This window comes from Ranitomeya variabilis, chromosome 4 (genome assembly GCF_051348905.1).
Source record: "Ranitomeya variabilis isolate aRanVar5 chromosome 4, aRanVar5.hap1, whole genome shotgun sequence".
Taxonomy (NCBI): domain Eukaryota; kingdom Metazoa; phylum Chordata; class Amphibia; order Anura; family Dendrobatidae; genus Ranitomeya; species Ranitomeya variabilis.
In genome coordinates, this window is record NC_135235.1 from 637,246,516 (window position 1) to 637,750,553 (window position 504,038).

The following is a 504,038-nucleotide window of genomic DNA, read 5'->3' on the forward strand; positions in this document are numbered from 1 at the left end:
GTCCGTGTAAAACACGTACTGCACATGGATGCTGTCCGTGTGCCGTGCAGGAGACAGCGTTACAGTAAGCGCTGTCCCCCCAGCTTGTGGTGCTGAAGCCGCCATTCATTTCCTCTCTCCAGCAGCGTTCGCTGGAGAGAAGGAATGAAAAATCATTGTTGTTTATTTTTTTGCGGTTGAAATAAAGTTCCCGGTAACCAACCCCCTCCCACCCCCTGTGCGTCCGCCTGCTGGAGATAAAATACTTATCCAGCTCCCTCGATGCTTCCTCTCAGCGCCGCAGCTTGTCCTGTATGAGCGGTCACATGGTGCCGCTCATTACAGTGACGAATATGCGGCTCCACCTCCCATAGGGGTGGAGACGCATATTCATCACTGTAATGAGCAGCACCACGTGACCGCTCATACAGGACAAGCTGCTGCGCTAAGAGGAAGCATCGAGGGAGCTGGGTGAGTATTTTATCTCCAGCGGGCGGGCGCACAGGGGGTGGGAGGGGGTTGGTTACCGGGAACTTTATTTCAACCGCAAAAAAATAAAAAAACAATGATTTTTCATTCCTTTTCTCCAGCGAACGCTGCTGGGAAGAAGGAATGAATTCCGGCTTCAGCACCCAAAGCAGAGGACAGCGCTTACAGTAGCGCTGTCTCCTGCATGGTCCGTGTGGTACCCAGTCGGCACACGGCTGCCGCACGTGTGCCACACTCATGTGCCACGTGAGCTCACGGACACGGATAACTCCGGTACCGGAATTATCTGGACGTGTGAGACTGGCCTCATTCACACACTGATACACACACAGTCTTAGGGCTCATACTCGCATGCGAGAAACTCGGACGTGTCTCACACGTCAATACCCGGCACTGCCGCCGGCACTCTGATCAGAGCGTTCTGCTGCATGTATTTCTTTTTTTTTTTTTTTTCCAGTTTAATATTTATTTTATTTTCAAAAAGTGACATAACAACAAAAACATAAATTATTTCCATTACAAATTATAATTACATAAAAAAAAAAAAAAAAAAAATTAACAGCTATGTTAAGACAAATAATATTTACTCATAGTCCAGGTTTGCCAAATCTTTGCTACCTTTTTTCTCCTAGTGCGAGACTGAGACAACATTAATTCATATTTACAGTTCACATTCAGCTTTTCGGTCAGCTCTTTTAGGGTTGGAGGAAAGGTCTCCTTCCATTTTCTAGCCAACAGTATCCGAGCCGCTATCAATATATGTGATATCAACCCTCTAATTTGTTTAGGAAATATTTCCAAACCGATGTGTAAAATCGCCATTGAGGGAGTAATTTGTGCCATTACCCCCGTAATCTCCATAATCAGCTTCAACACACCGCCCCAGAAGCATAAAAGCTTCGGGCACAAGTACCAGATATGTCTCTGGTTGCCTACTAATCCACATCCTCGCCAACACAAATGGGAGGATTGCGGATTAAATTTTGCAATTCTCTCTGGGCATAGATACCATCTCATTTGAGTTTTCTTTAATTGTTCCACGTGATTTATACACGATGACACTCTCTTAACCTCCTTTATGCTATTTCCCCATAGTTTTAATTCTAATACCTCCCCTAACTCTAGTTCCCATTTTTTCATATAGGGCAGTTTAATCTCTTCCACTGGATTAATTAAAGCTCTATAAAACACTGATATTCCTTTTATAATTGGACCGGATGTTACTATAAGTTTTCCCATCTTTCCCTCTCCCGTAGTACCAGAGTGTCTCGCTATTACAATTTTATTTAGAAAATTCCTAATTTGTAAATACTGATAAAAATATTTTCGTATTCCAATATATTTATTAGCCAATTGATCAAATGGGATAACTCCAGTGATTTCCATTATGTCTGCTAAAGTTTGTATACCTGCCCCTCGCCATTGTTGGAGGTTTAAATAAGGAATATGGGGCTCAATGGCATATATTGATAATGTTTCACATGGTATCCCTAGCAGCGAGGGCAATAACAGTCTCCATAACCGGATTGCCGCCTGCATTGTTGGCAATAAGGGGGAGGTGGGTCCGGTTTGAATTAACTCTGTCTCTAGCGCCAGACGCGTGGAACCCCGTCTAGAATAAAATTTTTCTATCTGCATCCATCTGTGGTTTCCAGTCATCTGCCACCATTCTTTTAAACCCACTAATATTGAGGCTCTATGATATGCCATTAGATCCGGAACTCCCATCCCCCCTGCTTCCATAGGTAGATATAGTGACGCCCTTGCTACGCGTGGTTTCTTATATGCCCATATGTATTTACTAACTAATAGTTATAAATCATGAATATATTTTTTTGGTATATTTAGGGGGAGGGTCCTAAAATAATACAAAATCTTTGGTAAGGCTATCATTTTGAAAGCATTAATACGGGCTATCCAAGAAGTGGTGATTTTATGCATATCTTCTAGTAAAATTTTAATTTGTGTATGTAGATTTGTAAAATTTACTTTTATTATCTGATCTGTAGTTGTCAACATTATCCCTAAGTACGGAATTCCTTCTTTTAACCACTGAAATGAAAATAATTTCTTCATATCTTGTATGGACTCTATTGATATTGCCACCGGAAGAATTGATGATTTATTCAGGTTTAATTTATAGAACGATATCTCACTGAATTCCTTCAGCTCCTCTAAGACTGTCGATAAGGACTGTTTGATGTTCACACAAATAATATCATCCGCATAAAGACTTATGTTATGAGCTTCCTTTCCTACCATTACCCCTGAAATTAAAGGCGAAATCCTAATCCTTTCCGCCAGTGGTTCCATACATAGGACAAAAATTATTGGGGACAGGGGGCAGCCCTGTCGCGTCCCGTTTGTTATGTAAAAAGGTTCCGACAGAGCGCCCGCCGTCCACACTCTCGCCCAGGGGCTGGCTGGCAAATTTTAGCCTGGGGGGCAACCACACAGCAGTGGCCCATGAGTCGCGGCCCATCCTTAAAGGGGTTGTCGGATCTTAAGCTACATGTCTAAAGTCACTGTGTGTGAATTCCCATATCGTGCACACTGTGAGGATTCTCTGGTGCCGGCGCCGGGAACAGGTGGTCTTGTGACTACAAGCATGCGAATGAATATATATTATATATATATATATATATATATATATATATATATAACACACAGTCCTACTGTATACAGTGACAGTCACACACACAACCCCACTGTATAATGACAGGCACAGCCCCACTGTATAATGACAAGCACAGCCTCACTGTATAATGACACACACACGCACAACCCTACTGTATAATTAATGACACACACACAGCCCCACTGTATAGTGACACACACGCAGGCACAGCCCCACTGTATAATGACAGGCACAGCCCCACTGTATAATGACAGGCACAGCCCCACTGTATAATGACACACACGCACGCACAGCCCCACTGTATAATGACAGGCACAGCCCCACTGTATAATGACACGCACAGCCCCACTGTATAATGACACACACGCACGCACAGCCCCACTGTATAATGACAGGCACAGCCCCACTGTATAATGACAGGCACAGCCCCACTGTATAATGACAGGCACAGCCCCACTGTATAATGACACGCACAGCCCCACTGTATAATCTCACACACAGCCTCACTGTATAATCTCACGCACACACTGTATAATCACACACACAGGGCCGGACTGGGACAAAAAAAAACAGCCCTGCCACACAAACCCCACCAGCCCACATACTATAACACTTCCCATCCCGATCAGTGAATTTTGCTATACTTTGTCCTGCCCTTCAACACTTCTCTTAAAGGCGTTATTTGAAGAGCCACATGTGAATGGCGCCGCAGTGCGCATGATTGAACACAGGTCCATTTACATGGTGCTCTTTACACCGCAGGCAGGCATCAGGGACACCCTGGGGATGAGGAGAGCCCAGAGGATGGCAGAGGACTGAGGAGCACAGCGCCCAGTGACCGCTCTGCAGAGGACTCACAGCAGAGGTGCCATCTCCCTCACAGGGGACCAGCGCTCCTCCTGTCGCCCAGCAGTATCTGCTCCGGAGCCAGGCGCCTCCTCCTCTCCTTCATTAGTGCCCCCGGTGCCTGCATTGTAAGTTGGAAGGGCAGCGCAAGCTGCGCATGCCCGAAAAAAAACTTACAGCGCAGGCGCTGGAGACGCTAATGAAGGAAGAGGAGGTGGCGCCTGGCACACAGAGTACTGAGGGAGGCGTTTGTGTCAGGGGGGAAAAGGCATGCCCCCCTGACAAACTACAGGTATGACAGGCAAATTCTAAAAATGATTACTTCAGCGTTGGTAGGGACCAGAACTAAAAGAGCCACCTTCACAGAATGCAGCATTAGAGCTGCACAAGGTGGCTTTTTTAGTTAAAAACGCCGGGGGGGGGGGGGGGGGTGACAGGTTCCCTTTAACCCTGCTGTTCTGTTTAGATTTCACATACACTTGTACTGTTCCCGGTCATTTTTGACCGTCCTTATAAAATAATCATTTTTAGCTAATCTAAGTGGTTTTTTTAAACAGTTTTTGCACTATTATATTGCTTGTGAAGATGGTTGTTCAAATACCAGAAAAAAAAATAAATACAAAGCTTGTTTTATATTTTTTTTATATCCAAAAGGGAACATGGTATTTTTTCGATTTTTGTAAAAATTGATTATTTTTGCAGATAAAAAAAAAATCTTGATCTAAATGTTAACTATAAGTAATAATAATATCAAACATTATGTAGATATACTTTTTTCAAAGGCAAAGGCTTTTTTCTCTATAAAATGGCAAAAAACGTTGTTTTTTATACACTTATACTGTTCCCGGTCATTTTTGACCGGACTTAACAAAGTTGTGATTTGTACCTAATTCAAGTGTAATTTGATTACCTGCTGCATTGTTTTACTGTATGTGAACATGGTTTTCAATAATCAGATGAAAAATTAAATCAAAAACTTTTATTTTTTGAATCAAATAAATTAACATTTTTTGCAATATTTGCTTCATATTGCACATAAAAACTTTTCTTTATTCTAAACTATATACAAACTTTAAAAAAAAAAAAAAGTTTTTTTGTCAAAAACAAATGATAAATGCGATCAATGTATTACTTGCATTGATCACATGTATAATTTACATGACGCTTGCACAAGTATTTTGCACATTTGCAACACATAATATTAGATTTATAATACTGTATAACTGTGTAATACTGTACAACCAGCAAACACATGGAAAATCAGAAAATCATGATTTACAATATGAAATGTTGACAACTGAATGGAACTTGATCTATATGAACAGCAGGGTAAATAAAAACCAGTGAAATAAATTGCGCATAGCTATACTGGAAGCGAATCCGTCAGCTGTATCGCAACTTGAAAATGTTGGTATGTGTAAATCTGTTCTGACCAAAAGTAGTCAGATACATTGATAAATAGTAGTAGATGCAATATATAGTTCAAAATGAGGTGATAGCACCTTTATTTTTGTCAAAAATTGTCTGGAGAGCTGAATAAAGGCCTATCGGTCATTTTTGACCGAACAGTACAAGTGTAAAAAAAATTGTACCAAATAAAGTAAACAAAAATTAAAAAAAAAAAAAATTCCCACAGAGTACCCCCCTAATGACGAAAAGTCAGGGAGCCTCAAGTCTCAGAATCACACGCTGAATTTTTATAACATTATAGAATTTCAAAAACGGTCATTTTTGACCTAACAGAACAGCAGGGTTAATACAGGTGCTCATTAGGGTGGAATAACACTTGCATATGGCATTGGATGTGATCTGCCAATGATACTTGGCTCTTGCTCTGCTGTGAGCATGATCCGAGTGTCCGTGCTCCAATGCTCTCGCAGCACAAGTGTGGAGGAGACGGAGAAATTAATTTCTCCATCTTCTCAATGGTCTGACTCGCCGTGTATCAGACTGCAACATCTGCTGAGAAAAAAAAAACGACTGCACACGGACAGCAAGTGAGAAGAGAATCGACCACTTTTGTGGAAGAAAATGGAACCGATTTTTTTTTTATACACTATATTAGTCCATGTGGCAACATTTCACTTCCATATCAGAGAAATGTGCAGTTATGGATCCGAAACGTTGCCACATGGGCCAATAAGGAGTACGCTACTTTTCTCACAATTAATCAGAGTGATAGATAGACAGATACACACACATACATAATAAGAATAGATACTGAGAATTACACCATTTATGCAGGACAGTAGAAGTATACACAGCTCCACAATATACCGTATATACTTGAGTATATGTCTACCCAAGTATATGCCGAGGCACCTAATTTTGCCAGAAAAAAACTGGGAGAGCTTATTGAGTCGAGTATAAGCCAGGTATGCATTGTCCCCACATCCCCGTCCTTGTATGCATGGCTCCCCTGTCCCTGTATGCATGGCTCCTTATCCCCGTCCTTGTATGCATAGCTCCTCATCCCTGTCCTTGTATGCATGGTCCCCCCATCCCTGTCCTTGTATGCATTGCTCCTTATCCCAGTCCTTGTATGCATGGCTCCTCATCCCCATCCTTGTCTGCATGGCTCCCCATCCCCATCCTTGTCTGCATGGCTCCCCCATCCCCGTCTGCATGGCTCCTCATCCCCGTCTTTGTATGCATGGCTCCTTATCCCCATCCTTGTCTGCATGAGCTCCTTATCCCAGTCCTTGTATGCATGGCTCCTTATCCCTGTCCTTGTATGCATGGCTCCTCATCCCCGTCTTTGTATGCATGGCTCCTTATCCCCATCCTTGTCTGCATGGGATTCTTAGCTCCTTATCCCCATCCTTGTATGCATGACTCCTTATCCCCGTCCTTGTATGCATGGGCCTCTTATTCCCATTTTTGTATGCATGGATGCATCGCTCCTTATCCTCGTCCTTGTATGCATGGCTCCTTATCCCCGTCCTTTTATGCATGGCTCCTTCCTTGTTCATGTATGCATGGTTCCGATAAAAAAAAAAAAAAAACATCCTACTTACCTTCCCTGCATGCCCTCGCAGCATCTCGTTTTGGTGCCAGCAGCTCCTGTGGCTGGGTGATCACGTGTCCCCCACTCATTAAGATAATGAATATTTACCCACGCCTATGGGAGTGGAGAGGGGTGAATACTCATTACCTTAATGAGAGGCAGACACATGATCGCTCGGCCTGAAGAGCTGCTGGCGCCAGAACAAGATGCAGCGAGGGAGCGCAGGGAAGGTAAGTAGGATGTGTGCTGGAAGCCGGCGGCTGTGGCTGTGAACCCTATAAGAGAAATGAATATTCACGGCACTGGAATATTCTGTGACTCGCTGCTCCCCCTCCGTTTTTCTGGGACAATGACTCGTGTAGCAGAGGGGGGTGTTTTCAGGACAAAAAAAATATGCTGAAAAACTCGGCTTATACATGAGTTTATACGGTATACTACAATCTATTATATACACAGAGGCATATTATATACCGTGTTAAGGAATATAGAGCGGTGTATATATTATATTAGATGGTGGCCCGATTCTAACGCATCGGGTATTCTAGAATATGCATGTCCACGTAGTATATTGCCCAGCCACGTAGTATATTGCCCAGTGACGTAGTATATTGCCCAGCCACGTAGTATATTGCCCAGCCACGTAGTATATTGCCCAGTTATGTAGTATACAGCACAGAGCCACGTAGTATATTGCACAGCGATGTAGTATACAGCACAGAGCCATGTAGTATATTGCACAGCGATGTAGTATACAGCACAGAGCCACGCAGTATATTGCCCAGCCATGTAGTATATTGGCCAGTCACGTAGTATATTGCCCAGCTACGTAGTATATTGCCCAGCCACGTAGTATATTGCCCAGCCACGTAGTATATTGCCCAGCCACGTAGTATATTGCCCAGCCACGTAGTATATTGCCCAGCCACGTAGTATATTGCCCAGCCACGTAGTATATTGCCCAGCCACGTAGTATACAGCACAGAGCCACGTAGTATATTGCACAGCGATGTAGTATACAGCACAGAGCCACGTAGTATATTGCACAGCGATGTAGTATACAGCACAGAGCCACATAGTATATTGCACAGCGATGTAGTATACAGCACAGAGCCACGTAGTATATTGCCCAGTTACGTAGTATACAGCACAGAGCCACGTAGTATATTGCCCAGCCACGTGGCATATTGCCCAGCCGCGTAGCATATTGCCCAGCCACGTAGCATATTGCCCAGCCACGTAGCATATTGCCCAGTGACGCAGTATATTGCCCAGTGACGTAGTATTCAGCACAGAGCCACGTAGTATATTGCACAGCGACGTAGTATACACCACAGAGCCATGTAGTATATTGCCCAGCTACGTAGTATATTGCCCAGCCATGTATGTCACAGGTTAAAAAATAAAAAATAAACATATACTCCCCTTCCGAGGGGTCCCTTGTAGTTCTGTCGCCTGTGTGCCGTGCAGGCGGCAGCTTCCGGTCCCAGGGTGTGATGACGTCACAGTCACTTGACCGTGACATCATCACAGGTCCTTCTCGCGCAGGCGCTCAGGACCCGTGATGACGTCGTGGTCACATGACCGTGACATCACGGCAGGTCCTTCTCGCAGACCATCCTTGCCAACGGAACCTGCCGCTTGCATGGACCGGTCACCGGAGCGTCGCGAGGAGTGGGAAAGGCGGCGGAAGGTGAGTGTATAACGATTTTTTATTTTTTTTTTATTATTTTTAACATTAGATCTTTCTACTATTGACGCTGCATAGGCAGCATCAATAGTAAAAACTTGGTCACACAGGGTTAATAGCGGCGGTATCGGAGTGAGTTACCCGCGGCATAACACGGTCCGTTACCGCTGGCATTAACCCTGTGTGCGGTGACTGCGGGGAATATGGAGCGGGTGCCGGGCATTGACTGCAGGGGAGTAGGGAGGGACTAATCGGACTGTGCCCGTCGCTGATTGGACGCGGCAGCCAGCTGGCGAGACTAATCAGCGACTTGGATTCCATGACAGACAGAGGCCGCAACCAATGAATATCCGTGACAGACGGAAGTGACCCTTAGACAATTATATAGTAGATAGTGTAGAGATGTGGCAGCAGTGTATATATAGTGTGTGTACACCAGTCACAGTATCACATACAATATATAGGTGATACTACAACTATACACATCAGTCGCAGTGTCAACTATATATTGTATATATATATATATACATAGCGCCATACTATACAAACATCTCTACACTCTCTCTCTATGTAATATATATATATATATATATATATATATATATATATATACACTCACCGGCCACTTTATTAGGTACACCATGCTAGTAACGGGTTGGACCCCTTTTGCCTTCAGAACTGCCTCAATTCTTCGTGGCATAGATTCAACAAGGTGCTGGAAGCATTCCTCAGAGATTTTGGTCTATATTGACATGATGGCATCACACAGTTGCCGCAGATTTGTTGGCTGCACATCCCAAAGATGCTCCATACAAGGCAGGATGGATCCATGCTTTCATGTTGTTTACGCCAAATTCTGACCCTACCATCCGAATGTCGCAGCAGAAATCGAGACTCATCAGACCAAGCAACGTTTTTCCAATCTTCTACTGTCCTATTTCGATGAGCTTGTACAAATTGTAGCCTCAGTTTCCTGTTCTTAGCTGAAAGGAGTGGTACCCGATGTGGTCTTCTGCTGCTGTAGCCCATCTGCCTCAAAGTTCGACGCACTGTGCGTTCAGAGATGCTCTTAGGCCTACCTTGGTTGTAACGGGTGGCGATTTGAGTCACTGTTGCCTTTCTATCAGCTCGAACCAGTCTGCCCATTCTCCTCTGACCTCTGGCATCAACAAGGCATTTCCGCCCACAGAACTGCCGCTCACTGGATTTTTTTTCTTTTTCGGACCATTCTCTGTAAACCCTAGAGATGGTTGTGCGTGAAAATCCCAGTAGATCAGCAGTTTCTGAAATACTCAGACCAGCCCTTCTGGCACCAACAACCATGCCACGTTCAAAGGCACTCAAATCACCTTTCTTCCCCATACTGATGCTCGGTTTGAACTGCAGGAGATTGTCTTGACCATGTCTACATGCCTAAATGCACTGAGTTGCCGCCATGTGATTGGCTGATTAGAAATTAAGTGTTAACAAGAAGTTGGACAGGTGTACCTAATAAAGTGGCCAGTGAGTGTGTATATATATATATATATATATATATATATATATTCAAAAAATATATACACACACACATCTCTACAATATACGGTAATTAGGACAGAATTATACTATGTTATGATGCATACATCACGTAGGAGACACAGAGGCTGATGTACATAGGAGACACCGCAACTGCTGAATATATATCACATTGAAGCTACTGTATATACAATATATAGTTGACACTGCGACTGATGTGTATAGTTGTAGTATCACCTATATATTGTATGTGATACTGTGACTGGCGTACACACATTATATAGATGAAACTTATATATATATATATATAATTTTATTTTAAGACACAGATAGATAGTGCTGCTATACACAGCAGTATCACCTATACACCGTATATGCAGTAGTCTATACATTATACAGGTGATACTGCAAATGTTGGATACACGATATATAGGCGATACTGCTACTGCTGTATATAATGATAGTATCACCTATATATCATGTATACAGCAGTCTATATACATTATATAGGCAATACTGCTACTGATGTGTATATGTTATATATAGGTGATACTGTTGTGTATATATGTACGTGTGTGTGTGTGTATATACACACACACACAACCAGTATCGCCTATATAACGACATATATACACAGCAGTATCACCTATATACACATCAGTAGCGGTATTGCCTATATAATGTGTATAGACTACTAAATATACATTATATAGGTGATACTGATGTATATAATCACTATACTACCTATATAATGTATGTATAGCAGTCTACATCTTATATAGGTAACACTGCTACTTATGTGTATATACGTTATATAGGTGGTACTGCTGTGTATACATGTACATATATGTGTATACATACATGTGTGTACAGTATACTGTATATACAGTATGTATACACACACACACACTGCAGTGTCACCTATATAAGGTATATACGCATCAGTAGCAGTGTCACCTATATAAGATATAGGCTGCTATACATACATTTTAGTGGTATAGTGATTATATACAGCAGTATCACCTATATAACGTGTATATATAGCAGTCTATACACATTATATAGGTGCAACTGCTGTATATACATTAAAAAATCATCTTGGGACTCACCCAGGTCCCTGAGATTGGGGGGGGAGGTCGGGAGGATGAAGGGCTGAGGTGTGTCGGGTCCTGTCCAGCGTCGGCAGTGAAGAGGATCCCAGGCATTGGTGAGCAGTCTTCTCTGACGCTGGTACAGGCCGGCCAGCGTCAGACACAGTCAGGTGGAGGCGTCCTATGCGCGCCGGCCTTTTCAAATGTGCGCGCGTGGTCTCCTGCTTGCCCGCGCTGACACGGGCAGAAGACGAGCACGCGCAGGAACTAGGACCGCGGCCGTGCTCGCGCACTAGCGTGGGCCGCCGCGGCACTTATCAGCGTGGGCAACGCGCGCACACAGGACCTGGCTTAGTTTTAAAGGGCCGGCTGAAGGGATGCGGCGCGCTATGTATTAAAATCGCTGCCGGTCCTCCAGCGGCCCTGTGCAGCTGCTCAGGCACCGGCCCGGGGGGCATATGCACTCCTGCCACCTGGCCCAGTCCGCCCCTGCTCTCGCCGAAGGGGCCGCATATATAGCTAAAACAGCTGCGAGAATTGATCCTCCCAACCCAAATTTTTCCAGAACTGCCTGGACATAACCCCAGTGCACCCTGTCAAAGGCCTTCTCTGCGTCCAATGACAGGAATGCACTGGGGAGGCCAGACAGCTCCGCAATCCGAACTAGATCTATCATTCGGCGTATTCCATCTTTCGCCTCTCTACCCCTCACAAACCCTACCTGGTCTGATGAGACCAGATCTGGAATGATCTGATTTAAACGTGAGGCTAACATTTTAGTAAAAAATTTTATATAGTTATTCAAGAGAGCTATAGGTCTAAAATTTTCTGGGGTTGTGGGTGTTTTGCTGGGTTTCGGTAAAGTAATAATGGTAGCCTCCAAATTAACTTTCTCGATTGACCCCTCATCCCTCCACCTCGAAAATATTCTCAACATAAAAGGAACCAACTCCTCCTGAAAAATTTGGTAATAATAGTTAAGAAATCCATCCGGCCCAGGAGCGCTAGCCCTTTTAGATTGTTTTATAATCGAAATAATTTCTTCTTTTGTGAAGGGGGCATTCAGATAGCTCAATTGCTCATCTGAAATCTTAGGGAGATTCACGGATCCGAGAATTTTTTATTCCCTTCATCGAGGGTTGTGGGATCCCCGGGTCACTCCCCAGATTATACAGCTCTTTATAATATTTAACAAATTCTTCAGCTATTCCCATAGGATTTCTCACATAAGACCCATCTGACTTCAAAATATATTCAGTCCTATTTTTTTCTCTCTTTTTTTTATTCTTCGAGCAAGGAGGACCCCCCCCTTTATCCCCATCAGAGTACCACTTCATTTTTAATTTACGCATGTTATGTGCATACGCAGACAGCATTGAATCTCGTAATTTAAATCTGATTGAAAATATTTCAGCAGTGATTGAAGGAGTGACCGCCTTCTTATTAATAGATTCTAAGGTTTGCAATCTGCCCAGAAGTTCTCTTTTCTCCTTCTCCTTTCCTTGTTTCAGAATAGAAGCTTGTTGTAATAACACCCCCCTTATAACCGCTTTATGTGCCATCCACAATGTTTCATCATTGATCTCCCCATTGTCATTTTGGTCAAAATATTCCCTTACTGCAGAACCTACTATTGAAGATACCCTTTCATTCAGGAGCATTTCCTCATTCATGCGCCACCTAAATATGGGCGCTTGTTGGTGAGACAATGAGAACTTCAAATATATAGGAGCATGATCCGACAATGTTATCAGACCAATCCTTGCTTCCATACTCCTTAATAAAATGTTATCATCCACCAGGAAATAATCTATTCTGCTGTATGTGTGGTGTCGATGGGAGAAAAAAGTATAATCTCTTTCTGATGCTTGGACATATCTCCAATAATCATGATAGTGAAATTTGAGTGCTAATGATCTCAACTCCCCTCGACTCCGCTCACCCCCTCGAGAACTGTCCATCTCTCTACTAATAGGAAGATTAAAATCCCCACAAACTATTTTACCTCCTTTTCCAACTGCCTGTATTTTTTTAAATACCTTTCTAATAAATTTTCCTTGGCCCCTATTCGGAGCATATATTGTCGCTAATGTATGAATTATCCCCTTTAAAGTACAGGACAAAATCAAAAATCTCCCTTCTGAGTCTACATATGTCTGTAACACTTCACATGCCACTGTATGTTTAATTATAATACAGACCCCACATTTTTTGGTCGTATTATTAGAAAAAAAAATATGTGGAAACTGATCATGGTGAAATCTCCTATTATCTATTTCAAGCAGATGTGTCTCCTGTAAACAAATTATTTCTGCTTGTGATTTTAACACCTCTGACCAAACCATGCTCCTTTTACTAGGGGAATTCATGCCTTTAACATTTAATGACATTATTTCTATACTCATTACAACATATATATCTCTTCTGCTATAAAGTCCTCCTCCTTACCCTTTGAAATAATCCTATTAAATACACTAATATCTGTAATATCCAACGCTATAAAACAAGCAGATATCTCTGTCTCTTACAGACCCAAACTGCAAAAAAAAAAAAAAAAAAAACTGAAAAAAAAAATTAAACAAAAAAAAGAACCGACATACAATCAGTGCCCTATGGTTGATCACAAGTACCATAGGGGAGGCCCTGTACCTCGGGCAGCGGGCAGAGAAAAAAAAAATCTGCCTTGTTGGGGTCTGGAAAACAAAATTTGTCTCCAGTTAATGTCTCGAGGACCGGCCACGAGGCCTACATTCTCGCCACTTTAGACTTTAAACTTTATTCCAGTCATTTACTACTTTCTTCCCTTTTTCCACTCTAGCAGGGGCACATGCAATTTTCCACACCGCTAGTTTCTCCTCAGCTGATTTAGGTGAGACGCAGGCCACTATATTACCTTCATATATTATATGGAGTTTCACAGGATTAAACCCCCATTTATATCTAATGTTAGCGTCTCTCAAGGCTGCGCATACATGTGCATACCCTCTGCGCTTTGCCAATGTTGCTGCAGATAAGTCTAAATACACCTGTAACCCTTGAAATTCCGTAGGAAGTGTAAGGGGCTTTCTTGTTTGTTGTATGAATGCTTCCTTGGTGGGAAAACGCAACAATCTGACCAAAGTGTCTCTAGGATATGAAGAATCCAGGTGTCTTGGTCTTGGAATCCTGTGAACCCTTTCAATAACCAGTTCTGTAGGTGAAAAGTCAGGTAATACCACAGCCAAAAATCTTAACATAAAAGGGGCCAGCTGTTTATCTATTATGTCCTCCGGGATACCTCAAACTCTGATGTTCTTCCTTCTGGACCTGTCTTCTAAATCATTTAATTTGTCATGCACCTTAGACAACTCACTTTTCTCTAGTAACCCCCCACGACAGCACACCTGGAGGATGTTACCCCTTTCCTAATAGGGACAGGAAATGACAAGAGGTTAAATAACCCCTCCCTCATCCTCCCCTCAGTGTTCTTTCCTGTCCCTACTAGGGATGAAGAGGTCATCCCAGGTGCACTGTGCCGGCAGCGGTCACCGGGGGGTATACAGATAATCTGGCCGGGCAGCTGGGATCAGACTTGCGTCCATTCCCTGTCGCTGCTCCCGTCTCCTCTGACTCGGGACTCTTCACCGCCGCCATTCCGCACCTGCGGGTAAGGTCTGGGGCGTTCTTCGGCTGGAGGCCTCTCGGAGCTCTCCAGCTCTTCTCCTCCTCCGTACCACGCGCGCGTGTAGGTACTTCCGGTCTGCGGCCGGATATGACGTCAGACGCCGGCCGGCTTCTTTGAATCAGGAAGTTCCTCGTGCGTTCCAGCCAGGAACGCTAGGCAGATAGCAGGGAAGACGTCGGCGTCCTCCCCCCACGTACTTCCGGACACCGGAGGAGGAGGTCCTCATGCAGGAGGACAGGTGCTATGTCCGGTCGCCTATATATTCAGGCCCTGGACAGGAAGACATCGCAGGTAGGACCACTGTGTGGTGAAGACTATGGAGATGTCTGCTTCCTCGCGCTCTGCACCTGCAGAACACAGCACCATCCCGGCCCCAGTGAGTAATCTGGCCCCGGGTGTCCATTCCCTGATGTGGGTTGTAGTCTTATGATTCCTTCTCCCCTTCCTTTTTAGGGGGACAAGGAACCCACATCAGGAAGCAAAACAAAAATGACCCGCAAATGCGCAGTCTGTATGAAGAAGCTGTCCTCTTCATATAAAAAATCATTGTGCAAAGAATGCACAGACAAAATTGTCAGCGAGGAACGGCCATCCCTGATAGAAGAGATTAAAACCTTAATCCAGCAGGAGATTAAAACATCTCTAGCCACTCTTTCCCAACCTACACCATCTCCTAGTGCCCCTCCTGAGGCTAAGAAAAGAAAACTTAATCCACAGGAGGAAGAGCAGGAGGACTCTCAGGGAGAGACATCGGACGAACCCCCAGAGGAGGGTGAATTATCCCTGGACTCTGAAACTGTCCAGCAAGAAAGATACTACTTCTCTTCATCTGATATGGAAGAACTCCTTACGGCTGTAAGGAAAACTATGGAGGTTGAGGAAGAAAAGACGGCCCACTCGGTGCAAGAAGAGATGTTTGGAGGACTTCGTTCTAGGAAGCGTCAGGTGTTTCCTATTCACCAAAACATCCGAGATTTAGTTCTGGACGAGTGGGAATCCCCAGAAAAGAAGCTGACTACTCCAGCAGAAATTAAAGACAGATTTCCTGTAGATGCCGAAACAGCGTCATGCTGGTCAGAAGTCCCAAAAGTGGACGTCCAGATTGCCAGAGTAGCCAAAAAGACCACGCTACCATTCGAGGATGCCTCCCAACTGAGAGACCCTCTGGAACGCAAGATGGACGGACTACTAAGGAAGTCGTGGGAGACGTCAGCATCTTTACTGAGCATCAATTCAGTATCCACTTGCGTTGCTAGATCGATGCATCGCTGGCTGGGACAGCTAGAGGAGCACTTGTCCTCAGGTACTCCGAGAGAAGATATTCTGGCCTCCTTGCCTATCTTCCAGAAAGCAACAGGCTTTTTAGCAGATGCTTCTGCAGAATCCGTGAGAGTGACGGCGAGATCATCCGCACTGTCAAACTCAGTAAGGCGTGCACTCTGGCTAAGATCCTGGTCTGGGGATATGACTTCCAAGATGAGGCTGTGTTCCATTCCTTTTAAAGGAAAGTATATGTTTGGACCAGCCTTGGATGATCTTTTGGAAAAGGCTTCAGACAAGAAAAAGACCTTACCAGAACCTAGAAACCCTAGGAAAAAACCCTTCCGCGCTCAGCAGGAGCATACCCCTCAATACAGAGGAAAGGGTAAAACAGGTCGCTGGAGCTATCCGAAAGGAGGGAAAGACAGGAATCTTTTTCTTTCACAACCCCAAAACCAGAGAAAGCAATGACGCCGTCATAGTGGGGGGTCGGATTTCGAACTTCCTCCCAGTCTGGCAAAAGATCGGGGTGGATCAGTGGACCTTAAAATTGGTCAAAGAGGGGATGAAAATAGAGTTTACATCATACCCCCAAAAAAGAATGAAAACTACAACGTTATCAACACCAAAGCTACAGTCCACCCTGATAACTGGGATAGAAGATCTCTTAATCAACAATGTGATCTCCCCAGTCCCAAAAGACGAAAGAAACAAGGGCCATTATTCCAGCCTATTTCTGATAAGGAAACCAAACGGAACCCATCGGATGATAATCAATCTGAAACCGCTGAATCAATACGTAACCTACAGAAGATTCAGAATGGAGTCCATCAGATCAACAGTACCCTTAATAGGGCAAGACTTCGTCATGGCAACCATCGATTTACAGGACGCATATTACCACGTCCCAGTCCATCCAACCTATCGGAAATTCCTAAGGTTTGCAGTCACCAGGGGAGAAGTTATAGACCACTTCCAGTTCAATGTCCTCCCATTCGGACTATCAGCAGCTCCAAGGATCTTTACAAAGGTCATGTCCGAGGTGATGGCGTACATCAGAAGTCGGCAGATATGCATAATCCCATACCTCGACGACCTCTTGGTAGTGGGCCCCACGGTTCCAATTCTACAGGAACACCTTCAGACAACAGTCCAGATCCTGTCATCCCTGGGTTGGGTGATAAACCCCAAAAAATCGGATATGGTTCCGTCCACAACAAAGATCTTTTTAGGGGTCTTATTAGACTCCCACAGACAAACCTCTTTATTTCTTACCCGAACAAAAACGGTCCCTGCTTACATCAAAGATAAGAACATTACGGGACAAGAAGTGTGTATCTCTAAGATGGGCCATGTCGGTTCTAGGTACCATGACATCTTGCATCCAGATGGTGGCATGGGCTCAAGCCCACACCAGGATACTTCAGACATTTATTCTGTCAAGCTGGGACGGATCCCCAGGTTCTCTAGACAAAAAGATCCGGATACCACCGCATGTAAAGTCCTCATTAACATGGTGGCTACAAAAAGAGAACCTAATAAGAGGAGTTCCCTGGTTGCAGGTCCCAGCAGTGACCATAACAGTAGATGCCAGTGGAAAAGGTTGGGGAGCCACGGTAGACCAGCACATATTCCAGGGATCCTGGTCAGCCGAAATAGCACAAAAATCCTCAAATTTCAAAGAGCTAAAGGCAGTGGAAGAAGTCCTCAAAACAGCGGTAATTCTTGTACAAAATTCCCACATAAAAATATACTCAGACAACATGACAACAGTTGCCCACCTTCGCCACCAGGGAAGTACAAGACACGAAGATCTAAAGACAATATCAGCAAGAATATTTTCGTGGGCCGAAGAACATGTTCTCTCCATATCCGCCCTACATATAAAAGGGGAGATAAACGTACAAGCCGACTTCTTGAGCAGAACAGAGGTCCATCCAGGAGAATGGAGCCTAAACCCAGAAGTCTTTCAGATACTAGTCAAAAGATGGGGTCAGCCAGAAGTGGACTTGTTCGCAAACAGCCAGAACACAAAGGTAGACCAGTTCTTCTCGCTAGATCCGATGAATCCGGGGTTAGCTGTGGACGCATTGGTCCAGCCATGGACATTCACGCTAGCATACGCTTTCCCGCCATTGCCAGTCCTACCAAAAGTCCTGCAGAAAATAAGGGCAGAAAAACTCAAGGTGATCCTAGTGGCTCCACTTTGGCCCAAAAGAGGTTGGTTCGGGGCCCTCATCAGTCTAAAGATAGATGGGCCAATAGCACTTCCACCGGTCAAAGACCTTCTCTACCAGGGGCCAATACTGCATCCAGATCCCGAGAGGCTACACCTAAATGCCTGGCTTCTGAATTCTCAATTTTGAGAACTAGAGGACTATCAAAGAGGGTAATTAAAACATTACAAAAAAGCCGCAAAACAGTTACTAATTCTATTTACCATAAGATCTGGAAGACGTTCATCACATGGTGTGCTCCTGAACAACCTAACCCAGATAAGCCAAACCTAGCCAAGATCCTGGATTTTCTACAAGATGGGCTAGAGAAGGGTCTCAGACCCAGCACCCTCAAGGTACAAGTAGCAGCCTTGAGCTCTTATTTTGACCAGTCTTTGGCTGAACATAGATGGGTAAGAAGATTCATGACGGCGGCATCCCGCATATCTCCAAGACCCATAAATATAGTTCCATCCTGGGACCTGAATATAGTCCTGAAAGGACTTACACTGCCACCGTTTGAACCCTTATCTTCCATAACCATGGATAAACTCGCTTGGAAGACCACCTTCCTAGTAGCCATAACAACAGCCAGAAGAGTGGGTGAACTACAAGCCCTATCAATCAATGAGCCCTACATGAAGATTCTTCAGGACAGGCTTATCCTGCGATTAGACCCATCCTTTCTCCCAAAGGTAGTCTCCGATTTCCACAAATCGCAGGAGATAATTCTTCCATCTTTCTATCAAGAACCAAAGAATGAGGAAGAGGAACATTTCCATACCTTGGATGTTCGAAGAATGGTACTCTATTATCTTCATGCATCAGAGAAGTTTAGGAAAGATCAAAATCTGTTTATTCATCTTCTCGGCCAGAATAAAGGGAAGAAGACTTCCAGATCCACAATTGCAAATTGGATCAAACGAGCAATCCTGGAGGCTTATCAAATTCAAGGCCTTCCACCACCAGGAAAGCTCACAGCCCATTCTACTAGAGCAACAGCTGTCTCCTGGGCCGAGAAAGCCAGTGCTTCCATCGAGCAAATTTGCAGAGCGGCTACGTGGTCCTCGGTCCATACGTTCTCCAAACATTACAGGCTTGACCTGATGTCAAAAGAAGACTTAGCCTTCGGAGAAAAAGTCCTTAGTGCTGTAGTCCCTCCCTAATAATTACTCTTGGGTACTGCTCCAGGTGTGCTGTCGTGGGGGGTTACTAGAGAAAATAGAATTATTCTTACCGTTAATTCGGTTTCTAGTAACCCACCACGACAGCAGGAGTAATCCCTCCCTTTGCTTAATATACGTTCTGAAAAGAATAAATATAATTTGAAGCATTCATTCTCCTGTGGTCCTTTATAATAACACTGAGGGGAGGATGAGGGAGGGGTTATTTAACCTCTTGTCATTTCCTGTCCCTATTAGGAAAGGGGTAACATCCTCCAGGTGTGCTGTCGTGGTGGGTTACTAGAAACCGAATTAACGGTAAGAATAATTCTATTTTTAGAGTCTCATTTTCGTCCACAAGGGCATTAATAGTTGTCGTATATTCCCCCATTTTAGTCTCTATATGAGCTGTTCTGTCTTCCAGAGAATCCACATCTTTCCTCATTTCATTTAGCATTTCATACAGATCTTCTTTTAGTGATGCCCGCACTGTGGCTATAAACTCATTCATATCCCCTTTTGTAAATGGGGCTGAGCTGCTGCTGCTGCAACTACTACTCTCATTGTGCTGGGATGGTGCAATGCTTCTCCCATTTCTCCCCTGCGGGGAGTGTGGTTCTCTAGGTGGAGTAGCTGAGATTACCTTTCCCCTCGCATGCACCGTCTGGCCTCCTGGATAGAAGTCCGGCAGTCTAGGAGGTGATGTTTGTTTACTCTTCCCTCGGGTCATCATGTAATTGTAGATGATAAGCAGTAATCAGATTCCTCTGACAGGATCAACTAGCGTTCAGTACAGCTCAGTACAGCTCCGTGAAAGGAGTAGCAGCTTATACAGGTCCTTCTCAAAAAATTAGCATATAGTGTTAAATTTCATTATTTACCATAATGTAATGATTATAATTAAACTTTCATATATTATAGATTCATTATCCACCAACTGAAATTTGTCAGGTCTTTTATTGTTTTAATACTGATGATTTTGGCATACAACTCCTGATAACCCAAAAAACCTGTCTCAATAAATTAGCATATTTCACCCGTCCAATCAAATAAAAGTGTTTTTTAATACCAAACAAAAAAACCATCAAATAATAATGTTCAGTTATGCACTCAATACTTGGTCGGGAATCCTTTGGCAGAAATGACTGCTTCAATGCGGCGTGGCATGGAGGCAATCAGCCTGTGACACTGCTGAGATGTTATGGAGGCCCAGGATGCTTCAATAGCGGCCTTAAGCTCATCCAGAGTGTTGGGTCTTGCGTCTCTCAACTTTCTCTTCACAATATCCCACAGATTCTCTATGGGGTTCAGGTCAGGAGAGTTGGCAGGCCAATTGAGCACAGTAATACCATGGTCAGTAAACCATTTACCAGTGGTTTTGGCACTGTGAGCAGGTGCCAGGTCGTGCTGAAAAATGAAATCTTCATCTCCATAAAGCATTTCAGCCGATGGAAGCATGAAGTGCTCCAAAATCTCCTGATAGCTAGCTGCATTGACCCTGCCCTTGATGAAACACAGTGGACCAACACCAGCAGCTGACATGGCACCCCACACCATCACTGACTGTGGGTACTTGACACTGGACTTCAGGCATTTTGGCATTTCCTTCTCCCCAGTCTTCCTCCAGACTCTGGCACCTTGATTTCCGAATGACATGCAAAATTTGCTTTCATCAGAAAAAAGTACTTGGGACCACTTAGCAACAGTCCAGTGCTGCTTCTCTGTAGCCCAGGTCAGGCGCTTCTGCCGCTGTTTATGGTTCAAAAGTGGCTTTACCTGGGGAATGCGGCACCTGTAGCCCATTTCCTGCACACGCCTGTGCACGGTGGCTCTGGATGTTTCCACACCAGACTCAGTCCACTGCTTCCTCAGGTTCCCCAAGGTCTGGAATCGGTCCTTCTCCACAATCTTCCTCAGGGTCCGGTCACCTCTTCTCGTTGTACAGCGTTTTCTGCCACATTTTTGCCTTCCAACAGACTTACCATTGAGGTGCCTTGATACAGCACTCTGGGAACAGCCTATTTGTTGAGAAATTTCTTTTTGGGTCTTACCCTCTTGCTTGAGGGTGTCAATGATGGCCTTCTTGACATCTGTCAGGTCGCTAGTCTTACCCATGATGGGGGTTTTGAGTAATGAACCAGGCAGGGAGTTTTTAAAAGCCTCAGGTATCTTTTGCATGTGTTTAGAGTTAATTAGTTGATTCAGAAGATTAGGGTAATAGGTCGTTTAGAGAACCTTTTCTTGATATGCTAATTTATTGAGACAGGTTTTTTGGGTTATCAGGAGTTGTATGCCAAAATCATCAGTATTAAAACAATAAAAGACCTGACAAATTTCAGTTGGTGGATAATGAATCTATAATATATGAAAGTTTAATTGTAATCATTACATTATGGTAAATAATGAAATTTAACACTATATGCTAATTTTTTGAGAAGGACCTGTAGTACCTCTCAAAGCAGCTTCAGAAACGGGAAGCAGCTGTAATAAAAAGTCCTCACAGACTAGGCGTCGGTCACATTCAGCATCCGGTCACACCCCCCTAACTTGCTGCATGTATTTCTATGCACTTGAACGCTCCGATTTGAGTTCCGGCGGCAGTGTCGGGTATTGACATGCGAGACACGTCCGAGTTTCTCGCATGCGAGTATGAGCCCTTACACACTCATACGTACACACACACACTCATACGTACACACACACTCATACGTACACACACACACTCATACGTACACACACACTCATACGTACACACACACTCATACGTACACACACACTCATACGTACACACACACACACATACACACAATGCTGTGCCCAGTGGACTAACACCATGGCCCATTCCCTATACACAGCAAAAGTCAGATCATTAATCTTCAGCAACTCCGCTCCTGCTCTGAGCGGAGCCCTGCTCACCATTCTTCACGCCGGCCACCGCGTCCCCGCCTCTTCAGCCCCGCTCTGCGTTGCCAGCAGCAGCAGTGTGACGAGGTCGCAGCAAGATGACCTCATCACTCTGCTGCAAGCTAGGCTGTGGCGCGATGCTCTCCTCTCTGCTCTGTGCCGGATTATGAAAGTACCGGATCGCGGCTCTGAATCTCCCAGGTTCGGGGAACCGGCTGCTTTTTTAACAAGCGGTTCCATCAAACCGGGGAGAACCAGCCGAATCCCACCCCTGGCCTAGCCGACCACTGCGCTCTGCAAAGGACTTCCGACTAACCTCTGCTCTAATCCGTACCTCCCACTCCTGTCTCCAAGACTTCTCCCGCGCTGCACCAATCCTCTGGAATGTTCTACCCCAAGAAATTAGGACCATTCACAATTTGCATAGTTTTAAGCGCTCCCTCAAAACATATTTCTTCAGAGCGGCCTATCACATTCCCTAATAAAAATCATTCTATGTGTAAGGGCGCATGTGTAGCCCAATTCACTATTTCCATCTATTCCTCACCCCCTGACGATGGCTGGACCATCATTGTAAATACATCATTGTAAATAAGCTCCGGTACTTTGTATCTCCCCCACCTCATTGTAGATTGTAAGCTCTCACGAGCAGGGTCGTCTTATTGTGCTTTAATTATTGTATTGTTATCATTGTTACTTATGACTTGTGTTTGAAACTGTTAAACTGTAAAGCGCTGCGGAATATGTTGGCGCTATATAAATAAAGATTATTATCATTTATTATCTGTCGTCCTCCTGCACTGTGGAGTTAGACGGGTATATTCCTCTATAGTATATAATTTATGTGGGCAACATATCTCAACACACACGGCTCCATACACACACGGCTCCGCTCCATACACCTCATACACCGGCAACTCTGCTCCGTACGCCTCGTTCACAGGCGGCTACACTCCATACACCGGCGACTCCGCTCCGTACGCCTCGTTCACAGGCGGCTACGCTCAGTGCACCTCATACACACACGGCTCTGCTCCGCACACCTCGTACACATGTGGCTTTGCTCCATACACACGCGGCTCCGCTCCGTGCACCCCGTACACACGGCTCCACCACGTACACCTCGTACACACACGGCTCAACCATGTACACCTCGTACACACACGGCTCCACTCCGTACACCCCGTACACAGGTGGCTTTGCTCGGTACACCCTGTACACACGGCTCCGCTACGTACACCTCGTACACACACGGCTCTGCTACATCCACACTGTAAACCCCTCCTGACCCCACACAGAAACTTCCCCTCATCCAGCACCATGACAACCAGCACAGCATAGTCCTGCAGACACTGAGGCCCCTGATCATGTGACCCCTGACTCCTCCCCTCCTGTGACCTCATCCCAGGTCCTGTGCGCACAGAGCAGCCATATATGTGGAGTGCGGCTCTGCAGGAGGAGGTAGGTGCTGGAGATTCCCCATTATTCATTGCTTCCAACCGTCTAGCAGGACAGTCCCAATTTGGGGGAGCAGTCCATGGCGTTCAGGGCAATGTCCCGACTTTCACTCTGTGCCTGTAAGTCGCCTCCTCTCCTACCAGCTCACTGTGTTTAGTGCTCACTAGTTCCTTCTCTGACTCTGGGGAAGGCCGACATCTCTGTGCTCTAATTATTATTATTATACATTTTTATAGCGCCATTTATTCCATGGCACTTAACATGACACGTGAACGGAGCAAATATAGACAAGTACAATAAACAAGGCACACACAAGTACTCGTTCTTCACTTTTCTTCAAGTCTGGGCCCTGGCGATTCAAACACACTTCTTGTACTGGTACATGGAGATACATTTCTATATACCAGTGTATTCCTATGTACCTGCATTCTAGAGCTGAAATAAAAGTCAGAGATTTTTGTTCTTCCTATAAAATAACAAAGAACAATTAGAATAATGATTTATTGCAGTTTTTTTTCCACTTTGTGACCAAGCAAAAATTTTCAAATCTAACATGTAAATTTACAGTCTGTGGTAAAAACACTGAAATGTTTCCACATATTTCAGTGATTTTAAGATTGTTTGTATCATGAAACATTGTATTTTGTTAGTGGTAAATTTAGGTTTATATGTTTTGCTTTTATTTATAAGTTGTTGTTTTTTGTTTTTTTTGTTTTTTTTACAATTTTCAATCTTTGAATATTTATACCTTTAATTGAGGTAGTCATACAACACAAAATAGTAAAAAAAAAAATATATATATATATAATTACCTTGGGTATTCTTCCCACGTCCATATAAAAGAAGTGCGTACAATAACAAATTGTATTGTGGTACCATGTTAGCCAGAATAATCGATCTGAATATTTTTCTGCCCAGTGATGACAGAAGTATTCTAGGAGTGATACCTTTATTGGCTAACCAGAAAATAAAGAAGTGCGTGATAGCCTAAACGAAGCAGGTTATGTGTGAACACAGCCAAACAGACGTGTTTTGCATAATGGCCTTAAAAAAAAAAAAAAAACACAGCTCGTCTCACTCAAAAATCAAGACCTCATATAGTGAACCTTATGTAAAAATGAAAAAGTTCTGACTTCTACAACTATGAAGGAATGAACAAACAATAAATCCATAGGTCCCAACCATCCCGAATACAGCAGAAGGCTACAGTCACACTCTCAGTATTTGGTCAGTATTTTACATCAGTATTTGTAAGCTAAAACCAGGAGTAGAACCATCAGAGGAAAAATATAATAGAAACATATGCACCACTTCTGCATTTATCACCCACTCCTGATTTTGGCTTACAAATACTGATGTAAAATACTGACCAAATACTGATGTGTGACCGCAGCCGAACAGTCTCAGATTTGGGTCTATGTCCTGTCATACCAGGCAGTCTGCTGAATGTCCCTGACTGCGATCATGCCCCCTTCTGACATCCCCTCTAGTGAGGGTAGGAAAAATGGTAAATGGGTCTGGCTATGGGTGCAGTTAAAGGCATGTGAAGAATTTTGCCGTGGCAGCTATACATAGTTTGTCCCTCTTTCTTTATTGGATTTCCATTGGAAACCAATAGGCAGTGTATTGAATTGTACTATTCCATAATCCCTTAATCTATATTCATTTTTAACTTTTTTTTGTGATTCCAACTGAAACTTGAAAGATACTTGGAATCTGTGTTACGCACGAAGGTGGTACACGAGATTTGTGAGCCCACTGTGCCAGGCTTACATAGGAGGGGCGTAGCGGGCTTCCAGGTGTTCACTGGAGCTCCAGATGGTGGAGTCAGGCTTGGCTGCAGTTCGTCGCCAGGTACCACTTCTAGGCAGTCCACGGTACTGCAGCTGCTGACCCCAGAGGTCAGGTACGCACACACAGATAGGTCTAGGGCTCCATTCAGACTACTAAGTTATGGATCCTCTTTAGAACGGTTCCAGTGCGGATACACAGGGGCCTCAGATATCACACATTCAGACACACAGGTCTCGGGTACTAATCCAGGCACTGGGCGCACTAGGACCAAAGACAAGGTTCAGGAATTTTGGATTCAGGTCTGTCCGCACAATGACCAGGGACTACGGGTTTAGGGCACTGGCCACATCAGTACCAGGGGACCTCACAATTTCACTAAGAGACCACCTCACTCACTAATGATTCATTGCAGTGCTTAACATCACCCTATTGGGGAGGGTGCCTTTTCAACAAGATGCCTCCCAGCTATTGGCTGGGAGCCATCTTGCAGGTGTACTCTTAAACTAAATGCTTCCCAGCTATTGGCTGGAGGCATTTTACTATGAGCGAAACCTGCCCCCTTAAAAACACATGAGTGAGTACTGTGAGGTGCGGTACGCACATGCGGCGCCCCAGGGTCCTGGTCGTCGCAGTGGTATTGCTTTCCTCTCGGGGAGAGTGATGCTATGTTTGGAGACAAAGAAGGATAACTGCATCCAGGTATCACAAACATGCAACACATTTCACACTCTAGGCCACCAGGGGGAGCTCCTGACCCTATTTATTAGGTCACTCCCCACATATATAGATAACTGGTAGTCTGTAGGGAAAGTTAGAACGTTCCAGACGGTAGTCTGAGGCGAACAGAGGGTTGTGCATACCCTCAGTGCTGCAGCTCCCAGAAAGATACATTCAGAAGGCAGAATTGTATTGCAGCGAGCGTGAAGTAAGTCGTAGCAAAAGAGGATACCAGAAGGGGACCGGCCCCGCTCAGGCTGTCTCCTTCTGAGGCGCAACATCCCGGTAGCCAGAACACCGAGGGAGTAAGGACTTCTACACCTTATTTCAGAGACCTGCAGGACAGCTAGTTGCAGCTTACCTGTCCGCACCTACACCCAGGAAGCACGGTGACACCTACGGAGCCGCCGGGTTATCTAAGAGACCCTATAAACAGGCTCAAGTCACCAGTCATACGGGTATTGTCCTATCCTATATGGGGGACTAAGAGAGCGAAACATCTCTTCTGTGAGACCCTTATGTGAAGCCATAAGCAGTAAGGAACTACACCACCACAGCGCAAAGGAAGGCCACTGATTTCCACCTGGATAAGGGAACTCTGGACTTGTTTCCAAACCGGCCGGACTCTGCCTGCCCTGTGATCTGATGCCCTGGACTGTGGATGCTGAAGTCTTCAGTAAAGGTAAAGAGACTGCAACCCTGTGTCCTCGTTCTTCACCATTCATCATGCGCCATTCATCATTCACCATCTACACACCGGGAATACACTTCACCTGTGGGAAGGTATATCATCTAGCTGTCCTAACATCACCCCAGCGGACCCCTTAAAGCAGCGTCGGTCACCCTGACCGAATACCACAGGAGGCGTCACAAACATTCCCCTTAAAGACCTTTCCCTTTTACACGGACGTCCCACAGACCGGGTCAGCCACCGTGACATCCCCCTGTGAACCAAAGGACCCGGTACCGAGTAACGCACGGCCCCGTGGGGGCGCTCCACACACAAGCCAGGAAGAAGGGGACATGCTGGGGACCACGCTGCTTGGCTGGGGCAGTCAATATGCCAGTGTACCTGCATGGAGGGAGAGGAAACCGGTGTCCCTGCATAGAGGGAAGACCATGAAGAGGCACCTGTAATGGTGTTAGTCTGAATTCTACATTTTAGGTTATTGCTCTCAACTAGCAGCACCAATCCAGTAATTTGTTCTTTTTTTTTCCATAGTATTTTGTATAATTGTACATAATCTCACCTTCTTTCCATTCAGGTTCCTGATAAATGTTATCTTTTACATTGACATCTACTACAAAATCTGCCTTGACCCTTCAAGGATGGATATGGACAGAGACAAGATGGCAGAGAGGATATTACACCTCACCCTGGAGATCCTCTTCTGGCTTACTGGAGAGGTGAGAGATTCTGATTACATCAAATTACATTGTAATGCAGTAACTTTTAAACAATTAGTGTTTGTAGCTATGCAATTTTTACAGAAGAGGGAATATAAAACTTGTAGAATAAACAAGCAAGTCTTTCGCTAGTTAACGTTAGTGTCCTTTTCACAAAGGTGGTGCGCCCAGTCTTGGGAGTCACCACGTGATTAGTGATGAGCGAATGTACTAGCTGTAAATCATTCAGCTGCCGTGATGAAAACTAAATCTCCGAGCATTCATAAATACTCGGAGGTCAACCGAGCAACGAGTACACTCGCTCATCACTACACGTGAGTTCTCACTCAAAGCTCTGGCCCTAGCAGGGGTTACCAGGTGTTCCTGCTAGGCCTCAAGTCTCTTCCTTATGTAGTCTATTAAAGCCCATTGAGCCTCCAATGTACCAACCGGCCCAGCCCCAACCTGTACTCCTAGTCTCAGCTGACCCCGGTACCGTTGATGATAGCTGGAAGTGATGGTCTTGCTCTCTTGCACGTTTCCTTCGCGATTGCAGGCGTGCCTCTCCTGTTGCAGTCTCCATACGGGTCTTTTCGGCTTTACCATTGGCAGACGTCTCTCAGGCTCAAGGCGGAGAGGGCTGGGCATCAGCTCTTGACAGGCGTAGTTGGGCCTTGGAGACTTAACCAGCGCAGGACACAGCTTCTGGCTCTGACCAGTGTACGCTGTTTTTGGGGATATCTTCTGGGGAATCCGGACCTTGCCAGACGGTGAACAACACCTGGATGTCGTAGACTCCCCGCTGAGTCCTGCAACTCTGGTCTTAGCGATTGTCTCTGGAGCATGTCTGCCCCGCTCCCTTCTCTGTCACCAAATCTCCTCATGGATGGGTGCACAGAGCTTTTATAGCAGGGAAGTCTTTCCTGTGGGTCACCTGATTCAGTCCAGCACATGAGGTCATTCCCCTTGCAAACCTCCAAGCTTACTTTGTTTCCACTTGTTTTCAGCTGGCCAGCAGATGGCAACATCTCCTCATCAATGGCACCTCCTGCAAAAATCCTCCAGATATATCATGGCTTCTTGTTATATTCCTGCCCCCTTTTTGCTCACTAGTCCTCAGGCGAGTGGAATTCTTTTGAAGTTCAAATTTCCCCACAGGTATGCCGAGTTCGGCCAAAAACTGAACGCATTCCTTGGTCTTCTGCTGTATGTGGGACCAGACAATTAGGGGGAACTCCAGCGTTGACCAGCTCAGTCCAGCTGAGCTCTTCCTATAGAGGCGCATCTGGAATACTTGGAGACTCAGCCACTGGAGCTGGCAAATTGGCTCCAAGTTAGCTTTCTCTAAGGCTAGGTTCACATTGCGTTAATGGGTGTCCGCTAGAGGACTCCGTTACATGGCGAAATTGTCGCAATTAGCGCCATGTAACGGGTCCGTTAGCGCACCCATTGACAGCAATGTGCTAACGGGTCGCCAGCGCATTGCTAGCGCGTGCCATTTTCGGCACGCGCTAGCGATGTCCCGTTATTTTCGGACGGACCTCGGACGCTGCTTGCAGCATTCGAGGTCCGTTCTTCGCTAGCGCAGATCGGACATCTGAGCTAGCGGGATCGGCAAACGCGATCCCTAAAGTGACATTGCGTTAGCGCAATCCGCTAGCGCTATGCGCTAAACGGATTGCCCTAACGCAACGTGAACCTAGCCTAACACTTGAGAGCGGCAACGGCATCTCCGGAGTACTCATTGGCCCTGCAAGCCTTTCTCCCTCTTCCTCTAAGACTCCGCTTAGCATGACATCAGCTAATTCTGTTGGGGGCCCTGCCTCATTATGGCCTTCTGCTGCAGAAGAGCAGGGTCACAGCATATTTTTGTGCAACACCCCAGGTGCCACAGCATCATCTCCCTCATGAAAAACCTTGTAGACTGAGTTATTCGAGAGAATTTTCCTCACTACCACTCAGTAGGGTACCGCCTCCCAGTGATGATCCAGCTTGTTCCCGGGTTGTTTGGGCTGCACCAATACACAGTCCCCTGGCTGAAGTTGTCCTCCTGACACTGGAGATTGACTTGAATGTTCCACTTCCCGAAACTTCTGCTCAACCAGGTTCTCAATTTGTCAATTCCTTAGATACAATACAGTTCATCCATCACTTGCCCCTGGAAGCAGGCCCCTTGGTCGGAGGGAATTCGCTTCGGGCATCCATGTATGCAAATTAAGCCCTGACAGATGGCTCTGGCTGCAGCTTCGGCTGTCTGATCCAGGGTCGTAGTCACCACTGTAAACTTGGTGAAGTGATCAGTCATCACTAGTGTTGAGCATTCCGATACCGCAAGTATCGGGTATCGGCCGATACTTGCGGTATCGGAATTCCGATACCGGGATTCCGATACTTGCCGCGTATAGGATACCGGAATTGGAAGTTCCCAGATTCAAACTGCACGAATTCAGCCAATGAGAATGATTCCAAGTGTGGGCACATCCTGTTCAGCATGGAGGGCATGAAACTACTGGCAAGGCTGTGATTGGCTGCTGAAATGATGTCATGCTGCAGTTTAAAAGTCGCTGGCGCCATTTTGCGCTCACTCTGCTGTGAATTCAGTTAGTGACAGGACGCTCTTTGCTGACTGAGGGCCAGTTTAGAGATAGCGATTTGCTTCATTGTTCTTTTCCAAGGCTAATTTAGCAACCGCTGTGTTCACCTACTAATCACCTTGCTTTTGCCTTGCAGCGCTGTTTTCACAGCGATCTGCAAGGTCTGTGTGTGTGTGTGTGTGTGTGTGTGTGTGTGTGAGTGCAGCTCACTCTCTAGTCTGTGTGCAGCCATAGGCCATAGCTGGTTGTATTCAGTTCAGGGAGAGTGGTTCATTGCCTCATACTGTTCTATATATTTTTTTTTTTTCAAGTAGTGCAGGCTGCTGCACATTTTTTCTAATAATTCCTATTAGTGACTTTCCACCCGTATCCAGCTAACTTGTGGAAAAACACTACATAGGATAACGTAGAGGAGTGTTTTTGGGCCTTGCAGCGCCGTTTACGGCTGTCTGCACGGTCTCCGTGTGACTGCAGCTCGCCCTGTAGTCTGTGAGCAGCCATAGCCTGGTTGTATCCAGCTCAGGGTTCTTCACTGCGTCATACCGTAAAATCAATTTTCCTTTTGTTTTAAGTAGTGCAGGCTGCTGCACATTTTTTCAAAAAATTCCTATTCGTGTCTTTCCACCCGTATCCAGCTAACTTGTGGAAAAACACTACATAGGATAAAGTAGAGGAGGTTTTTTGGGCCTTGCAGCGCCGTTTACGGCTGTCTGCACGGTCTCCGTGTGACTGCAGCTCTCTCTGTTGTCAGTTCAGCCCCCAAAAAATAAATACATAATAAAGTTCACCAAACACACCAGTGACACCACTTTACATTTGTGTAGGCCACATTAGCTCATATTAAAGTCTAGTCCACACTTTAGAAAATTAGTGTTTCTTATACCTGTTAGGACTCGGAGCTGATCAGGAATAAGCACACAAAGCCGTTAGTACTTTTCTGCTTATCTTTATCAGTCAACCAAGATGAAGAAGGCAGGGAGTAAGGCACGTGGGCGCGGAGCAGGGAGAGGACGTGGGGATTCTGTGCCTGCTGTGGGCACCGGTGACTCCTCAGCACCCAGTTTCACCAGGGAACAGTCCTTCATGCGCAGCTTTGTCGCAGAGCACCGTACACCGCTGCTGCGTGAAGAACAAATTGAAGCCGTTGTCGGATGGATGGCAGCTAACGCATCGACTTCAATTAGTGCCACATCCTCTCAGACACAGAGCACTGGAGAGCAGCCATCTGTCTCTTCACCACCTCCCAAATTGGCCAGGCAGACAGAGAGCCCAGGACAGGAGCCGTCTCTACTTCTGTTCTCTGAATCTCTTGGCTTGAAAACAGGGGGCCAGCCAAGCAGCATTGGAGAAATGGAAGAAGAGGCAGGGTGCAGTGATGCCCAACCGCTTTTTCTCTCTTCCTCTGAAGAGGCGGGTGGGCCAGTGCCTCCGGTCACCACATCGCAGGACGCATCCGCTGATGACACTCAGGTGCCACTTTCTGGTGCGTGCTCTGCTGCTGAGACTACCCAGGAGGAGCAGTTGTTGGCAGAGGGTAGTGTAGATGATGAGGTCCTTGACCCATCTTGGCGTGAGGGACAGGAAGGTGGTGGGAGCAGCTCTGAGGAAGAGATTCCCCGAACGGGCCAAAGAGGCAGAGGGAGGGGGAAGACTGCGGATCCTGCAGCCTCCGCTTTGGCACCCGTTCGGAGCATGTCTCTTCCAAAAGCCAAAAAGGGAGCTCCCAAGACTTGCAGTGCCTGGTCCTTTTTTGACACAGTTGCAGATGACATTTGCTATGTCAAATGCAAGGTGTGTCATCACAAAGTCAAAAGAGGTCGAAATGTCAGCAACCTCAATACCTCCAACATGTGGAAACATGTGCGCACCAGGCACGCGGCGGAGTTAGAAAAACACACTGAAGAGCTAGGCCAACCAACAGCGGCAGCTTCCACCTCTTCAGCTCGTGTTGCCTCTTCCTCCAGCTCACACGCAGCTGGTTCGGCTTCCTCCCAGGATCGCCGTGGAAGAACCTCTGGCCCTGTTGTCCAGAGACCCACTGTAATTCCACCCGCAGCACCACGTTCCCAGTCATCCACACACTCCCGGCCCAGTCTACAGCCATCGGTAGTACAGGCATGGGAGAAAAGGCGGCCTTTCTCGTCAAACCACCCACGAGCACAGGCTCTGACTGCAGGCATTGCCAAACTTCTGTCACTGGAAATGCTGTCATTCAGGCTGGTGGAGACTGACAGCTTCCGTGACTTGATGTCATTGGCAGTCCCACAGTACAATGTGCCCAGCCGCTTTTACTTCAGCAGGCAAGCTGTCCCTGCCCTGCACAAGCATGTGGAGGGACGCATAAAACACGCGCTACTGAACGCCGTCAGTAGCAAGGTCCACCTCACCACCGATGCGTGGACCAGTCAACATGGACAGGGGCGATACCTTTCCCTCACTGCCCATTGGGTTAATGTTGTTGAGCCGGGTACAGATCGTGCGAGTGGCGCAGGACGTGTCCTGCCCACTCCAAGGATTGCAGGAATCCATTCTGTACGCATTGACTCCTCCTCTTACACCAGTTGCTCAGAATCATCGCTGCAGGAGCCGTCACAGTCCACCTCCACATGGACCCGTGATGAACGTTTACCTGTTACGACCGACATGAGCACAGCCGTGGCCAAACGTCAACAGGCCGTCTTGAAATTAATTTCTTTGGGGAATCGAAGCCACACAGCGCAGGAGCTCTGGAATGCCATCAAGCAGGAGAGCGATGTGTGGTTTGTGCCAGCGAATCTTCAGCCAGGCATGGTAGTGTGTGATAATGGCCGAAATCTGGTGGCAGCTCTGGGCCTCGGCAACCTCACTCACATCCCATGTCTGGCACATGTGCTCAATTTGGTTGTGCAGAGTTTTTTGAGGGACTATCCGGATCTTGATGCACTGCTGCACAAGGTCCGCCTAGAGTGTGCTCACTTGCGGCGTTCCAGCACGGCAAAATTGCGCATTGCGGCTCTGCAGCGCCGACACCGCCTGCCGGAACATCGCATCATATGTGACCTACCTACCAGGTGGAATTCCACGTTACATATGTTGGAGCGGTTGTGTGAGCAGCAGCAAGCTGTAATGGAGTACCAGCTGCATCAGGCACAATGAAGTCGCACTCCGCGCCGTTCAGACTTCACAACCACAGAGTGGGCCACTATGAAGGACGTCTGCCAGGTTTTGCGTCCCTTCGATTATTCCACGCGGATGGCGAGTGCAGATGATGCACTAGTCAGTATGACTGTCCCCCTTATCTGCCTGCTTGAAAAATCACTGCAAGCGCTAAGGGATGATGTTGTGGAAGAGGTGGAGGATAAGGATTCACCATTTCCATCATCTTCTGGACAGTCAGCGCCACGTGGTTCCTCACAAACGCGTAGGCAGGGGCACTTTGTGAGGAGGAGTCAATGGAGGAGGAAGACATCCGTCCAGAGGAGGGAGTTACACAATTGTCCAGTTCTCAGTGTTTACAGCAAGGGTGGGGTGATGACGAGCGGGCAGAGATCACGCCTCAAGCAGGGGACAGCGTTTCTTGGCCAGTTGGCAGTCTGCAGCACATGGTGGATTACATGCTGCAGTGCCTGAGAAACGACCGCCGCATCGCCCACATTCTCAACATGTCTGATTATTGGGTGTTCACCCTCCTCGATCCTCGCTACTGGGACAATGTAGAAAGCCTCATCACACCGTTGAACCGGGAGCGAAAAATGCGGGAGTACCAAGACACACTGGTGAATTCCATCATCTTCTCCATTCCAACTGAGAGAAGTGCTGCTAGTGCATTACAAAGCAGCTCAGTGCGTCCAGGCAGTGGAGGAGGCTCTGCACAAAGAGGGAGCAGAAGCAGTGCCTCTGCCCAAGGCAAGACCAGTATGGCCCAACTGTGGCACAGTTTTGTGTGCCCGCCACAAAAGTCTACACCATCACAGACGGCTCCAGTCAGCAGGAGGCAACGGTTCCGTCAGATGGTGACAGACTACATGTCTTGCCCTCTTGCTGTACTCCGACGGCTCTTCCCCTTTCAAGTTTTGGGTCTCAAAGCTGGATACATGGCCAGAGCTAAGCCAGTATGCATTGGAGGTGCTGGCTTGCCCTGCTGCTAGTGTATTATCGGAACGCGTCTTTAGTGCTGCAGGTGGTGTACTAACTGACCGTCGCATGCGACTATCCTCCGATAACGTTGACCGGCTTACTTTCCTGAAAATGAACAAGGCCTGGATCTTGCAGGAATTTGCCACTCCTCTTCCTGATTAAATAATTAGGTGACTGTCTACAGTATCCAGGTCTCCTGTTGTGTTCATCTTTCTACCACCTGAACTTAAATTCCTGGGCTCCAACACCGCCAGTTGAGGCTCAGAAGTGCCGTCTGCACAGTCAAAACATACGACCCAGTGTTATTGGGTTTCAGTAACGTCAGCTGATCCCCAGCTGTGTAGCCGGCAATGTGTCCTGCGACCGCCACGCTGACACAACAACTGAAATGTAAGGGAACCTGTGTCCCCCCCCCCTCAAGGCGTTTGTTACTGAAAGAGCCACCTTGTGCAGCAGTAATGCTGCACAAGGAAAAGGTAGCTATTTTTGTTTAGCTCCTTGCACACGCAGAACTTAACACTTATAAAATGTGTCCACTGATACCGTAAAACCATCCCGGAGGTGGGACTTTCCTTTGTAATGTGACGCAGCACAGCCGTCATTCTTACCCCCCGGCGCGGTGCACCGGCTCCTCAGCGTTGTTTGATTCTGTCTTGAAGCCTGCGCTGTTATGTTATCCCTTGGCCAGGCACACTTAGCGCTGCCCCTCTTCTGATATCATTTGGTGTCAGGCTGACTGCGCCTGTGCGGCCGCGCTGGCCGGGATCCCGCCTCGCAGTGTCTTCTGATTTAATCCCACTGGGGGCCTGAGATCCATGGACATGCGCAGTGCATATCTGAACCTCTGCCTCTTACTCATCTCCCTACGCCTTCTTCAGACTGTGCGCCGTCAGCTGATCCCTAATAGCATGCCACGGCCGTGACGCCGCACAGTCTGAAGAAGCTGTAGGGTGGGGAGTGAGAGGCGAGGATATGCACTGCGCATGGCCACGGATCCCAGGCCCGCAGTGGGATTACATTAGACGACACTGCGAGGCGGGCTCTCGGCCAGCGCGGCCGCACAGGCGCAGCCAGCCTGACACCAAATGATGTCAGAAGAGGGGCAGCGCTAAGTGTGCCTGGCCAAGGGATAACATAACAGCGCAGGCTCCGGGACGGAATCAAACAACGCTGAGGAGCCGGGGCACGGCGCCAAGGGGGTAGCAATGACAGCTGTGCTGCGTCATATTGCGAAGGAAAGTCCCACCTCCGGGACGGTCTCACGGTATCAGCGGACACATTTTATAAGTGTTTAGTTCTGTGTTTGCAAGGAGCATAATGAAAAGAGCCACCTTTTCCTTTTGCATCCTTTGTGCTGCACAAGCTGGCTCTTTCAGCTACAAACGCCTTGGGGGGGTTAAAGGTTCCCTTTCGACTTTCTCCAATCAGGCTTCGGCCTATACTGTGTTCCTCTGCTCCTCCTGCTGTCCCTGGGCTCCAACACCGCTAGTTGCTGTCCAGAAGTGCTGTCCGCACAGTCCCACCAGTCGCTCCTCTGTTATTGGGGTTCAGTAACGTCAGCTGTTCCCCAGCTGTGTGTGTGGCAATCCCTCCTATCTCTTCCACCTCCTCCTCCTGCTGTCCCTGGGCTCCAACACCGCTAGTTGCTGTCTGGAAGTGCTGTCCGCACAGAGCCAAACACCTCGCCAATGTGTTAGTGGGGTTCAGTAATGCCTGCTGCTCCCCTGCTGTGTATACGGCAACGTGTCATGCGACCGCCACGCAGGCACAACAACTTAAATTGAAGGGAACCTGCTACCCCCCCCCCCAGGCGTTTGTTACTGAAAGAGCCACCTTGTGCAGCAGTAATGATGCAAAAGGAAAAAGTGCCTCTTTTCGTGGTGCTCCTTGCACATGCTGAACCTAACACTTTTGAAATTTGCCCCTCACACCGTTAAACCGTCCGGTCGGTGGAACTTTCCTTTGTCATGTGACGCAGCACAGCCGTCGTTCTTACCCCCTTGGCGCCGTGTGCCGCCTCCTGAGCGTTATTTGAATCTGTCCCGGATCCTGCGCTGTTATGTTAGAGAAAACAAAATCCAGCTCACCATATCGACATTCCCAAAGGCTCGGAGCACGGAACCGCTGTGTCAAGGCGTAGACAAACAGGAAAAAAAAAGGAGGAAGATCCAGCTCAACGATGCAGTGAAAAATCCATAACTTTATTCCACTACCAAAATCAATCAATTTTGAATGAATTGATCATGATTAAGGGTGCTTAGCCACCAGAAACGCGTTGATCTTGGTTTTTATATGTGCTGATGTTTTATCCTTACACGCTATTTTGGTAGTGGAATAAAGTTATGGATTTTTCACTGCATCGTTGAGCTGGATCTTCCTCCTTTTTTTTTGCTGTTATGTTAGCCCTTGGCCATGCACACATTTTGCGCTGCCCGTCTTCTGACATCATTTGGTGTTAGGCTGGCTGCGCCTGTGCGGCCGCGCTGGACGAGATCCCGCCTCGCAGTGTCTTCTGATTTAATCCCACTGCGGGCCTGTGATCCATGGACATGCGCAGTGCATATCTGAACCTCCGCCTCTCACTCATCTCCCTACGCCTTCTTCAGACTGTGCAACGTCAGCTGATCCATAATAGCATGCCACGGCCGTGACGCCGCACAGTCTGAAGAAGCCGTAGGGAGGGGAGTGAGAGGCGAGGATATGCACTGCTCATGCCCATGGATCACAGGTCCGCAGAGTGATTACATTAGATGACACAGCGAGGCGGGATCTTGGCCAGCGCGGCCGCACAGGCGCAGCCAGCCCGACACCAAATGATGTCAGAAGATGGGCAGCGCAAAATGTGTGCATGGCCAAAAGCTAACATAACAGCGCAGGATCCGGGACAGATTCAAACAACGCTCAGGAGGCGGCGCACGGCGCCAAGGGGGTAAGAATGACGGCTGTGCTGCGTCACATGACAAAGGAAAGTTCCACCGACCGGACGGTTTAACGGTGTGAGGGGACACATTTCAAAAGTGTCAAGTTCAGCGTTTGCAAGGACCATAATTAAAGAGCTACGTTTACCTTTTCCAGCATTAGTGCTGTACAAGATGGCTATTTCAGCTACAAACACCTGGGGGGGGGTTAAAGGTTCCCTTTCAACTTGCTCCAGTGCAGGCTTCGGCCTACACTCTGCTCCACCTGCAGAGCCCGGGCTCCAACACCACTAGTTGCTGTCCGGAAGTGCTGGCTGCACAGAGCCAAACACCTCGCCAATGTGTCAGTGGGGTTCAGCACCGCCAGCTGTTCCCCTGCTGTGTAGCCGGCAACGTGTCCTGCAAACGCCACGCAGACACAAAGCTGCCGCCAGTGCAGGCTTCGGCCTACACCCTGCTCCCTCTCCTCCTCCTGCTGACCCTGGGCTCTAACAACGCCAGTTGGGGCCCGGAAGTGCTGGCTGCACAGAGCCAAACACCTCGCCAATGTGTCAGTGGGGTTCAGCACCGCCAGCTGTTCCCCTGCTGTGTAGCCGGCATCGTGTCCTGCAAACGCCACGCAGACACAAAGCTGCCGCCAGTGCAGGCTTCGGCCTACACCCTGCTCCCTCTCCTCCTCCTGCTGACCCTGGGCTCTAACAACGCCAGTTGGGGCCCGGAAGTGCTGGCTGCACAGAGCCAAACACCTCGCCAATGTGTCAGTGGGGTTCAGCACCGCCAGCTGTTCCCCTGCTGTGTAGCCGGCAACGTGTCCTGCAACAGCCACGCAGACACAAAGCTGCCGCCAGTGCAGGCTTCGGCCTACACTCTGCTCCCTCTCCTCCTCCTCCTGCTGACCCTGGGCTCTAACAACGCCAGTTGGGGCCCGGAAGTGCTGGCTGCACAGAGCCAAACACCCGCCAATGTGTCAGTGGGGTTCAGCACCGCCAGCTGTTCCCCTGCTGTGTAGCCGGCAACGTGTCCTGCAACAGCCACGCAGACACAAAGCTGCCGCCAGTGCAGGCTTCGGCCTACACTCTGCTCCCTCTCCTCTTGCTGACCCCGGGCTCTAACACCGCCAGTTGGGGCCCGGAAGTGCTGGCTGCACAGAGCCAAACACCTCGCCAATGTGTCAGTGGGGTTCAGCACCACCAGCTGTTCCCCTGCTGTGTAGCCGGCATTGTGTCCTGCAACAGCCACGCAGACACAAGAACTGAAATTGAAGGGAACCTGTCCCCTTCTCCCCCAGGCGTTTGTATGTTTTACAGCCACCTTGTACAGCAGTAATGATGCATGTGTGCAAGGTGGCTCATAAACTTATTCTCCTTGCACATGTGGAACTGAACACGTCTAAAATGTGTCCTCTGAGACCTTTAAAACGTCCCTGAGGTCTGACTTTCCTTTGTAATGACACGCATCAACCCCCTTGGTAGCGCTGCCCGTCTTCTGGCATCATTGTTTGGCTGGCTGCGCCTCTGCGGCCGCTCTGCCCCACACAACGCCCCTCGGTGTCTTATTCATTTTGACTGCGAAGGTGTGATTGATGGGCATGAGCAGTGCATATGTTCGCCTGTCCCTCATCTCCTTCCGCCTTCTTCAGACTGTGCGGCTTCATGGCCGTGGCATGCGATAAGGGATCAGCTGACGCCGCACAGTCTGAAGCAGGTGTAAGGACCCGAGTGTGAGAGGCGAACATATGTACTGCGCCAGGCCATGAATCCCAGCCCCGCAGTGTTTTAACAATGTAAAGACACTGCGGGGCTGGGATTCATGGTCATCGCGAACCGCAACGGCCGACATTGAATGATGTCAGAAGATGGGCAGCGCTAACAGCGCAAGGCCAAGGGATAACACGACAGCGCAGACTCCTGTACAGCAAATAACAACGCTCAGGAGGCTGCGCCCAGCACCAAGGTGGGATTCTTGACATCTGTGCTGCGTCTCATTAAGAAGGAAACTCCCGCCTCCAAGACAGTTTGACTGTATAAGGGGCTAAATGTCATACGTGTTTCATTCAGCGTGTGCAAGGAACAAAATTTAAAAGAGCAACCTTTGACTTGTGCAGCATTACTGCTGGCAAAGGTGTGTCTCTTCTAGTTTGTAACCCCTGAGGGGGGTTAAAGGTTACTTTTAAAATTGGTTCAATTAGGCTTCGGCCTACACTCTGCTCCCTCTCCTCCTCCTGCTGACCCTGGGCTCTAACAACGCCAGTCGGGGCCCGGAAGTGCTGGCTGCACAGAGCCAAACACCTCGCCAATGTGTCAGTGGGGTTCAGCACCGCCAGCTGTTCCCCTGCTGTGTAGCCGGCAACGTGTCCTGCAAAAGCCACGCAGACACAAAGCTGCCGCCAGTGCAGGCTTCGGCCTACACTCTGCTCCCTCTACTCCTCCTGCTGACCCTGGGCTCTAACAACGCCAGTTGGGGCCCGGAAGTGCTGGCTGCACAGAGCCAAACACCCGCCAATGTGTCAGTGGGGTTCAGCACCGCCAGCTGTTCCCCTGCTGTGTAGCCGGCATCGTGTCCTGCAAATGCCACGCAGACACAACAGACCTCCAAATGCCTCCAGTGCAGGCTTCGGCCTACACTCTGCTCCCCCTGCTGACCCTTTGCTCCAACACCACTAGTTGGGGCTCTAAGAAGACAAGCTTGAATAGGTCCCCATCCTGGTTCCAGTACCGTCAACTGGTTCCGGGTAGAGCCTTTGGCTTAGGTGCCTCCTTCTGGGTATCCGAGTTCCACCAACGTCAGGTGGTCCTTGGTAGTGCTTTCAGGCACGGGTACCTCCTGCTTAGTAACCGGGTTCCAGTAACGTCAGCTAGTCCTCGGTAGTTCCATTGGCTCTTGGACCTTCGGCTACCCATCCGGGTTCCAGTACCGTCAGCTGGTTCTCGGCAGTGTCTTTTGCTCTTGTACCTTCTGCTCCCCATCCTGGTTCCAGTACCGTCAGCTGGTTCTGGGCAGAGCCTTTGGCTTAGTTGCTTCCCTCTGGGTATCCGAGTTCCACCAATGTCAGGTGGTCCTTGGTAGTGCTTTCAGGCACGGGTACCTCCTGCTTAGTAACCGGGTTCCAGTAACGTCAGCTGGTCCTCGGTAGTTCCATTTGCTCTTGGACCTTCGGGTAGCCATCCGAGTTCCAGTTCCATCAGCTGTTTCTCGGCATTTTCTCAGCCTTCTTGTACCTTCCGCTACATTTCCAAGTACAAGACCCTAAAGACGATGACCCGGAAGACCACCCCTAAGATGACGACGACACCAGAGACGACAACCACTGAGATGACGATGACCCTGGAGATGACGACGACGACGACATGGGAGACCGAGAAGCAGAAGAACAAGAGGCTGCAGAACAAAGAGCAGAAGAACATTAAGCATAACACTAAATATCAGAGCAAAAGATATTATCTAAATTATAAGCGGAAGAAGACTAAGCAGTGTATGGGGGTGAGTCCGTTCCTCCTCGTGGTGCCCCTGGATAAAGCCTGATGCTGCAGGCCAAACTGAACGCGGACAAATGTAACTCTTTTGTGACAGGCAGAACGGAAGGTGTAATCTTCAAACTTTTATAGATAACAACTACGGGAATGCCTGTCACAAATAAGAATTTGATGAAGAACTTGAATATGAAGAAGAATAATAGTTAAATAAAAAGAATATGAAGAATGTAACAAAAAAAATAATAGGTAGAAGATGAAGAAGAAGATGAATAAGGTGAAGAAGAAGTTGATGTCAAAGATGCTGCTGAGGATGATGAAGAAGAAAGTGTCGGAGAAGTAAAAAAGAAGGTGAAGGGCATGGAAGTAGTGAAACATCAATATCTGACAAAATAAAAAAAATCTTAACATAGTCAATATCTTTGTAACTCCGAACGTCTTAAAATTTTTTTTTAATTCCTGCTATTCTATTTGATTGGGCTAAACCTCTATGCCTTTAATGTCTCCGCCACCTCCCCCAATACATCCTTCATTATTCTTAGTTGTTTTCCTTCATGTAGAATGAACCTACAAGGAAAGAAAGGGTTTATTTTAATTCCGATATTTTCGTCCCATTGACTTGCATTGGGATCGGGTATCGGTATCGGATTAGATCCGATACTTTGACGGTATCGACCGATACTTTCCGATACCGATACTTTCCGATATCGGAAGGTATCGCTCAACACTAGTAATCACCAAGCAATATCCGTAGCCATTGTATGATGTTCCGATCATCAGGACTTCCAAAGGCGCATAGGTTTGGATATCTTAAATAGGAGCCCCCTGTTCCGAGGTTCGTTCAGCTCACACCGATTACATATTTGGGAAACTCCTTTGACCTTCTGCCACAATTAAGGCCAGTACACCAGTCGTTGCAACCACCGAATGGTCTTCTCTACACCAAGTGGGCACCCCTCTCATGAGCTTCTTTAGCCAGCTGCATTATCAGCGCTTCTGGAGCCACTACTTTCCAGGTAACATCGAATTCTCAAGGGAGTTGAATCTTTCGGCACAGCAGGCTATCTTTCAGGAAGAGCCTTTCCTACTGGTCGAAGATCTGCAGGATACTTGGGGTCAAAGCAGCCCTAGCTTCCTGATCAGGCCTTTGCACCAGGGCAACCCACTTCCTCAGCCTTGCCAGCTCCAAATCGGACTATTGCAGGTGTATCCACTCGTCCCTTGAGCGGCAAAGAATTTGGGTGAGTCTGGGCTCTTCTCTAGACTCCTGAGTGGTTACTACAGCCGCAGCGAACTGCTTAAAATCTGGGATCTCTTCACTCTCAAGTTCTTCACCTAAGTCTGTCTTTGGTTCGGCTTGGGTGATTCGGGACAAGGCATCTGCATGCGTATTCTGGGACCGATAGGAGATCTTGTACTGATATTTAGACGTCCTTGAGAGCGACCACTGTTCTAGAGCTCCCAGCTTTGTATTTTCTAGATGGGCCGGGGGGTTCTTGTCCATCCACATGTGTATTTCTGACCCCGACAAATACTCAGCAAACTTCTCAGTCATGGCCCATATTAGCACCAGAAACTTCAGTTTGAGCGTACTGTAATTGTCTGGATCCATTGTGTCTCTGTGACCTACTAGCATACGTGATCACCCACTCTCTTCCTTATTGTACCTGAGCCAATAGTGCCCCTAGTCCTTAAACGCTTCAATTGGTGTACATCGCGAAGGGCTGCAAGAAGTCAGGGTAGGCCAAGATTGGGGCATCTGTCAATGTCCTCTTCAATGCCTGAAATGCTAACTTGTCATAGGCCCCATTGAATGGGTTGACGTTTGACTCCCCCAGCTGTGCCCGCAACAACTCATTGAGTGGTACCGCAATCTTTTTGAAGTCCCTTAACAAACTGCGGTAGTATCCAGCCAAGCACTAGGAACGCTCAGAGTTTTCTAAGGTGGGTAGGCGTGGGCTCCTTCAGTACTGCAGCATACCTTCTTTGTGGTAGGGTAAACTTCCTCACTAGGCACGATGTGTCTCAGGTGTTCAATTTTTCACTTGAATAGGTGACACTTCTGGGGCTTTATTTTTAATCCTTGTCTTTGAAGCCGCTCCAGCACTTGCTCCAGCTGGTGAAGATATTCTTCAAACGTGGCGGAGTAGATGATTATGTCATCCAGATAGATCTAAGTGGCTTCAAAGTTCAGGTCTGCCAAGCATCTTTCCATCAAATGCTGAAAGGTTCCTGGTGCATTCGTCAGTCTGAAAGGCATCCGGTTGAACTCGAACACGCCCGTAGGGAGGACAAAGGCTGTTTTCTGGCAGTCCTTCTCAGCCATTGGGACTTGCCAGTAGCCGCTCGCTAATTCAAGTGAGGAAAAATATTTGGCTTTTCCTAACGCAGATAGGGACTCCTAAGTTCTGGACAAGGGATAGGAGTCCCGTACAGTACACGCGTTCAGCCTCCTGTAGTCCACGGAGAAACTCACGCAGGATACTAACTTTTTTCCGAACATGATGGAGGGCCGCCCAGGGACTCTGGTTCTTGCAGATCACGCCATTGCGTAGTATGTGGGCCAACAGTTCTTTCACCTCCTGGTACATCTGAGGTTGGACCTGCTGATACCTCTCTCGAATGGGAGCAGTTGTTCCTGTAAGGATCTCATGAGAAAAGCATGGGTGCACCCAAAGTCCTCTTCATGCTGTACGAACACCTCTCGATATTGCTATAACTGTTCAACCTGCCAAACTTACCTCGAGGAAAACTCAGTGAAGTTGTCCTCCATCTGTTCCATGAGGTGAAGTCCAGCCAGTGGTTTGCTTTGGCTTTCCTGACTATCAAGCGACACCGCTCTGGTCCATGGGTCTCTTCCCATTGGTGTCAGTCCTATAGCATCAGGTCTGGGGAGATCTTCCGCCATTATATAAACTCGAGCCACTTCTTGTTGGGGCATCAACTGTAGAATTGCTCCACTTACGTTTTTACAGCGCACAAGTATTTGTCCCTGTCGCACGGTGGCCAGGGTGCGGGCAACCAATAATCCGGAGATCGCTTCTTCTCTATCAATAGGCTCAATATGGATGTCCACACTCTAACGATACATGGGCCAGTACTGGCATATTGAGTACAGTCTGTCCCACTGGCAGGGTCACTGTGTGGCTTCGGACGATATCAATACTTTGCCAAGATACTGGGAGGCAGTGGGTAACTCTTGAATTTCGCTGACTCACACTAGTTGCTAGAACACCTTTTTTACTTGCCGGGTCATGGGTGGAACAGGTCCATCTGTTGTTATCAGGGCCCTCAGCTAAGAATTCTCCCACCACTTTTTGCACATTCATGCCCAGGGTTAAAATGGGTCCTCTGCTTCTTGACCCCTTTGTCAACACTATAACTTTTCAGCCCAGATCCTTCCCGCATATCCGAACAAACACCCACACTACTCCTGCTACCGGGATAGGCATTTGATTAGCCGCCACCAGTCGGATGGTGTGTTCTCTTCTGGAGCAAGCAACTTTGCGAAAATGACTCTGGAAATATGGCTCAGGCATTCTGGTCACCTGAGACCCCGTGTCAATCAAGCAGTGAATGCTTTGCCCATTGAATTCAGTCCAGGTAATTTGCCTCTCGGAGACAATATCCTCAGAATTCTCTCTTCAACCCTCTGAGGCTCGAAACCCCATGGTATGCTCCACGACCGTGGGGCGCATTAGTTAGCTGGCACCCCCGTCTCCACCTTTCTCAATTTGGACAGTCTTTTGAAATGTTCCCCCTTCCACCTCAGGTCCAACACTCTCACTCGCGTTCCGCTGATGGGCTACGTACGTGACATGTTGTGATCCATAAGGAGCAACTTTCCCGCTCTGACCTTCTCTCACGTGAGTTTGGTTGATCAGCTGGAGGATTGGCAGCAAGGGTCCCCTTGATGCTGCAGAGCTCACATCGAATGTCACACATCTCTTGATGTATCTCCTGCACCCAGTCGGGATAAGTACGTGTTGACTCAGGGGTGACCACTTCTTCATGACTCTGGATAGCGGCGATGAGAACAGGGGTCTCTCTCTCTCAGAGACTGTAACTTTGACCCCTACCTCAAGGAAACCCAGATCGGGATTCAGACATGGGCTCTCCTTTAATATCTGCTTCAGAGAGGAGTCCTTTGGTCCAGCAATGAGTTGGTCCCGCATCACTTCGTCCAAGAGACCCAGTACTAGGTGCCTGTCTTGTGTCTTCTTAGTGATATGAGTCGTCAGTTCCTGCAATGCATTAAGACACTGAGCTATGGTCTCACTTTCCCCTTGGACCCGCTGGAACAACCGCATGCGAAGGTGCCTTAAGTCCGTGGTGTCACCATGCATATCCTCCAAGATTTTTATCTTTTCCACAGTGTCCCTAGGTGGGCGGTACATAACCGTCTGCCAGGCCTCCCCATCAAGGGTCAGGAGGGTTAACTCGGCCTGAATGGAAGAGGTCAGGGAATCCATACGTAGCATACTTTTCAGCATCTCTGCCCAGTCCCACAGCAACACGCTGCTCCCTGTGAACTTCGGAAGGTTGCTGACCATAGCCCCCAAGGTTACATTTCCCTTGCCGGGCTTGGTCACAGAGTGGTCCGCCATCTCTGTATCTGAATGTTGCATCCTGCCAAATGCGCTAAAACTAATACGGGTGTCTGGATGCAACGAGCAGAGATCACGAAGTGGAAACAGCCAAGGGTTGATATAATGCTATCTATATACAACAGTAACTTTTAAACAATTAGTGTTAGTAGCTATTCAATTTAACAGTAGAGGGAATAACAACAGGTTTAGAATAAACAAGAAAGTCTTTCAATAGTTAACGTTAGTGTCCTTTTTACAAAGGTGGTGCGCCCAGTCTTGGGAGTCACCACGTGAGTTCTCACTCAAAGCTCTGGTTTTAGCAGGGGTCACCAGGTTTTCCCGCTAGGCTGCAAGACTCTTCCTAAAATAGTATATTAAACCCCATTGAGCCTCTAACGCACCAACCGGTCCCCTTCCAACCTGTACTCCTAGTCCCAGCTGACCCCGTTACTGTTTGATAGCTGGAAGTGACGGCCCTGCTCACTTGCGCCGTTCCTCCTCAATCGCATGCGTGCCTCTCCTGTTGCAGTCTCTACATGGGTCTTCTCGGCTTGACCATCAACAGAAGTCTCTCAGGCTCAAGGCGAAGAGGACTGGGCATCAGCTCTTGATGGACATAGTTGGGCCTCGGAGACTTGACCAGCGCAGGGAGCAGCTTCTGGCTCTGACCAGTGTAAGCCGTTCTTGGTGATATCTTCTGGGAAATGCAGACCTTGCCAGACAGTTACCGACATCTGGGTGGCATATACTCCCCCCGAGGCCTGACACGCTGGTCTCAATGGTGTCTCTGGAGCACATCTGCCCAGATCCCTTCCCTGGTGCCAAATATTATTATTATTATTATACATTTTTATAGCACCATTTATTCCATGGCGTTTTACATGTGAACGGGGCAAATATAGACAAGTACAATAAACATGAGTAAAACAAGGCACACACAACTACAGGAGGAGAGAGGACCCTGCCCACGAGGGCTCAGTCTATAGGGGATGGGCGAGGAGAGGGTAGAGCTGGTCATGTGGCAGTTCAGTAGAGTGGGGATGACTGCAGGTTGTAGGCTTGTCGGAAGAGGTGGGTCCTCAGGTTCCTTTTGAAGGTTTCCGTGGTAGGTGAGAGCCTGATGTATTAGGGTAGAGAGTTCCAGAGTATAGGGGAAACACGGAAGAAGTCTTGGATGCGGTTGTGGGAGGAAGAGATGAGAGAGGAGTAGAGAAGGAGATCGTGAGACGATCGAAGGTTGCGTGTAGGTAGGTACCGGGAGACCATGTCACAAATGTATGGAGGAGTCAGGTTGTGAATTGCTTTGTATGTCATTGTTAGTGTTTTGAACTGTAGCCTCTGGGCAATAGGAAGCCAGTGAAGGGCCTGGCAGAGAGGAGAGGCAAGTGAGTAACTGTGAGACAGGTGGAATAGTCGGGCATCAGAGATTAGGATGGATTGGAGTGGTGCCAGAGTGCTAGAAGGGAGGTCAGAGTAGGAGGTGGCAGTAGTCGATGCGGGAGATGATACGGGCATCTACTAGTGTTTTGTGGTTTCATGGTCAAGGAATGCACGGATCCGGGAAATGTTTTTGAGTTGGAATCGGCAAGAGGAGGCAAGTTGGAATCGGCAAAAGGAGGCAAGGGCTTGAATATGTGGTTTGAAAGGGAGGGTAGAGTCAAGGATCACTGTTATGATCCTAGTGGGAGAGGATCTCTGGTATTCCGGCTAAGTCTGCAAAAACATAGAACCAGCTCTAGGGAGGTGGAAACTGGGCTGACCGCATACCTGATCCTAACACACAACTAGCAGTAGCCGGTGAACGTGCCTACGTTGTTCCTAGACGTCTCGAGCCAGCCGGAGAACTGACTACCCCTAAAGAGAAAATAAGACCTCACTTGCCTCTAGGGAAATTAACCCCAAAGATATAGAAAGCCCCCAACAAATAATAACGGTGAGGTAAGAGGAAAACACAAACGTAGAGATGAACTAGATTCAGCAAAGTGAGGCCCACTAATATAGATAGGCAGAAAATAGAAAGTGAACTATGCGGTCAGCAGAAAACCCTGCAAAAACATCCACGCTGAATATTCAAGAACCCCCGCACCGACTAACGGTGTGAGGGGAGAATATCAGCCCCCTCGAGCTTCCAGCAAGCTAGAAAATCACATTTTGGGCAAGCTCGACAAAAAACACTGATAATGCAAATGATCCAAAGTATGCAAACAGAACTTAGCTTTTCTTGCTTGAGACAGATGGCAAGGAATCAGGAGGAGACCAATTTGGACTGAATACATCGATACCAGGCACAAGACTGAGTTTCCAGGAAGGCTAAATAGGAAAACACCCACAGCTTAACGAAACAGCTGAGTCCAAGCCTGAGGAAAGACAAGACTCATACCGTACCGCTTGTGACCACTAGAGGGAGCCCAGAAACATAGTTCACAACAGTACCCCCCCTTCAGGAGGGGTCACCGAACCCTCACCAAGACGCCCAGGGCGATCAGGATGAGCAGCGTGAAAGGCACGAACCAAATCGGCCGCATGAATATCAGAGGCGACAACCCAGGAATTATCCTCCTGACCATAGCCATTCCACTTAACCAGATACTGAAGCCTCCGTCTAGAGATACGAGAATCCAAGATCTTCTCCACCACGTACTCCAACTCGCCCTCAACTAACACCGGAGCAGGAGGCTCAACAGCAGGAACCACAGGCACCACGTACCGCCGTAACAAAGACCTATGGAACACATTATGAATGGCAAACAACACCGGAAGGTCCAAACGAAAAGACACCGGGTTAAGGACTTCCAAAATCTTATAAGGACCGATAAAGCGAGGCTTGAACTTAGGAGAGGAGACCTTCAGAGGAACATACCGAGAAGACAACCAAACCAAATCCCCAACACGAAGTCAGTGACACACACCGCGGCGGCGGTTGGCAAAACGCTGAGCCTTCTCCTGTGACAATTTCAAATTGTCCACCACATGGTTCCAAATCCGCTGCAACCTATCCACCACGGAATCCACCCCAGGACAGTCAGAAGGCTCAACCTGACCCGAGGAAAAACGAGGATGAAAACCAGAATTGCAGAAAAAGGGCGAAACCAAAGTAGTAGAACTAGCCCGATTATTAAGGGCAAACTCGGCCAGTGGCAAAAAGGTCACCCAATCATCCTGATCAGCAGAAACAAAACATCTTAAATACGTTTCCAATGTCTGATTAGCTCGCTCGGTTTGGCCATTAGTCTGAGGATGAAAGGCCGACGAAAAAGACAAATCAATGCCCATCTTAGCACAAAAGGATCGCCAGAATCTGGACACAAACTGGGATCCTCTGTCAGACACGATATTCTCAGGAATGCCATGCAAACGAACCACATTCTGAAAGAACAAAGGAACCAAATCGGAGGAGGAAGGCAACTTAGGCAAGGGCACCAAATGGACCATCTTGGAAAAACGATCACACACCACCCAGACGACAGACATTTCCTGAGATACTGGAAGATCTGAAATGAAATTGATGGAAATGTGCGTCCAAGGCCTCTTCGGGATAGGCAAGGGCAAAAGCAACCCGCTGGCACGAGAACAGCAAGGCTTAGCCCGAGCACAAATCCCACAGGACTGCACAAAGGAACGCACATCCCGTGACAAGGAAGGCCACCAAAAGGACCTAGCCACCAAATCTCTGGTACCAAAAATCCCAGGATGCCCCGCCAACACCGAAGAATGAACCTCGAAAATAACTCTGCTGGTCCATCTATCAGGGACAAACAGTCTCTCTGGTGGGCAATGATCAGGTCTATCAGCCTGAAATTTCTGCAGCACTCGTTGCAAATCTGGGGAAATGGCAGACAAAATAACTCCCTCTCTGAGAATACCAGCCGGTTCTGAGACTCCCGGAGAGTCAGGCACAAAACTCCTAGAAAGGGCATCAGCCTTCACGTTCTTCGAACCAGGCAGGTATGAAACCACAAAGTCAAAACGGGAGAAAAACAACGACCAACGAGCCTGTCTAGGATTCAGGCGCTTGGCAGACTCGAGATACATCAGATTTTTGTGATCAGTCAAGACCACCACACGATGCTTAGCTCCCTCGAGCCAATGTCGCCACTCCTCAAATGCCCACTTCATAGCCAACAACTCCCGATTACCGACATCATAGTTCCGCTCAGCAGGCGAAAATTTCCTTGAAAAAAAAGCACATGGCTTCATCACAGAGCCATCAGAGCTTCTCTGCGACAAAACAGCCCCTGCACCAATCTCAGAAGCATCAACTTCAACCTGAAAGGGAAGTGAGACATCTGGCTGGCACAGGACTGGCGCTGAAGTAAACCGGCGCTTCAGCTCCCGAAAGGCCTCCACGGCCGCAGGAGACCAATTAGTAACATCAGAACCTTTCTTGGTCATATCCGTCAAAGGTTTAACTACGCTAGAAAAATTAGCGATAAAACGACGGTAAAAATTAGCAAAGCCCAAGAATTTCTGAAGACTCTTAACAGACGTGGGCTGAGTCCAGTCATGAATGGCTCGGACCTTGACTGGGTCCATCTCCACCGTAGAAGGGGAAAAAATAAAACCCAAAAAGGAAACCTTCTGTACTCCAAAGAGACATTTTGAGCCCTTCACAAATAAAGCATTATCACGCAGAACCTGAAACACCATCCTGACCTGCTTCACATGGGAATCCCAATCATCAGAAAAAAACAGAATATCATCCAGATAAACAATCATAAATTTATCCAGATACTTCCGGAAGATGTCATGCATGAAGGACTGAAACACAGAAGGAGCATTAGAAAGTCCAAAAGGCATCACCAAGTACTCAAAATGGCCTTCGGGCGTATTAAATGCTGTTTTCCATTCATCTCCCTGCTTAATACGCACAAGGTTATACGCACCACGAAGATCTATCTTGGTGAACCAACTGGCACCCTTAATCCGAGCAAACAAATCGGACAATAATGGCAAAGGATACTGAAATTTGACCGTGATTTTATTTAGAAGACGATAATCTATACAAGGTCTCAAAGACCCGTCTTTCTTGGCCACAAAAAAAAAACCTGCACCAAGAGGGGAAGAGGATGGGCGAATATGTCCCTTCTCCAAAGACTCCTTTATATAATTCCGCATCGCGGCATGCTCTGGCACAGATAAATTAAAGAGTCGTCCCTTAGGAAATTTACTACCAGGAATCAAATCTATAGCACAATCACAGTCCCTATGAGGAGGAAGGGCACTGGACCTGGGCTCATTAAATACATCCTGATAGTCTGACAAAAACTCAGGGATCTCAGAAGGAGTAGAAGAAGCAATAGACACCAACGGAGAATCGCCATGAATCCCCCTGACAACCCCAACTTGACACAGTCATAGCTTTCCAATCTAAAACTGGATTATGGGCCTGTAACCATGGCAGACCCAAAATGACAACATCATGCATTTTATGCAGTACAAGAAAACGAATCACCTCCTGATGTACAGGAGTCATGCACATGGTCACTTGCGTCCAATACTGAGGTTTATTCTCTGCCAATGGCGTAGCATCAATTCCTCTAAGAGGAATAGGAATTTCCAAAGGCTCCAGGACAAAACCACAGCGCCTTGCAAACGACAAGTCCATCAGACTCAGGGCAGCACCAGAGTCCACAAAAGCCATAGCTGAGTAAGAAGATAATGAACAAATTAAAGTCACAGACAAAATAAATTTAGGCTGCAAAGTACCAATGGCGACAGGATTAACGACTTTTTTTAAGCGTTTAGAGCATGCTGAGATAACATGTGTAGAATCACCACAGTAAAAACACAACCCATTTTGACGTCTATGATTTTGCCGTTCGGCTCTGGTCTGAATTCTGTCACATTGCATAGAGTCAGGTGTCTGTTCAGACAGCACCGCCAGAGGATTAGCAGATTTGCGCTCCCGCAAACGCCGATCAATCTGAATGGCCAGAGCCATAGAATCACTCAGACTTGTAGGGATGGGAAAACCCACCATCACATTCTTAATGGCTTCAGAAAGACCATCTCTGAAATTTGCGGCCAGGGCACACTCATTCCATTGAGTAAGCACAGACCATTTCCGAAATTTTTGACAATACACCTCAGCTTCATCCTGACCCTGAGAGATAGCCAGCAACGCCTTTTCTGCCTGATTTTCAAGATTAGGCTCCTCATAAAGCAATCCAAGCGCCAGAAAAAATGCATCTACATTCACCAATACAGGATCTCCTGGCGCCAGTGAGAAGGCCCAATCTTGAGGGTCGCCACGCAAGAAGGAGATAACAATTTTAACTTGCTGAGTAGAATCACCAGAGTAACGAGGTCTCAAAGACAGAAACAATTTACAATTATTCCTAAAATTCGAAAACTTAGATCTATCTCCAAAGAATAGCTCAGGAATAGGTATCTTTGGCTCAGACATAGGACTACGAATAACAAAATCCTGAATGCCTTGCACCCTTGCAGCAAGCTGATCCACACTAGTAATCAGAGTCTGAACATCCATGTCTGCAGCAGAGCTCCAAGCCACTCAGAGAATAAGGGGAAAAAAAAAAAGTACTCAGAACTTCTTTTTAATCCCGCTTCTGCATTGCATGAAATATTTCCTTTAGGCCTGGTATACTGTTATGATCCTAGTGGGAGAGGATCTCTGGTATTCCGGCTAAGTCTGCAAAAACAGAACCAGCTCTAGGGAGGTGGAAACTGGGCTGACCGCATACCTGATCCTAACACACAACTAGCAGTAGCCGGTGAACGTGCCTACGTTGTTCCTAGACGTCTCGAGCCAGCCGGAGAACTGACTACCCCTAAAGAGAAAATAAGACCTCACTTGCCTCTAGGGAAATTAACCCCAAAGATATAGAAAGCCCCCAACAAATAATAACGGTGAGGTAAGAGGAAAACACAAACGTAGAGATGAACTAGATTCAGCAAAGTGAGGCCCACTAATATAGATAGGCAGAAAATAGAAAGTGAACTATGCGGTCAGCAGAAAACCCTGCAAAAACATCCACGCTGAATATTCAAGAACCCCCGCACCGACTAACGGTGTGAGGGGAGAATATAAGCCCCCTCGAGCTTCCAGCAAGCTAGAAAATCACATTTTGGGCAAGCTGGACAAAAAACACTGATAATGCAAATGATCCAAAGTATGCAAACAGAACTTAGCTTTTCTTGCTTGAGACAGATGGCAAGGAATCAGGAGGAGACCAATTTGGACTGAATACATCGATACCAGGCACAAGACTGAGTTTCCAGGAAGGCTAAATAGGAAAACACCCACAGCTTAACGAAACAGCTGAGTCCAAGCCTGAGGAAAGACAAGACTCATACCATACCGCTTGTGACCACTAGAGGGAGCCCAGAAACCTAGTTCACAAAAGATCACCCCGAGGCACCGAGCGTGTGGGACTGGGGAAAGTGAGCAGCCATTGACATTGATGGATAGGTCGGGTGGAGGAGTAGAGTGAGGTGGGGGAAAGATGATGATTTCTGTTTTTGTCCATGTTCAGTTTTAGAAAACGAGCAGAAAAGAAGGATGAAATGGCAGACAGACATTGTGGGATTTTGGTCAGTAAGGAAGTGAAGTTGAGTCCAGATAGGTAGATCTGCGTGTCATCAGCGAAGAGATGGTATTGTAAACCGTGGGATTCTATGGGCTGTCCCAGGCCGAAGGTGTAGATGGAGAAGAGTAAGGGTCCTAGAACTGAGCCTTGGGGAACACTGACAGACAGGGAGCGAGATGAGGAGGTGGTGTGGGAGAGGGAGACACTGAATGTCCGGTCTGTTAGATATGATGAGATCCAGGATAGGGCCAAGTCTGTGATGCCAAGAGATGAGAGAATCTGTAACAGGAGGGAGTGGTCCACAGTGTCGAAGGCAGAAGACTGGTCCAGGAGGAGGAGGACAGAGTAGTGACGCTTGCTCTTGGAGGTTAGTAGGTCATTGGTCACTTTATCCTCGTGGAGGGGCGCGCAGGGCTTTTATATATTTGGGAAGTCTTTCCTGTAGGTCACCTGATCCAGTCAAGGTCTCTCCCCCTGCAAACTTTCCAGCATACTTTGGTACCACTTGATTTTGGCTAGCCAGCAGATGGCAGCCTCTCCTCATCAGTGGCACCTCCTGCAAGAGTTCTCCACATAAGCCATGGCTTCCTTTCACAACATCATTATTATCTATGGGAATAACAGATGGACAGAACTAGAGAGGTGAGGACCCTGGAAATGTCTGTAGTGTGATTTATTAATATGTCTCTCCATAACCAGGATTACACAATAGTGAAGAAGACCTCTAGTGAGCGTTGTCAGGACCCTGTGTCTGAGGGATGGGAAAGACCCCTGAGCCCAATCACGGGGCCTCCACCTCACCCCCTGAAACATGAGGACATCAATGACCAGAAGATCCTAGAACTTCTCTACAAGATGATTGAGCTTCTGACTGGAGAGGTGACACTGCTGGGAATGCTGGGACATTATACAGTAATGCTATGAAGGGATTGGGTGGATGACGATATCATTGTATTTGTCAGATTCCTATAAGATTTCAGGATGTCTCCATCTATTTCTCCATGGAGGAGTGGGAGTATTTAGAAGGACACAAAGATCTGTACAAGGACTTCATGATGGAGGTTCCCTGGCCCCTCACATCACCAGGTAATAGACAGGACTAAATAATATATAAAAATAAAGATTATTATTATTAGCACCAACATATTCCGCACCGCTTAACAGTTTAAGGCTGTGTGCCTACGTTCAGGATTTTTAGCGTTTTTACGTCTGTTTTCCGCTTCGAAAACGCTAAAAAAAAGCTTACATTAACCCCTTGGGATTTTTCGTTTTCCGTGTTCGTTTTTCACTCCCCTCCTTCCCAGAGCCATAACTTTTTTATTTTTCCATGAATTTGGCCATGTGAGGGCTTATTTTTTGCGGGACGAGTTGTACTTTTGAACGACATCATTGGTTTTACCATGTCGTGTACTAGAAAACGGGAAAAAAATTCCAAGTGCGTTGAAATTGCAAAAAAAGTGCAATCCCACACTTGTTTTTTGCTTGGCTTTTTTGCTAGGTTCACTAAATGCTAAAACTGACCTGCTATTATGATTCTCCAGGTCATTACGAGTTCATAGACACCTAACATGACTAGGTTATGTTTTACCTAAGTGGTGAAAAAAAATTCCAAAGTTTGCTTAAAAAAAAAAAAATTGCGCCATTTTCCGATACTCGTAGCGTCTCCATTTTTCATGATCTGGGGTCGGATGAGGGCTTATTTTTTGCGTGCCGAGCTGGCGTTTTTAATGATTCCAATTGGGGGCAGACACGTTCTTTTGATCGCCCGCTATTGCATTTTAATGCAATGTCGCGGCGACCAAAAAAACTTAATTCTGGTGTTTCGATTTTTTTTCTCTTTACGCCGTTTAGCGATCAGGTTAATGCTTTTTTTTTTTATTGATAGATCGGGCGATCTATCCATATTCCAAATATGTGTAGGTTTGATTTTTTTTTTATTGATTTATTTTGAATGGGGCGAAAGGGGGTGATTTAAACTTTTATATTTATTTTATTTTTTCCACATTTTTTTTTACTTTTTTTTTTTTACTTTTTTTTTTTTACTTTTGCCATGCTTCTATAGCCTCCATAGGAGGCTAGAAGCAGGCACAACCCGATCGCCTCTGCTACATAGCAGCGATCTCATGTTCGCTGCTATGCAGCAGAATTGCAGGTGTGCTGTGAGCGCCGACCACAGGGTGGCGCTCACAGCTACCGGCGATCAGTAACCATAGAGGTCTCAAGGACCTCTATGTTTACCATTCTGAAGCATCGCCGACCTCCGATCATGTGACGGGGGTCGGCGATGACGTCATTTCCGGCCGCCCGGCCGGATGCAGTAGTTGAATGCCGCTGTCTGCGTTTGACAGCGGCATTTAACTAGTTAATAGCGGCGGGTGAATTGCGATTTCACCCGCCGCTATTGCGGGCACATGTCAGCTGTTCAAAACAGCTGACATGTCCCGGCTTTGATGCGGGCTCAACGTGGAGCCCTGCATCAAAGCAGGGGAGCTGACCTCGGACGTACTATCCCGTCGGAGGTCAGTAAGGGGTTAAGCATCCCATTATTAGAATGCAATCTGCAATTTTTATGTCCATGCTGCATTTTTATCCGCAAACAAAAAAAAAATTACGGAAAAAAAAACGCAGCATGTTCATCGATTTTGCGGAAAATCTCCGGATTTGCCACTATATAATATAGTAGTGGGAAGCTGCGGAAAAATATGCAAAAAAACCCGCGAAAAAACAACGCGAGCGGATTTCCTGTGAAAGTAGTCCGGTTTTGTTCAGGAAAATTCTGCAATGTGGGCATATAGCCTAACAGTTTCAAAACACAACTCATAAGTAACAACGTTAACAATACAATCATTAATGCAAAATAAGACAACCCTGCTTGTGAGAGCTTACAATCTACAATGAGGTGGGGGAGATACAAAGTACAGGTGTGTATTTACAATGATATATATACAAATATGGTCCAGCCATCTTGAGGGATAGATGGAGCTGGTGAATGGGCTACACATGCACACTTACACATAAATTGACTTAGATTAGTGAATGATACGCTGCTCTGAACAAAAGCGTTTTGAGGGAGTGCCTAAAACTATGCAAATTTTGGATAGTCCTAATTTCTTGGAGTAGAGCATTTCAGAGGATTGGCGCAGCGCCGGAGAAGTCTTGGAGTTGGGAGTGGGAGGTGTGGATTAGTGCCGAGGTTAGTCGAAAGTCATTTGTAAAGAGCAGCAATCAGTTAGGCTGATAGACAGAAATGAGGGAGGAGATGTAGGGGGGGTGCTGCACTGTGGAGAGCTTTGTGGGTGAGAACAAGTACTTTGAATTGGATCCTATAATTAATGGGCAGCCAATGTAAGGACTGGCGAAGAGCGAACGCATCCGAGTACCAATTAGCCAGATGGATGACCCTGGCTGCTGCATTAAGTATGGACTGTAGAGGGGAAAGTCGAGTAACAGGGAGGCCAATTAATAGAGCATTGCAGTTTCCAGGCGGGAGTGGATCAGAGCGACAGTGAGGGTTTTTGTTGTTTCCCTGGTGAGAAGAGGGCGGTTTCTAGAGATGTTCTTTAGGTGTAAGTGGCAAGAGCAGGCAAGAGATTGTGTATGGGAGGTGAAGGAGAGATTTGTGTCAAACATAACACCCAGGCAGCGCACCTGCTGCCGGGGTGTTAATATGGTGCCACCCATGGAGAGGGAAATGTCAGATTTATGGAGGATAGTAGACGGTGGGAGCAGAAGTTCAGTTTTGGAGAGGTTGAGTTTCAGAAAGAGGGCCAACATGACGTTGGAGACTGTGGACAGACAGTCACCTGTGTTCTGTAGAACAGCTGTGGTAATGTCAGGGGATGACGTGTATAGTTATCTGTCATCGGCATAAAGATGGTACTGAAAGCCAAATCTGCTGATGGTCTGTCCAATTGGGGCCGTGTAGAGAGAGAAGGGGGGCAAGGAACTGGGGCCTGAGGTACTCCCAACAGCGAGAGGAAGAGGGGATGAAGTGGAGCCAGCGAAAAAAACACCGAAGGAGCAGTCAGAGAGATAGGAAGTAGTGATGAGCGAATATACTCGTTAGGGTACCGTCACACAGTGCCATTTTCATCGCTACGACGGCACGATTCGTGACGTTGCAGCATCGTATAAGTATCGCTCCAGCGTCGTATACTGCGGTCACACGTTGCAATACACGGCGCTGGAGCGATAATTTCATGACGTATTTGCGATGTAGAAGCCATTGTTTACTGTGCGCACATCGTATACAACCTGTGTCACACAATGCAATCATGCCGCCACAGCGGGACACTAGACGACGAAAGAAAGTTTAAAACGATCTGCTACGACGTACGATTCTCAGCGGGGATCCGGATCGCAGTAGCGTGTCAGACACAACGGTATCGTAAATGCATCGCTGGAACGTCACGAATCGTGCCGTTGTAGCGATCAAAATTGCACTGTGTGACGGTACCCTTACTCGAGATTTCTCGAGCACGCTGGGGTGTCCTCCGAGTATTTTTTAGTGCTTGGAGATTTAGTTTTCATCACCGCAGCTGAATGATTTACATCTGCTAGCCAGCATAAGTACATGTGGAGGTTGCCTGGTGGCTAGGGAATCCCCACATGTAATAAAGCAGGCTAAGAGATGTAAATCATTCAGCTGAGGTGAGGAAAACTAAATCTCCAAGCACTAAAAAATACTCGGAGGTCACCCGAGCGTGCTCGAGAAATCTCGAGTAACGAGTATATTCGCTCATCACTAATAGGAAGAGAACCAGGAGAGAGCAGTGTCCTTAATGCCAAGTGACTGGAGCCTAGAGAGTAGGAGACGATGGTCTACAGTGTCGAAAGCTGCAGAAAGGTCGAGAAGAATGAGCAGAGAGTGGTCACCATTACATTTTGCTGTCAGAAGGTAATTGGTAACTTTGATGAGTGCAGTTTCTGTCGAATGTAGGGGGCGGAAGCTGGACTGTGAAGTGTCTAGGAGGGAGTGAGTGGAGAGGTAACAGGTAAGGCGGGAGTAGACTCGGCGCTCCAAGAGTTTAGAGATGAAAGGGAGATTGGAGACTGGTCTGTAGTTATTTGTGCAGGATGAGTCGAGAGCGGGTTTCTTTAGTAATGGAGTAACGATAGAGTGTTTGAAGGAGGATGGGAAATGGGAAAATGCCTGAGGAGAGGGAGAGGATAAAGATTGTAGTTAGGTGAGTTGTGACAACAGGAGAGAGAGACTTGAGTATATGTGAGTGAATGGGATCGGTAGTGCATGTAGTTGGACGAGAAGAAGAGAGGAGTCTGGAGACTTCTTATTCTGTGATGGGATCAAATGTGGAAAGTGAGCCAGGGGAAATGCAGGGAGGGATGGAAGTCACAGCACATGGTAGTTGGGATCAGATTTCTTGACTGACATAATCTATTTTCTCTATAAAGTGGGAGGTCGGGTCATCAGCACAAATGTCTGTGATAGGGGCTTGTGCTTTTGGACTGATAAGTGAGTGAAAGGTGTCAAAAAGTTTCTTGGGGTTGTTGGCTAGTGAGGAGATCAGGGTGGTGAAGTAGGTCTGTTTGGCTAGTTGGCTAGGTGAAAGGCAGAGTTATAGGTTCTTAACATAAATTTGAAGTGGATGAAATCTTCTGGTGTGCGAGTTTTCCTCCATAAGCGTTCAGCACTCCTAGAGTATCGCTGGAGAAGTTGACTTTGCGATGTGAGCCAAGGCAGTTTTACTTGGTGTTTGGAGGTTCTGAGGGTGATTGACGGTACTTGGTCAATGGTGCTTCTAAGAGTGTCATTGTAGTGGTGTACAGCCAGATCAGGACAGGAAAAAGAGGAGATTGGGGACAGTGATGAGTGTAGGGAGTCTGAACGTATCTGAGGGTTAATGGCTTGTAGATTTCTGAATGTGTGGTAGGTAGGAGTGTGCTGGGGTGGGCAAGGATTTGTGAGCGTGAAGGAGAGAATGTTGTGGTCAGAGAGGGGGAAGCGGTGAGTTATCTAGGTAGGAGATTGAACAGAGCTGGACAAAGACCAGGTCAAGGGTGTTGCCGTCTTTATGTGTTTCAGAGGTTGAAATCTGTGAATACACAAGGCCTATAATTATCTGTATGTAAAGAATGAATTCAGTCTCTTTATGTGTTTCCTTCAGATCTATCCAGTAAGAGGACAAAACCAGAGAGATGTCACCGTCCTCCTCTTCCACAGGACTGTAAACCAGAAGATCCCAATGTTCCTCAGGATCATCAGGTAGATGGAGAGAAGGTGTCATGAGATCTCCCCTATGTGAAGGACTCGTGCTTAGTCTTGTTTTATCCTCCAGTATTATATGTTTTATACTTGTGTAATGAGAAAGGTGGAGATGGCAAGATTAGAGCTGATCATAGATGTGACTTCTCCTTCTGTCTGTGACTATTACAATATTTATTTCAGGGTGAAGATCTGACCCATATTAATACTACAGAGACATATGTGAGGGGTGATGAGCGGTGTAAAGAGGAGATTCCTACATATGGCTACCCAGGTGAGTAGTAACCACTAAATGCAGAGAAGTCACAGATTCTACTGTAATTATACGTTGAATTTCTAGTGGCCTTTACCGGTCCTGGAAGGACAGTCAAGTGAGAAGCCAAACTGTTTTGAAGTCACCAAGAAATATGTAGGCAGATCAGGAAAGGATTTAGAAGTAGGGTCCGGTAATAATCTGCTCAAAACCAGGTAACAACTTAGCTCTGGTAATAACAGATTTTGACTCTTAAACAATGAACTAAGTGACCCGATGAATTTAGTGCAGCATCTCCACCAGCGCAACCATGGACTATATTGCAAAGGCTGCTTAGAAAAGTGACATTACAGAGTAGTCATGGTTAGATGTGGCATGACAGCATATGAAATTCTTCTATGTACAAAGGTGTTTATACCTGTACACAATTTATTATTGATACCCTGCTTTACGTGATGTGTTGTATGAGCTCACTTGGGAAGAATAAACATCTTGATGCAGAAGTGAGCAAACTTTTTTGAAATTACCATACTGCTAAAAATAAAGATAATTTTATCCCCACCTGCGTGCGGGCACCAGGCAGCATAATAGCACAGTTAACCTGCATATTGACTGCATATTTCCAGGTTAACAACATTATTTCTAGTGATGGGTTCCCTTTAACATGGCACAAAAATGTACCAATAAGAATGCTCACAACCCGGGCGTAGAACGGGTTCAATAGCTAGTCCTGATATATGGTCCACCATCCTTGTATATGCTCCTCCAGCTTGGTATGTGCTCCCCCATCCTGGTATATGCTCCCCCATCCTGGTGTATGCTCCCCATCCTGGTATATGCTCCCCTAGCCTAGTATATTCTCCCCCATCCAAGTATATGCTCCCCCATCCTGGTACATGCTCCCCATCCTGATATATGCTCGCCCATCCTGGCATAAGCTCCCCTAGCCTGGTATATGTTCCTCCATCCTGGTATATGTTCCTCCATCCTGGTATATGCTCCCCCATCCTGGCATAAGCTCCCCTATCCTGGTATATGTTCCTCCATCCTGGTATATGCCCCCCATCCTGGTATATGATCCCCCATCCTGGCATAAGCTCCCCTAGCCTGGTATATGTTCCTCCATCCTGGTATATGCCCCCCATCCTGGTATATGATCCCCCATCCTGGTATATGCTCCCCCATCCTTGTATATGTCCCTCCAGCCTGGTATATGCTCCCCCATCTTTGTATATGTCCCTATAGCCTGGTATATGCTCCCCCAGCCTTGTATATTCTCTCCCAGCTTGGTATTTGTCTCCCATCCTATTATATGCTCCCCTATCCTGCATGCGCTGCTGTTTTTCTATACATCCATACATACAAACAAAAAAACAATAAACCTTTCCCCCGCTCCGTGTCCATGTGTTTCATGCGTGTGGCAACCATGTGCCGCATCAGTATCACATGTACCTGCCCCTGTGAATCAGCGGTACTGTTTGCGCTAATCCCTGGCGCCGAGTGTTGCAGACAGCTCACATCATTGTCCTCTGCTATGCCTGCGATCAGTTGAAGCAGAGAACAATATTGAGAGTTGTGTTCAGCCCCCGCTGTCTAAATAGAGTGCAAAATTTAGAATAAAATAAAAAATCACATTATAGTCACATTAAGGGCTTATATTCATCTGCGAGGAAAACGGACAAGTGTAATCTGATAAAAAATCAGACCTGCACTCTGATCAGTGTTATTTCATGAACATGCTGCGACTGTCCTTGTATCTTGGATGACACTCGTCAGTGCAAGTCAATGGGTGCGAGAAAAAAAATCATACGTCACTTGGACCATGCAAATGCCGTCTGATTTTTACACACCCATGTCCTTTGAAAAGCCGGCCATTCATCTGCCGCATGCAGTAAAATCACAGCGTGACCCAACAAAATAGGATAGATATAAAGATGTCAGTCACATATAGAGTACAGTGTGTGCAGCTTTCTCTACATGTATTTTACTACTTACTAAATTATGTTCTGGAAAAAAAAACTGGTGTGTGGTCCCCCGACAATTTATTAACCAGCAGAGGGAAAGCGGACAGCTGGGGGCAGATGTTTATAGCCTGGGAAGAGGTAATACCTGTGGAGCTTCCCATGATATTAATATCAACTCACAGCTGTATACTTAGGCTTCTTCCCTGGCGCTCGTCACGCATGCCACACTTATGCTGCAAGTAGTACACACATGGACACTGACATCTCCGGTACCGGAAATATCAGGATGTGTGAAAGAGGCTTTATAGCGGGTTTTTATTTTTGACTGCTGTCACACACTAAAAGACGCGTTTTATTGCAAAAAAATAGTTTTTGCATCACCACATTTTGGGAGCTATAATTTTTCCATACTTTGGTCCACAGAATCATGTGAGGTCTTGATGTTTGCGGGACGAGCTGACGTTTTTATTGGTACTATTTTCGGGCACATGACATTTTTTGATCGCTTTCTATTCCGATTTTTGGGAGGCAGAATGAACAAAACCAGCAATTCATGAATTTCTTTTGGGTGGGGCGTTTATACCGTTCCACGTGTGGTAAAATTGATAAAGAAGTTTTATTCTTCGAGTCAGTACGATTACAGTGATACCTCATTTATATCTTTTTTTATGTTTTGGCGCTTTTATACAGTAAAAACTATTTTATTGAAAAACTAATTATTTTTGCATCGCTTTATTCTGAGAGCTATAACTTTTTTATTTTTCTGCTGATGGAGCTGTATTGCAGCTTGTTTTTTGCAGCGTAAGATGAGTTTTTTAGCGGTACCATGTTTATTTATATCCATCTTTTTGATGCGTTCCACTTTAAGTTTGGCGGTATGATGATAAAGCATTGTTTTTGCCTCATTTTTTATTTATTTTTTCTATGGTGTTCACTAAAGGGGTTAACTAGTGGGACAGTTTTATAGATCAGGTTGTGGCGGATGCGACGATACCAAATATGTGTACTTTTATTGTTTAGATTTTTCTTTCATTAAAATATTTATTAAGTGATAGAATATATATAGATTGTTTTTATAATTATTCTTTAAAAAAATATTTTTACAATTATTTTAAACATTTTTTTTTTTTTTTTTTACTTTTTTCTAACATTTTTACTTAGTCCCACTATGGGACAATCATTTTTAGCAGCATCTGCAAGCCATAGAAGGTGTTAGCGCTGCCCTGACAGGGAGACTTGATGATCATGCACTGCACATGATCAACAAGTTTGCTAGGTTGTCGTCATGACGACGTTGGGTCACCATGGCAGCGATCGGAATCCCATATCACACCGCGGGGTCTCCGATCCAAAGGCAGAGGTGCTGTCAGCCCTTTTGCTGGCTTCTGGAATGCTGTGATCATGTTCAATCACATCATTTTGGGGTTTAAAGTGCCAGGAGCGGTCTGTTACAACTCCTGCCATCTAGTGCCGGGTGTCAGCTGTGAGAATCAGCTGACACTCGGCCACGATCGCCCGCGCACCCCCCGTGTGCGTGGCCGATTGCTCAGACGTAAAATACTATCCGTGGTCAAATAGGCTCAGGTCACATGGACAGAATATTATATCTGATGCCAGAAAGGGGTTAATAAATCTAAAACCATAAGTCAGATATGCCAGATCTCCAGTGAAGCCAAATTAAGAGGTTACGCCCTCAAATTCACAAGCGTTGGAGAAAGGAATACACACAGGTTGTGAGCAAATCACTTTTCTGACTTATTGAAACAGGAGGCAGTATTTTATACCATTTACAGCAATGTAACTCAATGTAACTCATGTAGCCCCCCTGTTACCCAGGGTCATGCTTTATTTACCATGTACCCAGATCATGTTCTTGCTGACTATTGAAAACATTTCAAATATGATAAGAAGTATAAAATCCTTGAATCGGAGACTATAAGGCTACTACATTATAAGAATAAATTCTAGCAATTAAAGGAAAAACATTAACCCTTCTATATTACTCACTTCATCTCCCAGTCCACTGAAACCAATGTCCACTGTAACAGAATTAAAAGAATAAACAATAATATTCCTCACCTGTCTGCCGAGATGATACTAATCCATTTGTCACATGACGGGCCTAGCTCTGCTACATCTAGATGGCAGGCTGCATTGTTGCATGATGAGACTATGCAGCCTGCCATCCAGCAGAAACAATGAGCTGTGCATGCTTGCTCAGCTCAGTGCCTCGCGGTGAACTCTCTTCACCTCACTGACTTCACCACGAGCGTGAGAAAGTTCTCATGCTTACAATGCCGTCAGAAAGGTCCTGCGAGTTCACTACCAATGAACTCAGTTCAACTTAATAACGTCAGCGCTATCGCCTTGGGAAGAGTTCTAACGGCACTCACACTGACGTTAGTGAGTTGAACTGAGTTCATTGGCTCTGAATTCCCATGACCTTTCTGGCGGCACCGTGAGGGTGAGAGCTTTTTCACACTGGTCTGATGTCAGTGAGATGAAAGGAGTTCACTGTGAGACACTGAGCTGAGCAAGCATGCACAGCTCAGTGTCTCTGCTGGATAGCATGCTGTACAGTCGCATCATGCAACAATGCAGTCTGGATGTAGCAAAGCTAGACACTTCACAGGACAAATGGATTATTATCTTCAGGGCAGACAGGTGAAGAATATGGTTGTTCATTATTTTAATTCTGTTACAGGGGACATTGGCTTCAGTGGACTGGGTGATGACGTGAGTATGGTTTAATTTAGGTTTGTTGAAGGAGTTTGTGTCATTCTTTCATTTCAATTAAAGGACTTTATTCTGGGTGTATGTTTTTTTTATGCAATTTGACTATGGGGTTGGTAATGGGGATGTCTTATAGACGCCTCTTCATTAATAACCTCTGGGCTTGATGTCACCTGACAATACAAAGGTGCCATCAACCCCTCCAACCATCAACCCACTTGCCACCGCAGCAGGGCAAGTGAGAAGAGCGAGGTTAAGTGTCAGATTTGGTGCATCCTGTTGATGAGCCTTTTCTTGGGTGGCTGAGTGCTGATGGTTTTTAGTCTAGGATGGGGCCAATATACATGTCCCCTTCCCAGGCTATTAATATCAGCCCACAGCTGTCTGCCTAGCCTTTGCTGGTTATTAACCCCTGTCAGGAAAATGACTCATTTTCCATCGTTTCGATTGCACATACAGAGCTATAGGCTGCAGCTCCTTGGTTTTTGAATGACATGCTGCCCCTCTGCCATTAGGCTTGTGCAGTTAACACTGAACTCCTCATGCTGCATTCCCCCCTCACAGCTGCACTCTTTCCCCTCCCTTTTTCTTCCTGTGGGGATGTCCACTTGCCCCTCCCTCCTGCTTCTCAAGCTGGTGTAATGTGAGACCATGGTATGTCTAGCAACACAGGATCTGTTTATGACCCTAACTGGTTAAGGGCAGTTCTTCTAGCACATGAATTTAAACTTTCCTTTGTTCATTCAAACTCAAATGTAATAACACAGAATATTCATAGAGGAAGGAAACATATTTTTGGAAACTGCATTGTTAGAGCTATCTACAGGTGGGTTTTGCGACTTCTGCACCTATCAGAAATCAAATAAAGTGGATTAAAATAAGAACTTATACTTATCATTCCATGGCATGCCATGTGGAGAAGGGGGGGGGGGGTACCTTCCCCAAGAGAAAATGGTCTATCAGCACAGCTCCTAGCTGGCACCCCAGTCAAATGACACGCCACTGAGTCAGCATCTGAATCTGAGCTTTATAGCTTTCCTTCCGCTGACCTCACTGGGGGAGGCTGAGCTCTAGGATATACGCCCCCTTTTGTACAGTTATCATCAAAACTTCTGTTTGCTATAACTCTGGGTGGAAACCTCGCAACGAGACGACAGGGGTATCATTCTTCTTATTAAGAAATTACCTTTCTTTTGAACAATGTATATCTAGGTGTTACCTTGAAGCATATACCCTTTATTTTGTAATTGTCTGTATGTACTGTATTTTGTCTATTTTGTAAAATTTTTTGTAAACACTGCCTCTTTTCTGGAGTAAATCTATAAATTTCCTAGTTTCATGTCTCCTTGCACTATAACGTACCGCCACGACCTCCACACTAATTACACTACCGTGTGAGCTGCCTCCTGGCCCGATATTGATATTAATGTAGAACAAGGAGCTCGTGGAAGCACAGTGTTCTGGGGATTTTGGAGACTGACTGACCTGAGGATTAGGGGGGCGCCAGAGAGCTGCAAGTTCCAAAATGGAACTGAAGGGGTAAACAAAAGTTGTGGGTGGTTATAGGGCTCTTGACCACTAATAAATAGCAAATTTGTGACAATTGGTGGGATATAATAAATCCCTGACAACTGGGGGGGCAACCTCACAACCCCAGTTCATGACAACCCCTTTCCGACATCGGGCATACATTTACGCTGATGTCGGACTCTCTCCCTTTGATGTGGGCTCCGGTGGTGAGCCGACATCTTTCCCTGGACTTGTCAGCTGTTTTAAACAGCAGACATGTGCCCCGAATGGCCACTGGTGAAATCGCGATCAACCCACGGCTATTAACCCGGTAAATGCTGCTGACAGCGGCATTTAACAAGTGGTTCTGGCAATTGTGCTGGAAATCCACCCACTGGTGACCCACGTGACATGATCACGAGTCACCGATGGGTTGGCATGACAACTGGAGGTGTCCTGGAGACCTCTATGGTTGTCACTGCTGGCTTGCTGTGAGTGCCATCCAGTGGTCGGCACTCATAGCAAGTGAGTAATTCTACTACATAGAGGCAAACTGATCATCGCCTCTATGTAGCAGAGCCAATCGGGTTTTGGCAGCTTCTATTCTCCAATGGAGACTATTGAAGCTTGCCAAAAGTAAAACAAAATTTAAAAGAAAAAATAATAAAAAAAATTTGAAGTTCAAATTATCCACCCTTTGCCCCATTCAAAATAAAACAATGAAAAAAAAATATACACACGTGGTTTTGCCGTGTTCAGAATCTCCCGATCTATAAAAAATAAATGGATTGACCTGATCGCTAAACGACGTAGCCAAAATGCCAGAATTTCTTTTTTTCGGTCGCCGCAACATTGCATTCAAATGCAATAACGGTTGATCAAAAGATCGTAGCTGCACCAAAATTGTATAATTAAAAATGTCAGCTCGGCACGCAAAAAATAAGCCCTCACTAATGATGAGCGAATATACTCGTTGCTCGGGTGGTTTTCGAGTATTTGTGACTGCGCAGAGATTTCGTTTTGTTGAGGCAGCTGCATGATTTACGGCTGCTAGCCAGCCTGAGTACATGTGGAGTTGCCTGGTTGCTAGGGAATCCCCACATGTAATCAAGCTGGCTAGCAGCTGTAAATCATCCAGCTGCGGCAAGGAAAACTAAGGGCCCCTTTCCACTTGCGAGAAACTCGTCCGTGTCTCGCATGTGGAAACCAAGCTGTGGAGCCGGAACTTTGGAGCGGAGCTGTGCAGCCGCATAGGAACACATGGAGCTGCACGCTCTGCTCCAAAGTGTCGGCGCCACAGCTTGGTTTCCACATGCGAGATACGGACGAGTTTCTCACAAGTGGAAAGGTGCCCTAAATCTCCGAGCAGTCACAAATACTCGGAGACCACCCGAGCGTGCTCAGGAAAACCCGAGCAACGAGTATATTCGCTCTTCACTAGTTCTCACCCAATCTGAGATCACAAAAAATGAAGATGCTACGGGTATTGGAAAATGGCGCAGTTTGGAATTTTTTTTTTACCACTTAGATAAAAAAAGAACCTAGACATCTTTGGTGTCTATGAACATGTAATGACTTGGAGAATCATAATGGCAGGTCATTTTTAGTGATTAGTCATTTTTTGGAGGGGTCTCCCATTATAATAACCAGTAAAGGCTAAGTATACAACTGAGAGCTGATATTAATAGCCTGGGAAGCTCTATTGGTATTACCCCCTTCCCAGGCAATAAACATCAGCCCAAAGCGGTCAGCTTTCCCTCTTCTGGTTATAAAAATGATGTCCATGCAATTTTTTCAGAAAAATAATCATTTAATTAAATACATGTACAGTAAACTGCACATGCATTTACTAATTATACAGCTGGCAAAAATTGAGACCACTGCAAAATGTTCAGTTTATCTGATTTTTCTCTTTATAGGTTTATTTTTGAGTAAATTGTAAATTGTTATTTTATTCTATAAACTACTGACAACATGTCTCCGAAGTTCCAAGCAATAAATTTTGCATTTATTTTCTGAAAATGAGAAATGTTCAAAATAACAAAAAACATGCATTGCTTGCATACCTCAAATAATGCAAAAAAAAAACAACAAAAAACGATCATAATCATTTAGAGACAACAATACTAATGCTTTAACTTAGGAAGAGTTCAGAAATCAATATTTTGCGGAATAACCATGATTTTTAATCACAGCTTTCTTGCGTCTTGGCATGCTTTCCACCAGTCTTTCACACTGCTTTTGGGTGACCTTATGCCACTCCTGGTACAAAAACTTAAGCAGTTCCTTGTTTGTTTGTTTTTTTTAAACCAAATATTTTTTATTGTGCAAAAGAAATACAATAAAATCCATTTAAATAACAAAGTGCATCAGTGTTTTTGATTTTAAAGAAACAGACCCACCCACCCCCCTCCCCCTTTAAAGACCAACTCCAACCATACAATACTCTTGGAAAGAAGAGATTAAACATTACATACATATTTACTATTAGCATCATTTTACCACCGCCCCTCAGTTATTCCATCCAGCCATGGCTGCCACAGCTTTTGAAAAAACCCCATTCTATTCCTCTTATTATATATGCTTTTTTCGAGCTGGACAATATGATTCGCTTGTGCAATAAACTCTCGTCTAGTAGGAGGTTCCTCCCTGATCCAATACCTTGCAATCACCTTTCTCGCAATGAACAATAATCTAGCAATTGCCATTTTGGCAGTTTCGTCGGTCAGGATTTCCTCCACGTACCCAAGTACACACACCACCGGATCCCTAGGAATCGAACACCCATAAATCACCCCTATCTGGTTCAGCATGACAACCCAGTATGCAAACAATCTGGGACACAGCCACAACATGTGCAGTATACCCGCCTGAGACTGGGAGCACCTAGGGCACCCAGAGTCGTCTCTGAGCCCAGCTTTAAACAACATGTCAGGTGTCCTGTAGGCCCTATTTATCACATATAGTTGCGACAGTCTCCCAGGTTCACTCATTGACAGCCTGGGTATGTATTCCAATATAGACTCCCACCTATCATCGTCTATTTGCCCCAGTTCATCCTCAAATTTCCCTCTGGCCTTAATAGGGTAATCCATTAGAAAGGTATGTAGTAAATCGCCATATACTTCGGATATTGCCCCTTTTGTTCCGTTGTTATTTAGTATAAAGTCCAACATTAGATCCTTCTGAATCACTATAGGCTCTCTTTTTTTGTGCCTGAAATGCGTGCTGAACCCGTCTATATTGATACAACTTTAACCCTGGGAACTGAAATTCCTGCTGCAGCATATCAAAAGATTTAAGATTCCCGTTATGAATCAACTGACCTATCAACCCAATGCCTTTTTCCCTCCATTCTCCCATTCCTTCCATATGATTAAATTCTTGAAAAGAGAGGTTATCCCAGATAGGCGAAAACTCAGTGAATTTTACAACCCCCTTATACGTTTAATCGTCTGCCATACCTTATGAATTAAATTTATGGTGTGAAAACAAGTTCCCAACTTCTTAAATATTCCTGCTTCTAGACCCTGACCCAAGGGCCACCTGCCAATATGTACCAGGCTATTATGCCCCTGACCTTTCTCAAGTCCTCCCCCCCCCCCCCCAATCCCCTAAGATGCTGGCTTTGCGCAGATAAAAAGTATAACCAGGGATTAGGCAGGGCAAGTCCCCCTTCGTCTTTAGGTCTCTGCAGTATCTCCTGCCTAATTCTAGGGTTCTTCCCACCCCACACCAATTCCCCAAATAATGATCTTAGTTTACGAAATCTGGTCAGGGGGATCCATACCGGAGAGTTATGCAAAATATACAAAACCTGTGGCATCACCACCATCTTAAGGAGATTTACTCTACCCACCACCGACAAATGTAGCCTATTCCAAGCTGAGATTTTGGCGCGTAGTTTGTTTATTAATGGCTCAAGATTAAGCTCCTCAAATCTAGTTAAGGGAAGAGAAACCTGAATCCCCAGATATTTAAAATGCTACACCACCCTTAATTTCGTATTCTGCTCCACCTCCCCCGTACAATCCACTTCCCTATCCACCTGCATAACACTTGATTTATCCCAGTTGATAATCAATCCAGAAATTTGCCCAAATCCTTCAATTAATGAAATCACATTTCTTAAAGGCTCCCCAGGATCCTCAAGAAAAAGCAAAATATCATCGGCATACAGAGCAATTTTCTCCTCCATTTTCCCATACACAAACCCCTTTATTAACTGAGACCTTCTGATAGCCGCTGCCAGTGGTTCCACCGCCAGAGCAAACAGCACCGGGGGCACCCCTGCCGCGTACCTCGAAACAGTTGAAAGCCTTCCGATAGCGCGTTGTTCACCCTAAGTTTAGCCACTGGAGAGGAGTATAGGAGTCTCACCCATGACACAAAAACTGGCCCAAACCCAAAGCGACCCAGAACCGACCACAGGTATTGCCATTCTATACTATCGAAGGCTTAATGTGCATCGAGGGAAACTACCACCCTCCTACCAGCATTCTCCGCCGGTATCTGCATATTGAGGAATAGCCTTCTCAAGTTGATGGCAGTGGATTTATTAGGCATAAAGCCTGATTGGTCCGAATGGACCACCTTTTCTATCACCCGAGTCAGTCTGTTCACCAAGGCCTTAGCCAAATTTTTAACATCTGTTGTCAGGAGTGATATCGGTCTGTATGACTCCGGCAACCGTGGGTTTTTATCGGGTTTAGGAATGACCACAATAGTGGCCTCCCTCATAGAAGCAGGCAATATTCCCCTCTCCAGTGACTCCTCAAACACCCCCAACAATCTGGTCAACAACTCTTCAGAAAGGACATCATAGATCTCAACAGGGACGCCGTCAGCCCCCGGAGCCTTCCCCCCCGCCATTGACCTCAAGGCACCCTCCAACTCTTCCACCGTAAGCGGCCTATCTAACGAATCTCTATCCTCAGCTTCCAGCCTAGGTAAGTTTGCCTCCTCTAGAAATCTATCAATTTCAACTTCCCTCTGCCCCGTGTGTGATGCATATAATTTACTATAAAATCCCTTAAACCCTTCCAAGGTTTGGGCCCCCCTGTGTTACAATATTACCATTTTCTAATTCCAGAGCATGTACATGTGTCGAGTCCCTCTGAGCAGACGTCACCACTGATAGCAGGTGACGCACCTTCTCCCCTTCCGCATAAAAGGCCTCTCTTTGGAAAGCTCTCGCCCTCTCTGCTTTGCGTAAGTGTAATTTGTTAATCTCCTCCTGAGCCATCTTCATACGGTTCATGGTGTCCTGAGAACGTAAATTGCTCAATGCAGCCTCCGCTGCCTTCAATTCCTCCAATATGATTTTGTCAGACTTCCTTGTTTTTGTTTTATGCCTAGAAATCTCTTTAGATAATATTCCCCTCAAATAAGCTTTCATGGTATCCCATACCACATGCTTCGCTGCGCTACCATCATAAAATTTAAAAAATTCCTCTATCTCTTCCCCGATCTTTCCCATGTCAAGAATTTGTAACCAGAAGGGGTTAATTTTCCAACCCAATTTAGCCACCTCCCCAGGGCCTTCAATTTGCAGTGTTACTACCAATGGACTATGATCCGACAGTACTCTATAATCAAAAAGAACCTAGCACTCAACTTGATGCCTTTAGAGTGAGTTTTATTGTAGTGGTACACAATAAACGTTTCGGTCCTACACCTGGACCTTCGTCAGTAACGTACTGCAGAGTAGAAGGGGACAAAAAGGGTCAAACGACACAAAGAAGCGGCGTCTTATAGCTGAACCACACAGAAGCGGTGCTGTGGAGACTGTGGCTGGTTGTGGCGGGAGCAGACGCGGATTCCAGACCAGCGGTGGAATCCACGTCTGCTCTCGCCACAACCAGCCACAGTCTCCACAGCACCGCTTCTGTGTGGTTCAGCTATAAGACGCCGCTTCTGTGTGTCGTTTGACCCTTTTTGTCCCCTTCTACTCTGCAGTACGTTACTGACGAAGGTCCAGGTGTAGGACCGAAACGTTTATTGTGTACCACTACAATAAAACTCACTCTAAAGGCATCAAGTTGAGTGCTAGGTTCTTTTTGATTATGGTTTAAGAAGGTGTGGGAACCTAACCTTAGCACCACTCCTTCCAGTAGTGCACACGGCAATTTTGTCCGACAGTACTCTAGGCATATAGTCTATCTCCTGTACCATCCTATCCATTCCTTCATTACCCAGAGCCATATCAATACGGGATAGAGAGCCATATGTCGCCAAATAACAGGAGAAACAGTATGTACCGTTATTACGAACTCTCCACAAGTCCCTCCATGCCACTTCTTTCAAATAGCTACCAAATGCTGTTAAATTCCCCTCCTTCCTCAACATAGCATGCTGCCCCCTATCCCAGTGGTCATCATTAATATTGTTCATATCCCCAATTATGAGCAATGGAACTCCTCCCCACCTGCCAGATATATTTAGGATTTCCTGTAGTTTTTTCCCTGAGTACGGTGGAGGAATATACACTGACACGACACATAACAGCTTAGCATATATCTTACACACAAGTAATACATACAGTGCCTACAAGTAGTATTCAACCCCCTGCAGATTTAGCAGATTTACACATTTGGAATTAACTTGGCATTGTGACATTTGGACTGTAGATCAGCCTGGAAGTGTGAAATGCACTGCAGCAAAAAAGAATGTTATTTCTTTGTTTATTTTTTTTTTAAATTGTGAAAAGTTTTTTCAGAGGGTCATTTATTATTCAACCCCTCAACCCACCAGAATTCTGTTTGGTTCCCCTAAAGTATTAAGAAGTAGTTCAGGCACAAAGAACAATGAGCTTCACATGTTTGGATTAATTATCTCTTTTTCCAGCCTTTTCTGACTATTTAAGACCCTCCCCAAACTTGTGAACAGCACTCATACATGGTCAACATGGGAAAGACCAAGGAGCATTCCAAGGCCATCAGAGACTAGATCGTGGAGGGTCACAAGGCTGGCAAGGAGTACAAAACCCTTTCCAAGGAGTTGGGCCTACCTGTCTCCACTGTTGGGAGCATCATCCGGAAGTGGAAGGCTTATGGAACTACTGTTAGCCTTCCACGGCCTGGACAGCCTTTGAAAGTTTCCTCCCGTGCCGAGGCCAGGCTTGTCCGAAGAGTCAAGGCTAACCCAAGGACAACAAGGAAGGAGCTCCGGGAAGATCTCATGGCAGTGGGGACATTGGTTTCAGTCAATACCATAAGTAACGTACTCCACCGCAATGGTCTCCGTTCCAGACGAGCCCGTAAGGTACCTTTACTTTCAAAGCGTCATGTCTACAGTTTGCTCATGATCACTTGGAGGACTCTGAGACTGACTAGTTCAAGGTTCTCTGGTCTGATGAGACCAAGATCGAGATCTTTGGTGCCAACCACACACGTGACGTTTGGAGACTGGATGGCACTGCATACGACCCCAAGAGTACCATCCCTACAATCAAGCATGGTGGTGGCAGCATCATGCTGTGGGGCTGTTTCTCAGCCAAGGGGCCTGGCCATCTGGTCCGCATCCATGGGAAGATGGATAGCACGGCCTACCTGGAGATTTTGGCCAAGAACCTCCGCTCCTCCATCAAGGATCCTAAGATGGGTCGTCATTTCATCTTCCAACAAGACAACGACCCTAAGCACACAGCCAAGAAAACCAAGGCCTGGTTCAAGAGGCAAAAAATCAAGGTGTTGCAGTGGCCTAGTCAGTCTCCTGACCTTAACCCAATTGAAAACTTGTGGAAGGAGCTCAAGATTAAAGTCCACATGAGACACCCAAAGAACCTAGATAACTTGGAGAAGATCTGCATGGAGGAGTGGGCCAAGATAACTCCAGAGACCTGTGCCGGCCTGATCAGGTCTTATAAAAGACGATTATTAGCTGTAATTGCAAACAGAGGTTATTCCACAAAATATTAAACCTAGGTGTTGAATAATAATTGACCCACACTTTTATGTTTAAAATTTATAAAAATTTAACTGAGCAACAAAACTTTTTGGTTTGTAAGATTTATGCATCTGTTAATAAATCCTGCTCTTGTTTGAAGTTTGAAGGCTCTAACTTATTTGCATCTTATTAAACCTGCTAAATCTGCAGGGGGTTGAATACTACTTGTAGGCACTGTATTGTCCATCACTATCTATTACCACCTCTACCTCCTCGAACGGTACACTTGTATGCACAAGTATTGACACTCCTCTAGCATAGGCCGAGAATGTCGCATGATATGCCTTTCTCACCCATCTTTTCTGCAATACACCCGTCTTTTCTTTTACTAAATGAGTCTCTTGAAGGCATATCAGCGAGGGTCTCTGCTTCAAAATATATTGCAAGATAGCATTACGTTTGGTATCATTCGATAGACCCCTAATGTTCCAGCTCAAAATTTTAACTTTATCTTCCATCATTTTGCATAATGGTAAAACTGCTCAACTTCCTTCCGTTGGTCTCCCTTAACCCCCCACCCTGAGCCCACCTACCCAAAACTCCCTCCCAAGCCCTCATTATACAAAACAAAACCCTAACCTTACCCTTCCCTACCCTCAATAACTTCCTCCCCCAAAACTTTATACCAATCAAGGTAAAATTTCCTACTCCCTCTCTGTATGAGAAAGGGGAACGCGCTGTCGCAATCCCAGCAGTGGCTCAAAAGCCGACACCAACCCCCAATAGGTTAAACACTCTCCTTCGGTCACTCCTCCCTGCGCCCTTTAGAAACAGAATATAAAAACAGTTGCGCCGCCGAACACAACTTTAACACACAGGAACCACATATCAGATTCCTCTAGTAATATATCAGAATCAACCAACAACTTAGTTTTCTTCCCCTCCCACAACTATCACAATAGCTTGAAGTTCACGTCTGATCCTCCTCAGCGGGTCTTTTCTGCTCCAATACGTTTTGCATTCAAATCCAGCCAATGAGACACCTCCTCAGGGGTTTGAAAAAAGTGGACCTTTTCCATGGCCACCACTCGTAATTTAGCTGGATACAGCATAGAATAAGCCAGTCCCAGTTCACGTAGACGCCTTTTAGCCTCTCCAAACTTCATCCTGAGCTTTTGTACAATCGTAGAATAATCAGGGTATATAGATATTCTGTTGCCATCAATAGTTAATTCCTCCATATTCCTGGCCCTTCTTAGCAGAATATCCCGGTCTCTGTAATTTAGGATTTTGGCTAGAAAGGTCCGTGGGGCGGAGCCAGGAGGCAGCGGTCTGGTCGGCACTCGGTGAGCTCTTTCAACCGCAAATAATTTTGTGAGACTGTCTCCTCCAACCTTAGTTTTCAGCCATGTCTCAATAAAGTCAGTGGGGTTGTTTCCTTCCGCCTTTTCAGGCACACCAACAATTCTCAAATTGTTCCTGCGTGAACGATTCTCCAAATCATCAGTTTTGAGCTCTAACTCTGCAATGCGTTGGACATACTTTTTCTCTCTCTTTGCCAGTTCCGCAATCTGATCTTACGTACCACCCACACGTTCCTCCAGCAATTCAACTCTACCCTCCATTTTATGCATACCTGAGCGAAAAGAGGCCACCTTCCCCTTCAGATCATCCACCTGGACAGTTAGGGTTGTCAATGCAGTCTTACAGAATATTACTGCAGAAAATATATCCCTCAGGGTTGGCTCTTCACCCCCATCAGCACACACATTCCCCAATTGTACAGCATAGTCCGGGGTCAGCTCAGTTAACTCAGTCAGTGGAGCATTCCTCATAGCTGGTATTGTACTAGATGTTATGGGGGAACCACTCATCATTCTCTCTGCCTGTGCTCCAGCCTTCTCCCCCACCTGCTCCCCCAAGTCCGTCACTCCTCCTGCCAACTCTCCACCGCTTCCCTGCATTAGCCGTCCTGCATCTTCAGTTCTAGCGAATTGTTCCAGCTTAGCTATTACCTCCAGCCGCTTCTGATATGCGGCATTAGCCTTTGCCGCTTCTTCCACGGCGCTGTCGGCGCCATCTTGGGAGCGCGTGCTGCCCGCCATCCCAGGTTCTTTTTGCTTTTTCCGGGTCATCCTGCGGCTCCCACTCCTTGCGGCTGGCTCTCTCCGGTCCCCAGGTACTCAGGAACACTTTCGTCGGTGCTTGGCGTTCGGCGGCGCCACTAGAGTAAATGGATCACCGTTCGGGCAGCGGGAGAGGTCCGGCACACATCCTCTCACATCCCCTGCTAGGCCACGCCCTAAGCAGTTCCTTGTTTGATGGCTTGTGACTATCCATCTTCCTCTTGATTACATTCCAGAGGTTTTCAATGGGGTTCAGGTCTAGAGATTGGTCTGGCCATGACAGGGATTTGATGTGGTGGTCCTTCATCCACACCTTGATTGACCTAGCTGTGTGGCATGGTGCATTGTCCTGCTGGATAAAACAGTCCTCAGAGTTGGGGAACATTGCCTGATCAGAAGGAATCAACTGTTTTTTTCCAGGATAATCTTGTATACGGCTTGATTCTTACATCCTTCGCAAAGATTAACCTGCCTTGCTGAAGCATCCCCAGATCATCACCGATCCTCCACCAAATTTCACAGTGGGTACAAGACACTGTGGCTTGTATGCCTCTCCAGGTCTCCGACTAACCAGTAGACGACCAGATGTTGGGCCAAGCTAAACTTTAGACTCAGAGAAGATTACCTTACTCCAGTCCTCTATGCTCCAATCCTTATGGTCTTTGGCAAACTTCACCCTGGCACTCCTTTTACTTCTCATCAATTTTTCTAGCTTTACATGACTTGAGTCCTGCCTCTAGGAGCCTGTTACGAACTGTTCTTGCCGTGCACTTCACCCCAGCTGCCATTTTCTATTCCTTCTGTAGGTCACTTGATGTCATCCTACGGCTGCTGAGTGACATTCGAATAAGATGACTGTCATCCCGGTCAGTGGAGAGTCGTTTTCACCCTCTGTCGGTCTGTAGCTTTGTTGTCCCCAATGTCTACTGCTTGACCTTGTTGTAATGGACTGCCGTCTTAGAAATTTTAAGCATGGAAGCAACTTGACGCTCACTGTGTCCCTCTGCTAGTAAAGCCAGAATTGAGCCCTTCTTTTCTTCACTCGACTTTTCTTTTCAACTCCTTTGGCATGGTTAAAAGTTATTTTTTCATTTCTATTACTTTAGGGATATTACTAGCACTTGTTTTGCCCTCCATCTTGTCCTATTGCAAGAGGATTGTGAACACTACAGCAGTGTTTTTTTTTTATACTTTCCTTAGCTAAATATGATTTGGTTCAGGTCATCACCTAATCAGAAGCACATTAAGTAGAATGAGGTATACTCTGGTTGGAATTCAACTGACACTGGAATGGAAAGGCTGTCAGACATGTAGAGAACCTGATTTTTATAAAACTGCAGTGTGCAGTGGTCTCTTAGTTTTTGCCAGAGCTGTATATGTGATTGACATCTTTATATCAATCTATTCTATGTGTATATGCTGTATGTAGTCTATCTATTGTATCTGTTCTATTATGTCGGATCCTGCTGTGATTGTACTGTATGTGGCAGATGAATTGCCGGCTCGTTATATATAAATATATATATAAAATATATATATATATTGTAACGTAGCGCCTACTACGTGTCTTCGGGGACACTCGCTTGGCACGGGATTAAGGCACTCGGGCACGGTTTTCTTATAAAACACAGTCTCTTAGGTTTATTTCACACAACATAAACCACATCCTCAGGAACTTGGTAACAGCTTGAACACCATCTGGACATATTCAACTTCACCACAGTTCATCACTGACCCCAGTTAGCATAACACATGGACCCCTGTCCGTTACCTGTTGGCGACCTTCAAAGGTTCCTGGACACCTCTTGGCCTCAGAGGTGCCCCATACACAATGTCTCTCTCTCTTTCTCTCTGACCCCGGTCAGTATAACACACGGATCTCCATCCGTTACCTGTTGGTGCTGCACAGGTTCTCGGATACCTCTCTTCCTCAGAGGTATCCTTCAGACGTTCTCACTCTGTCTTTCCTTTTCTCTGACCCCGGTCAGTACAACACGAATCTCCATTCATTACCTGCCATTGCCGCACAGGTTCTCGGATACCTCTCTTCACCAGAGGCATCCTTCATACATTCTTTCACTCTGACCCCGGTCAGTACAACACGGATCTCCATACGTTCAACAGCCTGGTCTGTGCGAAGTCCAGAGCCCCTGCCATGTGCTCTTCAGGGAGCCGACACTCCCAACACATGGGGCTTTCAAGGACCTTCCAGCTCAGACAATTCAGGTCTGCACTCAGAGCTCATGTGACCAGACATCAGTCAGATTATATGGAACTAACCACTCCCCTAGATGGGAGTGTGTGTGTGTGTGGCTAGTTTGACCCTCCTATCTCTCATAACTAGCCCTGCCAATCTCCCTTTAGAACTACACATTTACATGTGGGACTACTGGTCCCAGAGCACAACACAACTTCAGACTGACAGTGCAGAGTATCCTCCTCTGCGACACACATACCGGCTATCTACAATTCTGCCGGACTTTGTCTCATCACAACAGCTATATCTTCCATTACCATGCATTCCTACGGCCTCCATACGCCTCCATGCGCACTCTGGGAAGCCCATACAGCGGCCCCTAACTGTAACAGGGGTCACTACACCACATATTCCCCCCTCTGTTCAAACCCATGGGGTTGAACACTTGTCACACACCCGGGATCTCGAGACCGGGTACGCAAGTCACCTTGCCCTACCAGTCGAGACGACCGTCTCAGTCAGATGTGAGCATCCTTCATCATCACACCCTTGTTAGGTTTTTCCCACCCCCAGCAGTCAACATGTAGGCTTTGAGTTTTAGCCCTCAAGTCACCATCTGGCTGTGTCAACAGATCTTTAGTCACCACATTTTTGCTACAAGGTCTTTGACCTATGTCACTCATCCCTGAGTTAACGGAGGTGACACTACTTCTTTCATTAGGCTGGGTACTTCCATCCCTTTCTTTGTTCACATTTCGGGTCATATGTGGCAGCCATCTTCCATCAATTGAACACAGCAGTCCTGTAAGGCGCCGTCCTTCAACCCTTAACTGCTCCATTTCCTTCAGATACACCATACGATATTCCAGCAGAGTCCGTATTTCACCAAGACTCTCCTCTGTTCCCACAACGAAGAAGGGAACCATACCCTTTTCCCGGGGTAATTGGTCTTCATGGACACCAGGTATTCTCAACCTTACCACTCCAGACTTATCCACCATTTCTTGCATGGCTTGACCATTCCTTCCAATGACTCTTTTTACCATAGAGACGGGTACCTGTATTACACTTTCCTGAAGACTCCGAGCTTTTCTCACATGCTCCAGTCGTCTAGCAGCGTCTTCATTCCGCAATTGGATCATCCACTTTGTGCGCACATATCTCAAGTGCATGTCACTCAGGGTAGCTACCCTCTTAGCTGTGACACCAGTTGTGGACAGTATCACTAACTGACTTGTTTCTGGGGTCCAATTCACCTTACACGCCCCCACAGCCTTCTTGAACTCTTCATGCATAGACTCCCTGGCACAGTCCTCTCTCAGGTCTCCAGGTATGTCTGTAATGCATTTGAACAAGGAACTCTCCTTCTCTTCAGCTGTCATTAGACACCCATCTTGTTCATCTTTCAGAGCCAACTTCCTCTGAATCACAGTCACCCGCATAGTCTGTGTCATACCCCACAGTATGGTGGACGCCCAAGTCACACTCTTTCCGGGTGTCTGCTCCACATGTTTTATCTACCACATCACTAACAGTCATATTGTGGCACACATCAGGTGACGTCATTTTCCTAAGTTGGGATCGTCCACCATTTTCCTTGGTCACGCCTAACTTAGGACTGTCAACTATAGGAGGTGCATTCTCTGCATTAATTTTCATACACATTAATTCCACAGACACTTTCCCTTTTATCCACCAGTCCCACTGGGTTTCCAAATCTCGCCCTATTACCATAGTGTACAGTAAGTCCGGGACTACTCTTACATCGTGATACGTAGACTCCTCTGTCATGTCAATGTATAGGCAGGCTGTCAAATGTCCTTTAACGTCCCCACCTGTGTCATTCACACTTGTCCCTAACCCAGGTGACACAGTGCATTCAGAAGGGGTTCTCAGCAAAGTTGCTTTACTCCCTGGGTCTATCAGTCCTATCTCACAATCTCCATCCATCAAAAAGGAGCACTGTTGTGATAAACCATTAGCTGAGCAACCCACAGTATAACATGGACCTGCATAGTACAATTTCCCCTGGGGCCCACCGGTCTACGCCACCCCTTTAACTTCAGGAGGCTCTGCCCTTTTTTTGGACACTGGCATTCCCCAGGTCACCGCCCCCTTTTGGGACTCCACCCCCTTTAGGGTCACCACCCCTTTTTTGGCAACCATCCCTGTTTGGGTTTTCTGTCCCATATTTTGGGGACGCTACCCTTGAGAGACACCACCCCTTCCCTGGGGTACACCCAACAGTACCAGTTTACACAGTACAGGAGAAAAAAAAACACGTCTCTTTGGGTCGCAATGGCCCTTTAAGAGTCTGCACAAAATGTTTTTTTTTTCTCTCAACACCTCACCAGCTCCTGCTGGCACTGCCACAGCTCCTGCTGTAGTCACAAACCACCGGCCAGCTGCCAATCACAAGCCACTGCTGCTGCCACTGCAGCTCCGGCTGCCTCAGAACCTCTTGCTGCAACTGCACTGCACGGCTCCACCACAGACTTCGTGGACCCGCCGATCCACAGCAAGACGCTTGTCAACTTCGTGAACCTGCCAATCCACAGCAAGACGCTTGTCACCTTCGTAACCCCGCTGAGTTACAGGCATTACAACAAAAACACTTTCTCACTGATTCTGATCAGCATATCACACGGTTGTCAGACCGTCGACTTCTCTGGCTCAGCCAGCACCGCACATTTGCTTCTTGGGGAACCGTTTGCCCGCATTCGAGCACCAATTGTAAAGTAGCGCCTACTGCGTGTCTTGGGGGACACTCGCTTGGCACGGGATTAACGCACTCGGGCACGGTTTTCTTATAAAACACAGTCTCTTAGGTTTATTTCACACAACATAAACCACATCCTCAGGAACTTGGTAACAGCTTGAACACCATCTGGACATATTCAACTTCACCACAGTTAATCACTAACCCCAGTTAGCATAACACATGGACCCCTGTCCGTTACCTTTTGGCGACCTTCACAGGTTCCTGGACACCTCTTGGCCTCAGAGGTGCCCCATACACAATGTCTCTCTCTCTTTCTCTCTGACCCCGGTCAGTATAACACACGGATCTCCATCCGTTACCTGTTGTGCCGCACAGGTTGTCGGATACCTCTCCTTACCTTAGGCATCCTTCAAACATTCTTTCACTCTGACCCTGGTCAGTACAACACGGATCTCCATCTGTTCCACAGCCTGGTCTGTGCGAGGTCCAGAGCCCCTGCCATGTGCTCTTCAGGGAGCCGACACTCCCAACACATGGGGCTCTCCAGGACCTTCCAGCACAGACCATTCAGGTCTGCACTCAGAGCTCATGTGACCGGACCTCAGTCACATTATATGGAACTAACCACTCCCCTAGATATGTGTGTGTGGCTAGTTTGACCCTCCCATCTCTCATAACTAGCCCTGCCAATCTCCCTTTAGAACTACACATTTACATGTGGGACTACTGGTCCCAGAGCACAACACAACTTCAGACTGACAGTGCAGAGCATCCTCCTCTGCGACACACATACCGGCCATCTACAATTCTGCCGGACTTTGTCTCATCACAACAGCTATATCTTTGATTACCATGCATTCCTACGGCCTCCTTACGCCTCCATGCGCACTCTGGGAAGCCCATACAGCGCCCCCTACCTGTAACAGGGGTCACTGCACCACATAAAAAAGAGAAATAAATATATATATATATATATATATATATATATATATATATATATTTTATATAAAGCTTGCTGCGTGTCTTGGGGACACTCACTTGGCTGCGATAGTCAGGCACACAGGAACGATCTTTCACTTAAAACAGTTTATGTGGTTTATTTTCTCCATAAAAACATGAACAAAAGGCAAACAGTCTTTCATCAGACAGACGAATCCTCAATGTCCATAGTAGAGCTCCGCTCTCTCCGGTGTGTGGGCACACAGGCTGTGCCATGTCCAGCACGCAGGCTCTGTAGCCTAAACACGGTCTCTCTGTGTGCTGTTCCCATTTGGAGCATCCAAAAACACTGGCCACTCTGTAGTGTCCAGCCTGTACACATGGAAATCTGTCCACACTGGCGGATTCCCAAACACTCACTATCATGTGCCAAACACACCTTCATTAGGTAGCCTATAATCACACCCACAGGTGAGGTAACATCACATGCACTGGTCACATGATCATGACATCACTGCAGGTCCTCAAACTCCTGCAGGGAAAAAGGGTACAGTGAGCACCCCCACTCAGAGGTGAGGTATATTGGTAGACAGACCCTCCCATCTCTCATAGCTACTCGCAACCCAGACCCAGGTGCAGTAAACGACATCTTCAGTGCTCATGTGCACTAAAGACAAAATACTCCGGGTTGCACCGCAGGGAGCATCCATCCCTTTGACACATACCTCCCATTAACCACGCGACCACCAGTCACGCCACAATATATAATTGTGTGTGTGTATTGCAGAATATTTCCGTGGATAATATGTGTAAATGAAGAAAATTACTCTGTGTCAATGCTCATGTTAAAATCGTATTGCAATCGGATAGCAATCACGTGGCATTCGGATGTCAGTCGGATGCTAAGTGTGAAACATCGGATTGTACTCGCATGAAAATCGCATGGCACTTTCGTGACACTAGTCCTACTTTTCTGGACTGAAATTGGAACTTTTTTTTTCACGGTAATGGGTGCAAGCCCTTAACACCTAATCCCATGAAGCGATTTTCCCCTGTAAACAAGCAAAAATAAAAGACAACAATATCTCTCACCTGTCCAAAGTTGAAAGAATCCATAGTTTCCAATGCCATAATCCATTTGTGTGACATTTGCTCATAATAATAATATAATAATCTTTATGTAGCGCCAAAATATTCTGCAGCGCTTTACAATTCAACAGTTCACATACTACAGTAATAACAAAGTAAATGATAATACAATAATTCAAAGATATTGACAACCCTGCCAGTAAGAGTTTATAATGTACCATGTGGTGGGAGTGACACAAAGTACAGGGTCTTATTTACAATGATGGCCAGCCATCTTGGGGAATTGGGGGCATATAAAGGTTGGATGAGTTAGTCACCAGCCAATATTTGTAGTGGTTTTGGGTGCGATGGAGTTTGATGGAGGGTTAGGGTATGTGCAGACGTTGCAGATTTGCTACGGATCTTCACCGTTTTTTTCCACACAGAAACGCTGCAGATCTGCAAGTGATTTACAGGATAATGGGAAAAAAATGCTGTGCTAATGGTGTGGAAAAATCCGCACGGAAAACGCAGCAGATAACAAAAAAATGGACCCTGTCAATTATTTTTGCGGATCTGCAGTGTTTCTGCATCCATTGACTTGCATTGTGTCAGGCCAATCTGCAGTAAACTCGCAGGTTAAAAAAAAATCTGCTGATTTGCTGCGGATGTGCCTGCGAGAAACGCTGCAGATCGGGAGGGGAAAGAGTGTGTAGGCGCAGACTGTGTGTGTGCAGGTGTTTGTGTGTCTGTTTGTGGGTCTGCGGGGCTGTGCCTGGCTGGGCGGGGCTGTGCCGGGGTCTGCGGGGCTGTGCCGGGGTCTGCGGGGCTGTGCGGGGGTCTGTGCCGGGCTGTGCGGGGGTCTGTGTGCAGGGGTCTGCGGGGGTCTGCGAGGCTGTGTGTGTTTGTGCGTGAGTGTGTGCGGGGCTGTGTGTGTGTGTGTGTGTGTGTGTGTGTGTGTGTGTGTGTGTCTGTATGTAGGCAGGCATCGTCCGATGGGACTTCAAGTCCCATCCGGCTATGCCTGCTACAGTGACAGCTAGCCACATGATGGGACAGTATAGTCCCATCATCCAGCTACTGTATTCAAGTGTAAAAAAAAACAAAAAAAAACACATACACACATATATAGTGCACATACAGTGCACGAAGCCATCGATCACCTGTAAGAAATATAAAAATAATAAAACAAAAATATACTCCCTGATCCGCAGTAATCCATGTAATAACGAGTATCCTACGACGATCTCCCGTGGAGAGCTGTCACATCAGCAGATCCGTCCGCTCTCCAGGGGCACTTGCGGTACAGTGACGGAAGGTATCCGTCCGCACTGTATCCCTCCGCCGCTGTGAATACAGTATAGTTCATACTGTCACTTGCTGCACAGCAGCGTGGTAAAATTCTCACACAGCACTGCCGTAAAGTGAGAGCAATGAACTCATTGAACCCTCAGTGATAACACTGCAGGAGCCATTATATCCTGTCAGTGTGTCACTGGAGGCCTATAGAGCAGTGACATCACCCGATCGTCGTGGGACACTGGTTATTAACTGGACTGTGTCAGACAGGGAGTATATGGTTGGTTTATTATTTTTTTTTTTTTGCAGGTGATCGATGGCTTTGGGTAATTAGACGTGGTTGCAAGTATGGTGAAATTAAGAATATTAAAATACTTTTTTCTGGCTGTGTCTGTGTCTGGCTTTTTTTTTTTTTTTTTTTAACTCTTTCACTACTATAGGATTAGTAATGGATAGGTGTCTTATTTACGCCTCTCCATTACGAACCGGGCTTAATATCACCTTACAATCAAAGGTGACATTAACCCCTCATTACCCCATATGTCACCGCTACAGAGCAATGGAAAGAGAGAGGCTAAGTGCCGGAATTGGCGCATCCTACAGATGCACCATTTTTGGGGCAGCTGGGAGCTGGTATTTGTAGCCAGTGGGGGGCCAATATCCATGGTCCCTCTCTAGGCTATGAATATCGGCCCGCAGCTGTCTGCATAGCCTTTCTGGCTATAAATTATAGGGGGACCCCACGTCATTTTTTTTGGCTGGGTCCTCCTATTTTAATAGCCAGTAAAGGCTAAATATACAGCTGCGGGCTGATACTCCTAGCCTGAGAAGCTCCATGGGTATTAACCCCTTTCCAGGCTATATACATCATCCCCCAGTCACTGGCTTTCCCGCTGTGGACTTGAACGGGAGTCCACGCCATTTTTTTCCCATTTTTTAAAATTAAACAGTTATTGCGTTTAAGGCCGGGGTCACACTTGCGAGAAACTCGCCTGAGTCTCGCACCTCAGTACCGAGTGTAACAGGCCAGATTAACCCCCCCACCCATAACATACCTGGGGTTAAAGTGGCCTAGGCCACATTATACCCCGGGTATATTCTGGCCTAGGCCAAACTACACCCTGGGGTATAAATTGGACAAGGCCAGTTAATACCCCTCTGGGCCAGAATATACCGCAGATGCTGTAGATCAGATTTTTCATGCTTTTGAGAACCATTGTGTGATATAATAGCATTAATAATGGGGCCCCAGTCAGAGCACAGGGGGGCAGAGACAGAGCATGGGGCCCCTTACAGCGCAAGGGGCCCCAGACATGGCACAGGGGCCCCAGACATCGCACAGAGTTAAGTGATATACTCAATAACGGGGCCCCAGGCAGCGAACGGGGTCCCAGACAACACACGGTGGGGGCAGAGATAGCGAACGGGGTCCCAGGCAGTACACCGGGGCCCAGGTAGTGCACAGGGCCCCAGGCAACACTAGGGGCCCCAGGCAGCGCACAGGGGCCCCAGGCATCACTCGGGGGGGCATAGACGGCGAACAGGGTCCCAGGCAGCGCACGGGGTCCCAGGCAGCCCACGGGGCCCTAGACAGCACAGGGCCCCAGACAGCACACAGGGGCCCTAGGAAGCACACAGAGTGCCAGGCAGTGCACAGTGTACCCGGGCAACATACAGGGGCCCCCGGGAGTACGCGGGGCCCCAGGCTTCACACGGAGGACCCAGGCAGTGCACAGGACCCCAGGTAGCACATGGGGGGCAGAGACAGCGAATGGGGTCCCAGGCAGTACACGGGGCTCCTAGCAGTGCACAGGGCCCCAGGCAGCACACAGGGGCCTCAGACAATGCACAGATCGCCAGGCAGCGCACAGTGGCCCCAGGCAGCGCACGGAGCCCCAGGGAGCACACAGAGGCCCCAGGAAGCGCACAGGGCTCCAGGCAGCATACAGGGGCCCCTGGCAGTATACAGGGCCCCACGCAGCACACGGGGGCCCCAGGCAGTACACAGTGGCCTCAGGCAGCACATGGGGGGCAGAGACAGCAAACGGGGTCCCAGGCAGCACACGGACTCCAGATATCGCACAGGATTGAGTGATATACTCAAGAACGGGGCCTCAGACAGCACACAGGGGGTCCCAGACAGCGCATGAGGCAGAGACAGCGCGCAGGGGCCCTGCGCGCTGGCTCCCCCCCTTGCGCACTGTCTCTGTCCCCTGTGTGCTGTCTGGGGTCCCATGCCCTGTCTCTGCCCCTCTGTGCACTGACTGGGGCCCCTGTGTGCTGCCTGGGGTCCCTGTGTGCTGCCTGGGGCCCTGTGCGCTGCCTGGGGCCCCTGTGTGCTTCCTGGGGCCCTGTGTGGTGCCTGGAGCCCCGGGTGCTGCCTGGGACCCCGTTTGCTGTCTCTGCCCCCCATGTGCTGCCTGGAACACTGTGTGCTGCCTGGGGTCCTGTGTGCTTCCTTGGGTCCTGTGTGCTGCCTGGGGCCCCCGTGTGCTGCCTGGGGCCCCCGTGTGCTGCCTGGGGCCCCCGTGTGCTGCCTGGGGCCCCCGTGTGCTGCCTGGGGCCCCCGTATGCTGCCTGGGGCCCTTGTATGCTGCCTGGGGCCCTGTGCGCTTCCTGGGGTCTCTGTTTGCTGCCTGGGGCTCGGTGCGCTGCCAGGGGCCCCTGTATGCTACCTGGGGCCACTGTACTCTGCCTGGCGACCTGTGCGTTGCCTGAGGCCCCTGTGTGCTGCCTGGGGCCCTGTGCACTGCTTGGAGCCCCGTGTGCTGCCTGGGGCCTCGTGTGCTGCCTGGGACCCCGTTCGCTGTCTCTGCCCTCCGTGTGCTGCCTGGGGCCCCGGGTGCTGCCTGGGATTCCGTTCGCTGTCTCTGCACCCTCATGTGCTACCTAGGGCCCTGTGTTCTGCCTGGGACCCCGTGTGCTGCCTGGGGCCTCGTGTGCTGCCTGGGACCCCGTTCGCTGTCTCTGCCCTCCGTGTGCTGCCTGGGACCCGGTGTGCTGCCTGGGGCCCTGTTATTGAGTATATCACTCAATGCTTCTCAAAAGCCTAAAAAATCTGATTTACAGCAGCTGGGGTATATTCTGACCTGGAGGGGTATAATCTGGCCTAGGCCACTTTAACCCCTGGTGTATTCTGGGTGAGGGGTTAATCTGGTGTGTTACACTTGGGACAGGAGTGTGTGGCTGCATGTATTTCTATGTAGCTGAACGCTCCGGCGGCAGTGTTGGGTATTGAGGTGCGAGACTCGTGTGAGTTTCTCGCTATTGTGACCCTGGCCAACACAGATTTTGTGTATGTGTGTGTCTTTATTTAACTCTTTATGTACCATTTTATTATGCTTATTACTAAACATCGGGGCTTGGTATCATCTATCTATCTATAGATCTATCTGTGTGTGTAAACATTATTCTTCAATGGAGTATGTAAATGAAGAGGTTGGACAAGAAATTACATCACAATTCTTTTTTTTTTTTTTTTGTTCAATAATAGATCTTTATTTGGCTTTCAAAAACGCATACAAATCCGCATGAAAAAAATCATCAAATCCGCACCTGCGTTTTTTGGCAAGAGAGGGAAGAATCTGCACAGAAAATTCTACAGGCAAATCTGCAACATGTGTTTATACCCTTATGGGGCAACCACTCCCGCTGAAGAGCTGGGAAAAATGACTCCCTGCAGCCAGAGCGGGCCCATGAACTGTGCTGAGCTCAGTGAGATCATCACAGTTCACCGTGAGAAATCTGGGTGCAACGAGTCATTCTCCCTAGTTTTTCAACGTGAGCGGTCGCCTCGGGTCACCACTCATGCTGATGAGCAAAGGTTGCACAGATGGATTATAGCGTGGGACACTTTGGATTCTTTCAGCTTTGGACAGGCGATGTGATATTGTTTTTTTTTTTTGTTTGTTTGTTTGTTTCTTTACAAGGGACAATGGCTTCACTGGATTAAGGTGAGTATAATATGATTTTTCATTTTATAGTTCATTTTACTCTATGTAGACCGCGGGGGCTGAATACAACTCTCAACATTGTCCTCTGCTCACACTGATTACAGGCAGAGCAGGGTATAATGATGTGAGCTGTCTTCAACACCCAGCGCTGGGGATCAGTGCGAACAGTACCGCTGATTCCCAGGCGCCGGTAGGTGTCACACTGATGACACACGGATGTCATCAGTGTGCACGTGTGCTAGATGTTTTGCGGCCCATGCTGCTGCTAAAATACAGTTATGTCAGCGTGCCTTTCCCACAGACACATGGTCCGTGGAAACACACTGATATGTGCAGATCCATTCACTTAAATGGGTCTACGTGTTTAAGTGTCTCCGATACGTATGAAAACTGTCACCACATACCGGAGACACTAACGTGTGAAGGAGGCTTTAAGGAGGTACTCTTATTTCCAAGTTCCTATCCCAAAATATAGTATGTGTAATAATAGCAAATACCTCCAATTAGAAATGTGGTATAGTTTTCCTGATTCTCTATGTTGCTTACCCCATGTCCAGGGAATTGCAGTAGCTTAGGTATCCATGGTTATGATGACTAGCAACTAACAGTCACCATATGAGTGGTAGTAACCATGGACACATAAGCTAATGCAATGCCCTGCACATGGGATGAGCAACATAGCGAGTAAGAAGAACTATATACTACATTTCTAATTGGACATATTTCCTATTATTATTATTACACCTACTACATATTGGGATAGATGATCAGATCTGGGAATACCGCTTTAAGAATCTTACATGTTTTTATGGTGGATATTTTTATCTGTTGCTATCGATTGTAAAGTAATAAAGCTTACTTTTAATCGTCCCTTTATTGCTTCAAAAATGTTCTACGTTTGCGTATTATGTTTGTCGATTGTACTTTAGAGGTTCATTGCAATGGGATTTGTGAACAGGTGGCTCACCACTGTCTTAGGTCATAGTTTCATTATACTTTGATTTGTATAGAACTATGTATATAGAAATTATTGGCATTGATATTGAAAAATAATAAAATCAGTTTTATTCTTGGCAGATGACTCTGGTGGCAAACCGGATATCTATGAAGAGCATGCCATTATTCCAGCTATATCTCCAGCCCTTCATAGCAAAAATGAATCATCGGAGCCTTTTGAATCAGTCACCTATTTGGATTCATCACAGACTGTTAAGCAAAATCAAAGCGGCAAAAGTAATGTTGAACATCAAATAATTCCCACAGTGAATAAACCATTTTCCTGTTCAGAATGTAGGAAATATTTTAAACATAAATCTAAGTTGCTTGCACATGAGAGAATTCACACAGGAGAAAAGCCATTTTCATGTTCAGAATGTGGGAAATGCTTCAACCAGAAATCACATTTCCTTATACATCAGCGAATTCACACAGGAGAAAAGCCATTTTCATGTTCAGAATGTGGGAAATGTTTTAACCATAAGTCAAATTTGATTACACATTACAGAAGTCACACAGGGGAGAAGCCGTACTCCTGTGCAGAATGTGGAAAAGGTTTTATCCAGAAACCAGATCTTATTAAACATCAAAGAATTCACACAGGAGAGAAGCCATATTCATGTCCTGATTGTGAAAAATGTTTCAACCAGAAATCACATTTCCTTATGCATCATCGAATTCACACAGGGGAAAAGCTATTTTCATGTTCAGAATGTGGGAAATCCTTTAACCAGAAATCACATTTCCGTATACATCAGAGAACTCACACAGGGGTGAAGCCGCATTTATGTCAAGAATGCGGGAAAAGTTTTAACTACAAATCAGATCTTCTTAAACACCAAAAAAGTCACACAGGAGAGAAGCCATATTCATGTCCAGAATGTGGGAAATGTTTTATCCAAGTACAAGATCTTATTAAACATCAAAGAATTCACACAGGAGAGAAACCATATCCATGTCCAGAATGTGGGAAATGTTTTATCCAAAGATCACATCTTCTTAAACATCAAAGAATCCACACCGGAGAGAAGCCATATTCATGTCCAGAATGTGGCAAATGGTTCAACCAGAAAGCACATTTCCTTATGCATCAGCGAACTCACACAGGAGAAAAGCTATTTTCATGTTCAGATTGTGGGAAATGTTTTAACCAAAAATCACATTTCCACGTACATCAGAGAAATCATACAGGGCTGAAGCCACATTTATGTCAAGAATGCGGAAAAAGTTTTAATTACAAATCAGATCTTCTTAAACATCAGAGAATTCACACAGGATAGAAGCCATATTCATGTCCAGAATGTGGGAAACGTTTTATCCAGAAACCAGATCTTCTTAAACATCAAAGAATTCACACAGGAGAAAAGCCATATTCATGTCCAGAATGTGGGAAATGTTATAGTTCGAGTTCAAAACTTGTTGCACATCAGAGAACTCATACAGGGTAGAAACCATTTTTAACCCCTTCACCCCCAAGGGTGGTTTGCACGTTAATGACCAGGCCAATTTTTACAATTCTGACCACTGTACCTTTATGAGGTTATAACTCTGGAACGCTTCAACGGATCCCGGTGATTCTGACACTGTTTTCTCGTGACATATTGTACTTCATGATAGTGGTAACATTTCTTTGATATTACCTGTGTTTATTTGTGAAAAAATGAAAATTTGGTGAAAATTTTGAAAATTTCGCAATTTTCCAACTTTGAAATTTTATGCAATTAAATCACAGTGATATGTCACACAAAATACTTAATAAGTAACATTTCCCACATGTCTACTTGACATCAGCACAATTTTGGAACCAAAATTTTTTTTTGTTAGGGAGTTATAAGGGTTAAAAGTTGACCAGCAATTTCTCATTTTTACAACACCATTTTTTTTTAGGGACCACATCTCATTTGAAGTCATTTTGAGGGGTCTATATGATAGAAAATACCCAAGTGTGACACCATTCTAAAAACTGCACCCCTCAAGGTGCTCAAAACCACATTCAAGAAGTTTATTAACCCTTCAGGTGTTTCACAGGAATTTTTGGAATGTTTAAATATAAATGAACATTTAACTTTTTTTCACACAAAATTTACTTCAGCTCCAATTTGTTTTATTTTACCAAGGGTAACAGGAGAAAATGGACCCCAAAAGATGTTGTACAATTTGTCCTGAGTACGCCGATACCCCATATGTGGGGGTAAACCACTGTTTGGGCGCATGGGAGAGCTCGGAAGGGAAGGAGCGCCGTTTGACTTTTCACTGCAAAATTGACAGGAATTGAGATGGGACGCCATGTTGCGTTTGGAGAGCCACTGATGTGCCTAAACATTGAAACCCCCCACAAGTGACACCATATTGGAAATTAGACCCCCTACGGAGCTTATCTAGAGGTGTGGTGAGCACGTTGACTCACCAAGTGCTTCACAGAAGTTTATAATGCAGAGCCGTAAAAATAAAACAAAAATTTTTTCCCACAAAAATTATTTTTTAGCCCCCAGGTTTGTATTTTCCCGAGGGTAACAGGAGAAATTTGACCCCAAAAGTTGTTGTCCAATTTGTCCTGAGTACGCTGATACCCCATATGTGGGGGGAACCACTGTTTGGGCGCATGGGAGGGCTCGGAAGGGATGGAGCGCAATTTGGAATGCAGACTTAGATGGAATGGTCTGCAGGCGTCACATTGCGTTTGCAGAGCCCCTAATGTACCTAAACAGTAAAAAAAACCACAAGTGACACCATTTTGGAAAGTAGACCCCCTAAGGAACTCATCTAGATGTGTTGTGAGAGTTTTGAACCCTCAGGCCATGTGCACACGTTCAGGATTTTTAGCGTTTTTTTCGCGTTTTTTCGCTATAAAAACGTGATAAAAACGCGAAAAAAACGCTAACATATGCCTCCTATTATTTACAAGGTATTCCGCATTTTTTGTGCAAATGTTGCGATTTTTTCCGCGAAAAAATCGCATAGCGGAAAAAAAAGCAACATGTTCATTAAAAATGCGGAATTGCGGGGATTCCGCACACCTAGGGGTCCATTGATCTGCTTACTTCCCGCACGGGGCTGTGCACACCATGCGGGAAGTAAGCAGATTATGTGCGGTTGGTACCCAGGGTGGAGGAGAGGAAACTCTCCTCCACGCACTGGGCACCATATAAGTGGTCAAAAAATAAGAAATAAAATAAAAAACAGTCCTATACTCACCCTCGATGTCCAGCGCAGTGTTCCCGCCTCTGTGCTGCACGCTGGCTGGTTCCTGTAGCTGGTGTGCGGAGAAGGACCTTGCCGAATGACGTCACTGTCCTGTGATTGGTCGAGACCGCTCACGTGACCGTGACGTCATGGAAGGCCCTGCGCGCACACATCAGCTATAGGAATGGACGCCGGTGAGGAGATCTGATGTCTGCGGGTGAGTATAAGCATTTTTTTTATTTTTTTTATTATTTTTAAACGTTCTATCTTTTACTATAGATGCTGCAAAAGCAGCATCTATAGTAACAAGTTGGTCACACTTGTCAAACGCTATGTTTGACAAGTGTGACCAACTTGTCAGTCAGTTTTCCAAGCGATGCTACAGATCGCTTGGAAAACTTTAGCATTCTGCAAGCTAATTACGCTTGCAGAATGTTAAAAAAAGCAAAAAAAACGGAAAAAAAACGCAAAAAAAAAAATGCGGATTTCTTGCAGAAAATTTCCGGTTTTCTTCAGGAAATTTCTGCAAGAAATCCTGAACGTGTGCACATACCCTCAAGTGTTTAACTACAGTTTATAACGCAGAGCCGTGAAAATAAAAAAATAAAAATTTCCCCCAAAAAATATTTTTTAGCCCCCAGTTTTGTATTTTCCCGAGGGTAACAGGAGAAATTGGACCCCAAAAGTTGTTGTCCAATTTGTCCTGAGTACGCTGATACCCCATATGTGGGGGGGAAACACCGTTTGGGCGCATGGGAGGGCTCAGAAGGGATGGAGCGCCATTTGGAATGCAGACTTAGATGGAATGGTATGCAGGCGTCACATTGCGTTTGCAGAGCCCCTAATGTACCTAAACAATAAAAAAAAAACCACGTGACACCATTTTGGAAAGTAGACCCCCTAAGGAACTCATCTAGAAGTGTTGTGAGAGCTTTGAACCCCCAAGTGTTTCACTACAGTTTATAACGCAGAGCCGTGCAAATAAAAAAAAAATTTTTTTTTCCACAAAAATTATTTTTAGCCCCCAGTTTTGTATTTTCCCAAGGGTAACAGGACAAATTGGACCCCAAAAGTTGTTCTCCAATGTGTTCCGAGTACGCTGATACCCCTGTTTGGGTGCACGGGAGAGCTCGGAAGGGAAGGAGCACTGTTTTACTTTTTCAACGCAGAATTGGCTGAAATTGAGATCGGACGCCATGTCGCGTTTGGAGAGCCCCTGATGTGCCTAAACAGTGAAAACCCCCCAATTATAACTGAAACCCTAATCCAAACACACCCCTAACCCTAATCCCAACGGTAACCCTAACCACACCTCTAACCCAGACACACCCCTAACCCTAATCCCAACCCTATTCCCAACCGTAAAAGTAATCCAAACCCAAACTTTAGCCCCAAACCTAACTGTAGCCTTAACCCTAGCCCCAACCCTAATCCTAACCCTAGCCCTAACCCTAATGGGAAAATGGAAATAAATAAATTTTTTACATTTTTGAATTTGTCCCTAATTAAGTGGGTGATGAAGGGGGGGTTTGATTTACTTTTATAGCGGGTTTTTTTAGCGGATTTTTATGATTGGCAGCCGTCACACACTGAAAGACGCTTTTTATTGCAAAAAAATGTTTTTTGCATTACCACATTTTGAGAGCTATAATTTTTCCATATTTAGTCCACAGAGTCATGTGAGGTCTTGTTTTTTGCGTGAGGAGTTGACGTTTTTATTGGTAACATGCTCGGGCACGGGAGATTTTTTGATCGCTTTTTATTCCGATTTTTGTGAGGCAGAATGACCAAAAACCAGCTATTCATGAATTTCTTTTGGGGGAGGCGTTTATACCGTTCCGCGTTTGGTAAAATTGATAAAGCAGTTTTATTCTTCGGGTCAGTACGATTACAGCGATACCTCATTTATATCATTTTTTTATGTCTTGGCGCTTTTATACGATAAAAACTATTTTATAGAACAAATAACACGTGGGAATTTTTTTTTTTACTTTGTCCCAGGGGGGGACATCACAGATCGATGATCTGACAGTTTGCACAGCACTCTGTCAGATCACCGATCTGACATACAGCCGTGCAGGCTTACCAGCGCCTGCACGGCACCCGGAAGTAATCCCTGCAGGACCCGGATGCAGCCCCGCGTCCATTTTGGTTCCGGGGCCTGCAGGGATAGGAGGTAAGAGACCCTCACAGCAACGTGATCACATCGCGTTTCTCCGGGGGTCTCTCCCTGCGTGATGCTTCCCTATACCGCTGGCACACTGCGATCATGTTTGATCGCGGTGTGCCAGGGGTTAATGTGCCAGGGGCGGTCTGTGACCGCTCCTGGCACATAGTGCCGGATGTCAGCTGCGATAGGCAGCTGACACCCGGCCGCGATCGGCCGCGCTCCCCCCGTGAGCACGGCCGATCGTGCTGGACGTACTATTCCGTCCTTGGGAATTAGGGCCCACCCCACATGGACGGAATAGTACGTCCAATGGCAGAAAGGGGATAATGTTAAGAATGTGGGAAATGTTATACCTGGGAATCATTTCTTCATCATCTAAAAACTCATGTAGAGTGCGAGAGAAATAAATAATCAACAAGGGAAATCAATAAGGCAGTAGAGGTACTTTTAGTTGACAAAAGGGTGGAACTGAATATACGGGTATTGTAAGCCCAAAGGGGCTTTTTCTGGAGGTAGGTGTCAATCCTGGCACCTTAGCTCCTGATTCTCAGCTTAGAGGGGGGTTAGCAAATGGTCTGTACTACAACCCCTGTCAAAAATTATGGAATCACCGCCTTGGAGGATGTTCATTCAGTTGTTTCATTTTGTAGAAAAAAAAATCACAGACTTGGCACAAAACTAAAGTAATTTCAAATGGCAACTTTCTGGCTTTAAGAAACACTAAAAGAAATCAAGAACAAAAAATGTGGTAGTTAGTAATAGTTACTTTTTTTAATCAAGCATAGGGAAAAAATTCTGGAATCACTCAATTCTGAGGAAAAAATTATGGAATCACCCTGTAAATTTTCATACCCAAAAATAACACCTGCATCAAATTAGATCTCATTAGTCTGCATCTAAAAAGGAGTGATCACACCTTAGAGAGCTGTTGCACCAAGTGGACTGACATGAATCATGGCTCCAACACGAGAGATGTCAATTGAAACAAAGGAGAGGATTATCAAACTCTTAAAAGAGGGTAAATCATCACGCAATGCTGCAAAAGATGCTGGTTGCACACAGTCAGCTGTGTCTAAAATCTGGACCAAATACAAACATGGGAAGGTTGTTAAAGACAAACATACTGGTAGTCCAAGGAAGACATCAAAGCGTCAAGACCGGAAACTTAAAGCAATATGTCTCCAAAACAGGAAATGCACAACAAAACAAATGAGGAAGGAATGGGTGGAAACTGGAGTCAACGTCTGTGACCGAACTGTGAGAAACCGCCTAAAGGAAATGGGATTTACATACAGAAAAGCTAAACGAAAGCTATCATTAACACCTAAACAGAAAAAAACAAGGTTACAATGAGCTAAGGAGAAGAAATCGTCGACTGTGGATGACTGGATGAAAGTCATATTCAGTGATGAATTGCGAATCTGCATTGGGCAAGGTGATGATGTTGGAACTTTTGTTTGGCGCTGTTCCAATGAGATTTATAAAGATGACTGCCTGAAGTGAACATGCAAATTTCCACAGTCAATGATGATATGGGTCTGCATGTCCTGTAAAGGCACTGGGGAGATGGCTGTCATTACATTTTCAATAAATGCACAAGTTTATGTTGATATTTTGGACACTTTTCTTATTCGATCAATTGAAAGGATGTTTGGAGATGATGAAATCATTTTTCAAGATGATAATGCATCCTGCCATAGAGCAAAAATTGTGTAAACATTCTTTGAAAAAAGACACATAAGGTCAATGTCACGGGGTGCAAATAGTCCGGATCTCAATCCAATTGAAAATCTTTGGTGGAAGCTGAAGAAAATGGTCCATGACAACGCTCCAACCTGCAAAGCTGATCTGGCAAAAGCAATCAGAGAAAGTTGGAGCCAGATTGATGAAGAGTAGTGTTGAGCATTCCGATACCGCAAGTATCGGGTATCGGCCGATACTTGCGGGTATCGGAATTCCGATACCGAGATCCGATACTTTTGTGGTATCGGGTATCGGTATCGAAACAACATTAATGTAAAAATGTGTAAAAGAGAGAATTAAAATAAAAAATATTGCTATACTCACCTCTCCGACGCAGCCTGCACCTTACCGAGGGAAGCGGCAGCGTTCTTTGTTTAAAATTCGCGCGTTTACTTCCTTATGTGAAGTCCCGGCTTGTGATTGGTCGCGTGCCGCCCATGTGGCGGCGACACAACCAATCACAGCAAGCCGTGACGTAATTTCAGGTCATTCAGTATTTTAAAATTACGTTCCGGCTTTGTGATTGGCTGCGTCGCGGTCACATGGGCGACGCAACCAATCACAAGCCGGGACGTCACGGGAGGCTGGACACGCGCGCATTTTAAAATGTGCGCGTGTCCAGCCTCCCGGCTTGTGATTGGTTGACCGCGAGGCAACCAATCACAAGCCGGGACGTCACGGGAGGCTGGACACGCGCGCATTTTAAAATGCGCGCGTGTCCAGCCTCCCGTGACGTCCCGGCTTGTGATTGGTTGCCTCGCGGTCAACCAATCACAAGCCGGGAGGCTGGACACGCGCGCATTTTAAAATGCGCGCGTGTCCAGCCTCCCGTGACGTCCCGGCTTGTGATTGGTTGCGTCGCCCATGTGACTGCGACGCAGCCAATCACAAAGCCGGAACGTAATTTTAAAATACTGAATGACCTGAAATTACGTCACGGCTTGCTGTGATTGGTTGCGTCGCCGCCACATGGGCGGCACGCGACCAATCACAAGCCGGGACTTCACGTAAGGAAGTAAACGCGCGAATTTTAAACAAAGAATGCTGCCGCTTCCCTCGGTAAGGTGCAGGCTGCGTCGGAGAGGTGAGTATAGCAATATTTTTTATTTTAATTCTTTCTTTTACACATTAATATGGATCCCAGGGCCTGAAGGAGAGTTTCCTCTCCTTCAGACCCTGGGAACCATCAGGAATACCGTCCGATACTTGAGTCCCATTGACTTGTATTGGTATCGGGTATCGGTATCGGATTGGATCCGATACTTTGCCGGTATCGGCCGATACTTTCCGATACCGATACTTTCAAGTATCGGACGGTATCGCTCAACACTAATGAAGAGTACTGTTTGACACTCATTAAGTCCATGCCTCAGAGACTGCAAGCTGTTATAAAAGCCAGAGGTGGTTCAACAAAATACTAGTGATGTTTTGGAGTGTTGTTTTTGTTTGTTTGTTTTTCATGATTCCATAATTTTTTCCTCATAATTGAGTGATTCCATAATTTTTTCCCTATGCTTGGTTAAAAAAGTAACCATTACTGACTACCACATTTTTTGTTCTTGATTTCTTTTAGTGTTTCTTAAAGCCAGAAATTTGCCATTTGAAATTACTTTAGTTTTGTGCTATGTCTGTGATCCGCTTTTTTTCTACAAAATTAAACAACTGAATGAACATTCTCCAAGGCCAGTGATTCCATAATTTTTGCCAAAAGATGGAAAAATATGCGATAAATAAAGCTGTTTACATAAAAATTGTACAGCTGAAAACGTCATCTTGTCTTGCAAAAAACAGGCCTCCATACGGGTCTGTCGGCAGAAAAATAAAAATAGTTTTTGTGTAAAACCATTAAAACATAAAAAAGAGGTATCGCTGTAATCGTACTGACCCGAGGAATAAAACTGCGGTAAGGCATATAAAAAATAAAATAATAATATATGATTTATTGTTGTTTGTTGATTCTGTCTCCCAAAAATCAGAATAAAAAGTGATTAAAAAAAGTCATGTGTCTGAAAATTAGACCAATAAACCTCAACTCATCCTGCAAAAAACAAGTCTTCACATGACTGTCAGCAAAATTATGGAAAAATTATAGCTCTCAAAATATGGCAATGCAGTTTTTGTAATAAAAAGTGTATGTCAGTGTGTGACAGCAGACAAACATAAAAAAAAATATAAATCTGGTGTGACAACACAGCAATTTATCTTAATTTGTCCACACGTCTGTTTTCTGTAAACCAGGAGGAATAGACTATTTATCTATATATTGAGTTTAGCATTTATGCGTTTGTTCTTGAGTTGGTCAAGAACCATACACTGTTGTCATATTAGTCTTTAAACATTGATTTTTGATCATTTTGAATAGCTAATGTTTGCCTCTTATATCAGCTCCTACAACTTATTGTCTTATCTTTAGAAGACCGTGATGTATGCGATGTATGCAAATTAACCTCATCATATCTTCCTCTTGACCTCTGGATGTTGGCTTAAAGGACAACAGTTGTGAGCTTTATAAGTGAAATATGCCTTTTAACAATATACATCCAGACAGCCAAGACAGCCAGAGAGCCAAGAGATCCAAAGAACCAGAGGCTCTTTACAAAACCACAGCCAGAAACACTCTACAGGACAGCTGCCAGATCATGGCTCCATTACAAGAGAAACAGATTTGACATTTTACAGGATGCCTGCTTAAGTGACCACTGCCCTGGCTGAAAGAATACAGATCTGCTTCAATGACCATCGCTGAACCATGGATATGTTTGGGGTAGTCAGGATTTGGACCCACCAGTCACCAGAGAACCATTGATACATTTGGGATAGCCATGATTGTCACCAGTGGCGTAACTACAAAGTTATGGGCCCCGGTGCGAACTTCCAAATGGGGCCCCCCCCCCCTACCTCCGTGACGCCCCCCCACCCCCTTCCCCTAGATACGCCTCGGACTGTTGCAGGAATCTCCTGCACTGCAACATGGTGTTGGGTGCCAGCACAGCCCGCACAGTGGTATATCCAGCACAGCCCGCACAGTGGTATATCCAGCACAGCCCGCACAGTGGTATATCCAGCACAGCCCGCACAGTGGTATATCCAGCACAGCCCGCACAGTGGTATATCCAGCACAGCCCGCACAGTGGTATGTACAGCACAGCCCGCACAGTGGTATGTACAGCACAGCCCGCACAGTGGTATGTACAGCACAGCCCGCACAGTGGTATATACAGCACAGCCCGCACAGGGGTAAATACAGCACAGCCAGCACAGGGGTATATACAGCACAGCCGGCACAGGGGTATATACAGCACAGCCGGCACAGGGGTATATACAGCACAGCCCGCACAGTGGTATATACAGCAGAGCCCGCACAGGGGTATATAGAGCACAGCCCGCACAGGGGTATATACAGCACAGCCCGCACAGGGGTATATACAGCACAGCCCGCACAGGGGTATATACAGCACAGCCAGCACAGGGGTATATAGAGCACAGCCCGCACAGGGGTATATACAGCACAGCCCGCACAGGGGTATATACAGCACAGCCCGCACAGGGGTATATACAGCAAAGCCCGCACAGGGGTATATACAGCACAGCCCGCACAGGGGTATATACAGCAAAGCCCGCACAGGGGTATATACAGCACAGCCGGCACAGGGGTATATACAGCACAGCCGGCACAGGGGTATATAGAGCACAGCCAGCACAGGGGTATATAGAGCACAGCCCGCACAGGGGTATATAGAGCACAGCCCGCACAGGGGTATATAGAGCACAGCCCGCACAGGGGTATATACAGCACAGCCCGCACAGGGATATATACAGCAGAGCCCGCACAGGGGTATATGCAGCACAGCCAGCACAGGGGTATATAGAGCACAGCCCGCACAGGGGTATATAGAGCACAGCCCGCACAGGGGTATATAGAGCACAGCCCGCACAGGGGTATATACAGCAGAGCCCACACAGGGGTATATACAGCAGAGCCCACACAGGGGTATATACAGCAGAGCCCGCACAGGGGTATATGCAGCACAGCCAGCACAGGGGTATATAGAGCACAGCCAGCACAGGGGTATATAGAGCACAGCCAGCACAGGGGTATATAGAGCACAGCCCGCACATGGGTATATAGAGCACAGCCCGCACAGGGGTATATACAGCAGAGCCCACACAGGGGTATATACAGCAGAGCCCGCACAGGGGTATATAGAGCACAGCCCGCATCTCATCTCCCCCCCCCCCCGATAATGGCCCCACAGTCCGGTGAAAAAGAAAAAAAAAAACTCTCCTCACCTTTCCTTTTGCCCGCGCTGCTCCTGGTGGCTGCAGTCTGCCCAGGACACTGCAGGTGCGCGATGATATGACATCATCGCGCACCCGCAGTGTACTGTCAGAGGCAGAGCGGGGAATGATGGGAGAGGGAGCGTCAGGTGACGCTCTCCTCCATCATTGCATTGAACTATACCGGTGTCATAGACGCCGGTATAGTTAAATGCGGCGGCGGCGGCGGGAGGAACAGTGCAGCGGCCCACTACTGGCATCGGCTCTTCTGGCATTTGCCAGAAGTGCCCGATGTCCAGCCCGGCCCTGCCCTGACCTGCCGGCCCGGGGCCCCTGACCTGCGGGGCCCGGTCGCAATGGCGACCGCTGCGACCGCGGTCGTTACGCCCCTGATTGTCACCCTCCGGTCACCTGGCTCCATGGAGATGTTCAGAGAAGCCAGGATGTGACCCTCCTGTCACCAGGCCTTGTACCTCAATGGATTATCACCTTCCTAAGTTTGTTTTTACCTCCTCATGTGCGTTCCACAGGTGGGGTAGTCGGCATCTTGGGTATTTTGCTGGGACTGTTCTATATGTTATTTTCCTGTTTTGTGGTTCAATAAAGTATTGCCACACTGTTTTACCTGTGATGTCTGAGTAGTATTATGCCCTCAGTAAAAGGTTAGCAGGTGTTCAGTGGGATGATCCCTGGTCCATGTCGTTTCTGCTAGCAGACTAGAGCACCCGCTGACCCCTGTGTCTCAACCTCTGGTATCGGTGTAATCGCACTGACCCGAAGAACAAAGTTGCCTAATCACTTATACTACATGATGAACAGCGTAAAAAATAAATAAAACCAATTCTTCGCTGTCACGAATCCCACTAATATGTCACGGTTCACGGGGTGGATACCTTTATCATCCCCACCACTCACACCAATTTGTCACAAACAGGGGTTGTTTGGTTGCCCTTGGTTCCTTCTGAAGGGGATTTATCTATATCCCACTTCCCATTTCTGGTTTGGAACTTGTAGCTCTCTGGCGCCCCCTTACCCTCAGGTCAGTCAGGGTACTGCACCTAGGGTAATTAGTCGTCGGAAAGGCTGCCTGCTACTGGCTATGGGGCAAGCTGCAGCGAGGGCAATATAACTACTCCCACACAGGCAGGAACAATAATTATCAACGCCACCAGTCGCTGCACAGATGCCCAATTGCACAGGACAAAGTTTGCTGCCACCAGCTCCGATTTTCTTAATTATTAACGGGTCCGGAGCCAACTCAAATCAGTAGCGTAATTCACCTCAGAGGACACGACAGTTCATTATAGAGCACGGAGAGACAAGCTAGTAATTTTATATTTTACTCCAAGAAAATGTAGGCAGTGTTTACAAAGTATAAAAAGATATTATAAAGAATACAAATCATGTGTACAATACAATTACAAATAAAAGAAGGATTAAAATTGAAAAGAACACTTACAGATCGTTATGTCATTGCATCATTATGGTTGGCTGTGTGCTGAGGAGGAGGCGCACATCCAGATGCATAAGCAACAAAGAAGAACAAAACAGAACGAACTCATGCCCAAATGTGTCATATTAAATAATCATATTTATTAAGAATAGGATACACCATCTAGTGGGGGGGGGGAAGGATACCAAAAAAGAAGGGCACTACACCAGGAGACGGAAACGGATTCTTACAATAAGTAAATATAGTAAACACACCGGCGCTCCAAAAGGTGTTAAGTGTGGAGATGGAGGAAGCTGCTGGTGCCTAGACAGCTACTGTACCAAGCCTGTCATGTATAGAAAGGAAAACTTTGTGTTATAGAGTTTAGGTCACCACGCTACCTTACTCCAGGATAATGGACTACGCGAATTAAAACAATGTCCAAAAAATGGTTCCATTGCGTAGTCCATTATCCTGGAGTAAGGTAGCGCGGTGACCTAAACTCTATAACACAAAGGATTCTTACAATATTTTGAGGTGACTACATGATAATAGATAGATCACAAATATAAATAAAAAAGTACACACATGGAACCAAAAAATAAATAAATTAGAGTAAATTACACAGGAATGATGTAGCAAGTATGTGTATAAGGGTATGCCTTAAAGGTAAGGTGCAAGTGTAGGTTGGGATTACATAAACCAATAAATGCTCTGAGAATAAAGTGCATATAGTGATTGCTGTTAATGAGTCATTCAGCAGGCGTGTATATAGGAGTACACCATAAAGGTAAGGTGCAAGTGCAAAGTCACTGTAAGCCAAGATGGCAAAAAACGGTGAATGCTCAAAACATCAAGTGCTGCTGATAATAAATCATAAGGTGATAATGGCCACCAACATAATTACCTGTGGATGATGTGAGGACCGTCTCCTGGAAGCGCCCGACCCCGACGTGTGTTTCGGCGTCTGCCTTCATCTGACGCCGGAGGAGGAAGAAGGGGAAAAACATTTTAGGGACAGGGCCCTTTGAAACTGCAGGAGGCAGAGGCACGCGCGGGCATGTGCACACGATCCCGACCCACCACAATAACTAGGGCCGGTGTCATCACCTTGCAAACCCAGGTAAGCGCTGGGGGCTCTGGGCGAACGGAGGGAGGTTGGACACATGCTATGCGGTCCATGAGCCTGGGAGCCTGGTGCCAGCGCTGGTATGGGCTCCCCCCTCTAATACTCACCTCTCTGCTCTCCTCGTTCCCAGCAGCAGTACTGTCTTCAGCGGCCTCTGACTCTGCGATGTCTCAGGGCAGAGGGAGATGGATATCACTGCACGCTCAGCCTCTCTGTCCTGAGCATTGCAGAGCTGGGAGAGACGCTGAGTGTACTGCACCTGTGGCGGGAACGGCTTAGGTGAGTATTTGATTTTTTTTTAATGTATGCAGCATTACATGGAGAGCATAATACTGTATGGAAGAGCATGGAGCCCAGAATACTGTATGGAGGAGCATGGGGCCCAGAATACTGTATGGAGGAGCATGGGGCCCAGAATACTGTATGGAGGAGCATGGGACCCAGAATACTTTATAGAGTAGCATTACATGGGTCCCAGAATACTGTATGGAAGAGCATGGGGCGCATAATACTGTATGGAGGAGCATGGGGCCAAGAATATTGTATGGAGGCGTAGGGGGCCAAAAATGCTGTCTGGAGGAGCATGGGACCCAGAATACTGTATGAAGGCGCAGGGGGCCAAGAATACTGTCTGGAGGAGCATGGGGCCCAGAATACTGTATGGAGGAGCATGGGGCCCATAATACTGTATGGAGGAACATTACATGGGACCCATAATGCTGTATGGAGGAGCAATACATGGGGCCTATAATACAGTATGGAGGAGCCTGGGGCCCATAATACTGTATGGAGGAGCATGGGACCCATAATACTGTATTGAGGAGCATGGGGCCCAGAATACTGTATGGAGGAGCAATAAATGGGGCCCAGAATACTGTATGGAGGAGCATGGGTGCACAATGCTGTGTGGAGGAGCATGGGCCCAGAATACTGTATGGGGCAGCATGGGGCCCAGAATACTGTATGGAGGAGCATGAGGCCCAGAATACTGTATGGAAAAGCATTACATGGGGCTATAATTCTGCATTGAGGAGCATGGGGCCCATAATCCTGTATGGAGGAGCATTACATGGGGCTCATAATGCTGTATGGAGGAGCATGGGGCCCATAATTCTATATGAAGGAGCATGGGGCCCAGTATACTGTATGGAGAAGCATTACATGGGGCTATAATTCTGCATTGAGGAGCATGGGGCCCATAATCCTGTATGGAGGAGCATTACATGGGGCCCCATAATACTGTATGGAGGAGCACGGGGCCCATAATACTGTATGAAGGAGCATGGGGCCCAGTATACTTTATGGAGAAGCATTACATGGGTCCATAATACTGTATGGAGGAGCATGGGACCCATAATATGTATGGGAAAACATAGGGCTCAGAATACTGTATGGAGGAGCATAAGGCCCAGGATTCTGTATGGAGGAGCATGGGGCCCATAATACTGTATGGCGGAGCATGGGGCCCATAATACTGTATGGAGAAGCATGGGGCCCAGAATACTGTATGGAGGAGCATTACATGGAGCACATAGTACTGTATGGAGGAGCATGGGGCTCAGAATACTGTATGGAGGAGCAGGCCCGGCTCCAGGTTTTTGAGGGCCTCGGGCGAAAGATTCTCAGTAGGCCCCCCCTTTAACACATACTACGATTCATGATCGCATAAAACGCAGCCATGTTGTATATAACACAGCCCACGTAGTATATAACACAGCCATGTAGTATATAACAGCCCACGTAGCATATAACACAGCCACATAGTATATAGCACTTCCCACGTAGCATATAACAGCCCATATAGTATATTGCACAGCCACATATTATATAACACAGCCCACGTAGTATATAGAATAGAACAGCCATGTAGCATATAACAGCCCATATAGTATATAGCACAGCCATATATTATATAACACAGCACGCGCAGTATAAAACAGCCCCCGGCCAAGCAATATATAACACAGCACAGCCCCGTGACGTAGTATATAACACCGCCCATGTAGTATATAACACAGCCAGTTATTTAGTATATACAGTAACAGTAGTCTATGACTACAAGTCCCAGCCAGCATCGCTAACATACCATATTGTAGCTGCACACAAGTCCCAGACAGTACTGTTTGTCTTGCAAGCTGCAGAGTCTGAGACCATGATACACTCCCGCCGCCTGTACAGGTCGTACTCGTACCTTGTCCTCAGGAGTCGGCTCCCAGGCTCAGCAGGCTGCATCCCCCTGCCCCCGCAATGCATTGAGACCGAACGAAGACTGTTGTGAACTATGTTTCTGGGCTCCCTCTAGTGGTCACAAGCGGTATGGTATGAGTCTTGTCTTTCCTCAGGCTTGGACTCAGCTGTTTCATTAAGCTGTGGGTGTTTTCCTATTTAGCTTTCTGGAAACTCAGTCTTGTGCCTGGTATCGATGTATTCAGTCCAAATTGGTCTCCTCCTGATTCCTTGCCATCTGTCTCAAGCAAGAAAAGCTAAGTTCTGTTTGCATACTTTGGATCATTTGCATTATCAGTGTTTTTTGTCCAGCTTGCCCAAAATGTGATTTTCTAGCTTGCTGGAAGCTCTAGGGGGCTGATATTCTCCCCTCACACCGTTAGTCGGTGCGGGGGTTCTTGAATATTCAGCGTGGATGTTTTTGCAGGGTTTTCTGCTGACCGCATAGTTCACTTTCTATTTTCTGCCTATCTATATTAGTGGGCCTCACTTTGCTGAATCTAGTTCATCTCTACGTTTGTGTTTTCCTCTTACCTCACCGTTATTATTTGTTGGGGGCTTTCTATATCTTTGGGGTTAATTTCCCTAGAGGCAAGTGAGGTCTTATTTTCTCTTTAGGGGTAGTCAGTTCTCCGGCTGGCTCGAGACGTCTAGGAACAACGTAGGCACGTTCACCGGCTACTGCTAGTTGTGTGTTAGGATCAGGTATGCGGTCAGCCCAGTTTCCACCTCCCTAGAGCTGGTTGTATGTTTTTGCAGACTTAGCCGGAATACCAGAGATCCTCTCCCACTAGGATCATAACAGAAGACTCACTCACTGAGACTCACTGCTTCACGCGGCGCCACTGCCCCCGTTGTGGACACAGGGACCGACCATGCACCTGACTGCAGCTGCTGCTCGTGTTCTGCTTGGCGCTGCAGTGCTGCTGGACCTGTCCTGGACGGTGGACGAATGGATTATCTTCTCTGAGCTCTTGCTTGCTTCTTAGGATGACGAGCTCTAGAGTAGACACTCTCACTCACCCGACCGGAAGTGACAGGGACAGATGACCGCCAGCCCAGAAGTGACTCTCTTCGTATCCATGGTGACGGGTCGGCGGAGGTGAGTATTGCAGCTGCGCAGCGCTGCTGCCAGCGAAACCCTCAGAGAGTGAATGACTGTCATCGTATAAGAGTCACACACAGCAGGGATGAAGTCCGGCTGCGGGGCCCCAGGACTCGCGCATGTGTGTGTACAGAAGTACTTGTACGTTACTACCATAAATGGGCCAGGGCCCCAGCACTTGCCCAGGTGCGCCGGGTGCTGACGCCGGCCCTGTGTACACTGACACTATATATATATAGAGCTCCTGTATTTATCACCAATGATCACTATTACCTGTATACTATAGACTATATTGTACACTATATACAGAGCTGGTGATCACTGTAATACCTGTACACTGACACTATATACAGAGCTCCTGTGTATAATGTCACTGGTGATCACTGTATTACCTGTACACTGACACTATATACAGAGCTCCTGTGTATAATGTCACCAGTGATCACTATTGCCTGTACACTGACACTGTATACAGAGCAATGTATAATGTCACTGGTGGTTATTTTAGGTTCGGACGGATTTACAGCTATTACAAAAAATATGCGCCTGTTCTAATCCCTCATCTCGTTAACTATTTTAATTACTTAAGAGAAGGCAATAAACCGGGGACTGCCGCTTTAATTGCAGCTATATCTATGATACCAAAACCAAATTTTGACCATTTACTATGGTCTAATTATAGACCAATATCCCTCATTAACATATACCTTAAGATTTTAGCAAAAATACTTTCTCAACGCCTAAACTCGGGCCTTGGATCCTTAATACACACAGATCAGGTTGGTTTTGTTCCCTGTAGACAGGCCTCAGATAATATAATAATAATAATAATAATAATAATAATTTTATTTATATAGCGCCAACATATTCCACAGTACTTTACAACTTATAGAGGGGACTTGTACAGACAATAGACATTACAGCATAACAGAAATCACAGTTCAAAACAGATACCAGTAGGAATGAGGGCCCTGCTCGCAAGCTTACAAACTGTGAGGAAAAGGGGAGACACGAGAGGTGGATGGTAACAATTGCTTTAGTTATTTGGACCAGCCATAGTGTAAGTCTCGGGTGTTCATGTAAAGCTGCATGAACCAGCTAACTGCCTAAGTATGTAGCAGTACAGACACAGAGGCTATTGACTGCATAAAGTGTATGAGAACACGATGCGAGGAACCTGATAATTTTTTTTTTATTAGGCCACACAGGGATCGTTAGGTTAATGCGTTGAGGCGGTAGGCCAATCTAAACAAATACGTTTTTAGGGCACGCTTAAAACTGTGGGGATTGGGGATTAATCGTATTAACCTAGGTAGTGCATTCCAAAGAATCGGCGCAGCACGTGTAAAGTCTTGGAGATGGGATTGGGAGGTTCTGATTATTGAGGATGCTAACCTGAGGTCATTAGCGGAGCGGAGGGCACGGGTAGGGTGGTAGACTGAGACCAATATACATAGAGTCTCCCATTTACTGCAGCTCTGCAAACAATGTGGCCTAGCGGGTTTGTTTTTATCGCTGGATATTAAAAAGGCTTTTGATTCTGTTTCTTGGCCATATCTGTTTGCAGTCTTGCAAAAATGGAAGTTCCCGAACCACTTTCTTTCATGGGTCCGAGATATCTATAGCTCCCCTTCGGCTTACGTTCGCTATAATGGCTTCTCTTCAGGGCTTTTTCCAGTCAGGAGAGGTACTCGCTTGGGTTGCCTCTTGTCACCCCTTTTATTCCTTCTCGCAGTTGAACCGTTAGCTATCCATCTCCATCACAATGCAAGTATTCAGGGCTTAGATATTGCATCACCCCCCATAAACTTTTTATGTTTGCAGACGATATACTACTTCTCCTCTCAGCCCGTCAGACATCCCTACCAGCTCTGCTTCAATCTTTAAATAACTTTGAACAAATTTCCGGCTTGCAAATAAATCATACAAAATTGTATGCCATGAATATGTCTCTCCCTCCCAACATTATCCCACAACTACAATAAAATTTCCCTTTTCAGTGGGCCACCAGCCACCTAGATTACTTAGGAGTGAAATTGACAGCTAATCTGGCCTCTCTCTTTTGAGCTAACTTCCCCCAAATGCTCCTCAATATCCGCTCCTTACTTCAGGCATGGGGAAAACTACACCTCTCCTGGCTTGGTCGAGTACGTGCACTTAAAATGACTATAATCCCTAAATTGCTCTACCTAATTTGAGTCTTGCCAATTCCTGTCCCTTCACACTACCTAAAAATGGCCCAACGACTAATTAACTTTTTTATTTGGAAAGATAGGCTCCCTAGGGTTAATAGAGCTACCCTATATCCAGAGGCGTAGCTAGGGTTTTGGTTCAGGGGGGACAAAGCTTCTGAGTGGGCCCCTAACCAGGTAACCTTGATTACAACTGGGTGACACACCTTACCCCTTTCTGACATCTGACATACTATCCCGTTGAGGTGGTCTGGGCCCCTATGACCACCGACTGGATAGTACGTCATCACCGATCAGCTGCGCTCACGGGGGAGCGCGGCCGATCGTGGCAGGGTGTCAGCCAAACATGATCGCAGCGTTCCGGCGGCATAGGCAAGCATCGCGCAGGGAGGGTTCTCCCTGTGTGCTTCCTCGAGATCCTCGGTGCTGGTGCTGGTGCTGGCAAGCCTGCAGCAATCTGACACTATACCATGATGTCCCACCCTGGGACAAAGTAAAAAAGTTTTTAAAAAAATATTTACGTATATAAAAAAAAAAAAAAATCCTAAATAAAGAAAAAAAAAATATTGTTCCAATAAATACATTTCTTTAAATAAAAAAACAATAAAAGTACACATATTTAGTATCGCCGCGTCCATAACAACACGACCTATAAAACTCCCACTAGTTAACCCCTTCAGTCAACATCGTTAAAAAAAAAAAAAAGAGGCAAAGACCAACACTTTATTGTCATACCGCCAAACAAAAAGTGGAATAACACGTGATCAAAAAGACGGATATAAAAACATGGTACCGCTGAAAACATCATCTTGTTCCACAAACAACGAGCCACCGTACAGCGTCATCACTGAAAAAATAAAAAAGTTATAGTCCTCAGAATAAAGCGATGCAAAAAATAATTATTTTTTCCATAAAATAGTTTTTACCGTATAAAAGCGCCAAAACATGAAAAAAGATATAGATTAGGTATCGCTGTAATCGTATTGAACCGAAGAATAAAACTGCTTTATCAATTTTACCAAAAGTGGAACCGTATAAACGCCCCCCCCAAAAGAAATTCATGAATAGCTGGTTTTTGGTCATTCTGCCTCACAAAAATTGGAATAAAAAGCTATCAAAATATGCCATGTGCCCGAAAATGGTACCAATAAAAACATCAATTCGTCCTGCAAAAAACAAGACCTAACATGACTCTGTGGATCAAAATATGGAAAAATTATAGCTCTCAAAATGTGGAGACGCAAAAACTATTTTTTTTTTTGCAATAAAAAGCGTCTTTTATTGTGTGACAGCTGCCAATCATAAAAATCCGCTATAAATAGTAAATCAAATGCCCCTTCATCACCACCTTAATTAGGGAAAAATAATAAAATAAAATAAATGTATTTATTTCCATTTTCCCATTAGGGTTAGGGTTAGGGTTGGGGCTAAAGTTAGTGTTGAAGCTACAGTTAGGGTTGGGGCTACAGTTAGGGTTGAGGCTAAAGTTAGGGTTAGAGTTGGGGCTAAAGTTAGGGTTGGGGCTAGTTAGGGTTGGGGCTACAGTTAGGGTTGCGGCTAAAGTTAGGGTTGGGGCTAAAGTTAGGGTTGGGGCTAAATTTAGGGTTAGGGTTTGGATTACATTTACAGTTGGGATTAGGGTTAGGGGTGTGGTTAGGGTTATGGTTGGGATTAGGGTTAGGGGTGTGTTGGAGTTAGGGGTGTGGTTAGGGTTGGGATTAGGGTTAGGGGTGTGTTGGGGTTCGCGGTGTGTTGAGGTTAGGGGTATGGTTGGGATTAGGGTTAGGGGTATGTTCGGTTTAGGGGTGTGGTTATGGTTAGGGTTGGGATTAGTGTTAGGGGTGTGTTTGGGATAGGGTTTCAGTTAGAATTGGGGGTTTCCACTGTTTAGGCACATCAGGGGCTCTCCAAGTGCGACATGGCGTCCGGTCTCAATTCCAGCCAATTCTGCGTTGAAAAAGTTGTCCTTCCCTTCCGAGCTATCCCGTGTGCCCAAACATGGATGTTCCCCAACATATGGGGTATCAGCGTATTCAGGTCAAATTGGACAACTTTTGGGGTCCAATTTCTTTTGTTACCCTTGGGAAAATAAAAATTTGGGGGCTAAAAATCATTTTAGTGGGAAAAACATGATTTTTTAATTTCACAACTGCGTTATAAACTGTAGTGAAACACTTGGGGGTTCAAAGTTCTCACAACACATCTAGATGAGTTCTTTGGGGGGTCTAGTTTCCAATATGGGGTCACTTGTGGGGGTCTCTACTGTTTAGGCACATCACGGGCTCTGCAAACGCAATGTGACACCTGCAGACCATTCCATCTAAGTCTGCATTCCAAACAGCGCTGCTTCCCTTCCGAGCTCTGCCATGCGCCCAAACAGTGGTTCCCTCCTACATATGGGGAATAAGCATACTCAGAACAAATTGGACAACAACTTTTGGAGTCCAATTTCTCCTGTTACCCTTGGGAAAATAAAAATTTTGGGGCTACAAAAATCATTTTGTGGGAAAAAAAGATCTTTTATTTTCACGGCTCTGAGTTATAAACTGTAGTCAAACACTTGGGGGCTCAAAGTTCTCACAACACATCTAGATAAGTTCCTTAGGGGGTCTACTTTCCAAAATGGTGTCAGTTGAGGGGGGTTTTAATGTTTAGGCACATCAGGGGCTCTCCAAATGCAACATGGTGTCCTATCTCAATTCCAGTAAATTTTGCATTGTAAAGTCAAACGGTGCTCCTTCCCTTCGGACCTCTGCAATGCGCCGAAACAGTGGTTTACCCCCACATATGGGGTATCAGCGCTGCTTCCCTTCCGAGCTCTGCCATGCGCCCAAACAGTGGTTCCCTCCTACATATGGGGAATAAGCATACTCAGAACAAATTGAACAACAACTTTTAAGGTCTAATTTCTTCTGTTACCATTGGGAAAATAAAAAATTTGGGGTGAAAATATCATTTTTGTGAAAAAATATGATTTTTTATTTTTACGGCTCAACAATATAAACTTCTGTGAAGCACTTGGTGAGTCAAAGTGCTCACCACACATCTAGATAAGTTCCTTAGGGTGTCTACTTTCCAAAATAGTGTCACATGAGGGGGATTTCAATGTTTAGGCACATCAGGGTCTCTCCAAACGCGACATGGTGTCCTATCTCAATTCCAGTCAATTTTGCATTGAAAAGTCAAACGGCGATCCTTCCCTTCCGAGCTTTGCCATGCGACCAAGCAGTGGTTTACCCCCACATATGGGGTATCAACGTACTCAGGACAAGTTGTACAACAACTTTTGTGGTCCAATTTCTCCTGTTATCCTTGGTAAAATAAAACAAAATTGGAGCTTAAGTAAATTTTTTGTGAAAAAAAGTTAAAGGTTCATTTTTTAAACATTCCAAAAATTCCTGTGAAACACCTGAAGGGTTTTGAGAATAAACTTCTTGAATGTGGTTTTGAGCACTTTGAGGGGTGCAGTTTTCAGAATGGTGTCACACGTGGGTATTTTCTATCATATAGACCTCTCAAAGTGACTTCAAATGTGATGTGGTCCCTAAAAAAAATTGGTGTTGTAAAAATGAGAAATTGCTGGTCAACTTGTAACTTTTGGTTCCAAAATTGGGGCTTATGTAAAGTAGACATGTGGGAAATGTTACTTATTAAGCATTTTGTGTGACACATCTCTGTGATTTAAGGGCATAAAAATTCAAAGTTGGAAAATTGCTAAATTTTCACAATTTTCGTCAAGTTTCCGTTTTTGTTTCACAAATAAACACAGATAAAATCAAAGAAATTTTGCCACTGTCATGAAGTACAATATGTCATGAGAAAACAATGTCAGAATCATCAGGATCTGTTGAAGCTTTCCAGAGTTATAACCCCATAAAGGGACAGTGGTCAGAATTGTAAAAATTGGCCCGGTCATTAACGTGCAACGGGAGTAAAGGGGTAAATAGTGGAGGAGAACCTTAGAAGATGACCGCACTATTACTGAAGATAATCTCTATATAAAGACCAACATGGATATTACCGCCATATGGTCAGTGGTAGATACCAGCCCTGCAGAACATATAAGAGATCACTGCAAGGTTACAGATTATGACTTACTGCTGATGTTCATTCTGATGGAATTGTTCATTTTTCTCATCTTTTCCATCTGGCCCAGACCGACAACTTCTGCCAGCCAAGACTCGTCTGCAGAGAATACAACAAAGACACGTTTCACTTCTCATATTCCAGCCCCATCACCATCTATTCCCAACCTGCAAAAACTCCTCATCCTGCTGATATCCCAATACTGAGCCGCTGTTGCCGAATGTGTCCCTATTACTGCACCTGCTGTGTGGTTCTCTGAGCCTTCTAAATTCTACAGCAACCCTCTATAATAAAGTAATGCAGGGTGCAAGTGCCCTAGAAAACAGTGCCCATATTTTGCACCCTAAAAAGTAATATTGCCCTGTGTGTGCCCCTTTGATAGTAACCTGAGTTCCCCTATAACAATAAGTGCCCACTTTACATTTAATAATGTCCCGAGTCTCCCCCCTGTACAGCTTCTCTATACACAGTATGATGCCTTCTTATACACAGTATAATGCCCCACTGCATAGTACCACCCACACTGTATACTGACCCCTTAGTAGCCTCCAAACTGTTTGATGGCTCCAACACAGTATGATGGACCCTTCACTGTAATCCCCACACTGTACGATGGCCCCCTCACTGTAATCTCCACACTGTATGATGCCCCCTAGATAGCCTCCATATAGTATAATGCACCAGATAGTCCTAAATGTAGTATAATGCACTCCCCATAAGCCTCCATGTAGTATTAGGCCTACTATATATTGTATAATGCACCCCCCATAGGCAGATTCTACAGCATAAGGCAGCCCCCATAGGCAAACTCTATACTGTATAATGTGGAGAGCCCCGTCAGGGCAAGGGGTACTTGGTACCGGGTCCGGTCAGCTCAAAGGGGAATGTCACGGCGGCGACCCAGTCAGTGGCCCTGGGACGTCCGTATAGAAGGGGGAAAGGTCTTTAAAGGGATAGACTTTATGTTCGTGATGTCACCTGTGGTATTCGGTCAGGGTGACCGACGCTGCTTTAAGGGGTCCGCTGGGGTGATGTTATGGCAGCTAGATGGTAACTTTCCCACAGGTGAAGTATATCCCCAGGGCTTCCCAGTGTGTAGATGGTAGAATGGTGAGAGGTGCAGTGAAGGTCGAGGACACAGGTTTGCAGTATCTTTACCTCGTTTACTGAAGTCTTCAGCAGTCACAGTCCAGGGCACCAGATCACAGGGCAGGTAGAATCCGGCCGGTTTGGAGGCAAGTTCAGAGTCCCCTTGTCCAGGTGGAAATCAATAGTCTTCCTGTGCGCTGTAGTAGTCCCTTACTCCATAAGCTTCAAATAAGGTCCTCACAGATGTTGTGTCTCTCTCTTTGTCCCCCGTAGTCGGATAGGACAAAACCTGTATGACTGGTAAGTTGAGCCTGTTAATAGGGTCTCTTAGATAACCCGGGCTCTGTGGGGTGTCACCGTGCCTCCTGGGTGTGGGTGCGGACAGGTAACGTGCAATTAGCTGTCTCTGAAGTAAGGCGTAGAGGTCCTTACTACCTCGGTGTTCCGGCTACCGGTTATCTGCACCTCAGGAGGAGGCAGCCTGCTCCGGGCTGGTCCCCTTCTGGTATCCTCTCCTGTGCTTTTGCTTTCCTTCACGCTCACTGCAATGTATTCTGCTTTCTGAAATGCCTCCTTCTGGGAGCTGCAGCTCTTAGGGCATGCACAGTTCTGAGACACTCTGTCTTCCTCAGACGGCTGTCTGGAACTGACTGTGTCACGAACTGACTGACTTTCCCTACAAACTACCAGTTATATATATATAGGGAGTCACCCTAGTAAATAGGATTAAAAGCTCCCCCTAGTTGCCTGGAGTGTGAATGTTTTGCATGTTTGTGATACCTGAATGCAGTTATCCTTCCTTGCCTCCGAATGTAGCATCACTCTCCCCAGGAGAAAAGCAATACCACTGTGACGACCAGGACCCTGGGGTGCCACAAATGCATCCCCCATAGGCAGACTCTATAGCACAAGGCAGCCCCCATAAGAAAACTTTATACTGTATAATGCATCCCCATAGGCAGACTCTATTGCACAAGGCAGCACCCATAGGCAGACTCTATAGCACAAGCCAGAACCCATAGGCAGACTCTGTAGTATAAATCAGCACCCCTATAGGCAGATCCTGTAGTATAAGGCAGCACCCCTATAGGCAGACTCTGTAGTATAAGGCAGCACCCCTATAGGCAGATCCTGTAATATAATGCAGCACCTCCATAGACAGACCCTGTAATATAAGGCAGCACCACTATAGGCAGACCCTGTAATATAAGACAGCACCCCTATAGGCAGACCCTGTGTCAGGACTCTGAACATTTTGATTACCTTTTGTGCATTACTGCCCTTTTCCAATATGGCGTCTTTGGTCTCATGTGCACTGTGTCTTCCTGCTATAAATAAAACTCCACCCCAGACTTTAGTCTGTGCTAGAGAATTCTGCCTTGCATCCAGCTCCTGACGACTCCCTGGCTTTGCACCTGCACCTGCTCCTGTGAACCTGTGTGGAGATCCTGCTACTCAGCTCTGAGTTTCTGCTGCATACATCGGTTTCCAGTAATCCTCTATCTGGCTGCTTGTGTTTGTTTCCATCTGCATTTGCTGGACATGTAAGCTGTTGCTGCTCTGCTTAAACCTGAGACTTTTACCCAGGCCTCCCTGGTTGTGCTAAGATATTATTTGAACTGCCTTATAAGCATATCTATCTGTGTTTGGACTACCAAGGACTTATTCGTGTCAAGTATCCTCAAGAATAATTGTGCTTCATAGACTTTCTGCGTGATTGCATTTTCCTCTGAAGTTTCCTATAGACTGTTAAGCTGCGTTTAATATTTACACCAAGTTTTGAGGACTTGAGTTTCTCTCTGCACATGTTTGAATCACCGTGTGATAATATAGACTTTACCACTTATAAAACTGTGTCCTGTAGTTGTCTTGTTCCATGCAAAGAGTCTCCTGAGTTATCCCTTATAATCTTTACATGATACTCTAGCCTCAAAAGAGGGGACTGTTGGAACAATGACTGCAGAAAGCAGACTAGAGCAGGTGTTCTCCATAATTAGATCACTGCAGAAAGATGTGGAAGGTCTGCAAAAGAAGTTTGGAAGCTTTGAACACAATCAACAAGTGTTTGGACAGACTTTGCAGGACTTAAGCACCCGCATGGCAGCCCAGGAAAACAAACTTGCTGGCATAGAGTCCCAGTATGGACGGGCTTTTCAGGACATAAGCACGCAAATAGCTGCACAAGCGACTTTTCCCTCTGGGCAACTGCCACCAGCTAGCCCACCTAAGTTGCCCCCATTCAGATTTAATGGTGATCGCGACAAATTTCGTGGCTTTGTGAATCAATGTATGCTATATTTTGATGTGCATGCTGACCGTTTTCCTACTGATAGATCCAAAGTATTGTGTGTAATAATGCTACTGACCTCACGAGTGCTCGCCTGGGCGAATCCGATGATTGAGTCTCATGACCCATGGTTAAATGACTTGGATGATTTCTTGGCCGCTATGGCATTAATGTTTGATGACCCTAATCGCCATGCAACCGCTGAATCTGCTTTGTTGTCTTTACGCCAGGCTAAACGTTCTGTTATTGAGTATGCCACTGAATTCAGGAGATTGGCAGAAGATACCAATTGGGACAGTTATGCACAATTGCCTATTTTTAAAAGGGGTCTGTCTATTACTATAAAAGATGAACTAGCTCGCTCGGAGTCACCACAAGAACTAGAGACATTTATACAGCATTGTGTGTGCATAGACTGCCTTACTGAACGTAGGCAGGAGAAATTTGCTGCATATAACCGTATTTCTAACTTTTCCCTTCCTTCCAAAGAGCCTGCAGGTAAAACATCTCGGGAAGCGGAGGAGGTGCCCATGCAAATTGATTCCGTTCAGAGACGCGAGATCAATGAGCGCCGGGAGCATCGCCTTCGTGAAAGTCTATGTTTCTACTGCGGCCAGTCTGACCACTTCTTGATCAATTGTCCTAAGTGTCCTAGACGGCCTAACAAGGTGCTAGCAGCAGTAGGGGAGTATGACAACTGTGATGATGAATCTGACATCTCTGAATGTAGCCTGCCTTTAAACCCTGTATTCCACTCACTTTCTATGACTTCACCCCCCAAGGAGCTGAAGGAAAAGAACTCTCACTGTTCTCTCCCTATTAAGATCCTGTGTTCAGGACAGTGGATTTCCAGTTCAGCTATGATTGACTCTGGTGCAGGTGGCAATTTCATGGATATCGCATTTGCCAAGGAACATGGTATTAAAATTCAGCAAAGAGCCTCTCCAATTACCAAGGAAACAGTGGATGGGTCACCTTTAATCTCTGGGCCTGTGGATCAGGAGACCGTACCCCTTGAAATTTTGTTGGAGCCTAATCATCAGGAGCAAATTTCTTTCTTGCTAATTTCTTCTCCTCATTTTCCTGTGATTTTAGGTATTCCTTGGTTGCGTTCTCAGAACCCAATTATCAACTGGGAGACAAAGGAGATTATCTTTCCAACAAGGAGCAACTCAGCGTTAACAGAAGATGTCCCTGAGTCCACGGCTATGGAACCACATGTACAGGTATTTTCTTTACCTCCAGCATATAAAGAGTTCTCTGACCTCTGTGACAAGAAGAATGCAGATCAGCTTCCTCCACACAGGCATTATGACTGTTCCATTGAGTTGCTTCCTGTTGTGAATTCCGCTCTTGGGCTCCTTATAAGATTTCTGAGATTATCAATCCGGTATCTTTTCGTTTGGCCCTTCCAGCCTCTTTTGCCATCCATAATGTTTTCCATAGATCTTTGTTGCGGAGATATGTGGTGCCCGTTGTTCCCTCTGTTGATCCTCCTGCCGCCCCGGTGTTGGTTGAGGGGGAGTTGGAATATGTTGTGGAGAAAATTTTGGATTCTTGTTTTTCGAGGCGGAGGCTTCAGTATCTTGTCAAGTGGAAGGGTTATGGCCAGGAGGATAATTCTTGGGTTGTTGCCTCCGATGTCCATGCCGCCGATTTGGTTCGTGCTTTTCACTTGGCTCGTCCTGATCGGCCTGGGGGCTCTGGTGAGGGTTCGGTGACCCTTCCTCAAGGGGGGGGTACTGTTGTGAATTCCGCTCTTGGGCTCCCTCCGGTGGTTGTAAATGGCACTTTTGTGAGTTCTGCTCTTGGGCTCCCTCCGGTGGTTTTAAGTGGAACGGCTGCTCCTTGGATTTAGCAGTCAGCAGCTGCTTCCACTGATTGTCTATTCTGGATCGGCTATTTAGCCTGGCTCTATCCTTCAGCCAGTGCCAGTTGTCAATGGTTCCTGGTTGGATTCACATCTCTCCTTGGATTTCCCTGATATTCTGACCAGTTCAGCAAAGATAAGTCCTTGCTTTGTTCTTTTGCAGTCCACTTGTTGTGGACTTAATCGTTCTGCTCATTCTATGTTTTTTCTAGTCCAGCTTGTCAGTATGGATTTATTCAGTTAAGCTGGAAGCTCTGGGAAGCAGATTTACCCTCCACACCTTTAGTCAGGTGTGGAGATTTTTGTAAACTCTGTGGTGGATTTTTCGAGTTTTTAATACTGACCGCACAGTATTCTGTCCTATTCTATCTATCTAGCTAGAAGTGGCCTCCTTTGCTACATCTTGGTTTCATTCTGCGTATGTCATTTCCCTCTCCACTCACAGTCAATATTTGTGGGGGGCTGTCTATCCTTTGGGGATTTTCTCTGAGGCAAGATAGCTTTCCTGTTTCCATCTTTAGGGGTTAGTTAGTCCTCCGGCTGTGACGAGGTGTCTAGGGAGTGACAGGAACATCCCACGGCTACTTCTAGTGTTGTGTTAAGCTCAGGAACTGCGGTCAGTACAGGTACCATCCCCTCCAGAGCTCGTCCCATGTTGCTCCTAAACCACCAGTTCATAACAGCTTCCTGGGGCAGATATTCCTTTTGGTCACGTATACCCTTTGGCGGCACCTGAGCTTCAAGCCTTAAAGGAGTATATTGATGAAAATCTGGCCAAAGGGTTCATACATCCTTCTTTCTCACCAGAAGGGCACCCATTTTTTTTGTAAAGAAGAAGGATGGGACCCTGAGACCCTGTGTTGACTATCGGGAACTCAATAAGGTAACCATACGAAACCGTTACCCTTTGCCTCTGATTCCCGATTTACTGGAAAGAGTCCCCCATGCTAAGGTGTTCTCTAAGCTGGATCTTCGTGGGGCTTATAATTTGGTGTGTATTCGTCCAGGGGATGAGTAGAAGACAGCATTCAGATGCCGGTATGGACACTTTGAATCTCTTGTGATGCCCTTCGGGCTTTGTAACGCCCCTGCAGCATTTCAACACCTTGTTAATGACATCTTCAGAGATTTGTTGGACCAGTTTGTGATGATCTATTTGGACGATATACTAATCTTTTCTGACTCTCTACAGGAACATGAAGAACATGTCAAAACTGTTTTAAGACGTCTGAAAGAGAACCAACTGTATATCAAGCCGGAGAAATGCGAGTTCCATCGTTCTGAGATACAGTTCTTGGGTTATATCATCTCTCCCCAGGGGCTGAACATGGAATCTGGTAAGATTCAGGCTATCCTTGACTGGCCGGCACCCAAGAACGTTAAGGAGGTCCAACGTTTTATTGGTTTTGCAAATTTCTACAGACGCTTCATTCAAAATTTTTCTGATATTGTCCATCCTATTACTTCCTTAACAAAGAAGGAAAAGCCCTTTGAGTGGTCATCACAGGCTCAAGAAGCTTTTGATCGGCTGAAGATCTGTTTCACATCAGCACTGCTGTTGATACACCCAGATCCAACACATCCTTTCATTGTGGAGGTGGACGCTTCTGATAATGCTTTGGGGCTACTCTCTCCCAAAGAACTGGAGAGAAGGGTCTGCTACATCCTTGTGCTTTCTTTTCCCATAGACTAACCTCAGCAGAGAAGAATTACGACGTGGGAGACAAGGAATTGCTGGCTATTATTGCGGCTTTCAAAGAATGGAGGCATCATCTGCAAGGAGCTGCACAACAGATCATAGTGCTAACTGACCATCGCAATCTAGAGTTCCTTAGATCCGCTAGATGTCTTTCTCCTCGTCAGGCTCGTTGGAACTTATTCTTAAATCAATTTAACTTTGTTATCTCGTACCGTCCAGGTTCTCGTAATGGGAAGGCTGATGCTTTATCCCGAATCCATGCTGCGGATTCCGTACCTGGAGCCCCGTCCAAGACCATTCTATCTGATGCCAATTTCATTGGAGTTATCCACGATCAGGACTTGTGGAAGGAGTGCAGGGAGGCCTATGAAGGTGATGTATTTCTGGCCAACCCACCTGTGGATATTAATCTTGTCTTTAAGGGTGGCATGTGGTTCAGAGATCGACGTATCTACGTCCCTGAGGTCGTCCGTCTGCAGATCCTCAAGTTGGTACATGACTCCAAGTTGGCTGGTCACAGTGGGGTACAGAAGACACAAGAGTTCCTGAGCCGATTCTTCTGGTGGCCAACTTGTATAAAGGATACCAAGGACTATGTTCTCTCTTGCGAGGTATGTGCCCGTTACAAGACTCCTCATGTGGCACCTATGGGTCTTCTACAACCATTACCTGTTCCATCCCGCCCTTGGGGGTTTATATCAATGGACTTTATTGTGGAGCTGCCTACATCGGGGGGCATGAATACAATCATGGTGGTAGTTGATCGCCTGACTAAAGCTGCTCATTTTGTTCCGTGTACCGGCCTCCCCTCAGCTAAAGATACAGTGAACTTGGTTATACAGAATGTCTTTCGGTGTTATGACCTGGTGGTTAAGGAGTAACATCGTAATGACCTGGTGGTTAAAAGGAAACACGGACAAGCTCTGAGGAGGTGGTAACTTTTCTGACCACAAACCCTACTCCTAACACCAACACTAGAAATAGCCGTGGGACGTTCCTGTCTCTCCCTAGACGCCTCGTCATGGCCTAAGAACTAACTACCCCTAAAGATGGAAATAGAAAACTATCTTGCCTCAGAGAAATTCCCAAAAGGAAAGATAGCCCCCCACATATATTGACGGTGAGTGGAGAGGGAAATGACATATACAGAGATGAAAACAGATTTTAGCAAAGGAGGCCAATTTCTAATCTAGATAGACAGAAATAGTAAAGGATACTGTGTGGTCAGAATTAAAAACTAAAACTCCACGCAGAGTTTACAAAAATGATCTCCACACCGACTCACGGTGTGGAGGGGCAAATCTGCTTCCCCAGAGCTTCAAGCTAGCCTGAATATATCATGATGACAAGCTGGACAAAAGAAACATAACATGAGCTGAGAAATAAGGTCCAAAGCAAATGGACAAACAAGAACTAGCAAGAACTTATCTTTTGCTGAAATGGACAGGCCATGAGAAATATCCAGGGAGAAAACTGAATCTGACCCTGATACATTGACAGCTGGCATGAACTGAAGGCCAGAGCCAAGTTAAATAGCAAGGCTAGGAGAAACGATAAGTAAAGCATCTGCTACAGCAAACCTCAAGGAGCAGCGATACCACTCGAAACCACCAGAGGGAGCCCAAGGGCAGAACTCACAGAAGTACCGTTCACAACCACAGGAGGGAGCCCAAAAACGGAATTCACAACAGTACCCCCCCCCCTTGAGGAGGGGTCACCGAACCCTCACCAGAGCCCCCAGGCCGATCAGGATGAGCCAAGTGAAAAGCATGAACCAAATCGGCAGCATGGACATCGGAGGCAACAACCCAAGAATTATCCTCCTGGCCATAACCCTTCCACTTGACCAGATACTGAAGCTTCCGCCTCGAAAAACGAGAATCCAAAATCTTCTCCACCACATATTCCAACTCCCCCTCAAACAACACCGGAGCAGGAGGATCAATGGAGGGAACCATGGGCGCCACATATCTCCGCAACAAAGATCTATGGAACACATTCTGAATGGAAAAGGAAGCTGGAAGGGCCAAACGAAAAGACACTGGATTGATAATTTCAGAAATCTTATAAGGACCAATAAAGCGAGGCTTGAACTTAGGGGAAGAAACCTGCATAGGAACATGACGAGAAGATAACCAAACCAAATCCCCAACACGAAGCTGGGGACCAACACACCGACGACGGTTAGCAAAACATTGAGCCTTTTCCTGAGACAATGTTAAATTGTCAACCACATGAGTCCAAATCTGCTGCAACCTGTCCACCACAGAATCCACACCAGGACAGTCAGAAGGCTCAACCTGCCCCGAAGAAAAACAAGGATGAAAACCAAAGTTACAAAAGAAAGGCGAAACCAAGGTAGCAGAACTAGCCTGATTATTAAGGGCAAACTCGGCCAACGGCAAAAAGGTCACCCAATCATCCTGATCAGCAGACACAAAGCATCTCAAATAGATTTCCAAGGTCTGATTAGTTCGCTCAGTTTGGCCATTTGTCTGAGGATGAAATGCTGAAGAAAAAGACAAATTAATGCCCATTCTAGCACAAAAGGACCGCCAAAACCTAGAAACAAACTGGGAACCTCTGTCAGACACAATATTCTCCGGAATGCCATGCAAACAAACCACATGCTGAAAAAATAATGGAACCAAATCAGAGGAGGAAGGCAACTTAGGCAAAGGTACCAAATGGACCATCTTAGAAAACCGGTCACAAACCACCCAGATGACCGACATCTTCTGAGAAACAGGAAGATCAGAAATAAAATCCATGGAAATATGCGTCCAGGGCCTCTCAGGGATAGGCAAGGGCAAAAGCAACCCACTGGCACGGGAACAGCAAGGCTTGGCCCGAGCACAAATCCCACAGGACTGCACAAAAGAACGCACATCCCGCGACAAGGAAGGCCACCAAAAGGACCTAGCCACCAGATCTCTGGTACCAAAAATCCCAGGATGACCAGCCAACACCAAGCAATGAACCTCAGAAATTACCTTGCTAGTCCATCTATCTGGAACAAACAGCTTTCCCACTGGACAGCGGTCAGGTTTATCTGCCTGAAACTCCCAAAGCACCCGCCGCAAATCAGGGGAGATAGCAGAAACAATCACCCCCTCCTTGAGAATACCAGCCGGCTCAAGGACTCCTGGAGAATTAGGCAAAAAACTCCTAGAAAGGGCATCAGCCTTCACATTCTTAGATCCCGGAAGATACGAGACCACAAAATTAAAGCGGGAGAAAAACAGAGACCATCGAGCCTGTCTAGGATTCAACCGCTTGGCAGACTCGAGGTAAATCAAATTCTTATGATCGGTCAAGACCACAACACGATGCTTGGCTCCCTCAAGCCAATGTCGCCACTCCTCAAATGCCCACTTCATAGCCAACAACTCCCAATTGCCGACATCATAATTACGCTCAGCAGGCGAAAACTTTCTAGAGAAGAAAGCACATGGTTTCATCAAAGAGCCATCAGAACTTCTCTGAGACAAAACAGCCCCTGCCCCAATCTCAGAAGCGTCAACCTCAACCTGAAAAGTAAGAGAAACATCTGGCTGACGCAACAGGGGGCAGAAGTAAAACAACGTTTAAGCTCCTGAAAGGCCTCAACAGCCGCAGAGGACCAATTCACCACATCAGCGCCTTTCTTCGTCAAATCGGTAAGGGGCTTAACCACACTGGAAAAATTAGCAATGAAGCGGCGATAAAAATTAGCAAAGCCCAAAAATTTTTGAAGACTCTTCACAGACGTGGGTTGAGTCCAATTATGAATGGCCTGGACCTTAACAGGGTCCATTTCAATAGCCGAGAAAGAAAAAATGGAACCAAAAAAGAAACCTTCTGAACTCCAAAGAGGCACTTAGACCCCTTCACAAACAACGCATTAGCACGAAGGACCTGAAAAACCATCCTGACCTGCTTCACATGGGACTCCCAGTCATCGGAAAAAAACAAAATATCATCCAAATATACAATCATGAATTTATCCAGATAATTCCGGAAGATATCATGCATAAAGGACTGAAACACAGATGGAGCATTAGAGAGCCTGAATGGCATCACAAGGTATTCAAAATGGCCTTCGGGCGTATTAAATGCTGTTTTCCATTCATCACCCTGTTTAATGCGAACAAGATTATACGCCCCTCCAAGGTCAATCTTGGTAAACCAACTAGCCCCCTTAATCCGAGCAAACAAATCAGAAAGCAAAGGTAAAGGGTATTGGAATTTGACCGTGATCTTATTGATTAGGCGATAATCTATACAGGGTCTCAGGGAGCCATCCTTCTTGGCAACAAAAAAGAACCCTGCTCCCAACGGTGACTAAGACGGGCGAATATGCCCCTTCTCCAAAGACTCCTTTACATAACTCCGCATAGCGGCATGCTCTGGCACAGACAGATTGAAAAGTCGGCCCTTAGGGAACTTACAGCCAGGAATCAAATTAATAGCACAATCACAGTCCCTATGAGGAGGCAGGGAACTGGACTTGGGCTCATCAAATATATCCTGGAAATCCGACAAAAACTCAGGAACTTCAGAAGAAGGGGGAGAGGAAATCGACATTAAAGGAACATCAATATGTATCCCTTGACAACCCCAACTAGTCACAGACATAGATTTCCAATCCAGCACTGGATTATGCACCTGTAACCATGGAAAACCCAGCACAACAACATCATGCAAATTATGCAACACCAAAAAGCGAATATTTTCCTGATGTGCTGGAGCCATGTACATGGTCAACTGTGTCCAGTACTGAGGTTTATTCCTGGCCAATGGCGTAGCATCAATCCCCCTTAAGGGAATAGGGCTCCTCAAAGGCTCCAAGGAAAAACCACAGCGTTTGGCAAATTCTAAGTCCATTAAGTTCAGGGCAGCTCCTGAATCCACAAATGCCATAACAGAAAAGGAGGACAATGAGCAAATCAGAGTAACAGACAAGAGAAATTTAGGCTGTACAGTACTAATGGTAACAGACCTAGCGACCCTCTCAGTAGGCTTCGGACAGTCAGAAATAGCATGAGTAGAGTCACCACAGTAGAAACACAGCCTATTCTGATGTCTAAATTTCTGCCGTTCTACTCTAGTCAAAATCCTATCACATTGCATAGGCTCAGGACTCTGTTCAGAGGACATTGCCATATGGTGCACCACTTGCGCTCGCGCAAGCGTCGATCAATCTGAATGGCCAAAGACATTGATTCGTTCAAACCAGCAGGCGTGGGGAACCCCACCATAACATCTTTAAGGGCTTCAGAAAGACCCTTTCTGAAAATCGCCGCCAGGGCATACTCATTCCATTTTGTGAGCACAGACCACTTTCTAAACTTCTGGCAATATACTTCTGCTGCTTCCTGACCCTGACACAGAGCCAGCAAGGTCTTTTCTGCCTGGTCCACAGAATTAGATTCGTCATACAGCAATCCGAGCGCCTGAAAAAATGCGTCCACATTGAGTAATGCAGGCTTTCCTGGCTCAAGGGAGAATGCCCAGTCCTGCGGGTCGCCACGCAGCAGAGAAATGACAATCTTCACCTTCTGAATGGGGTCACCAGAGGAACGGGGTCTCAGAGCAAAAAACAATCTGCAATTATTTTTAAAGTTCAAAAATTTAGATCTATCCCCGGCAAACAAATCAGGAATAGGAATTCTAGGCTCTAAAACCGCAGTCTGGACAACATAATCTTGGATACTCTGTATCCTTGCAGCGAGTTGATCCACCCGCAAGGACAGACCCTGCACTTCCATGTCAGCACCAGAATCCAGAACCACCCAAAGATTAAGGGGAAAAAAAGACAAAACAAACTGCAAAGGAAAAAAAAATGACTCAGAACTTTCTTTTCCCTCCTTTGAGATGCATTTAACACATTGTGGGCCAGCTGTACTGTTATGACCTGGTGGTTAAGGAGTAACACAGAAATAACCTGGTGGTTAAAAGGAAACATGGACAAGCTCTGAGGAGGTGGTAACTTTTCTGACCGCAAACCCTGCTCCTAACACCAACACTAGAAATAGCCGTGGGTTGTTCCTGTCTCTCCCTAGACGCCTCGTCACGGCCTAAGAACTAACTACCCCTAAAGATGGAAATAGAAAACTATCTTGCCTCAGAAAAATTCCCAAAAGGAAAGATAGCCCCCCACATATATTGACGGTGAGTGGAGAGGGAAATGACATATACAGAGATGAAAACAGATTTTAGCAAAGGAGGCCAATTTCTAATCTAGATAGACAGAAATAGGAAAGGATACTGTGTGGTCAGAATTAAAAACTAAAACTCCACGCAGAGTTTACAAAAATGACTCGCGGTGTGGAGGGGCAAATCTGCTTCCCCAGAGCTTCCAGCTAGCCTGAATATATCATGATGACAAGCGGGACAAAAGAAACATAACATGAGCTGAGAAATAAGGTCCAAAGCAAATGGACAAACAAGAACTAGCAAGAACTTATCTTTTGCTGAAATGGACAGGCCATGAGAAATATCCAGGGAGAAAACTGAATCCGACCCTGATACATTGACAGCTGGCATGAACTGAAGGCCAGAGCCAAGTTAAATAGCAAGGCTAGGAGAAACGATAAGTGAAGGCAGCTGCTACAGCAAACCTCAAGGAGCAGCGATACCACTCGAAACCACCAGAGGGAGCCCAAGGGCAGAACTCACAGAAGTACCGTTCACAACCACAGGAGGGAGCCCAAAAACGGAATTCACAACATTCGGTTGCATGGGGCGCCGGATGAGATCATCTCTGACCGTGGAGTACAGTTCACTTCAAGATTCTGGAAAGGGTTTTGCTCTGCACTCAATATTAATGTCTGTCTCTCTTCTGCTTACCATCCCCAGACAAATGGTCAGACTGAGCGTACCAACCAGACGCTGTTACAATATCTAAGATGCTATGTCAGCCATCTCCAGGATGATTGGTTGGAGTTGTTGCCGTTAGCCGAATTTTCATATAATAATTCTCAGAGCGCCTCCACTAAATTTACACCTTTCTTTGCCAATCTAAGTTATCATCCAAGTATTTTACCTAGGTCTCCAATTAATTCTCCGGTTCCAGCAGTGGAGGAAAGGCTGACTGTGATGAGACAAAATCTGGAGGTTCTGAAGGAATCCCTGACCACAGCTCAAGAACGTTATAAGAGATCGGCTGATAGATTCCGTAAACCTGCACCCATGTTCAAGGTAGGAGATTCCGTGTGGTTAGCAACTAAGAATCTGAAGTTAACCGTTCCTTCACAAAAACTTGGGACAGAATTTCAATTTAATTGGCCCTTTCAAGATCAACGGTATTGTGAGCTCTGTGGCCTGGCAGCTGAAGCTACCTAGGACAATGAAGATACACCCAGTTTTTCATGCATCTTTACTAAAGCCTGTATCTTCTAATACCTTCCAGGGACGTGTTGTGCCACCTCCGCAGCCTGTGGTGATTGATGGGCAAGAACAATTTGTGGTGGAGGAAATTATTGATTCCAGGATTCGCAGGAATCGGCTCCAATATCTGATAAGATGGCAGGGATATCCCCCTGAGGAAGACTCTTGGGAACCTGTGGAAAACATCAATGCCCAACAGAAGATTTCTCATTTTCATCAGAGATTCCCTGAGAAACCAGGTCCAGGATCGTCTTCAGTCTGTGCTAGATTATTCTGCCTTGCATCAAGCTCCTGACCTTTTATTACTCCCTGGCTATACACCTGCTCCTGTGAACCTGTGTGGTGATCCTGCTCTGAGTTCCTGCTGCATACACAAGTCTCCAGTAATCCTCCTTCATCTGCTGCTAGTGTTTTCTTTATCTGCATTTGCTGGACATGTAAGCTGCTGCTTCTGCTGCAATAACCTGAGACTATTATCCAGGCCTCCCTGGTTGAGCTAAGATATGATTTGAACTGCCTTATAAGCATATCTATCTGTGTCTGGACTAAGTCAAGGATTTATTCGTGTCAAGTATCCTCAAGAATAACTGTGCTTCATAGACTTTCTGCTTGTTTGCATTTTCCTCTGAAGTTTCCTATTGTCTGCTAAGCTGCGTTTAATATTTACACCAAGTGTTGTGGACTTGAGTTTCTCTCTGCACCTGTTTGAATCACCGTGTGATAATATAGACTTTACCACTTATAAAACTGTGTCCTGTTGTCTTGTTCCACGCAAACAGTCTCCTGAGTTATCCCCTATAATTATTACACCTATCCAGTAACCAACATAACTGCCAGAGTGACTGTTAAGAGACTGATGACTGAAGTAGTATGCAGATATAGGGTCCCAGAGGTAATTGAGAGTGACCAAGTACCCGCATTCATTGCAGCACTGACTAAGGATCAATGGACATTGGTGGGAGCGGATTTGGTTTTACATACTCCATATCACCCACAGAGCAGTGGGAAAGTAGAAACACTGAATGGCACCTTCAAAAATAAAATACTGAAAGCCAGTCAGGAGGTCAGACTTGGACAGACATTTTGCCCGTTGTTGTGAATTCCGTTCTTGGGCTCCATCCTGTGGTTATGAATGGTATTTTTGGGAGTTCTGCTCTTGGGCTCCCTTTGGTGGTTTCGAGTGGAACTTAGCAGCTGCTTTCACTAATCGGTTCCCTGGCCTTTCTATTTAACTTGGCTCTAGTCTGTAGTCCATGCCAGCTGTCAATGTTTTCCTGTTGGATTCAATCCTCTCCTGGAAGTTCTCTGTTGGCCAGTCCATTTCAGCTTAAGATAAGTTCTGCTAGTTCTTGGGTTGTTCCCTGTTTTTGACCCTCTGTTCAGGTTTAAGTTATGTCTCTTTTGTCCAGCTTGTCATTATGAAATATTCAGGCTAGTTGGAAGCTCTGGGGTAGCAGATTTGCTCCTCCACACCGTGAGTCGGTGTGGAGGCTATTTTTGTAAACTCTGCGTGGATATTTAGTTTTTTATACTGACCGCACAGTATCCTTTTCTATTTCTGTCTATTTAGATAGTATTGGCCTCCTTTGCTAAAATCTATTTTCATTTCTGAGTTTGTCATTTCCCTCTCCACTCACCGTCAATATTTGTGGGGGGCTATCTTTCCTTTGGGGGTTTCTCTGAGGCGAGATAGTTTTCCGTTTCCATCTTCAGGGGTAGTTAGTTCTTAGGCTGTGACGAGGCATCTAGGCAGAGATAGGAACGTCCCACGGCTATTTCTAGTGTTGGTGCTAGGAGTAGGGATTGCAGTCAGTAAAGCTACCACCTCCTCAGCGCTTGTCCATTATTTGTTTTACCCACCAGGTCATTTCAGTGCTGCTCCGTAATCACCAGATCATTACAGTGATTGCGGTCGGTGGAGCTGCCACCTCCTCAGCGCTTGTCTATGATTTGTTTTACCCACCAGGTCATCTCAGTGCTGCTCCGTAATCGCCAGGTCCTAACAGTACAGCTGGCCCACAATGTGTTAAATGCATCTTAAAAGAGGGAAAATAAAGTTCTGAGTCATTGTTTTTTTTTCTTTGTTGCTTGTTTTGTCTTTTTTTTTCCCCTTGATCTTTGGATGGTTCAGGAGTTTGGTGCTGATATGGAGGTTCAGGGTCTGTTTTCGCGTGTTGATCATCTTGCTGCAAGGGTACAGAGTATCCAAGATTATGTTATTCAAACTCCTGTTTCTGAGCCTAAAATTCCTATCCCTGAATTGTTTTCTGGGGATAGATCTAGGTTTTTGAACTTTAGAAATAATTGCAGATTGTTTTTTGCTCTGAGACCCCGTTCCTCTGGTGAACCCATTCAGCAGGTGAAGATTGTTATCTCTCTGCTGCGTGGAGACCCGCAGGACTGGGCATTCTCTCTTGAGCCAGGGAATCCTGCATTGCTCAATGTAGATGCATTTTTTCAAGCACTTGGACTGCTTTATGACGAACCTAATTCTGTAGGTCAGGCAGAAAAAATCTTGCTGGCTCTGTGTCAGGGTCAGGAAGCAGCAGAAATATATTGTCAGAAAGTTAGAAAGTGGTCTGTGCTTACAAAATGTAATGAGGATGCCCTGGCAGCTATTTTCAGAAAGGGTCTTTCTGAAGACTTTAAAGATGTTATGGTGGGGTTCCCCACGCCTGCTGGTTTGAATGAATCAATTTCTCTTGCCATTCAGATTGATCGGCGCCTGCGTGAACGTAAGGTGGTGCAACATATGGCGGTGTCCTCTGGGCAGAGTTCTGAGCCTATGCAATGTGATAGGATTTTGACGAGAGCAGAACGGCAGGAGTTCAGACGTCAGAATGGGCTGTGTTTTTACTGTGGTGACGCAACTCATGCTATCTCTGACTGCCCGAAGCGTACTAAGAGGGTTGCTAGGTCGGTTACCATCAGTACTGTACAGCCTAAATTTCTCTTGTCTATTACCCTGATTTGCTCATTGTCATCCTTTTCTGTAATGGCATTTGTGGATTCTGGCGCTGCCCTGAACTTAATGGACCTAGAATTTGCCAAGCGCTGTGGTTTTTCCTTGGAGCCTTTGCAGAGCCCTATTCCCTTGAGGGGGATTGATGCTACGCCATTGGCCAAGAATAAACCTCAGTACTGGACACAGTTAACCATGAACATGGCTCCAGCACATCAGGAAAATATTCGCTTTTTGGTGTTGCATAATTTGCATGATGTTGTTGTGCTGGGTTTTCCATGGTTACAGGTACATAATCCAGTGCTGGATTGGAAATCTATGTCTGTGACTAGTTGGGGTTGTCAGGAGATACATAGTGACATTCCTCTGATGTCAATTTCCTCGTCCCCTTCTTCTGAAGTTCCTGAGTTTTTGTCGGATTTCCAGGATATATTTGAGGAGCCCAAGTCCAGTTCCCTGCCTCCTCATAGGGACTGTGATTGTGCTATTAATTTGATTCCTGGCTGTAAGTTCCCTAAGGGCCGACTTTTTAATCTGTCTGTGCCAGAGCATGCCACTATGCGGAGTTATGTAAAGGAGTCCTTGGAGAAGGGGCATATTCGCCCGTCTTCGTCACCGTTGGGTCTAAGGAGTCCAAGTAACTTTATGCCCCCCAGATCCAATCATGCCGTGGAGACATTTGTTGACTTGGTAGATAGGGACATCAAACAAATCATTCATACCCAACGGTTGGGCTTACTTCCCATCCGCCATAACTTATCGACACTAGAGACACAAACATTGAAGTCCTTACAGGACAATACCAACATCATTATTAAGGCAGCAGACAAGGGTGGAGCTCTAGTAGTCATGAACAAAAGCCAGTACGTGGGTGAAATAAGGAGACAACTAGCTGACACCAAAACCTATAGAAAAGTGCAATCCGACCCTACATTTGCCATACGTAGGAAAATTGACAATATCCTTAACAAACATCTAGAAAACAAGACGATTGATAACAAAACTAAAACTTTTCTAATTAACCAACACCCAGTCACCCCGGTGCTGTACACCCTACCCAAGATCCACAAAGACTTACATAACCCACCTGGTCGTCCCATTGTTGCCTCAACTGATTCCATTCTGAATCCACTATCAATATTTCTCGAAAAAATATTAACACCATACACTTACAATACCAAATCCTTCATTTTGGACACAGGCGATTTTTTGAACAAAATCCGCACTCTTGACACAGTCCCATCAACCAGTATCCTCTGTACTCTCGATGTGAACAGTCTGTACACATCTATCGCTCATGAAAAGGGCATACAAGCAGTTTTACAAACTCTTGAGGAAGCAAACACTGACATAAGGTCACGAGAGTTGTGTCTCGACCTTCTCAACATAGTACTGAGAGACAATTTCTTTCGTTTTGAGGACGATTTTTTTGTCCAGACGTGCGGGACCGCCATGGGCTCAAATGTTGCGCCCGCCTACGCTAATCTATATATGGACAGATTCGAGCGTGACCACATCTACACTAATCCACTATTCCAGCAGCATGCCATCGTATGGCTCCGCTATATCGATGACATTTTTTGTATCTGGCTTGGAGACCCCAGTAGCTTATCCACCTTCTTCAACACCCTCAATAGCGTCAGGGAAGAACTCAAATTTACACTTTCTCATGATTCAGAGACGATTACCTTTTTAGACACGAGGGTACAGAAGAACCCCCAGGGCAAATTGACTACCGACATTTACACCAAGCCCACTGACTGTAATAATCTCCTTCGCTATGACAGCTGCCACCCCAAGTCCACAAGAGATAGTCTTCCACGATCACAATTTAAAAGGGTTACGAGAATTGTATCCGACAGTGCCACTAGAAAATCCAGATTACAGGAAATGTCAGACAAATTCAAATCTAGGAATTATCCATCTACACTACTAGCCACGGAAATGTCCAGGGCCCTCGATGACACGGGAATCAACTCTTCCACCACAAAACCACCTAGATTACCCTTCGTTCATGACCATCATCCATCCATGAACAAAGTCCACAATCTGATTCATAAACATTGGCCTCTCCTCACGAAATCATATCCCAATATCACCATATTCAGAAATCCACCGTTAATGTGTCTCAGAAGACCCCAAAACATTAAAGACAGAGTGGTCAGAGCTGACTTAGGACATACCAACAAAACATCCACACGTACCCTCACAGGGCTTCGCAGAACTGGCACCTTTCCGTGCCTAAGTTGTATGAGTTGTTCAAACATCATTAAGGGCAATGAAGTCATACACCCCCGAACTGGCAAATCATACCCTATTAAAGATTTTTTCACATGTGAAACAAACTTTGTGGTATACATAATAAAATGCCCATGTGGACTGCTTTACGTGGGGGAAACCACCCAGGCCATACGTGACCGTATTTCTGCACACAAGTCCACGATTCGATGTGGTAAGACATGGCTACCCCTACCAGCACATTTCAAAGAGGCAAAACACAACATATCTCAACTGAGATACCAGATCATTGAAAAAGTGCCAAGACCAAAGAGAGGTGGTAACCACATCCGCTTATTAAAACAAAGGGAGACGTACTGGATATACACCTTAGATACCCTACACCCCAGAGGGTTAAATCGAGAAATAGATTGGCTAATCTGATACTTTTCTTTCCTTAGACCCATTGAAAAAACATTTGAAAAATCGTATGTCTCAATTTCTTCATCCTTCTTCTGGGGCGGTAAGACCAACCTACATCCCTCTTTTCTTTCTCCTTCCCCCCCCTTTTTTTTCTCCTTTTTCCTATTTTTCCCATGTTCCTTTTCTCCTTGTTTCTCCTTTTTTTCTTTTTCCTTCAACCTCCCCCTTTTTGTTCATTTTCTTTTACTTCCCAATTTTCTTTTGTTTGGACTCCTACAAATGCTAATTACCATTATTTTATTTTTATTTATTTTTTTATTGACCAATTTATTTATTCATCTACTCAGTTTTTTGTTTATTGATTTCCATTGTCTATTGTCTATCGCACCATTATCATCATACGGACCGCTTATTGTACTATATATACCGTCGATTGCACTATATATTATCACCATATGTACATTACTAACATGCTCTTTAGAAGGCTATTCCACTCTTGTCTTCATCTACTAGTGCCTCCCTCCTTCTCACATATCACTATAGCAGCTCGGTCGCAGATGCAGACATTCCCTGCTGGTACAGTCCAGCGCATGCGCTATCCCCTCCGCAAACTGCCATGACATTTCACATCATGACAGAGAGCAGTGTTACACCATACACGCGGCACAGGTCTCTATAGATACCAGGCTAGGGTTCGGCGCAGGCGCAGTGACGCCGCATTCACTTCCGGTCACATGACCGGACGGCACCACATGAAAAGGATTCCCTTTCTGTTGCAGAGAACTCACACGCTGCACCAGCACGCCGTTGTGCTCACAGGACCACTGCGCCACCAATCCTAGTAAGTACGTCTTTACTACCCTCTTAAACTCTAGCGGCATTATATGCCACACTCTCACCCTTACTATTCTACTTACTACAGCCCTGTGTTCATGGTCAGGACAGCGCTCCCCTGGCTTGCTGCTCGTATTCCGCATCCAGTGCAGCACACAATTACTGCACGAGCACGTTGTTGCTCCCGCAAGACTACTACGCCTTCTATTTCTGTGAGTACTGTTGCATACATCTAGCACCCACCCGGTAAAATGACTCCAGCGCTATCATATGCCATATTCTTACCCTGACTACTTTGCCCATTGTAGCTCAATTATCAAAATCAGCACAGCACTCCTTTGGCTTGCCGCAAACCCCTCCTGGATCATCCATTAAACGGGTACATATATATATATATATATATATATAGACATAATTCTTTCCCCTCTTATTTTTTTTCTCTCCTCTTGTTCCCACCCCCGGTCACGTCACATTACATCATTCAAGAGACGCACTACTACAAACTACATCAAGGTCACTGTTCTTAATGTTACACTTTGCCAGCGATTTCTAGGCCACCTTCTTAACTATTCTTCCCCCTCTCCTTTCACCTTCAGGAAGTATATCATCAATTTGAGACATCCCAATAAACGGTGCCAATAACCTTTCGGTGACCTTAAAGGGTATGCTCCATGTCTTTTTATGTCTTTTTACTCTGTACTTAATCATGTACGTTCTATGCCAACTCCTGTACTACTGATACCCAGTGTCGTTTTTGATATTGCCAGCCTAGTTGCATCTGCATATTTGCACCCTCATCAACCTGGATAGACTAGCTCTCTTATATTTTGTAAATACCTTGTATATTTGTATATGAAGCATTCTGATTGTATATATTGTTTTATATTTTTTCCAGCGACTATGTGATAAAGGCCGGAGTTCGGCCGAAACGTCAAAAAATTGTCGCTTCATCCACCACCGTAAATAAAATTTATTCACTTGAAAGCATACCTTCTCTATTGAGTGCAGTGATTCTATAGCTATTTTTGGACTTTACGGAATCTTTGGTTCCTTTTCACTTGCACCTTTTTCTACGTGGTCGAGTGCTAACCATCTATACTAAAATTCGTCACCGTTGGGAACGGGGTTCTTTTTTGTTGCCAAGAAGGATGGCTCCTTGAGGCACTGTATAGATTATCGCCTTCTCAATAAGATCACGGTCAAATTCCAGTACCCTTTGCCTTTGCTCTCTGATTTGTTTGCTCGGATTAAAGGGGCTAGCTGGTTTACCAAGATTGACCTTCGAGGGGCGTATAATCTTGTCCGCATTAAACAGGGTGATGAATGGAAAACAGCATTTAATACGCCCGAAGGCCATTTTGAATATCTTGTGATGCCTTTCGGGCTCTCTAATGCTCCATCTGTGTTTCAGTCCTTTATGCATGATATTTTCCAGGAGTATCTGGATAAATTCATGATTGTATATTTGGGTGATATTTTGTTTTTTTCCGATGATTGGGAGTCTCATGTGAAGCAGGTCAGGATGGTATTTCAGATTCTTCGTGCTAATGCACTGTTTGTGAAGGGGTCTAAGTGCCTTTTTGGAGTTCAGAAGGATTCTTTTCTGGGTTTCATTTTTTCTCCCTCGGCTATTGAAATGGACCCTGTTAAGGTCCAGGCTATTTATGATTGGACTCAACCCACATCTGTGAAGAGCCTTCAGAAATTTTTGGGCTTTGCTAATTTTTATCGCCGCTTCATTGCTAATTTTTCTACTGTGGTTAAACCTCTGACCAATTTGACCAAGAAAGGTGCTGATGTGGTGAATTGGTCCTCTGCGGCTGTGGAGGCCTTTCAAGAGCTTAAGCGTTGTTTTACTTCTGACCCTGTGTTGCGTCAGCCAGATGTTTCTCCCCCTTTTCAGGTTGAGGTTGACGCTTCTGAGATTGGGACAGGAGCTGTTCTGTCTCAGAGAAGTTCTGATGGCTCTGTGTTGAAACCGTGTGCTTTCTTCTCCAGAAAGTTTTCGCCTGCTGAGTGTAATTATGATGTCGGCAATCGGGAGTTGTTGGCTATGAAGTGGGCATTTGAGGAGTGACGACATTGGCTTGAGGGAGCTAAGCATCGTGTTGTGGTCTTGACCGATCATAAGAATCTGATTTACCTTGAGTCTGCCAAGCGGTTGAATCCTAGACAGGCTCGGTGGTCTTTGTTTTTCTCCCGTTTTGATTTTGTGGTCTCGTATCTTCCGGGATCTAAGAATGTGAAGGCTGATGCCCTGTCTAGGAGTTTTTTGCCTGATTCTCCGGGAGTCCTTGAGCTGGCTGGTATTCTCAAAGAGGGGGTGATTCTTTCTGCTATCTCCCCTGATTTGCGGCGGGTGCTTCAGGAGTTTCAGGCTGATAGACCCGACCGCTGTCCTGTGGGGAAATTGTTTGTTCCTGATAGATGGACTAATAAGGTGATTTCTGAGATTCATTGTTCTGTATTGGCTGGTCATCCTGGGATTTTTGGTACCAGAGATTTGGTTGCCAGGTCCTTTTGGTGGCCTTCTTTGTCACGGGATGTGCGTTCCTTCGTGCAGTCCTGTGGGACCTGTGCCCGGGCTAAGCCCTGCTGTTCTCGTGCTAGTGGGTTGCTTTTGCCTTTGCCTATCCCTGAGAGGCCTTGGACGCATATTTCCATGGATTTTATTTCTGATCTTCCTGTTTCTCAGAAGATGTCTGTCATCTGGGTGGTTTGTGACCGGTTTTCTAAAATGGTCCACTTGGTACCTTTGCCTAAGTTGCCTTCCTCCTCTGATTTGGTTCCTTTATTTTTTCAGCATGTGGTTCGTTTGCATGGCATTCCGGAGAATATTGTGTCTGACAGAGGTACCCAGTTTGTTTCTAGGTTTTGGCGGTCCTTTTGTGTTAGAATGGGCATTAATTTGTCTTTTTCTTTGGCATTTCACCCTCAGACAAATGGACAGACGGAGCGAACCAATCAGACCTTGGAAACCTATTTGAGATACTTTGTGTCTGCTGATCAGGATGATTGGGTTACCTTCTTGCCGTTGGCTGAGTTTGCCCTTAATAATCGGGCTAGTTCGGCTACTTTGGTTTCGCCTTTTTTTTATAACTTCGGTTTTCATCCTCGTTTTTCTTTGGGGCAGGTTGAGCCTTCGGACTGTCCTGGGGTAGATTCTGTGGTGGACAGGTTGCAGTGGATTTGGACTCATGTGGTGGACAATTTAACGTTGTCTCAGGAAAAGGCTCAACGTTTTGCTAACCGCCGTCGGTGCGTTGGTCCCCGGCTTCGTGTTGGGGATTTGGTCTGGTTGTCTTCTCGTCATGTTCCTATGAAGGTCTCTTCCCCTAAGTTCAAGCCTCGTTTTATTGGACCTTATAGGATTTCGGAAATTATCAATCCGGTGTCTTTTCGTTTGGCCCTTCCAGCTTCTTTTTCCATTCATAATGTGTTCCATAGATCTTTGTTGCGGAGATATGTGGTGCCCATGGTCCCCTCCGTTGACCCTCCTGCTCCGGTGTTGGTTGAGGGGGAGTTGGAATATGTGGTGGAGAAGATTTTGGATTCTCGTCTTTCGAGGTGGAAACTTCAGTATCTGGTCAAGTGGAAGGGTTATGGCCAGGAGGATAATTCTTGGGTTTTTGCCTCCGATGTCCATGCTGCCGATTTGGTACGTGCTTTTCATTTGGCTCATCCCGATCGGCCTGGGGGCTCTGGTGAGGGTTCGGTGACCCCTCCTCAAGGGGGGGGTACTATTGTGAATTCCGTTCTTGGGCTCCATCCTGTGGTTATGAATGGTATTTTTGGGAGTTCTGCTCTTGGGCTCCCTCTGGTGGTTTCGAATGGAACTTAGCAGCTGCTTTCACTAATCGGTTCCCTGGCCTTGCTATTTAACTTGGCTCTAGTCTGTAGTCCATGCCAGCTGTCAATGTTTTCCTGTTGGATTCAGTCCTGTCCTGGAAGTTCTCTGTTGGCCAGTCCATTTCAGCTTAAGATAAGTTCTGCTAGTTCTTGGGTTGTTCCCTGTTTTTGACCCTCTGTTCAGGTTTAAGTTATGTCTCTTTTGTCCAGCTTGTCATTATGAAATATTCAGGCTAGTTGGAAGCTCTGGGGTAGCAGATTTGCTCCTCCACACCGTGAGTCGGTGTGGAGGCTATTTTTGTAAACTCTGCATGGATATTTAGTTTTTTATACTGACCGCACAGTATCCTTTTCTATTTCTGTCTATTTAGATAGTATTGGCCTCCTTTGCTAAAATCTATTTTAATTTCTGAGTTTGTCATTTTCCTCTCCACTCACCGTCAATATTTGTCGGGGGCTATCTTTCCTTTGGGGGTTTATCTGAGGCGAGATAGTGTTCCGTTTCCATCTTCAGGGGTAGTTAGTTCTTAGGCTGTGACGAGGCGTCTAGGCAGAGATAGGAACGTCCCACGGCTATTTCTAGTGTTGGTGCTAGGAGTAGGGATTGCGGTCAGTAAAGCTACCACCTCCTCAGAGCTTGTCCATTATTTGTTTTACCCACCAGGTAATTTCAGTGCTGCTCCGTAATCACCAGGTCATTACAGTGATTGTGGTCGGTGGAGCTGCCACCTCCTCGGAGCTTGTCTATGATTTGTTTTACCCACCAGGTCATCTCAGTGCTGCTCCGTAATCACCAGGTCATAACAGCCCGTTGTCTTATATGCAGTCAGAAACACTCCAAGGGGTCCCACTAAACTTACACCTTTCGAGATTCTTTTTGGGGGGCCTCTAAGGTTGGGTCAATATTTTCCACAACAGCTAGCCTTAGGAAGTGTTACCCTTGTAAATTATGTAATTGTCCTTACTAAAGAACTGTCAGTAACACATGTACAAGTTTTATCATCCATTCCAGGTCCAGATTCCAGTGAAGGTACCCATACTTTCCAACCTGGTGACTACATGCTGGTAAATAAGTTAATCAGAAAGACATCCCTGGAGTCGAGATTTGATGGTCCCTACCAAGTGCTCTTGACTACTACTACTTTGGTAAGGGTTGCTGAGCGCCTCCTGGATCCATCTCTCACATTGTAAACGTGTTAGACAGTTAGGGACAGATCTGACCTGCTTGTCAAAGTCCAGCTACAAAGGGAGGTTTTTCACAAGGGAAAACTTGACTCAAACTGGTGAAAACTCCAATTCCCCCCCCCACCCCCGGGCGAGACGGTCAGATCTAGGATGTGTTACATCAGGGTGAGTGACATGTGTATTTTATGAAACCATGGAGATGGGAGATTGGAGAGTAATAGATCCAGCAGGTAGGAAAGTCCCGAAGAAATGGGTAACGCGCTCCGATATACCTCCTGTTGGGTGTGATTTCCCTTCCTGTATCCTGTCCTGAATATTTCCTATACAATCAATAACTCAAGTTTGGGAAAATGACAAATATATTTAATGATAAGTAAAATAAGATAGTAGTAAGACAATTCAAATAATAAAATAACAATAAAACCTTTTCTTCAATGTCCTATAATTAGAGAAAATACCAATACAAATATCTACAAGTCTACAAGTATACTTAGCAATGATTCTTCATGGCAATAATGAGAGAGAGAGAGAGATGGCCTTGATTCTTCTTCCATTTATACCAATATTTCACATCCACACCCACATACAAGCCATGACTCCACCCTTGCTTCTGGTATCTTCTGTGGCAAATGTCCAATCATCTTCTGGCAATGTGAACACTGTCATTGGCTGCAGTAATCATCACCTTCCTGCAGATGGCATCCTTGTACTTGGGAAGAAAGTTCTTGTGTAGGACAGTTCAACCCCATTTGGGATGGCTCCAAGATGTCTATTCAAAGAACAATGGTTTGTCACCGAAACACCACAGGCCTTGTGTATCAATATACATATCCATAGGCCGAAGACAGGATGTCTATCTCAGGACCATTGGCTTATAATGGAAACCCACAGGAGTTGTGTACATATGTAGATAATGATAGGTCTCAAACAGGATAGAGGCTATTCATTCAAGATTTCCACAGTGTAAACCTGTTTCTTCTATTAGGCTTTAGGGCCAATATTCATTTCGTATGTAGATGCACCTCTGCCTTATCACTGAAACAAAGGACATCACACAAAAGAACACAAGCCTGTCCACCTAATTTGATTTGAGTCTTGTCAATAGAGTCCTGGACATATTCAGCACTCATAAATTGAATATATCTCAGTGCTTTCTATGATACGTGCATTGTCCATGTTGTCTCCAACACCTCCTGATTTACCCATAATTGGTCACACATTCTCTGGTGTCTATAGCATCTGAATTGTCATGAAGCCTCTCATGTCATTGTGACACTTAACACTGGTGGGTTAGGGAACCACGGTGGGATCAAGATTAAAAAAGGGTTAATAAAGTATTTAGGGGGGACTGTTGAGGAGAGCCATAAGATCAAATACTTAATTAACCTCAAGATGTAAGTGTCATGTCGGACGCTGTTCAGACCAGGTCGTCCGACAGACAGCGGTAATTCCGCTTTGACAGCGGTAATTCCGCTTTTGACCACTATTTGCTCATTGGCGTCGGCTAGATTTTATCTAGCTGTTCTGGGGTTAATTTACCTGATCCTCGGATTGGAAGCTGGGCCATGCCCATTGCCTTTAAATAGTTCTCCTGATCATTGGGCGTTGCCGATTATAGATTCTGTCTTGTGCGTTGTTATCTCGGTCTGGAGTGGAGAGCTGGTTGTTGGAGAATCGTTGCTGGTGGTGTATTTTCCTTTGTCTTATTTACTCCTTCCTATATTTGTATTTATTTTGCCCTGCACATTTATAGTGTATTCCTAAGTGACTGCGGCTTGGTGTATATTTTCCTTTATCCTTGTCTGTGCTAACTGTGGGTATTAGTGTATTGCATTCACTGGGTGGTGTGCGGCGGTTTTCAGCCTAGGGTTGAAACAGGAGGCAGGGTGAGGTTCGTGGCCTGGACATGCACACCATCAGTGTAAACTTCAGGTAGAGGGTCAGTCAGGATTTCCCTAGTCTGAGGGAAATTGCAGGGGCCCGGGTTATTAGCTCTCGCCCACCTAGTCTCCCCGTGACAGTAAGAGATTGAGAGAAGCAACCCATAACATGTATTGTTTAACCTTACATAAGTTTTCTCAGATCAAAGTGAGACACTAAAGATGGCTGCCATTTCCTGTATCAGCATGCCATGTGCTGGTATCCAAGATGACGCCCACGCTGATGACCTCATGGATCCACACACAGTGACGCCAACCCTGATGACCTCATGGACAAACCCACCCTGATGACCTCATGGATCCGCCCATGGACTTGCTCATTGCCCAACCCACTAACCAATGGAATACATTCGATCACTCCCATTTTAGAGCTAACCGAGCCCCCTTACAGGAAATATATAAACTTGTGTTCTGACTAATAAAGTCCCTTTGGAGCTGAGCCATAGATTGATCAAGGAGAGTTTACATCTGACTGTGTGGTGTATTTCTTTTGGTGCGCACCTGATCAATATCCATTAGGCCAGGAGTAGGCAACATAAGTGAACATTTTATGAATTGTTCAACCCAACACTGGGTCTGAGGGAAAATGTGTGTAAATGGGTAAGTAGCTATCTTAGTGATAGAAAGCAGAGGGTGGTTATAAATGGTATATTCTCTAACTGGGTCGCTGTGACCAGTGAGGTACCGCAGGGGTCAGTGTTGGGACATATTCTCTTCTACATATTTATTAACGATCTGGTAGAAAGTTTACACAGTAAAATATCGATATTTGCAGATGATATAAAACTATGTAAAGCAGTCAATACAAGAGAAGATAGTATTCTGCTACAGATGGATCTGGAAACTTGTGCCGAGAGGTGGCAGATGCGGTTTAACAATGTTAAATGTAAGGTTTATACACATGGGAAGAAGGAATCAATAGCACCATTACACACTGAATGGGAAACCACTGGGTAAATCTGACATGGAGAAGGACTTGGGGATCCTAGTTATTGATAAACTTACCTGGAGCAGCCAGTGCCAGGCAGCGGCTGCCAAGGCAAAGAGGATCATGGGGTGCATTAAAAGAGGTTTGGATACACATGATGAACTAGCAGGGACTTAGCTTCTGCTGAAGTAGACAGGTCATCAGAGAAATCCAAGAGAGATCTGAACCAGTACTGAGACATTGACAGCTGGCATGAAGTAACAATCTGAGTGGAGTTAAATAGAGAAGCCAGACGAGCAGTAAACGAGGGCAGCTGAGGAAGCCAGCCTCAAGGACCAGCAGTTCCACTCAAAGCCACCAGAGGGTGTCCAAGGACAGAACTCACCACAGTACCATTCATGACCACAGGAGGGAGCCCAAGAACGGAATTGACAACAGTACCCCCCTTGAGGAGGGGTCACCGAACAACAGTTCTCCTGATCATTGGGCATCACCGATTATAGCTTCTGTCTTGTGCGTTGTTATCTCGGTCTGGAGTGGAGAGCTGGTTGTTGGAGAATTGTTGCTGGTGGTGTATTTTCCTTTGTCTTATTTACTCCTTCCTATGTTTGTATTTATTTTGCTCTGCACATTTATAGTGTATTCCTAAGTGACTGCGGCGTGGTGTATATTTACCTTTATCCTTGTCTGTGCTAACTGTGGGTATTGGTGTATTGCATTCACTGGGTGGTGGGTGGAGGTTTTCAGCCTAGGGTTGGAACAGGAGGCAGGGTGAGGTTCGAGGCCTGGACATGCACACCATCAGTGTAAACTTCAGGTAGCGGGTCAGTCAGGATTTCCCTAGTCTGAGGGAAATTGCAGGGGCCGGGTTATTAGCTCTCGCCCACCTAGTCTCCCCGTGACATTATAATCGGCCCGTTTTGTCATGGATCCCATGACTTCCATAACCCGCCAGTTGGAGGCGCTGTCCCTACAGGTCACTGAGTTGAGGGGGGCAGTACAGCAACAGGGACTAGCAGTATCTAATGTACAAGCTGGAGCGACAGGAAGAGTTGCTGAGCCTAAATTTCCTTTGCCTGATAAATTTGCTGGGGAACGCAGTAAATTTGTTTCTTTTCGTGAAGCTTGCAAACTATATTTCCGTATGCGCCCGATCTCCTCGGGTAATGAGGCTCAGCGTGTGGGCCTGGTGCTGTCATTGTTAAGCGGGGATCCCCAAGCATGGGCGTTTTCTTTGCCATCTGATTCTGCTGCATTTGACTTTGTGGAGAGTTTTTTTTTCCTCTCTTGGGAAAATCTACGATGAACCTGACAGAATGGCTCTGGCAGAATCTAAGATATGCTCTATTCGTCAGGGGGTGCGAGTTGCAGAGGATTACTGTTCTGAATTTAGTCGCTGGGCAATCGATACACAATGGAATGATCCAGCATTGCGGAGTCAGTTTATTCATGGGGTTTCTGGAAGGGTTAAAAAAGCCCTTCTGATGTACGAGACTCCTGCTTCTCTAGATTCCGCTATGAGTCTAGTTGTCCGCATTGATCGCCGTTTGCGTCAGGGGGAGCATGAGACACCGCCTATGGGAGAAGGTTTAGGTTCACGTGAGGTTGCTGCAGGTGAGCCCACGGAGCCTATGCAAATAGCAGGGGTGTCACATGTGAAGCGTCGAGCCCCTGAGCTCAGGAAGCAGGGAGCCTGTTTTTACTGTGGTAAAACTGGTCATTTTATTAACATCTGTCCTCTGCTGACTAAGAAAAACGCAACAGCGGAAAACTTCTAAGCTCAGAGGGTGTGGAGGAGACCAATCTGAGCTTATGTATATCCTCCATGGTGGTTTCTCAATGCATGCTCCCTGCTAAGGTTTTTATCGCTGGCAGTGAGCTGCCAATTACTGTTTTTGTGGATAGTGGTTCAGCCACAAATCTCATTGATGAGGAGTTTGCGCGCACAGCAGGTTTTAGGATTGAAAAACTGTCTCATCCTATCCGCGTGGTCACCATCAATGCAGCTCCTCTCTCTCAGGGGGAGATTACTGAATTTGTGGCTGAGGTGAAACTCCACATTGGGGTTCTACATTCCGAGCGGGTTACATGTAAGGTGCTCAGGAATCTTCCTGCTCAGGTGGTTTTGGGTTTTCCTTGGTTGTCTATGCACAACCCGGTAATTGACTGGAAAACTCAGGACATAATTCAGTGGAGCGAGTTCTGCCAGGAGAATTGTCTGGCCACATGTGTGGCTGAGGTGACTTCAAGCGTTCCGGAGTCACTTCTGGATTTTGTGGATGTGTTCTCTGAGAAGGGTTGTTCAGAGTTGCCGCCACATCGTCCCTATGACTGTTCTATCAGGTTTAAACCAGGGGCCAAATTGCCTAAAGTAAGGATGTTTAACATCTCCGGTCCGGAGAGACAAGTGTTAAAAGATTATATTGCTGAAAGCTTGAGCAAAGGGCACATCAGGCCGTCATCCTCACCGGTGGCAGCAAGGTTCTTCTTCGTGAAGAAGAAAGATGGAGGATTACGCCCGTGTTTGGATTTCGGGGAGTTGGACCAGATTACGGTTCGTGATCCATACCCTATGCCACTGATACCAGATTTGTTCAACCAGGTGGCAGGTGCTAAGTGGTTTACCAAGCTTGACCTCAGGGGGGCGTACAACCTCATAAGAGTCCGTCAAGGTGATGAGTGGAAGACGGCTTTTAATACCCCTGAGGGTTATTTTGAAAATTTGGTGATGCCATTTGGGTTGACTAACACACCTGCAGTGTTCCAACATTTCATCAATGATGTGTTCTTGCATGTTTTGGGGAAATTCGTTATCGTGTACCTAGATGACATTCTCATATATTCTTGCGACCGTGATGCTCATTTAGATCATGTCAGGCAGGTGTTACAGCTTCTCAGAGAGAATAAGCTGTATGCTAAACTTGAGAAATGTGTATTTTTTGTTCAAGAGTTGCCGTTCTTGGGTTATATTGTGTCTGCTTCTGGTTTTAAAATGGACACCGCTAAGGTGCAAGCGGTGCTGCATTGGGAACGTCCTGATAACCTGAAAGCACTTCAGCGGCTCCTTGGGTTTTCTAACTACTATAGGAAATTTATCAAGGATTTTTCCATCATTGCTAAACCGCTAACTGACATGACTAAAAAGGGTACCAATTTCTCCGTTTGGCCTGAGGCTGCTGTGCACGCATTTGAATTTCTTAAGAACAGTTTTGTTTCAGCCCCCATTCTTGTGCAGCCAGACGTATCAAAACCCTTTGTTGTGGAAGTCGATGCGTCTGAGGTTGGTGTGGGGGCAGTACTATCTCAAGGCTCATCTTTGAGTGGTTTGCGTCCGTGCGCCTATTTCTCCAAGAAACTGTCGTGCGCCGAACGTAACTACGATATCGGCAACAGGGAGTTGTTGGCTATTAAGTTGGCCTTTGAGGAATGGCGACACTTGTTGGAGGGGTCGGTACATCAGGTTACTGTTATTACCGATCAAAAGAATCTGCTGTATTTGGAGTCAGCCAAGCGTCTGTCCCCCAGGCAGGCTCGCTGGGCATTGTTTTTCACGCGGTTCAATTTTGTTGTCACTTACAGACCGGGGTCTAAAAACACTAAGACGGATGCTCTGTCCAGGTGTTTTCCGGGGGGAGAACCTCAGGAGGATCCAGTACCCATCCTCCAAAAGGGTGTTGTAGTTTCAGCTCTCACTACCGAGGTTGAGGCTGAGATTGCCGAGGCTCAGGAGGAGGTACCATCTGAGCTTCCCATCAACAAATCTTTTGTACCGCTTCATCTCCCCTTAAAGGTTTTGGCGGAGCATCATGATGCTGTCCTGGCTGGCCACCCAGGGGTTAGAGGTACCTTGGAGTTGGTGTCACGTCGGTTTTGGTGGCCCAAGATCCAACAGGACGTGGTCTCATACGTGTCAGCTTGTACCACGTGCGCTAGAGCTAAGACGCCCCGCTCCCGTCCTGTTGGCACACTACTTCCTCTTGAGGTACCTAGTAAGCCATGGACAGAAATCTCCATGGATTTCATCACTGATTTGCCCTCATCAGCTGGGAACACGGTCATCTTGGTGATTGTTGATCGGTTTTCAAAAATGTCGCACTTTGTATCTTTGCCTTCGTTGCCTAACGCTAAGACTCTGGCTCAGGTATTTGTGCAGGAGGTGGTCAGACTTCATGGGATTCCGTCTGACATCGTGTCTGATAGGGGGTCTCAGTTTGTGGCAAAATTTTGGAAAGCATTTTGCTCACGGCTGGGGATCAAGTTGTCTCATTCTTCGGCGTTTCATCCTCAGTCAAATGGTCAGACTGAGAGTATGAACCAAAATTTCGAACAGTACCTACGCTGCTTTGTCTCTGATAACCAGGAGGAGAGGTCTACCTTTCTTCCTTTGGCTGAGTTTGCCATCAATAATCACCGCCAGGAGTCATCTGGGGAGTCTCCGTTTTTTTGTGTTTACGGGCTACATCCTCAATTTTGTACTTTGAGTCAGAGGGGCTCTTCCGGCGTTCTGGAGGAGGACCAGTTAGGAGCACAATTGTCATCAGTCTGGAGGAGAGTTAAACAGCGCCTGTTGAGTGTGGGTGCTAGGTACAAACGTGTGGCTGACAGTAGGCGTGTGCCAGGTCCGGACCTGAGTGTGGATGACTGGGTGTGGTTATCCACAAAAAACATAAGACTCAAAATACCGTCCCTTAAATTGGGTCCACGGTTTATTTGTCCATTTAGGGTCACCGCCGTCATTAAACCATTAGCGTACCGACTGGAGCTCCCTACGGTGTATAAGATACACAACGTGTTCCACAGGTCTCTTCTGAAGAAGGTGGTGGGTTCTGTGGATGCAGCGCCTATGCCACCTCCAGTCTTGGTGGATGGTAACCTGGAATTTGAAGTCTCCAAGTTGGTTGACTCTCGTGTAGTGCGCTGCACTTTACAGTACTTGGTACACTGGCGTGGTTATGGGCCTGAGGAGAGGTCCTGGGTACCAGCCTCGGACATTCATGCGGATCGGCTGGTCAGGTTTTTTCATCGTCGCCATCCAGACGGGTCCTATAAGCCGTGAGGGCCCTGAGGTCCCTTGTAGAAGGCGGGGTACTGTCATGTCGGACGCTGTTCAGACCAGGTCGTCCGACAGACAGCGGTAATTCCGCTTTTGACCACTATTTGCTCATTGGCATCGGCTAGGTTTTATCTAGCTGTTCCGGGGTTAATTTACCTGATCCTCGGATTGGAAGCTGGGCCATGCCCATTGCCTTTAAATAGTTCTCTGTTATGGACCTGGTGGTTAGGAGCACCCGGAATGACCTGATGGTTAAACTAGAAATCAGGGACAAGCTCTGGGGAAGTGGGAACTCTATTGACCGCAGACCCTAATCCTATCGCAAACACTAGAAATTGCCGTGGAGCGTTCCTAACTCTCCCTAGACGCCTCTTCACAGCCTAAGAGCTAACTACCCCTAAAGATAGAAATAAAAGCCTTACCTTGCCTCAGAGAAATTCCCCAAAGGAAAAGGCAGCCCCCCACATATATTGACGCTGAGTTAAGAGGAAAGTCACAAACACAGGAATGAAACAGGTTTTAGCAAAGGAGGCCCAATCTTACTAAATAGTCAGAGGATAGGAAAGGAACTATGCGGTCAATACAAAAAAACTACAAAAACCACGCAGAGTGTGCAAAAAGACCTCCACACCGACTCACGGTGTGGAGGTGCAACTCTGCACCCCCAGAGCTTCCAGCTAGCAAGGAAATATCATGATAGCAAGCTGGACTAGAACTTAGCATGTACTGAAAAATATATTCAGAAAGCAATGAACAACAAATGAACTAGCAGGGACTTAGCTTCTGCTGAAGTAGACAGGTCATCAGAGAAATCCAAGAGAGATCTGAACCAGTACTGAGACATTGACAGCTGGCATGAAGTAATGATCTGAGTGGAGTTAAATAGAGAAGCCAGCCGAGCAGTAAACGAGGGCAGCTGAGGAAGCCAGCCTCAAGGACCAGCAGTTCCACTCAAAGCCACCAGAGGGTGTCCAAGGACAGAACTCACCACAGTACCATTCATGACCACAGGAGGGAGCCCGAGAACGGAATTCACAACAGTACCCCCCCCCCCCTTGAGGAGGGGTCACCGAACCCTCACCAGAGCCCCCAGGCCGATCAGGAGGAGCCAAATGAAAGGCACGAACTAAATCGGCAGCATGGACATCGGAGGCAACAACCCAGGAATTATCCTCCTGTCCATAGCCCTTCCATTTAACCAGGTACTGAAGCTTCCGTCTCGAAATACGAGAATCCAAAATCTTCTCCACCACATACTCCAACTCCCCCTCGACCAACACCGGAGCAGGAGGATCAACGGAAGGAACCATAGGCGCCACATATCTCCGCAACAATGACCTATGGAACACATTATGGATGGCAAAAAAGCTGGAAGGACCAAACGAAATGACACAGGATTGAGAATTTCTGAAATCTTATAAGGACCAATGAAATGAGGCTTAAACTTAGGAGAAGAAACCTTCATAGGAACATAACGAGAAGACAACCAAACCAAATCCCCAACACGAAGTCGGGGACCAACACAGCGACGGCGGTTAGCGAAACGTTGAGCCTTCTCCTGGGACAACTTCAAATTGTCCACTACGTGAGTCCAAATTTGCTGCAACCTGTCCACCACAGAATCCACACCAGGACAGTCAGAAGGCTCAACCTGCCCTGAAGAAAAACGAGGATGAAAACCAGAATTACAATAAAAAGGCGAAACCAAAGTAGCCGAACTAGCCCGATTATTAAGGGCGAACTCAGCCAATGGCAAGAAGGTCACCCAATCATCCTGATCAGCAGAAACAAAGCATCTCAGAAAGGTTTCCAAGGTCTGATTGGTTCGTTCGGTTTGGCCATTTGTCTGAGGATGGAAAGCCGAAGAAAAAGACAAATCAATGCCCATCTTAGCACAAAAGGCCGCCAAAACCTAGAAACAAACTGGGAACCTCTGTCCAACACAATGTTCTCCGGAATGCCATGCAAACAAACCACATGCTGAAAAAATAATGGAACCAAATCAGAGGAGGAAGGTAATTTCAACAAGGGTACCAAATGGACCATCTTAGAAAAGCGATCACAAACCACCCAGATGACAGACATCCTTTGAGAGACAGGAAGATCAGAAATAAAATCCATGGAAATATGCGTCCAGGGCCTCTTCGGGACCGGCAAAGGCAAAAGTAACCCACTGGCACGAGAACAGCAAGGCTTGGCCCGAGCACAAGTCCCACAGGACTGCACAAAAGAATGCACATCCCGTGACAAGGAAGGCCACCAAAAGGACCTAGCCACCAAATCCCTGGTACCAAAGATCCCAGGATGACCAGCTAACACTGAACAATGAACTTCAGAAATAACTCTACTAGTCCATCTATCAGGGACAAACAGTTTCTCTGCTGGACAACGGTCAGGTCTATCAGCCTGAAACTCCTGCAGCACCCGCCGCAAATCAGGGGAGATGGCAGACAGAATCACCCCCTCTTTGAGAATACCAGCCGGCTCAGAGACTCCCGGGGAATCAGGCACAAAACTCCTAGAAAGGGCATCAGCCTTCACATTCTTAGAACCCGGAAAGTATGAGACCACAAAATCGAAACGGGAGAAAAACAGCGACCATCGAGCCTGTCTAGGATTCAACCGCTTGGCAGACTCGAGATAAGTCAGATTCTTGTGATCCATCAAGACCACCACGCGATGTTTGGCTCCCTCAAGCAAATGTCGCCACTCCTCGAAAGCCCACTTCATCGCCAACAACTCCCGATTGCCAACATCATAATTACGCTCAGCAGGCGAAAACTTTCTAGAAAAGAAAGCACATGGCTTCATCACAGAACCATCAGAACTTCTTTGAGACAAAACAGCCCCTGCTCCAATCTCAGAAGCATCAACCTCGACCTGAAAAGGGAGTGAAATATCTGGCTGACGCAACACAGGGGCCGAAGAAAAACGACGCTTCAGCTCCTGAAAAGCCTCAACGGCCGCAGAGGACCAATTCACCACATCAGCACCTTTCTTGGTCAAATCAGTCAAAGGCTTAACCACACTAGAAAAATTAGCAATGAAGCGACGGTAAAAATTAGCAAAGCCCAGGAATTTCTGAAGACTCTTCACAGATGTAGGTTGAGTCCAATCATAAATGGCCTGAACTTTAACAGGGTCCATCTCGATAGTAGAAGGGGAAAAAATGAAGCCCAAAAAGGAAACCTTCTGAACTCCAAAGAGACATTTAGATCCCTTCACAAACAAGGCATTAGCACGAAGGACCTGGAATACCATCCTGACCAGCTTCACATGAGACTCCCAATCATCCGAAAAGACTAAAATATCATCCAAATATACAATCATGAATCTATCCAGATACTTTCGGAAGATGTCGTGCATAAAGGACTGAAACATAGATGGAGCATTAGAAAGCCCGAATGGCATCACCAGGTACTCAAAATGACCCTCGGGCGTATTAAATGCTGTTTTCCATTCATCGATCTGCTTAATACGCACAAGATTATACGCCCCACGAAGGTCAATCTTGGTGAACCAACTAGCCCCCTTAATCCGGGCAAACAAATCAGACAGCAGAAGCAAAGGGTACTGAAATTTGACCGTGATTTTATTGAGAAGGCGGTAATCTATACAGGGTCTCAGAGAACCATCCATCTTGGCCACAAAAAAGAACCCTGTTCCCAACGGTGACGAAGACGGGCGAATATGCCCCTTCTCCAAGGACTCCTTTATATAACTCCGCATAGCGGCATGTTCTGGCACAGATAAATTGAAAAGTCGGCCCTTAGGGAACTTACTACCAGGAATCAAATTGATAGCACAATCACAATCCCTATGAGGAGGTAGGGCACTGGATTTGGGCTCCTCAAATACATCCCGACAAAAACTCAGGAACTTCAGAAGGAGTGGAAGAAGAAATAGACATCAAAGGAACATGACCATGTACCCCTTGACAACCCCAACTAGACACAGACATTGATTTCCAATCCAATACTGGATTATGAACCTGTAGCCATGGCAAACCCAACACGACAACATCATGCAAATTATGCAACACCAAAAAGTGAATATCTTCCTGATGTGCAGGAGCCATGCACATGGTCAACTGGGTCCAGTACTGAGGTTTATTCTTGGCCAATGGCGTAGCATCAATTCCCCTTAATGGAATAGGATACTGTAAAGGCTCCAAGGAAAAACCACAGCGCCTGGCAAACTCTAAGTCCATCAAGTTCAGGGCAGCGCCTGAATCCACAAATGCCATAAAAGAATAGGATGACAAAGAGCAAATCAGAGTAACAGACAAGAGAAATTTAGGCTGTACAGTACTAATGGTGACAGACCTAGCGAAGCGCTTAGTGCGCTTAGGACAATCAGAGATAGCATGAGTGGAGTCACCACAGTAAAAACACAGCCCATTCTGACGTCTGTGTTCTTGTCGTTCAGTTCTGGTCAAAGTCCTATCACATTGCATAAGCTCAGGCCTCTGCTCAGAGGACACCGCCAAATGGTGCACAACTTTGCGCTCGCGCAAACGCCAATCAATCTGAATGGCCAAGGACATTGATTCATTCAGACCAGCAGGCGTGGGGAATCCCACCATAACATCCTTAAGGGTTTCAGAAAGACCCTTTCTGAAAATTGCTGCCAGGGCACACTCATTCCATTGAGTAAGCACAGACCACTTTCTAAACTTCTGACAATATACCTCCGCTTCATCCTGACCCTGGCACAGAGCCAGCAGGATTCTCTCTGCCTGATCCACTGAATTCGGCTCGTCATAAAGCAATCCAAGCGCCAGAAAAAAAGCATCTACATTAAGCAATGCAGGATCTCCTGGCGCAAGGGAGAATGCCCAGTCTTGAGGGTCACCACGTAACAAAGAAATAATAATCTTTACTTGCTGAATGGGGTCACCAGAGGAGCGGGGTTTCAGAGCAAGAAACAGTCTGCATTTTTTTTTGAAATTCAGAAACTTAGATCTATCCCCAGAAAACAAATCAGGAATTGGAATTCTAGGCTCTAACATCGGATTCTGAACTACATAATCTTGAATACGTTGTACCCTTGCAGTGAGTTGATCCACACAAGAGGACAGACCTTGAATATCCATATCTACACCTGAGTCCTGAACCACCCAGAGGTTAAGGGGAAAAGAAAGACAAAACACACTGCAAAGAAAAAAAAAATTGGTTCAGAACTTCTCTTATCCCTCTATTGAGATGCATTAACACTTTGTGGGCCAGCTGTACTGTTATGGACCTGGTGGTTAGGAGCACCCGGAATGACCTGATGGTTAAACTAGAAATCAGGGACAAGCTCTGAGGAAGTGGGAACTCTATTGACCGCAGACCCTAATCCTATCGCAAACACTAGAAATAGCCGTGGAGCGTTCCTAACGCTCCCTAGACGCCTCTTCACAGCCTAAGAGCTAACTACCCCTAAAGATAGAAATAAAAGCCTTACCTTGCCTCAGAGAAATTCCCCAAAGGAAAAGGCAGCCCCCCACATATATTGACGCTGAGTTAAGAGGAAAGTCACAAACACAGGAATGAAACAGATTTTAGCAAAGGAGGCCCAATCTTACTAAATAGTCAGAGGATAGGAAAGGAACTATGCGGTCAATACAAAAAAAACTACAAAAACCACGCAGAGTGTGCAAAAAGACCTCCACACCGACTCACGGTGTGGAGGTGCAACTCTGCACCCACAGAGCTTCCAGCTAGCAAGGAAATATCATGATAGCAAGCTGGACTAGAACTTAGCATGTACTGAAAAATATATTCAGAAAGCAATGAACAACAAATGAACTAGCAGGGACTTAGCTTCTGCTGAAGTAGACAGGTCATCAGAGAAATCCAAGAGAGATCTGAACCAGTACTGAGACATTGTCAGCTGGCATGAAGTAACGATCTGAGTGGAGTTAAATAGAGAAGCCAGCCGAGCAGTAAACGAGGGCAGCTGAGGAAGCCAGCCTCAAGGACCAGCAGTTCCACTCAAAGCCACCAGAGAATGTCCAACGACAGAACTCACCACAGTACCATTCATGACCACAGGAGGGAGCCCGAGAACGGAATTCACAACAGTTCTCCTGATCATTGGGCATCACCGATTATAGCTTCTGTCTTGTGCGTTGTTATCTCGGTCTGGAGTGGAGAGCTGGTTGTTGGAGAATCGTTGCTGGTGGTGTATTTTCCTTTGTCTTATTTACTCCTTCCTATATTTGTATTTATTTTGCCCTGCACATTTATAGTGTATTCCTAAGTGACTGCGGCTTGGTGTATATTTTCCTTTATCCTTGTCTGTGCTAACTGTGGGTATTAGTGTATTGCATTCACTGGGTGGTGTGCGGCGGTTTTCAGCCTAGGGTTGAAACAGGAGGCAGGGTGAGGTTCGTGGCCTGGACATGCACACCATCAGTGTAAACTTCAGGTAGAGGGTCAGTCAGGATTTCCCTAGTCTGAGGGAAATTGCAGGGGCCCGGGTTATTAGCTCTCGCCTACCTAGTCTCCCCGTGACAGTAAGAGATTGAGAGAAGCAACCCATAACATGTATTGTTTAACCTTACATAAGTTTTCTCAGATCAAAGTGAGACACTAAAGATGGCTGCCATTTCCTGTATCAGCATGCCATGTGCTGGTATCCAAGATGACGCCCACCCTGATGACCTCATGGATCCACACACAGTGACGCCAACCCTGATGACCTCATGGACCAACCCACCCTGATGACCTCATGGATCCGCCCATGGACTTGCTCATTGCCCAACCCACTAACCAATGGAATACATTCGATCACTCCCATTTTAGAGCTAACCGAGCCCCCTTACAGGAAATATATAAACTTGTGTTCTGACTAATAAAGTCCCTTTGGAGCTGAGCCATAGATTGATCAAGGAGAGTTTACATCCGACTGTGTGGTGTATTTCTTTTGGTGCGCACCTGATCAATATCCATTAGGCCAGGAGTAGGCAACATAAGTGAACATTTTATGAATTGTTCAACCCAACACTGGGTCTGAGGGAAAATGTGTGTAAATGGGTAAGTAGCTATCTTAGTGATAGAAAGCAGAGGGTGGTTATAAATGGTATATTCTCTAACTGAGTCGCTGTGACCAGTGAGGTACCGCAGGGGTCAGTGTTGGGACATATTCTCTTCTACATATTTATTAACGATCTGGTAGAAAGTTTACACAGTAAAATATCGATATTTGCAGATGATATAAAACTATGTAAAGCAGTCAATACAAGAGAAGATAGTATTCTGCTACAGATGGATCTGGAAACTTGTGCCGAGAGGTGGCAGATGCGGTTTAACAATGTTAAATGTAAGGTTATACACATGGGAAGAAGGAATCAATAGCACCATTACACACTGAATGAGAAACCACTGGGTAAATCTGACATGGAGGACTTGGGGATCCTAGTTATTGATAAACTTACCTGGAGCAGCCAGTGCCAGGCAGCGGCTGCCAAGGCAAAGAGGATCATGGGGTGCATTAAAAGAGGTTTGGATATACATGATGAGAGCATTATACTGCCTCTGTACAAATCCCTGGTTAGACCACATATGGAATACTGAGACCACATATGGAATACTGTGTACAGCTTTGGACATCGATGCTCAGGAAGGATATAATAGAACTAGAGTGAGTACAAAGGAGAAAAACAAAATTAATAAAGGGGATGAGGGTGTAAGGAGGAGAGCCGACCCTGGTGTGCATTGTCCGGGACGAGTCTGGAACCATCGGTGCCGGGACGAGTCTGGAACCATCGGTGCTGTCACCCGAGTTACGGGGGGGTAAGCTTAGTTCTCTGGACAGACCTTTGAACTTGAGACAGGGGGCATGGAGAATATGAAGGTGGAGAGGTTGACTGTGAATCCTCCCTTGCTGTATAGTCAGGACGAAGTAGACCCAAGCCTGAGGGACCCACAGAGACTTACCGGAGATGATAGGCAGAGACGCCTCCCGGTATCCCTGACAGTTCTGACTCCCGTAAAGCCACTGGGCGTGAGTGATTCCTCTTCACTACTCGACTGCAGGGAGTGTACCTCGACAGGACAACCAGGCAGCAGACCGAATATGGCTGCCTGATATATCCGCTCCTGCATACTGCAGCGCTGTGCCGGCGCTTAAAAGAAAGGACTGTCACCTCTCCAGCGATTCTCCTCTTGGATCCAGGACCCGCGACCGGTTTTTCCCCTTATTTGATGGTTTTTAGCTACATATTTGAAGCTGTCTTTTAACTGTTTTTTTTATATTACAGAACAATGTTGATTCTGCAGGTAACCCCTTAACGACCAGGGGTATTTTTGGTTTTGCATTTTAATTTTTTGCTCCCCTTCTTCCCAGGAGCCATAACTTTTTTATTTTTCTGTCAATATGGCCATGTGAGGGCTTGTTTTTTGCAGAACGAGTTGTATGTTTTACTTTTGGTTTTACCATGTCATGTAACAAAAAACGGGAAAAAAATTCCAAGTGTGGTGAAATTGCAAAAAAAAGTGCAATCTCACACTTGTTTTTTGTTTGGCTTTTTTACTAAGTTCACTAAATGCTTGAACTGACCTGCCATTATGATTCTCCAGGTCATTACAAGTTCACAGACACCAAAGATGTCTAGGTTCTTTTTTATCTACTGTAAGTGGTGAAAACAAATTCTAAAGTTTGTAAAAAAAAAAAATAGTTGCTATTTTCCAAGATCCGTAGCGTCTCCATTTTTCAAGATCTGGGGCTGGGTGAGGGCTTATTGTTTGTGCACCGATCTGATGTTTTTATTGATACTATTTTGGTGTGTATACGATCTTTTTATCGCCTGTTATTACATTTTATTGCAATGTTGCAGCTTGTCGCTGCAACATTAAAAAGTAATTCTAGCGTTTTGATTTCTTTTCTCGCTACTTCGTTTACCAATTGGATATTTTTTTTTATATTGAGAGATCAGGCGATTCTGAATGCGGCGATACCAAATATGTGTAGGTTTGATTTTTTTTCTAATTGTTTTTATTTTGAATGGGGCGAAAGGGGGGTTTCGAACTTTTATATATTTTTTAATATTTTTAAAAACATTTTTTTTACTTGCTTCAATAGTCTCCATGGAAGACTAGAAGCTGCATTTGTCCGATCGCCTCTGCTACGTAGAGCAGGGCTGCAATCCTGCTCTATGTAGCAGATATGCTCACGTGTTATGAGCGCCGACCACCAGGCAGCGCTCATAGCACTCCAACAATGACAACCTCAGGGGTCTCCTGCTGACCCTGGGTTGTCATGCCAAATAATCAGCGACCTGCGTTCATGTGACACGGGCACCAATGGGAGGAGGTAAAAATGCGCTTCCTGCGCGTCCATGTTAAATGCGGCTGTCAGAGTTTGACAGCGGCATTTAAAATGCTAACAGCCGCGGGTGAATGGCGATTCCACCCACAGTCGTTCTAAGCACCTGTCAGCTGATCAGATCAGCTGCCGTGGCGGAAAAGGTGTGGGCTTATCGCCGGAGCCTGCACTAAACAGGGGGAGGCGTCCAATGACAGACTGTGTCCGTCTTTGGACATTAAGGGGTTAAAAAACTAATTTAAGTTTCTTATAGGCTTTATTTTTAGGCTCCAAATAGAAGTCTTGAGAGAAAAAAAAGCACCAAAATCACACAGTTCTACATCATTTTTAGACGCACAGTGTGCAGCGTTTTTATGACATTACATCCAATTTCCTCAGACAGTTAAACATGGCCCAATTTTTATGCAAAAAACTGCATTTAAGCTACATGTGAACATGGCCTAATTGTCCAATCAAAGTATGGCCGGCGTCACACTGGCGAGTTTTACGGACGTAAGAGCGCAGAAACTACGTCCGTAAAACTCGCATAACATACGGCACAATTATTCTCAATGGGGCTGCTCCTATTAGCCGTATATTACGGTTCAGTATTATACGGCTTTCTACGGCCGTACAAAATCGCAGCATGCTGCGTTTGTCAGCGTACTGCGCAAAAAAATCGCCAATGAAAGTCTATGGGGGCGAGAAAAATACGGATTCCACACAGACCAGCAGTGTGACTTGCGAGAAATACGCAGCGCTGTTAGTGAAAAGTCGGTAATTCAATTGCCAGCTTTTCATTTCTCCTGCACAAACCCGACAGGATATGAGACATGGTTTACATACAGTAAACCATCTCATATCCCCCTTTTTTTTGCATATTCCACACTACTAATGTTAGTAGTGTGTATGTGCAAAATGTCAGCGCTGTAGCTGCTAAAATAAAGGGTTAAATGGCGGAAAAAATTGGCGTGGGCTCCCGCGCAATTTTCTCCGCCAGAATGGTAAAGCCAGTGACTGAGGGCAGATATTAATAGCCAGGAGAGGGTCCATGGTTATTGGCCCCCCCGTGGCTAAAAACATCTGCCCCCAGCCACCCCAGAAAAGGCACATCTGGAAGATGCGCCTATTCTGGCACTTGGCCACTCTCTTCCCACTCCCTGTAGCGGTGGGATATGGGGTAATGAAGGGTTAATGTCACCTTGCTATTGGAAGGTGACATTAAGCCAGATTAATGATGGAGAGGCGTCAATTATGACACCTATCCATTATTAATCCAATTGTAGGAAAGGGTTAAAAAACACACACACACATGATTGAAAAGTATTTTAATGAAATAAACACAGCGGTTGTTGTAATAATTTATTGTTCTCTCAAATCCATTTGCAGTCCCTCGCTTGGCAACATAATAAACGCACAAGATACATACCTTCTGCTGTCAGATCAGGTCCCACGATGTAATCCATCTGAAGGGGTTAACTAATATTACAAGCAGGAGCCCTGCAAATGCAGCTGTGCTCCGTGCTTGTAATTCCCCTGCGAATGAATGAAATGTAGGTCATTGACCTACATTTCATTCATTCGCGGTGATGCGCCCCCTGGTGGATGTCCTCATATGACCTGGAGCGTGGGAAAAAGTTCCCAGGCTGCAGTTCATGAGAACATCCACCAGAGGGCGCATCACCGCGAATGAATGAAATGTAGGTCAATGACCTACATTTCATTCATTCGCAGGGGAATTACAAGCACGGAGCACAGCTGCATTTGCAGGGCTCCTGCTTGTAATATTAGTTAACCCCTTCAGATGGATTACATCGTGGGACCTGATCTGGCAGCAGAAGGTATGTATCTTGTGCGTTTATTATGTTGCCAAGCGAGGGACTGCAAATGGATTTGAGAGAACAATAAATTATTACAACAACCGCTGTGTTTATTTCATTAAAATACTTTTCAATCATGTGTGTGTGTGTGTTTTTTAACCCTTTCCTACAATTGGATTAATAATGGATAGGTGTCATAATTGACGCCTCTCCATCATTAATCTGGCTTAATGTCACCTTCCAATAGCAAGGTGGCATTAACCCTTCATTACCCCATATCCCACCGCTACAGGGAGTGGGAAGAGAGTGGCCAAGTGCCAGAATAGGCGCATCTTCCAGATGTGCCTTTTCTGGGGTGGCTGGGGGCAGATGTTTGTAGCCACGGGGGGGCCAATAACCATGGACCCTCTCCTGGCTATTAATATCTGCCCTCAGTCACTGGCTTTACCGCTCTGGCGGAGAAAATTGCGCGGGAGCCCACGCCAATTTTTTCCGCCATTTAACCCTTTATTTTAGCAGCTACAGCGCTGAAATTTTGCACATGCACACTACTAACATTAGTAGTGTGGAATATGCAAAAAAAAAGGGGATATGAGATGGTTTACTATATGTAAACCATGTCTCATATCATGTCGGGTTTGTGCAGGAGAAATGAGAAGCCGGCAATTGAATTACCGGCTGTTCACAGATATCGCGCTGAATGAAATCTAAATACAGAATATATATATATATGTGTCTCAATGACATATATATATATATATATATATATACTGTATATATGTTTTAATGAACATTTGAGCACATAAATCCATTAGATGTCGGTTTTGCAAGCCTGCGCAAAAATCTCGCAGTACGGATGCCATACGGATTACATACGGAGGATGCCATGCGCAAAATACGCTGACACACCCTGACTACGGATCACTATTTTGGGAACATTTCACCGTATTTCGGCCGTATTACGGCCGTAAAATACGTGGCGTATTGTCTTACGCCGAGTGTGACGCCGGCCTAACAGTGATTTCATGAAATCTCTGCCCTTGTTGCACCTAAAGACACTGCTGAATTGTGCAGTTTTGGTTGTTTTTTTTTCTTTATAGGCTTCTATGTGGAGCTTAAAAAAATGCATGTAAAAAAGAAATGGCGAGACGTGTGCAGCGCCCCAGGGTCCTGGTCGTTGCAGTAATGTCATACTTCCACCAGGGGGAGTGATGTTACGTCTGATGACAATAAAGGAGATCACCTTACCAGGTATCACAAACCACACAACACACTTCACACTCCAGGCCGCCAGGGGGAGCTATGCTTCTATCTATTAATGCACTCCTCACAATTAGGTAAAACTGGTAGTCTGGAGAGGAAGTTATAGAGGGAAGCTGGCTGGAGTGAGAGGGAGCCAAATGGAGACTGAGGTCTGCAGAGGATGAGGGTTCACGGAGCTGCGCCTGCCCCATGTGCGGCAGTATCCAAAGAAAGAGACATCAGAAGGTAATTATTTTGTAGTGAGTGAGAAACGAAGTCATAGCACAAGGAGAGGAATCCAGAAGGAGTTCTGCCCTGCAACCGGCTGCCTCCTTCTGAGGCGCAGAATCCAGTAGCCAGAATACTGAGGGAGTAAGGATCTCTATGCTTTACTTCAGAGACTGGCAGGACAGTTAATTCTACGTTGGCTGCCCGACCCTATACCCAGGAGGCACGGTGGCAACTTGTGGGGGCTGGGGCGTGATAGAGTCCCTGTAAAAAGCCTCAGGCCACCAGTCATACGGGTTTGTCCTATCCTAGCCATCAGGGGGACAGAGAGAAAGAGATAACATCCACAACAGTTGTGAGGACCTTACCGAGACACACAGCAGGGAGGGACTACAACACCCAGGCGCTAGAGGAAGGCTACTGATTTCCACCTGGATAAGGGGGACTCTGGATTTGCCTTCAGACCGGCTGGACTCTGCATACCCTGTGATCTGGTGCTCTGGACTGTGGACACTGAATCCTCCAGTAAAGATAAAGAGACTGCAACCATGTGTCCTCGTTATTCACTGCGCCTTGCACCATCCACCAATTACACCACTGGAAAGCGCTGGGGACATACTTCACCTGTGGGAAGGTATTCCATCTAGCTGCCATAACATCACCCCAGCGGACCCCGAAGCAGCGTCGGTCACCCTGACCGAATACCACAGGTGGCGTCACGAACATTATCCCTTTAAAGACCTTTCCCCCAAATTATCAACGGACGGCCCTAGGGCCACGGACCGGGTCAGCCACCGTGACATCCCCCTTGAGAACCGAAGGGCCCAGCTCCGAGTACCCCACTGCCCTACTGGGGGCGATCCACGTGCGTAGGGGCGCCTGGTCGGGATCCACTTACTAGACTACATAGTAAGTATTAGCCTATTACATGCACCTTATTATACTCTGTATTATGCACTCCATACACTTTACTTTGCTTGGCCACATGCATCTTTTCATGCTCTGTCATTCACTTCCTCACATGAGGACACCACACTGCAATATGCAATAGTAGTGATTGATCAGACCTATTCATGATTCATTTTAGGCTTAGATTTTCTCTACCTACCCTGTACATATATACTGATCAATAGGTCTGATGATAGCTCCATTCATCAGGACCAGTATTTACTAATGTACATTATACAGGGCTTTATATATTACACTGTGCCTAATTTGTTCCCCTTTTGGTTTGTAAATATGCACTACGGCTGTATATTTTATTGTAGAATCCCTAAATATTTCCTGCTAGTAGTGATACTCTGTCTGGACTTGTTTTAAGTTGTTGAATATACTCTACGATTCCCTTTATGCTTTAATTATGCTGTTGTAGCGCCCCCACTGCCGCAGGGCCGAGGGGTACCCGGTACCGGGCCTGTGAGCCTCTGCTCTGGGGTTGTCACGGTGGCTCGGCCCCGGTCCGTGACCCTGCCGAGGGGCGCACAGTAAATGATGGGACAGATATGATGGTAGTGATGCTGTAGTGGTGCGGTGCAGTAAATAACGAGGATACCAGGTTGCAGTCTCTTTACCTCTTTACTGAAGATCTCTGGGTCCTCAGTCCGGAATACGGTTCACCAGGCTGCGCAAGTCCGGCCGGCCCAATGGCACCTCCAGAGTTCTCTTCACAGGTGGAAATCTGTGCCTTCCTTCTAGCGCTAGGTGTTGTGGTCCTTCCCTGCTGTGCTTACAGAAAGTCCCCCACAACTGTTGTGTCTGTTTCTTAAGTTCCCTCACAACTCGATTAGATGATGTTCTGCTAATCCTCCGTCCCTCCCTGATGTTCTGGTTGGGACGGCACCCGTTTGACGGGTAGGCTCGGAGCTCTTCCGGGACCTTAGAGTCGCCCCTCTCCACAAGTTGCCCCCCAAGACTGCATAGGTGATTTTAGGTAGACAGCCCGCCTTAGACTGACTGCCCTGCCGCTGTTTGGAGTATTGCTTGAAGCTGAATGTTATGATACTCCCTCGGCGTTCCGGCCACCGGTAGTGCGCCTCAGTAGGATGTTGCTTCGGTCTTACAGCACGACTCCTACTGGTATTTCTCCTTTTGCGTGATCTCGTTTCTCACTCAGCACTATCTATCTCGCTTCTAATCCTTCCTTGGGCACCGCCGCTACCCGGAGCAGGCACGGTCCCGTTACGTTCGTTCAAGTTGCCAAGCCTCTGTCAGGATCCCACCCCTGACAGAGACCCTACTGTATCTTCCCCACAACACCCTCTGCCACAAGGTGTTGCCTGGTTCCAACCCAGTCAGCTTTCTGATCTAACTTCCTGCCTGACCCCCAGTTTACCCACTATGGTGGGGAGTGGCCTAGTGAATAGAACCCTTAGCTCCCCCCGGAGGCCCGACTGTGAAATGTATTGGTGTCTGTGATACCTGATCAGATGAACTCCTTCAGTGCCATCAGACGCACCATAGCTCCCCATAGTGGCGGAGCCACAGTACTGCAACGACCAGGACTCTGGGGCGCTGCACTTGCTTGGGTCTTTTGTTGCTATAATGCTTGTTGATTTCTCACCTTCTACAAATTCTTCTTATTTTGGGAAACCCTTTGTGCCTAATGGTCTGACATGAGCTGTAAGGTCTTATATAGACAGGTGTGTGCCTTTACAAATCAAGTCCTATCAGTTTAATTTAACACAGCTGGACTCCAATGAAGGAGTAGAACCATCTCAAGGAGGATCACAAGGAAATGGACAGCATGTGACTTAAATATGAGTGTCAGAGCAAAGGGTCTGAATACTTATGACTAGGGTTGAGCGAAACGGGTCGTTCATTTTCAAAAGTCGCCGACTTTTGGCAAAGTCGGGTTTCATGAAACCCGATCCGACCCCTGTGCGGGGTCGGCCATGCGGTACGCGACTTTCGCGCCAAAGTCGCGTTTCAATGACGCGAAAAGCGCCATTTCTCAGCCAATGAAGGTGAACGCAGAGTGTGGGCAGCGTGATGACATAGATCTCAGTCCCCACCATCTTAGAAAAGGGCATTGCAGTGATTGGCTTGCTTTCTGCGGCGTCACAGGGGCTATAAAGGGGCGTTCCCGCCGACCGCCATCTTACTGCTGCTGATCTGAGTGTAGGGAGAGGTTGCTGCCGCTTCTTCAGAAGCAGGGATAGTGATAGGCAGGGTACATAAAGCTGCAAACCGCTTGTGCTGTAGCGATTTCCACTGTCCAACACCACCTTTTGTTTGCAGGGACAGTGGAAGCTAAGTTTTTTTTTCCTCAGCGCTGTCGCTCATTGGGCTGCCCTAGAAGGCTCCCTGGCCCTGATAGCTGCGTTGCTGTGCCTGTGTGTGTACGACGCTGTGCAAACCAACTGCTTTTTTCAAAGCACAAATCCTCTTGTTCCTTCCTTTCTGCACAGCTATCTTTTTTGTTTGTCCACACTTTTTATTTAATTTGTGCATCAGTCCACTCCTTATTGCTGCCTGCCATACCTGGCTGAGATTACTGCAGGGAGATAGTAATTGTAGGACAGTCCCTGTTTTTTTTTTTTTTTGTGGGAGATTAAGATTGGCATTTCTGCTAGAGTGCCATCCCTGTGTGTGCCATCTCTCACTCAGTGGGCCATAGAAAGCCTATTTATTTTTTTGCTTGATTTGGGTTCTAAAATCTACCTGAAAAAAAATCACTACATCAATCAGTGGGAGAAAAATATTGGCCTCAGGGCTTGTGTGCCACTCCTGACTCCTGTGTGTGCCATCTCTCACTCAGTGGGCCATAGAAAGCCTTTTTTTATTATTATTTGGTTTCTAAAGTCTCCCTGAAAAAAAAAAAAAATTCAAACAGTGGGAGATTAATATTGCCCTTTCTGCTTGTGTGCCACTCCTGACTCCTGTGTGTGCCATCTCTCACTCAGTGGGCCATAGAAAGCCTATTTATTTTTTTCTTGATTTGGGTTCTAAAATCTACCTGAAAAAAAATCACTACATCAATCAGTGGGAGAAAAATATTGCCCTTTCTGCTTGTGTGCCACTCCTGACTCCTGTGTGTGCCATCTCTCACTCAGTGGGCCATAGAAAGCCTTTTTTTTTTTATTATTTGGTTTCTAAAGTCTCCCTGAAAAAAAACAAAAAAATTCAAACAGTGGGAGATTAATATTGCCCTTTCTGCTTGTGTGCCACTCCTGACTCCTGTGTGTGCCATCTCTCACTCAGTGGGCCATAGAAAGCCTATTTATTTTTTTGCTTGATTTGGGTTCTAAAATCTACCTGAAAAAAAATCACTACATCAATCAGTGGGAGAAAAATATTGGCCTCAGGGCTTGTGTGCCACTCCTGACTCCTGTGTGTGCCATCTCTCACTCAGTGGGCCATAGAAAGCCTATTTATTTTTTTGCTTGATTTGGGTTCTAAAATCTACCTGAAAAAAAATCACTACATCAATCAGTGGGAGAAAAATATTGCCCTTTCTGCTTGTGTGCCACTCCTGACTCCTGTGTGTGCCATCTCTCACTCAGTGGGCCATAGAAAGCCTTTTTTTTAATTATTATTACTTGGTTTCTAAAGTCTCCCTGAAAAAAAATCACTACATCAATCAGTGGGAGAAAAATATTGGCCTCAGTCAGGGCTTGTGTGCCACTCCTGACTCCTGTGTGTGCCATCTCTCACTCAGTGGGCCATAGAAAGCCTATTAATTTTTTTGCTTGATTTGGGTTCTAAAATCTACCTGAAAAAAAATCACTACATCAATCAGTGGGAGAAAAATATTGGCCTCAGTCAGGGCTTGTGTGCCACTCCTGACTCCTGTGTGTGCCATCTCTCACTCAGTGGGCCATAGAAAGCCTATTAATTTTTTTGCTTGATTTGGGTTCTAAAATCTACCTGAAAAAAAATCACTACATCAATCAGTGGGAGAAAAATATTTGCCTCAGTCAGGGCTTGTGTGCCACTCCTGACTCCTGTGTGTGCCATCTCTCACTCAGTGGGCCATAGAAAGCCTATTAATTTTTTTGCTTGATTTGGGTTCTAAAATCTACCTGAAAAAAAATCACTACATCAATCAGTGGGAGAAAAATATTGGCCTCAGGGCTTGTGTGCCACTCCTGACTCCTGTGTGTGCCATCTCTCACTCAGTGGGCCATAGAAAGCCTTTTTTTTATTATTATTTGGTTTCTAAAGTCTCCCTGAAAAAAAAAAAAAAATTCAAACAGTGGGAGATTAATATTGCCCTTTCTGCTTGTGTGCCACTCCTGACTCCTGTGTGTGCCATCTCTCACTCAGTGGGCCATAGAAAGCCTATTTATTTTTTATTATTTGGTTTCTAAAGTCTCCCTGAAAAAAAAAAAAAAAATTGGTGGGAGATTAATATTGACATTTGTGCTTGAGTGACAGTCCTGACTCCTGTGTGTGCCATCTCTCACTCAGTGGGCCATAGAAAGCCTATTTATTTTTTTGCTTGATTTGGGTTCTAAAATCTACCTGAAAAAAAATCACTACATCAATCAGTGGGAGAAAAATATTGGCCTCAGGGCTTGTGTGCCACTCCTGACTCCTGTGTGTGCCATCTCTCACTCCGTGGGCCATAGAAAGCCTATTTATTTTTTTGCTTGATTTGGGTTCTAAAATCTACCTGAAAAAAAATCACTACATCAATCAGTGGGAGAAAAATATTGCCCTTTCTGCTTGTGTGCCACTCCTGACTCCTGTGTGTGCCATCTCTCACTCAGTGGGCCATAGAAAGCCTTTTTTTTATTATTATTTGGTTTCTAAAGTCTCCCTGAAAAAAAAAAATAATTCAAACAGTGGGAGATTAACATTGCCCTTTCTGCTTGTGTGCCACTCCTGGCTCCTGTGTGTGCCATCTCTCACTCAGTGGGCCATAGAAAGCCTATTTATTTTTTTGCTTGATTTGGGTTCTAAAATCTACCTGAAAAAAAATCACTACATCAATCAGTGGGAGAAAAATATTGGCCTCAGGGCTTGTGTGCCACTCCTGATTCCTGTGTGTGCCATCTCTCACTCAGTGGGCCATAGAAAGCCTTTTTTTTTTCATTATTTGGTTTCTAAAGTCTCCCTGAAAAAAAAAGTTGGTGGGAGATTAATATTGACATTTGTGCTTGAGTGACAGTCCTGCGTGTGTGGCATCTCTGTGATTTGGTGCCACAGAAAACAGAGTGTGTAACATTGTGCCTGATTTTCCTTGTGGTCTCACCAACCTGTTAAGGGATATTGAAATCATTCTGAAGTTATAGCTCACCGTGTAAGTTGTTTGACAGCAACAAATAAAGTTACTTTGGTTAAGTTTTTAAAACAATGAGGAAGTCTGGTGCAAGAGGTCGTGGCCGTGGGCGTTCATTGTCAGCTGGTAATGATGGTAGTGGTAGTGGAGCATCAGGTGGTCGTGGGGATAAAAATATTCCACCTAAGTCTGGAGCTGTGGAGCCAGTTTTGTCGTCTGGCTACACAAGGCCTCGAACGCTCTCTTTTCTGGGAGTAGGAAAACCGCTTTTAAAGCCGGAGCAGCAACAGCAAGTTTTGGCTTACATTGCAGCCTCTAGCTCTTTTGCTTCCTCTTCTGAAACTGGTAAATGTAAAAGCAGCGCGTCGCTTGTGGATGTTCACGGTCAGGGACAAGTCGCTTCCTTGTCCTCTTCAGCAAAAACTAAAACAAGAGAGAAGGATGCAGCAGGCGACACAACGGGTTACTCCATGGAGCTCTTTACACATACCGTCCCTGGCTTAGAAAGTGAAACACTTAACAGGGCATGCCCATTACAAGTAGATTCTGACATGGAGTGCACTGATGCACAGCCACAGCCAGAGTACTATGCTGCTCCTTTGACTCAGACCACAACATTGCCCTCTCAGGGTACTGATCCACAATCAGACCCTGATGAGACTATGTTGCCCCGCCACGAACGCTATACCACCGACCGACACGGTGACACAGACGAAGTTGCACACGAGCTCAAAGAGGAGGTAATAGATGACCCAGTTGTTGACCCCGATTGGCAGCCATTGGGGGAACAGGGTGCAGGCGGCAGTAGTTCAGAAGCGGAGGTGGAGGAGGGGCCGCAGCAGGCATCAACATCGCAACAGGTTCCATCTGCCGGTCCCGTATCTGGGCCAAAACGCGTGTCAAAGCCAAAACCTGTTGGAGGACAGCGTGGCCATCCGGTTAAAGCTCAGTCTGCAATCCCTGAAAAGGGATCCGATGCTAGGAAGAGTGCAGTCTGGCATTTTTTTAAACAACATCCAATTGATCAGCGCAAAGTCATCTGTCAAAAATGTTCAACTAGCTTAAGCAGAGGTCAGAATCTGAAAAGTCTCAATACTAGTTGCATGCATAGACACTTAACCACCATGCATTTTCAAGCCTGGAGTAACTACCAAACGTCCCTTAAGGTTGTAGCACCCTCGGCCAATGAAGCTAGTCAGCAACGCAACATCCCTTCCGTCACTGTGAGGCCACCATTTTCCGCACCACCGGCAGTATCTGTGCAGGTTTCTTAGCCAGCCAAAAGCAGTCAGGGTCAGGGAATCACCAGTTTTGTAGGAGGAAATATTGCATCTAGGGCACCGGCGGAAACAATACCGTCTCCAACCGTCTCTCAGTCTGCCATGTCCACCGGCACACCCGAAAGTTCCACGATCTCCATCTCTCCAGTCCAGCTCACCCTACATGAGACTCTGGTTAGAAAAAGGAAGTACTTATCCTCGCATCCGCGTACACAGGGTTTTAACGCCCACATAGCTAGACTAATCTCGTTAGAGATGATGCCCTACCGGTTAGTTGAAAGCGAAGCTTTCAAAGCCCTGATGGAGTACGCTGAACCACGATACGAGCTACCCAGTCGACACTTTTTTTCCAGAAAAGCCATCCCAGCCCTGCACCAGCATGTTAAACAGCACATCATCCATGCACTCAGGCAATCTGTGAGTACAAAGGTGCACCTGACTACAGATGCATGGACCAGTAGGCATGGCCAGGGACGTTATGTGTCCATCACGGCACACTGGGTGAATGTGGTGGATGCAGGGTCCACAGGGGACATCAATTTCGGGACAGTTGTGCCTAGCCCACGGTCTAGGAAACAGTTGGCTGTAGGCGTTCGCACCCCCTCCTCCTCGTCCTCCTGCAGAAGCTACAGCTCTTCCACAGACCGCAGTCGGCCAACCACTCCATCAGCAGATGACACTGTTGCACACCAGTTGTCCCATTATGGGCCAGCTACTGGCAAGCGTCAGCAGGCTGTATTGGCTACGAAGTGTTTGGGCGACAACAGACACACCGCGGAAGTTCTGTCCAAGTTCTTGCAACAAGAAACACAGTCGTGGCTGGGCACAGTAGATCTTGAGGCAGGCAAGGTAGTGAGTGATAACGGAAGGAATTTCATGGCTGCCATCTCCCTTTCCCAACTGAAACACATTCCTTGCCTGGCTCACACCTTAAACCTGGTGGTGCAGTGCTTATTGAAAACTTATCCTGGGTTCTCCGACCTGCTCCTCAAAGTGCGTGGACTTTGCTCACATATCCGACGTTCGCCTGTACACTCCAGCCGTATGCAGACCTATCAGCGGTCTTTGAACCTTCCCCAGCATCGCCTAATCATAGACGTTGCAACAAGGTGGAACTCAACACTGCACATGCTTCAGAGACTGTGCCAACAGAGGCGGGCTGTTATGTTTTTGTTGGAGGATACACATACACGGGCAGGCAGTAGGATGGCAGACATGGAGTTGTCAGGTGTGCAGTGGTCGAAGATACAAGACATGTGTCAAGTCCTTCAGTGTTTTGAGGAATGCACATGGCTGGTTAGTGCAGACAACGCCATAATAAGCATGAGCATCCCCCTAATGTGTCTGCTGATGCAAAGTTTGACGCACATAAAGGATCAGGCGTCTGCACCAGAGGAAGAGGAAAGCCTTGATGACAGTCAGCCATTGTCTGGTCAGGGCAGTGTACAGGACGAGGTAGCGGGCGAAGAGGAGGTGGAGGACGAGGAGGATGATGGGGATGAGTATATTTTTAATGCGGAAGCTTTCCCGGGGGCACTGGAAATTGGTTGCGTGGCAAGGACGGGTTCTGGTTTTTTGAGGGACACAAGTGACGTAGATTTGCCTGAAACTGCCCCTCAACCAATCACAACCGTAGATTTGACAACTGGAACTTTGGCCCACATGGCGGATTATGCCTTACATATCCTAAAAAGGGACACACGCATTAGGAAAATGATGAACGATGACGATTACTGGTTGGCCTGCCTCCTTGATCCACGCTATAAAGGCAAATTGCAAAATATTATGCCACATGAGAACTTGGAACTAATATTAGCAACCAAACAATCAACTCTTGTTGACCGTTTGCTTCAGGCATTCCCAGCACACAGCGCACGTGATCGTTCTCACACGAGCTCCAGGGGGCAGCAGACTAGGAGTGTTAGGGGTGCACAGATCAGAAGTGGAGTTGGACAGAGGGGTTTTCTGACCAGGTTGTGGAGTGATTTTGCTATGACCGCAGACAGGACAGGTACTGCTGCATCAATTGAAAGTGACAGGAGACAACATTTGTCCAGTATGGTTACTAACTATTTTTCATCCCTTATCGATGTTCTCCCTCAACCGTCATTCCCATTTGATTACTGGGCATCTAAATTAGACACCTGGCCAGAATTGGCAGAATATGCATTGCAGGAGCTTGCTTGCCCGGCAGCAAGTGTCCTATCAGAAAGAGTATTCAGTGCTGCAGGTTCAATATTAACCGAAAAAAGGACTCGTCTGGCTACCCAAAATGTTGATGATCTAACATTCATTAAAATGAACCACAACTGGATTTCGAAATCTTTTGCCCCACCTTGCCCGGCCGACACCTAGCTTTCCTATGAAAAGCTCTTGCCTGTGGACTACTGTGAATTACTTTTCTAATGTCTAATTTGCTGCAGCTGATTGTCCAGCATACGACATGTTTACACCTCCCTAAATGGCCAAACTCCCCACACGGGGCCGTGGTATCGCGACTTGGCGCAAGCACCCGTGAGACTGCTGTTTGTCTGAAGAGGTGGGTGTGCTCGCTTTTGGTCGACGGCATTGCTACTGGGTCCCTCATAGTACAATAAAGTGTCTCTGGCGGTGGTGGTGCGCACCCAACGTCAGACACACTGTTGTAACATGAGGGGCCCTGGGCCTGTACCGCCGGCCACAAGAGAGTTCACCCACCCCCAGGTCAAACATTGGTCTACCACTTCCACAGTTATCTCTCACACTTCCACCAATGTTTAGTCTATGCGCTGACATCCTTCAATACCTGCCACTGACAATACCATTGTGTTGACATGTATGATGGTACTTAACATAGTCAGGGGCAGTGTCCTCTATTTACCACAGTAAATACTTTGCGCTAAATTAGGAGGTCTGAAACAACGCAGAGGATACCACCCCTGAACCTAATGATTGCACCCTTTAGTGTTTTTGTTTTGTTTTAATGCGAGACATTCACATTTATTTGTTGTTTTGGACTACTAACTGGCAGACACTCATTACAATCGGCCTCCGTTGACCAGACCACTGCTGCCCGTGTACCCCTGGAACCAATTATAAAGTGCCTACAGCCCGCCCATTTTAGTATGTTAGGCCTTGGAAGCCTGTCTGCGGTCCCTCCTTCCACTAGGCCTCCACTCACCTGAGCACTGCTGCCCGTGTACCCCTGGAACCAATTGTAAAGTGCCTACAGCCAGCCCATTTTAGTATGTTAGGCCTTGGAAGCCTGTCTGCGGTCCCTCCTTCCACTAGGCCTCCACTCACCTGACCACTGCTGCCCGTGTACCCCTGGAACCAATTGTAAAGTGCCTACAGCCAGCCCATTTTAGTATGTTAGGCCTTGGAAGCCTGTCTGCGGTCCCTCCTTCCACTAGGCCTCCACTCACCTGAGCACTGCTGCCCGTGTACCCCTGGAACCAATTGTAAAGTGCCTACAGCCAGCCCATTTTAGTATGTTAGGCCTTGGAAGCCTGTCTGCAGTCCCTCCTTCCACTAGGCCTCCACTCACCTGAGCACTGCTGCCCGTGTACCCCTGGAACTAATTGTAAAGTGCCTACAGCCAGCCCATTTTAGTATGTTAGGCCTTGGAAGCCTGTCTGCGGTCCCTCCTTCCACTAGGCCTCCACTCACCTGAGCACTGCTGCCCGTGTACCCCTGGAACCAATAGTAAAGTGCCTACAGCCAGCCCATTTTAGTATGTTAGGCCTTGGAAGCCTGTCTGCGGTCCCTCCTTCCACTAGGCCTCCACTCACCTGACCACTGCTGCCCGTGTACCCCTGGAACCAATTGTAAAGTGCCTACAGCCAGCCCATTTTAGTATGTTAGGCCTTGGAAGCCTGTCTGCGGTCCCTCCTTCCACTAGGCCTCCACTCACCTGACCACTGCTGCCCGTGTACCCCTGGAACCTATTTTACAGTGCCTACAGCCAGCCCATTTTAGTATGTTAGGCCTTGGAAGCCTGTCTGCGGTCCCTCCTTCCACTAGGCCTCCACTCACCTGACCACTGCTGCCCGTGTACCCCTGGAACCAATTGTAAAGTGCCTACAGCCAGCCCATTTTAGTATGTTAGGCCTTGGAAGCCTGTCTGCGGTCCCTCCTTCCACTAGGCCTCCACTCACCTGACCACTGCTGCCCGTGTACCCCTGGAACCTATTTTACAGTGCCTACAGCCAGCCCATTTTAGTATGTTAGGCCTTGGAAGCCTGTCTGCGGTCCCTCCTTCCACTAGGCCTCCACTCACCTGACCACTGCTGCCCGTGTACCCCTGGAACCTATTTTACAGTGCATAGAGCCTATTTTTTTATTTTATTTAATATTAATAAAGCCATGATGGACTACGCTGTACCACGCTATGAGCTACCCAGTTGACAATTCTTTTGCGAGAAAAGCCATCCCACCCCTCCACCAGCATGTTAAAGACCACATTGTCCTTTCATTCTGTCAATCTGTGAGTCCAAAGGTACACCTGACAACAGACACATGGAGCGGAAGGCATGGCCACGGAAGGTTACGTGTCCTTTGTGGCGCAATGGGTTAATGTATTGGATGCATGGTCCACACAGGGGACAGCCTGGTAAGTCTGTCTGCAGTCCCTAATTCAAGTTGTCTTCAAATGAATAAATCTGAGCTTCTACCTTCTGGCTCTGATTAACTGCTGTTTTTAAAAAAATTGTTGGTTCCGGCCTACTAACGGTGTCTGCCCCTGCCTGGTGTTGTCCTCAACTGAATAAAGCTGAGCTTCTACCTTCTGGCTCTGATTAACTGCTGTTTTTAAAAAAATTGTTGGTTCCGGCCTACTAACGGTGTCTGCCCCTGCCTGGTGTTGTCCTCAACTGAATAAAGCTGAGCTTCTACCTTCTGGCTCTGATTAAGCTTTTTTTCTTTTTTTTTTTTTTAATTGCTGGATGGGGCCTAATACCTCTGTTTGCTGCTCCCTGGTGTTTGTCCTCAACTGAATAAAGCTGAGCTTCTACCTTCTGGCTCTGATTAACTGCTGTTTTTAAAAAAAATTGGTGGTTCCGGCCTACTAACGGTGTCTGCCCCTGCCTGGTGTTGTCCTCAACTGAATAAAGCTGAGCTTCTACCTTCTGGCTCTGATTAACTGTTGTTTTTAAAAAAATTGTTGGTTCCGGCCTACTAACGGTGTCTGCCCCTGGCTGGTGTTGTCCTCAACTGAATAAAGCTGAGCTTCTACCTTCTGGCTCTGATTAACTGCTGTTTTTAAAAAAATTGGTGGTTCCGGCCTACTAACGGTGTCTGCCCCTGCCTGGTGTTGTCCTCAACTGAATAAAGCTGAGCTTCTACCTTCTGGCTCTGATTAACTGCTGTTTTTAAAAAAATTGTTGGTTCTGGCCTACTAACGGTGTCTGCCCCTGCCTGGTGTTGTCCTCAACTGAATAAAGCTGAGCTTCTACCTTCTGGCTCTGATTAACTGCTGTTTTTAAAAAAATTGGTGGTTCCGGCCTACTAACGGTGTCTGCCCCTGCCTGGTGTTGTCCTCAACTGAATAAAGCTGAGCTTCTACCTTCTGGCTCTGATTAACTGTTGTTTTTAAAAAAATTGTTGGTTCCGGCCTACTAACGGTGTCTGCCCCTGGCTGGTGTTGTCCTCAACTGAATAAAGCTGAGCTTCTACCTTCTGGCTCTGATTAACTGCTGTTTTTAAAAAAAATGGTGGTTCCGGCCTACTAACGGTGTCTGCCCCTGCCTGGTGTTGTCCTCAACTGAATAAAGCTGAGCTTCTACCTTCTGACTCTGATTAACTGCTGTTTTTAAAAAAATTGGTGGTTCCGGCCTATTAACGGTGTCTGCCCCTGCCTGGTGTTGTCCTCAACTGAATAAAGCTGAGCTTCTACCTTCTGGCTCTGATTAACTGCTGTTTTTAAAAAAATTGTTGGTTCTGGCCTACTAACGGTGTCTGCCCCTGCCTGGTGTTGTCCTCAACTGAATAAAGCTGAGCTTCTACCTTCTGGCTCTGATTAACTGCTGTTTTTAAAAAAATTGTTGGTTCTGGCCTACTAACGGTGTCTGCCCCTGCCTGGTGTTGTCCTCAACTGAATAAAGCTGAGCTTCTACCTTCTGGCTCTGATTAACTGCTGTTTTTAAAAAAAATTGGTGGTTCCGGCCTACTAACGGTGTCTGCCCCTGCCTGGTGTTGTCCTCAACTGAATAAAGCTGAGCTTCTACCTTCTGGCTCTGATTAACTGCTGTTTTTAAAAAAAATTGGTGGTTCCGGCCTACTAACGGTGTCTGCCCCTGCCTGGTGTTGTCCTCAACTGAATAAAGCTGAGCTTCTACCTTCTGGCTCTGATTAACTGCTGTTTTTAAAAAAATTGTTGGTTCCGGCCTACTAACGGTGTCTGCCCCTGCCTGGTGTTGTCCTCAACTGAATAAAGCTGAGCTTCTACCTTCTGGCTCTGATTAAGCTTTTTTTTTTTTTTTTTTAATTGCTGGATGGGGCCTAATACCTCTGTTTGCTGCTCCCTGGTGTTTGTCCTCAACTGAATAAAGCTGAGCTTCTACCTTCTGGCTCTGATTAACTGCTGTTTTTAAAAAAATTGGTGGTTCCGGCCTACTAACGGTGTCTGCCCCTGCCTGGTGTTGTCCTCAACTGAATAAAGCTGAGCTTCTACCTTCTGGCTCTGATTAACTGCTGTTTTTAAAAAAAATTGTTGGTTCCGGCCTACTAACGGTGTCTGCCCCTGGCTGGTGTTGTCCTCAACTGAATAAAGCTGAGCTTCTACCTTCTGGCTCTGATTAACTGCTGTTTTTAAAAAAATTGTTGGTTCCGGCCTACTAACGGTGTCTGCCCCTGCCTGGTGTTGTCCTCAACTGAATAAAGCTGAGCTTCTACCTTCTGGCTCTGATTAAGCTTTTTTTTTTTTTTTTTTTAATTGCTGGATGGGGCCTAATACCTCTGTTTGCTGCTCCCTGGTGTTTGTCCTCAACTGAATAAAGCTGAGCTTCTACCTTCTGGCTCTGATTAACTGCTGTTTTTAAAAAAATTGGTGGTTCCGGCCTACTAACGGTGTCTGCCCCTGCCTGGTGTTGTCCTCAACTGAATAAAGCTGAGCTTCTACCTTCTGGCTCTGATTAAGCTTTTTATTTTTATTTATTTATTTTTTTTTTAATTGCTGGATGGGGCCTAATACCTCTGTTTGCTGCTCCCTGGTGTTTGTCCTCAACTGAATAAAGCTGAGCTTCTACCTTCTGGCTCTCATTAAGTGCTGTTTTTTAAAAGATTGGTGGTTCCGGCCTACTAACGGTGTCTGCCCCTGCCTGTTGTTGTCCTCAACTGAATAAAGCTGTGCTTCAACCTTCTGGCTCTCATTAAGTGCTGTGTTTTTAAAAATTGGTGGTTAGGGCCTACTAACGGTGTCTGCCCCTCCCTGGTGTTGCCCTCAACTGAATACAGCTGAGCTTCTACCTTCTGGCTTTCGGCCTATAGTATCAGATATTAAACTGCATTTGGCCTACTAGTGTGGTTGGGCCCTTAAAACAGTGTCTGCTGCTCTTGGGTTTGCTACTCCACTGAACAAAGCAGTGCCGCCTGTTTAGTCCTGTTACCAATTTTGAACTGCATTTAGCCTACTTTATTCTTTGGCCCTATATCTGTTTCCTCCTCATCCTGCCCATTGCCCAGCCACTGCTAGATGAGTCTGCTGGTACATTGACCCAGACCACTACATTCCCCTTGCACTCTACACAGCCAGAATCTGACCCTGCTGAAAGTAAGGTTCCCCTTCCCGCATGTTATACCACCTTACACAGGGACAAAGAGGAAGGTGCAGATGAAAGTGCAGGTTCCTTCATCAGGTGGGGGGGGGGCATACTCGTTGGCGACGTCACTGGCACAGGGCCCCTCAGAGTACGCAAAAGTGTCGCTGCTGGTGGGAGGCGCCCCCGCCGTGCAAACACACCGCTGCACTTTGAGGGGCCCTGTGCCAGTGCCAATGCCAACGAGTGGGCCCCCCTGCTTGCTTAGGATCACAGCACTTGCAAACTTAACATACTTACCTCTCACTGCTCCACCGCCGTGACGTAGTCCACGTTTCCTGTGCCCACTAAAACCTTGAACCAGCCCTACCCCCCACAACTTTTGCCAAATGACCCCCAATTTCCAATGCCCAACTATTATTATAAAGTTAATTAAGATTGACAAGCTTCAGAAACAAGAATGGATGTTTTTGGCATTAAAATGGGCACTGTAGGTGTTTTCCTGGCCTCCACTCACTGCCGACTATGCTTCCCCATTGACTTGCATTGGGTTTCGTGTTTCGGTCGATCCCCGACTTTTAGCGATAATCGGCCGACTGCACTCGACTCGACTCTGGACAAAGTCGGGTTTCACAAAACCCGACTCGACCGTAAAAAAATGAAAGTCGCTCAACCCTACTTATGACCATGTGATATTTCGGTTTTTCTTTTTTTAATAAATTTGCAAAAATTTCTACATTTCTGTTTTTTTTTTCAGTCAAGATGGCGTGCAAAGTGTACATTAATGAGGAAAAAAAAAATGTTTTTTTTTTAATTTACCAAATGGCTGCAATGAAACAATGAGGGAAAAATTTAAAGAGGTCTGAATACTTTCCATACCCACTGTATACCATTGCAGCTGTTCATGGAAAGAATGCTCTGCATTAGAAAAGGTATAAAGAACAATTAAAAAAATGGAGATGTAAAATCTGGCACCCAAAGGTTGTTCAATACTTTATTGAATCTTAATAAAAAGCACACATCCAAGAGTGGTAGTTCTGATTAACATTGGCCTGTAATCAAAAAATGCAGCACATGCATTGCCTACCACAATTATGGGTATACGATATACTGGGGCGGGAGCAGGGGCAGACACTGACAGCTTGGAGTCCCTGTGCAGGAAATGTGTCTGGGCCCCCCTCCTTTTAAGTCGACAAAGCTACAAATATATATATATATATATATATATATATATATATATATATATATATATATATATATATATATATACACACACACACACAAATGCATGTGGCTGATGGAGCATGGGAAAGTTTCTTTTCTAAAGGATGAGATGATGGACTGGTAGTCTGGTCACCTGCTCCTCCATCAGTAGTCATTTTATATCTAACAAGAGAGGGGACTATGTAATATAAGAGGGCGCTGTGAGTAACAAAAATAACAAGAATACACTATGTAAGAGACAGCACTGTACATAACAGCAGAGGAATCTATATAATAAGGGACAGCACCATATACTGTATAACTAGAGAGGATGGTATGTAATAAGGGACGGTGTTATACATAACAAAAGAGGAAACTATGTACCTAAGAATGGTATTATACATAATAAGTGAGTACACTATACACTAAGGGACTATGCTATACATAAGTGAGTAAGTGAGTACACTATATACTAAGGGACTGTGCTATACATAATAAGTGAGTACACGTTATACTAAGGGACTGTGTTAGACATAATAATCGATAATAACATCTTCCTCCACTTCCCCCTGTTCCTAAATCCATTATAAATCCCCCATCCTCCCATCCCCCACACCCCTCATTGGCCTCCTCCCCCCGCATCCTATTATTGCCCTCTCCCCCAGCCCCATGATTGCCCTCTTCACCTCCTCCCTCATTGCTTTCTCCCCACCACCCCATTATTGCTCATTCCACCACCTATATCATTGCCTCCTCCCCATCATTGTCCTTTCCACTGCCACCATCATTGCCTTCTCCCCATTATTACCCATTTCACCACCTCCATCATTTCTTCCTCCCCCATCACCCCCACCATTGTCCTTTCTTACGCCATCATCAGTCTTCTCCCCACCACACACATCATTACCCATTTCACCACCTCCATCATTGCCTTCTCCCCACCACCGCATCATTGTCCTTTGCACTGCCATCATTATTGTCTTCTTCCCCATAATTACCCATTTCACGACCTCCATCATTTCCTCCTCCTCCACGACCCCATCATTGCCCATTACACCGCCCCATCATTTCCTCCTCCCCACCACGCCCATTATTGCCCATTCACCACCTCCATCATTTCCTCCTCCCCCACCACCCCTATCATTGCCTTCTGCCCCATCACCCCCATCATTGCTATCTCCTCCACCTACAGACACACACACACAGCACCATTCACCTCTCTGCATACACACACAGCACCATTCACCTCTCTGCATACACACAGTCACACACAGCACCATTCACGCTCTGCATGCACAGTCACACTCAGCACCATTCACCTCTCTGCATACACACACACACAGCACCATTCACCTCTCTGCATACACACACACACAGCACCATTCACCTCTCTGCATACACAGTCACACACAGCACCACTCCATTCACCTCTCTACATACCCACATACACAGCACCATTCACCTCTCTGCATACACAGTCACACACAGCACCACTCCATTCACCTCTCTGCATACACACACACACAGCACAATTCACCTCTCTGCATACACACACCTCACCTCTGCGCATGGTATCCTGAAGCCGCAACATCGCCGGCAGCTTTCTGCCTCGCACCGCTGCAGTGCTGAATGATGATGTTGTTCAGCCACTGCTGTGTGAGACAGGAAGCGCAGGCAAGAAGCAGGATGGATCCATTCCCTGTAGTTCCGCTCCGCTGCCATTTTCTCTTGCAGGCAGGATTGTTCCATGCCCGCGCACATGAGGGCAATCTGGCACCCGGAGCCTCGGGGCTGGATAAACTCTCCAGATTGACCTCATTATTAGCCACTCGGCATGGGAGCCTCTGGGCCCCGATGCTGCCGCAGCGGTTGAACCGGCGGTATGTTCGCCCATGGGCGGGACAAATCCTGACACAAAACTACAGCAAAGATTCAAGATTTTAAAAAAGGCTAGTTCAGAATGCACCAATGTTAATTGCAATAAACTCCTAATCACATTAGAAAAATCTGACCCCAGAGATCAACAATTATATGCAATAACAGCTTATGTTTCAGGAACAGACCCCATAGGCCACTTCTATATAGAGATAAGAGAACATGAAATCAAAATAGGATTAAACCATACAGAAGTAGAGGAACAACTGGGACCAGTAGTTCATTTTTATGACATGACGTATGAAGAAAACTGGCCCTAGAAACTGGGTACACTGAAAAGATTGAATGGTTGGAATGGATGAAATATACAGCATTAACTATGGAAAAAGCTAATTGTATTGCATGTGCAAGAGCACAACCACAGCTTGGTACTACACCTTTCGCTTACAATGACCCAGAGGCAGAGGCGTAGCTAGGGTTTTGGTTCAGGGGGGGGGGGGTGCGAAACTTCTGAGTGGGCCCCTAACCAGGTAACCTTGATTATAACTGGGTGACGCACCCTAATAGTGGAGGAGAACCTCAGCAACTACGCTGTTGCTGGAAATAATCTCTATATAAAGACCAATATTGATTATTACCACCATACGGTCAGTGGTATATACCAGTCCTACAGAACATAAAACAGATCACAGCACAGTTACAGATAATGACTCCTCATGCTGATACCCCAATACTGAGCCGCTGCTGCCATATATGTCACTATTACTGCACCTACTGTATGGTTCTCTGTGCCCTCTAAATTCTAATGCGACCCTCTATAATATAGTAATGCCGGGTGCAAGTGCCCTAGAAAACAGTGCCCACTTTTTGTCCCCTAGAAAGTAATAATGCCCTCTGTGTCCCTTTTGACAGTCACAGTAACCTGCCTTCCTCTATAATAATAAGTGTCCGCTTTATATTTACCAATATCCCGAGTCTTCCCCCTGTACAGCCCCCCTTATACACAGTATGATGCCCCGTCAATATTTATACACTGACCCCCTTAGTATCCCCCAAACTATTTAATGGCCCTAACACTGCATAATGGTTCTCACTGTAATCTACACAATGCACTCCCCATAGGTCTCCATATAGTATATTGCACTCCCCATAGGTCTACTCTATATTGTATAATGCACTCCCATAGGCAGACTATTTATAGTATAATGCACTCCCCATAGGTCTCCATATAATATACTGCACTCCCATAAGCCGCCTCTATAGTATAATGCACTTCCCATAGGTCTCCATATAGTATATTCCATTCCCCATAGGCCTACTCTATATTGTATAATGCACCCCCATATGCAGACTATTTATAGTATAATGCACTTGCAGCGCCCCAGAGTCCTGGTCGTTGCAGTACTGATGCCTCGCCACCATGGGGGGCTATGGTACGTCTGATGGCACTGAAGGAGTTCACCTAACCAGGTATCACAGACAGCAATAGACTTCACAGTCTGGCCTTCAGTGGGAGCTAAGGGCGCTATGTATTAGGCCACTCCTCACAGTCTGGTAAAACTGGGGGTTAGATAGGAAGTTAGGGAGGAGCTGACTGGGAATCGAACAGGCAACATCCTGTGGCAGAGGGTGTTGCGGGGAGAGACTCAGGGGGGTACCTGTCAGGGGTGGGATCCTGACAGGGACCTAGCGAACAAGAAGGAACGTTACGGGACCGCGCCTGCACTTCCTTGCGGCGGTACCCAAGAAAGGACAAGAAGCGAGGTGCATTGAGAAGAGTGAGAAACGAGATCAAAGCAACAAGGAGATAAGCCAGTAGGAGTAGTGCTGAAAGACCGAGCAACATCCTACTGAGGCGTGTAGCCGGTGGCCAGAACGCCGAGGAAGTAATTGACTCCAAGTATTACTTCAAACAGAGGCAGGACAGTTGATTACAGGTTGGCTGTCTCACACAAATCACCTATGAAGACATGGGGGGCAACCGTGGGAGGGGGGCGACTCTAGGGTCCCGGAAGAACTCCAGGCCTACTCGTCATACGGGTGCGTCCTAGCCAAACCATCTGGGGGACGGAGAAGAACATCAGAAACAGTTGTGAGGGAACATCAGAAACAGACACAACAGTTGTGGGGACTTTCCCGTGGTGCTAAGCAGGGAAGGACTACAACATACAGGCGCTAGAAGGTAGGCACCGATTTCCACCTGCAAAGGGAACTCTGGATGTGCCATTGGACCGGCCGGTCTCGGACAGCTCGGTTAGCAGTGCTCTGGAGTGAGGATCCTGAAGCCTTCAGTAAAGAGGTAAAGAGACTGCACCCCTGTGTCCTCGTTATTGATTGCGCCTTGCACCACACACCGAACTGTTATTTCTTTATTGGACGCCCCTGAGCAGGGTCACGGGCCGGGGTCTAGCCACCGTGACATCGACAGAGCCAGCAGAGGGAGACCCGGTGCAGGGTACGCTGTGGCCCTGCGGCAGTGGGGGCGCTCCACACTCCCCATAGGTCTCCATATAATATACTGCATTCCCATAGGCCACCTCTATAGTATAATGCACTTCCCATAGGCAGACTATATAGAACTAGATGGTGGCCCGATTCTAACACATCGGGTATTCTAGAATATGTATGCGTAGTGTATAGCGCAGCCCACGCAGTACATTGCGCAGCCCACGCAGTACATTGCGCAGCGAACGCTGTACATTGCGCAGCCCACGTAGTATATTGCCCAGCCCACGCAGTACATTGCGCAGCCCACGTAGTACATTGCGCAGCCCACGCAGTACATTGCGCAGCCCACGTAGTACATTGTGCAGCCCACGTAGTACATTGCGCAGCCCACGTAGTACATTGCGCAGCCCACGTAGTACATTGCGCAGCCCACGCAGTACATTGCGCAGCTCACGCAGTACATTGCGCAGCCCACGCAGTACATTGCGCAGCCAACGCAGTACATTGCGCAGCCCACGTAGTACATTGCGCAGCCAACGCAGTACATTGCGCAGCCAACGCAGTACATTGCGCAGCCCACGTAGTACATTGCGCAGCCCACGTAGTACATTGCGCAGCCAATGCAGTACATTGCGCAGCCCACATTGTATATTCCGCAGCCCACGTTGTATATTGCGCAGCCCACGTTGTATATTGCGCAGCCCACGTAGTACATCGCGCAGCCCACGTAGTACATTGCGCAGCCCACGCAGTACATTGCGCAGCTCACGCAGTACATTGCGCAGCTCACACAGTGCATTGCGCAGCCAACGCAGTACATTGCGCAGCCAACGCAGTACATTGCGCGGCCCACGTAGTACATTGCGCAGCCCATGTAGTACATTGCGCAGCCAATGCAGTACATTGCGCAGCCCACATTGTATATTGCGCAGCCCACGTTTTATATTGCGCAGCCCACGTAGTATATTGCACAGCCCACGTAGTATAGTCACGTAGTATTTTGCGCAGCCCACGTAGTATATTGCGCAGCCCACGTAGTATAGTCACGTAGTATATGGCGCAGCCCATGTAGTATATTGCACAGGCCACGTTGTATAGTCACGTACTATATTGCGCAGCCCACGTAGTATATTGGGCAGCCCACGTTGAATAGTCAAGTAGTATAATGCGCAGCCCACGTAGTATATTGCGCAGCCCATGTTGTATAGTCACGTAGTATATTGCACAGCCCACGTAGTATATTGCCCAGCCACGTAGTATATAGCACAGCCGACGTAGTATATTGCCCAGCCACGTAGTATATAGCACAGCCCGCGTAGTATATTGCCCAGCCACGTAGTATATTGCAGTCACGTAGTATATTGCCCAGCAACGTAGTATATTGCCCAGCCACGTAGTATACAGCACAAAGCCACGTAGTATATTGCCCAGCGACGTAGTATATTGGCCAGCCACGTAGTATATTGCAGTCACGTAGTATATTGCCCAGCGATGTAGTATATTGCACAGTCACGTAGTATATTGCCCAGCGACGTAGTATATAGCACAGCCCATGTAGTATATTGCCCAGCCACGTAGTATGCAGCACAGCCCACGTAGTATACAGCACAGCCCATGCAGTATATAGCCCAGCCCATGTAGTATATTGCCCAGCCATGTAGTATATTGCCCAGTCCATGTAGTATATTGCCCAGCCACGGAGTATATTGCACAGTCCATGTAGTATATTGCCCAGCCCACGCAGTATATAGCAATGTGGGCATCATATCCCTGCTAAAAAAAAAAATAAAATAAAAAAATAGTTATATACTCACCTTCGGGCGAAGCGGTTACCGATGCGACGCTGCTGGTACGTTCCGGTCCCAAGACCGCAACGTCATCATCTCACGAGATCGCAGCATGGAGCAGTGACCGATGCGTCGCAAGCGGGAAAGTCCGGTTGTGGATCCGAGGGGCCGACAGACGGTGAGTATATAACGATTTTTAAATTTTTTTTATTATTTTTAACATTAGATCGGTTTACTATTCATGCCGCATACGCAGCATGAAGAGTAAAAAGTTGGTCACACAGGGTTAATAGCAGCAGTAACGGAGTGCGTTACTCGCGGCATAACGCGGTCCATTACCGCCGCCATTAACCGTGTGTGAGCGGTGAGCGGAGGGGTGTATGCGGGCGCCGGGCAGTGAGTGCGGGGAGTAAGGAGCGGCCATTTTCTTCCGGACTGTGCGCGTCGCTGATTGGTTGCGGCAGCCATGACAGGCAGCTGCCGAGACCAATCAGCGAACGAATAACCGCGACAGACAGACAGAAGGACAGACAGACGGAAGTGACCCTTAGACAATTATATAGTAGATAATGCACCCCCATAGGCAGACTCAATAGTGTAATGCAGCCCCTAATATAATGAACCCCTATAGGTAGCCTCTGTAATATAATGCAGCCCTAATATAATGCACCTAACATAAGCAGGCTCAGTATATAGTATAATGCTGCGGCCAGGGGCGCCGTTATCATGAGGCAAGTTGAGCCCTTTACTTCAGGCAGCAGTCAACACTGAAAGTCAGGGGGCGGCAGAGCGGCAGTCAGAACACGTGGTGCCTACTCCATAATCCCTGACATCCCTGAGTGTCACTAGTGTGGTGCACGCGCCCCTGCTCACAACCTAGATAATGTCATCCCTGAACAGAGTTTGTCCGGACCAGAAGGTGACTGTAAGGTGCTGGCCGACACTCACAGAGCAGAAGAGTAAGTAAACATAATCTCCTGCACGCACTGCCTGCTGCACGGCTCTGTCACTCACCAGGGGTCTGCAGGGCTGTGTTGTGTGTCTGCCTTTGAAGTCCTGTTATCTGAGCACTATATGGCCACTTCCCTCCCTCCCCACCCCCACGCCACCAAACTGCCTCCCTCATGGACTCATCTTAGGTGATATTCTTCTCATTCCTCTGCAGTCCTTAGGCTACGTTTACATTTGCGCCTTTGGGCGCAGCGTCGTTGACGCATAACGACGCATGCGTCATGCGCCCCTATCTTTAACATTGTGGGCACATGGACATGCGTTGTCATGCGTTTTGTTGCGTTTCACGACGCATGCGTCCTTTGGCCGCACCTGGGGGGCGCGGCCGACGCTACATGTTGCATTTTTGTAGCGTTGAAATTTTTGGAAAAAACGCATGCGCCGCCCGTGCGTCGTAATTGCGTTGTAATTGAAACAATTGACCCAGAGTGGCCCCGCCCACCAAATAGAACCCAGAGGGGCCCCGCCCACCAAATCGGCCCCTGGAGTGCCCCGCCCACAAAATCAGACCCAGAGTGTCCCCGCCCACCAAATCGGCCCCTGAGGGGCCCCGCCCACCAAATCGGCCCCTGAGGGGCCCCGCCCACCAAATCGGCCCCTGAGGTGCCCCGCCCACCAAATCGGACCCAGAGTGGCCCCGCCCACCAAATAGGCCCCTGAGGTGCTCCGCTCACCAAATCGGACCCTGAGGGGCCCCGCCCACCAAATAGGCCCCTGAGGGGACCCACCCACCAAATTGGACCCCGAGTGTCCCCGCCCACCAAATCGGACCCAGAGGGGCCCCGCCCACCAAATCGGACCCAGGGGGGCCCCGCCCACCAAATCGGACCCAGAGGGGCCCCGCCCACCAAATCGGACCCAGAGGGGCCCCGCCCACCAAATCGGAACCAGAGGGGCCCCGCCCACCAAATCAGCCCCTGAGGGGCCCCGCCCACCGAATCGGCCCCTGAGGGGCCCCGCCCACCAAATCGGCCCTTGAGGGGCCACGCCCACCAAATCGGCCCCTGAGGTGCCCCGCCCACCAAATCGGACCCAGAGTGGCCCCGCCCACCAAATCGGCCCCTGAGGGGAGCCGCCCACCAAATCGGTACCTGAGGGGCCGCGCCCACCAAATCGGCCCCTGAGGGGCCCCGCCCACCAAATCGGCCCCTGAGGTGCCTCGTCCACCAAATCGGCCCCTGGAGTGCCCCGCCCACCAAATCAGACCCAGAGTGGCCCCGCCCACCAAATCGGCTCCTGAGGGGCCCCGCCCATCAAATCGGCCCCTGAGGGGCCCCGCCTACCAAATCGGCCCCTGAGGTGCCCCGCCCACCAAATCGGACCCTGAGGGGCCCCGCCCACCAAATCGGACCCTGAGGGGCCCCGCCCACCAAATAGGCTCCTGAGTGGCTCCGCCCACCAAATCGGACCCAGAGGGGCCCCGCCCACCAAATCGGCCCCTGAGGTGCTCCGCCCACCAAATCGGACCCAGAGTGGCCCCGCCCACCAAATCGGCCCTTGAGGGGCCCCGCCCACCAAATCGGCCCCTGAGGGGCCCCGCCCACCAAATCGGACCCAGAGGGGCCCCGCCCACCAAGTCGGACCCAGAGGGGCCCCGCCCACCAAATCGGCCCCTGAGGTGCTCCGCCCACCAAATCAGACCCAGAGTGGCCCCGCCCACCAAATCGGCCCGTGAGGGGCCCCGCCCACTAATTCGGCCCCTGAGGGGCCCCGCCCACCAAATCGGCCCCTGAGGTGCCCCGCCCACCAAATCGGACCGAGTGGCCCCGGCCACCAAATTGGACCCTGAGGGGCGCCGCCTACCAAATCGGCCCCTGAGGGGCCGCGCCCACCAAATCGGCTCCTGAGGGGCCCCGCCCACCAAACGGCCCCTGAGGGGCCCCGCCCACCAAATCGGACCCAGAGTGGCCCTGCAAACCAAATCGGACCCAGAGTGGCCCCGCCCACCAAATCGGCCCCTGAGGGGCCCCGCCCACCAAATCGGCCCCTGAGGGGCCCCGCCCACCAAATCGGACCCAGAGTGGCCCCGCACACCAAATCGGACCCAGCGTGGCCCCGCCCACCAAATCGGCCCCTGAGGGGCCCCGCCAACCAAATCGGACCCAGAGTGGCCCCGCCCACCAAATCGGCCCCTGAGGGGCCTCGCCCACCAAATCGGACCCAGAGGGGCCCCGCCCACCAAATCGGACCCAGAGGGGCCCCGCCCACCAAATCAGCCCCTGAGGGGCCCCGCCCACCGATTCGGCCCCTGAGGGGCCCCGCCCACCAAATCGGCCCTTGAGGGGCCCCGCCCACCAAATCGGCCCCTGAGGTGCCCCGCCCACCAAATCGGACCCAGAGTGGCCCCGCCCACCAAATCGGCCCCTGAGGGGAGCCGCCCACCAAATCGGTACCTGAGGGGCCGCGCCCACCAAATCGGCCACTGAGGTGCTCCGCCCACCAAATCGGACCCGGGTGGCCCCGCCCACCAAATCAGCCCCTGAGGGGCCCCGCCCACCGAATCGGCCCCTGAGGGGCCCCGCCCACCAAATCGGCCCTTGAGGGGCCCAGCCCACCAAATCGGCCCCTGAGGTGCCCCGCCCACCAAATCGGACCCAGAGTGGCCCCGCCCACCAAATCGGCCCCTGAGGGGAGCCGCCCACCAAATCAGCCCCTGAGGGGCCCCGCCCACCAAATCGGCTCCTGAGGGGCCCCGCCCACCAAACGGCCCCTGAGGTGCCCCGCCCACCAAATCGGACCCAGAGTGGCCCCGCAAACCAAATCGGACCCAGAGTGGCGCCGCCCACCAAATCGGCCCCTGAGGGGCCCCGCCCACTAAATCGGATCCAGAGTGGCCCCGCAAACCAAATCGGACCCAGAGTGGCCTCGCCCACCAAATCGGACCCAGAGGGGCCCCGCCCACCAAATCGGACCCTGAGGGACCCCGCCCACCAAATCGGACCCTGAGGGGCCCCGCCCACCAATTTGGACCCTGAGTGACCCCGCCCACCAAATCGGACCTTGAGGGGCCCCGCCCACCAAATCGGCCCCTGAGGTGCCCCGCCCACCAAATTGGTCCCAGAGTGGCCCCGCCCAACAAATAGGACCCAGAGTGGCTCCGCCCACCAAATCGGACCCTGATGGGCCCCGCCCACCAAATCAGACCCTGAGGGGCCCGGCCCACCAAATAGGACCTAGAGTGACCCGGCCCACAAAATCGGACCCTGAGTGACCCCATCCACCAAATGGGCCCTGAGGTGCCCCGCCCACCAAATAGGCCCGTGAGAGGCGCCGCCCACCAAATCGGCCCCTGAGGGGCCCCATCACCAAACGGCCCCTGTGGGGCCCCGCCCACTAAATCAGACCCAGAGTGGCCCCGCAAACCAAATCGGACCCAGAGTGGCCCCGCCCACCAAATCAGCCCCTGAGGGGCCCCGCTCACCAAATCGGCCCCTGAGGGGCCCCGCCCATGAAATCGGCCCCAGAGTGGCCCCGCCCACCAAATTGGCCCAGAGTGGCCCCGCCCATCAAATCGGACCCAGAGTGGCCCCGCCCACCAAATCAGCCCCTGAGGGGCCCCGCCCACCAAATCGGCCCCTGAGGGGCCCCGCCCACCAAATCGGACCCAGAGGGGCCCCGCCCACCAAATCGGCCCCTGAGGTGCTCCGCCCACCAAATCGGCCCCTGAGGTGCTCCGCCCACCAAATCGGACCCAGAGTGGCCCCGCCCACCAAATCGGCTCGTGAGGGGCCCCGCCCACCAAATCGGCCCTTGAGGGGCCCCTCCCACCAAATCGGACCCTGAGGGGCCCCGCCCACCAAATCGGACCCAGAGGGGCCCCGCCCACCAAATCGGACCCAGAGGGGCCTCGCCCACCAAATCGGCCCGTGAGGGACCCCGCCCACCAAATTGGCCCTTGAGGGGCCCCGCCCACCAAATCGGCCCCTGAGGTGCCCCGCCCACCAAATTGGACCCAGTGTGGCCCCAGCCACCAAATCGGACCCTGAGGGGCGTCGCCCACCAAATCGGCCCCTGAGGGGCCGCGCCCACCAAATCGGCTCCTGAGGGGCCCCGCCCACCAAACGGCCCCTGAGGGGCCCCGCCCACCAAATCGGACCCAGAGTGGCCCCGCAAACCAAATCGGACCCAGAGTGGCTCCGCCCACCAAATCGGCCCCTGAGGGGCCCCGCCCACCAAATCGGCCCCTGAGGGGCCCCGCCCATTAAATCGGCCCCAGAGTGGCCCCGCCCTCCAAATCGTCCCCAGAGTGGCCCCGCCCATCCAATCGGCCCCTGAGGGGCCCCGCCCATCAAATCGGCCCCTGAGGGGCCCCGCCCACCAAATCGGACCCAGAGTTGCCCCGCCCACCAAATCGGCCCCTGAGGTGCCCCGCCCTCCAAATCGGACCCTGAGGTGCCCCGCCCACCAAATCGGCCCCTGAGGTGCCCCGCCCACCTAATCGGACCCGGAGTGCCTCGCCCACCTAATCGGACCCAGAGTGGCCCCGCCCATCAAATCGGCCCCTGAGGGTCCCCGCCCACCAAATCGGCCCCTGAGGTGCCCCACCCACCAAATCGGCCCCTGAGGTGCCCCACCCACCAAATCGGACCCTGAGGGGCCCTGCCCACCAAATCGGCCCCTGAGGGGCCCCGCCCACCAAATCGGCCCCAGAGGGGCCCCGCCCACCAAATCGGACCCAGAGGGGCCCTGCCCACCAAATCGGCCCCTGAGGTGCTCTGCCCACCAAATCGGACCCTGAGTGGCCCCGCCCACCAAATCGGACCCAGAGTGGCCCCGCCCACCAAATCGGCCCGTGAGGGGCCCCGCCCACCAAATCGGCCCTTGAGGGGCCCCTCCCACCAAATCGGACCCAGAGGGGCCCCGCCCACCAAATCGGACCCAGAGGGGCCCCGCCCACCAAATCGGCCTGTGAGGGGCCTCGCCCACCAAATCGGCCCTTGAGGGGCCCCGCCCACCAAATCGGCCCCTGAGGTGCCCCGCCCACCAAATCGGACCCAGAGTGGCCCCGCCCACCAAATCGGCCCCTGAGGGGCGCCGCCCACCAAATCGGCCCCTGAGGGGCGCCGCCCATCAAATCGGCCCCTGAGGGGCGCCGCCCATCAAATCGGCCCCTGAGGGGCCGCGCCCACCAAATCGGCTCCTGAGGGGCCCCGCCGACCAAACGGCCCCTGAGGGGCCCCGCCCACCAAATCGGACCCAGAGTGGCCCCGCTGTCATGATTCCCCAATGGCATGGGAACATCAGAAACACAAAATAACAGACTAGCCCTCGGGTGATGGAAACTCAAGCTGACCGTGACCTAAATCTACCACACAACTAACAGTAGCCAGGAAGCATTCCTACGGCTGCCTAGATGCCATGCGCCAGCCGGAGAACTAACTACACCTGGAAGAGGAAGGAACAGACCTGGCTTACCTCTAGTGAAATTTCCCAAAGATGATAGTAGCCCCCACATATATTAACGGTGAGTTCAGAGGAAAAGACATACACAGTATGAAGGTAGATCTAGCAAAGCGAGGTCCACTTACTAGATAGAGGAAAAATACAAAAGAGGACTTCACGGTCAGCTGAAAAACCCTTTCAAAAACCCATCCTGAAATTACTTTAAGACTCATGTGTCAACTCATGACACAGGAGTGGCAATTTCAGTCCACAAGAGCTTCCAGTAACAGGAAATGACAAACTGTAAACTGGACAAAAAATACAAAACAAAAAGGACAAGAGTCCACTTAGCTGATCAGCAGACTGGTAGCAGGAACATGCAACTGAAAGACTCAGGTTACAATGATGACCGGCAAGGAAGTGACTGGAGAGCAAGGCTAAATAGGGAACTCCCAAAACTGATGGAAGCAGGTGAGCTGAGGCAGAAAAGAACACACAAGTCTCCAGTACCACCAGCCACCACTAGGGGAGCCCAAAAAGCGGATCACAACAGTACCCCCCCCTTAAGGAGGGGGCACCGAACCCTCACAAGAACCGCAAGGGCGACCTGGATGAGCCCTATGAAAGGCACGAACCAAATCCGAGGCATGAACATCAGAGGCAGTTACCCAAGAATTATCTTCCTGACCATAGCCCTTCCATTTAACCAGATACTGGAGTCTCCGCCTGGAAATACGGGAGTCCAAGATCTTCTCTATAACGTACTCCAATTCACCCTCAACCAGCACAGGAGCAGGAGGCTCAGCAGAAGGAACCACCGGCACCTCGTATCTCCGCAACAACGACCGATGGAACACATTATGGATAGCGAAAGATGCCGGGAGGTCCAAACGAAAGGAAACAGGGTTAATAATCTCCAAAATCCTATAGGGACCGATGAACCGAGGCTTAAATTTAGGAGAAGAAACCCTCATTGGGACAAAACGGGAAGACAACCACACCAAGTCCCCAACACGAAGGCGAGGACCAACCCGACGCTGGCGGTTAGCAAACCGCTGAGTCCTCTCCTGGGACAAATTCAAATTGTCCACCACTTGTTCCCAAATCCGATACAACCGATCCACCACAGCATCTACTCCAGGACAATCCGAAGACTCCGCCTGACCAGAAGAAAAACGGGGATGAAACCCCGAATTGCAAAAGAAAGGGGAAACCAAAGTGGCCGAACTAGCCCGATTATTAAGAGCAAACTCCGCCAACGGCAAAAAGGCAACCCAATCATCCTGATCCGCAGACACAAAACACCTCAAATACGTCTCCAAAGTCTGATTAGTTCGCTCCGTCTGGCCATTAGTCTGAGGATGGAAGGCAGACGAAAAAGACAAATCAATGCCCAACCTGGCACAGAATGCCCGCCAAAATCTAGAAACGAACTGGGTACCCCTATCAGAAACGATATTTTCAGGAATACCATGCAAGCGAACCACATTTTGAAAAAACAAAGGAACCAACTCAGACGAGGAAGGCAACTTCGGCAATGGCACCAAATGAACCATCTTAGAAAAACGGTCACACACCACCCAGATAACAGACATCCTCTGAGAGACAGGAAGATCAGAAATAAAGTCCATCGAGATGTGCGTCCAAGGCCTCTTCGGAATAGGCAAGGGCAACAACAACCCGCTAGCCCTAGAACAACAAGGCTTGGCCCGAGCACACACATCACAAGACTGCACAAAAACACGCACATCTCGAGACAGAGATGGCCACCAGAAGGATCTAGCCACCAAATCCCTGGTACCAAAAATTCCGGGATGACCCGCCAGCGTAGAAGAATGAACCTCCGAGATGACTCTACTGGTCCAATCATCAGGAACAAACAGTCTACCAGGTGGACAGCGATCAGGTCTATCCGCCTGAAACTCTTGCAAAGCACGTCGCAGATCTGGGGAAATAGCGGACAATATCACCCCATCCCTAAGGATACCTGTAGGTTCCGAATCACCAGGGGAATCAGGCTCAAAACTCCTAGAAAGGGCATCTGCCTTCACATTCTTAGAACCTGGTAGATATGAGACCACAAAATTAAACCGAGAGAAAAACAACGACCAGCGCGCCTGTCTAGGATTCAGGCGCCTGGCAGACTCAAGATAAATCAGATTCTTGTGATCAGTCAAAACCACCACCTGATGTCTAGCACCCTCAAGCCAATGACGCCACTCCTCAAATGCCCACTTCATGGCCAAAAGCTCCCGATTACCGACATCATAATTTCTTTCGGCGGCAGAAAATTTTCGAGAAAAGAACGCACAAGGTCTCATCACTGAGCAATCGGAACTTTTCTGCGACAAAACCGCCCCCGCTCCGATCTCGGAAGCATCGACCTCAACCTGAAAGGGGAGAGAGACATCAGGCTGGCGCAACACAGGGGCAGACGAAAAGCGGCGCTTAAGTTCCCGAAAGGCCTCCACAGCGGCAGAGGACCAATTGGCAACATCAGCACCCTTCTTAGTCAAATCCGTAAGAGGCTTAGCAACACCAGAAAAACCAGTTATAAATCGACGATAAAAATTAGCAAAGCCCAAGAACTTCTGAAGACCCTTTAGAGAAGTAGGCTGCGTCCAGTCACAAATAGCCCAAACCTTGACAGGGTCCATCTCAACAGAAGAAGGGGAAAAAATGTACCCCAAAAAGGAAATCTTTTGAACCCCAAAAACACACTTAGAACCCTTTACACACAGAGAATTCTCCCGCAAGACCTGAAAAACCCTCCTGACCTGCTGAACATGAGACTCCCAGTCCTCAGAAAAAATCAAAATATCGTCCAAATACACAATCATAAATTTATCAAGATATTCACGGAAAATATCATGCATAAAGGACTGAAAAACTGAAGGTGCATTAGAAAGGCCGAAAGGCATTACTAAATACTCAAAGTGGCCCTCAGGCGTATTAAATGCGGTTTTCCACTCATCCCCTTGCTTAATTTGCACCAAATTATACGCCCCACGGAGATCAATCTTGGAGAACCACTTAGCCCCCCTTATGCGAGCAAACAAATCAGTAAGCAGCGGCAACGGATACTGATATTTGACAGTAATTTTATTCAGGAGTCGATAATCAATACAAGGCCTCAGCGAGCCATCCTTTTTAGAGACAAAGAAAAACCCAGCTCCTAAAGGTGATGAAGAAGGACGAATATGTCCCTTTTCCAGGGACTCCTTAACATACTCTCGCATGGCAGCATGCTCAGGTACAGATAGGTTAAACAAACGACCCTTTGGAAATTTACTGCCTGGAATCAGATCTATGGCGCAATCACACTCTCTGTGGGGAGGGAGAGAACCAATTTTAGGCTCTTCAAAAATATCCCCAAAATCCGACAAAAATGCCGGAACCTCAGAGGGAATAGATGACGAGATAGAAACCAAAGGTATGTCCCCATGAGCCCCCCGACATCCCCAGCTTAACACAGACATAGTTTTCCAGTCCAGTACTGGGTTATGAGATTGCAACCATGGTAATCCAAGCACTAACACATCATGTAAATTATGCAACACAAGGAAGCGAATCATCTCCTGATGGTCTGGAGTCATACGCATAGTCACTTGCGTCCAGAACTGTGGTCTATTACAAGCCAGAGGTGTAGAATCAATACCCTTCAGAGGTATAGGAACTTCCAGAGGCTCCAAATCAAACCCACAGCGCCTGGCGAAGGACCAATCCATGAGACTCAGAGCGGCGCCAGAGTCCACATAGGCATCCACGGTAATAACTGATAATGAACAAATCAGAGTTACAGACAGAAGAAATTTAGACTGTAAAGTGCCAATAGAAACAGACTTGTCAACCTTCCTAGTACGTTTAGAGCATGCTGATATAACATGCGCGGAATCACCACAGTAGAAGCACAAGCCATTTTTGCGCCTATAATTCTGCCGCTCGCTTCTTGACAGAATTCTGTCACATTGCATTTTCTCTGGCGTCCCTTCAGAAGATACCGCCAAATGGTGCACGGGTTTGCGCTCCCGCAAACGCCGATCAATCTGAATCGCCATTGTGATGGACTCATTCAGACCTGTGGGCGTAGGAAACCCCACCATGACATCCTTAACGGTATCAGAAAGGCCTTCTCTGAAAATTGCCGCTAGGGCACACTCATTCCACTGAGTAAGCACAGACCATTTACAAAATTTTTGGCAGTATATCTCAGCTTCATCTTGCCCTTGAGACAGGGCTATTAAAGCTTTTTCAGCTTGAATCTCCAAATTAGGTTCCTCATACAGCAACCCTAAAGCCAGAAAAAACGCATCCACATTGAGCAACGCAGGATCCCCTGGTGTCAATGAAAATGCCCAATTTTGAGGGTCACCTCGCAGCAAAGAAATCACAATCTTAACCTGCTGAACAGGATCTCCAGAGGAGTGAGGTCTGAGAGAAAGGAATAATTTACAATTACATTTGAAATTCAGAAACCGAGATCTATCTCCGGAAAATACCTCTGGTGTAGGAATCTTAGGTTCAGAAATAGGAGTACGTATAACATAATCTTGTAAATTCTGAACCTTCGTAGCAAGATTATTTAAACCTGCAGCCAAACTCTGAGAGTCCATCCTTAAACCGGAGAGATCAGAGCCATTCAAGGATTAGAAGGAGAGAAAGGCAAGGCTGTAAATAGAGCAGAAATACAACTGAGCCAACTAAGTAGCAAACATGTGAGGAAAAAAAAAAAAAAAAAATCTACAGACTTCTTTTACTCTCCTTTCTTCTGCCAATTACTTTAACTGGCCGGTCATACTGTCATGATTCCCCAATGGCATGGGAACATCAGAAACACAAAATAACAGACTAGCCCTCGGGTGATGGAAACTCAAGCTGACCGTGACCTAAATCTACCACACAACTAACAGTAGCCAGGAAGCATTCCTACGGCTGCCTAGATGCCATGCGCCAGCCGGAGAACTAACTATGCCTGGAAGAGGAAGGAACAGACCTGGCTTACCTCTAGTGAAATTTCCCAAAGATGATAGTAGCCCCCACATATATTAACGGTGAGTTCAGAGGAAAAGACATACACAGTATGAAGGTAGATCTAGCAAAGCGAGGTCCACTTACTAGATAGAGGAAAGATACAAAAGAGGACTTCACGGTCAGCTGAAAAACCCTTTAAAAAACCCATCCTGAAATTACTTTAAGACTCCTGTGTCAACTCATGACACAGGAGTGGCAATTTCAGTCCACAAGAGCTTCCAGTAACAGGAAATGACAAACTGTAAACTGGACAAAAAATACAAAACAAAAAGGACAAGAGTCCACTTAGCTGATCAGCAGACTGGTAGCAGGAACATGCAACTGAAAGACTCAGGTTACAATGATGACCGGCAAGGAAGTGACTGGAGAGCAAGGCTAAATAGGGAACTCCCAAAACTGATGGAAGCAGGTGAGCTGAGGCAGAAAAGAACACACAAGTCTCCAGTACCACCAGCCACCACTAGGGGAGCCCAAAAAGCGGATCACAACACCCCGCCCACCAAATCGGCCCCTGAGGGGCCCCGCCCACCAAATCAGACCCTGAGGGGCCCCGCCCACCAAATAGGACCTAGAGTGGCCCCGCCCACAAAATCGGACCCAGAGGGGCCCTGCCCACCAAATGGGCCCCTGAGGTGCCCCGCCCACCAAATAGGCCCGTGAGAGGCGCCGCCCACCAAATCGGCTCCTGTGGGGCCCCATCACCAAACGGCCCCTGAGGGGCCCCGCCCACTAAATCAGACCCAGAGTGGCCCCGCAAACCAAATCGGACCCAGAGTGGCCCCGCCCACCAAATCAGCCCCTGAGGGGCCCCGCTCACCAAATCGGCCCCTGAGGGGCCCCGCCCATGAAATCGGCCCCAGAGTGGCCCCGCCCACCAAATTGGCCCAGAGTGGCCCCGCCCATCAAATCGGCCCCTGAGGGGCCCCGCCCATCAAATCGGCCCCTGAGGGGCCCCGCCCACCAAATCGGACCCAGAGTGGCCCCGCCCACCAAATCGGACCCAGAGTGGCCCCGCCCACCAAATCGGCCCCTGAGGAGCCCCGCACACCAAATCGGACCCTGAGGTGCCCCGCCCACCAAATCGGACCCTGAGGTGCCCCGTCCACCAAATCGGCCCCTGGAGTGCCCCGCCCACCAAATCGGACCCAGAGTGGCCCCGCCCACCAAATCGGCTCCTGAGGGGACCCGCCCATCAAATCGGCCCCTGAGGGGCCCCGCCTACCAAATCGGCCCCTGAGGTGCCCCGCCCACCAAATCGGACCCTGAGGGGCCCCGCCCACCAAATCGGACCCTGAGGGGCCCCGCCCACCAAATCGGACCCAGAGGGGCCCCGCCCACCAAATCGGACCCAGAGGGGCCCCGCCCACCAAATCGGCCCCTGAGGTGCTCCGCCCACCAAATCGGACCCAGAGTGGCCCCGCCCACCAAATCGGCCCTTGAGGGGCCCCGCCCACCAAATCGGCCCTTGAAGGTCCCCGCCCACCAAATCGGCCCCTGAGGGTCCCCGCCCACCGAATCGGACCCAGAGGGGCCTCGCCCACCAAATCGGACCCAGAGGGGCCCCACCCACCAAATCGGCCCCTGAGGTGCTCCGCCCACCAAATCGGACCCAGAGTGGCCCCGCCCACCAAATCGGCCCGTGAGGGGCCCCGCCCACCAAATCGGCCCCTGAGGTGCCCCGCCCACCAAATCGGACCCAGAGTGGCCCCGCCCACCAATTTGGACCCAGAGGGGCGCCGGCCACCAAATCGGCCCCTGAGGGGCCACGCCCACCAAATCGGCTCCTGAGGGGCCCCGCCCACCAAACGGCCCCTGAGGGGCCCCGCCCACCAAATCGGACCCAGATTGACCCCGCCCACCAAATCGGACCCAGAGTGGCTCCGCCCACCAAATTGGATCCAGAGTGACCCCGCCCACCAAATCGGTCCCAGAGTGACCCCGCCCACCAAATTGGTCCCAGAGTGACCCCGCCCACCAAATTGGTCCCAGAGTGACCCCGCCCACCAAATTGGTCCTAGAGTGACCCCGCCCACCAAATTGGTCCCAGAGTGACCCCGCCCACCAAATCAGCCCCTGAGGGGCCCGCCCACCAAATCGGACCCTGAGTGACCCCGCCCACCAAATCGGACCCAGAGTGACCCGGCCCACCAAATCGAACCCAGAGTGACCCCGCCCACCAAATCGGACCCTGAGTGACCCCATCCACCAAATTGGACCCTGAGTGACCCCGCCCACCAAATCGGTCCCTGAGGTGCCCCGCCCTCCAAATCGGACCCAGAGTGGCTCCGCCCACCAAATTGGTCCCAGAGTGACCCCGCCCACCAAATAGGACCCAGATTGACCCAACCCACCAAATCAGACCCAGAGTGACTCCGCCTACCAAATCGGACCACCTGAGGGGCACCCAAGTGTAAAAGTCTTGCAGGGGCAGCCCGGGCACCATTCCAAAGCACTATCTGTAGTTCCTTCAGGAAATACCCATCTAGTTTATCTTGTTACCATGGCAAGCGACTCAAGCCACACAACACCGCAGGGAAGTCCGGTGAGTACATGATCTACTGTTGCTTACTATTCGGTGTCATTTGTAGACATGTCACTCAATTTTTGTAAAACTATTTTCCAGGCTTCTTCAAGTGAGGAGAAAGCGAGCCAGCAGGAGCAGCAACCTCGGGGCCAAGCTGTGGTGGCAAGACGGCGAATAAATATTTTTTCCAACAACCTAGTATTTTTTTTTTAACAATTTCAATTTTTTTTATTTTTTTTGGGTGGGGGGGAGAGAGCTATTTTTATTTAGATTGCAAACATTAATGTTTTCCAATTATTCTAGGTTTCATAATGGGACCAAGATGAGGAGATAGATGTAGATATCATGGTCGCCTCTATCCAGGAGCGAGGCCCGTTGTGGGACAGCCGTGACCCCCGGCACGCGGACCAGGTCGTTTTGAGGCGTATGTGGACTGAGGTTGCCAAATCGCTGTGGGATGGCTTTGACACAGCTTCATCCGCGGACAAAGATAACTTTGGTAAGTATTGCTGAAATGCCGCTCTGACACATCAGGCCAGGATACACAACCGTGTGTGATGCGATCAACTCCTGCAAGTTTGTTGCATCGCACACAGTTGCGTTATCATATGAAAATGTTTCTCAAAAATTTTTGTTTTGTTTTGTTTTTTTCACAGTCAAAAAATTGAGGACAAGATGGCGTTCCATGAAGGACTGTTTCAATCGGGGCCTGCGGAAGGAGGAGGAACAGGCTTGTAGTGGTGCTGCTGCGGCAAGGACATCTACGTACAAGCACACCAGACTTCTCCAGTTCCTGAGATCGGTCCTTGCCCGCCGAGAGTAAGTATTTAGTACCTATTCAAACACATCGGGTATTGTACAACATGCATGTTCACGTACTATATTGTCCAGCCACGTAGTATATTTCACACCTCATATCTGCAATGTCTGACACTATTTTATCTATTTTGTTTTCTGGTTTTTTTTGGGTGTCTCTCATTGTACTATGAGGTGTTACAAACACAAAGAGGATTAAAAAATATAACAATTTTCAAACATACTGTAAGGTTATGGGTCAGGTGAGGTGGTAGCAATGGTCACGTGGCCAAGTGTCGCCACTATTTGACTCAGGACATTTTCCAGCATCCTGAGTTCAATAGTGTTAACTCACTAGAGTTGAGCGAACATGATCGGCTCCCTCCTTGGCAAGCAAAACACTTGCAGACTAGTAGCATATGGGCCCCGGCTTCATAGAGTGCGGATTATGATCTGCAGCCGCATGTTCAGAGGCTGTGTGACAGGCAGAACACACGCACAACCCAGGCCTATTTGTTGGCCTCGCCATGCATGTGTAGTGCCTGTCACACAGCCGCGGCACATGCAGCTGCAGTGGCAGAAAACCTGCTTCAGCCCGCACACTATATGAAGCCAGGTTCCATATGCAACTAGTCTGCAAGCTTCATTGCTTCACAAGGTGGGAGCCGATCATGTTCGCTTAACTATGGAACACATGGCTATGTGAACAAGTGGGGTGGTTTGGCAGAATCTATTTGGGAACTGGTGCTCACATTAGTACATTATTTGTGGTACACACATTTGGTTCTAGGACATTGCCTTTGTTTTAACATTTTTTTATTGACAACAACATTGTTAAAAACAAAGGGCAGCAGTTTTTTGTAACAGAAAGGCACACTAAAGTACGTTTATTCAAAACACAGCACAGTAGAAAATCTAGGTACATTACAATATTGAAAGAACGTTACATTAGGCTGGTAAAATTTAATGGACTCAATAGTGTTTAAATCTTTAAATGTCAGTACTTAGATTTTTATTAAGCACAATAAATTTATTTTAAGTTAAAGGCAGGATAAAGTACTGTTAAAATCGACACTACACCATTTGATCTTGCCATGACACACGGCCAACATCAGAAACAAAATAGGAAGCAAATCGATCCCTCATCTGCCCAATTTCCAAAGTTGTCCTCAGAGGATGATCTTGGTAATCGGGCAATGGGTTTGATATGGGTTCATCTAGTTCCACGTTGACTCTCTCTTTAGCAATAATATAATTGTGGAGAACCACACAAGCCTTCACCACCTCATCAACTGTCTCAATTTTCAGATTTATAGCGGATCCTAAAATCCGCCATTTGGAGACCAGGATTCCAAAGGCGCACTCCACAGTTCTTCTGGCCCTGGACAGTCTATAATTAAAAATACTTTTTGTGTGGTCCAAGCCCCGACTGGAGTAGGGTTTTAGTCTACGTTCACATTTGCGGTGTGCGCCGCAGCGTTGTCGCCGCAACGCACAACGCAAACAAAAACGCAGCAAAACGCATGCACAACGCTGCGTTTTGCGCCGCATGTGTTCAACGCATGCGGCGCAAAATGCTGCGTTTTTTGGAAACGCAGTTGCGTTTTGAACAAAAAACGCAGCGTTTTGCGCCGCATGCGTTTTTTGTGCAGTGAGTCATTCTTCATCCCCCCCCCAAAAAAAAAAATGTCTACACAATAGATAAGGACCACCAATGGCTAGAAGAGGGTTGGTGTTATGTAATTGTGTATATATACCCTGGCAGAGATGAATTCCTCCCATTTTGCTGGTATTCATGATGGAGCGTCCCATGGACAGTATCTACATGGATATGGAGATGGAATTTGCCTTGGCTCATGCCTATGCTGTCGCCTGTTTTCATCAAAGGGAAAGGGAAAAACGGAGATGGAGTCGTCGCCGCTTTTGGATACACCCTATCGTGACAACCTGGAGAAATATTTCGAATATACCAGGATGTCTCAGGACAGCTTCTGCTATCTTCTGCGTCAGGTGGAAGGATCCATTAGCAGGCAGGACACGCAGCTCCGGAGAGCTATTTCCGCAGAGGAACGGCAGTTTCCTGGCTACCGGAGAGACCTTGAGATCACTTCATTTTCAGTTCCGGATTGGAGTCTCCACTCTTTCCGGAATTATTGCTGAGACATGCCGCGCTTTGTGGGATAATCTCCGGGAGGAATTTTTACCCGTCCCTACAAGCGAAATCTGGGAGGCCAACGCACAGAAATTTGAGCAAGTGTGTTTTCCAAACTGTATTGGCGCAGTGGATGGAAAGCACATTCGGATTACCAAGCCTGCGAAAAGTGGATCTCTTTTCTACAATTATAAAAAATACTTTTCCACTGTGCTCATGGCAATTGCCGGTGCGGACTGCCGTTTTCTCGCAGTGGACATTGGTGCGTTTGGCCGTGCAAATGACTCGCGCACATTTAAAGAGTCGGATATGGGCCAAAAATTATATGGGAACAATTTTAATTTCCCACAGCCACGACCTCTTCTCCACACCGAAGGCCCTGCGATGCCATTTGTTGTGGTTGGGGATGAGGCATTCCAAATGTCTGCCAACCTATTGAAACCCTACTCCAGTCGGGGCTTGGACCATACAAAAAGGGTTTTCAATTACAGACTGTCCAGGGCCAGAAGGACTGTGGAGTACGCCTTTGGCATCCTTGTCTCCAAATGGCGGATATTAGGATCCGCCATTAATCTGAAAACTGAGACAGTGGATGAGGTGGTGAAGGCTTGTGTGGTTCTCCACAATTATATTATGGCCAAAGAGAGACTGAACGTGGAACTCGATGAACCCATAGCCAACCCATTACCCGATTACCATGATCATCCTCTGAGGACAAGTGTGGAAATTGCGCAGATGAGGGATCGTTTTGTGGCCTATTTTGTGTCAGATGTTGGCCGTGTGTCATGGCAAGATCAAATGGTGTAGTAATAATGTTACTGTTGGACTGTATTCTGGTTTTAACTACACCAATAAATACCTCTACTGTGACTGTGCTAAAAATATAATATGATAATAAACTAATTCTCCAGTAAATGTGCAATAAATGTTATCCGTTTAGGTTGGTTTGGTTATGTCAAATTTGGCATCTACCTATAGTTCACAAATGTAATGTGCCTTATATAAAAAATTGGAAACCTTTGTTTTTAAAATGTGGTTGTTTAATAAAAAAATTTCAAATTTTTCTACCCTGCTTCAAACAACATATTTATACCATACCATATAACATTTATTTGTTTGTCAGATCGCCGTGTATCGTTGTGTTTGACAGCAAAAGCAACGATACCAGCGATGTTTTACAATGGTAACCAGGGTAAATATCGGGTTACTAAGCGTAGGGCGGCGCTTAGTAACCTGATATTTACCCTGGTTACCAGTGTTAAATGTAAAAAAAAAAAACAGTACATATACTCATCTTCGCGTCCCCCGGCGTCCGCTTCCTGCACTGACTGAGCGCCGGCCGTAAAGTGAATGCACAGCACAGCGGTGATGTGACCGCTCTGCTGTTAGGGCCGTCACTAAGTCAGTGCAGGGAAGCGGACGCCGGGGGACGCAATTGTGAGTATATGTACTGTTGTTTTATTTACATTTAACAATGGTAACCAGGGTAAACATCGGAAGCGCGGCCCTGCGCTTAGCAACCTGATGTTTACCCTGGTTACCCGGGGACCTCGGCATCGTTGGTCGCTGGAGAGCTGTCACACAGACAGCTCTCCAGCGACCAAATAGCGATGCTGCAGTGATCTGCATCATTGTATGTTTCGCTGCAGCATTGTTAAGTGTGAAGGTACCTTTACGGTATGTGTCCACGTTCAGGATTGCATCAGGATTTTGTCACGATTTTTCATCAGTATTTGTAAGCCAAAACCAGGAGTGGAACAATTAGAGGAAAAGGAGAATAGAAACATATGCTCCACTTCTGTATTTATCACCCACTCCTGGTTTTGGGTTACAAATACTTATGTAAAATCCTGACCAAATCCTGATGCAATCCTGAGCGTGGACACATACCCTTAGTGTTTGAAAACACCTCATACACTTTATTGTTTGTAAACACCTCATACAGCAATGAGAGACACACAAAAAAAGGCAAAATAAAAATTGTAAAAATAGTGTCTGACATTGCATATATGAGGTGTTTGAAGCACAAAATATGTGTAGAAGGCGCACGGTGTGACTTGCCGAGAAGTATACTGGAAAATAAGAACAAATATTGTTGTTTTAAAACAAACTTTTTTTATTAGGGGGGAAACAGAAAAAAAAAAGGGGAAATAAACTTAGGGGGTATCAACCTCTGCCACCATGGGGGAATGGTATGTATCTTGTTGGGAATGGGGAGAGGAAGATGAGGATGATGACGACGAGGAGGATGATGACCTATAGTCCAGGAGGCTCGATGGCAGGTCCAAACCCTCCGCAGGGTATATTGGGGAAGAAACCGCCACCTCTGTAGGGGAGGGAGGAGGCAACACGAGCCTTTGCGAGGTTCTTGGTTGGTCCTGGCTGCTCCTGCTGTGGCTAGAGCCCCGACGCGCACTTTGTGTTTGTACTGGAGCAGCCAGAGCCTCAGCGTGGTGTGTGTCCTCTTCCTTTTCCTTTTTTTCGCTCCTGCGGCAGTTCCCCCAGAATGACGCCTACGGGAGGATGAGGGCCTGGCAGGAGCAGGAGTCGGCGGCACGATGCTATGGTGCCTGTGGTGGCGTCGCTCGGCACGTGGACCTCGGTAGGGTGGCTGGAGTGGCTCTGCAGCAGGAGTCGGAGTCATGCTAGCCAGCGACGGTACTACGAGCAGTGTCGCTGACTGCATGACCCGAGCCTGCTGCAGATCCCTCACGTAGGCATTGTTGCAGGACTGCATCACCGAAATCTGGAGTTCCGGCGTAAGGTGTTCCACCACGCCCTTAGCAATAGTACTTAAAAAATGTTTGGCCGGATTCGAGAGCTCGGCTTCCAGAGTTTCAAGGCGCCGGTCGATATTGGACAGACGAGTGTCCATTTTATGGTTGAACGCCTTGAAACAGTTCTGGAAAACCGTGCTCAAATGCAAAAATTCAGGCATGGCTGGCCTGTCTGAGGCCCGCTGGCGCTGTCGGGAATTCCCGAACGAAGGTGCGCCAGAGGCCTCGGGCAGGGGAACACCTGATGGACCGGCTGCCGGTTCTCCAGATGGTGGTGCAAGCCTGCTGTCGCTGTGGGAGGGCTGTGACGGGTCAGATGGCGATTCATGAAGGTCCGCTCCTGCGGGGCGAGCTCGCTCGAGGGTGCTGCTGTGTGTCCTGTGAAAAGATAAGGAAAAAATTAGTCTTCAATTAATAACCTATCACATACGCCAACTCCTGTAATAAAATTAACATTACATGACACATCAATACATTACAATCCCCTGTCTCTCAGTCTGTGTGGCCTATAATAAATTGCTGATTGTTATCGCCAGCTGACCATTAGGGCTGACGATAACAATCATGGACATACCTACGGCAGAAAATGACTGTTCATTCCCGCTGCCAAAGCCAATGCATACCTCTGTCATCGTTTTAAAAAATTTTTTGTCAAAAAATCTTTCTTGATGCTGCCTATGCCGCAAAAATAGTATAAAATTTAAAGTCAAGAAAAACATTTAAAAAAAACAAAAAAAAAAACACAGTGACTTTGCTGATCTGATCGCAGGAACGGCCATGACGTTAGGATCATGTGATCGAGACGTCATCATTATTCCTGCGATCAGAACTACCCTGACTCAGAACGTAACCTGTCATGGACTACAAGGACTCACGCTTAACCAAAAAAATTACTAATGGGCTATATACCATTCCACTAGGGAAAAAGGATGGCCAATATGCTACGCTGACTACATGGATGGCCAATACACTATGTTCCTGGGAAATATACTATGTGGATACGTGGCTAGAACGTGTACTATGTGGCTGCGATATAGTGGCCTGGCAATATACTATGTGGATGCACAATGTACGTGGCTGGGCAATGTACTATGTGGCTGTGCAATATGCTATGTGTCTGGGCAATGTACAATGTGGCTGTGCAATATGGTATGTGGACAAAATACTTACTGTCGGCGGCCAAGGACCGGTCTTAGGAATTGTAATGCCCTGTGGTACTTATAGGGCACCGACTTGGCCGCAGCAGCACCACTCCGCGATTGCTCCTCCTCATTCCTGAGCCCCTTATTGAAACGGTCCTTCATGGATCGCCATCTGGTCCTCAACTTTTTAACTGTGAATGTAAAGAAAAAAAAAAGGTTACATATTTAGCATTTTAAAAGGATAAAACAACCGTGTGCGATGCAAAGTTTAGGCGTTGATCGCATCACACACGGTTGTGTTTATCCTGGCAAGATGGGTCATAGCAGCGTATCAGCAATACTCACGAAAGTTGCCTTTGTCCTTTGCTGAAGCGCTGTCAAAGCCATCCCACAGCGACTTTGCCACCTCTGCCCACAAACGCCTCAACACCACCTGGTCCATGTGCCGGGGGTCACGGCTGTCCCACAACGGGCCACGCTCCTGGATGCTGGAGATCAGGAGCTCCACATCTATGGCACTGTCTCCTTGGTCCCGTTGTGAAACCTAGAAAAATTAGAAAACAAAAAGGTTACAAATATGCAAATATTAACAACCACCAGCACCTGGCATGATATGTACCTTTGCCCTATCCTTTGCCATTTGATGTATGTATATTGATGGTTTCTACACCAGTATTTTGGAATGTTTTTGTGCAGGGAGTTCAACTTTAATTTACCTTCCCCCAATACTTGCTGCCCTGAAAAGCTATAATGTAATTCAGCTTAGTAAACATCCCTAGTGAAAGCAGGATGCTACTCAAATGTAATGTTCCTCACAGCAGGATGCTACTCAAAAAAAAATAAAAAAATACTCACTCGCCGGCCTGACGCCACACCTTGGCCCCGACCTCGCTGCTCCCGCTGACTACCTTCCCCCTCACTTGAAGAAGCCTGTAAAAATTGTATACAAAAATTATTGTCAATGCTACAAATGGCAGCGAATAGTAAGCAACTGGACATAATTACTCACCGCACTCCCCCGCGCCGATTGGCTATGTTCCGAGTCATGTGAGTCACTCGCCATTCTTGCAAGTTTGCTCTGCAATGAAAAAATGAGCAAAAAATCACATCCAAAGCTAACAATGCCACATACAATAAAATAGGCCAAAAAAATTAAAACAACCACAATTGACTGTTGACTGATAGGACAATGCAAACTCAAAAAGCGACACCACAACGCCATACATTGCAAGAGAATACAATAGAAGAAACAATACAAGAATAGACCCAAACAAAATTAAGCAAAAATAGACACCTATGTCCAAATTTTTAAATATAAAAACTTACTAAAAAAAAACCTTACAGGTAAAAAAAAAGGCACAATGAAATAGCAAACTAATGCACGCCATACTTTACAATTACAACAAGACATGATCCAAAACAACACCATCTGGTGACATCTACCACAGAAATACATCAGAAAAAGGCGATAAATACCATTCTAGATAATAAGCAATAAACATTACGGGACAACCGCTGTTACAAAATACAGCAACCCAAAAGATAAACCATAAAATAGAAAAGAAAACACATGAAATTAAAAAAAAAAAAAGGGCCCCACCAAAAAAAAAAAAGAAAAACCATTATACTACACACTTGGCAATGCAAACAGTCAAGGAAGGAGATATATGCCATACGGAAAACGACGTAAAACCATCAGAGATAAAAAAAAAAAAAAAGGGAAAATACAATTGAAAGTAGAATGGCATATAGCCGCACGGAACAATACAATACAAATGAAACATCATAAATGTAGCCCCCCCACCAGCAAGAAAAGACACTCAAGGAAAGAAAAAAAAATGCCAACAGCATAATAAAACACAGCAAGACATGAGCCAAGAAAACGCCATACGGTTACCCCCAACAATAGAAACCAGAAAAAGACATGCACCATAAATTTAACAAGAAAAAATCAGCCAAAAAAAAGACATTGAACAACCGCATGACACCAGAACAACCCAAAACCAATCCAAAACCAAGCAAGGCCGAAGACAAGAAACACCAGCATATAACGCCACAAGTACATCAGAACCAGATAAAAACACAATTTTTCAATAACAACCCACAGTGCCATAACCGTACAATAGCACAGACCAAACATTGCACAAATTAATCAAAATCAAGAAATAAAACACAGAATAAAAAAAAAAGAAAGAGAAATTAATATACTTACAGTTTTTGAAAGCAGATTGATTCTCTCTCTGTCTTCTCTGATCCTCTCTCTGTCTTCTCTGATAGCCTTGTGAAAGACAATGGCAACCCCCCTTTTTTTTTATATATATATAGTGTTTTTTTTAGTGTCTAGACAAAGTCTAGACAAAGTTTTGCATTTTTTATTGGAAAACGCATGCGTCGTACAACGCACCATGACGCAAGTACTTGCGTCGTCTGCGTTGTCAATACAATTCAATGGGGAAAAAGGCGCATTGACGACGCAAACACGATGCAAACACGACGTATGCGTTTTTTAAAAGGTCGGCGCCGCCCGAAAAATGCAACATGTTGCGTTTGCCGCGCCCTGACAGGTGCGCCCTAACGCCGCATGCGGCGTACAACGCACCACAGCGCATGACAACGCATGTACATGCGGCCCCATGCGGCGCCAATGTTAAAGATAGGGCCGCACGATGCATGCGTTTTGTTGCGGCGGCGACGCTGCGGCGCACACCGCAAATGTGAACGTAGCCTTAATAAGTTGGCACACATTTGAAATGCCTCATCCCCAACCACAACAAATGGCATTGCCGGGCCTTCGGTGTTGGGAAGAGGTCGTGGCTGGGGGAAATTAAAATTGGTCTGATATAATCTTTGGCCCATATCAGACTCCTTAAATGTCTGTGAATCATTTGTACAGCCAAACGCTCCATTGTCCACGGTGACAAACCTGCAGTCCGCACCTGCAATTGCCATGAGCACGCTGGAAAAGTATTTTTTATAATTAAAAAAACAGAGATCCAGTTCTTGAAGGCTTTGTAATCCTAATGTGCTTCCCATCCACAGCTCCAATACAGTTAGGGAAAGAACACAGTTGTTCAAATTTTTTGGCGTTGGCCTCCCATAATTCAGTTGTAGGGAGGGGTAAAAATTAATCACGGAGATTATCCCACAAAGCGCAGCATGTATCGGCAATAATTCCAGAAAGTGTGGAGACTCCAATCCTGAATTGGAAATGCAGGGATCTCAAGGTCTCTCCGGTAGCCAGGAAACTGCCAAACAGATAAATTAAAAAATGTAATTAAGTACATTGAAATATAAAAATAGAATAACAAAAAAAAACAAAAAAACATTGCTGAACATATGACAGGCCTTTACATGGCAAGATAACGTACCGTAGAGTCACCAGCAGCCGTTCCTCAGCAGAAATTGATCTCCGGAGCTGTGTGTCCTGCCTGGTAATGGCTCCTTCCACAAGACGAAGCAGATATCGGAAGCTGTCTTGAGACATCCTGGTAAATTAAAAATATTTTTCCAGGTTGTCATTTAGCTTGCCAAACAAGCAATGGTAGGTTCCACGGCTCTCCCGGACTTCCACTATAGGGTGTAGCCAAAAGCGCAGATGAAGACTCCTTCTTCGTTTTTCTCTTTTCCTTTGCTGGTAACAGGCAATAGCATAAGCATTAGCCAAGGCAAACTCCAACTCTATATTTATGTAGATACTCTCCATGGAACGCTCCATCATGATGCTGTAAACACAAGCAAAATGGGAGGAATTCATCTCTGCCAGGGTATATATACACAAATTCCATTGCACCCACCCTCCTCTATCCATTGGTGGTCTTTATCTAGTGTCTAGACACTAAATTGGGGTTTTTATTCCAGCAATGACATCATTGTTTGACAACGCATGCGTCAAAAACGCAGCATTTTCGCAAAAACGCAATGAAAACGCACACAAAACGCTGCGTCTTTCGACGCATGCGTTAAACGCATGCGTAAAAAAATGTTGCATTTTGTGTGCGTTTTCATTGCGTCATGCGTTGTGTCGACGACACTGCGCCCAAAGGCACAAATGTGAACGTAGCCTTACATGGAGATACAGACACACCGCAGAGCTGAGGCAGACGACGAATACAGCGCCGAGCTGAAATACATGATGGATACAGCGCAACGCTGAGATACATGACGGATACGGTGCAGAGCTGAGATACAGGACTATAGAGGATAGAGCGGAGATACACGACGTATACACAGTACACAACACAGCGCCGAGATACACGATGTATACACTGTACACAGCGCAGCGCTGAGTTACACGATGGATACGGTGCATAGCTGAGATACACGATGTATACACTGACACAGCACAGAGCTGAGATATACGATGGATACTGCATAGATCTGAGATACACGATTTATATACTGTACACAGTGCTGTGCTGAGATACAGGATGTATACACCGTACACAATGCAGCGCTGAGTTACACAATGGATACGGTGTAGAGCTTAGATACACGATGTATATACTGTACACAAGCACTGCGCTGAGATACACGACGGATACAGCGCACAGCTGAGATACAGGACTATACAGTACAGAGCGGAGATACACGACATATACACCGTACACAAAACACAGCGCTGAGATACACGATGTATACACCGCACACATCGCAGCGCTGAGTTACACGACGGATACAGTGCAGAGCTGAGATACAGGACTATACAGTACAGCGCTGAGATACACGATGTATACACCGTACACAGCGTAGCGCTGAGTTACACGACGGATACAGTGCAGAGCTGAGATACACAATGTATACACTGAACACAGCACAGAGCTGAGATACACGATGGATACAGCACAGAGCTGAGATACACGATGTATACACTGTACACAGTGCTGTGCAGAGATACACGATGTATACACCGTACACAATGCAGAGCTGAGATACATGATGGGAACACCACCCCCTGACGAAGGAATTCAGTTCCGAAACGCGCGTCGGGTGTGTGCGTGTACTCAGGATGGCGTGGTACCCTCAGGTAATATTTATTGTTTTTATCCCTGGACTTGTTAAATTAGCACTTTGCACTTTTTTCCTGTTGGCACTGTGTAGGGGCTGTGGGGAAGAAACCCCCTTTAAAAATTGAGTTCCCTAATGTCTAATTGCACTTTAGCACTTTTTGCATATATTGCACTATATTTTGGGAACACTTATATTTTTTATATTATTTGCCACAATTTTTGCACTTTATTTCCAGGGAGATTAATATACCCCGCTGCTGGGGAATACTTACCTCGCACAGATACATAAGTAATTATTACAATTGTGCGTTTGGGTTTCCGTTTACTTTTTTTTTTATTAGTATTTTTTCTTTATACGCCGTCCTGTGCAGCACACTTTTTTTGAATAATTAATTGTATAATTTTAACAGTAATTAGTGATTTTATATATTGTATCGCTGCTGGATAATGAAATAATAAAGTTATATATATGATCCAGTCTGGTCTTCCTGGTGCATCCTATGATGTGGTGATTGTTTTTTTTCTTATGATCGATACAGCGCAGAACTTAGATACCCAATGTATACACCGTACACCAGGGGTGTCAAACTGCATTCCTCGAGGGCCTCAAACCATGCGTGTTTTCAAGATTTCCTTAGCATTGCACAAGGAGCAGGAATCCTTATCTGTGCAGGTGGTTAAATTATCACCTGTGCAATACAAGGAAATCCTGAAAACATGACCTGTTTGCGGCCCTCGAGGAATGCAGTTTGACACCCCTGCCGTACACAACGCAGCGCTGAGATACACTATGTATACATCGTACACAACGCAGCGCTGAGATACGTAATGTATATACCGAACACAGCGCAGAGCTGAGATACACGATGGATACAGCGCAGAGCTGAGATACCCAATGTATACACTGTAAACAGCGCAGAGTTGAGATACACAATGGATACAGCGCAGAGCTGAGATTCATGATGCATACAACAGAGCTGAGATTCACGATGTATATGCAGCGCCCCAGAGTCCTGGTCGTTGCAGTACTGTGGCTCCGCCACTATGGGGAGCTATGGTACGTTTGATGGCACTGAAGGAGTTCATCTGATCAGGTATCACAGACACCAATACATTTCACAGTCGGGCCTCCGGGGGGAGCTAAGGGTTCTATTCACTAGGCCACTCCCCACCATAGTGGGTAAACTGGGGGTCAGGCAGGAAGTTAGATCAGAAAGCTGACTGGGTTGGAACCAGGCAACACCTTGTGGCAGAGGGTGTTGTGGGGGAAGATACAGTAGGGTCTCTGTCAGGGGTGGGATCCTGACAGAGGCTTGGCAACTAGAGCGAACGTAACGGGACCGTGCCTGCTCAGGATAGCGGCGGTGCCCAAGGAAGGACGAGAAGCGAGATAGATTGTGCTGAGTGAGAAACGAGATCAAGCAATAAGGAGAATACCAGTAGGGGTCGTGCCGTAGGACCGAGGCAACACCCTACTGAGGCGCACAACCGGTGGCCGGAACGCCGAGGGAGTATTACAACATCCAGCTTCAAGCGATACTCTAAACAGCGGCAGGGCAGTCAGTCTAAGGCGGGCTGTCTCACTTAAATCACCTATGCAGTCTTGGGGGGCAACTTGTGGAGAGGGGCGACTCTAGGGTCCCGGAAGAGCTCCGAGCCTACCCGTCAAACGGGTGCCGTCCCAACCGTAACATCAGGGAGGGACGGAGGATTAGCAGAACATCATCTAATCGAGTTGTGAGGGAACTTAAGAAACAGACACAACAGTTGTGGGGACTTTCTGTAAGCACAGCAGGGAAGGACCGCAACACATAGCGCTAGAAGGAAGGCACAGATTTCCACCTGCTAAGAGAACTCTGGAGGTGCCATTGGACCGGCCGGACTTGCGCAGCCTGGTTATCCAGATTCTGGACTGAGGACCCAGAGATCTTCAGTAAAGAGGTAAAGAGACTGCAACCTGGTGTCCTCGTTATTTACTGCACCGCACCACTACAGCCTCCCCACAACTGCACCACCACCACCATCCGTCATATCTATAACCGTACGCCCCACGGCAGGGTCACGGACCGGGCCTAGCCACCGTGACAACCCCAGAGCAGAGACTCAGAGGCCCGGTACCGGGTACCCCTCGGCCCTGCGGCAGTGGGGGCGTTGCAAATTTTGGCATCACGAACAGGATCTACTTAAGCCTGAAGAATCAGGTCATGTGTGCCTTGAAACTGTGATTTTTGGGATTGGACTGTACTTTATTGCAAAGGCTGTGAGTTGCCATTTACCGCCAAAAGTTCCCGCCAAAAGCCGCCGCCATTGCAGCATCACAGGGAGAGCAGAGGAAGAAGAAGGGCGTGCCATGGGAGGAGACTACCAAAGCGGCGCCAGAAGTAGCGACCGCCCCCTCCAACTCCTGCTGAGAGAGGACGATCTACCCAACAGCAGAGGAGAACCGCCCCCTGACTTGCAACGGCGGAAACAAGGTGAAGGAGCAGCTCGACCTTGGAGAAATGGTGGAGCCAGGTGCATGCGTTGCCGCCGGATGCCCGACAGCGACGATGAGCAGCAAGTGCCAGAGCCACAGCGAGGTGATCCTGGCCTGCCCCTGTCCATCAGAGACGGACTTGCGTCCACCGCCGGTGAAGGACCTGAACTCCTCGGAGCCGCCGGTGGAGGAGCCGAGCTTACCTATCCCAGCCACGGAGCCATGGAGGGCGGAGCCACATCCAGAGACCACTCCGGAAGAGCCGCGGTCCAGGCTGCAGCCGATTCCAGTGTCCTTGTCAATGGATCGGAGCGACATCGGTGGAATCACATCCGGCGCAGGTATGGACTGCACCCCTACTCCCCTGGCCGATTCTGCTCTCCCGACCGATCCGGCTCCACTGACCGATCCCGTTCCTGTGACCGCTCCTCACCCCAGCAATAATCGTTCCTTCTTGGTGGAGCGGGTGATCCTCACCTCTAACGCGATGGGGAAGCTAGTGCCTCCGCTACCAACCAAGATGGGAGAACCCATAGATGTGGGCCTAGACGGGGTGATCCTCCGATGGGACACCCCCTGGACTGGGCCAGATGGAACCCGGGAGGATGGCCTCACCCTTGCCGTGCTTACTTGGGAGCAATATAAGCAGTGTCTAATCCACCACTGGAAGGATCGAGACGAGGCCGAACAACATGATACACAACGTAGAAAGTCTGCGCACGGCAGGAAAGACGTGGTAAAACGGGGAACTGTGCTAGCCTACCACCCGAAGAGGGGATGGGGCTCCATACAGGAACCAGGACTACCAACTGATGTCTTTGTTACTAGTTATAACGTGAAAACCCCCTGCTGCAGTCGAGATGGTGACCCATTACAAAGGGGGGATCAGGTGACCTACACCCGTCATCGGAATGCACAAGGATGGTGCGCCCGGAACGTTCGACGGTGTGAACCTGAGAGCGCCCCCTGTTGCCCCGATCATGACTGATCCCGATTTGCCAGACCTTGTTCCTATCACCACCGTACGCCTTGTAGCGGCTACTGAACTCGCAAGCAGGATTAGCCTTCAAATCCAGACACCGGCTGATCTGATGGCGCCTGAGAGACCAACTACCAGCATGGGTGCTGCCCCAGCCAGGGGTGGGGAACCACCTTCTCTACAAGAAGACTGAGTAAGCATAAATGCTTTATAACATGTAAATAGTTCATTTAACTGTTTGTTTTCCTGATTTCTTTTCTGCTAAACCCGTCCAGGGTTAACTCTTAAAGGGATCCCTTTGTTGACCCGGGATCCCTATTGTTTGGTTTGCTTTTTCTATTTTTCTACGTTATCAAGAACTGCCGCAATCATGAACAGTGCATGATACAAACTTTTTGTAAATAGTTTGCACCTTATTAAAGGTGCTCCCTACTGGTTTTACTTCAAAAAGAACTCTTTGTGAAGATACCACACTGGAACCTTTGATGAATACGGACTGGTGGCTTGAGAAGATATGCTACCTCATAGAGACTGGGTCCCCTCTTAAAGGGGATGTTCATTTGTTGCACTTAAATGGTAATATTGCTTTAAGACAGGTAGCAATAATGTTTTGACGAAAAGAAAGTGATGATAATGTTTGTATGAGAAAGTTATATGTATCCAACTAGTTAATTGTAAAGAAATGCTGATAATGTTCCCTGAAAGAAAGTGAAAGCTATAAGAAGGATGCAGTGGGCCCGTAGGGTAGACGTAGTGTCCTGCATACGTGTTAGTAAGAAAGTAATGAGAAGGTTTAATGTTATATAGAAAATGTTTGATAATGTTGATAGATAATGAGGACAGAAGGTAAACCCTGAGTCCTCCTAGGAGCCATATAGAGACGGCTCAGTGCTCTTAAACTGAAAGTAGTGTTATGTTCTATACTGTGTATAGTAGTTGAAAAGACAGAAGGCTCGGGCTGAAAGGAGCGGTCCTGTAAGAAAGGAGAGGCAGTAGGTCTGGTGCCGTTAAGACAGGCGGTCCTGCAGATTTCAAGAAGGAGAATGTAAAAGTTAAATTGCCTTATAATGTGATTATAAGAAGGTCTTTAGCGGATTCAGAGTGTACATCCTTAAAGGCGATGTTAAATTATTGTTCAACAATTTTGCACTTAGTAGAATACCCGGTTGGGTAAAAGAAAGTTAGTTATAGCATGTTGCTATGATATTTAACCATGTTTGTAACGTTCAAGTGTCCTCACCTCCCATAAAGGGAAGCTCTGTTTAAATATGCTTATTGTTATCACACTCAACAAAACTGTATGTCTTTTTGCTAACTTGTATTGTTGTTTTCTTCTCAGTCCCGGAGTACTGTGTTTAACCAGGGGGGAGTGCAGCGCCCCAGAGTCCTGGTCGTTGCAGTACTGTGGCTCCGCCACTATGGGGAGCTATGGTACGTTTGATGGCACTGAAGGAGTTCATCTGATCAGGTATCACAGACACCAATACATTTCACAGTCGGGCCTCCGGGGGGAGCTAAGGGTTCTATTCACTAGGCCACTCCCCACCATAGTGGGTAAACTGGGGGTCAGGCAGGAAGTTAGATCAGAAAGCTGACTGGGTTGGAACCAGGCAACACCTTGTGGCAGAGGGTGTTGTGGGGGAAGATACAGTAGGGTCTCTGTCAGGGGTGGGATCCTGACAGAGGCTTGGCAACTAGAGCGAACGTAACGGGACCGTGCCTGCTCAGGATAGTGGCGGTGCCCAAGGAAGGACGAGAAGCGAGATAGATTGTGCTGAGTGAGAAACGAGATCAAGCAATAAGGAGAATACCAGTAGGGGTCGTGCCGTAGGACCGAGGCAACACCCTACTGAGGCGCACAACCGGTGGCCGGAACGCCGAGGGAGTATTACAACATCCAGCTTCAAGCGATACTCTAAACAGCGGCAGGACAGTCAGTCTAAGGCGGGCTGTCTCACTTAAATCACCTATGCAGTCTTGGGGGGCAACTTGTGGAGAGGGGCGACTCTAGGGTCCCGGAAGAGCTCCGAGCCTACCCGTCAAACGGGTGCCGTCCCAACCGTAACATCAGGGAGGGACGGAGGATTAGCAGAACATCATCTAATCGAGTTGTGAGGGAACTTAAGAAACAGACACAACAGTTGTGGGGACTTTCTGTAAGCACAGCAGGGAAGGACCGCAACACATAGCGCTAGAAGGAAGGCACAGATTTCCACCTGCTAAGAGAACTCTGGAGGTGCCATTGGACCGGCCGGACTTGCGCAGCCTGGTTATCCAGATTCTGGACTGAGGACCCAGAGATCTTCAGTAAAGAGGTAAAGAGACTGCAACCTGGTGTCCTCGTTATTTACTGCACCGCACCACTACAGCCTCCCCACAACTGCACCACCACCACCATCCGTCATATCTATAACCGTACGCCCCACGGCAGGGTCACGGACCGGGCCTAGCCACCGTGACAACCCCAGAGCAGAAAATCAGAGGCCCGGTACCGGGTACCCCTCGGCCCTGCGGCAGTGGGGGCGTTGCATATACACCGAACACAGCGCAGAGCTGAGATACACGACAGATACAGCACAGAGCTGAGATACACGATGTATGCACCATACACAACTCAGATCTGAGATACACGATGTATACTGTACACAGCACAGTACTGAGATACATGACGTATACACTGTACACAGCGCAGAGCTGAGATACACGATGTATATACCGTAGACAGCGCAGAGCTGAGATACATGATGTATACAGAGAGCTGCAATCCAGAGCACTAACACTGCAAATTACAGCCTGTGCGCTCACATCCAGGGCCTGACTACTGTGAGGTCTGTGTGCTCTAGAAATGGGGTGACACCGTGTTAGAAATACAAGACGCTTACTGATATTCTTCACCAATCTCCACCCGGCAGCTCAACCAACGGCTTGTGCCGACACAGGAGGCACCGTCCTACCATCAGGAGACCAAAGCAATGTGGGGCTGGCTGACCGCGCATTTCAGTGCCCAAGCCAGGTCCCTTCTTTGTGCATGCACGGGTCGTGATGGTGATGGGAGACAGATCCCCAATCACTTCAGTGGCAGCCAACCCCCTTCCCTGTAATAGGCGGTGGTGGAGAAAGGGCCACTGTTCGCAGTCGGACAGCCCCTTTCACACACAGCATCTAGGTCACACCAGCAGAGAAAATGTCTTCTGTGAAGGGCACAAGGTGGGTGGCGGAGCAGCTGGGACCAGTCATCAAGAAAGAATGGTGCAGTTTGTACGTTGGTGCAACATTGCGCCATTTTGCACAGAGAGCAGCAGTCTGGGTGGAGGCAGAACTTGGGTATTTCAGGGTTTCTCTTCCATTCACATCTAAGGCCGGGATCACACATGCGACAAATACGTCTGAATCTCGCATGGTAATACCCGGCATTGCCGCCGTCTCTCTGGAGCGGAGCGTGCGGCCGCATGTATTGCCATGCAGCCGCACTCTCCGCTCCTGAGTGACGGCGGCAATGCCGGGCATTACCATGCGAGACTCGGACGTATTTCTCACATGTGTGATCCCAGCCTAAAGCTACTTGGAACATGGGCGGGGTGGGGCAAGGGGGGGGAGCTGTCCCCCCCTAGAAGTAGGGGCGCACAGCGCACCTATCATGATGAGGCCTGGCCACCTGTTTTTCCTGCTGCCGCCCCTTCAAATCTTCGGTCATGGTGGCTTTACAGGTGCGCGCATCAGTAAGTCAGTGGCCCGTGTGCCCTGCACAGAGGGGTTAAGAACACCTGATGTTGAACATCAGGATGTTCTTTATGGGCAGAGAGAGTGCTCTGCTCTCCCTGTCTCCTGCCTCTGGCTGCAGCACGCCTCTAAACATAGATCAGGATCAGGTCTCAGGCATCCGGAGGAGCTCCTAGTACCCGCGCGCTCCTGAGGCAATCGCTACAGGTGCTGAGCTGGGGCCTGGGCTGATGTATATACAGGGGCTGGGAGCTGGCTGTGGCTGATGTATATACAGGGGTTGGGGGCTGCCTTGGCTGATGTATATGCAGGTCACGTGCTGGGGGCTGGCTGGGCTGATGTATATACAGGGGCTGGCTGTGCTGATGTATATACAGGGGCTGGCTGGTCTGATGTATATACAGGTGCTGGGGGCTTGGGCTGATGTATATACAGGAGCTGGGGCTGGCTGTGGCTGGGCTGATGTATATACAGGTGGTGCTAGGCTCAGTGGGCTGGTGATGATATATACAGCTGGTGCTAGGCTCAGGGGGCTGGGGATGATATATACAGGTGGTGCTGGGTTCAGTGGGCTGGGGCTGGTGATGATGTATATAGTGTAGGGGTTGTACTCGCTCAGGTGCGACGGGTGACACTCAGGAGACACGTTTCCTTAAAAGTTCACAGGGTTTATTGCTCCATAAACCACATTGCAACAGGAACAACAGGTAAACAGTCTTACATCACACAGATGCATCCTCAAAGTCCATAGTAGAGCTCCGCTCTCTCAGGTCTGTCGGCACACAGACTGTGCTATGTCCAGCATGTAGGCTCTCCAGCCTAAAGATGGTCTCTGTGTGTTGTTCAGGATGTCTGTCCCCACGTGGAACCGTCCAACACACAGGCCACTCTGCAGTGTCCAGCCAGGACACCTGGAAGTGTGTCCACCCTGACAGACTTTCAAACACTCACACCATGTGCTACACACACCTCCTTTACATAGATGTAACCACACCCAGGTACCTGTCACATGGCCAGTCTGGTGAGCATGACATCACCACAGGTCCTTACACACAAAACCATCTTACGTGTTCAGACACGCCTCTTTGGGTGGGTTTGTAGGTGACTGAACCCACCCATCTCTCCAATCACCTGGAAGCCTTCCCAATGTAAACAAATCCCTCAGCAGTAGATCTGCTTGAGCAAAAAATACCCAGGCTTCCATCACAGGGCCACCCACCTCTGCGATACATACCGTCCATTAATCACATGACCAGTCGCTATGCCACAACAGATATAGGGCTCATTATACTGTATGGAGTATTATATGGGGCACATTATACTTCATGGAGGAATATATGGGAATCATTATTATGTATGGAGCAATATATGGGGCATGTTATTCTATCTAGAGCACGATGTGGTGCCCATAATACTGTATGGAGCAATATATGTGGCTTATTATTCTGTATGGAGCAATATATGAGGCTCATTATTCTGTATGGAGTAATATATGGGGCTCATTATACTGCGTAGAGCACTATCTGGTACCCAAAATACTGTGTGGAGCAATATATGGGGCATGTTATTCTGTATGGAGCACTGTGCGGTGCCCACAATACTGTATAGAGGACTATGTGGTGCCCATAATACTGTATGGAGCAATATATGGGGCTAATTATACTGTATGGAGCAATATATGGGGCATTTTATTCTGTATGGCAGGCTATGCGGTGCCCACAATACTGTATGGAGGACTATGTGGTGCCTATAATACTGTATGGAGCAATAAATGGGGCTCATTATACTGTATGGAGCAATATATGGGGCATGTTATTCTGTATGGAGCGCTATGCGGTGCCCACAATACAGTATGGAGGACTCATAGTTCCTCATAGTTTGCAAGTTTGCGAGCAGGGCCCTCACTCCTCTTGGTATCTATTTTGAACTGTGATTTCTGTTATGCTGTAATGTCTAATGTCTGTACAAGTCCCCTCTATAATTTGTAAAGTGCTGCGGAATATGTTGGCGCTATATAAATAAAATTATTATTATTATTATTAGGTGCCCATTATACTGTATGGAGCAATATATGGGGCTCAATATACTGTATGGAGCAATATATGGGGCATGTTATTCTGTATGGAGCACTACGTGGTGCCCATAATACTGTATGGAACAATATATGGGGCTCATTATACTGTATGGAGCAATATATGGGGCATGTTATTCTGTATGGAGTGCTGTGCGGTGCCCACAATACTGTATGGAGGACTATATGGTGCCCATAATACTGTATGGAGAAATATATGGGGCTCATTATACTGTATGGAGCAATATATGGGTCTCATTATTCTGTATGGAGCAATACATAAAGCTCATTATTCTGTATGGAGCAATATATGGGGCTTATTATTCTGTATGGATGGAGGACTATGTGGTGCCCAGAATACTGTATGGAGGACTATACTGTCTGATTTATGACCTATTCTACATTGTAGAATGTACAATAGTTATCACTCATGTAATGTATGGGAGGACTGTAAATAAGATGGGAGCCCTATAGGTGGGCTGTACTGTATATGTGTTTGGGGGGGGCGCCATTTTGAAGTTCGCCTCAGGCAGCAGTGTGGCTAGGTTCACCCCTGGTGGCCCCTCATATAATGAACCCACCATAGGTAGATTCTATAGTATAATGTACTTTCCATAGGCAGACTCTGATTATGTTATACAGGCTACCTATGGGGGTGCATTGTTATACAATCTGCCTATGGGGGTGCATTATATTATAGAGGCTGCCTAAGGGAATGCATTATATTAGGGGCTGCATTACACTATATAGTCTGCCTATGGGGGGTGCATTATTCTATATAGTCTGCCTATGGGAAGTGCATTATACTATAGAGGCGGCCTATGGGAATGCAGTATATTATATGGAGACCTATGGGGAGTGCATTATACTATAAATAGTCTGCCTATAGGGGGGGAATTATACAATATAGAGTATGCCTATGGGTAATGCAATATACTATATGGAGACCTATGGGAAGTGCATTATACTATAGAGGCGGCTTATGGGAGTGCAGTATATTATATGGAGACCTATGGGGAGTGCATTATACTATAACATAATGCACCCCCATCGGTAGACTCTACAGTATAATACACTCCCCATAGACAGCAGCCTCTGTAACATAATGCAGCCCCCCATAGGCAGCCTCTATAGCATAATGCAGCCCCCCATAGGCAACCTCTATAACATAATGCAGCCCCCCATAGACAGCTTCTATAACATAATGCAGCCCCCCATAGGCAGCCTCTAAAAAAATAAATAAATACTCACCTCTCTTCCTCCTGGTTCCTGTGCTGGTCTGAGTGCCCGCACATCTCCGGACCGCGGCTGCTGAGCAGTGACGTCATCGCTCCTGCGGTATCGGTGATGTCAGACGCTGACAAGAGGATTATGGGAGAAGGAGCGTAGCGCTCCTTCTCTCAGCAATGTGGTCAGCTGTATCGGCCGATACTGCTGACACTGCGATGACGAGCTGGGGGGCCCAGTGCTGGTACCGGGCCCCCCACCACCTCCTCAGGGGCCCCATAGTGGTCGGGCAGCAGAGCAGGGAGATCGATTCTCCCTTCTCTGCCGCAGAATCTAACTTTATTGGCACAATGTGCACGCCGATGCAGTTACAGTAGCGTAGCTCCAGGTGGGCCCGCTCAGAGCGCGGGACCTGGGGCGATGGCCCCCTGTATCCCCCACTGTAGCTACTCTACTACCCAGAGGGACTGCAGTGTATTTTATAGCTATACAACTCTACTTACAATATGACTGACAAATGTAAGACACTTTCCTTGTTGCATCCCCCCTTGTTGAGGGACATACCCCCATTGGTAACTGCCTACCCTGGGAATTACACTTGCTTCCAGAAAAAAGGCGTTGGTAAGAACTTAAAGACCTTGGGTAAAAACTACTGTGCCTAGTCCATAAATATAACTGACCCTGGGTCTAACTATCCTAAGGACTGGTTTGAGAACCAGGACACCCCGAGGGCGGCTATATGGTGGTTATGGGGGATGGGAGGTTGAGGCCAAATGGAAGGGGAGCTGTGCCTTGGTATACCTTCTAATGCCCTTCCACCTGTTCTCGGTGGGCAACCTAAAAGGGATCAGAAAAACACCATTGAGGGAGTGGCGCAGAATTAAGAGGGAGCATGTACCTGGTGGGTCCTTTGACCCACGGATATATATTGATGACATAGTTGTTCCAAGGGGGTTCCCTAGTGAATTTAAAGCAAGAAATCAAGTTGCTGCAGGGTTTGAATCCTCTCTGATATGATGGGTTACAATAAATAAAAACGTACATTGGATAACTTAAATCTATTACAATCAGCAAAGATTTGTTAATTATACTCAAGATGCGATAAAAGGCATTGCAGAACAGCTGGGTTCGACATCCCTAATGGCTTGGCAAAATAGAAAGGCAATAGATATGTTGCTGGCAGACAGAGGTTGCGTATGTAATGTAGGGATTTCACTCACTCAGGTGCGACGGCTGACACTCAGGAGGCACGTTCCTTTAAAGTTCAGAGGGTTTATTGCGTCATAAACCACATGGAAAAATAACAGCAAACAAATAGTCTTAAGTTCAGGAAAAGAAAAACAAAGTGTCCAGTCCACCAGGCTCACTCCTGTAGCCTTAACACACTCAGGAGGGTTTCACCTCCACACATATTTACATGGTTATATACAACAAAGAAATACTCCGGGCTACATTACAGCAACAAGGCACTTATGTAGCACATACCTCCCGTCGACTACACACCCTTTAGCCATGCTACATACCTCCCCCCTCTGCCTAAAGCCGTGGGGCTTGGCACTTTTCCCCACTAAACAAGGGATTCTTGATAGGGCATCCGCATTGCCGTGCAGCTTTCCGGCTCTATGTTCCACATGGAAACTGAAGTCCTGCAGGGCTAAGAACCAATGGGTGACCCTAGCATTTCTACCCTTTGTTTCCCTCATCCATCTTAGTGGGGCATGGTCAGATATCAATCTGAATTTACGACCCAGCAGATAGTACCGTAAGGTGTCCACTGCCCACTTTATGGCCAAACACTCTTTTTCCACGACTGAATAGTTCTTCTCAGATGAGGACAGCTTTCTACTCAGATAGAGGACAGGATGCTCCTCCCCATGTAGCTCTTGGGAAAGGACTGCTCCTACCCCAACATCTGAGGCATCTGTCTGAAGAATAAATTCTTTATTAAAGTCTGGGGCCATCAGAACGGGCTGCTTACATAGAGCCCCTTTCAACTCTTGGAAGGCTGACTCTGTCTCTTCGGACCATTTAACCATCACCGATTTTGTCCCCTTTAGCAGATCAGTCAGAGGCGCAGCCACTGTGGCTAAGTTCGGGATGAACCTCCTGTAATATCCCATGATTCCCAGGAAGGCTTTAACTTGCTTTTTGGAGAGTGGTTTCGGCCATATTTGGATTGCCTCCACTTTCCTGATTTGGGGCTTTATTTCTCCATGACCCACTATATAGCCTAGGTATTTAGCTTCTTCCTTACCCAAGGCACACTTCTTCGGGTTTATTGTAAACCCTGCCTTTCTTAGAGCATCAAACACCGATTGGACTTTCTCCAGATGACTCTCCCAGTCCGGGCTAAAGATGACGATATCATCTAAGTACGCAGCAGCGTAGGCCTTATGGGGTGCAAGGACTCTATCCATAGCCCTCTGGAAGGTCGTCGGAGCTCCCTGTAGGCCAAACGGCATCCAGACATACTGGAAGCATCCATCAGGTGTCGAAAAGGCCGTCTTCTCCTTGGCTTCCTGTGCCATGGGGATCTGCCAATACCCCTTTGTCAAATCCAAGGTGGATATATATCTGGCGTGCCCAAGCCTTTCGATGAGCTCATCAACGCAGGGCATTCAACTTCCGATAGTCGTTGCAAAACCTCCACTCTCCATCAGGTTTTGGGACCAGGACAATTGGGCTTGACCAACCGCTCTTGGATTCCTCAATGACTCCAAGCTTCAACATACGCTCCACTTCCTTGGAGATAACTTCTCGGCGAGCCTCAGGAATACGATAGGGCTTCACGTTCACCCGCACATGTGGCTCTGTTAGGACCTTGTGCTCTATGACCTTCGTGTGTCCTGGCAACTCTGAAAACAGGTCCCTGTTTTTCTGGAGTAACTCCCGGCACTGCTGTTTCTGGGTCTTCGATAGCGTATCCGCTATAGTAACCTCTCCAACCTCACCTTCTGGGTTGCTTAACAACGATGGAGTTACTGTCGGCTCTCTATCTTGCCAGGGCTTGATGAGGTTGACATGGTATACTTGGAATGGTTTCCGTCTTCCTGGTTGGTGAATTTTATAATTTACTTCACCAAGTTTCTCGACAACCTCATATGGCCCTTGCCATTTGGCCAAGAACTTGCTCTCCACTGTCGGAACTAACACAAGAACTCGGTCTCCCGGATTGAACTGCCTCACTCTTGCAGACCGGTTGTAGACTCTGGCCTGAGCTTCTTGTGCCTGGAGGAGGTGTTCTTTCACAATAGGCATCACCTTTGCAATCCTCTGCTGCATCAGGGCCACATGCTCAATGACGCTTCTGTGGGGCGTGACTTCGGCTTCCCAGGTTTCCTTGGCTATATCCAGGAGTCCTCGTGGATGTCGGCCATATAGAAGCTCAAACGGTGAGAATCCTGTGGAGGCCTGTGGAACTTCACAAATGGAAAACATCAGGTAGGGTAAGAGACAATCCCAGTCTCTACCATCTTTCTCTATAGCTTTTCTCAGCATGCTCTTCAGAGTCTTGTTAAATCTCTCAACAAGGCCATCTGACTGGGGATGGTACACCGAGGTCCTCAACTGGGAGATTTTTAGGGCTTTGCACAACTCCCTCATCACTTTGCTCATGAAAGGTGTCCCCTGGTCAGTCAGGATCTCCTTCGGCAGACCTGTCCGGGAAAAGACATGGACCAACTCGCGGGCTATATTTTTCGAGGAAGAATTTCTCAGAGGAATTGCCTCAGGATAGCGTGTGGCATAGTCCAGGATGACTAATATATACTGATGGCCCCGGGCTGATTTAACTAAGGGACCGACCAAATCCATGGCAATTCTCTCGAACGGTACCTCAATAATGGGCAGTGGCACAAGTGGGTTCCGGAAATGAGGAGTGGGAGCAGTTAGCTGACATGTAGGGCAGGACCTGCAATAGTTCACTATTTCCCGGTGATACCCAGGCCAATAGAACCTCTGCACAACCCGTTCCTGCATTTTTTCCACCCCTAGGTGTCCACCCAAGATGTGGGAATGGGCCATGTCCAACACCTTCCGTCTATAGCGATCTAGCAGAAAACAGGAGTGGACCCTCTGGACCGTGGGGAGCCCTACCCCTGGGCGAGCGACCTAGGAGAAAACGACCCCTATACAGGGACCGCAAGGAGCAAGCCCAGAGGTCACTTACCCACGGTGAGATACCAGCAGGGACGGCTCCAGAAAGAGAGACAAAAGAAGGCAAGGTAACGAAATGAAATCCGGGAAGCAGACGAAGATCCTAGAGGACGAGGAGACGGGAACGGAGGGAACCTGAGGAAAGGAAAACAACCAAGGATCAGAGGTATACAACAGGAGTAATAGAGCAGGACCTGAAGGGAAACTAGCCAGGGAAGGAAGGGAACCGGAGGGTAGCACGGGTTAGCACGAGGTACAAGCACAGAGTATAGAGCAATACGAAGGGCCAAACGCAATAGCAAAATGCTAAAACAATCAGGCACCAGGAAGCAGGAGGAACTAGCTTTTATAGGAGGAGCAGGAACGGAATTGGACAGAAAGGAACACATGACTTCAGGAGGAGGAGGCAGGGATGCAGAGCCTGCTTCCTATAGGAAAGCTGGAGCGCCTGCGCAGGGAAAGAACACCAGCCGAGGACCTGGCCACCGGAAGTGCCAGGGAAGCAGAGGAGCGTGCAGTACTGGACGTTGCAGCGGTAGCTTGAGAACGCAGGAGCGCAGCGCTGGAGCGGTGAGAACGGGGACGCTGGAGCGCAGCGCTGGAGCGGTGAGAACGAGGACGCTGGAGCGCAGCGGTGGAGTTCGTAACAGTACCCCCCTTCTTATGCCCCCCTTTTCGAAGAGTAGCAAAAAATTTATTTAAAATACGAGGGGCATCAATGTTCTCCAAGGGTTCCCAGGACCTCTCCTCCGGACCAAAACCCTTCCAGTCCACCAGAAAAAACTGCTTTCCCCGAATTGTTTTAACAGCCAAAATGTCCTTAACCTCAAAGACGTTATCTGTGCTGGTTAGTTGAGAAGAAGTACAAGAGGGAGAATGAAAACGGTTAAAGACGGCTGGTTTGAGAAGAGAGACATGAAACGTATTGGGTATTCGGAGCGAGGCAGGCAATTTCAGCTTGTAAGCGACTTCGTTGACTCGACGTAAAATCTCAAAAGGACCGATGAATCGTGGACCTAGCTTGTAGGAAGGAATCTTGAGTCTGATGAATCTTGAAGAAAGCCATACTTTGTCACCAGGAGAGTAAGGAGGAGAATCTAGACGTCTCTTGTCAGCTTGTCTCTTCATTCTAGAAGAAGCTAGTTTTAACGTCTCTTTGACCTCGCCCCAGATGGAGGAGAAGTCGAGAGCCATCGAATCAGCAGCTGGAACACCAGAGGCAGGAAAGACTGGTAAGGGAACACTAGGATGCCGTCCGAAAACAACAAAAAATGGAGACTTAGAAGAGGACTCGCTGGAATGGTTGTTGTAGGCAAACTCCGCCCAAGGAAGTAGTTCGACCCAGTCGTTATGGTGCGCATTAGAAAAATGTCGAAGATAAACAGCCAGAGTTTGGTTGGTACGTTCTGCTTGACCGTTGGTTTGAGGATGATAAGAGGAAGAGAAGTCCAGATTTACCTTTAAAAGCTTACACAAGGCTCTCCAAAAGCGAGAAGTGAATTGAACCCCTCTGTCTGAGACAATGTGCTGAGGGAGACCATGGAATTTGAAGATATTCAGAATAAAAATGTTAGCCAATTCAGGAGCTGAGGGTAAACCGGTTAAAGGAATGAAGTGAGCCATTTTAGAGAATCTGTCCACAACAACGAGGATGACCGTGCAGGCCGAAGAGCAAGGTAGATCGGTGACGAAATCCATTGCGATGTGTTGCCAGGGTGCGGACGGAACCGGAAGAGGAAGGAGAGCTCCATGTGGCAGTCGTCTGGGTACCTTGTTTCTGGCACAAGAAGGACAGGAGGCCACAAAGTCTTCTACGTCTTGACGTAAGGTAGGCCACCAATAATAACGTGAAATGAGAAGGATAGTCTTTCTAACACCGGCATGACCAGCCAATTTGGAAGAATGTCCCCAAGATAAGACTTTCTTAGTGTCAACATCCAAGACCAGAGTCTTACCCGGTGGAGGCTGAAGCATCTGTAAAGGAGCTACGGTGACCATTTTAGTAGGGTCGATGATGTAAGCAGGCTCCTCCAAGGCATCAGAAGATTGGAAGGACCTGGACAGAGCGTCAGCTCTTATGTTTTTGTCGCCGGGCCGAAAACGAAGCTCGAACTCAAAGCGGGCAAAGAACAAGGACCACCTCGCTTGTCGTGGATTCAATCTTTGCGCAGTCTGCAAGTAAGTAAGGTTTTTGTGATCAGAGAAGATTACAAACGGGTGCACCGAACCCTCCAGAAGGTATCTCCACTCCTCTAGAGCCAATTTGATGGCCAGCAGTTCACGATCACCAATTGTGTAATTTCGTTCAGAAGGTGAAAAGGCTTTAGAGAAGAAGCCGCAAGGAGCTGTTAGACCCTCAGGAGTCTTTTGTGAGAGCACCGCTCCAGCCCCGGTAGAAGAGGCGTCAACTTCCAATATAAAAGGCTTGTTCACCTCAGGGTGATGCAAGAGTGGAGCAGAAGAAAAAGCTTCCTTAAGTTGAAAAAAAAGACTTCTCGGCCTCAGGAGACCAGTCCTTGGAGCTGGAACTTTTGCGAGTGAGAAAAGAAAGAGGACGAATCATGGAGGAAAAATGTGGAATGAATTGCCTGTAGTAATTAGCGAATCCGATGAAGCGTTGGATGGCTTTCACACCACAGGGTCGCGGCCAGTTAATAATGGCATTAACCTTCTCAGGATCCATCTTAAGACCGGCGTCTGAGACAATGTATCCGAGGAACGGCAGTGAGGTTTGCTCAAACAAGCATTTCTCTATCTTGGCATACAGGTGGTTATCTCTTAAACGTTGCAAAACCTCGCGGACACTTCTGCGATGTGACGGAAGATCAGAAGAAAAAATAAGGATATCATCCAAATAGACCAAGACGCTCGAGTAGAGGAGGTCCCGGAACACATCGTTGACGAACTCTTGGAAAACCGCGGGAGCGTTGCAAAGACCGAAAGGCATGACTAAATACTCGTAATGGCCATCCCGGGTGTTGAAAGCAGTTTTCCATTCATCGCCAGAGCGAATCCGGACCAGATTGTAAGCGCCTCGTAAGTCCAACTTAGTGAAAACTCGAGCGCCTCGGAGGCGATCAAAGAGTTCCGGAATAAGGGGCAGAGGATACCGATTCTTGATAGTGATGTTGTTCAAACCCCGATAGTCTATACAAGGTCTTAAGGAACCGTCCTTTTTCTTCACAAAGAAGAACCCTGCACCAGCAGGAGAGGAGGACTTCCGGATGAAACCTTTGGCTAGGTTCTCTTGTATGTATTCCGACATAGATTTGGTCTCGGCAGCTGAAAGCGGATAAATCCTTCCCCTAGGTGGAGAACGACCGGGAAGGAGCTCCACAGGACAATCGTAAGGACGATGGGGAGGAAGATTCTCAGCCTCTCGTTTGTTGAAGACATCAGCGTAGGACCAGTAAGGAGAAGGTAATCCATCTGGAACCTCAGCAGGCTGGGTACGAGAGACCGGACATATAGACTGAAGACAACGAATATGGCACGAAGGGCCCCACCGAAGTACGTCTCCAGTGCGCCAATTTAGTGTAGGCTCATGTAGACGAAGCCAGGGAAGACCTAGTAGAAAGGCGTAGGAAAGGTTAGGCAGAACATAAAAAGCGATCTTCTCGCGATGAAGGGCCCCAATCTGAATCTCCACTTCTTCAGTGACGAGAGAAATCGCATCTTGTAAAGGTCTTCCGTCCACGGAGGCAAGTAGTCGAGGAGTGTCCAAAGAGATTACAGGTACGCGAAGCCTCCGAACCGCTTCAAGGCTGATAAAATTGCCTGCCGCTCCAGAATCCACATACGCTACCTCGGAAGATTGATGCTGGTTAGAGGAAAAAAGAATGGAAAGCGTCAGGGGTTGAGAGGAACCGCAGGCGCCTAGGGAGGCCTCTCCTACCTGTCCTAGGCGGAAGAGTTTTCCGGACGATCAGGACAACTGCGGAGTAAATGGGTTGCACTGCCACAATAGAAGCAGAGACCCTGGGTGCGCCTCTCCTTGCGACGTAGTTCTGCCATTTTAACTCGATCCACTTGCATGGGTTCAGAGGATGGAACCGAAGAGGAAACGGAGACGGGAGCACGAGAAGTACTAGGCTGCCGGAAGGTAGCGGAGACAGGCGGGGATCTCCTCTCTCTCGCAGTCTCCCGCGAACGCTCCTGGAAGCGGAGGTCGATCCGAGTGGCGAGAGAGACAAGGTCCTCAAGAGTAGTTGGGGTGTCACGACCGGCGAGCTCATCTTTAATACGGCTGGACAGGCCCCGCCAGAAAGCACCCACAAGAGCTTCATTGTTCCACCCTAACTCCGAGGACAAAGTACGAAAGCGGATGGCGTATTGTCCAACGGTAGAAGAACCCTGACGTAAATTGAAAAGAGACTCGGTGGTAGAGGCCAAGCGTCCGGGTTCGTCGAAAACTTTCCGAAAGGTCTCCAGAAAGTCCCCCAGGTGGCAGACAACGGGATCGTCACGTTCCCACAGGGGATTCACCCAGGCTAATGCCTCTCCCTCAAGATGGGACACAATGAACGCCACTCTCGCCCGATCAAAAGGGTACTGAAGTGGCAGAAGTTCAAAGTGAAGGCGGCATTGGTTTAAAAATCCCCTACAAAGTTTTGGATCGCCTGAGTACCTGGGAGGTTTACCCAAACGAGGGGGAGGGTGAGCGGGAGACGGAGGAGTGAGGTCAAGAGAAGAGGCTTGCGGGAGCACAGCTGGGGCTGACTGAAGACTAAACAAACGGTCGTCAATGGAGGCCATATAACTAAGCATCCGGGACTGGGTTTCGCGTTGCTGGGCAAGTTCCTGTTGGAGACTAGCCAACTGGGTGGTGTTAACTGGGTCAGAAGTCTGAATCGAGGAAAGGCGAGACTCCATAGATTTCAAAAAGGCCATTATGCGCTGTTGGTTATCACGCAAATGGGTGAGCTCTTTCTGGGCCGAGAAAGGGGTACCTGCGGGATCCATGGCCTGATTGTACTATAGCGATCTAGCGGAAAACAGGAGTGGACCCTCTGGACCGTGGGGAGCCCTACCCCTGGGCGAGCGACCTAGGAGAAAACGACCCCTATACAGGGACCGCAAGGAGCAAGCCCAGAGGTCACTTACCCACGGTGAGATACCAGCAGGGACGGCTCCAGAAAGAGAGACAAAAGAAGGCAAGGTAACGAAATGAAATCCGGGAAGCAGACGAAGATCCTAGAGGACGAGGAGACGGGAACGGAGGGAACCTGAGGAAAGGAAAACAACCAAGGATCAGAGGTATACAACAGGAGTAATAGAGCAGGACCTGAAGGGAAACTAGCCAGGGAAGGAAGGGAACCGGAGGGTAGCACGGGTTAGCACGAGGTACAAGCACAGAGTATAGAGCAATACGAAGGGCCAAACGCAATAGCAAAATGCTAAAACAATCAGGCACCAGGAAGCAGGAGGAACTAGCTTTTATAGGAGGAGCAGGAACGGAATTGGACAGAAAGGAACACATGACTTCAGGAGGAGGAGGCAGGGATGCAGAGCCTGCTTCCTATAGGAAAGCTGGAGCGCCTGCGCAGGGAAAGAACACCAGCCGAGGACCTGGCCACCGGAAGTGCCAGGGAAGCAGAGGAGCGTGCAGTACTGGACGTTGCAGCGGTAGCTTGAGAACGCAGGAGCGCAGCGCTGGAGCGGTGAGAACGGGGACGCTGGAGCGCAGCGCTGGAGCGGTGAGAACGAGGACGCTGGAGCGCAGCGGTGGAGTTCGTAACACCGTCTATATGGACCCGGCACTACCAACTGCTCTACCAACTCCTCCCTTATTTTCGTGACCCGGTACAACAACTCCCCACTCATCAGAAAATGGGGAAATCTTGTGTCTGCCCCTGGCTCCTGTACCACCCCGTCAATAACTGTGACATTATTAAAGGCTTCCCTCAGAGTGGGGTCCCTATGTTGGGCAGTCCCAAAATTTTCACCGGTTACCTCTAACTCCAGAATGTCAGATGCAGGGGACACTTCCTCCTCATCCCCAACCAGAACACAAAAAGGAAACCTGTCTGACTCCGGGTGTGGCGACACCCTTCCAGGGTTCATTGGTTCCCTACTCTTGCTAGGGAGCTCAGAACCTTTTCCCCACAAATCCCAAAACAAACAGAAATCCCGGCCAATAATTATAGGGTGCAACAAGTCCTGCACGACGCCGACTATGTGGGACTCAGTGCCACATGCCATTTCAATGTCCACCCTGGCCAAAGGGTAGTCCTTTGCATCACCATGTATGCACCGCACTCCAACCTTCTTTCCCGGGAGCAGGTGGAGAGGAAAAGTGGCCCTCACCAGGGTCACTAGGCTCCCCGAGTCTAACAGTGCCGTTATTGCTCGACCGTTCACCTTTACGGGACACGCTTGAGGTCCCTCGTCGAGCGGAGAGTTCACACTGCAGGCTGGATACGCATAGTATGAACAACGGCGTCCCATGCTGCAGTCCATCTGCTCAGTGGTCTGGGAACAACGGGCAGCTATATGTCCTGGCCGGTGGCACCTCCAACAAATAATATCACCCGTAGGGCACCTTGGGCACCACCTCCTCCGCCCTTTGTGACCTTGGACGCGCCACCCCTTTTTGGGACTCAGCTCCCTTCTGGGACCCCCAGTACGGCATGGGTTGCGTCCCGGAGGAGCCTTCCAACCCTTGGTATCTCTCAACCAGTCCGATCAGCTCGTTGGCATTCTGGGGATCACCCTGGGCAACCCAAGACTGTATGGACCTCGGGAGGGAATGCACAAACCGATCCATCATCACCCGTTCCACCATCTGTGCACTCTGGCTGCAGCCATTTCTGGACCAGGTGCAACAGATCAAACATTTGAGAGTGAGGCGGTTTGTCCCGGTGATAGGCCCAGCTGTGAACTCGCTGTGCCCTGACAGCCAGTGTCACCCCCAAACGTGCGAGAATCTCGACTTTCAATTTGTGATACTCTTTGGCATCCTGCAAGGTCAAATCATAGTACGCCTTCTGGGGTTCTCCCGTCAGGTATGGCGCCAGTACCTCTGCCCACTGCTCTGGCGTGAGTTTTTCCCTCTCAGCGACCCTCTCAAACACCGTCAGGGAGGCCTCAACATCATCCCCGGGAGTCATTTTCTGCAATGCGCGTCTTATCGTCTTCCGGACGTGGGTGTCATCAGCCAAACCTGGGGTTGGGGCACTCGTCTTGCCCTGGATGGCGGTTGCCAGAAGCTGCATCTGCTGCCGTTGCTTCTGCTGGTTCTGTTAAATCTGCTGCCGTTGCTCCTGCTGGCTCTGCCGTTGCTCCTGCTGGCTCTGTTGTATCTGCTGCTGGCTCTGTTGTATCTGCTGCATCAACAGCCTGTTGGTCTCTTGCTGCGACTGGAGCACGTGTTTCAGCAGATCCTCCATTTTCCCAGGCAATGCTTGCTGGCTTACAACAGACTTGACCCAGGACATCCAATAACAGACTCTTCATCTCCGCTGGGATCGCTGCCTGCATTCTCCACCAATTGTAGGGATTTCACTCACTCAGGTGCGACGGCTGACACTCAGGAGGCACGTTCCTTTAAAGTTCAGAGGGTTTATTGCGTCACAAACCACATGGAAAAATAACAACAAACAAATAGCCTTAAGTTCAGGAAAAGAAAAACAAAGTGTCCAGTTCACCAGGCTCACTCCTGTAGCCTTAACACAATCAGGAGGGTTTCACCTCCACACATATTTACATGGTTATATACAACAAAGAAATACTCCGGGCTACATTACAGCAACAAGGCAATTATGTGGCACATACCTCCCGTCGACTACACACCCTTTAGCCATGCTACAGTAAGTTGTTTGGAACATTTTGCTGTACTTTCATCCCTAACAACACTGCCCCTGACGGTAGCAAAACTAAAGCTCTGGAGGGTTTGACATCCTTCCCTGAAGAACTGGCAAAGAATGCGGGAATAAATGATCCTTTTTCTGATTGGTTAGAAAACTGATTTGGAAAATGGACTGGTTTAATTATCTCACTCCTTACACTGTGTTCCACATTATTATGCAAATTGGATTTAAGTGTCATAATGATGTAATTGTTTTTCAAATAAACTCATGGATGGTATTGTGTCTCAGGACTCAATGTATCACTGAAATCAATCTTAAACACAAGTGATAATTAGTTTTCCAGGTGATTCTAATTAAAGGAAAACTACTTAAAAATGATGTTCCACTTTATTAAGCAGGCCACAAGTTTCAAGCAATATGGGAAATAAAAAGGATCTCTCTCCTGCTGAAAAGCGTTAAATAGTGCAATGCCTTAGACACGGTATGAAAACATTAGATATTTCACGAAAACTTGAGTGATCATCATACTGTGAAGAGATTTGTGACTGAAACAGAGCACAGACAGAGTTCATGCTGATAAAGGCATAATGAGGAAGGTTTCTGCCAAATTCATTGGATTAAGAGAGCAGCTGCTAAAATACCATTACAAATCAGCAAACAGTTATTTGAAGCTGCTGGTGCCTCTGGAGTCCTGTTGTGATTTCTGCTTTTGGGCTCCCTCCGGTGGTTGTAGGTGGTAATGCAGTTGTCCCTGGGTTGCAGTCCTGGTCAGGTGTATCTGCTGATTCCAGTTCTGACTGGGGTATTTAGGCGTGCAGGATTCATTAGTCCTTGCCAGTTGTCCATGGTTGTTGGGAGGTTTTGGACCTTGTTTGGTTCCTTCTGCCTTACTGCCAAATCAGCAAAGATAAGTGTCTGGTTTTGTTTCTGTGGCACACATGCTGTGTGCTTAATAATTCTGTGCTATTCATTGTTTTTTTTGTCCAGCTTAGATTGTGTCAGTATTTTCACAGTCTTGTTGGATTCTCTGGAGTGGCAGATATACATTCCATGTCTTTAGTTAGATTGTGGAACTTTTTGTATTATCTGCTGTGGATATTTTTGGAAGGGTTTTAATACTGACCGCATAGTATTCTGTCCTATCTTTCCCTATTTAGCTAGAGTGGCCTCTTTTGCTGAATCCTGTTTTCTGCCTGCGTGTGTCTTTCCTCTCCTACTCACAGTCAATATTCGTGGGGGGCTGCCTATCCTTTGGGGTTCTACTCTGAGGCAAGGTAGTATTCCTATTTCCATCTATAGGGGTATTTAGTCCTCCGGCTGTGTCGAGGTGTCTAGGGTTTGTTAGGCACACCCCATGGCTACTTCTAGTTGCGGTGTTAGTTCAGGTTTTGCGGTCAGTACAGTTTTCACCTACTCCAGAGAAAGTTCATGCGGCTCCAAAGTCACCGGATCATAACAGAGTCCCTCGAACTTCAAGGTGTAGGATCCTTCAAAGGCTTGCTGTGGTGCATAAACCTACTATTCGGCCACTCCTAAACAGTGTTCACAAGCAGAAATGGTTGCAGTGGGCCCAGACATACATGAAGACTAATTTTCAAACAGTCTTGTTTACTGATGAGTGTCGAGCAACCCTGGATAGTCCAGATTGATGGAGTAGTGGATGGTTGGTGGATGGCCACCAAGTCCCAACAATGCTGCAACGTCAGCAAGGAGCTGGAGGAGTCATGTTTTGGGCCGGAATCATGGGGAAACAGCTGGTAGGGCATTTTAATGTTCCTGAAGGTGTGAAAATTACCTCTGCAAAGTATATAGAGTTTCTGAGTGACAACTTTCTTCCATGGTATAAAAAGCAGAAACGTGCCTTCAGGAGCAAAATCATCTTCATGCATGACAATGTACCATCTCATGCTGCAAAGAATACCTCTGAGTCATTGGCTGCTATGGGCTTAAAAGGAGATAAACTCATGGTGTGGCCACCATCTTCCCCTGACCTCAACCCTATAGAGAACCTTTGGAGTATCATCAAGCAAAAGATCTATGAGGGTGGGAGACAGTTCACATCAAAACAGCAGCTCTGGGAGGCTATTCTGGCTTCATGCAAAGAAATACATGCAGAAACTCTCCAAAAATCACAAGTTCAATGGATGCAAGAATTGTGAAGGTGATATCAAAGAAGGGTTCCTATGTTAACATGTAACTTGGCCTGTTAGGATGTTTTGGCGTTAAATAGCTTTTTTGTTCAGTGAATGTGACCTCCTAATGCTGTAAATTCAACAAATGAGCATTTTCAGTTCTTTAAAACATATAAAATGTTTGCAAATTCTACTGTGCCTAATAATTTGGAACAGTGCATTTTGAGTTTGTATTCATTTTGGAGATTATACTGTTATCATTGGGAGGTTTCTTCAATAAAATTCCATGTATACTCTAACGCATGATGACTTTTATTAGACTGACTGTCATTTGCACCGACCAATTAGGAAAATCCGAGAAAAATATAATTTGCAGAATAATTTGGAACATGGTGTATGTCTATAGGTGTAATCAGTGTCGGACTGGAGTGCCAAGGGCCCACCAGTAACATTGACTTTAAGGGGGGCCCACTTTTCATCTGTATACCAATAATACACTACCCCATTCACAAATGTACCTATAGCTCTATATAATAATAAACTGGGTAGTTTAGTTAATGAATGATGAGATGCTGCTTTTTTCTGTACAGAGTGAATCAAATGAATTATGCCAAGTACTGCCCATATGGAGGGATTGGAGGCTCAGATCTGCATAGGGGCCCACCGGGGATTGCCCTGTTACCCTGTGGGCCAGTCCGAGCCTGGGTGTAATGATCGATATTTTAATCACCAGTGGTTGCTGTTGTATACCTTGTATCAGAGGGTTAGCTCAAAGACTAACACAGCCATAACTAGAACAATGTATCAAGAAGTAGACCTCACCGGAGACCTTAAAGGGAATCTGTCACCTCATTTTTCGCATATAAGCTGCGGCCACCGCCATTAGGGGCTTATCTACAGCATTTTGCAATGCTGTAGATAAGCCCCCCGATGAACCTGAAAGATAAGAAAAACTAGTTAGATTATACTCACCCAGGGGTGGTCCAGTGCGGTCCGGATCCGGCGCCTCATCTTCATGTGATGAAGTCCTCTTCCTTCTGTCACAGCTCATGCGCAGGCGTAATTCTCTTCTCTGTTGAGGGCAGATCGAAGTACTGCAGTGCACAGGCGCCGGGAAAGCAGAGAGGCCTCAACAGGGCAAATCAGTACGCCTGCGCAGGAGCCGCGACACGAAGCTAGGAGGATGACGACATCATATAAAGATGGGAGGAGCCGGACCGCCCCTGGGTGAGTATAATAAAACTTGTCTTTCTTATCTTTCAGGATACGTCAGGGGCTTATCTACAACATTACAGAATGCTGTATATAAGCCATAATGGCCGTGGCTGCAGCTTATATGCAAAAAACGAGGTGACAGATTCCCTTTAATGATGACATCGACCTAAAGGACACTCACCTTGGTGTAGAAGAAGATGGGCATTCAGCCTAATGCCAAGATGTAGATGAGCTCCCTACCTTGAGCTAAGAAAAATCCACCACTCTGACAATGTCGGCGCTTGTAAAACCAAAAGGAAGAAAGATACGCAATGAAAAGAGATTGGATAATGAATAACAGGAGCGAATGTTATAGAAATCCTAATCTTATATTAATCTTTGATAGCTTAATATTATAGAATCTTCTATAAAGTCTATATTCATTATTTTGCAGACGTGAGATTTTCTTGTGCGGTGATGTATTTTTCCAGAATGTCTGTGTAGGATGTTCAAGGCTGGGAAATGTTCTTACTCCAAGATATGTGGATGGTTTATTAAAACAATGTACTCATTGAAAATCTAACTAACTTGTGAGGAAATGTTTCAAATGTATGTAACTTGTATAACAGTGTCCTTCAATGTTGATTATAAAAATAGATGTAACCCCAGATGAGGGAGACACTCTGCCTTATCCTTTCTGAGGTGATTTTTCAGCTGTCTCCTCATATATGAGAAATAAACCTGGGTGTTGATTCAACCTGTCGTCGCCGGCCATTTCATTCTATAGAAAGGAAACCTCCTCGTACACACACAACTCCGTTCCGCACACCTCATACACACGGCTCCGCTCCATACACCTCGTACACACGGCTCCGCTCCGTACACCTCGTACACACGGCTCCGCTCCATACACCACGTACACACGGCTCCGCTCCGCACACCTCGTACACACGGTTCCGCTCCGCACACCTCGTACACACACTGCGCCACTCCGTACACACACGGCTTCGCTCCATACACCTCATGTACACACGGCTCGGCTCCGTACACACGCTGCTATGCTGTGCACCATCATACACACACAACTCTGCTCCGTACACCTCGTACATACACAGCTCCACTCCATACACACATGGCTCTGCTACATCCACCCTGTAAACCCCTCCTGACCACACACAAACTTCCCCTCATCCAGCACCATGACAACCAGCACAGCAGTCCTGCATACACTGAGGCCCCTGATCATGTGACCCCTGACTCCTCCCCTACTGTGACCTCATCACAGGTCCTATGTGCACAGAGCAGCCATATATGTGGTGTGCGGCTCTGCAGGTGGAGGTAGGTGCTGGAGGCTCCATTATTCTGTATGTATAGTGCGGCTCTGCGGGTGAAGGTCGGTGCTGCAGGCTCCATTATTCTCTGTTGAGTGCTGCTCTGCAGGTGGAGGTCGATGCTGGAGGCCCCATTATTCTCTATGTGGAGTGCGGCTCTGTGGGTGGAGGCTCCACACACCAGAACTGTAGACGGTAAAGACCCCAATGGCCACAGGTGTCCCTTCTAATTAGGGGAAACTATCACCTCTAATAATCCTCGGACAGTTCTGACAAACATGGAAAAGTGCCCCTGTATGGATGTGACAGAAAGTCTGCTTAGTCACTTTAGCTTCATACTATCAGCTCTAATCCAATAGTGAGATAGCGATTTACCCACAAATTGTGGGGTGTTTATAGAAACGTTATATTTAGGGTTTTTTGTGTTCTCACCTTAAAAGAATCACAATGGTTTTATTCCTTTTCCGTTGATAGATACAAATGACCCAACTATGAAAGACGGGAACCAAAGAAACAAGTATTACGCTCATAGTACCGGGCCTCTTTCTTGGCCCCCACACACAGTATAATGTTCCCATAGTACTGTTTTGTTTTTTGGTTTTTTTTGGGTGTTTTTCATGTAATATACGGAAGCCTACAGGGAAATGCTAAAAAAACCAACCCTGTACATAGAAATTGTCACCCTCACGCCCTGACTGGTGGGCGTGAGCCAGGGGGTTTCTGAAGGGGCGTGACTAGGACAGTTGCCTTGGTTTTCTCTGGAGCCTCTGATGGTGAGGTCAGGCTTGTGCGGCAGGTAGCTGCCAGGTGCTACTCCAGGGTGGTGTCTGGCTGTGGCTGCTGATACCACTTGGGGAAACGGCACACTGGGACATGTACGAGTAGCAGAGAGGCTGTGAGCATGGCTGGTACTCTGCCAGGTGGGCACGGCTGAGACACAGGGCAGGTGGGCACGGCTGAGACACAGGGCAGGTGGGCACGGCTGAGACACAGGGCAGGTGGGCACGGCTGAGACACAGGGCAGGCGGGCACGGCTGAGATACAGGGCAGGCTGGTGTGTATGAAGGAACAGGTAGGGACCTGTTCACACAGGAGAACCGAAAGGTTGCAGATAAGAGCTGTAGAGCAGCAAGAGATTATGCGGCAGCAGAACCAGCATGAAGCAGAACCGCAGGAGTACAGAGCATAGGCAGGAAGGTAATATCCAAAACGCGCGTTGAGGAGGGCGGGAGTCGGTGCGACACACTGTGTACTTGTATCAGGTATTCTGTCCCACTTGTATAGCATGTATGTGTACCATGTTGTTTAGTGCACATTTGTGCATAGGAATTTCCCTGATTGTTGCAGTAATGCTATTTGGTACTATATGATGTTTTATGTACAACATCCTGATTGTTACAAGCATTGCGATGTGATTTAGCTTACTTGAGCAGATGTGTCGGCCTATCTCCCTTGCCATATAGTATGTTTGTGATTGCCGATTTTACCCCTTTAGCTGTTTATAGACTTTTGTATTTTTCAATAAATTTGTTACATTTGTTTGCATTATGGACTTCTGCACTGGATCTTTTTTTTTTTTTTTTCAGCATAGGCAGAGCGGAGAGCAGGGTAGAACGGAGGCGCAGAGCCGAGAGCAGGGTAGAACGGAGGCGCAGAGCCGAGAGCAGGGTAGAATGGAGGCGCAGAGTGCAGAGCAGAGATAAATCTGCAAGAGAGCGGAGCACAGACAAAGTCACAAGGGTACAGAGCAGTCAGAGCCACAAGAGTGAGGAGCATAAGCAAACAGAGAGGACACAAGGAAAGACACAGCAGGGAATGAAGCCAGAGACAAGGAGGCAGGGAGACAGAGTTCAGACAAGGAAATGGTACAAGACAAGGTACAAGAACAAAGACACAGGGATCAGGATATTCTGCCTCATGGAGGGTGAACAGACAAGAACAAGGCAAGGACAAAGACAATGAGACCAGGATATTCAGCCTCCTGAAGGGCAGACAGAGAATAGCCAAGCAAATCTAGGAGCAGAGCCTCCAGAAAAGGAGGAACACAGAGCAAGACCTGGCAGCTCATTAGCTAGACACTAACTGAGTTTAGACATTGCACAGGCAAGTTCCATAGGGTGGAGCTGCCCTAAATACTAGAGGCCTCTTGATAATTGATCAGGGACACATTAGACAGGTGCGCCCAGATTCCATAAGAATCAGAGAGATCTGGCACTGCCCCCTATGCACACAGCCATGAGGCATGCAGAGAGCAGGCAGAAAGCAAGAGACACAGAACATGGAGCCGGCAGCAGACAGAAATCACAACATGACCTGGAGCACTGGGTAAGATGGTGTGTGAGAGATGAGAGGCCGTGCCGTGATGCCAGCAGAGTTGTTACAGAAATATCATCAAATATCTGCTGTCTTGTTGTTCTTACAAACAAGATTTTCTAAAAGCCTCAAACTTCTGTGTGTGAATCAGACATGAAATCAAACATGATAGATGATTACAGTACGGGGAAACATTCATATAGACGGCCGGTGGTGATGGTGTCAGTGACAGACTGAGGCCAAATATGTTTCTAGATCCGTAGTAGAAGATGAAGATGTCGTCCTCATCATGAAGTAGTTATTTCTCATGTCAGGTGTAATGAATATCTCCTGCAGTATTGCTAATGCCGATTCCAGTGTCGGTAAATGAGACGAGAATTAGCGTTATAGAAGATGAGTCTATGAGACACGTATTCAGCTGCCGACTCCGAGGAGGAAACTGCTTGTTATCTGTAGCCTAAAATATATAGGTTTTATTAGTAGATGTAAAGAAGAAAACTAAATACTGTAAAATAATGAATCTCCTCATACACTGCTCAAGAAAATAAAGGGAACAGTAAAATCCCACATCCTAGATACACTGAATGCAATATTCCAGTTGTAAATCTTAATTCATTACATAGTGGAATGTGTTGAGAGTAATAAAACCTAAAAAAGATCAATGTAAATCACAACTAATATCCCACGGATATCTGGAGTTGGAATGATGCTCAAAATTAAAGTGGAAAATGAAGTTTCAGGCTGATCCAACTTCAATGGAAATGCCTCAAGACAAGGAAATAATGCTCAGTAGTGTGTGTGGCCTCCATGTGCCTGTATGATCTCCCTACAAAGCCTGGACATACTCCTGATGAGGCAGCAGATGGTGTCCTGAGGGATCTCCTCCCAGACCTGGACTAAAGCATCTGACAACTCCTGAACAGTCTGTGGTGCAACATGACATTGGATGGTAGGAGACATGATGTCCCAGATGTGTTCAATCGAATTCAGGTCTGGGGAACGGGCGGGCCAGTCCATAGCTTCAATGCCTTTATTTTGCAGAATGTGCTGACACACTCCAGCCTGCCACATGAGGTCTGGCATTGTCCTGCATTAGGAGGAACCCAGAGCCAACCACACCAGCATATGGTCTCACAAGGAGTCTGAGGATCTCATCTCGGTACCTAATGGCAGTCAGGCTACCTCTGGCGAGCACATGGAGGGCTGTGCGGCCCTCCAAAGAAATGCCACCCCACTGTTATGATCCTGGTGGTCAGAACACATGAACTGACCTGATAAGTAAACCCAAAAATAAGGACAAGCTCTGGGAATGTGGGAACTTTACTGACCGCAATTCTGATCCTATCAAACCACACTATAGGCAGCCGTGGAGCGTTCCTAACTCGGCCTAGACGCCTCGTTCACAGCCTGAGAAACTAGCTACCCCTAGAGAGAAACAAAGCCTCACTTGCCTCAGAGAAATTTTCCCCAAAGTGTAAGCAGCCCCCTACAAATAATAACGGTGAGTGTAAGGGGAAAACACAAACATAGAAATGAAAATAGGTTTTAGCAAATGAGGCCCGCTAATAACTAAATAGTCAGAAGATAGCAAGGAATCTGTGCGGTCAGTATAAAATACTACAAAAGTATCCATGCAGAGAATACAAAAAGACCCCCACACCGACTCACGATGTGAGGGGCGCAACTCCGCACCCCAGAGCTTCCAGCTAGCAATCAAATAGCATATAAGCAAGCTGGACTGAACTCTTAACATACTGAGAAACATTTTCAAATAGAAATGAGCAAAAATGGACTAGCATGAACTTACCTTCTCCACGAGGAGACAGGTCACAAGGGAAGTCCCAGAGAGATCTGAACCAGTACTGAATACAACGACAGCAGGCAACAAGTAAAGGTCCAGATGGAGTTAAATAGGCAGCAGGCCTAGCAGGAAACGAGGCAGCTGGAGTCCAGCTACAGACCAGCCGTAACACTAAAAGCCACCAGAGGGAGCCCATGAACAGAACTCACAAAGTACCACTCATGACCACAGGAGGGAGCCCGAGAACGGAATTTACAACACCCCACACCATTACTGACCCACTGCCAAACCAGTCATGCTGAAGGATGTTACAGGCAGCAGATTGCTCTCCACGGCGTCTCCAGACTCTGTCATGTCTGTCACATGTGCTCAGTGTGAACCTGCTTTCATCTGTGAAGAACACAGGGTGCTAGTGGCGAATTTGCCAATCCTGGTGTTCTGTGGCAAATGCCAAGCGTCCTTCACGGTGTTGGACTGTGAGCACAACCCCCATCTGTGGACTTGGTGCACTCAGACCATCCTCATGGAGTCCATTTCTAACCGTTTGTGCAGACACATGCACATTTGTAGCCTGCTGGAGGTCATTTTGCAGGGCTCTGGCAGTGCTCCTCCTGTTCCTCCTTGCACAAAGGCTGAGGTAGCGGTCCTGCTGCTGGGTTGTTGCTCTCCTACGGCCCCCTCCACGTCTCCTGGTGTACTGGTCTGTCTCCTGGTAGCACCTCCAGCCTCAACACTATGCTGAAACACAGCAAACCTTCTTGCCACAGCTCGCCTTGATGTGACATCCTGGATGAGCTGCACGGTTCCCTGATAAATGTCCACAGGAATAATTGCCCACACGGAAAATTGCCCACATGGAAAATTGCCAATTGCAGCATCACAAAGTTTCATATCTATGATATTTGAGGTGAAAGGTGAGGATGTTCACATGATGTGTGATCAACTTTAAAATTTACAGCTGACCTAGTGCAAAACTGCAAACATGCTGAAGATCTGTGGTTTGTAGCAGTCTGTCATTATCAGCAATAGATAGATCTAGTCTGCTCTCATCTCTCACTGACTCTGCCTTACTCCTCCCACCAGCCCAGAACAGCAGCACATGCAGAAACAGCAGCAGTGTGATCCAGAGGAGCCATCACTGCTATCAGCAGGGCTGCCACTAGAAATTTTGGGGCCCCATACTGCCAACATTTTCAGGGCCCCCTTAATACTCCGCCCAGGCTCCACCCCCAGCCCCACCTCCAACCCTCGAACTGTCCACAGCACCACCGCTGTCTCTTGGAAAAACTCCACTTCTCACCAATCACACATTAACAGTTCCCATCACCAGATCACACACATAGCCAGCAGATTTTGTTTTGGCCAAAAGATTTTTTTAATCTGCCACGATGACAAGGTAGACTCTTTTGGCCAGGCCCTACTTTACTCTAACTTATTAAACATTTGTTAAAATGTGCAATACAATTTAGGTATATTTTTATTTTTTTAAATTTTTCAAATAACCAATAATACCACATACAAGGGACAAATGCCACGACACCATGACCAGACACCACATTATCACCACACAGTGACCTATAATACTATCTACAAGGAATAAATACTGCCACACCATGTGCAGACCACATATTACCGCCACAGTGACCGAACCAATATCGCATACAAGGGACAAATACCACCGCAGCATGTACAGACCAAATAATACCACCACATGGTGACCAACTACATACAAGGAACAAATACCAACACAACATGACCAGACCACATATTACCACCACATGGTGACCGAATAATAGCACGTACAAGGAACAAATACCACCGCACCATGACCACTCCACATATTACCACCACATAGTGACCAAATAATAGCACATACAAGGAACAAATACCGCCACACCATGGCCGGACAACATATTACCACCACATTGTGACTGAATATTACCATACTGATCATTAATTAAAAAAAAAAATGCTATCACCATAAGTGCCATTATACATAGGAGATCTGTACTTAGTATGCAGTGTCTGTGTACAGGTAATACAGTGGTCACTAGTTACATTATACACAGGAGCTCTGTATACAGTATATAGTGTATGGTGTCAGTGTACAGGTAACATACTGACTCACCAGTGACGTCTCTAGCTGAAGTCCTTCATCTTTGCGTTTTTTTAATCCAGCACAGACCGCCATCACTTCTTTCAGCCAGGACTCATCTCTGCATAAAATAACAATTATCTAGAGCACCGCTTCCAGAGCACATTCCCCACTTTTTTCCTTTCTTCTACACTACACATCTGAATACAGACATTCACCCACCATTAATATATACTGTAATTGGTTATTATGCAACCCACCATTCCAAATATAAATTATAATACGCCACTGAGCCCCTTCTAGCTATACATAGCCACTTTCCCCATTTAATATATAAATTAATTAGCACCTGTACTCTTTCCCCCAATTTATTTCCAGTCACTTTATCCTCAATGATCCCACTATGTACCTCCTGCTCTAACCCTAACTCCGATTCATTATAGTTACATGCCCCTTCTACCTCAATTCATTGTCATGTCTTCTCTCTCTCCCACCCTCTATTCATTATTAACTGCTCTTCCCCACCCTCAAAATTCATTATTTGCTCTCCCTACCTTCAATACACCATTGGCTCTCCCCACCCCCACCTTCAATTCAATTGCTGTCCACCGTCCCTCACACTCACTTGATGTGCAGTCCCCTTCACCCCCACTTCATCATTTGCAATCCACCTTACTTCATCATTTAGTCCCCTATCCCCCTTCACTTCATCTGCAGTCCCCCTTACTTTATCATTTGCAGCACCCTATCATTTCATCATGTGCAGTACCCCCTCAAACACAATTCATCATCTGCAGTCTCCATCACTCCCACATCATCATTTGCAGTCCCCATCACTTGCAATCCCCATCACCTCATCATTTCCAGTCCCCATCACCCCTGCATCATTTTCAGTCCACATCACATCACCCCCACATCATTATTTGCAGTCCCCATCACCCCCACTTCATCATCTGCAGCCCCCTATCATTTCATCATGTGCAGTACCCCCTCAAACACACTTCATCATCTGCAGTCTCACTCTCCCCCACCTCACCCATTTAAAAAAACAAAAATAAAAATGTTTTTTATACTTACCTCAGTCGTTCCGGGGCGTCTAGTGTTTCCAGCAGTGAAGCAGCAGCTAGAATGTACGGGCTGCTGAGAGGACCTGACAGGAGCCCATCCGTGACGTTGCAGCGTCCTGGATAGCGATCTCATTGTGTTTGACATGCTGCAGCGATCTGGATCCCGCTGTGATATCGCTGGTCGGAGCTAGAAGTCCAGAACTTTATTTTGTCGCTTGATCACCCGCTGTCATCGCTGTATCGGCGTGTGTGACGCCGATACAGCGATGTGTTCACTTGTAACCAGGGTAAACATCGGGTTACTAAGTGCAGGGCCGCGCTTAGTAACCCGATATTTACCCTGGTTACCATTGTAAAAGTAAAAAAAAAAACACTACATACTCACCTTCTGATGTCTGTCACGTCCCCCGGTGTCCACAGGGTTACGCGCTGCTGCCGAGAACTTCCTGCACTGAATGTGTCAGCGCCGGCAGTAGCAGAGCACAGCGGTGACGTCACCACTGTGCTCTGCTTTACGGCCGGCACTGACACATTCAGTCAGTGCAGGAAGCTCTGAGCAGCAGCGCGTAACCCTGTGGACGCCGGGGGACGTGACAGACATCAGAAGGTGAGTATGTAGTGTTTTTTTTTACTTTTACAATGGTAACCAGGGTAAATATCGGGTTACTAAGCGCGGCCCTGCGCTTAGTAACCCAATATTTATCCTGGTTACCTGGGTGCTGCAGGGGGATTTTGGCATCGTTGAAGACAGTTTCAACGATGCCGAAGTCGTTCCCCTGATCGTTGGTCGCTGTCTGTGTGACAGCTCCGCAGCGACCTAAACAGCGACGCTGCAGCGATCGGATCGTTGTCCATATCGCTGCAGCGTCGCTGAGTGTGACGGTACCTTAAGAACAGAATCCGTACTCTGGGACTAGGGATGAGTGGACCGAACCTGGAGAAGTAAACTGGGCTCAGAGACCTTTGTTGAAATCCATTCTGCATTTTCTTTGCTGCCTGTGTTGTGCTGTATTGTATTTCTATGGAGCCCAAGGAAGTCAAGGGCAATCACCCGGCAGCTAATTATTTGCAGATGTGCAATGATTGTTTAATAAACTTAAGTTGGGCTATGTGCACACATTGCAGATTTGCCTGTATATTTTTCTGCACTAAATCCGCAGCTCTTGGCAGAAAACGCAGGTGCGGTTTTTGGTGCGTTTTTTTTATGCAGTTTTTAGTGCGGTTTTTAATGCGTTTTTCCCTGCAGATTGTCTGTGTTTTTGACACAAATAAAGCTTGAACTGCAGTGGGAAAAAAAACAAACATGTGATGTAATTTCCTTGTCCAACCCCTTCTTCTTTCATCCTCCATTTTGTGAAAACATCAAAATGAGATGCGCCAATTCCGGCACTTTACCCCTCTCTTTCCACTCCCGTGTAGCTGTGGAATATGGGGTAATGAGGGGTTAATGCCACCTTGCTATTGTAAGGTGGCATTAAGCCCGGTTAATAATGGAAAGGCGTCAATAAGACGCCTATCCATTATTAATCCTATTAAAAGGTTAAAAAAATATATAGGGGGACCCCCCAAAAAAATGACATAGGGTCCCCCTATATCTGTAGGCCAGAAAGGTTAGGCAGACAGCTGTGGGCCAATATTTGTGGCCTGGGAAGGGGTTAAAATACCCATGGATGTTCCCAGGCTAGGAATATTAGCCCACAGCTGTCTGCGTAGCCTTTCTGGCTCTCAAATATAAGGAGAGCCCCAAAAGAAAAGTGTTGGGGTCCCCCTATATTTTTAGGCCAGAAAGGCTACGCAGACAGCTGTGGACTTATATTCATAGCCTAGGGGCCATGAATATTTGCCCTCAGCTAACCCTCCCCCCCCCCCCCCCGCCGGCTACAAATGGAAGCCCGCAGCCGCCCCAGAAGAGGCGCATCTAAAAGATGCGCCAATTCCGGCACTTAGCCCCTCTCTTCCCACTCCCGTGTAGCGGTGGGATATTGGGTACTGAGGGGTTAATGCCACCTTGCTATTGTAAGGTGGCATTAAGCCCGGTTAATAATGGAGAGGCGTCAATAAGACGCTTATCCATTATTAATCCTATTAAAGGGTTAAAAAAAAAACAAAGACACTAGAAAAAAATAATTTAATGAAATAAAGGCACCCACTTTTTGACAAACCCTTTATTATACGCTCAATCCACCTGAAGACCCTCGACCTGAAAAAGAAATAAAAAAACAAACCAAATTCATACTCCCTGGCCCTGTCCGCAGAAATCCAACGAGGGTCCCACGACGATCTGCCATGGGGAACAGACACATCCGGAGATGTGTCTGCTCTCCACGGCTGCAGCAACACACTGACAGGAGCTCCGGCTCCTGTCGGTGTGTAACTGCGCATGCGCGAGGGTTTACCGGCATTCATTGACCCCGGTACTCTCGCTTTACGGCAGTGCTGCGTGGGAAAGTTCACACGCAGCTCTAATGCCGTAAATAGAGACGCCAGAGCCGCTGATCTCCGGTAAAGTACGCGATACACTGCTAGGAGCTTCGCTCCTGGTAGTGTATTGCCGGAGAGCAAGCGATCGGCGTGGGACACTCGTTATTGGATTCTGCGGACAGGGAGTATGGATTTGGTTTATTTTTTTTTTACTTTTTCCCTAGGTGACCGAGGGCTTCGCGTACCAGTGTGCTGTATGGTGAGTATATACTCTATGTTATATGGTGTATGTAATGTCTGTCATGTATGTTACGTTTATTGTATGTGTATTGTATGTGTATGTGTTTTGTGTTTTACTGACCATTGTGCTAAGTCGCCGGACACAGGGACAACTCTCCCATCCTAATATCGGATGGGAGTAGTAATCCCATACGGCGACTTAGCACAATTGGGTGGCACTATGGTCGCATGGGGACACACACACAGACAGACGCACACGCACAGACTTCACATACACACACACACACACACACACACACACACACACACACACACACACACACACACACACACACACACACACGCGCGCGCCTCCACACTGACGGTCACACTCCGCCCACGCACTTCCTCCTGCTTCCCCGCACTCCCTGCTGCAGCGGTTTCTACACCAAACCGCAGGAAACCCGCAGATATTTTTTCTTCTGCGGGTTTGACCTTCACAATGGAGGTCTATGGGTGCAGAACCGCTGCAGTTCCGCACAAAGAAGTGACGTGCTGCGGAATGTAAACCGCTGCGTTTCTGCGCGGTTTTTCCCGCAGCATGTGCACAGCGGTTTGCGGTTTCCATAGGTTTACATGTTATTGTAAACGCAATGGAAACTGCAGCGGACCCGCAGCGGCAAAATCGCTGCGGTTCCGCGGTAAAAAACCGCAACATGTGAACATGGCCTTAATAAACTGTTCTTAATAAACTTGTCGGTAGTTTTTCATGTGGGCAATTTTCGCCGACATTCTTCTGTGCTGCAGAGCATCTTACCTATGATTCTATACTATTCTCTGTTCTGCAGAGCATCTCACGTATACCTGCATACTATCCCCCTGTCCTGCAGAGCATTTAACCTATATCTCTTTACTATTCTCTGTCCTGCAGAGCATCTCGCCTATAATTCCATATTCTTCTTCTGCTTTGCAGTGCATCTCATGTATACATGCATATACTATCCCCCTGTCTTACAGTGCATTTAACCTATAATTCAGCCTGTGGGCAATTTTCTGTGGGCATTCCTCACCTTGCACCTCAAATATCATGGATCTGAAACTTTGTGATGCTGCAATTGGCAAATTTCCATGTGGGCAAATTTTCCATGTGGGCATTTTTCCTGTGGGCAATTTTTCTTTGGCCATTTTTCTGGTCACCTTGAGCAGGGTATATTTCCCTTATTATCTCCAGTAATTGTATTATTACACAGTATTTTTATGATGTTACATCGGCTCTTCTTTTTCTCATTCAGGTTTCTACAATATCGGATCCTCTCTGTGAAGATCTTCCATATAAAATAATTTTTCTGAATTACCCATCAAAGATGGATATGGATAGAGAAAAGTTGGCGGAGAGGATATTACACCTCACCCTAGAGATCCTCCTCCAGCTTACTGGAGAGGTGAGAGATTCTGATGACGTCACACTACATCAGGGGTGGACAATTAATTTTCCCAAGGTCCCTACATAGCATGATGGTCTCAACAGCCCCCAACACATTATGATGGTTTCCTCACACATTATAATGGTTATCCCACTGCCCCCACACAGTTTAATAGTCACTACACACAGTATGATGGTGATCATACACATAATAATGGTCCCATCCACAGCCTTCCATATAGTATGATGGTCCCCCCACACCAATATATAATATGATTCCCCCATAGGCCTGTATATGATATATGATAGTCCGCCCACATCCCCAATACAGCGTGATGGAACCCCCACACAGTATTATGTGCCCCCACAGCCTTCTATATGGTATGATGGTCCCTCCACAGTCCCTCATATAGTTTGATGGTCCCCCATACGGAATGATGGTGCCCCATAACTCTGAAACAATAGGATGATCACAATAGCTGCGGGTGGAATTGTTTTTCCCTTCTGTTCATATTTTTTCTAATTGAGACACTGGTTAATTTGAGAATTTTATATATACTACTAGATGGCAGCCCGATTCTAAAGAATCGGGAGTCTAGAATCCATATATACTTTATTTATTCAAATGTAAGAATAATACAATTAATAAATAATAGAAAGAACAAAAAATGGCTGCACTCACCAGCTCTTGACAATTCTTGACAGTACGGCACATTTCTGATTGGTCGCTCGCGGCAGGCGGCAACCAATCAGAAAAGTGCCGCGCACCACGAAGGCATATATCTTTGTCCACCCTGAGCGGGTGTAGGACGCTGGTGACGTCACTTATCTCCGGACATTATCTCCGGACAAAGCCACGGAAGTTGGCACAAATTGCCGGAAGTAGTATTCTAGGCAATTATATATTAGATTTTAATGTTATCAGTGTTTACCTTTGAACGTTTATATTGTATTGTCCTGTCACCAGCCATGTGTACGATTATCGGCCGAAAGCCTCTCTGGAACCAATAATCACCCCATGTAAAGGTATCTTTATAAGTTAAAGATTCAGAATACTATGACTTTTATCATATCCTGAACAGTCAAGTTTTTTATGAACCGTTAAGGTTTTCTGGTTGAAGTAAAAAAAACTCTGAGTGTTTACAGTTTGAAACCATAAAATGTTGAAAAATTATGTCATTCTTGAGTATATCACTGGTGCTCATAAACGTGTCAAATTTGATCTATAATATACTTTAATATACGTTACTTTAATCTTTAATATACTTAAGAACAGGGCCCCAGACATCACACAGGGGGTCTGAAACACCGCACAGTGGTCCAAAATATCGCTGTGCTCTGCCTGGGGCCCCATATGCTGCCTGGGGCCCCATATGCTGCCTGGGGCCCCTGTGCTCTGCCTGGGGCCCCGTGCTCTGCCTGGGGCCCCATGCTCTGCCTGGGGCCCCTGTGCTCTGCCTGGGGCCACTGTGCTCTGCCTGGGGCCCCATATGCTGCCTGGGGCCCCTGTGCTCTGCCTGGGGCCCCATATGCTGCATGGGGCCCCTGTGCTCTGCCTGGGGCCCCATAGGCTGCCTGGGGCCCCTGTGCTCTACCTGGGACCACTGTGCTCTGCCTGGGGCCCCATATGCTGCCTGGGGCCCCTGTGCTCTGCCTGGGGCCCCTGTGCTCTGCCTGGGGCCCCATGTTCTGCCTGGGGCCCCTGTGCTCTGCCTGGGGCCCCATAGGCTGCCTGGGGCCCCTGTGCTCTGCCTGGGACCACTGTGCTCTGCCTGGGGCCCCATATGCTGCCTGGGGCCCCTGTGCTCTGCCTGGGGCCACTGTGCTCTGCCTGGGGCCCCATATGCTGCCTGGGGCCCCATATGCTGCATGGGGCCCCTGTGCTCTGCCTGGGGCCCCTGTGCTCTGCCTGGGGCCCCATGTTCTGCCTGGGGCCCCTGTGCTCTGCCTGGGGCCACTGTGCTCTGCCTGGGGCCCCATGTTCTGCCTGGGGCCACTGTGCTGTGCCTGGGGCCCCATAAGCTGCCTGGGGCCCCTGTGCTCTTCCTGGGACCACTGTGCTCTGCCTGGGGCCCCATATGCTGCCTGGGGCCCCTGTGCTCTGCCTGGGGCCACTGTGCTCTGCCTGGGGCCCCATATGCTGCCTGGGGCCCCATATGCTGCCTGGGGCCCCTGTGCTCTGCCTGGGGCCCCATATGCTGCCTGGGGCCCCTGTGCTCTGCCTGGGGCCCCATGTTCTGCCTGGGGCCCCTGTGCTCTGCCTGGGGCCCCATATGCTGCCTGGGGCCCCTGTGCTCTGCCTGGGGCCCCATATGCTGCCTGGGGCCCCATATGCTGCCTGGGGCCCCTGTGTTCTGCCTGGGGCCCCATATGCTGCCTGGGGCCCCTGTGCTCTGCCTGGGGCCCCTGTGCTCTGCCTGGGGCCCCATGTTCTGCCTGGGGCCCCTGTGCTCTGCCTGGGGCCACTGTGCTCTGCCTGGGGCCCCATATGCTGCCTGGGGCCCCTGTGCTCTGCCTGGGGCCACTGTGCTCTGCCTGGGGCCCCATGTTCTGCCTGGGGCCACTGTGCTCTGCCTGGGGCCACTGTGCTCTGCCTGGGGCCCCATATGCTGCCTGGGGCCCCATATGCTGCCTGGGGCCCCTGTGCTCTGCCTGGGTGTAGGACACTGGTGACGTCACTTATCTCCGGACATTAGCTCCGGACATTATCTCCGGACATTATCTCCGGACATTAGCTCCGGACAAAGCCACGGAAGTTGGCACAAATTGCAGGAAGTAGTATTCTAGGCAATTATATATTAGATGGGCATTTCCTGAAGGAAATACATGGTGCTTGAACAGCGCTACCAGCTTTACAGCAGCACTTTTCACACACGGGAGTGGGGGGCGCTCTTACTTTTGCACCCGGGGCGCGCTTACTTTTGCACCCGGGGGCGCACTTACTTTTGCACCCGGAGGCGCACTTACTTTTGCACCCGGGGGCGCACTTACTTTTGCACCCGGGGGCGCACTTACTTTTGCACCCGGGGGCGCACTTACTTTTGCACCCGGGGGCGCACTTACTTTTGCACCCGGGGGCGCACTTACTTTTGCACCCGGGGGCGCACTTACTTTTGCACCCGGGGGCGCACTTACTTTTGCACCCGGGGGCGCACTTACTTTTGGGGCCGCACTTACTTTTGGTGGGCGGGGCTCCTCGGCCTCCGATTTGGTTGGTGGGGCCCCTCGTCCTCCGATTTGGTGGGTGGGGACCCTCGGCCTCCGATTTGGTGGGCGGGGACCCTCGGCCTCCGATTTGGTGGGCGGGGACCCTCGGCCTCCGATTTGGTGGGCGGGGACCCTCGGCCTCCGATTTGGTGGGCGGGGACCCTCGGCCTCCGATGTGGTGGGCGGGGACCCTCGGCCTCCGATGTGGTGGGCGGGGACCCTCGGCCTCCGATGTGGTGGGCGGGGACCCTCGGCCTCCGATGTGGTGGGCGGGGACCCTCGGCCTCCGCTTTGGTGGGCGGGGCCGGGCCCCTCGGCCTCCACTTTGGTGGGCGGGGCTCCTCGGCCTCCGATTTGGTTGGCGGGGCCCCTCAGCCTCCGATTTGGTGTGTGCTCTGCCTGGGGCCACTGTGCTCTGCCTGGGGCCCCATATGCTGCCTGGGGCCCCTGTGCTCTGCCTGGGGCCCCATATGCTGCCTGGGGCCCCTGTGCTCTGCCTGGGACCCCTGTGCTCTGCCTGGGGCCCCATGTTCTGCCTGGGGCCCCATGTTCTGCCTGGGGCCCCATGTTCTGCCTGGGGCCCCTGTGCTCTGCCTGGGGCCACTGTGCTCTGCCTGGGTGTAGGACACTGGTGATGTCACTTATCTCCGGACATTAGCTCCGGACATTAGCTCCGGACATTAGCTCCGGACAAAGCCACGGAAGTTGGCACAAATTGCAGGAAGTAGTATTCTAGGCAATTATATATTAGATATCCTGGCCTATCAGGTGATATTTTTAGACAACTTTCTATTAAAGGTTACATTTTAGGGGTTGGTTTTTTTTTTTTTATGCTTTTGTCTTTCTACTCGATGTAACACCTCACTTTATAATTGTTTCGTTTTTTGTCGCACCAGGACAGTTCAGCTCTGCTCCCTATGTGCTGCATGAGCCCCACAATGCCCCCCTATATAAACTGTATGAGCCCCACGCAGCCTCCATATATATACTGCATGAGCCTCACACAGCCTTCCTATATACGCCTCATGAGCCCCACAAAGCCTCCTATATATACTGTAAGCCCCACACAGCCTCCCTATATATACTGTATGAGCCCCACACGGCCTCCCTATATATATTGCATGAGCCCCACACAGCCTCCCTATATACACTGCATGAGCCCCACACAGCCTCTCCATATACTGCATGAGCCCCACACAGCCTCCCCATATACAGAATGAGCCCCACACAGCCTCCCTATATATACTGCATGAGCCCCACACAACCTCCATATATATACACTGCATGAACCCCAAAAAGCCTCGCTATATATATACTGTATGAGCCCTACACAGCCTCCCTTTATACACTGCATGATCACCACACAGCTTCCCTATATACACTGCATGAGCACCACACAGCCTCCCTATATATACTGCATGAGCCCCATACAGTCTCCCTATATACTGCATGAGTCCCACACAGCCTCCCTATACTGTATATACATGAGCCCCACACAGCCTCCCTATATATACTGCATGAGCCTCACAGCCTCCCCATATACTGCATGAGCCCCACACAGCCTCCCTATATACACTGCATGAGCCCCACACAGCCTCCCTATATACTGCATGAGCCTCACAGCCTCACTATATATACTGCATGAGCCCCACACAGCCTCCCTATATACACTGCCTGAGCCCCATACAGCCTCCCTATATACACTGCCTGAGCCCCACACAGCCTCCCTATATACTGCCTGAGCCCCACACAGCCTCCCTATATACTGCCTGAGCCCCACACAGCCTCCCTATATATACTGCATGAGCCCCACACAGCCTCCCTATATACTGCATGAGCCTCCCTATATACACTGCATGAGCCCCACACAGCCTCCCTATATACACTGCATGAGCCCCACACAGCCTCCCTATATACACTGCATGAGCCCCACACAGCCTCCCTATATACACTGCATGCGCCCCACACAGCCTCCCTATATACACTGCATGCGCCCCGCACAGCCTCCCCATATACTGCATGACCCCCGCACAGCCTCCCCATATACTGCATGCGCCCCGCACAGCCTCCCTATATACACTGCATGCGCCCCGCACAGCCTCCCCATATACTGCATGACCCCCGCACAGCCTCCCCATATACTGCATGCGCCCCGCACAGCCTCCCTATATACACTGCATGCGCCCCGCACAGCCTCCCTATATACACTGCATGCGCCCCGCACAGCCTCCCTATATACACTGCATGCGCCCCGCACAGCCTCCCTATATACACTGCATGCGCCCCGCACAGCCTCCCTATATACACTGCATGCGCCCCGCACAGCCTCCCTATATACACTGCATGCGCCCCGCACAGCCTCCCTATATACACTGCATGCGCCCCGCACAGCCTCCCTATATACACTGCATGAGCCCCACACAGCCTCCCAATATACTGCATGTGCAGCGCCCCAGGGTCCTGGTCGTTGCAGTAATATAATTCTCCTCTACGGGGGAGTGATGTTACGTTTGGAGGCAATAAAGGAGATCTCGTTACCAGGTACCACATGCATACAACACATTTCATACTCCAATCCACCAGGGGGAGCTATGCTCCTATTTATTAGGGCACTCTTCACACTTAGGTAAAACTGGTGGCCTGGAGAGGAAGTTAGGCAGTCGCTGGCTGAGCTTCGGCTCAGGTAGTTGGTCCCTGACAAGGGTGGCATCCTGTCGCAGGCCTAGACTGAAGGTCACGGAGCTGCACCTGCCCCACGTGCGGAAGTTCCTAAGAAAGGACACAAACAGAGAACTGTATTGTAGAGAGTGAGAAGGAAGTCGTAGCAAAAAGAGTGGAAACCAGGAGTTCTGCCCTGCACAGGCTGCCTCTTTCTGAGGCGCAGGATCCGGTAGCCGGAACACCGAGGGAGCAACAGTTCTTTATGCCTTGCTCCAGAGACCGGCAGGACAGCTAATTTTCATGTTACTGATCCGCCCCATACCCAGGAGGCAAGGTGGCACCTACGAGAGGCCGGGGCGTGCTAGAGTCCCTGTAAAAAGCCTCAGGCCACCGGTCATACGGGTTGTCCTATCCATCTGGGGGACAGAGAGAGAGACATAACATCTAGAACATCTTCAACAGTTGTGAGGACCTTATGAGAGGCTCAGCAATAAGGTATTACAACACCCAGGCGCTAGAGGAAGGCTACTGATTTCCACCTGGATAAGGGGACTCTGGATTTGCCTCCAAACCGTCCGGACTCTGCCTGCCCTGTGATCTGTGCTCTGGACTGTGGATGCTGAAGCCTTCAGTAAAAAGGTAAAGAGACTGCAACCTTGCGTCCTTGTTCTTCACTGCGCCTCTCACCATCCACCATCTACGCACTGGAGATACACTTCACCTGTGGGAAGGTATACCATCTAGCTGCAATAACATCACCCCAGCAGACCTCTTAACCCCTTTACCCCCAAGGGTTGTTTGCACATTAATGACCGGGCCAATTTTTTCAATTCTGACCACTGTCCCTTTATGAGGTTATAACTCTGGAACGCTTCAACGGATCCCGGTGATTCTGACATTGTTTTCTCGTGACATATTATACTTCATGATAGTGGTAAAATTTCTTTGATATTACCTGTGATTATTTGTGAAAAAAAAGGAAACTTGGCAAAACTTTTGAAAATTTTGCAATTTTCCAACTTTGAATTTTTATGCAATTAAAGCACAGAGATATGTCACACAAAATACTTAATAAGTAACATTTCCCACATGTCTACTTTACATCAGCACAATTTTGGAACCCCAATTTTTTTTTTGTTAGGGAGTTATAGGGGTTAAAAGTTGAACAGCAATTTCTCATTTCTCCTTCGCCACATTGGGGGACACAGGACCATGGGGTGTTATGCTGCTGTCACTAGGAGGCTGACACTAAGTTGAGACAAAAAGTTAGCTCCTCCCCTGCAGTATACACCCTCATGCTGGCTTCCAGAGACCCAGTTCAAGCTTAGTGTCCGTAGGAGGCACACTGGATTTAACACTTTTTTTACCGGACGAAGGGGGGACGGAACCTTTCAAGGCTTCGATCTCCAACAACAGGCGAGCACTGGAGTTTTAACTCTCCGTATCCTCTCCTGCGACATGGGATGCCACTGCCTGAGCTGATTCTTTGGGGGCGACGGGCCCCTTTCAAGGGACTGATCTCCCTACCCCCCCCTCCTTACAGACGAGCACATGGAGTGTCCTCCACGTATCCTCTTCTGCAGCCAGGCCTATTGCCGGACATTCTGCCCTGCCCACCAGGTTTTACCCTCGGCTGTTCAGAGGCTCCTTTTCATTGTGGCGTCCGTGCAGCCCCCACTGCATCACCGCTGAGTTCCGGAGGGCTCTTTTCTCAGGGTCTCCATAGGGCTTCTAGGCGCCGGGACTCCGTGGCCGCGTGCCGGGCCGAGGCCATAAATTTAGTCCCCGGCTTCGGCCTAGTGCGGGCCGGCCGCATCCCAATAGGCCCCGCCCACCGGTCGCATCATCCTGCGGCTCCGCCCCCGGTCCTAGCGCTTGTCGCTCTCTACGAGATTACCCTCCCAACCCCCGGCGGCCATCTTTTTTACACTGCACACTGCAGCTCCATCCACAAACCTGAACTTGCCAGCATTTTTCCTTTTCGGACGCCGGTCGTCTCTTCCATCAGCGCCACCTCACCTCTTTGTGGGACACAGGACCCGGGTAAGGAGACCGCATTAGGTGCTTCCCTGCAGCGTTACCCTCGCTTCCAAGTTACTTATATTGGGGTACATCATGTCGCAGTCAAGGGCCAAAAAGATCACCAAGGTGCATACTACCTTTTTCACTGCGTGTAAAACCTGCCAGGCCCCACTCCCTCGGCCTCAAAGTTCCCCTCTCTGCTCAGCCTGCGATGCCCTAGGTACCCAGGAGCCCTCCACCGCCACCGACCCCAGTGTATCTAGCCCCCCTGAGTGGGCCGCATCACTGTCACAGTCCATGGATTCTTTAGCCAAAGCGATTAAATCCCTTCATGACCCCTCTGGGGAGCGGGGCACTCTTTTTCATGGGTTAAGAGATCCCTCCATAACAGGGGAATCGTCGGCCAGCAGGGGCCGCTCTCACCGGAAGGAGGCACGGTCATCCAAAAAACGGATCCACACTACCTCTCCTGAGCATTCACCACGTCATTCAGCTTCTGGTAGCTCCACTTCTCGCTCACCCTCTCCAGGGGCTCGCAGCGATCACGACTCTGAGTATGAGTCTGATGCATCCTTAGATCCGGATGCTCCGGAGATTAGATCTACTGTTGGCTCCCTCATCGAGGCAGTCAATCATGCGCTAAAAGTGGACGATGACCCTAATTCTGCTCAGGACCATTCTGTCTCCTTTACAAGAACCAAGCGTTCCCATAAGGTGTTCGCCTCTCACCCAGATTTCCTGGATATAGTCCGGCGACACAGGGAGTGTCCGGATAAGTGTTTTTACAGGCAAAAAGGCCCTGGAATCGAAGTATCCCTTTTCCGCAGATCTTGTTAAAGATTGGACGGAACCTCCACTAGTAGATCCTCCGGTATCGCGCTTGGCTACCAAAACGCTCTTATCCGTTCCGGATAGTGCTTCAATTAAAAATCCCACAGAACGCCAGCTAGACTCCCTAGCTCGCTCAGTGTACGAAGCCTCAGGTTCCTCTCTATCTCCTTCCTTCGCTGCGGCTTGGGTTGCCAAAGCAATGGTTTTCTGGGCAGATGCTCTTGCAAAATCCATTCAGGAACAGGAACTCCCGTCGGAGACGGCAGACCTTGCCAAACAAATTGCCATGGCTGGAGATTGTGATGTACGCCTCTTTAGACGCAGCGGACTGTGCAGCAACTGCGGCTTCAAACACCATCACCATTAGGAGAGCTATTTGGCTTAGAGAGTGGCGCGCGGTTTCCTCCTCAAAAAAGTCTCTGATTTCCCTTCCTTTTCAGAGCGGATGCCTCTTTGGAGAAAAATTAGACCAGATTATTTCCGATGCTACAGGAGGGAAGAGCAAGTTCCTCCCGCAACACAGGCCTACAGCTGCCTTTCAGCACCAACAATATTTTCCTTTTCGGCCCTTTCACAGTAGCCCATTCTGGTCCAATTCCGCTGCCTCGTCCAGATCAGAACGATCCCCACGCACAGACACTCTCGACCTTCATACAGGCCGAATCAGTCCTGGCGAGGAAAGCCTAGGCAACCCAGAACCAGAGGGTCCAGGCCTGCCAGATTCCCTTCGCAATGACTCTGGGACCTTTCCAGTCGACACCTCCAAAGTAGGCAGACGTCTGCTTCTTTTTCAACAAGTCTGGCTTTCCGTCGTCCACGACGAATGGGTCAGAGATTTGGTGTCTTCTGGTTACAAAATAGAATTCTCCGCCTCCCCTCCAGCATGCTTTTTCCCCTCTCGTCTCCCAAGTTCGGGGGCCCAATCTCGTGCTCTTCACCGCGCCATCGAATCCCTCCGCAACAACGGGGTCATTGTTCCGGTCCCAGAGCACCAGAGATTAAGAGGTTTTTACTCAAACCTCTTCGTCGTTCCGAAAAAGGACAGGACGGTGCGCCCTATTTTGGACCTAAAGCTCCTAAACAAGTATGTAAAAGTTCGGCACTTCAGGATGGAGTCCCTCTGGTCAGTCATTTCCTCAATGGAGACAGGCGAGTTCCTAGCATCAATAGACATCAAAGATGCTTATCTCCATATCCCAATCTTCCCGCCACATCAAAGGTTCCTCCGTTTCGCCATCCAAGAGGACCACTTTCAATTCACGTCCTTGCCCTTCGGTCTTGCCACTGCGCCCAGGGTATTCACAAAGGTCATGGTGGCCGTCATGGCAATTCTTCACTCCTGAGGAGTGGTCATTTTGCCATACTTAGATGACCTCCTGATAAAAGGTCCATCTTATCAGGCCTGCGAAGCAAGCGTCCGCATTACCTTGGATTCTCTTTCGCGCCTGGGCTGGTTAATCAACTTGGACAAGTCCTCCCCCGTTCCTGCTCATAGGATCTCCTTCCTAGGCATGATCCTGGACACGTCAAAGGGACTGGTCTTGCTCCCTCGGTCCAAGGCCCAAGAGCTTCAGCAGGGAGCTCGGACGCTCTGTCATTCTCATCCACGGTCCATTCGGTTTGCCATGAAGATCCTGGGGAAAATGGTGGCCGCAATAGAAGCGTTTCCCTTCGCTCAACTCCATCTCCGCCCCTTACAACAGGCTCTGCTGGACAATTGGGACAGGAGTCCCTTATCCCTCGATCGGCCATATCCTCTATCCCCACGGATCAGGCAAGCCCTCACATGGTGGACTCTGGGATCATCTCTCCTCCACCGGGAGGTCTTTTCTCCCGATCCGCTGGCTGTTGGTAACTACTGACGCCAGTCTCCTCGGTTGGGGAGCGGTGTTTCGACACCACACTGCTCAGGGGCGTTGGACAATTCGGGAGTCGAGGCTCCCTATAAACATCCTGGAGATTCGAGCGATCAGACTTGCCCTGAGACGTTTTCACTTCCTGCTCGCGGGTCACCCAATTTGAGTTCAATCGGACAACGTTACAGCGGTGGCGTATATAAACCATCAGGGGGTACCCGCAGCAGGGCGGCGTTGCAGGAGGTCTTCTACATTCTCCGTTGGGCCGAGGCCAACCACTCCACCATTTCCGCGGTGCACATTCCAGGCGTTGAGAACTGGGCGGCGGACTTTCTCAGCCGTCAGGGCCTCGCCTCGGGGGAGTGGGAACTCCATCCAGAGGTTTTCCGGCAAATCTGCCTTCGCTGGGGAACTCCGGATGTGGATTTGATGGCGTCCAGACTGAACTCCAAAGTTCTTCACAGTATAAGTATGGTCAATTAGAGTCTATTATCATGTATTCACCGCTGACCTCTAATATAAATATAAAATACAACTTTTATTAAATACCTCTAAAATCATATAAACAATTGCCCAATTGTGAATAAACACCAACACCAGATTATAAAAATATAACACAGAGGCACCCAGGGGAGGTGCCTGTCCCTGTATATTGCCTATCTCACCCTGCCTGACAGCGGAGGTTGGCACCCTATGTCCTACGCTGTGGCACCCCCACTCGACGGCGGCTCTCCCTGTCTGCCCTATTATGCCCAATCGTGGCAGGGGAGTGAAAAAGGATGCCTAAAAGGGTGAGAAAGATGGTTATAGGGAAATATGCCGTATGCTTTTGGGTCCTGTGATAAAGCTAGCTAATACTGGTCTAGTAACTAGACTAGCTATACTCTGTTCTCTAGAACTCTACATATATTGGTAAGCTTCTGTATATTTGTTAATGTTGATGCTTGCCGTACTGAAGAGTCGTCTTGCATTAATCTCTAACTGCTTGGTAAACAATAAACAGAGAGGCTAAATGGGTATCATAACAAGAACCTATTGTCTATAAGTAGACGAAAAGTAGAGTAGAAAATAGTTAGAACAATATCTTGTCTTATTTTATTCTTATTATACCAGATATAAATGCCAATGTAGATACAACATACCCCAACCTAACTATCCAATGGTATAGGTTGTCAAAACACTTGACACTTGATAATATCAGCAATTACCAATATAATTATAGTGGCATATTGAATATTGCCATACAGTACACAAGCTGGAAAACCCCTAGGCATAATATACACAGAAAAACAGCATATTAACTCCTTTCCATATAGTAGTGCAATAACCTGCAAACACTGCAACCCACAGTAGTGCAACAAACCCACACTCAACGCGTTTCCCCTCTAATGAGGTTCATCAGGAGTAGATGGATAAAACATAGCCAAAAGGCTCCACTTTGTTGCAAAACATAAATGCAAAGTAACAAGCGATGCTTAGCTTAGCAGCGATATTGGTAAGGCAGGCATGATGGCCGGACTTAACGAGACAATGCTCCCCTGTTCGTGATGCTCAGCGGTGAATACATGAACTCCAACGTTCCCAACTTCATAGCACGTTTTCGGGATCCCCAGGCCATCGGAGTGGACGCACTGATATCCCTGTGGCACCGGTTCCAACTCCCGTACGTGTTTCCTCCGCTTCCCTTACAGCCAAAGGTGATCCGAAAAATCAAGACGGAGGGGGTTCCGTTGATTCTTGTCGCCCCGGATTGGCCACGTCGCGCATGGTACGTGGAGCTCGTTCAACTCGTATCCGACGTCCCCTGGCAGTTACCAGACCGTCCAGATCTGCTTCGCCAAGGGCCGATCTACCACCAGAGCTCAGGGGCCCTACGTTTAACGGCGTGGCTGTTGAAACCTGGATTCTAACTCAAGCTGGTTTCTCCCAGCAGGTCATTCCCACCATGATAAGCGCTCGCAAAGCGTCTTCTGCTTGCATCTATCACCGCACCTGGAAAACCTTCTCATGGTGCAGGCTCCAAGGTCGCCCACCGCTTGTTTTCTCAATCCCTGCCATTTTGGATTTTCTCAGTTCCCTCAAGGGTCAAATCTCAGCGTTATCTATGTTGTTCCAACGTAAGATTGCTACCAACTTGCAAGTCAGGACCTTCATTCAAGGGGTCTCCCACGTGGTACCCCCCTACAGAATGCCGTTAGAGACAAGGGATCTCAATTTGGTTCTGAGCATTCTTCAGGAACCTCAGTTTGAACCTCTGCAGGACGTCCCGCTAACTGTCCTCTCCTGGAAGGTTGCCTTCCTTGTGGCAGTAACATCTATCAGACGGGTCTCAGAGTTGGCCACTCTATCCTGCCGGGCGCCTTTCCTTGCCTTCCACCAGGACAAGGTAGTCCTACGCCCATCTCCGGCTTTTCTCCCTAAGGTGGTTTCATCTTTTCACCTTAATGAAGATATCATTCTTCCCACCTTCTGCCCACAGCCAAAACAGAGTCGAAAAGGCCCTTCACACCCTGGACGTGATACGGGCCCCTAGGAGGTACATTTCCAGAACTGCTCCTTTCCGCAAATCGGACTCCCTCTTTGTGCTCCTAGAGGGTCACAGAAAGGGTTTAGCTGCGTCTAAGGCCACGATAGCCAGATGGATCCGTTCTGCTATTCAAGAATCCTATCGGGTCAGGGGCAGTCCTATCCCGGCGGGGATTAGAGCACACTCCACTCGGTCGATGGGGAAGCAGGTTTGCAAGGCCGCAACGTAGTCTAGCCTGCATACTTTCACAAGACACTACAATGTCCACATTCAATCTCCTGCGGATGCGGCCCTTGGCAGACGTATTCTGCAAGCGGCCGTCGCGCATTTATAGTCAGATGGTACACGGAGTTAATCGGTTGTATTGTTTCCCACCCAGGGACTGCTTTGGGACGTCCCATGGTCCTGTGTCCCCCAATGTGGTGAAGGAGAAATAGGGATTTTTGTGTACTCACCGTAAAATCCTTTTCTCCGAGCCACTCATTGGGGGACACAGCACCCACCCTGTTAGCCTGTTCGGCTCGTTACCTTTTTGGTTCTTGACTTTCTCTGACATGTTATACTCTAATGTTATGTAATATATTATTATTAATCTCCTACTGCTTTTGCACTGAACTGGGTCTCTGGAAGCCAGCATGAGGGTGTATACTGCAGGGGAGGAGCTAACTTTTTGTCTCAACTTAGTGTCAGCCTCCTAGTGACAGCAGCATAACACCCCATGGTCCTGTGTCCCCCAATGAGTGGCTCGGAGAAAAGGATTTTACGGTGAGTACACAAAAATCCCTATTTTTACACCATTTTTTTTTTTTTTTTTAGGGACCACATCTCATTTGAAGTCACTTTGAGGGGTCTATATGATAGAAAATAACCAAGTGTGACACCATTCTAAAAACTGCACCCCTCAAGGTGCTCAAAACCACATTCAAGAAGTTTATTAACCCTTCAGGTGTTTCACAGGAATTTTTGGAATGTTTAAATAAAAATTAACATTTAACTTTTTTTCACAAAAAATTTACTTCAGCTCCAATTTGTTTTATTTTACCAAGGGTAACAAGGAAAAATAGACCCCAAAAGTTGCACAATTTGTCCTGAGTACGCCGATACCCCATATGTGGGGGTAAACCACTGTTTGGGCGCATGCCAGAGCTCGAAAGCGAAGGAGTGCCATTTGACTTTTCAATGCAAAATTGACTGGAATTGAGATGGGACGCCATGTTGCGTTTGGGGAGCCCCTGATGTGCCTAAACATTGAAACCCCCACAAGTGACAGCATTTTGGAAAGTAGACCCCCTAAGGAACTCATCTAGATGTGCTGTGAGAGCTTTGAACCCCCAAGTGTTTCACTACAGTTTATAACGCAGAGCCGTGAAAATAAAAATTCTTTTTTTTCCCACAAATTTTTTAGCCCCCAGTTTTGTTTTGTTGAAATTGGACCCCAAACGTTGTTGTTCAATTTGTCCTGAGTACGCTGATACCCCATATGTGGGGGGGGGGGGGAAACCACCGTTTGAGCGCATGGCAGAGCTCGGAAGGGAAGGAGCACCATTTGGAATGCAGACTTAGATGTATTGGTTTGCAGGCGTCACGTTGCATTTGCAGAGCCCCTGCTGTAACTAAACAGTAGAAACCCCCCCCACAACTGACCCCATGTTGGAAACTAGACCCCCAAGGAACTTATCTAGATGTGTTGTGAGAACTTTGAACCCCCAAGTGTTTCACTACAGTTTATAACGCAGAGCTGTGAAAATAAAATCTTTTTTTTTTCCACAAAAATTATTTTTTAGCCCCCAGTTTTGCATTTTCCCAAGGGTAACAGGAGAAATTGGACCCCAAAAGTTGTTGTCCAATGTGACCTGAGTACGCTGATACCCCATATGTTGGGGTAAACCCCTGTTTGGGCGCACGGGAGAGCTCAGAAGGAAAGGAGCACTGTTTTTTACTTTTTCAACACAGAATTGGCTGTAATTGAGATCAGATGCCATGCCGCGTTTGGAGAGGCCCTGATGTGCCTAACCAGTGGAACCCCCCAATTATAACTGAAACCCTAATCCAAACACACCCCTAATCCCAACCCTATTCACAACCGTAAATGTAATCCAAACCCTAACCCTAACTTTAGCCCCAACCCTAACTGTAGCCTTAACCCTAGCCCTAGCCCTAACCCTAACCCTAATGGGAAAATGGAAATAAATACATTTTTAAAATTTTTCCCTAACTAAGGAGGTGATGAAGGGGGGTTTGATTTTACTCTTATAGGCTACGTTCACATTTGCGTTGTGCGCCGCAGCGTCGGCGCCGCGGCGCACAACGCAAACAAAAACGCGGCAAAACGCACGCTAAAACGCTGCGTTTTGCGCCGCATGCGTCCTTTTTGGCCGAAAGTTGGACGCAAAAAAAAATGCAACTTGAAGTGTTTCTTGCGTCCAACGCTTGTGGCCATGCGGCGCAAAACGCAGCACAACGCATGTCCATGCGCCCCCATGTTAAATATAGGGGCGCATGACGCATGCGGCGCCCGACGCTGCGGCGCTGACCGCAAATGTGAACGTAGCCATAGCGGGATTTTTAGCGGATTTTTAGCGGATTTTTATGATTGGCAGCCGTCACACACTAAAAGACGCTTTTTATTGCAAAAAATATTTTTTTTGCGTTACCACATTTTGAGAGCTATAATTTTTCCATATTTTGGTCCACAGTCATGTGAGGTCTTGTTTTTTGCTGGACTTTTTTACTCAAATGTTTTTTATTAAATATTAGAGTACAATAAAACATTTCACATTAAGGTATACATTTCCATTTTTCCCACTCTTAACCCTCCCTTACCCATCCCGCCCCCCTCCTTCCCTTTTAGACAGCTCACGCTTTCCTCTTAACATATCCTGTAGTATTATATACGTTATCCATATACAATAACTTTTATTTGTACACGAGTACACCATAAATATATAGGCAAACCCTCCTCAGGCCTAACTTCTCTTAGCCTCCCCTAGCCTAGATCCAGCCAGGGCGTCCACAATTTTTCGAACAGGCCCATCTTCCCTCTTTTCTGATATACACCCTTTTCCAGGGTAATGACCTGCTTCACATATTTAAGATATTTTCCCCTCGAGGGAGGTTCCTCCTTGATCCAATTTTTGGCTTCCGAGCCATGTATAGTAGTCTAGCGATTGCTATTTTCAGCTTGTTATCCACAGTTCTCTCTTCCACATACCCCAACACGCACACCAAAGGTTCTCTTGGAATTACACATCTGTATGCCCCTTCTATCCGGCTTACAACCACCAACCAAAAAGCAGTCAATCTCGGACACGACCATAACATATGAAACATTCCAGCACTATCATTCCTACATCTAGGGCATTCCGAGTCAGATCTCAGCCCAGCTCTATACAGGACATCCGGGGATCTATACACTCTGTGTACAATATAAAGCTGGGAGAGCCTATACGGCTCATTCAGTGATAGTTTCGGTATCCATTCTAATACAGACTCCCACGTTTCCTCCTCTAAAGGACCCAGCTCTCTTTCCCATTTAGCCCTAGCACCAATCAGATATTCTAATAGGTGAGTGTGAAGCAGATCCTTATATAAAGATGAAATAGCACCCCTCGTTGTCCCCACTCCACAGACGTAGTCTAATACTAAGTCGTTTTGAATTTGGAAACAATCCCCCTCATTCTGGGCCACAAACGCATGCCGTACTTGTGCATATTGGAACCCCCCAGATGCCTTAAGACCATATTCCGACTGTAGCTGGGAAAAGGATTTCAACTCCCGTCGCTCTAAAATCTGACAGGCATACTGGATCCCCCTGGCTTGCCATTCTGGTATTTGTCCCATCACCAAAAACTCCGGTAGATTATTATTAAACCACAGCGGAGAAAACCTGGTCAGACAAGTAACCCCGCAAACTTGTTTAACACTCCCCCATACTTTATATATCAGAAATAATGTTGGGTATTTCTTCCCCAGTATCCCTAGGGATCCATCTTCCAGACACTGTACCGCCGGACTTCTCTTCACCACCCTTTCTATCAAAAGTTGTGTTACATTGGTAGACGACTCATGTTCCCAGCCCTTTAAATGCTGACATTGGGCTGCCAAGAAATATATTTCAGGGTTAGGTAAAGCCAAGCCTCCCGCGTCCTTAGGGTGTTGAAGCATCTCCAATCTAATTCGCGGGTGTTGCCTCCCCCACACCAGGCCTCTAAATAAAGAGTTAATCAATTTGAATTTTACACGTGGTATCCAGATAGGTGAGTTATGGAGAACATACAGTATCTTAGGCATGAGAATCATCTTAATGAGATTAATTCGGCCTACAACAGATAAATGCAACTTAAGGTACCTTCACACTCAGCAACTTTACAACGAGAACGACAACGATCCATGACGTTGCAGCGTCCTGGATAGCGATCTCGTTGTGTTTGACACGCAGCAGCGATCTGGATCCCGCTGTAATATCGCTGGTCGGAGCTAGAAGTCCAGAACTTTATTTGGTCGTCAGATCGGCATGTATCGTCGTGTTTGACAGCAAAAGCAACGATGCCAGCAATGTTAAACATGAAGCTAACGACGTGTGAGAACGATAAGTGCGTCACCGTTACGTCACAGGATCGCTCCTGCATCGTTCTGGAGCTGCTGTGTTTGATGTCTCTACAGCGACCTAAACAGCGACGCTGCAGCGATCGGATCGTTGTCTATATCGTTGCAGCATCGCTGAGAGTGACGGTGACATTAGACCAAGCTCCTACCTTTGCCTTAAGAGTTCCCAGCATCGGTGTAAGATTTATATGTAAGTAATTAGTGATCGGCAAAGAGATTAGTATCCCCAAATATTTGAATTGATCTGCTACTTTAAGTCTACCTCCCTCCATAGAATCTCCCAACTCACCCTCTACATCATCCACCATAAACAGAGTTGACTTATTCCAATTTATTTTAAGCCCTGACAAAGCACCAAATCCCTCAATGAGCCGAATTGCATTACTCAATGAATCCTGTGGATCACTCAAGAACAGCAGTATATCATCCGCATAAAGCGCAATGTTTTCCTCTATCAATCCATATTTAAACCCAGAGACCTCAGCGGACTGTCGGATCTTGGCGGCCAGCGGCTCCATGGCTAAAACAAACAAAAGAGGGGAGAGCGGGCACCCCTGTCTCGTCCCTCTATGTAGCCTTATCGTGTGAGAAAGCTCCCCATTCACTCTCACCCTAGCTGATGGTTGCGCGTACAATAGCTGAACCCAGGACACAAATTGTGGGCCGAAGCCAAAGAATTGCAATACCTGCCACAAGTATCCCTATTCCACACTATCAAATGCCTTATGGGCATCTAAAGAAGCAATAACTCTATGCCCACCATTATCAGCCCCCAATTGTAATTTAAAAAAAAGCCTTCTAAGATTGACTGCCGTGGACCTGCCTGGCATAAAGCCAGATTGATCTGGATGAATCAATCCAGAAATAACACCTGATAATCGGGCTGCCAACACCCCAGCCAGAAGTTTAACATCCGTTGTGAGCCAAGAAATCGGGCGATATGATTCAGGCAGTCGTAAATCTTTATCTTCCTTCGGGATTACAACTATTATGGCCTCCCTCATAGAGGCTGGGAGAATCCCCCCATTCCTAGCCTCCTCCAAAACTACTCGTAATCTGGGTAGCAACACCTCCATTTCCTTATAAATTTCAGCTGGCAATCCATCTGCTCCTGGGGCCTTACCTTTTGCCATGGCTCTTAAAGCTCGACTTAGTTCTTCATCCGTGATAGGTCCCTCCAAACTTTCCCTATCCTCCTCACTCAGTCTAGGTAGGACCATACCTTCTAGAAATGCCATTGTCAGTCCCCGATGGGTCCACACCAGAGGAGTATAGATCTGCGTAGAAGTCTGTAAAGACCCTTAAGATCTCGGAGGTCTCCGCCACTTTTATACCGTTAACAGGCTCTAGTGAATGTACGAATGGTGTACCCCTCTGGGCCGACGCCACCAGCGAGAGCATATGTCCCACTACCTCCCCTTCCTGGTAAAAGGCTAGTCGTTGGAACTCTCTTTTCCTCCCTGCCCTCTCCAGAAGAAGTTTATCCATATTATTCTGGGCTTCTCTTAACCGTTTCCCAGCAACAGGGGTACTCAGTGTGGCCATCTCATCTTCAGCAATTCTCAGCCTTTCCTTTGCGACATTTTCCGCCTGTTTTGATCGCCGCTTACATCTACTGATGTCCCTGAACAGCAAACCTCTCAAATATGCCTTCATCGTCTCCCATATAGTGGGTATGTCCGAGCTGCCCTCGTTACTCAAAAAACTCCTCCACCTCCCGCTGTATGCCCTCCAAACTCACACTATTCAGCCAGTTAGGGTGAAATTTCCACTCTCCCCTATGCCGTGCTTGTGTCCCCATTGGCCATAACTCCACCTCTATCGGATTATGATCAGAGATCACCCGTGGCAAGTATCTCACTTCTCCCACCATAGAATCAAACATATTGTTTCTGAGCGCCATATCTATTCTGGATAAAGTATCATGAGGCGGTGAATAGCAAGAGTATCCCCTCTCCCCCACGTGCCGCACGCTCCACAAATCAGTCATACCGATCTCTCGAATATATATTCCGAATGGCGTAATATGGCTTTCCGACCTGTTTTGAGTATTTTTTTTTTTATCCCAGAAATCATCACATATATTGTTGAGGTCTCCAATAATTAAAAGCGGCATCGGATCTCCCCGTCCAATCAATTCTAACACTTCTCTAAGTTTTTTACTCGAATAAGGGGGACGAATGTACATAGCCACCACACACATCAATATACCAAGCATTCTGCATTTCACTACCACATACTGTCCGTCCACGTCAGCATACACCTTCATCTCTTCATAGCGCACCCCTGTTGGGACCAACACCGACACCCCCCTCGAGTATGTAGAGAAGGTGGAGTGATACGTTTTTTGCAACCACCGCCTGCGTAAGACGTCCACCCTCTCACGAACCAAGTGTGTCTCCAGCAGACATATCAGTGAGGCCCTCTCTTATCCCAAACATCTTGGTAACCATAACGGCTCACGCCTCCGCCGAAAGTCAGAATCCCGCCGCTTGTAGTTTCTTGGCATTGATGTCGATCTATTGTGTAGCGTCCTCTGGTATCGTGAAGAAATGAGCTTTATTAAAGGCAACCACTCTCAACCTCGCAGGAAAAAACATGGAGTATTGCACCCCCAGTTCTCTCAGTCGCCTCTTGATGCCAGTAAATTGCATTCTCTGTTTCTGGACCACAGCAGAGTAATCCGGGTAGATGGCAATCCTCTGTCCGTCAACAGTGAGATCCTCCATTTCTCTGGCCTTCCTGAGAATAATATCTCTGTCTCTGTAGTTTAATATCTTAGCCAGCATGGTACGAGGGTTGGCTCCAGGGCGAGGGGGCTGCGGCGGAACTCTGTGCACTCTATCCACAGCAAAGACCCTTGTCAGAATCTTGGTTCCAACCTTCTCCTTCAACCAGTTTTCAATAAACTCAGTAGGATTTCTCCCCTCTGTTTTTTTTCTGGCAGACCCACTATCCTGATGTTATTTCTTCTGGATCTGTTTTCTATATCCTCATTTTTTGCCGCCAATTCCGATATCTGTTGGGCAAACTTTCTCTCTGCTTTTTTGTAGTTGAACCACATGATCATCCGCAGTACTCATCTTCTCCTCCACCTCCCCCATGCGTTTATCCATTTTCTGTATGGCAGCCTTTATCTGTATAATTTCCCCTTTCACCTCCTTCATCTGAAGGGTTAAATCATTCAGGGACTGGTTACAAGAGGATAAAAGGATAAAGACGTCCTTTATAGGCGGCTCCCCTCTCAATTCCACTTCCTTCTCAGCCTCTCCTGCTGCAGCCATGCTACTTTCTTCTTCCCCCTTCTGTGCCCCTGTAGCGCCCCCACTGTCGCAGGGCCAAGGGGTACCCGGTACCGGGCCTCTGAGTCTCTGTTCTGGGGTTGTCACGGTGGCTAGACCCGGTCCGTGACCCTGCTGAGGGGCGTACAATGAAGGTGGAGGGAATGGTGATGATGTTGTGGTGGTGCGGTGCAGGTCGCAGTAAATAACGAGGACACCAGGTTGCAGTCTCTTTACCTCTTTACTGAAGGTCCCAGGATCCTCAGTCCGGAATACGGTTAACCGGGCTGCGCAAGTGCGGCCGGTCCGATGGCACCTCCAGAGTTCCCTTTGCAGGTGGAAATCTGTGCCTACCTTCTAGCGCTTGTGTGTTGTGGTCCTCCCCTGCTGTGCTTACAGGATAGTCCCCACAACTGTTGTGTCTGTTTCTGAAGTTCCCTCACAACTCGATTATGATGTTCTTCTTCGTCCCCCAGATGATATGGCTAGGACGCACCCGTATGACGGGTAGGCTCGGAGCTCTTCCTGGACCCTAGTGTTGCCCTTCTCCTGTTGTTGCCCCCTGTGTCTTCGTAGGTGATTTGTGTGAGACAGCCCGCCTATAGCTGACTGTCCTGCCGTAGGTTTGAAGTATTGCTTGGAGCCTAGTACTTCCTCGGCGTTCCGGCCACCGGCTACGTGCCTCAGTAGGATGTTGCCTCGTCTTACAGCACGACTCCTACTGGTATTTCTCCTTGTTGCGTTGATCTCGTTTCTCACTCAGCACAATATACCTCGCTTCTTGTCCTTTCTTAGGGTACCGCCGCGATCAAGTGCAGGCGCGGTCCCGTAACGTTCTCTCTGTTCGCTAGGCCTCTGTCAGGATCCCACCCCTGACAGGGACCCCCCTGAGTCTCTCCCCGCAACACCCTCTGCCACAGGGTGTTGCCTGTTCGATTCCCAGTCAGCTTCTGTCTAACTTTCTGCCTAACCCCCAGTTTTACCAGATTGTGAGGAGTGGCCTAATACATAGCACCCTTAGCTCCCCCTGGAGGCCAGACTGTGAAGTGTTTTGGTGACTGTGATACCTGGTCAGAAGAACTCCTTCAGTGCCATCAGACGTACCATAGCCCCCCTTAGCGGAGGAGCATCAGTACTGCAACGACCAGAACTCTGGGGCGCTGCACCCCCCTCGCTCCATTATCAGTTTTCTCCTCCTCCTCTACTTCAGATCTCTCTTCCATGGCCTCTTGTGCCTCTTCCCCACCAACCACCCGGGCAAACCTTTGAAGTTTTGCTGCAGCTTCCATGTGCTTCTGACAGGCAGCATTCTCCTTCTCAGCTTCTGCTCTGGCGCCAGCTTGGGGCCCTCCAGCCTCTCCTGCCCCTGCATCTTTCTGCCTTCTCCGCCTCATTGCGAGCCTCTCCAGGCGTCTCCACAGCTCTCCTTCACGCTCGGGTGATTCAGCTTCCAGATAAGGCTAGATTTATGGCAGCCAGCAATGTCTGGAAAAGGATGTCCTGGAAAGGATAATTATGCTTGTGGCCGCGGGAGCTCTTTCCTCAGCGTCCGCTCACATGGCCGTCCAGGGCACGCCCCCCGGGACGACGTTTTTATTGGTAACATTTTCGGGCACGTGACATTTTTTTGATCGCTTTTTATTCCGATTTTTGTGAGGCAGAATGACCAAAATCCAGCTATTCATGAATTTCTTTTTTTTGGGGGGGGGGGGGCGTTTATACCGTTCCGCGTTTGGTAAAATGGATAAAGCGGTTTCATTCTTTGGGTCAGTACGATTACAGCGATACCTCATTTAGATCATGTTTTTATGTTTTGGCGCTTTTATACGATAATTATTTTTTCTATAAAATAGTTTTTATTTTTGCATTTCTTTATTCTGAGAACTATAACTTTTTTTATAATTTCACTGATGATGCTGTATGGCATCTCGTTTTTTGCAGGACCAGATGACGTTTTCAGCGGTACCATGGTTATTTATATCCGACTTTTTGATCGCGTGCTATTCCACTTTTTGTTCGGCGGTATGATAATAAAGCGTTGTTTTTTGCCTCGGTTTTTTTTTTATATGGTGTTCACTGAAGGGGTTAACTAGTGGGACAGTTTTATAGGTCGGGTCGTTACGGACGCAGCGAAACTAAATATGTGTACTTTTATTTATTTTATTTTTTTATTTAGATAAAGAAATATATTTATAAGAACAATATATAATTTTTTTTAGGATTTTTTTTTTTTCCTTACACTTCTGAATATTTTTTTTTTACTCCAGAACATTGCCCCGGGGGGGGCGCGGCGAGCGCGCACGCATCATGTTATAGTGTACTTTGCAGAGCACTGTGTCAGATCAGCGATCTGACTTAAAGTGCTGCAGGTTTACTAGCTCCTGCACTGAGCAGGCGCTTGGTAAGCCACCTACCTGCAGGACCCGGATGCAGCCCCACGACATTTTGGATCCGGGGCCTGCAGGGAGAGGAAGGTAGGAGACCCTCGGAGCAACGCGATCACATCCCGTTGCTCCAGGGGTCTCAGGGAAGTGCGCAGGGATGCTTCCCTATACCGCCGGAACACTGCGATCATGTTTGATTGCAGTGTGCCGGGGGTTAATGTGCCGGGGGCGGTCCGTGACCACTCCTGGCACATAGTGCCGGATGTCAGCTGCGATAGGCAGCTGACACTCGGCCACGCTCCCCCCGTGAGCGCGGCCGATCACTATGATGTACTATCCCATCGGTGGTCATACGGGCCCACCCCACCTCGACGGGATAGTACGTCTAATGTCAGAAAGGGGTTAAAGCACCCACACATCCTCCCTACATACTGCATGAGCCTCACATAGCCTCCCTGTATACAGGCATGAGGCTAGGCCACTCCTCCACCAAAGAATTCAGCGTAGGTGGAGACAGCGAGCAGGCGGGCACGGTGCGGCCCGTGGACCTCTAGTTTCCATCCCCTTGGCTGCCTTTGTTCCCGGGCCAGACTGAGACAGCCGCAAGGCTGGATGTGGCCCGCGCTCCGCACTTTGCCCAGGTCTGCATTACATCATTCTTATCTATGGGAATAACAGATGGACAGAACTGGAGAGGTGAGGACTCTGGAAATGTACGTAGTGAAATTTATCAATGTGTCTCTCCGTAACTAGCATTACACAGTATTGAAGAAGACCTCTAGTGAGCACTGTCAGGACCCTGTGTCTGATGGATGGGGAAGACCCCTGAGCCCAATCACAGGGCCTCCACCTCATCCTCTGATACATGAAGACCTCAATGACCAGAAGATCCTAGAACTCGCCTACGAGATGATGGAGCTGCTGACTGGAGAGGTGAGAGTGCTGGGAATGCTGGGACATTATACAGTAATGCTATGAAAGGATCGGAGGATGATGGTATCATTGTATGTGTCAGGTTCCTATAAGGTGTCAGGATGTCGCTGTCTATTTAAACGTGGAGGAGTGGGAGTATTTAGAAGGACACAAAGATATATACAAGGACATCATGATGGAGGTTCCCCAGCCTCTCACATTACCAGGTAATAGACAGGACTAAATACACATTGCCTATAATTATCTGTATGTAAAGAATTAATTCTGTCCCTGTATGGGTTTCCTCCAGATCCATCCAGTAGGAGGACAACACCAGAGAGATGTCCCCATCCTCTTCTTCCACAGGACTGTAATCAAGAAGATCCCAATGTTCCTCTAGATTATCAGGTAGATGGAGAGAAGGTGTCATGTGATCCACCCCCCCCCCCCCCTTGATGTGTAGAAGGCTGTGAAGGTCTTGTTTTATCCACCAGTATTATATGTTTTATACTTGTGTAATGAGAACGGTGGAGATGGCAGGATTAGAGCTGATCATAGATGTGACTTCTCCATCTGTCTGTGACTACTACGATGTTTGTTTCAGGGTGAAGATCTGACCCATATTAATACTACAGAGACATATGTGAGGGGTGATGAGTGGTGTAAAGAGGAGATTCCTACATATGGCCACCGAGGTGAGTAGTGACCGCTAAATATTGAGAAGTCACAGATTCTTCTCAGTCACCAGCTGTGGCTGCTTTATCAGTGGTGTAGTCCGGCCGTATTACAATCCTGTGATCACCATTTTGCTTTTAGGCCACTACATTCTCCTCCACACAAAACTGTTCAAATGACTTTGGGTAATGAAAGCCCTTTTCTATAGAACTTAGAACTTGGAGGATCCACCTGCACACTGGGATTAGAAGACACTGACCCTTACCTGCCCAGATCAGTAAACTACAAAGCCAAATGACAGTCTACGTAGAATGTACTGACAAGTTAGGAAATCGCTTGAAGAAAAATATTATGATGGGCCTGTAAGAGAAATCTGAGGGTAATGATGCTGTTGGCTTAGTAGATTCCTGATATCTTATTGGATGAATCTACCTTCTTTCCCTTCTGGGCTGCTGAATGTGCTCATATGGTCCCTACAAGACCAGGTTCAGTCTTTCTGGCCAAATTTCACTTTTATGATTGATAACATAAAATGTGCAGTGAAGGCCGAGTGTGAATTTCTGTACAATAACGACAGAGTTTCCCTTTATCCTGACTTTTCAATTTCTTTTAAAACTGACTAACTTCAAGAAGGATTGTGATAAACTCCATAAAACACATTACACCTATGCCATGATATATCTCTAAGCTGTGCTTGGTTCATGGCTGTATATCTATATTTATGACACCTCAGCTCTGAACTAATAGAAATAGTTCTTTAAAAGTCTAATATTTCTTCTTGAAAATCATGTGATAGAACATATTGGCCTTTACAATAGTTTTTTATTGCCAAGAGCCACAGAGCCTCATACTCTAATTACCCCAGAGATGTTTCACCATTAGTTACAAATTTTTTTTATACTTAAAAAGATTGTTCAGCTTGATAATTTCAGTAGACTTGTTACTGTGTATAGTCACAGTTTTGCCCATCACCCTTTAACCCCTCTACATCCATCTGGACTTACACACAGACCCCTAGGTTGGGCCGCGATAGCAACAACAAAAATAGTCACCTAGTCTGATCACAGCCGGGGAGGCAGAGAAAATACAAAATCAGAAGATGCAAGAGTAGTCAGTAAACAGGTCAGGGTCACAACAGGAAACAAATACATAAGCCGGGAGCTGAGCACAGAGTACAACCAGAGGAGAACAAGGTTGTATCTGGCCGCTTTCAGCAACATGCTTTCAGCTTTAGTAGGGTGTGGTGCTTTACAAATGGCTGAAGCAGGGAGCATATTCTTTCAGTTGGACAGCGCGCACACCCACCTATACTGCCAGACTGGATGGTTCTCACAGGTCGCAGGCACCTTACTCTTAGTGACTGGACAGAGTCTGCACTGCCCAGAGATTGTTTTCAATGTCTCCTCCATTTCCAGCACCTGCAGAATGAATAAGGCAGCGCCAGGTGACAGAAGCAGACATCATAGGAGCAGGTCCCAGAGGAGATGTAACCAAATCATTTGCAGATGCACTAATATGACAAAATGGCAAAACAGAGCAGTAGAAATCCCCACGTAAACCAATGTGGTTTGGGCACATTACAAGGCTCAGAAGCGAGGGGGAGATTTGACTTTGGGAGAGCAGATTTTGCTGGATTTGTTTATGGAAGCCGTGTCTCTTTTAACCCCTTCCCGACCTGTGACACAGCGTATGCGTCATGAAAGTCGGTGCCAATCCGACCTGTGACGCATATGCTGTGTCACAGAATGATCGCGTTCCTGCAGGGCGGGGGAAAGGGTTAACTCCAATTTCACCCGACCTACAGGAACAGGGGGAGTGGTACTTCAGCCCAGAGGGGTGGCTTCGCCCCCCCCGTGGCTACGATCGCTCTGATTGGCTGTTTCACTTTCAACAGCCAATCAGAGCAATCTGTAATATTTCACCTATGAAAATTGGTGAAATATTGCAATCCAGCCATGGCCGATGCTGCAATAGCATCGGCCATGGCTGGAGACCCCGATCTGGCCCCCCACGACTGACGGTGGCGATCTGCAGCCGCCGTCAGTGTTCCCTACCCCTCTGTCCTGTCCTAAGCGCCTTCCTCTCCCCTTCGACCCTCCCCCGTCCTTCCCTCTGCCCCCCCCCCCCCGCTGTCCGATCGCACCTCCCCATACTTACCTAGTCCCGGTGTCCCTCCCGGTGTCCTCTGTCTTCTCGCATGGGCGCCGCCATCTTGGAAAATGGTAGGCGCATGCGCAGTGCGCTCGCCGAATCTGCCGGCCGGCAGATTTGTTCCCTGTACATTTTGATCGCTGTGATCAAAATAAAAAAAAAATAGTAAATAAATTCCCCCCTTTATCACCCCCCATAGGTAGGAACAATAATAAAATACAGAAAATATATTTATTTTTGTTTTTCCGTTAGGATTAGGGTTAGAACTAGGTTAGGGTTGCACTTAGGGTTAGGGTTGCACTTAGGGTTAGGGTTGCACTTAGGGATAGGGTTGCACTTAGGGATAGGGTTGCACTTAGGGATAGGGTTGCACTTAGGGCTAGGGTTGCACTTAGGGCTAGGGTTGCACTTAGGGCTAGGGTTGCACTTAGGGCTAGAATTAGGCTATGTGCACACGGTGCGGATTTGGCTGCGGATCCGCAGCGGATTGGTCGTTGCGGATTCGTAGCAGTTTTCCATCACGTTTACAGTACCACGTAAACCTATGGAAAACCAAATCCGCTGTGCTCATGGTGCGGGAAATACAGCGCGGAAACGCTGTGTTGTATTTTCCGCAGCATGTCAATTCTTTGTGCGGATTCTGCAGCGTTTTACACCTGCTCCATAATAGGAATCCGCAGGTGAAATCCACACAAAAAACACTGGAAATCCGTGGTAAATCCGCAGGTAAAGCGCAGTGCGTTTTACCTGCAGATTTTTCAAAAACGGTGCGGAAAAATCCGCACACAAATCCGCAACGTGGGCACATAGCCTTAGGGTTAGGGTTGGAATTAGGGTTAAGACTAGGGTTAGGGGTGTGTTGGGGTTAGGGTTGTGGTTAGGGGTGTGTTGGGGTTAGTGTTGGAGTTAGAATTGAGGGGTTTCCACTGTTTAGGCACATCAGGGGTCTCCAAACGCGACATGGCGCCACCATTGATTCCAGCCAATCTTGCGTTGAAAAAGTCAAATGGTGCTCTCTCCCTTTCGAGCCCCAACGTATGCCCAAACAGTGGTTTACCCCCACATATGGGGTACCAGCGTACTCAGGAGAAACTGGACAACAACCTTTGGGGTCCAATTTCTCCTGTAACCTTTGGGAAAATAAAAAAATTGTGGGCTAAAAAATTATTTTTGAGGAAAGAAAAATGATTTTTTATTTTCACGGCTCTGCTTTATAAACTTCTGTGAAGCACCTGGGGGTTTAAAGTGCTCACTATGCATCTAGATAAGTTCCTTGGGGGGTCTAGATTCCAAAATAGGGTCACTTGTGGGGGGTTTCTACTGTTTAGGCACATCAGGGGCTCTGCAAACGCAACGTGATGCCCTCAGAGCATTCCATCAAAGTCTGCATTTCAAAATGTCACTACTTCCCTTCTGAACCCCGACGTGTGCCCAAACAGTGGTTTACCCCCACATATGGGGTATCAGCGTACTCAGGACCAACTGGACAACAACATTTGGGGTCAAATTTCTCCTGTTACCCTTGGGAAAATAAAAAATTCCGGGCTTAAAAAAAATCATTTTTGAGGATAGAAAAATTATTTTTTTTATTTTCACGGCTCTGCGTTATAAACTTCTGTGAAGCACCTGGGGGTTTAAAGTGCTCACTATGCATCTAGATAAGTTCCTTGGGGGGTCTAGTTTCCAAAATGGGGTCACATGTGGGGAAGCTCCAATGTTTAGGCACACAGGGGCTCTCCAAACGCGACATGGTGTCCCCTAACGATTGAAGCTATTTTTCCATTCAAAAAGTCAAATGGCGCGCCTTCCCTTCTGAGCCTTGCCGTGTGCCAAAACAGTGGTTTACCCCCACATATGAGGTATCGGCGTACTCAGGAGAAACTGCCCAACAAATTTTAGGATCCATTTTATCCTGTTGCCCATGTGAAAATGAAAAAAATTGAGGCTAAAAGAATTTTTTTGTGAAAAAAAAAAAAAAGTACTTTTCCATTTTTACGGATCAATTTGTGATGCCCCCAAACAGTGGTTCACCCCCACATATGAGGTATCAGCGTACTCCGGACAAATTGGACAACAATTTTCGTGGTCCAGTTTCTCCTTTTACCCTTGGGAAAATAAAAAAACAGTTGCTAAAAGATCATTTTTGTGACTAAAAAGTTAAATGTTCATTTTTTCCTTCCATGTTGCTGCTGCTGCTGTGAAACACCTGAAGGGTTAATAAACTTCTTTAATTTTGGTTTGAGCACCTTGAGGGGTGCAGTTTTTAGAATGGTGTCAGCCATATAGAACCCTCAAACTGACTTCAAATGTGAGGTGGTCCCTAAAAAAAATGGTTTTGTAAATTTTGTTGTAAAAATGAGAAATCACTGGTCAAATTTTAACCCTTATAACTTCCTAGCATAAAAAAAAATGTTTCCAAAATTGTGCTGATGTAAAGTAGACATGTGGGAAATGTTATTTATTAAGTATTTTGAGTTACATAACTCTCTGGTTTAACAGAATAAAAATTAAAAATGTGAAAATTGCAAAATTTTCAAAATTTTTGCCAAATTTCCGTTTTTTTCACAAATAAACGCAGAAATTATCGACCTAAATTTACCACTAACATGAAGCCCAATATGTCACGAAAAAACAGTCTCAGAACCGCTAGGATCCGTTGAAGCGTTCCTGAGTTATTACCTCATAAAGGGACACTGGTTAGAATTGCAAAAAACGGCCAGGTCATTAAGGTCAAAATAGGCTGGGTCATGAAGGGATTAAAGAGATTTTGAGCCACTAATAATGTGAAAAACTCTGTTTTTCCATTGACTGATTATGGACTTGAGTGGGGACTTGTTTTTTGTAAGATGAGTATACAGTAACTTTTTATTGGTATTATTTTCTCCTACATAACATTGGTGGCTTTTTATTCCATATGTTGGAGGCAGAATAAATAAATAGTTGGACACCACGTTCTACTGGTTCATGCTATAAAGTTTTCTATTCTACAGTGAACTGTCAGTTTCTTGGTGAATTATTCAATATTTTACATAACTTGAAATTTTCACTGACAGTTTAAGTTGAAATGTTCAGAAATATAACATTTGAGGATATTTTATTGAAAAATAAGTTTGTTTTTTCTTTCCCAGCAGATGACTGTACCAGGAGATCAGAGGGACAGCTGACATCTTCAATTTTTAAATCAGATGATCTTGAGATCCTACAGGATACAATTGAATGGAATGCCATTACTCCAGATATACCATCATCCATTCACAGCAAATATCTGTCATCTGATCCTTTCAAACAGATCCTGTCCTCTGATTCATTACCGACTACTAAGGAAAATCAATGTCACAAAATAAGCATTAAAAAACTAACTGCTCCTAAAGCAAAGAAGCCATTTTTATGTTCAGAATATGGAAATAGTTTTCCCCTTCAAAAGTCTTTTCTTAAGCATCAAAAAATTCACACAGCAGAAAATAGATTTTCTTGTTTCAAATGTGGAAAATGTTTTAACCAGAAATCAGATCTTGTTATACACCAGAGAACTCACACAGGGGAGAAGCCTTTTTCATGTTCAGAATGTGGGAAATATTTTAACCAGAAAGCGCATCTTGATCACCACCAGAGAACCCACACAGGGGAGAAGCCTTTTTCATGTTCAGAATGTGGGAAATGCTTTATCCGGAAAGTGACTCTTGATCAGCACCAGAGAACCCACACAGGGGAGAAGCCTTTTTCATGTTCAGAATGTGGGAAATATTTTAACCAGAAAGCGCATCTTGATTACCACCAGAGAAGCCACACAGGGGAGAAGCCTTTTTCATGTTCAGAATGTGGGAAATATTTTAACCAGAAAGCGCATCTTGATCACCACCAGAGAACCCACACAGGGGAGAAGCCTTTTTCATGTTCAGAATGTGGGAAATGTTTTATCCGGAAAGTGAATCTTGATCAGCACCAGAGAACCCACACAGGGGAGAAGCCTTTTTCATGTTCAGAATGTGGGAAATATTTTAACCAGAAAGCGCATCTTGATCACCACCAGAGAACCCACACAGGGGAGAAGCCTTTTTCATGTTCAGAATGTGGGAAATATTTTAACCAGAAAGCGCATCTTGATCACCACCAGAGAACCCACACAGGGGAGAAGCCTTTTTCATGTTCAGAATGTGGGAAATATTTTAAAAAGAAAGCGCATCTTGATCACCACCAGAGAACCCACACAGGGGAGAAGCCTTTTTCTTGTTCAGAATGTGGGAAATGTTTTAACCGGAAATCAGATTTGGTTAGGCACCAGAGAACCCACACAGGGGAGAAGCCTTTTTCATGTTCAGAATGTGGGAAATATTTTAACCAGAAAGCGCATCTTGATTACCACCAGAGAACCCACACAGGAGAGAAGCCTTTTTCATGTTCAGAATGTGGGAAATATTTTACCCATAAAGCGCAACTTGATTACCACCAGAGAAACCACACAGGGGAGAAGCCTTTTTCTTGTTCAGAATGTGGGAAATGTTTTAACCGGAAATCAGATTTGGTTAGGCACCAGCGAATTCACACAGGAGAGAAGCCTTTTTCATGTTCAGAATGTGGGAAATGTTTTTACCAGAAATCCGATTTGGGTTATCACCAGAGAATTCACACAGGGGAGAAGCCTTTTTCATGTTCAGAATGTGGGAAAAATTTTACCCGGAAAGCGAATCTTGATCTCCACCAGAGCACCCACATAGGGGATATCTCCACCAGAGCACCCACATAGGGGATAAGCCTTTTTCAAGTTCTTAATATGGGAAATGTTGAAAATGCAAAATTGTATTTTCTTAAAGGGGTTGTCGTCATATTAGGCCTCGTTGAAATAAAAAATCATATTCACCTTCCGTGCCTGTGCTGTTCTGGCAGTATCGGCACTTGCATTCTTGGGGCTCATATGAGGTTGTTACATTACGCAAGCCCTGTGCCCAATCAGTCCTAACTTCACTGTTCCCACCCTCAGACTAATTTAACATTAACAGGAAGCCAGGGCTGCGACTTCTCTTTGACTTCTTATTTCGATTTGTCTGAAGATATGAACAGTGAAGCCAGCGCTAAGTGGATGCAGGGCTCACATTACATAACAAGCAGAGCCCCCGAAACACAAGTGCTGACACCACTGGAACCGCGCCGGCATAGGAGGTTTATAGAAGTGTTTTTATTTTAACAGGACCAAACATGAGGAATGAGAAGTCATTATCATACCTAGAGTGAATTACTGGAAAATCATATTTTGTTGACCATCAAAAATAACTTATACGGGAAGAAATGATGCAGTGGGGAAAATAAGTATTTGACACACTGCTGATTTTGCAAGTTTTTCCACTTGCAAACAATGGAGAGGTCTGTAATTTTTATAGTAGGTATACTTCAACAGAATCTAAAAGTAAAAACCAGAAAATCACATTCTATGATTTTTAAATAACTAAAATGCATTTTGTTGCATGAAATAAGTATTTGATCACCTACCAGCCAGCAAGAATTCTAGCTCTCACAAACCTGTTAGTTTTTCTTTAAGAAGCCGCCTACTCTGCACTCATTACTTGCATTATTTGCACCTGTTTGAACTCGTTCCCTGTATAAAAGACACCGATACACACACTCCAAACTCTCCACTATGGCCAAGACCAAAGAGTTGTCTAATAACACCAAGGATTAAATTGTAGACCTGCACAAGGTTGGGATGAGCTACAGGACAATAGGCAATGAATTTGATGAGAAGGGAACAACTGGTTGCTCAATTATTAGAAAATAGAAGAAACAAGATGTCTGTAAATCTTTCTCGGTCTGGGGCTCCATGCAAGATTTCACCTTGTGGGGTAAGGATGATTCTGATAAAGGTAAGGAATCAGTCAAGATTGAGAGGACCTCGTCAATGATCTAAAGAGAGCTGGAACCACAGTCTTAAACATTACCATTAGTAACATACTACGCCGTCATGGATTAAAATCCTGCAGGGGACGCAAGGTCCCCTGCTCACGCCAGCACATGTCCAGGCCTGTTTGAAGTATGTCAGTGACCAACTGGATGATCCGTATGAGGCATGAGAGACAGTCATGTGGTCAGATGAGACCAAAATAGTACTTTTTAGTATCAATTTCTCTCACCGTGTTTGGACTAAGAGTGAATACAACCCCAAGAACACTGTCCCACCTGTGAAGCATGGTGGGGGAAACATCATACGTTAGGGTTGCTTTTCTGCAAAGGGGACAGGGAGACTGCACCATATTGAAGGGAAGTATAGATGGAGTCATATATTGTGAGATTTTAGCCAACAACCTCCTACCCTCAGTAAGAGCATTGAAGACGAATTGTCGCTGGGTCTTCCAGCATGAAAATGACCCAAAACACTCAGGGCAACTAAAGAGTGGGCTCCGTAGGGAGCATTTCAAGGTCCTGGAGTGGTCTAGCAAGTTTCCAGACCTGAACCTGATAGAAAATCTTAGGAGAGAGCTGAGCTCAGTTGCCCAGCTACAGCCCCGAAACTTGAAAGACCTGGAGAAGGTCTATATCAGTGTTTCTCAACTCCAGTCCTCATGACCCCACAACAGGTCATGTTTTCAGGATTTCCTTAGTATTGCACAGGTGATAATTTCATCACCTGCTCAAGCATTAATTCCATTGAATATGCAATACTAAGGAAATCCTGAAAACTTGACCTGTTGTGTGGTCTTGAGGACTGGAGTTGAGAAACTCTGGTCTATATGGAGGAGTAGGCCAAAATCCCTGCTGCATTGTGTTAAACTTGGTGAAGAACTATAGGAAATGTCTGACCTCTGTAATTGCAAACAAAGGTTTCTGTACCAAATTAAGTTCTGTATTTATATTGTATCAAATACTTATTTCATGTAATAAAATGCAAATTAATTATTAAAAAAAAAATCATACAATGTGATTTTCTGGATATTTTTATTATTCTGTTCCTCACAGTTGAAGTATTTCTATGATAAAAATTACTGACCTCTCCATTCTTTGTAGATGGGAAAACCTACAAAATCAACAGTGCATCGCATACTTACAGTATTTTCGCCACTGTATATGTTATTGACAAATTGTACAAAAACATAACATAATTAAATGAGAAGGGGAAATTACCTTAGAACTTACCGTATTTCTTTGACCGAGACACTTTTAATTCGATCATTTTTATTAAGAAAATTACACAGTAAAGTTTTTACAAAGATATATTCAATGTTACAGGATATCATTATGTTATTTTTATACATAAAATTCAATAAAGTTATCTGTCAAGGATTTGATTTTTTTCATTCAAACAAATACAAAAATAACACGAAATGTGCATCTCCTGTCCCACATCTTGGACAATCTGCATTTGGACGTACCCCAATTCGAAAAAGAAAGCATTGTTCTATATACTCCTATGTACAAGGTATATCTGGGAGAGCCTCTGAGATTCCCATGGGGACAGTCTAGGTGTGAACTCCAATACCTCTTTTCACTGTTCTTCCATAATCAGCCTCACATCTGCTTCCTATTTTAATGTAGCTATCAGGGGACAGGGGATGGTTTTCCATGTGAGACTGTAGGAGTTGCTGATAGATGTTTGAAATTAGTCCGGTTGTGTATTTTGCCACCGCTATTGAGATTAGTAAATAATTTTTCTGTACATCCGGTGCTGCAGCGCTAAGTTGAGTCAGATATGCATGCCTAAGTTGTAGGTATCGAAAGAAGAGGCCATGAGGCTATCCAATCTCTTGTTGTTTGTTAAAGCTTTTAAGTGTTCAATTTTCTACTAACTGATCTAAAGTCTGAATTTCCCTTGATTCCCAACCTCTGAAACCAGCCATCTTGTCAAACTCCCAACAGTCGCTGATTTTGCCATAATGGGGTAACAGAGTATTCCCTAATCCCCTACAGTCTCTTCCCCTGTCCCACACCTTGTACATCATTGCTAAGGTTGGTCTCTATCTGTACTAAGTGCCCACCTCCACCACCTATATGGGTGACACACATTTATTGTCTTGAAGGACATGACTACCATTCTTGCCCAGACTTTCTCTTACCCCATGACGGCACCACGGAGAGAGGGATCCACCCTCAGGGACAGGAAACCCAGAGGTTAAAAAGGCGGGACCTCTCTTCCACCTCAGCTCGGTTTCCTGTCCCTGACGGGGAACCTACAGGTGACATACCTTCGTCGCGGGATGCTGGGGACCATCTGGCCGATTACAAGCAGCGGGGGGCCCTGCCGCGGTCAAGGTGGAGTTTTCACCCCTGAAGGCACAAATACGGGATCGGCGGGCCCTGCGTGTGTGCAGGGAAGTGGCAGTGAAGAGGACACAGTTAAAGCAGGGGGAATGGGAATGAAATCAGGAGATATTCAAACACATTGTGGATTGTTGGGGAGTTCCGGAAATAGATTTATTCGCAAACAATCTAAACCAGAAAACACAATCATTCTGCTCAATCGACCCACGGGGGAATCCAGTGACCCTAGAAGCCTTTCTAATTCCTTGGAACTTCAAACTAGCTTATGCCTTTCCTCCGATAGTATTAATTCCGTTAGTTCTGAAGAAAATCTGGGAGGAGGGGGCGAGAGTAATTATGATAGCCCTGTTTTGGCCGAAAAGAGCGTGGTTCCCATGGCTACGCTTAATGTCCGTAACAGAACCATGGGTTCTCCCGGATATCCCAAACCTTCTACGTCGGGGGCCAATAAATCATCCGCACATAAAAAATCTGCATATGACAGCCTGGAATTTGGGAGGGAACTTTTAGCGAGAAAGGGGTTTTCTTCAAATTTAGTTTGAACCCTTTTGTCCAGTAGAAAACCAGTAACTACCAGAGCATATGGCAAGGTCTGGAAAAAGTTCCTCTCTAATTCAAATGTCAGCGTGTCGGATAAAATTCCAATTCAGGAAGTGCTAGAATTCCGTCAGAAAGGATTAGAAAAAGGGTTAGCAACAAATACCCTTAAGGTTCAAATCGCAGCATTAGGTGCTCTATACAACTATGACCTAGCAGGGAACCATTGGGTTAAAAGGTTTATTAAAGCCTCAAGTAGGTCCAAACCAGTCATACACCACACTTCGCCTCCCTGGGACCTAAACCTAGTACTGTCTGCACTAACTAAAGCGCCTTTTGAACCTTTGTCTCAAGCTTCCTTAAAGATAATCTCCCTGAAAACTTCTCTTCTGGTAGCATTAACCTCAGCCCGCAGAATTAGTGACTTGCAGGCTCTTTCAGCTTACCCGCCTCTAACTCAGATATTAGAGGATAGAGTAGTCCTTAGGACTGACCTGTCTTACCTGCCTAAGGTAGCATCACGGTTTCATGGATCTCCGCAGATATCCTTACCATCTTTTTTCCCAAATCCCAAAAATGAAAAGGAAAAATCTCTGCACACGTTAGATCTCAAGAGATGTCTGACCCAATATATATCAGCCACAAGAGAGTGTAGGAAAGGCAGGTCTCTGTTTGTTTTCAGGGTCCAAATAAAGGGCACATAGCATCAAAAGCCACGCTGACGAGATGGGTAAGGGATGCCATCACTCTAGCATAGGCCTCATCTAATGAAGCCATTCCAGACTGGATCAAAGCTCATTCAACTAGATCGGTAGCAACCTCGGGCAGAGCAAGCAGGAGCATCGATCGACCAGATATGTAGAACAACCACTTCGTCTTCTCCCTCTACATTTTTCAAACACTACCAACTGGACCTATCTTGCTCTTCAGACCTAACTTTTGGTAAAAGGGTCTTGGAGGCAGTAATCCCACCCTAAAACACATTCTATAAAAATCTCTCCGTGGTGCCATCATGGGGTAAGAGAATATCGTAGTTACTTACCGATAACGGTATTTCTCTGATCCCATGACGGTACCCGTATATTCCCTCCCTTTCACGTGTGGGTGTGCACACTAGTAAGCAACCATTGATACTTAGTCACGAGGTGTCTTTAAAAAAAAAAAAAAAAGAAGAGTTAAATTATTTTGCTGTTTAATAACCATTTAAGTTACAGCTGTAGTCCTGTTAAGGCTCTGTAAACCAAACTGAGGTGGAAGAGAGGTCCCGCCTTTTTAACCTGTGGGTTTCCTGTCCCTGAGGACAGATCCCTCTCTCCGTGGTGCCGTCATGGGATCAGAGAAATACCGTTATCGGTTAGTAATTACGATATTTTCCCCACCCATGAAAATGTTGCATCTGCGAAGCTATAAAATGGATCCATGGATCTGGAATCTCCAAACCTCCTTCAGTTTTGTCCCTTTGAAGTGGCGCCAGTTTTATCCTTGCATTTCTCTTGCACCATATCAGTTCTCTAAACAATGACTGCACCTTTTGTAATATAGAAGGAGGGATCCAATATGGGGAATTGTGAAGCAATTACAACAATTGTGGCATCAAAATCACTTTAATGAGATTCCCCCGACCTATTACAGATGGAGGAAATTACACCACACAGTTATTTTGGATGTAAATCTGTCTAGTAAGGGGTTAATGTTTAACACTATATAGTCTGTAATATTAGACCTGACCACCACACAGATATTTAATCTGTTCCACCACTTGTGTCCGAGCTGGTGCAATTGTTTGCATATGTGGGAGAGAGTCAGTGGGAATATAGATGACTTATCCCAATTGATGCTTAGGCCTGATCTCGCACCAAACTCCATTATATATCTGTCATTATTGGCCCACAGATGACTCTATATCGCCCACATACAGTAGCGTCATTGGCACACTGACTCACCTCTGTGAAGTTATTACACGCAAAACCAATGAAGTCCTTGGAATCTCTGTTTACATGTTAGTGGCTTATTGCTAATGGAACTAGGAGAGGTGAGAGCGGCGCCCCTGTCGTGTACCCCTGCCCATCTCGCATGGCCCTGACAATCGACCATTTACTCTCAATCTAGCGGATGGTGGCCCATAGAGAACATTGACCCAATTTATAAACTTATAACCAAATCCCATTTTGCCCAATACTTTCCATACATAATTGCACTGGACGCTGTCAGAAGCTTTCATAGCGTCAGGGACATTATTCCTCTATTTCCAGCCTCGTTATTACTCATTTGTACAGTAAGATATCACTGGCTTGATGTTGGTGCCATAGATATGTTCAGCATAAATCCTGTTTGTCTTCATGGATCACTTTCGCTATCATTTTATTTCCTTATTGGCGAGTACTTTGGATAATATTTCATTATCTGCAGTGAGTCGGGATATCGGACAATAAGAGTCTGGGGATTCAGGGTTTTCTAACGGACAATAATTGCTTCATCCATAGATGTGGGCAATCATCTTACTGATGCGGCTCCTCAAAAAGCCCAATAATTCTGGTAAAAAGATCCCCCCCCCATATTCTTTATAGGATTCTCCTGGGAAACCATCAGACCCCGGGGCTTCTTCATTTTGGAGTTTACTCACTGCCTCCTCCAACTCCTCTACTGTCCATGGCCCGTCCAAGAGCAAACTAAGATCTACGGACAGTTCAGGGAGTGGAGAGCAAACTAGGATTTACGGACAGTTCAGGGAGTGAAGAGCAAACTAGGATCTAGGGACAGTTCAGGGAATGAACAGCAAACTAGGATCTAAGGACAGTTCAGGGAGCGAAGAGCAAACTAGGATCTATGGACAGTTCAGGGAGCGAAGAGCAAACTAGGATCTACGGAGAGTTCAGCGAACGAAGAGCAAACTAGGATCTATGGACAGTTCAGCGAGCGAAGAGAAAACTAGGATCTATGGACAGTTCAGGGAGCTGTTATGATCCTGGTGGTTAGAACACATGAACTGACCTGATAAGTAAACCCAAAAATAAGGACAAGCTCTGGGAATGTGGGAACTTTACTGACCGCAATTCTGATCCTATCAAACCACACTATAGGCAGCCGTGGAGCATTCCTAACTCGGCCTAGACGCCTCGTTCACAGCCTGAGAAACTAGCTACCCCTAGAGAGAAACAAAGCCTCACTTGCCTCAGAGAAATTTTCCCCAAAGTGTAAGCAGCCCCCTACAAATAATAACGGTGAGTTTAAGGGGAAAACACAAACATAGAAATGAAAATAGGTTTTAGCAAATGAGGCCCGCTAATAACTTAATAGTCAGAAGATAGCAAGGAATCTGTGTGGTCAGTATAAAATACTACAAAAGTATCCACGCAGAGAATACAAAAAGACCCCCACACCGACTCACGATGTGAGGGGCGCAACTCCGCACCCCAGAGCTTCCAGCTAGCAATCAAATAGCATATAAGCAAGCTGGACTGAACTCTTAACATACTGAGAAACATTTTCAAATAGAAATGAGCAAAAATGGACTAGCATGAACTTACCTTCTCCACGAGGAGACAGGTCACAAGGGAAGTCCCAGAGAGATCTGAACCAGTACTGAATACAACGACAGCAGGCAACAAGTAAAGGTCCAGATGGAGTTAAATAGGCAGCAGGCCTAGCAGGAAACGAGGCAGCTGGAGTCCAGCTACAGACCAGCCGTAACACTAAAAGCCACCAGAGGGAGCCCATGAACAGAACTCACAAAGTACCACTCATGACCACAGGAGGGAGCCCGAGAACGGAATTCACAACAGGGAGCATTATAATGTGTAAGTACAGGGATCTATCTTGAGATTCCCAGAAACAAAGCATCCTGAAGATAAGCATCGAGATAAAGCAGTTATTCCATGGCAGTTAGTCAGGGCAGGAGTCAGGTAACCCACACTCTGCTCTACCTTTTATCCATGTGCTTTGTTCCTATCCTCTTATGTTCCCTTGCCATCCACATTCACTGCCCCCATCCCCCCTCCATCATGACTCCTAAATCAGCTCCTCTCTCCTTCACTCTCCCATGTACAGCTCCCATGCACTTCTCACCTTCCTGAAAAATCTCAGCCCATCTTGCCCAAACACAATGAACAAAAAAAACTTTGTACAATTCCAAAAACTACTTGCTCTTTATCTTCGTACTCCTTCTGATCTCGGGGGATATCTCCCCCAACCCTGGTCCACCATCCCCCAACCTCAACCCCTATCCTACCTCGTATCACAACCACACTAATCTTATTATTACTTACACTCCTTCATATCCTTCTTTTAATTGTGCCCTTTGGAATCCACAGTCTGTATGTAACAAACTTTCCTTTCTGCACAATTACTTTCTGAACAACTCTCTGAATCTGTTGGCCCTCACTGAAACCTGGATTCAGGATTCTGACACTGTCTCCCCTGCTGCCATTTCCCATGGTGGCCTACAATTCTCCCATTCCCTAAGACCCACAAACAGACATGGTGGTGGAGTCGGCATACTCCTGTCCCCACAATGCACTTTCCAGGTCATCCCCCAGTTCAATCACTCTCATTCCCTTCCTTTGAGGTCCACACAATAAGGCTCTTTTGTTCCCTCTTCCTCAGAGTAGCGGTCATATATTGGCCGCAGGCTCGCCCACCCAGTTCCTTGACCACTTCTCAGCCTGGCTGCCGCACTTCATGTCCTCAGAACTCCCAACCCTTATCTTGGGAGACTTCAACATCCCCATAAACAGCCCCACTTCCACATCTGCATCCCAGCTTCTGTCACTAACCACTTCTCTCAGCCTCTAACAGCTCTCAACCTCTGAAACACACAAAGACGGTAACACCCTTGACCTGGTCTTTGTCTGGCTCTGTTTAATCTCCTACCTACATAAATCACCACTTCCACTCTCTGACTACAACATTCTCTCCTTCACACTCACAATCCCTCACCCACCCCAGTACACTCGTACCTACCACACATTCAGAAATCTACACGCCATTAACTTTCATACACTTTGAGACTCCTTACACTCATCACTGTACCCAATCTCCTCTTTTTCCTGTCCTGATCTGGCTGTACATCACTACGATGACACTCTTAGAAGCACCCTGGACCAATTAGCTCCCCCTCACCTTCAGAACCTCCAAACACAGAGTAAAACAGCCCTGGCTCACATCGCAAACCCGATTTCTCCAGCGATGCCCTAGGTGTGCTGAACGCTTATGGAGGAAAACTCGCACACCAGAAAACTTAATCCACTTCAAATTTGTGTTATCCTATAACTCTGCCCTTCATCTCACCAAACAGACCTACTTCACCACTCTGATCTCCTCACTATCCAACAACCCCAAGAAACTTTTTGACACCTTTTACTCCCCTTCAGGCCAAAAGCACAAGCCCCTATCACAGACATTTGTGCTGATGACCTGGCCTCCCACTTTATAGAGAAAATAGATAATATCCGTCTGGAAATCTGCTCCCAGCCACTAAGTGCATCCCTCCCTGCATTTCCCCTGGCTCACTCTCCTTATTTGATCCCATCACAGAAGAAGTCTCCAGGCTCCTCTCCTCTTCCGATTACATGCACTACTGACCCCATTCCCTCACACCTCCTCCAGTCATCACATCTCGCCTAACTACAATCTTTAATCTCTCCCTCTCCTCGGGCATCTTCCCATCCTCCTTCAAAAACACCATCATTACTCCACTGCTAAATAAACCGTCACTCGTTCCATCCTGCACAAATAACTACAGACCAGTCTCCAACCTCCCCTTCATCTCTAAACTCTTGGAGCCCCTGATCTACTCCTGCCTTACCCGTTACTTCTCCACTCACTCCCTCCTAGAACCTTCAGAGTCCGGTTTCTGCCCCCTACATTCGACAAAAACTGCACTCATCAAAGTGACCAATGACCTTCTGACAGCAAAGTGTAACGGTGACCACTCTCTGCTCATTCTTCTCGACCTCTCTGCAGCTTTTGACACTGTTGACCACATCTCCTACTCTCTAGGCTCCAGTCACTAGGCATTAAGGACACTGCTCTCTCCTGGTTCCCTTCCTATCTTTCTGACCGCTCCTTCAGTGTATCGTTCATTGGCTCCACTTGGTCCACTCTTCCTCTCACTGTCGGGGTACCTCAGGGCTCAGTCCTTGGCCCACTTCTCTTGTCTCTCTACACGGCCCAATTGGACAGACTATTAGCAGATTTGGCTTTCAGTACATCTTTATGCCAATGACACACAACTATATACGTCATCCCCTGACCTTACTCCCGCTGTACTACAGAATGTCAGTGACTGTCTGCAGTCTCCAGCATCATGTCCGCCCTCTATCTGAAAGGCAACCTGTCCAAAACTGAACTTCTTCTGCTCCCACCGTCTACTAACCTCCCTAAACCTGACATTTCCCTCTCCGTGGGTGGCACCATAATAACACCCTGGCAGCAGGCGCGCTGTCTGTGTGTTACATTTGACACCAATCTCTCCTTCACTTCCCATATACAATCTCTTGCCGCTTACATCTAAGGAACATCTCTAGAATCCGCCTTATTGCCTTGTTCTGGCGTGTACTCCGGAGGACAGAGAATGAACTTCAATCCAATATTGTGGCCAGCATGCAGCCAGCGGGTAAGGAAAGGGTGAATCAAACATCCGAAAACCCCGCCCATATGACCCAAAACCGGTCCCGCCAAATTCAGGTGACAGGTTCCCTTTAATGCTGCCAGGGTCATCGACCTGGCTCAGATGCAGCCGCTCTTTGCAAGTCGTTACACGGTCTACCCATTTATTATAGGATCCAATTCAAAGTACTTGTTGTCACCCACAAAGGTCTTCACAGTGCAGCACTCCCTTACATCTCCTCCCTTATTTCTGTCTATCCGCCTAGCCCAGGGGTGGGATTTAAATTTTTCACAACAGGTTGTGTTTGTGTGTAGGAAAACCACACCCATTTTCAGAACAGAAGACAGACGGAGGCACAGGTAGATGCGGAGGCAGACGCAGATACGGAGGCACAGGCCGCAGTGGATATGGAGGCAGAGGCGGATACACATTATATAGACATACACACACATATTATATAGACATACACACATCTCTGGTGCCGTCACAAGGTCGGAGACATATCACTATACCAACACATTGCAGCCCCTGTGTCACGCACACGTCCAGCTCAGCTACATCTCGCAGCTTGCACCGCACACAGCCCACCATGGCGCCACATCCTCTCCCGGTGCAGGTCTCGGTCTCTCACCTCCCGCAGCCGCCGAACAGGTGGAGTGGTGATGTGGTCAGAGATCAGCAGGGGCTGGCTGGCAAATTTTAGCCTGGGGGGCAAGCACACAGCAGTGGCCCATGAGTAGCGGCCCATTGTTTAAAAGGTCCGATTTTAAGCTACAAGTCTAAAGTCACTATATGTGAATCCTCACATCATGTGCGCTGTGAGGATTCTCTGGTGCTGGTAGTGGGAGCAGGCAGTTATGTGATATGTATATTCCCTGTCACATTACAACTAGACTGTTTCTGGCCTTGTTAAATACAGGTGTAATAAGTGAAGCTGAGCAAGGCTAGTTGTCATGTATGCAAATCACTTACCTGCAGTCACACGCCCGCCGAATCAACACAGCACTGTGATTAATGTGAGGATTCACGAGTCTGCAGTCACAGAGTGACTTGTAACTTAAAACTGGACAACCCCTTTAACATCTTTACCTCCGGCTGCTTCAAAGCCTACACTCACCGGCCACTTTATTAGGTACACCATGCTAGTAACGGGTTGGACCCCCTTTTGCCTTCAGAACTGCCTCAATTCTTCGTGGCATAGATTCAACAAGGTGCTGGAAGCATTCCTCAGAGATTTTGGTCCATATTGACATGATGGCATCACACAGTTGTCGCAGATTTGTCGGCTGCACATCCCAAAGATGCTCCATACAAGGCAGGATGGATCCATGCTTTCATGTTGTTTACGCCAAATTCTGACCCTACCATCCGAATGTCGCAGCAGAAATCGAGACTCATCAGACCAAGCAACGTTTTTCCAATCTTCTACTGTCCAATTTCGATGAGCTTGTACAAATTGTAGCCTCAGTTTCCTGTTCTTAGCTGAAAGGAGTGGTACCCGGTGTGGTCTTCTGCTGCTGTAGCCCATCTGCCTCAAAGTTCGACGCACTGTGCATTCAGAGATGCTCTTAGGCCTACCTTGGTTGTAACGGGTGGCGATTTGAGTCACTGTTGCCTTTCTATCAGCTCGAACCAGTCTGCCCATTCTCCTCTGACCTCTGGCATCAACAAGGCATTTCCGCCCACAGAACTGCCGCTCACTGGATTTTTTTTCTTTTTCGGACCATTCTCTGTAAACCCTAGAGATGGTTGTGCGTGAAAATCCCAGTAGATCAGCAGTTTCTGAAATACTCAGACCAGCCCTTCTGGCACCAACAACCATGCCACGTTCAAAGGCACTCAAATCACCTTTCTTCCCCATACTGATGCTCGGTTTGAACTGCAGGAGATTGTCTTAACCATGTCTACATGCCTAAATGCACTGAGTTGCCGCTATGTGATTGGCTGATTAGAAATTAAGTGTTAACAAGAAGTTGGACAGGTGTACCTAATAAAGTGGCCAGTGAGTGTATATTCCTACTACTGTATTGCCTGTCTGACAGCTGCTCAGTGAAAAACCTGAAAGTTCTCGGATCAGCTCAGATGAGCGTTTCTACTGATCAGACAAATCGCATATTTTGCTCATGTATTATTTTTAAACTGGTTCCACAATTTTAGATATGTAATAAAGCAAAGTATATATTATGCTTCTCAACATTACCTAGGATTTTTTTTTACAATGCTCTATACTGGTCACACCTTGACCTGCCTACAGAGCCTTTAGATATCACATAGGGAAACCTATAATTTTCAGTTTTAATATAGCCATGAAGCACATTATGGTTTGCTACATGTGTACATGTCCAGAACCAGTAGTAGAATGAAGTGACAGAATCATCAGTACTCAGTAGATAAATGCAGCACCAGAACCACGGAACCCCCATCAGTGGATGAATTCAGCGATAGAACCACCAGCAGTAGATGAATGCAGGGACAGAACCACCATCAGTAGATGAATGCAGGGACAGAACCACCGACAAGTAGATAAATTCAGCGATAGAACCATCGTCAGTAGATGAACGCAGGGTGAGAACCACCGTCAGTAGATGAATGCAGGGTGAGAACCACCGTCAGTAGATTACTAAACCATTAGAACCACAGTCAGCTCTCCAACAAGAATGCCTACTTAGACCTTTCGATCTTTCTGAACTCCAGTCCACCCTGTCTGGAAGGGCGAAAGGGAAATCCCCAGGCCCGGACGGTCTGCCAAAAATATATTACAAATCTTTCTTTGACATTTTGGGTCCCCATCTAGTAAATATGTGTAATGCAGTTTTAGGTGGAAAACCTTTCCCCTCCCAATCACTAGAAGCCCACATTTCCCTTCTTCATAAAGAGGGTAAAGACCCAGAAAGTTGTGGAAGCTACAGACCTATTTCCTTGCTTAATGCAGACCTAAAAATGTATGCAAGCCTTATTGCAAGGAGACTAGCTGAACTACTTCCACAACTCATCTCACTGAACCAAAGAGGCTTTGTGGCAGGCCGGGAGGGGAGGGACAATACCTCCAGAATTCTACATCTGATTTAACACGCAAAAATTCACGGAACTCCTCTTGTCTTACTGGGGACGGACGCCGAAAAGGCTTTTGACAGGGTGGACTGGATATTCCTACGTGAAACCCTTCTCGCTTTTCACATTCCCCCACAGTTAGTGGACGCAATCTTCCAAATGTATACCACCCCCTCAGCCCGGCTAAAAATTAATAATCTACTATCAGACTCCTTCTATATCAAAAATGGTACGAGGCAGGGATGCCCTCTCTCTCCGATTTTATATGTGTTGGCTATGGAGCCCCTCATCCAATACATTCAACTTAATGTAGATATCAAAGGGATCCAAGTGGGTGGCCTCCATCACAAATCCGCTGCGTTTGCAGATGACCTCTTGGTGGTGTTGTTGGATCCTGGGAGGGGTATCCCTGCTCTCGTCCATACATTAGAGCTTTATGGAGAACTGTCTAATTATAAAATTAACATCACAAAGTCGGAAGCATTGAGCCTCAACGTTTCCAAGTCTGAAATTGATAGACTGAAAAAACTTTACCCTTTCAAATGGCCTCCTAAATTCATAACAAATCTGGGTATCAAAATCGGAAGATCGATGGGAGAACTCTTGGAACTCAATATTATGCCCTTATTAAAACAGGCCACCTCCACGGTCAATTCCTGGAAAGCCCCCTTCCTATCCTGGATGGGCAGAAAAAATCTGTTGAAAAGCATTATATTACCTAAATTCTTATACCTCTTCCAAATGCTCCCCATTTACATCCCAAAACATTATCTGGCCAAAATTAACTCCTTTTTTACCAATTTTATCTGGAGCAATAAATGCCCTCGAATCAATATAAACACATTAGCTTTACCAAGATCTGAGGGAGGCATGGGTGTCCCTGATATCTTCCAATATTATAAAGCCGCTATGCTCTCTAGAGTAGTTGACTGGATCAGAAGACCCACGGAAAAATTATGGATACCCATTGAGGAACACCTCGCCCCTATCTCCCTAAGAACCATGGCATTATTACATGATTACTCTAATTTAAACCAACCTCTTCTTAATGAATTGACTGTAGCTACACTCAAAATTTGGAGAACCGAATTTCTAAAACTAACTCCACCAATCTCCCCAATCCTGACAATACAGGACATCACTGGACCCATCCCCCCCAAATTACTGCATAAGGACATGCCTAGACTACCGCTACCAATCGATGCTTTCTTTATTGAAGGTTCAATGATGAGCTTTCCAGATTTCCAGACGTCTAACCCCCAACTAAACATCACCTTTCTTCACTATAAAATATTGAGGGATTATTGCTATAAAAGGAAAAATCAGCTTAATTTATTCCGCCCCATCACACACTTTGAACAACTCTGCGTCCAACATAACCCACCAAAAAAGGTCCTATCAAAACTTTATAAAGATCTGATTGCCAAAAAAGCTGTTGCCAAGAGAGCATTTATAGGACTTTGGGAACGGGATCTTAATATATCATTTACTCCAGACCAAATTACTTCCATTTATAATAAGTCACACGGCCCTTCCCAATGTGTGAAGTTACAAGAAAACTCTTATAAAGTGTTATCAGGATGGTATCGCTCCCCTTCCCAGATACACCTGTGGCACCCATCCACTCCCGAGACGTGCTGGAGTTGCTGCACCGATGTGGGTTCTTACCTGCATATCTGGTGGTCTTGTCCAAATATTATGCGCTACTGGCAACTAGTAGCAGAGATTATATTCTCAGTACTAGGCCGAGTTCCTTCCTTAGATCCCCAATCTGTGCTACTTAATTTCCCCCTTTGGCCCAAAGAACGGTCAATGTCCAAGTTAGCTGGTAATATTATAGCGGCTGGGAAATACTTAATCCCCACCCTATGGAAATCTACTCTCATCCCCACAAAAAAACAAACCCTGGACAAAATAGACCTATTATACTATACAGCGGAATTAGTAGCTAACACCCAGGAGTCTCTCGCTTCCTTCCGGAGCATCTGGGAGCCGTGGTCTGTCTACCGTTCCAGCTCTGACTTCTTATCAAATATCTCAATAACCGCAGAAAACTAACCGATTTATACCTTTTCCCAAGCAACTTCCATCTTGGGATGGCTCGTCCTGGAATTTTTCCATCTCGTCCTGGAGCTTCTCTCTGCTCTGGATTACTATCACCCCCGGATTCTCTCCCCTCTCTCCCTTATCCCCCCTCCCCTTCCTCTCACTTTCCTCATTCTCGTCTTCTCTACTCTCCTCAGTTTCTAAAGTATTGACACACACACACTTTCAAAGTTAATCTTAAATCAATATATCCTACTTTTGGACTTATCAAGTTGGCTCATTATTCTAAAGTTAAAGTTGGGCCCTCAAGCACCGTTCAATAGCTTTTATAATTTTGATGGATTAACTCTTCCTCCTACATATGTTTCCCCCTTTTTTTTCTTTTTTACAATGTATCCTGTGAAATTTGACTTTCTTTCCTGTATTTACACTGTTTACAATAAAAAGAAAGTTGAAAGAAAGAAAGAACCACAGTCAGCAAATCAATACAACATTATCTACAACAGTAGATGAATGCAGCGATAGAACCACCGACAAGTAGATAAATGCAGGGACAGAACCCCCATCAGTATATAAATTCAGCGATAGAACCACAGTCAGTAGATGAATGCAGGGTGAGCACCACCTTCAGTAGATGAATGCAGGGTGAGCACCACCTTCAGTAGATGAATGCAGCGACAGAACCACCATCAGTAGATGAATGCAGGGACAGATCCCCATCTGTAGATGAATGCAGCGATAGAACCACCGTCAGTAGATGAATGCAGCGATAGAACAACTGTCAGTAGATGAACGCAGGGTGAGAACCACCGTCAGTAGATGAACGCAGGGTGAGAACCACCGTCAGTAGATTACTAAACCATTAGAACCACAGTCAGCAAATCAGTATAACATTAGAACCACCATCAGGTGAAAGCAGTGACAGAACCACCGTCAGTAGACGAATGCAGGGACAGAACTGAGAAAACGAGTACGTGAACATGTGCGGGACATTTGTGCAGCAAGGACAGTGACTGATTTTTCTCTCCTTAAAACCATCCCGCGCCATTTTAGGCAATTCCATGGAGGGGATCCTTCATCATTTATGGTGCGGGGTATCGATATGATACATTTGGGAATTCGAGGGGGTGATTATAAAAAAATCCTCGCACAGGTGGAGGCTAAGTGGATTGTGGTCTTGGGTACCATGACCCCCAGAGGACTAAATGAGTCCCTTTCTTTTTCCTCTTTTCTCTGAATGTGCTTATTCCTTGTGGCTCCACCTCATCTCCACCTCATCTCCGTCTGTAATATATGATTCCCATTCTTGTCTCCCGGGGTCTGGGTGTGTTTTTAATGTTTTTTGGTTTTACTCATTTTATTTATATGTTTGTATTCATTCGTGTTTTTTTCATTTGTTGTTCAAAGCAGGAATTCTCAATTGACTCTCTGCCATCTTTTCTACCCGCCAATGTTGGAATCATCTGTGCCTTGCAAGTGTACAATACACACAAAGATATGGGACTGTGCTTTATACAAGACCATTTGTGGAATTGAATTGTTATATATTTATGTATTTATCGTATATTTTTTGGTCTGTATTATACATGTCCCCGCTTATATGCACTTTCTTTTTGTGCGCATGATGTTATTCACATACTGCATGTTTTCATGTTGTTCATTGGTGTCACAGTGGGGGTGCGCTTGCGCGCTGTGATCCTGGCTATGCAGCGGCGCGTCTTTTTCCTCGTCCGTACGAATGGGGATCGCTCCTCCTCCCCGCTCGTGCGTGATGACGATGACGCCCTGCTCCATCTGCTGGGAGCCTTCGGCTTGCAGTGCGCATGCGCCGCTACGCTCCCTGTGATTGGCCGGCCGGACATCACATGCCGGTTCAAAGGATCATAAAAGGTCCTGGTTGAGCAAATGCCACATCCTCTTGAAAAAGCGGGTCTTTTAACCCGCGAAACGCGCGTCGGGGCATCCACACCCGGTCCGGTATCCCTGTACTTTAGTCCCAGGTGAGCATTCCACCCCTGATATGATGTAGCTATTGGTAGCACTTCACTATGGGGTCTATGTTGATGCCATATACATATAATGCTGATATTGCACTTTGCACCTTATCTGAGAAATATATCTGTTTTCAGCAATAAGTAATCAAATACTGAGATACCGTGACGCCTCTTGGTGTTGTTTTTCCTGCAAAAATTGTTTGTGATGACTTGTTTAGTGTATTTTGGTGATTTACAATAATAAACTTTTCTATTTTTAGTATACCTGTTTGCTCATTTCCTCCTACAATTATAGCTATTTCTTGAGCGGGTCTTTTTGTATCTTGCTGTCCTCCGGACATGCATATTTTTCTATTGGGGTTTTTGTGCCTATTAACAGTAGATGAATGCAGCGATAGAACCACCGACAAGTAGATAAATGCAGGGACAGAACCCCCATCAGTATATAAATTCAGCGATAGAACCACAGTCAGTAGATGAATGCAGGGTGAGCACCACCTTCAGTAGATGAATGCAGCGACAGAACCACCATCAGTAGATGAATGCAGGGACAGATCCCCATCTGTAGATGAATGCAGCGATAGAACCACCGTCAGTAGATGAATGCAGCGATAGAACCACTGTCAGTAGATGAACGCAGGGTGAGAACCACCGTCAGTAGATGAACGCAGGGTGAGAACCACCGTCAGTAGATTACTAAACCATTAGAACCACAGTCAGCAAATCAATATAACATTAGAACCACCATCAGGTGAAAGCAGTGACAGAACCACCGTCAGTAGACGAATGCAGGGACAGAACCACTGACAAGTAGATAAATGCAGGGAAAGAACCCATATCAGTATATAAATTCAGCGATAGAACCACCATCAGTAGATGAATGCAGGGTCAGAACCACTGTCAGTAGATGAATGCAGGGTCAGAACCACAGTCAGTAGATGAACGCAGGGTCAGAACCATCATCAGTAGATTAACGCAGCACCATGCTTAATACAGCGATCAATTTCAGTGTTAGATCAGCCCCATGATACACTTGTATGACATGAACATGTACCTCCCAGTATGTCCTTAACTATGGTAAGGAGATACTGGGAGTTGTTGCTACCTTCATCATCAGACTGTGGACCAAACAGCGACCTCACTACTTATGAGATGGAGTCAGTATTACAAACATTTACATCCTGGTACCTTAGAGAAGACATCATACTTGATTTGAGTCATTCTGTCCCTTTTGTCTTCATGTAGTACAGGCGCCATGATGAGATTTCATGCCCATAGCTATTGCCTGCAAACTTCCCTCTTTTCCAACTTCAGCAGCATTTGTTCACAGGGTGCCCTTAAAAATAAAGAGTATCATTATACTGCCAAAAAAATATAAATATCTACCATTCTGTGCCCCTGACTAAATAATTGCCAGTCAATGTGCTTCCTGCACAAAAAAATCCCACCTGTCTCTCTCCACAATATCCCTCCCACACCACCCTTCTCCATAATATTCCCCATACACCACACCTCCACATAGTATACCCCATACACTGCCCCTCCCCATAATATACCTCCTACACCACACCTCCCAATAATATACCCCTACACTGCCTCTCTCCATAATATACCACCTACACCACCCCTCGCCATAATATCCTGCCTACACCGTCCCTCTCCATAATGTTCCTCTCCATAATGTTCATCTCCGTAATGTCCCCCACATACTCTCCCTAGTCGCTATAATGTCCTCCCTCCACACTGCCCGTCTGAATACATAGGGTATGTTCCCATGGTCAGTATTAGTAGAGAACCCAAGATAGGAGGGCACCATCAACAAATTAGTAAGTGGATTCAACCCGCTGCATGTCACTGAAGATCAATGAGAAAAGGAGAGAATAGACTGTCATGGATTCAGGCAGGGATCACCATAAAAAAATATATAAAATTTTATTAGACTATATGTATACCACACAAAAATATTAAAAACATTTAAAAAAAAGGCACAAAAATTTAAAAATATGCCCTGTGAGGACAGCGGCTGCGGAACACCGGCCAACACCCGAAAAGTTTAGCCTTAATGGGCTTAGTACCAAATAATGCCATTTAAATAGCAAAAACCACGATTACACAGTATTAGGCTGCCATCACACTAGCAGTATTTGGTCAGTATTTTACATCAGTATTTGTAAGCCAAAACCAGGAGTGGGTGATAAATGCAGAAGTGGTGCATATGTTTCTATTATACTTTTCCTCTTATTGTTCCACTCCTGGTTTTGGCTTATAAATACTGATGTAAAATACTGACCAAATACTGCTAGTGTGACAGCAGCCTTAGGCCGGGGTCACACTTGTGAGAAACTCGCACCTCAATATCCAGCACTGCCGCCGGCACTCGAGATCGGAGCGTTCAGCTGCATAGAAATACATGCAGCCGCACACTACAGTCCCAAGTGCCAGCGGCAGTGCCGGGTATTGAGGTGCGAGTTTCTCACAAGTGTGACCCCCGCCTTATATACATTATCTTTACATGATTTCTAAGTAGAAAAGAAAGCACCAATGAATAATGTCCGATCAATAAGAAGGTAATGATTGGTACCCAATACAAATATGTTACCCAACATTGAGAGCAAACCAAAATTATGCTATCAATAGCCTGCATAGTCAGGTGCAAAACATCCAAAACTTATTGGGTACAAGACTTCATTAGTCCACAATATTCCCAAACCTATAAGGGTATGTTCCCACGGTCAGTAAACGCTGCAGATTGGATGCTGCGTGCAGCCGCAGCATCCAATCCGCAGTGTCCAGATGTTACAGCATAGTGGATGGGATTTTATTGGTCGGACATTATTCATTGGTGCTTTCTTTTCTACTTAGAAATCATGTAAAGATAATGTATATAATACTGTATAAACATGTTTTTTGCTATTTAAATGACATTGCAATGAAGCTATACTGTTTAATTGCCACTAAACAATAACAGCCTAAATATTTGGTACTAAGCCCATTGGGGCTAAACTTTGAGTGTTGGCCGGGGTTCCGCAGCCCCTGTCCTCATAGTGCATGTTTTTGTATTTTTGTGTGTTTTTTACATATAGTCTAATAAAATGTTATATATTTTTTATGATGATCCCTGCCTGAATGCATGATGGTATATTCTCTCCTTTTCTTACGGTCAGTATTGACAGCGCTTTGACGCAGCACATGTCCGCTCCGTCCAAAGTGCTGCTGGTTTTTGAATGCAGGTGATTCCTCATGTGTTCATTGAACCGTGCAGAATCACCGCATTCAATACATTGTTCAGGTGACATTTATCTTGTGCAGATGGAGCGTCTCCACAAGATGAATAGACATGCTGTGGTCCGTAAAGACGCGGCGCATGTGTCTCTGCGGGGGAGCCGGAGGAGTCCCTGCACACATAGTGGAAATGGGATTTCATGAAATCCCATCCACTATGCTGTAACATCTGGATGCTGTGGGTATACGCAGCATTTACTAACCGTGGGAACATACCCACACACTCTCATTCTCACACTGATACACACACAGTCTTAGGGCTCATACTAACATGCGAGAAACTCGGACGTGTCTCGCACGTCAATACCTGGCACTGCCGCCGGCACTCTGATCAGAGCGTTCTGCTGCATGTATTTCTATGCAGTTGAACCCTCCGATCCGAGTGCTGGCGGCAGTGCCGGGTATTGACGTGCGAGACACGTCCAAGTTTCTCGCATGTGAGTATGAGCCCTTACCCACTCACGTACACACACACACTCATACATACACACACACTCATGCATACACACACACACAATGCTGTGCCCTCGTGGACTAACACCATGGCCCATTCCCTATACACAGCAAAAGTCAGATCATTAATCTTCAGCAACTCAGCTCCTGCTCAGAGCGGAGCCCTGCTCACCATTCTTCATGCCGGCCGCCGCGTCCCCGCTTCTTCTGCCCCGCTCTGTGTTGCCAGCAGCAGCAGTGTGACGAGGTCGCAGCCTGCTGCAAGCTAGGCTGTGGCGCGATGCTCTGCTCTCAGTGCTCTGTGCCGGATTATGAAAGTACCGGATCACGGCTCTGAATCTCCCAGGTTCGGAGTACCGGCTGCTTTTTTAACAAGCGGTTCCATCAAACCGGGGAGAACCAGCCGAATCCCACCCCTGGCCTAGCCAACCACTGCGCTCTGCAAAGGACTTCCGACTAACCTCTGCACTAATCCGTACCTTCCACTCCCGTCTCCAAGACTTCTCCCGCGCTGCACCAATCCTCTGGAATGTTCTACCCCAGGAAATTAGGACCATTCACAATTTGCATAGTTTTAGGCGCTCCCTCAAAACATATTTCCTCAGAGCGGCCTATCACATTCCCTAATAAAAATTATTCTATGTGTAAGGGCGCGTGTGTAGCCCAATTCACAATTTCCATCTATTCCTCACCCCCTGACGATGGCTGGACCCATTGTAAATACATCATTGTAAATTATCCCCCTAAAATATTATCCAGAGCGGAAAATAGGGTCAGAAAATTAGAACAGAACGACTTGCTTAAAAGCCGCAACAAATCTAAATATCCTCATACTGATAGCGCCAATAATAAGTTTGTATTTACGTTCACGCATAGCCCAATGAATAAAGTAATGTATGCGGCTATACAAAAAAATTGGCATATTTTACAATCTGACAGGGAACTATCATCTTTGACAATGAACCAGCCAACTTTCGCCTATAAACGCACAAAGAATTTGGGTGATCTTTTAGTAAAAAATCGTTTGACAGCTAACGAAAATTCTAATTGGCTAAAGAAATTACAACCTACAGGTAACCACAAATGTGGAAACTGTAGTTATTGCCAATTTAGATTACTTGATAATCCCATTCGTATCGGCCCCATTTGTCATACAGTCCGTCAATTGATAACATGTAGATCACAATATGTAGTTTATTTAATTACATGTCCATGCCATTTCTTTTATATTGGCAAGACTATTCGCCCATTGTTCCATAGATTCAGAGAACATTATAATTCGGTCTCATCTGGAAAGGGCTGTCCTCGCCTCATAAAACACATACGTGAAGCCCATTGTGCAGACCCGAATATATTGCGATTTGCGGGTCTGGAAATTGTAAAAACTCCTCAAAATGGGGGCGACCGCGGAAAAATGCTGCTGCAATGTGAAGCGAGGTGGATCATTGAAACAAACGCTCAGGGCGCTATCGGACTGAATGACAAATTGGATATGGCTATTTTCCTTTAAAAGCTATAGTTTTTGTATTCTTTATATGTATAATGTTAATGAATTTGTTCATTTTACTTATCAGCGTAATTTGGTGCATGCATCCAAATGTGTTTTTAACCATATCACCTGTTCACATTAAGATGTTTAGTCTCCTATATAGGATATGACGTTCTTAATTCACGCACCTGGACCCGTGGAAGCGCGCAGGCGCGAAACGGCCGTCGTCCTCTTGCCTCCCCTTGCACTCCTCTCCTCACCAGCCGCCTCTCCATTATATGTCTGTGAGTGTATGCTCTGAATAAAGGACATTTTTTGTACAGCATCATCGGGTGAGTGCCACTTCTCTTTCTTTACATTTTGGACATCATTGTAAATACACACCTGTACTTTGTATCTCCCCCACCTCATTGTAGATTGTAAGCTCTCACGAGCAGGGTCGTCTTATTGTGCTTTAATTATTGTATTGTTATCATTGTTACTTGACTTGTGTTTGAACCTGTTAAACTGTAAAGCACTGCGGAATATGTTGGCGCTATATAAATAAAGATTATTATTATTTATTATCTGTCGTCCTCCTGCACTGTGGAGTTAGACGGGTATATTCCTCTATAGTATATAATTTATGTGGGCAACATATCTCAACACACACGGCTCCATACACACACGGCTCCGCTCCATACACCTCATACACCGGCGAATCTGCTCCGTACGCCTCGTTCACAGGCGGCTACACTCCATACACCGGCGACTCCGCTCCGTACGCCTCGTTCACAGGCGGCTACGCTCAGTGCACCTCATACACACACGGCTCTGCTCCGCACACCTCGTACACACGGGGCTCCGCTCCATACACCTCGTACACACGCGGCTCTGCTCTGCACACCTCGTACACATGCGGCTCCGCTCCGTACACCCTGTACACAGGTGGCTTTGCTCGGTACACCCTGTACACACGGCTCCGCTCCGTACACCTCGTACACACACGGCTCCACTCCGCACACGCCGTACACAGGTGGCTTTGCTCGGTACACCCCGTACACACGGTTCCGCTCCATACACCAGCGACTCCGCTCCGTACGCCTCGTTCACAGGCGGCTACGCTCAGTGCACCTCGTACACACACGGCTCCGCTCCGTACACCTCGTACACATGCGGCTCCGCTCCGTACACCTCGTACACACACGGCTCCACTCCGTACACCCCGTACACCCCGTACACACAGGGCTCTGCTACATCCACCCTGTAAACCCCCCCTGACCCCACACAGAAACTTCCCCTCATCCAGGACCACGACAAACCAGCACAGCAGTGTCCTCAGGCCCCTGATCATGTGACCCCTGACTCCTCCCCTCCTGTGACCTCATCCCAGGTCCTGTGCGCACAGAACAGCCATATATGTGGAGTGCGGCTCTGCAGGAGGAGGTAGGTGCTGGAGATTCCCCATTATTCATTGCTTCCAACCGTCTAGCAGGACAGTCCCAATTTGGGGGAGCAGTCCATGGTGTTCAGGGCAATGTCCCGACTTTCACTCTGTGCCTGTAAGTCGCCTCCTCTCCTGCCAGCTCACTGTGCTTAGTGCTCACTAGTTCCTTCTCTGACTCTGAGGGAAGGCCGACATCTATGTGCTGTAATTATTATTATTACACATTTTTATAGCGCCATTTATTCCATGGCACTTAACATGAAACGTGAACGGAGCAAATATAGACAAGTACAATAAACAAGGCACACACAAGTACTCGTTCTTCACTTTTCTTCAAGTCTGGGCCCTGGCGATTCAAACACACTTCTTGTATTGGTACATGGAGATACATTTCTATATACCAGTGTATTCCTATGTACCTGCATTCTAGAGCTGAAATAAAAGTCAGAGATTTTTGTTCTTCCTATAAAATAACAAAGAACAGTTAGAATAATGATTTATTGCAGTTTTTTTTCCACTTTGTGACCCAGCAAAAATTTTCAAATCTAACTTGTAAATTTACAGTCTGTGGTAAAAACACTGAAATGTTTCCACATATTTCAGTGATTTTAAGATTGTTTGTCTCATGAAACATTGTATTTTGTTAGTGGTAAATTTAGGTTTATATGTTTTGCTTTTATTTATAAATTGTATATTTTTTTTTTACAATTTTCAAACTTTGAATATTTATACCTTTAATTGAGGTAGTCATACAACACAAAATAGTAAAAAAAAAAAAAAAAATTACCTTGGGTATCCTTCCCACGTCCATATAAAAGAAGTGCGTGAAAGTCTAATCGAAGCAGGTTATGTGTAAACACAGCCAAACAGACGTGTTTTGCATAATGGCCTTGAAAAAAAACCCAAAACTTACAGCTCGTCTCACTCAAAAAGCAAGACCTCATATAGTGAACCTTATGTAAAAATGAAAAAGTTCTGACGGCTACAACTATGAAGGAATGAACAAACAATAAATCCATAGGTCCCAACCATCCCGAATACAGCAGAACAGTCTCAGATTTGGGTCTATGTCCTGTCATCCCAGGCAGTCTGCTGAATGTCCCTGACTGCCATCATGCTCCCTTCTGACATCTCCTCTAGTGAGGATAGGAAAAATGGTAAATGGTTTCGGCTATGGGTGCAGTTAAGGGCATGTGAAGAATTTTGCCGTGGCAGCTATACATAGTTTGTCCCTCTTTCTTTTTGGATTTCCATTGGAAACCGATAGGCAGTGTATTGAATTGTACTATTCAATAACCCCTTAATCTACACTCACCGGCCACTTTATTAGGTACACCATGCTAGTAACGGGTTGGACCCCCTTTTGCCTTCAGAACTGCCTCAATTCTTCGTGGCATAGATTCAACAAGGTGCTGGAAGCATTCCTCAGAGATTTTGGTCCATATTGACATGATGGCATCACACAGTTGCCGCAGATTTGTCGGCTGCACATCCCAAAGATGCTCCATACAAGGCAGGATGGATCCATGCTTTCATGTTGTTTACGCCAAATTCTGACTCTACCATCCGAATGTCGCAGCAGAAATCGAGACTCATCAGACCAAGCAACGTTTTTCCAATCTTCTACTGTCCAATTTCGATGAGCTTGTACAAATTGTAGCCTCAGTTTCCTGTTCTTAGCTGAAAGGAGTGGTACCCGGTGTGGTCTTCTGCTGCTGTAGCCCATCTGCCTCAAAGTTCGACGCACTGTGCGTTCAGAGATGCTCTTAGGCCTACCTTGGTTGTAACGGGTGGCGATTTGAGTCACTGTTGCCTTTCTATCAGCTCGAACCAGTCTGCCCATTCTCCTCTGACCTCTGGCATCAACAAGGCATTTCCGCCCACAGAACTGCCGCTCACTGGATTTTTTTTCTTTTTCGGACCATTCTCTGTAAACCCTAGAGATGGTTGTGCGTGAAAATCCCAGTAGATCAGCAGTTTCTGAAATACTCAGACCAGCCCTTCTGGCACCAACAACCATGCCACGTTCAAAGGCACTCAAATCACCTTTCTTCCCCATACTGATGCTCGGTTTGAACTGCAGGAGATTGTCTTGACCATGTCTACATGCCTAAATGCACTGAGTTGCCGCCATGTGATTGGCTGATTAGAAATTAAGTGTTAACAAGAAGTTGGACAGGTGTACCTAATAATGTGGCCGGTGAGTGTATATTCATTTTTAACTTTTTTTGTGATTCCAACTGAAACTTGAAAGATACTTGGTATCTTTGTTACGCACGAAGGTGGCACACGAGATTTGTGAGCCCACTGTGCCAGGCATACATAGGAGGAGCGTAGCGGGCTTCCAGGTGTTCACTGGAGCTCCTGATGGTGGAGTCAGGCTTGGCTGCAGTTCACCACCAGGTACCACTTCTAGGCAGTCCACGGTACTGCAGCTGCTGACCCCAGAGGTCAGGTACGCAGACACGGATAGGTCTAGGGCTCCATTTAGACAACTAAGTTATGGATCCTCTATAGCACGGTTACAGTGCGGATACACAGGGGCCTCAGATATCACACATTCAGACACACACGTCTCAGATACTGATCCAGGGACTGGCCGCACTAAGACCAAAGACAAGGTTCAGGACTTTTAGATACAGGTCTGTCCGCACAATGACCAGGGACTACGGGTTTAGGGCACTGGCCACATCAGTACCAGGGGACCTCACAATTTCACTAGGAGACCACCTCACTCACTAATGATTAATTACAGTGCTTAACATCACCCTATTGGGGAGGGTGCCTTTTCAACAAGATGCCTCCCAGCTATTGGCTGGGAGCCTGTTGTGAATTCCGTTCTTGGGCTCCCTCCGGTGGTTGTAAATGGCACTTTTGTGAATTCTGCCCTTGGGCTCCCTCCGGTGGTTTTAAGTGGAACTGCTGCTCCTTGGATTTAGCATTAGCAGCTGCTTCCACTGATCGTCTCTCCTGCTCTGCTATTTAGCCTGGCTCTAATCTTCAGCCAGTGCCAGCTGTCAATGTTTCTTGGTTGGATTCAGATCTCTCCTTAGTCTGTCCAGTTCAGCAAAGATAAGTCCTTGCTTGTTCATTTGTTGTCCACTTGCTGTGGACTTAATCGTTCAGCTCATTTTATGTTTTCTCTAGTCCAGCTTGTCAGTATTGAATATCCAGTTAAGCTGGAAGCTCTGGCGAAGCAGATTTGCCCTCCACACCGTTAGTCAGGTGTGGAGATTTTTTGTAAACTCTGTGGTGGATTTTTCTAGCTTTTAATACTAACCGCACAGTATTCTTTCCTATTCTGTCTATCTAGTTAGAAGTGGCCTCCTTTGCTAAATCCTGGTTTCATTCTGTGTATGTCATTTCCCTCTCTACTCACAGTCAATATTTGTGGGGGGCTGTCTTTCCTTTGGGGATTTTCTCTGAGGCAAGATAGCTTTCCTGTTTCCATCTTTAGGGGTAGTTAGTTCTCCGGCTGTGACGAGATGTCTAGGGAGTGACAGGAACATTCCACGGCTACTTCTAGTGTTGTGTTAGGTTCAGGAACTGCGATCAGTACAGATACCACCTCCTCCAGAGCTCGTCCCATGTTGCTCCTTAACCACCAGGTCATAACAGGAGCCATCTTGCATGTGTACTCTTAAACTAAATGCTTCCCAGCTATTGGCTGAAGGCTTTTACTATGTGCGAAACCTGCCCCCTTAAGAACACGGGAGTGAGTACTGTGAGGTGCGGTACGCGCATGCGGCGCCCCAGGGTCCTGGTTGTCGCAGTGGTAATGCTTTCCCCTCAGGGAGAGTGATGCTACATTTGAAGGCAAAGAAGGATAACTGCATCCAGGTATCACAAACATGCAACACATTTCACACTCCAGGCCACCAGGGAGAGCTCCTGACCCTATTTATTAGGTCACTCCCCACATATATAGATAACTGGTAGTCTGTAGGGAAAGTTAGAACGTTCCAGACAGTAGTCTGAGGTTGACAGAGGGTCCAAAGGAGCTTTGCATGCCCTCAGAGCTGCAGGTCCCAGAAAGAGACATTCAGAAGGCAGAATTGCATTGTAGCGAGCGTGAAGGAAGTCATAGCAAAAGAGAGGATACCAGAAGGGGACCAGCCCTACTCAGGCTGTCTCCTTCTGAGGCACAACATCCCGGTAGCCAGAACACCGAGGGAGTAAGGACCTCTACGCCTTATTTCAGAGACTGGCAGGACAGCTAATTGCAGGTTACCTGTCCGCACCTACACCCAGGAGGCACGGTGACACCTACAGAGCCGGGTTATTTAAGAGACCCTATAAACAGGATCATGTCACCAGTCATAAGGGTATTGTCCTATCTTATATGGGGGACAAAGAGAGTGAAACATCGCATCCGTGAGACCCTTATGTGAAGCCGTAGGCAGTAAGGGACTACACCACCGCAGCGCAAAGGAAGGCTACTGATTTCCACCTGGATAAGGGAACTCTGGACTTGCCTCCAAACCGGCCGGACGCTGCCTGCCTTGTGATCTGGTGCCCTGGACTGTGGATTCTGAAGTCTTCAGTAAAGGTAAAGAGACTGCAACCCTGTGTCCTCGTTTTTCACTGCGCCATTCATCATTCACCATCTACACACCGGGAAGCCCTGGGGGTACACTTCACCTGTGGGAAGGTATACCATCTAGCTGCCATAACATCACCCCAGTGGACCCCTTAAAGCAGCGTCGGTCACCCTGAATGAATACCACAGGTGGCGTCACGAACATTCCCCTTAAAGACATTTCCCTTTTACACGGACGTCCCAGGGCCACGGACCGGGTCAGCCACCGTGACATTCCCCTGTGAACCGAAGGACCCGGTACTGAGTACCCCACGGCCCCATGGGGGCGCTCCACACACAAGCCAGGAAAAAGGGGACACGCTGGGGACCACGCCGTTTGGCTGGGACAGTCAATATGCCAGTGTACCTGCATGGAGGGAGAGGAAACCGGTGTCGCTGCATAGAGGGAAGACCATGAAGAGGCACCTGTAATGGTGTTAGTCTGAATTCTACATTTTAGGTTATTGCTCTCAACTAGCAGCACCAACCCAGTAATTTGTTGTTTTTTTTTCCATAGTATTTTGTATGATTGTACATAATATCACCTTCTTTCCATTCAGGTTCCTGATAAATTTTATCTTTTACGTTGACATCTACTACAAAATCTATTGCCTATTGGATCCTCTCTGTGAAGATCTTCCATATAAAATAATTTTTCTGAATTACCCATCAAAGATGGATATGGACAGAGACAAGATGGCAGAGAGGATATTACACTTCACCCTGGAGATCCTCTTCTGGCTTACTGGAGAGGTGAGAGATTCTGATGACATCAAATTACATTGTAATGCAGTAACTTTTAAACAATTAGTGTTAGTAGCTATGCAATTTTTACCGAAGAGGAAATATAAAACTTTTAGAATAAACAAGCAAGTCTTTCACTAGTTAACGTTAGTGTCCTTTTCACAAAGGTGGTGCGCCCAGTCTTGGGAGTCACCACGTGATTAGTGACGAGCGAATGTACTAGCTGTAAATCATTCAGCTGCCGTGATGAAAATGAAATCTCCGAGCAGTCATAAATACTCGGAGGTCAACCGAACGTGCTCGGGAAAACCCGAGCAACGAGTTCACTTGCTCATCACTACACGTGAGTTCTCACTCAAAGCTCTGGCAGGTATTCCTGCTAGGCCGCAAGTCTCTTCCTTATGTAGTCTATTAAAGCCCATTGAGCCTCAAATGTACCAACCGGCTCTCCCCCAACCTGTACTCCTAGTCCCAGCTGACCCCGATACCGTTGATGATAGCTGGAAGTGATGGTCTTGCTCTCTTGCACGTTTCCTTCGCAATCGCAGGCGTGCCTCTCCTGTTGCAGTCTCCTTACGGGTCTTTTCGGCTTTACCATTGGCAGATGTCTCTCAGGCTCAAGGTGGAAAGGGCTGGGCATTAGTTCTTGACAGGCGTAGTTGGGCCTTGGAGACTTAACCAGCGCAGGATGCAGCTTCTGGGTCTGACCAGTGTACGCTGTTTTTGGGGATATCTTCTGGGGAATCTGGACCTTGCCAGACGGTGAACAACACCTTGATGGCGTAGACTCCCCGCTAAGTCCTGCAACTCTGGTCTCAGCGATGTCTCTGGAGCACGTGGGGCTCTCCCTTCACTGTCACCAAATCTCATGGATGGGTGCACAAAGCTTTTATAGCAGGGAAGTCTTTCCTGTGGGTCACCTGATTCAGCCCAGCACATGAGGTCACTCCCCTTGCAAACCTTCAAGCTTACTTTGTTTCCACTTGATTTCAGCTGGCCAGCAGATGGCAACATCTCATCAATGGCACCTGCTACAAAAATCCTCCAGATACGTCATGGCTTCCTGTTACATTCCTGCCCCCTTTTTGCTCACTGGTCCTCAGGCGAGTGGAATTTTTTTGAAGTTGAAATTTCGCCACAGGTATGCCGGGTTCGGCCAACAGCTGAATGCATTTCTTGGTCTTCTGCTGTATGTGGGACCAGACAATTACGGGTAATTCCAGCATTGGCCAGCTCAGTCCAGCTGAGCTCTTCCTATAGAGGCATGTCTGGAATACTTGGATACTCAGCCACTGGAGCTGGCAAATTGACTCCAAGTTAGTTTTCCCTAACACTTGAGAGCGGCAACGGCATCTCCGGAGTACTCATTGGCCCTGCAAGCCTTTCTCCCTCTTCCTCTAAGACTCTGCTTAGCATGACCTCAGCTAATTCTGTTGTGGGCCCTGCCTCATTATGACCTTCTGCTGCAGGAGAGCAGGGTCACAGCATATTTCTGTGCAACACCCGAGGTGCCACGGCGTCATCTCCCTCAGGAAAAACCTTGTAGACTGAGTTATTCGGGTGAATTTTCCTCACAACCACTCAGCACGGTACCGCCTCCCCGTGATGATCCAGCTTGTTCACGGGTCATTTGGCCTGCACCATCGCACAGTCCCCTGGCTGAAGTTGTCTTCCTGACACTGGAGATTGACTTGAATGTTCCACTTCCCGAAACTTCTGCCCAACCAGTTTCTCGATTTGTTAATTCCTTAGATACAATACAGTTCATCCATCATTTGCCCCTGGAAGCAGGCCCCTTGGTCGGAGGGAATTTGCTTCGGGCATCCATGTATGCAAATTAAGCCCTGACAGATGGCTCTGGCTGCAGCTTCGGCTGTCTGATCCAGGGTCGGAGTCACCACTGCGAACTTGGTGAAGTGATCAGTCGTAACCAACCAATGTCCGTAGCTATTGTATGAAGTTCCGACCATCAGGACTTCCAAAGGCGCATAGGTTCGGATATCCTAAATAGGAGCCCTCTGTTCCGAGGTTTGTTCAGCTCACACCGATTACATATTTGGGAAACTTCTTTGACCTCCTGCCACAATTAAGGCCAGTATACCAGTCGTTGCAACCACCGGATGGTCTTCTCTACACCGAAGTGGGCACCCCTCTCATGAGCTTCTTTAGCCAGCTGCATTATCAGCGCTTCTGGAGCCACTACTTTCCAGGTAACATCGAATTCTCAAGGGAGTTGAATCTTTCGGCACAGCAGGCTATCTTTCAGGAAGAGCTTTTCCTACTGGCCGAAGATCTGCAGGATACTTGGAGTCAAAGGAGCCCTAGCTTCCTGATCAGGCCTTTGCACCAGGGCAACCCACTTCCTCAGCCTTGCCAGCTCCAGATCGGACTATTGCAGGTGTATCCACTCGTCCCTTGAGCGGCCAAGAATTTGGGTGAGTCTGGGCTCTTCTCTAGACTCCTGAGTGGTTACTACAGCCGCAGCGAACTGCTTAAAATCCGGGATCTCTTCACTCTCAAGCTCTTCATCTAAATCTGTCTTTGGTCCGGCTTGGGTGATTCGGGACAAGGCATCTGCATTCGTATTCTGGGACCGATAGGAGATTTTGTACTGATAATTAGACATCCTTGAGAGCCACCACTGTTCTAGAGCTCCCAGCTTTGTATTTTCTAGATGTGCCAGGGGGTTCTTGTACATCCACATGTGTATTTCTGACCCCGACAAATACTCAGCAAACTTCTCAGTCATGGCCCATACTAGCACCAGAAACTTCAGTTTGAGCGAACTGTAATTGTCCGGATCCTCTGTGTCTCTGTGACCTACTAGCATACGTGATCACCCACTCTCTTCCTTATTGTACCTGAGCCAATAGTGCCCCTAGTCCTTAAAGGCTTCAATTGGTGTACAGCGCGAAGGGCTGCAAGAAGTCAGGGTAGGCCAAGATTGGGGCACCTGTCAATGTCATCTTCAATGCCTGAAATGCTAACTCTTGTCATGAGCCCCTTTGAATGGGTTGACGTTTGGCTCCCCCAGCTGTGCCCGCAACAACTCATTGAGTGGTGCCGCAATCTTTGCGAAGTCTCTTAACAAACTGGGGTAGTATCCAGCCCAGCACTAGGAACACTCACAGTTTTCTAAGGTCGGTAGGCGTGGGCTCCTTCAGTACTGCAGCCACCTTCTTTGTGGTAGGGTAAACTTCCTCACTAGGCAGGATGTGTCTCAGGTGTTCAGTTTTTCACTTGAATAGGTGACAATTCTGGGGCTTTATTTTTAATCCTTGTCTTTGAAGCCACTCCAGCACTTGCTCCAGCTGGTGAAGATATTCTTCAAACGTGGCGGAGTAGATGATTATGTCATCCAGATAGATCAAAGTGGCTTCAAAGTTCAGGTCTGCCAAGCATCTTTCCGCTGAAAGGTTCCTGGTGCATTCGTCAGTCTGAAAGGCATCCGGTTGAACTCAAACACGCCCGTAGGGAGGACAAAGGCTGTTTTTTGGCAGTCCTTCTCAGCTACCAGGACTTGCCAGTAGCTGCTGGCTAAATCAAGTGAGGAAAAATATTTGGCTTTTCCTAACGTAGATAGGGACTCCTCAGTTCTGGAGAAGGGATAGGAGTCCCGTACAGTACACACGTTCAGCCTCCTGTAGTCCATGGAGAAACTGACGCAGGATACTAACTTTTTTCCGAACATGATGGGGGGCTGCCCAGGGACTCTGGCTCTTGCAGATCACGCCATTGCGCAGTATGTGGGCCAACAGTTCTTTCACCTCCTGGTGCATCTGAGGTGGGACCTGCTGATACCTCTCTCAAATGGGAGCAGTTGCTCCTGTAGGGATCTCATGAGAAAAAGCATGGGTGCACCCAAAGTTATCTTCATGCTGGGCAAACATCTCTCGATATCGCTGTAATAACTGTTCAACCTGCCAAACTTACCTCGAGGAAAACTCAGTGAGGTTGTCCTCCATCTGTTCCAAGAGGTGAAGTCCAGCCAATGGTTCGCTTTGGCTTTCCTGACTATCAAGCGACACCGCTCTGGTCCATGGGTCTCTTCCCACAGGTGTCAGTCCTATAGCATCAGGTCTGGGGAGATCTTCCGCCATTATATAAACTCGAGCCACTTCTTGTAGGGGCATCAACTGTAGAATTGCTCCACTTACGTTTTTACAGCGCACAGGTATTTGTCTCTGTCGCACGGTGGCCAGGGTGCGTGCAGCCAATAATCCGGAGATCGCTTCTTCTCCATCAATAGGCTCAATATGGATGTCCACACTCTCTAACGATACATGGGCCAGTACTGGCATAGTGAGTATAGTCTGTCCCACTGGCAGTGTCACTGTGGCTTCGGGCGATATCAATACTTTGCCAAGATACTGGGAGGCAGTGGGTAACTTCTGAATTGCGCTGACTCACACTAGTTGCTAGAACACCTTTTTTACTTGCCGGGTCATGGGTGGAACGGGTTCATCTGTTTTTATCAGGGCCCTCAGCTAAGAATTGTCCCACCTCTTTTTGCACATTCATGCCCAGAGTTACAATGGGTCCTCTGCCTCTTGACCCCTTTGTCAACACTATTCCTTTTCGGCCCAGATCCTTCCCGCACATCTGAACAAACACCCACACTACTCCTGCTACCGGGATAGGCAGTTGATTAGCCGCCACCAGTCGGATGGTGTGTTCTGTTCTGAAGCAAGCAACTTTGCGAAAATGACTCTGGAAATATGGCTCAGGCATTCTGGTCACCTGAGACCCCTTGTCAATCAAGCAGTGAATGCTTTGCCCATTGAATTCAGCCCAGGTAATTTGCCTCTTGGAGAAAATATCCTCAGAATTCTCTCTTCCACTCTCTGAGCTCGAAACCCCATGGTATGCTCCACGACCGTGGGGCGCATTAGTTAGCTGGCGCCCCCGTCTCCACCTTTCTCAATTCAGACAGTCTTTTGAAATGTGCCCCCTTCCACCTCAGGTCCAACACTCTCACTCGCGTTCCGCTGATGGGCTACGTACGTGACATGTTGTGATCCATAAGGAGCCACTTTCCCGCTCTGACCTCCTCTCACATGAGTTCGGGTGATCAGCTGGAGGAATGGCAGCAAGGGTCCCCTTGATGCTGCGAGCTCACATCGAATGTCACACATCTCTTGATGTATCTCCCGCACCCAGTCGGGCTTAGTACGTGTTGACTCAGGGGTGACCACTTTTTCATGACTCCGGACAGCGGCGATGAGAACAGGGGTCTCTCTCTCCGAGACTGTAACTTTGAACCCCCAAGTCAAGGAAACCCAGACCGGGATTCAGACATGGGCTCTCCTTTAATATCTGCTTCAGAGAGGAGTCCTTTGGTCCAGCAACGAGTTGGTCCCGCATCACTTCGTCCAAGAGACCCAGTCCTAGGTGCCTGTCTTGTGTCTTCTTGGTGATATGAGCCATCAGTTCCTGCAATGCATTAAGACACTGAGCTATGGTCTCACTTTCCCCTTGGACCCGCTGGAACAACCACATGCGAAGGTGCCTTAAGTCCGTGGTGTCACCATGCATATCCTCCAAGATTTTTATATTTTCCAGTGTCCCTAGGTGGGCGGTACATAACCGTCTGCCAGGCCTCCCCATCAAGGGTCAGGATGGTTAACTTGGCCTGAATGGAAGAGGTCAGGGAATCCATGCGTAGCATACTTTTCAGCATCTCTGCCCAGTCCCACAGCAACACGCTGCTCCCTGTGAACTTCGGAAGGTTACTGACCATAGCCCCCGATCGAAGGTTGCGTGTAGGTAGGTACCGGGAGACCATGTCACAGATGTATGGAGGAGTCAGTTTGTGAATGGCTTTGTATGTCATTTGTTAGTGTTTTCAACTGTAGCCTCTGGGCAATAGGAAGCCAGTGAAGGGCCTGGCAGAGAGGAGAGGCAGGGGAGTAATGGGGAGACAGGTGGATTAGTCAGGCAACAGAGTTTAGGATGGATTAGAGTAGTGCCAGAGTGCTAGAGGGGAGGTCAGAGAGTAGGAGGTGGCAGTAGTCGAGGCGGGAGATAATAAGGGCATGGACTAGTGTTTTTGTGGTTTCATGGACAAGGAATGCACGGATCCGGGAAATGTTTTTGAGTTGGAATCGGCAAGAGGAGGCAAGGGCTTGGCTGTGTGGCTTGAAAGGGAGGGTAGAGTCAAGGATCACCCTGAGGCACCGAGCTTGTGGGGCTGGGGAAAGTGAGCAGCCATTGACATTGATGGATAGGTCGGGTGGAGGAGTAGAGGTGAGGGAAAGATGATGAATTCTGTTTTGTCCATGTTCAGTTTTAGAAAACGAGCAGAAAAGAAGGATGAAATAGCAGACAGACATTGTGAAATTTTGGTCAGTAAGGAAGTGAGGTTGGGTCCAGATAGGTAGATCTGCGTGTCATCAGCGAAGAGATGATATTGTAAACCATGGGATTCTATGGGCTGTCCCAGGCCGAAGGTGTAGATGGAGAAGAGTAGGGGTCCTAGAACTGAGCCATCGGGAACACCGACAGACAGGGAGCGAGATGAGGAGGTGGTGTGGGAGAGGGAGACACTGAATGTCCAGTCTGTTAGATATGATGAGACCCACTATAGGGCCAAGTCTGTGATGCCAAGAGATGAGAAAATCTGTAACAGGAGGGAGTGGTCCACAGTGTCGAAGGCTGAAGACAGGTCCAGGAGGACGAGGACAGAGTAGTGTCGCTTGCTCTTGGCGGTTAGTAGGTCATTGGTCACTTTATCCTCCTGGATGGGCGCGCAGGGCTTTTATATATTTGGGAAGTCTTTCCTGTAGGTCACCTGATACAGTCAAGCACACAAGGTCACTTACCCTGCAAACTTTCCAGCATACTTTGGTACCACTTGATTTTGGCTAGCCAGCAGATGGCAGCCTTTCCTCATCAATGGCACCTCCTGCAAGAGTTCTCCACATAAGTCATGGCTTCCTTTCACAACATCATTATTATCTATGGGAATAACAGATGGACAGAACTGGAGAGGTGAGGACTCTGGAGATGTCTGTAGTGTGATTTATTAATATGTCTCTCCATAACCAGGATTACACAATAGTGAAGAAGACCTCTAGTGAGCGTTGTCATGACCCTGTGTCTGAGGGATGGGAAAGACCCCTGAGCTCAATCACGGGGTCTCCACCTCACCGCCTGAAACATGAGGACATCAATGACCAGAAGATCCGAGAACTTCTCTACAAGATGATTGAGCTGCTGACTGGAGAGGTGACACTGCTGGGACATTAAACAGTAATGCTATGAAGGGATTGGGTGGATGACGATATCATTGTATGTGTCAGGTTCCTATAAGGTTTCAGGATGTCTCCATCTATTTCTCCATGGAGGAGTGGGAGTATTTAGAAGGACACAAAGATCTGTACAAGGACATCATGATGGAGGTTCCCCAGCCCCTCACATCACCAGGTAATAGACAGGACTAAATAATATATAAAAATAAAGATTATTATTATTAGCACCAACATATTCCGCACCGCTTTACAGTTTAAGGCTGTGTGCCTACGTTCAGTATTTTTAGCGTTTTTACGTCGGTTTTCCACTTCGAAAACACTAAAAAAAAGCTTACATTAAGCATCCCATTATTAGAATGCAATCTGCAATTTTTATGTCCATGCTGCGTTTTTATCCGCAAAAAAAAAATTACAGAAAAAAACGCAGCATGTTCATTAATTTTGCAGAAAATCTCCGGATTTGCCACTATATAATATAGTAGTGGGAAGCTGCAGAAAAAATCTGCAAAAAAAACGTGAAAAAACAAAGCAAGCGGATTTCCTGCGAAAGTAGTCCGGTTTTGTTCAGGAAAATTCTGCTAACATTCTGCAACATGGGCACATAGCCTAACAGTTTCAAAACACAAGTCATAAGTAACAAGGTTAACAATACAATCATTAAAGCAAAATAAGACAACCCTGCTTGTGAGAGCTTACAATCTACAATGAGGTGGGGGAGATACAAAGGACAGGTCTGTATTTACAATGATATACATACAATGATGGTCCAGTCATCTTGAGAGATAGATGGAGCTGGTAAATGGGCTACACATGCACACTTACACATAAATTGACTTAGATTAGTGAACATGATAGGTCGCTCTGAACAAATGCGTTTTGAGGGAGTGCCTAAAACTATGCAAATTGTGGATAGTCCTAATTTTTGGGGGTAGAGCATTCCAGAGGATTGGCGCAGCGCCGGAGAAGTCTTGGGGTTGGGAGTGGGAGGTGTGGATTAGTGCCGAGATTAGTCGAAAGTCATTTACAGACAGCAGCAATCGGTTAGGCTGATAGACAGAAATGAGGGAGGAGATGTAGGGGGGTGGTGCACTGTGGAGAGCTTTGTGGGTGAGAACAAGTACTTTAAATTTGATCCTATAAGGAATGGGCAGCCAATGTAAGGACTGGCGAAGAGCGAACGCATCCAAGTACCAATTAGCCAGATGGATGACCCTGGCTGCTAGAGCGTTACAGTAGTCCAGGCGGGAGTGGATCAGAGCGACAGTGAGGGTTTTCATTGTTTCCCTGGTGAGAAGAGGGCGGTTTCTAGAGATGTTCTTTAGGTGTAAGCGGCAAGAGCAGGCATGAGATTGTATATATAGTTACATAGTTACATAGTTATTAAGGTTGAAGTAAGACTGTAAGTCCATCTAGTTCAACCCATAGCCTAACCTAACATGCCCTAACATGTTGATCCAGAGGAAGGCAAAAAAAACCCATGTAGCACAGAGTAACTCCACCATGGGGAAAAAAATTCCTTCCCGACTCCACATACGGCAATCAGACTAGTTCCCTGGATCAACGCCTTATCAAGGAATCTAGTGTATATACCCTGTAACATTATACTTTTCCAGAAAGGTATCCAGTCCCCTCTTAAATTTAATTAATGAATCACTCATTACAACATCATACGGCAGAGAGTTCCATAGTCTCACTGCTCTTACAGTAAAGAATCCGCGTCTGTTATTATGCTTAAACCTTCTTTCCTCCAGACGTAGAGGATGCCCCCTTGTCCCTGTCTCAGGTCTATGATTAAAAAGATCATCAGAAAGGTCTTTGTACTGTCCCCTCATATATTTATACATTAAAATAAGATCACCCCTTAGTCTTCGTTTTTCCAAACTAAATCGCCCCAAGTGTAATAACCTATCTTGGTATTGCAGACCCCCCAGTCCTCTAATAACCTTGGTCGCTCTTCTCTGCACCCGCTCCAGTTCAGCTATGTCTTTCTTATACACCGGAGACCAGAACTGTGCACAGTATTCTAAGTGTGGTCGAACTAGTGACTTGTATAGAGGTAAAATTATGTTCTCCTCATGAGCATCTATGCCTCTTTTAATACATCCCATTATTTTATTTGCCTTTGTAGCAGCTGCCTGACACTGGCCACTGAATATGAGTTTGTCATCCACCCATATACCCAGGTCTTTTTCATTGACGGTTTTGCCCAGAGTTTTAGAATTAAGCACATAGTTATACATCTTATTACTTCTACCCAAGTGCATGACCTTACATTTATCCCCATTAAAGCTCATTTGCCATTTATCAGCCCAAGCTTCTAGTTTACATAAATCATCCTGTAATATAAAATTGTCCTCCCCTGTATTGATTACCCTGCAGAGTTTAGTGTCATCTGCAAATATTGAAATTCTACTCTGAATGCCCCCTACAAGGTCATTAATAAATATGTTAAAAAGAAGAGGGCCCAATACTGACCCCTGTGGTACCCCACTGCTAACCGCAACCCAGTCCGAGTGTGTATATGGGAGGTGAAAGAGAGATTGGTGTCAAACATAACACCCAGGCAGCGTACCTGCTGCCGGGGTGTTAATATGGTGCCACCCATGGGGAGGGAAATGTCAGATTTATGGAGGATAGTAGACGGTGGGAGCAGAAGAAGTTCAGTTTTGGAGAGGTTGAGTTTCAGACAGAGGGCCGACATGATGTTGGAGACTGCAGACAGACAGTCACTGGCGTTCTGTAGTACTGCAGTGGTAATGTCAGGGGATGACGTGTATAGTTATCTATCATTAGCATAAAGATGGTACTGAAAGCCAAATCTGCTGATGGTCTGTCCAATTGGGGCCATGTAGAGAGAGAAGGGGGGCCTAGGACTGGGACCTGAGGTACTCCGACAGCGAGAGGAAGAGGGGATGAAGTGGAGCCGGCGAAAAAAACACCGAAGGAGCAGTCAGAGAGATAGGAAGTAGTGATGAGCGAATATACTCGTTACTCGAGATTTCTCAAACACGCTCGGGTGTCCTCCGAGTATTTTTTAGTGCTCGGAGATTTAGTTTTCATCACCGCAGCTGAATGATTTACATCTGTTAGCCTGCATAAGAACATGTGGGGGTTGCCTGGTGGCTAGGGAATCCCCACATGTAATCAAGTTGGCTAAGAGATGTAAATCATTCAGCTGAGGTGAGGAAAACTAAATCTCCGAGCACTAAAAAATACTCAGAGGTCACCCGAGCGTGCTTGGGAAATCTCGAGTAACGAGTATATTCGCTCATCACTAATAGGAAGAGAACCAGGAGAGAGCAGTGCTCTTAATGCAAAGTGACTGGAGCCTAGAGAGTAGGAGACAATGGTCAACAGTGTCGAAAGCTGCAGAAAGGTCGAGAAGAATGAGCATTCTTCTGACATTTTGCTGTCAGAAGGTCATTGGTAACTTTGATGAGTGCAGTTTCTGTCGAATGCAGGGGGCGGAAGCCGGACTGTGAAGGGTCTAGGAGGGAGTGAGTGGAGAGGTAATGGGTAAGGCGGGAGTAGACTGGGCGCTCCAAGAGTTTAGAGATGAAGATGAGATTGGAGACTGGTCTGTAGTTATTTGTGTAGGATGGGTTGAGAGCGGGTTTCTTTAGTAATGGAGTAACAATAGAGTGTTTGAAGGAGGATGGGAAAATGCCAGAGGAGAGGGAGAGATTGTAGTTAGGTGAGTTGTGACAACAGGAGAGAGAGAGACTTGAGTATATGTGAGGGAATGGGCTCAGTAGTGCATGTAGTTGGACGAGAAGAAGAGAGGAGTCAGGAGACTTCTTCTTCTGTGATGCGATCAAATGTGGAAAGTGAGCCAGGGGAAATGCAGGGAGGGATGGAAGTCACAGCACATGGTAGTTGGGATCAGATTTCTTGACTGACATAATCTATTTTCTCTATAAAGTGGGAGGTCAAGTCATCAGCACAAATGTCTGTGATAGGGGCTTGTGCTTTTGGGCTGAGGAGTGAGTGAAAGGTGTCAAAAAGTTTATTGGGGTTGTTAGCTATTGAGGAGATCAGGGTGGTGAAGTAGGTCTGTTTGGCTAGGTGAAGGGCAGAGTTATAGGTTCTTAACATAAATTTGAAGTGGAGGAAATCTTCTGGTGTGCGAGTTTTCCTCCATAAGCGTTGAGCACTCCTAGAGTATCACTGGAGAAGTTGAGTTTGCGATGTGAGCCAAGGCTGTTTTACGAGGATTTGTGAGCGTGAAGGAGATAATGTTGTTGTCAGAGAGGGGAAGCGGTGAGTTATCTAGGTAGGAGATTGAACAGAGCCGGACAAAGACCAGGTCAAGGGTGTTACCATCTTTATGTGTTTCAGAGGTTGAAAGCTGTGAATACACAGCGCCTATAATTATCTGTATGTAAAGAATGAATTCAGTCTCTTTATGTGTTTCCATCAGATCTATCCAGTAAGAGGACAACACCAGAGAGATGTCACTGTCCTCCTCTTCCACAGGACTGTAAACCGGAAGATCCCAATGTTCCTCAGGATCATCAGGTAGATGGAGAGAAGGTGTCATGAGATCTCCCCTATGTGAAGGTCTCGTGCTTAGTCGTGTTTTATCCTCCAGTATTATATGTTTTATACTTGTGTAACGAGAACGGTGGAGATGGCAGGATTAGAGCTGATCATAGATGTGACTTCTCCTTCTGTCTGTGACTATTACAATATTTATTGCAGGGTGAAGACCTGACCCATATTAATACTACAGAGACATATGTGAGGGGTGATGAGCGGTGTAAAGAGGAGATTCCTACATATGGCTACCCAGGTGAGTAGTAGCCACTAAATGTAGAGAAGTCACAGATTCTACTGTAATTATATGTTGAATTTCTAGTGGCCTTACCGGTCCTGGAAGGACAGTCAAGTGAGAAGCCAAACTGTTTTGAAGTCACCAAGAAATATGTAGGCAGAACCGGAAAGGATTTAGAAGTAGGGTCCGGTAATAATCTACTCAAAACCAGGTAACAACTTAGCTCTGGTAATAACAGATTTTGACTCTTAAACAATGAACTAAGTGACCCTGTGAATTTAGTGCAGCATCTCCACCAGCGCAACCATGGACTATATTTCGAAGGCTGCTTAGAAAAGTGACATTACAGAGTAGTCATGGTTAGACGTGGCATGACAGCATATGAAGCTCTTCTATGTACAAAGGTGTTTATACCTTCTGTACACAATTGATTATTGATACCCTGCTTTACGTGATGTGTTGAATGAGCTCACTTGGGAAGAATAAACATCTTGATGCAGAAGTGAGCAAACTTTTTTGAAATTACCATACTTGTAAAAATAAAGATAATTTTATCCCCACCTGCGTGCGGGCACCAGGCAGCATAATAGCACTGTTAACCTGCATATTGACTGCATATTTACAAGTTAACAACATTATTTCTAGTGACGGGATCCCTTTAACATAGCACAAAAATGTACCAATAAGAATGCTCACAACCCGGGCATAGAACGGGTTCAATAGCTAGTCCTGATATATGGTCCACCATCCTTGCATATGCACCTCCAGCCTGGTATGTGCTCCTACATCCTGGTATATGCTCCTCCAGCCTGGTATATGCTCCCCCATCCTGGTATATGCTCCCCCATCCTGGTATATGCTCCCCCATCCTGGTGTATGCTCCCCCATCCTGGTGTTTGCTCCCCCAGCCTGGTATATGCTCCCCCAGCCTGGTATATGCTCCCCCAGCCTGGTATATGCTCCTCTGGCCTAGTATATGCTCCACCATCCAGATACATGCTCCCCATCCTGATATATGCTCGCCCATCCTGGTATATGCTCCCCAATCCTGGTATATGCTCCCCCATCCTGGTATATGCTCCCCCTTTCTGGTATATGCTTTCCTAACCCGGTATATGCTCCCCTAACCCGGTATATGCTCCCCCATCCTGGTATATGCTCCTCCAGTCTGGTATATGTTCCCCCATCCTGGTATATGCTCCTCTATCTTGGTATATGCTCCCCCATCCTTGTATATGTCCCTCCAGCCTGGTATATGCTCCCCCATCTTTGTATATGTCCCTCTAGCCTAGTATATGCTCCCCCATCCTTGTATATTCTCCCCCAGCTTGGTATTTGTCCCCCATCCTATTATATGCTCCCCTATCCTGCATGCGCTGCTGTTTTTCTATACATCCATACATACAAACGAACAAACAAAAAAACAATAAACCTTTCTCCCGTTCCGTGTCTATGTGTTTCATACGTGTGGCAACCATGTGCCGCATCAGTATCACATGTACCTGCCCCTGGGAATCAGCGGTACTGTTTGTGCTAATCCTCAGCACCGGGCGTTGCAGACAGCTCACATCATTGTCCTCTGCTATGCCTGTGATCAGTTGAAGCAAGGAACAATATTGAGAGTTGTGTTCAGCCCTCGCTGTCTAAATAGAGGGTAAAATTTAGAATAAAATAAAAAATCACATTATAGTCACATTAAGGGCTCATATTCATCTGCGAGGAAAACGGACAAGTGTAATCTGATAAAAAATCAGACCTGCACTCTGATCAGTGTTATTTCATGAACATGCTGCGACTGTCCTTGTATCTCGGATGACACTCGTCAATGCAAGTCAATGGGTGCGAGAAAAAAAATCGTACGTCACTTGGACCATGCGAATGCCGTCTGATTTTTACACACCCATGTCCTTTGAAAAGCCGGCAATTCATCTGCCGCATGCAGTAAAATCAAAGCATGACCCAACAAAATAGAATAGATAGATATAAAGATGTCAGTCACATATAGAGTACAGTGTGTGCAGCTTTCTCTACATGTATTTTATTACTTACTAAATTATTTTCTGAAAAAAAAAAAAACTGGTGTGTGGTCCCCCGACAATTTATTAACCAGCAGAGGGAAAGCGAACAGCTGGGGGCAGATGTTTATAGCCTGGGAAGAGGTAATACCCGTAGAGCTTCCCATGCTATTAATATCAACTCACAGCTGTATACTTAGGCTTCTTCCCTGGCGCTCGTCACACATGCCACACTTATGCTGCAAGTAGTACACACACGGACACTGACATCTCCGGTACCGGAAATATCAGGATGTGTGAAAGAGGCTTTATAGCAGGTTTTTATTTTTGACTGCTGTCACACACTAAAAGACGCATTTTATTGCAAAAAAATAGTTTTTGCATCACCACATTTTGAGAGCTATAATTTTTCCATACTTTGGTCCACAGAATCATGTGAGGTCTTGATGTTTGCGGGACGAGCTGACGTTTTTATTGGTACCATTTTCGGGCACATGACATTTTTTGATCGCTTTCTATTCCGATTTTTGGGAGGCAGAATGAACAAAACCAGCAATTCATGAATTTCTTTTGGGTGGGGCGTTTATACCGTTCCACGTGTGGTAAAATTGATAAAGAAGTTTTATTCTTCGAGTCAGTACGATTAAAGTGATACCTCATTTATATCTTTTTTTATGTTTTAGCGCTTTTATACAGTAAAAACTATTTTATTGAAAAAATAATTATTTTTGCATCGCTTTATTCTGAGAGCTATAACTTTTTTATTTTTCTGCTGATGGAGCTGTATTACAGCTTGTTTTTTGCAGTGTAAGATGACTTTTTTAGCGGTACCATGTTTATTTATATCCATCTTTTTGATCGCGTGTTATTCCACTTTATGTTTGGCGGTATGATGATAAAGCATTGTTTTAGCCTCATTTTTTATTTATTTTTTTCTATGGTGTTCACTAAAGGGGTTAACTCGTGGGACAGTTTTATAGATCAGGTTGTTACGGATGCGACGATACCAAATATGTGTACTTTTATTGTTTAGATTTTTTTTTTTCATTCAAATATTTATTAAGTGATAGAATATATATTGATTGTTTTTATAATTATTCTTTAAAAAAATATTTTTACAATTATTTTAAACATTTTTTTACTTTTTTCTAACATTTTTACTTAGTCCCACTATGGGACAATCATTTTTTGCAGCATCTGCAAGCCATAGAAGGTGGAAAACGAAGAACAACCGAAACAAAAGTCCAAAATGAAGTGTGGGATAACAATATTTATTTATGACATAACATAGACAGTGGAACAGTGGGAAAAAATACCACAAAACAGCACATCATCAGGGACATATAAAAAATGAGAATGAATGCAAAACCGTATAATAATAAGTTAATACGTATTGCTGGGCTGCTTTAATAAACCACATAGCGGTGTAAATCAGTAACTAAAATACTATATTGTAAAGTGCATGTGCAAAAATATATGGACAATGGGCTGGAATAGACCACATAAAGGGTGTACAAACAAAAGTCTATAGAGGGGCCAAATAGATATAAGGCTCCTAGTGGCAAGTGCCAAAGCAAATTAAGGTGCAAGTATTATAGAACAAACAAACAAATAAAGGTGCAAGTATTATAAAACAATAACCAGCCATGAGTATTACCTGCTATGTGGTAAGTATGTCCCAGGGATGTGCCGTGCCCCGACGCGCGTTTCGGCGTCTGCCTTCGTCAGGGGGTGTCAGCGCTGCCCTGACAGGGAGACTTGATGATCATGCACTGCACATGATCAACAAGTTTGCTAGGATGTCGTCATGACGACGTTGGGTCACCATGGCAGCGATCGGAACCCCATATCACACCGCAGGGTCTCCGATCCAAAGGCAGAGGTGCTGTCAGCCCTGTGCTGTCTTCTGGAATGCTGTGATCATGTTCAATCACAGCATTTTGGGGTTTAAAGTGCCAGGAGCGGTCTGTGACGACTCCTGGTGCCTAGTGCCGGGTGTCAGCTGTGAGAATCAGCTGACACTCGGCCACGATAGCCCGCGCACCCCCCCGTGTGCGTGGCCGATTGCTCAGACGTAAAATACTATCCGTGGTCAAATAGGCTCAGGTCACCTGGACAGAATATTATTTCTGATGCCAGAAAGAGGTTAATGAATCTAAAACCATAAGTCAGATATGCCAGATCTCCAGTGAAGCCAAATTAAGAGGTTACGCCCTCAAATTCACAAGCGTTGGAGAAATGAATACACACAGGTTGTGAGCAAATCACTTTTCTGACTTAATGAAACAGGAGGCAGTTTTTTATACCATTTACAGCAATGTAACTCATGTAGCCCCCCTGTTACCCAGGGTCATGCTTTATTTACCCAGAACATGTTCTTGCTGACTATTGAAAACATTTCATATAAGATAAGAAGTATAAAATCCTTGAATCGGAGACTATGAGGCTATGACATTATAAGAATAAATTCTAGCAATTAAAGGAAAAACATTAACCCTTCTATATCACTCACTTCATCTCCCAGTCCACTGAAGCCAATGTCCCCTGTAACAGAATTAAAAGAATAAACAATAATATTCCTCACCTGTCTGCCGAGAAGATAATAATCCATTTGTCCCATGACGGGCCTAGCTCTGCTACATCTAGATGGCAGGCTGCATTTTTGCATGATGAGACTATGCAGCCTGCCATCCAGCAGAAACAATGAGCTGTGCATACTTGCTCAGCTCAGTGCCTCGCGGTGAACTCTCTTCACCTCACTGACTTCACCACGAGAGTGAGAAAGTTCTCATGCTTACAATGCCTGCCGTCAGAAAGGTCCTGCGAGTTCACTACCAATGAACTCAGTACAACTCAATAACGTCAGCGCTATCGCCTTGAGAAGAGTTCTAATGGCACTCACACTGATGTTAGTGAGTTGAACTGAGTTCATTGGCTCTGAATTCCGATGACCTTTCTGGCTTTTTCACGCTTGTTCTGATGTCAGTGATATGAAAGGAGTTCACTGTGAGACACTGAGCTGAATAAGCATGCACAGCTCAGTGTCTCTGCTGGATGGCATGCTGTACAGTCGCATCATGCAACAATGCAGTCTGGATGTAGCAGAGCTAGACACGTCACAGGACAAATGGATTATTATCTTCTTGGCAGACAGGTGAAGAATATGGTTCATTATTTTAATTCTGTTACAGGGGACATTGGCTTCAGTGGACTGGGTGATGACGTGAGTATGGTTTAATTTAGGTTTGTTGAAGGAGTTTGTGTCATTCTTTCATTTCAATTAAAGGACTTTATTCTGGGTGTATGTTTTTTTATGCAATTTGACTATGGGTTTGGTAATGGGGATGTCTTATAGACGCCTCTCCATTAATAACCTCTGGGCTTGATGTCACCTGACAATACAAAGGTGCCATCAACCCCTCCAACCATCAACCCACTTGCCACCGCAGCAGGGCAAGTGAGAAGAGCGAGGTTAAGTGTCAGATTTGGTGCATCCTGTGGATGAGCCTTTTCTTGGGTGGCTGAGAGCTGATGGTTTTTAGTCTAGGATGGGGCCAATATACATGGCCCCTTCCCAGGCTATTAATATCAGCCCACAGCTGTCTGCCTAGCCTTTGCTGGTTATTAACCCCTGTCAGGAAAATATGACTAATTTTCCATCGTTTCGATTGCACATACAGAGCTATAGGCTGCAGCTCCTTGGTTTTTGAATGACATGCTGCCCCTCTCCCATTAGGTTTGTGCAGTTAACACTGAACTCCTCATGCTGCATTCCCCCCCTCACAGCTGCACTCTTTCCCCTCCCTTTTTCTACCTGTGGGGATGTCCACTTGCCCCTGCCTCCTGCTATTCAAGCTGGTGTAATGTGAGACCATGGTATGTCTAGCAACACAGGATCTGTTTATGACCCTAACTGGTTAAGGGCAGTTCTTCTAGCACGTGAATTTAAACTCTCCTTTGTTCATTCAAACTCAAATGTAATAACACAGAATATTCATAGAGGCAGGAAACATATTTTTGGAAACTGCATTGTTAGAGCTATCTACAGGTGGGTTTTGCGACTTCTGCTCCTACCAGAAATCAAATAAAGGGTATATGCCTCAAAGTAACACCTAGATATACGTTGTTCAAAAGATAGGTAATTTCTTAATAAGAAGAATGATACACCTGTCGTCTCATTGCGAGGTTTCCACCCAGAGTTATAGCAAACAGAAGTTTTGATGATAACTGTACAAAAGGGGGCATATATCCTAGAGCTCAGCCTCCTCCAGTGAGGTCAGTGGAAGGAAAGCTATAAAGCTCAGATGCTGACTCAGTGGCGTTTCATTTGACTGGGGTTCCAGCTAGGAAGCTGTGCCGATAGACCATTTTCTCTTGGGGAAGGTACCCCTCCCCCCTTCTCCACATGGCGTGCCATGGAATGATAAGTATAAGTTCTTATTTTAATCCACTTTATTTTGTAATTGTCTGTATGTACTGTATTTTGTCTATTTTGTAACATTTTGTATTTTTGTAAACACTGCCTATCTTTTCTGGAGTAAATCTATAAATTTCCTAGTTTCATGTCTCCTTGCACTATAACGTACCGCCACGACCTCCACACTAATTACACTACCGTGAGGGCTGTCTCCTGGCCCGATATTGATATTAATGTAGAATGAGGAGCTCTTGGAAGCACAGTGTTCTGGGGATTTGGGAGACTGACTGACCCGAGGATTAGGGGGGCGCCAGAGAGCTGCAAGTTCCAAAACGGAACTGAAGGGGGAAACAAAAGTTGTGGGTGGTTATGTTTTTTGTCTTATAATAAAGCTGTTATTCATTTTTTGATACATAGGTGTGCACACATTTATGCAGTGTCTCTTCTCTTGTTCAGTATTTGCATTTTACATGCATTGTGTAGCACCCTAGTAGATATATTCATATATTAGTTGTGCTCCCGACATACTTCTTTATCTGGTTATAGGGCCCTTGACCACTAATAAATCGCAAATTTGTGACAATTGGTGGGATATAATAAATCCCTGACAACTGGGGGGGCAACCTCACAACCCCAGTTCATGACAACCCCTTTCCGACATTGGGCATACATTTACGCTGATGTCAGACTCTCTTCCTTTGATGTGGGCTCCGGTGGTGAGCCGACATCTTTCCCTGGACTTGTCACTGTTTTAAACAGCAGACATGTGCCCCGAATAGCCCGCGGCTATTAACCCGCTAAATGCCGCTGACAGTGGCATTTGACAAGTGGATCCGGCAATTGTGCTGGAAATCCACCCACCGGTGACCCACGTGACATGATCACGGGTCATCGATGGGTTGGCATGACAACTGGAGATGTCCTGGAGACCTCTATGGTTGTCACTGCTGGCTTGCTGTGAGTGCCATCCAGTGGTCGGCGCTCATAGCAAGTGAGTAATTCTACTACATAGAGGCAAACTGATCATCGCCTCTATGTAGCAGAGCCGATCGGGTTTTGGCAGCTTCTAGTCTCCCTTGGAGACTATTGAAGGTTGCCAAAAGTAAAACAAAATTTAAAAGAAAAAATAATAAAAAAATTTTAAGTTCAAATTACTCACCCTTTGCCCCATTCAAAATAAAACAATAAAAAATACAAATACACACATGTGGTATCGCCGCGTTCAGAATCTCCCGATCTATAAAAAAAAATGGATTGACCTTATCGCTAAACGACGTAGCAAAAATGCCAGAATTTCTTTTTTTTGGTCGCCGCAACATTGCATTCAAATGCAATAACGGTTGATCAAAAGATCGTATCTGCACCAAAATTGTATAATTAAAAATGTCAGCTCAGCACGCAAAAAATAAGCCCTCACTAATGATGAGCGAATATACTCGTTGCTCGGGTTGTTTTCGAGTATTTGTGACTGCGCAGAGATTTAGTTTTTGTTGAGGCAGCTGCATGATTTACGGCTGCTAGCCAGCCTGAGTACATGTGGAGTTGCCTGGTTGCTAGGGAATCCCCACATGTAATCAAGCTGGCTAGCAGCTGTAAATCATCCAGCTGCGGCAAGGAAAACTAAATCTCCGAGCAGTCACAATACTCGGAGACCACCCGAGCGTGCTCGGGAAAACCCGAGCAACGAGTATATTCGCTCATCACTAGTCCTCACCCAATCTGAGATCACAAAAAATGAAGATGCTACGGGTATTGGAAAATGGCGCAATTTATTTTTTCTTTTACAAAGTTTGGAATTTTTTTTTACCACTTAGATAAAAAAGAACCTAGACATCTTTGGTGTCTATGAACATGTAATGACATGGAGAATCATAATGGCGGGTCATTATTAGTGATTAGTGAACCTAGTAAAAAAGCCAAGCAAAAAAAGTGTCTGTTTGCACTTTTTTTGCAATTTCAACGCATTAGGATTTTTTTTTCCCATTTTTTAGTACATGACATGGTAAAACCAATAGTGTCGTTCAAAAGTACAAATTGCCTCCCAATAAACAAGCCCTCACACGACTATATTGACAGAAAAATAAAAAAGTTATGGCTCTGGGAAGAAGGGGAGTGAAAAACAAAAGCGAAAATACCTCTGGGGTTAAGATGTTAATTATACGGTGGCCCTACGCCATTTTTTGGAGGGGTCTCCCATTATAATAACCAGTAAAGGCTAAGTATACAACTGAGAGCTGATATTAATAGCCTGGGAAGCTCTATTGGTATTACCCCCTTCCCAGGCTATAAACATCAGCCCAAAGCTGTCAGCTTTCCCTCTTCTGGTTATAAAAATGATGTCCATGCAATTTTTTCAGAAAAATAATCATTTAATTAAATACATGTACAGTAAACTGCACATGCATTGTACTAATTATACAGCTGGCAAAAATTAAGAGACCACTGCAAAATGTTCAGTTTATCTGATTTTTCTCTTTATAGGTATATTTTTGAGTAAATTGTAAATTGTTCTTTTATTCTGTAAACTATTGACAACATGTCTCCGAAGTTCCAAGCAATAAATTTTGCATTTATTTTCTGAAAATGAGAAATGTTCAAAATAACAAAAAACATGCATTGCTTGCACACCTCAAATAATGCAAAAAAAACCCAAAAAGATCATAATCATTTAGAAACAACAATACTAATGCTTTAACTCAGGAAGAGTCCAGAAATCAATATTTTGCGGAATAACCATGTTTTTTTCAGCTTTCTTGCGTGTTGGCATGCTTTACACCAGTCTTTCACACTGCTTTTGGGTGACCTTATGTCACTCCTGGTACAAAAACTTAAGCAGTTCCTTGTTTGATGGCTTGTGACTATCCATCTTCCTCTTGATTACATTCCAGAGGTTTTCAATGGGGTTCAGGTCTAGAGATTGGTCTGGCAATGACAGGGATTTGATGTGGTGGTCCTTCATCCACACGTTGATTGACCTAGCTGTGTGGCATGGTGCATTGTCCTGCTGGATAAAACAGTCCTCAGAGTTGGGGAACATTGCCTGATCAGAAGGAATCAACTGTTTTTTTCCAGGATAATCTTGTATACGGCTTGATTCTTACATCCTTCGCAAAGATTAACCTGCCTTGCTGAAGCATCCCCAGATCATCACCGATGCTCCACCAAATTTCACAGTGGGTACAAGACACTGTGGATTGTATGCCTCTCCAGGTCTCTGACTAACCAGTAGGCGGCCAGATGTTGGGCCAAGCTAAACATTAGACTCAGAGAAGATTACCTTACTCCAGTCCTCTATGCTCCAATCCTTATGGTCTTTGGCATACTTCACCCTGGCACTCCTTTTGCTTCTCATCGATTTTTCTAGCTTTACATGACTTGAGTCCTGCCTCTAGGAGCCTGTTACGAACTGTTCTTGCCGTGCACTTCACCCCAGCTGCCATTTGCTATTCCTTTTGTAGGTCACTTGATGTCATCCTACGGCTGCTGAGTGACATTCGAATAAGATGACGGTCATCCCGGTCAGTGGAGAGTCGTTTTCACCCTCTGCCAGTCTGTAGCTTCGTTGTCCCCAATGTCTCCTGCTTGACCTTGTTGTAATGGACTGCCGTCTTAGAAATTTTAAGCATGGAAGCAACTTGACGCTCACTGTGTCCCTCTGCTAGTAAAGCCAGAATTGAGCCCTTCTTTTCTTCACTCAAGACTTTTCTTTTCAACTCCTTTGGCATGGTTAAAAGTTATTTTTTCATTTCTATTACTTTTGGGATATTAGTACCACTTGTTTTGCCCTCCACCTTGTCCTATTGCAAGAGGATTGTGAACACCACAGCAGTTTTTTTTATACTTTCCTTAGCTAAATATGATTTGGTTCAGGTCATCACCTAATCAGAAGCACATTACGGTAAGTAGAATGAGGTATACTCTGGTTGGAATTCAACTGACACTGGAATGGAAAGGCTGTCAGACATGTAGAGAACCTGATTTTTATAAAAGTGTGCAGTGGTCTCTTAGTTTTTGCCAGAGCTGTATATGTGATTGACATCTTTATATCAATCTATTCTATGTGTATATGCTGTATGTAGTCTATCTATTGTATCTGTTCTATTATGTCGGATCCTGCTGTGATTGTACTGTATGTGGCAGATGAATTGCCGGCTCGTTATATATATATATACACTCACCGGCCACTTTATTAGGTACACCATGCTAGTAACGGGTTGGACCCCCTTTTGCCTTCAGAACTGCCTCAATTCTTCGTGGCATAGATTCAACAAGGTGCTGGAAGCATTCCTCAGAGATTTTGGTCCATATTGACATGATGGCATCACACAGTTGCCGCAGATTTGTCGGCGGCACATCCCAAAGATGCTCCATACAAGGCAGGATGGATCCATGCTTTCATGTTGTTTACGCCAAATTCTGACCCTACCATCCGAATGTCGCAGCAGAAATTGAGACTCATCAGACCAAGCAACATTTTTCCAATCTTCTACTGTCCAATTTCGATGAGCTTGTACAAATTGTAGCCTCAGTTTCCTGTTCTTAGCTGAAAGGAGTGGTACCCGGTGTGGTCTTCTGCTGCTGTAGCCCATCTGCCTCAAAGTTCGACGCACTGTGCGTTCAGAGATGCTCTTAGGCCTACCTTGGTTGTAACGGGTGGCGATTTGAGTCACTGTTGCCTTTCTATCAGCTCGAACCAGTCTGCCCATTCTCCTCTGACCTCTGGCATCAACAAGGCATTTCCGCCCACAGAACTGCCGCTCACTGGATTTTTTTTCTTTTTCGGACCATTCTCTGTAAACCCTAGAGATGGTTGTGCGTGAAAATCCCAGTAGATCAGCAGTTTCTGAAATACTCAGACCAGCCCTTCTGGCACCAACAACCATGCCACGTTCAAAGGCACTCAAATCACCTTTCTTCCCCATACTGATGCTCGGTTTGAACTGCAGGAGATTGTCTTGACCATGTCTACATGCCTAAATGCACTGAGTTGCCGCCATGTGATTGGCTGATTAGAAATTAAGTGTTAACAAGAAGTTGGACAGGTGTACCTAATAAAGTGGCCAGTGAGTGTATATATATATATATATATATATATATATATATATATATATATATATATATATATTGTAACGTAGCGCCTTCTACGTGTCTTGGGGGACACTCGCTTGGCACGGGATTAACGCACTCGGGCACGGTTTTCTTATAAAACACAGTCTCTTAGGTTTATTTCACACAACATAAACCACATCCTCAGGGACTTGGTAAGAGCTTGAACACCATCTGGACATATTCAACTTCACCACAGTTCAACACTAACCCCAGTTAGTATAACACATGGACCCCTGTCCGTTACCTGTTGGCGACCTTCACAGGTTCCTGGACACCTCTTGGCCTCAGAGGTGCCCCATTACACAATGTCTCTCTTTCTCTCTGACCACGGTCAGTATAACACACGGATCTCCATCTGTTACCTGTTGGTGCTGCACAGGTTCTCGGATACCTCTCTTCCTCAGAGGTATCCTTCAGACGTTCTCATTCTGTCTTTCCTTTTCTCTGAGCCCGGTCAGTACAACACAAATCTCCATTCGTTACCTGCCATTGCCACACAGGTTCTCGGATACCTCTCTTCACCAGAGGCATCCTTCAAACATTCTTTCACTCTGACCCCGGTCAGTACAACTCGGATCTCCATCCGTTCCATGGCCTGGTTTGTGCGAGATCCAGAGACCCTGCCATGTGCTCTTCAGGGGGCCGACACTCCCAACACATGGGGCTTTCCAGGACCTTCCAGCTCAGACCATTCAGGTCTGCACTCAGAGCTCATGTGACCAGACCTCAGTCACATATGGAACTAACCACTCCCCTAGATGGGAGTGTGAGTGTGTGTGTGTGTGTGTGTGGCTAGTTTGACCCTCCCATCTCTCATAACTAGCCCTGCCAATCTCCCTTTAGAACTACACATTTACATGTGGGACTACTGGTCCCAGAGCACAACACAACTTCAGACTGACAGTGCAGAGTATCCTCCTCTGCGACACACATACCGGCCATCTACAATTCTGCCGGACTTTGTCTCATCACAACAGCTATATCTTTGAATACCATGCATTCCTACGGCCTCCATACACCTCCATGCGCACTCTGGGAAGCCCATACAGCGCCCCCTACCTGTAACAGGGGTCACTACACCACATATTCCCCCTCTTTGTTCAAACCCATGGGGTTGAACACTTGTCTCACACCCGGGATCTCGAGACCGGGTATGCAAGTCACCTTGCCCTACCAGTCGAGATGACCGTCTCAGTCGGATGTGAGCATCCTTCATCATCACACCCTTGTTGTTTTTTCCCGCCCCCAGCAGTCAACATGTAGGCTTTGAGTTTTAGCCCTCAAGTCACCATCTGTCTGTGTCAACAGATCTTTAGTCACCACATTTTTGCTACAAGGTCTTCGACCTATGTCACTCATCCCTGAGTTAACTGAGGTGACACTACTTCTTTCATTAGGCTGGGTACTTCCATCCCTTTGTTTTTCACATGTCGGGTCATATGTGGCAGCCATCTTCCATCAATTGAACGCAGCAGTACTGTAAGGTGCCGTCCTTCAACCCTTAACTGCTCCATTTCCTTCAGATATACCATACGATATTCCAGTAGAGTCAGTATTTCGCCAAGACTCTCCTCTGTTCCCACAACGAAGAAGGGAACCATACCCTTTTCCCGGGGTAATTGGTCTTCATGGACACCAGATATTCTCAACCTTACCACTCCAGACTTATCCATCATTTTTGCATGGCTTGACCATTCCTTCCAATGACTCTTTTTACCATAGAGATGGGTACCTGTATTACACTTTCCTGAAGACTCCGAGCTTTTCTCACATGCTCCAGTCGTCTAGCAGCGTCTTCATTCCGCAATTGGATCATCCACTTTGTGCGCACATATCTCAAGTGCATGTCACTCAGGGTAGCTACCCTCTTAGCTGTGACACCAGTTGTGGACAGTATCACTAACTGACTTGTTTCTGGGGTCCAATTCACCTTACACACCCGCACAGCCTTCTAAACTCTTCATGCATAGACTCCCTGGCACAGTCCTCTCTCAGGTCTCCAGGTACGTCTATCATGCATTTGAACAAGGAACTCTCCTTCTCTTCAGCTGTCATTAGACTCCCATCTTGTTCAGCTTTCAGAGCCAAATTCCTCTGAATCACAGTCACCCGCATAGTCTGTGTCATACCCCACAGTATGGTGGACGCCCAAGTCACACTCTTTCCCGGTGTCAGCTCCACACGTTTTATCTACCACATCACTAACAGTCATATTGTGGCACACATCAGGTGACGTCTTTTTCCTAAGTTGGGACCGTCCACCATTTTCCTTGGTCACGCCTAACTTAGGACTGTCAACTATAGGGGGTGCATTCTCTGCATTAATTTTCATACACATTAATTCCACAGACACTTTCCCTTTTATACACCAGTCCCACTGGGCTTCCAAATCTCGCCCTATTACCATAGTGTACAGTAAGTCCGGGACTACTCTTACATCGTGATACGTAGACTCCTCTGTCATGTCAATGTATAGGCAGGCTGTCAAATGTCCTTTAATGTCCCCACCTGTGTCATTCACACTTGTCCCTAACCCAGGTGACACAGTGCATTCAGTAGGGGTTCTCAGCAAAGTTGCTTTACTCCCTGGGTCCATCAGTCCTATCACACATTCTCCATCCAACAAAAAGGAGCACTGTCGTGATAAACCATTAGCGGAACAACCCACAGTATAACATGGACCTGCATAGTACAATTTCCCCTGGGGCCCACCGGTCTGCGCCACCCCTTTATCTTCAGGAGGCTCTACCCTTTTTTTGGACACTGGCATTCCCCGGGTTACCGCCCCCTTTTGGGACTTCACCCCCTTTAGGGTCACCACCCCTTTTTGGGCAACTACTCCCTTTTGGGATACCACCCCCTTTTGAGACTCCGCCCCTTTTTTGGCAATCATCCCTGTTTGGGTTTTCCGCCCCATTTTTTTGGGACGCTACCCTTTAGGGACACCACCCCTTCCCTGGGGTACACCCAACAGTACCAGTTTACACAGTACAGGAGAAAAAAAAACACGTCTCTTTGGGTCGCAATGGCCCTTTAAGAGTCTGCACAAAATGGTTTTTCTTTCTTTCTCTCAACACCTCACCAGCTCCTGCTGACACTGCCACAGCTCCTGCTGTAGTCACAAACCACCGGCCAGCTGCCAATCACAAGCCACTGCTGCTGCCACTGCAGCTCCGAGTGCTGCAGAACCTCTTGCTGCAACTGCACTGCACGGCTCCCCCGCAGACTTTGTGGACCCGCCGATCCACAGCAAGACGCTTGTCAACTTCGTGGACCCGCCGATCCACAGCAAGACGCTTGTCAACTTCGTGAACCCGCCGATCCACAGCAAGACGCTTGTCACCTTCGTAACCCCGCAAAGTTACAGGCATTACAACAAAAACACTTTCTCACTGATCCTGATCAGCATAACACACGGTTGTCAGACCGTTGACTCCTCTGGCTCAGCCAGCACCGCACATGTGCTTCTTGGAGAACCGTTTGCCCGCATTCGAACACCAATTGTAACGTAGCTCCTACTGCGTGTCTTGGGGGACACTCGCTTGGCACGGGATTAACGCACTCGGGCACGGTTTTCTTATAAAACACAGTCTCTTAGGTTTATTTCACACAACATAAACCACATCCTCAGGAACTTGGTAACAGCTTGAACACCATCTGGACATATTCAACTTCACCACAGTTCATCACTAACCCCAGTTAGCATAACACACGGACCCCTGTCCGTTACCTGTTAGCGACCTTCACAGGTTCCTGGACACCTCTTGGCCTCAGAGGTGCCCCATACACAATGTCTCTCTCTCTTTCTCTCTGACCCCGGTCAGTTTAACACACGGATCTCCATCCGTTACCTGTTGGTGCCGCACAGGTTCTCGGATACCTCTCTTCCTCAGAGGTATCCTTCAGACGTTCTCACTCTGTCTTTGCTTTTCTCTGACCCCGGTCAGTACAACACGAATCTCCATTCGTTACCTGCCATTGCCGCACAGGTTCTCGGATACCTCTCTTCACCAGAGGCATCCTTCAAACATTCTTTCACTCTGACCCCGGTCAGTACAACACGGATCTCCATCCGTTCCACAGCCTGGTCTGTGCGAGGTCCAGAGCCCCTGCCATGTGCTCTTCAGGGAGCCGACACTCCCAACACATGGGGCTCTCCAGGACCTTCCAGCACAGACCATTCAGGTCTGCACTCAGAGCTCATGTGACCAGACCTCAGTCACATTATATGGAACTAACCACTCCCCTAGATGGGAGTGTGTGTGTGTGTGTGTGGGGCTAGTTTGACCCTCCCATCTCTCATAACTAGCCCTGCCAATCTCCCTTTAGAACTACACATTTACGTGTGGGACTACTGGTCCCAGAGCACAACACAACTTCAGACTGACAGTGCAGAGTATCCTCCTCTGCGTCACACATACCGGCCATCTACAATTCTGCCGGACTTTGTCTCATCACAACAGCTATATCTTCGATTACCATGCATTCCTACGGCCTCCATGCGCACTCTGGGAAGCCCATACAGCACCCCCTACCTGTAACAGGGGTCATTACACCACATAAAATATATATATATATATATATATATATATATATATATATATATATATATATATAATATTAAGATAAAGCTTGCTGCGTGTCTTGGGGGACACTCACTTGGCTGCGATAGTCAGGCACACAGGAACGATCTTTCACTTAAAACAGTTTATGTGGTTTATTTTCTCCATAAAAACATGAACAAAAGGCAAACAGTCTTTCATCAGACAGACGAATCCTCAATGTCCATAGTAGAGCTCCGCTCTCTCCGGTGTGTGAGCACACAGGCTGTGCCATGTCCAGCACGCAGGCTCTGTAGCCTAAACACGGTCTCTCTATGTGCTGTTCCCATTTGGAACATCCAAAAACACTGGCCGCTCTGTAGTGTCCAGCCTGTACACATGGAAATCTGTCCACACTGGCGGATTCCCAAACACTCACTTTCATGTGCCAAACACACCTTCATTAGGTAGCCTGTAATCACACCCACAGGTGAGGTAACATCACATGCACTGGTCACATGATCATGACATCACTGCAGGTCCTCAAACTCCTGCAGGGAAAAAGGGTACAGTGAGCACTCCCACTCAGGGGTGACGTATATTGGTAGACAGACCCTCCCATCTCTCATAGCTACTCGCAACCCAGACCCAGGTGCAGTAAACAACATCTTCAGTGCTCATGTGCACTAAAGACAAAATACTCTGGGTTGCACCGCAGGGAGCATCCATCCCTTTGACACATACCTCCCATTAACCACGCGACCACCAGTCACGCCACAATATATAATGTGTGTGTGTGAACTGCAGAATATTTCCGTGGATAATATGTGTAAATGAAGAAAATTACTCTGTGTCAACGCTCATGTTAAAATCGTATTGCAATCGGATAGCAATCACGTGGCATTCGGATGTCAGTCAGATGCTAAGTGTGAAACATCGGATTGTACTCGCATGAAAATCGCATGGCACTTGCGTGACACTAGTCCTACTTTTCTGGACTGAAATTGGAACTTTTTTTTTCACGGTAATGGGTGCAAGCCCTTAACACCTAATCCCATGAAGCGATTTTCCCCTGTAAACAAGCAAAAATAAAAGACAACAATATCTCTCACCTGTCCAAAGTTGAAAGAATCCATAATTTCCAATGCCATAATCCATCTGTGTGACATTTGCTCATAATAATAATATAATAATCTTTATGTAGCGCCAAAATATTCTGCAGTGCTTTACAATTCAACAGTTCATATACTACAGTCATAACAAAGTAAATGATAATACAATAATTAATTCAAAGATATTGACAACCCTGCCAGTAAGAGTTTATAATCTACCATGTGGTGGGAGTGACACAAAGTACAGGGTCTTATTTACAATGATGGCCAGCCATCTTGAGGAATTGGGGGCATATAAAGGTTGGATGAGTTAGGCTACTTTCACACTGGCGTTAACTGCAATACGTCGCAATGCGTCGTTTTGCCGAAAAAACGCTTCCTGCAAAAGTGCTTGCAGGATGCGTTTTTTCTGCATTGACTAACATTAGCGACGCATTTGCGACGCATTGACACACGTCGCAACCGTCATGCGATGGTTGCGCCGTGCTGTGGCGGACCGTCGGGAGCAAAAAACGTTACATGTAACGTTTTTTGCTCCCGACGGTCCGCTTTTTCCGACTGCGCATGCGCGGCCGGAACTCCGCCCCCACCTCCCCGCACTTCCCCGCACCTCACAATGGGGCAGCAGATGCGCTGGAAAAATGCATCCGCTGCCCCCGTTGTGCGGCAGAGACAACGCTAGCGTCGGGAACCTCAGCCCGACGCACCGCGACGGGCCGAGCCCGACGCTAGTGTGAAAGTAGCCTTAGTCACCAGCCAATATTTGTAGTGGTTTTGGGTGTGATGGAGTTTGATGGAGGTTTAGGGTATGTGCACACGTTGCAGATTTGCTACGGATCTTCAACGTTTTTTCCGCACAGAAACGCTGCAGATCTGCAAGTGATTTACAGGACAATGTAAATCAATGGGGAAAAAATGCTGTGCTAATGGGGTGGAAAAATCTGCACGTAAAACGCAGCAGATAAAAAAAAAAATGGACCCTGTCAATTATTTTTGCAGATCTGCAGTGTTTCTACATCCATTGACTTCCATTGTGTCAGGCCAATCTGCAGTAAACTCGCAGGTTAAAAAAAATCTGCTGATTTGCTGCGGATGTGCCTGCGAGAAACGCTGCAGATCGGAAGGGGAAAGAGTGTGTAGGCGGACACTGTGTGTGTGCGGGTGTTTGTGTGTCTGTGTGTGGGTCTGCGGGGCTGTGTGGGGCTGTGCCAGGGTCTGTGGGGCTGTGCCGGGGTCTCTGGGGCTGTGCGGGGGTCTGCGCCGGGCTGTGCGGGGGTCTGTGTGCAGGGGTCTGCGGGGGTCTGCGAGGCTGTGTGTGTGTGTGTGTGTGTGTGTGTGCGGGGCTGTATGTAGGCAGGCATCGTCCGATGGGACTGCTAGTCCCATCCGGCTATGCCTGCTACAGTGACAGCTATCCACATGATGGGACAGTATAGTCCCATCATCCAGCTACTGTATTCAAGTGTAAAAAAACAAAACAAAAAAAACCACATACACACATATATTGCACATACAGTGCACGAAGCCATCGATCACCTGTAAGAAATGTAAAAATAATAAACCAACAATATACTGTCATGTCGGACGCTGTTCATATTAGGGCGTTCGACAGACAGCGGTAATTCCGCTTTTGTCCACTATGTGCTCAGTGGCGTCGGCTAGATTTTATCTAGCTGGTGCAGGGTTAATTTAGCTGGTGCTCGGATTGGAAGCTGGGTCACGCCCACTGTCTTTAAATAGTTCTTCCGAACATTGGGCGTCGCCGATTATAGCTTCTGTCTTGTGCTTGGTTACTCGGTCTGGAGTGGTGAGCTAGGAGAAGGAGTATCGTATCTGGTGGTGTATTTCCCTTTGTCTTATTTTCTCCTTCCTATATTTCTATTTGTTTTGCCCTGTGCACTTATAGTGTATTCCTGTGTGACTGCGGCGTGGTGCATATTTTTCCGTTATCCTTGTATGTGCTAACTGTGGGTATTGGTGTGTGGTCTCTTCACTGGGTGGTGGGTGGTGGTTTCAGCCTAGGGTTGAAACAGGAGACAGGGTGAGGATGGAGGCCCAGACATGCACACCATCAGTGTAAACTCTGGGAGAGGGTCAGTCAGGGTTTCCCTAGTCTGAGCGAAATCGCAGGGGCCCGGGTTATTAGCAATTGCCATCCTAGGCTTCCCGTGACAGTATAATCGGCCAACATTATTTGAATTCCATGGATCCCATGACTTCCATAACCCGCCAGTTGGAGGCGCTGTCCCTACAGGTCACTGAGTTGAGGGGGGCAGTGCAGCAACAGGGACTAGCAGTATCTAATGTGCAAGCCGGAGCGACAGGTAGAGCTGCAGAGCCTAAGTTTCCTTTGCCTGAAAAGTTTGCTGGGGAACGCAGTAAATTTGTTACTTTTCGTGAAGCTTGCAAACTATATTTTCGTATGCGCCCGATCTCCTCAGGTAATGAGGCTCAGCGTGTGGGCCTGGTGTTGTCATTATTAAACGGGGACCCCCAAGCATGGGCGTTTTCTTTGCCATCTGATTCTGCTGCATTTAACTCTGTGGAGAGTTTTTTTTCTGCTCTTGGACACATTGATCGATTGATGATCCTGACAGAATGGCTCTAGCAGAATCTAAGATACGCACTATTCGCCAGGGGGAGCGTGTTGCAGAGGATTACTGTTCTGAATTTCGCCGCTGGGCGGTCGACACACAGTGGAATGATCCCGCGCTGCGGAGTCAGTTTATTCATGGGGTTTCTGGAAGGGTTAAAAAAGCCCTCCTGATGTACGAGACGCCTGCTTCTCTAGATTCCGCTATGAGTCTTGTTGTCCGCATTGATCGCCGTTTGCGTCAGGGGGAGCATGAGACGCCGCCTATGGGAGAGGGTTTAGGTTCACGTCAGGTTGCTGCAGGTGAGCCCACGGAGCCTATGCAAATCGCAGGGGTGTCACATGTTAAGCATCGAGCCCCTGTGCTCAGGAAGCAGGGAGCCTGTTTTTACTGTGGTAAAACTGGTCATTTTGTTAACATTTGTCCTCTTTTATCTAAGAAAAACGCAACGGCGGAAAACTTCTAAGCTCAGAGGGTGTGGAGGAGGCCAATCTGAACTTATGTATATCCTCCATGGTGGTTTCTCAATGCATGCTCCCTGCCAAAGTTATTGTCGCTGGCAGAGAGCTGCCAATCACTGTTTTTGTGGATAGTGGTTCTGCCACAAATCTCATTGATGAGGAGTTTGCGCGCACTGCCGGTTTTAGGACCGAAAAACTGCCTCATCCTATCCGCGTGGTCACCATCAATGCTGCTCCTCTCCCACAGGGGGAGATTACTGAGTTTGTGGCTGAGGTGAAACTCCACATTGGGGTTCTTCATTTCGAGCAGGTTACATGTAAGGTGCTCAAGAATCTTCCTGCACAGGTGGTTTTGGGTTTTCCATGGTTGTCTATGCACAACCCGGTTTTTGACTGGAAAACTCAGGACATAATTCAGTGGAGCGAATTCTGCCAGGAGAATTGCCTGGCCACATGTGTGTCTGCTGTGACTTCAAGCGTTCCCGAGTCACTTCTGGATTTTGCGGATGTATTCTCTGAGAAGGGTTGTTCAGAGTTGCCACCACATCGCCCCTATGACTGTACTATCAGGTTTAAACCAGGGGCCAAATTGCCTAAAGCAAGGATGTTTAACATCTCCGGTCCGGAGAGACAAGCGTTAAAGGATTACATTGCTGAAAGTTTGAGCAAAGGGCACATCAGGCCTTCATCCTCGCCTGTGGCAGCGGGGTTCTTCGTAAAGAAGAAAGATGGCAGACTACGCCCGTGTCTGGATTTCAGGGAGTTAAACCAGATTACGGTTCGTGATCCATACCCTATGCCATTGATACCGGATTTGTTCAACCAGGTGGCAGGTGCTAAGTGGTTTACCAAGCTTGACCTCAGGGGGGCGTACAACCTCAGAAGAGTCCGTCATGGTGATGAGTGGAAGACGGCTTTTAATACCCCTGAGGGTCATTTTGAAAATTTGGTGATGCCATTTGGGTTGACAAACGCACCTGCAGTGTTTCAACATTTCATAAATGATGTGTTCTCGCATGTTTTGGAGAAATTAGTTATTGTGTACCTAAATGACATTCTCATATATTCTTGCGACCGTGATACTCATTCGGATCATGTCAGGCAGGTGTTACAGCTTCTCAGAGAGAATAAGCTATATGCAAAACTTGAGAAATGTGTATTTTCGGTTCAGGAGTTGCCTTTCTTGGGTTATATTGTGTCTGCTTCTGGTTTTAAAATGGACGCCGCTAAGGTGCAAGCGGTGTTGCGTTGGGAACGGCCTGATAACCTAAAAGCACTTCAGTGGTTCCTTGGGTTTTCTAACTACTATAGGAAGTTTATCAAAGATTTTTCTATCATTGCTAAACCGCTAACTGACATGACTAAAAAGAGTACCAATTTCTCTGTTTGGCCTGCGGCTGCTGTGCTCGCATTTAAATTTCTTAAGAACAGTTTTGTTTCGGCCCCCATTCTTGTGCAGCCAGACGTATCGAAACCTTTTGTTGTGGAAGTCGATGCGTCTGAGGTTGGTGTGGGGGCGGTGCTGTCACAAGGCTCATCCTTGAGTGATTTGCGTCCATGCACCTATTTCTCCAAGAAACTGTCGCCCGCCGAACGTAACTACGATATCGGCAACAGGGAGTTGTTGGCAATCAAGTTGGCCTTTGAGGAATGGCGACACTTCTTGGAGGGGTCGGTTCATCAGGTTACTGTTTTTACCGACCATAAGAATTTGCTTTATTTGGAGTCTGCCAAGCGTCTATCTCCCAGGCAGGCTCGCTGGGCATTGTTTTTCACGCGGTTCAACTTTGTTGTTATTTACAGACCTGGGTCTAAAAACACTAAGGCGGATGCTCTGTCCAGGTGTTTTCCGGGGGGAGAACCTCGGGAAGATCTGGTACCCATCCTCCAAAAGGGTGTAGTGGTTTCGTCTCTCACTACCGAGGTTGAGGCTGAGATTGCCGAGGCCCAGGAGGAGGTACCATCTGAGCTTCCCATCAACAAAACGTTTGTACCGCTTTATCTCCGCTTAAAGGTTTTGGCGGAGCATCATGATGCTGTCCTGGCTGGCCTCCCAGGGGTTAGGGGTACCTTGGAGTTGGTGTCTCGTCGGTTTTGGTGGCCCAAAATCCGACAGGACGTGGTCTCATACGTGTCAGCTTGCACCACGTGCGCTAGGGCCAAGACGCCCCGCTCCCGTCCTGTTGGCACACTACTTCCTCTCGAGGTACCTAGTAAGCCATGGACGGAAATCTCCATGGATTTTATCACTGACTTGCCCTCCTCAGCTGGGAACACGGTCATCTTGGTGATTGTTGATCGGTTCTCAAAAATGTCGCACTTTGTGTCTTTGCCTTCGTTGCCTAACGCTAAAGGTACCTTCACACTAAGCGACGCTGCAGCGATATCGACAACGATGCCGATCGCTGCAGCGTCGCTGTTTGGTCGCTGGAGAGCTGTCACACAGACAGCTCTCCAGCGACCAACGATGCCGAAGTCCCCGGGTAACCAGGGTAAACATCGCAGGGCCGCGCTTAGTAACCCGATGTTTACCCTGGTTACCAGTGTTAAATGTAAAAAAACAAACACTACATACTTACATTCGCGTCCCCCGGCGTCCGCTTCCCTGCACTGTGTGAGCGCCGGCCCTAACAGCAGAGCGGTGACGTCACTGCTGTGCTTTGCTTTCCGGCCGGCACTGACACACTCAGTGCAGGAAGCTCTGAGCAGCAGCGCAGACGCCGGGGGACGTGACAGACATCAGAGGGTGAGTATGTAGTGTTTTTTTTTACTTTTACAATGGTAACCAGGGTAAATATCGGGTTACTAAGCGCGGCCCTGCGCTTAGTAACCCGATATTTACCCTGGTTACCATTGTAAAACATCGCTGGCATCGTTGCTTTTGCTGTCAAACACGACGATACACGCCGATCTGACGACCAAATAAAGTTCTGAACTTTCAGCAACGACCAGCGATATCACAGCCGGATCCAGATCGCTGCTGCGTGTCAAACACAACGATATCGCTATCCAGGACGCTGCAACGTCACGGATCGCTATCGTTATCGTTGTAAAGTCGCTTAGTGTGAAGGTACCTTTAGACTCTGGCTCAGGTATTTGTGCAGGAGGTGGTCAGACTTCATGGGGTTCCGTCTGACATCGTTTCTGATAGGTGGTCTCAGTTTGTGGCAAAATTTTGGAAAGCATTTTGCTCACGGCTGGGGATCAAGTTGTCTCATTCTTCGGCGTTTCATCCTCAGTCAAATGGTCAGACCGAGCGTATGAACCAAAATTTGGAACAGTACTTACGCTGCTTTGTTTCTGATAACCAGGAGGAGTGGTCGACGTTCCTTTCTTTGGCTGAGTTTGCCATCAATAATCACCGCCAGGAGTCTTCTGGGGAGTCTCCGTTTTTTTGTGTTTACGGGCTACATCCTCAATTTTGTACTTTGAGTCAGGGGGGCTCTTCCGGCTTCCCGGAGGAAGACCAGTTAGGAGCACAATTGTCATCAGTCTGGAGGAGAGTTAAACAGCGCCTGTTGAGCGTGGGTGCTAGGTACAAACGTGTGGCTGACAGTAGGCGTGTGCCAGGTCCGGACCTGAGTGTGGATGACTGGGTGTGGTTATCCACAAAAAACATAAGACTCAAAATACCACCCTTTAAATTGGGTCCAAGGTTTATTGGTCCATTTAGGGTCGCCGCCGTCATTAACCCAGTAGCATACCGATTGGAGCTTCCTTCGGTGTATAAGATACACAACGTGTTCCACAGATCGTTGCTAAAAAAGATGGTGGGTCTTGTGGATGCGACACCGATGCCTTCTCCAGTCTTGGTGGATGGTAATTTGGAATTTGAAGTCTCCAAGGTGGTTGACTCTCGTGTAGTCCACCGCACTTTACAGTACTTGGTACACTGGCGTGGTTATGGGCCTGAGGAGAGGTCCTGGGTACCAGCCTTAGACATTCATTCGGATCAGCTGGTCATTATGTTTCACCGCCGCCATCCGGACTAGCCGGGTCCTATAAGTCGTGAGGGCCCTGGGGTCCCTCGTAGAAGGTGGGGTACTGTCATGTCAGACGCTGTGCATACTAGGACGTTCGACAGACAGCGGTAATTCCGCTTTTGTCCACTATGCGCTCTGTGGCGTCGGCTAGATTTTATCTAGCTGGTCCGGGGTTAATTTAGCTGGTGCTCGGATTGGAAGCTGGGTCACGCCCACTGCCTTTAAATAGTTCTTCCGAACATTGGGCGTCGCCGATTATAGCTTCTGTCTTGTGCTTGGTTATCTCGGTCTGGAGTGGTGAGCTAGGAGAAGGAGTATCGTATCTGGTGGTGTATTTCCCTTTGTCTTATTTTCTCCTTCCTATATTTCTATTTGTTTTGCCCTGTGCACTTATAGTGTATTCTTGTGAGACTGCGGCGTGGTGCATATTTTTCCGTTATCCTTGTCTGTGCTAACTGTAGGTATTGGTGTGTGGTCTCTTCACTGGGTGGTGGGTGGTGGTTTCAGCCTAGGGTTGAAACAGGAGACAGGGTGAGGATGGAGGCCCAGACATGCACACCATCAGTGTAAACTCTGGGAGAGGGTCAGTCAGGGTTTCCCTAGGCTGAGGGAAATCGCAGGGGCCCGGGTTATTAGCAATTGCCATCCTAGGCTTCCCGTGACATATACTCCCTGATCCGCAGTAATCCATGTAATAACGAGTATCCTACGACGATCTCCCGTGGAGAGCTGTCACATCAGCAGATCCGACCGCTCTCCAGGGGCATCGGCGGTACAGTGACGGAAGGTATCCGTCTGCACTGTATCCCTCTGCCGCTGTGAATACAGTATAGTTCATACTGTCACTTGCGGCACAGCAGCGTGGAAAAATTCTCACACAGCACTGCTGTAAAGTGAGAGCAATGAACTCATTGAACCCTCAGTGATAACACTGCAGGAGCCATTATCTTCTGTCAGTGTGTCACTGGAGGCCTGTAGAGCAGTGACATCACCCGATCGTCATGGGACACTGGTTATTAATTGGACTGTGTCAGACAGGGAGTATATGGTTGGTTTATTATTTTTTATTTTTTGCAGGTGATCGATGGCTTCGGGTAATTAGACGTGGTTGTAAGTATGGTGATCGATGGCTTCGGGTAATTAGACGTGGTTGTAAGTATGGTGAAATTAAGAATATTGAAATACTTTTTTCTGGCTGTGTCTTTTTTTAATTTTTTTTAACTCTTTCACTACTATAGGATTAGTAATGGATATGTGTCTTATTGACGCCTCTCCATTACGAACCGGGCTTAATATCACCTTACAATCAAAGGTGACATTAACCCCTCATTACCCCAGATGTCACCGCTACAGGGCAATGGAAAGAGAGAGGCTAAGTGCTGGAATTGGCGCATCCTACAGATGCGCCACTTCTGGGGCAGCTGGGAGCTGGTATTTGTAGTCAGTGGGGGGGCCAATATCCATGGTCCCTCTCTAGGCTATGAATATCGGCCCGCAGCTGTCTGCATAGCCTTTCTGGCTATAAATTATAGGGGGACCCCACGTCATTTTTTTTTTGGGGGGGGTCCCCCTATTTTAATAGCCAGTAAAGGCTAAATCTACAGCTGCGGGCTGATACTCCTAGCCTGAGAAGCTCCATGGGTATTAACCCCTTTCCAGGCTATATATATCGGCCCCCAGTCGCTGGCTTTCCCGCTCTGGACTTTAACGGGAGCCCACGCCATTTTTTTTCCATTTTTTAAAATTAAACAGATATTGCGTTTAAGGCGGGGTCACACTTGCGAGAAACTCGCTTGAGTCTCGCACCTCAATACCCGGTGTAACAGGCCAGATTAACCCCCCTTACCCATAACATACCTGGGGTTAAAGTGGCCTAGGCCACATTATACCCCGGGTGTATTCTGGCCTAGGCCAAACTACACCCTGGGGTATAAATTGGACAAGGCTAGTTAATACCCCTCTGGGCCAGAATATACCCCAGATGCTGTAGATCAGATTTTTCATGCTTTTGAGAACCATTGTGTGATATAATAGCATTAATAACGGGGCCCCAGTCAGAGCACAGGGGGGCAGAGACAGCGCATGGGGGCCCTGACATCGCAAGGGGCCCCAGACATGGCACAGGGGCCCCAGACATGGCACAGAATTAAGTGATATACTCAATAACGGGGCCCCAGGTAGCGCACAGGGGGGCAGAGACAGCGAACGGGGTCCCAGACAGCACACCTTTTGGGGCAGAGATAGCGAACCGGGCCCCAGGCATCACTCGGGGGGCAGAGACGGCGCACGGGGTCCCAGGCAGCCCACGGGGCCCCAGACAGCACAGGGCCCCAGACAGCACACAGGGGCCCCAGGCAGCGCACAGAGTGCCAGGCAGTGCACAGTGTACCCGGGCAGCATACAGGGGCCCCTGGCAGTACACGGGGCCCCAGGCAACACATGGAGGACCCAGGCAGTGCACAGTGGCCCCAGGCAGCACATGGGGGGCAGAGACAGCGAATGGGGTCCCAGGCAGCACATGGGGCCCCAGGCAGTAGACGGGGCTCCTAGCAGTGCACAGGGCCCCAGGCAGCACACAGGGGCCTCAGGCAATGCACAGGTCGCCAGGCAGCGCACAGTGGCCCCAGGCAGCATACAGGGATCCCTGGCAGCGCACGGAGCACCAGGAAGCACACAGAGGCCCCAGGAAGCGCACAGGGCCCCAGGCAGCATACAGGGGCTCCTGGCAGTATACAGGGCCCCACGCAGCACACGGGGGCCCCCAGGCAGCGCACAGGAACCCAGGCAGCACACAGTGGCCCCAGGCAGCACATGGGGGGCAGAGACAGCAAACATGGTCCCAGGCAGCACACGGACTCCAGACATCGCACAGGATTGAGTGATATACTCAAGAACGGGGCCTCAGACAGCACACAGGGGGTCCCAGACAGCGCATGGGGCAGAGACAGCACGCAGGGGCCCTGCGCGCTGGCCCTCCCCCCTTGCGCGCTGTCTCTGTCCCCTGTGTGCTGTCTGGGGTCCCATGCGCTGTCTCTGCCCCTCTGTGCACTGCCTGGGGGCCCCTGTGTGCTGCCTGGGGTCCCTGTGTGCTTCCTGGGGCCTTGTGTGCTGCCTGGAGCCCTGTGTGCTGCCTGGGACCCCATTTGCTGTCTCTGCCCCCCCCCATTTGCTGCCTGGGGCCCCCGTGTGCTGCCTGGGGCCCCCGTGTGCTGCCTGGGGTCCCTGTGTGCTTCCTGGGGCCTTGTGTGCTGCCTGGGACCATGTTTGCTGTCTCTGCCCCCCATGTGCTGCCTGGGGCCCCCGTGTGCTGCCTGGGGCCCTGTATGCTGCCAGGGGCTCCTGTATGCTGCCTGGGGCCCTGTGCGCTTCCTGGGGTCTCTGTTTGCTGCCTGGGGCTCCGTGCGCTGCCAGGGGCCCCTGTATGCTGCCTGGGGCCACTGTGCTCTGCCTGGCGACCTGTGCGTTGCCTGGGGCCCTGTGCACTGCTTGGAGCCCCGTGTGCTGCCTGGGGCCCCATGTGCTGCCTGGGGCCTCATGTGCTGCCTGGGACCCCGTTCGCTGTCTCTGCCCCCATTTGCTGCCTGGGGCCCCCGTGTGCTGCCTGGGGCCCTGTATGCTGCCAGGGGCTCCTGTATGCTGCCTGGGGCCCTGTGCGCTTCCTGGGGTCTCTGTTTGCTGCCTGGGGCTCCGTGCGCTGCCAGGGGCCCCTGTATGCTGCCTGGGGCCACTGCTCTGCCTGGCGACCTGTGCGTTGCCTGGGGCCCTGTGCACTGCTTGGAGCCCCGTGTGCTGCCTGGGGCCCCATGTGCTGCCTGGGGCCTCATGTGCTGCCTGGGACCCCGTTCGCTGTCTCTGCCCTCCGTGTGCTGCCTGGGGCCCTGTGTGCTGCCTAGGATTCCGTTCGCTGTCTCTGCACCCCCATGTGCTACCTAGGGCCCCGTGTTCTGCCTGGGACCCCATGTGCTGCCTGGGACCCCGTTATTGAGTATATCACTCAATGCTTCTCAAAAGCCTGAAAAATCTGATTTACAGCAGCTGGGGTATATTCTGACCTGGAGGGGTATAATCTGGCCTAGGCCACTTTAACCCCTGGTGTATTCTGGGCGAGGGGTTAATCTGGCGTGTTACACTGGCACTGCTGCCGGCACTTGGGACGGGAGTGTGTGGCTGCATGTATTTCTATGTAGCTGAACGCTCCGGCGGCAGTGCTGGGTATTGAGGTGCGAGACTCGTGTGAGTTTCTCGCTATTGTGACCCCGGCCAACACAGATTTTGTGTATGTGTGTGTCTTTATTTAACTCTTTATGTACCATTTTATTATGCTTATTACTAAACATCGGGGCTTGGTATCATCTATCCATCTATAGATCTATCTGTGTGTGTAAACATTATTCTTCAATGGAGTATATAAATGAAGAGGTTGGACAAGAAATGACATCAATTCTTTTTTTTTTTTTGTTCAATAATAGATCTTTACTTCGCTTTCAAAAACGCATACAAATCCGCATGAAAAAATGCATCAAAAACGCATCAAAAAAGGCATTAAAAACTCTTCAAATCAGCACCTGCGTTTTCTGGCAAGAGAGGTGTTATGGAAATATTAGGGTTGGATAAATATATCCCTGTGTGTGCTGTGGCCGCTCCCAATTAGACTGAGTATTTTGAGCGCTCATCAAGAATGGACTGTACACAACTGTGACAGAACAACATTCCATCAATACTGATACTTTATTGTACATACATAGTTTTATATTTTCACATAGAAAGGAGTGGTTAGGGGTTGTCAGGGGTGGTTAGTTAATTACCATATTGTCTAGCTCCTCTGTCATTGGTTATCTAAACATATATGGAATATTGTGATTAATGCTCATATGACTGCTGATCAAGCAACTAAACTCGAGTTCTCTGTCTAGGACAAAGTGGAGACACCTGACCAGCAGTCACCAAACATCTGACTCTCTTCTGCTTTTAGGGGTGGAAAACCCCATATGATCTGTCTGGCTTATATCAGTTTGTCAGCCATTTTAAACCATTGATTATAATATATATATTTGCTGTGAGCATATAAGTATATATTTGATTATAGAGGAGTATACATGCAAGTGAGATCTACATGATATATATATTTCTATCACAGAGGGAAGAATCTGCACAGAAAATTCTACAGGCAAATCTGCAACGTGTGTTTATACCCTTATGGGGCAACCACTCCCGCTGAAGAGCTGGGAAAAATGACTCTCTGCAGCCAGAGCGGGCCCATGAACTGTGCTGAGCTCAGTGAGATCATCACAGTTCACCGTGAGAAATCGGGGTGCAACGAGTCATTCTCCCTAGTTTTTCAACGTGAGCGGTCGCCTCGGGTCACCGCTCATGCTGATGAGCAAAGGTCGCACAGATGGATTATAGCTTGGGACACTTTGGATTCTTTCAACTTTGGACAGGCGATGTGATATTGTGTTTTTTTTTTCATTTTTGTTTCTTTACATGGGACAATGGCTTCACTGGATTAAGGTGAGTATAATATGATTTTTCATTTTATAGTTCATTTTACTCTATGTAGACCGCGGGGGCTGAATACAACTCTCAACATTGTCCTCTGCTCACACTGATTACAGGCAGAGCAGGGTATAATGATGTGAGCTGTCTTCAACACCCAGCGCTGGGGATCAGTGCGAACAGTACCGCTGATTCCCAGGCGCCGGTAGGTGTCACACTGATGACACACGGATGTCATCAGTGTGCACGTGTGCTAGATGTTTTGCGGCCCATGCTGCTGCTAAAATACAGTCATGTCAGCGTGCCTTTCCCACAGACACATGGTCCGTGGAAACACACTACTATGTGCAGATCCATTTACTTAAATGGGTCTACGTGTTTAAGTGTCTCCGATACGTAAGAAAACTGTCACCACATACCGGAGACACTAATGTGTGAAGGAGGCTTTAAGGAGGTACTCTCATTTCCAAGTTCCTATCCCAAAATATAGTATGTGTAATAATAATAATAATAGCAAATACCTCCAATTAGAAATGCGGTAAAGTTTTCCTGATTCTCTATGTTGCTTACCCCATGTCCAGGGAATTGCAGTAGCTTAGGTATCCATGGTTATGATGACTAGCAACTAACAGTCACCATATGAGTGGTAGTAACCATGGACACATAAGCTAATGCAATGCCCTGCACATGGGATGAGCAACATGGTCAGAAGAACTATACTACATTTCTAATTGGACATATTTCCTATTATTATTATTACACCTACTACATATTGGGATAGATGATCAGAGCTGGGAATACCCCTTTAAGAATCTTACATGTTTTTATGGTGTATATTTTTATCTGTTGCTATCGATTGTAAAGTAATAAAGCTTACTTTTAATCCTCCCTTTATTGCTTCAAAAATGTTCTACGTTTGTGTATTATGTTTGTCGATTGTACTTTAGAGGTTCAGTACAATGGGATTTGTGAACAGGTGGCTCACCACTGTCTTAGGTCATAGTTTCATTATACTTTGATTTGTATAGAACTATGTATATAGAAATTATTGGCATTGATATTGAAAAATAATAAAATCAGTTTTATTCCTGCAGATGACTCTGGCGTCAAACCGGATATCTATGAAGAGCATGCCATTATTCCAGCTATATCTCCAGCCCTTCATAGCAAAAATGAATCATCAGAGCCTTTTCAATCAGTCACCTATTTGGATTCATCACAGACTGTTAAGCAAAATGAAAGCGGCAAAAGTAATGTTGAACATCAAATAATTCCCACAGAGAAGAAACCATTTTCCTGTTCAGAATGTGGGAAATATTTTAAACATAAATCTAAGTTGCTTGCACATGAGAGAATTCACACAGGAGAAAAGCCATTTTCATGTTCAGAATGTGGGAAATGTTTCAACCATAAGTCACATTTGATTACACATTACAGAAGTCACACAGGGGAGAAGCCTTTTTCATGTTCAGAATGTGGGAAATGTTTTACCAAGAAGCCAGATCTTCTTAAACATCAAAGAATTCACACAGGTGAGAAGCCATATTCATGTCCAGAATGTGGGAAATGCTTCAACCAGAAATCACATTTCCTTATACATCAGCGAATTCACACAGGAGAAAAGCCATTTTCATGTTCAGAATGTGGGAAATGTTTTAACCATAAGTCAAATTTGATTACACATTACAGAAGTCACACAGGGGAGAAGCCGTATTCATGTGCAGAATGTGGGAAAGGTTTTATCCAGAAACCAGATCTTATTAAACATCAAAGAATTCACACAGGAGAGAAGCCATATTCATGTCCTGATTGTGAAAAATGTTTCAACCAGAAATCACATTTCCTTATGCATCATCGAATTCACACAGGGGAAAAGCTATTTTCATGTTCAGAATGTGGGAAATCCTTTAACCAGAAATCACATTTCCGTATACATCAGAGAACTCACACAGGGGTGAAGCCGCATTTATGTCAAGAATGCGGGAAAAGTTTTAACTACAAATCAGATCTTCTTAAACACCAAAAAAGTCACACAGGAGAGAAACCATATTCATGTCCAGAATGTGGGAAATGTTTTATCCAGGTACAAGATCTTATTAAACATCAAAGAATTCACACAGGAGAGAAACCATATCCATGTCCAGAATGTGGGAAATGTTTTATCCAGAGATCAGATCTTCTTAAACATCAAAGAATCCACACCGGAGAGAAGCCATATTCATGTCCAGAATGTGGCAAATGTTTCAACCAGAAAGCACATTTCCTTATGCATCAGCGAACTCACACAGGAGAAAAGCTATTTTCATGTTCAGATTGTGGGAAATGTTTTAACCAAAAATCACATTTCCACGTACATCAGAGAAATCACACAGGGCTGAAGCCACATTTATGTCAAGAATGCGGGAAAAGTTTTAATTACAAATCAGATCTTCTTAAACATCAGAGAATTCACACAGGATAGAAGCCATATTCATGTCCAGAATGTGGGAAACGTTTTATCCAGAAACCAGATCTTCTTAAACATCAAAGAATTCACACAGGAGAGAAGCCATATTCATGTCCAGAATGTGGGAAATGTTTTATCCAGGGACAAGATCTTATTAAACATCAAAGAATTCACACAGGAGAGAAGCCATATTCATGTCCAGAGTTCAAAACTTGTTGCACATCAGAGAACTCATACAGGGTAGAAACCATTTTTAATGTTAAGAATGTGGGAAATGTTATACCTGGGAATCATTTCTTCATCATCTAAAAACTCATGTAGAGTGCGATGGAAATAAATAATTAATAAGGGAAATCAATAAGGCAGTAGAGTTACATTTAGTTGACAAAAGGGTGAAACTGAATATACCAGTATTGTAAGCACAAAGGGGCTTTTTCTGGAGGTAGGTGTCAATCCTGTCACCTTAGCTCCTGGATTCTCAGCTTAGAGGGGGATTAGCAAATGGTCTGTACTAGAAGGAATATCTCCTATTGTCTGTGTATGAAGAGACAGGTATTTGAAAGGGCACAACTTGGCTCATTGTTCATTTATAGACAGCATCATTTAACCATTTCCCGACTTGCGCTGTATATACACGGCGCCGCAGGATCTGTGTTCCCACAAACCGCCATATAGAAAAAAATAAAAATATTAATCCAATAAAAAATGTATTTATGTTTAAAATAAAATAAAAAGTACACATATTTGGTATCGCCCCTTCTGGAACGACCTGACCTGTAAAACTGTCCCACTAGTCTCTATAAAACTGTCCCCTTCAGTGAACACCGTAAAAACAAAGAAAAAAAAGGCAAAAATAACCAATGTTTTATCATCATATTGCTGAACAAAAGATGGAAAAATACGCGATCAAAAAAGAAGTTTACATAAAAATTGTACAGGTCAAAACGTCATCTTGTCTTGCAAAAAACAAGCCTCCATATGGGTCTGTCAGCAGAAAAATAAAAGTAGTTTTTGTGTAAAACCATTAAAACATTAAAAAAAAATGAGGTACGCTGTAATCGTACTGACCCAAAGAATAAAATTGCCTTATCAATTTTACAACATGCGGAAAGGCATAAAAAAACAATATAATAATAATATATGAATTACTGTTTTGTTGATTCTGCCTCCCAAAATCAGAATAAAAAGTGATTAAAAAAAGTCATGTGTCTGAAATTATACCAATAAACCTCAACTCATCCTGCAAAAAACAAGTCTTCACATGACTGTCAGCAAAACTATGAAAAAATTATAGCTCTCAAAATATGGCAATGCAGTTTTTGTAATAAAAAGTGTCTGTCAGTGTGTGACAGCAGACAAACATAAAAAAAATATAAATCTGGTGTGACAACACAGCAATTTATCTTAATTTGTCCACACGTCTGTTTTCTGTAAACCAGGAGGAATAGACTATTTATCTATATATTGAGTTTAGCATTTATGCGTTTGTTCTTGAGTTGGTCAAGAACCATACACTGTTGTCATATTAGTCTTAAACATTGATTTTTGATCATTTTGAATAGCTAATGTTTGCCTCTTATATCAGCTCCTACAACTTATTGTCTTATCTTTAGAAGACCGTGATGTATGCGATGTATGCAAATTAACCTCACATATCTTCCTCTTGACCTCTGGATGTTGGCTTAAAGGACAATTGTGAGCTTTATGAGTGGAATATGCCTTTTAACAATATACATCCAGACAGCCAAGACATTCAGAGAGCCAAGAGATCCAAAGAACCAGAGGCTCTTTACAAAACCACAGCCAGGAACACTCTACAGGACAGCTGCCAGATCATGGCTCCATTACAAGAGAAACAGATTTGACATTTTACAGGATGCCTGCTTAAGTGACCACTGCCCTGGCTGAAAGAATACAGATCTGCTTCAATGACCATCGCTGAACCATGGATATGTTTGGGGTAGTCAGGATTTGGACCCACCAGTCACCAGAGAACCATTGATACGTTTGGGATAGCCATGATTGTCACCCACCGGTCACCTGGCTCCATGGCGATGTTCAGAGAAGCCAGGATGTGACCCTCCTGTCACCTAGCCTTGTACCTCAATGGATTATCACCTTCCTAAGTTTGTTTTTACCTCCTCATGTGTGTTCCACAGGTGGGGTAGTCTGCATCTTGGGTATTTTGCTGGGACTGTTCTATATGTTATTTTCCTGTTTGTGGTTCAATAAAGTATTGCCACTCTGTTTTACCTGTGATGTTTGAGTAGTATTATGCCCTCAGTAAAAGGTTAGCAGGTGTTCAGTGGGATGATTACTGGTCCATGCGGTTTCTGCTAGCAGACTAGAGCACCTGCTGACCCCTGTGTCTCAACCTCTGGTATCGGTGTAATCGCACTGACCCGAAGAACAAAGTTGCCTAATCACTTATACTACATGATGAACAGCGTAAAAAATAAATAAAACTAATTCTTCACTGTCACGAATCCCACTAATATGTCACGGTTCACGGGGAGGATACCTTTATCATCCCCACCACTCAAACCAATTTGTCACAAACCGGGGTTGTTTGGTTGCCCTTGGTTCCTTCTGAAGGGGATTTATCTATATCCCACTTCCCATTTCTGGTTTGGAACTTGTAGCTCTCTGGCGCCCCCTTACCCTCAGGTCAGTCAGGGTACTGCACCTAGGGTAATTAGTCGGAAAGGCTGCCTGCTATGTACTGGCTATTGGGCAAGCTGCAGCAAGGGCGATATAACTACTCCCACACAGGCAGGAACAATAATTATCAATGCTGCCAGTTGCTGCAAAGATGCCCAATTGCACAGGACAAAGTATGCTGCCACCAGCTCCGATTTTCTTAATTATTAACGGGTCCGGAGCCAACCCAAATCAGTAGCGTAATTCACCTCAGAGGACGCGACAGTTCATTATAGAGCACGGAGAGACAAGCTAGTAATTTTATATTTTACTCCAAAAACATGTAGGCAGTGTTTACAAAGTATAAAAAGATATTATAAAGAATACAAATCATGTGTACAATACAATAACAAATAAAAGGATTAAAATTGAAAAGAACACTTACAGATCGTTATGTCATTGCATCATCATGGTTGGACGTGTGCTGAGGAGGCGCACATCTAGATGCATAAGCAACAAAGAAGAACAAAACAGACCGAACTCATGCCCAAATGTGTCATATTAAATAATCATATCTATTAAGAATAGGATACACCATCTAGTGGGGGGGAAGGATACCAAAAAAGAAGGGCACTACACCAGGAGACGGAAACGGATTCTTACAATAAGTAAATATAGTAAACACCGGCGCTCCAAAAGGTGTTAAGCGTGGAGATGGAGGAAGCTGCTGGTGCCTAGACAGCTACTGTGCCAAGCCTGTCATGTATAGAAAGGAAAACTTTGTGTTATAGAGTTTAGGTCACCGCACTACCTTACTCCAGGATAATGGACTACGCCAATTAAAACAATGTCCTAAACTCTATAACAAAGGATTCTTACAATATTTTGAGGTGACTACATGATAATAAATAGATCACAAATATAAATAAAAAAGTACACACATGGCACCAAAAAAGAAAGAAATAAGAGTAAATTACACAGGAATGATGTAGCAAGTATGTGTATAAGGGTATGCCTTAAAGGTAAGGTGCAAGTGCAGAGATACTGTAGGTTGGGATTACATAAACCAATAAATGCTCTGAGAATAAAGTGAATATAGTGATTGCTGTTAATGAGTCATTCAGCAGGCGTGTATATAGGGGTACACCATAAAGGTAAGGTGCAAGTGCAAAGTCACTAAGCCAAGATGGCAAAAAACGGTGAATGCTCAAAACATCAAGTGCGTATAATAAGTGCTGCTGATAATAAATCATAAGGTGATAATGGCCACCAACATAATTACCTGTGGATGATGTGAGGAACCGTCTCCTGGAAGCGCCCGACCCCGATGCGTGTTTCGGCGTCTGCCTTCGTCTGACGCCGGAGGAGGAAGAAGGGGAAAAACATTTTAGGGACAGGGCCCTTTGAAACTGCAGGAGGCAGAGGCACACGCGGGCATGTGCACGCGATCCCGACCCACCACAATAACTAGGGCCGGTGTCATCACCTTGCTAATCCAGGTAAGCGCTGGGGGCCCTGGGCGAATAGGGGGAGGTTGGACACATGCTATGCGGTCCATGAGCCTGGGAGCCTGGTGCCAGCGCTGGTATGGGCTCCCCTCTAAGGCCGGCGTCACACTCGGCGTAAGACAATACAGTCCGTTTTTTACGTCCGTACTACGGCCGTAATACGGAGAAATGTTCCCAAAATAGTGATCCGTAGTCAGGGTGTGTCAGCGTATTTTGCGCATGGCATCCTCGGTATGTAATCCGTATGGCATCCGTACTGCGAGATTTTCGCGCAGGCTTGCAAAACCGACATCTAATGGATTTATGTGCTCAAATGTTCGGGAAAACATATATACAGTATATATATATATATATGTCATTGAGACACATATATATATATATTCTGTATTTAGATTTCATTCAGCGCGATATCTGTGAACAGCCGGTAATTCAATTGCCGGCTTTTCATTTCTCCTGCACAAACCCGACAGGATATGAGACATGGTTTACATGTAGTAAACCATCTCATATCCCCTTTTTTTTTGCATATTCCACACTACTAATGTTAGTAGTGTGTATGTGCAAAATTTCAGCGCTGTAGCTGCTGAAATAAAGGGTTAAATGGCGGAAAAAATTGGCGTGGGCTCCCGCGCAATTTTCTCCGCCAGAATGGTAAAGCCAGTGACTGAGGGCAGATATTAATAGCCAGGAGAGGGACCACGGTTATTGGCCCCCCCGTGGCTAAAAACATCTGCCCCCAGCCACCCCAGAAAAGGCACATCTGGAAGATGCGCCTGTTCTGGCACTTGGCCACTCTCTTCCCACTCCCTGTAGCGGTGGGATATGGGGTAATGAAGGGTTAATGCCACCTTGCTATTGGAAGGTGACATTAAGCCAGATTAATAATGGAGAGGCGTCAATTATGACACCTATCCATTATTAATCCAATTGTTGGAAAGGGTTAAAAAACACACACACACATGATTTAAAAGTATTTTAATAAAATAAACACAGCGGTTGTTGTAATAATTTATTGTTCTCTCAATCCATCAGGAACACCCTCGCTTGGAAAAATAATAAACGCACAAGATACATACCTTCTGGTGAACCGTCTCGTCCCACGAAGTAATCCATCTGAAGGGGTTAACTAATATTACAGGCAGGAGCCCTGCTAATGCAGCTGTGCTCGGTGCCTGTAATCCCCGGGTGCTGAAAGGAAAGCAGTGATCTGTACTTACATTGAGTCGCGGTGATGCGCCCCTGCTGGATGTTCTCATGAACTGCAGCCTGGGAACTTTTTCCCACGCTCCAGGTCATATGAGGACATCCACCAGGGGGCGCATCACCGCGACTGAAGGAAATGTAGGTCAATGACCTACATTTCATTTATTCGCCGGGGATTACAGGCACGGAGCACAGCTGCATTTAGCAGGGCTCCTGCCTGTAATATTAGTTAACCCCTTCAGATGGATTACATCGTGGGACGAGACGGTTCACCAGAAGGTATGTATCTTGTGCGTTTATTATTTTTCCAAGCGAGGGTGTTCCTGATGGATTGAGAGAACAATAAATTATTACAACAACCGCTGTCATGATCTCCATGGCCAGAGAACTAGCATAAGCCTCTATAGGAACAAGCTCTTGGAAGATGTAACTGTACTGACCATGAACTAAACCTACCGCATCATCTAGAAGTAGCCAGGTAGCATGTCCTACTTTTTATCCCTATATGCCCAGCGCCGGCCGGAGAACTAAATAATGCTAGCAGAGGGAAATATAAGACCTGACTCACCTCTAGAGAAATGCCCAAAAGGAGACAGAAGCCCCCCACATATATTGGCGGTGATATGAGATGAAACAACAAACGCAGCAGGAAAATAGTTTTAGCAAATTTGAGGTCCGCTTTCTAGATAGCAGAAGACAGAAAGCATACTTTCATGGTCAGTAGAAAACCCTAACAAAACACATCCAGAAATTACTTTAGGACTCTGGCATTAACTCATAATACCAGAGTGGCAATTCCTGATCAACAAGAGCTTTCCAGACACAGTAACGAAACTGCAGCTGTGAACTGGAACCAAAATACAAAAACAAAACATGGACGAATGTCCAACTTATCTAGTAGATGTCTGGGAGCAGGAACAAGCACAGAGAGGCTTCTGATAACATTGTTGACCGGCAAGCATCTAACAGAGAAGCCAGGTTATATAGCGACACCCAGATCTAATCAGAACAGGTCAACAGGGAAGATGATGTCACAAGTTCAATTCCACCAGTAGCCACCGGGGGAGCCCAGAATCCAAATTCACAACAGTACCCCCCCCTCAAGGAGGGGGCAACGAACCCTCACCAGAACCACCAGGGCGATCAGGATGGGCCCTATGAAAGGCACGAACCAGATCAGAGGCATGAACATCAGATGCAGTGACCCAAGAATTATCCTCCTGGCCGTATCCCTTCCACTTGACCAGATACTGGAGTCTCCGTCTGGAAACACGGGAGTCTAGGATTTTTTCCACAACGTACTCCAACTCACCCTCAACCAACACCGGAGCAGGAGGCTCAACGGAAGGCACAACCGGTGCCTCATACCTGCGCAATAACGACCGATGAAAAACGTTATGAATAGAAAAGGATGCAGGGAGGTCCAAACGGAAGGAAACAGGGTTAAGAATCTCCAATATTTTATACGGACCGATGAACCGAGGCTTAAACTTAGGAGATGAGACCCTCATAGGGACAAAACGAGAAGACAACCACACCAAATCTCCAACACAAAGCCGAGGACCAACACGACGGTGACGGTTGGCAAAAAGCTGAGTCTTCTCCTGGGACAACTTTAAATTGTCCATCACCTGCCCCCAGATATGATGCAATCTCTCCACCACCGCATCCACTCCAGGACAATCCGAGGATTCCATCTGACCGGAGGAAAATCGAGGATGGAACCCCGAATTACAGAAAAACGGGGAAACCAAGGTGGCAGAGCTGGCCCGATTATTGAGGGCGAACTCCGCCAATGGCAAAAAAGCAACCCAATCATCCTGGTCAGCAGACACAAAACATCTCAGATATGTCTCCAGGGTCTGATTAGTCCGCTCGGTCTGGCCATTAGTCTGAGGGTGAAAAGCAGACGAAAAAGACAAATCTATGCCCATCCTAGCACAAAATGCCCGCCAAAATCTAGACACAAATTGGGTTCCTCTGTCAGAAACGATATTCTCAGGAATACCATGCAAACGAACAACATTTTGAAAAAACAGGGGCACCAACTCGGAAGAAGAAGGCAATTTGGGCAGGGGAACCAAATGAACCATCTTAGAAAAACGGTCACACACCACCCAGATGACAGACATCTTCTGAGAAACAGGCAGATCTGAAATAAAATCCATCGAGATGTGTGTCCAAGGCCTCTTAGGAATAGGCAAGGGCAACAATAATCCACTAGCCCGAGAACAACAAGGCTTGGCCCGAGCACAAACGTCACAAGACTGCACAAAGCCTCGCACATCTCGTGACAGGGAAGGCCACCAGAAGGATCTTGCCACCAAATCCCTGGTACCAAAAATTCCAGGATGACCTGCCAACGCAGAAGAATGCACCTCAGAGATGACTTTACTGGTCCAATTAAGAGCACAGAGGAAAAAAAAAAAAAAAAAAAACTCTCAGCAGACTTCTTATTTCTCTCCTTTCTCAGCCAAGGATTTTAACCCTTTAGTTGGCCGGTCAAACTGTCATGATCTCCATGGCCAGAGAACTAGCATAAGCCTCTATAGGAACAAGCTCTTGGAAGATGTAACTGTACTGACCATGAACTAAACCTACCGCATCATCTAGAAGTAGCCAGGTAGCATGTCCTACTTTTTATCCCTATATGCCCAGCGCCGGCCGGAGAACTAAATAATGCTAGCAGAGGGAAATATAAGACCTGACTCACCTCTAGAGAAATGCCCAAAAGGAGACAGAAGCCCCCCACATATATTGGCGGTGATATGAGATGAAACAACAAACGCAGCAGGAAAATAGTTTTAGCAAATTTGAGGTCCGCTTTCTAGATAGCAGAAGACAGAAAGCATACTTTCATGGTCAGTAGAAAACCCTAACAAAACACATCCAGAAATTACTTTAGGACTCTGGCATTAACTCATAATACCAGAGTGGCAATTCCTGATCAACAAGAGCTTTCCAGACACAGTAACGAAACTGCAGCTGTGAACTGGAACCAAAATACAAAAACAAAACATGGACGAATGTCCAACTTATCTAGTAGATGTCTGGGAGCAGGAACAAGCACAGAGAGGCTTCTGATAACATTGTTGACCGGCAAGCATCTAACAGAGAAGCCAGGTTATATAGCGACACCCAGATCTAATCAGAACAGGTGAACAGGGAAGATGATGTCACAAGTTCAATTCCACAAGTAGCCACCGGGGGAGCCCAGAATCCAAATTCACAACAAACCGCTGTGTTTATTTCATTAAAATACTTTTAAATCATGTGTGTGTGTGTTTTTTAACCCTTTCCAACAATTGGATTAATAATGGATAGGTGTCATAATTGACGCCTCTCCATTATTAATCTGGCTTAATGTCACCTTCCAATAGCAAGGTGGCATTAACCCTTCATTACCCCATATCCCACCGCTACAGGGAGTGGGAAGAGAGTGGCCAAGTGCCAGAACAGGCGCATCTTCCAGATGTGCCTTTTCTGGGGTGGCTGGGGGCAGATGTTTTTAGCCACGGGGGGGCCAATAACCATGGACCCTCTCCTGGCTATTAATATCTGCCCTCAGTCACTGGCTTTACCATTCTGGCAGAGAAAATTGCGCGGGAGCCCACGCCAATTTTTTCCGCCATTTAACCCTTTATTTCAGCAGCTACAGCGCTGAAATTTTGCACATACACACTACTAACATTAGTAGTGTGGAATATGCAAAAAAAAAGGGGATATGAGATGGTTTACTGTATGTAAACCATGTCTCATATCATGTCGGGTTTGTGCAGGAGAAATGCAAAGCCGGCAATTGAATTACCGACTTTTCACTAACACCGCTGCGTATTTCTCGCAAGTCACACTGCTGGTCCGTGTGGAATCCGTATTTTTCTCGCCCCCATAGACTTTCATTAGCGATTTTTTTGCGCAATACGCTGACAAACGCAGCATGCTGCGATTTTGTACGGCCGTAGAAAGCCGTATAATACTGAACCGTAATATACGGCTAATAGGAGCAGCCCCATTGAGAATAATTGTGCCGTATGTAATGCGAGTTTTACGGACGTAGTTTCTGCGCTCTTACGTCCGTAAAACTCGCCAGTGTGACGCCGGCCTAATACCTCTCTGCTCTCGTTCCCAGCAGCAGTACTGTCTTCAGCGGCCTCTGACTCTGCGATGTCTCAGGGCAGAGGGAGATATGATATCACTGCACGCTCAGCCTCTCTGTCCTGAGCATTGCAGAGCTGGGAGAGACGCTGAGTGTACTGCACCTGTGGCGGGAACGGCTTAGGTGAGTATTTGATTTTTTTTAATGTATGCAGCATTACATGGGGAACATAATACTGTATGGAAGAGCATGGAGCCCAGAATATTGTATGGAGGAGCATTACATGGGGCTATAATACTGCATTGAGGAGCATGGGGCCCATAATCCTGTATGGAGGAGCATTACATGGGGCTATAATACTGCATTGAGGAGCATGGGGCCCATAATCCTATATCGAGGAGCATTACATGGAGCCCAGAATACTGTATGGAGGAGCATGGGACCCAGAATACTGTATGGAGGCGCAGGGAACCAGAATACTGTATGGAGGAGCATGAGGCCCAGAATATTGTATGGAGGAGCATTACATGGGGCTATAATACTGCATTGAGGAGCATGGGGCCCATAATCCTGTATGGAGAAGCATTACATGGGGCTATAATACTGCATTGAGGAGCATGGGGCCCATAATCCTGTATGGAGGAGTGTTACATGGGGCCCATAATACTGTATGGAGGAGCATGGGGCCCAGAATACTGTATTGAGGATCATGGGGTCCATAATACTGTATTGAGGAGCATGGGGCCCAGAATACTGTATGGAGGAGCAATAAATGGGGCCCAGAATACTGTATGGAGGAGCATGGGGTGCACAATACTGTATGTAGGAGCATGGGGCCCAGAATACTGTATGGAGAAGAATGGGGACCAGAATACTGTATGGAGGAGCATGGGGTCCAGAATACTGTATGGGGCAGCATGGGGCCCAGAATACTGTATGGAGAAGAATGGGGACCAGAATACTGTATGGAGGAGCATGAGGCCCAGAATATTGTATGGAGGAGCATTACATGGGGCTATAATACTGCATTGAGGAGCATGGGGCCCATAATACTATATGGAGGAGCATGGGGCCCATAATACTGTATGGAGGTGCATGGGGCCCAGTATACTGTATGGAGAAGCATTACATGGGGCTATAATACTGCATTGAGGAGCATGGGGCCCATAATCCTGTATGGAGGAGTGTTACATGGGGCCCATAATACTGTATGGAGGAGCATGGGGCCCAGAATACTGTATTGAGGATCATGGGGCTCAGAATACTGTATGGAGGAGCATGGGGCCCAGAATACTGTATGAAGGAGCATTACATGGGGTGCACAATACTGTATGGAGGAGCATGGGACCCATAATACTGTATAGAGGAACATGGGGCTCAGAATACTGTATGGAGGAGCATGGAGCCCATAATACTGTATGGAGGAGCATGGGGTCCATGATGTGCTGTATTGAGGAGCATTACATGGGACCCATGATGTACTGTATGGAGGAGCATTATATGCGGTCTGTGATGTACTGTATGGAGGAGCATTATATGCGGCCCGTAATATACTATATGGAGGAGCGGTATATGCGGCCCTTGATATACTGTATGAATGAGCATTATATGGGGCCAATAATACTGTATGTTGGACTATGTGGTTGCCCATAATACTGTATGGAGGACTATGTGGTTGCACATAATATTGTATGGCGGACAATGAGGTGGCCATAATACTGTATGTCGGACTATGTGGTTGTCCATAATATTGTATGCCTGACTATGTGGTTGCCCATAATACTGTATGGTGGACTATGAGGTGCCAATTATACTGTATGGCGGACTATGTGGTTGCCCATAATACTGTATAGAGGATTATGAGGTTCCCATAGTACTATATGGTGGACTATGTGGTTGCTCATAATATGGTATGGAGGACTATGTGGTGCTCATAATACTGTATGGAGAACTATGTGGTTGCCCATAATACTGTATGGAGGACTAAGTGGTGCTCATAAAACTGTATGAATGACTATGTGGTTGCCCATAATACTGTATGGAGCACTATGTTGTGACCATAATACTGTATGAAGCACTACGTGGTGCCCATAATACTGTATGGAGGACTATGTGGTGCCCATATATTGTACTATACCTGTATTTTTTTATCTGTGCATCAGTGGCCTGTGTTAAAGGGGCCCACTGATACGCTTTTGCACGAGGTCCACAAAAACCTAGAGCTGACCCTGGTGACGACGCACATCAAGATGAATGCCAGCTGCAGCTATGACAGAGCACTCTGCTCTGTGACAGGCCATGCGTCGACGTCACATAGCAGTTTCATTAAATGACTCCTGCAGCCTTTAATAGACTGGCGGACTTTCAATGTCACTGCTATGTGACATCAGCGTGCGGCCTGTCAAAGAGCAGATTGGGCACGGTAGTGGCCATAGGGGCAGACATATTGGTCCAGGGAGGGGACCTTATTAAAGTGGACATAAGGGCCTAGGATGGGGACATTGAATAAAGGGGTCCAGGATAGGGACCTTATTATAGGAAGGGGCCCAGGATGGGGACCTTATTAAAGTGGACATTGGGGTCCAGGATGGGGACATTAAATAAAGGGGCCCGGGATCTGGCACTTTCTTAAATTAAGGGGTGACATAATTACTGTATGGAGGTCAGGATGAGGAACATACATTATTTGTTTATGGTGACAAGTGGGAACATAAGTACTGTAGGGGCCAATCAGGGGACATTATTACTGCTGTAATTTAATTTACTTTTGAGGTTACCGACACAAAAAGGGGACTTAGAAATTCTCCAAAAAATTTTAAACACAAAAAAAAGACAGATGCTTACCTGCCCAGGCCTCCAAACAAATGTATTCACCTGTATGTTAATAACGCCACATGCAGATTAGTATCTTTTGAGCACTAATATACCAAACAACCACCCCTCCATGGATTGGTAGGCTGAGAGTGGTTGTTTTGTTGGTATTGCTGCACCTGTGTTGCTGCCATCTTTAATCGGGTCAATTGCACCCTGATAGTGAATTTGTTTGGAGGCCTGGGCAGGTAAGCATTACTTTTGAGGTTACTGTCTTCCATGAGGGAGAACAAAAAGGGGTCCTGCTACTGTGCAGGGTGGCACTGTCTTTTTTTTCTTCATCTGACATACTGTAGAAGTCTGAGAAAATAGTGGGGAATGTACTCTGGAAGCGATCATCTATAGATAACTGATATTTTCTGCAGAAACAAGTCCTGGCTGATAGAAGTGATGGCGGTCTGCACTGATTGAAGATGAAAGACTTAAACTACAGACGTCACCGTTGAGTCAGTGTGTTAATGCAGCGCCCCCACTGCCGCAGGGCCGAGGGGTACCCGGTACCGGGCCTCTGAGTCTCTGGTCTGGGGTTGTCACGGTGGCTAGGCCCGGTCCGTGACCCTGCTGAGGGGCGCCCAATAATAGGTGTGGATGGTGGTGGTAGTGCGGTGCAGTGCCGGTCACAGTAAATAACGAGGACACCAGGTTGCAGTCTCTTTACCTCTTTACTGAAGGCTTCAGGATCCTCAGTCCGGAATACGGTCAACCAGGCTACGCAAGTCCGGCCGGTCCGATGGCACCTCCAGAGTTTCCTTTGCAGGTGGAAATCTGTGCCTACCTTCTAGCGCTTGTGTGTTGTGGTCCTCCGCTGCTGTGCTTACGGGATAGTCCCCACAACTGTTGTGTCTGTTTCTCGTGTTCCCTCACAACTCGATTATGATGTTCTCTTTCGTCATCCAGATGATATGGCTAGGACGCACCCGTATGACGGGTAGGCTCGGAGCTCTTCCTGGACCCTAGTGTTGACTCAGGGGGGTCCCTGTCAGGGGTGGGATCCTGACAGAGGCCTAGCGAACAGAGAGAACGTTACGGGACCGCGCCTGCACGAGATAGCGGCGGTACCCTAAGAAAGGACAAGAAGCGAGGTATATTGTGCTGAGTGAGAAACGAGATCAACGCAACAAGGAGAAATACCAGTAGGAGTCGTGCTGTAAGACGAGGCAACATCCTACTGAGGCGCGTAGCCGGTGGCCGGAACGCCGAGGAAGTACTAGGCTCCAAGCAATACTTCAAACCTACGGCAGGACAGTCAGCTATAGGCGGGCTGTCTCACACAAATCACCTACGAAGACACAGGGGGCAACAACAGGAGAAGGGCAACACTAGGGTCCAGGAAGAGCTCCAAGCCTACCCGTCATACGGGTGCGTCCTAGCCATATCATCTGGGGGACGAAAGAGAACATCATAATCGAGTTGTGAGGGAACACGAGAAACAGACACCACAGTTGTGGGGACTGTTGTGATTTTGCTTTTTGCTCCCTCTAGTGGTCATTAGTGATTTGACTCTGGAGCGTCTGTCTTTTCCTATATCCTCACCTGGGCCGTTAGTTCAGGGGCGTTGCTATATAAGCTCCCTGGACCTTCAGTTCAATGCCTGGCATCGTTGAAATCAGAGCTAATCTGTTGTGCTCTTGTCCTCTGATCCTGGTTCCTGTTTTTCAAGCTAAGTCTGCTTCTTTGCTTTTTGCTTTTGTTTTGTTTGGTATTTTTGTCCAGCTTGTTCCTATCTGTATCCTGACCTTTGCTGGAAGCTCTAGGGGGCTGGTGTTCTCCCCCCGGACCGTTAGACGGTTCGGGGGTTCTTGAATCTCCAGCGTGGATTTTTATAGGGTTTTTGTTGACCAGATAAGTTATCTTGCTATATTCTGCTATTAGTAAGCTGGCCTCTCTTTGCTGAACCTGGTTCATTTCTGTGTTTGTCATTTCCTCTTACCTCACCGTTATTATTTGTGGGGGGCTTGTATCTTGCTTTGGGGTCCCTTTCTCTGGAGGCAAGAGAGGTCTTTGTTTTCTTCTCCTAGGGGTAGTTAGATTCTCCGGCTGGCGCGAGTCATCTAGCGATCACCGTAGGCATGATCCCCGGCTACTTCTAGTGTTGGCGTTAGGAGTAGCTATTTGGTCAACCCAGTTACCACAGCCCTATGAGCTGGATTTTTGTATCTTGCAGACTTACACGTTCCTCTGAGACCCTGTCCACTGGGGTCATAACAGTATGCCAGGCCAGTATTAAATGTTTAATGCATTGCAGAAGTGGGATTATAAGAAAGAAAATTTTGAGTTTTTTTTTTCCCTCTCTCATTTTTTTTTTTCTTTTCCCCTTTACCTCAGAGTGGCTTAAGCTTGCTGCAGACATGAATGTCCAGACCTTGATTACAAGTGTGGACCAGCTTTGCCGCTGTTGTCTGACTTGTTTGCCCGGATTAAAGGTGCCAAGTGGTTTACCAAGATAGACCTTCGTGGTGCGTACAACCTTGTGCGCATTAAGCAAGGGGATGAATGGAAAACCGCATTCAATACGCCCGAAGGTCATTTTGAGTACTTGGTGATGCCTTTTGGGCTCTCTAATGCCCCTTCAGTTTTTCAGTCCTTTATGCATGACATTTTCCGGAACTATCTGGATAAATTTCTGATCGTTTATCTGGATGATATTCTGTTTTTTTCTGATAATTGGGACTCGCATGTGGAGCAGGTCAGGATGGTCTTTAAAATTTTGCGTGAAAATTCTTTGTTTGTCAAGGGCTCAAAGTGTCTTTTTGGTGTACAGAAGGTTCCCTTTTTGGGGTTCATTTTTTCCCCTTCTGCTGTGGAGATGGACCCAGTCAAGGTCCGAGCTATTCTTGATTGGACTCAGCCCTCGTCAGTTAAGAGTCTTCAGAAGTTCTTGGGTTTCGCTAACTTCTACCGTCGTTTTATCGCTAACTTTTCTAGCATTGTGAAACCTTTGACGGATATGACCAAGAAGGGCTCCGATGTGGTTAATTGGGCTCCTGCTGCCGTGGAGGCTTTCCAGGAGTTGAAACGTCGGTTTACTTCGGCGCCTGTTTTGTGCCAGCCTGATGTCTCGCTTCCCTTTCAAGTTGAGGTGGATGCTTCAGAGATTGGAGCAGGGGCCATTTTGTCGCAGAGAGGCCCTGGTTGCTCTGTTATGAGACCTTGCGCCTTTTTCTCTAGGAAGTTTTCGCCTGCGGAGCGAAATTATGATGTGGGCAATCGGGAGTTGTTGGCCATGAAATGGGCATTTGAGGAGTGGCGTCATTGGCTCGAGGGTGCTAAGCATCGTGTGGTGGTCTTGACTGATCACAAAAATCTGATGTATCTCGAGTCTGCTAAACGCCTGAATCCTAGACAGGCCCGCTGGTCATTGTTTTTCTCCCGTTTTGACTTTGTTGTCTCGTATTTACCAGGTTCAAAGAATGTGAAGGCCGATGCTCTTTCCAGGAGCTTTGTGCCTGATGCTCCTGGAGTCGCTGAACCTGTTGGTATTCTTAAGGATGGTATTATCTTGTCAGCTATTTCTCCTGATCTGCGATGTGTGTTGCAGAGATTTCAGGCTGATAGGCCTGATTCTTGTCCACCTGACAGACTGTTTGTGCCTGATAAGTGGACCAGCAGAGTCATTTCCGAGGTTCATTCCTCGGTGTTGGCAGGTCACCCAGGAATTTTTGGCACCAGAGATCTGGTGGCCAGATCCTTTTGGTGGCCTTCCTTGTCTAGGGATGTGCGGTCATTTGTACAGTCCTGTGGGACTTGTGCTCGAGCTAAGCCTTGCTGTTCTCGTGCCAGCGGGTTGCTCTTGCCCGTCTCAGGGCATGTCTGTTATCTGGGTGATATGTGATCGCTTCTCCAAGATGGTCCATTTGGTTCCTTTGCCTAAACTGCCTTCCTCTTCCGATCTGGTTCCTGTGTTTTTTCAGAACGTGGTTCGTTTGCACGGCATCCCTGAGAATATTGTGTCAGACAGAGGATCCCAGTTCGTTTCCAGATTCTGGCGATCCTTTTGTAGTAGGATGGGCATTGACTTGTCGTTTTCGTCTGCTTTCCATCCTCAGACTAATGGACAGACGGAGCGAACTAATCAGACTTTGGAGGCTTATTTGAGGTGTTTTGTCTCTGCTGATCAGGACGATTGGGTGACCTTCTTGCCGTTAGCTGAGTTTGCCCTTAATAATCGGGCTAGTTCCGCCACCTTGGTTTCGCCGTTTTTCTGCAACTCTGGTTTCCACCCTCGTTTTTCTTCGGGTCATGTGGAACCTTCTGACTGCCCTGGGGTGGATTCTGTGGTGGATAGGTTGCAGCGGATCTGGAATCTTGTGGTGGACAACTTGAAGTTGTCACAGGAGAGGGCTCAGCGCTTTGCCAACCGCCGCCGCGGTGTGGGTCCCCGACTACGTGTTGGGGATTTGGTGTGGCTTTCTTCCCGCTTTGTTCCTATGAAGGTTTCCTCTCCCAAATTTAAACCTCGTTTTATTGGTCCTTACAAGATATTGGAAATTCTTAATCCTGTATCCTTTCGCCTGGATCTACCTGTGTCGTTTGCTATCCACAACGTGTTTCATAGGTCCTTGTTGCGGCGGTACGTTGTGCCTGTGGTTCCTTCTGCTGAGCCTCCTGCTCCGGTGTTGGTTGAGGGCGAGTTGGAGTACGTGGTGGAGAAGATCTTGGATTCTCGTCTCTCCAGGCGGAGGCTTCAGTACCTGGTCAAGTGGAAGGGCTATGGTCAGGAAGATAATTCCTGGGTGGTCGCCTCTGATGTTCATGCGGCCGATTTAGTTCGTGCCTTTCATGCCGCTCATCCTGATCGCCCTGGTGGTCGTGGTGAGGGTTCGGTGACCCCTCACTAAGGGGGGGGTACTGTTGTGATTTTGCTTTTTGCTCCCTCTAGTGGTCATTAGTGATTTGACTCTGGAGCGTCTGTCTTTTCCTATATCCTCACCTGGGCCGTTAGTTCAGGGGCGTTGCTATATAAGCTCCCTGGACCTTCAGTTCAATGCCTGGCATCGTTGAAATCAGAGCTAATCTGTTGTGCTCTTGTCCTCTGATCCTGGTTCCTGTTTTTCAAGCTAAGTCTGCTTCTTTGCTTTTTGCTTTTGTTTTGTTTGGTATTTTTGTCCAGCTTGTTCCTATCTGTATCCTGACCTTTGCTGGAAGCTCTAGGGGGCTGGTGTTCTCCCCCCGGACCGTTAGACGGTTCGGGGGTTCTTGAATCTCCAGCGTGGATTTTTATAGGGTTTTTGTTGACCAGATAAGTTATCTTGCTATATTCTGCTATTAGTAAGCTGGCCTCTCTTTGCTGAACCTGGTTCATTTCTGTGTTTGTCATTTCCTCTTACCTCACCGTTATTATTTGTGGGGGGCTTGTATCTTGCTTTGGGGTCCCTTTCTCTGGAGGCAAGAGAGGTCTTTGTTTTCTTCTCCTAGGGGTAGTTAGATTCTCCGGCTGGCGCGAGTCATCTAGCGATCACCGTAGGCATGATCCCCGGCTACTTCTAGTGTTGGCGTTAGGAGTAGCTATTTGGTCAACCCAGTTACCACAGCCCTATGAGCTGGATTTTTGTATCTTGCAGACTTACACGTTCCTCTGAGACCCTGTCCACTGGGGTCATAACAGGGGACTATCCCGTAAGCACAGCAGGGGAGGACCACAACACACAAGCGCTAGAAGGTAGGCACAGATTTCCACCTGCAAAGGAAACTCTGGAGGTGCCATCGGACCGGCCGGACTTGCGCAGCCTGGTTGACCGTATTCCGGACTGAGGATCCTGAAGCCTTCAGTAAAGAGGTAAAGAGACTGCAACCTGGTGTCCTCGTTATTTACTGTGACCGGCACTGCACCGCACTACCACCACCATCCACACCTATTATTGGGCGCCCCTCAGCAGGGTCACGGACCGGGCCTAGCCACCGTGACAACCCCAGACCAGAGACTCAGAGGCCCGGTACCGGGTACCCCTCGGCCCTGAGGCAGTGGGGGCGCTGCAAACTTGGCGTCACGAACAGGATCTACTTAAGCCTGAAGAATCAGGTCATGTGTGCCTTGGAACTGTGATTTATTGTGACTGGACTGTGACTTATTGCAAAGGCTGTGTGTTGCCACTTGCCACTAAAAGTTCCCGCCAAAAGCCGCCGCCATTGCAGCGCCACAGGGAGCGCAGAGGAAGAAGAAGGGCGTGCCATGGGAGGAGACTACCAAAGCGGCGCCAAAAGTAGCGACCGCCCCCTCCGACTTCTGCTGCGGGATGACGACCTGCCCAGCAGCAGAGGAGAACCGCCCCCTGATTTGCAACGGCGGGAACGAGGTGAAGAGGGAACTCGACCTTGGAGAAATGGCGGAGCCAGGTGCATGCGTTGCCGCCGAATGCCGGACAGCGATGACGATCAGCAAGTGCCCGAGCGACGGGAAAGAGATCCCGGCTTGCCTTCACCCACCAGAGGCTGACCCGCATCCACTGCAGCTGAAGGATCTGAACCCCCCGGAGCCACTGGCGGCGGAGCCGAGCCTACCTATCCTGACCACGGAGCCAGCAGGTGCGGAGCCATGGAGAGCGGAGCCACATCGAGAGGCCACCTTGGAGGAGCCGCGGTCCGGGCTGCAGCCGATTCCAGTGTCCTTGTCAGCGGGACGGATTGATATCGGTGGAATCACATCAGGCGCAGGTATGGAAGGCGCCCCTACTCCCCTGGCCGATTCTGCTCCCTCGACCGATCCTGCTCCCCTGACTGATCCCGCTCCCGCGACCGCTCCTCGCCCCAACAATAACTGTCTCCTCTCGGCGGGGCTGGTGGTGCTCACCCCCGACACGATGGGGAAGCTGGTACCTCCACTACCGACCACGGTGGGGGAACCCATAGATGTGAGCCCAGAAGGGGTGATCCTCCAGTGGGACACCCCCTGGACCGGGCCAGAAGGAGCTCGGGAGGAAGGCCTCACCCTTGCTGTGCTCACCTGGGAACAATATAAACAATGCCTGATCCTACATTGGAAAAACCGAAAAGACACAGAACAAACTAATGCGCCAAAAGTACAACGCCCGAAGCCTGCGTGCGGCAGGAAAGACGTGGTAAAGCGGGGAACTGTGCTGGCCTTTCACCCAAAGCGGGGTTGGGGCTCCATACAGGAACCGGGACTACCGACTGACGTCTTCGTTACCAGTTATAACGTGAAGACTCCCTGCTGCGACCAATATGGTGACCCACTATTGCAAAGGGGAGATCAGGTGACCTACACCCGCCACCGGAGTGCGCAAGGATGGTGCGCTCGGAACGTCCAGCGATGAGGGCCTGAGGGGGTGTCACCTGTTGCCCCGATCATGACCGGTCCGGGCTTGACAGATCTTGTCACTATCGCTACTGTTCGCCTTGTTGCGGCTACCGAGCTTGCAGCCAGAGTTAGCCTTCGAATCCAGACACCGGGTGACCTGACTGCACCCGAGAGACCAATCCTTGACACTGACACCACATCAGCCGCAGAGCAGAGGCCGCCTCCTGCTCAGCAAGAAACTGAGTAAGCAAGAATGCTTCATCGAATGTAAATAGTTAACTGTTTGTCTTGTTGCTGCTACAACCCGATCAGGGTAACTCTTAACCCCTTCACCCCCAAGGGTGGTTTGCACGTTAATGACCGGGCCAATTTTTACAATTCTGACCACTGTCCCTTTATGAGGCTATAACTCTGGAACGCTTTGACGGATCTTGGCGATTCTGACATTGTTTTCTCGTGACATATTGTACTTCATGTTAGTGGTAAAATTTCTTTGATATAACTTGCGTTTATTTGTGAAAAAAATGGAAATTTGGCGAACATTTTGAAAATTTTGCAATTTTCCAACTTTGAATTTTTATGCCCTTAAATCACAGACATATGTCACGCAAAATACTTAATAAGTAACATTTCCCACATGTCTACTTTACATCAGTACAATTTTGGAACCAAAATTTTTTTTTGTGACGGAGTTATAAGGGTTAAAAGTTGACCAGCAATTTCTCATTTTTACAACACCATTTTTTTTTAGGGACCACATCTCATTTGAAGTCATTTTGAGGGGTCTATATGATAGAAAATACTCAAGTGTGACACCATTCTAAAAACTGCACCCCTCAAGGTGCTCAAAACCACATTCAAGAAGTTTATTAACCCTTCAGGTGTTTCACAGGAATTTTTGGAATGTTTAAATAAAAATGAACATTTAACTTTTTTTCACACAAAATTTATTTCAGCTCCAATTTGTTTTATTTTACCAAGGGTAACAGGAGAAAATGGACCCCCAAAGTTGTTGTACAATTTGTCCTGAGTACGCTGATACCCCATATGTGGGGGTAAACCACTGTTTGGGCGTATGGCAGAGCTCGGAAGGAAAGGAGCGCCATTTGACTTTTCAATGCAAAATTGACTGGAATTGAGATGGGACGCCATGTTGCGTTTGGAGAGCCCCTGATGTGCCTAAACACTGAAACCCCCTACAAGTGACACCATTTTGGAAAGTAGACCCCCTAAGGAACTTATCTTGATGTGTGGTGAGCACTTTGACCCACCAGGTGCTTCACAGAAGTTTATAATGCAGAGCCGTAAAAATAAAAAATCATATTTTTTCACAAAAATGATCTTTTCGCCCCCAATTTTTTATTTTCCCAAGGGTAAGAGAAGAAATTGGACCCCAAAAAATGTTGTGCAATTTGTCCTGAGTACGCTGATACCCCATATGTGGGTGTAAACCATTGTTTGGGCGCATGGCAGAGCTTGGAAGTGAAGGAGCGCCATTTGACTTTTCAATGCAAAATTGACTGGAATTGAGATGGGACGCCATGTTGCGTTTGGAGAGCTCCTGATGTGCCTAAACATTGAAACTCCCTACAAGTGACACCATTTTGGAAAGTAGACCCCCTAAGGAACTTATCTAGATGTGTGGTGAGCACTTTGACCCACCAAGTGCTTCACAGAAGTTTATAATGCAGAGCCGTAAAAATAAAAAATCATATTTTTTCACAAAAATGATCTTTTCGCCCCCAATTTTTTATTTTCCCAAGGGTAAGAGAAGAAATTGGACCCCAAAAAATGTTGTGCAATTTGTCCTGAGTACGCTGATACCCAATATGTGGGTGTAAACCATTGTTTGGGCGCATGGCAGAGCTTGGAAGGGAAGGAGCGCCATTTGACTTTTCAATGCAAAATTGACTGGAATTGAGATGGGACGCCATGTTGCGTTTGGAGAGCCCCTGATGTGCCTAAACATTGAAACTCCCTACAAGTGACACCATTTTGGAAAGTAGACCCCCTAAGGAACTTATCTAGATGTGTGGTGAGCACTTTGACCCACCAAGTGCTTCACAGAAGTTTATAATGCAGAGCCGTAAAAATAAAAAATCATATTTTTTCATAAAAATGATTTTTGCCCCCAATTTTTTATTTTCCCAAGGGTAAGAGAAGAAATTGGACCCCAAAAAATGTTGTGCAATTTGTCCTGAGTACGCTGATACCCCATATGTGGGTGTAAACCATTGTTTGGGCGCATGGCAGAGCTTGGAAGTGAAGGAGCGCCATTTGACTTTTCAATGCAAAATTGACTGGAATTGAGATGGGACGCCATGTTGCGTTTGGAGAGCTCCTGATGTGCCTAAACATTGAAACTCCCTACAACTGACACCATTTTGGAAAGTAGACCCCCTAAGGAACTTATCTAGATGTGTGGTGAGCACTTTGACCCACCAAGTGCTTCACAGAAGTTTATAATGCAGAGCCGTAAAAATAAAAAATCATATTTTTTCACAAAAATGATCTTTTCGCCCCCAATTTTTTATTTTCCCAAGGGTAAGAGAAGAAATTGGACCCCAAAAAATGTTGTGCAATTTGTCCTGAGTACGCTGATACCCCATATGTGGGTGTAAACCATTGTTTGGGCGCATGGTAGAGCTTGGAAGGGAAGGAGCGCCATTTGACTTTTCAATGCAAAATTGACTGGAATTGAGATGGGACGCCATGTTGCGTTTGGAGAGCCCCTGATGTGCCTAAACATTGAAACTCCCTACAAGTGACACCATTTTGGAAAGTAGACCCCCTAAGGAACTTATCTAGATGTGTTTTGAGAGCTTTGAACCCCCAAGTGTTTCACTACAGATTATAACGCAGAGCCGTGAAAATAATTTTTTTTTTTTTCTCAAAAATGATTTTTTAGCCCCCAGCTTTGTATTTTTACAAGGGTAACAGAATAAATTGGACCCCAAAATTTGTTGTCCAATTTGTCCTGAGTACGCTAATACCCCATATGTGGGGGGGAACCACTGTTTGGGCGCATGACAGAGCTCGGAAGGGAAGGAGCGCCATTTGGAATGCAGACTTAAATGGATTGGTCAGCAGCCGTCACGTTGCATTTGCAGAGCCCCTGATGTACCCAAACAGTACAAACCCCCCACAAGTGACCCCATATTGGAAACTAGACCTCCCAAGGAACTTATCTAGATGTGTTTTGAGAACTTTGAACCCCCAAGTGTTTCACTAAAGTTTATAGCGCAAATCCGTGAAAATAAAAATTCTTTTTTTTTCTTCACAAAAATGATTTTTTAGCCCCCAGTTTTGTATTTTCACAAGGGTAACAGGATAAATTGGACCCCAAAAGTTGTTGTCCAATTTGTCCTGAGTACGCTGATACCCCATATGTGGGGGGGAACCACTGTTTGGGTGCATGACAGAGCTCGGAAGGGAAGGAGCGCCATTTGGAATGCAGCCTTAAATGGATTGGTCTGCAGGCGTCACGTTGCATTTGCAGAGCCCCTGATGTACCCAAACAGTACAAACCCCCCACAAGTGACCCCATATTGGAAACTAGACCTCCCAAGGAACTTATCTAGATGTGTTGTGAGAACTTTGAACCCCCAAGTGTTTCACTACAGTTTATAACGCAGAGCCGTGAAAATAAAACATCTTTTTTTTCCCACAAAAATGATTTTTAGCCCCCCAAATTTTTATTTTCCTAAGGATAACAAGAGAGCTTGGACCCCAGAAGTTGTTGTTCAATTTGTCCCGAGTACGCTGATAACACATATGTTGGGGTAAACCCCTTTTTGGGCGCACGGGAGAGCTCGGAAGGGAAGGAGCACTGTTTTACTTTTTCAACGCAGAATTGGCTGGAATTGAGATTGGACGCCATGTCGCGCTTGGAGAGCCCCTGATGTGCCTGGACAGTGGAAACTCCCCAATTCTACCTGAAACCCTAACCCAAACACACCCCTAACCCTAATCCCAACGGTAACCCTAACCACACCCCTAGCCCTGACACACCCATAATTCTAATCCCAACCCTAATCCAAACGTAAATGTAATCCAAACCCTAACCCTAACTTTAGCCCCAACCCTAACTTTAGCCCCAACCCTAACTTTAGCCCCAACCCTAACTTTACCTCCAACCCTAGCCCTAACCCTAACCCTACCCCTAACCCTAACCCTAAACGTGACTGAAATACGTGGCACTGAAATACGTGGCACTGAAATACGTGGCACTGAAATACGTGGCACTTAAATACGTGGCACTTAAATATGTGATACGTGGCACTTAAATACGTGGCACTGAAACACGTGGCACTGAAATACGTGATACGTGGCACTGAAATACGTGGCACTGAAATACGTGGCACTGAAATACGTGGCACTGAAATACGTGGCACTGAAATACGTGGCACTTAAATACGTGGCACTTAAATACGTGGCACTTAAATATGTGATACGTGGCACTTAAATACGTGGCACTGAAACACGTGGCACTGAAATACGTGATACGTGGCACTGAAATACGTGGCACTGAAATACGTGGCACTTAAATATGTGATACGTGGCACTTAAATACGTGGCACTGAAATACATGGCACTGAAATACGTGGCACTGAAATACGTGGCACTGAAATACGTGGCACTTAAATACGTGGCACTTAAATATGTGGCACTTAAATACGTGGCACTGAAATATGTGATACGTGGCACTTAAATACGTGGCACTGAAACACGTGGCACTGAAATACGTGATACGTGGCACTGAAATACGTGGCACTGAAATACGTGGCACTGAAATACGTGGCACTGAAACACGTGCAACTGAAATACGTGGTACTAAAATATGTGGCACTGAAATACGTGATACGTGGCACTGAAATACGTGATACGTGGCACTGAAATACGTGGCACTGAAACACGTGGCACTGAAATACGTGGCACTGAAATACGTGGCACTGAAATACGTGGCACTGAAATACGTGGCACTGAAATACGTGGCACTGAAATACGTGGCACTGAAATACGTGGCACTATGACTGTCAGAAAATGTTCATTAAACGGTTAGGGGTGAGGTTAGGGGTAGAGTTAGGGTTAGGGTTTGGATCCCTTTATCACCTTGATGGTGGTGGGTGGCTTTTCAGTGTGTTTTCTGTTTTTTTTCGATAAAAATGCATGCGTTTTTAACGCAAACGCATGTGCTTAAAAACACCAAGAAAATACTGCAGGTTGTATTTCTGAAAATTAACGCATGCAGAAAAAAACCGCATGCGTTTGAAAACGCGACCAAACGTGTACAAAAAAAACGCATGCGTTTTCAATGTTAAATATAGGGAAAAAACGCATGCGTTTTTTTGTGCAAAAAACGCTGCAGACAAAAACGCAAGTGTGAAACCAGCGACGCTTTTTATAGCAAAAAAGTTTTTGCGTCTCCACATTTTGAGAGCTATAATTTTTCCACATTTTGCTCCACAGAGTCATGTGAGGTCTTGTTTTTTGCGGGACGAGTTGACGTTTTTATTGGTAACATTTTCGGACACGTGACCGTTTTTGATCGCTTTTTATTCCGATTTTTGTGAGGCAGAATGACCAAAAACCAGCAATTCCTGAATTTCTTTTGGGAGAGGCGTTTATACCGTTCCGCGTTTGGTAAAATTGATAAAGCAGTTTTATTCTTCGGGTCAGTACGATTACAGCGATATCTCATTTATATCATTTTTTTATGTTTTGGCGCTTTTATACGATAAAAACTATTTTATAGAAAAAATAATTATTTTGGTATCGCTTTTTTCTCAGGACTATAACTTTTTTATTTTTTTGCTGATGATGCTGTATGGCGGCTTGTTTTTTGCGGGACAAGATGACGTTTTCAGCGGTACCATGGATATTTATATCAGTCTTTTTGATCGCGTGTTATTCCACTTTTTGTTCGGCGGTATGGTAATAAAGCGTTGTTTTTTGCCTCGTTTTTTTTTTTTTTTTCTTACGGTGTTTACTGAAGGGGTTAACTAGTGGGGCAGTTTTATAGGTGGGGTCGTTACGGACGCGGCGATACTAAATATGTGTACTTTTATTGTTTTTTTTTATTATTTAGATAAAGAAATGTATTTATGGGAATAATATATATATATTTTTTTTCATTATTTTGGAATATTTTTATTTTTTTTTTTTTACACATTTGGAAATTTTTTTTTTTACTTTTTTACTTTGCCCCAGGGGGGGACAATACAGATCGGTGATCTGCCAGTTTGCATAGCACTCTGACAGATCACCGATCTGCGAGAAGTACAGGCTGCTTCACAGTGCCTGCTCTGAGCAGGCTTCTGTGAAGCCACCTCCCTCCCTGCAGGACCCGGATCCGCGGCCATCTTGGATCCGGGTCTGGAGCAGGCAGGGAGGGAGGTAAGACCCTGCGGGGGGCTCAGGGAAGCCCGCAGGGAGCCCCCTCCCTGCGCGATGCTTCCCTGCACCGCCGGCACATGTTTGATCGCGGTGTGCCGGGGGTTAATGTGCCGGGAGCGGTCCGTGACCGCTCCTGGCACATAGTGCCGGATGTCAGCTGCGATATGCAGCCGACACCCGGCCGCGATCGGCCGCGCTCCCCCCGTGAGCGCGGCCGATCGGCTATGACGTACTATCCCGTCGGCGGTCATACGGGCCCACCCCACCTCGACGGGATAGTACGTCGGATGTCAGGAAGGGGTTAAAGGGATCCCTTTGTTTACCCGGGATCCCTTCTTCTGCTTTTTGTTTTTTGTTTCCGGTTTTATAATTGTTGAAAGAACTGCTGGATCATGAACACTGCATGATTACAAACTCCTTGTAAATAGTTTGCACCTTCTTAAAGGTGCCCTCTACTGGTTTTATAAAAGAAAGGACTCTTTGCGAAGAAACTGTTCCTGGAAGCAGTACCGGAGTCCTTGCTGCGTACGGACTTGCAGCTTGAGAAGTTGCACTACCTCATAGAGACTTGGTCCCCTCTTAAAGGGAACGTTGACCCATAGCACTTAAAGTATAATGATGCCTTAAGAGAAATAGTGATAATGCTTACATGTAAAGTTATATGTAGTCAGACAGTTGATAGTAAGAAATGTTTAATAATGTGTCAGAGAATGAGGACAGGAAGTAAACCCGTACGGGGTTAATCGGTGAGTCCTCCTAGGAGCCATACAGAGATGGCTCAGAGATCTTGAACTGAGAGATGGATGATAAGTTCTATACTGTGTATAGTAGTAGAAAGGCAGTAGGCCCGGGCAGAAAGGGGCGGTCCTGTAATAGAACGAGAGGCGGTAGGCCTGGGCAAGTAGACAGGCGGTCCTGCAGATGTAAAGATGGAAAATGAAGAAAAGTTGATTAGCCTTATAATGTTTTATAAGAAGGTCTTTAGTGGATTCAGCGTGTACGTCCTTAAAGGCAATGTTAAATTATTGTTCAGAAATTTGCACTTAGTAGAATACCCGGTTGGGTAAGAAAACTTATTTATAGTATGTTATTCAAAGTATTTAACCATGTTTGTAACGTTTAAGTGTCCTAACCTCCCATAAAGGGAAGCTCTGTTCAAATTTGCTTATTGTTATTGCATTTCAAAATTGTATGTCTTTTTGCTAACATGTATTGTTGTTTTCTTCCCAGTCCAGGAGTACTGGATTTAACCGGGGAGGAGTGCAGCGCCCCAGAGTCCTGGTCGTTGCAGTACTGATGCTCCGCCGCTAAGGGGGGCTATGGTACGTCTGATGGCACTGAAGGAGTTTTTCTGACCAGGTATCACAGACACCAATACACTTCACAGTCTGGCCTCCAGGGGGAGCTAAGGGTGCTATTTATTAGGCCACTCCTCACAATCTGGTAAAACTGGGGGTTGGATAGGAAGTTAGATGAGAAGCTGACTGGGAATCGAAAAGGCAACACCCTTTGGCAGAGGGTGTTGCGGGGAGAGACTCAGGGGGGTCCCTGTCAGGGGTGGGATCCTGACAGAGGCCTAGCGAGAGAACGTTACGGGACCGCGCCTGCACGAGATAGCGGCGGTACCCTAAGAAAGGACAAGAAGCGAGGTATATTGTGCTGAGTGAGAAACGAGATCAACGCAACAAGGAGAAATACCAGTAGGAGTCGTGCTGTAAGACGAGGCAACATCCTACTGAGGCGCGTAGCCGGTGGCCGGAACGCCGAGGAAGTACTAGGTTCCAAGCAATACTTCAAACCTACGGCAGGACAGTCAGCTATAGGCGGGCTGTCTCACACAAATCACCTATGAAGACACAGGGGGCAACAACAGGAGAAGGGCAACACTAGGGTCCAGGAAGAGCTCCGAGCCTACCCGTCATACGGGTGCGTCCTAGCCATATCATCTGGGGGACGAAAGAGAACATCATAATCGAGTTGTGAGGGAACACGAGAAACAGACACAACAGTTGTGGGGACTATCCCGTAAGCACAGCAGGGGAGGAGCACAACACACAAGTGCTAGAAGGTAGGCACAGATTTCCACCTGCAAAGGAAACTCTGGAGTTGCCATCGGACCTGCCGGACTTGCGCAGCCTGGTTGACCGTATTCCGGACTGAGGATCCTGAAGCCTTCAGTAAAGAGGTAAGGAGACTGCAACCTGGTGTCCTCGTTATTTACTGTGACCGGCACTGCACCGCACTACCACCACCATCCACACCTATTATTGGGCGCCCCTCAGCAGGGTCACGGACCGGGCCTAGCCACCGTGACAACCCCAGACCAGAGACTCAGAGGCCCGGTACCGGGTACCCCTCGGCCCTGCGGCAGTGGGGGAGCTGCATTAACTTGTACACTTGCATTATATACTGTATACTGTGTACAGATGTAATAATTATAGGGGATAACTCAGGAGACTTTGCGTGGAACAAGACAACTACAGGACACAGTTTTATAAGTGGTAAAGTCTATATTATCACACGGTGATTCAGGTGCAGAGAGAAACTCAAGTCCACAACACTTGGTGTAAATATTAAACGCAGCTTAGCAGTCTATAGGAAACTTCAGAGGAAAATGCAATCAAGCAGAAAGTCTATGAAGAACAGTTATTCTTGAGGATACCTGACACAAATAAATCCTTGTCTTAGTTCAGACACAGATAGATAAGATTATAAGGCTGTTCAAATCATATCTTAACTCAACCAGGGAGGCCTGGTTAATAGTCTCAGGTTTTTGCAGAGCAGCAACAGCTTACATGTCCAGCAAATGCAGATGGAAGTAAACACGAGCAACAGATGAAGGAGGATTACTGGAAACTGGTGTATGCAGCAGGAACTCAGAGCAGAGTAGCAGGATCACCACACAGGTTCACAGGAGCAGGTATATAGCCAGGGAGTAATCAGAGGTCAGGAGCTTGATGCAAGGCAGAATACTCTAGCACAGACTGAAGGCTGGGGTGGAGTTTTATAGCAAGAAGACACAGTGCACATGAGACCAAAGATGCCATCTTGGAAAAGGGCAGTAATGCACAAAAGGTAATAAAAATGTTCAGAGTCCTGACATTACTCCCTCCTTAGAAGCGGCCTCAGGACGATCCTGGACCTGGTTTCTCAGGGAATCTCTGATGAAAACGAGAAATCTTCTGTTGGGCATTGATGTTTTCCACAGGTTCCCAAGAGTCTTCCTCAGGGGGATATCCCTGCCATCTTATAAGATATTGGAGCCGATTCCTGCTAATCCTGGAATCAATAATTTCCTCCACCATAAATTGTTCTTGCCCATCAAACAAACAGGCTGCGGAGGTGGCACAACACGTCCCTGGAAGGTATTAGGAGATACAGGCTTTAGTAAAGATACATAAAAAACTGGGTGTACCTTCATAGTCCTAGGCAGCTTCAGCCGGCAGGCCACAGAGCTCACAATACCGTTGATCTTGAAAGGGCCAATGAATTTCTGTCCAAGTTTTTGTGAAGGAACGTTTAACTTCAGATTCTTAGTTGATAACCACACGGAATCTCCTACCTTGAACATGGGTGCAGGTTTACGGAATCTATCAGCCGATCTCTTATAACGTTCTTGAGCCGTGGTCAGGGATTCCTTCAGAACCTCCAGATTTTGCCTCATCTCAGTCAGCCTTTCCTCAACTGCTGGAACCGGAGAATTAATCGGAGACCTAGGTAAGATACATGGACGATAACCCAGATTGGCAAAGAAAGGAGTGAACTTAGTGGAGGCGCTCTGAGAATTATTGTATGAAAATTCGGCTAACGGCAGTAATTCCAACCAATCATCTTGAAGATGGCTAACATAGCTTCTTAGATATTGTTCCAACGTCAGGTTGGTACGCTCAGTCTGACCATTTGTCTGGGGATGGTAAGCGGAAGAGAGACAAACATTAATATTGAGTGCAGAGCAAAACCCCTTCCAGAATCTTGAAGTGAACTGTACACCACGGTCAGAGATGATCTCATCCGGGAACCCATGCAGCCAGAAGACATTCTGAATAACCAAGTTCACTGTATCCTTAGCTGAGGGGAGGCCGGTGCATGGAACAAAATGAGCAGCTTTAGTCAGGCGATCAACTATTACCATGATCGTATTCATGCACCCCGATGTAGGCAGCTCCACAGTAAAGTCCATTGATATAGACCCCCCAAGGTCGGGACGGAACAGGTAATGGTTGCAGGAGACCCGCAGGTGCCACACGAGGAGTCTTGTAACGAGCACATACCTTGCAAGAGAGTATCCTTGGTATCCTTCAGGCAAGTTGGCCACCAGAAGAATCGGCTCAGGAACTCTTGTGTCTTCTGTACCCCCCTGTGACCAGCCAACTTGGAGTCATGTACCAACTTGAGGATCTGCAGACGGACGGCCTCAGGGACGTAGATACGTCGATCTCTGAACCACATGCCACCCTTAAAGACAAGATTAATATCAACAGGTGAGTTGGCCAGAAATACATCACCGTCATAAGCCTCCCTGCACTTTTTCCACAAGTCCTGATCGTGGATAACTCCGATGAAATTGGCATCAGATAGAATGGTCTTGGACGGGGCTCCAGGTATGGAATCCGCAGCATGGATTTGGGATAAAACATCAGCCTTCCCATTACGAGAACCTGGACGGTATGAGATAACAAAATTAAATTGATTTAAAAATAAATTCCAACGAGCCTGACGAGGAGAAAGACATCTAGCGAATCTGAGGAACTCTAAATTGCGATGGTCAGTAAGCACTACGATCTGTTGTGCAGCTCCTTGCAGATGATGCCTCCATTCCTTGAAAGCCGCAATAATAACCAGCAATTCCTTGTCTCCCACATCGTAATTCTTCTCTGCTGAGGTTATATGATTAGAACACAGTTATACCATCAACCTAGGGAGTACAATATTATATCCTCCTTCATAAATAAATAAAATTCATAAAATTCACCAGGATTAGGTATACTGTGTAAGTGAGTGACCACCGCCACCTAGTGGAGACAAAAAAAACCAGACACCTTTATATGGATTACCAGAAAGCAGCAGGACAAGGGATTGGATTAAAATATACTTTATTAAATCTCCATTACAATAACTCCATAAAATATAAATATTTAATTCCATACAGGACAAAAAATAAGCATATAATATGCCGGCCAAGTTCACATAGGTACTCCCTTAATCTCGCTTTATATAAGTGAAATAAAGTGCAAAAATGTGCTGAATTTAATAAAATTATCTATAAAAAATGCTAAAATTCAAATTTTATAAAAGATAAGGGACATTTTATGGGGCACCCTTAATACATGCACAAAGTGCAAAAAAGTGCTCAAAAAATAGTGCCAGAAAAATCAGCATACAAGTGCAGAGTGCAATGGCTTTGTATTCAGCCAAACAATACCACACACATGTGCAAAAACGCAAGAAAAGCAGAAAAGTGGAGCTAATAAGATCTCAGGTTAATACCTGTATATGTGGCCGTGTCCTGATTGCACGCACCCCAACGCGCGTTTCGGTTTCCTTCCTTCGTCAGGGGGTAGTTGTGGTCAAAAAACAATCCTTTATATATGTCTCGGAAGTCTCCCATCCCTAACCCCCTGGCTACGCCGGCGCATGCGCAGTCAGGAGGACCCGGAAGTCCGAAACCCCGCCCCACGTGACCGGACGTACAGGACAGCGTCCCGACGTTGCCAAGGTCACCGGGACTCAGAGTCTCGGGCCCCAGGCCACTAACCGCGCATGCGCACCACCAGGAGGCAGTATAGGAGGCTCCATACACGCATTCCCGCAAGAACTAGCTCAACTCAGATAAGTAAATAGTGGGTAGTGATAGCGCATAAATTAGGTCGGCAGTAATTTAAATCATGCAATAGTGTAAACAGATCATAACAAATGACGGAGTTGCATGACCATCAATGGTCCACAGTGGCCCACAATAGGGGACCATATCCGCAGCCACTACACCATATACTTATATTAAATTACACATATTTTAGTCCGGCATAAATACACATCAAGGCAATTTTATAACGAATAAATACAATTTCATAAATACTAAACAGACAACTATCTCTATTTACATAATTATAACATGAATTAGTGAATACCATCACATAATGGATTACATCACGCTGTATATACATATGGATGACAAGATAGTATAGTGCTTATATTCTTCATTATTCCTTGCTATTTATCGTTTTCTTTATAGTGTCCGTATCGCCGCCAACCAAATCACTTCATCCAGGCATCACCCATCCTTCTCTAAACAGGTATGTATGGAACTAATATCTGTATAAATACAAAATTCAGATGTTTAATAGTTCAACATAAAAACAGACCACACGCATAGCTTAAAAATAATAAAATTAAAGATGAATAAAAATGAATAAAAAGTGTAAAAACAGAGTTATTAAAGAGGTTTTGACAAATTGTAAAAAGACTTATTATAAAAAAGGGGCAAAGCTTATATTTTCGTTTAGTCCCCTTGGTGAAACAGTATCTAAAGCCCATATCCATTTTGTTTCCTTTTTGGCCAATGGGATAGTAATTGGTCCACCGCGTTCACCCGTATTAACTATATCAATACCACGCACTTTAAATCCCACGGGGTCACTGTTATGGCACAGTTTAAAATGCTTGGGAATTGTTTTTAATGATGATATATCCTGCACTTCTTTAGCGGCCTCAATCCCAAGAACGTGCTCACGGACCCTGACCTTGAGTTGCCTAGTGGTCATGCCCACATACACCAGGGAGCACGGACATGTAGCATAATAAACTACTGCTTTTGTAGTACACGTTATATTATGCTTAATTTGAAAAGTTTTAGTGCCATTAGAAGTGCAAAATGTATTCTCCCTCATTATATTTGGGCATGCCACACATTTACCACACGGGCGGCAACCCAAGGTCGGTCTGCATCTATCCAGAAAAGAGGGACAAACTGAATTATGCATATAGTGACTTTCTACCAAACAATCCCTGAGGTTTCTAGACCTCTTATAGGTTATACTTGGCCTTTCTCCTATATATTTGGACAGTACAGGGTCTGCTTGTAAAATCCCCCAAAATTTGTTTAACTGGAGTCTCACCATATCACTTTGTCCATGATAACGTGTTATGTATCTAACTACTTGATTAGTCTTGTCCGGCCTATTCCCGTAAAGTGCCTGGTGCCTAGACATATTTTTAGCCCGATTATATCCTCTCTTAACCGATCTCCGGCTATACCCCCTCTCCAAGAATCTATCTTTAAGTTCAGATGCCTGCCTTACAAATTCGGTGTCCTCTGAACATATTCTCCGCAATCTCAAAAACTGACCTGTAGGGATAGAGTTGATCATAGTCGGGGGATGCGATGATGTTGCATGCAACAATGAATTGACTGCTGTGGCCTTTCTAAAAACTTTAGTATGCAGGCAATTATCCTCAGACCTCTGTATCTTAACATCCAAAAATTCCATCACATCCCGATCATATTTATAGGTTATCCTCAGATTCAGAAAATTCTGATTCAACCCTACCATAAATTCTTGGAGGGATTCAACCGAACCCTGCCAAATCAGGAATATGTCATCAATGAACCGCACCCACATTGGGATGCGGTCCATTGACGACCCGGACTCAGACATAAAGAGGTCCCTCTCCCACAGCCCCAAGAACAAATTCGCATAATTAGGCGCGAAAGCCGCGCCCATTGCTGTACCTTGGAGCTGTAGGTAGAGGGACCCCTTAAATAGAAAAAAATTTTTGGTTAGTGAGAACTCCAGTAACTGCAAAGTAAACTGTCTCATTGTTTCAGGCAAAAAAGAGGATTCCAGAAAATATTTAACTGCCCGAATGCCATCATTGTGCCGGATATTCGTATAAAGGCTTTCCACATCACATGACACCATTAAGGTGTCATCGCCAATGTACAGACCATCTACTTTTTTTAAAAACTCATTAGTATCCTTCAAGAATGAGGGCAGTTCTTCAACTAATGGTTTCAATTTGGCATCCACAAATTTACTAATTTTTTCCAAGTAATTGCCACAGCCTGATATTATTGGCCTTCCTGGTGGGTTCTTTTGATCCTTATGGACCTTTGGTAGCAGATACAGAGTTGGTATTTTGGGTTCCACAACCTGCAGTGCCACATATAGGTCCCTAGAAATCACTTCCCCTTCAAGTGCCTCCCGGAGTATACCAGCCAGTTCCCCCTGAAATTTAATCAGCGGGTTAAAGGTCATCTTTTTATAGCAGGCCTTATCTTTTAGTTGGCGGAGAGCTTCATTTACATAGAGTTCTTTAGGCCACACGACCACATTTCCACCCTTGTCAGCCGGCTTAAATACCACATCCTTCAAATTCTGTAGTGTTTTCAAGGCATTTTTTTCCCCTTTATTCAGATTATCATGCTGGGGGAATATTGGAATATCATCAAATGCTTTACTCACAGTTTTAACAAATACATCTATTATAGCACAGGCCGACAAGGGTGGAAATCTCCGTGATCTAGGGCGAATGGAATCCGGAATCTTACCTCCAATCGGCTCATCGTGCTCCTGTGCCAACTCATTCAAGGCCGCTAGTGCCTCCTGTTCCGCCTCTGTAGGGAATAATCGCATTGTATCCTCATTATGATAATGTTTCTTAAAAATTAACTTTCTAGCAAATAAATGCAAATCTTTTATGGCCTCAAATCTATCAAATTTGGCAGTAGGACAGAACATTAATCCTTTTTGGAGTATATCAATTTCATTTTTAGATAAAACATGCTTGCTAAGGTTAATCACCTTTAAATGATTTCCACTCCTCTCAGGGGATTGCCCGTAGTTCCGTTTTGCTGATGCGTAACGCGGTTCGCGTTTACGTTTCGGAGTTGAGGCCATTGCTGTCAGTCCAGAGGCGGAAGAGGAGGCACCAGATATATCCCCTGCAGCAGCACCAGAGATGGCAGAAGCGTTTCGACTTCGGGTGTCACCATTCATATTGTTCCTCCGCCATCTATATATTTTTCCACTAGCGAAGTCTTTCTGATCTCTTACCAGTTTGTTAGTTTGGTTAACTCGGATCTCTTTTATCCACTGGTCCATTTCCTTCTCAATTTGAACATTTAGAGAAGAAAATTGATCCTCAGGTAGATAGGACTTGGCTTAAACAAATATTTCATCAAGAGAGTTATCCACCTCATCAAGGTTTTTAGTGTGATATTTAATTAATAATTCCATCAATTGTTTTGATGCCAGATTACATATTCCTTCCCAGTTTTTAATCAATTCCTCATCGTTCACAGGGAATGCAGGGGTCACATGTATTCTTAGGCCCCTTGGAATTAGATGGTGCTGGACGTAATTTTCCAAGAACGCCCTATTCCACCATGCACGTGTCCTTTTGTGTGTTAGATTTTTAATTTTTTTAAAAAGCTCATCATACTGCAAACCACCCGTCATTGTGGTAGCCACATCATTATTAGAAAAAACCTCATTTATCTGTCCTTGCCAGGCAAGCTCTCTGGTCTTGAAATCCATTTTAGGAAGAAAGGGAAAGAGACCTGTGCAAAACACAGTAATTTGTATATATGATTAGAACACAGTTATACCATCAACCTAGGGAGTACAATATTATATCCTCCTTCATAAATAAATAAAATTCATAAAATTTACCAGGATTAGGTATACTGTGTAAGTGAGTGACCACCGCCACCTAGTGGAGACAAAAAAACCCAGACACCTTTATATGGATTACCAGAAAGCAGCAGGACAAGGGATTGGATTAAAATATACTTTATTAAATCTCCATTACAATAACTCCATAAAATATAAATATTTAATTCCATACAGGACAAAAAATAAGCATATAATATGCCGGCCAAGTTCACATAGGTACTCCCTTAATCTCGCTTTATATAAGTGAAATAAAGTGCAAAAATGTGCTGAATTTAACCCCTTCCCGACATGTGACGTAATAGTACGTCACATGTCGGGACCCCCGCTTTGATGTGCGCTCCGGCGGTGAGCGCACATCAAAGTCGCGACATGTCAGCTGTTTTTTACAGCTGACATGTGCGCGCAATAGCGGCGGGTGAAATCGCGATCACCCGCCGCTATTAACTAGTTAAATGCCGCTGTCAAACTCAGACAGCGGCATTTAACTACCGCATCCGGCCGTGCGGCCGGATATGAGCGCATCGCCGACCCCTGTCACATGATCGGGGGTCGGCGATGCTTGTGCATTGTAACCATAGAGGTCCTGGAGACCTCTATGGTTACTGATTGCCGGTGGCTGTGAGCGCCCCCCTGTGGTCGGCGCTCACAGCACACCTGCATTTTAGCTACATAACAGCGATCTGATGATCGCTGTTATGTAGCAGAGCCGATCGGGCTGTGCCTGCTTCTAGCCTCCCATGGAGGCTATAGAAGCATGGTAAAAGTTAAAAAAAAAAGTAAAAAAAAATGTGAAAAAAATAAAAAAAATATAAAAGTTTAAATCACCCCCCTTTCGCCCCAATCAAAATAAATCAATAAAAAAAAAGCCCAACCTACACATATTTGGTATCGCCGTGTTCAGAATCGCCCGATCTATCAATAAAAAAAAAGCATTAACCTGATCGCTAAACGGCGTAATGAAAAAAAAAATCGAAACGCCAGATTTACGTTTTTTTGGTCGCCACGACATTGCATTAAAATGCAATAACGGGCGATCAAAAGAACGTATCTGCACCGAAATGCTATCATTAAAAATGCCAGCTCGGCACGCAAAAAATAAGCCCTCACCCGACCCCAGATCACGAAAAATGGAGACGCTACGGGTATCGGAAAATGGCGCAATTTTATTTATTTATTTTTTTGCAAAGTTTGGAATTTTTTTTCACCACTTAGGTAAAAAAGAACCTAGTCATGTTTGGTGTCTATGAACTCGTACTGACCTGGAGAATCATAATGGCAGGTCAGTTTTAGCATTTAGTGAACCTAGCAAAATAGGCAAGCAAAAAACAAGTGTGGGATTGCACTTTTTTTGCAATTTCACTGCACTTGGAATTTTTTTCCCGTTTTCTAGTACACGACATGGTAAAACCAATGATGTCGTTCAAAAGTACAACTCGTCCCGCAAAAAATGAGCCCTCACATGGCCAAATTGACAGAAAAATAAAAAAGTTATGGCTCTGGGAAGGAGGGGAGCGAAAAACGAAAACGGAAAAACGGAAAAAGCTCCGGGGGTGAAGGGGTTAATAAAATTATCTATAAAAAATGCTAAAATTCAAATTTTATAAAAGATAAGGGACATTTTATGGGGCACCCTTAATACATGCACAAAGTGCAAAAAAGTGCTCAAAAAATAGTGCCAGAAAAATCAGCATACAAGTGCAGAGTGCAATGGCTTTGTATTCAGCCAAACAATACCACACACATGTGCAAAAACGCAAGAAAAGCAGAAAAGTGGAGCTAATAAGATCTCAGGTTAATACCTGTATATGTGGCCGTGTCCTGATTGCACGCACCCCAATGCGCGTTTCGGTTTCCTTCCTTCGTCAGGGGGTAGTTGTGGTCAAAAAACAATCCTTTATATATGTCTCGGAAGTCTCCCATCCCTAACCCCCTGGCTACGCCGGCGCATGCGCAGTCAGGAGGACCCGGAAGTCCGAAACCCCGCCCCACGTGACCGGACGTACAGGACAGCGTCCCGACGTTGCCAAGGTCACCGGGACTCAGAGTCTCGGGCCCCAGGCCACTAACCGCGCATGCGCACCACCAGGAGGCAGTATAGGAGGCTCCATACACGCATTCCCGCAAGAACTAGCTCAACTCAGATAAGTAAATAGTGGGTAGTGATAGCGCATAAATTAGGTCGGCAGTAATTTAAATCATGCAATAGTGTAAACAGATCATAACAAATGACGGAGTTGCATGACCATCAATGGTCCACAGTGGCCCACAATAGGGGACCATATCCGCAGCCACTACACCATATACTTATATTAAATTACACATATTTTAGTCCGGCATAAATACACATCAAGGCAATTTTATAACGAATAAATACAATTTCATAAATACTAAACAGACAACTATCTCTATTTACATAATTATAACATGAATTAGTGAATACCATCACATAATGGATTACATCACGCTGTATATACATATGGATGACAAGATAGTATAGTGCTTATATTCTTCATTATTCCTTGCTATTTATCGTTTTCTTTATAGTGTCCGTATCGCCGCCAACCAAATCACTTCATCCAGGCATCACCCATCCTTCTCTAAACAGGTATGTATGGAACTAATATCTGTATAAATACAAAATTCAGATGTTTAATAGTTCAACATAAAAACAGACCACACGCATAGCTTAAAAATAATAAAATTAAAGATGAATAAAAATGAATAAAAAGTGTAAAAACAGAGTTATTAAAGAGGTTTTGACAAATTGTAAAAAGACTTATTATAAAAAAGGGGCAAAGCTTATATTTTCGTTTAGTCCCCTTGGTGAAACAGTATCTAAAGCCCATATCCATTTTGTTTCCTTTTTGGCCAATGGGATAGTAATTGGTCCACCGCGTTCACCCGTATTAACTATATCAATACCACGCACTTTAAATCCCACGGGGTCACTGTTATGGCACAGTTTAAAATGCTTGGGAATTGTTTTTAATGATGATATATCCTGCACTTCTTTAGCGGCCTCAATCCCAATTTTGGGGGATTTTACAAGCAGACCCTGTACTGTCCAAATATATAGGAGAAAGGCCAAGTATAACCTATAAGAGGTCTAGAAACCTCAGGGATTGTTTGGTAGAAAGTCACTATATGCATAATTCAGTTTGTCCCTCTTTTCTGGATAGATGCAGACCGACCTTGGGTTGCCGCCCGTGTGGTAAATGTGTGGCATGCCCAAATATAATGAGGGAGAATACATTTTGCACTTCTAATGGCACTAAAACTTTTCAAATTAAGCATAATATAACGTGTACTACAAAAGCAGTAGTTTATTATGCTACATGTCCGTGCTCCCTGGTGTATGTGGGCATGACCACTAGGCAACTCAAGGTCAGGGTCCGTGAGCACGTTCTTGGGATTGAGGCCGCTAAAGAAGTGCAGGATATATCATCATTAAAAACAATTCCCAAGCATTTTAAACTGTGCCATAACAGTGACCCCGTGGGATTTAAAGTGCGTGGTATTGATATAGTTAATACGGGTGAACGCGGTGGACCAATTACTATCCCATTGGCCAAAAAGGAAACAAAATGGATATGGGCTTTAGATACTGTTTCACCAAGGGGACTAAACGAAAATATAAGCTTTGCCCCTTTTTTATAATAAGTCTTTTTACAATTTGTCAAAACCTCTTTAATAACTCTGTTTTTACACTTTTTATTCATTTTTATTCATCTTTAATTTTATTATTTTTAAGCTATGCGTGTGGTCTGTTTTTATGTTGAACTATTAAACATCTGAATTTTGTATTTATACAGATATTAGTTCCATACATACCTGTTTAGAGAAGGATGGGTGATGCCTGGATGAAGTGATTTGGTTGGCGGCGATACGGACACTATAAAGAAAACGATAAATAGCAAGGAATAATGAAGAATATAAGCACTATACTATCTTGTCATCCATATGTATATACAGCGTGATGTAATCCATTATGTGATGGTATTCACTAATTCATGTTATAATTATGTAAATAGAGATAGTTGTCTGTTTAGTATTTATGAAATTGTATTTATTCGTTATAAAATTGCCTTGATGTGTATTTATGCCGGACTAAAATATGTGTAATTTAATATAAGTATATGGTGTAGTGGCTGCAGATATGGTCCCCTATTGTGGGCCACTGTGGACCATTGATGGTCATGCAACTCCGTCATTTGTTATGATCTGTTTACACTATTGCATGATTTAAATTACTGCCGACCTAATTTATGCTCTATCACTACCCACTATTTACTTATCTGAGTTGAGCTAGTTCTTGCGGGAATGCGTGTATGGAGCCTCCTATACTGCCTCCTGGTGGTGCGCATGCGCGGTTAGTGGCCTGGGGCCCGAGACTCTGAGTCCCGGTGACCTTGGCAACGTCGGGACGCTGTCCTGTACGTCCGGTCACGTGGGGCGGGGTTTCGGACTTCCGGGTCCTCCTGACTGCGCATGCGCCGGCGTAGCCAGGGGGTTAGGGATGGGAGACTTCCGAGACATATATAAAGGATTGTTTTTTGACCACAACAACCCCCTGACGAAGGAAGGAAACCGAAACGCGCGTTGGGGTGCGTGCAATCAGGACACGGCCACATATACAGGTATTAACCTGAGATCTTATTAGCTCCACTTTTCTGCTTTTCTTGCGTTTTTGCACATGTGTGTGGTATTGTTTGGCTGAATACAAAGCCATTGCACTCTGCACTTGTATGCTGATTTTTCTGGCACTATTTTTTGAGCACTTTTTTGCACTTTGTGCATGTATTAAGGGTGCCCCATAAAATGTCCCTTATCTTTTATAAAATTTGAATTTTAGCATTTTTTATAGATAATTTTATTAAATTCAGCACATTTTTGCACTTTATTTCACTTATATAAAGCGAGATTAAGGGAGTACCTATGTGAACTTGGCCGGCATATTATATGCTTATTTTTTGTCCTGTATGGAATTAAATATTTATATTTTATGGAGTTATTGTAATGGAGATTTAATAAAGTATATTTTAATATAGTATATAATCCCTTGTCCTGCTGCTTTCTGGTAATCCATATAAAGGTGTCTGGGTTTTTTTGTCTGCTGAGGTTAGTCTATGGGAAAAGAAAGCACAAGGATGTAGCAGACCCTTTTCTCCAGTTCTTTGGGAGAGAATAGCCCCCAAGGCATTATCAGAAGCGTCCACCTCCACAATGAAAGAAAGTGTTGGATCTGGGTGTATCAACAGCGGTGCTGAGGTGAAACAGATCTTAAGCCGATCAAAAGCTTATTGAGCCTGTGATGACCACTTAAAGGGCTTTTCCTTCATTGTCAAGGAAGTAATGGGACGGACAATATCAGAAAAATTTAGAATAAAATGTCTGTAGAAATTTGCAAAACCAATAAAGCGTTGCACCTCCTTAACGTTCTTGGGTACCGGCCAGTCAACGATATCCTGAATCTTACCAGATTCCATGTTCAGCCCCTGGGGAGAGATGATATAACCTAAGCACTGTATCTCAGAACGATGGAACTCGCATTTCTCCGGCTTGATATACAGATGGTTCTCTTTCAGACATCTTAAAACAGCTTTGACATGTTCTTCATGTTCCTGTAGAGAGTCAGAAAAGATTAGAATATCGTCCAAATAGATCAACACAAACTGGTCCAACAAATCTCTGAAAATGTCATTAGCAAGGTGTTGAAATGTTGCAGGGGCATTACAAAGCCCGAAGGGCATCACGAGATATTCAAAGTGTCCATACCGGCATCGGAATGCTGTCTTCCACTCATCCCCTGGACGAATACGCACCAAATTATAAGCCCCACGAAGATCCAGTTTAGAGAACGCCTTAGCATGGCGGACTCTTTCCAGTAATTCGGGAATCAGAGGCAAAGGGTAACGATTCCGTACGGTTACCTTATTGAGCTCTCGATAGTCCACACAGGGTCTCAGGGACCCATCTTTCTTCCTTACAAAAAATTTAGGTGCCCCTGCTGGTGAGGAAGAAGGACGTATGAAGCCTTTGGCCAGATTTTCATTAATATACTCCCTTAAGGTTTGAAGCTCAGGTGCCGCCAAAGGATATACGTTACCAAAAGGAATAGCTGCCCCAGGAAGCAACTCAATGGGACAGTCATAATGCCTGTGTGGAGGAAGATGATCTGCATTCTTCTTGTCACAGATGTCAGAGAACTCTTTATATGCTGAAGGTAAAGTAAATACCTGTACCGGTGGTTCCGTAGCTGTGGACTCGGGGACAGCTTCAGTTAATGCTGAGTTGCTCCTTGTTGGAAAGATAATCTCCTTGGTCTCCCAGTTGATAGTTGGATTCTGAGAATGCAGCCAAGGGATGCCTAAAATCACAGGAAAATGAGAAGATATTAACAAGAAAGAGAGTTGCTCTTGATGATTAGGCTCCAACAAAATCTCAAGGGGTGCGGTCTCCTGATCCACAGGCCCGGAGATTAAAGGTGACCCATCCACTATTTCCATGGTAATTGGAGAGGCTCTTTGCTGAATTTTAATACCATGTTCCTTGGCTAATGCGATAGCCATAAAATTGCCACCTGCACCAGAGTCAATCATAGCTGCACTGGAAATCCACTGTCCTGTACACAGGATCTTAATTGGGAGAGAACAGTGAGAGTTCTTTTCATTTAGCTCCTTGGCTGGTGAACTCATAGAAAGTGAATGGAATACAGTGTTTAAAGGCAGGCTACATTCAGAGATGTCAGATTCATCATCACAGTTGTCATATTCCCCTACTGCTGCTAGCACCTTGTTAGGCCGCTTGGGACACTTGGGACAGTTGATTAGAAAGTGGTCAGACTGGCCGCAGTAGAAACATAGACTTTCACGAAGGCGATGCTCCCCGCGCTCATTGATCTCGCGCCTCTGAACAGAATCAATTTGCATGGGCACTACCTCCTCCTCCCGAGATGTTTTACCTGCAGGCTCTTTGGAAGGAAGGGAAAAGTTAGAAATACGCAGCAAACTTCTCCTGCCTACGCTCAGTAAGGCGAATGTCTATGCGCACACAATGCTGTATAAATGTCTCTAGCTCTTGTGGTGACTCAGAGCGAGCTAGTTCGTCTTTTACAATAAAAAAATTTAAAAATAGGCAATTGTGCATAACTGTCCCAATTGGTATCTACCGCTAATCTCCTGAATTCAGTAGCATACTCAATAACAGAACGTTTAGCCTGGCGTAAAGACAATAAAGCAGATTCAGTGGTTGCACGGCGATTAGGGTCATCAAACATTAATGCCATAGTGGCCAAAAAATTGTCCAAATTATTTAACCACGGGTGACGAGACTCAATCATCGGATTCGCCCAGGCAAGCGCTTGCGCGGTCAGCAGCATTATTATGCACAATACTTTGGATCTATCATCAGGAAAACGGTCAGCATGCACATCAAAATATAACATACATTGATTCACAAAGCCACGAAATTTGTCGCGTTCACCATTAAATCTGAATGGGGGCAACTTAGGTGGGCTAGCTGGTGGCGGTTGCCCAGATGGTAAAGTTGCTTGTGCAGCCATTTGTGTGCTTATGTCCTGAAAAGCCTGTCCATACTGGGACTCTATGCCAGCAAGTTTGTTTTCCTGGGTTGCCATGCGGGTGCTTAAGTCCTGCAAAGTTTGTCCAAACACTTGTTGATTGTGTTCAAAGCTTCCAAACTTCTTTTGCAGACCTTCCACATCTTTCTGCAGTGATCTAATTATGGAGAACACCTGCTCTAGTCTGCTTTCTGCAGTCATTGTTCCAGCAGTCTCCTCTTTTGAGGCTAGAGTATCCTGTAATGATTATAGGGGATAACTCAGGAGACTCTTTGCACGGAACAAGACAACTACAGGACACAGTTTTATAAGTGGTAAAGTCTATATTATCACACGGTGATTCAAACAGGTGCAGAGAGAAACTCAAGTCCACAACACTTGGTGTAAATATTAAACGCAGCTTAACAGTCTATAGGAAACTTCAGAGGAAAATGCAATCACGCAGAAAGTCTATGAAGCACAATTATTATTGAGGATACTTGACATGAATAAGTCCTTGGTAGTCCAAACACAGATAGACATGCTTATAAGGCACTTCAAATAATATCTTAGCACAACCATGGAGGCCTGGGTAAAAGTCTCAGGTTTAAGCAGAGCAGCAACAGCTTACATATCCAGCAAATACAGATGGAAACAAACACAAGCAGCCAGATGGAGGATTACTGGAAACCGATGTATGCAGCAGAAACTCAGAGCTGAGTAACAGGATCTCCACACAGGTTCAGAGGAGCAGGTGCAGGTGCAAAGCCAGGGAGTCATCAGGAGGTGGATGCAAGGCATACTCTAGCACAGACTGAAGGCTGGGGTGGAGTTTTATAACAGGAAGACACAGTGCACATGAGACCAAAGACGCCATCTTGGAAAAGGGCAGTAATGCACAAAAGGTAATCAAAATGTTCAGAGTCCTGACACACAGGTAAGTCGATCTGCAGAACAACACCACTTTACGAGCAATGAGTGGGCCTTCATGAGGGACATGTGTGCAGTGTGAATGTGCTGTTTCAAGTACACCACAAAAAATGGTCAGCATTGATGACACTATCACCTGGGTGAGAGATGTCTGACCGGCATCCAAGGGGCAACATTTCTCCTTGCAGAGACTGACATGTCAAGCTTGACATACCAAGGTGAGGAGACTTTTAAGCCTTGCAATGCTTCTCTGGGAAATATGCATATTGTCTCTTCAGAGACACCCAGCCAAACTAGATTTCACTGAAGAGGAGCAGTACCTCAATCACAGGGTCTATAAATTAAGATTTTGGTTTTGGCTTTTATCCAAAGTCATGTGGCAAGGCTCGTTACAGGATTGATATTGACTTTTAGGATTGCTACTTTCAGTGGGTGGCACCAGAGTTCAAGTCCTCTTCCTCTCTGAAAAGACACTTTGCATATTTCACAGAGGACTGAAAAGTCTCCTCCTCTTGGCATGTCACGTTAAGACATCAATTTAGATGAAACTAGCAAAACTCAGCTGTTAATTTATCTCATTAACAGGGTTCAGACAATAGATCCACTTCATCTCCTGCTGCACATTTTTTCTCTCCCAGTCTCCTCATCCCCAAAAGCAGCAACCACCTCTATCACACAAAAGGAAATAGAACTCTCTTTTCCACCTTGTTTTCCATGATCATGCCTGGAGATTAATGCGTCTCTGCAGATATCCTCAATATGTTGCCCTAAGCATATTTGCAATTGGTGTTTCGTTTTGCCAACATAGTTGAAAAGGCAACTACATGTACAGAAATACAGTGGGTACAGAAAGTATTCAGACCCCTTTAAATTTTTCACTCTTTGTTTTATTGCAGCCATTTGGTAAATTCAAAAAAGTTCTTTTTTTCTCATTAATGTACAATCTTGCCTGAAAAAAAACAGAAATGTAGAAATTTTTGCAATTTATAAAAAGAAAAACTGAAATATCACATGGTCATAAGTATTCAGACCCTTTTCTCAGTATTGAGTGGAAGCACCCTTTTGAGCTAGTACAGCCATGAGTCTTCTTGGGAATGATGCAACAAGTTTTTCACACCTGGATTTGGGGATCCTCTGCCATTCTTCCTTGCAGATCATCTCCATGAGGTTGAACGGTGAACGTTGGTGGACAGCCATTTTCAGGTCTCTCCAGAGATGTTCAATTGGGTTTAGGTCAGAGCCAGTCAAGAATGGTCACAGAGTTGTTCTGAAGCCACTCCTTTGTTATTTTAGCTGTGTGCTTAGGGTCATTGTCTTGTTGGAAGGTGAACCTTCGACCAAGTCTGAGGTCCAGAGCACTCTGGGAGAGGTTTTCATCCAGGATATCTATGTACCTAACCGCATTTATGTTTCCTACAATGGCAACCAGTCATCCTGTCCCTGCAGCTGAAAAACACCCCCATAGCATGATGCTGTCACCACCATGTTTCACTGTTGAGATTGTATTGGGCAGGTGATGAGCAGTGCCTGGTTTTCTCCACACATACTGCTTAGAATTATCACCAAAAAGTTCTATTCTATCTCAACAGACCAGAGAATCTTATTTCTCATAGTCTGGAAGTCCTTCATGCGTTTTTTTAGCAAATTCTCTGCAGGCTTTCAAATGTCTTGCACTGAGGAGAGGCTTCCTCCGAGCCACTCTGCCATAAAGGCCCGACTGGTGGAGGGCTGCAGTGATTGATGACTTTGTGGAACGTTCTCCCATCTCCCTACTGCATCTGTGGAGCTCAGCCAAAGTGATCTTGGGTGTTATGGACCTGGTGTTTAGGAGCACCCGGAATGACCTGATGAGTAAACTCAAAATCGGGACTAGCTCTGGGGAAGTGGGAACTCTGCTGACCGCAAACCCTACTCCTATCACACACACTAGAAATAGCCGTGGAGCGTACCTAACTCTCCCTAGACGCCTCTTCACAGCCTAAGAGCTAACTACCCCTAAAGATAGAAATAGAAGCCTTACCTTGCCTCAGAGAAATTCCCCAAAGGTAAAGGCAGCCCCCCACATATATTGACTGTGAGTTAAGAGGAAAGTCACAAACACAGGAATGAAACAGGTTTTAGCAAAGGAGGCCAGACTTTAACTAAATAGTCAGAGGAAAGAAAAGGGAACTATGCGGTCAGCACAAAAAACTACAAAAAAAGCCACGCAGACTAAGCAAAAAGACACCCCACACCGACTCACGGTGTGGAGGTGCCACTCTGCACCCCCAGAGCTTCCAGCTAGCAAGGGAATATCATGATAGCAAGCTGGACTAGAATTTAGCAGTACTAAGAAATATATTCAGGAAGCAGTAACAACAAATGAACTAGCAAAGACTTAGCTTCTGCTGGAGTAGACAGTTCCTCAGAGAAGTCCAAGAGAGATCTGAACCAATACTGAGACATTGACAGCTGGCATGAAGTAACGATCTGAGTGGAGTTAAATAGGGAAGCCAGCATAGCAATAACGAGGGCAGCTGATAAAGCCAACCTCAGTGACCAGCAGTTCCGCTCGAAGCCACCAGAGGGAGTCCAAGAGCAGAACTAACCAAAGTACCATTCATGACCACAGGAGGGAGTCCGAGAACGGAATTCACAACAGTACCCCCCCTTGAGGAGGGGTTACCGAACCCTCAACAGGGCCTCCAGGCCGATAAGGACGAGCCAAATGAAAGGCACGAACTAAATCGGCAGCATGGACATCAGAGGCCACAACCCAGGAATTATCCTCCTGACCATAGCCCTTCCACTTAACCAGGTACTGAAGCTTCCGTCTCGAAATACGAGAATCCAAAATTTTTTCCACCACATACTCCAACTCCCCCTCAACCAACACCGGAGCCGGAGGATCAACGGAGGGAACCATAGGCGCCACGTACCTCCGCAACAACGACCTATGGAACACATTATGGATGGCAAAAGAAGCTGGATGTTGTGGATTCTGTTTGTGGGCTCCCTCTGGTGGTTACTGCTGGTACTGGATGACTTTGGTGGGTTGCGGCCTTTGGTTTCCACCTGTCCATCAGAGGCTGGGTGTTTCCTATTTTACCTGGCCTTTCTGTCATTCCCTTGCCGGCTATCAATGTATTCAGATGTGCTCTGTTTGGTTCCTGCCTACCTGCTCCCAGATCTTTCAGGATAAGCTAAGTGCTGATTTTCAGTTGTTTGGTTTTTTGTCCAGCTTGCTTATTATGTCTCTATGCTAGCTGGTAGCTCTAGTGGACTGAGGTTCTCCCCATGTGCCATGAGTTGGCACATGGGTTCTTGTAATCTCAGGATGGTTTTTTTGATTAGGGTTTTTTGCTGACCGCTCAGACCCCTTTTGTATCGTTCTGCTTTCTAGTTTACAGCGGGCCTCAATTTGCTGAACCTATATATATCATCTCTATGTGTGTGCCTTCCTCTCATTTCACCGTCAATACATGTGGGGGGCAACTATACCTTTTGGGGTTCATTCCTCTGGAGGCAAGTGAGGTCTTATTTTCTCTGCAGTACTAGTTAGCTCTTAGGCTGGTGCGTGGCGTCTAGAACCAACGTAGGCACGCTCCCTGGCTATCTCTAGTTGCGTTTGTCAGGTGTAGGGCAGCGGTCAGCCCAGGTTCCATCACCCTAGAGCTCGTCCGATATTTTGTATTACTTTGCTTGTCCCTTGCTATCCCTAGCCATTGGGATTCATGACAGTATAGCCGGCCCACAAAGTGTTTATTGTTTGGGCTGAAGCAGGAGAAAAAGAAGTGTTTAAGGGAAATTTTTTTTTTTTTTTTTTCCTTCAGAGTTTTGCTGCCTAGCCCTTAATTGCTGTCTAGCTGCTTCTTACCTCCTCTTAACCCTTGAATGGCTCTGATATTAGCTGTTTAACATGGATGTCCAGAGTTTGGCTTCCAGCCTGAGTAATCTCGCGGCAAAAGTTCAAAACATACAGGATTTTGTTGTTCACACTCCCATGTCTGAACCTAGAATTCCTATTCCAGAGTTCTTTTCTGGAGATAGATCTACCTTCCTGAATTTCAGGAACAATTGTAAATTGTTTCTTTCTTTAAAATCTCGCTCCTCTGGAGACCCTGCTCAACAGGTCAAGATTGTAATATCTTTCCTGCGGGGCGACCCTCAGAATTGGGCATTTGCATTGGCACCAGGGGATCCTGCATTGCTCAATGTGGATGCGTTTTTTCTGGCATTGGGATTGCTCTATGAGGAACCCAACCTGGAGATTCAGGCTGAAAAGGCTTTATTAGCCCTCTCTCAGGGGCATGATGAAGCGGAAATATATTGTCAAAAATTTCGGAAATGGTCGGTGCTTACTCAGTGGAATGAGTGCGCCCTGGCTGCTAACTTCAGAAATGGTCTTTCCGAGGCCATTAAGGATATTATGGTGGGGTTCCCTACGCCTACAGGTCTGAATGAGTCGATGGCTATGGCCATTCAGATTGATCGGCGTTTACGGGAGCGCAAACCCGTGCACCAGTTGGCGGTGTCTTCTGAACAGGCACCTGAGACTATGCAATGTGATAGAATTCAGTCCAGAAGTGAACGGCAAAATTATAGGCGGAAAAATGGATTGTGTTTTTATTGTGGTGATTCAGCTCATGTTATATCAGCATGCTCTAAACGCACAAAAAGGGTTGATAAATCTTTTGCCATTGGTACTCTGCAGCCTAAGTTCATTTTGTCTGTGACTCTGATTTTTTCACTGTCTTCCATTTCCGTCGATGCCTATGTGGATTCAGGCGCTGCCCTGAGTCTTATGGATTGGTCATTTGCTAAACGCTGCGGTTTTAGTCTGGAGCCTCTGGAAGTTCCTATCCCTCTGAAGGGAATTGACTCTACACCATTGGCTATGAATAAGCCGCAGTATTGGACACAAGTGACCATGCGCATGACTCCCGTTCATCAGGAGGTGATTCGCTTCCTTGTACTGTATAATTTACATGATGTACTAGTGCTTGGTCTGCCATGGTTACAAACTCATAATCCTGTCCTGGACTGGAAAACAATGTCTGTGTTAAGCTGGGGATGTCAGGGGGTTCATGATTATGCACCTCCGATTTCAATCGCTTCATCTACTCCTTCTGAGATCCCTGTGTTTTTGTCTGACTATAGGGATGTTTTTGAGGAGCCTAAGCTCAATTCGCTCCCTCCTCATAGAGATTGTGACTGTGCTATAGAATTGATTCCTGGCAGTAAGTTCCCTAAGGGTCGTTTATTTAATCTGTCACTGCCAGAGCATACTGCTATGGGGAATTATATCAAGGAGTCCTTGGAAAAGGGACATATTCGTCCATCTTCGTCCCCTCTGGGAGCAGGTTTTTTTTTCGTGGCAAAAAAAGATGGTTCCCTGAGGCCTTGTATAGATTATCGCCTTCTGAATAAGATTACAGTCAAATATCAGTATCCACTGCCATTATTGACTGATTTGTTTGCTCGCATTAAGGGGGCTAGGTGGTTCACTAAGATAGATCTTCGCGGTGCGTATAATCTGGTGCGGATAAAACAGGGTGACGAGTGGAAAACCGCATTTAATACGCCTGAGGGCCATTTTGAGTATTTGGTAATGCCTTTTGGACTCTCCAATGCTCCGTCAGTCTTTCAGTCCTTTATGCACAATATTTTCCGTGAATATCTGGATAAGTTTATGATTGTGTATTTGGATGATATTTTGGTGTTTTCTGATGACTGGGAGTCTCATGTTTTACAGGTCAGGAAGGTGTTTCAGGTTCTGCGGGCCAATTCTCTGTTTGTGAAGGGCTCAAAGTGTCTCTTCGGAGTCCAGAAGATTTCTTTTTTGGGGTACATTTTTTCTCCTTCTACTATTGAGATGGATCCCGTCAAGGTTCAGGCGATTTGTGACTGGACACAACCTACATCTGTTAAGAGCCTTCAGAAGTTCTTGGGGTTTGCTAATTTTTATCGTCGGTTCATTGCTAATTTTTCCAGTATTGTTAAACCTTTGACTGATTTGACTAAAAAGGGTGCTGATGTTGCTGATTGGTCTCCTGCGGCCGTGGAGGCCTTTCAGGAACTTAAGCGCCGGTTTTCTTCTGCTCCTGTGTTGTGTCAACCAGAAGTTTCACTTCCTTTTCAGGTTGAGGTTGATGCTTCCGAGATTGGAGCGGGGGCGGTTTTGTCACAGAGAAGTTCTAATGGCTCGGTGATGAAGCCATGTGCATTCTTCTCTAGAAAATTCTCGCCCGCCGAGCGCAATTATGATGTGGGTAATCGGGAGCTTTTGGCCATGAAGTGGGCATTTGAGGAGTGGCGTCATTGGCTTGAGGGTGCTAGACATCGTGTGGTGGTCTTGACTGATCACAAGAATCTCATTTACCTTGAGTCTGCCAGGCGTTTGAATCCTAGACAGGCTCGTTGGTCGTTGTTTTTTTCTCGTTTTAATTTCGTGGTTTCATACCTGCCAGGTTCAAAGAATGTGAAGGCAGATGCTCTTTCCAGGAGTTTTGTGCCTGACTCTCCTGGAGACTCTGGGCCTACTGGTATCCTTAGGGATGGGGTAACATTGTCCGCCGTATCCCCAGACTTGAGACGTGCATTGCAGGAGTTTCAGGTGGATAAACCGGATCGTTGTCCACCAGAAAGACTGTTTGTTCCAGATTATTGGACCAGTAGAGTCATCTCCGAGGTCCATTCTTCTGTGTTGGCTGGTCATCCTGGAATATTTGGTACTAGAGACTTGGTGGCCAGGTCTTTTTGGTGGCCTTCCTTGTCTAGGGATGTGCGTACCTTTGTGCAGTCTTGTGAAGTGTGTGCTCGAGCTAAGCCTTGCTGTTCTCGGGCCAGTGGGTTGTTGTTATCCTTGCCCATCCCGAAGAGGCCTTGGACGCACATTTCCATGGATTTTATTTCTGATCTCCCGGTTTCACAGAAAATGTCCGTTATCTGGGTGGTGTGTGACCGCTTTTCTAAGATGGTTCATTTGGTGCCCTTGCCTAAGTTGCCTTCCTCCTCTGAGTTAGTCCCTTTGTTTTTTCAGAACGTGGTTCGTTTGCATGGGATTCCGGAGAATATCGTTTCTGACAGGGGATCCCAGTTTGTGTCTAGATTTTGGCGGACGTTTTGTGCCAAGATGGGCATTGATTTGTCTTTCTCGTCTGCATTCCATCCTCAGACGAATGGCCAGACAGAGCGAACTAATCAGACCTTGGAAACTTATTTGAGGTGTTTTGTTTCTGCTGATCAAGATGACTGGGTTGCTTTTTTGCCGCTGGCCGAATTTGCTCTTAATAATCGGGCTAGTTCTGCCACGTTGGTCTCTCCTTTTTTTTGTAATTCGGGGTTTCATCCTCGTTTTTCCTCTGGTCAGGTGGAGCCTTCGGATTGTCCTGGAGTGGACGTGGTGGTGGACAGGCTACATCAGATTTGGAATCAGGTGGTGGACAATTTGAAGTTATCTCAGGAGAAGACTCAGCAGTTTGCTAATCGCCGTCGCCGCGTGGGTCCCCGACTTCTTGTTGGGGATTTGGTGTGGTTGTCTTCTCGTTTTGTCCCTATGAAGGTCTCTTCTCCTAAGTTCAAGCCTCGGTTCATCGGTCCTTATAGGATCTCGGAGATTCTTAACCCTGTATCTTTTCGTTTGGATCTCCCAGCATCGTTTGCTATTCATAATGTGTTCCATCGGTCGTTGTTGCGGAGGTATGAGGTGCCCGTTGTTCCTTCGGTTGAGCCTCCTGCTCCGGTGCTGGTGGAGGGAGAATTGGAGTATGTTGTTGAGAAGATCTTGGATTCTCGTGTTTCCAGACGCAAACTCCAGTATTTGGTTAAGTGGAAGGGTTATGGTCAGGAGGATAATTCCTGGGTGGTCGCCTCCGATGTTCATGCGACTGATTTGGTCCGCGCCTTCCATAGAGCTCACCCTGATCGCCCTGGGGGTTCTCGTGAGGGTTCGGTAACCCCTCCTCAAGGGGGGGGTACCGTTGTGGATTCTGTTTGTGGGCTCCCTCTGGTGGTTACTGCTGGTACTGGGTGACTTTGGTGGGTTGCGGCCTTTGGTTTCCACCTGTCCATCAGAGGCTGGGTGTTTCCTATTTTACCTGGCCTTTCTGTCATTCCCTTGCCGGCTATCAATGTATTCAGATGTGCTCTGTTTGGTTCCTGCCTACCTGCTCCCAGATCTTTCAGGATAAGCTAAGTGCTGATTTTCAGTTGTTTGGTTTTTTGTCCAGCTTGCTTATTATGTCTCTATGCTAGCTGGTAGCTCTAGTGGACTGAGGTTCTCCCCATGTGCCATGAGTTGGCACATGGGTTCTTGTAATCTCAGGATGGTTTTTTTGATTAGGGTTTTTTGCTGACCGCTCAGACCCCTTTTGTATCGTTCTGCTTTCTAGTTTACATCGGGCCTCAATTTGCTGAACCTATATATATCATCTCTATGTGTGTGCCTTCCTCTCATTTCACCATCAATACATGTGGGGGGCAACTATACCTTTTGGGGTTCATTCCTCTGGAGGCAAGTGAGGTCTTATTTTCTCTGCAGTACTAGTTAGCTCTTAGGCTGGTGCGTGGCGTCTAGAACCAACGTAGGCACGCTCCCTGGCTATCTCTAGTTGCGTTTGTCAGGCGTAGGGCAGCGGTCAGCCCAGGTTCCATCACCCTAGAGCTCGTCCGATATTTTGTATTACTTTGCTTGTCCCTTGCTATCCCTAGCCATTGGGATTCATGACAGCTGGAAGGACCAAACGAAATGACACAGGGTTAAGAATTTCAGAAATCTTATAAGGACCAATGAAACGAGGCTTAAACTTAGGAGAAGAAACCTTCATAGGAACATAACGAGAAGACAACCAAACCAAATCCCCAACACGAAGTCGGGGACCAACACAACGACGGCGGTTAGCGAAACGTTGAGCCTTCTCCTGGGACAACGTCAGATTGTCCACTACGTGAATCCAAATTTGCTGCAACCTGTCCACCACAGAATCCACACCAGGACAGTCAGAAGGCTCAACCTGCCCCGAAGAAAAACGAGGATGAAAACCAGAATTGCAAAAAAAAGGCGAAACCAAAGTAGCAGAACTAGCCCGATTATTAAGGGCGAACTCAGCCAATGGCAAGAAGGTCACCCAATCATCCTGATCAGCAGAAACAAAGCATCTCAGACAGGTTTCCAAAGTCTGGTTGGTTTGTTCAGTTTGGCCGTTTGTTTGAGGATGGAAAGCCGAAGAAAAAGACAAGTCAATGCCCATCTTAGCACAAAAGGACCGCCAAAACCTAGAGACAAACTGAGAACCTCTGTCCGACACAATGTTCTCCGGAATGCCATGCAAACGAACCACATGTTGAAAAAATAATGGCACCAAATCAGAGGAGGAAGGTAATTTAGGCAAGGGTACCAAATGGACCATCTTAGAAAAGCGATCACAAACCACCCAGATGACAGACATCCTTTGAGAGACAGGAAGATCTGAAATAAAATCCATGGAAACATGCGTCCAAGGCCTTTTCGGGACTGGCAAGGGCAAAAGCAACCCACTGGCACGAGAACAGCAGGGCTTAGCCCGAGCACAAGTCCCACAGGACTGCACAAAAGAACGCACATCCTGTGACAAGGAAGGCTACCAAAAGGACCTAGCCACCAATTCTCTGGTACCAAAAATCCCAGGATGACCGGCCAACACCGAGCAATGAACCTCAGAAATAACTCTGCTAGTCCACCTATCAGGGACAAACAGTTTCTCCGCTGGACAACGGTCAGGTCTATCAGTCTGAAACTCCTGCAGCACCCACCGCAAATCAGGGGAGATGGCAGACAGAATTACCCCCTCTTTGAGAATACCAGCCGGCTCTGGGACTCCCGGAGAATCAGGCACAAAACTCCTAGAAAGGGCATCCGCCTTCACATTCTTAGAACCTGGAAGGTATGAGACCACAAAATCGAAACGGGAGAAAAACAGCGACCATCGAGCCTGTCTAGGATTCAACCGCTTGGCAGACTCGAGATAAGTCAGATTTTTGTGATCCGTCAAGACCACCACGCGGTGCTTGGCTCCCTCAAGCCAATGTCGCCACTCCTCGAATGCCCACTTCATAGCTAGCAGCTCCCGATTGCCAACATCATAATTACGCTCAGCAGGCGAAAACTTTCTAGAAAAGAAGGCACATGGCTTCATCACAGAGCCATCAGAACTTCTTTGAGACAAAACAGCCCCTGCTCCAATCTCAGAAGCATCAACCTCGACCTGAAAAGGGAGCGAAACATCTGGCTGACGCAACACAGGGGCCGAAGAAAAACGACGTTTCAGCTCCTGAAAAGCCTCAACAGCCGCAGAGGACCAATTCACCACATCAGCACCTTTCTTTGTCAAATCAGTCAAAGGTTTAACCACACTAGAAAAATTAGCGATGAAGCGACGGTAAAAATTAGCAAAGCCCAGGAATTTCTGAAGACTCTTCACAGATGTAGGTTGAGTCCAATCATAAATGGCCTGAACTTTAACAGGATCCATCTCGATAGTAGAAGGGGAAAAAATGAAGCCCAAAAAGGAAACCTTCTGAACTCCGAAAAGACATTTAGACCCCTTCACAAACAAGGAATTAGCACGAAGGACCTGGAATACCATTCTGACCTGTTTCACATGAGACTCCCAATCATCCGAAAAGACCAAAATATCATCCAAATATACAATCATGAATCTATCCAGATACTTTCGGAAGATGTCATGCATAAAGGACTGAAACACAGATGGAGCATTTGAAAGCCCGAATGGCATTACCAGGTACTCAAAATGGCCCTCGGGCGTATTAAATGCTGTTTTCCATTCATCGCCCTGTTTAATACGCACAAAGTTATACGCCCCTCGAAGATCTATCTTGGTGAACCAACTAGCCCCCTTAATCCGAGCAAACAAATCAGACAGCAGAGGCAAAGGGTACTGAAATTTGACCGTGATTTTATTGAGAAGGCGGTAATCTATACAGGGTCTCAGAGAACCAGTCTTCTTGGCCACAAAAAAGAACCCTGCTCCCAACGGTGATGAAGACGGGCGAATATGCCCTTTCTCCAAGGACTCCTTTATATAACTCCGCATAGCGGCCTGCTCTGGCACAGATAAATTGAAAAGTCGGCCCTTAGGAAACTTACTACCAGGAATCAAATTTATAGCACAATCACAATCCCTATGAGGGGGTAGGACACTGGATTTGGGCTCATCAAATACATCCTGGTAATCCGACAGAAACTCAGGGACTTCAGAAGGAGTGGAAGAAGAAATTGACACCAACGGAACATCGCCATGTACCCCTTGACAACCCCAACTAGACACAGACATTGATTTCCAATCCTGTTGTGAATTTGGTTTCTGGGCTCCCCCGGTGGTCACTGGTGGTACTGAACTTGTGTGCTTCATCGCCTCTGTTCACCTGTTTCCATCAGGATGTGGGAGTTGTCTATTTAGCCTTGCTCCTCAGTCATTTCTATGCCGGCCAACAATGTTACCAGAAGCCTTTCTGTTGCATGTTCCTGCTCCTAGACTACTATCAGCTAAGTTGGACTTGTAGTCCTAAGTTTGTTTTGCATTTTTGTTCCAGTTCTCTGTGATTGTTTATTTCTGAGGCTGGAAGCTCTTGTGAGCTGGAATTGCCACTCTGGTGTCATGAGTTGATATTAGAGTCTTAAAGTAATTCCAGGATGGTGTTTTGAAAGGGTTTTCAGCTGACTGTGAAGTTCCCTTTTCTGTCTTCCTACTATCTAGTAAGCGGACCTCAATTTGCTAAACCTATCTTCATACTTCGTATGTCAATTTCCTCTGAAATCACCGACAATATATGTGGGGGCTACTGTCTGCCTTTTGGGGAAAATTTCTCTAGAGGTAAGCCAGGTCTGTATTTTCCTCTGCTAGGGTCAGTCAGTTCTCCGGCTGGCGCTGGGCGTCTAGGGATAAAACGTAGGCACGCTACCCGGCCACTGTTATTTGTGCGGTAGGTTTAGCTCACAGTCAGCTCGAGTTCCCATCTTCCAAGAGCTAGTCCTTTTTGTATGCTTTACTACGTTCTCTTACCATTGAGAACCATGACAGTTTGGCCGGCCAAGGGTTAAAATTATTGGCAGAAGAAAGGAGAGAAAAGAAGTCTGCAGAGAATTTTTTTTTTTTTTTTTTTTTTTCTGAGTTTGCTCATTAGTTGATTTACTAGCTTCTCTGCTTACTGCAGCCTTCGTCTCTCTCTCCTTCTAATCCTTGAATGGTTCTGACTTCACCTGATGAAAATGGATCCTCAGGGTTTAGCTACAGGTCTGAACAATCTCGCTATGAAGGTTCAAAGTTTACAGGATTTTGTAATTCATGCTCCTATATCTGAACCTAGAGTACCTTTGCCTGAATTTTTCTCCGGGGATAGATCTCGCTTCCAGAATTTCAAACATAATTGTAAATTATTTTTGTCTCTGAGATCTCGCTCCGCTGGAGATCCTGCACAGCAGGTCAGGATTGTAATATCCTTGCTCCGGGGCGACCCTCAGGATTGGGCATTTGCTTTGGCACCAGGGGATCCTGCGTTGCTCAGTGTGGATGCGTTTTTCCTGGCTTTGGGGTTGCTTTATGAGGAACCTCATTTAGAGATTCAGGCTGAAAAAGCCTTGATGGCCCTGTCTCAAGGGCAAGATGAGGCTGAAATATACTGCCAAAAATTTCGTAAGTGGTCTGTGCTTACTCAGTGGAATGAGTGCGCCCTGGCGGCGAATTTCAGAGAGGGTCTCTCTGATGCCATTAAAGATGTTATGGTGGGGTTCCCTGTGCCTGCAGGTCTGAATGAGTCCATGACAATGGCTATTCAGATTGATCGGCGTTTGCGGGAGCGCAAACCTGTGCACCATTTGGCGGTGTCTACTGAGAGGGCGCCAGAGATTATGCAATGTGATAGAATTCTGTCCAGAAGCGAACGACAGAATTTTAGGCGAAAAAATGGGTTATGCTTCTATTGTGGCGATTCAACTCATGTTATATCAGCATGCTCTAAACGTACTAAGAAGGTTGATAAGTCTGTTTCAATTGGTACTTTACAGTCCAAGTTTATTCTATCTGTGACCCTGATTTGCTCTTTATCGTCTATTACCGCGGACGCCTATGTCGACTCTGGCGCCGCTTTGAGTCTTATGGATTGGTCCTTTGCCAAACGCTGTGGGTTTAATTTAGAGCCTCTGGAAGTTCCTATACCTCTGAAGGGTATTGACTCCACGCCATTGGCTAGTAATAAACCACAATACTGGACACAAGTAACTATGCGTATTAATCCGGATCACCAGGAGATTATTCGCTTCCTTGTGTTGTATAATCTACATGATGTGTTGGTGCTTGGATTGCCATGGCTGCAATCTCATAACCCAGTCCTCGACTGGAAAGCTATGTCTGTGTTAAGCTGGGGATGTCAGGGGACTCATGGGGACGTACCTTTGGTTTCCATTTCGTCATCTATTCCCTCTGAGATTCCGGAATTTTTATCTGATTATCGTGACGTTTTTGAGGAGCCTAAACTTGGTTCACTACCTCCGCACAGAGATTGCGATTGTACAATAGATCTGATTCCGGGCAGTAAGTTTCCAAAGGGTCGTTTATTTAATCTATCTGTGCCTGAACACGCTGCTATGCGGGAATATATTAAGGAGTCCTTGGAAAAGGGACATATTCGTCCTTCGTCATCTCCCTTAGGAGCCGTTTTTTTCTTTGTATCTAAAAAAGATGGCTCTTTGAGGCCGTGTATTGATTATCGGCTTTTGAATAAAATCACGGTTAAATATCAGTATCCTTTGCCACTGCTTACTGATTTGTTTGCTCGAATAAAGGGGGCCAAGTGGTTCTCTAAGATTGATCTTCGTGGGGCGTATAATTGAGTGCGAATTAAGCAGGGGGATGAGTGGAAAACCGCATTTAATACGCCTGAGGGCCATTTTGAGTATTTAGTAATGCCTTTTGGTCTTTCAAATGCCCCTTCAGTCTTTCAGTCTTTTATGCATGACATTTTCCGTGAATATTTGGATAAATTTATGATTGTGTATCTGGATGATATTTTGATTTTTTCGGACGACTGGGACTCTCATGTCCAACAGGTCAGGAGGGTTTTTCAGGTTTTGCGCTCTAATTCCTTGTGTGTAAAGGGTTCTAAGTGCGTTTTTGGGGTTCAAAAGATTTCGTTTTTGGGGTACATTTTTTCCCCCTCTTCCATTGAGATGGACCCTGTCAAGGTTCAGGCTATTTGTGATTGGACGCAGCCCTCTTCTCTTAAGAGCCTTCAGAAGTTCTTGGGCTTTGCTAATTTTTATCGTCGATTTATAACTGGTTTTTCTGATGTTGCTAAACCGTTGACTGATTTGACTAAGAAGGGTGCTGATGTTGCTGATTGGTCCCCTGCTGCTGTGGAGGCCTTTCGGGAGCTTAAGCGCCGCTTTTCTTCCGCCCCTGTATTGCGTCAGCCTGATGTTACTCTTCCTTTTCAGGTTGAGGTCGACGCTTCAGAAATCGGAGCTGGGGCGGTTTTGTCGCAGAAAAGTTCCGACTGCTCCGTGATGAGACCTTGCGCGTTCTTTTCTCGTAAATTTTCGCCCGCTGAGCGAAATTATGATATTGGTAATTGGGAGCTCTTGGCTATGAAGTGGGCTTTTGAGGAGTGGCGTCATTGGCTTGAGGGGGCTAGACATCAGGTGGTGGTATTTACTGACCACAAGAATTTGATTTATCTTGAGTCTGCCAGGCGCCTGAATCCTAGACAGGCGCGCTGGTCGTTATTTTTCTCTCGGTTTAATTTTGTGGTTTCTTACCTACCGGGTTCTAAAAATGTGAAGGCGGATGCCCTTTCTAGGAGTTTTGAGCCTGATTCCCCTGGTAATTCTGAACCTACAGGTATCCTTAAGGATGGAGTGATATTATCTGCTGTTTCCCCAGACTTGCGTCGGGTCTTGCAGGAGTTTCAGGCGGATAGACCTGATCGTTGCCCGCCTGGTAGAATGTTTGTTCCTGATGATTGGACCAGTAGAGTCATATCGGAGGTCCATTCTTCTGCGTTAGCTGGTCATCCTGGAATCTTTGGTACCAGGGATTTGGTGGCTAGGTCCTTCTGGTGGCCTTCCCTGTCGCGAGATGTGCGAGGTTTTGTGCAGTCTTGTGATGTTTGTGCTCGGGCCAAGCCTTGTTGTTCTCGGGCTAGTGGATTGTTGTTATCTTTGCCTATTCCGAAGAGGCCTTGGACTCACATCTCCATGGATTTTATTTCTGATCTCCCTGTTTCTCAGAAGATGTCTGTCATCTGGGTGGTGTGTGACCGTTTCTCTAAGATGGTCCATTTGGTTCCCTTGCCTAAATTGCCTTCCTCATCCGAGTTGGTTCCTCTGTTTTTTCAAAATGTGGTTCGCTTGCATGGTATTCCGGAGAATATCGTGTCTGACAGGGGAACCCAATTCGTGTCTAGATTTTGGCGAGCGTTCTGTGCTAGGATGGGCATTGATTTGTCTTTTTCGTCTGCTTTCCATCCTCAGACTAATGGCCAGACCGAGCGAACTAATCAGACCTTGGAGACTTATTTGAGGTGTTTTGTGTCTGCGGATCAGGATGATTGGGTTGCCTTTTTGCCCTTGGCGGAGTTTGCCCTCAATAATCGGGCTAGTTCTGCCACCTTGGTTTCTCCTTTCTTCTGTAATTCGGGGTTTCATCCTCGTTTCTCTTCCGGTCAGGTGGAGTCTTCGGATTGTCCTGGAGTGGATGCTGTGGTGGAGAGGTTGCATCAGATTTGGGGGCATGTGGTGGACAATTTGAAGTTGTCCCAGGAGAAGACTCAGCATTTTGCCAACCGCCGTCGTTGTGTTGGTCCTCGTCTTTGTGTTGGGGACTTGGTGTGGTTGTCTTCTCGTTTTGTCCCTATGAAGGTTTCTTCTCCTAAGTTTAAGCCTCGGTTCATCGGCCCGTACAAGATATTGGAGATTCTTAACCCTGTGTCCTTTCGTTTGGACCTCCCTGCATCTTTTTCTATTCATAATGTCTTCCATCGGTCATTGTTGCGCAGGTATGAGGTACCGGTTGTGCCTTCCGTTGAGCCTCCTGCTCCGGTGTTGGTTGAGGGTGAGTTGGAGTACGTTGTCGAGAAGATCTTGGACTCCCGTGTTTCCAGACGGAGACTTCAGTATCTGGTCAAGTGGAAGGGCTACGGTCAGGAGGATAATTCTTGGGTGACTGCCTCTGATGTTCATGCCTCCGATTTGGTCCGTGCCTTTCATAGGGCTCATCCTGATCGCCCTGGTGGTTCTGGTGAGGGTTCGGTGCCCCCTCCTTGAGGGGGGGGGGGTACTGTTGTGAATTTGGTTTCTGGGCTCCCCCGGTGGTCACTGGTGGTACTGAACTTGTGTGCTTCATCGCCTCTGTTCACCTGTTTCCATCAGGATGTGGGAGTTGTCTATTTAGCCTTGCTCCTCAGTCATTTCTATGCCGGCCAACAATGTTACCAGAAGCCTTTCTGTTGCATGTTCCTGCTCCTAGACTACTATCAGCTAAGTTGGACTTGTAGTCCTAAGTTTGTTTTGCATTTTTGTTCCAGTTCTCTGTGATTGTTTATTTCTGAGGCTGGAAGCTCTTGTGAGCTGGAATTGCCACTCTGGTGTCATGAGTTGATATTAGAGTCTTAAAGTAATTCCAGGATGGTGTTTTGAAAGGGTTTTCAGCTGACTGTGAAGTTCCCTTTTCTGTCTTCCTACTATCTAGTAAGCGGACCTCAATTTGCTAAACCTATCTTCATACTTCGTATGTCAATTTCCTCTGAAATCACCGACAATATATGTGGGGGCTACTGTCTGCCTTTTGGGGAAAATTTCTCTAGAGGTAAGCCAGGTCTGTATTTTCCTCTGCTAGGGTCAGTCAGTTCTCCGGCTGGCGCTTGGCGTCTAGGGATAAAACGTAGGCACGCTACCCGGCCACTGTTATTTGTGCGGTAGGTTTAGCTCACAGTCAGCTCGAGTTCCCATCTTCCAAGAGCTAGTCCTTTTTGTATGCTTTACTACGTTCTCTTACCATTGAGAACCATGACACAATCCAATACTGGATTATGAACCTGTAGCCATGGCAAACCCAACACGACCATATCATGCAAATTATGCAACACCAAAAAGCGAATATCTTCCTGATGTGCATGAGCCATGCACATGGTCAACTGAGCCCAGTACTGAGGTTTATTCTTGGCCAACGGCGTGGCATCAATTCCCCTTAATGGAATAGGATACTGCAAAGGCTCCAAGAAAAAACCACAGCGCCTGGCAAACTCCAAGTCCATCAAATTCAGGGCAGCGCCTGAATCCACAAATGCCATAACCGAGTAGGATGACAAACAGCAAATCAGAGTAACAGACAAAAGAAATTTAGGCTGTACAGTACCAATGGTGACAGACCTAGCGAACCGCTTAGTGCGCTTAGGACAATCAGAGATAGCATGAGTGGGGTAACCACAGTAAAAACACAGCCCATTCTGAGGTCTGTGTTCTTGCCGTTCAGTTCTGGTCAAAGTTCTATCACATTGCATAAGCTCAGGCCTCTGCTCAGAGGACACCGCCAAATGGTGCACAAGCTTGCGCTCACGCAAACGCCGATCAATTTGAATGGCCAAGGACATTGATTCATTCAGACCAGCAGGCGTGGGGAACCCCACCATAGCATCCTTAAGGGCTTCAGAAAGACCCTTTCTAAAAATTGCTGCCAGGGCACACTCATTCCATTGAGTAAGCACAGACCATTTTCTAAACTTCTGACAATATACCTCCGCTTCATCCTGACCCTGACACAAAGCTAGCAAGATTTTCTCTGCCTGATCCACTGAATTCGGTTCGTCATAAAGCAATCCAAGCGCCAGAAAAAACGCATCTACATTAAGCAATGCAGGATCTCCTGGCGCAAGGGAGAATGCCCAGTCTTGAGGGTCGCAACGCAACAAAGAAATAATAATTTTTACTTGCTGAATGGGGTCACCAGAGGTGCGGGGTTTCAAAGCAAGAAACAGTTTACAATTATTTTTGAAATTCAGAAACTTAGATCTATCCCCAGAAAACAAATCAGGAATTGGAATTCTTGGCTCTAACATCGGATTCTGAACTACATAATCTTGAATGCTTTGTACCCTTGCAGTGAGTTGATCCATACAAGAGGACAGACCTTGAATATCCATATCTACACCTGAGTCCTGAACCACCCAGAGGTTAAGGGGAAAAGAGAGACAAAACACACTGCAAAGAAAAAAAAATGGGTTCAGAACTTCTCTTATCCCTCTTTTGAGATGCATTAACACTTTGTGGGCCAGCTGTACTGTTATGGACCTGGTGGTTAGGAGCACACGGAATGACCTGATGAGTAAACTCAAAATCGGGACTAGCTCTGGGGAAGTGGAAACTCTGCTGACCGCAAACCCTACTCCTATCACACACACTAGAAATAGCCGTGGAGCGTACCTAACTCTCCCTAGACGCCTCTTCACAGCCTGAGAGCTAACTACCCCTAAAGATAGAAATAGAAGCCTTACCTTGCCTCAGAGAAATTCCCCAAAGGTAAAGGCAGCCCCCTACATATATTGACTGTGAGTTAAGAGGAAAGTCACAAACACAGGAATGAAACAGGTTTTAGCAAAGGAGGCCAGACTTTAACTAAATAGTCAGAGGAAAGAAAAGGGAACTATGCGGTCAGCACAAAAAACTACAAAAAAAGCCACGCAGACTAAGCACAAAGGCACCCCACACCGACTCACGGTGTGGAGGTGCCACTCTGCACCCCCAGAGCTTCCAGCTAGCAAGGGAATATCATGATAGCAAGCTGGACTAGAATTTAGCAGTACTAAGAAATATATTCAGGAAGCAGTAACAACAAATGAACTAGCAAAGACTTAGCTTCTGCTGGAGTAGACAGTTCCTCAGAGAAGTCCAAGAGAGATCTGAACCAATACTGAGACATTGACAGCTGGCATGAAGTAACGATCTGAGTGGAGTTAAATAGGGAAGCCAGCATAGCAATAACGAGGGCAGCTGATAAAGCCAACCTCAGTGACCAGCAGTTCCGCTCGAAGCCACCAGAGGGAGTCCAAGAGCAGAACTAACCAAAGTACCATTCATGACCACAGGAGGGAGTCCGAGAACGGAATTCACAACACTTGGGGTTCTTCTTTACCTCTCTCACCAAGGCTCTTCTCCTACGATTGCTTCAGTTTGGCTGGACGGCGAGGTCTAGGAAGACTTCTGGTGGTCCCAAACTTCTTTAATTTAAGGATTATGGTAGCCACTGTGCTTTTAGGAACCTTGAATACTGCAAAAATTCTGTTGTAACCTTGGCCAGATGTGTGCCTTGCCACAATTCTGTCTCTGAGCTCCTTGGCCAGTTCCTTTGACCTCATGATTCTCAGTTGGTCTGACATGCACTGAGGTCTTATATAGACAGGTGTGTGCCTTTACAAATCAAGTCCTATCAGTTTCATTTAACACAGCTGGACTCCAATGAAGTAGAACCATCTCAAGGAGGATCACAAGGAAATGGACAGCATGTGACTTAAATATGAGTGTCTGAGCAAAGGGTCTGAATACTTATGGCCATGTGATATTTCTGGTTTTTTTTTAATAAATTTGCAAAAAATTCTACATTTCTGTTATTTTTTCAGTCAAGATGGGGTGTAGAGTGTACATTAATGAGGACGAGGGCCAACAGCCCGAAACACCGTGTCTGCGAATTGAGATACTGATTTGGCTTTTATCCTAAGGCATATTGCACGACTCGTTAGAGGGTTGATTGTGACTTGTAGGATCGCTACTTCCAACAGGTGGCGCTATAGAGTTAAGTCCTCTTTTTCTCAGAAGAGGCAATTTGCATATTTAATTTCCCAGAGGAGCATTGTACGGCAAATAAGCCTCCTTACCTTGACAAGCCAGAGATGGTATGTCACTCTCCATAAGGAGAAACGATACCCCTTAGACCCCAGTCCAGAGCCTCTCACCTAGCCAAATCAGTTCTCATGCTTCGCACTGACGAGGGCCAACAGCCCGAAACACCGTGTCTGCGAATTGAGATACTGATTTGGCTTTTATCCCAAGTCATATTGCACGACTCGTTAGAGGGTTGATTGTGACTTGTAGGATCGCTACTTCCAACAGGTGGCGCTATAGAGTTAAGTCCTCTTTCTCAGAAGAGGCAATTTGCATATGAAAAAAAAAAAGAACTTTTTTGAATTTACCAAATGGCTGCAATGAAACAAAGAGGGAAAAATTTTAAGGGGTCTGAATACTTTCCATACCCACTGTATACCATTGCAGATGTTCATAGAAAGAGTGCTCTGCATTACAAAAAGTCTAAAGAACAATTCAAAAAATGGAGATGTAAAATCCGGCACCCAAAGGTTGTTCAATACTTTATTGAATCATATTAAAAAGCACACATCCCAGAGTGGTAGTTCTGATTAACATTGGCCTGTAACCAAAAAACGTAGCACATGCATTGCCTACTACAATAATTAGATGCCTGTGTTATTATTGTGATACACTAAAGGGTAGCCGTTTTAATCGGTGTTGGAATTTACACAACTATATCCTGAATTGATCTTTATTGCTCATTTTCCTTGAATTTCCTCTTATCGCCCTGGATTTCTAAGAACGAGAATTGACATAGCTGCTAGATTGATTAATTGCACCCCTTCTGAGGAAGACTTTGCCATCGAAACGCTCGTCAAGGGGTACGTTGGACAGAACTGAACTCTGGGTATTATATTTATCTGTGGTCTTTACCTTTGCTACTCTAATTCGTTCCCTTGATCTTTGATATGCATGACACTGTCCCTGATTGCCCTTAGGGGATTATGCAATTTATACTCTATTACTTGTAATGAGCGAATATACTCATTACTCAAGATTTCCCAAGCACGCTCGGGTGTCCTCCGAGTATTTTTTAGTGCTCGGAGATTTAGTTTTTATTGCCGCAGCTGAATGATTTACATCTGTTAGCCAGCATAAGTACATGTGGGGGTTGCCTGGTTGCTAGGGAATCCCCACATGTACTTATGCTGGCTAACAGATATAGACAATTACATGTTTTTTCCTGAGGCCAATCAGGGAGAGAGGAACTCCCAGATACATGTGTGTGATGTATTAAGTATTTTATATCTGTGTTGAGACTCTTTTGGCTATGAGCACTATGCACTTTATTCTCTATTTACCTATATGCAATATTGAACTGTGCCTCAAGCTGATGATATTAAATTCTTTATCTTGGATGTAATACAAGTGGTATATTTATACCCAGGATATTGTCATCATACATGTTCCGTCCAATGTATGTTTGTTTCTTTCCATCCTGTTTTTTCAGTTTGCTCTTATCTCCTTAAAACATTTTAAAATTTGTATTTTCAATAAAGACAGTATTGATTCTTTATGCTGTGTTGGGGGACTTTTGTTGCTGGTTTACAGATTTTGTAGATTGATTAATTGTAGCCACCTTACTTATCAGTCTTTGTAAAAAAAAAATAACAGAATAAGGGGCGTAAAGGATCTAAAAGCACATTTAGACGGGCTGATAATCCGCAGCCGAGAGTACATTTCAATGTTCATTCTGATTATTAGTCGGTGTAAAAATTCTGACAATCACCTGATGAATGAGCAAAATGCTCATTTGTAAGGTGATTGGATTGTTTATTACAAATAAAAAACATTGTTATCGTCAGCCCAACGCTCTGCGCAAACCTGTGCTACCAAAAAAACTATTGAAAACAGGCCAGAAAATGATCACCAATTTGTACATAGGTCATTGGTGGTCGCTTAATAGTTTGAAATCAGTCATTTTAAATGTGTCTTTCGTTAAGAGGAAAATTTTGAAGGATATAATTTATTTTGTTTTTTGAAGAGACATTAAAAGTGGGACATTATTAACATGCACTGTACAAGGATATAAATGAGCAGTGAAAAAAATTAACATAAAAAGCTGTTCTATTTTAAGTCATTTCAAAAGATAAGGGGGCTGGCTCGCTCTTCGTCTGGAGAGGAAACGGTTCAGACTTGAGAGGTAAGAGTTATGACAATGAAAATTCAATCTTTGAAATAGCTGGAGAACTGATCACAAATGGAACAATCAATGGTTTAAAAATGGCTCATATGATTACTTATTACACAAGAAAGGGAATCCTTATGTAAATGTATAAAATTCTGACTGGACTGACATTCACAAGTTTTAGAATTATTTTTTATTACGCTTACTTTCTTTTTCTGCAATGCTAACATATTCTGCAGTGGTTTACAGACATTATTGGCACTGTGCCCATAGGGGCTCACACTCTAAATACCCTATCAGTATCTCTTTGGAGTGTGCAAAGAAATCAGAGTACCAGAAGGAATCCCACACAAAAACGCTTAAAATTAAACTATTGTGATGCTAGTCACAACCCACGGACAGGCTGTGAGTCAGCTAAGTCAGACATTGCGGCGTCAATACCGAAAGAGCACATAATAATCCAAGGGAAAGGGAAAATACAAAGTCGTAAGTCAGGTCACATGACAGTTTCAGAATACCAGAGATTTTGCAGATAAGCAAATGGACAATAACAAATGGGTAGTCAGAACACGGTCCAAAGGTCAGCAGCAGAAGATCAGAACTTACAGCACAGAGATCAGGCGAGCACACAACAGAGAGCACAAGCTTAGAACATGGTTTTGACTGGCAGTGATCTTGGCCAGACAGCTTACCCAAATAGGGCAATTACAAAGAACAGGGAGCACCTGTGGAAATCTCTGCATCTACCAGTCTCAGATAGGTCAACGGAGCTGTCAATCAAAGCACTGACAGCTCAGCATGTCCCAGCACACGATAGGATGACACAGCTGTCCATCACTGAGTCCCAAACACTCTGAGCAGAGGAATCATGACAGCTATACTTTATCAATTTTAAATATTCCATATATATGAAACTACTGTTTGTTTTTTAATACAAGACTTTTATTGGTAGTTGCATACATTTACTATTGAAGAGGACTTGACAGCTGATACATGCTGCTCAATCCCCATCGGCAGAGACCTGTCAATCCAGGACAGAGGGCGCTGAGAACTGCCTGGGACCCACCTGTCTGACTAGTCTACAACGCAACTCAGTCCCCTATGGCTGTGAAAGTATGATTTTCTCGGAAAAGCCGCAGCATTTCAGAGTCAAACATACCTGGCTGAGTTCATACAGCCAGTGCCCAATACATGCTGCCCGTGAATTGGGCAGAATGTATCAGCTGTCAGGTGCAGTTTAAACAATTAGTACTGTAAATTACGCTCCCTTTCTCACCTCACATACATTGTAACTGTTGTATTTTATTCTTGTAAAATTTGACAATTAAAGGAAATCTGTCACATTTGAGCTAGGTAAAACATGCCCAAAGCCTGGAAGAGCTTATTAACATAAAGTCATAAAATATCATTTATCTGCAACAAAGCAGGAGATGTATTCAGTCTATAACCTGTATGCCGATATTAATGGTTTACCTAGCTCAAAAGTGGCGACAGATTCTCTTTAAGTTGTTTTAAAAAGAATATGGCTGCTTGCCTTTGTGAATTCTGTGATGTGCAATAAGACTTGATACATTTGCAAAACCTTTCCCACATTGTGAACATGAAAATGGTTTTTCCCCTGTGTGACGTCTCTCGTGTATAACAAGATTTGATTTGTGTGCATAGCATTTTTCACATTTTGAACATGAATATGGCTTCTTTCCTGTATGAATTATCTGATGTCCAAGAAGATTTGATTTCTCTGTAAAACATTTACCACATTCTTGACATGAAAATGGCTTTACACCTGTGTGTATTTTCCTATGTTTAACAAGATTTGATTTCTTTGTAAAATACTTTCCACATTCTAAACATGAAAATGGCTTCTCCCCTGTGTGAGATCGCTGATGTGTAACAAGACTGTCTTTTAACGTAAAACATTTCCCACATTCTGAACATGAATATGGCGTATCACCTGTGTGTCTTTTCTGATGTTGAATAAGATTTGATTTCTTTGTAAAACAATTTCCACATTGCGCACATGAAAATGGCTTCTCCCCTGTGTGAGTTCTCTGATGTGTTGCAAGAAGGTGTTTGACTGTAAAACCTTTCCCACATTCTGAACATGAATATGGCTTTTCTCCTGTATGAGTTCTCTTATGTACAACAAGAGTTGATTTCTCTGTAAAACATTTTCCACATTCGCGACATGAAAATGGCTTTTCACCTGTATGTACTCTCTGATGTTTAACAAGATTTGTTTTAGTCGTAAAACATTTCCCACATTCTTGACATGAAAATGGCTTCTCCCCTGTATGTATTCTCTGATGTTTAACAAGAAGGTCTTTCACTAAAAAATATTTCCCACATTCTGAACATGAATATGGCTTCACCCCTGTGTGAGTTCTTAGATGGGTAGCAAGAGCTGCTTTCTCTGTAAAACATTTCACACATTCTGGGCATGAAAATGGCTTCTCCCCTGTATGAATTCTCAGATGTTTAACAAGATTTGATTTGTCTATAAAACATTTTCCACATTCTGAACATGAAAATGGTTTCTCCCCTGTGTGAATTCTCTCATGTGTAACAACATGTGATTTTCGTGTAAAACATTTCCCACATTTTGAACATGCATATGGCTTGTCTCTTATGTGCACTCCTTGATGTTCACCATCCCTTCTGTTCTTTTTGTTTTGCTCAACAGTCCATGATGAATCCGAAGGTAGGAAATGTTTAGAAGGATCAGATGATAAATCCTCACTGTGAAGGGCTGAAGATGTATCTGGGATACTGTCATGCTCTTCATATGCACTCCATGAGGCACTATGATCATGTGCTATAAAAGCCGAAAACATAAAACGTTCCTCTAATTTGCTGGTGCAGTCACCTGCCAAGAATTAAAATGAATACATTGTTTTTCAATAAGACAGCTTTGAAGTTATATTATCATATTTATGCATTTTATAACATTTCTATACAAATTATCGTAAAATTCATTATCAACTGATTAATTCATTGCAAAAGTAAATCGATTATGATGTTAGGTAGCGAGGTTTGCGTTTTGCATAATGTTAAATATTTATTTATATTTAGTGAAATTTTCAGTGGAGACTAATTTTCTTAGCCTACAAAAAATCTACAACGTTGTCCACCACATTCACTTTCCATATAACACATACAGTATAGAACCAACAAACAACACTGGAAAAACTGTTTATGTAACAGCATACAACTCTTATAACAACATCAAAGTGTAAAGTAACGAAACACACAAGCAACACATGTTGAGTCCAGAGCCATATGGGGGAGCATTGATATGTTATTACACAATGAGGCTCCTATCAGAACAGTATGTTCAAAATGCAGTCCAATAAAACCTATTCAGAGATTCACTCCTTAAGGATATAGCCTATGTTTATTTTTGAGTTTTCACTTTTTTCCTGATACGTTTCCAAGGGCCATAATTGCTTGATTTTCCTATTAACATAACACTATAAGGGCTGGTTACTTTATTTAGTTTTTTTGCAGGACAAGTTATTGTCTTGAATGATACCATTCACTTTACCATATAATTTAAATAAAAATGGGAAATAAAAAAACCCAAGTGATGAAAAATGTTGGAAATTAATAGCTACACTTACTGGTAATTTTGTTTCCTCAAACTATTACCGTCCCCATACATGACTACAATTCTTTATTGTACTCTTCCATGTAGAGGATTTTTATTGTGGATTTAGCGGAAAAAAGTTATTTTATACACGCTTGTTTAAGCCTTTTGCAATAATGTTCTTTATCGCTTTTTGTTTTTTCTTATCCTTTTTTATTTCTTTTTTTAGTTTATGATATTTCTTTTTTCTTTTAACTTAATTGCTCTATGGGAGTTTAAATCTTATTTGTCTGATCACTGTTCTAATGTAATACAACACCTATGCATTGTAGGGTACTTGAGCTGTCAGATGCACACTGGCAAAATGCCTGTTAGTTGAAGCTCATTATTTGATCTTCCATTGCCATGACTATCCTCGGCACCCCACAGTAATTTCGCAGGGTTGCTAATGTCAGCAACTCACTGGAAAACAGGACAAACTCATAATGATTAAGGACCATAAATCCAGTGAGAAAGCATGGTGAAACGCACGTTGGGGCTCTGGATATCAATAGGTAGCCTTTTGTTTGCAGACATGCCGCATGGATTGTTCATTTGGTTATATATCACTATGTATTAACATCTGATGTGTATACTTCTATTGCTTTCTTCATTGCACTATGCAATTATCATCAGCGTGAGTTATTTAATTTGTTTAGTACTTTAATGACAGTACTATCTGATGCTCTAACTTTTATAACAGATAAATTTGCACTGTACATGCCTGCACAGCACTTTCAATTTGGCTGTTATACCAGTTCATGTGGGTTCTGTATTTAATATATCTACTTATATGGTTACCGCTTTTTGACCTTGACTGGTTATTAATCTTCTTTACTTTAATTTCCCACTTAATATAAATTCTTTAATATCTTGGAAGCTACAGTGCATTTTTTCTAGCTTTTATACACTGTTGGATATGGATTTGGTTACCATGATGTTAAAGGGAACCTGTCAGGTTCCCTTTACTCCCAGAAACACCAGCAGTTATGTCTGCATATGTAAATAACCTGCCTAACAATCCCTTTATTACATTACACACATAAACAGATCATTAGAAAAAGTTTTTCTAAAGTCCATTCATGATATCTAAATGCGGCATTTGACTAGTGTCCCCAGATTAGTCGGCCCACTGGGCATGTTATCATGCCACTGTGGGCGTGATAACATGACTTACAAGCACTGGCGTCGCCGCCAGCGCAATACAAACCGCGGCTTCTTTCCCTTACTGCATTGATCCTCTGTTGCCGGGTGAACGCGTCCTAGCTTCAGAGAGGCGCACTGCACATGTTTGGAAGTGAAGAAGACTTCCGATCATGCGCAGTGTGCCTCTCTGAAGTTGGCAAGCGTGCACCCGGTTTCAGAGGATCAATGCAATGAGGGAAAGAAGTTGAGGTATGTATAGCGCTGTCGATTACACTGGTGCTTGTAAGGCTAGGTTCACACTGCGTTCAGTGACTCCGTTAAACGGACTACGTTACACCGAGGCATAATGCGGTGTAACACAGTTCGTTAACGCCGCCATTGAATGCAATGTCGGACGCATCGCTAGCGTACACCCACAATGGGCGTGTGCTAGCGATGTGCCGTCATTGAGTGACAGACCCGAGACGTGGGCTGCAGCGTTTCCGGGTCCGTCACTGCTAGCGCAGATGGAGCCTCGCTAGCACGATGGAACGTCGGCACTTGCGTTAACAGCAGCCTGTTAGCATATGAGCTGGATGGGCTGCTATTAACGCAATGTGAACCTAGCCTTAGACATGTTATCACACCCACATGATAACATGCCAAGTGGGCCAACTAGTCTAGAGACACTAACGCCCCATCGACTAGTCAAAGGCCTAATTTACATGTTATAAATGGACTTTAGAAATACTAAAGATTTGTTTATGTGTGTAATGTAATAAAGGGATTATTAAGCAGAGTATTTACATATGCAGGCACAACTGCTGAAGGTTCTGGTGATCTGACAGGTTCCCTTTAATCTGATATACTTACATAGTGTATTCCTTCGGTAGGCAACCTTGCGTTTTTATTCTTTTCTCATATTTTTACATTTTCATGAATAAAACTTGTTTTTACAGTTAAGTGGATTGGTATTTGCACCATTTGCCTATCCTTATGACCTCGTGCATGGGGATATTCTGTGAATTAAGCCAGTGACTGAGTAGAATCTTCTCGGCATTTAGTGGCCACTACTCACCTGTGCGGTTATCTGTAGGAATCTCCTCTTTACACCACTCATCACCAATCACATATGTCTCTGTAGTATTAATATGGGGCAGATCTTCACCCTGAAACAAATATTTTAAAAGTCACAAAAGATGGAGAAGTTGCGTGAAATGATTTAGAAGAAAAAAAGATCATAAATTAACATAACAGCCACAAATGACAGCAGCTGTTAACACATAGCTGCAGGTCTCCTGTATAAATCCAACCTGTCGGCTCCTAATTCTAACCAGCAGTCTCCATAACCAGAAAATTGTGAGAAGATCCAGACAACAACTAATGTCTATGATCAGATTTATCCTGTCATCTCCACCAAGTATAAAATATACACTGGATTCCCCTTTTATTAGAGACACCCATCTAGTAGCACCTGAACCTCCTTTACCCTTCAGAACATTATTTATTATGTCATCAATTCCAATAAGCGTTGATCATTTTGCAGGAATATTGGCCAAAAAGCTCTGTGGGGCTTGTTTTTTTGCGAGAAAAGATGTGTTTTTCATTTATATAGATTTATTTTCATTGGCTCTTGAGGACAGGATAGATTTAAACAGTTGCCACAAATTAGGGGGAGGTAAGGACATGCTCTCAACAACCCGTTCTAACTCCTCCTGGATATGCTGTGTAGGCTTAAGAACTGTTAGCTGGAAGGCCAGGAAAGCAAAAAATGTTGCTGCGTTCCTGCAAGTAAATTACTATTTTATAATTGAGGCATAATGGACTGACCTGCTGTAAGAGAATGTGCACACACTGCAAATTTGCCTCTAGAATTTTCTGCACAGAATCTGCACCTCTTGGCAGAAAACGAAGGTAAAAATCAGTGTGCTTTTGATGCGTTTTTATGTGGATTTGTATTCCTTTTTGTAACCTAAATAAAGATTTATTATTTAAAAAAAAATAATAATTGTGATGTAATTTATTTGTCCAACCTCTTATTTTACATACTCTATGGAATAGTGTTTACACAGACAGACAGACAGAGATAGATAGATATAGATTGATAGAAAAAAATTTACATAAATAGTTAAAGACACACACACACACACACACACACACACACACACAAAACAGGCATGCAATATCTTTAATTAAAAAAAAAAAAAAAAAATGGTGTGGGCTCCCGCGCAAATTTCTTCGCCAGAGAGGGAAAGCCGACGGCTGGGGGCCAATATTTCTAGCCTGGGAAAGGTTTAAAACACATGGAGCTTCCCAGGCTATGAATATCAGCCCGCAGCTGTATATTTTGCCTTTAATGGCTATTAAAATAGGGGGACCCCCCCAAAAAAATGACGTAGGGTCTGCCTATAATTTATAGCCAGAAAGGCTATGCAGAAAGCTGCGGGCTGATATTCATAGCCTAGAAAGGCGGCTTGATTATTGGCTTCCCCTGGCTAAAAATACTAGCACCCAGCCACCGCACAATTGGCGCATCTGTAAGATGTGCCAGTTCTGGCACTTAGACTCTCTCTTCCCACTTCCCACTGCCCTGTATCAGTGGCATATGGGGTAATAAGGGGTTAGTGTCACCTTTGATTGTAAGGTGACATAAAGCCTGGTTAATAATAGAGAGGTGTCAATAAGACACCTATCTATTATTAATCCTATAGTTATTAATGGGTTAAAAAAAAAGACACAGCCAGAAAAGTATTTTAATGAAATAAAACACTACACATTTTTTCATAATTTTTATTCCACACCTAATCCTATCAAAGCCATCGATCACTTGCAAAAATTAAAAAAAACAAACAAACACAAATACCCCAGTCCCTCTTTAATAACGAGTGCCCTAGGACGATGTCCCCCTATAGAGTGGTCACATCAGCAGATGTGACCACTCTATAGGGACTCCGATGAGGATTATCGGAGGATTATCTCCATCATTGTATCACCGGAGCCCCTGGAGAGTGGTCGCATCTGGTGATGTGACAGCTCTCCACTGAAGATCATTGTGGGACAATCGTTATTAATTGGATTACGTCGGACACAGGGAGTATATTGTTTATTATTTAAATTTTATTTGCAGATGATCGATGGCAGACATCGCCGGATGGGATTAGATGTAGCAGGCATAGCCGGATGGGATTAGTAGTCCCATCGGACGATGCCTGCCTACACACAAACACATTCAAGCAAATAAGGTAGCACACTGTAGCGCTGAAACATGCAAACATGAAACAAGAAAATTTTTAACTGCATTACTGCACTAGAAATATGAAAAATGAGAGCGTTTAGCGCATAAAAAAAGGCCAATTTTTATGTGTACCTGGTAGCCACTTTACGGCATCTCTCTTATACCAGGTCCTACGATATCCTTCCTCACTGAGAACAAACATCTCCATCTGAATGGGTGCCTATGAAAACCTCTTGTGAGACTACCATTCTCTCTCTCTGTGGAGGGGCAATGGACCTGCTGTAATTAAAACACCAGTGACTAGGAGGCGGAGTGCTCGGTCAGAAAGCTAAATAATACATTTGAAAAAACTGACCATCACATCCATACATAGACTAAAGGCCCCGTCTCACATAGCGATTTACCAACGATCACGACCAGCGATACGACCTGGCCGTGATCGTTGGTAAGTCGTTGTGTGGTCGCTGGGGAGCTGTCACACAGACAGCTCTCTCCAGCGACCAACGATCAGGGGAACGACTTCGGCATCGTTGAAACTGTCTTCAACGATGCCGAAGTCCCCCTGCAGCACCCGGGTAACCAGGGTAAACATCGGGTTACTAAGTGCAGGGCCACGCTTAGTAACCCGATGTTTACCCTGGTTACCAAAAAAAACAAACAGTACATGCTCACCATCTGATGTCCGTCAGGTCCCTTGCCATCTGCTTCCTGCTCTGACAGTGCCGCCGTACAGTGAGAGCAGAGCGCAGCGGTGACGTCACTGCTGTGCTGTGCTCTCACTGTACGGCCGGATCTCAGTCAGAGCAGGAAGCAGACGGCAAGGGACCTGACGGACATCAGATGGTGAGTATGTACTGTTTTTTTTTTTTTTACATTTACGCTGGTAACCAGGGTAAACATCGGGTTACTAAGCGTGGCCCTGCGCTTAGTAACCCGATGTTTACCCTGGTTACCAGTGAAGACATCACTGGATCGGTGTCACACACACCGATTCAGCGATGTCAGCGGGACCTCAACGACCAAAAAACGGTCCAGGCCATTCCGACACGACCAGCGATCTCACAGCAGGGGCCTGATCGCTGGTACGTGTCACACATAGCGAGATCGCTACTGAGGTCGCTGTTGCGTCACAAAACTTGTGACTCAGCAGCGATCTCGCTAGCGATCTCGCTATGTGAGACAGGGCCTTTAGTGTGAACAGGTGCTAAACCTAGAGTCGCCAACTCCTATACATTCAAGCAAATAAGGTAGCACACTGTAGCGCTGAAACATGCAAGCATGAAACATGAAAATTTTAAACTGCATTACTGCACTAGAAATATGAAGAATGAGAGCGTTTAGTGCATAAAAAAGGCCAATTTTATGTGTACCTGGTAGCCACATCGCTGGATCGGTGTCACACACGCCGATCCAGCGATGACAGCGGGTGAGCAGCGACAAAATAAAGGTCTGGACTTCTAGCTCCGACCAGCGATATCACAGCAGGATCCAGATCGCTGCTGCGTGTCAAACACAACGAGATCGCTATCCAGGACGCTGCAACGTCACTGCAACGTCACGGATCGTTGTCGTTCTCGTTGAGTGTGACGGTACCTTAAGAGATAGAGACTTTTTCCAGCACGGAGCACCGGATACGCCAATATTATTGTAATTAGATATTTGCTTGCTGTGTTTTATTAGTGATTTGCTTAGGCTACTTTCACACATCAGGTTTTTTGGTTCAGGCACAATCCGGCAATTTATGAAAAAAACGGATCCGATTTTTTTTTTTACGCCGGATCCGTCTTTTTTCCCATAGAGTTGTATTAGCGCCGGATTGTGCCTGATGGCCAGACGTTTCATCCGTTTTTTTCCGGATCCGTCCAAATAGTCGTTTCCGGCGGACAAAGAAAACGTCCACTGCAACGTTTTTTTGTCCGGCGGAAAAAAACGCACATTGACGGAATCGGCCAAAAACACATGAAACAGACGTGTGAAACCATGAATACGGTGCCCGGATCCAGTTTTCAAAGCATTTTCCATACAAATCATGCAGATTTGAGGTTCGGGTTTCATCTCTCTCTCTCTCGTCAAAAAATCCATATGCATTAAAGAAGAATCCAGCTAAAAAACGGATCCGGCGCATCAGTTTTTCGCAATTTAGGTCGGATCCGTTTTTTTAAACATTAGCCGGATTTAGCTTGAAAACAAAAACCTGATGTGTGAAAGTAGCCTAACTCGTCAGTTCATCCTCAGGAATCAATGTTTACATTCAGTGACCGCAAACAGAGGAGGACGTGCAGGTTGGATCTTATGTATACCTAAAGGTACCTTCACACATAACGATTTCGTTAACGATATCGTTGCAACGTCATGCTTTTTGTGACATAGCAACGATCCCGCTAACGATCTCGTTATAGTGTGACAGCGACCAACGATCAGGCCCCTGCTGGGAGATCGTTGGTCGTAGGTAATGATCAGGACCTTTATTTGGTCACTGATCACCCGCTGTCATCGCTGGATCGGCGTGTGTGACGCCAATCCAGCGATGTGTTCACTTGTAACCAGGGTAAACATCGGGTTACTAAGTGCAGGGCCGCGCTTAGTAACCCGATATTTACCCTGGTTACCATTGTAAAAGTAAAAAAAAAAAAAAAACACTACATACTCACATTCTGATGTCTGTCACGTCCCCCGGCGTCCACTGACTGTGTCGTCACCGCTGTGCTCTGCTTTACGGCCGGCGCTGACATAGTCAGTGCGGGAAGCTGACGGCGGGGGACGTGACAGACATCAGAATGTGAGTATGTAGTGTTTGGAGGAGCCTGGACTGTGACTACAGACTATACTGGCGGGAGATATGAAATCTGTGGGACAACCAAAAGTTGGGAGACAGTATCTCTTGATACCTGTGCAGTGGGACGATAGGCTCCGGGGAAGGAATCTTGTGTATTGAGGACACTGTATTTGGCCATCTACCTGGATTTGTTGTTCAACCATGGATGTATGGAATAAAAAATAGTTGCATCGTTAACCTGCCTAGGTGATTTTTATAACCCACAATCTCAGATCCTCACACACTGTATAAAGTCCTCTAAATATTGTCAATAGAAGATGTGCTTATAAGTTTGATAAGGTATGGGGAGGGTGGTTAGAAATAACAGACATTGTCCAATAGGATTCCCTGCATATTTATTTCTATCATATGTCTGCATTAGATGATAATTAATGACATTTTGGGAAAAGGGGGATGGGCATGGGGGACCAGTATGGTTGTGTGTTATGTATCAGGTAGTATGTACATTACTCTTCAGTTGTTAATTGTTAATAATTTCATTGTCTTTAAAAAATGGAAAATAAAGCCTTTCAAAAAAAGAGAATTCCAGATATCACTAATAAATTTGCCTTTCAGTCTCTTTTTATCCACCAGTTTTATACACCGAACACAAGACCTTCACAGCCATCTACACATCATAGGGGAGATTTCATGACACCTTCTCTCCATCTACCTGATGATCCTGAGGAACATTGGGATTTTCTTGTTTACAGTCCTGTGGAAGAAGAGGACGGGGACATGTTTCTGGTGTTGTCCTCTTACTGGATATAACTGGAGGAAACACATACAGGGACTGAATTCATTCTTTACATACAGATAATTATAGGCCGTGTGTATTTAGTCCTGTCTATTACCTGGTGATGCGATGGGCTGAGGAATCTCCATCATGACGTCCTGGTACAGATCTCTGTGTCCTTCTAAATACTCCCACTCCTCCATGGAGAAATAGACGGCCACATCCTGACTCCTTATAGGAACCTGACACATACAAATGATACCGTCATCCCCGGATCCCTCCATAGCGTTACTGTACAATTACCCAGTATTTCCAGCAGGGTCACCTCTCCAGTCAGCAGCTCAATCATCTTGTAGGTGAGTTCTAGTATCTTCTGGTCATTGATGTCCTCATCTATCAGGGAGTGAGGTGGAGGCCCCGTGATTGGGCTCAGGGGTCTTCCCCATCCCTCAGACACAGGGGCCTGACAGTGTTCATTAGAGTTCTTTTTCACTACTGTGTAATCCTAGTTATGGAGAGACACATTAATAAACCTCACTACAGACATTCCCAGAGTCCTCACCTCTCCAGTTCTGTCCATCTGTTATTCCCATAGATAAGAATGATGTAATGTGAGGTCATCAGACTCTCTCACCTCTCCAGTAAGCCGGAAGAGGATCTCTAGGGTGAGGTGTAATATGCTCTCCGCCATCTTGTCCCTGTCCTTATCCATCCTTGTAGGGTCAGTCAGGAGAATTCTCTTATATAGAAGATCTGCACTGAGAGGATCCGATATTGTAGGGACCTGAATGGGGAGAAGATGACAATTAGAGATGAGCGAGCACTAACTGCTTGGATGTTCTTAATCAATTTGAGCAATTTATAATGCTCGGATGATCGTTTCGAGTAACGAGTATAATGGGAGTCAATTGGAAATCTGAGCATTTTTCTGGCAGACCCCGAAGATTTCTTATGGGCAGTGAAAATATTGGAATGGATGGAAAAAGTGCTGAATGGAAGTAGAACAGCATGGGGAAGACCCCTGGAAGCATCTCAAACTCCCAGATCGCTGCTGAGAACAATGGTGTCACACATTTACTCTACTTTAAGGACTGACAATAAAACATTCAAAATCAACAAGAAATTGAAGTTTACAGGGAAAAAAATTTTATACATTTTTTTCTTGTATAATGACTTGTATATGAGGATACAGTTAGTTAAGAAAACCAAAATATATTTTTTTATTAAAAAAAAAATAAATCTCAGTGTAATTAATGAAGGAATCAAGAAGTGAGAAAAATTAGGGACTCAGATACACCCTGTATTAGACATAAAAGAGGACCTCAAACACATTTGGTTCAAATTGCCACGATTTGGTACTCATAGACTCATAAAGGCTATGCACTAAGTACAAATCCTGCCCAAAATTAGAAGTAGAGTCATCCATATACTCTTGAAGACCCAACTGTAGTGCCTCAATCAAATATTGTGAACAAAGTGTAGTTGTGGTACTTGTACACTCATAAAAGCTCAGCACAAAGTGCTGGATATGTTCCCATAGTCAGTAAACGCTGCGGTTTGGATGCTGCGTACATCCGCAGCGTCCAAGTGTTACTGCATAGTGGATTGGATTTCAAGAAATCCTATCTTCACTATGCGTGCACCGACACCCGCGGCTTACCTGCAGAGACGGACATGCAGCGCGTTCTTCCAGACCACAGCATGTCAATTTATCTTGCGGAGACGAGAATCTCTGCAAAATAAATTTCACCCTTCCAATGTATTGGACGCAGTGATTCCGCATGGTTCAGTAAACACATGCGGAATCACCTGCATTCAAAAGCTGGCAGCGCTTTCGACGCAACGGACATGTGCTGCGTTCAAGGAGCTGATGATTACTGACCATACCCTATAGGCTTTGCACAAAGTACAAAGCCAGGAAAAATTATAAGTAGGGTCATTCATAGACCCTAGAAGGTAACAAATGGTGGGCCTCATTCAAATATTGAACATTAAAAACACTTTATATGCTGCTGACATCTAGTAGTGTGGAAGAGTCGGGTCTAATCAAGGCTTTGTTCATTGTTATCCAGAGTGAGTCTGTCAGCACTTTCATAACAGTCACATTCGGCTGTCAACATACACCTTTCCCCCCAGTAGCACTATAAACCCGCTCAGACTAGATGCTATTGGCAGAAAAGAACAGCACTTCCAAGGCTAAGAGGGACAGTTCATGCCAGGTGTCTAGCTTTGAGACCCAATAGCTGAAGGTCACAGAGGAATTAAGGTACCGTCACACTAAACGATATCGCTAGCGATCCGTGACGTTGCAGCGTCCTCGCTAGCGATATCGTTTAGGCTACTTTCACACACAGCATATTTGCTGCGTATTTTTACGCGCGCGTATTTTGCTGCTGCTTTACCTGCGTTTTTTTACGCAGGCAAAAAACGCAGCTGCTTTCACACACTGCGTTTTTTGCTGCGTTTTTTGCTGCGTTTTTTGCAGCTGCGTTTTTTTCAGCATTGTGTACTGAAATTAAAGTTTGTTTGAAAAAAAAAAAAAGTCATTGAGGTCATTTCCTGTCTTTATGACTCAGAATACAATACACACTGGAGTTAACACTGGAGTTTTCCGGTACTCCACATTGTTTGCTGTACGTTATTCCTGACACTCCTGTGAGTTCTTCTACCATAGATATAGAGTGCCTTCTATTCAGCAGTTCCCCTCGTAGTATATCTGATTTCTAGGGGGTGTCCTCTATTCATGGCAAGTGGGTGTTATGTAATGTGTATTTTTGGCCATGGTCGACAAATCAAAGAAGCAGACTACATCATAGTTAAAAGTTCAAATATTTATTTGTAGTAACTGTCAAAATTGAAAAACTTTTCTAATAAAATTGAGAATAGAATGATTTGTTTTTTTTTTTTGTTATTAACAAAATTCCACACGTAAACACTGTAAACATCCCCAAAATGGGATTATAAACCTGTGGATGTCCAAGTCCACTCATTAATTGCCGCCAGGAGGGCATGCTTCCAGCTTTCATTAGTATTGCGCAAGGCCCTTTCCCCGTCACCACTGACGGTGAGTCATTCGGCACTTGCGCAACACTAATCAGAGCTGGAAACATGCCCTCTTGGCGGAAACTGAGGAGTGGACTTGGACATCATGGCGTTTTAAACATGAAAAGCAACATTATGCCTACTGGTCCTCATATAGGCTTTGTGAATATGAGTAGTAGCTCCAGTCTGGATGGTGTTCTTCAGACTGGGCTACTACTCTGGATGTTGGTGCACCTGCAGCAGCACTTGGAGCAGATGGCAGAGGTTTATTGAATGCTGCTGCAGGTGCAAGAGGAGTCGGCGTCGGTGGATGCCAGATGTGGTTTAGTGAACAAACCATTTCTTCAAAGGTTGGATTTATATGCGGATACTTCTTAAAACATGTCACCGCCATTGAAAGATACGTCATGCAGGAGTCCTGGACCTCGGGGGACATAGTACGCATTCTGGAAGCTAGAGTGGTTCCATATGCTGAGAATTGATCCTCTTCAGGTTGGCGATCAATTAGAGAAATTGCCCTTGCCAAGGCAGCCGTCTCCTCATCCTCCTTTGAAGAGCCTCTTTTCCTCTTCCTCTGTGTTGAGGCTGGAGGTGGAGGTGGTGTTGGTGGCGGTGGTGGCGATGCCAATGAACTAGTCTCGGAGAGGGGCAGATCATCATTTTGGGTAGAAGGGTCAGGCCTTGGCTCATTTGGAAGAGAGCTGGTAGCAGGCTGTGAAGCATGTTCATACACTGGAGTTGTTGCTGTGGCCGGGATTTCGGTCATCGGCTGGACATTGCCTATGGTTCTGTAAAGAGAAACATCAAAACAATAGTTTTAATACATTTTATTTTCTATTCAAAATTAAAGACGTTACTGATACTTACGGTCGGTAATGTAGACTGCCGTTTAAAAATTGGAGTTCCTGTTCAAAACGCCCTTGAGAAGCAGGTGCCGCAGAGCCACTTGGTGCTTCTGACCGTGACCGTGTAAATCTGTCCCTCACCGACCTCCAGCGGGTTTTCAAGGCTGAAACTAAAAAGTGAAAAATTGAACCTATTAATATACTATTCAACTACATACAGACAAGAAATTCAAAAATACTCCTCCAAAATGGAAAATATTTACAAGTTTCTTTTTGCCGCTCCTTTGTGTATGACTCGTACAGGGGATAGAGGGTGACACAGACCTTGTGCCAGGAAGCAGTTTTTGTATATTTGTTGGAAAACTCCCGGCACCCCTTATCCCAAAGACATGGGAAGTTTTGAACCTAAAAAAGGTAAAACATTAACTACTATTAGTTATACACACAAAATTTGACAAACTTGATAGAGGCAGAAAAAGTAACACAGGCTGCTGAGGAATGACAACCCCAACTGCTTGTTATTACCTTCACACGCATACGGGACACACACGCACAGGGGACACACACGGGACAGAAAATCCAGTGAAGAGCGTTTTTTTTAATAAATATTTTGCTAGGTTTAAAAACCAAATTGGAAATAAATAGGGATTCTACGCTTACGCCTTTTTATTACAAAAAAAACACCAAAAAAACCAAACAAATGGGCCTTCCCTGCAAGACTGTGGATTCCCCGCTTTCACTGTGTAATGAATACGAAAAAAAAAAATATTCAGAAAAGGGGGTATCCATGCAGGAGGTGGATTCCCTTCTTTCACAATTCACTGAATTTTTTTTTTTTTTTTAAAGAACGGGGGTTTCCATGCAGGATGGGGTATTCCCCGCTTTCACAATTTTATAAAATTATTTTAATATATTTTACGTATTTAAGTGCCACGTGCCACGTATTTCAGTGCCACGTGCCACGTATTTAAGTGCCACGTATTTAAGTGCCACGTATTTAAGTGCCACGTGCCACGTATGTAAGTGCCACGTATTTAAGTGCCACGTGCCACGTATTTAAGTGCCACGTGCCACGTATTTAAGTGCCACGTGCCACGTATGTAAGTGCCACGTATGTAAGTGCCACGTGCCACGTATGTAAGTGCCACGTATGTAAGTGCCACGTATGTAAGTGCCACGTATGTAAGTGCCACGTGCCACGTATTTAAGTGCCACGTGCCACGTATTTAAGTGCCACGTGCCACGTATGTAAGTGCCACGTATGTAAGTGCCACGTATGTAAGTGCCACGCATGTAAGTGCCACGTGCCACGTATGTAAGTGCCACGTGCCACGTATTTAAGTGCCACGTATGTAAGTGCCACGTAAGTGCCACGTATGTAAGTGCCACGTATGTAAGTGCCACGTGCCACGTATGTAAGTGCCACGTATTTAAGTGCCACGTGCCACGTATGTAAGTGCCACGTATGTAAGTGCCACGTATGTAAGTGCCACGTGCCATGTATATAAGTGCCATGTATGTAAGTGCCACGTATGTAAGTGCCACGTGCCACGTATTTAAGGACAATGGCTCCTGCAGTGCATCACTGAGGTTACTATAGTTCACTGGTCTCACTTTATGGCAAAAAGCTGCGTGGGAACTTTCTCATACAGCATGCCATAAAGTGAAACTAGGGACTATTTTCTCACAGGGGCGTAGGAATACATTGTGGGGAATACATTGTGGAAGGATACCTTCCTCCCCTCATTGTCTTCCTGGAGCCCCTGGAGAGTGGTCGCATCAGCAGATGCTCCTGTTCTCCACGGGAGATCGTCGTGGGACACTCGTTTTAATTGGATTTCTGCGGATCAGGGAGTATATTGGTTGTTTATTATTTTAATATTTTTTATGACACTGGCTTCGGGGATCAAAGTGACAAGTGATGGTGAGTATGTAATCTATGTTATATGTACTGTATGTCTGTATGTATGTACTGTATGTCTGTATGTATGTATGCGCATGTCGTCGCATGCCATCGCATGGCGTCGCATGGCGCCGCATGGCGCATGTCGTCGTACGCCGTCGCATGGCGCATGCAGTCGCATAGCGCATGCCGTCGCGTGGCGCATGTCGTCGTATGCCGTCGCGTGGCGCATGCCGTCGCGTGGCGCATGTCGTCGCATGGCGCATGCCGTCGCGTGGCGCATGTCGTCGCATGGCGCATGCCGTCGCGTGGCGCATGTCGTCGTACGCCGTCGCATGGCGCATGCAGTCGCATGGCGCATGCAGTCGCGTGGCGCATGCCGTCGCATGGCGCATGCCGTCGCATGGCGCATGCCGTTGCGTGGCGCATGTCGTCGCATGGCGCATGCCGTTGCGTGGCGCATGTCGTCGCATGTCGTCGTACGCCGTCGCATGGCGCATGCAGTCGCATGGCGCATGCCGTCGCGTGGCGCATGTCGTCGCATGGCGCATGCCGTTGCGTGGCGCATGTCGGCGCATGTTCTGTATGTGTGTATGTACTGTATATGTGTGGGTTTTTTTTTTTTTTTTTTACATTCAACACATTAGCCGGATGATGGGACTACTACTGTCCCATCATTGGCTACTGTGTCACTGACTGTCACTGTAGCAGGCAGAGCCCGATGGGACTTGTAGTCCCATCGGACAATGCCTGCACACAGAGACACACACACACACACACACCAAAGACCACCCCACCCCCCGCAGCAGACCCAGCACATACCCATACATACACACGGGGGGGGCGGGGGGGACACGGCACACACACAGGGCGCACACGGCACACACACAGTGGGGGGACACACGCACAGGGGGGCACACACGGGGGATACTTACCGTCTCGATCAGCAGCCCCACGTTTATGCTCATTCATTTATCCATGCTGCTTCACTGGGGGGCGGGGGCTTCCCTCTTCCTGTCCGACGTCACGTCCAGTCCTGGGTGTCAACCCCTCCGTACAAAGACGCCGACACCCAGGACAAAGGCGCTGTGTGTGCACGTTAATATGGGGCCCTATGGGGATACGCAGACACGCCGCTGCGTAAAGAATTGACATGTCAATTCTTTTTACGCCGGCGTGTTTGCAGACAAAAGCGCCGCGTTTTTTTGCGGTGTGTCTGAACGGCAAAGTGAATTTCTCATTCACTTTGCCGGCAGACGAAAATGACATTGCGCATTTTTGAAAAGCGCCCGCAAAATAGCGCTCAAAAATGCGCTATGTCTGAAAGTAGCCTTAGTTTGACACGCAGCAGCGATCAGGATCCTGCTGTGATGTCGCTGGTCGCTGAATAAAGTCCAGAACTTTATTTGGTCGTCCGATCGCCGTGTATCGTTGTGTTTGACACCAAAAGCAACGATACCAGCGATGTTTTACACTGGTAACCAGGGTAAACATCGGGTTACTAAGCGCAGGGCCGCGCTTAGTAACCCGATGTTTACCCTGGTTACCAGCGTAAAAGTAAAAAAAACAAACAGTACATGCTCACCTGCGCGCCCCCAGCGTTTGCTTCCTGCTCTGACTGAGATCCGGCCCTAAAGTGAAAGTGAAAGCACAGCGGTGACGTCACCGCTGTGCTGTTAGGGCCGGAGCTCAGTCAGTGTCAGGAAGCAGACGCTGGGGGCGCGCAGGTGAGCATGTACTGTTTGTTTTTTTTACTTTTACGCTGGTAACCAGGGTAAACATCGGGTTACTAAGCGCGGCCCTGCGCTTAGCAACCCGATGTTTACCCTGGTTACCCGGGGACCTCGGCATCCTTGGTCGCTGGAGAGCGGTCTGTGTGACAGCTCTCCAGCGATCAAACAGCGACGCTGCAGCGATCGGCATCGTTGTCGCTATCGCTGCAGCGTCGCTTAATGTGACGGTACCTTTAGGCAATATGCTGGTTTTGTCATCCAGGTATTGCATGACCATCTTTAAAAACTTTCCCCTCCTTGTTAAAAATACCCAGTCATACGAGCATGGACGCTGGTAGGGTGTCATAAAATTTGCCCAGGCCTTTGCCAGTGTACCCCTGCCTCGGCTGTGTGTCTCCCTGGCCTTACCTCCTTCATAGGGTAAGGAAGCTTGCCCCCTGCTTCTAGTGTTGTCTGATGGGAACATTTTCAACATATTTTTCACAATGGCCTTCTGGTATAGCACCAGAAGATCTCTACGCCTCAGGAATAAGAGATGCAAAGTTCTCCTTGTAGCATGGGTATAACAGGGTGAGCAACCAGTACTCTTTTTTGTGCAAGATGAATGTAACGTGAGATTGATGGGAAAGTCAGCGGTACTTAAAGTCTGCCACATGTGAAAATGTCACTACAGCCACACTTCCCTGTCTCCACTATGATGACTACTCTCCATCTCCTCCTCCTTCTCCTCATTCCTTCTCAGCCCTTCCACGTAGGAGAAACGGGACGTTTGCATGGGTGCTAACCTGCAGCTCCTGTTCCCCCTCTTTTCTCAGCCTCCACCTCCTCTTTGTTACCCAATCTGCACTGAACTCAACAGATGAGGCTGGGCTGGGTAGCATCTCCATGTCTAATGTCTTCTTCCATCTCCATGTTGTCCGCATGAAAAGATTCAAGCTTCATTGTAAGCAGCGACTGTTTAAAAAGGCACAGAAGCGAGATCATTGCACTAATGATGGCGTCATTGCCGTGGAATTGTCTTGGAGAATCGCACGAACGTCAGTGTCCATGGCCACTCTTCAGTTGTTATGTATGGAGGCTGACCAGAATATCGACGGGCATGTTGGAGCTGGTATTTGACAACTGGCCTCTGCTGCTCAAAAAGCCTTGTCAGCATGTGCACTGTGAAGTTCGAGCATGGTCACACCAGTCAGTGAGTTGGCACTTGCATGCGCTGCTGCAGCACTGCCAGCGTACCTTGACCAGAAGCTCTGGCAAATCTGGGTAGGTTTTCAGAAACCGCTGAACATGTGGGCCAAGCACAGTTTGTGTGTGAGCTTGCCAATCTTCACAGCTGCCCACGGATTATGGCAATTATCACACATGACCATCACTTGTTGGGGGTTCAACAGCGAGAGCCACAGATCTGTCTGGTGTGTTGCTCCTTTCAAGAACTCTGCCGTCATGTGCCGTCATGTGCATTTTGTCTCCTAGACAAATTAGCTTCCGCAGAAGCTGCTGCCGCTTCGCTGAAGCAGTGCTGCAGAGTTTCCAGATTTACGCTGATGTGGACAACATGCTCTGAGATAGCACATCAGAGATGGAGGAGGAGTATGAACAATGAGGAGGTGCAGGAAATGGTATGGGAAGTGGAGGAAACCCTGATAGAAGTAGGGTCTGGGAAATGTATCACCCCTCACCACTAGCACTTGTACAAGTGTCGGTCGTTAAGTAGACGATCCCTGTAACCGCATTGGTAAGAGGAAGGCTGATATTCCTGGCCACGTTCTTGTACAAGGCGAGGATGCCACAATGGGAGAAATAATGCCGACTGGGGACCGAGTACCGAGGGACCAAACTTGTACACCTGTAGCATGCCAATTTTTGCTTTTATTTAAAATTAACAAAATTTCACACAAAGGAGGTTCTAGAGCAGAGGTCTCAAACTGCATTCCTTGTGGGCTGCAAACAGGTCATGTTTTCAGGATTTCCTTGTATTGCACAGGTGATAATTTAATCACCTGCATAGAATGATTCCAGTACCTTGTGCAATGCTAAGGAAATCTTGAAAACACACATGGTTTGAGGCCCTCGAGGAATGCAGTTTGAGAACCCTGTTCTAGAGTATATATGAAAATAATCAATTTTTGGAACAAAAATAATTCATGAACCATACCAGACCAGATGGTTGTTAACATTTTTAACCCACTGTAATTTTGCACAAAACACATTAAACTGTATAGATTACTAATTAAATCCAGAACAAATTTTGGAACTTTTTTGTCATTTTAGATACCACTGTAATGAAACAACACGGTACACCGTATGGATGACTAATTTAATCCAGAAACATGTTTGGAACGTAAATATTTTGAAAGTGTACTTCATGTAGGAAAAGCAGAAGTCCAGCGTGGGTGATGTCCATAAAAAATACCTTTTATTCCATTTTTGTTAAAAGCACATGATGATTCATACCAGTGACAGTCACAGGCTTAACGTGCATTAATGCACTTTAAGCCTGTGACTGTCACTGGTATGAATCACCCGTTTTTGTGTCTATGGATATGAAGATGGACTTTGGATTTATGTGCTTTTAACAAAAATGGAATAAAAGGTATTTTTTATGGACATCACCCACGCTGGACTTCTGCTTTTCCTTCATACTACTTGCAGCACTGCATGATCCGTGCGCTGGGACTGAGAGGAGGTGAGCTGATCTTCGTTGCTTTTTCTGTACTTCATGTACTCCTACACTTCTAAACGCTTTGCAGAAAATGCAATGCCAGGAAAAATTATATAGTGTCTACTTCTCCTTCCTCGGGAGGCTGTTCGGACTGCCGCCACCTGCTTCATACAGCCCAATTACCATGTGCTTTAGCTTTAAGTGACCTGGCTTTGGGTAATGCCAGAGCCCTCGGCATAGATATGAGTGACAGCTCCATGTGTCACCTGAATCGTCACCTGCTCCCGCATAGGAGATGAGGAACCCCAAGGACAGCATGATCTCTCCGGGGTGGTAGTGCCTTCTTGAACTGCCTCGAGGAGTCTCACTTAGGCCCTTTCATTTATCAAGAAGGGTTCATCCTGTTCCCTTCCTTCTGGGATCACACCAACTGCATTCCAGTGATGTTAACATTCCATTTTGAAGAACGTGACCCTGGTTCTAGTCGTCATCTTTTGCAGTCTTCGAGGCAAATGTTTCATCTCTACTGTCCGCTGGTTGAATGAGATGCGATGATGGGTCCAAAACTCTTCGATGGACCCCCTTCTCCACTGCTGGTCGTACATTACGACCTTTCCCAGTGATGCCAACTGTCGGTACCTTGCGGCTAGCGGGCCCGATAGCTTTCTCCAGCTCTGGTCCTGGCTCTTCTCCTCGTCTCTTCTGACCCCTCAGTCCGCTCACTAATTGCTGGTTCCTGGCTCTCCATCCAGTCCGCAAGAACCCCAGCGGTGAAGACTGCGGCCTGGGTTCGACCTGGTCTGGCTCTTATATTCCTCCAGTCTCTCCCTCGGAAGTCTCGCGTGATTCTGTCATCTTTGTTGCCTTGTCGCCCACTAAGCATATTACACTGTATGGATTACTAATTCAATTCCAGAAAATATTTGAACTCTTTTTATATACCACCGAAATGTACCCAAGAAGACATAATGCTCTATACATGAACTATATATTACCCCCAAAAAATTAACACTTTTTTTGAGTGTTGTATTTTAGTAATGAGTGACTTTGTTTGGAAAACGATCGCCAAACATAAATTTGGCACGAATATGGCACATTGGGATTTGAGATCGGAAACCCAAGCAAAATTTTATAAAATTGGTAACATTCGGCAAAAAGTGCGGGAAAATATTTGCGTTACCACAAAAGTATTTTCAGAACTTTAGCAATGATAATGGTGGTGTATCATGAGCGTTTGGCAGGTGTTTGATAAGGGGAGGGGGTTTGCAGAGCTCAGAGGCACGGCATTCTTGTAAACAGTAATTTATTTATTTTCCCTAAGGCTACTTTCACACTAGCGTCGGGAAAGACCCGTCGCTGTGCGTCGGGCCGACGTTCCCGACGCTAGCGTGGTCTCCGCCGCATAACGGGGGCAGCGGATGTATTTTTCCAACGCATCCGCTGCCCCATTGTGAGGTGCGGGGAAGTGCGGGGAGGTGTGGGCGGAGTTCCGGCCGCGCATGCGCGGTCGGAAAAAGCGGACCGTCGGGAGCAAAAAACGTTACATGTAAGGTTTTTTTCTCCCGACGGTCCGCTAACACACGCCCAAGCGTCGCAAAACGGACGTGACGTTTGGCAATGCGTCGCTAATGTTAGTCTATGACGAAAAAACGTATCCAGCAAGAACTTTTGCTGGATGCGTATTTTCGGCAAAACGACGCATTTGCGACGTATTGCAGTTAACGCTAGTGTGAAAGTAGCCTAACTTTATGTCTGCACATTGCGGCTACCCAATCAGGGTGAAGGAAACATCCACAATGTCCTGACAATGGCTTGTGTCCTTGGCTGCTGAAATCACATGTCTCTTTCCATATAAATAGTGGAGATCTTGTTTTAGCGCCATTTTGACACAGCAAAGAGAGGCTGCTTCTGACGCTGGCACTGTTAGCAGCAAGATTTTAGCTACTGTAGCTAGGCGGTTGTATATCAGTCAGATAGTGTAGCTAGCTAGTGTCCAGTGTGGCTGTTAAATTTACCTTCCAGCATTTTTTTGCCATTACTGAAATTCACAGACAAAGCCAGCAGGGCACATTTCATACAAATGCATTGTGCACTGCTTCTATTGTGCTCCAGGCACAAGTATAGCATTCTAAATAATATTTTTTTTTTCACTTCCTAAATGTGAAACAGCCTGCTGTATCCCACCTTGTCATTTTATTTTATGCTGTGGTGATATGAAACTGTCTGCAGACTTAAAGCACATTAAAAAAAATAATTTTTCAGGTGCAAAAAGTTAGACAGCCTGCCGTTTCACACTGTCATTTTGTTGGGTTGAAATTAAGCTGTAGAGGCTTGATCCAAAGGTCACACAAAAATCTTCTGTTCCTAGAGTCATACAGTAGGGGACCTGACTTTCAAATAGTATGCAGCATCTAGGGTTTTATAGGACTGATCCAGAGGCAACAAAAAATTCTTCTGTTCCTAGTGTCATACACACGTGGTCAAAATTGTTGGTACCTATCGTTTGAAGACAGAAAAACCCACAATGGTCACAGCAATAACTTGAATCTAACAGAAGTAATAATAAATATAAAAAATCTATGAAAATGAACAAATGAAAGTCAGACATTGCTTTTCAACCATGCTTTCACAGAATATAAAAAAAAACCTCATGAAATAGGCCTGGACAGAAATGATGGTACCCCTGAAAATAATGTGACAAAAGGGACATGTTAAATCACAGTGTGTCCACTAATTAGCATCACAGGTGTACATGTATGAACATTCACATGCGCAATCAACATGCGTTACTCTGGGAATCTCATTGCGCTAAAAACCAGTGGACCCCAACAACCATCAGCCACCCCATCCATCGCATCTGCTGCTTCTGCTTCCTCCTCTGTTACCATGCCAACTATTGAGAGGCAGGTCTTTGATTGCAGAACCTCAGGTTCTTTACCCGCTCCAGTCACGCTGACTGAGAGCCCACCACCAGTTGTAACGGAAGCAGACATGCCTGCTGTGTTTGACCGATTTCAGAGAAAGAGCACACCACAACTTTCTCAATCCACCGTAGCATCTCCGCCTGCTCCTCTCTCAGTGTGCATCAGTTTGTCCAATTCACCGCACTCCACCCTCTCTCAGCACTGCAGTCAGCCCATGGTTTCGCAGTTGTGGTCACATAAAAGATTGTTTCCTCCTGCTCATAAAAAAGCTAAGAAGCTGAACTCCACCATCTCCAACCTGTTGGCCATGGAAATGCTGCCTTTCCACCTGGCAGATACAGGTGGTTTCCGAAAGCTGATGGCCGTCGAGTCCCCCAGTACCAACTGCCCAGTGGCCATTACTTTTCCATGAAAGCTGTACCTGCGCTACACCTGCATGTCGCAGACATCACCCATTCCTTGACTAAATCTCTGTCTGCCAGGGTGCATTTCACCACAGACACTTGGACGAGTAAGCATGGCCAAGGGCGTTACATCTCGCTGACTGGGCACTAGGTGACTCTGGTGGCTCTGGGGGCAGGCGCTGCTCCACAAGTCTTGGAATCCCCAAGGCTTGCAGGACAAACCTCTACATTTAACACTTCCTACACTACTTCTGCCTCCTCCACTAGGGCCTCCACCTGCACCCTCAACCTCTGCCTTAATGAAACACACATTCCAACAGTGCAGAGTGAATCCCCACCACCTCCATACTGCGCAGCCAGGGCTCACAGTAATCAGGCAGTATTAAAATTGATATGTCTTGGAGATCGCAGTCATACAGCTTGAAGAGTTGTGGACAGCGCTCCAGACTGTCAATGGCTGTCTCCGCCGAACCTGCATCCAGGGAAGGCTGTGTCAGATCTGGCCAGGCAAGCTCACACATGTGCCTTGCATGGCTCACTTCCACTACAAGGTGGTACAGCGCTTTGTCCACCACTATCCTGGCCTGGGTGAGCTGCTCTAGAAAGCATGTAAGCTTTGTGCTTATTTCCGCCATTCGCACCCCTCGGGTCATCGACTTGCATCGATACAGATGTCTTTGTCCAGGCCAGTTAACAGGTTGATATGCGATGTGCCTACATGGTGGAATTCCACCCTGAACATGTTGCAGCGACTGTGGCAGCAGCAATAAGTCCTGATGCAGTATGTCATGTCGTATAGCCTGGGCCAACGCACTACGGACATGGCGCATATCACGTTTACAGAGTTGGCACAGATTAAGGACCTCTGCATCCTTCTTCACAGTTTCGAAATGGCTGCTAAGATGGTTAGCACTGATGACACTATCATCAGCATCACTATTTTGGTCATCTACAGCAGTGATTTTCAACCTTTTTTGAGCCGCGGCACACTTTTTATACTTAAAAAATCCCGGGGCACACCACCAACCAAAATGGCACAAAATGACACTAAAACAGTACATATTCTACATATAGCTAATAATATAGATTCTAAATGTATTTATACTCACTCAGTGTGAAACCTGGGCCTGTTTCGATAAACACAAAAGGGATATCCTGGCAGGAATGGTGGAAAGACACACACAAAGCTCTTCCTCAACAGTTCTCAGTCTCTCCCTGTTTTTAGTTTTTATCGCAGTCAAGCTTGAGAAGCCCAGCTCACATAGATATGTGGTCGAAAATGGGAGCAATGTCAAAATAGCTTTGTTGGCCAGAATGGGGAACTCCTTGGAGTGGTACTGTGCAGTGTATATATACAGAGGAGAGGTACTGTGCAGTGTATATATACAGGGGAGAGGTACTGTGCTGTGTATATATACAGGGGAGAGGTGCTGTGCAGTGTATATATACAGGAGGAGAGGTACTGTGTGGTATATATACAGGGGAGAGGTACTGTGCGGTGTATATATACAGGAGGAGTGGTACTGTGCAGTGTATATATACAGGGCAGGAGGAGTGGTACTGTGCAGTGTATATACAGGACAGGAAGAGTGGTACTGTGCAGTGTATATATACAGGACAGGAGGAGTGGTACTGTGCAGTGTATATATACAGGACAGGAGGAGTGGTGCTGTGCAGTGTATATATACAGGACAGGAGGAGTGGTACTGTGCAGTGTATATATACAGGAGGAGTGGTACTGTGCAGTGTATATACAGGACAGGAAGAGTGGTACTGTGCAGTGTATATATACAGGGCAGGAGGAGTGGTACTGTGCAGTGTATATATACAGGACAGGAGGAGTGGTACTGTGCAGTGTATATATACAGGAGGAGTGGTACTGTGCAGTGTATATATACAGGACAGGAGGAGTGGTACTGTGCAGTGTATATATACAGGAGGAGTGGTACTGTGCAGTGTATATATACAGGAGGAGTGGTACTGTGCAGTGTATATATACAGGAGGAGTGGTACTGTGCAGTGTATATATACAGGGCAGGAGGAGTGGTACTGTGCAGTGTATATACAGGACAGGAAGAGTGGTACTGTGCAGTGTATATATACAGGACAGGAGGAGTGGTACTGTGCAGTGTATATATACAGGACAGGAGGAGTGGTACTGTGCAGTGTATATATACAGGACAGGAGGAGTGGTGCTGTGCAGTGTATATATACAGGACAGGAGGAGTGGTACTGTGCAGTGTATATATACAGGAGGAGTGGTACTGTGCAGTGTTTATACAGGAGAGGAAGAGTGGTACTGTGCAGTGTATATATACAGGAGGAGTGGTACTGTGCAGTGTATATATACAGGACAGGAGGAGTGGTACTGTGCAGTGTATATATACAGGAGGAGTGGTACTGTGCAGTGTATATATACAGGACAGGAGGAGTGGTACTGTGCAGTGTATATATACAGGAGGAGTGGTACTGTGCAGTGTATATATACAGGAGGAGTGGTACTGTGCAGTGTATATATACAGGAGGAGTGGTACTGTGCAGTGTATATATACAGGAGGAGTGGTACTGTGCAGTGTATATATACAGGAGGAGAGGTACTGTGCAGTGTATATATACAGGATAGGAGGAGTGGTACTGTGCAGTGTATATATACAGGAGGAGTGGTACTGTGCAGTGTATATATACAGGAGGAGTGGTACTGTGCAGTGTATATATACAGGAGGAGTGGTACTGTGTGGTATATATACAGGGGAGAGGTACTGTGCAGTGTATATACTTCAACAGCCGCCCAGCCCAGGCCCCCAGCACCTGTCCTGTATATATATTATATACACTGTATCTATACAGGCTGTGCTGGGGGCCTGGGCTGGGCGGCTGCTGTAGTATATATATATATGTCAGCTGCAGCCGCCCAGCCCATGGCCGCCCCAGGTCACCCAGAGTAGACTGTCAGAACATACAACGATAATGATAGCATGGCACTCACTCAGGTGCCGGTAGGAGCTCCGGGAATCTGCCTGTGACTGATAAGTTCAGCACTGCTTGCAGCCAGGAGAGTGGAGCAGGAGAACTCTCCGCCCACAATGTCACGCTGGCTGGCTGTGTCCTTAACCCCTATGTGTGCCTGGCCCTGCACTGACTGAGATGCTTGTGCCAGGCAGCGCAAATTGAAAGGGTAGAAAGGGTTAAAGCATAGTTTGGGGAACTTTCCCCACGGCACACCCGACCAGGTGTCCCGGCACACTAGTGTGCCGCGGAACACTGGTTGAAAATCACTGATCTACAGTATATGCTGGAGCACACTTTGAATAACCTGCAGGAGGAGATGGTGGTCTCATAAGAAGAGGAATCAGAGGAGCATGCGGAAAGGATAACATTATCTCTAAGTTAAAGACTCATCACACAGGTGGGTGCCAAGGGAGTGTGGATTACTGCAATCTGGTTGGGGGCAGGTGATAAACTGTTATCGAAGGCGCAAGATCCGAGGAACAAATGAAGGAGGAAGAGATGATGGGCGAGCAACTGTCAGATGAAGAGGATAATCCTCCCCTCTCTGTTGTTCATGGTTGGCTGGAGGGGACATAGGACACAAGCATCATTGTTACCCAGCCACCAACACAGCCTGGGCTTGGACCTCATGGTAGAGCCCGACATATGAGTGCCTTCTTGTTGCACTATCTGCAACATGATCCCTGTATAGTTATGATTAGGAATACTGCTGACTACTGGGTTGCCACTCCCCAAGACACCAGTGAAGCACACAGTTCACACTGCAGCTCTAGACTTCCAATCTCCGACACATCAATTTTTCAACGCCAAAACATTAGCAGCAGTGTAAGCGGAAGAAGCAATTTCTGTGAGTCCTTTGACACTTTTTTTAGACCAGCTTGTGCACCAGCACAACAGAGTCCGAGTCTTACACATGGTGAATGAATGGAGAGGATGGTACAGGAGTATCTAGAACTAAATATCAATACCATCAGGGAGGGTTTGGACTCTTTCACATTTTGGTCTTCCAAAATGGATGTGTGGCCTGAGCGCCTCACATACCTTGGACGTTTTATGGTACCCGGCAGCCAGCGATCTCTCAGAATGTTTCTTTAGCGCTGCTGGTGGTGTCTTGATGGATAAGCGCAGCTGGCTATCCCCTGACAGTGTAGACTGCCTAATTTTCATCAAGATGAACAAGTCATGTATCTCCAAGGGCTTTTGCACCCCAATCGCAGACTGTACAGACTAGGTGATATTGAATTTTTTAGTATGATGCATTAATGTCACGTAACTGCACTCTGTGATATCTTTAGTGTGGCTTCTGTGCCTTCTGTGGCTGCTGCTAACACAAATTTGTGGAAATGTGAGCAGTCATGGTTGGTCTACATCTGCTGGGTTAGCTGTAGTGGAAGACGTGTCGGTCCCAATTATACTATTTCTATTCTCGTGACAGTTATTCCACTTCGGTGGCGTCAGGCCCTCATTTTTTAAAATGTGAACATTCCTCGTTGGGTGTCCATCTGCTGGATTGGGTGCAGTGGAAGATCTGTTGGTCCCTATTATACTATTTCTACTGTGGTGAAATTGATGCCATTTCTGTGGTGTAAAGCCCTCATTTGTTTAAATGTGAACACTCCTTGTTGGGTGTCCATCTGCTGGATTGGGTGTAGTGGAAGACCTGTCTGTCCCTATTGTACTATTTCTACTGTGGTGAAATTTATGCAACTTTGGTATTGTCTGACAATAATTTTTGGAAATGTGAACACTCCTGGTTGAGTCTCCTTCATGCGTGTTGCCTATAGCAGTAGGCATCCAAGACCATCAGGCCTCCACTTTCTTGCACTCAACTACCCGTGTTACTATCCTTACATTTTTCTGACAATGGTAGTCTACAAAACTGGTATTTGTGCCACTTGAGTGTGGCTCAGCATAAAAGCAGGTAGAGGTTTCCCATGTGGTATCAGGGCTCCCAGCAGATGACTAGACCGATCCCTCACCCACCTCGTCTTACTGTGACTTTCATTTGAAAGCTGTAAATGCTGTCCCAGACCCCGATGCCTCATGCCTGGCTGATTGATGCAGTGCCATGCTACAATTTATACTGTGGGTGAATTGAGGCCACTTTCCTGGTGTCTGTCCCTAGAATAAATGCAGAATGTTTGTGATGCAAACAGCAAAGCAAAGGATTAGCCCTTAGAAGGGCTGTTAGTATGGTTCAGCTTCAGCACCAGTATCAACACTACAGGACTCTGATTCGTTATACTGTGCACACACAGGCCTAGACAAGCTCTCTCTCCCTCCAATACGAGTGTCACAGAGCTGTACAATGGCGTCAGTTCTTTTATAATCCATGAGGATGTCAGACAGCCAACCATGATACAACCAAGATGGGTACGGCATTACAGTGACTCGCAGGCAATCCCTCCATACTAGTTGGCTGTGTAACAGGCGCCAAACATGAGGAGCGGGGATTCAAGTTTTAAATCGGCATCGGCTAATGCTCGTAGAGTAAAAAGTACATCCGAGCACCGTGATTCTCGAGTAATAATCGAGTATCAACTAGCACGTTCACTCATCCCTAATGACGATGTCACACAATAAAGATCCCATGTAAGAAATCTCCGGAGCTGTTACTGGCGTCACATGATCACTACATCCAGTCAGGGCCCCGTCCTGCCCCCGGTATAACACACAGTCCCATTATAGTCACATACAGGGATTTATCACAGGCTCAGCACTGAGGGGGTTAATGTCCCCTGCGCCCAGTAATGGGGAATCTCCAGCACCTACCTCCACCTGCAGAGCCGCACACCACATATATGGCTGTTCTGTGCGCACAGGACCTGTGATGAGGTCACAGGAGGGGAGGAGTCAGGGGTCACATGATCAGGGCCTCAGTGTATGCAGGACTCTGCTGTGCTGGTTGTCATGGTGCTGGATGAGGGGAAGTTTATCTGTGGGGTCATGAGGGGTTTACAGAATGGACGTAAGAGCCGTGTGTATTATTTATATGTCACTTACAGAGAACATATATACAGCTCTGGCAAAAATTAAAGAGACCACATCAAAACCCTGTCATGGGCAGCCCATTCTCCAGACCTGAACCCCAGAGGTGTAGCTTGGGTTTTGGTTCAGGGGGGAACAAAGCTTCTGAGTGGGCCCCTAAGCAGGTAGCCTTTATTACAACTCGGTGACGCCCCCTAATAGTGGAGGAGAACCTCAGCAGATGACCGCGCTATTACTGAAGATAATCTCTATATAAAGACCAACATAGATATTACCGGTCAGTGGTAGATACCAGTCCTACAGAACATATAAGAGATCACAGCACAGTTACAGATAATGACTTACCGCTGACGTTCTTCCTGATGGAATCGTTCATTTTTCCCGTCTTTTCCATCGGCCCAGACCGACATGACAACTTCTGCCAGCCAAGACTCGTCTGCAGAGAATACAACAAAGACACGTTTCACGCCTCATATTTTCAGCACGTCACCATCTATTCCCAACCTGCACAAACTCCTCATCCTGCTCATATCCCAATACTGAGCCGCTGCTGCCAAATGTGTCCCTATTCCTGCACCTGCTGTGTGGTTCTCTGTGCCCTCTAAATTCTAAAGCAACCCTTTCAAATATAGTAAAGCCGGGTGCAAGTACCCTAGAAAACAGTGCCCACACTTTGCCCCCTAGAAAGTAATAGTGACCTGTGTATGCCTCTTTGATAGTCATAGTAACCCGACTTCCTTTATAACAATAAATGCCCATTTTACATTTAATAATGTCCCGAGTCTCCCCCCTGTACAGCTCCCCTATACACAGCATGATGCTCTCTTATACACAGTATAATTCCCCTTCACTATATAGTACCACCCACACAGTATACTGACCCCTTAGTAGCCCCCAAACTGTTTGATGGCTCCAACACTGTATGATGTACCCCTCACTGTAATCACCCAGCACCCCAGGCAGCACCCCATAGACAGACCCTGTAGTATAACGAAGCCCCCCATAGGAAGACCCTCTAGTATAAGGCAGCACCCCATAGGCAGACCCTGAAGTATAACGAAGCCCCCCATAGGCAGACCGTTAGAGGCTGGCGGAACGCACCGAGTAAATAGTGATATGATATTTGGTGCATTCGCAGCCCGGGGTCCACCGTGCAGGAGAGAACCTGCTGCTGGCAAAGGACGGCACCATATGGCGGTAGAAGCGAACTCTGTTACTTCACAGAGTCGCCTATAAAGAAAGCTCTGTGTCCTGTTTAGCTCACAGGATTACACAGCAACTGTCGAGCAGATAGCAGTCTGTGGTCACGCAGACAAGAGGCACTCATACAATCTCCTCACCGGTATTCTAGTGGCTTATTTCAGCCGGGGCCCTGAATGCATACACACGATCTCACCGGAGGTGCCGGTATTCTAGTGGCTTATTTCAGCTGGGGCACTGAATACACACATGTATGACCACATTGGCACAAAACTCATGACATGAAATGATAGTAGAGCATGGCCATGTGAACCTTTTATAGCTGCAGCAAGTACAGGACCTTCCCAGAAGGACCAATGGGAGATTGCCACAGAATTTGAGCAACTTCAGGACCTTCCTGGAGGACCAATGGGATTTGCTGCAGTATCTAAGCATGTCACCCTTGATCTCCAACGAGAGATCTTACCCTGGGCATGCTCAGAAGGGGAAAAGTAGGTCTTAGTCCCAAAAGCATCTGCTCGCCGCTGCCCAGTTCTGGCTACAATGGCAGAAGCTGGAAAGGCAGGAGTAACCCTTTGCACAGTGTCAGACTGAGCGAGACGCTGGGACCAACGTCTCCGCTGAGCAGGCTCCACTGCGGCAGAATGGGAGACCGCAGCGGAGATGGCCCGAGATTCCCCCTGTGCAGAGGCAGGAACTCGACCCCTAACACCATCTAGTATAAGGTAGCACCCCATAGTCAGACCCTGTAGTATAAGGCAGCACCCCATAGGCAGACGCTGTAGTATAAGGTAGCCCCCATAGGCAGACCATCTGGTATAAGGCAGCACCCCATAGGCAGACAATGTAGTATAAGGCAGCCCCCATAGGCAGACTCTGTAGTATGAGGAAGCCCCCATAGGCAAACTCTGTGGTATAAAGGAAGCCCCCATAGGCAGACTCTGTAATATAAGGAAGCCCTCCATAGGCACACTCTGTAGTATAAGGAATCCCCATCATAGGCAGACTGTAGTTTAAGGAAGCCCCCATAGGCACTCTGTTGTATAAGGACACCCTCCATAGGCAGAATCTGTAGTATAAAGAAGCCCACTCATAGGCAGACTCTGTAGTATAAGGAATCCCCCATAGGCAGACTCTGTAGTATAAGGAATCCCCCATAGGCAGACTCTGTATTATAAAGAATCCCCCATAGGCATACTCTGTAGTATAAGGAAGTCCCCCATTGGCAGATTCTGTAATATAAGGAATCCCCCATAGGCAGACTCCGTAGCATAACGAAGCCCCTCATAGGCAGACCCTCTAGTATAAGGCAGCACCCCATAGGCAGACTCTGTAGTATAAGGTAGACCATCTGGCATAAGGCAGCACCCCATAGGCAGACCCTGTAGTATAAGGAAGCCCCCCATAGGCAGACTCTGTAGTATAAGGAAGCCCTCCATAGGCACACTCTGTAGTATAAGGAATCCCCCTGATAGGCAGACTGTAGTATAAGGAATCCCCCCATAGGCAGACTCTGTAGTATAAAGAATCCCCCCATAGGCAGACTCTGTAGTATAATGAAGCCCACCCATAGGCAGACTCTGTAGTATAACGAAGCCCCCCATAGGCAGACCCTCTAGTATAAGGAAGCATCCCATAGGCAGACCCCGAAGTATAAGGCAGCCCCCATAGGCAGACCTGAAGTATAAGGCAGCCCCCATAGGCAGACTCTGTAGTATAAGAAAGCCCCCCCATAGGCAGACTCTGTAGTATAAGGAAGCCCTCCATAGGCACACACTGTAATATAAGGAATCTCCTGTCATGAATCCCAATGGCTAGGGGATAGCACAGGACAAGCAAGGTACAAATAAATAACGGACGAGCTCTAGGGTGATGGAACCTGGGCTGACCGCTGCCCTACGCCTGACAAACGCAACTAGAGATAGCCAGGGAGCGTGCCTACGTTGGTTCTAGACGCCACGCACCAGCCTAAGAGCTAACTAGTACTGCAGAGAAAATAAAGACCTCACTTGCCTCCAGAGGAATGAACCCCAAAAGGTATAGTTGCCCCTCACATGTATTGACGGTGAAATGAGAGGAAGGCACACACATAGAGATGATATATATAGGTTTAGCAAATTGAGGCCCGCTGTAAACTAGAAAGCAGAACGATACAAAAGGGGTCTGAGCGGTCAGCAAAAAACCCTAATCAAAAACCATCCTGAGATTACAAGAACCCATGTGCCAACTCATGGCACATGGGGAGAACCTCAGTCCACTAGAGCTACCAGCTAGCATAGAGACATAATAAGCAAGCTGGACTAAAAAACCAAACAACTGAAAATCAGCACTTAGCTTATCCTGAAAGATCAGGGAGCAGGTATGCAGGAACTAAACAGAGCACATCTGAATACATTGATAGCCGGCAAGGGAATGACAGAAAGGCCAGGTAAAATAGGAAACACCCAGCCTCTGATGGACAGGTGGAAACCAAAGGCCGCAACCCACCAAAGTCACCCAGTACCAGCAGTAACCACCAGAGGGAGCCCACAAACAGAATCCACAACAATCTCCCTCATAGGCAGACTAGTATAAGGAAGCCCCCCTTAGGCAGACTGTAGTATTAGGACACCCTCCATAGGCAGACTCTGTAGTATAAGGAATCCCCCATAAGCAGACTCTGTAGTATAAGGAAGCCCCCCCATAGGCAGACTGTAATATAAGGAATCTCCCCATAGGCAGACTCTGTAGTATAAGGAAGCCCCCCCATAAAAAATAAATAAATACCTCTCTTCCCCCTAGTTTCTCCGCTCATCTCCAGACCGAGGGCACTGGGTAGTGATGTCGTCTGCTGTCAGTGTCGGTGACGTCAGATGCTGATGGGGATGATGGGAGAGGAAGCATTAAGCTTCTCTCATCAATGCGGTCAGCTATATCGGCATGTAGCCGATACAGCTGAGACTAAAATAATGGGCCCACTGCTGGCACCTGGCCCCCACCTGCTCAGGGGCCCCGTAGCGGCCGGGCGGCAGAGCAGGGAGATAAAGATTTTCCCTGCTGTGCCAGAGTGTAACTGCATCGGCGTGCTGTGCACACACTGATACAGTTACAATAGCGTAGCTCCAGGTGGGCCCCCTCAGAATGCGTGGCCCTGGACGTCCGCCCTCTCTGCCCCTCCGGTAGCTACGCTACTGCTGAACCGCATTGAAAACCTCTGGAATGTAATCAAGTGGATGATGGATAGTCACAAGCCATCAAACAAAGAAGATAATGAAGAAAAAAGTGTGCAGTCAAGTGGAGCGGGGGCATTCATAGGAGGGCGAAAGATTAATACAAATATACAGACCTTTATTAAAATGCTGAACACACAATGCGTTTCGGTGGCTGAATGCCACCTTCATCAGTGTCGAGTTTATGTTTGGCCATCGTTTTCCGAACAAATTCGCTCATCTCTACTCATGACTTGCACCACACATGTACACTGGATGTAGGGAAGGGATTAAATTTGTAGGTAAAACTTTCCCCACATTCTGAACATGGTATTTACTTCTCTATGAGACTTGTAACAAAATTTAATGTATTTGAAAAAGATTTCCCATATTTTGAACATGAAAACAGCTTCTCCCCCGTGAGATTTCTTTGATGTCTAACAAGAGCTGATTTATCTGTAAAACATTTCCCACACTCCGGACAAGAAAATGGCTTCTCCCCTCTGTGAATTCTATGATGCCTAATAAGAGTTGATTTTTCTGTAAAACCTTTCCCACATTCTGAACATGAAAATCGCTTCTCTCCTGTGTGAATTCTCAGATGTCTAAGAAGTGTTGATTTCTCTGCAAAATATTTCCCACATTCTGAACATGAAAATGGCTTCTCCCCTGTGTGAATTCTCTGATGTTTAACAAGATCAGATTTTGTAGAACAACAATTCCCACATTCTGAACAGGAAAACGGCTTCTCCCCTGTGTGAATTCTAAGATGTTCAACAAGATATGATTTCTTTGTAAAGCTTTTATCACATTCTGAACATGAAAATGGCTTCTCCCCAGTGTGAATTCTATGATGTGCAACAAGATATGATTTCTGTGTAAAACTTTTCCCACATTCTGAACATGAAAATGGCTTCTCCCCTGTGTGAATTCTCTGATGTCTAACAAGATTGGATTTGTCTGTAAAATATTTCCCACATAATGAACATGAAAATGTCTTCTTTTTCATGTGTCTTCTTTGATGTCCACCATCCATTTTGTCATATTTATTTTGCTTATCAGTCTGTGATGAAACAGTAGATAGAACCTGTTCAAAATGATCAAATGATAAATCTTTAGTGTGAAGGACTGAGGGTATATCTAATATAATAGCTTTGCCTTCATAAATATCTGATGTGATATCATGATCATCCGCTTTAAAATCTGAAAATACCAGATATTTCTCTGAGCTCATGGTCCAGTCATCTGCCAAAAAAATGAAATACATTTATTTGAATTCAAATACATGACTAAATGTTTTATAGCATAAAAATGTCTACAGTTTGTATTGTGCACATTGCATCTTTAGCAGTCCTAAAAGTCAATAATGACCCTTTGACAAGCCTTGCTACTCAAGATAAAAGCCAAATCAGAATGTCTATTTGCAGACACGTCTTTCGGGGTGTTGCCCCTCCTTAGTGCAAAACAAGAAGTCTGATTTAGCTCTATGAGAAAACTGACTGGAGTCTAAAGGTTAACATCTCTTCTTGTGTAGAGTGAGATGCCTGACATGCAAGAATAAAGAGACTTATAAGTCACGCAATGCTCCTCTGGGAAATTAAATATGCAAATTGTTTCTTCAGAGAGGAAGAGGACCTAAAGTACCACTTTTTGGAAGTAGCTATTCTAAAAGTTAATATTGATCCTATAACAAGCCTTGCCACATGATTTAGGATAAAAGTCAGACTGGAATCTCTATCCAGTCAGAGGCCTCTCATAAATCCAAATCAGGTCTCCTGTTTTGCACTGAGGAGGGGCAACAACTGAAACACGCATCTGCAAATAGAGATTCTGGTTTAGCTTTTATCCCAAGTCATGTGGCATGGTTGGCTTTAAAAAATGATTAATACGGATATAAAAGCATGTTGCCAAGTGAGGTATCTCCATAGTTTATTTAAGGAAGAGCAAATCAGGAAAACCAGAGCTACCTGGTGGTCATGTAGGAGCTGTTATTGCTATGGCAGTCAGAAATATAATTCATGTAAATTATTGAAAAAATATATATATGTTGACAGTAATCAGAATAGAATACTTAAGGTTGGGTGCACATGATCCGTAACTAGCAGCACTTTGGATGCAGCGCATGTTAGTTGCGTGAAAAGCGCTGCCGTTTATTGAATGCAGGTGAATCCGCATGTGTTCACTGAACTGTGCGGATTCACCATGTTCGGTACATTTTATGGGTGAAATTTCTCTTGCAGAGACTAGCGTCTCCACAAGAGAAACTGTTGTGCTGCAGTCTGGAAAACTGTGCCGCATGTCAGTCTTCACGGGTGAGCTGCGGGCATCTGTGGACGCATACCAGGCTTGGGATTTCTTGAAATCCCATCCACTATGCTGTAACATGTGGCCGCTGCGGGTTGGAGGCTGTATAAGTACATAGCGTTAAATCCGCAGCGATTATTGATCATCTGCACATACCCTTATAAATTGTAATACAGCACACTTGTTGTATCTAATGAGACATGGGACTTGCGATAAACAATAAATCATCAGTTACACACACTACTAGGACTCTAAAGAAAAGAATGGTCGAAAACATATCAGGGGCTCAATCAAAAAACACAGTGTCTATACGGTCCTTTTTCGCAGGGTGGCAAAGAACCTCAACATTTTTTGAGAAGACCACACTAGTGATGTGTCTATGTTAAATGTAGCTGACATAAACGTTAACAAGCCCTCATGAGCATAAGATTGGAAAAGAATGCATCCATTACTAAAGGCAAAATGGATATTAGATCTTGATACACAAGTATGAAAAGGTATAAGACGGATCTTATGTCCCTCGATTAGCATTTTATTATATGATTTTTTTTTTATATTATGTCTTTCTGTGCTGTTCTGGTCTCTTTCCTACTGTTGGATAAGTGATTATTCATGCACCATGTAATCTTTAGTGTTGAATACAATACCAGCTGGTACCATTCCCCACGTTTTGATTGATGAACAAACACAAAATGCGCCAATTGTGCAACCAAACATTTGTTCCTTTCTTTAGCGCATACCTGCACAGAACGAAGGTTTTTATAGTGACTAATATTGACATTTCAACCTTTCTATGTGATGATGGATTAAAGCTATACAAATCTTGATTCTAAATATTCTTCCGACCATGATGTCCTTCTCCAGTGATTGTATACATCATACGAAGAGAGCAATGTAGGCAAATCGTAGATTCGTGATCCTTGCTTCAAGTGACATGTCTGACTTGATTTGTTCCAAAATTGATTTGTTTTTCTTGTCATCCATGGTATTGATAACATCCTTTTCCAGCACCACACTTGCAAGGTGTTTATTTTTCTTTTGTTTTGTTTCTTTATGGTCCAGGTTTTGCATCCATACGTTAGTACAGAAAAGACCAGACTATGTACAAGCTGTGTCTTTGTCGATAGTGAAATGTTCCTCAATTTGAAGATCTTGTCCAGTGAGTTCATTGTTGACTTGCCTATAGATATTCTCCTATTGACTTCTGTGTTGTTGTCTTTGCATCTTAAGTGATCATTGATCCAAGTAGGTTTAAGTCATTTACAACTTCCTATTCGCCGACGTCCATCTCAAATGTGTCCAGGTCATCCCTGGCAGTAGTCAATATCTTTATCTTCTTTGTATTGAGTAGGAGTCCCATTTTCGAGCTTTCCATTCTGATACTCTGTAATAAGTCCTTCATTCCATCTACTGTACATTTGTTGCTATCAATGTCGTGTGGTCTGTGTATTTAAGATTGTTAATGATTCGTCTAGCAATTTTGATTCCTTCTTCTTTTTTGGCAAGTCGAGCCTTCCTGAAAATAGCTTCTGCATATGAATTGAAGAAAAATGGTGACAGGATGCAGTTTTGTCTGATGCCTCGGTCTACTTTGAACCATGCATTTCCGCCATGTTTTTTCAGACTGTTGCTTCTTGGTCTATATAAAGCTTCCTAATGAGGCTGATCAGGTGCTTCAGCGCACCCATATCCTTTGAGGTATTCTAAAATTTCTGGTGATCAACACAGTCAAAGGCTTTGATGCAGTCAATGGAGCAAAAATAAATCTTGTTGTATTTTTTGGCCTTTTCCATTATCCATCTAATGTTAGCAATTACGTGTCTTGTTCCTCTGTCTTTTCTGAAACCTGCTTGTTCCTGTGGCAACTCTTTGTCAAAGTAAGGTTGTAGCCGTCTTTGTAGGATCTTCAGTAGTCATTAGTGAGTATACTCGTTGCTTGGGTTTTCCCGAGCACGCTCGGGTGATCTCTGAGTATTTGTTAGTGCTCAGAGATTTAGTTTTCATTGCCGCAGCTGCATGATTTACCGCTGCTAAAGATGCTGAATACATGTGATGAATGTCTGTTTGTTAGCGAATTCCCACATGTAGTCAGGATGTCCAGCAGCCGTAAATGATGCAGCTGATGTGACGAAAACTAAATCTCCGAGCACTAACAAATACTTGGAGATCACCCGAGCAACAAGTATACTCGCTCAACACTAATCTTCAGTAGTAGTTTGCTGGCATGAGGTAGAAGCTCAATAGTCCAATAGTTTCCACAGTCGGTAGCATCTCCCTTCTTCAAAATAGGAATAATTCAGTCCTTGGGCCACTTACCTGTTGATACAGGCATGTGATGACATCAACTGCTACCTTCAGAAGACTTTATTAGCTATCTTGCAAAACTGTCTGATCCAGGCGATTTGTTGTTTGACAGAAGCAGCAGTTGCAGCAACAACTTCATCTTTCAAGATATTCGGTTCGCTATCATTTCCAGTTTCTTCCCATATCACTAAGCCGTTCTTCTAGAGGTGCTACGTGTATTCTTTCCATCTTTCCTTGATCTGTTCATGCTGGTACATGAAGGAAGATAAGGAAAAATTTGAGGATACCTCCCGCGCCGCTGTGTATGGAAGACATCAATACTCAGGAATTTATTCAAACATGCTGTTTTTATTGAGTAAAATAACGCATGTTTAAATAAACTCCTGAATATTGACGTCTTCCATACACAGTGCCGTGGGAGGTATCCACAAATTCTTCTGTATCTTCTACAGTTATATGAAAAAGTTTGGGCACCCCTATTAATCTTAAGCTTAATGTTTTATAAAAATTTTTTTTTTTTGCAACAGCTATTTCAGTTTCATATATCTAATAACTGTTGGACACAGTAATGTTTCTGCCTTGAAATGAGGTTTATTGTACTAACAGAAAATGTGCAATCTGCATTCAAACAAAATTTGACAGGTGCATAAGTATGGGCACCTCACCAGAAAAGTGACATTAATATTTAGTAGATCCATCTTTTGCAAAAATAACAGCCTCTAGTCGCTTTCTGTAGCTTTTAATGAGTTCCTGGATCCTGGATGAAGGTATTTTTAACCATTCCTCTTTACAAAACAATTCCAGTTCAGTTAAGTTTGATGGTCACCGAGCATGGACAGCCCTCTTCAAATGATCCCACAGATGTTCAATGATATTCAGGTCTGGGGACTGGGATGGCCATTCCAGAACAGTGTAATTGCTCCTCTGCATGAATGCCTAAGTAGATTTGGAGCTGTGTTTTGGATCATTGTCTTGCTGAAAGATTCATCCCCTGCGTAACTTCAACTTTGTCACTGATTCATGAACATTATTGTCAAGAATTTGCTGATACTGAGAGGAATCAGTTATGAACTGGTGGCCTAGGAGCAGCATGAGACGTACTCTGGAGAAGGTGGTACCTGTACTGACCGCAGGCCCTGAACTTAACACCGCAACTAGAAGTAGCTGTGGGATGTACCTAACACGGCCTAGACACCTCGACACAGCCGGAGGACTAAAATACCCCTAAAGATAGAAACGGGAAAACTATCTTGCCTCAGAGAAAATCCCCAAAGGATAGACAGCCCCCCACAAATATTGACTGTGAGAGGAGAGGGAAATAACATACGCAGACTGAAAACAGAATTTAGCAAAGGAGGCCACTCTAGCTAAATAGAAAGGACAGGACAGAGTACTATGCGGTCAGTATTAAAAGACTAGAAAATATCCACCACAGAGAATACTAAATCTCCACATCTAACTAAAGATATGGAGGGTATTTCTGCATCTCCTGAGATTCCAACTTAGCTGAATAAATCCTTACACAGACAAAGCTGGACAAGAAAAAACATAGAAATGCACTGAGCTATAAGGCCCACAGCATGTGGACTGCAAAAACAAAGCCAGAACTTATCTTTGTAGATTTGAACTGCATAGCAGGAGAAACCAGGCAGAGATGTGAATCCTCCAAAAAACAATGGACAACTGGCACTGACTAAAGGATCTAGCCAGACTAAATAGCCCAGTCAGAATTGGTAATAAGTGGAAGCACCTGATGACTGCTGAGATCCAAAGGAGCAGCAGTACCACTTATAACCACCGGAGGGAGCCCAAGAGCAGAATTCACAACAGTACCCCCCCCCCCTTGAGGAGGGGTCACCGGACCCTCACCAGAGCCCCCAGGCCGATCAGGACGAGCCAAATGAAAAGCACAAACCAAATCGTCAGCATGAACATCGGAGGCAACAACCCAAGAATTATCCTCCTGGCCATAACCCTTCCACTTGACAAGATACTGAAGCTTCCGCCTCGAAAAACAAGAATCCAAAATCTTCTCAACCACATACTCCAACTCCCCATCAACCAACACCGGGGCAGGAGGATCAACAGAGGGAACAACGGGCACCACATATTTCCGCAACAAAGATCTATGGAAAACATTATGGATGGAAAAAGAGGCTGGAAGGGCCAAACGAAAAGACACTGGATTGATAATCTCAGAAATCCTATAAGGACCAATAAACCGAGGCTTCAACTTAGGGGAAGAAACCTTCATAGGAACATGACGGGAAGACAACCAAACCAAATCCCCAACCCGAAGCCGGGAACCAACACACCGACGACGGTTAGCAAAACGTTGAGCCTCCTCCTGAGACAACACCAAATTGTCCACCACATGAGCCCAAATTTGCTGCAACCTGTCAACCACAGAATCCACACCAGGACAATCAGAAGGCTCAACCTGCCCTGAAGAAAAACGAGGATGAAAACCAAAATTACAAAAGAAGGGCGAAACCAAGGTAGCCGAACTAGCCCGATTATTAAGGGCAAACTCGGCCAATGGCAAGAAAGCCACCCAATCATCCTGATCAGCAGACACAAAGCATCTCAAATAAGTTTCCAAAGTCTGATTAGTTCGCTCGGTTTGGCCATTTGTCTGAGGATGAAATGCGGAAGAAAAAGACAAATCAATGCCCAGCCTAGCACAAAAGGCCCGCCAAAACCTAGAAACAAACTGAGAACCTCTGTCGGACACAATATTCTCCGGAATGCCATGCAAACGAACCACATGCTGAAAAAACAATGGAACCAAATCAGAAGAGGACGGCAACTTAGGCAAAGGTACCAAATGAACCATCTTAGAAAACCGATCACAAACCACCCAGATAACCGACATCCCCTGGGAAACCGGAAGATCTGAAATAAAATCCATAGAAATATGCGTCCAAGGTCTCTCCGGGACCGGCAAAGGCAAAAGCAACCCACTAGCGCGGGAACAGCAAGGCTTGGCCCGCGCACAAGTCCCACAGGACTGCACAAAAGAACGCACATCCCGTGACAAAGAAGGCCACCAAAAGGACCTACCAACCAAATCTCTGGTACCAAAAATCCCAGGATGGCCAGCCAAAACAGAACAATGAACCTCAGAAATCACCTTACTAGTCCATCTATCAGGAACAAACAGTTTCCCCACTGGACAGAGGCCAGGTTTATCAGCCTGAAATTCCTGAAGAACCCGTCGTAAATCAGGGGAGATGGCAGAAAGAATCACCCCTTCCTTCAGAATGCCGACCGGCACAAGGACCCCAGGAGAATCAGGCAAAAAGCTCCTAGAGAGGGCATCAGCCTTAACATTCTTAGAACCCGGAAGATACGAGACCACAAAATCAAAACGTGAGAAAAACAGGGACCATCGAGCCTGTCTAGGATTCAGCCGTTTGGCAGACTCGAGATAAATCAGATTCTTATGATCAGTCAAGACCGCAATACGGTGCTTGGCCCCCTCAAGCCAATGTCGCCACTCCTCAAATGCCCACTTCATAGCCAACAACTCCCGATTGCCGACATCATAATTGCGTTCCGCAGGCGAAAACTTTCGAGAAAAGAAGGCACACGGTTTCATCAAGGAACTATCAGAATTCCTCTGAGACAAAACGGCCCCTGCCCCAATTTCAGGAGCGTCAACCTCAACCTGAAATGGAAGAGAAACATCCGGCTGACGCAACACAGGGGCAGAAGTAAATCGGCGTTTAAGCTCCTGAAAGGCAGAAACAGCCGCAGAGGGCCAATTCGTCACATCAGTGCCTTTCTTAGTCAAATCGGTCAGGGGTTTAACCACACTGGAGAAGTTGGCAATGAAACGGCGATAAAAATTAGCAATGCCCAAAAATTTCTGCAGGCTCTTCACGGATGTAGGCTGAATCCAATCATGAATGGCCTGAACCTTAACCGGATCCATTTCTATAGATGAGGGAGAAAAAATGAAGCCCCAAAAAGAAACCTTCTGCACTCCAAAGAGGCACTTAGACCCCTTCACAAATAAAGCATTATCACGAAGGATCTGAAATACCATCCTGACCTGTTTCACATGAGACTCCCAATCATCGGAAAAAATCAAAATATCATCCAAATATACAATCATGAATTTATCAAGATAATTCCGGAAGATATCATGCATGAAGGACTGAAACACAGATGGAGCATTAGAGAGTTCGAATGGCATCACAAGGTATTCAAAATGGCCTTCAGGCGTATTAAACGCAGTTTTCCATTCGTCACCGTGCTTAATACGAACAAGATTATATGCCCCTCGAAGGTCAATCTTAGTAAACCAACTAGCCCCCTTAATCCTAGCAAACAGATCAGAAAGCAAAGGCAAAGGGTATTGGAATTTGACCGTGATCTTATTTAAGAGGCGATAATCAATACAGGGTCTCAAGGAGCCATTCTTCTTGGCAACAAAAAAAAAACCCGCTCCCAATGGTGAAGAAGATGGCCGAATATGCCCTTTCTCCAAAGACTCCTTAACATAACTCCGCATGGCGGTATGTTCTGGCACCGACAGGTTGAAAAGTCGGCCCTTAGGGAACTTACAGCCTGGAATAAAGTCAATAGCACAATCACAGTCCCTATGCGGTGGTAGGGAACTGGACTTGGGCTCATCGGATACATCCTGGAAATCTGACAAAAACTCAGGAATTTCAGAAGAGGGGGAAGAGGAAATTGACATCAAAGGAACGTCATTATGAACCCCCTGACAACCCCAACTAGTCACAGACATAGATTTCCAATCTAACACCGGATTATGCACTTGTAACCATGGAAAACCCAGCAAAATAGCATCATGCAAATTATGCAACACCAGAAAACGACAATCTTCCTGATGGGCTGGCGCCATACACATGGTCAGCTGTGTCCAAAACTGAGGTTTATTTTTAGCCAAAGGTGTAGCATCAATGCCCCTCAAAGGAATAGGGTTCTGAAAAGGCTGCAAGGGGAAACCACAACGCCTGGCAAATTCTAAGTCCATTAAGTTTAAAGCGGCGCCTGAATCCACAAATGCCATGACAGAAAATGACGATAATGAGCAGATCAAGGTCACAGATAACAGAAATTTAGGTTGTACAGTACTGATGGTAACTGAACTAGCGATTCTCTTTGTACGCTTAGGGCAATCAGAAATAACATGAGCAGAATCGCCGCAGTAAAAACACAACCTATTCTGACGTCTGAATCCTTGTCGTTCAGCTCTAGACAAAATCCTATCACACTGCATAGGCTCAGGACTCCGTTCGGAGGACAACGCCATAGTGTGCACAACTCTGCGCTCGCGCAAGCGCCGATCAATCTGAATGGCCAGAGACATAGAATCACTCAGACCAGCAGGCGTGGGGAACCCCACCATAACATCTTTAACGGCTTCAGAAAGACCCTTTCTGAAAATTGCCGCCAAAGCATCCTTATTCCATTTAGTCAGCACAGACCATTTTCTAAATTTCTGGCAATACGATTCTGCCGCTTCTTGACCCTGACACAGGGCCAACAAGGTCTTCTCTGCATGATCCACTGAATTAGGTTCATCATACAATAACCCTAGCGCCTGAAAAAAAGTGTCTACATTAAGCAAGGCCGGATTCCCAGATTCCAGGGAGAATGCCCAATCCTGAGGATCACCACGCAGCAGGGAGATGACAATTTTAACCTGCTGAATGGGATCGCCAGAGGAACGTGGTTTCAGAGCAAAAAACAGTTTACAGTTATTTTTAAATCTCAAAAATTTGGACCTGTCCCCAAAAAACAAATCAGGAGTTGGAATTCTAGGCTCTAAAACCGGAGTCTGAATAATATAATCGGAAATACCCTGTACTCTTGCAGCAAGTTGATCCACACGAGAAGCCAATCCCTGAACATCCATGCCAGCGCCAAACTCCTGCGCCACCCAGAGGCAAAGAGGGAAGAAAAGACAAAACAGACTACAGAAAAAAAAATGGCTCAGCACTTTTCTTCCCTTCTTTTGAGATGCATTTAACTCATTGTTGGCCAGTTGTACTGTTATGAACTGGTGGCCTAGGAGCAGCACGAGACGTACTCTGGAGAAGGTGGTACCTGTACTGACCGCAGGCCCTGAACTTAACACCGCAACTAGAAGTAGCCGTGGGATGTACCTAACACGGCCTAGACACCTTGACACAGCCGGAGGACTAAAATACCCCTAAAGATAGAAACGGGAAAACTATCTTGCCTCAGAGAAAATCCCCAAAGGATAGACAGCCCCCCACAAATATTGACTGTGAGAGGAGAGGGAAATAACATACGCAGACTGAAAACAGAATTTAGCAAAGGAGGCCACTCTAGCTAAATAGAAAGGACAGGACAGAGTACTATGCGGTCAGTATTAAAAGACTAGAAAATATCCACCACAGAGAATACAAAATCTCCACATCTAACTAAAGATATGGAGGGTATTTCTGCATCTCCAGAGATTCCAACTTAGCTGAATAAATCCTTACACAGAAAAGCTGGACAAGAAAAAACATAGAAATGCACTGAGCTATAAGGCACACAGCATGTGGACTGCAAAAACAAAGCCAGAACTTATCTTTGTAGATTTGAACTGCATAGCAGGAGAAACCAGGCAGAGATGTGAATCCTCCAAAAAACAATGGACAACTGGCACTGACTAAAGGATCTAGCCAGACTAAATAGCCCAGTCAGAATTGGTAATAAGTGGAAGCACCTGATGACTGCTGAGATCCAAAGGAGCAGCAGTACCACTTATAACCACCGGAGGGAGCCCAAAAGAAGAATTCACAACAGGAATCCATGCATCCCTCAACTTTAACAAGATTCCCGGTGCCGGCATTGGCCACACAGCCCCAAAGCATGATGGAACCTCCACCAAATTTTACTGTGGGTAGCAAGTGTTTTTCTTGGAATGCTGTGTTTTTTTGCCGCCATGCATAACGCCTTTTTGTATGACCAAACAACTCAATCTTGGTTTCATCAGTCCACAGGACCTTCTTTCAAAAAGAAATTTGGCTTCCCCAAATGTGTTTTTGCATACCTCAGCCGACTCTTGCGTGCTTGCAGAAACGGCTTCTTTCGCATCACTCTCCCATACAGCTTCTCCTTGTGCAAAGTGCGCTGTATAGTTGACCGATGCACAGTGACACCATCTGCAGCAAGTTGATGCTGCAGCTCTCTGGAGGTGGTCTGAGGATTGTCCTTGAGTGATCTCACCATTCTTCTTCTCTGCCTTTCTGATGTTTTTCTTGGCCTGCCACTTCTGGCCTTAACAAGAACTGTACCTGTGTTCTTCCATTTCCTTACTATGTTCCTCACAGTGGAAATTGACAGGTTAAATCTCTGAGAAAGCTTTTTGTAACCTTCCCCTGAACAACTATGTTGAATAATCTTTGTTTTCAGATCATTTGACAGTTGTTTTGAGGAGCCCATGATGCCACTCTTCAGAGGAGATTCAAACAGGAGAACAACTTGCAAGTGGCCACTTTAAGTAGCTTTTCTCATTATTGCATACACCTGGCTATGAAGTTCAAAGCTCAATGTGGTTACAAAACCAAAAAAAAGTGCTTTAGTAAGTCAGTAAAAAGTAGGTAGGAGTATTTAAAACAAGAAAATGATAAGGGTGCCCATACTTATGCACCTGTCAAATTTTGTTTGAATGCAGATTGCACATTTTCTGTTAGTACAATAAACCTCATTTCAAGGCAGAAACATTACTGTGTCCAACAGTTATTAGATATATGAAACTGAAATAGCTGTTGCAAAAAAAAAACAATTTTTTTAAAACATTAAGCTTAAGATTAAGAGGGGTGCCCAAACTTTTTCATATAACTGTATTTCATTGGTATGACTACCCGTGAATCCACAGCAGCTCTACAATGATTTAAAAAAGTTTTAAAATCATGTATTAGGTTAGCATAATGTGATTACCGTATATACTCGTGTATAAGCCGAGGCACCTAATTTTGCCACAAATAACTGTTAAAACGAATTGACTCCAGTATAAGCCGGGTATGAATTGTTTTTATCCACATCCTTGTCTGCATGGCTCCTTATTCCCATCCTTGTCTGGGTGGTTCCTCATTCCCATCCTAATCTGTATGGCTCCTTATTCCCACCCTTGTCTTCGTCGCTCTTTATTCCCATCCTTGTCTGCGTGGCTCTTTATCCCCATCCTTGTATGTGTGACTCCTTATCCCTGTCCTTACATGTGTGACTCCTTATCCCCATCCTTGTATACATGGTTACATGAGAAAAGCATAAAAAAACCCATCCTACTTACCTTCTCTTCGCGCCAACGCAGTATATCGTTCTGGTGCCAGAAGCTCATGTGGCCGAGCAATCATGTGTCCCCACTCATTAAAGGAATGAATATTCACATCTCTCCACGCTTATGGGAGGTGCTTCGCTTAATGAGCGGGCACTCGTGATAGCCCAGCAGCTGCTGGAAGCCGGCGGCTGCAACTGTGCGCACTATAAAGTAAATTAATATTCATTGCCAGTGCAGTGAATATTCATTTCTCTTTAGCAGAGGGCACAGGCTTTAGCTGCAGCTGCCGACTCCTCCCTTCTGTGACCTGATGCTCTGCCACTCCCCTCCCCGCCTTCTTCTGGGACAATGACTTGTGTATAAGCCGAGGGGGCGTTTTCAGTACAAAAAAATGTGCTGAAAAACTCAGTTTATACATGAGTATATAAGGTAATAATTATAATTGTATGTTGGATTAGACCCTATTTGCAATACTTTATCCCTAGTTTTTCATGCTGGTGCATGACGCACTCCCAATATACATAGCTGCCAAGTCTGTGGCCTTTTTCTTGTGAGATACTATTAATTTGCAAAGAGCTGATGATCTTCTTCCACTATTGATCAGTCCCCCCATCAGTTTCCATGCTGCCTCTTCCTCTTTTGGTCAAAAAGGTGATCACTTCAGCCAATCCCTGACTGGAGAAGAGACTAATGCATTTTTGCTGCGGCCAGAGATTGGCTGCAGCTATTACATACAGTGATGAAAATAATTTTTCATACACTGATGATTTTGCAAGTTTTCCCACCTACAAAAGAATGGAGAGGTCTGTATTTTTTATCATAGGTACACTTCAATTGTGAGAGACAAAATGTAAAACTAAAAACCGGAAAATCACATTGTATGACTTTAAAATCATTAAATTGCATTTTATTGCATCAAATTAGTATTTGCACACCTACCACGCAGCAAGAATTAGATTTTCTTTAAGAAGTCCAACTACTCTGCACTCATTACCTGTACTAATTGCACCTATTTGAACACTTTACCTGTATACACTCTCATTCAATCACACTCCAACCTCTCCACCATGGCCAAGATCAAAGAGCTGTCTAAGGACATCAGGGACAAAATTTCAGACCTGCACAAGGCTGGAATGGGCTACAGGACAATAGGTAAGCAACAACTGTTGGTGCAATTATAGAAAATGGAAGAAACACAAGATGACTGTTAATCTTCCTTGGTCTGGGGCTCCATGCAAGTTCTCACCTCGTGGGGTTAGAATGATTCTGAGAAAGGTCAGGAATCAGTTCAAAACTACATGGGAGGACCTGGTCAAAGACCTAAAGAGAGCTGGGACCACAGTCTCAAATATTACCTTTAGTAACACACTATGCTGTCATGCATTTAAATCCTGCACGGCACGTAAGGTCTCCCTGCCCACGCCAGCACATGTCCAGACCCGTTTTGAAGTTTGCCAAGGATCATCTGGATGACCCAGAGGAGGCATGGGAGGAGATAATGTGGTCAGATGAAATCAAAATACAACTTTTTGGCATCAACTCCACTTGAAGTGTTTGGAGGAAGAAAAAGGGCGAGTACAAGCCCAAGAACACCATCCCAACCATGAAGCAAGGTGGGGGAAACATCCTACTTTAGGGGCATTTACTGACATAGGCACAGGATGACTGTACCGTATTGAAGGGAGTATGGAGGGGGTCATGCATCGCAAGATTTTGACCAACAACCTCCTTCTCTCAGTAAGAGCATTGAAGATGTGTTGTGGCTGGGTCTTCCAGCATGACAACGACCTGAAACACAAAACTAGGGGCAACTATGGAGTGGCTGCATAAGAAGCATTTCAAGATCCTGGAGTGGCCTAGCCAGTCTCCACACCTGAACCCAATAGAAAATCTTTGGAGGGAGCTGAAACTCAACACTGCCCAGAAACAGCCCCGAAACCTGAAAGATCTAGAGAAGATCGTATGGAGAAGTGGGCCAAAATCCCTGCTGCAGTGAGTGCAAACTTTGTCAAGAACTACCTCCGCAATAGCAAACAATGGTTTCTGTACCAAATATTAAGTTCTGTTTTTCTATTGTATCAAATACTTATTTCATGAAATAAAATGCATATTCTTCTCTCCCCTCCTTCCCTACCCATTCCGAGTTTTGGTTTGTTTTCCTTTTGAAACAATGCAATCATAACTGTAATAGGTATTTTGCTACCCACTATCTCATAACAGCATAGCACGCATATGATAGTAGTCTTTGGTTAATCTTTGTCATTAGTATGTATGCTTTAGGTAATATTTGCATTAATGTATGTAAAAGATTTTTTTTTTATTCAATAAATACAAGGTTTAAAAAAATGCAAATTAATTATGTAAAAATCATCCAGAAAATTACATTGTATTTTTTTTTACATTCTGACTCTCACAGTTGAAGTGTAACGAAGATTAAAATTACAGACCACTCCGTTTTTTCTAGGTGGGAAAGTTTCTAAATCGGCAGTGTATCACATACTTATTTTTCCCACTGTACGTGTATGGCCAGAACAGAAAGTACAGAGATCGTCACTGTACTTTCTACATTGTTGTGGATAAATCATGTTTTATCACTTTTTATAAATGACCTCTTCCAGGCTATGGGGTGGATGCTGCCTGGAAGATAACTCTGCCTCCGGAGCTTATTTTACATGAAGGGGCGTACCATGGTTATGTGAAATAGCCGCTCTCTGCCCTCCTGATCTCATTGTAGTGCTGTGTGCGATTATAACTGACACATTTGCAGGTTCCTCTCAGTTTTCACCTTGCAGGCAGACTGGGTTGCAATACGGCAGAGCTCAGAGAGAAGCAAAAAAATGTGTTTGCCAAGAGCCAAATTTAATTTCTCTGATTCTGTGTTAGTTACTTGTCTCACACTGGTAACACTGCCTTTCATTTAAAATAACCTCTGGAGGCAGAGTTTTCTTCCAGGCAACATCCTCCCCAGAGTGTGGAGGAGTTCATCTATATAAAGTGATAAAAGATGAGTTCTCAACAACAAGATATCTGATATGAGACATACAGGTATCACTCTCATCAGCATTCTATAACCTGTATGCCCATATTAATAGTTAAGGTAGGTAAAATATGGTGACAAATTCCCTTTAAAATCCACATCACAATACTTTCTACAAGCAAACCCTAAAAAAATTCAACATGAAATTATACGAGCCTGTGATTGAGGAAAACCTGTGACGTCTCGGCATTTAGTGGCTACTACTCACCTGTGCAGTTATCTGTAGTAGTCTTCTCTTTACACCACTCATCACCCTTCACATATGTCTCTGTAATATTAATATGGGGCAGATCTTTACCCTGAAACAAATAAGTCACAGACAGATGAAATTGTGTGAAGAACAAAAAAGATCATAAATGAACATGACGAAACTGAAGTAACAGCAGTATTTATTACTTGGCTGCAGGTCTCCTGTTTAAATTCATCACAATTTCTGGTTGGCACTCAACAATAGTTAGAAGACTTTGGTGTTCTGTAGTAGTGGATGCCCCTCAAAATAAAAGTGCAAAATACCATGGCATGCACTTAAGCAATTTAAAGATTTGTTGGCAATTTAGCATATGGAAATTGTCAGCCCCTGTATTTCCTATGAACCATAGCTGTGATCAGGTCAGAGACAGGCCAAAACGTTGTCCATCCTTTCTATTTCTTTCCAAATCCTGTATAAATCCAACTTGTAGGCTCCTAATTATAATGAACAGTCTCTATAATCAGAAAATAGTGAGATCCAGACAACATCTAATGTCTATGATCAGCTCTATCCTCTCATCTCCACCAAGTATAAAGCAAGTTAGATGTCCTAGGTTCTTACAGCTTCTACAAATTCTCCAAGCAGCCTAAAATGTTGACACCTGAGAGGATGGATACATGGATTCAGCTTGTACCAAATTGTGACCTGCCGATTAGCATGGTGCAACAGCAAACTGGATTCATAGGAAACTAATCAGTTAATTGCTGCACTCAAGGGTAACGGGTCTAATTTTTATATAGGAAAATATAAAAGATAGAAAGGGCTGCTGAATCAAAGAAACTCAGTGTATAATACTGGTCGATAAAACAAGACCTTCACATCCTTCTACCCGTCATACGGGAGATCTCATGACACCTTCTCTCCATCTACCTGATAATCCTGAGGATCAGTGGAATCTTCTTCTTTACAGTCTTGTGGTGGAAGAAGAGGACGGGGACATCTCTCTGGTGTTGTCCTCTCACTGGATAGAACTGGATGAAACACATACAAGGACTGAATTCATAATTTACATAGAGATAATTATAATCTGTGTACATTTAGTCCTATCTATTACCTGGTGATGTGAGGGGCTGGGGAACCTCCATCATGACATCCTTGTACAGATCTTTGTGTCCTTCTAAATACTCCCACTCCTCCATGGAGAAATAGACGGTGACATCCTGACACCTTATAGGAACCTGACACACACAATGATACAGTCATCCCCCCGATCCCTCCATAGCGTTACTGTATAATGTCCCAGCATTCCCAGCAGTGTCACCTCTCCAGTCAGCAGCTCAATCATCTTGTAGGTGAGTTCTAGGATCTTCTGGTCATTGATGTCCTCATGTATCAGGGGGTGAGGTGGAGACCCAGTGATTGGGCTCAGGGGTCTTCCCCATCCCTCAGACACAGGGGCCTGACAGCGCTCACTAGAGGTCTTCTTCACTACTGTGTAATCCTGGTTATGGGGAGACACATTAATAAACCTCACTACAGACATTCCCAGAGTCCTCACCTCTCCAGTTCTGTCCATCTGTTATTCCCATAGATAAGAATGATGTAATGTGACGTCATCAGAATCTCTCACCTCTCCAGTAAGCCGGAAGAGGATCTCTAGGGTGAGGTGTAATATCCTCTCCACCATCTTGTCCTTGTTGCTATCCATATTGGCTGGGTCTATTAGTACAATTCTCTGGAAGATCTCAACTGAGACGATCCGATATTGCAGGGACCTGAAGGGGAAAAGATGAGCCAATGTAATAATACAACTAGTGGAGATAATAGGGGGAAACATTTGCTGAGACATAACGTTTAGATCAGGGGTCTCAAAGACGTGGCCCCCGAGGCTGCTTCATGCAGCTCGCAGGAATTTAGACCCATTGACGTTACCAACCCTGTAGCTCTGGCTCCAGGGAAGAAGAAATGGCCATCAGCAAGTTATATGGGAGCAAGGAGAGAAATGTCACCAGCACTGAGGGGGTTAATGTCCCCTGCCCCCAGTAATGGGGAATCTCCAGCACCTACCTCCACCTGCAGAGCCGCACACCACATATATGGCTGCTCTGTGCGCACAGGACCTGTGATGAGGTCACAGGAGGGGAGGAGTCAGGGGTCACATGATCAGGGGCCTCAGTGTATGCAGGACTGTGCTGTGCTGGTTGTCATGGTGCTGGATGAGGGGAAGTTTCTGTGTGGGGTCAGGAGGGGTTTACAGGGTGGATGTAGCAGAGCCGTGTGTGTACGAGGTGTGCGGAGCAGAGGCGTGTGTGTATGGGGCAACTTGTAGAGCTGCGTGTGTACAACTTGTACAGTGCGGAACCTTGTGTTTATTTATGATGTTCATACAGCGGAGCCATGTGTGTACGGAGTGGTGGTGTGTGTATGAGGTGTACAGAGTGGACAACCCATAGCGTTTACTGTCCGTGGGAACGTACCCTAAGTGTGAGATCTGTTGTGTGTCATTGAAGCTGGCAGTGTTAGTATTAAGTGTAATCAATTGTATATTACATAGTTATTAAGGTTAAAGGAAGACTTTAAGTCCATCTAGTTCAACCCATAGCCTAACATGCCCTAACATGTTGATCCAGGGGAAGGCAAAAAAAACCCATGTGGCAAAGAGTCAGCTCCACCTTGGGGAAAAAAATTCCTTCCCGACCCCACATACGGCAATCAGACTAGTTCCCTGGATCAACGCCTTATCAAGGAATCTAATATATATACCCTGTAATATTATACTTTTCCAGAAAGGTATCCAGTCCCCTCTTAAATTTAATTAATGAATCACTCATTACAACATCATACGGCAGAGAGTTCCATAGTCTCACTGCTCTTACAGTAAAGAATCCGCGTCTGTTATTATGCTTAAACCTTTTTTCCTCCAGACGTAGAGGATGCCCCCTTGTCCGTGTCTCAGGTCTATGATTAAAAAGATCAGCAGAAAGGTCTTTGTACTTTCCCCTCATATATTTATACATTAAAATAAGATCACCCCTTAGCCTTCGTTTTTCCAAACTAAATAGCCCCAAGTGTAATAACCTATCTTGGTATTGCAGACCCCTCAGTCCTCTAATAACCTTGGTCGCTCTTCTCTGCACCCGCTCCAGTTCAGCTGTGTCTTTCTTATACACCGGAGACCAGAACTGTACACAGTATTCTAAGTGTGGTCGAACTAGTGACTTGTATAGAGGCAAAATTATGTTCTCCTCATGAGCATCTATGCCTCTTTTAATGCATCCCATTATTTTATTTGCCTTTGTAGCAGCTGCCTGACACTGGCCACTGAATATGAGTTTGTCATCCACCCATACACCCAGGTCTTTTTCATTGACGGTTTTGCCCAGAGTTTTAGAATTAAGCACATAGTTGTACATCTTATTACTTCTACCCAAGTGCCTGACCTTACATTTATCCCCATTAAAGCTCATTTGCCATTTATCAGCCCAAGCTTCTAGTTTACATAAATCATCCTGTAATATAAAATTGTCCTCCTGTGTATTGATTACCCTGCAGAGTTTAGTGTCATCTGCAAATATTGAAATTCTACTCTGAATGCCCCCTACAAGGTCATTAATAAATATGTTAAAAAGAAGAGGGCCCAATACTGACGCCTGTGGTACCCCACTGCTAACCGCGACCCAGTCTGAGTGTGCTCCATTAATAACCACCCTTTGTTTCCTATCCCTGAGCCAGCTCTCAACCCACTTACACATATTTTCCCCTATCCCCATTATTCTCATTTTATGTATCAACCTTTTGTGTGGCACCGTATCAAATGCTTTTGAAAAGTCCATATACACTACATCTACTGGGTTCCCTTGGTCCAGTCCGGAACTTACCTCTTCATAGAAGCTGATCAAATTAGTCTGACATGAACGGTCCCTAGTAAACCCGTGCTGATACTGGGTCATGAGGTTATTCCTCTTCAGATACTCCAGTATAGCATCCCTTAGAATGCCCTCCAGGATTTTACCCACAGTAGAGGTTAAGCTTACTGGCCTATAATTACCGAGTTCAGTTTTTGTCCCCTTTTTGAATATTGGCACCACATTTGCTATACGCCAGTCCTGTGGTACAGACCCTGTTATTATGGACTCTTTAAAGATTAAAAATAATGGTCTATCAATGACTGTACTTAATTCCTGCAGTACTCGGGGGTGTATCCCATCCGGGCCCGGAGATTTGTCAATTTTTGTGATTTTTAGACGCCGCCGTACTTCCTGCTGGGTTAAGCAGGTAACATTTAATTGGGAATTTTTATCACTAGTCATATTGGCTGCCATGGGATTTTCTTTTGTAAATACTGATGAAAAAAGTCATTTAGCATATTGGCTTTTTCCTCATCCTCATCCACCATTTCACCCAGACTATTTTTAAGGGGGCCAACACTGTCATTTTTTAGTTTCTTACTATTTATATAGTTAAAGAATATTTTGGGATTATTTTTACTCTCTCTGGCAAGGAGTCTCTCTGTCTCAATCTTTGCTGCCTTGATTTGCTTTTTACAGAATTTATTTAATTTTTTGTATTTATTTAATGCCTCCCCACATAAGTGAAATACACTCACTGGCCACTTTATTAGGTACACCATGCTAGTAACGGGTTGGACCCCTTTTGCCTTCAGAACTGCCTCAATTCTTCGTGGCATAGATTCAACAAGGTGCTGGAAGCATTCCTCAGAGATTTTGGTCCATATTGACATGATGGCATCACACAGTTGCCGCAGATTTGTCGGCTGCACATCCCTGATGCGAATCTCCCGTTCCACCACATCCCAAAGATTTCATGTTGTTTACGCCAAATTCTGACCCTACCATCCGAATGTCGCAGCAGAAATCGAGACTCATCAGACCAAGCAACGTTTTTCCAATCTTCTACTGTCCAATTTCGATGAGCTTGTGCAAATTGTAGCCTCAGTTTCCTGTTCTTAGCTGAAAGGAGTGGTACCCGGTGTGGTCTTCTGCTGCTGTAGCCCATCTGCCTCAAAGTTCGACGCACTGTGCGTTCAGAGATGCTCTTAGGCCTACCTTGGTTGTAACGGGTGGCGATTTGAGTCACTGTTGCCTTTCTATCAGCTCGAACCAGTCTGCCCATTCTCCTCTGACCTCTGGCATCAACAAGGCATTTCGGCCCACAGAACTGCCGCTCACTGGATTTTTTTTCTTTTTCGGACCATTCTCTGTAAACCCTAGAGATGGTTGTGCGTGAAAATCCCAGTAGATCAGCAGTTTCTGAAATACTCAGACCAGCCCTTCTGGCACCAACAACCATGCCACGTTCAAAGGCACTCAAATCACCTTTCTTCCCCATACTGATGCTCGGTTTGAACTGCAGGAGATTGTCTTGACCATGTCTACATGCCTAAATGCACTGAGTTGCCGCCATGTGATTGGCTGATTAGAAATTAAGTGTTAACAAGAAGTTGGACAGGTGTACCTAATAAAGTGGCCAGTGAGTGTATGTGTTATGTCTGAGCAATGTGTGTCTAATGAGATCAGTGTGCAATAATATGTCCAGTGTGAGTGCCATGTGTGCTACACAGTATGTTCAGTGGTATGTCATGTGTGGTATACAGTATCCCCAGTGTGCGAGGGCTGTGTGCTATATACAGTATGCCCAGTGTGCCTCCATCAAATCCCCCTTTATAGGTGACCTCAAATCTGACCTAATTATTTTAAGGCTAGAGAACAACCTCTACACTAACTTGGGTTGGTGGCAAAGCAGTAACCACATGTGCAACATCTCTAACAATTTCAGGGTAGAGGAATTGCCTCGTGCACAGTCAGTTTTGATGAACAATTGAACTCTTCTACTTCTTTGAGAACAAGTGAAAAATTTTGCTGAAATATGGTCAATTTGTTTTTTATGGGAGTGGAATCTTTTTCCCTGCAGTAATTCTTTGCCTGCTCCATGTTGTCCAAATACTTGTCGAAATCAAACTCCTCATCTGATGAGGATGAAAGAATGACAGCAGCAGCACTGGCAGGACCCGACTCCTCTTGCTCTTGGCTGTCCTGTAGCCCACTCATCCTAACTGCTACCTCAAACAAAGCTTCTTTTCCTTTAGTAAGCTGTTGATCATCCAGCAATATACGATGACTCGGGTCCACATAAACAGCTGACAGAAGAATTTTATTTTCTATTAGCAATGTCTCCGTTTCATTGAAGCAGCAATGCCATCTGCGATTATACCTCCTCTTTGGGACAGGCAAAACAACAAGTTCTTCCACTCCCTTATAAAAATGAGTTAAATCCTTAAAACTTTTTAGCCACTGTAAATGGGTGATGAAGCAATTCCTTCAATTCAGCCACCTGTGTCCATTGACCTTCATGTAGTGTTACCTAAGGGTTGGCCATATCTACAAGGAAGAGTTTCAGCTCAAGCAATCGCTCAATCATAAATAGCTGCTGCCCCACCGAGTGGCTTGATCCACAATTGCCCCTTTTCCAGCACGTCTCTTCAAGATGGAATCAATTTTAGGGGTTCTGGCAGCAATAGCCAATTTCCTCACTTTGCTAATCAGAGTTCCAGCATGTCCCTCTTGCAGACTATCTCTTATTGCCAGCTGCAGCGTGTGCGTGTTATGGGAACAGGACTGTGGTCTTCCATCTCTAACATACTGAATGTGAAATGTTTTTCTAGCTGCTGTTCACCTTCATTATTCTCATTCATCAGTTTAATTGTACTTATCATGTTTGAAGCATTATCAGTTACAATAGCAAGAACCTGTTCTTTTTTTAGTTCATAATCTTGCAGAACTTTTTCCACTAAAGTCTGGAGAAACTGGCTGCTGTGATAAGCTTTACTATCTTTTACTGCCAGCCACAATTCCTAGAATTCGGAATTTAGGACCAGAGAATGACGTCACGGCTTCTGATTGGTCGCGTGGCGGTCACATGAGCGGCACGCGACCAATCAGAAGCCGTGACGTCATGGAAGGCCCTTATCGCGCTCATTTTAAGCAAAGAAGGCTGCCGGTTAACAGCGGTGAGGTGCGGGGGCCTCCGGACAGGTGAGTATATCAATATTTTTTATTTTAATTCTTTATTTTACACATTAATGTTGTTCCGATACCGATTCCCGATACCACAAAAGTATCGGATCTCGGTATCGGAATTCCAATACCGCAAGTATCGGCCGATACCCGATACTTGCGGTATCGGAATGCTCAACACTACCAAGGACTTTTGCACCCCAATCACAGACTGTATAGACTAGGCGATGTTGTAGATTTTAGTATGCTGCATTGATCTTGCGTAATTGCAATCTGTGATATCTTTAGTGGGACTTCTGTGCCTGCTGTTGCTGCTCCTGCTGCAGATGTTAACACTAATTTGTGGAAATGTGAACACTCCTGGTTGGGTCTCCATCTGTTGGGTTGGCTGTAGGTGTCGATCCCTATTATACTATTTCTCCTCTGGTAAAATTGATGCCACTAATTTTTGGAAATGTGGAGACTCCTAATTGGGTCTCTTCATCTGCTGGGTAGGCTGTAGTTATTATTATTATTATAGCGCCATTTATTCCATGGCGCTTTATATGTGAGGAGGGGTATACATAATAAAAAAACAAGTACAATAATCTTAATCAATACAAGTCACGACTGGCACATGAGGAGAGAGGACCCTGCCCGCGAGGGCTCACAATCTACAAGGGATGGGTGAGAATACAGTAGGCGAGGGTGGAGCTGGTCGTGCAGCGGTTTGGTCTATCAGTGGTTACTGCAGGTTGTAGGCTTGTCGGAAGAGGTAGCTCTTCAGGTTCTTTTTGAAGGTTTCCATGGTAGGCAAGAGTCTGATGTGTTGGGGTTGAGAGTTCCAGAGTATGGGGGATGCGCTGGAGAAATCTTGTATGCGATTGTGGGAACAGGAGATAAGAGGGGAGTATAGAAGGAGATCTTGTGAGGATTGGAAGTTGCATGCAGGTAAGTACCAGTAGACGAGGTCACAGATGTATGGAGGACACAGATTGCGGATGGCTTTGTATATCATTGTTAGGATTTTGAACTGGAGTTGTTGGGTAATGGGGAGCCAGTGCAGGGATCAACAGAGGGGAGAGGCTGGGGAATAGCGGGGAGACACGTGGATTAGTCGGGCAGCAGAGTTTAGAATAGATTGGGGGGGTGCGAGAGTGTTAGAGGGAAGGCCGCAGAGCAGGAGGTTGCAGTAGTCAAGGCGGGAGATGATGAGGGCATGGACTAGGGTTTTTACAGATTCTTGGTTTAGGAATGTACGGATCAGGAAATATTTTTAGGTTGAAGTCGGCAGAAAGTGGAAAGGGCTTGGATTTGTGGTTTGAAGGAGAGAGCAATTTCAAGGATTACCCCAAGGCAGCGAGCGTGTGGGACTGGGGAGAGTCAGCAGCCATTTACTTTAATGGGTAGGTCTGTTGGGGGAGTCGAGTGGGATGGGGGAAAGATGATGAATTCTCTTTTGTCCATATTAGGTTTTAGAAATCTAGCAGAGAAGAAGGATGAAATGGCAGACAGATATTGTGGGATTCTGGTTAGTGGGTAGTGATATCTGGTCCAGAGATGTAGATCTATGTGTCGTCGAAATAGAGATGATACTGAAAGCCATGGGACACTATGAACTGTCCGAGGCCAAAGGTGCAGATGGAGAAGAGCAGAGGCCCTAGGACTGAACCTTGCGGGACTCCGACACATAGGGGATGAGGAGAGGAGGTGGTGTGCAAGTGGGAGACGCTGAATGTCCAGCCTGTTAGGTACGAAGGAAGAGATCTTGCTCTCCATTATACTAGTTATACTGTATTGAGATTGATGCCACTAATTTTTGGAAATGTGTAGACTCCTGGTTGCATCTCCTTCATGTGTGTAGCCTGTAGCAGTAGGCCTCCGAGACCGGCAGGACTCGACTTCCTTTTAGTCAACTATCTGTTACTATCCTTACATTTTTTTCACAATAGTAGTCTAGGAAAGTGATATTTGTGTCACCTGAGTGTCGCTGAGCATAAAAGCAGGCTAAGCTGTTGCATGTGGTATCAGGGCTCCCAGCACAGAAGGCCTACACTGATCCCTCACCCACCTCATCTTAATTTGAAGTTCAGTTCTAAGCTGTAAATGCTGGCCCTGACCCTGATACCTTATGCATGGCTGATTGCTGCAGTGCTATTCTAAAATTTGTACTGTGGGTCAATTGAGGCCACTTTCCTGGTGTCTGCCCCTAATTTGATGTGCCTTGGAAGCTTTTGGGCCTGTTTATGTATGCGTTTATTTTTGCCTCTCATTGACTCTAATGACGTTCAAATATGTTTGGTGAATATTCGACAAATAAATCAGCGAATATTGCAAAATCGCAGATCGTAATCCAAACCAAACATTGAAATATTAGCTCACCTCTACTGACAATGCTTCAAACATGATAAGAACAATTTAACTGATGAATGAGAATAATGAAAGTGAACAGCAGCTAGAAGAAAACTTCAGATTCAGTATGTTTGAGATGGAGGGTCACAGTCCTGGATCTGAGGAACAAGCAGATATTACTAAAGAAGAACAGCAAAATTATACTTTACAATTAGATGATCTTGTTGAAGCTGCTTCAAAGCCTTCTCATATTCACTGTGTTGTGCACACCCTGTATCTGGCAATAAGAAATAGTCTGCAAGAGGAACATGCTGGAACTCTGAGGCAAAGTGAGGAAATTGGTTATTGCTGCCAGAACCTCTAAAATTGATTCCATCTTGAAGAGACATGTTGGAAATGGGACAATTATGGATCAAGCCACTTGGTGGGGCAGCACCTATTTAATGATTAAGTGATTTCTTGAGCTGAAACCCTTTCTTGAAGACATGGCCAACCCTCGGGTAACACTAAATGAAGGCCAATGGACACAGGTTGAATTGAAGGAATTGCTTCATCACCCATTTCAGTGACTAAGAAAAGAAGCTGAGGATTTAACTTCTGGCATTTTCATAAAGGAGTGGAAGAACTTGATGCTTTGCTTGTCCCGAAGAGGAGGTTTAATCTCAGATGGCATTGCTGCTTCAATGAAATGGAGAGAGACACTGCCCCTATCTAACTGGTGAGCCCCAAAAGGCTTATTATGACCTGGCATTACAGGATGCACAGGAGTATGCCAAACTTAAAACTGAAATCTTGTGCGCGCAAGAGTGACTATGTCGGTCATAGCACAAAGGGTTCACCACTGGGCATATTATGGTGACAAACACCCTCGCTCTCAAATTTTGGACTTACTGCAACTTTTACAGAAATGGTTGCAGACGGAGTCCTCCACTCCAGCCCAGATGGTCAAGCAGGTTGTCTTGGCCTGATTTATTCACTTACTCCCTAGGCCAGTGCAGACATGGGTTGCCCAGGGAGACCCCAGAATGTGAATGACCTGGTTGGCCTCGTAGAAAGGTACTGTCACGACTATGCTGTTGGGTGACCCAGGACCAGGGGCTCCTTCCCTGTCCCTAACACTATGGGGCGCCCTAGCTTCCCCTGTTCCCGTGTTACTTCTGAAGGTGAAGATGCTGGGGCCATGTACCTTGCCTTATCTCCTGAATCCCCTCTCGTCTGTACCTTTCCCCCACGCATGGAAGAGGAGAGTAGTTGTGCACCGCAGTACACCACCAAAATGAAAGAGGTAACACGAACAGGGAAAACGTAAAATACCAGGCATACAAATATTCACTCACATAACAGAGGAATGCAGCGGGGAGTGGAGGATGGGGTAAAACCAAAGTAGGAGAAGGGACAGGAATTATTACACTTACTAAACCAAGCCACAGCCATAGATAAACCCTGCAAACGCCTTCTCATATAACCACCAAACAACTATCCTCACAGCCATGCAAAATCTTGCTCGGACAACAGTCAGGACACAGATTATATAGGGGATAGGAGTGGCTAACCATGCTGAGTTGAGAGCCCTAGCTCCTAGAACACTCAACATGGCCGAGGAAATGTACAGCCAAATGAAATTTACACCATTTAAAAAGAAGTGCTTCTTTTCAGTGCAGGAGTAGGTGCAATAGAATGAAACTTAAATGGAGAAAATACAGATTAGATATTAGAAAAAAACAGACAGTGAGGGTGATCAATGAGTGTAACAGGCTGTCACAAAAGGTGGTGAGTTCTCCTTCACTGGAAGTCTTCAAATAGAGGTTGGACAGACCAGCCATCTGTCTGAGATGGTTTATTGAATCCTGCATTGAGCAGAGGGTTGGACACTATGGCCCTTGAGGTCCCCTCCAACTCTAACATTAAAAGAAAAAAATAATAATGTTGTCCTGCAGGCTCACGGTGCATCAGTTAACATTTGAATGAAATGAAACACTATGAAAGGAGACACAGAAAGACCCCACTACTTACATAGTGACATAAATGTTAGACGGCAGTTTGCCAAAATGTACGTGAGTAAGCCAAAATCCTTCTGGGAAAGCATCTTGTGGATAAATGAAATGAAGATAGAGCTTTTTGGTAAAGCACATCATTGTAATGTTTACCTAATACAGAATAAGACCTACAAACAAAAGAACACAGTACCTACAGTCAAATATGGAGGAGGTTCAAATATGTTTTGGGGCTGGTCTGCTGCCCCTGTCACTGAGTGCCGTGACTGTGTACAAGGCATCATGAAATCTGACTTTAGAAATACCCTGGTTTAGGGAAAGAGGGAAAAAAAGAGACAAGTGTGGCGCTTCCTCTGAGCGTAATACGTTTTTACCAACAGTAAAAAAAATTCTTTTAGTTGTGGTTATGCTCACCTTCAATCGCTAAGAAATGCACGTTGAGATTCTCAAGGAATCAATTCTTTAGGCAACTCTTCTCCGTATGTTGTATAATTCAATAAGGTGTACAGCTCACTTTGGAGAACTATGTGTTGATCCTGCTTCGGATCCACATAGGTGGCGAATTCAAAGGGAAAATAAACTTCAAGCAAATATGGCGCTAAGCACCTACAGATTTTTTGAATGCATCCACTTCCAGTGAAAAATGTTAATAAAAATTCATTTATTTTCTCAAAACAAAAAAAAGAAAAAAAAAATTATATTTTTTAAATATTTTTTAAAATACAGTTCAACGCGTTTCATAGCGGCTCGGGACATGAGAGCTGCAAATATAGGGGTGCTGTGGACAGATTTTGTTGCCCAGTAGGTTCAGAGTGTCTTATTTTTTTTTTTACTAATCCTTTGTTCAGACTAATGCTTAAAAATGTTTTTATCTGGAGACATTTGTGGGGATCCAGTAACAGGAATGAAAGGAATAAAAATATATTGACACAAATTTGTTTATTGGGAAATCACTTGTGGGACTTCTGGGCTAATGAAAATTTGAATAAAATAAAAGGGAGTAAAATTAAATACATCAACTTTTATATCAAGGACTGCTAAAAATGGGTGAATTTACGGGGAAAAGGAATGGTCGGGATACCACAGTGAAGGGGGAACTGCGGAACTTGGTCTGTCGGATACCATGGAGGAAGAGTCGTCATCGCCTGAAAACTGCTCTGCTTTAGAGGCAGATAATGTTTCACTTCCGGAGCAAAGCAGGGTGAACACCTGCACTGAGGTGAACGTTCTTCAGGCCATTTTCATATTGTACGTATATGCCTGCCAAACAAAACGTTAAACCTAATCTAACACTACTAGACTGAACTTAATTTTATTTTTTAATATATATATATATATATATATATATATATATATATATATATATATATATATATATATATATATATATATATACATATATACACTTTTGAAAAACCTGTAAGCCTAAGCCTAACTGCAATGAATGAAATAAACAGAAATTATGTAAAAAAAAAAAAAATGGAATCCGGAAGAATTTACTGAAACAGAGCTATAAATTAGCATTTTTTTTCTCTGACAAGACAGCACTTGGATGTAGTGTATCTCTCTTCTCTCACAAAACAACTACAAGGAGAGAAGAGAGAGGCACAGCCCAAGAGCTGCCATATTTAATAATATTGGGGCTTTTCAGCAATGTAATAGGGTCTAACACAGTAATCAAAAGCCATCGGGCAATGAAAAAAAATCCCTGCTATTGCCGGATGTGGGCAGGCAATCTTGGTGGGTGCACAGCGCATGCGGCCCCATTTTAATTATTTTACGTGATCTCTGTTATTTATTGAATAACGGCGACCACATTATCAGAGACCAAAAAACAGCTCTGATTGTATTCTCCAGGGTCTCAGCTATCCCTGGTAGCTAAAACCCATGATTTTCTGACTCTGGAGGGCGCTACACCCTTTTTTTCGATTGCTAAAAAATAGCAATGAGGGAATGAGGCCCCTTAGTGACAGACGTTTTAATGTGTATTGGCACTCATTAAGAGGTTAAAGTGAGGCAAAAGAGGAAATATTTTGATAGGAATACATTTCTGTAATGAAATTTGTTAAATATTAAGTCAGATCAAACAATATTATTAGTATTCAACACCGTACAAGGCTCTACTCCTTTAAGAAGGTTCTGCCAATGAAAATGTAAATGCACACTTAGCTTGGGTAGATGGTAGCATCATAAAATAGGACTCAGCATGGTATAGATGGACAGCGGATGGTTGGTTTTAATGCATACATATAACATTACATAAGAATGAGGGGCCTGCTGCTCTTCCGGACAATCAGAGCCACACACAGTCATCACAAGTCTTCACCTTCCATTAATGACTCATGGAAAGATGGGTGAATATTCTGATTTAAAGCACTGAAAATTATTGCTGAACCACTTAACTGTAACTTCTTCATGTATTCTGTATTTTTCTATAATAACTACTTTATGAACACAATTCAATAAACCGCTATTTTTGCATAATAATTATCGTGACGTCCTCCTGATGTACCAGATGGAGAATAAAACAGATTAAAAGAAATGTGTTGTGAATTTGGATTCTGGGCTCCCCCGGTGGCCGCTTGTGGAATTGGACTTGTCATCCTCTTTCCTGTTTCACCTGGTTCCATCAGTAGTGGGTGTCGCTATTTAAGCTCATTTCTCTGGTGGTTTCTTGCCGGTCAACAATGTTATCTGATGCCTCTCAGTGCTTGTTCCTGCTTCTAGACAACTACTAGATAAGTTGGACTTTTGTCCATGTTTTGTTTTGCCTATTTGTTCCAGTTCACAGCTGAAGTTTTGTTACTGTGTCTGGAAAGCTCTCGTTGATCAGGGATTGCTACTCTGGCGTTATGAGTTAATGCCAGAGTTTAAGGTAATCTCTGGATGGTGTTTTGTTAGTGTTTTTCTGCTGACCATGAAAGTATACTATCTGTCTTCTGCTATCTAGTAAGCGGACCTCAAATTTGCTAAGACTATTTTCCTGCTGCGTTTGTTGTTTCATCTGAACTCACCGTCATTATATGTGGGGGGCTACTGTCTTCTTTGGAATATTTCTCTAGAGGTGAGCCAGGTCTTATATTTCCCTCTGCTAGCTATTTAGGTCTTAGGCCAGAGCTGGGCATCTAGCGATAAATAGGAAATGCTACCTGGCTATTTCTAGTTGCGCGGCAGGCTTAGTTCATGGTCAGTATAGTTCCATCTTCCGAGAGCTTGTCCCTCTATAGGCTTGCTATGATCTCTGCCTGCAGAGATCATGACAGTTTGACCGGCCAATAAAGTGTTAAAGACCCAGGTTGAGAAAGGAGAGTTATAAGAAGTCTGCTGGAATTTTTTTTTTTTTTTTTTTCCTCCAGTCTGCCTTGCTGCAGTCTTTTTTCTCTCTCTCCTCCTAATCTCTGTATGCTCTGTGTGCACCTGACAATAATGGATCTCCAGAGTGTAACTGCGGGTTTGAATAATCTCATCACGAAAGTACAAAATTTACAAGATTTTGTGGTACATGCTCCGGTATCTGAACCGAGAATTCCTTTGCCGGAGTTCTTCACAGGGAATAGAGCTAGCTTCCAGAATTTCCGAAATAATTGTAAGCTTTATTTGTCCCTGAAGTCTCGTTCAGCTGGAGACCCTGCTCAGCAGGTTAGGATTGTGATTTCCTTGCTCAGGGGTGACCCTCAAGATTGGGCCTTCTCATTGCCAGCAGGGGATCCTGCGTTACGCGATGTGGATGCGTTTTTTCTGGCCTTGGGCTTGCTTTATGAGGAACCTCATTTGGAACTTCAGGCAGAAAAAACTTTGATGGCACTATCTCAGGGGCAAGACGAAGCTGAAGTTTTCTGCCAAAAATTCCGTAAATGGTCTGTGCTTACTCAGTGGAATGAGTGCGCCTTGGCGGCAACTTTCAGAGAAGGTCTCTCTGATGCCGTTAAGGATGTTATGGTGGGGTTCCCTTTGCCTGCAGGTCTGAATGAGTCCATGACAATGGCTATTCAGATTGATAGGCGTCTGCGGGAGCGCAAACCGGTGCACCATCTGGCGGTGTCTATGGAAAAGACGCCAGAAAGTATGCAGTGTGATAGAATTCTGTCCAGGAGCGAGCGACAGAATTTTAGACGGAAGAATGGATTGTGTTTCTATTGTGGGGATTCTACTCATGTTATATCAGCATGCTCTAGGCGTACAAAGAAGCTTGATAAGTCTGTTTCCATTGGCACCATTCAGTCTAAGTTTATTTTGTCTGTAACCCTGATTTGCTCTTTGTCATCCATTGCCACGGACGCCTATGTTGACTCTGGCGCCGCTCTGAGTCTTATGGATTGGTCCTTTGCCAATCGTTGTGGTTTTGATTTAGAGCCTTTGGAGACTCTTATTCCTCTGAAGGGGATTGACTCCACCCCATTGGCTAATAATAAACCACAATACTGGACACAAGTAACCATGCGTATCAATCCGGATCACCAGGAGATTATTCGTTTCCTGGTGCTGTATAATTTACATGACGATTTGGTACTGGGATTGCCATGGTTGCAGTCTCACAACCCAGTCTTGGACTGGAGAGCAATGTCTGTGTTGAGCTGGGGATGTAAGGGTATTCATGGGGACGTACCTTTGGTTTCTATTTCGTCGTCCATTCCCTCTGAAGTCCCTGAGTTCCTCTCTGATTATCAAGACGTCTTTGACGAACCCAAGCTTGGGTCGTTACCTCCGCACCGTGAGTGCGATTGTGCCATAGATTTGATACCGGGTTGTAAATATCCAAAGGGTCGTTTGTTTAATTTGTCTGTGCCGGAACATGCTGCTATGCGGGAATATATAAAGGAGTCTTTGGAAAAGGGACATATTCGTCCATCTTCTTCTCCCTTGGGAGCTGGGTTTTTCTTTGTCTCAAAAAAAGACGGCTCTTTGAGACCATGTATTGATTATCGGCTTCTGAATAAGATCACTGTTAAGTATCAATACCCATTGCCATTGCTTACTGATTTGTTTGCTCGTATAGAGGGTGCTAAGTGGTTCTCTAAAATTGATCTTCGTGGGGCGTATAATTTGGTGCGGATCAGGCAGGGGGATGAGTGGAAGACCGCATTTAATACGCCCGAGGGCCACTTTGAGTATTTGGTCATGCCTTTTGGTCTTTCTAATGCCCCTTCAGTTTTCCAGTCTTTTATGCATGATATTTTCCGCGATTTTCTGGATAAATTTATGATAATATATCTGGATGATATTCTGATTTTTTCTGATGACTGGGACTCTCATGTCCAGCAGGTCAGGAGAGTTTTTCAGGTTCTGCGGTCTAATTCTTTGTGTGTGAAGGGGTCTAAGTGCGTTTTTGGGGTCCAGAAAATTTCCTTTTTGGGGTATATTTTTTCTCCCTCTTCCATTGAGATGGATCCCGTCAAGGTGCAAGCTATTTGTGACTGGACTCAGCCCTCCTCTCTTAAGGGTCTTCAGAGATTTTTGGGCTTTGCCAACTTTTACCGCCGATTTATTGCTGGTTTTTCGGATGTCGTTAAACCACTGACTGATTTGACCAGACAAGGCGCTGATGTTGCTAATTGGTCCCCTCATGCTGTAGAGGCCTTTCAGGAGCTTAAGCGCCGTTTTGCCTCTGCCCCTGTGTTGCGTCAGCCTGATGTGAATCTGCCTTTTCAGGTTGAGGTTGACGCTTCGGAGATCGGAGCTGGGGCTGTGTTGTCGCAGAAAGGTTCCGACTGCTCCGTCATTAGGCCTTGTGCCTTCTTTTCTCGCAAATTTTCGCCCGCAGAGCGGAATTATGATGTTGGGAATCGGGAGCTTTTGGCCATGAAGTGGGCGTTTGAGGAGTGGCGCCATTGGCTCGAGGGGGCTAGGCATCAGGTGGTGGTATTGACTGACCACAAAAATTTGATTTATCTTGAGACTGCCAGACGCCTGAATCCTAGACAGGCGCGCTGGTCTTTATTTTTTTCTCGCTTTAATTTTGTGGTGTCATACCTACCGGGTTCTAAGAATGTTAAGGCAGATGCCCTTTCTAGGAGTTTTGACCCGGACTCTCCTGGTAATTCTGAACCCACAGGTATCCTTAGGGAGGGAGTAATTTTGTCGGCCGTTTCTCCTGATCTGCGGCGGTCCTTGCAAGAGTTTCAGGCAGATAGACCGGATCGTTGTCCGCCTGATAGACTGTTTGTTCCGGATGATTGGACCAGCAGAGTCATCTCTGAGGTACATTCTTCTGCATTGGCAGGTCATCCCGGAATTTTTGGTACCAGGGATTTGGTGGCAAGATCCTTCTGGTGGCCTTCCCTGTCACGAGATGTGCGAGTCTTTGTGCAGTCATGTGACGTTTGTGCTCGGGCCAAGTCTTGTAGTTCTCGGGCTAGCGGACTGCTGTTGCCCTTGCCTATTCCTAAGAGGCCTTGGACACACATCTCGATGGATTTTATTTCAGATCTGCCTGTTTCCCAGAAGATGTCTGTCATCTGGGTGGTCTGTGACCGTTTCTCTAAAATGGTCCATTTGGTTCCTCTGCCCAAGTTGCCTTCTTCTTCTGAGTTGGTTCCTCTGTTTTTTCAGAATGTTGTCCGATTGCACGGTATTCCTGAGAATATTGTTTCTGACAGAGGTACCCAATTTGTGTCTAGATTTTGGCGGGCATTCTGTGCTAGGATGGGCATAGATTTGTCTTTTTCATCTGCTTTTCACCCTCAGACTAATGGCCAGACCGAGCGGACTAATCAGACCCTTGAGACATATCTGAGGTGTTTTGTCTCTGCTGACCAGGATGATTGGGTTGCTTTTTTGCCATTGGCAGAGTTCGCCCTCAATAATCGGGCCAGTTCTTCCACCTTGGTGTCCCCGTTTTTCTGTAATTCGGGGTTTCACCCTCGATTTTCCTCCGGTCAGGTGGAATCCTCGGATTGTCCTGGAGTGGATGCGGTGGTGGAGAGATTGCATCACATCTGGGGGCAGGTTATGGACAATTTGAAGTTGTCCCAGGAGAAGACTCAGCGTTTTGCCAACCGTCATCGTCGTGTTGGTTCTCGGCTTTGTGTTGGAGATTTAGTGTGGTTGTCTTCTCGTTTTGTCCCTATGAGGGTCTCTTCTCCTAAGTTTAAACCTCGGTTCATCGGCCCTTATAGAATATTGGAGATTCTTAATCCTGTTTCTTTCCGTTTGGACCTCCCTGCGTCCTTTTCCATTCATAACGTTTTTCATCGGTCGTTATTGCGCAGGTATGAGGTACCTGTTGTACCTTCAGTGGAGCCTCCTGCTCCGGTGTTGGTTGAGGGTGAGTTGGAGTACGTTGTGGAGAAAATTTTGGACTCTCGTGTTTCCAGACGGAAACTCCAGTATCTGGTCAACTGGAAGGGTTACGGCCAGGAGGATAATTCTTGGGTCAATGCATCTGATGTTCATGCTTCTGATCTTGTTCGTGCCTTCCATAGGGCTCATCCTGGTCGCCCTGGTGGATCTGGTGAGGGTTCGGTGCCCCCTCCTTGAGGGGGGGGTACTGTTGTGAATTTGGATTCTGGGCTCCCCCGGTGGCCGCTTGTGGAATTGGACTTGTCATCCTCTTTCCTGTTTCACCTGGTTCCATCAGTAGTGGGTGTCGCTATTTAAGCTCATTTCTCTGGTGGTTTCTTGCCGGTCAACAATGTTATCTGATGCCTCTCAGTGCTTGTTCCTGCTTCTAGACAACTACTAGATAAGTTGGACTTTTGTCCATGTTTTGTTTTGCCTATTTGTTCCAGTTCACAGCTGAAGTTTTGTTACTGTGTCTGGAAAGCTCTCGTTGATCAGGGATTGCTACTCTGGCGTTATGAGTTAATGCCAGAGTTTAAGGTAATCTCTGGATGGTGTTTTGTTAGTGTTTTTCTGCTGACCATGAAAGTATACTATCTGTCTTCTGCTATCTAGTAAGCGGACCTCAAATTTGCTAAGACTATTTTCCTGCTGCGTTTGTTGTTTCATCTGAACTCACCGTCATTATATGTGGGGGGCTACTGTCTTCTTTGGAATATTTCTCTAGAGGTGAGCCAGGTCTTATATTTCCCTCTGCTAGCTATTTAGGTCTTAGGCCAGAGCTGGGCATCTAGCGATAAATAGGAAATGCTACCTGGCTATTTCTAGTTGCGCGGCAGGCTTAGTTCATGGTCAGTATAGTTCCATCTTCCGAGAGCTTGTCCCTCTATAGGCTTGCTATGATCTCTGCCTGCAGAGATCATGACAGAAATGTAAAGCCTGTCTCCTAAAATATATATGCAATGCATATTTTTAACTGCCTTTGGCTTAATCTCGAGCCATGGTGGTTTTATGGATGAACGATCTGTAGGAAGATTGATCTTATGCAAGTCTAGATAGGTCCACCATTATATTGATAGTATCAAGCCATTGGGTTGCTGGTCTTCCTCTTGGCCTTTTTCCATTTATTTTTCCGACCATGATGTCCTTCCCCAGTGATTGTTCTCTTTGTATGATGTCTCCAAAGTAGGCTAGTTGTAGATCGGTGATTCTTGCTTTACGTGACAGGTCTGGCTTGATTTGTATTGCATATATTTAACAAAAATATAGGTGTGTACTTCTTCTACCTGTATAATGTTGATCAAAAGTTGACAAAAGTACTGCTGAGTTTAGCTGTGCCACATTACAAACCCATCTAGCTCTCCTCCTGTCCTAGCAATGTCTGTTGTGCTGCACTTTCCCCAACACTGTCTGTCCAGAGAAGAGTCACGCATCTGTTTGCTTTTCTCACAGCATCTTGTATTCGTTCTGCAGTGAGAGCAGAGCTGGCTGTCATTACATCTCACAAATCAGGAGCTTGTTGTACCTCTCTTGTAACAGGGGTGGTGCCACAGAATTGGAGGATGGCTCATGTGGTACCAATATTTAAGAAAGGTATGAAGGTGGATCCAGGCAACTACCATCCAGTAAGCCTGACATCAGTAGTGTGCAAAACTTTTGAGGGCATTACACTGTGTTCCAAGTTATTATGCAAATTGGATTTAAGTGTCAAAACGATTTAATTGTTTTGTTTTTCAAATAAACTCATGGATGGCTGTTGTGAAATTGGATTTTGGGCTCCCCCGGTGGCCACTGGTGGAATTGAACTGGTGTGCATCATCCCCTCTGTTCACCTGTTTCCATCAGGATGTGGGAGTCGCTATTTAACCTTGCTCCTCTGTCACTTCCATGCCGGTCAACATTGTAATCAGAAGCCTTTCTGTGCATGTTCCTGCTGCTAGACAACTCCCAGCTAAGTTGGACTTTAGTCCTCGTTTGTTTTTGCATTTTGTTCCAGTTCACAGCTGTAGTTTCGTTTCTGTGTCTGGAAAGCTCTTGTGATCTGAAATTGCCACTCTGATGTTATGAGTTAATACTAGAGTCTTAAAGTAATTTCAGGATGGTATTTTGATAGGGTTTTCAGCTGACCATGAAAGTGCCCTTTCTGTCTTCCTGCTATCTAGTAAGCGGACCTCAATTTTGCTAAACCTATTTTCATACTACGTTTGTCATTTCATCTAATATCACCGCCAATATATGTGGGGGCCTCTGTCTGCCTATCGGGGAAATTTCTCTAGAGGTGAGCCAGGACTATATTTTCCTCTGCCAGGATTAGTTAGTCCTCCGGCCGGCGCTGGGCGTCTAGGGATAAAAAACGTAGGCAACGCTACCCGGCTACTGTTAGTTGTGCGGCAGGTTTAGTTCATGGTCAGTTTAGTTTCCATCCTTCCAAGAGCTAGTACTTATGTTTGCTGGGCTATGTTCTCTTGCCATTGAGAACCATAACAGTTTGACCGGCCAAAAAGGGTTAAATTAATTGACAGAGAAAGGAGAGAAAAGAGAAGTCTGCTGAAGATTTTTTTTTTTTTTCCCTTCCCTTCAGTTCTGAGGTTGCCTGTAATTGAATTTCTTGCAAGTCTGCCTATATTGCAGCCTTTCTCTCTCTCTCTCTCCTTCTAATCCTGGAATGGCTCTGTGTTCACCTGTTTAAAATGGATATTCAGAGTTTAGCTGCAGGTTTGAATAATCTCACCACGAAAGTTCAAAATTTACAAGATTTTGTTGTTCATGTTCCTATATCTGAACCTAGAATTCCTTTGCCTGAATTTTTCTCGGGGAATAGATCTTGCTTTCAAAATTTCAAAAATAATTGCAAGTTGTTTTTGTCCCTGAAATCTCGCTCTGCTGGAGATCCTGCTCAGCAGGTCAGGATTGTGATTTCCTTGCTCCGGGGCGACCCTCAGGATTGGGCTTTTGCATTGGCTCCAGGGGATCCTGCGTTGCTCAATGTGGATGCGTTTTTTCTGGCCTTGGGGTTGCTTTATGAGGAACCTCAGTTAGAGCTTCAGGCGGAAAAGGCCTTGATGTCCCTATCTCAGGGGCAAGACGAAGCTGAAATATACTGCCAGAAATTCCGTAAATGGGCTGTGCTTACTCAGTGGAATGAGTGCGCCCTGGCGGCGAATTTCAGAGAGGGTCTCTCTGATGCTATTAAGGATGTTATGGTGGGGTTCCCTGTGCCTGCGGGTCTGAATGAGTCCATGACAATGGCTATCCAGATCGATAGGCGTCTGCGGGAGCGCAAACCTGTGCACCATTTGGCGGTGTCTACTGAGAAGACGCCAGAGAATATGCAATGTGATAGAATTCTGTCCAGAAGTGAACGGCAGAATTTAAGACGAAGAAATGGGTTGTGCTTCTATTGCGGTGATTCAACTCATGTTATATCAGCATGCTCTAAGCGTACTAAGAAGCTTGATAAGTCTGTTTCAATTGGCACTTTACAGTCTAAGTTTATTCTATCTGTGACCCTGATTTGTTCTTTATCATCTATTACCGCGGATGCCTATGTCGACTCTGGCGCCGCTTTGAGTCTTATGGATTGGTCCTTTGCCAAACGCTGTGGGTATGATTTGGAGCCTCTTGAAACTCCTATACCCCTGAAGGGGATTGACTCCACCCCATTGGCTAGTAATAAACCACAATACTGGACACAAGTAACTATGCGGATTAATCCGGATCATCAGGAGATTATTCGCTTTCTTGTGCTGTATAACCTACATGATGTGTTGGTGCTTGGATTGCCATGGCTGCAATCTCATAACCCAGTCCTTGACTGGAAAGCTATGTCTGTGTTAAGCTGGGGATGTAAGGGGACGCATGGGGACGTACCTGTGGTTTCCATTTCATCATCTATTCCCTCTGAGATTCCTGAATTCTTGACTGAATATCGTGACGTTTTTGAAGAACCTAAGCTTGGTTCATTACCTCCGCACCGGGAGTGCGATTGTGCCATAGATTTGATTCCGGGTAGTAAATACCCTAAGGGTCGTTTATTTAATCTGTCTGTGCCTGAACATGCTGCTATGCGAGAATATATAAAGGAGTCCTTGGAAAAGGGACATATTCGTCCTTCGTCATCTCCCTTAGGAGCCGGTTTTTTCTTTGTGGCTAAGAAAGATGGCTCTTTGAGACCGTGTATTGATTATCGGCTTTTGAATAAAATCACGGTTAAATATCAATATCCGTTGCCACTGCTGACTGATTTGTTTGCTCGCATAAAGGGGGCCAAGTGGTTCTCTAAGATAGATCTCCGTGGGGCGTATAATTTGGTGCGAATTAAGCAGGGGGATGAGTGGAAGACCGCATTTAATACGCCCGAGGGCCACTTTGAGTATTTGGTGATGCCTTTTGGTCTTTCAAATGCCCCTTCAGTCTTTCAGTCCTTTATGCATGACATTTTCCGTGATTATTTGGATAAATTTATGATTGTGTATCTGGATGATATTTTGATTTTTTCGGATGACTGGGACTCTCATGTCCAGCAGGTCAGGAGGGTTTTTCAGGTTTTGCGGTCTAATTCCTTGTGTGTGAAGGGTTCTAAGTGCGTTTTTGGGGTTCAAAAGATTTCCTTTTTGGGATATATTTTTTCCCCCTCTTCCATCGAGATGGATCCTGTCAAGGTTCAGGCTATTTGTGATTGGACGCAACCCTCTTCTCTTAAGAGTCTTCAGAAATTTTTGGGCTTTGCTAACTTTTATCGTCGATTTATTGCTGGTTTTTCTGATGTTGTTAAACCATTGACTGATTTGACTAAGAAGGGTGCTGATGTTGCTGATTGGTCCCCTGCTGCTGTGGAGGCCTTTTGGGAGCTTAAGCGCCGCTTTTCTTCCGCCCCTGTGTTGCGTCAGCCTGATGTTGCTCTTCCTTTTCAGGTTGAGGTCGACGCTTCTGAAATCGGAGCTGGGGCAGTTTTGTCGCAGAGAAGTTCCGATTGTTCCGTGATGAGACCTTGTGCCTTTTTCTCGCGTAAATTTTCGCCCGCCGAGCGGAATTATGATGTTGGGAATCGGGAGCTTTTGGCCATGAAGTGGGCTTTTGAGGAGTGGCGTCATTGGCTTGAGGGGGCTAGACATCAGGTGGTGGTATTGACTGACCACAAAAATCTAATTTATCTTGAGTCCGCCAGACGCCTGAATCCTAGACAGGCGCGCTGGTCGTTGTTTTTCTCTCGGTTTAATTTTGTGGTGTCCTACCTGCCGGGTTCTAAGAATGTTAAGGCGGATGCCCTTTCTAGGAGTTTTGAGCCTGACTCCCCTGGTAACTCTGAACCTACAGGTATCCTTAAGGATGGAGTGATATTGTCTGCCGTTTCTCCAGACCTGCGGCGGGCCTTGCAGGAGTTTCAGGCGGATAGACCTGATCGTTGCCCACCTGGTAGACTGTTTGTTCCTGATGATTGGACCAGTAAAGTCATTTCTGAGGTTCATTCTTCTGCGTTGACAGGTCATCCTGGAATCTTTGGTACCAAGGATTTGGTGGCAAGGTCCTTCTGGTGGCCTTCCCTGTCTCGAGATGTGCGAGGCTTTGTGCAGTCTTGTGACGTTTGTGCTCGGGCCAAGCCTTGTTGTTCTCGGGCTAGTGGATTGTTGTTGCCCTTGCCTATCCCGAAGAGGCCCTGGACGCACATCTCGATGGATTTTATTTCGGATCTTCCTGTTTCTCAGAAGATGTCTGTCATCTGGGTGGTGTGTGACCGTTTCTCTAAGATGGTCCATTTGGTTCCCCTGCCTAAGTTGCCTTCTTCTTCCGAGTTGGTTCCTCTGTTTTTTCAAAATGTGGTCCGTTTGCATGGTATTCCGGAGAATATCGTTTCTGACAGAGGAACCCAATTCGTGTCTAGATTTTGGCGAGCATTCTGTGCTAGGATGGGCATAGATTTGTCTTTCTCGTCTGCTTTCCATCCTCAGACTAATGGCCAGACCGAGCGGACGAATCAGACCTTGGAGACATATTTGAGGTGTTTTGTGTCTGCAGATCAGGATGATTGGGTTGCTTTTTTGCCTTTAGCGGAGTTTGCCCTCAATAATCGGGCCAGCTCTGCCACCTTGGTGTCTCCTTTTTTCTGTAATTCGGGGTTTCATCCTCGATTTTCTTCTGGTCAGGTGGAATCTTCGGATTGTCCTGGAGTGGATGCTGTGGTGGAGAGGTTGCATCAGATTTGGGGGCAGGTAGTGGACAATTTGAAGTTGTCCCAGGAGAAGACTCAGCTTTTTGCCAACCGCCGGCGTCGGGTTGGTCCTCGGCTTTGTGTTGGGGACTTGGTGTGGTTGTCTTCTCGTTTTGTCCCTATGAGGGTTTCTTCTCCTAAGTTTAAGCCTCGGTTCATCGGCCCGTACAGGATATTGGAGATTCTTAACCCTGTGTCCTTCCGTTTGGACCTCCCTGCATCTTTTTCTATTCATAATGTTTTTCATCGGTCATTGTTGCGCAGGTATGAGGTACCGGTTGTGCCTTCCGTTGAGCCTCCTGCTCCGGTGTTGGTTGAGGGCGAGTTGGAGTACGTTGTGGAAAAAATCTTGGACTCCCGTGTTTCCAGACGGAAACTCCAGTATCTGGTCAAATGGAAGGGATACGGTCAGGAGGATAATTCTTGGGTGACTGCCTCTGATGTTCATGCCTCCGATCTGGTCCGTGCCTTTCATAGGGCTCATCCTGATCGCCCTGGTGGTTCTGGTGAGGGTTCGGTGCCCCCTCCTTGAGGGGGGGGGTACTGTTGTGAAATTGGATTTTGGGCTCCCCCGGTGGCCACTGGTGGAATTGAACTGGTGTGCATCATCCCCTCTGTTCACCTGTTTCCATCAGGATGTGGGAGTCGCTATTTAACCTTGCTCCTCTGTCACTTCCATGCCGGTCAACATTGTAATCAGAAGCCTTTCTGTGCATGTTCCTGCTGCTAGACAACTCCCAGCTAAGTTGGACTTTAGTCCTTGTTTGTTTTTGCATTTTGTTCCAGTTCACAGCTGTAGTTTCGTTTCTGTGTCTGGAAAGCTCTTGTGATCTGAAATTGCCACTCTGATGTTATGAGTTAATACTAGAGTCTTAAAGTAATTTCAGGATGGTATTTTGATAGGGTTTTCAGCTGACCATGAAAGTGCCCTTTCTGTCTTCCTGCTATCTAGTAAGCGGACCTCAATTTTGCTAAACCTATTTTCATACTACGTTTGTAATTTCATCTAATATCACCGCCAATATATGTGGGGGCCTCTGTCTGCCTATCGGGGAAATTTCTCTAGAGGTGAGCCAGGACTATATTTTCCTCTGCCAGGATTAGTTAGTCCTCCGGCCGGCGCTGGGCGTCTAGGGATAAAAAACGTAGGCAACGCTACCCGGCTACTGTTAGTTGTGCGGCAGGTTTAGTTCATGGTCAGTTTAGTTTCCATCCTTCCAAGAGCTAGTACTTATGTTTGCTGGGCTATGTTCTCTTGCCATTGAGAACCATAACAGATGGCATTGTGTCTCAGGGCTCAATGGATCACTGAAATCAATCTTAAACACATGTGATAATTAGTTTTCCAGGTGCTTCTAATTAAAGGAAAACTACTTAAAAATGATGTTCCACATTATTAAGCAGGCCACAGTTTTCAAGTAACATGGGAAAGAAAAACGATCTCTCTGCTGCCGAAAAGCATCAAATAGTGCAATGCCTTGGTCAAGGGATGAAAACATTAGATATTTCTTGAAAATTTAAGCATGATCATTTTACTGTTAAGAGATTTGTGGCTGAATCTGAGCACAGTCGTGTTCGTGCTGATAAAGGGATAATGAGGATGGTTTCTGCCAGGCAAGTTCATCAGATAAAGAGAGCAGCTGCTAAAAAGCCATTACAAAGCAGCAAACAGATATTTGAAGCCGCTGATGCCTCTGGAGTCCCTCGAACCTAAAAGTGTAGGATCCTTCAAAGGCTTGCTTTGGTTCATAAACCTACTATTCGGCCACCCCTAAACAGTGTTCACAAGCAGAAACGGTTGTAGTGGGCCCAGACATACATAAAGACTAATTTTCAAACTGATGAGTGTCGAGCAACCCTGGATGGTCCAAATGGATGTAGTAGTGGATGATTGGTGGATGGCCACCATGTCACAACAAGGCTGCGACATCAGCAGGAGGTGAAGGAGTCATGTTTTGGGCCGGAATCATGAGGAAACAGCTGGTAGGGCCCTTTAAGGTTCCTGAAGATGTGAAAATGATCTCTGCAAAGTATATAGAGTTTCTGACTGACAACTTTCCTCCATGGTATAAAAAGCAGAAATGTGCCTTGAGGAGCAAAATCATCTTCATGCATGACAATGCACCATCTCATGCTGCAAAGAATACATTTGAGTCATTGGCTGCTATGGGCATAAAAGGAGATAAACTCATGGTGTGGCCACCATCTTCCCCTGACCTCAACCCTATAGAGAACCTTTGGAGTATCATCAAGCAAAAGATTTATGAGGGTGGGAGGCAGTTCACATCAAAACAGCAGCTCTGGGAGGCTATTCTGACTTCATGCAAATAAATACAAGCAGAAACTCTCCAAAAACTCACAAGTTCAATGGATGCAAGAATTGTGAAGGTGATATCAAAGAAGGGTTCCTATGTTAACAAGTAACTTAACCTTTTAATGCTGCAAATTCCACAAATGAGCATTTTCAGTTCTTTAAAACATATCAAATGTCTAGAATTTCTACTGTGCCTAATAATTTGGAACAGTGCATTTTGAGGTTTTATTCATTTTGGAGATTATACTGTTATCATTGGGAGGTTTCTTCAATAAAATTCAATGTATACTCTAAAGGGTGATGACTTTTATTAGACTGACTGTCATTTGGACCAACCATTTAGGAAAATCCGAGAAAAATATAATTTGCATAATAATTTGGAACATAGTGTATAAGAGATGTCCTGCAGAAAAATATTGTAGATAATGATATAATAACGTACATGCTGGATTTCTATGAGGAGGTAAGTGCAAATCTGGATATTGGTAATGCGGCTGATGTGATTTATCTGGACTTTGCAAAGGTATTTGACACTGTACCACATAACAGCCTTATACTGAAGCTACAGAAGGACTGGGGGAAACTATATGCAGGGATCTGTACTGGGAGCAGTGGGGACGGCAGGGATATGTGCTAGGACCAATTCTTTTTAACCTCTTTATTAATGACCTTGTGGATGGGATTGAGAGTCAAGTGTCAGTCTTTGCTGATGACACCAAACTATGTAGGATATTAAAATCTGACATTGACAGTACAATATTGCAAAACGATCTGAATAAATATCTGAATGGGCAAACACTTGGCAAATGAGAATTAATACAGATAAATGTAGAGTAATGCACCTAGGATGGAGTAATCCTACTGCTGCATATCCAGTAAATGGGACCATTCTCGGGACTACAGAACAGAAGGACTTGGGTATTCTGGTTACACGTAAGCTGAGCAGCAATACTCAATATCAAGCAGCCACAGCAAAAGCAAATAAAATTTTAGGCTGTAGCTATATAAAAAGAGAGAAAATCCTGTGATCCTGTGAAGGAACAAATTATGAAAGGTTCTCCATTTTGTGCTAGATTCTCCATTTTTGTGTTTTTGACTCCATTTTCTTGTTGCTTAAAGATAAATTCTGTTATTTAATTAGGTAAAAGGTTACAGCTGCCATGAAGTAATTTTATCTTGTTGTTCACAAGCCTGGTATGCAACTAGGCTATGGTTCATAATTGGTATAAAGACCTTGAGTCTTCTGACTCGAGCCAGATAATAGATTCGGGGGTGTATCACTATACAAGACTGAGGCATCTGTTAGAAAAACACATACTATGCCAAAAAGACATGACCATATCTGTAGTTTCCATTTTTCCTGTATTCTCATGGGTTAAGTTTTTCCTGTATTCTTATAGGTTAAGAACTGTGAGCGTGTTCTTATGCTGATTGGTTGAAGTATAATTTCTATGACTATGAAAACTCATACACAATAAAAACGGGGGCCAGAGATCTGCTCGATCCCCCATACAGAGGCACACGTCTCCGTCTGGTCATTTTCAGTTGCCGGTGACGCCCTGTAGATTAATTTGGAAATCACGGAGTTAACCGTGAAGGATCAATTTAGATCCTCCCTCAACATGGGGCCCCAAGCAGGAACGCCTCTGCCCCCCGGAGGACAACAAGACAAAGGATCCTCGGACCGGACACAGGCACTGGAAAATTGGGACTGATCATCCCCCACAACAACCACGGTAAGTTGGCAGTTATACTGTCCAGACTGACCGTTTGGTGTGGTTTTCCTGTGTTTGTTGCTGCAAAGAGGATCTGAGGTTTGTCCCCGAAGGTGGGATGATTTTTGGGTGGAATCATATAGAGGTGTAGTTCCGTTGGAAGCCCAGTGCTCGAACAGTACCTCATAAGGGACGGACACCCCGGATTGACCAGTGATTGTAATTCTCTTTTTAGTAAAAATATCCTGAATTCCTGATCATTGTTAGAATCAGGCGCGGTGAGGTGATCGAAGATTGGGTAGGATACGTAACTCAGGAATATATAGAAGTATACAGTATATATCCAGAGGTGTCCGGAGGGAAGTCTAAGACGCCCTCCTCCTTTCACTGAGTACCGCGTTTTTGGGTTGTCCCAGCGGGGGACAGAGAGACCCAGTGGAATAAAACCGTAAGGCTGTCGGTATTATGCACGACTAAGTAAGGGTATTTAGCTCTAAAGGAGAATCAGTTTCCGTGGAAGAAGAAGATTTTGAATTGTGTGATGAATTTGACATTGTTAGCCCAAAGATGGGGAAAGAAATCTGTCAGGAATGCAGGGAAAATATTCTCAATTATTGTTTTTGTCCTAAGGTGTTCTGGTATGTGAATTGTGCGATTAAGATTTTGTAGAAATTAATTAAGTCTGAGAACTGCTGTATTCCGTTTCTGTGTTTATCTCTAAAATATCCGATGGGAGGGGTCGAGCAGCTGCGCTGTTGCTTTCTCCCTTCTGCGCTGAGGAATGCTGTGATTTTCTTATCTATGCTGTGTTTCTGGTGTGGAGGGGGCACGCACATGGCTGCGCTCTTGAGTTTCACTGTATTTTCTTGGTGTAGTACGCGCTGGTAGATCTGTGTTTTGTTTAAAGCGACAATATTGTTTTGAAGTACAAAGAAATATTGTAAATTGAAAGTGAAATCTAGTGCCTAGTTCTAGAAGGAAACTAGTAAGTGATTGTTTGGTTATCAGTGTGATTGAAAGATTGGTAAAAGATTTACCTGCTTCAAGTTGAGTGGTTGATATATAGCAAATTGAGGATCAACAGAGGACGTGAATTCTGATTGTTTTGTCACGTTGGAAAGGGAAAGTTGTCTATTACTATGACAAAAACTGGATGTTTTGTGGTACCAGAACGAATTGAGAAAGTGATTGAGGGTAATGTGTTAGAAAGACAAATAATTAAAAATAATCTGAAACAGGGGGGCTCCCTGTTAGATGATATGGTCCCTCCCCAGGAAATCAAGCCTCTTCTCCCGACTGTAAGCTCTGTGCCCCTTAACCCCAAAGCTCCAATATATCCTGGGTTGCCAAAACTCAGTGCGCTCCCACCCTATGATCCTGCCGGGTGGATTTGTGATGTATGCAGAGTTACTAATTCTCAGTGTAGAGAGGTCTGTTACAATTGTGGAGCGAGGAGATCCGGGGTTGTAGCCCCCACCTTTTCCTTGCTAAACGCTGACGGCATCTATTATCGGCCACCGCCAGCACCAGCTCCTTTTATGCCTAGTATTGCTAGTGGTTATGAGTATCCGCCCCCACCTACCTCAGTTATTTGGTCAGAGACAGGATATACAGAGGAGATAGAAGATTTTCAGGAAATGTATTCTAATGTTATTCCTGGACCCCACCGTCATGATGTGCTCTTTAGGATAGGGACAGGGGATCTCACAAAATAACATGTTGGGGCCATAGTAAATGCCGCAAATAATCAACTCCACCATGCTGGAGTACTGGCAGCAGTGATTTCACAGAAAGGTGGACCCATGATACAGGAAGAATCTAATTCATATATACAAACTTATGGCCAGGTAGAAACAGGACAGGTCACAGCAACCAGAGCAGGACAGCTGCCGTGTCAATATGTAATACATGCAGTGGGGCCACGGTATAATTCTAGCAATATTCCCAAGTCCCAACAGCTGCTTACTGAGGCTGTCCAGAACGCAATCCTGTATGCCTCCTCCGTTCCTCCCGGTACGATGCCTCAACGTACAATGGCCATACCATTAATTTCTGCCGGTATCTTCCAATATCCCAGGAAGGATGCCGCCATGGTTATAGTATCAGCAATAGAGCGCTGTATACAGGAAAACCCCATAAAATTGGAGGAGGTCCGATTTGTCCTTGATAGCCGCCTAACGGCCCATTAGGCAACACAATCTCTAACTGTAACAGAGCCTTCTGCCCCGCTTCCGCAGCAGATGCCTCTTGTACCGCAACCTCCTCCCGCCCCCGAGTCAGTAATATCAGAATTTGAAGATGATGTGAAAGCTACTCCTGACAGGCCAAAGTATACCCCCTTTTCTCCATCCCAGATAGACACCCTTTGTAACCAGTTACCCGATCCAGAAACCTCCCCCATGGGTTTCTATAGACAAATAGCAGCGAATCGAGAGATTTATTCCACTCCCCGGAGAGATCTGTTACACTTACTCCAAGTGAAGGCTGGGAATGGGTATTTTCCAATTATTGAGGGTGGCATAATGTATAATGTGAACCTGGATGGGGGAACATATGAGAGTGGTGTTGATTTCTGTAATGCTTTAAAAGTTTGGGCACAAGATAGATTAGCGGACCAAGCTAATGGCAAGGGTTAAACCAGTAGCCACAGCAATTCCCCGCTCCAAATACAGCCCCCCCTCACAGCTGCAAGGAGAAGCTCCCTTCCTTATCAGTGGCCCATGTAACAGACTCCAGCTCTGCCCTCCTCCCATCGTACACAAGTCCAGTCTCACATTCCAATATTCTTTTTTAACCCTATGTATGTGAATCTCCCTCCCAAGCCCTGTTATGTCAATTCTCAGATCAAGAGCTTGTTTTAATCCATGTAGATGGCAGACCTAATAAATATACTCTTATAAAACCTATCCCTGTGGGACCCTTTCCCTGAAGTTACTGCTCAGTTCGTAATCTCTTCTATATGTCCGGTAAATTTACTGGGGGCAGATTTATTATCACAGTTCCGCTCCAGAATATAATTCCAAGATGATGGTCAGATGGTCCTTACGTTATATAACCCCTATGCAGATGAATATAATGTGGCTGATCTTTTGTGTGTGTACAAACAGAGCAGGAAGCCATTGCTGCCACTGTTAGTCTTCTCAAGTATCTGGCAGATCTGAACTGTCGGGTTTCGGCCTCGAAACTTCCGTTCTGCCTTGGTCAAGTGATATTTTTGGGTCACTGTCTCCTTCAGGGTGTCAGACACCTCTCAAAAAAAAAAAAAAAGAAAAATAGCCATCAGCTCCCTTCCTTTTCCAAAAGATGAGACTGAACTCCAGCGTTTTCTTGGACTATGTATTTATTGTTGTCAGTGGATACCGGACGCATCCCGTATAATGCAACCTTTCTACAATGCCCTGGAAGACGGTTTAAGATGTGCTGATGATTTGGCAGATTCCACACCGGATACGCTGTTACTACGGAAAATACTGTAGTGCACGGAGCTGCACTCCCTCCCTCACTGTCAGCACAAGAAGTAGAACTTCAGGCTCTGTCTACTGCATGTGTTCTGGTCAAAGACAGGTGGGCTAATATATACACGGACTCACAGTATGTATTTGGTATTGCTCATGATTTCGGAGCCCTATGGGCCAATCGAGGGTTTATTACCACCGCCGGGACTCCAGTGAAGAATGCTGAAGCTGTTAAAACCCTCATGGACTCAATCAAATTACCTACCCAGTTGGCCATTATCAAGGTCAAGGCGCACGGTCCTAGGAACAGTCCACACACTGTTGGTAACGTCTTTGTGGATATGCAAGCAAAAGCTGCTGCTCTCCTACACGGTAAACTGACCATACCAGCTATGGTGACCACACGCTCTCAGCGTAAACAGTTACAAGAAACACTGACTCTACAGGAACCTGATGATCCACGACAGACTGAGGTTTTCTGTCGGACCCCGCAAGACCTCTTAATGACGATGCAGAGAATGTCCCCAAAGGAAGAAGTGAAGCGGTGGAAGGCTGATGGAGCATGTATGGACAATGGTCTCTGGAAAAAGGACCAACTTGTGTGTCTCCCTAAGCAGATGTACCCTGCTATTGCCAAGTGGGCACATGGGCCCACACATCGAGGAAAAAAATGTACAAAAATTCTACTGGGCTCCAGGTATTTCTACTGTGCTGACAGCACACATCCGTGCATGTAATATCTGTCAGACCTGCAATCCCGGTCAACTTCAACGTGTACCCCCGAAGCATCTTGCTAAGCCCGACTATCCTTTCCAAAGGCTCCAAGTGGACCACATCACGTTGCCTAAGTCTGGAAGGTATGAATATTGTTTGGTGGTTGTCGACATATTCTCCGGTTAGCCTGAAGCATTCCCGGTTACCAACATTACTGCAAAGACTACAGCGAAGAAACTGGTGATGGAAGTTATATGCAGATATGGTGTTCCAGAAGTCGTTGAAAGTGACCAAGTCTTATGTGTATCAGGAGGTTCTGACAAGGTTTGGATCCACTGTAGCCCTCCATACTCTGTACTATCCACAATCCAGTGGGAAAGTTGAGAGGCTGAACGGCACACTGAAGGGACAATTGACCAAAATGATGCAGGAGACTACGGCTCCATGGCCAGAGCTCCTACCCATTGTACTGTACCACATTCGTACTACCCCTAAGGCAAAACATGGCCTGTCCCCATATGAGATATTGTTTAGTGCTAGGCCCTGCAAATTTCTAGCCTCAGTAGTTACCAGAAGAAACTGACAGTGCTGTTCAATATGTTATTCAGCTTAGTAAAAATCTTGCTAACATCTATGTTTTAGTTTTTTCCTTCCCTTCCAGATTCAGCAGAAACCGACACTTGTTACAATTTAAAGTCTGGTGGTTTCGTGGTCGTGAAAAGGCATGTCAGAAAACACAGACTAGAACCCTTGTATGACAGTCCCTACCAAGTCCTCAGTATCACTCCTATGTCAGTAAAGCTGGAGGGAAGGTCGACGTGGATCCACGTATCGCACTGCAAGCTGGTCAAACACACTAGTAGCAAATAAGGGGACATAATGTTTTGGTTTTCGCATTTTCTATATTATTATTGATAACAGCATGGGACACCCTAAATTCCCCAATATCCTTGAATAAGTTTGTACAATATTATGAAAGATTAGTAGTACAGATGGGTATAGCCAATAAAATTGTCAGTTCTATTTTCATTTACCCTATGATTACACAAATGTAGGATAAATTGGTTAGGGCCACAGATTATCTAGATGATCAAATTTGGGATATATTGGATATACTTAATACTACTGTTGCTGTCCAAAACCAACTTATCATAGTCACTAATCAATACACTGTAGTACTGGATTATGTAACAGCAGCACAGGGTGGTATGTGTCAGGTTATTGGACCTGCCTGCTGTCATTATATAGATCCCAACAGCACTATGAAGTTAAAGTTAAAGCTGGAAGATATTCAAAGACTCAGAGACTAATATGATAAAGACAATGATCGTAATAAGGACAGTTGGTGGGCAGACACCTTCTCCTTTCTTAATCCAGCAAATTGATTTGAGGGATTTGGGGGCTGGATAGCTGGAATCTTGCAAAGTTTGTTATATATTGTTGCCTTTATCCTTGTTATATATGTAATACTAAAACTTGTTTTTTGGTGTATTTCTGTATATATTAGGAAATTCTGCACTAAGATAATTAATGATGGAACCAAAAGCGTTGCCACTCCTGCTCTTCTCTACACCGATTTCACAAAGATACCTGATGAAAATGTTGAAGCCAAGCGCATGGCTATCTTCAAAAGATCCCCACTACTGTTATCAATAATTGTTATTCGTAAATTCTAGTATACAGGGGGGACGGGTATGCCGCAACAGCCATGGCTGGTAACATGGCACCAGTCATGTGAATACCAGTACCCCTCGAGCTTAGAGCTTGGGATAGTACCTCTGATGCTGGACATTAATTAACAAAATTTATCTAGGGGGGAATGTGAAGGAACAAATTATGAAAGGTTCTCCATTTTGTGCTAGATTCTCCATTTTTGTGTTTTTGACTCCATTTTCTTGTTGCTTAAAGATAAATTCTGTTATTTAATTAGGTAAAAGGTTACAGCTGCCATGAAGTAATTTTATCTTGTTGTTCACAAGCCTGGTATGCAAC

At 46.2% G+C, this 504,038-nt stretch overlaps 4 protein-coding genes across 7 annotated transcripts; 3 read left to right on the forward strand and 1 right to left on the reverse strand.

The window, feature by feature from the left end:
• Window positions 1-23,890: 23,890 nt before the first annotated feature.
• On the forward strand, window positions 23,891-353,562 carry LOC143767252 (uncharacterized). Of its 3 annotated transcripts, none has more exons than XM_077255454.1 (7): window positions 23,891-23,920; window positions 27,694-27,835; window positions 53,751-53,930; window positions 314,419-314,542; window positions 318,788-318,885; window positions 319,069-319,159; window positions 349,964-353,562. In XM_077255454.1, exons 2-7 carry the CDS (start codon window positions 27,758-27,760, stop codon window positions 351,328-351,330), a joined length of 1,938 nt encoding a protein of 645 aa, XP_077111569.1. In that variant the 5' UTR covers window positions 23,891-23,920; window positions 27,694-27,757; the 3' UTR covers window positions 351,331-353,562. The 3 variants fall into 3 exon arrangements, with proteins under 3 accessions (XP_077111569.1, XP_077111571.1, XP_077111570.1); XM_077255456.1 differs by lacking the exons at window positions 314,419-314,542; window positions 318,788-318,885; window positions 319,069-319,159; window positions 349,964-353,562 and adding exons at window positions 54,014-54,137; window positions 59,177-59,274; window positions 59,458-59,548; window positions 89,002-91,652; XM_077255455.1 differs by lacking the exons at window positions 23,891-23,920; window positions 27,694-27,835; window positions 53,751-53,930 and adding exons at window positions 301,757-301,793; window positions 306,934-307,126; window positions 314,165-314,344.
• On the forward strand, window positions 102,551-127,510 carry LOC143767031 (uncharacterized). Its single transcript, XM_077255052.1, has 3 exons — window positions 102,551-102,607; window positions 126,250-126,591; window positions 126,803-127,510. The coding sequence occupies exons 1-3, from the start codon at window positions 102,551-102,553 to the stop codon at window positions 127,073-127,075; spliced, it is 672 nt and encodes a 223-aa protein (XP_077111167.1). The 3' UTR covers window positions 127,076-127,510.
• LOC143767237 (uncharacterized) lies at window positions 245,427-279,918 on the forward strand. 2 transcript variants are annotated; one of them, XM_077255422.1, is made up of 6 exons: window positions 245,427-245,572; window positions 269,681-269,860; window positions 269,943-270,066; window positions 270,150-270,247; window positions 270,444-270,534; window positions 275,794-279,918. In XM_077255422.1, the coding sequence occupies exons 1-6, from the start codon at window positions 245,495-245,497 to the stop codon at window positions 277,407-277,409; spliced, it is 2,187 nt and encodes a 728-aa protein (XP_077111537.1). In that variant the 5' UTR covers window positions 245,427-245,494; the 3' UTR covers window positions 277,410-279,918. The 2 variants fall into 2 exon arrangements, with proteins under 2 accessions (XP_077111537.1, XP_077111538.1); XM_077255423.1 differs by having other exon boundaries at window positions 275,797-279,918.
• Window positions 353,563-417,196: 63,634 nt separating the features above from the next.
• Window positions 417,197-481,504, reverse strand: LOC143768152 (uncharacterized). The gene is made up of 14 exons (XM_077256840.1): window positions 481,485-481,504; window positions 470,634-470,778; window positions 470,325-470,504; window positions 470,118-470,241; window positions 469,934-470,034; window positions 469,022-469,112; window positions 453,234-454,141; window positions 448,293-448,352; window positions 429,633-429,782; window positions 429,324-429,503; window positions 429,117-429,240; window positions 428,936-429,033; window positions 423,291-423,381; window positions 417,197-420,328 (listed from the first exon to the last, which is right to left on the reverse strand). Exons 1-14 carry the CDS (start codon window positions 481,502-481,504, stop codon window positions 418,974-418,976), a joined length of 3,627 nt encoding a protein of 1,208 aa, XP_077112955.1. The 3' UTR covers window positions 417,197-418,973.
• Between the last annotated feature and the right edge of the window lie 22,534 nt (window positions 481,505-504,038).

Excerpts from the sequence above, each read along its gene's own strand:
- LOC143767252 (XM_077255454.1), top strand. The coding sequence starts at position 27,758 with ATGGATATGGACAGAGACAAGATGGCAGAGAGGATATTACACCTCACC. Across the intron at positions 53,931-314,418 it reads TTGAGCTTCTGACTGGAGAG|GTTCCTATAAGGTTTCAGGA; the intron begins GTGACACTGCTG and ends TGTATGTGTCAG. Across the intron at positions 314,543-318,787 it reads CCAGCCCCTCACATCACCAG|ATCTATCCAGTAAGAGGACA; the intron begins GTAATAGACAGG and ends TGTTTCCATCAG.
- LOC143767031 (XM_077255052.1), top strand. The coding sequence starts at position 102,551 with ATGGCAAAAAACGGTGAATGCTCAAAACATCAAGTGCTGCTGATAATA. Across the intron at positions 102,608-126,249 it reads TGCTGATAATAAATCATAAG|ACAAATGGTCAGACTGAGCG; the intron begins GTGATAATGGCC and ends TACCATCCCCAG. Across the intron at positions 126,592-126,802 it reads AACCTGCACCCATGTTCAAG|GGACGTGTTGTGCCACCTCC; the intron begins GTAGGAGATTCC and ends AATACCTTCCAG.
- LOC143767237 (XM_077255422.1), top strand. The coding sequence starts at position 245,495 with ATGGATATGGATAGAGAAAAGTTGGCGGAGAGGATATTACACCTCACC. Across the intron at positions 269,861-269,942 it reads TGGAGCTGCTGACTGGAGAG|GTTCCTATAAGGTGTCAGGA; the intron begins GTGAGAGTGCTG and ends TGTATGTGTCAG. Across the intron at positions 270,067-270,149 it reads CCAGCCTCTCACATTACCAG|ATCCATCCAGTAGGAGGACA; the intron begins GTAATAGACAGG and ends GGTTTCCTCCAG.
- LOC143768152 (XM_077256840.1), bottom strand. The coding sequence starts at position 481,504 with ATGACGACTCTTCCTCCATG. Across the intron at positions 470,242-470,324 it reads TTGAGCTGCTGACTGGAGAG|GTTCCTATAAGGTGTCAGGA; the intron begins GTGACACTGCTG and ends TGTGTGTGTCAG. Across the intron at positions 420,329-423,290 it reads TCCTACAGATAACCGCACAG|GTGACTGCACCAGCAAATTA; the intron begins GTGAGTAGTGGC and ends AATTCTTGGCAG.